Source organism: Sceloporus occidentalis, unplaced genomic scaffold, assembly GCF_023333645.1.
Source record: "Sceloporus occidentalis isolate IW3139 unplaced genomic scaffold, rSceOcc1.0.p SCAF_21, whole genome shotgun sequence".
NCBI classification, from domain to species: domain Eukaryota; kingdom Metazoa; phylum Chordata; class Lepidosauria; order Squamata; family Phrynosomatidae; genus Sceloporus; species Sceloporus occidentalis.
This window is the reverse complement of record NW_028317001.1, coordinates 5,435,711-6,012,426: the sequence shown is the minus strand read 5'-3', so window position 1 is coordinate 6,012,426 and position 576,716 is coordinate 5,435,711. Positions and strand designations below refer to the sequence as shown.

The 576,716-nt window shown below is 45.3% G+C and overlaps 11 protein-coding genes and 2 pseudogenes across 20 annotated transcripts in view; 6 read left to right on the top strand and 7 right to left on the bottom strand.

The window, feature by feature from the left end:
* Positions 1-3,809, top strand: part of LOC149301490 (uncharacterized) — a 45,269-nt pseudogene extending 41,460 nt beyond the window's left edge. The window contains exon 5 of the transcript XR_016272238.1: positions 3,113-3,809. The product of XR_016272238.1 is annotated as an uncharacterized LOC149301490 (transcript). The remainder of the gene's footprint in view (positions 1-3,112) is intronic.
* The window catches only part of LOC149301485 (uncharacterized), a 251,973-nt gene extending 73,430 nt beyond the window's left edge, over positions 1-178,543 (bottom strand). Inside the window, exon 1 of the mRNA XM_089484030.1 lies at positions 178,507-178,543. The gene's annotated coding sequence lies outside the window, so the exon portion shown is untranslated. The remainder of the gene's footprint in view (positions 1-178,506) is intronic.
* On the bottom strand, positions 11,297-17,016 carry LOC149301489 (uncharacterized). Its single transcript, XM_089484066.1, has 2 exons — positions 16,961-17,016; positions 11,297-12,892 (listed from the first exon to the last, which is right to left on the bottom strand). Exons 1-2 carry the CDS (start codon positions 16,992-16,994, stop codon positions 11,907-11,909), a joined length of 1,020 nt encoding a protein of 339 aa, XP_089340192.1. The 5' UTR covers positions 16,995-17,016; the 3' UTR covers positions 11,297-11,906.
* On the bottom strand, positions 44,770-72,912 carry LOC149301488 (uncharacterized). The gene is made up of 2 exons (XM_089484011.1): positions 72,350-72,912; positions 44,770-47,378 (listed from the first exon to the last, which is right to left on the bottom strand). Exons 1-2 carry the CDS (start codon positions 72,878-72,880, stop codon positions 45,153-45,155), a joined length of 2,757 nt encoding a protein of 918 aa, XP_089340137.1. The 5' UTR covers positions 72,881-72,912; the 3' UTR covers positions 44,770-45,152.
* LOC149301487 (putative zinc finger protein 75C) lies at positions 72,952-84,511 on the bottom strand. Its single transcript, XM_089484294.1, has 5 exons — positions 84,482-84,511; positions 83,291-83,449; positions 82,363-82,483; positions 73,011-73,128; positions 72,952-72,961 (listed from the first exon to the last, which is right to left on the bottom strand). The coding sequence occupies exons 2-5, from the start codon at positions 83,423-83,425 to the stop codon at positions 72,952-72,954; spliced, it is 384 nt and encodes a 127-aa protein (XP_089340420.1). The 5' UTR covers positions 83,426-83,449; positions 84,482-84,511.
* Positions 111,959-116,276, top strand: LOC149301486 (uncharacterized). The gene is made up of 2 exons (XM_089484293.1): positions 111,959-112,007; positions 114,808-116,276. The coding sequence occupies exons 1-2, from the start codon at positions 111,959-111,961 to the stop codon at positions 116,211-116,213; spliced, it is 1,455 nt and encodes a 484-aa protein (XP_089340419.1). The 3' UTR covers positions 116,214-116,276.
* Positions 178,544-188,575: 10,032 nt separating the features above from the next.
* On the bottom strand, positions 188,576-204,798 carry LOC149301484 (uncharacterized). The gene is made up of 4 exons (XM_089484292.1): positions 204,689-204,798; positions 192,638-192,788; positions 191,266-191,386; positions 188,576-190,359 (listed from the first exon to the last, which is right to left on the bottom strand). The coding sequence occupies exons 1-4, from the start codon at positions 204,796-204,798 to the stop codon at positions 189,038-189,040; spliced, it is 1,704 nt and encodes a 567-aa protein (XP_089340418.1). The 3' UTR covers positions 188,576-189,037.
* Positions 204,799-223,533: 18,735 nt separating this feature from the next.
* On the bottom strand, positions 223,534-452,441 carry LOC149301480 (uncharacterized). The gene is made up of 4 exons (XM_089484291.1): positions 452,422-452,441; positions 226,544-226,710; positions 225,590-225,710; positions 223,534-224,435 (listed from the first exon to the last, which is right to left on the bottom strand). The coding sequence occupies exons 2-4, from the start codon at positions 226,616-226,618 to the stop codon at positions 223,534-223,536; spliced, it is 1,098 nt and encodes a 365-aa protein (XP_089340417.1). The 5' UTR covers positions 226,619-226,710; positions 452,422-452,441.
* LOC149301483 (uncharacterized) lies at positions 238,639-253,886 on the top strand. Its single transcript, XM_089484019.1, has 5 exons — positions 238,639-238,797; positions 240,811-240,879; positions 245,925-245,994; positions 248,206-248,307; positions 251,334-253,886. The coding sequence occupies exons 4-5, from the start codon at positions 248,241-248,243 to the stop codon at positions 253,130-253,132; spliced, it is 1,866 nt and encodes a 621-aa protein (XP_089340145.1). The 5' UTR covers positions 238,639-238,797; positions 240,811-240,879; positions 245,925-245,994; positions 248,206-248,240; the 3' UTR covers positions 253,133-253,886.
* On the bottom strand, positions 287,153-303,214 carry LOC149301482 (uncharacterized; annotated as a pseudogene). Its single transcript, XR_016272210.1, has 2 exons — positions 303,114-303,214; positions 287,153-290,467 (listed from the first exon to the last, which is right to left on the bottom strand). The product of XR_016272210.1 is annotated as an uncharacterized LOC149301482 (transcript).
* Positions 408,859-413,185, top strand: LOC149301481 (uncharacterized). Its single transcript, XM_089484125.1, has 3 exons — positions 408,859-409,029; positions 409,863-409,983; positions 411,143-413,185. The coding sequence occupies exons 1-3, from the start codon at positions 408,955-408,957 to the stop codon at positions 412,378-412,380; spliced, it is 1,434 nt and encodes a 477-aa protein (XP_089340251.1). The 5' UTR covers positions 408,859-408,954; the 3' UTR covers positions 412,381-413,185.
* Positions 452,442-479,226: 26,785 nt separating the features above from the next.
* LOC149301479 (uncharacterized) lies at positions 479,227-484,015 on the top strand. The gene is made up of 4 exons (XM_089484290.1): positions 479,227-479,269; positions 480,841-481,007; positions 481,841-481,961; positions 483,114-484,015. Exons 2-4 carry the CDS (start codon positions 480,933-480,935, stop codon positions 484,013-484,015), a joined length of 1,098 nt encoding a protein of 365 aa, XP_089340416.1. The 5' UTR covers positions 479,227-479,269; positions 480,841-480,932.
* A 34,331-nt stretch (positions 484,016-518,346) lies between these two features.
* Positions 518,347-559,039, top strand: LOC149301478 (protein yippee-like 2). Of its 8 annotated transcripts, none has more exons than XR_016272248.1 (8): positions 518,422-518,476; positions 523,791-523,878; positions 526,761-526,867; positions 532,130-532,486; positions 537,668-537,978; positions 546,498-546,701; positions 546,938-546,981; positions 548,144-548,185. XR_016272248.1 is itself a non-coding variant. In XM_089484424.1 (8 exons), the coding sequence occupies exons 4-8, from the start codon at positions 532,447-532,449 to the stop codon at positions 551,517-551,519; spliced, it is 594 nt and encodes a 197-aa protein (XP_089340550.1). In that variant the 5' UTR covers positions 518,422-518,476; positions 523,791-523,878; positions 526,763-526,867; positions 532,130-532,446; the 3' UTR covers positions 551,520-559,039. The 8 variants fall into 8 exon arrangements, 7 of the variants coding, with proteins under 7 accessions (XP_089340553.1, XP_089340551.1, XP_089340550.1 ...); XM_089484424.1 differs by lacking the exon at positions 546,498-546,701 and adding an exon at positions 551,430-559,039 and having other exon boundaries at positions 526,763-526,867; positions 548,144-548,252; XM_089484422.1 differs by lacking the exons at positions 518,422-518,476; positions 546,498-546,701 and adding exons at positions 520,230-521,782; positions 551,430-559,039 and having other exon boundaries at positions 548,144-548,252.
* Positions 559,040-576,716: the final 17,677 nt, after the last annotated feature.

Here is a 576,716-nt window from a genome sequence, read left to right as displayed (position 1 = left end):
ACATCTCTGGATCTAAATTGGGGGTTGGCCCAGTGGCCCTCAAGTCCAGAGTGCTCCCAGAACAGTTTTTGAATAATGAAATTTGGTTCTAAAATTTGGCAAGAAATGTCTAAATGCACCATAATTCATTGCTGGCTAAATGTACTATATGTGTTGGGATAGTCAGTATCCTAATCTATCATCAATATCCCAGCCATGGCCTAAATTATATTGTATATTATATTGAAAGGATTCAAGACAAACTGATCTCAAAGGCAGTAGCTTTTTTTCTTGCTGACAGAATGCATAGTTTATTTCCTGGACTGAATTCTGAAGTGATGAAATAATATTTGGATGCACCATGTGCTTTCCTCCCCTTTTGTTTAGTCACTCTCTGGATGAAGGCTATTTTCTGTTGCAGGTGACCTTTGCGGATGTGGCTGTATATTTAACTGAGGACGAATGGAAACTGTTGACGAAGAAACAGAGACTTATGTACAATTATATAATGATGGAGAATTATGAGAATGTGGCCTCTGTGGGTAAGGAACTGGAATCCACTAGCATTATAGAATCATAGAGTTCGAATAGCCCACAAGGGTCATCCAGTTCAACCCACTTCTGCCATGCAGGAATACACATTCCAAGCACCATCCAGCCTCTTTTTAAAGACCTCAACAGAAGAGGACTCCACCAAACTCTAAGGCAGTATATTCCACTGTCGAAGAGCTCTTACTGTCCCAAAGTTCCTCCTAATGTTTAGGTGGAACCTCTTTCCCTGTGGCTTGCATCCACAGTGGTGTCTCCTTTTTTCTGTAGTAGCAGAAAGCAAGCTTGCTCCATCCTCAATACGACGACCCTTTCCAATATTTAAACATGGATATCATATCCACTCTTAAATTTATTTTCTCCAGGGTAAACATACCCAGCTCTCTAAGCTGCTTCTCATAGAGCTTGATGGTTTCCAGATCCTTCACCATTTTGGTTGCCCTTCTCTGGGCATGTTCCAACTGAATTGTGGAGCCCAGAACCAGACACAGGATTATTCCAAGTGAGGCCTGACCAAAGCAGAACAGAGTGGCACTATTACTTCCCTTGATCTAGAAACTATACTCGTATTGATGCAGCCTAGAATGACATTGGCCTTTAGGAGTCCTAGATCCCTTTCAAGCGTAGTTTCATTGTGATAGCAACATCCTGTAGAATATTTGAATTTGTAGTTTAGTGAGGCGCTATTGGAGAGACACCAAAGGAGAGGGGCCTTGGGGATTGGGAGGCAGCCATGAACCTGACAGATTTTAAGAACTGGTTTGAGAGAACTTCTGAGAATCAGCTCAAATCCTTGTTTGTAGATATATTTAGGGGTTCCATTAAGCAATTATGAGTAATACACTGGTGCCTCGGGATACGAAATGACCGCGTTACGAAATTTCCGGGATACGAAAAAGTTGGATTGGAAAAAACTGTTCCGGGTTACGAAATATTTTTCGGGTTACGAAATTAATTTCGGCGCGAAATTCAAATGCTATAGGCTTCCAGTGCTAACGGAAAGCCTTTTCGGGTTACGAAATTTTCGCGTTATGAACGCCGCCGCTGAACGAATTAATTTCGTAACCCGAGGTAGCACTGTATCTATGAAGGGAGAAAAGGGGGACACAAATCTGCTTTTCCTCTAATGTTTCTTTTCCAATGTGAGCTTGCTTAGTTCCATGGTTGATTCCAGAGGCCCTTTGTTACCAAACATGCTGGAGTCTGGGAAGGATACTCCCAAGTGCTATGCTTTTAGGGGAATGTGGTACTTAGCTGAAAGCAGACATATAGTTTGGTTGGGGCAAAAGCAACCTTGGGATTCAGCTCAACTATACCAGGCCTGGAAGCACAGAGAACTCCAAATGCATTTGAAATAGGTTTTTATGTTTTATTAGGGGAAAAGCAATATATACGTATATACACGTATATACAGATATAGGTGTTCACACACACACACACACACACACACACACACACACACACACAAGAACTAGTAACAAAGGTGGGAGTGGTGAATAGTGTGAGGCTTTGCTAATGGTAAAACTTTACCTACGTGGATCTTGATTGCAATTGTTGAGGGTCCAGAATGGTGAGAGAAGTCAGTAATTTTCATGGCAAGTAGAGCTGGTGAGTGTAGTGAGGTGTTTAGCAATGTAAACCGACAGACTGTCTGTCTGTAATTGGACTGACGTTGAAGAACAGTCAATCAGGGAAGATATTTATACTGTAATTATTTCTTGGGGTCAGAAACCGAGTGTTCAAAAAGCTTTATATCATTTTAGAAAGAATCCTGGGGGAGAATGGTTTGAAACTAAAATGAATGCAATGGGTGCTTGGAGCAAATAAATCAGACAAAAAGGATTAGCACACTGGCTCTCAGTCCTTCTTGGCTCTGAATTCCTATCGTGTTCACAAGCCAATATACAGCACAATCTGAGGGTGACACTCCCAGATGCAGTTCAAGAATAACACAGCAGAGTATGGAAACAAATATCCAGATATTGGCAATACACTGGCCACTTTTCACTTAAAAATAAATCAGAAACAAATTCGTTTCATTTAAATCCTTGGAGATTCTCTCTCTTGATTCACAAAATAATAGAAATATTTGCAAGCTCTCCTCTCTGACTTCTATCCACCATCCCTTGTACACACAACTACAATCCAATGCACACCAATCCACATGTGAGCTGTATACTGTATTGATTGTGAGTCATCTCCTGGAGCCAAACAGCATGAAGCATCCTCTGTAGTTAGCTTGCATCATGCCTTGGGCTCTGACTCAAGACTCTATGGCAGTCTCACGAAATAGATGCCACCTGTCAATCAAGGTATTTTTGCAAATGGTTAATGGAATATTTTTTCAACAGTCCTTTGACTATCTGCTTCCACTGATTCTCTCATCAAAGTTCCCTCAATCTCTTCTTTGGTAGCTCCTAGGAGTAAGGATACAATCATTATATGGATTTGGGGGCATCCAGAACAGGGTCATGCTCAGGTCACTCACATCAACTTTATTAATTTAATCTCAAATAGGGAGGGGTGAATGTGGGGCTAAATCTTGGGGTAACATCTTCCTCTCTTAACGCTGAGATTGTCTCGTCTGTCATTTTCCTTGTTTACAGAATCACTTGTCAGTCATGAGAGAATCCACACAAGAAAGAAGTCACATAAATGTCAGCATTGTGGGGAAAAATTTGCTTACAAGTCAATCCTGGTGGTACATCAGAGAGTCCACACAGGAGAGAAGCCATACAAATGCCAGCGTTGTGGGAAATGTTTTCCTCAGAAGTCAAGCCTAATGATACATCAGAGAATCCACACAAGAGAGAAGCCATACAAATGCCAGCATTGTGGGAAAGGGTTTTCTTCGAAGTCAGTCCTAGTGACACATCAGAGAGTCCACACAGGAGAGAAGCCATACAAATGCCAGCATTGTGGGAAATGTTTTTCTTTGAAGTCATACCTAGTGACACATCAGAGAGTCCACACAGGAGAGAAGCCATACAAATGCCAGCATTGTGGGAAATGTTTTTCTTTGAAGTCATACCTAGTAACGCACAAGAGAATCCACACAGGAGAGAAGCCATACAAATGCCAGCATTGTGGGAAAGGGTTTTCTTCGAAGTCAGTCCTAGTGACACATCAGAGTGTCCACACAGGAGAGAAGCCACACAAATCCCAGTAGTGAATTAACATTATTTTTCTCAATAATGAATACAAAAAATATATTTTCAATCCAGTGGTGCTAAGAAAAGGCCCTTGTGATTTTGTTTGTAAGCTTTGTGTGTTGATATGTCTGTTTGTGTTTTAAAGTTGTATTTTGTTATTTTAAGGTTTTAATAGCTAATAGTATAGATAATTACTTTGGTTTGTAAATTTGGGTGGGGATTGTGGGTTGGGGTATAGGTTAAGTAGATGGGGGTCTGGGATTTGTTAGCGCTGTCTAGAATAGTTATGGGAATTATAGCTTTTGCAATGTGTTGGATCTTGGCTGAAGAACGTTGGGGGCAGGTATTGACAGAAAGGGCTAGTTTGTGGGAAGGGCAAAGGTGGCCTTGTTTCCTGTGGGGCATAGACTGTGGGAATTGGAGGTGGGGGCTAGGTTTGGAAGAGGGGGGAGTTTTAGATTTTGGGGTTTTGGTATATTGTTTGGATTGGAGTGGGCAGTTTTGGCTTAAACAATGGATTTCCATGTGTTCTCAATAAAGTTCTTTGCTATTTCCACACAGTGGACTCTTTGATGCACAAAACTAACCTTTTATTCTTTTCTCAGTCCTCAGCTCCTTTCCCAGCCGTAATAACAGCAGAGGCAAACACAAACACACACATACACACACAAACATACAGGATACATAGAGAGAGGTATATTTCCAAAGCAGAGCCTTCCTTTCCTGCCTTTCCCTCCTGAGTCCAGCTCTGCACCTTGGGCTCCAGGAATAAAGGAGGGAAGGAACGGGAGGCTGTTGAACCCCCGGAGCATACCTTCCTTTCCCGCAAAGCCCCCAGTGGAATAAGCAGCAGCCTCTAGGCCCTGGCAATCCCTGCGCATGCTGAGGAGGGGCATCAAGGGGGATGTTGCGGTCGCCCAGGACTAAATGCTGCTTACCTGAAGGTTTGAGACGTGACAATTGCAACCTGAGGCTGATGCTTCTTGCCTGAAACACTGAGATTGGCCCATTGTGACTTCAGTCTGATGTTCCATGGATGAAGGATAGAGACGGAACTATTGTGACTTCAGGGTGGTGCTCTTTACCTGAAGGATCGAGACTGGCCCATTGCAACCTCAGGCTGATGCTCCGTTCCTGAAAGGTTGAGACGGGAGAATTGTCACTTCAGACTGGTGCTGTATACCTGAAGGATTGGGAGTGGCCCATTGCGTGTCAGAAACAGTGTATAAGGGTTCTGTCATAAAGAGTAAAATATTAGGGTTTGGTTATTAAAGTAGGAGTTATAGTTGTAGTTCATAGTAGGTAGTGTAGAGTGATGGGTTATAGAAAGCCCGTAATGGAAAATGATAGAAGGGCAGATGGAGTGGCTTTTAGATTAAGCAGGGCGTTTGGAGAGGGGCTGGGGTTGCAGCTGTAGATGGTTATCAAGGAGGAGTGAAGCTGGCTTGGGAACACCGCTCTTCAAGGTGAGGCTGTCTGGGAGAAGGGAAGGGAAGTATAGACAACCTTGGTATCTATGCAACCTCCGCTTGTGTTGCTTTAGCTTGGGAATTGGGGGCTGGCTTAGGGAGGGGTTGAGCTAGTTCCTTTGGACTTCAGACTTTGCAAAAAGGTGTTAATGGATGTTTCTGCCTGGATTCATCAATAAAGCTTCTTTTGTTTCAAATGAGTTTTATTTTTTGAGCACAGGACTGACTCCAGATCTCACTGTTTGCAAAGTCTCACAGTTTTACCTCCAATGGAGACCCAGGAACAAGAAGAGTCCTTGGAGAACCCGGTGGTTCTGAAGATCCCGGTGGTGGAGGAGCAGGTGCCTTCTTCAGAGGAACTAGGGCCAAGCCCAAGACTGGGAAACCTTATGAAGCTCACACCATCCAGGCTACCACTGGAGGATTTGGGTTTCCGGCCCCAGAATGGGGAAAGGAAGGCCGTCGGGGGGGGGGGGGGGAGGGAATGACAGCCTGGGACCTGGCAGTGGGATAGCCGCCCCAGCACAGAAGAAACCCAGGTAGAAGTTTATCGAATGGAAGAAGAAATCAAGTAATTAAAGGACCTTATGAAGTGGATGGTGTCCAAGTTAAAAATGTAAGACAAATGTGTGAGTTGTGACTTAAACCCAGAGCTGAAGAACCAAAGAACCAAGGAATGGTGTTTTAAAACAAGCTAAAGAACTAAACAAGCTGGTTCTGCGCAGAGCATTGATGTGAAGGAGGGATTTGGCAACTGAGATGAGGAAAGGCTGAGGAGTTTGGAAGTTGAAATGGGGTGCTGTTCAGGTGTGTCGAACTATGACCGGAAAGGTGCCTTTTCTCCTGAGTCACAATAAAGAGGAACTGACAGGACAATGGGCTGATTTGAACAGAACGACCTGCCTTTGAACAGCATGGACTGTTTGAATAGCTGTCTCCTCCCGAAAAGAAGAGGTTGAGTAATGGGCTGCAATATTGCAAGACTTCGGCAGCCAAAAGCCAGAGAGAAGAAAAGTATAAGGAGCCTTGGCTTTCACCCTAATTTTGTTGGCTCCAACCGCACGGCAACAATGTCATCCCCCGCCTTCGAGGACAAATGATCAATGTCCGGCGGAAGGAAAGTGTGTGTGAGTATTGTATGAATGTGTGAGTGAATGGAAGAGCTCTTGATAATCAATGTTTGTATTATGTTTGTGATTTAATAAATGTTACGTGTATAGTGTTTAAACCCAAATTTGGTGTCTCACTATCTGTGTTATCCCTGCTCTGAATAAGTCCACAGAAAGAGAAATTTTCATTACACACTCTCAGGTTAAACAGGTTGCCCTTAAAACTTGGGCATAACAAAGATGTGGAGGAGGAAGATGTCAGAGGCAAACTGAGGGCAGCTGATGCTCCTTGAATGAAGCATTGAGACTGTCCCATTGTGACTTCAATCTGATGCTCTTTGCCTGAAGCACTGAGACTGTCCCTTTGTGGTTTCCAAATCCTTCACCATTTTAGTCGCCCTCCTTTGGACACGCTCCAGTTTCTCAATGTCCTTTTTGAATTGTGGTGCCCAGAACTGGACACAATATTCCAGGTGGGACCTGACCACAGCAGAATAGAGTGGCACTATTACTTCCCTTGATCTAGACACTATACTTCTATTGATGCAGCCTAAAATTGCATTGGCCTTTTTAGCTGCTGCATTGCACTGTGGACTCATTTTCAACTTGTGTCTACTTGATTCTTAGATCCCTTTCACACGTAGTTTCATTCATCCAGGTGTTCCCCATCCTATATCTGTGCATTTCATTTTTCTGCCCTTAATGCAATACCTTACATTTCTCCGTGTTGAATTTCATTTTGTTAGTTTTGCAACAGCTTCCTAGTCTATTCAGGTCATTTTGAATTTTGATCCTGTCCTCTGGGGTATTAGCTACTCCTCTTAATTTGGTGTCATCTGCAAATTTGATAAGTATGGCCCCAATTCTGTCCTCCAAGTCATTGATAAAGATGTTGAATAGCACTGGGACCCGGACAGAGCACCATTGAACACCCCACTGGTCACTTCTCTCCAGGATGAAAAGGAGTCATTGTTGAGCACCCTTTCAGTTTTCGCAGGTCAACTAATTACAAATCCATGTAACAGTTTCCTTGTCTAGATTGTTTCATGTTTTTGTTTTATATACTGTTTAATTTGGTTAACTGCTATTAGTGAATTGCCAAAAGTTGCCACCAGATGGCGCTCCAGGATAGAAGTTGGTGAGAAGCCCAAGGAGGCTGCTGTGCTCTGAGTATCCACAAGAGGGAGGCGTTGTACAGTGGAACCTCGGGATACGAATTACCCGGGTTACGAATTTTTCGGGACCCGAAAAAAACCCATAGGAAATTATTGATCCGGGTTACGAAAGTTTTTTCGGGTCCCGAAAAAACTTTTGGTGCTTTTCGGCGCGATTTTACACCAAATCGCGGCTTTTCCCCATTAGCGGCTATGGGGATTCGGCTTGCGAAAGCCGTTCGGGTTACGAAAGCGGCCGCGGAACGAATTAATTTCGTAACCCGAGGCTCCACTGTATTGGGAATGTTCTTGATTGATAAAACCGAAGTCTATGGGGACTAATGTGATTTTCCCATTGGCTCCCCATTCCTGAAGGGCGTGGCCTCCTTCCCTTTACCTGGACCTTCCTCCGCTCCCATTGGCTGCCTATTCCCCCCCCCCTCGGTTGCCCTGAAAGCGAAAGGACCACCGGAAGGAAATGGGGGGAATTGCAGCGCTGCATCATGGGAAATTTGCAACCGGGGGGTTTGTGATGGTAAAAAAGAGCAGAAGTGAAGCTGCATTTCACACCAGACCAATTCGGAATGGAATTGGAGTGAGCTTGGAAGCGGTTTCTGTGAATTTGCTTGTTATGGATTTCACCAAAATGAGGGGTCACTTTGGAATCACTGCAGAAGCCCCATCGAAGGAGCCCCCATAGAAAGGAATCGCCTGTGATAACACTCACATTATTGCATGAATTCGCATAGTTGGCCTGCAGTGGCTTCAGATCTGAGCTGCAAAGAGCTGCAAAAACCTCCATGTGATACTTTTTCTTGTAACCCGCCTTGATTCCTTCAGGAAAAGGCGGGATCCAAATAAATTATTATTATAATTATAATTATTATTATATTCACCCAGAGTTAGAAGGCATAAGGGTGGAGTGGAGTCATCACTGTTGTATCTAATGATGCAGAAATGCATCAGTCAGCCTTCAAAGGAGATAGAAGGAGATGACATTGTAGATTCTTCTCTGTGTATTAACTGAACTTTGGATAGAGTAGAAGAATGTAAATTGAGTAACAGGATAGAAATGTAGTAGTAAAGTAAATATTAAATAGAGAAAGAAAGGAAAGTTATGATACACGGTAAAGTATAGAATAAATTAGAAGTGAGGAAGCTGAATTGAGATCTTCTTTCCTATTCTTCTAGAAGTGAGAAAGAAAGGGAGAAAGAAGATAGATGTAAAAAGAGAGTTAGTTATGTAGTTGAAGGTAGTTGTAAGTGTAGAAAGTAGAGGTTAAAGTTGTGTAGAGTGGAATGATGAGAAAGAGAGTGGTGCAGTTATGAAGGAGAGAGAAAGAAAGGAGGAGAAAGGTGGAAAGAATGAGAAAGAAGGTAATAGGAAGGTAGGATGACATGTGATTTAAAGAATAGAGGAGGTAGGAAGGAGAAAGATGTGTATGGAAGAAGTAGATGGTAATAATAAGAACAAAAATAAGAACAAGAGTGATGTATGTTTGAATTGTAATTTTATTGATTGTATGGTTGTTTATTCTGAAAGTAAAAAGAATTTGAACATTATTTACAGTTTGACCTCAGTATCTGCTGAGGTTTGGTTTCAGGACCCCACTTAGTAACCAAAATCTGTGGATGTTCAAGTCCTATTACAAACAATGGGGTTGTAGTATGATGCACCTTACATAAAATGGCAAAATCAAGGTTGGCTTTTTGGGGATATATTGAGATGCAGAATCTGTGGATACTGAGAGCTGACTGTGAAATGTTAAAAAGCAGTTGAAATCATCCTGTTAAGAGAAATGCAACCCATGTAATTGGACTCATGGAGAAGTGGTCAGATGGAACCAAGGAGAATGTGTTTCTTTGGTTGGTTTCCCTGGAAAGAACTGGGAATCTTGGCCAAGGTGGGAGTTGAGTCCGTTGAGGCTGAGAGAAGGAGGAGAGACCTCAGGACAAGAGCATTTCTCTGGGTTAGTTTGCCTGTTTCCTATTTTATGTCAGTGTTTTGAGTACTGTCTTTCTTACAGTGGAACCTACTCCTGCTTTGTGAAGGCATCACAAGTTGGACTGGTTGATCTCACCTGAAAGCATCCTTCTTATTCATTCATTCCTATTGTACGTTCTTTGGACTATATGGTTCTGTTATTTATTACATTTCATCCCACCTTTCTCCCATGGATGGGTCTCAAGGTGGCTTAGGATACAAAATATAGAATGAACAAAAGCGTTGTTTAAAAAAGAACACATGCTACTAAAATAAGGATGCTGCTGTTCCTTCGGTTGGAAGTTCGTTCTCCAAGATCTGCAAGGGATAATCTACAAATGTTAACTGGGAGGGAAAGAGGACATTGGAGGACAATGGCTTGGAGTTATATCACATAGAGAGTAGTGAATGGAGACTTCCATGTTAGTGGGTTGGTGAATCTGCTCTGTCTTTTAGTCTGAGCTCTCTCTGGGGCTGACTCTATTTTGGAAATGGGCTCCAGCCCCATGGATGAAAACCTGGAGGAAATCCAATGCCCCAATAATATGGAAGTCACAGTCTGTCAAAGTTTACATGAACTGTGTGAAATGTGGTTTTTGTTTTGCTGTTGTCTGCCGTGAATTTCCCATCTCCACCAAATGACCCCAAGATCAAGCAAGAAGAGAGAAGGAGAAAACTGTGTCTCCTTCCACTTTCTCAACCCAGTGCAGAAATGTATGGACCTCTTTCATGGCCATGTTTTGCTCCTTAAGAAACACAAGGCTTGTAATCTTTCACAGAAGACATATTATTTGGGAGGCAGTTGAAGAAAAATCCTACCAGGAAGGTGCCCTCAATTTCTTTTCTAGGCATAGAGGCTGGTGGGCTTTTTCATCCACAGTTTTATGATGGAGGTGGCCTATGACAAACCTCCTTTGAACACAGACAAATGAAGAACTGCCTTCAACTTGACCACTAGCGAACCTGTTAAAAGTTTACATGATGAAGAGAGTTCTGCCTGATAGATCCTATGATGCTATTTCTGAGTTTCACTTAATTTGCTGAAGTAAAATTGTATTTATTTGTTAGACTGTTCTTATACTTTTTAAAAAAATTCTTCTCCAGACAAAGGAATTGGAAAGAAGAAAGGTCCCTCCACAAAATTGTTTGGCCTTAAGATGAATGGCAAAGGCATCATGCGAAATGAAGAAGAGACGGCGATCGTGAACCAGACAGTGCTTTCTGACCCAGAGGAAGGGAGCCAAGTGAGTCTGGGACACTTTTATGCAGTAGGTTTTTGGCCTTAGGAGAGAAGACGCAATATGGAAAAGGGGCACCAGCTCATCTTTCTACTCTTTGTTCAAATGGACAGGTTTTCTCTGACCTACGGAGTCAAAGCAGCCCATTTGGATGTTGAAAGTGTATATATTGTACAGTGTGGGTTTTGTAATTGGTGGTTGGTGTGGGTTTAGCTCTTGTGTATGTTTTGCAACCAAGAATAAACAGTGCCTCTTTGGAGAAAAGGCAGCCTGCGGTGCTTTAATCTATCAGCTATGTTTCCTGGCAAAGCTCCAGTCTGCCAGTTTGTCTATCTACTCACAAGCTTCCAAGATTACTCTGAGTTCATCTCTGCATTTTCTCCCAACATTTATACTGTCATTGTTTAATCCAGTTTTAGTACTGGGATCGGGAGGGGAGTAGGCATAGGGATTGATTTCTTTGGGATTTTATTGTAACCTCGATGTATTTTATTGTTGTAAACAGCCCAGTTTCTCCTTCATAGAGCGGGCTAGAAATAAATCTTTTATTATTATATTATGCTGGCATCTAACTCGGCTCGTATCTCGTGTGTGTGTTTGCCTTTGGTGTTCTTATGGCTGGGAATGGAGCTGAGGACTGAAGAGAGAAGAAAAGTGTCAGTGTTGTGCAAATTCACAACTTCCGTGCATCAAAGAGTCCAGTGTGTTGAAATAGCAAAGAACTTTATTGAAAACACATAGTCAGAAAATCAGTATTTAAGCCAGAACTGCCCTCCCAAGCCAAAGAATATATTGAAACCCCAAAACCTAGAACTCCACCTTCTACCAAACCTAGCCCCCATCAACAATTCCCACCATCTATCCCCATTATTAACCAGCCCCACTTTGCCATCCTTCTCACACGCACAATCTCTCCATGCCCCAGACATTCGAAGAAACTAGATCCCTTTCTGTTACTACCGGTCCCCAACTTTCTTCAGCCAGCATCCCACAAATTCCGAATGCGATCATTGCTATTCTAGCTAGCTGCAACAAATCCCAGCCCCCCATCTGACTAACCTAAACCACGGCCCATAATCCCCAGCCAAATTTATAACCCAAAGCAATTATCTATACTAGTAGCAATTAAAACCTAAACTTAACAAAACATAACTTTAAACATAAAAAGACATATGGACAGAAAAACCATACAAATAAATTCATAAGGGCTTTTTAGCACCGCTGGATTGAAAAAATATTTTTGTATTCCATCTTTTCAAAAATAATGTTTGTTCACTTCTTGGATTTGTATGGCTTCTCTCCTGTGTAGCCTCTCTGGTGACTGAATAGGCCTGACCTCCTAGAAAAGGATTTTCCACACTGCTGGCATTTGTATGGCTTCTTTCCTGTGTGGACTCTCTGATGTCTCACTAAGTCTCTCTTCAAAGAAAAACAGTTCCCACAATGTTGGCATTTGTATGGCTTCTCTCCTGTGTGGATTCTCTGGTGTGTCACTAAGTCTCCCGTCAAATAAAAACATTTCCCACAATGCTGGCATTTGTATGGCTTCTCTCCTGTGTCGACTCTCTGATGTCTGGCTAAGTCTCTCTTCAAAGAAAAACAGTTCCCACAATGTTGGCATTTGTATGGCTTCTCTCCGGTGTGGATTCTCTGGTGTGTCACTAGGTTTGACTTCAAAGAAAAACAGTTCCCACAATGCTGGCATTTGTATGGCTTCTCTCCTGTGTGGATTCTCTGATGTCTCACTAAGACTGCCTTCAAAGAAAAACCTTTCCCACAATGCTGGCATTTGTATGGCTTCTCTCCTGTGTGGTTTCTCTGATGTCTCACTAAGTCTCCCGTCAAATAAAAACATTTCCCACAATGCTGGCATTTGTATGGCTTCTCTCCTGTGTGGATTCTCTGATGTCTCACTAAGACTGCCTTCAAATAAAAACATTTCCCACAATGCTGGCATTTGTATGGCTTCTCTCCTGTGTGGATTCTCTGATGTCTCACTAAGACTGCCTTCAAATAAAAACATTTCCCACAATGCTGGCATTTGTATGGCTTCTCTCCTGTGTGGACTCTCTGGTGTGTCACTAAGTTTCCCTTCAAAGAAAAACATTTCCCACAATGCTGGCATTTGTATGGCTTCTCTCCGGTGTGGACTCTTTGATGCATGACAAGGATCGACTTGTACGCAAAATGTTTCCCACAATGCTGGCAATTGTATGGCTTCTCTGATGTGTGGACTCTCTCGTGACTGACAAGTTCTTCTGTAAAGAAGGGTAATGACAGATAATACTGAATATCAGAGTTAAGAGAGAAAGGTGTTAGCCCAAGATTTAGCCCTACGTTCAAGCCTCCCTATTTGAGATTAAATTAATAAAGTTGGGGTGGGTGACCTGAGCATGACCCTGTTTCAGATGCCCCTAATCCATGAAACGATTATATCCTTACTCACAGGAGCTGGCAAAGAGGAGATTGTGGGGGAACTACCTTGAGGTAATCAGTAGAAGCAGATAGTGATACATACTGTTGAAAAAATATTCTTTCAACATCTGTACAAATATTTTGATTGAAAAGTGGCCGCATATCCTGTGAGACTGCCATAGATTCTTAAGTCAGAGCACATGGCATGATGCAAGCTAACTGCAGAGGACGCTTCATGCTGTGTGGCACCAGGAGATGGATCACAAACAATACAGTATACAGCTCACATGTGGATTGCTGTGGATAGGATTGGATTGGAGTTGTGTATACAAGAGATGGCGAACATGATGGAATTCAGAGAGGGGAGCTTGCAAATATTTCTATTATTTTGCAACTCAAGATAGAGAACCTCCAAAGATTCAGATGAAATCAGCTGTGTCTGTGACTTATTTTTAAGTGTGAATTGTGGTCTGTGCATTGCCAGTACCTGTATCTGGAAAGTTGTTTGCATACTGTGCTATGTTATTGTTGAGCTGCATCTGGGAGCATCGTGCTCACATTGCGCTGTACATTCACTTGTGAACAGGACTGGAATTCGGAGCCAACAAGGACCTGAGAAACAGTGTGCTAATCCCTTATGTCTGAGGTATTTGCACCAAGCCCCCATTGCCTTCAATTTGATTTTGGACCATATTTTCCCCAGCCAGGAAACTTTCTAAAACGATTTAAACCTTATAGAAAACTCGGGTTCTGCCCACTACCAACAATTTCAGTATAAATATTGCAGTCCAGTTGCAGACAGACACTCGGTTTACACTGCTAAACACCTCACTACATTCGTCAGCTCCACTTGTCATGGGAGTTACTGATGTCTCTCCCTATTCTGGACCCTCAGCAATTGGAATCAAGTTCCGTCTAGGTTATGTATTACCATTAGCAAAGCCTAACATCTATTCACCACTCCTACCTTTGTTACCTAGTTCTTGTGTGTTTGTGTGAACACCTATATGTGTGTGCATGCGTGTACAGTGTACATGCGTCATACGCAGACACGCCTTACGTGGATTTCAGCATACACTAAAAGCCACACTGGGAAAATGGGCGACATGCCCCATAAGGGTTAATCGCGCCTGTGTCTGTGGCGGGAGCGGCCGCTCCACTGTGCGGAGTCCTATTCATTTAAATAGGGCCCAAGAATACACAAATTCCTCTAACGTCGGTGGGGGGGGGGGAGTCCGGAACGGGATGACTTGGGCCCAGAGTACTCCTTCCCTATTGTCTGTCCTGCACACTAAGGTCCTCTGGAAGAAATCTACGACAGCCAAAAAAATCTAGGCTAACATCAGTGTGCCAGAGAGCCTTTTCTATTACTGCTCCAAAACTATGGAACGACTGCCGGAGGAGATCCGTCACATTCCCACTCTGACAGCCTTTAAGAAAGCACTCAAGACGGATCTCTTCTGGCAGGCCTTTCCAACCTAGTTACCCTCCCCAGATATAGAGATATTTGTCCCCTTATCTGTCTACTCTTTCCCCACCTATGTTTCTACCTATATTTTAATGTCTTTAATGTTTTGTAATGTTTTTACTGTTTTTATAGTAATACTGTTTAATCTTATTTTAATACTGGGAATGGGAGGGGGGGAGGTCAAGGGGTTTTTTTTAACTCTATTATAATTTGATCTATTTTATTGTTGTAACCCACCCGGATTCTTCATGATTGGGCGGGCAAAAAATAAATCATTATTATTATTATTATTATTATTATTATTATTATTGTTACTATTATTATTATATTGCTGTTGCCCCAATATCTCCTTTGAGCTAAGTATGAAATTCCCCTGAAAGCATAGCACTTGGGAGTGTCCTCCCCAGACTCCAGCATTTTGGATAACAAAGGGCCTCTGGAATCAACCATGAAGCTAAGCAAGCTCAGGTTGGAAAAGAAACATTAGACAAAAAGGAATTTTTGTGTTGCCCTTTCTTCTCTTCATAGACATTGTTCATAATTTCTAAATGGAACCCATTAATATGTCTGAAAACAAGGGTCTGAGCTGGTTCTCACCAGTTCAGTTCTTAAAATCTGTCAGGTTGTTGGCTGCCTCCCAATCCCCAAGGCCCTTCTCCTGGCCTTTCCCAGAGGTCCCTTCCTCTCCGGACAGAGCTAGGAGATCCTGGCTTTGCTCCTGCCTTCCCCTCCTGGCTCCCATTTGCGAGATCCCCTTCCCTTTCTCCCTCCGCTCTCCAACCTTCCTTCTTGCCCATCTGCACAGCTTCAGCATCTCATTTTCAGCCTCTTTTCCCTGCCTTTCTATTTTTCACTTTCCCTCCGTCTCTCTATTACAGACACAAACCCACAGAGTGTGATGCATAAAAGGGATCATAGAGTCATAGAGCTGGAAGAAACCGCAAGGGCCATCCAGTCCAACTGCCTGCCTGCAGCAACTCTCAATCAAAGCATCCCAACAGATGGCCATCCAGCCGCTGCTTGAAGACCTCCAAGGAAGGAGACTCCACTACACTCCGAGGAAGGATTTTGTAGGAGACTCCACTACACTCCGAGGAAGGATTTTGTTCCACTGTCGAACAGCCTTTACTGTCAGGAAGTTCTTTCAAATGTTGAGGTGGAATCTCTTTTCCTGTGGCTTGCATTCACTGCTCCGGGTCCCAGTTTCTGGAGCAGCTGAAAACAAGTCAGCTCCCTCCTCAGTATGACATCCCTTTTAGGCCCATTTGTTGAGAAAGGCAGGATAATCAATATACAAATAAGTAATTGGCAAAGGCAGAGCAAGGGGGCTGGGACCTGGACTCCAATTTTGATGAGGGTGAAGTGTCAGGGAGCAGCCTTAAAACAGAGTTAAAACATCTATAAGACAGGCATGGGCTACTGATGGGGTTTGGAGAAGATCTCAGGGGCAACTTCCAGGATGGAAGAGGGGCCAAAAGAGGTAGGAAACTTGCTCAGGGATGTGCTGAGTACTATTTAGGTGAGAAAAGCATTAATCTCCATGGCTTCTTCCCATAAAATCCTAGAATTGGCAGTTTAGGATGGGGTTTTTAGAATCCTTAGAACCTGGAGAGCAATAGTGCCTCACTGAACTACAGATTCAAATATTCTACAGGATGTTGCTATCACAATTAAACTACGCTTGAAAAGGATCTAGGACTCCTAGTAGACCTCAAGTTGAACATGGGCCAACAGTGTGATGAGGCAGCTACAAAGGCCAATGTGATTCTAGGCTGCCTCAATACAAGAATAGTTTCTAGACAAGGGAAATAATAGTGCCACTCTATTCTGCTTTGGTCAGGGCTCATTTGGAATAATCCTGTGTCCAGTTCTGGACCCACAATTCTAGGAGGATGTTGACAATTGGAACATGTCCAAAGGAGGGCAACCAAAGTGGTAAAGGGTCTGGAAACCATCAGGCTCTATGAGGAGCAGCTTATAGAGCTGGTTATGTTTAGGTTGGAGAAAAGAAGATAAAGAGTGGATATGATATCCATGTTTAAATATTTGAAAAGATGTCATGTTGCACAAGGAGCAGGCTTGCTTTCTGCTGCTACAGAGAAAAGGAGACACCACAATGGATGCAAGCCACAGGGAAAGAGGTTCCACCTAAATATTAGGAGGAACTTGGTGACAGTAAGAGCTCTTTGACAGTGGAATATACTCCCTTAGAGTTTGGTGGTCCTCTTCTTTGGAGGTCTTTAAAGAGAGGATGGATGGCCATCTCTTGGGGGTGATTTGAATGTGTATTCCTGCATGGCAGAAGGGGGTTGAACTGGATGGCCCTTGTGGTCTATTCCAACTCTATGACTCTATAATTCTAGTGGAACCATAGTGACATGATAATATAGTATGAAAGGGCCCTCAGTCTTTATAGAAAGAGCCATGGATTCAGGTTCCTTACCTACAGAAGCCACATTCTCATAATTGTTCATCATTACATAATTGTACAAAAGTTTCTGTTTCTTCGTCAACAGATTTCATTCATCCTCTGAGAAATATACTGCCACATCTGCAAAGGTCACCTGAAATAGAAAATAGCCCTCATCCAGAGAGTGACTAAGCAAAAGGGGAGGAAAGCACATGGTGCATCCAAATATTATTTCATCACTTCAGAATTCAGTCCAGGAAATAAACTTTAAATTCTGTTAGCAAGCAAAAAGCTACTGCCCTTTGAGATCAGATTGTCTTGAATCCTTTCAATATAATATACAATATAATAAAAAACATAATTAAGGCCATTAAGGATGGATTAGGATACTGACTATCCAAACACATATGGTGCATTTAGCTATTTCTTGCCAAATTTCAGAGGCAAATATCATTTTTCAAAAAAACAGTTCTGGGGAGCACTCTGGACTTGAGGGCCACTGGGCCCACCCCCAATTTAGATCCAGAGATAGTCTCCCATATCCCCTAACATTTCACAGACAGGAAAAGCAAGGCACATGTGGACAAGCAACACCAGAAGGTGGTGAGGATGGCCAAAGTTGTTTATGAGGAAGATCACATAAGCTAGGAAGGGCACAGCAGTTTGCTTTTGTCTCAGCCTCCTGGCAAGGGAAGATCCTGGCAATGTATCTCCTCTCCTCTCCCCGCTTTTGATATGATGGGGTGCAAACTCCTTGGAAGTCATTTTGCAGCAACTCAAGAAAGCTGAGGAGAAGTGGGAGGAGGAGAGAGAAACTGCGACATTTTTGAAAGCCCCTGAAAAAGTGGGGTGACAGAAGATTACCCAGTACTTTCTCTGCCAAATTGGAACAATATGTTCTCCACTCACTTTCATCAGCTGGCCTAGCAGTGACAGAAATGAAACTAATAGCCAGGATGTCAACTCACCAAAGAGTTGTTGTACTTTGACAGCCTCTTTCTCTTGGAGCCCAACTCCCTCTGCTTGGCCTCTGTGTTGGCCATTAGGTGGGAAGGGGGGGAGGGTTCCTGGTGGCCCTGCGCTTGGATCTCTTCCAGCAATATATGGCCCAAAGCTGTGTACAAGGAGACCGAGATGAAGTTCCTGAGAAAAGAGACTAGGGTTAGGCTTGGTTTGTCAAGAAACCTTGCATCACTCAAAGACACAGAGAACAGCATGCTGCTGGTGAGATAAGGTGACATATGCCTTCTTTGGGCTGATGCAGAGATGGACATCCCCTTCCTCCCTCTGCACCAAACAAAGCCCCATGGACCTAGCATAGATTCACTGCAGCTCGCCTACACAACAGATAGTCCATGTTAAAACGCTTTGGACATTGCTATATTGTGTAGCACATGAGGCAACATGTTAACGGATAGCACCAGATTATCCACCTTGACTGTAATCAGTAGATTGTGAGCTGAAGAAACACCTGTCGCTTTCTCAGTGAGCAAAGAGACACTGTAATCTTCTCTCAGATGAGGCTTTTATTCCTATAAGAAGTTCCACTGTGTGCAACACTATATACATCGACACCATCCACTATCCACACCAGTAACAACCCAATCTGAGGCACACACTGTCTGACTCTTCCTCAGTGACAGTTGAGAATGACAGTTGACAGTTGCATCAACATTCCAGTGATGCACTGTTTAAATGCTGACACATCTAACTGCCACTAGAGCTGTCAATGACTTCCACAACAGCTCCACCTAGTGGCCACATGCATGTCATTTCCTCAGACCTGTTGACCGTGGTCCTGACACTCCATGCCTTGTGAGAGTGGAGGGGGGTCAGGGGATGGGGAATTGGAGAGGACCCTGGCTATGTCCCTGTAGCTAGATGTGAAATGAGCGCATCATCTGCTGAAACCTCCTGACCTCCCCAGTGGCCCTCAGAGGAGAAGGCCTTCCTTTTGCTTCTGGCTAGAGAAACACAGCTGGATGCTTCTCCAATGCCTCACACCCAACACTCTCATCAGGCATGGAATGAACATGGAGCATGGCTTCCACAATTCCCATTTTGCATTTTGTATTCCTTCTAATTTCACATCTATTTTAAACCTCTCATTCATCTGACGATAAAGATACCAGGGACAATCTAGGCCAGATTCTTTAGGTTCGTCTTGTGTTTTGATCTCTAGTTTTCCTTGTGATTCTTTCAGTACATCCTTGTATCTTAACCATTTAGTTTAATGGATACTTTTCCTCCCGAAAAGAGCCTCATGTGTCGTATGCCATAAAGGTATTTTTGGACATATTCTACACTTGTTTTTCCCCAGATCTTCAATAGAGCTTTTCTTACGAAATGATTTGTGCTTTCTTTATGAACTTTCTCTTTACCGTAAATTAGGTATCCATTCAACCCAAATCTTAAATGTTCACCCTCCAGACATAACAATTGTTCATTCTCTAACAAAACCCATTCTCTAGTCCAAACTAAACAACAAGCAGCATAATAAAGTTTTAAGTTTGGTAAACCCAGCGCTCCTCTACTTTTGTCATCATCTCGGCCTCAGAGGGAGCCATCAGGCAGACCCAGCAACATCTTGGATTGCCTGAAGGAAGAGGCCCTCCCTCCTCAACTGTCATCTCGGCCTCAGAGGGAGCCATCAGGCAGACCCAGCAACATCTTGGACTGCCTGAAGGAAGAGGCCCTCCCTCCTCAACTGTCATCTCGGCCTCAGAGGGAGCCATCAGGCAGACCCAGCAACATCTTGGATTGCCTGAAGGAAGAGGCCCCTCCCTCCTCAACTGTCATCTCGGCCTCAGAGGGAGCCATCAGGCAGACCCAGCAACATCTTGGATTGCCTGAAGGAAGAGGCCCTCCCTCCTCAACTGTCATCTCGGCCTCAGAGGGAGCCATCAGGCAGACCCAGCAACATCTTGGACTGCCTGAAGGAAGAGGCCCCTCCCTCCTCAACTGTCATCTCAGCCTCAGAGGGAGCCATCAGGCAGACCCAGTAACATCAGGGACTGCCTGAAGGAAGAGGCCCCTCCCTCCTCAACTGTCATCTCGGCCTCAGAGGGAGCCATCAGGGAGACCAGCAACATCAGGGACTGCCTGAAGGAAGAGGCCCCTCCCTCCTCAACTGTCATCTCGGCCTCAGAGGGAGCCATCAGGCAGACCAGCAACATCTTGGACTGCCTGAAGGAAGAGGCCCCTCCCTCCTCAACTGTCATCTCGGCCTCAGAGGGAGCCATCAGGCAGACCAGCAACATCAGGGACTGCCTGAAGGAAGAGGCCCCTCCCTCCTCAACTGTCATCTCGGCCTCAGAGGGAGCCATCAGGGAGACCAGCAACATCAGGGACTGCCTGAAGGAAGAGGCCCCTCCCTCCTCAACTGTCATCTCGGCCTCAGAGGGAGCCATCAGGCAGACCCAGCAACATCTTGGACTGCCTGAAGGATGAGACTTCTCTCCTTTAACTGTGTTTTTTATTGTATTATGATTTTACTGTACACCGCTATGATCATCGCGGAATAGCGGTATATAAATAAAACATATTATTAGTATTATTATTATTATCACAAGGTATTTTTGTTTTTATCCTGGCTCTTTTTTAATTCCAAATAAATTTTGATGTTTCCTTTTGCCATAGATTCAATGGATTTTCATTCTGGATGATGGGTATCACTTGAAACAGAAACAGCATTTCAGGAAGGAAACTCATTTGGATCAGTGATATTTTTCCTAATAGCGATAAGTGTAATTTTCGCCATTTTTCTAGTTCTTTTCTGATTTCCTTCCATGTGTCTCATAGTTATTCTGAAATAGATCTGAATTTTATTTGTTAAATTTATTCCTAGATATTTAACATCCTTTCCCACTTTAAATCCACTAATTTCTTCCAGGATTTGTTCTTCCTTTTTCCCATATTTTTTGTTATTAATGTTGTTTTTTCTCTTTTAGTCCTGAAACATATTTGAATTCCACTATTACATCCATTAATTGTCTTGTTCTCTTTTCTGGGTTCTCCAGGGAATACAAATGTCGTCTGAGAAGACTCTCATTTTAAGAAATCTTAAATTATTCTGTTTTTTATAGTTAACAATTAGTTTGGCTCTTTGATCTTTATACATTGCCTTTTTCCATCTTAAATAAGAAGCTCCTATTTCGATTTTTTCAAGTGTCACAAATAACATATCCCATCCTATGTTATCAAAGGCCTTTTCTAAATCAACAAAGATAAGAGCAAGCTTTTTTTTGCTGTGCCTTTCAAAATATTCAAGTATAATTAAGATGTTTCCTATTTTATCACTGAGTTGTCTGTGAGGAAGAAATCCTGATTCGTCCTTATGAATCCAGTCTTTAAGAACTTTTTTGAGTCTATCGGCTAAAAGCTTGTTTCCATGTTTCAGGATAATGGTTTTCTTTGATGGCATTTATCGTTAATTTGAGTGATTGACCCTCAAATACTTTATAATAACTGGTGGTGAAGCCATCAGTCCTGGTGTTTTCCCTTTTTAAACATTTTCTTATTACTTAGATGATTTCTGTTGTTGTTATTGGTCCATTTAATATATTTCTTTGTTGGTCTGAAAGTGGCTTTAAGTTAGCTTTTTTCCAAAAACTCCTCTATTTTGGCTCTAGACGTTTGAGATCCTTTATAGAATTTAGCATAGAATACTTGGAAGTTCTTCTTAATTTTATTTTGGCTAGATGTTAATGTCGAATCTTTATTTATGTCCGAAATTATGTTTCTTTCTTTTAACTTCCTTAAAAGGAGGAGGAGGTCCACAGGGCTGAGAGAGGGAAGGCAATGGGGAAAAGGTCAGTGCCAATGGCCATGGAGGGAAGAAGGTGGCAATACCTAGGAAACTCCTCTGAGTCCCAGCCATTCTAGGAATGAGTGGCAGGAGTGAGTCCAGGGGGCTGAGGGGGTCTCCTTTCCCAAAGGGGGAGGCAAGGACCGGTGGACCCTCCCCAGCTAGGGCCCAAAGGGAGGGTCTCTTTCCCACCTCTCCCTCCCAGCCCCCAAAGCCCAGCCTCCCCACTGGCCCTGAGTCCCCTGCCTCCCCTTCCTCAGACCCCCACAGCCCCCTTCCTTCCTTCCTTCCACCTTCCTTCCTTCCTTCCTTTGCCCCAAAATGGAAGGTCAGAGTTCTGTTCAACTGATGAGGCCTCAGAGAAGGTTCCGGAACATTATTCCCCACAGTCACAAGCAGCACAAAATGACTGCCTCTGACTCAGCGCTTGGCAGTTTTCAGTTTGAGGCATTCAGGGAAACCAAAATAGAGGATGAAAGGGCCCCAAAGTCAGAAGGGACCCCAAACAGGATTTCCAAACCTTAACCACATCTAAACATTTCCCTGATGCTATTGAAAGGAGGAACCTGATCCCCTCCTTAATTACAATCAATAGTGAAAGATATCGATATTAATATTAAGAGAGCCCATCGTCCACAACCCAACTCAGGTCTTGACCGCTCAGGGAGGCCAGTCCAGCTGCAGGTGGCCCTCTGTCCGTCCGTCCGTCCGTCCGTCCGTCCTCCTTTCCTTCTGCATTCCTCCTCTTTTCCCCAGCATCAGCCCCTTTCCCAAGAAGGCTGCATCTGTACTATAGAAATAAGGCACTTTGACACCACTTTAACCACTCAGAGCTATGGAATCCTGGGATTTTACCTTTGGGACACTTAGCCTTCTCTGCCAGAGAGCTCTCATGCCACAACAAACTACAAATCCCAGGATTCCATAGCATGGAGCCAGGAGAGTTAAAGCGGTTTCGAACTGGATTATTTCTGTAGTGCAGATACAGCCTGTCGGTTGTAAAAGGATAGAGGCACCCAAATTGACTTATTATCCTGTTAAAAATAGTTCTGCTTTTTAAAAATATAAGCAGTTTGTTTTTCAGTCTAGTCTTTTTTCTTCTTGTTGTTATTTGTTTGCATCTTTGTATATTACATTCTTGGTCATATGGGATGGTCTGGTCTGGTCTGGCTCCTTCCTTCTTCCCTGAAAATCTCTCAATATTGAAACTGGAGAGACTTTTAAAACCTACCAAAGGAGCTACTTTTTGCCTTGTTTGGGGAACAAGTCTCTTCTTAGAAGCCAAAGCCCAATGTCTGTGAAGAACAAGGCTTGTATTAAAACTATCATCCTATTTCTGATCGTTTTTAAAACCCATGTTCCCCAGAAGGAGCAGAGCTAAGAAAACCCTCTCAAAAAAGACACAGAAAGGGACACACTTCCTCCCTTTTGGCCCAAGGAGCCTGGCCTCCTTCTCTTTCTGGAGCCTCAGGAGAGAAAGAGAAGCCTCTGTTCAACTGAGGCTCAGAGAAGGTTCCGGAACATTATTCCCCACAGTCACAAGCAGCACAAAATGGCCACCAGAACCCAAGATGGCTACCTCTTCTACACAGCTTGGCAGTTGTCAGTTTGAGGCCTTCAGGGAGAGAGAGAGTGTGACTTCTTGCCTAAGGTCACTCAGTGGGTTTCTGTGGCCAAGAGGGCATTTGAACCCTGGTTTCCAGGGTCATAGTCCAATGCTCCAGCAACTAAATCAGGGGCAGGCAACCTGCAGCCTGTGGGCCAAATGGAGCCCAGCAAGGCCTTGGGACCGGCCCCAGCCCGGTCCTGCCACCGATTGCCACCGGGGCCTTTAGCCTCGCGCGCAGGGGCAAGGGGGGCAATTGTCTATAGACGCCTCAGAAACATGCATTTATATTAACATTTTTTTAAAAAATGAGCAAATTTCCTTGCGTGCCCTCCACTTTCTTTAAAAAAAGGGTCCACCATTTGAAAATGTTGTCCAATATTTGTCCCGGTTTATTTATTTATTTAATTTTTTTTTAAAAAAAATTAATTATTTATTTTTTGGCTTCGGCCCCCCAGTTGTCTGAGGGACAGCAACCCGGCCCCCGGCTCAAAAAGGTTGCCTACCCCTGAACTAAATAAACCACACTGTCTCTATCTTGAGGCTTTGTAGTTTTTGTGGTGTGCCTCCAAGTCATTGGCAACTTCTGGGGAACCTCTCCTGGGGTTTTCTTGCCAAGAGTTGTCCAGAGGAGGTTTGCCATTGCCTTCCCTGAGGCAGAGAGAGTGTGACTTCTTGCCCAAGGGACCCAGCTGGTTTCATGGAGGAGTGGGGCACTGGACCCTGGCCTCCAGAGTTGTAACCCAACACTCAAACCACTGCACCACACTGTCACCCGTTCCCATGTACAACCTGTGAAATAATTGCAGACTTTTTTCTGTTCCAACTTATGGCAACCCTAAGGCAATCTTATCATGGGGTTTCCTTGGCAAGTTTCTTCAGAGAGGGGTTGCCATTGCCATCCTCTGAGGCTGAGAGAGTGTGACTTGCAAAGGGTCACCTAAGTCCAAAACACACTGCAGCAAAAATCCAATCTGCTTTAACTGCCTTGGCTCAGTGCTAGGGAATTCTGGGAAATGTAGTTTTGTGAGACATTGAGCCTTCTCTGTCAGAGAGCTCTGGTGCCCCAATAAACTCAATTTCCCAGGATTCCTTAGCACTGGGCCAGGGCAGTTAAAGCACTCTTAAACTCGACTATTGCTGCCATGTGTTTTTGACCTTTCTTGACCGCAAACTGTCCATAGCCTGCAATGCATCTCCTAATTCTGTTTGCAGTCCCTCCCTCCCAACACTTTCTCATTTCCCCAAAAACCAGCACAAAGCTGGCAGATGGAAAGAGGTTTCAAAGCAGCATTTAAATCTGCCATATTTGTTTTTAAAAGACTAAATGTCCCAAATGCTATTATCAGTTTTGTAGCTATTATTACAGAAAGACGTAGAGTACAAACTCCTCAAGTATCTCTATTTTCTGGAGCGAGATGGGCTTTTCCAACTGACTCACTGTGATGATCTCCGGTGGTCCAAGCAGCCAAACTGCGGCACTGTAATAATAATAATAATAATAATAATAATAATAATAATAATAATAATTTTATACCGCTCTCTTCAGCCAAAAGGCTATCAGAGTGGATTACAAATTGTTATTAGACATTCAGACATTTTGGCTCTTAGCCCAGCAGACCCTTAAACTCCTTAAATCATGCTGCCATCATCCAGTGAATTATAAAAGGGCTTCCCTTAACCTACACTGGGACCAGTTAAGGAACCTTATTTCTCCTTCTTTACTGATCTTCCCAAGCATCAACTGAGCCAAGACATGTGTAAAAGGAGCGTCAAGTAGTAGATACTCCAAGGAGGTATTTATTATAGATAACGATATATATGTAAAATGTAAGTAATACAAGATATTAAGAATCTTGCAGGTACAATATTTGTAAGTATATAATATTCAATTCATATAAACTATTAAAATAATAAATAAACCTAAGCGTCCAATTCTGAGACTAACTTCCAAGATCCGCTCTTTAACTCTTTCTCTCTCGATCTCCAACCGACACAATTCCCCCAACTGTCTCTTGGTCTCTCAGGCCTTATATCTCCTTCTCACGGAAGCTTCCAGAAGAACCTTTATCTTGCTCTCTGACTTGTCAAGAGAGCCTTCCGTAGCAGTGATGTCATTCTGCATTTGCATAAACCTCCCTTTACTGCCTGAAGGAGACCTCCATTGACTGGAGCCCAGTCATTGCACTTGCCCAAGGCAAGGCTTGCAACTATTTCCCAATGTTGTTCTTGGGGTCTGCCTTCCAGTTGTTTCCAGGTCTTATGGTGACTTTATGGGAGTCTCTGAAGGGGTTTTCTTGGCAGGTTTCTTCAGAGTGGGTTTCCCATGGCCATCCTCTGAGGCTGAGAGAGTGTGACTTGCCCAAGGCTTTAGTTCTTTTGGAAGCCTTTTTGCTTTATCTTCTAGAAGGCAGCTGAAGTGTTGCTTTTTGCTCTGAAGAATGAGAGGAACTTTCTGGCATCCAAAAGGCTAACATTATCTGGAGTTATGTCTGATAATATGTATATATAGGATTGCAATACATGCTCATTTATTAAAAGTTTTATAGGGCACCCCATATCATAGAATCTAATAGATATGTCCCTTAATAGCAGTTAACCATATTAAACAGTATACAAAGCAAAAACATGAAATAACTAGACAAGTTAACTGTTACATGGATTTTTAATTGGTTGACTGGCCAAACCCAAAGGATATTGAACAATGGCTCCTTTTCATCCTGGAGAGAAGTGACCAGTGGGGTTCTGTCCAGGGCCCAGTGCTATTCAACATCTTTATCAATGACTTGGATGACAGAATTGGGGGCATACTTATCAAATTTGCAGATGAAACCAAATTAGGAGGAATAGCTAATACCCCAGAGGACAGGATAAAAATTCAGAATAATAATAATAAAAACTTTATTTTTAGCCTGCCTTTCCTGGGATCAAGGCGGGTTACAGCAGCGAGAAGCACAATACAATCAATAAACAATAAAATTAAAAATACAACAATTACAAAATACTGTATAAGAACTATTAAATACAGGTAAGAATTATCCAACTAGCACAGATTTACAAAAACAATGAGGAGAGAGAAGGGGGTTACATTGGAATGTTAGGGGTAGGCCTGCTGGAACAGAAAAGCTTTAAGCCCCTTTTTAAACTGGTCCAGGGAGGTGGCCGAGTGGAGCTCGTCCAGAAGCGAGTTCCAGAGATTGGGGGCCGAGATAGAGAAGGCCCTCTGAGTGTTGGTAGAATATCTTACCTCTGGGACTCGTAACAATTGCTTCCCAGCAGATCTGAGTGTGCGCGGCGGAATGTATGGGGAGAGACGGTCCTCCAAGTACGCTGGGCCCAAGCCATATAGGGCTTTATAGGTAATAACCAACACCTTGTATTGTGCCCGGAAGCGAATAGGCAGCCAATGGAGATCTTTTAGAATAGGTGTTATGTGACTGGTCCTAGAAGAGCCAGTGACCAGTCTCGCTGCCATGTTTTGAACCAATTGAAGCTTCCGAGTATGGTACAAGGGTTGCCCCATGTAGAGTGCATTACAGAAATCCAACCGAGAGGTTACCAGAGCATGTACCACTGTTTCAAGGTCCCCCCGGCCCAGGTAGGGTCGCAACTGGCGTATCAGCCTAAGCTGATAACAAGTGCTCCTGACTGTCGCATCTACCTGAGATGTAAGATGGAGCGACGAGTCCAGAAGCACCCCCAGATTGCGAACTGAGTCCTTCACGGGGAGCGTGATCCTGTTCAGGAGAGGTGGACAAATAACCATTCCCGGGCCAGGCGAGCCTATCATGAGCACTTCCGTTTTCTTTGGATTCAAACTGAGTCTGTTTTCCCTCATCCAGCCCATTTCCGACTCCAGACAGGCATCCAGAGGAGAGATGCCATCCCTGGTCACTGCAACAGTCGGAGGCACAGATTAGACTATCTGGGTGTCATCAGCGTACTGATAACACCGCGCCCCGTGTCTCCGGATGATCTCTCCCAGCAATTCCATGTAAATGTTAAATAGCATGGGGGACAGAATGGCTCCCTGAGGGACACCAGATGTAATTGCCCTCCTATCGGAGCACACGTCCCCCAGCTGCACCACCTGGGACCGACCCGAGAGGTAGGAACGGAACCACTGGAGCACAGTCCCCCCGATTCCCAGCTCTCTCAGGCGTCCCAGAAGGATACCATGGTCAATGGTATCGAAAGCCATTGAGATGTCTAAGAGCACTAACAGGGACACGCTACCTCTGTCCATGCCCAGACGGAGATCATCGACCAAGGCGACCATGGCAGTCTCCACCCTGTAGCCCTCCCGGAAGCCGGTTTGAAATGGGTCCAGAAAATCAGTATCATCCAAGATCGATTGAAGCTGGATGGCAACCGCCCTCTCGATCACCTTCCCTAAAAATGGCAGTAGCGTTACCGGCCAATAATTACTATGCATCAGAGGGTCAAGGGAGGGCTTCTTTAATAATGGTTTTACAATAGCCGTTTTCCAATTGGATTGAAATTGCCCATCCCTGAATGATGTATTTATTATTTGGCGCAACAAAGTGGTTACCACCGATCCCCCCTGAGCCGCTAGCCATGAGGGACAGGGATTGAGAGAGCAGGTCGTCCTCCTAACACTTCTAAGGATCTTGTCCACATCCTCGGTACTTACAGACTCAAAGTGATCCAGTCTAATTGAGTCCATGGAAGCTCTGGAGACCTCTACACTGGTTTCTGACCCAACAATGCCGTCGAGATCAGCCCTTATCCGAGAGGTTTTATCCGCGAAGAAGTTATTAAATTGGTCACAGCAGGCCTTGGATAGTTCCAAAATAGGGTTCAGGGAGGAGGGAAGCTGCGTAAGTTACCTCACTACCCTGAACAGATCTGCTGGACGCGACTCCGCGGACACGATACATGCAGCATAGAACGAGTTCTATGCTGTGTCTATCGCCACTCCGTAGTCCTTCAAGAGGGAAGCTAGGAGTGCCTTGTCTGCTAAGCGCTGGTGTCTCCGCTATTTAGGCTCTAGTCGTCGCAGAGCCCGCTTCCTTGCCCGAAGATCTTCCGTATACCAGGGCTTCTTTTTGGAAGCAGGCCTGAGAGGGCGCTTGGGAGTGATACTGTGTATAGCCCTGGAGAGATCAGTGTCCCAGATGTTTGTCAGGGCATCAACAGAATTGCTGTCACATCCAACCATATACCCCTCTAGAGCTTCCTGGAACCTTATGGGTTCCATCAGCCTTCGAGGGTGGACCATTCTAATAGGTCCACCACCCCATTCTTGCTTGTGACTGTGGGGAATATTGTTCCGGAACCTTCTCTGAGGCCCCAGTTGAACAGAGGCTTCTCTTTCTCTCCTGAGGCTCCAGAGTCAGAAGGAGGCCAGGCTCCTTGGGCCAAACGGAAGGAAGTGTGTCTCTTTGTGTGCCTTTTGTGTCTCTTTTCTGAGAGGGTTTTCTTATTACAAAGCTCTGCTCCTTTTGGGGAACATGGGTTTTAAAAGGGATCAGAAATGGGGAGGAGAGTTTTAATACAAGCCTTATTCTTATTTTTCTTCACAAACATCAGGCTTTGACTACTATCTCTGTTTTTATTAACTGTTTAAATAACTGTCCAGTAATTTAATAGTATTTTATTTTGGATGGGAGTGTTAGGTTTAGGGTTTGGGAGATCATGAAACATGTTTTTATTGTATTGTATGGATATTTTTTATTTTAAACTGCTGAAAGGTGGCCATTCTTGTGTAGTAATTGTCTTAACTCCCACAACAGCTTTGTAAGGTAGGCTTCATAGGCTCCTAGGGCTGGAAGGGAGCCCCAAGGGCCAAACAGTCAGCCCCATTCTGCCCTCCGAGTCCTCTGAAGAGATGGCCATCCAGTCAGAGGCTCCTCCAATGCTCTTTGAGGCAGCATCTCCCATAGATTTGCTCAAAGGTCATGGGGCCTACAGTCCCATGGGAACCAGTTATTTCCACCCCACTTTGGGAAAGGAGAACCCCCTCAGTCCCCTGGACTATTTACTACCAGGAGTTACTATTGAGAGGGACATAATAATGCTTTCTGCTGCTGTACATGGCTTTGCAAAAGAATCAGTGGTTACAGTAGACTGATAGAATGAGCTACAGAGTAAAGTGCAGATGGGCGAATGGCCCCCTACCCTTTTTTACTGCGGCATGTACTCACTTATCACCCCCTCCTTTCTGTAGAGAACTCTGAATACAATGGCCTGTGTCTTAGCAGTGGCCTTGGAAGAGAACAGGATCAGTCTAGCTAAGTATCTCTGTACATTCCAGGCTCCAAGCAGATGTAATGCCAAGAAGAAAATACAGGACCGTTGAGTGAACAGTGAACGCAACCAATCGCTTGTTGTTTAGAAAACAGCCCTCTGCGAAGGGCATAAAAGGGGGGTGACAAGAAGCCATCAGTGCTGCAGCCTTGGTGACGCCTACTTTGGTGTGCTGCTGCCCTGTGCAGAAAATAAAGCATTTTTATTCTAGCCAGTTCGGTCTCGTTCACTCTGCTTGTCCTCTGGCAGGCCACGGGCCTTCGGGTTTGTGGGTTTGGGGTCACCCGCTACATTTTCTGGGGGCTGGTCCGGGATCCCCCCCCTGCCGTTTTGGAGGACGGAGTCAGGGAAGAGGGCATTAGCCCTGCCACTCTGACACGACCCCGGCGGACGACGGGACTTCTGTGCGACGAGAGGGGCCCCTACTGATGACCGTTGGCAGTCGTCACGCCGTCCGACGTGGTTGTCCCAGTGTTAGGTGCCGAACCAGGTGGCTAGGATAACCGCTGTGGGACGACCGGTGCACCGGAGGAGGAGGAGGCAAGTATGAAAACAAGAGAAATGTGTTAATCAAATGTGGGAGGCTTTTGTGTGCAGTGTGCATGACCTATGAGGCTGGTACGGTTTCTGCCACTTGCCGTGATCGTCCGGGGGCACAGGCTACCAGTCTGAGTGTTCAAGTGGTTACTTCCCCCATTTTCCTTAAGTAACCACGAATTCCCTGTCAACCCTTGTGTGAATGGTGATTTATGTACCGCGGTTGGGAATAAAGAAAAGGAAAGGAAAGTCTAGGCTATAAAAGTCGGTCTAGGTGAGGGTGATCCGAGACCCTAGTTACCGCAATGGATATAAAGATAGGTTGTAACCTAAGGGAAACTGCAGTTAAAGTCGGTCTAGGTGAGGGTGATCCAAGACCCTAGTTACCACAATGGGATCGGGGAAGTCAAAGGGACTGTCCCCCTTGGATTGTATGTTAAAAAAAGGGGGGAAAAGGGGAAAAAAGAAAAAGAAAACTAATAAGACAGGCTGGTGAGGGTGCTTACCCAAGACCTAGCCTGCAATGGGACAGGCTGGTGAGGGTACTCACCCAAGACCTAGCCTGCAACAGGAGCTCAGAAAAACAGCTGTTAAGACGGGCTAGTGAGGGTGGGTATCCCCACCCAAGACCTAGTCTGCAATAAGACAGACTAAATCTAGTCTGCAATGGGAGGAAAAAGTTCAAAAGGCAAAGTGCCATTGAGCTAATAAAAACAGCTGTTCAGAAGACTAGGGAGGGTGCCTCAACACCTGGTCTGCAAGGGTTAATGGAAAATCAAAAACTGGAGGCAAGACGTCTTTGGATTGTATGCTAGCAAACTTTGGAGAAAAAACACATTTCGGCAGGCACCGAAAAGCAGGGAAGTTGAAACAAACAAGCAAACCTTTTGTATGTTAGAGTGGCCACTTTTCCCTTTAGATTCCCCCTGGCCAGCTATTGTGTCCTTGGACCTAAAACTTATAAAGAAAGTGTTAACCTTTACAGCAAAGTACCAATCCAGATCAATGCTACTACATTATTGCATGGTACAATGTTGTAAAAGAAAATCTGCCATGGTTAAGAACAATGTTGCATGGTAGTTAAAATACAAACTACACAAGAAAAATCTACAATTCTGTGATTCTTCATGTGCTAAAGACATGGAGACCAATTGTGAAGGAGACTGGCAACAGTGATGCTAGTTTGCCTAAGGCAAGAGGAAGATTCAAAAACAAAACAACAACAGAGAGGGTTCTCGAGTTTTGTGATCTATGGCCCAGTGAATGAGAACCTGAAGGAAAAAACAGAGACTGAGTAATAAAATGCTAAGAGTTTTAATTGTAAAATAAGACCCCTTTTGTCAACCTATTGGAAGAGATTAAAGTTTATGCAATACACTGAATAGCCCATAAGTTCTAAAATGCTCCTAGATGCCCAGTGCCTTTGAAACAGACTTTGCCTGAAACTAGAAATTTGTGATGAAATTTGAAAAAGCCTATGTCCGTTTGCTCTGAGGACTGTGTCTAAAATTTAAAAAGGAGCAAACAGAAGATAAACACAGGAGCATGGGCAGAAAAAAAAAAAGATTAAAAGCCTGGAGTGTTTAAAAAGAAAAATGGAAAAATGGGTGTTAGAGTAATTTAAAAACACCCAAATGGACTGTGTATCATATAAGAAGAAAAATCACATTAATGAAATACCAGTTTGTGTGGAAAACACTCCTGTTAAAGAAAAATATAATCCCAATCTGTGTGAGTTTAAAGGAACTATTATTATTATTATTATTATTATTATTAAACTTTATTTATAAAGCACTGTAAATTTACACAGTGTCCAACAAACTTCCACAGATTGAGTTAGAAAACAGATGAGTTTTGCTGTCCTAAAGTAACAAAAGAACCGAAAGTAACAAAGCAGGACAAGCTTGAAATTTGGTTGTGAGAGCAGTAGAACAACCACATTTAAAGAATAAAAGACGGGTTTGCAAAGTTATGCAGAACACATGAAAGAACCAAGCATGTTTGTAAAAGGAAAGAGACTCACAAGAAGCCTTTGGATTGTGGAAATCCAGGCTGAGGAAGGGTGTATGCATGGAGGCCCTGAGAGAGGAATCCTGAGAGAGAGAAATCCTGAAATACAATACAGAGCACACAGCCAACCACTAAGAGAAAAGCAGGAGACAATGAGGAAATAAATGGGACAGGATTGCTAACAGCTTTTTGGGAAAACTTTCATTGAGCAATTTAAATACCATACCATAAAACCTTTATTAGGCATCACAGAAAAAAAAAAAAAAAAACATCATACAAAATTTAAAATTTTAACTAAAATTATTAACATAGTTACTTTAAAATTCTATCCTTCTAACATGTAATTCTGTGCACTACAGTTATTCAGTTTATGCCAGATTTTTGTTGCCTCCATTAGAAAATTTGCCATCAATCGTGTAATCTGCTCATTACAATCCTCCAATAAGTGCACTAAAGTTATATCCCTTACATAATAGTTCATTTCCATTAGTTTCCATATCAGTTTCTTTCTGGGTTGTTGATATAATGGACAAAGAAAAACAATATGTTGGAGGGTATCTGGGGCTGCCTCACATAAACAAAGACGATTAGCAAATGGAATTTTCATATATCTCCCCTTAGTAACACCTGACGGATGGATGTTCAGCCTTGCAAAAAGGAAGGCTTTCCTCGCAGCCTGAAGAGACAATGATTGAAAATACTTTGGTATCACACCACAACTGGGGGGAATGCCAAACACAAAAGGGGAGCAAACTCTGGGAGAGGTAGAGTAAATTTCTTTATGTTCCCATCTCAGAAAACAATCTTTAATTGTCTTAAAGCACTCATGCTCCGTCAGTAAGAGTAAGGAGTCCAAATTTAAACCCTTTAATTTTAGGTTATCTTCAAAGGTTTTTGACCAATTAGTATAATAGTTATCGGATAAAAGAAACCAGGTTAAACTAGATCTATTTGGTCTATAATGGATTTTAAGCCAGTACTTATACGCCATCAACCAGGCAGAGGTCTCGAGTGTATCCAAACCAAGCTCGTCATATAGCGTTAAATAATGCACACATGGTGGAATAGATAACAATTTCCTGCAAAACCGAGATTGTAAGTTTTCAACCTCCTTATTAAAAGCTGTTACCCATACAGATGTACTATATAATATTTGGGGCCTAATTTTGGTTTTATATATTTTCAAGGCTGCAAGGACATCTTGGTTTCCCTTCTTATAGTAAAAGGACTGTAGTGTTGCCAAAGCTCTTTTCCCAGAATGAACAACCTTTTCCCTCTGTTTTACCCAAAGACCATTGTAATGGAATAGAACACCCAGATATGTATACATTTTTGCCTGTTCTATAGATTGATTTTTCACCATCCATTTCCTTGGAGTGAAACCTTTTGAAAATACCAAGACTTTTGATTTGTTGACATTAATCTGTAGGTGGAACCTAACACAATAGTCACTAAATCTATTCAGGGCTCTCTTTAAGCCCACCTGAGTCCGCGACAATAATACAGTGTCATCAGCATATTGTAACACTCGGAGTGGGCGATTTCCTAACATAGGAGGATGGATATCAACCGATGACATAAAATTTGGAAGATCCGCTACAAATAAATTAAATAAATGAGGAGCTAGGACGCAACCTTGTCTTACGCCTATTCCTGAATAGATTGGGTCAGTTAAATGGCCACTTTCAGTAAATTTTACCCTACAGCGATTTTTAGTATGAATTTGGCTCAACAAGAACAAAAGTCTTGAATCTATGCTTAAACTATCCAATTTACTCCAAAGTGTAGGTCGATGAATAAGATCAAATGCCGCTTTTAGGTCAATGAACGCAGCATATAATTTCCCTTTAGGACGGGAAATATATTTATTAATGAGAAATGAAATTACAGTAATATGATCTGTGGTAGACATGTGACCTCTAAAACCCGCTTGTTCAGGTCCCAGGATGGCTTGAGTAGTCATCCAGCTTTGCAGTTTCATTGCCAGATAGAGCAATTTAAAAAGGAAAAGTTTCCTTCTAGAGAAAGAAGGCTTTCTTTTTTCTCCTGCCCCCCTTTATTCTTGCCATGGAGGATGAAAAAAAATACTTTCAGTTCCTCAAGGCAAGGCCAGAGATAAGACACTGTGTGCACTACAGAGAGGACAAAGAAAGTTTGTTTAAGAAAGCATGAGAGAGAAAAAGAGAGAGTTCTCGTAATACCCTGAGAGTGAACACTGGAGGCACAAGAGTTCCAGAGCATAACAAGAGTGCCATCTTAATGAAAAAGGAGATGAAGTTACCATTGCAGAATAAGTTTTAGCTGCACTTGATAACAGCAGCAGCAGCAACAACAATAAAACTACAGAGAGATATCTTGCTAAGTTGAAAGAGTCTGAGAAGGATTTCTAACAAAGAAAGGCATTTCCAGACTTTAAAGAGTTTTTCAGTTCTTGATGAAACTTCTTGCTTTTTAAACTTTTGATGTTTATGAAATTCAACCACTTTTGAGAATGTTTGGGACTGTTTGGATTTTGATTTTTGATTTTTGGGAAAAGGACACTGTTTCATCAATTTAGTGTTTTTGAGTTTTTGGAGGTTGTAATCCTGAGTGAGTTTTAAATGTTTTGTAACCATACCTGGAAGAAGTTGTAGAAGGACTGAGGAATGTCCCAGCCTTGGCAGACAGAAGTTTAAGGAAAAGTGAGAAGCAGATGCAGGAAAAAGCAAGTTTGCTGGCCCAGCAGCACTGAAGGAGGATGATGTGTCCCATTGGACTGGAGAGGCCAGATGAGAGTATGTGGAATGATGATGCATGAGGATGAGGAAGAAGGTGTGGATGCGGAAAGGGTGCCATGAATTCAATGCTAGAGCTCCCCTTCTATTCCGCTTCCTAGGATGTTCCTGCCATGGTAATGAGAGATGTGGAGGAAAAAGAAGACTAAAGTAGAAAACAGAATACAAGAGTCTTAGCAGACAGCTGATGACAAGATACTGTCGAATATGGATTTTAAACCTTGCTTCTCTGGTGAAGCCACTGTATGATATGTTAAAAGAAAAACTACTAGAGTCTGCACTTTTTTTGTGGACAGGCAAACACCAAGAAGACAACTGTAGCCCACCTGTTTTAGGATTACTAGACATCAGCAGACCTAGCATCTTGGTTCCTGGAATAAGCCTGTAGCCTGTTTCAATAAGAATAGGGACCCTGTGAGCCAAAGATAGCCAGGCTGTCTCAGAAACACTGTGGCTATCTCTCTTTTGTTGGAAGAAGCTGTCAAGCTTATTTATGGGCAAACTATTAAAGTTATCAGCTCACATTAAATTCAAACCCTGTTGGAAATTTAAAGGCCTAAGTAGAAGACAAGTTTGAGATTGGAGAAATAATAATAACTTTATTACAGCCATTTGGTCAGCACAGTTAAAGTCTGAGCTATGCTTAACTCAGCCACACTGTTTCCCATCCCAGAAGGCTAGGCCATCCCAACTTGGTTCAGAAGTTGTCATTTACATGTACAGCCTGTGTCACTTAGGAGAAGAGACACTGAGATATTTGACTGAACAATATATATATATATATATATATATATATATATATATATATATTGACTGGCTCTCAAGTATGTGCAGAGATGCCTCCAAAGGTTGTGTGACCAGAGCCAAGTCAAAACCCCTACAAGAGACCTGTGTTATAGCCCAAAGTTGTACTTGAAGAAAACTAAACTAAATTGGGTTAAGGTTTTACCAATGGCATTGTTAAAAGTCAGGTGTACACCCACCAGGTTTTTGGGACTGTCACCTTATGAATTGGTGTTTGGCAGACCACCATTAGCAATTCCCCAATTGCATGCAGATCCAGGAATCTTGGGTCCCAACAGGTTAGCTAAAGAGGTCCAAGCATTAGGGATTATTTTGCAACAGTTGTACAAATATGTGGGTGAAATCAGATATCCGTTCCCCTTTACTGCTTTACATTCTTTCTCTCCAGGGGACACTGTGTGGCTAAAAGATTGGAAAACGTCTACCCTGGGACCCAAGTGGAAGGGACCATTTGTGATTTTGCTGACAACTCCAACTGCAGTTAAACTGGAAGGAGTTAAACCTTGGGTCCATTACACTCGCATCAAGAAGGACCACACCCAGCAGAGACCTGTGTGAACCATACAGACCAATAAAGACAATCCTTTGCAGGTAAAGATCACCAAACATCCTACAGATGGAGATGGAGGAAGGGGCAGCATCGCAACGTGAGCCCCCCTTCCGAGGTCATGATGCTAAGATCAGCCTCGAAGAAACAGGAGGAGTGGCTTCCGAGAGCCATTCTGAAAGGCAGAAGGGACTTATGGGAAACGGGATGTGTTGCACAATTGATGTAGAAACACAAACACAAACATTTTCATCACCCCCTCCTATATGCCCACCTTCATCCAGATTAAGCTGCCTCACACTTAACCATATGGTAATCATTTGGTTAGCTGGTTTCATAGCAATGATGTTCATATTCCCACCGAGATGTCATGGATTTTCAGAAAGTAATTCCCTTTTGGTATACTCACAGAAAATTGGGAACGCTTTAAATGTATCTGACTGCTGGGTGTGTCACCAAATGCCCCTTGACTCACACACTGGGATGCCCTTTGAGGTAGTACCATTGAACTCTGCTGAATTGGCCAAACCATATAGACCAGACAACAGCACGGGCTGGAGTTGGATAAAGTCTGAACCCTCCACCCAAGGCTACTATAGAATTGGTCAAAAGGCAGGACAATAGTGCTGGCAATGCAATGAGACCACAGGACCAAGAGAGGGCATCAGTAAGTGTGAAGTCAACCTAAAAATAAAAGGAGCATATATCAATGGTAGCTGGGTGGCAGGATACACCTTGCAAAATGAGAATGTAAGTCGTTATTATGTATCATGGACAGTGTCTGCATCATGTAGAAGGTCGTTCCCTGCTTTGAAAGGACATTATTTTATCTGTGGGATACGTGCATATGCCATTTTGCCTGAGAATTGGAGTGGGAATTGTTATGTAGCCACCATACTTCCAGCTATGACAATTAGAAATGAACTACCTGAGGGAATAATTAGAAATTACTGAGATTTGGAAGAAAGCAGGCAGCTTGTAAAAGATTATGCCCCAATGAGACACTGGAGAGGCCATAGAGGCCTATTGAATGCAGTATATAGACTGCAGGCGGTGGTAGAAATCATGGCAAATAAGACAGGTGAAGCCCTCATTGGTCTAGCCAAAGAACAGAAAGAAATCAGAAAAATGGTGTTGCAGAACAGGCTAGCACTGGACACCATGTTAGCCAGTCAGGGAGGAGTGTGTACACTAATAAAACAGGAGTGTTGTGTATACATCCCAGACAATGAAGAAGATGTAAGACAACATGCTGACAGAATAGCAAAAATAGCAGAGGTTCCTCACATGGGAAAAGGATGGAATCTATGGGACTGGCTGACATCCTGGTTGCCAAACTTTGGATGGTTAAAAGGTCTGTTTGGAACAGGAATAATTGTCCTCACAATAGGGCTATTGTTATGTATGTTAGTGCCATTCTTATTGCAATGTATAAAGAGAAGTATTACTAAGACCACTGCAAGCTTTGTAGCAAAAGAAATGATGATAATGAGGGCATATGATGAACATTCATAGTGAAACTTGTTTTCACAACTTTCAAAGAGAAAAAGGGGGGAATGAGAGGAACACAATAATAATAATGCTTTCTTGCTTCTGTACTTTGCTTTGCAAAAGAATCAATAGTTACAGAAGGCCCATAGATTGAGCCTACAGAGTAAAGTGCAAATGGGCTATGCTGGCCCCCACCCTTTCTTTCTGTATGTGTGGCAGTAGTATACACACTCACATAATCACCCCCTCCTTCCTCTGGAGGACTCTGAACACAATGGCCTGTGTTTAACCACCGGCCTTGAAGAGCCTAGCTTAGCCGAGTATGTATCTTACAGTTATCTGTGCACATTCCAGGCTCCATGCAAGCAAGCAAGCAAGCAAATGTAATGCCAAGCAAATGTAATGCCAAAAAGAAAATGTAGGACACAATGCTGCTTCGCTTTTGTGATTGGCTTACGCTAGGAAAAGTAGAGTTAGAAGGGCATAAAAGAAGATGGCAAGAGGCCCTCGGGGCTGCAGTTTTGATAACGCCCACCTTGCTGTGTGTGCGTGCTGCTGCCCTTGGCCAAGAAAATAAAGCGTTTTTTTATCCTAGCCAGTTCGGTCTCTTTGACTCTGCTTGTCCTCTGGCAGGCCAGGGGCCTTCGGGTTTGTGGATTTGGGGTTCACCCGCTACAGCCCCACCTTCCCTTCCCTGCCAAGGAGACCCAGAAGGAGCCCTTCTTCTTCCTAAGCAGCCAATGGTCAAAGCCACAGCATCCTACGACCCCATTCAGGCCTCTCTAGTCTCAGCAGCCACCTTCTAGAAGCTTCTTCCCCAACAGCTGCCCTCTGATTGGACGGTTGCCCACCAGTGATGTCATCCCCCAGAGGAGTGTCTTTGTGCCTCTGAGAATGGCCTCCTTCACTGTTGCCAGGCAGAGTCCATTGTCACCATGGAAACACCAAGGGAGGGAGGGAGAGTACTGAGCATGGTCCTCAAGAGATCTGGGCATGCTCAGTAGCAGCCACTGAAGCCCCTCTGCCCTGAAGGAAGATGGCTGCCCTGGCTGCCACTGAGCATGCTCAGTCCCTCCAGAGGAGAAACTGGAGAAGGAGGAGGAAGGGGGCTGAGCCTTTAAGGGCTTGAGCCATTCCCAGAAAGAAGGACTCATTAATAGTTAATACTAATTATAAGTGAGTCAGTTGGAAAAGCCCATCTCACTCCAGAAAATAAAATAAAGATACTTGAAGAGTTTGCTCTCTACCTCTTTTCTAATGTAAGGGGAAAATACAGGAAAGGGCAAAATATCAGTACAGAATATATAGGTTGTGCCAAGGTTGAGCCCTGGTGGCGCAGTGGTTAAATGCCTGTACTGCAGCCATTCACTCAAAACCACAAGGTTGCGAGTTCAAGACCTGCAAAAGGGCCCAAGCTCGACTCAGGCTTGCATCCTTCCGAGGTCGCTAAAATGAGGACCCAGACTGTTGGGGGGCAAATTAGCTTACTTGCTAATTAGCTTACTTGCTGTTCACCGCTATGATCTTTGGAATAGCGGTATATAAATAAAACAAATTATTATTATAATAAATAGAACATGTATTGGAAGGTATTAGAAGTTGTAAATATGATCCATCTGTAAATATCGTGTATGTTCAAGAGATCCTGGCAGAAGTTATCAATAACTGGAAAGTACAATCGCAAATGTATAACTGTATGTGAATTTATAAATAAAGCTCACCTGAACCTAAATCAATCAATCAATAAATAGTCACAGTGAGCTGCCATATTTTGAATTAGTTGAAGTTTCCAGACTTACTGCAAGGGTAGCCCTATGTAGAGCGCATTGCAGAAGTCAAGATGTGAGCTTACCAGTGCATGAACCATAGTTTTTGGGTCTTCAGGTTCCAGGAAAGGGCGCAGCTGGCGTATCAACCGAAGCTGATAACAGGCACTCTTGGCCGTCGCATCTATTTGAGCTGACATCTGGAGCAAAGGAACCAGGAGCACCCCCAAACTGCAAACATAGTCCTTTAGGGGAACTGTGACCCCGTCCAGGAGCGGTAGACAAACCTCCATACCTGGGTTAGAGGCTCCAACAACAAGTACTACTGTCTTAAATGGATTCACTTTCAATCTGATTTCCTCATCTTGCCCATTACTCCCTCAAGACATTCATTCAGAGGGGAGATGCCTTCCTTAGTTGACGCTGAAGTCTGGGGCATGGAGAGATATTGGATGTCATAAGCGTACTGATAAAACCCCATCCCATACCTCCGGATGATCTCTCCAGGCGGTTTCATGCAGATGTTAAATAGCATTCGGGACAGGATGATGCGACGAAGGATGCCAAATTTAAGATCCCTTTTGGAGGAGCAACTGTCCCCAAGCATCACCATCTGGAATCTGCTTCTGAGATAGGACCAAAACCACCGCAACGCAGTGCCCCCGATCCCCAATTCCCTCAGGCGTTCCAGAAGGATACCATGGTTGACGGTATCGAAAGCCACTGAGAGGTCCAAAAGCACCGACAGGGTCATACTTCCCCTGTCGATGCTCAAGCAGAGATCATCTAAGGAGACTTGACTCTGTATCCCATCCTGAAGCCAATTTGAAAGGGGTCTAGATAATCTCTTTCATCCAAGACCACTTGAACTTGAAGAGCAACTGCCCTCTCAATCACCTTGCTTAGAAATGGAAGATGGGGGACCGGTCTGTAATTGTTCATGTCCAAGGGATCTAGGGAGGGCTTTTTCAGAAGCGGCCGTACCACCGCTTCTTTTAAGCAAGATGGAAAATAGCCCTCCCTAAGAGATGCATCTATGATATAGCTCAGGTGAGTCCTAAGTGCATCTCCTCCTTGGAGGACCAGCCATGAAGGGCAAGGGTCGAGGGGGCAAGTTGTCTTCTTTACACTTCTAAGGAGCTTGTCTACGTCCTCAGTACTCACAGATTCAATTTGATCCAGTACGATCTTATTCACAGAGTCACTGGACACCTCACCTATAGCCTCTGCAATAATGCTGGCATCCAAGTCAGCTCTTATCTATTATCTGTGAAATAGTCATTTAAAGCATCACAGTGATCTGTGGTATGCTCTAATGATCAGGTTCCAGATTCCCCCCCCCCCCATTAAGCCGTCCCTTTATGCTTCTCTTCCCTTGGCATTTTCACTCCTTTATGCCTTCCTTCTACTCCTTTTACCTATATCCTTTCAAGGGGGTCCAAGGCCTGTTCAGCATGTTCCCAAAACCGGGAGGAGGCAGATTCAGGGGCTGAGACTGTGCGTGCACATTTGGCACCAAAGGCCCCTCTTGAGCATGCGCAGGGATCGCAAAGCCCTAGCTGCTGCTGCTTATTCCATTGTCGGCATTTGGAAGAAGGGAAGGATTACACCCTTCCTTCTTTTTTCCTTCCTTCCTTCCTTCCGGAATGGAGCCCAAGCTGCGGAGCTGGACTCAGGAGGGAAAGGCTGTGAAGACTCTGCTTTGTACATACAGATCTGTCTCTGTGAGTGTGTGTGTGCCTCTGCTGCTCATATGGCTGGGAATGGAGCTGAGGACTGAGAAGAGAAGAAAGGGTCAGTTCTGTGCAAATTCAGAACTTATATGCATCAATGAGTCCATTGTGTTGAAATAACAAAGAACTTTATTAAGAACACATTTATTTGTTCTGTTACAGGCGTTTTGCCATTCTTCCATTTCCATTTTGCATCCCATATCCTGCGCCCGTTTCACCATATACTCTTTTACAGTCTCCTGTTCCATATTCCTGCTCAACAGTAGTTTGTGTCATTTGGATATCTTTTTCTTATCAGGTTGCCAGAACAAATCATCCAATTCGTTTAGTCTAGCTTCGATCCCTATTGTTTTGTCATCTACCAGAAGTCTTTGTTTTAGCTGGTAGGAATTAAACCACTGTCTATTATGTCCATCCTTGTTAATATCTTCCCTAGATCTTATCGACCAATTCCCTGATTGATCCTTCTTAAGCCAATATTTGCAAGTGAGCCAATTACTGATGCTTATCCATCTACTGAAGAGTGCCTTCTGGACCGATGTCCGAAGTGCTAACTTAAAATAAAATGTCTTTTTAATCTTTTTCCAAGTGAGTAGTAAAGATTTCCTCATTGGATGATTATTGACATCTTTATTCATCCCCAGCTTCTCATAACATAAGAAGGCGTGCCAACCAAATCTTAACTGCACATCCTCTAGATCAAGCATTTCTTTGTCCTCTAATTTAATCCAGTTTTGGATCCAAATTAGATTACATGCCCAATAATATAATTTGAAGTCTGGGAGCGAATAGCCCCTCTCTCTGAAGCATCTTTGAGCTCCTCCCATTTAATCCGAGGTTTGTGTCCTTTCCATATGGATTTTTTTAGCTCGGCTTCCCAACCTTTAAATATCTTATCCTTAATCTCTATTGGCACATTTTGTAGCAGAAACGTAATTTTCTGTAGAACTGCCATTTTGATTACAGCAATTCTGCCTAGTAGTGAAAGATTTAACCAGCTCCATCTCCTTAAATTTTCTCTTATGTCTTTCCATACCCCTAAATAATTATTGTCTTTAGAAATCCAAATTCCTAAGCGCCTCAGTTTCTTTCCTACTTTGACGCCCGGTTTCCTCTTTCATTCCTCTACCTCTTGTTCAGTCATATTTTTAGTTATCAACACTGTCTTGTCTTCATTGATTTTCAGTCCTGTGAACTTGCCGAATTTGTTTAGCTCCTGTAGCAGCGGTTCTCTGCCCCGATTTGGGTCCTCCAAAACTGTTACCACATCATCCGCAAAAGCTCTTATCTTGGTTTCCTTTCCTTCCCTGTTAATCCCTTTTATATTTGGATTACCTTTAATAGAGGAAATCAAGATTTCCATCACTTCTAAGAATAAGAGCGGTGATATCGGGCATCCTTGCCTTGTGCCCTTATTGATCATACATTCTTGGGATCTTTCTCCGTTGATAATTAAGCTCTTTGCCGATTATATATTTGCCTTATTGTCTCCCATTTCCATACTTTTTACCACTTCCATCAAAAAATCCCATCTCATGCCGTCGAAGGCTTTCTCCGTGTCAATAGCAATTAGGGCACATTTTTTCTCATTATTTACCTGGTAAAATTCAAGACAATTGATAATCGTTCTGATATTGATCCTAATCTGTCTGCCCGGTAAAAAACCGTTTTGCTCCTTCCCAATTGTCAAATTCAAAATTCCCTTCAGTCTGCTGGCAAGTATTTGTGTGAATATCTTCTAATCAGTGTTCAGCAAACTTATTGGTCTATAATTAGTCATTAACAAGCTGTCCTTTCCTTCTTTAGGAATTAAAGTGATACTCGCTAGCTCCCATGAGTCTGGAATCCCCTCTGCATTAATAGGATTAAACCATTTATATAGTGGATCCACTAGTTCCCCTTGAAATGTTTTATAATATCTAGCTGTAAATCCATCCACTCCAGGGGATTTCCCCTCTTTATAATCTTCTTATCTTCCCTCCGTCTATGGGGCCTGCAAAGGGAGGGGGCTTCCTTTCCTGGGGAGGGCATGGTCTAGATCCTCCCTGTCTATGGGGCTTCAAAAGAAGGCTCCAGGGCAGAGGAGAATGTGGCCCAATAGAGGGACCCTAACATTTCCCCAAATGAACACATTCTCCGTCTCTCTGTCCAGAGGCAGAGCCCTCTTTTCCAAAATGTCAGCTGAGGGGGTCCTATCCAAATGCCCCCTGTCTTTCAGCAGCCCCCTTTATGCCATCTCTTCCCTTGGCACTTTCCTTCTTTCCTTCCTTTAACCTCCATCCCTTCAATGAAGGGGACTTTCAGGCAAAGAACTAACAATGGCTTCCATGTCCTTTCTGCATGTTCCCAGAGGAGGATCACTGATCTTTGCAGGGTTGTTGTGAAGGGTAACTAAAGGATGTGTGTGTGGGGGGGACTAATTCAGATCCTGTGGGCCTCTAAGCCTAGTTGCCAGGGGGGTATCCCTCTCCCCAGAAGGGGCTTTGAGCTCCCTCCGTCTGCCTGTTCTTGGCTTTGGTCTAAATCTGGGCTCTTCTCTCCTCCACAGACAGAGCCCCTTCACCAGGGAAAACCCCTTCCCCCCAGAAAGCTGTTGTTTCAAATGCTATTGAAGCCTATGCTATCTGATGCTTTTTATTTGTCACAAAAGTCTTTTGACTGGGAGCCTCCCCTCTTCCCAGAGATGAAGAGGGTGCCCCCATTGGAAGACCATAGAGGGGGGCTTGCCAGTCCTTATCTCCCCCCAAATGAGGAGGAAGGAAGGGAGAGTCTCTCCTCTGCCCCACTTTCCAGGAGGGAGGGGCTTTTTACATCTTTAGGACCCTGCCCCTCCCCCCCCCATGACCATGCCTCTCCTCAAGTGCCCCCTGCCCCCTTTTTCTCATACATTTCTCTCCCCCACTTCCATCTCTTCCTCCCTCTGAACAGACTGTGAGGGCAGCAATGGCTTCAGGGCCTGAGACTGAGCATGTGCACATGCCCCAAAGGCCCCTCCTGAGCATGCGCAGGGATCACCAGGGCCTTGCTGCTGCTGCTGAGGCTTATTCTGTTGACAGCCTTTGCGGAAAGGGAAGGAGTGCACCCTTCTTTCCTTTCTTCCTTCCTTTGAGGAGACTTGGAGGATGCCAGAATGGAGCCCAAGGAGGAGCTGGACTCAGGAGGAAAAGGGAAGGAAGGAAGGCTCTGCTTTGTACATAGAGCTCTATCTGTCTGTTTGGTATGTGTTTGTGTGTGTTTGCCTCTTTTCTGCTTATGGCTGGGAATGGAGCTGAGGACTGATGAGAGAAAAAAGTGTATTTTGTGTAAATTCAGAACTTCTGTACAACAAAGAGTCCAACACATTGAAACAACAAATAACTTTATTGAGAAAACATCAGAAATTCAGTGTTTAAACCAGAACTGCCCTCCCCAAGACAAAGAATACATTGAAACCCCAACACCTAAAACCCACCCTCTTCCAATCCTAGCCTCCACCTCCACAGTCGCACAGTCTATGCCCCAAAGGGAACAAGGCCCCCTTTGCCTTTCCCAGAAACTAGCCCCTTTCTATTAATACCTGCCCCCACCTTTCTTCAGACAACATCCCAAACTTTCCAAAAGCTATCATTCCCATAACTATTCTAGCCAGTTGTAAAAAAAAATCCCAGCACACCCTATCTAGCTGACCTATACCATGACCCATAATCCCCAGCCAAGTTTATAACCTGAAGCAATTATCTATCTACACTAATAGCAATTAAACTTAACAAACTATAACTTTAAAACAGAAACAAACATATAGACAGACAAACGTAACACACAAAATCACAAGGGCATTTCTTTGCATTATTGGATTGAAAATATCCTTTTTGTATTTCTTATTGACAAAAACAATGTTAGTTTACTGCTGAGATTGGAGCGGCTTCTCTCCTGTGTGGACTCTCTGATGTTTCACTAGGTCTGACTTTGAAGAAGAACATTTCCCACAATGCTGACATTTGTATGGCTTCTCTCCTATGTGGATTCTCTGATGTGCCAATAGGTATGACTTGGAAGAAAAACATTTCCCACAATGCTGGCATTTGTATGGCTTCTCTCCTGTGTGGACTCTCTGATGTATCACTAGGTGTGACTTCTCAGAAAAACATTTCCCACAATGCTGGCATTTGTATGGCTTCTCTCCTGTGTGGACTCTCTGATGTCTCACTAGGTGTGACTTCAAAGAAAAACATTTCCCACAACGCTGGCATTTGTATGGCTTCTCTCCTGTGTGGACTCTCTGATGTATCACTAGGTGTGGCTGCCGAGAAAAACATTTCCCACAATGCTGGCATTTGTATGGCTTCTCTCCTGTGTGGACTCTCTGATGTATCACTAGGTGTGGCTGCCGAGAAAAACATTTCCCACAATGCTGGCATTTGTATGGCTTCTTTCCTATGTGGATTCTCTGATGTGCCAATAGGTATGACTTGGAAGAAAAACATTTCCCACAATGCTGGCATTTGTATGGCTTCTCTCCTATGTGGATTCTCTGATGCATGACAAGGACTGATTTGTAGGCATACCTTTTCCCACAATGCTGACATTTGTATGGCTTCTCTCCTGTGTGGACTCTCTGATGTCTCACTAGGCTTGAGTTCTGAGAGAAACATTTCCCACAATGCTGGCATTTGTATGGCTTCTCTCCTGTGTGGATTCTCTGATGTGCCAATAGGTATGACTTGGAAGAAAAACATTTCCCACAATGCTGGCATTTGTATGGCTTCTCTCCTATGCGGATTCTCTGATGCATGACAAGGACTGATTTGTAGGCATACCTTTTCCCACAATGCTGACATTTGTATGGCTTCTCTCCTGTGTGGACTCTCTGATGTCTCACTAGGTGTGACTTCTCAGAAAAACATTTCCCACAATGCTGGCATTTGTATGGCTTCTCTCCTGTGTGGACTCTCTGATGTCTCACTAGGTGTGACTTCAAAGAAAAACATTTCCCACAACGCTGGCATTTGTATGGCTTCTCTCCTGTGTGGACTCTCTGATGTATCACTAGGTGTGGCTGCCGAGAAAAACATTTCCCACAATGCTGGCATTTGTATGGCTTCTCTCCTGTGTGGACTCTCTGATGTATCACTAGGTGTGGCTGCCGAGAAAAACATTTCCCACAATGCTGGCATTTGTATGGCTTCTCTCCTATGTGGATTCTCTGATGTGCCAATAGGTATGACTTGGAAGAAAAACATTTCCCACAATGCTGGCATTTGTATGGCTTCTCTCCTATGTGGATTCTCTGATGCATGACAAGGACTGATTTGTAGGCATACCTTTTCCCACAATGCTGACATTTGTATGGCTTCTCTCCTGTGTGGACTCTCTGATGTCTCACTAGGCTTGAGTTCTGAGAGAAACATTTCCCACAATGCTGGCATTTGTATGGCTTCTCTCCTGTGTGGATTCTCTGATGTGCCAATAGGTATGACTTGGAAGAAAAACATTTCCCACAATGCTGGCATTTGTATGGCTTCTCTCCTATGCGGATTCTCTGATGCATGACAAGGACTGATTTGTAGGCATACCTTTTCCCACAATGCTGACATTTGTATGGCTTCTCTCCTGTGTGGACTCTCTGATGTCTCACTAGGTCTGACTTTGAAGAAGAACATTTCCCACAATGCTGGCATTTGTATGGCTTCTCTCCTGTGTGGACTCTCTGATGTCTCACTAGGTGTGACTTCTCAGAAAAACATTTCCCACAATGCTGGCATTTGTATGGCTTCTCTCCTGTGTGGACTCTTTGATGTCTCACTAGGTGTGACTTCAAAGAAAAACATTTCCCACAACGCTGGCATTTGTATGGCTTCTCTCCTGTGTGGACTCTCTGATGTATCACTAGGTGTGGCTGCCGAGAAAAACATTTCCCACAATGCTGGCATTTGTATGGCTTCTCTCCTGTGTGGACTCTCTGATGTGTCACTAGGTTTGACTTCAAAGAAAAACATTTCCCACAATGCTGGCATTTGTATGGCTTCTCTCCTGTGTGGACTCTCTGATGTTTCACTAGGTCTGACTTCTGAGAGAAACATTTCCCACAATGCTGGCATTTGTATGGTTTCTCTCCTGTGTGGACTCTCTCATGACTCACAAGTTCTTCTGTAAAGAAGGACAATCGCAGTCAAGAATGAATATCAGAATTAAGAGAGGAGGGTGTTACCCCAATTTTTAGCCCTTGTTGAACCCTCCCTATTTGATATTAAATTAATAAAGTTGCTGAGAGTGACCTGAGCATGACACTATTGCAGATGTCCCCAAATCCATGAAACAATTGTATCCCTACAGACAGGAGCAAAGAAGAGATTGTAGTAGAACTGCCTTAAGGGAATTGGTCGAAGCAGATAGTCAAAGGGCTGTTGAAAAAATATTCCATTAAACATGATTTAAAATATTTTGATTGACAAGTGGCATAATTTCCTATGAGGCTGCCATAGAGTACTGAGTCAGAGCCCAAAGCATGATGCAATCTAACTGCAGAGGTCACTTCATGCTCTTTTGCACCAGATGACTCACAACCAATACACTATACAGCTCATCTGCAGATTGGTGTAGACTGGATTGGAGTTGTGTGTACAAGAGATGGTGAAGTTGATGGAAGTCAGAGAGCTTGCAAAGATTTGTATTATTTTGCAACTCAGGATAGAGAACCTCCAAGGACTTGGGTGAAATCAACTGTGTCTGTGAGTTACTTTTAAGTGTGGACAGTAGTCAGCGCATTGCCAAAACCTATATCTGGATATTTGTTTCCATACTCTGCTATGTTATTGTTGAGCTGCATGTGGAAGTGTACATTGGCTTATGAACAGGACTGGAATTCAGAGCCAAGAAGGACCTGAGAGCCGGTGTGCTAATCCCTTTTGTCTGAGGTATTTGCATCAGGCATCCGTTGCATTTAATTTGGATTCAGACAATTTTTTCCCCACCCAGGAAACATACTAAAGCGATTTAAACCATTTTGAACCCTCAGTCTCTGTCCGTAAGCAACAATTTCAGTATAAATGTCCGCCCCGATATTTACTGTTCTTCGGCGTCAGTCCCTTTGCAGAGAGACACTCTGTTGGTTTACATGGCTAAGCTCCTCAATATACTCAACAAACCCACTTTCTGTTCCCTTGCAGGACCCTCAGCAATTGGAATCAAGAACATTCTAGGAAATGTATTACCATTAGTATAGCCTTACATTATTCACCAATCCCACCTTTGTTACTTACCTCTTGTGTGTATGTATGAATGCTTGTGTGTGTGTGCGCGCGCGCGCCGTGTGGGTGCATGTATTTTGCTTTTTCCCTAAATAAAACATAAAAACCCATTTGAAATGCCTCTGGAGTTATGTGAGATTGTGTGCCTGGTATAGTTGGACTGACCTCAGAGGTCACTGTTGCCTGAACAAAATTATGTCTCTTCTTTGAGCTAAGTACCAACCCCCCCCCCCCCCCCCCAAGCATAGCACTTGCAAATGTCCTCCCCAGACTCCAGCATTTTGGGTAACAAAGGGCCTCTGGAACCAAAAATGCAGCTAAGCAAGCTCAGGTTGGAAAATAAAAGTGCTTTTTCTCTGTGTCCTCCTTTCCGTCCTTCCTAAATATTACTCATAATTGCTAAATAAAACCACTTAATATGCCTGAAAACAAGGACCTGAGCCGGTTCTCATTAGTTCACTGAAACCAGTTCTTAAAATCTGTCAGAACTGCCTCCCAATTCCCAAGGCCCCTCTCCTGGCCCTTCCCAGGGGTCCCTTCCTCTCCGCACAGAGCTAGGCGATCCTGGCTTTGCTCCTGCCTTCCCCTCCTGGCTCCCAGAGGCCTGATCCCCTTCACTTTCTCCCTCTGCTCTCTAACCTTCCTTCTTGCCCACCGGCATCTCATTTTCAGCATCTCTTCCCTGCCTTTCACTTTTTCACTTTCCGTCTGTCTCTTTATCACAAACATATACCCACAGAGTGTGATGCATAAAAGGGACACTTTGCTGCCCATTTGTTGAGAAAGGCGGGATAATCAATATACAAATAATTCATTGGCAAAGGCAGAGCAAAGGAGCTGGGACCTGGACTCCAATTTTGGTGAGGGTCAAGTGCCAGGGAGCAGCCTTAAAACATCTATAAGACAGGCATGGACTACGGATGGGGTTTGGAGGAGTTCTCAGGGGCAACCCAACATTGTATTGCCTGGGAGGGGGGCGGAATGAAATAATATTTTGCCCCTCAGCATCCCACAGCTTCACTTTTGGAAAGTGGAGGCCATTTTGCCACTGTTGGTCCCTCTCTGAGCCATTGCAGGCCCAAGGGAGGTCTTTCCCCCAAGAAGATTCTCCAGAGCCTTAAAAGGATGGAAGAGGCACCAAAAAAGGTAGGAAACTTGCTCAGGGATGTATTGATTACCATTTGAGTGAGAAAAGCATTAATCTCCATGGCTTCATTCCACAAAATCCTAGAATAGGCAGTTTGGGATGGCGTACAGTGGTACCCCGGGATACGAATGCGCCGCCTTACGAAATTTCCGGGTTACGAAAAAAAAATATTTAAAAAAACTGTTCCGCGTTACGAAAGTTTTTTCGGGTTACGAAAAAACTTTTGGTGCTTTTCGGCGCTATTTCGCACCAAAAAGCGGCTTTCGCTATTAGCGCCTATGGGCATTTCGGCTAGCGAAAGTTTCCGGGTTACGAAAGCGGCGGCGAAACAAATTAATTTCGTAACCCGGGGTACCACTGTATTTAGAATCCTTAGAAACTGGAGAGTAATAATGCCTCACTGAACTAGAGATTCAAATGGTTATGTTTAGCCTGGAGAAAAGAAGATAAGGAGTGGCTATGATATCCATGATTAAATATTTGAAAGGGTGTCATTTTGCGCAAGGAGAAGGCTTGCTTTTTCTGCTACAGAGAAAATGAGACACCACAATGGATGCAAGCCACAGGGAAAGAGGTTCCACCTAAACATTAAAATGAACTTCATGACAGTAAGAGCTGTTTGACAGTGGAATATACTCTTAGAGTTTGGTGGAGACCTCTTCTTTGGAGGTCTTTAAACAGAGGCTGGATGGCCATCTCTTGGGGGTGATTTGAATGTGTATTCCTGTATGGCAGAAGGGGGTTGAACTGGATGGCCCTTGTGCTCTATTCCAACTCTATGTTTCTATAATTCTAGTGGAACCATAGTGACATGATAATATAGTATGAAAGGGCCCTTAGTCTTTATAGAAAGAGCAATGAATTCAGGTTCCTTACCTACAGAAGCCACATTCTCATAATTGTCCATCATTACATAATTGTACAAAAGTTTCTGTCTCTTCGTCAACAGATTCCATTCATCCTCAGAGAAATATACTGCCACATCTGCAAAGGTCACCTGAAATGGAAAATAGCCCTCATCCAGAGAGTGACTAAGCAAAAGGGGAGGAAAGCACATGGTGCATCCAAATATTATTTCAACACTTCAGAATTCAGTCCAGGAAATAAACTTTTAAATCTGTTAGCAAGCAAAAAGCTACTGCCCTTTGAGATCAGATTGTCTTGAATCTTTTCAATATAATATACAATTTAATAAAAAATATAATTTAGGCCATGGCTGGGATACAGTTCTGAGGGAGCATTCTGGACTTGAGGGCCACTGGGCCTACCCCCAATTTAGATCCAGAGATGGTCTCCCATATCCTCAACATTTCACAGATGGAAAAGCAAGGCATATGTGGACAAGCAACACCAGAAGGTGGTAAGGATGGCCAAGGTTGTTTATGAGGAAGATCACAAAAGCTAGGAAGGACACAACAGTTTGCTTTTGCCTCAGCCTCCTGGCAAGGGAAGACCCTGGGAACTTCTCTCCTCTCCTGTCCCCATTTTTTATTTGATGCGGTGCAAACTCCTTGGAAGTCACTTTGCAGCAACCCAAGAGAGCTGAGGAGAAGGGGGAAAGTGGGAGGAGGAGAGAAACCGGGACATTTTTGAAAGCCCCTGAAAAAGTGGGGTGACAGAGGATTAACCAGGACTCTCTCTGCCAAACTGGGACAATATGTTCTCCATTTGCTTTCATGAGCTGGTCCAGCAATGACACAAATGAAACTCACCACAGAGTTGTAGTACTTCGACAGCCTCTTTCTCTTGGAGTCCAACTCTCTCTGCTTGGCTTCTGTGTTGGCCATTAGGTAGGAAGGGGGGGGGGGGTTCCTGGTGGCCCTGCACTTGGGTCTCTTTCAGCAAAATATGCCACAAAGCTGTGTACAAGGAGACTGAGATGAAGTTCCTGAGAAAAGAGACTAGGGTTAGGCTTGGTTTGTCAAGAAACCCTGCATCACTCAAAGACACAGAGAACAGCATCCTGCTGGTGACATACGCAGGTGACATATGCCTCCTTTGGGCCAATGCAGAGGTGGATATCCCCTTCCTAACTCTTCACCAAACAAAGCCCCCTGGACCTAGCATGGATTCACTGCAGCTCCCTTACAGAACAGATACTCCATGTTAAAATGCTTTTGGCGTTGCTATGTTGCACAGCACGTGAGGCAACACATTAACGTATGGCGCAAGATTCTTTACCTTCACTGTAGTCAGTAGATTGTGAGCTGAAGAAACACCTGTCGCTTTCTCAGTGAGCAAAGAGACACTGTAATCTTCTCTCAGATGAGGCTTTTATTCATATAAGAAGTTCCACTGTGTACAACACAATATACATCGACACCCTCCACCATCCACACCAGTAACAACCCACTCTGAGGCACACACTGTCTGACTCTTCCTCAGTGACAGTTGAGAATGACAGTTGACAGTTGCATCAACATTCCAATGATGCACTGTTTAAATGCTGACACATCTAACTGCCACTAGAGCTGTCAATGGCTTCCACAACAGCTCCATCTAGTGGCCACATGCATGTCATTTCACCATGGTCCTGACACTCCATGCCTTGTGAGAGTGGAGGGGGGTCAGGGGATGGGGAATTGGAGAGGACCCTGGCTATGTCTCTGTAGCTAGATGTGAAATGAGCGCATCATCTGCTGAAACCTCCTGACCTCCCCAGTGGCCCTCAGAGGAGGATGCCTTCCTTTGGCTTCTGGCTAGAGAAACACAGCTGGAGGCTTCTCCAATGCCTCACACCCAACACTCTCATCAGGCATGGAATGATCTTGGAGCATGGCTTCCACAATTCCCATATTTCATTTTGTATTCCTTCTAATTCCACATCTATGTTAAACCTCTCCCTCATTTGATGATAAAGATACCAGGGACAATCTAGGCCAGATTCTTTAGGTTCTTCTTGTGTTTTGATCTCTAGTTTTCCATGTGATTCTTTCAGTACATCCTTTTATCTTAACCAGTTAGTTTTCTGGATACTTTTCCTCCCGAAAAGAGCCTCATGCGGCAAACACCATAAAGGTATTTTTGGACATATTCTACACTTGTTTTTCCCCAGATCTTCAATAGAGCTTTTCTCATGAAATGATTTGTGCTTTCTTTATGAACTTTCTCTTTGCCGTAAATTAGGTATCCATTCCACCCAAATCTTAAATGTTCACCCTCCAGACATAACAATTGTTCATTCTCTAACAAAACCCATTCTCTAATCCAAACTAAACAACAAGCAGCATAATAAAGTTTTAAGTTTGGTAAACCCAGCCTTCCTCTACTTTTGTCATCACAAAGTATTTTTGTTTTTATTCTGGCTCTTTTTTAAATTCCAAATAAATGTTGAGATTCCCTTTTGCCATAGATTCAAGGGTTTTTCATTCTGGATGATGGGTATCGCTTGAAACAGAAACAGTATTTCAGGAAGGAAACTCATTTGGATCAGTGATATTGTTCCTAATAGCGATAAGTGTAATTTCCCCCATTTTTCTAGGTCTTTTCTTATTTCCTTCCATGTGTCTCATAGTTATTGTGAAATGGATCTGAGTTTTTATTTGTTACATTTATTCCTAGATATTTAACTTTCTTTCCCAATTTTAATCCACTAATTTCTTCCTGCATTTGTTCTCCCTTTTCCCCATATTTTCTGTTATTAATGTTGTTTTGTCTCTGTTTACTTTTAGTCCTGAAACATATTCCAATTCCACTATTACATCCATCAATCGTTTTATGCTCTTTTCTGGGTTCTCCAGGGAATACAAATGTCTTCTGAGAAGACTCTCATTTTAAACTCAGTTGTTTTTAATTTTTATTCCATTAATCTTATTTTCTAATCTTATCCTATTATTCAGTGCTTCAAGGATCAGAATGAACAAAAGGGGTGATAGTGGGAAAGCTTGCCATGTACCTTTAGAAATCTCAAATTCTGTTTCTTTATAGTTAACAATTAGTTTGGCTCTTTGATCTTTATGCATTGCCTTTATCCATCTTAAATAAGAAGCTCCTATTTCCATTTTTTCAAGTGTCACAAATATCATATCCCATCCTATGTTATTGAAGGCCTTTTCTAAATTGACAAAGATAAGTGCAACTATTTTTTGTTGTTGTTGTTGTTGTTGTGCCTTTCAAAATATTCAGTTATATTTAAGATGTTTTGTATGTTATCACTGAGTTATCTGTGAGGGAGAAATCACGATTGGTCCTTATGAATCCAGTCTTTAAGAGCATTTTTGAGTCTAATGGCCAAAATCATAGAAAACAATTTATAATCCATATTTAATAAGGAAATTAGCCTATACTCTTTACCTCAGTTGCATCTCTATCTTCTTTTAACAGCAAAGTTAAATTAGCTTGTTCCCATGTTTCAGGATAATGGTTTTCTTTGATGGCATTTACAGGAAGAAATACCTTTAAACCCTTTGATCTTTTTGCTCAATATGACATGTAAACTGAAAAAGGAAGTAGCTAAAAGATTTTCCAGACTAATTTTGTACATGGTCCCTCACAGTATTGGAAAAACATCCAAATTCCTAAAATAGAGGAGTGGATAATTAAACTAAGAGAAGCAAAGGGATTGGACATTTTAACCGCAATCATGAGGGATAAATCAGTTGAGAAAACTAAAGAGGACTGTTCATGCTTTGATTTATTTTGTAATACTAATTATTGATTTACAATCCCAGATATCATATGGAAAGTCTACTTGAACATTAGAGGTTTAACACGTATTGATACCTTGTAGGAATTTAAGTAAATTAAATAAAAGGGTCATCTTAGCTTAACTAGGAAGTAACTTAATAGTACATTTCTGACAGTTTTGTATATCAGGATGTTATTTATTGCATGTTGTATGTGTATGTTATAGGTATTTCTACTTTTTTGTTGTTGTAGTTGTATTTGTTATGCAAATGTCTTGGTATGTTTTTTTCATTTTTGTTTGTAAAGGATTGTTTATAAATAAATTACAAAAGATAAAAAAGTGGTTTCCAACCAGATTATTTCTGAAGTGCAGATACAGCCTCAGTTGGTTATAAAGGATAGAAGAACCCAATTCATACTTTTGTCCTGTTAAGAATGGTTTTGCTTTTTTAAATAAAAGCAGTTTGGTTTTCTGTCTAATCCTTATTTTTCTTGTTCTTGTTTGTTTCTATGTTTGTTTGGTAATAATATGAGATGGTCTGGTCTGCCTCCTTCCTTCTTCCCTGAAAATCTATTAATAAGGAAACTGGGGAGACGTTTAAAACCTCCCAAAAGAGCTACTTTTGGCCTTTTTTGGGGGACAAGCCTCCTCTTAGAAGCCAAAGCTCAATGTTTGTGAAGAAGAAGAATAAGGCTTGTGTTAAAGCTATCCTCCCCCTTTCTGATCCCTTTTAAAACCCAGAAGGAGCAGAGCTGTGTAATAAGAAAACCCTCTCAGAAAAGAGACACACTTCCTTCCTTTTGGCCCAAGGAGCCTGTCCTCCTTCTGACTCTGGAGCCTCAGGAGAGAAAGAGAAGCCTCTGTTCAACTGAGGCCTCAGAGAAGGTTCTGCAACATTATTCCCCACAGTCACAAGCAGAACAAAATGGCCGCCAGAACACAAAATGGCTGCCTCTGTCTCAGCGCTTGGCAGTTGGCAGTTTGAGGCCTTCAGGGAACCCAAAATGGAGGATGAAAGGGCCCCAAAGTCAGAAGGGACCCCAAACAGCATTTCCAAACCTTAACAACACCTAAAATCTTTCCTGATGCTATAATATAGAGACTCACTGAGGTACTCTTTATAAATACGTCTTTACATAAATTTAATAATACTAATGCTACTACTAATAATAGTAATAATAAGTTACAACCAGGAGATTTCTCCCTGTGGCTTCTCCCCCAGAGGCCTCTGCGTATGCTCAGGAGCCCCTTCTTCTTCTTCTTCTCCTTCTTCTTCCTCTGCAGAATCCTCCAGAGGTCTCTCTGCTCCTCCTCCTCCTCAGGCTCTTCCTCTAAGCCTTCCTCCTCCTCCTTCCTTCTCCTCCTCCTCCACCTCAGGACCTTCCTCTAAGCCTTCCTCCTCCTCCTCTTCCTCTAAGCCTTCCTCCTCCTCCTCCTCCTCAGGACCTTCCTCTAAGCCTTCCTCCTCCTTTTCCTCCCAGACTTTGGGGAGAGAATTGTGTGCCTTCATTTCATTCCTGGGGATCCTAAGGCAACACTGTCACAGGAGTCTCTTTGTAGGTTTTGTCAAAGGGGCTTTGCCATTGCCATCCTTTGAGGCTGAGAGAGTGTGCCTTGGGGGCTGGGGGTGTGCTGCGTGCCTTGAACTCGTGTCTAGTGACCCTATTCCCAGGGTTTCCTTGCCTTCAGGTTTGCCTTTCACGTTGCCCTTTGTCTTCCTCTGAGGCAGAGAGATTGTCTGCTGCCCAAGGTTCCCCTGCAGTGGGTTTCATGGCCCAGAATGAATGCCATTTCCATCATGTAGATGTGTGTATGTGTGTGTGTGTGTTGTATGCCTTCCAGCTGGCCATTGGTCTTCCTCTGAGCTGAGAGAGTGTGACTTAGCCAAGGTCACCCATTTTATATAATGGGACTTGAGGACCCATGGATTTTCTATCCAAACCAAATCCCAAAGGATACCAAGGGCCCATTGTTTTTCCATCTTTTTTTTGCAAACACCAAAGCAGATCTTGCTTGCCTGATCTTTGCATGTTCAAGAGCAGTGTTGGGCAAATGCTAAGAGATGCCTTGTGAGTAGGGTTGCCATAAGTGAGGACCTCCAAACCGGGACAAATGTAGGACAAATGTAGGGCAACATTTTCAAATGTAGGACACATTTTTATAAAAATGGAGGACGCGCAAAAATTGAGTTTTTTTTTAAAAATGTTAATATAAATGCATATTTGTAGGCATGATCAAAATGGAGGACATTTTGACATTATTCTTAGACAGATGGCAGAAATGTACTTGCCCTGGGGTTCAACTGTACTTCTCAGAAGTGTATACTTGGGCAAGGGACTGTGGTTTTTCTTCACTGCGCATGAGTTTGTAAAAATCACAGCAAGTTACATAAGCAAGTTACATTGGCCGTGCCTCAGAGGCTTGTTGATATCAATATCACCATCATCATCATCATCATCATCATCATTATCACCATCACCACTATAATTGGCCAAGAAAGGCAGACTTGTTAGCATTCAAAGCACCATAAATACACAAAAAATGCACTTGCATATATTTAATAATAAAAAATAATGAAAAAATAAATAAAAAACAAGGCAGGGGTGTATATATTTGATAATAAAAATTAATGTAATAAAATAAAAAACAAGCAATAATAAAAATTAATAAAATAAAACAAAAACAAGCAATAATAAAATTAATGAAATAAAACAAAAACAAGCAATAATAAAATTAATAAAATACAACAAAAACAAGCAATAATAAAATTAATGAAATAAAACAAAAACAAGCAATAATAAAAATTAATAAAATAAAACAAAAACAAGCAATAATAAAAATTAATAAAACAAAAAATAAAAAGCAATAATAAAAATTAATAAAATAAAAAATAAAAAGCAATGATAAAAATTAAAAAAATAAATAAAATAAGTATTTTATATTTTTAAAAATAATTTAAAAACCCCAAAATACCAAGGCAGACCTAATAGCCACTGACTCAGCTTTCCTCCTCCTCCTCCTCCTCCTCCTCCTCCTCTGGCCCAATTCTGCCCTGGCCTTCAGGCACCCTTCCTCCGGCTCCTTCCTCCTCCTCCTCTCCCCCTCCTCCTCCTTATGATGGCTGGCGTGGGAGGAAGGGAAGCAGGGCAGGCGTGCACGCGCGCGGGGAGGAAAGTGAGGCAGGTGCGCGCGCATGCAGACAGAATCGGGGCAGGCGCGCGCGCTGCCACTAGCCCCTGCTGAGGCCTGGGCAGCGCGCAAGCCCTCACAGTGGGGGCGTGGTGGCGGCGGCGCTTTTGCCACCCAGGAACAGGGGGAAGGCGCAGCCGGAGGAGGAGGTGGCTTGGCGCCGCAGCAGCCGCGTTAGCGGCAGCGGCAATGGCCGGAGCGGGCCCCCAAACCAGGAACAAGGCACGGGTGGGGGCCCAAACCGGACCGGGAAGGGCCCCCCAAAACCGTGATTGGCACAGGGGCCGCCGGGTTATGGCAACCCTACTTGTGAGGTTAGGAAGAGGGTCCTGGAAAACAGTCCTCTTCTTCTGGACCCACAGACTCAGAAAGACATGGGCCCCCATTCAATGGGACCCCTTTCTTTGAGGCTGCTCTAGGTTCAGGAGGGTCTCTCAGGAGAGATTGGGAAAGTCAGCCTTTGAGGAGCTCTGGTCCTTAAAGGTTAATATCTCCAGGCTTTGCTGAGAGGCCAATATTTGGGATTTGGGCAGATCCAGGCTGCAGGGCTCTCTCAGATCTGGTTCAAAAACACTGCAGAAATGATGATGATGATGATGATGATGATGATGATTCTTCCCTTCAAACCAACAGAGCCTTGTGGACGCTCAAATAGTAACAGAGGTCAAAAACACATTGCAGAAATAATCCAGTTTGCAGAAATAAACTGCTTCAACTGCCCTAGTTCAGTACTCGGGAATCCTGGGAATTTTAGTTTATCATGGCATCTGAGTTGTCTGACAGAGAAGACTAAATATCTCACAAAACTACAGTTCCCAGAATTCCCTAGCATTCAGCCAGACAGTTAAAGCAGCCCTGTACTTGGACCATTGTTAGTGGTTGGCTTGGAGCCTGAATAGGGTTCTAGAAGGCTGGTGGGTTTGGTCATTGGCTGTTTAGGAAGAAGGGCTCTTTCTGGGTTTCCTTGGCAGGAAAGGAAAGGAAAGGTGGGTGCCTCAAGATGCCGATGGGAGACCCCTAAATTTGGTTCCTTTGTGAGAATGCTGACTGAGGGGGAAGAGAAGGGTAATGGATTTGGTCCCCAGGGAGGCCCCAGGGCAGGCAGGGCAGGCCACACAACATTCGCTAACTCCCAAGTCAAATCCTGGTTTCCCTTCTTTTGTCCAGGACCTAAACCTGGACCAGAAAGGATCAGGTTTTATTTGCTTTCTTCTCCTGTAACAGGTGTTTTTCCTTGCCCTTTTAATACGTGGCAGTAAAGATACGATACATCAGGGCCTGGCATTGAGCTTCCAGTTTTCATGCATGATCTTCAGACAGGAGATGAGGCTGCCTCTTCTCCATTTTGGAGGGAGCCCAATTCCAGGAAAGAGGAAAGGGCTCTGTGCAAACATCCCGATCAGATGTGAGAGCAGTAGCTTATTATAATTTACGAGGCTTAGTTAATTGGTTTCTTCAACTAGAAAAATGTCAGGGGTCTATAGATTGGTTTAGTTTCTTGCTTTCTCTCAGTTGTGGTGGTACAAGGGCTGACTACTATACTCTGCATTCGCCATCTGGCTAGAAAGAAGGAGGCTAAATTAAATGCTTTTTATCCTTAGTTTTTTGTGGATTTTTTGGGCTATGTGGCCATGTTCTAGAAGAGTTTCTTCCTGACATTTCATCAGCATCTGTGGCTCACATCTCTGAAGATGCCAGACACAGATGCTGGTGAAACATCAGAAGAAACTCTTCTAGAACATGGCCACATAGCCCAAAAAACCCACAAAAAGCTATGGAAGCCGGCCATGAAAGTCTTCGACTTCACGCTTTTTATCCTGTCTCTCCAAGCAAGTGAGAAAGAATAATTCTCTCATTTCCCCTTGATCTGGGAACAGACCTTTAAAAATTTCTCTCTTCATTTCTACACAGGAAAGTATATTGAGTAGATTTGAATGACAAACTGTGAGTGACTGTGGTTTGTAATTTATGCATTAGGCTGAATGAAATTGCTAGAGGCCCTGCCCCAGGTCCTAGGTTTTAGCTCACAAACCTCAGGACCTGAATTCACAACCCTATAAGAGAGATGGAGGGACACCAGAAAGTAGGCAACCAAAGTCCTATACATATTATCCAATTGTACCAGTTTGGTGCCATGTTAACTGCTGTGGATCCACCCTAGAGAAACCTGGGAATGGGGTGCTTAGAACTGGATGCTTTGTTACCCATGCTGCTCCATATATATTTTGGTATAAATGATAACCCTTAATGACCCCTAGATGAACTCTGTCCACCATTGCCAGCAAGGCACAAGGACATGTACCACACCCCTGAGGGGTACCCACATCATCATATCTAGAGAGTCGCATAAGAGGATTATCATATGACCAGGAAGAGCAAATATTTGCCTTGCCTGAGGCTCTTGCCTCCCCAGGGTCTGTTGTCAGAGCAGCTTAAGACCACTAAGACAATCAGACAGAGACATCCAGGTGAAAAGCAAGTAATTAAACACCTTTGTTCTCACCATCAAGCACCTTTGCCAGAAGCAAGATTTTGCCTATAAATACTCTCAGATTTGCTTGTTCACTGGGCCAGTCTGGACTTCAGGGGGAAGCTCTGTCCCCTTGAACCCTGACCTGGCTCCTGGCCCCTGATTCCTGGCCAGTCATTCCATGGCTGAGCCTCATGCCATCCTCATCATATTCCATTTGGATTCCTGGAGGGAGTCTACATCCTGGTACGTATCACCCCAGTGATGCCTAAAATCCTATTCCATGCTAACCTATGCTTTTCCTGAGCCTTGTATATGTGTGTGTATGCTAGTGAATCGTATGTGTTTTTCCCCTTATAAATAAATTGGTTATTAATTCTAGAAGTCTGTCTCAGCTCCATTTAGTGGGATCCCCTGGTCTACTCCGTATACATATCGGGAGACGATTCTGCAAGGGCCGTCGTAGCAGGCCCTCCTCTTGCAATATTTGAGCTAATAACAATAATAATAAAATTCCCCTAAACAGACCGTTGGCTACAGCTTGGTAGAGAGCCCCAGTGCAGTCCTTCATGAGAGTTGCTATATAATTCTAAGTACCTGAAAGATGAAATCCCAGGATTCTGTGGGACAGAGTCCTGGAAGCTTCATGGTGTCAAAGTGCTAGGTTTGGGCAATGGAGATACAACCCAGGTGCCAAAAATGACCCGTAGCAATTCTTGACAGACTCATTCCGACTCTGTCTCTATTGGTGGAGGGCTATTTACACTAAGAAACCCATGGATCTTCAAGGGATCTCCAGTTTATGTATTTTATTTATATACATCCATCCTTTCTCCCAATATAGGGACTCAGGGTGGCTAACAGCAAATTTAATACAGTACAAATTCAAAACAATGCAAAGGCATTAAAATTATAACAATTTTTTTTTAAAAAAATTAAATCATTTATACAGTTGGACCTTGAAATTAGTAAATTGCATCAAAAACCACATACAAACCTTGACCTCTGAATTGCAGTTCAAACCGTATCTCTCTTTTGCTTAGGATCCAGCCCTTGAGGCATCAGCATTTCCAGAAAGGAGAGAAAGTGGAAGAGCAAAATACTTTTTGTTTGGAGGAAGTTTCTATCCAGATTCTGTCCTGTAAAACCATTAGAGCCCCTTTGATGCTGTTTTTGATTCAGAACATATGATTTTAAGGCATCTTGCACTTCTATCTCCATCCAATAAACCTTTGAATTCTTTGAAGCATTCTGTTTTCCTGGCTGCTCATCCCAAGAGTATGAAACATAGCACCAGTCATGGAGATTCAGTCTTTTTCTTAATGGGGATACGGAGCGAGGGCCACAGGATTCCCACTCCTGGCATAAGACCTGGCCCAGTTCATTGCAGAGATTTGAAGTCCTTAAGGTTAGAGCCAGAGTGGGAGGTTTTGGGAGTCCCTGTCCCTCCAAAAGTAACTTTCCCAAGAGCAGTCTAGGTCTCCCTTCCAAAGACCAGCAGTGGATGGAGAAGGAGGCCTTGGGGAAGCAGAGGAGAGCTTGGCTTGACCCCCAAGGACTCTCCCTTGAAGGTTTCCATCTCTCTAGGAAACGGTGGAGCCTGGGAGGGAGACTGAGGACTAGGGAATGCTGGGAAAAGCTTCAGGGGCAGCTTATGGGAGCAAATGTAGGACTTTGCTTTCTCCTCCAGGTTACTTTCCTGCTCTCTTTTGACAGGCTTGAAGACCACACAAGGTAAGCTGAATGGTGGAAAAGACTGCAAACGCTATCTTCTCTGTACGTTTCATGCTCACCTCCATGGCACCTTAGGAGCAAGCAAGTCCCTGCTGAGGGCAACACAAACAACAAAATCCAAAATGGGGAGTGGCCTTTGAGATCCTGATGGTCCTCTGAGAGGAAAATGCCAGCCCCTGAAACCAATCCTGGTCAGCTTTTGGGAAAGTGCCCTCAAGGTTTAGTCCAAGCAGCTCTCAGCCCCTGGCAGACTGTCCCTTCCCTGAGTCTTGCTCTCCTGGAGGCTCAGAGGAGATTCTTCTTAGGGAACCTCAGCCCCAGGTTCAGCTGACAAACGGCCATTCACCCGTGAAGAGCCCCCTGTTCCCCACTCTGTCCTGGCATATGCCTTAGGAAACCTCTTCCATGGGAATTTGGGAGCTCCTAATCTTAGTGGAAATGGGAACCTCTGGAATCCTCCTATTCTTCCCAGCTGGCAAGCAAGGTCTAGTTGTGAATCTCTTCCAAGGAAAAGAGGGGCTGTTGTTGTTGTTGTAATACCAGGGCTCCAGTCAATGGAGGTCTTCTTCAGGCAGTAAAGGGAAGTTTATGCAAATGCAGAATGACATCACTGCTACGGAAGGCTCTCTTGACCAATCAAGAGAGCAAGATAAAGGTTCTTCTGGAAGCTTCCGTGAGAAGGAGATATAAGGCCTGAGAGACCAAGAGACAGTTGGGGGAATTGTGTCGGTTGGAGATCGAGAGAGAGAGTTAAGAGCGGATCTTGGAAGTTAGTCTCAGAATTGGACGTTTGGGTTTATTTGGGTTTTTAATAGCTTATATGAACTGACTATTATATACTAAAAATATTGTACCTGCAAGATCCTTAATATCTTGCATGACTTATATTTTAGTTATATTTTGCTATTTATAATACATACCTCCTTGGAGTATCTACTACTCGACACTCCTTTTAAACGTGTCTTGGCTCAGGTGATGCTTGGAAGATCGGTAAAGGAGGAGAAATAAGGTTCCTTAACTGGTCCCAGTGTAGGTTAAGGGAAATCCTTTTATAATTCACTGGGTTCTGGCAGCATGATTTCAGGAATTTAAGAGTCTGCTGGGCTAAGAGCCATAAGAGGGCCACACTTTGGCTTCTTGGACCACAGGAGATCATCACAAGGGCAGAGGCAGTTAGAGCATTTGTTGAAAAATCAATTAAATTAATAGGAGATTGCTGGAATGTTAATCTGGAAAGAGATACATCTTGGTTGCCTTTTTAAAGCCTTAAAGACTGGTGATATATCAGATCTCTTCCAGAGGCTATTTCTGAACTTGGAGGTGACAGAAGAGGAGGTCCTCTGAGTAAATGCAGCCAGCCTACTTTTTAATAGTAAGACTTTACCAGATGCCCTCAATGTGTGGGGCGGATTGTATGGGAGAAGGGGATCCCATAAGTAAGCTGGACCCAAGCCATGAAGGGCTTTAAAGGTTATAACCAAGATTTTGTATTGTTCCCGGAAATTAACAAGCAACTAGTGAAGAGACTTTATTATAGGTTTAACATGGTCACCTCTAGGTCTTCCAGTGACCACTTTGGCTGCCATATTTTGAATTAGATGAAGTTTCTGGACTTGGTTGAAGGGTAGCCCTTTGTAGACCGCATTGCAGAAGTCAAGACGTGAGGTTACCAGTGCATGCATCATAGTTTCTAGGTCTTCAGGTTCCAGGAAGGGACGCAGTTGGTGTATCAACTGAAACTGATATCAGGCACTCTTGGCCATAGCATCTATCTGAGTTGACATCTGGAGCGACGGTTCCAGGAGCACCCCCAAACTGCAAATACCGTCCTTTAGGGGAAGTGTGACCCTGTCCAGGACCGGTTGACAAACCTCCATACCTGGATTAGGATATCCAACAACAAGTAATTCTGTTTTATCTGGATTCAGTTTTAATCTGTTTTTCCTCATACAGGCCATTACTTTCTCAAGACATTCATTCAGAGGGGAGATGCCTTCCTTTGTTGACGCTGAGGTCTGCAGCATGGAGATATGTATCTGGGTGTCACTAGCATTTGCTGACTATCTCATTTGCTTCCTAGATAACCCACTAAATAGCATTTTGGCTCTCAATTATACTCTGGAGGCATTTGCTGAAATATCGAGGTTAACGGTGAATCAAAACAAAACTGTGTTTATTACGAAGAATTTAAACCAAGGAGAACAACTGGAGTTAAGTAATGTATCGGGGTACAGAGTCGTTGATGAAGCTAAATATCTGGGAATATACTTAACGACCAAGAACATTGACTTGTTCCACAACAACTATGGAAGACTATGGAATGAAGTAACAAAGGATATGTCTGCATGGTCCAAATTGCATCTCTGATTTTATGGGAGAATAGCAACGTTAATAATGAATATCCTTCCCCGTTTTCTGTACTTATTTCAGAACATACCAATTATAGCCAAAGACAAACACTTTGCAATCTGGCAAAAAGAGTTCTCTGAATTTCTTTGGGAAGGTAATGAGCCAAATTTAGATTGTAAGCCTGAGGGCAGGGAACCGTCTATTATCCCCTCTGTTGTAAACCGCTTGGATTCCCAGTGATTGGGTGGTATATAAATAAATCCTATTATTATTATTATTATTATTAGGGTGAGATGGAAAATTTTGACAGACGAATATGACGAGGGGTTGTGCTTTACCAAACTTTAAGCTATATTAATATGCATCTTGTCTGTGTTGTCTAGAGAACTGGATTAATCTAAGCAATGATAGACTGTTATCTTTAGGATGCTGTGACTTGAGGTTTGGGATTCATGCCTATTTGTGGTATGAAAAGGTCAAAGAACATAAAGACTTTAAACATCGTTTTCTTAGAAATGCTCTACTTTATGTCTGGAAGATGGTTAAAGACCTTTTCTATAGTAATCTTCCACAATGGGTATCACCCCAAGAAGCCTTTTATAAAAGAACTAAAGACTTCAAGAATAGATGGATAATATGTAAAGATTTGATTCAGTGGAAACCCAATAATATTGTGTCATTGAAATCGAGAGAAATACTTGTTTCTGAAGGTAAGGATATTGATTGGTATTTGTATTTTCAGCTAGCTGAAAGGTTTAGGTCTGACCAAAAATTGATGGGTATTTCTTACGAAGAGAACATCTTGGACAAAAATTTTGTGGATAAAGAGAGTAAACATCTTTCAAAATATGATAAGATCTTGAAAGAGAGAGATTTGGAGGATGAAATTGTTAAACTTTCCATGGCAAAATGGTCACAGGATTTGCAGAAAGCCATCGACAAGATCACTGGGAAACACCTTGGAAAGAGACAAGGAAATTTACCTTGTGTCAAAATTACAAGGAGAACTATGCCAAAATGTTACATAGATGGTCTATGACCCCTCTCAAAATTAACAAAATGTATAATACTGCTAACATTAAACGTTGGAAATGTGGGAAACAGGATGGCACTTTCTTCCACCTTTGTGGAAATGTGACAAAGCCAAGGGATTTTGGACTAACATTCATAATTTAATGACAAATATACTCCAGACACATATTCCTTTAGATCCTTGTATTTTTCTGTTAAACATGACATGTATATTGGAGGATGTCTAGGCTAAGAAACTGTCACGTCTAATTCTCTACATGGAAACGCTGGCTAGGATTCTCTATGCTCAATATTGGAAAAACAATGTGGTACCAACTGAAGAGGAATGGTTTATTAAGTTGTGGAAAGCTAAGAAATTGGATATTTTGACAGAAAGCCTGAGGAATAAAGACATAAATGTTGTAATTAAGGATTGGAAATACTTAGATAGATACTGTGGACTTAAGGTATTATAGCCTCTGCTGCTTAACTTTGTCTAATTTGCCTAACTCTCCTTGTTTTAACTTTTTTGCATAACATAAATATATTTGTGATATTCATATATTTTCATAGAAGCTGATGATTTAATACCAATTTGGAGGAATATAAATGGTGTTATAAAAGCGGGGTACCATGTGTTATGTTGGAAGTGTATGAAACTAATGTGGATTATCATATAATCATTTATGTATTGAGTTTTGTTGTTGCTGTTGTTGTTTTGTCTTGTATGTTTTGTATTATGTCTTCTTTATATGTTTTCTTAATAAAATAAATTAAAAAAACAGGACAGAGTGGGAGAGAGTTTTGAATTATGAAATGTAATGTAAAAACAAACATGCAAATCTCTCCCCATCTCCTTCCTGAGATCCCAAAATGAGATTTTAATAGCTTTACTATCCAGACTAGTTTAGAACACTTCAGTCAAGTCTAAAGAGTGGAGAAGCTGATGATGGCCCAAAGGTCTATGGTCCAAAGCTTTTCTCCATCACTTGTTTTTAGCCAAAGGAAATGGTGACCACTGGACATGACTTTGGGGCAGATTTTGTATAGTTAGTTCATAGTTGCTCTTCCAGTTCCTAGGAATTTATCACAAGGGAGGGAACCGGCCAAATCCTGTGCAGAAATGGGATTTAAAACCACAAAAGTGGCATCGTTTTCAGACACGTTGAGCATTAATCCAAAATCAACATACACAGAAAGTGGACAAACCCTGCAATTGCATGCAGCTGAGTATGTTAGTGTGTGTGTGTGTGCCAAAAAAGCAACTAAGCCTAGGATAATTGATCTTGTTTTTCCCCTTGAGTTTTCCTAAAAGATTTGCTTTGTCTGAATAACTAGATCTGGGACAAACCAGTGAATGAAACTACGTGTGAAAGGGATCTAGGAGTCCAAGTAGACCACAAGTTGAACATGAGCCAACAGTGTGATGCGGCAGCTAAAAAGGTGAATGCGATGTTAGGCTGCATCAATAGAAGTATAGTGTCTAGATCAAGGGAAGTAATAGTGCTACTCTATTCTGCTTTGGTCAGGCCTCACCTGGAATATTGTGTCCAGTTCTGGGCACCACAATTCAAAAAGGACATTGAGAAACTGGAGCGTGTCCAAAGGAAGGCGACTAAAATGGTGCAGGATTTGGAAACCATGCCCTATGAGGAACTACTTAGGAAACTAGGGATGTTTAGCCTGGAGAAGAGAAGGTTAAGAGGTGATATGAAAGCCCTGTTTAAATATTTTAAGGAATGTCATATTGAGAAGGCAGCTAGCTTGTTTTCTGCTGCTCCAGAGAAGAGAACCCAGAACAATGGATGCAAGCTCCAGGAAAAGAGATTCCAGCTCAACATTAGGAGGGACTTCCTGACAGAAAGGGCTGTTTGACAGTGGAACACACTCCCTCAATGGAGAATGATGGAGTCTCCTTCTTTGGAGGCCTTTAAACAGAGTCTGGATGGTCATATGTCAGGTATGCTTTGATTGAGAGTTCCTGCATGGCAGAAGGGGTTTGGAGTGGATGACTTTGAGATCACAATGTGACAATCTCAATGCTTCAGGTAAGGATCACAATGGGCCAGTCTCAATCCTTCAGGCAAGGAACATGTGTCTGAACTCATAATAGTCCCGTCAAAATCTTTCAGGAAAGGTGCCTCAGGCTGAGATCACAATGGGACAGTCTCAATGCTTCAGGTAAGGAACATCTGCCTTGAGGGAGACTCAATCCTTCAGGCAAGGATCATAACCCTGAGGTCGCTATGGGCCAGGCTCAGTCCTTCAGGTAAGGAACACCTGCCTGTAGTCTATAAGCCCATCTTAATCCTTCAGGGAAGGAAGATCAGCCAGAAGTCACAATGAGTTAGTGTCAGTCCTGCAGATAAGGAGCATCAGTCTGAGATCGCAATGGGCCAGTCTCATTCGTTCAGGTAAGGAGGACCAGTCTTAAGACACAATGAGCCCATCTCAATCTCTCAGGCAATAAGAATCAGCCTGAGGTCACAATGAGCCATTCCCAGTCTTTCAGGAAAGGAACATCAGCCTGAAGTCACACTGCGCTAGTCTCAAACTCTCAGGCAATGAGTGTCAGCCTGAGGTCGTAATGGACCAGTATCAATCCTCCAGGTAAGGAGCACCAGCCTTAAGTCATAATAGTCCCATCTCAGTCTTTCAGGCAAGGTACCTCAGGGTTAGATCACAATAGTCCTGTCTCAATGCTTCAGGTAAAGAGCAGCAGACTGAGGTCACAATGGGACAGTCTCAATCTCTCAGGCAAGGGGCATCAGCCTGAAGTTGCAATGTGAGATCCAGAGTCAGTCCTGTGCTCCAAAAATCAAACTAATTTGAAACAAGAAGCTTTATTGATGAATCCAGGCAGAAACATCCATTAACACCTTTTTGCAAAGTCTGAAATCCAAAGAAATTTGCTCAACCCCTCCCTAAGCCAGCCCCCAATTCCCAAGCTAAAGCAACACAAGCGGAGGTTGCATAGATACCAAGGTTGTCTATACTTCCCTTCCCTTCTCCCAGAGAGCCTCACCTTGAAGAGCGGTGTTCCCAAGCCAGCTTCACTCCTCCTTGATAACCAGTCTCCAGTTGCAACCCCAGCCCCTCTCCAAACGCCCTCCTTCATCTAAAAGCCACTCCATTTGTCTTTTTAACTTTTCCCTCTACATGCTATTCTATAACCCATCTCTCTACACTACCTACTATGAACTACAACTATAACTCCTACTTTAACTCTAATAATAAAGCCTAATGTTTTTACTCTTTATGACAGAACCCTTATACACTGTTTCTGACATGCAATGGGCCAGTCTCAATCCTTCAGGTATACAGCACCAGTCTGAAGTCACAATAGTACCGTCTCAATCCTTCATCCAAAGAGCATCAGACTGAAGTCACAATGGGCCAATCTCAATGTTTCAGGCAAGAAGCATCAGCCTCAGGTTGCAATGGTCACGTCTCAAACCTGCAGGTAAGCAGCATTAGCCTAAATTCACAATGGTCCCATCTCATGGCTGCAGGCAAGGAGCATCAGCCTGAGGTCACAATATGTCATGAATCCCTTGATTCATGCATTTATTCATTTATTCATCTGGGATTCATGCCATAAGGGTTATAGGTTTAGGTTTAAATCAGAGTTAAAATAGATTGGGCTTATTGTGGGTTAAAATAATATGTTTTAATATGTGCTTTAATAGAAAATGCTAGGAAGAGGTAGGGAGATCATGGCTAAAGAATGTGATTGTTTGCTAGGATTGGAATGTGTGGGAATCACCCTTCTAACAGAGGCTTGGGTTTAAAAGACTGGTCTCTGTAAAAGGAGAGGGAACCTAAAGAGTTATTGGTATTTTTATATTGTATTATGTTGTTATTGGTTTATGCTTATTATATTTTTATACGGTATCATACTAGATTGGGATTGATGGGGTTTCATATTATATATATATATATATATATATATATAGAGAGAGAGAGAGAGAGAGAGAGTTAATCATGAATCCTGGATGGAAGAACTGCGCGGGAACAGGCTATCCAATTAATTAGCTTTATTGGTTAATGGGGTAGGGTTAATTGATATGGTTATAAAAGTGATATGTGTATACTTTCATTACTGACAAAAAAGTCACTTCTATTGCATGTATCTTCTTCAATAAAAGCTGTTCCTTTTTCAAAGTACTGCCTTTTGTGTTGCAAGAGGGGCTGCAATTAGGAGCCTGACAAATATCTCTCTCCCCTTCCATTCACCCTGCTGTCCCAACGTAGTCAAATTGAATCCAGGTAAAACGAAGTTACTTGTAATAGGGAACTCTAATCCGGGAATGGAGTTATGTCAGCCAGTTCTGGATGGGGTCACACTTCCCCTGAAAGACTCTGTCCTCAGTTTGGGAGTGCTCCTGGAATCATCACTTCATCTGACGGCTCAGTGGATGCAAAGGTCAGGAGCACTTGTTATCAGTTTCGGCTGATACGCCAACTGCGCCGCTTCCTGGAGCAGGGAGACCTTGAAACTGTAGTACATGTGCTGGTCACCTCTCGGCTCAAATTCTGTAACACACTCTACATGGGGCTACCCTTGTGCCAAATTCAGAGACTTCAATTGGTACAGAATATGGCAGCCAGGTTAGTTATGGGCATTTCTAGAACTGCCTACATTACACCGGTTCTTAAATCCCTCCACTAGCTGCCCATTAGTTTCTGGGCAAGATACAAGGTATTGGTTTTAACCTGTAAAGCTCTCCATGGCTTGGGTCCTGACTACTTGAGGGAGAGCTTCCTCCCATACAATCCATCCGGAGACTCAGGTCCTCTGGGAAGAAGCTGCTGCAGCTCAAGAAGACCAGACTTTCAGCGGTGACCCAGAGGTCCTTCTCATCAGCCGCCTCCTGGCTCTGGAACGACCTCCGGATGAGATCCGTCATATTTCCACCTTGGAAGCCTTTAGGAAGGATCTCTTCTGGCAGTCCTTTCCAGACTAGATTAGATCTATTGAATGCCTCTCCCTCCCCCTGACCCTTACCCTTGCCATTGTTACTGTTATGGAAATTGTTACTGATGTATCGTTCCTGCCCTCCCCTCTCACCTTCAGAAAATGACCCATTTCTTGCCCGAAAAAACTTTTTTACTGTATTGTGTTTTAGATCGTTTACATTTTCTTGCTGTTTATTAGCTTTTTAATTGTTGATTAATGTTCTTATAATTGGGAGGAGGGTTGGGGGGGGTTGGAATTTTAATTGTATTTCTGAAATTGTATGTTATTATATTACTGTAATCCGCTTTGATTCCTTTGAGAAAAGGTGGAATAATAATAATAATAATAATAATGATAATAATTACATCTCTTCAAGGGGCTCTAATGCCCTTTCACTATGCTTCAAGAACCGTGTGTGTGTGTGTGTGTGTGTGTGGGGGGGGGATGTTTCTGGGGATGCGGGTCTCTCTGTTGGTCCTCCTCTGCAGGGTTGTTGTGAAGGAAAAGGTAAGTATTTGAGGGAAGTGCCCAATCCGGATCCTGTGGGCCTCTAAGTCTAGTTCCCAGGTTGCCAGGCAATTGCCAGAGTTTTGAGGTCCCTCCGTCTTCCTCCTCTTGGCTTTGGCCTAGATTTTGGCTCTTCTCTCCCTCCCCAGAGCCCCCTCCTCCAGGACTCCAGAGAACACTCACCCCCGAAAAATGTTGCTTCCAATGCTATTGAACCCTATCCTGTGTGATCCTTTCTATTTGGCACAAAACCCTTCTCCAAATGAGGTATCAGAAGGGAGGGTCTCTCCTCTGCCCCACTTTCTAGGAGGGAGGGGGCTCCTCAAAGACCTTTTTACCCTTGGATCCCCCTCCCCTCCATGGCCATGCCTCTCTCCAAGGGTCTCTCTGCCCTCTTTTCTCATAATAACCCCCCAAGTACCTGGGACACAAGGAATCCCCCGAGGTGGGGGCAGGGAAGGAAATAGGAAGAGGAGGCCTGGCAGGAACCCTGCCTTTCTTTGGGGGGAGAAGAGGGGCTTCCTTCCTTCTTATAACCCCCCAAGGGTCCCCCAGAAGACCCCCCCCCCAGCCATTCCTCTGAATGAATGAGGGCTCTCCCCACTTCCCTCCCACCCTCAGAACAGACAGTGAGGGCAGCAATGGCTTCAGGGGCTGAGACTATGCATGCATAGATGCCCACAAAGGCTCCTCCTCAGCATGCGCAGGGATTGCCAGGGCCTAGACGCTCCTGCTTATTCCACTGGGGGCTTTTGCAGAAAAGGAAGGTATGTGCCGGGGGTTCAGCAGCCTCCCCTTCCTTCCCTCATTTCTTCCTTTGAGGAAATCGCAATGGACTCCAAGGTGCAGAGCTGGACTCAGGAGGGAAAGGCAGGAAAGGAAGGCTCTGGTTTGGAAATATAGCTGTCCCTCTGTATCCTATGTGTTTGTGTGTTTGCCTCTGCTGTCCTTATGGCTGGCAATGGAGCTGAGGACTGAGGAGAGAAGAAAGGGTCAGTTTTGGGCAAATTCCGAACTTCTGGGCATCAAAGAGTCCATTGTGTTGAAAAAGCAAAGATCTTTATTGAGAACAAAAAGAAATTCAGTATTTAAGCCAAAACTGCCCACTCCAATCCAAACAATACATTAAAACCCCAAACCTAAAATCCCACCCTCTTCCAAACCTAGCCCCACCTCCAATTCCCACAGTCTATGCCCCACAGGTAGCAAGGACCCTTTCCCATTCCCAAAAAATAGCCCTTTCTGTCAATACCTGCCCCCAATTTTCTTCAGCCAACATCCCAAATATCCCAAAAGCTATCATTCCCAGAACTATTCTGCAACAAATCCCAGCCCCCATCTACCTAACCTATACCACGACCCACAATCCCCAGCCAAATTTACAACCCAAAACAATTATCTATACTATTAGCAATGAAAACCTAAACTTAAGAAAACACAATCTTAAAACATAAACAGACATATGGACAGACAAATCTCACAAACAAAATCAAAAGGGCCTTTTATTTGCACTGCTGGATTGAAAATATGCTTTTTGAATTCGTTAGTGACAAATATAATGTTAGTTCATTTCTGGGATTTGTGTGGCTTCTCTCCAGTGTGGACTCTCTGATGTCTTTCTAGGTTTGACTTCTGAGAAAAACCTTTCCCACAATGCTGGCATTTGTATGGCTTTGCTCCTGTGTGGACTCTCTGATGTGTCACTAGGACTGACTTCCAAGAAAAACCTTTCCCACAATGCTGGCATTTGTGTGGCTTCTCTCCTGTGTGGACTCTCTGATGTGTCACTAGGATTGACTTCCAAGAAAAACCTTTCCCACAATGCTGGCATTTGTATGGCTTTGCTCCTGTGTGGACTCTCTGATGTGTCACTAGGATTGACTTCCGAGAAAAACCTTTCCCACAATGCTGGCATTTGTATGGCTTTGCTCCTGTGTGGACTCTCTGATGTGTCACTAGGACTGACTTCCAAGAAAAACCTTTCCCACAATGCTGGCATTTGTGTGGCTTCTCTCCTGTGTGGACTCTCTGATGTGTCACTAGGACTGACTTCCAAGAAAAACCTTTCCCACAATGCTGGCATTTGTATGGCTTTGCTCCTGTGTGGACTCTCTGATGTGTCACTAGGTGTGCCTTTGAAGAAAAACCTTTCCCACAATGCTGGCATTTGTATGGCTTCTCTCCTGTGTGGACTCTCTGATGTGTCACTAGGTGTGACTTCGAATAAAAACATTTCCCACAATGCTGGCATTTGTATGGCTTCTCTCCTGTGTGGACTCTCTGATGCATCACTAGGACTGACTTCCGAGAAAAACATTTCCCACAATGCTGGCATTTGTATGGCTTCTCTCCTGTGTGGATTCTGCGATGTTCCAAAAGGTGTGACATCTGAGAAAAACCTTTCCCACAATGCTGGCATTTGTATGGCTTTGCTCCTGTGTGGACTCTCTTATGTGTCACTAGATGTGACTTCCGAGAAAAACATTTCCCACAATGCTGGCATTTGTATGGCTTCTGCCCAGTGTGGACCCTCCAATGCATGGCAAGGATTGACTTGTAAGCAAAACGTTTCCCACAATGCTGGCATTTATGTGACTTCCTGCCTGTGTGCATTCTCTCATGATTAAAATGTTCTTCTGTAAAGAAGGACAGTGACAGATAACATTGAAAATCAGACTTAAGACAGGAGGGTGTTACCGCATGATTTAGCCCTCATTAAACCCTCTTTATTTGAGATTATATTATTAAAGTTGCTGTGAGTAACCCAAGCATGACCCTGCTGCTTATGCCCCTAAATCCATGGAACGATCGTATCCTTACTCATAGGAACTAGGAAAGAATGGGGACTGCCTTGAGGGAATCAGTGGAAGGAGATAGTCAAAGGACTGTTGACAAAATACAGGCGTCCCCCGGGTTACGAAATTAATTCGTTCCGGCGCCATTTTCGTAACCCGGAAGTCTTTCGTTAGCCGAATCCCCATAGGCGCTAATGGGGAAAAGCCGCGTTTTGGTGCGAAATAGCGCCGAAAAGCACCAAAACTTTTTTCGCAAGCCGGGGAAACCTTCATAACCCGGAAATAATTAATTAATGTTTTTTTTTTCGTAACCCGAAAAATTCGTAACGCGGCGCGTTCGTATCCCGGGGGACGAGTGTATTCTGTTAACCAGGTGCAAAAATACTTTGATTGACAGGTGGCATAATATTCTGTGAGACTGCCATAGAGTCCTGAGTCAGAGCCCAAGGCATGATGGAAGCTAACTGCAGAGGATGCTTCATGCTGTGTAGCACCATGAGATGACTCACAACCAATACAGTATACAGCTCATATGGGGACTGGTGTGGATTGGATTGGAGTTGTGAGTACAAGAAAACGTGAAGGTGATAGAAGTTGGAGAGGAGAGCTTGCAAATATTTGTATTATTTTGCAGCTCAAGATAGAGAACCTCCAAGGATTTCGATGAAATCAACTGTGTGACTTATTTTTAGTGTGAAAATAGGTCAGTGCATTGCCAATATCTATATATCTGGGTATTTAGTTCCATACTCTGCTATGTTAATTTTGAGCTGCATCTGGGAGCATCACCCTCAGATTGTAATGTACATTGGCTTGTGAACGCAATCAAAATTCAGAGCCAACAAGGACATGAGAGGGGTGTGCTAATAATCCCTTTTGTCTGAGGTATTTACAAAAAACACCCATTGCATTCAATTCGGTTTCACACCATTCTTTCCCCACACAGGAAATATTCTAAAGTGATATAAACCTCTCCGAACCCTCAGTTTTTGCCCCCAAGCACCAATTTCCGTATAAATATCAGCCCCGACTTGCTATTCTTCAGTGTCAGTCCAGTTACAGACAGACACTGTTTGTTTTCATGGCTAAGCACCTCAATGCACTCATCAACCCCAATTGTTGCAGGAACTACTGACCTCTCCCCATTCCAAATCCTCAACAATTGGAATAAAGATCTGGATAGGTAACGTATCACCATTATCAAAGACTTACATCTATTCAGCACTCCCGCCTTTCTTACCTATTTCTTTTGTGTGTGCATGAACACTTATATGTATGTGTCTGTGTGTTTTGCTTTCCCCCTAAATAAAACACAAAAACCTATTTGAAATCCCTCTGAAGTTGGGTTTGATTCAGGACCTGCTATAGCTGGTGTCAGAACTCCAAAGCCAATTACTGATCAATATTCACATTCACCTTGGTTACTGTTCATATTGGGTAATTGCTTTAATTGTAGCTCTGTCTGCTTTGCATTGCTTTGCTAAGGGGGATGGGGTGCTTGGGACGGATTGCAGCTTAGGATTGGAATGCACTGTTTAATTAGCTGGAGACATCTGCGCAGACTGTCCAAGGTCAGGTTGGTTTCTCAGGCATCGTTAGCTTGGGAAGCAAAGGGGGGAATGAAGGTGGAGAAGAGAAAAGGCGGGAGAGGAAAAAAAGGTGGGGGCTTGGGTACTTTTAACTTGGTGTTTGAGGCTTGGCTTTCAGATTTCACTGAAAAGTCTGTCTGTTCACTTTCATCTATATCTCAATAAACTTCACTGCTTTTAAGCAAGTTGCTGTTGTGGATCACTGGTGAAAGTTGGCGGATCTTACAGTCAGTGAAATCTACTGTAATCTACTTGTCATCATGACTGAAGTGAAGGTGCAGGTTGAACCATCCGATCTGGAGATCGAGGTGGTGGAAGACACCGGGGCCCTCGGGACCGAGGGAAAGAGCGGCGTCGAGGAACGCCAGGGAGCAAGGCCCAAGACAGGGACCAGCTCAGAGGACCAACCAGAGGACTGGTGGTACCTGCCAGCGGGGACCGGGAGACACCGGCGCCGGGCTGGCAGACTGACGGCGTGGAACCAAGGACTGGGGGAAGCTATGTTGCAGAGCCCCGGACCTGAGAACCTATCGGAGGAGGTGGCAGGTGTCAAGGACGACATCCGTCAACTGAAGGAGATGATGGCCACCCTGATGCCCAAGGAAGGGAAGAAACCGGGGCAGGAAGCCCGAAAGGCACCCGCACTCACCGCCGCCCGGGCCGCCCGTCCAGTGGACCTGGAGGAGGACGTCGACTCGGAGATGGAGGATGAGGATGACCAGAGCTCAAGGCCGCCCTCTCGTCGGAGAGGAGTGGGGGGAACCTCACGAATTCGTCGGGGAGAAGCAGAGGCGCTGCGCGAGCTGTTGGCGGGCAAGCTGGAGGCCAAGTTCAACGGGGACCCAGAACAGCTCCCCTTCTTCCTCGCGCAGGTGGCGGGGCACATGCGGGCTCGAGGGGACTACTTCCCGGACGAAGCCGAGAAGGTGAGATGTGTGGCCGGCCGACTGGAGGGCCAAGCGGCTCAGTGGCTAGTGCAGCTGTATGATTGTGGGGCACCCGAGCTGCGGTCCCTGGACGCCTTCATGACAGCACTTCGAGCCCGGTTCGAGGACCCGTTCCGCGTGGATCGGGCAAAGGCCAAGTTCGCCACCCTGCAGCAGGGAAATCGATCAGTGGCAGAATACGTGTTGGAGTTCCGGAGCGTGGCTGCTAACATTCCGGATTATCCGGACGCGATGATGACCCGCCAGTTCCAGGATGGCCTCCGCGCAGAACTGCTAGAGTGGATCCTGATGAGAGAAACGCCTGCGGGCCTACAAGAGTGGATTCGTTGTGCCGGCGAGGCGGAGGCCACCAGGGAGCGGATTCGGCTTGCCAAGCAGCGAGCAGCTTTCCAACAAGGGAAGGTGGCCGCGACCCCGGGCCGAGAAGGCAGACCCAAGACTTCGGCGGAAGTGGAGAAGCAGCGCCGGATGAGACTGGGCCTGTGTTTGGCATGTGGGAAAAAGGGCCACATGATTGCGACCTGCCCGGATAGGGCCACCGGCAAAAAGACCCCCAAGGCGGCGCCAGGCGGTTCCGGAGGCCCAGGGAAAGGGGCCGCCGGCCAGGCTGCCGAGCCGGCCGGGGCCGAGGACGAGCGCCCAGCTGGATCGGCCCAAGACCAGGACATTCCGGATTTGGTGAGTGGAGGGATCTCCATTTATTACTTGGAAGTTAAATTGGGACATAAAATAAAAGGGACTACAGAGCCAATGCTGGCAGCTCTGGACTCGGGGTGCACCCGATGTCTAATCAGTGAAAAGCTGGTGCAATCGCTCCAGATTGAACAGGAGCCGTTGCCGGAGTCAATCCCTTTCCTGCAGATGGATGGGACGGTCATGGGGGGAAAACCCAGCAGTCATCAGACTGAGAAACTTATGCTTCAGGTTTCGGGACATTGGGAAACCCTCCGGTTTGTGGTTGGGCCCACCAGGGGTTGCGATTTAGTGTTGGGAATAGACTGGCTGGCGTTTCACAACCCATTCATCAATTGGAAAACCAAGCAGTTGGTGTTCAACGACCCTGGGTGCAGTAAGCATGTGGCGCCTGCAGGGAACATGGGGAGAGAGCCGCACCGTGCCACTGCGGTGACGGTCTATGGCCCTTACCCAAAAGCGACAGTCAACCGGCTACAGGAGATGGGGAGTTTCCCAGAGGTCTATAAGGATTTGAGTGCAGTGTTTGAAGAAACTGAGTGTGACCTCTTGCCGCCTCACCGAGACACAGACTGTGCCATTGAATTGACCCCTGGGGCCCCACTCCCTAAACCCAAACTGTACTCCATGACTCCAAGGGAGATGGTGACATTGAAGGAGTTCATTAACAAGAATTTGGCTAGAGGGTTCATCCGCCCCTCCAGCTCACCGTTCGGTGCGCCAGTGTTTTTCAGGGAAAAGAAGGATGGGTCCCTGCGGTTGGTGACAGATTACAAGAACTTGAATGCTATCAGCACTTGTAGCAAATATCCCCTTCCATTGATGAAGGACATGTTGAGCAGATTGGCCACGGGGAAGGTTTTCACCAAATTGGACTTAAGGGATGCTTACTTTCGAGTAAGGATTAAGGAGGGGGATGAATATAAGACCGCATTCCATTGCCCGTTGGGGGCGTTTGAATACCTAGTCCTCCCGTTTGGCCTTGCGGGGGGGCCTTCGTGTTTCATGCAGCTGATCCATGAGGTGCTGCAGGACTTGTTGTACGAAGGGGTGCTGGTATATTTGGACGACATTCTCATTTACTCCCCGGACCTTCCCAGCCATGTGAAACTGGTGCGAAAGGTGTTGCAAAGGCTGTTAGAGAACAAACTGTATGTTAAACTGTCTAAATGTGAATTTCACACAGATAGTTTGGAGTTCTTGGGATATAGAGTGTCCACCCGGGGATTACAAATGGACCCACATAAAGTACAAGATGTCATGAACTGGCCGCAACCAAAAACCCGCAAACAGGTGCAACGATTTCTAGGGTTTGCTAACTTTTACAGACAGTTCATCCCCAATTTTGCTCAAATTGCATTACCCATCACCAATCTGTTAAAAACCAAGGTGGGGGAATCTGGTGAACCTGCAAGTGCTGGAGAACAGGCAGCCCGAATGAAACCTTCCTTTAAAGTGGACTGGACTCGGGAGTGCACAGAGGCTTTTGTGCAGTTAAAGAAATTGTTCAGTACAGAGCCTGTGTTAAAGCACCCAGACCCTGAGCAGCCTTTTGTGGTGCAAGTAGATGCTTCAGATGAAGCAGTGGGGGCAGTGCTGATGCAAAGGGATAGCGAGGGCAAACTGAGGCCTTGCGCCTATTTGTCTAAACGCTTTGATTCTACCCAAAAAGGTTGGCCATGCTGGGAGAAAGAGGCCTATGCCATTAAGAGGGCTTTGGAGGTGTGGAGGCAATTCTTGGAGGGGGCTCCGCACCCGTTCGAAGTGTGGACGGATCATCGAAACTTAGAGGCCCTACAAACCCCCAAGCACTTGACCCCCAAACAGAGGCGGTGGGCAAAGGAGTTCTATAAGTTCAACTTCACAATAAAGTTCTTCCCTGGTAAAGACAATGTACTGGCAGATGGGTTGTCCAGAATGCATGGCCCTGGACAACAAGAACGTAGTGAACTTCAGACTCTGTTCTCCTCCAAACAATTGGGGCTGGGAGTGACCACGCGCTCTCAGGCCAAAAGGGAGCAGGAATCTAGCTGGGAAGCTCTAGACCCCATGGTGAGAGAAATTTTGGAGGCATATGAAACAGATGAGGAGTTGGCAGGCCTAAAGACTGAACTCCAATGCTCAGAGCAGGGAGTATGGACCAAAGATGGGAAAATATATGTGCCTGGGGCCTGCAGGCCTAAAGTGATGGAACTATGTCATGATGTCAAAGCCGCAGGTCATTGGGGTTTCATTAAAACCTGGCTGACACTAAGCTCCAAGTACTGGTGGCCCAAAGCTCGTAAAGGGGTGGAGGCTTATGTACAGGGGTGTTCAATTTGTGCCAGAGCCAAACCCCACACGGGCAAGCCGAGTGGCCTATTGCAGCCGGTGGAGACCCCATCTAGGCCTTGGCAACACATTGCAATGGACTTCATTACTGACTTGCCAGAAAGCAAAGGCAAAGACACCATTTGGGTTGTTACGGACTTGTTTTCCAAACAGGTGCACTATGTGGGTTGCAAAGGGGTCCCCACTGCATCCAAACTGGCTGACCTTTTCATTGAAAACATATACAAGTTCCATTGTTTGCCGGACAAGATTCTGTCCGACCGGGGATCGTCCTTCACTTCCAAATTTTGGAGGTGTTTGCAAGACAAGTTGGGGGTGCAATTGGCGTTCAGCTCTGCTTTTCACCCCCAGACGGACGGTCAGACGGAAAGGGTTAATCGGAGCCTGGAGGTCTATTTAAGGTGCTATGTCAATTACCTACAAGATAACTGGATGGACTTGCTGCCCCATGCTGAGGTGGCCTTTAATGTATCCAGTCATGCCAGCATTGGGATGTCTCCTTTTCAAGTGGTGTTTGGATATGAGCCTAGGGTCATCCCACAACTATCCCCTGAACCAAAGGATCCGGTGCCAGTAGGAAAGTGGAGTCAGCTATTGCGGGACAGTTGGCCTAAAATTGAGGAGGCATTGAAACAGGCCAAATTGGACTACAAGCGCTTTGCTGATCAGCACAGGAAGCCTGGTTGGGACATTCAGGAGGGAGACTGGGTGTTCCTGTCTACCAAGAACTTAAAGTGTAGAGTGCCTTGTAAAAAGTTAGGCCCCAAATTTGTGGGTCCTTTTGCTGTAAAAAGACTTGTTAGTGAAGTGACTGCTGAGTTGGACCTGCCTAAGATGTACAAACACATTAACCCTACATTTCATTTCAGCCTGCTGAAACCTGCTGGGAAGAGAACTGAAGATGAACTGAAGGAACCTGCTCCACTGCCATTGCTCATTGAGGGGGAAGAACATTTTGAAATTGTGAAGATTTTGGACTCTAGGGTTGTAAAAGGGGGCTTAGAATACTTGGTGCAGTGGAAACATTTCCCAGTTGATATGGCTGAGTGGGTGGGGGTTAAACATGTCAATGCTGAGCGGCTGATACATGAGTTTCATTTGGCTTACCCTGATAAGCCTAAAATGAGTAAATAGAGCTTTGGGGGGGCAGAGTGTCAGAACTCCAAAGCCAATTACTGATCAATATTCACATTCACCTTGGTTACTGTTCATATTGGGTAATTGCTTTAATTGTAGCTCTGTCTGCTTTGCATTGCTTTGCTAAGGGGGATGGGGTGCTTGGGACGGATTGCAGCTTAGGATTGGAATGCACTGTTTAATTAGCTGGAGACATCTGCGCAGACTGTCCAAGGTCAGGTTGGTTTCTCAGGCATCGTTAGCTTGGGAAGCAAAGGGGGGAATGAAGGTGGAGAAGAGAAAAGGCGGGAGAGGAAAAAAAGGTGGGGGCTTGGGTACTTTTAACTTGGTGTTTGAGGCTTGGCTTTCAGATTTCACTGAAAAGTCTGTCTGTTCACTTTCATCTATATCTCAATAAACTTCACTGCTTTTAAGCAAGTTGCTGTTGTGGATCACTGGTGAAAGTTGGCGGATCTTACAGCTGGGCAGGATCCAGAGGTCACTATTGCCCCAGTAAAACTATTTCGTTCTATTGAGCTAAGTACCAAACTCTCCTAAAAGCATAGCACTTGCGGGTATCCTCCTCATACTCCAGCATTTTGGGTAACAAAGGACCTCTTGAATCAACCATGGAGCTAAGGAAGCTCAGGTAAGAAAAGAAATATTAGACAAAAGCAGGTTTTGTGTCTCCCTTTCCTCCCTTCATAGTTATTACTCATAATTGCTAAATGTACCCCTAAATATATCTGAAAACAAGGATTTCAGCTGGTTCTAAGAAGTTCACTCAAAACAGTTCTTAAAATCTGTGAGGTTGGTGGCTGCCTCCCAATTCCCAAGGCCCCTCTCCTGGCCCTTCCCAGAGGTCCCTTCCTCTCCGCACAGAGCTAGGCGATCCTGGCTTTGCTCCTGCCTTCCCCTCCTGGCTCCCAGAGGCTTGATCCCCTTTCTATTCTCCCTCTCCTCTCCAACCATCTGCACTGCTTTAGCATCTCACCTTCAGGATCTCTCCCCTCCCTTTTGATTTTTCACATTCCCTCCATCTATCACAGACACATACCCACAGAGTGTGATGCATAAAAGGGACACTTTGAGATTCATTTCTTCAGAAAGGCAGGGCAATCAATATACAACTAATGCATTAGGAAAGCCAGAACAAGGGGTCTGGGACCTGGTTTCTGATATTAGTGAGGGTCAAGTATGAGGGATGAGCCTTAAAACAAGCTTAAGGCATCTCTAAGACAGGGGTGGACTACTGTTGAGAAGTGGGGTGGTCATATTGGACCCCAGGGGATCTCAGAGGCAGCCCCACATTGTGTCACCTAAAAATATGGCATAATGTTTTGTCCCTCAATATCCCACAGCATCCCTTTGGGGAATGGAGGCTGTTTTGCCACTGCTGGGCCCTCTCTGAGCCATTGCAGGGCCAAGGGAGGCCTGTTTCCCAGAAAGCCTCTCCAGAGCCTCAAAAGGCTGGAAACTTGCTCAGGAATGGGCTGAGGACCATTTAGGGCAAAAAGCATTAATCTCCATGGCTCCTTCCCACAGAATTCCAAAATTGGCAGTTTAGGATTTGATATTTAGAATCCTTACAAAGTGGAGAATAATAGTGCCTCACTAAAACTAGAAATTCCAAGATTCCACAGGAAGTTGTTAGGACAGTTAAATTATGTGAGAAAGGGAACTAGGAATGGTAGTCGAGCACAAATTGAACATGTGTCAACAGTGTGATGCAGCAGCTAAAAAGGCCAATGTGATCCTAGGCTGTATCAATAGGAGTATAGTGTCAAGATCAAGGGAAGTAACTTGCAATAATCCTGTGTCCAGTTCTGGGCACAACAATTCAAACAGATGTTGAGAAACTGGAGCATGTCCAGAGGAGAGAAACCAAAATGGTGAATGGTCTGGAAACCATGCTCTCTGAGGAATGACTTAGGGAGCTGGGTATGTTTAGCTTGGAGAAGAGAAGGTTAAGAGTGGATATGAGAGCCCTGTTCAAATATTTGAAGAGATGTCATATTCAGGATGGAGCAGGCTTGCTTTCTGCTACTCCAGGGAAAAGGACATGGGACAATGGATGCAAGCCACAGGGACAAGAGATTCCACTTAAACTTTAGGAGGAACTTCCTGAGAGTAAGAGTTCTTCAATAGTGGAATATACTCCCTCAGAGTTTGGTGGAGTCTCTTTCTTTGGAGTTCTTTAAACAGAGGCTGGATAGCCATCTCTCAGGGGTGATTTGAATGTCTGTTCCTGCATGGCAGAAGATTGAACTGGATGGTCCTTGTGGTCTATTTTAACTCTTTAATTCTATAATTCTAAAGTGGAATCATAGCACTCTGACAGTGAATTATGAAAGGGCCCTCAGTCTTCACAGGAAGGGCAATGGATTTAGGTTCCTTACCCACAGAGGCCACATTCTCATAATTCTCCATCATCACAGAACTGTACATAAGTTTCTGCTTTTTCGTCAACAGTTTCCATTCCTCTTCAGTGAAATATATCGCCACATCCGCAAAGGTCACCTGCAACAGAAAACAGCCCTCATCCAGAGAGTGACCAAGCCAAAGATGAGAAAAGCACATGGTGCATTGCAAATATTATTTGATCACTTTACAATTCAGTCCAGGAAATAAACTTTTAATTCTGTTAGCCAAAAAAAGCTACAGCCTTTGAGATCCAGCTTGTCTCGAAACTTTTTCATATAATATATAATATGATAAACAATATAATTTACTCCATTTCTGGAATATTATTGATTGATTAAGATTCTGACTATCCCAACATGTATAGTACATTTAGTCACTAATGAATTGTAGTGCATTTAGCCATATCTCACCTAATTTCAAAGGCAAATTTCACTTTTACTCTGGGCTTGAGGGCCACTGAGCCCAACCTCAATTTAGCTCCAGAGATATTCTTCCATATCCCCCAGCATTTTACAGATTGGGAAAGCAAGACAAATAACACCAGAAGGGGGTCAAGATGGCCGAAGTTGTTAATGATGATCACACAAGGGAGGAAGGGTACAGACGTTTGCTTTTGCCTCCGACTCCTGGCAAGGGCAAGACCATGCCCCCTTCCCTCCTCCCATCTTCCCTCTTTTGAGTGGATGAACTTGGAACACATTTTGAAGCAACTGAACTGACCTGAGGAGAAAGAAGAAAGTGGGAGGAGGAGAGTGAAATAGGAAATTTTCAAAGCCCCTGAAAAATGAGGTGACAGATGATTAACCAGAACTCTCTCTGCCAGACTGGGAAAGTATGTTCTCCACTTGCTTTCATGAGCCGGCCCAGACACAGATGAAACTAACAGTCAGGATGGCAACTTACCAAAGAGCTCTTGTGCCTCGGTAGCCTCTTTCTGTTGGATCCCAACTTCCTCTGCTTGGCCTCTGTGTCAGCCATCAAGTGGGCAAGGGGATCCTGCTCTTTGGTCACGTCCAGCAAGAGAGGCCCAAAAGGCATGTACAAGGGTCCAAGATGAAGTTCCTGAGAAAAGAGACCAGGGTAAGGCTTGGTTTGGCTAGAAAGCCTGCAGCACTCAAAGTCACTAAGATCAGCATCCTGCTGGGGACATAAGCAGGTGACGAATGTCTCATTTGGACCAATGCAGAAGTGGACATCCCCTTCCTCCCTCTGCACCAACCAAAGCCCCCTGGACCTAGCATAGAGTAACAGCAGCTCCCCTACAGAACAGATACTCCATGTCTTCTTAGAGTGGTGGGGGATCAGGGGATGGGGAATAGGAGAGGGCCCTGGTTATGTCCCTGCATCTAGATGTGAAATGAATGCATCATAAATAAATAAATAACCTGCTTTCCTTCTGCATTCCTCCTCTTTTCCCCATCATCAGCTCCTTTCCCAAGAAGGCAGCATCTGCACTATAGAAATAAGGCACACTGACACCGCTTTAACCGCTCAGTGCTATGGAATCCTGTGATTTTACCTTTGGACACTTAGCCTTCTCTGCCAGAGAGCTCTAATGCCACAACAAACTAAAAAATCCTAGGATTCCATAGGATGGAACTAGAAGAGTTAACACATTTTAGAACTGGATTATTTTTGCAGTGCAGATACAGCCTGAGTTGGTTGTAAAAGAATAGAAGCACCCAAGTTGAGTTTTTATCCTTTTAAAATGCTTTTGCTTTTTTAAATATAAGCATTTTGTTTTTCTGTCTAATCCTTATTCTTCTTGTTGTTGTTTGTTTGTTTGTATGTTTGTTTGTTTAATTCTTGGTAATATGAGTTATTCTGGTCCATCTACTTCCTTCTTGCTTGAAAAATTCTTAATAAGAAGCTGGAGAGACTTTTAAAACCTCCCAAAGGAGCCACTTTTGGCCTTGTTTGGGGGACTAGCCCCATGTTTATGAAGAATAATAATAATAAGAAGAAGGCTTGTATTAAAACTCTCCTCCCCATTTCTGATCCCTGTTAAAACCCATGTTCCCCAGAAGGAGCAGAGCTGTGTAATAAGAAAACCCTCTCAGAAAAGAGACACAAAAGACACACAAAGAGACACACTTCCTTCCTTTTGGCCCAAGGAGCCTGGCCTCCTTCTGACTCTGGAGCCTCAGGAGAGAAAGAGAAGCCTCTGTTCAACTGAGGCCTCAGAGAAGATTGTTCCCCACAGTCACAAGCAGCACAAAATGGCCACCAGAACACAAAAAGGCTTCCAGAACACAAAATGGAATTCTGGGAAATGTAGTTTTGTGAGACATTGAGCCTTCTCTGTCAGAGAGCTCTGGTGCCACAATAAACTCCAGTTCCCAGGATTCCCTAGCACTGGGCCAGGGCAGTTAAAGCGCTCTCAAACTGGACTATTGCTGCCGTGTGTTTTGGACCTTTCTTGGCCACAAACTGTCCATAGCCTGCAATGCATCTCCTAATTCTGTTGGCAGTCCCTCCCTCCCAACACTTTCTCATTTCCCCCTAAAACCAGAGCAAAGCTGGCAGATGGAAAGAGGTTTTAAAGCAGCATTTAAATCTGCACTATTTGTTTTTAAAAGACTAAATGTCCCAAATGCTATTATCAGTTTTGTAGCTATTATTACAGAAAGACGTAGAGCGCAAACTCCTCAAGTATCTCTATTTTCTGGAGTGAGATGGGCTTTTCCAACTGACTCTCTGTGATGATCTCCGGTGGTCCAAGCAGCCAAACTGCGGCCCTGTAATAATAATAATAATAATAATAATAATAATAATAGTTTTATAACCCTCTCTTCAGCCAAAAGACTATCAGAGTGGCTTACAAATTTTTAATTAGATATTTAGACATTATGGCCCTTAGCCCAGTAGACCCTTAAATTCCTTAAATCACGCTGCCATCATCCAGTGAATTATAAAAGGGTTTCCCTTAACCTACACTGGGACCAGTTAAGGAACCTTATTTCTACTTCTTTACTGATCTTCCAAGCATCAACCGAGCCAAAACACGTGTAAAAGGAGCGTCAAGTAGTAGATACTCCAAGGAGGTATTTATCACAGCTAACAAAATATAAGTAAAATATAAGTCATACAAGATATTAAGAATCTTGCAGGTACAATATTTGTAAGTATATAATATTCAATTCATACAAGCTATTAAAGAAATAAATAGACCCAAGCGTCCAATTCTGAGACTAACTTCCAAGATCCGCTCTTAACTCTCTCTCTCTCAATCTCCAACTGACACAATTCCCCCAACTGTCTCTTGGTCTCTCAGGCCTTATATCTCCTTCTCACGGAAGCTTCCAGAAGAACCTTTATCTTGCTCTCTGATTGGTCAAGAGAGCCTTCCATAGCAGTGATGTCATTCTGCATTTGCATAAACCTCCCTTTACTGCCTGAAGATCTCCATTGATTGGAGCCCTGTTATTACAACAACAACAACAACAACAACAACAACAACTCTTTTCCATGGAAGAGATTCACAACTATACCTTATTTCCTGGCTGGGAAGAATAGGAGAGTTCCAGAGGTTCCCATTTCTACTAAGATTAGGAGCTCCCAAATTCTCATGGAAGAGGTTTCCTAAGGCATGTGCCAGGACAGAGCGGGGAACGGGGGGCTCCTCATGGGCAAATGGCCGTTTGTCAGCTGAACTTGAGGCTCAGGGTCCCTAAGAAGGGGAGGTGCCCAGGCCCCCCAGAATCTCCTCTGAGCCCCCAGGAGAGCAAGACTCAGGGAAGGGACAGTCTGCCAGGGGCTGAGAGCCGTTTGGACCAAACCTTGAGGGCACTTTCCCAAAAGCTGACCAGGATTGCTTTCAGGGGCTGGCATTTTCCTCTCAGAGGACCATCAGGATCTCAAAGACGACTCCCCATTTTGGATTTTGTTTTTTCACTCTGCTGCCCTCAGTGGAGACTTGCTTACTCCTAAGGTGCCATAGAGATGAGCATGGGACGTATAGGGAAGATGGCTTTTGCAATCTTTTCCACCATTGAACTTACCTTGTGTTGTCTTCAAGCCTGTCAAAAGAGAGCAGGAAAGTAATCGGGGGGAGAAAGCAAAGTCCCACATTTGCTCCCATAAGCTGCCCCTTAAGCTTTTCCCAGCATGCCCTAGTCCTCAGTCTCCTTCCCAGGCTCCACCGTTTCCTAGAGAGATGGAAACCTTCAAGGGAGAGTCCTTGGGGGTCAGGCCAAGCTCTCCTCTGCTTCCCCAAGGCCTCCTTCTCCATCCACTGCTGCTCTTTGGAAGGGAGACATAGACTGCTCTTGGGAAAGTTACTTTTGGAGGAACAGAGACTCCCAAAACCTCCCAGTCTGACTCTAACATTAAGTATGTCAAATATCTGCAATGAACTGGGCCAGGTCTTACACCAGGAGTGGGGATCCTGAGGCCCTCGCTCTGTATCTCTATTAAGAAAAAGACTGAATCTTCATGACTGGCGCTATGTTTCATACTCTTGGGATGGGCAGCCAGGAAAACAGAATGCTTGAAAGAGTTCAAAGGTTTATTGGATGGAGATAGAAGTGCAAGATGCCTTAAAACCATATGTTCTGAATCAAAAACAACATCAAAGTGAGCTCTAATAGTTTTACAGGACAGAATCTGGATAGACACTTCCTCCAAACAAAAAGTATTTCACACTTCCACTTTCTCTCCTTTCTGGAAATGCTGATGCCTCAAGGGCTGGATCCTAAGCAAAACAGAGATAAGGTTTGAACTGTTGTGCAATTCAGAGGTCAAGGTGAAATTGTATATGGTTTTTTTCAAGGTGTAATTATATAAATGGTTTAATTTTATAAAATAGTTATAATTTTAATCCCTTTGCATTGTTTTGAATTTGTACCATATTAAATTTATTGTTAGCCACCCTGAGTCCCTATATTGGGAGAAAGGATGGATGTATATAAATAAAATAAATAAACTGGAGATCCCTTGAGGATCCATGGGTTTCTTGGTGTAAATTGCCCTCCACCAATAGAGACAGAGACTGAATGAGTCTGTCCAGAATTGCTATGGGTCATTTTTGGCACCTGGGTTGTATCTCCATTGTCCAAACCTAGCACTTAGATACCATGAAACTTAAAGGACTCTGTCCAACAGAATCCTGGGATTTCTTATTTCATGAAGTACTTAAAATTATATAGCAACTCTCATGAAGGACTGCACTGGGGCTCTCTACCAAGCATCCAGTTCTAAGCACCCCATTCCCAGGTTTCTGTAGGATGGATCCACAGCCATTAACATGGCACCAAACTGGTACATATGCACAGGACTTTGGTTGCCTACTTTCTGGTGTCCCTCCATCTCTCTTATAGGGTTGTGAATTCAGGATTGTCCCAGGTCCTGAGGTTTGTGAGCTAAAGCCTAGGACCTGGGGCAGGGCCTCTAGCGATCTCATTCAGCCTAATGCATAAATTACTAACCATAGTCGCTCACAGTTTGTCATTCAAATCTACTCAAGATACTTTCCTGTGAAGAAATGAACAGAAAATTTTTTAAAGGTCTGTTCCCAGATCAAGGGGAGATGAGAGAATTATTCTTTCTCACTTGCTTGGAGAGACAGGATAAAAAGCGTGAAGTCGAAGGCTTTCATGGCCGGCTTCCATAGCTTTTTGTGGATTTTTCGGGCTATGTGGTCACGTTCTAGAAGAGTTTCTTCTGATGTTTCGCCAGCATCTGTGTCTGGCATCTTCAGAGATGCCAGCCACAGATGCTGACGAAACGTCAGGAAGAAACTCTTCTAGAACATGGCCACATAACCCAAAAAATCCACAAAAACTAAGGATAAAAAGCATTTAATTTAGCCTCCTTCTTTCTAGCCAGATGGCGAATGCAGGGTATAGTAGTCAGCCCTTGTACCACCACAACTGAGAGAAAGCAAGAAATTAAACCAATCCATAGACCCCTGCAATTTATCTAGTTGTAGAAACCAATGAACTAAGCCTCGCAAATTATAATAAGCTACTGCTCTCACATCTGATCTGGATGTTTGCACAGAGCCCTTTCCTCTTTCCTGGAATTGGGCTCCCTCCAAAATGGAGAAGAGGCAGCCTCATCTCCTGTCTGAAGATCATGCATGAAAACTGGAAGCTCAATGCCAGGCCCTGCTGTATCGTATCTTTACTGCCACGTGTAAAAAGGGCAAGGAAAAACACCTGTTACAGGAGAAGACAGCAAATAAAACCTGATCCTTTCTGGTCCAGGTTTTGGTCCTGGGCAAAAGAAGGGAAACCAGGATTTGACTTGGGAGTTAGCGAATGTTGTGTGGCCTGCCCTGCCTGCCCTGGGGCCTCCCTGGGGACCAAATCCATTACCCTTCTCTTTTCCCTCAGTCAGCATTCTCACAAAGGAACCAAATTTAGGGGTCTCCCATCGGCATCTTGAGGCACCCACCTTTCCTTTCCTGCGAAGGAAACCCAGAAGGAGCGCTTCTTCCCAAGCAGCCAACTACCAAACCCACCAGCCTTCTAGAACCCTATTCAGGCTCCAAGCCAGCCACTAACAATGGTCCAAGTTCAGGGCTGCTTTATTTGTCTGGCTGAATGCTAGGGAATTCTGGGAAGTGTAGTTTTGTGAGATATTTAGTCTTCTCTGTCAGACAGCTCAGATGCCATGATAAACTAAAATTCCCATGATTCCCAAGCACTGAACTAGGGCAGTTAATGTGGTTTATTTCTGCAAACTGGATTATTTCTGCAATGTGTTTATGACCTCTGTTACTATTTGAGCATCCACAAGGCTCTGTGGGTTTGAAGGGAAGATTCATCATCATCATCATCATCATCATCATTATCATCATCATAATTTCTGCAGTGTTTTTGAACCAGATCTGAGAGAGCCCTGCAGCCTGGATCTGCCCAAATCCCAAATATTGCCCTCTCAGCAAAGCCTGGAGATATTAACCTTTAAGGACCAGAACTCCTCAAAGGCTGACTTTCCCAATCTCTCCTGAGAGACCCTCCTGGACCTAGAGCAGCCTCAAAGAAAGGGGTCCCATTGAATGGGGGGCCCATGTCTTTCTGAGTCTGTGGGTCCAGAGGAAGAGGACTGTTTTCCAGGACCCTCTTCCTAACCTCACAAGGCAGCTTTTAGCATTTGCCCAAAACTGCTCTTGAACATGCAAAGATCAGGCAAGCAAGATCTGCTTTGCTATTTGGAAAAAAAGATGGAAAAACAATAGGCCCTTGGTATCCTTTGGGATTTGGTTTGGATAGCAAAATCCATGGGTGCTCAAGTCCCATTATATAAAATGGGTGACCTTGGGTAAGTCACACTCTCTCAGCCTCTGAGGAAGACCAATGGCCAACTGGAAGGCGGACAACACACACATCTACATGATGGGAAATGGCATTCATTCTGGGCCATGAAACCCACTTCAGGGAAACCTTGGGCAGCAGACACTCTCTCAGCCTCAGAGGAAGACAAAGGGCAAAGTGGAAGGCAAACTTGAAGGCAAAGAAAGCCTGGGAATAGGGTCACTAGACATGAGTTCAAGGTACGCAGCACACCCCCAGCCCCCAAACCACACTCTCTCAGCCTCAAATGATGACAATGGTAAACACCCTTCGGCAAAACCTACAAAGAGACTCCTGTGACAGTGTTGCCTTAGGATCCCCAGGAAAGAATTGAAGGCACACAATTCTCCCCCAAAGTCTGGGAGGAAAAGAGGAGGAAGGCTTAGAGGAAGAGGAGGAGGAGGAGGTAGGCTTAGAGGAAGGGCCTGAGGAGGAGGAGGAGGAAGAGGAAGAGGAAGGGCTTACAGGAAGGGCCTGAGGAAGAGGAGGAGGAAGAGGAGGAAGGCTTGGAAGAAGGGCCTGAGGAGGAGGAGGAGGAGGAGGAGGAGGAGGAGGAGGAGGAGGAGGAGGAAGGCTTAGAGGAAGAGCCTGAGGAAGAAGAAGAGGAGGAGGAGGAGGAGGAGGGGCTTACAGGAAGGGCCTGAGGAAGAGGAGGAGGAAGAGGAGGAAGGCTTAGAAGAAGGGCCGGAGGAGGAGGAGGAAGGCTTAGAGGAAGGGCCTGAGGAGGAGGAGGAGGAGGAGGAGGAGGAGGAAGAGGAAGGGCTTACAGGAAGGGCCTGAGGAAGAGGAGGAGGAAGGAGGAAGGCTTAGAAGAAGGGCCGGAGGAGGAGGAGGAGGAGGAAGGCTTAGAGGAAGGGCCAGAGGAGGAGGAGGAAGAGGAAGGGCTTACAGGAAGGGCCTGAGGAAGAGGAGGAAGGCTTAGAAGAAGGACCCGAGGAGGAAGAGGAGGAGGAGGAGGAGAAAAGCTTAGAGGAAGGGCCTGAGGAGGAGGAGGAGAGGAGGAAGAAGAGGAAGGCCTTACAGGAAGGGCCTGAGGAAGAGGAGGCGGAAGAGGAGGAAGGCTTAGAAGAAGGACCTGAGGAGGAGGAGGAGGAGGAGGAAGAGGAAGGGCTTACAGGAAGGGCCTGAGGAAGAGGAGGAGGAAGGCTTAGAAGAAGGGCCTGAGGAGGAGGAGGAGGAGGAGGAGGAGGAAGGCTTAGAGGAAGAGCCTGAGGAGGAGGAAGGCTTAGAGGAAGATCCTAAGGAGGAGGAGGAGGAGCAGAGAGACCTCTGGAGGATTCTGCAGAGGAAGAAGGAGGAGAAGGAGAAGGGGCTCCTGAGCATACGCAGAGGCCTCTGGGGCAGAAGCCACAGGGAGAAATCTCCTGGTTGTAACTTAATATTACTATTATTAGTAGTAGCATTAGTATTATTAGATTTTATTTATTTATAAAGACATGTAAAGACGTATTTATAAAGAGTATCTCAGTGAGTCTCTGTATTATAGCATCAGGAAAGATTTCAGGTGTTGTTAAGGTTTGGAAATGCTGTTTGGGGTCCCTTCTGACTTTGGAGCCCTTTCATCCTCCATTTTGGGGTCCCTGAAGGCCTCGGACTGCCAACTGCCAAGCACTGAGGAAGAGGCAGACTTTTGTGTTCTGGTGGCCATTTTGTTCTGCTTGTGACTGTGGGGAATAATGTTCCAGAACCTTCTCTGAGCCTCAGTTGAACAGAGGCCTCTCTTTCTCTCCTGAGGCTCCAGAGTCAGCAGGAGGCCAGGTTCCTTGGGCCAAAAGGAAGGAAGTGTGTCTCTTTGTGGGTCTTTTGTGTCTCTTTTCTGAGAGGGTTTTCTTATTACACAGCTCTGCTCTTTCTGGGGAACATGGGTTTTAAAAGGGATCAGAAATGGGGAGGAGAGTTTTAATACAAGCCTTATTCTTCTTCTTCACAAACATTGGGCTTTGGTTTCTAAGAGGAGGCTTGTCCCCCAAAAAAGGCAAAAAGTGGCTCCTTTGGGAGGTTTTAAAAGTCTCCCCAGTTTCCTTATTAATAGATTTTCAGGCAAGAAGGAAGGAGACAGACCAGAATAACTCAGATTACCAAGAATGAAACAAACAAACATACAAACAACAACAACAAAAATAAGGACTAAAACAAACTACTTATTTTTTAAAGGAAACCCATTATTAGGAGGGTAAAAACAAGACCTGGGTGCTTCTACCCGTTTACAACCGACTCAGGCTGTATCTGCACTGGAGAAATAATCCAGTTCTAAAGTGTGTTAACTCTTCTGTTTCCATCCTATGGAATCCTGGGATTTGGAGTTTTTTGTGGAATGAGAGCTCTCTGGCAGAGAAGGCTAAGTGTCCAGAGGCAAAATCCCAGGATTCCATAGCACTGAGTGGTTGAAGCAGTTTCAAAGTGCCTTATTTCAGCAGTGCGGATGCAGCCTTCTTGGGAAAGGGGCTGATGATGGGGGAAAGCACTGGGGACATATGGAGGTTTCAGCAGATGATTTATTTATTTATGATGCACTCATTTCACATCTAGCTACAGGGACATAACCAGGCCCCTCTCCAATTCCCCATCCCCTAATCCCCCACCACTCTAAGAAGGCATGGAGTATCTGTTGTGTAGGGAAGCTGCAGTGAATCTATGCTAGGTCTAGGGAGCTTTGTTTGGTGCAGAGGGAGGAAGGGGATACACACCTCTGCATCGGCCCAAAGGAGACATTTGTCACCTGCGTATGTCACCAGCAGGATGCTGTTCTCTGTGTCTTTGAGTGCTGCAGGATTTCTTGCCAAGCCAATCCTAATCCTGGTCCCTTCTCTCAGGAACTTCATCTCAGCCTCCTTGTACACAGCTTTGGGCCTCTTTTTCTGGAAGTGACCAAGTGCAAGACCACCAGGACCACCTGCCCACCTGATGGCTGACACAGAGGCCAAGCGGAGGGAGTTGGGCTCCAACAGAAAGAGGCTACCGAGGTACAACAACTCTTTGGTGAGTCACTATCCTTATAGCTTCATCTGTGTCACTTCTGGGCCAATTTATGAAAGGAAGCAAATAAAATAATGTTCAATTTTGGCAGAGACTGTCCTGGTTAATCCTCTGTCACCCCATTATTTCGGGGACTTTTAAAAAGTCCTTGTTTCTTTCTCTTCCACCCACTTTCCCCCTTCAGCTCACTTCAGTTTCTGCATAATGGATGCCAAGGAGTTTGCACCCCATCAACTCAAAAGTGGGGAGAGGAGAAGAAAGAAGGGGGCAGGGACTTTGCTTTGCTAGGAGTCTGACGCAAAAGCAAACTGCTGTGCCCTTTCCCGCTTGTGAATGCTATTGAACCCTATCCTGTGTGATCCTTTCTATTTGGCACAAAACCCTTCCCCAAATGAGGTATCAGAAGGGAGGGTCTCTCCTCTGCCCCACTTTCCAGGAGGGAGGGGGCTCCTCAAAGACCTTTTTACCCTTGGATCCCCCTCCCCTCCATGGCCATGCCTCTCTCCAAGGGTCTCTCTGCCCTCTTTTCTCATAATAACCCCCCAAGTACCTGGGACACAAGGAATCCCCCGAGGTGGGGGCAGGGAAGGAAATAGGAAGAGGAGGCCTGGCAGGAACCCTGCCTTTCTTTGGGGGGAGAAGAGGGGCTTCCTTCCTTCTTATAACCCCCCAAGGGTCCCCCAGAAGACCCCCCCCAGCCATTCCTCTGAATGAATGAGGGCTCTCCCCACTTCCCTCCCACCCTCAGAACAGACTGTGAGGGCAGCAATGGCTTCAGGGGCTGAGACTATGCATGCATAGATGCCCACAAAGGCTCCACCTCAGCATGCGCAGGGATTGCCAGGGCCTAGACGCTCCTGCTTATTCCACTGGGGGCCTTTGCAGAAAAGGAAGGTATGTGCCGGGGGTTCAGCAGCCTCCCCTTCCTTCCCTCATTTCTTCCTTTGAGGAAATCGCAATGGACTCCAAGGTGCAGAGCTGGACTCAGGAGAGAAAGGCAGGAAAGGAAGGCTCTAGTTTGGAAATATAGCTGTCCCTCTGTATCCTATGTGTTTGTGTGTTTGCCTCTGCTGTCCTTATGGCTGGGAATGGAGCTGAGGACTGAGGAGAGAAGAAAGGGTCAGTTTTGGGCAAATTCCAAACTTCTGTGCATCAAAGAGTCCATTGTGTTGAAAAAGCAAAGATCTTTATTGAGAACAAAAATAAATTCAGTATTTAAGCCAAAACTGCCCACTCCAATCCAAACAATGCATCAAAATCCCCAAACCTAAAATCCCACCCTCTTCCAAACCTAGCCCCACCTCCAATTCCCACAGTCTATGCCCCACAGGTAGCAAGGACCCTTTGCCATTCCCAAAAAATAGCCCTTTCTGTCAATACCTGCCCCCAATTGTCTTCAGCCAACATCCCAAATATCCCAAAAGCTATCATTCCCATAACTATTCTGCAACAAATCCCAGCCCCCATCTACCTAACCTATACCACGACCCACAATCCCCAGCCAAATTTACAACCCAAAACAATTATCAATACTATTAGCAATGAAAACCTAAACTTAAGAAAACACAATCTTAAAACATAGACAGACATATGGACAGACAAATCTCACAAACAAAATCAAAAGGGCCTTTTATTTGCACTGCTGGATTGAAAATATGCTTTTTGAATTCGTTAGTGACAAATATAATGTTAGTTCATTGCTGGGATTTGTGTGACTTCTCTCCAGTGTGGACTCTCTGATGTGTCACTAGGTGTGACTTCCAAGGGAAACACTTCCCACAATGCTGGCATTTGAATGGCTTCTCTCCTGTGTGGACTCTCTGATGTCTTTCTAGGTTTGACTTCTGAGAAAAACCTTTCCCACAATGCTGGCATTTGTATGGCTTTGCTCCTGTGTGGACTCTCTGATGTGTCACTAGGATTGACTTCCGAGAAAAACCTTTCCCACAATGCTGGCATTTGTATGGCTTCTCTCCAGTGTGGCCTCTCTGATGTGTCACTAGGTGTGACTTCGAATAAAAACATTTCCCACAATGCTGGCATTTGTATGGCTTCTCTCCTGTGTGGATTCTGCGATGTTCCAAAAGGTGTGACATCTGAGAAAAACATTTCCCACAAAGCTGGCATTTATATGGCTTTGCTCCTGTGTGGACTCTCTTATGTGTCACTAGATGTGACTTCCGAGAAAAAATTTTCCACAATGCTGGCATTTGTATGGCTTCTGCCCGGTGTGGACCCTCCAATGCATGGCAAGGATTGACTTGTAAGCAAAACGTTTCCCACAATGCTGGCATTTATGTGACTTCCTGCCTGTGTGCATTCTCTCATGATTAAAATGTTCTTCTGTAAAGAAGGACAGTGACAGATAACATTGAAAATCAGACTTAAGAGAGGAGGGTGTTACCGCATGATTTAGCCCTCATTAAACCCTCTTTATTTGAGATTATATTATTAAAGTTGCTGTGAGTAACCCAAGCATGACCCTGCTGCTTATGCCCCTAAATCCATGGAACGATCGTATCCTTACTCATAGGAACTAGGAAAGAATGGGGACTGCCTTGAGGGAATCAGTGGAAGGAGATAGTCAAAGGATTGTTGACAAAATATTCTGTTAACCATGTGCAAAAATACTTTGATTGACAGGTGGCATAATATTCTGTGAGACTGCCATAGAGTCCTGAGTCAGAGCCCAAGGCATGATGGAAGCTAACTGCAGAGGATGCTTCATGCTGTGTAGGACCATGAGATGACTCACAACCAATACAGTATACAGCTCATATGGGGACTGGTGTGGATTGGATTGGAGTTGTGAGTACAAGAAAACGTGAAGGTGATAGAAGTTGGAGAGGAGAGCTTGCAAATATTTGTATTATTTTGCAGCTCAAGATAGAGAACCTCCAAGGATTTCGATGAAATCAACTGTGTTTGTGACTTATTTTTAGTGTGAAAATAGGTCAGTGCATTGCCAATATCTATATATCTGGGTATTTAGTTCCATACTCTGCTATGTTAATTTTGAGCTGCATCTGGGAGCATCACCCTCAGATTGTAATGTACATTGGCTTGTGAACGCAATCAAAATTCAGAGTCAACAAGGACATGAGAGGGGTGTGCTAATCCCTTTTGTCTGAGGTATTTACAACAAACACCCATTGCATTCAATTCGGTTTCACACCATTCTTTCCCCACACAGGAAATATTCTAAAGTGATATAAACCTCTCTGAACCCTCAGTTTTTGCCCCCAAGCACCAATTTCCGTATAAATATCAGCCCCGACTTGCTATTCTTCAGTGTCAGTCCAGTTACAGACAGACACTGTTTGGTTTCATGGCTAAGCACCTCAATGCACTCATCAACCCCAATTGTTGCAGGAACTACTGACCTCTCCCCATTCCAAATCCTCAACAATTGGAATAAAGATCTGGATAGGTAACGTATCACCATTATCAAAGACTTACATCTATTCAGCACTCCCGCCTTTCTTACCTATTTCTTTTGTGTGTGCATGAACACTTATATGTATGTGTCTGTGTGTTTTGCTTTCCCCCTAAATAAAACACAAAAACCTATTTGAAATCCCTCTGAAGTTGGGTTTGATTCAGGACCTGCTATAGCTGGGCAGGATCCAGAGGTCACTATTGCCCCAGTAAAACTATTTCGTTCTATTGAGCTAAGTACCAAACTCTCCTAAAAGCATAGCACTTGCGGGTATCCTCCTCATACTCCAGCATTTTGGGTAACAAAGGACCTCTTGAATCAACCATGGAGCTAAGGAAGCTCAGGTAAGAAAAGAAATATTAGACAAAAGCAGGTTTTGTGTCTCCCTTTCCTCCCTTCATAGTTATTACTCATAATTGCTAAATGAACCCCTAAATATGTCTGAAAACAAGGATTTCAGCTGGTTCTAAGAAGTTCACTCAAAACAGTTCTTAAAATCTGTGAGGTTGGTGGCTGCCTCCCAATTCCCAAGGCCCCTCTCCTGGCCCTTCCCAGAGGTCCCTTCCTCTCCGCACAGAGCTAGGCGATCCTGGCTTTGCTCCTGCCTTCCCCTCCTGGCTCCCAGAGGCTTGATCCCCTTTCTATTCTCCCTCTCCTCTCCAACCATCTGCACTGCTTTAGCATCTCACCTTCAGGATCTCTCCCCTCCCTTTTGATTTTTCACATTCCCTCCATCTATCACAGACACATACCCACAGAGTGTGATGCATAAAAGGGACACTTTGAGATTCATTTCTTCAGAAAGGCAGGGCAATCAATATACAACTAATGCATTAGGAAAGGCAGAACAAGGGGTCTGGGACCTGGTTTCTGATATTAGTGAGGGTCAAGTACGAGGGATGAGCCTTAAAACAAGCTTAAGGCATCTCTAAGACAGGGGTGGACTACTGTTGAGAAGTGGGGTGGTCATATTGGACCCCAGGGGATCTCAGAGGCAGCCCCACATTGTGTCACCTAAAAATATGGCATAATGTTTTGTCCCTCAATATCCCACAGCATCCCTTTGGGGAATGGAGGCTGTTTTGCCACTGTTGGGCCCTCTCTGAGCCATTGCAGGGCCAAGGGAGGCCCTTTTCCCATGAAGCCTCTCCAGAGCCTCAAAAGGCTGGAAGGGGGCCACAAAAGCCAGGAAACTTGCTCAGGAATGGGCTCAGGACCATTTAAGGGCAAAAAGCATTAATCTCCATGGCTCCTTCCCACAAAATTGCAGAATTGGCAGTTTACGATTGGATATTTAGAATCCTTACAAAGTGGAGAACAATAGTGCCTCACAAAAACTAGAAATTCCAAGATTCCACAGGAAGTTGTTATGGCAATTAAATTACATGTGAAAGGGAACTAGGAATGGTAGTAGAGCACAAGTTGAACATGTGTATACAGTGTGATGCAGCAGCTAAAAAGGCCAATGTGATCCTAGGCTATAACAATAGGAGTATAGTGTCAAGATCAAGGGAAGTAATAGTGCCACTCTATTCTGTTTTGGTCATGGCTCACTTGTAATAATCCTGTGTCCAGTTCTGGGCACCACAATTCAAACAGATGTTGAGAAGCTGGAGCATGTCCAGAGGAGGGAAACCAAAATGGTGAACAGTCTGTAAACCATGCTCTCTGAGGAATGACTTAGGGAACTGGGTATGTTTAGCTTGGAGAAGAGAAGGTTAAGAGGTAATATTATGGCCCTGTTCAAATATTTGAAGAGATGTCATATTCAGGATGGAGCAGGCTTGCTTTCTGCTACTCCAGAGAAAAGGACATGGAACAATGGATGCAAGCCGCAAGGACAACAGATTCCACTTAAGCTTTAGGAGGAACTTCCTGAGAGTAAGAGCTCTTCAACAGTGGAATATACTCCCTCAGAGTTTGGTGGAGTCTCTTTCTTTGGAGGTCTTTAAACAGAGGCTGGATAGCAATCTCTCGGGGGTGCTTTGAATGTCTATTCCTGCATGGCAGAGGATTGAACCGGATGGTCCTTGTGGTCTATTTGAACTCTTTGATTCTATAATTCTAAAGTGGAATCACGCCTCCCTATTTGATATTAAATTAATAAAGCTGGAGTGGGTGACCTGAGCATGACCCTGTTGCAGATGCCCCAAATCCATGAGACGATTATATCCTTACTCACAGGAGATGGCAAAGAAGAGATTGTGGGGAACTACCTTGAGGTAATCAGTAAAAGCATATAGTCATACAGACTGTTGAAAAAAGATTCCTTTAAACCTGTGTAAAAATATTTTGATTGAAAAGTGGCCTCATATCCTGTGAGACGGCCAGAGAGTGCAGAGTCAGAGCACATGGCATGATGCAAGCTAACTCCAGAGGACGCTTCATGCTGTGTGGCACCAGGAGATGAATCACAATTAATACAGTATAGAGGTCACATGTGGATTACTGTGGATAGGATTGGATTGGAGTTGTGTATACAAGAGATGGTGAACATGATGGAAGTCAGAGAGGAAAGCTTATTATTTTGCAACTCAAGATAGAGGACCTCCAAAGATTTCAGTGAAACCAACTGTGTTTCTGACTTATTTTTAAGTGAAAAGTGGTCGGTGCATTGCCAATATCTATATCTGGATATTTCCTTTCGCACTCTGCTATGTTATTCTTGAGCTGCATCTGGGAGTGTCACTCTCAGATTGCGCTGTATACAGTGGAACCTCCCTATACGCGGATTTGCCATACGCAGATTTGAGCATACGCGCATGGCAAACCCGGAGGTTTTTCCTAATGGCGGCACGCGTGCATGCGCGCTGCCATTAGGAACAAAGCCCCTCTCCTCCCCTCCTCTTTCCCCCTCCTTCCTAACCTCCCTCCCTACCTACCTACCTAAAACTAACCTACCTTCCCTCCCTCCCTCTCTCCTTACCTGGGTCACCGCGCCACTGCCGCGTCCTCGCTGCTGCCGCCGCCGCCGCTGTAAGTGGCCCGGATGCAGCCTGGAGGTCTCGTGGCCTCCAGGAGCAGCACCCAGCCGTTTTGTGGCGGCGGAGGCCGAGGCCGCGAGGGAGAAGAGGCTTGGCCTCGTCCTCCTCGCGGCCTCGGTCTCCGCCACCGCAAAATGGCCGGCTGCTGCTCCTGGAGGCCAAGGCCCCTTCCTCCTGGTCGCCGCCGCCGAAGGAGAGCCGGCTGCGGCCTGGAGGCCCCTTGTCCTCCAGGCTGCAGCCGGCTCTTCCTCAGCGCTGGCGACCGGGGAGAACGGGGCCTGGCCTCGTCCTCCCTGGTCGCCGCCTCTCTTAAAGAGCCGGCTGCAGCTTGGAGGACAAGGAGCCCCTTGTACTCCAGGCTGCAGCCAGCTCTTCCTCAGCGCCGGCGACCGGGAAGAACGGGGCCTGGCCTCGTCCTCCCTGGTCGCCGCCTCTCTTAAAGAGCCGGCTGCAGCTTGGAGGACAAGGAGCCCCTTGTCCTCCAGGCTGCAGCCGGCTCTTCCTCAGTGGCGGCGACCAGGGAGAACGGGGCCAGGCCTCGTCCTCCCTGGTCGCCGCCTCTCTTAAAGAGCCGGCGGCGCGGTGACCCAGGTAAGGTGAGAGGGAGGGAGGGAGGGAGGGAAGTTAGGAAGGAGGGGGAAAGAGGAAGGGGACTATTCTGTCCAATGGCGGCGCACGTGCATGCGCGCCGCCATTGGACAGAATAGTGCTTTGAGCATACGCGGATTTTGGTATACGCGGGGGGGTCCGGAATGGATCCCCCGCGTATACCGAGGATCCACTGTATTGGCATGTGAACGCAATCGGAATTCAGAGCCAAGAAGGTCCAAGAGCCAGTGTGCTAATCCTTTTTGTCTGAGATATTTCCATCAAGCACCCATTGCATTCAATTTGGTTTCAAACCATTCTCTCCCCCAGGAATCTTTCTAAAGCAATTTAAACCTTTCTGAACACTCGGTTTCTGACCCAAGAAACAATTACAGTATAAATATCTGCCCTGACTGGCTGTTCTTTGATGTCAGTCCAATTACAGACAGACAGTCTGTCGCTTTACATGGCTAAGCAACTCAATGCACTTACCAGCCCCACTTGCCATGGAAGTTACTGACTTCTCTCCCCATTCTTGACTCTCAGCAATTGGAATCAAGATCCATCTAGGTAAAGTTTTACCATTAGCAAAGCCTCACACTATTCACCACTCCCACCTTTGTTACTAGTTCTTGTGTGTGTGTGTGTGTGTGTGTGTGTGTGTGAACACCTATATTTGTATATGAGTGTGTATGCGTGTATTGTGCTTTTCCCCTAAATAACACATAAAAACCTATTTCAAATGCCTTTGGAGTTCTCTGTGCTTCCATGCCTGGTATAGTTGGGCTGAATCCCGAGGTCGCTCTTGCCCCAACCAAACTATATCTCTCCTTTCAGCTAAGTAACACATTCCCCTAAAAGCACAGCACTTACGGGTGTCCTCCCCAGACACCAGATTTTAGATAACAAAGGGCCTCTGGAATCAACCATGGAACTAAGCAAATTCAGGTTGGACAAAACATTAGAGAAAAATGAATTTTTCTGTCTGCTTTCAGCTAAGTAACAAATTCCCTTAAAATCATAGCACTTGTGGGTGTCTTCCCCAGACTACAGCATTTTGGGTAACAAAGGGCCTCTTTGTTCCATCAACCATGAAACTAAGCAAGCTCAGGTAGGAAAAGAAACATTGGAGAAAAAGCAGGTTTTGTGTCCCCCTTTCCTCCCTTCATAGATATTACTCATAATTGCTAAATGGAACCCCTAAATATGTCTGAAAACACGGATTTGAGCTGGTTCTCAGAGGTTTCTCAAACCAGTTCTTAAAATTTGTCAGGTTCGTGGCTGCTCCCAATCCCCAAGGCCCCTCTCCTTTGGTGTCTCTCCAATAGTGCCTCACTAAATTACAAATTCAAGTATTCTACAGGATGTTGCTATCACAATTAAACTATGCTTGAAAGGGATCTAGGACTCCTAGTAGACCACCAGTTGAACATGGGCCAACAGTGTGATGCGGCAGCTAAAAAAGCTAATGTCATTCTAGGATGCATCAATACAAGAATAGTTTCTAGATCAAGGGAAGTAATAGTGCCACTCTATTCTACTTTGGTCAGCTTTCACTTGGAATACTCCTGTGTCCAGTTCTGGGCCCCACAATTCAAAAAGTATGTTGATAATTGGTACATCCCCAGAGGAGAGCAACCAAAGTGGTAAAGGATCTGGAAACCATCAAGCCCTATGAGGAATGACTTAGACAGCTGGGAATGTTTACCCTGGAGAAAAGAAAGTTAAGAGTGGATATGATATCCATGTTTAAATATCGGAAAGGGTTGTATTAAGGATGGCGCAAGCATCCTTTCTGCTGCTACGGAAAAAAGGAGACACCACAATGGATGCAAGCCACAGGGAAAGAGGTCCCACCTAAATATTGGGAGGAATTTTGGGAAAGTAAGAGCTCTTTGACAGTGGAATATACTCCCTTAGAATTTGATGGAGTCCTCATCTTCAGAGGTCTTTAAACAGAGGCTTGGAATGTGTATTTCTGCATGGCAGAAGAAGGTTGAACTGGATGGCCCTTGTGGTCTATTCCAATGCTATGATTCTATAATTCTAGTGGAATCACAGCACCATGATAATTTAGCACAAAAGGGACCTCAGTCTTCATAGAAAGGAGAATGGATTATGGTTCCTTACCCACAGAGGCCACATTCTCATAATTCTCCATCATCACATAACTGTACATCAGTCTCTGTTTCTTCGTCAACAGTTTCCATTCGTCCTCAGTGAAATAGACCGCCACATCCGCAAAGGTCACCTGCAACAGAAAATAGTCCTCATCCAGAGAGTGACTAAGCAAAAGGCGAGGAAAGCACATGGTTCTTCCCAAATATTATTTCATCACTTCACAATTCAGTCCAGAAAATAAATTTTAAATTCTATCAGCAAGAAAAAAGCTACTGCCTTTGAGATCAGTTTGTCTTGAATCCTTTCAATATAATAAACAACGTAATTTAGGACATGGCTAGATATTGAGGATGGATTAGGATACCGACTATCCCAAAATATATAGTACATTTAGCCACAAAAGAATTATGGTGCATTTAGCCATTTCTTGCCATACCTCAGAGGCTAACATTATTTTTAATAAGGGACACTGGGCCCAGCCCCAGTTTAGATCCAGAGACATTCTCCCACATCCCCCAACATTTCACAAAGAGTGACAGAGGATTAACAGGACTGTCTCTGCTAAATTGGGAGAGTATGTTCTCCGCTTGCTTTTATGAACTGGCCCAGCAGTGACACAGATGAAACTGATAGTCAAGAACTCACCAAAGAGTTCCTGTACCTCTGCATCCTCTTTCTGTTGGAGCCCAACTCCCTCTGGTTGGCCTCTGTGTCGGCCATCAGGTGGGCAGGGGTCCTGGTGGTCTTGCACTTGGGTCACTTCCAGCAAGAGAGGCCCCAAAGCTGTGTCCAAGGGGGCCGAGATGAAGTTCCTGCGAGAAGAGAGCAGAGATTCAAAAAAGGATGCAAACTGGATCTCCTATAAAGAATTAATTCAAATAGATAGAACTGGTTATAAAGACACGAGAAGATCCTAATGATCAGGGTAATGATCTTTCATGGTTCTTTTACAGACAATTAAGAGAGCTTTTCCTAATGGATAAAAACAATACGGTATTTGCAAATCAGACTCTGATCTGGAACAGGAAATAATGTTGAATAAAGATGCCTTATTAGCAAGACTTTATAATTGTATTCTTAAAATCTATACAGAAGAGAAAGTTATTAAAGGAAATATGATCAGATGGTCTCAAAACTTTGGTTTTGCAATTGAATTAGACCATTGGGAATACACTTGGGAAAAAAGATTGAACTATACTTTTTGAGGGGACAAGAATCCTCTTAGAAGCCAAAGCCCCATAAAACTATCCTCCCCATTTCTCATCCCTTTAAAAACCCATGTTCCTCAGAAGGAGCAGAGCTGTGTAATAAGAAAACCCTCTCAGAAAAGAGACCCAAAAGGCACACAAAGAGACACACTTCCTTCCTTTTGGCCCAAGGAGCCTGGCCTCCTTCTGACTCTGGAGCCTCAGGAGAAAAGAGAAGCCTCTGTTCAACTGAGGCCTCAGGGAAGGTTCTGGAACATTATTCCCCACAGTCACAAGCAGCACAAAATGGCTGCGAGAACACAAGATTTCTGCCTCTGCCTCAGCGCTTGGCAGTTGGAGGCCTTCTGGGAACCCAAAATGGAGGATGAAAGGGCCCCAAAGTCAGAAGGGGCCCCAAACAGGATTTCCAAATGTTAACAACACCTAAAATGCCAAACAAAAAGAACATTCCCAGAGTTCCATAGCACTGAGCCATGGCCATTATGATGATTAAGGCCTGGCAGCAGTTCTATCCTCCCCCACAGCCTGATATCATCATCATCCTCATCATCCTCATCATCTTTGCTACAGCATGAGAGCCACCATTAAAAGCATTGAAATCCCCTTTGGGGAGTCCCACTCTCCCGCCTTCAGAGAGAGAGGGCCTTGCCTAGAAGGACTACTGGGCTTCCTTCCTCCCCTCCTTAATGGCAGTGGCCAAAGGAAAGCAGCAGCAGACTCAAGCCAGGCCCAGCCAGCCCTCAGTGCAGCAATGAAGCCTAGTGGTTCCAGGCCTTGTCTCTCTACTGTCGCTTCACTCCTCCCTCTCTCTCCTTCCTTCCTTCCTCCCTCTCTTAATGTCTGTCTGTCTCTTTCTCCCTCTAAAACTCTCCTCATTCTCTCTTCCGCACACAGAGCAAAATATAGAAGCTGAAGCTCCGCCTCTTCTTGAAGCTGGCCAATGGGGGCAGAGCAGCTGGAAGACCCCACCCACTGCCCCAGACTTACATTTTGCCTTCTGGCAGCCATTTTGTTTTCTGGCAGCCATTTTGTGTGCTGCTTGTGACTGTGGGGAATAATGTTCCAGAACCTTCTCTGAGGCCTCAGTTGAACAGAGGCTTCTCTTTCTCTCCTGAGGCTCCAGAGTCAGAAGGAGGACAGGCTCCTTGGGCCAAAAGGAAGGAAGTGTGTCTCTTTGTGTGTCTTTTGTGTGTATGTTTTCTGAGAGGGTTTTCGTAATACACAGCTCTGATCCTTCTGGGGAACATGGGTTTTAAAAGGGATCACAAATGGGGAGGATAGTTTTAATACAAGCCTTATTCACCTGACAAACAACTCTATGATATTGTGTAATAGAGCACCACATTCAAGACATATTAGTTCAAAACCACAATCATATCCCCTGTCCAAGCAAGAGGTAAACTACAAAGTGCCCTTCCATTACTCTTCCGAATAGATGGGAATTGAATCCAAGGCAAGTCACATGATGCGGATTCAGGCAAAGCGGAGCGAGTGCAAATTGTATCACCACACGGTGCATACCATTCAGATTCAACGATTTTAACTGGGACCCTTGCGCATGCTCAGTGGGGGTCTGAACGCATCCTGAACCTTTGCACTTCCGGGGTGAAGAAAGGAGCCTGGTTCCACTTCCACCTGAATGCTAGCCTCACCTGAATGACAGCTGCACCTTTCTTCCTCCCTTCCATTTCCCCATCCCTGGCAGCCAAATTCAGAGCCCCCATCCATTTCAGCCACATCTACATCTATCCTCCTGTCATTCTCCTCATCTATTTCATCTACATCTCTCCTTCCCTTCGTAACAGTTGCCTTCTCTTAATTTGCATCCACACTGAGGAGATAATCTGGTTTAAGTCCACTTTAAGTGTCCTGGCTCAGTGCTATGGAATTGTGGGAAATGTAGTGTCCTGAGACATTGGGCCTTCTCTGCCAGAGAGCTCTGGTGCCTCAGCAAACTAATTTAATTTATTAATACAAATTAATCAGATGCAACTGATTGGGGTAACTTCATTAGAATTTAGTCCCCAATTGGATTAGTTTGATGGTATGGTAAAATACGGCCATAACTCCTCATTTACAAATTTTACCATTAAATCAAGCCATCTATACAGATTTTGAGATTATATTATAACACATTACATCCGTTTAACAAAATTTTTACAGTTAACTGCTATTAAGAGACATAGGCGGGATACATACCGCCATTTAGTACGTATAGAATACGTACTAGGGTTAGGAAGGGGCGGTGCTTCCGCACCCCCCTAACCCTAGTACGTATCCTATACGTACAAGATGGCGGCGCCCCTTCCACATGGGCGCCGCCATCTTGACGTATTGGACGCTGAGCGTCCGTACGCGTCGCGCCGCTTGTGACGTAGCGAGCGCGCCCCTGGCGCCTCGCTACGTCGCAAACGCGACGGTAAAAGAAGCTCCATTTTGGAGCTTCTTTTTCGGTCCGCACGGGAGTCGGGCCGTCTGAAGGCTCCGGCTCCCCCGTGGACCTACTGGCGGCGGCGGCAGACTGCCGCAAAGCGGCGGTCTGTACCCCGCCATAGATTCTATGATATGGGGTGCCCTATAAACCTTTTAATAAATGAACAGGCATTGCAATCCTATATATTCATATGATCAGACATAACTCCAGAGAATGTTAGCCTTTTGGATGCCAGAAGGTTCCTCTCATTCTTCAGAGCAAGAAGCAACACCTCAGCTGCCTTCTAGAAGATAAAGCAAAAAGGCTTCCAAAACAACTGAAGCCTTGGGCAAGTCACACTCTCTCAGCCTCAGAGGATGGCCATGGGAAACCCACTCTGAAGAAACCTGCCAAGAAAACCCCTTCAGACACTCCCATAAGGTCACCATAAGACCTGGAAACAACTGGGAGGCAGACACCAAGAACAGCATTGGGAAATAGGTGCAAGCCTTGCCTTGGGCAAGTGTAATGACTGGGCTCCAGTCAATGGAGGTCTTCTTCAGGCAGAAAAGGGAGGTTTATGCAAATGCAGAATGACATCACTGCTACGGAAGGCTCTCTTGACCAATCAGAGAGCAAGATGAAGGTTCTTCTGGAAGCTTCCGTGAGAAGGAGATATAAGGCCTGAGAGACCAAGAGACAGTTGGGGGAATTGTGTCGGTTGGAGATAGAGAGAGAGAGAGTTAAAGAGCGGATCTTGGAAGTTAGTCTCAGAATTGGATGCTTAGGTCTATTTATTATTTTTTAGCTTGTATGAATTGAACATTATCTACTTACAAATATTGTACCTGCAGGACTCTTAATATCTAGTATGACTTATATTTTAGTTATATGTTGTTATCTATGATAAATACGTCCTTGGAGTATCTACTACTCGACGCTCCTTTTACACGTCTCTTGGCTCAGTAGATGCTTGGGAAGATCAGTAAAGAAGTAGAAATAAGGTTCCTTAACTGGTCCCAGTGGAGGTTAAGGGAAATCCTTTTATAATTCACTGTGAGGTGGAGAGAGAGAGAGAGTGTGTGTTTTGGAAAGGATTAAAGTGGAGAGATAAAGGTTAGAGTAAGAGCTGAGGCAAGAGAAAAGTGACCCCTGTTTAGAATATTTTTGTTAGAATATATTAATAAAGGATGAAACATGAATATGTAAGATAGAAATGCATAAGTAGGTATGTGTGTATATGTGTGTGTGTGTGTGTGTGTGTGTGTATGTTTGATATATGTTTGTTTGTATATATGTTTTAATAATAAAATATTTTTAAAAAGTAAAAAAAAATCCACTGAGTGGTGGCAGCATGATTTAAGGAAGTTAAGGGTCTGCTGGGCTAAGAGCCATTATGTCTAAATGTGTAATTAACGATTTGTAAGACACTCTGACAGCCTTTTGGCTGAACAGAGGGGTATATTATTATTATTATTATTATTATTATTATTACAGGGCCGCGGTTTGGCTGCTTGGACCACCGGAGATCATCAAAGTGAGTCAGTTGGAAAAGCCCATCTCACTCCAGAAAATAAAGGTACTTGAGGAGTTTGCGCTCTACATCTTTCTGTAATAATAGCTACAAAACTGATAATAGCATTTGGGACATTTAGTCTTTTAAAAGCAAATATGGCAGATTTAAATGCTGCTTTAAAACCTCTTTCCATCTGCCAGCTTTGCGCTGGTTTTGAGGGTAAATGAGAAAGTGTTGGGAGGGAGGGACTGCCAACAGAATTAGGAGATGCATTGCAGGCTATGGACAGTTTGTGGCCAAGAAAGGTCCAAAACACACGGCAGCAATAGTCCAGTTTGAGAGCACTTTAACTGCCCTGGCCCAGTGCTAGGGAATCCTGGGAAATGGAGTTTCTTGTGGCCCCAGAGCTCTCTGACAGAGAAGGCTCAATGTTTCACAAAACTACATTTCCCAGAATTCCCTAGCACTGAGCCAGGGCTGTTAACATGGTCCCAGTCCTGCAGCTGGACTGGCCTCCCTGAGCGGTCAGGACCTGAGCTGGGTTGTGGACGATGGGCACTGTTAATATTAATAGTAATATCTTTCACTATTGATTGTAATTAAGGAGGGGATCAGGTTCAATAGCATCAGGAAAACCTATCTGTGTTGTTTAGGTTCAGAAACTCTGTTTGGTGTCCCTTCCAACTTTGGGGCCCTTTCATCCTCCATTTTGGGTTCCCTGATGGCCTCAAACTGCCATCTGCCAAACACTGGCACAGAAGCAACCGTTTTGTGTTCTGGCAGCCATTTTCTGCTGCTTGTGACTGAGGGGAATAATGTTCTGGAACCTTCTCTGAGGCCTCCTCAGTTGAACTGAGAGGCTCCTCTTTCTGTCCCTGAGACTTTCCCTTTCTGCCTTTGGCCCTCCACTTTGGGGAGAAGGAAGGAAGAATGGAAGGAAGGAAGGGGTCTGTGGGGGTCTGAGGAAGGGGAGGCAGGGGACTCAGAACCAGTGGGGAGGCTGGGCTTTGGGGGCTGGGAGAGAGAGGTGGGGAAAGAGACCCTCCCTTTGGGCCTTAGCTGGGGAGGGTCCACCGGTCCTTGCCTCCCCCTTTGGGAAAGGAGACCCCCTCAGCCCCCTGGACTCACTCCTGCCACTCATTCCTAGAATGGCTGGGACTCAGAGGAGTTTCCTAGGCATTGTCACCTTCTGCCCTCCATGGCCATTGGCACTGGCCTTTTCCCCATTGCCTTCCCTCCCTCAGCCCTTGGACCTCCTCCTCCTTCGCACTCAGAGCAACCCTTCTCTACAGCTGAGGAGACGGCCTCTGACCCAGGGAAGCTCCGGCCATAAAGGACTGAAGGAGAGCCCTTTCTGGGGCTGCAGGATTAAGGGTCTTTATACTGAAAGTAGGTCTTTATTCCTGGAGCTGAAAGAGGACCTTTGTTTAAATGTTTCAGTCCAGGATTGTTTGGAAGGGCTGCAGCTGAGAGAGTGAGCCCATTCTTTGCAGGCATAAAGCCCCAATTTCAGTCTCTAGCAGCATTGTTTTCCCAGAAGGTGGAAGTGAGATTTCAAGACCTCAGACACAATGCTCCAGTGAGTCCTTTTTATGGGGACTGTATGTGTATGTGGTGTTTACTAGAGCTTTGTGACATATTAGTTTCACTCATAATCCTATACATTTATAGATTTTTGTTGTATAAGTGCAACATATTCAGCAGTGTGCATCTTTTGAAAAAATATACAAGGAAATGTGAAGAAATTGTCATTTTGACAATAGATCCATTCAGAAACAATGCACACAAATGTACATGCCTCAATTTCTGTGTGGCTTTAGCAAGCAGAGGGAGGAGGGGCATATTTCATGCTCCTGGTATGACTGACACCCACAAACAAGACATTTTGTAATTGTCAGTTTGTAAACTGCTTTGATCTTTTCGGAAAGGTGGTATATACATAAATTTATTATTATTATTATTATTATTATTATTATTAATAATAATAATAATAATAATAATATAAACACAGTACTTAAGCTCAGAGATTTTTCTCATTTGTAAAAATGAAATGATTATTTTCACCAGTGTCTAAATGGAGAAGGGGGCATAATGGGGGCGGCCATCGATCAGATCATTGAAGAAATACAGGTCTTATCCAGCCCAGGGGCCAGAGTTTCTCCACCTGGAATATAAATAATAGAATCAAAGAATCGTAGAGTTGGGAGAGACCTCAAGGGCCATCCAGTCCAACCCCATTCTGCCATGCAGGAACTCTCAATCAAAGCATCCCTGACAGATGGCCACCCAGCCTCTGCTTAAAGACCTCAAAGGACGCAGACTCCACTGCACTCCAAGGAAGAAGTGTGTTCCACTGTCGAACAGCCCTTACTGTCAGGAAGTTCCTCCTAATGTTGAGGTGGAATCTCTTTTTCTGTAGCTTGCATCCATTGTTCTGGGTCCTGTTCTCTGGAGCAGCAGAAAACAAGCTTGCTCCCTCCTCAATATGACATCCCTTCAAAAATTTAAATAGAACTATCATATCACCTGTTAACTTTCTCTTCTCCAGGCTAAACATCCCCAGCTCCCTAAGTCATTCCTCATTGGGCATGGTTTCCAAATCCTGCACCACTTTAGTTGCCCTCCTTTGGACACACTCCAGTTTCTCAACATCCTTTTTGAATTGTGGTGCCCAGAACTGGACAAAATGTTCCAGGTGGGACCTGACCAGAGCAGAATAGAGTGGCACTGTTACTTCCTTTGATCTAGACATTATACTTCTATTGATGCAGCCCAAAATTGCTTCTTTGCAAGAATGACATAGGGAACCTTACTGAAATCAAGGTATACTATATCCATAGCATTCCCTTCATCTACCAAGGCCTTACTGAAATCAAGATATACTACATCCATAGCATTCCCTTCATCTACCAGGATCATCTATCGAGATTAGATTTGTCAGGCATGACTAATTTCTGTGAAACTAATATTGACCTTATGTGATTATGGCATTGCTTTCTAGATGTTCACAGACTCTCTGTTTAATGATCTGCTCTTTCCATAAAGAAGGTGGTCCTCCTCCTCCTCCTCCTCTTCCTCTGCATGAAACAGAAATCAAATTCTCATCAGTGATGATGATGCAGCATGGAAAAATTAACATTCCTGCCTTTAAAATCTTTTTTTAAAATAATTTTTATTGAAACTAAAGTACATACAATGAATTTTATACAAAGCATAATTCTTTATATATAGTTTCTACATTCTATTGCAACTTATTGGTATTTAAAGTCTGAGGAGGCCTGAATCCTGTTGGTTAAACCTAGCGTAGACCGACTCAACCCATAATTGACATGAGTCAATCTATAGGTAAATCCAAGAGACTGAGTGATTCTACTCTGATCAGGACTAAGTATAGGATTGGATACAGGCTAAGATTTAGTCCTACTTGTGGCTAGAACAGGACATTCCCAAGCCAAGATGGCCAGGCAACAGTGTTGAAAATAGGCACTCTCCACATGGGCAGATACACTCTCAGAATTGTGACTTCTCTACATGCAGAAGGCTGTCATGGGAATTGGTTGTTCCCTTCACATCAGCTCAATCCTCTGGTGCCCCCCCCCCCCCCCCGTCCCTGATCCTGGAAGGAGGGCTGGATCCCATGGAAGGGGGTCAACCAGAGAAGAGAGAGCTCCTTTCTTGCCCTGCTTGACCTGGGAACTCCCTGGAAGATGGAGGGCAACTGCTTTGGCCAATGGGAGGCCACTAGGCCAGAAAGCCTGACCCAGCAGAACCCTCTATGCTCCAGTGTTGCTCCGTGTGGAATCGGGCTAGGAAGCAAATGCCCACCTCTCATTGGCCCAACGGAGGCATATCTCATCGGCGTGTGTCACCAGCAGGATGCTGTTCTCTGTCTCCTTGAATGCTGCAGGGTTTCTTGCCAAGCCAATCCTAACCCTGGGCCCTTTTCTCAGGACCTTCATCTCGGCCTTCTTGTACACGGCTTTGGGGCCTCCCTTTCTGGAAGTGACCCAAGTGCAGGATCACCAGGACCCCTGCCCACCTGATGGCCAACACAGAGGCCAACCGGAGGGAGATGGGCTCCAAGAGAAGGAGGCTACCGAGGTCCAACAACTCTTTGGTGAGTCACTATTCTATTAGCTTCATCTGGATCACTGCTGGGCCAATTTATGAAAGGAAGCAAATAAAGTACTGTCTGAGTTTGGCAGAGACAGTCCTGGTTAATCCTCTGTCATCCCAATATTTTGAGGGCTTTTAAAATGTCCTGGTTTCTCTCTTCTCCTCCCACTTTCCCAATACTTCAGCTCATTTCAATTTCTGCATAATGATTGCCAAGGAGTTTGCAGCCCATCAACTCAAAAGTGGGGGTTGGAGAAGAAAGAAGGGGGCAGGGACTTGCCCTTGCTAGGAGTCTAAGGCAAAAACAAACTGTTGTGCCCTTTCCCACTTGTGTGATATTCTTCATAAACATCTTTGTCCATCTTCACCACTTTCTGCTGTTGCTTGTCCACATATGTCTTGTTTTTTCCATCTGTGAAATGTTGGGGGATATGGGAGAATGTCTCTGGATCTAAATTGGAGGTGGCCCAGTGGCCCTCAAGCCGACAGTGCTCCCAAGAACTGCTTTTTAAAAATGACATTCCCCTCTGAAATTTGCCAACAAATGTCTAAATGCACTATAATCTTTGGAGGCTAAATGTACTATACCTGTTGGGATAGTCAGTATTCTAATCCATCATTAATATCCCAGCCATGGCCTAAATTATATTGTATATTACATTGAAAGAATTCGAGACAAACTGGACCTGAAAGGCAGTAGCTTTTTTCTTGCTGACAGAATTTAAAGTTTATTTCCTGGACTAAATTCTGAGGTGATCAAATAATTTTTGGGATGCATCATGTGCTTCTCCCTCCCCTTTTATTAGTCATTCTCTGGATGAGGGCTATTTTCTATTGCAGGTGACCTTTGCAGAAGTGGCAGTATATTTCACTGAGGATGAATGGAAACTGCTGACGAAGAAGCAGAGACTTATGTACAAGGATGTGATGATGGAGAATTACGAGAATGTGGCCTCTGTGGGTAAGGAAGCTGAATTCATTGCCCTTACTATGAAGACTGAGGGCCCTTTCATTCTGCATTATCATGGCACTATGATTCCACTTTAGAATTATAGAATCAAAGACTTTAAACAGATAACAAGGACCATCTAGTTCAACCCCTTGCCATGCAGGAATACACATTGAAAGCCTCACCAACAGATGGCCACCTAATAATAATAATAATAATAATAATAATAAGTTTTATTTATAGACCGCTATTCCGCAATGATCATAGCGGTGTACAGTAAAAATTGTAATACAATACAAAATACAAGGTGACAGTTAAAGGAGGGAGAAGTCTCGTCCTTCAGGCAGCCCCTGATGTTGCTGGGTCTGCCTGATCGCTCCCTTTTTTTAAAGACCTTCAAAGACCTTTAAAGACCTTCAAGAAGGAGCGCTTTAGAAATTAATAATAATAATAATAATAATAATAATAAACAATAATGAGATGCCACCATGCTCTGAGGGAGTATATTCCACTGTTGAATAGCTCTTACTGTCAGGAAGTTACTCCTAATGTTTTGGTGGAACCTCTTTTCCTGTGGCTTGCTTCCATTGTTCTATGTCCTTTGCTCTAGAGCAGCAGAAAGCAAGCTTGCTCCATCCTCAGTATCTCTTCAAATATTTGAACAGGGCTATCCACTCTTAACCTTCTCTTCTCCAGGCTAAACATTCCCAGATCCCTAAACCACTCCTCATAGGGCTTGATGGTTTCCAAACCCTTCACCATTTTTATTGCTCTCCTTTGGATAAACTCCAGCTTCTCAACATCCTTTTTGAATTGTGGTGACCAGAAATGGACACAGTATTCCAAGTGAGGGTCTGACCAAAGTAGAACAGCATTGCACTATTACTTCCCTTAATCTATAACGCAGAATCAAAGAGTTGAAAGAAACTAGAAAAGCCATCCAGTCCAACCCCCTGCCATAACACTATACTCACATTGATGTGTCGTAGGACCACATTGGCCTTTTTAGCTGCTGCATCACAGTGTTGGCCCAGGTTCAAGTTGTGGTCTACCAGGACTCCTAGATCCCTTTCACACATAATTTGTCGTAGCAGCTTTCTGTGAAATCTTGGAATTTGTAGTTTAGTGAGGAACTATTGCTCTCCACTTTCTAAGGATTCTAAAAATCTTATCCTAAACTGTCAATTCTAGGATTTTGTGGGAAGGAGCCATGGAGATAAATGCTTTTTGACTCCAAATGCTCCTCAGCCCATCCCTGACCAGGTTTCCTGGCTTTTTTGGCCCCTCTTCAAGCCTTTTGAGACTCTGGAGAGACTTCTTGGGTAGAATCCCTCTGTTGGCCCTGCAATGGCTTAGAAAACAATGGCAATGTTGTTTCTTTTCCTACCTGAGCTTCCTTAGTTCCATGGTTGATTCAAGAGGCCCTTTGTTACCCAGAATGTTGGAGTCTGGGGAGGACACCCGCAAGTGCTATGCTTTTAGGGGAATTTGGTACTTAGCTGAAAGGAGATATAAAGTTTGGTTGGGGCAAGAGCAACCTTGGGATTCAGCTTAACTATACCAGACCTGGAAGCACACAGAACTCCAAAGGCATATGAAATAGTTTTTAAAATTTTTATTGAGGGGAAAAGCATAATACACACACACACACACACACATACACACACACGTAAGTGTTCAAAAACACGCACAAGAACTAGAGAACAGGTGGGAGTGATCAAGAGATGTAAGACTTTCATAATGGTAATACTTTACCTAGGTGGATCTTGATTCCAATTGCTGAGGGTTCGAAATGGGAAGAGAAGTCAGGAGTTCCTGCGACAAATGGGTTTGGCGGCTGCATTGAGGTGCTTAGCCATGTAAACCGATAGACTGTCTGTCTGTAATTGGAATGAAGTCAAACAACAGCCAGTCAGGGCAGATATTTATGCTGTAATTGTTGCTTGGAGGCAGAAACCGAGTGTCCGAAAGGGTTTAAATCACCTTAGAATGTGTCCTGGGGGAAGAATGGTCTGAAACCAAATTGAATGCAATGGGTGCTTGGAGCAAATAAATCAGACAAAAAGGATTAGCACACTGGCTCTCAGATCCATCTTGGCTCTGAATTCCTATCGTGTTCACAAGCCAATATACAGCACAATCTGAGGGTGACACTCCCAGATGCAGCTCAACAATAACATAGCAGAGTACAGAAGCAAATATCCAGATATAGATATTGGCAAAGCACTGACCACTTTTTACACAAAAAAAAATCTATCTATCTCGAGTTACAAAATAATACAAATATTTGCAAGCTCTCCTCTCCGACTTCCATGAACTTCACCATCTCTTGTACACAGAACTCCAGTCCAATCCACACCAATCTGCATGTGAGCTGTATACTGTATTGGTTGGGAGTCATCTCCTGGTGCCAAACAGCATGAAGTGACCTCTACAATTAGCTTGCATCATGCCTTGGGCTCTCACTCAGGACTCTATGGCAACCTTACAGGATATGATGCCACCTGTCAATCAAAGTATTTTTGCACATGTTTCATGGAATATTTTTTCAACAGTCCTTTGACTATCTGCTTCCACTGATTCCCTCAAGGCAGTCCCCATCCAGTCTCTTCTTTGCTAGCTCCTATGAGTAAGGATACAATCATTCCATGGATTTAGAGCATAAGCAGCAGGGTCATACTTGGGTTACTCACAGCAAATTTATTAATTTAATCTCAAATAAGGAGAGGTTAATGAGGTCTAAATTGTGGGGTAACACCCTCCTGTCTTTAGTCTGATTTTCAGTCTCATCTGTCATTGTCCTTCTTTACAGAAAAACATCTGAGTCATGAGAGAGTCCACACAGGAAAGAAGTCACATAAATGCCAGCATTGTGGGAAACATTTTACTTACAAGTCAATCCTTGTCATGCATCGAAGAGTCCAGACCGGACAGAAGGCATACAAATGCCAGCATTGTGGGAAATGTTTTTCTTGGAAGTCAAACCTAGTGAAACATCAGAGAGTCCACACAGGAGAGAAGCCATTCAAATGCCAGCATTGTGGGAAATGTTTTTCTCGGAGGTCAGTCCTAGTGACACATCAGAGAGTCCACACAGGAGAGAAGCCATACAAATGCCAGCATTGTGGGAACTGTTTTTCTCAGCAGTCACACATAGTGACACACCAGAGTGTCCACACAGGAGGGAAGCCATATAAATGCCAGCATTGTGGGAAAGGTTTTTCTTCTAGGTCAGACCTAGTGAGACATCAGAGAGTCCACACAGGAGAGAAACCATACAAATGCCAGCATTGTGGGAAAGGTTTTTCTTCGAAGTCAGACCTAGTGACACATCAGAGAGTCCATACTGGAGAGAAGCCATACAAATGCCAGCATTGTGGGAAAGGTTTTTCTTCTAGGTCAGACCTAGTGAGACATCAGAGAGTCCACACAGGAGAGAAACCATACAAATGCCAGCATTGTGGGAAAGGTTTTTCTTCGAAGTCAGACCTAGTGACACATCAGAGAATCCATCCTGGAGAGAAGCCATACATATGCCAGCATTGTGGGAAAGGTTTTTCTTCGAAGTCAGACCTAGTGACACATCAGAGAGTCCATACTGGAGAGAAGCCATACAAATGCCAGCATTGTGGGAAAGGTTTTTCTTCAAAGTCAGTCCTAGTGACACATCAGAGAGTCCACACGGGAGAGAAGCCATACAAATGCCAGCATTGTGGGAAAGGTTTTTCTCAGAAGTCAAACCTAGTGAGACATCAGAGAGTCCACACAGGAGAGAAGCCATACAAATGCCAGCATTGTGGGAAAGGTTTTTCTTCTAGGTCAGACCTAGTGAGACATCAGAGAGTCCACACAGGAGAGAAGCCATACAAATGCCAGCATTGTGGGAAAGGTTTTTCTTCTAGGTCAGACCTAGTGAGACATCAGAGAGTCCACACAGGAGAGAAGCCATACAAATGCCAGCATTGTGGGAAATGTTTTTCTTCTAAATCAGACCTAGTGAAACATCAGAGAATCCACACAGGAGAGAAGCCATACAAATGCCAGCATTGTGGGACATGTTTTTCTTCAAAGTCAAACATAGTGACACATCAGAGAGTCCACACAGGAGAGAAACCATACAAATGCCAGCATTGTGGGAAATGCTTTTCTGAGAAGTCAGCCCAAGTGAAACATGAGAGAGGCCACACAGGGGAGAAGCTACAGAAATCCCAGTATTGAACTAACCTTATATTTGTCAAGAAGGAATACAAAGAATATATTTTTAATCCTGTGGTAATAAGAAAAAGCCCTTATGATTTTGTTTATTAGGTTTGTCTGTCCATATGTCTGTTTATGTTTTAAAGTCATATTTTGTTAAGTTTAAGTTTTAATTGGTAATAGTATAGGTAATTGCTTTGGGTTGTATATTTGTCGTAGATTGTGGATTGTGGTATAGGTTAGGTAGATGAGGGGTGGGATTTGTTGCAGCTGGATAGAATGGGAATGGTATCTTTTGAAAAGTGTGAGATGTTGTCTGAAGAAAATTTTGGGGTATTAACAGAAAGGGCTAGTTTGTGGGAATGGCAAAGGGGCCTTGTTACCTGTGGGGCATAGACTGTGGGAATTGGGGGTGTGGCTAGGTTTGGAAGAGGGTGATGTTGAACGTTTGGGGTTCTAATATATTGTTTGTATTGGAGTGGGCAGTTCTGGCTTAAACACTGGGTTTCTGTGTGTTCTCAATAAAGTTCTTTGCTATTTCAACACACTGGACTCTTTGATGCGCAGAAGTTCTGAATTTGCCCAAAATTGAACCTTTCTTCTCTCCTCAGTCCTCAGCTCCATTCCCAGACATAAGAACAGAAGGGGCACACACACACATATGTGCACAGAAACACACAAACATACAGGATACACAGAGAGAGCTATATTTCAAAACTAGAGCCTTTCTTTCCTGGCTTTCCCTCCTGAGTCCAGCTCTGCACCTTGGCCTCCATTGTGGTCTCCTCAAAGAAAGAAAGGAGGGAAGGAAGGGGAGGCCGCTGAACTCCCGGCGCATACCTTACTTTCCCGCAAAGGCCACCAGCGGAATAGGCAGCAGCATCTAGGCCCTGGCAATCCCTGCACATGCTGAGGAGGGGCCTTTGGGGCCATATGGGCATGCACAGTCTCAGTCCCTGAAGCAATGGCTGCCCTCACAGTCTGTTCTGAGGAGGGAGGGATGTGAGGAGAGCCCTCGTTCTTTCAGAGGAATGGCTGCAGGGTCTTCTGGGGGGCCCTTGGGCTGTTATAAGAAGGAAGGAAGCCCCTCTTCTCCCCCAAGAGAAAGGCAGGCCTCCTCTCCCTCTTTCCTTCCCTGCCCCCTCCTTGGGGGATTCCTTGGGTACCAGGTACTTGGGGAGTTATTATGAGAAGAGAGAGCAGGGGGGACCCTTGGAGAGAGACATGACCATGGATGAGAGGAGATCCAAAGGTAAAAAGGGCTTTGAGGAGCCCCTTCCCTCCTGGAAAGTGGGGCAGAGGAGAGACCCTCCCTTCTGATGCCACATTTGGGGAAGGGTTTTGTGCCAAATAGAAAGCATCACACAGGATAGGGTTCAATAGCATTGGAAACAAAAAAAATGGGGGGGGAGAAGTTTTCTCTGGAGTCCTGGGGGGAGGGGGCTCTGGGGGAGGGAGAGAAGAGCCAAAATCTAGGCCAAAGCCAAGAGGAAGGAGACAGAGGGATCTCAAAGCTCTAGCAATTCCCTGGCAACCTGGGAACTAGGCTTAGAGGCCCACAGGATCCAGATTGGGCTCCCCCCTCAAATAATTACCTTTTCCTTCACAACAACCCTGCAGAGGAGGACCAACAGAGAGACCCACAGCCCCAGAAACACCCCCCCCCCCAAGTTCTGGGAGCATACTGAAAGGGCCTTGGACCCCCTTGAAGGGATGTAATAATAATAATAATAATAATAATAATAATAATAATTTATATTCTGCCTTTTCTCAAAGGAATCAAAGCAGAGTACAGTAATAAAATAACATACAGTTTAAGAATTACTATTAAGACCCCGAAACCCTCAACCCTCCTCCCAATTATAAGAATATTAATCAACCGCTAAAAAGCTATTTTTTAAACGTTTCTTTAGAATAAAGTATAACAAATTAAGAATAAAGAAAGAAATAAGAGAACATATAACTAAACTAAAGATTGACTAGAAATGCCCATAACCAATCTGACTGCCATATTCTGTGCCAATTGAAGTTTATGAACTTGGCACAAGGGTAGCCCCAGGTAGAGTGCATTACAGAAGTCGAGCCAAGAGGTGACCAGCGCATGTACTACTGTTTCAAGGTCTCCCTGCTCCAGGAAGCGGCGCAGTTGGCATATCAGCCGAAGCTGATAACAAGTGCTCCTGACCTTTGCATCCACCTGAGCCGTCAGATGAAGTGATGAATCCAGGAGCACTCCCAAACTGCGGACAGAGTCTTTCAGGGGAAGTGTGAACCCATCCAGAACTGGCTGACATAACTCCATTCCTGGATTAGGGGTCTCCATTACAAGTACCACTTGGATTCCATTTGAGTTTGTTTTCCCTCATCCAGTTCATTACTGCATTAAGACAGGCATTCAGAGGAGAAATGCCATCCTTAGTCACTGCATCAGTAGGAGATGGACAGGTTGCATACCTGTAACAGTATTTCATTTCAAATGAATAAATGCATGAATAAAGGGATTTGTGACATATTTTGACTTCAGGCTGGTGCTCCTTCCCTGAATGAGACTGGCCCATTGCGACCTCAGGCTGGTGCTCCTTGCCTGCAGCAATGAGATGGGACCATTGTGAATTTAGGCTAATGCTGCTTACCTGAAGGTTTGAGACATGACCATTTCAACCTGAGGCTGATGCTTCTTGCCTGAAACACTGGGACTGGCCCATTGTGATCTCAGGCTGATTCTTGTTGCCTGAGAGATTGAGACGGGCCCATTTCGACTTCAGTCTGATGCTCCTTGGATGGAGGATTGAGACGGTACTATTGTGACTTCAGGGTGGTGCTCTTTACCTGAAGGATTGAGACTGGCCCATTGCAACCTCAGGCTGATGTTCCTTGCCTGAAAGGTTGAGACGGGAGAATTGTCACTTCAGACTGGTGCTGTATACCTGAAGGATTGGGACTGGCCCATTGTGTGTCAGAAACAGGGTATAAGGGTTCTTTCATAAAGGGTAAAAATATTAGGATTTCATTATTATAGTTAACGTAGGAGTTATAGTTGTCGTTCATAGTAGGTAGTGTAGAGTGATGGGTTATAGAAAGCATGTGTGGGAAATTTTCGAAAGACAGAACAGCGCTCTTCACGGTGCGACTGTCTGGGAGAAGGGAAGGGAAGGATAGACAACCTTGGTATCTATGAAACCTCCGCTTGTGTTGCTGTAGCTTGGGAATTGGGGGCTGGCTAGTTGAGCAAGTTCCTTTGGACTTCAGACTTTGCAAAAAGGTGTTAATGGATGTTTCTGCCTAGATTCATTAATAAAGCTTCTTTTGTTTCAAATGAGTTTGATTTTTTGAGCACAGGACTGACTCTAGATCTCACATTGCAACTTCAGGCTGATGGCCCTTGCCTGAGAGATTGAGACTGTCCCATTGTGACCTCAGTCTGCTGCTCCTTACCTGAAGGATTGAGACAGGACTGTTGTGATCTCACCCTGAAGTTCCTTGCCTGAAAGACTGAGATGGGACTATTATGATTTAAGGCTGGTTCTCTTTACCTGCAGGAATAAGATGGGACACTTATCACTCCAGACCTGGTGGATTGATACTGGTCCATTATGACCTCGGGTTGACGCTCAATGCCCGAAAGATCGAGACTGGTGCAGTGTGACTTCAGGCTGTTGCTCCTTTCCTGATGGATTGAGAAAGTACTATTGTGACTTCAGGCTGATGCTTCTTTCCTGAAAGACTGGGAATGGCTCATTGTGACCTCAGGCTGATTCTTGTTGCCTGAGAGATTGAGATGGGCCCATTGTGACTTCAGGTTGGTCCTCCTTACCTGAACAAATGAGACTGGCCCATTGTGATCTCAGAGTGATGCTCCTTATCTGAAGGAGTGACACTAACTCATTGTGACTTCAGGCTGATGTTCCTTCCCTGAAGGATTAAGATGGGCTTATTCACTTCAGGCAGGTGTTCCTTACCTGAAGGATTGAACCAGGCCCATAGCGACCTCAGGGTTATGATCCTTGCCTGAAGCATTGAGACTGTCCCATTGTGATCTCAGCCTGAGGTGCCTTTCCTGAAAGATTGTGACAGGACTATTATGAGTTCAGGCTCTTTACCTGAAGGATTGAGACAGGACTGTTGTGATCCTTACCAGAAGCATTGAGACTGTCCCATTGTGATCTCAGAATCATAGACTCATAGTTTAAGGAGAGAACTGAAACAGGACGTGAAATCTGAATTGAAGACAGAATTAAGAGAAATCAAACTATCTCTGGAGGTAGTCGCTAAAGAAATGAGTCAAGTTACCACAAGAATTGACAAATTGGAAGAAAAGTCTCAAATATCAGAAGAAAAATCTGCTTTTTTAATTCAACAACAGGAAATGCAACTGATGCTAAAGCATTGGATGATTTAAAGCAAAGGGAAAGCTCATTGAAAATAAGAGGACTAAAGGAAATCCAACATGAAAACCTCTATGAATATCTTGTTCCAGCGTTAGCTGATTATATGGAGATCCCCTATCAGGATTTCATTAACGATGTCAACAAAACTTTCAGGATTAACTCTCAGATTGCAAAAGACAAAAGCCTGCCCAGGGACATTGTTATTTCTCTTGTGAGGAAAACAATACGGAATGAACTTTTATTATTGAGCTACGAAAGCCCTTTGGAAATAGAAGGTTGTGCGATAAAAATCTTTAAAGACATCCCAAAAAGAGTTCTTCAAAAAAGGGGGAATTACAAATTCATAACAATGAACCTGAATAAATATAAAATTCTTTATAAATGGGAAAAGCTGGAGGGAATCTCAGTAAAGTGGAACCAAAAATGGTTCAAACTGAACACGGTTCAAAAAGCAAAAGATTTCTGGATTAAATATGGCAAGAGGATTGAAAATGGACCTGGAAGAAGAAATGACAAAAGGAGTGATGATATAGACCAAAACAATGGACAAAATGGGAATCTGGACGATTACACGGAACCAGGACAGATTGACAGTGAAGAAGATGAACAGGACGTTAATCCAAATCTAGAAGAAGAAATAAAAGATGATGATGAGAGGAATGCGACAGAGGAGGGAGAACGAATAGAAGAAGAGTTAAAGGTAAATATGAAAATATTAGAACCTAATAAAGGGGAAAAGAAGGGAAACTAGAAACCCCAAGAGATAGCCAAATCTGAATACAGACATTTTATCATGAGATATAAAAGGAATAAACTCACCTATAAAGAGAAAATATATCACTATTTAGGGAAACTTAAGAAAGATGTTGTCTATTTACAAGAAACCCAATTAAGGCAAAAGGATATTAGATTATTAAAGAACAAGAAATTAGGGAGTCAACAAAAGTAAAAAGGGGTTGTGATGTATGTAAAAGAGACTATTACAGCAAAGGAAGTGTTCAATGATGTAAATGGCCATTATCTTGGGGTTGAAGTGAACCTCCAAGGGAACAAACTATTATTGGTTGCAATATACGTCCCCCAGGGGAAAAAGATAATTCTTTTCAATCAATATATAATTTAATGACAGACTTAGATTACACAGAAATAATAATTATGGGGGACTGGAACACTGTAATTAACCTTTTACTGGACAGATCTTGTAGTAAAGCCAGGAAAAAGAACCAAGGAAAGCTCCTTATGTCCTTTTTCAAACTGATGGAAAATCAAGAACTAGTAGATGTTTGGAGACATCTCTATTGGGGGGGCAAAGATTACACCTTTTTTCTGACAGACATAAGACTTTTTCTAGGACTGACTTTCTTTTAGCTACTAAAACATTAGCTGTGCAAATTTTGGAAATGGAAATTTTACCAAAATCCTATAACCATGAAAGTTAAGAAAGCTAAAACGTCATTTAATTGGTCACTGAATGAAAAACTACTACAATTTCATAAAAACATAGACAAAGCAAAACAGACTCTTAAATGGTATTTTGAAGAAAACGTGGGGAGAGACACTGATCATATAACAAATTGGGAAGCGTCGAAAGCCATGTTAAGAGGTTTTTAAATAAAACTTAATGTGGAATACAATAGAAAAAGCCAAGAAAAGACTCACAAAATTCAAGAAGAGCTGAAGGAGAAGGAAGAGGCTCTCCAAAAAAACCCAACTGATGTAAAGACAAATAAAGAGATTAAACTCCTACAAAAACAACTCTCTATTATGCTAATTGAAGAGATGGAGAACAAGCTTAAACATCTCAAATTAAATAATTTCCAACAGTCTAATAAACCGGGGAAGTGGTTATCTTATAAACTTAGGGAAAAGAAAGGAAGGAAGATGATAACGGAGATTCAAGTCGGTAAGAGGATGGTCACAGAACAAAGCAAAACAAAAAAGGCCTTTCATAAGTTTTATGGGAAATTGTATAACCAAGAGAAGAAGATTTGGACAAGATGAATTCCTATTTACAAAACAATGAACTACCATTTGGGGGAGACGTTTGTATCACAATTGGCAGTTTGAGGCCTTCAGGGGAGAGAGAGAGACTGAGCGGAAGAGAGGAAGGGGGTCCTGGAGGGAGGGGGCCTTGGGAGATATAGGGCCTTCCTGAGATATTTGGGGTTCGCTTCCTAACAAAGGGGTTTCTGGCCCCATAAAGAATTTGGGGCAAACTGGATCTGAAAGGCAGTAGTAGCCTTTTCTCTTGCCAATGGGATTTACAGTGCATTCCCTGGACTGGATCTCCCAGCATCCACATGGCCAGAGAGAGGAGGGTCCTGCCCTGCATAGGGCTGCCATCTCAAGGGTCTTAGGCTTTGGGAATGTGTGCCTTTGGCCAGTGTCCGTGTGGCTGGGGCTCAAGGGTCCCTCAGTCCCTCCTGCCTTCTTCCATATTAACTGCAGGAGGAGCCTGTGAGGGTGGGGCAGGGGGCGGGGTCTTCCAGCTCCTCTGACCCCATTGGCCAGAATGAAGAAGGGGAGGACCTTCTGCCTCTCTATTTAGCTCTGCGCAAGGAAGAGTGAATGAGGAGGGGAGAGAGAGAGAGAGAGAGAGAGAGAGAGAGAGAGAGAGAGAGAGCACACGAACGAACGAACGAACGAACGAACGAACAGAGGGACAAGGCCTGGAAGCGGTAGGCTTCACTGCTGTGCTGAGGCCTCCAACTGCCAAGCGCTAAGGTGGAGGTGGCCATTTTGTGCTGCTTGTGACTGTTGGGAATAATGTTCCGGAACTTTCTCTGAGGCCTCAGTTGAACAGAGGCTTCTCTTTCTCTCCTGAGGCTCCAGAGTCAGAAGGAGGCCAGGTTCCTTGGGCCAAAAGGAAGGAAGTGTGTCTCTTTGTGGGTCTTTTGTGTCTCTTTTCTGAGAGGGTTTTCGTATTACACAGCTCTGATCCTTCTGAGGAACATGGGTTTTAAAAGGGATCAGAAATGGGGAGGATAGTTTTAATACAAGCCTTATTCTGATTCTTCACAAACATCGGTCTTTGGCTTCTAAGAGGAGGATTGTCCCCCCAAAAAAAGCCAAAAGGAGCTCCTTTGGGAGGTTTTAAAAGTCTCCCCAGTTTCCTTATTAATAGATTTTCAGGGAAGAAGGAAGGAGACAGACCAGAATAACTCAGATTACCAAGAATGAAACAAGACTTGGGTGCTTCTACCCTTTTACATCTGACTCAGGCTGTATCTGTACTGAAGAAATAATCCAGTTTGAAACTGCTTTAACACTTCTGGCTCCATTTTGTGGAATCTTGGGGTTTGTTGCTTGTTGTGGCACTAGAGCTCTCTGGCAGAGAATGTAAAATCCCAGGATTCCATAGCACTGAGTGTTTAAAGTGGTGCCAAAGTGCCTTATTTCTATAGTGCAGATGCAGCCTTCTTGGGAAAAGGGCTGATGATGGGAAAAGCACTGGGGAACTCTGGAGGTTTCAGCAGATTATTTATTTATTTATTTATTTATTTATTTATTTATTTATTTATGATGTACTCATTTCACATCTAGCTAAGGGTACATAACCAGGGCCCTCTCCAATTCCCCATCCCCTAATCCCCCACCACTCTAATAAGGCATGGAGTATCTGTTGTGTAGGGGAGCTGCAGTGAATCTATGCTAGGTCCAGGGGGCTTTCTTTGGTGCAGAGGGAGGGAGGAAGGGGATGCCCTCCTCTGTATTGGCCCAAAGGAGGTATATGTCACCTGCATATGTCATCAGCAGGATTCTGTTCTCTGTGTCTTTGAGTGCTGCAGGGTTTCTTGCCAAGCCAATCCTAACCCTGGTCCCTTTTCTCAGGAACTTCATCTCGACCTCCTTGTACACAGCTTTGGGCCTCTCTTTCTGGAAGTGACCAAGTGCAGGGCCACCAGGACCACCTGATGGCTGACAGAGAGGCCAAGCAGAGGGGGTTGGGCTCCAAGAGAAGGAGGCTGCGGAGGTACAACAACTCTTTGGTGAGTCCCCATCCTGGGTATTAGTGTCATGTGTTTCACTGCTGGGCCAGCTCATGAAAGCAAGTGGAGAACATACTCTCCCAATTTGGCAGAGACAGTCCTGGTAAATCCTCTGTCACCCCACTTTTTCAGGGGCTTTCAAAAATGTCCTGGTTTTGTTCTCCTCCTCCCACTTTCCCCTTTGTCTTCAGCTCACTTCAGTTCCTACAAAATGAGTACCAAGGATTTTGAACCCCATCAACTCAAAAGTGGGGAAAGAAGAGGAAAGAAGGGAGCAGGGACTTGTCCTTGCTAGGAGTCTGAGGCAAAAGCAAACTGCTGTGCCCTTCCCCGCTTTTGTGACCTTCCTCATAAACATCTTTGGCCATCTTGACCACCTTCTGGTGTTGTTTGTCCACATGTGTCTTTCTTTTCCCATCTGTGAAATGTTGGGGGATATGGGGGAACGTCTCTGGATCTGAACTGTGGCCATCAAGCCCACAGTGTTCTCCAGAACTGTTTTTTAAATATGACATTTGCCACTGAAATTTGGCAACAAATGGATAAATGCACTATTATTTTTTGGTGGCTAAATGTAGTATATGTTTTGGGATAGTCAATATCTTAATCTATCCTCAATATCCCAGCCATAGCCTAAGTTATTTTGTTTATATCTTATCTTTGGTTTATATATGATATATTGTGTATATCGAGCTAGAATAGACCCTTTCAATCAACTACTAAACGATTCTTCAACAGATAGGTAAATTCAGCTGATTCAGTGGGTCTACTCTGGTGAGGACCAGAGGCAGTTTTGCTTATGTGAAATCGCAATACTTGTGAAACTCAGCTTATTCCACACATGGTTGTAAATCCTATAGGATCAATAGGTCTTCTTGGGCTGAGGCTAACAGTATGATTCAGGCCCTTATCATGGTAATGAAAATCATTTGATGGTTCAGACTGAATAATAGTGAATCAAATAGGATTGGGTGGGTTATACTTATAAGATGTAGTGATTGTGTGCAGAGGGATTTTGCAGCACCCTTGAGACCAAGTGTGTGAAAGATATTGCAGCATTGAACCTGGCCTGTGCCCCTTCCTCTGGCAACAGCCCCCTGACCCTCTCCTCTCACCCCCTCAGAGCTCAGCCCCAGTGGTCAGTGGAACGAAAACGGGTCTTCCCAGCCACAGCACATTGCTATGGGCTACATTCCTCTGGCCATGCAAGCAACTGCACAAGACCATTCCTGGGAGGAACAAGAAGGGATAGGAAATGTCCGAGACCCGGGTAGCCCCCTGTCCTTTTGGACTCTCACTCTGTGGGCTCTTGCTACTGAAATGGCCTCAAGGAAGGCAGAGTACCTGACTCCTAACCTCCATGTGTCTGGTGATGGTGGGGCTGGGTTGTCTTTTCCAGGCATTCCTCGCCCTCCACCTTTCCAGGCATTCCTCGCCCTCCACAAGGGCTGCCCCACCTTTGACCAGAGCCAGTAATGCAGCCACTATGGTTCTCCAACTCTGGCAGAGTTTGTTTCCAGCCCTCTCTGTTAGCTCACCATTTCCTCCAAAGGAGGCCATACTTGAAGGCCACAGACCCAGTCAGTCCCTTGGAGGGGAGAGAGAGCTGGGGGGCCTGGAAAAAAATGGAGTGGGGTGAATCCAGGAGGAAATGGATGTGAAAAGACCTTCTTATGGACACCCAGAGAATGTCAGAAATTCAGAGCTTTGCTTCCCAGATTTTATCCTACACACACACACACACACACACATGCAATTGACATATCCAGGGGGAGCCATGTTGGTCATATAGCAGTATCATCCCAAATCCACAAAACTATGATATCTGATATGTTATATGGATGTGAATATACCACATTTTAGGCTTCACACGAGAATGATAAAGAGAAGGCCAATGGATGGGACCTGTACTATTTGAGGTTGCTACCTCCAACAAAAGTTTTAAAATTGGGACAGCATTGGCATGTCAACGCCTTATCGATGCCTACAAGTTTTCCTTGCAAAAGCATGGAGGCTGCCTGAGAAATTCAGTTTCTTCTTCCAAACAGAGGAGCTTGTAGCCTCACAAAGGATTCGAGACAAACTGGATTTCAAAGGCAGTAGCTTTTTGCTTGCTAACATTATTTAAAGTTTGTTTCCTGGGCTGAATTCTGAAGTAATGAAATAATATTTGGGATGCACCATGTGCTTTCCTCCCCTTTTATTAGTCACTCTCTGGATGAGGGCTATTTTCTATTGCAGGTGACTTTTGCAGATGTGGCAGTATATTTCACCGAGGATGAATGGAAACTCTTGACAAAGAAGCAGAGACTTCTGTACAGCGATGTTATGATGGCGAATTATGAGAATGTGGCCTCTGTGGGTAAGGAACTTGACTCCACTGCCCTTCCTGTGAAGACTGAGGGTCCTTTCATACTACATTGTCATGGTGCTATGTTTCCACTTTAGAATTATGGAATCATAGAGTTGGAATAGACAACAAGGCCATCCAGTTAAAACCCTGGCCATGCAGGAATACACATTCAAAGCACCCCCAACAGATAGTCATCCAGCCTTTGTTTAAAGATCTCCAAAGAAGGAACGCTTTAGAAATAAATCTTAATAACAATAACAATGGCTCAGTACAGATTAGAAGAAAGGGGTGGCCAGAGGCTGTCCCTTTCTCCTCCGGATCATTGCCGCAGCAACCCCATGGCCGCAAGAACGATCTGCAGCCAAAAGGAGCTCAGAAATGGAGCTCCTTTCTGTGATGCCACGAAGGCGCCATTTGCACCCTGGGACGTCACGGTGATATGTCTTATGCGCCGTGCTGTTTGGACGCGTCACACAAGACATGTCATGGATGCGTGCGCCGTATGGATGGCGCTGCATCAAGACTGTGCTGCCCGTAAGTATTAGGCTTTGAGACCGTGCGGTTACTGCGCGCTCCCAAACCCTAAAATCACCGCCACCATGCCACAAAGCGCCCATTTGTACCAGGCCAATAATAACAATAATGATACTCCACCATGCTCTGAGGGAGTATATTGTACTCTCGAACAGCCCTTACTGTCATGAAGTTCCTCCTAATCTTTAGGTGGCATCTCTTTCCCTGTGGCTGCATCCACTGTTCCTCTCCTTTTCTCTGGAACAGGAGAAAGCAAGCTTGATCCATCAATGTGACATCTCTTCAAAATTTGAACAGGGCTGTTATATCCACTCTTAACCTTCTCTTCCCCTGGATAAACATAGCCAGCTCCTAAGCCACTTCTCATAGTGCTTGATGGTTTTCAGTTCCTTCACCTTTTTGGTTGCCCTTCTTTGGATACTCTCCAGATTCTCAACATCCTTTTTGAATTGTGGTGCCAAGAACTAGACACAGGGTTATTTCAACTGAGGCCTGACCAAAGCAGAATAGAGTGGCGCTATTACTTCTCTTGATCTAGACACTATACTTTTATTGATAAAGCCTAGGATCATATTGACCTTTTTAGCTGCCTCATGTTCAACTTGTGGTCTACTATGAGTCCTAAACCGCTTTCACACATAGTTTAATTGTCATAACAATATCCTATGTAATCTTGGAATTTGTAGTTTGGTGAGGCACTATTGCTCTCCGCTTTCTAAGGATTCTAAATATCCCATTCTAAACTGCCAATTCTAGGATTCTGTGGGAAGGAACTATGGAGATAAATGCTTTTCACCCCCAAATGCTCCTCAGCACATCCCTGAGTAGGGCTGTTTACAGACCGCCCCTTTGGTGTGGCCTGTACCCGGCCCTTTCATCAACAGATCAGGGCCTCAGCTGCCACAGCGGCAGCCCTGAGGCCCCAATCCACCGCTTTTCCAGGCCGCGGCCTAGAAAGGGTTTCCTTGGGGCTTCAAGCCCCAAGGACACCCCAACAGCGGCAGGGAAAGAAGAAAGGGGCCGCTCGGCCCCTTTCTGTTTTGTATCACTGCCGCAGCTGTCTAAAGGCTGCGCCAGCGACACACATGAAGGAAGGAGCTCCGAAACGGAGTTCCTTCCTACACTGCGGAAAGGGCTCCACAAGCGCCCATCGCGACGCCAGGATGTCACTTCCATGCCGCTCCATTTGGAGGCAGCGCGATCGTGACGTCCTAATGGGCGCCACCATCTACATGTAGAATGGGTGCCACCATTTTGTACGTACTGTGTACGTACTAGGGTTGCGGGCATCTGAAAGAGGTGCCTAGGGTGCCCTTCTGGAAAGGACCTAAGTCTCCTGGCTTTTTTGGCCCTTCTTCCAGGCTTTTCAGGCTCAGGAGAGTCTTCTTGGGGAAAAGGCCTCCCTTGGCCCTACAATGGCTCAGAGAGAACCTAATAGTGGCAAAATGGCCTCTGTTTCCCCAAAAGGATGCTGTGGGATATTGAGGAGCAAAATAGTATTTCATTTCACCCCCAGACAACACAATGTTAGGTTGCTCCTGAGATCCCCTGTGGGCCAGTGTGACCCCCCCCCATCCCCAACATTAGGCCATCCCTGTCTTATAGATGCCTTAAGGCTGGCACTTGACCCTCACCAAAATTGGAGTCCAGGTCCCAGCCCCCTTGCTCTTCCTTTCCCAATGACTTACTTGTATATTGATTATCCTGCCTTTCTGAACAAATGGGACTCAGAGTGTCACTTTTGTGCATCAGAGTGTCCCTTTTGTGTTTCTGTCTGTGATAGAGAGATGGAGGGAATGGGAAAAACAGAAAGGCAGGAAAAAGATGCTGAAGGAGAAATGGTAAAGCAGTGCAGACGGGCAAGAGGGAAGGTTGGAGAGCGAGGGAGAAAGGGAAGGGGACCAGGCCTCTGGGAGCCAGGAGAGGAAGGCAGGAGCAAAGCCAGCATCGCCTAGCTCTGTGTGGACAGGAAGGGACCTCTGAGAAGGGTCAAGAGAGGGGCCTTGGGGATTGGGAGGCAGCCACCAACCTGACAGATTTTAAGAACTGAACTGGTGAGAACTGGCTCAGGCCCTGGTTTTCAGACATATTAAGGGCTTCCATTTAGCAATTATGAACAATGTCTATGAAGAGAGGAAAGGGCAACACAAAAATTCCCTTTTCTCTAATGTTTCTTTTCCTACCTAAGCTTGCTTAGGCCCTTTTTTACCTGAAATGCTGGAGTCCGGGGAGGACACCTGCAAGTGCTATGCTTTTAGGGGAATTAGATACTTAGCTCAAAGGGGAGATATAGTTTGATTGGGGCAACAGTGACCTCAGGATCCAGCAAAGCTATAGCAGGTCTGAAATCACAAAGAACTCCAGAGGCATTTGAAATACATTTTGATGTTTTATTTTGGGGGAAGGCAAAATGCACACACATGCACATAGAGAATTAGGTAACAAAGGTGGGAGTGGTGAGTAAATGTAAGGCTTTGCTAATGGTAATATGTTGCCTGGATGGATCTCAATCCCAGTTGCTGAGAATCCGGAATGGGGAGAGAAGTCAGTAGCTCCCATGGCAAGTGGGGTTGGAGAGTGTATTGAGGTGCTTAGCCATGTAAACCGACAGAGAACCCTAACGCATGGGATAAAAAAAGCCAGTTTAACTTTTCTGAACTGAATTCTGATTCGGGCTGCATCCGGGTCCTATCATATGTAAATCTCCACTGAATCTACCAGCAAAATCCATCCTGGATTCAGCCCGAATCCTCGCAGTACTTCAGCAGCCATTTTTTAATGTTGGAAGCTTCCGCTTAAAGAGGGGGGATGGCTGAGCATGCCTTGGACCCAGGCTACATCTGGGATGGATTTGGCCAATAGATTCAGCAGTGATTTACATATGATTGGACCCGCACATAGCCCAAATTAAAATTCTGTTTGGGAAAGGTACCCTGGCTTTCTTATCCCATGCAATGGGGTGCAGAGTGTCTGCCTGCAACTGGACTGAGGCTGAAGAACAGCCACTAGGAGCAGATATTTATGCTGTAATTGTTGCTTAGTGGCAGAAACTGAGAGTACGAAAAGGTTTAAATTGCTTTAGAATGTTTCCTGGGTGAGGAAAGAACGGTCTGAAACCAAATTTAGTGCAACGAGGGCTTGATTTAACCTCTCCCCATTTACTGTGACTTACTTCACTCTGTCCACCAATTCTTCTCTTAAATTAATGTGAAGAATTAAAATAAATTTAATTGAAATTATATTCTGGCCTCAAAAAGAAGAGCCCTTCCTCCTCCCCAACTGTCATCATCAGACCTGGAAGGGAGTGAAAAAGACAGGCCCGGTTTCCATCAGGCCTAACTGTGAATTTTACTGTAACTCACGTCGCTCTGTTTTATTTTACTGTGCTTTATTTATTTTTGTATTTTATTTTATTCTCTTTATTTTTATTGTTGTAACCTACCTGGATTCCTTGTGATTGGGCAGGCTATAAATAAATCATCATCATCATCATCATCATCATTATTGGTGCAAGTACCTCAGACAAAAGGGATTAGCACACCGATCCTCAGAGCCTTTTTCTGACTATTTCCTTCCAGTCCCATTCCTTAGCCATAATCCCTTCAACCTCTACAGACATAAATGGATCATGCAGCTAAATCCACTCATTTTCTCAAGGCAGGTTCTCCTACAATCTCTTCTTTGCTACCTCCTATGAGTAGGGATCCATACCTGCAAAAATGCTAAATTCAGGGCATCTGCAGCAGAGTCATGCTCAGGTCACCCACTCCAACTTTATTAATTTTATATCAAATAGGGAAGGGTTAACAGGTGGCTAAATCTTGGAGTAACACATTCCTCTCTTAATTCGGAGAGTCAGTCTTGTCGGTCATTGTTCTTTTTTTTTTTTCAGAAGAACATGTCAGTCTTGAGAGAGTCCATACATGTGAGAGGCCACATAAATGCCAGCATTGTGGGAAAGGTTTTGCTTCGAAGTCAAACCTAGTGACACATCAGAGAGTCCACACAGGAGAGAAGCCATTCAAATGCCAGCATTGTGGGAAAGGTTTTGCTTCGAAATCAGTCCAAGTGAGGCATCAGAGAGTCCACACAGGAGAGAAGCCATACAAATGTCAGCATTGTGGGAAAGGTTTTTCTCAGAAGCCCAACCTAGTGAAACATCAGAGAGTCCTTACAGGAGAGAAGCCATACAAATGCCAGCATTGTGGGAAATGTTTTTCTTCAAAGTCACACCTAGTGAGACATCAGAGAGTCCACACAGGAGAGAAGCCATACAAATGCCAGCATTGTGGGAAATGTTTTTCTTCAAAGTCACACCTATTTACACATCAGAGAGTCCACACAGGAGAGAAGCCATACAAATGCCAGCATTGTGGGAAATGTTTTTCTTTGAAGTCAAGCCTCCTGATACATCTGAGAATCCACACAGGAGAGAAGCCATACAAATGCCAGCATTGTGGGAAATGTTTCTCTCAGAAGTCAGACCTAGCGAAACATCAGAGAGTCCACACAGGAGAGAAGCCATACAAATGCCAGCATTGTGGGAAATGTTTCTCTTCGAAGTCATACATAATGATACATCAGAGAGTTCATTGAGGAGAGAAACAACATAAATGCCAGCAGTGAACTAACACTGTTTTTGTTAAGAAGTATTACAAGAAAAATATTTTCAATACATTAGTGATAAGAGAAAGTCCTTGTGATTTTGTTTGTAAGGGTTGTCTGTTCATAAAGTTATTGATTTTTGTATGTTGTTGTTGTTTTTATTTTTTATAGAATTCTAGAATAAGAATGGACCACAGGACCCATGTAGTCCAACCCCCGACACACAGGATGACAAAGCATGGATTTATAGGATTCTGGCTTTGTAAGGCACCACAAGTCCCATCTAGTCCAAGCCCCTGCCATACAGGAAGACATAGCATGTTGGGTAGGTGTGTTATGTGTGAATGTGACAGAATTCGAAGATGAAGTATGAGATGAAGGACCTGGCACAGAGAAGCAAGAAAAGCTCAAACTGCTGAGTCGAAAAGGAATGTGCAAAGCATAAAGACACCGTAACGCAAGGACATGAAACCGAATATACTAGAAGAAGAATATACTGTGTATAACACAACTTGATGTAAAGAGCACCAGAGCAAGAACTGAATGGGAACAAGAAGTCACTCATCAGGAAAAATGATGCACATATTAAAAAGCATAAATGAATCTTCAAAACCATGGTGATAGTGTACCAAAATCAGCTGGAACTGGCACCCATCGCTCTTTCAGAAAACTGATCAACCTCTGGGAAGATTTGTGTGCATGAGCATTGTATGAATGTGTGCATGATTTGAGGCCTCTTGATATGTAATATATTAGAATGAATGTCCCTAATGCTAGAATAAATGTTGCATATAAAGTGTTTGAACCTAGATCTGATCTCTTATGTGTCTGATTAAAAGTTTTATAGTCCAATCTGTATTTACTCACCACTCTAGATGTAAAGAAGAAGACCTAGATTGGTGACAGGTGTGTGATCTCTCATTTCACCTTCTGGAGCTTCTGCACTGATCCCTTCGTGCTTCGTGCTTGGCTTGCTTTCCTTGGTGTAAATTGCAGAGGAGGAGAGGGAGCAGGATCTTACCTTTCCCAGTCGCATGAGGCACCAATGTTTCTCTGGACCTGCAAAACCAGGAGGGTCTTACATGTAGTGATACTTCTTTGCTCTCTAGTTAGAATAATGCTTTCCTTAAAAAGTACCTTGCCACTCCTTAATACTCCCATTACACATGCCTTAGCTCAGTTTTGGCTTGCTGAAGCTGGCGAGGAGAGGAAACTACAAATGCCTCTAACCAAGTCCTGATGTGTTGTTAGGAGGGGGGTCACTGTAACCCATCTGGTGGGGCCAGCTAGGTTTAGATGGTCTTTGGAGGTACCCTTTAGCTTAGCAGGAGTGGGAAGGCGGACCTAGAAGACCAGGGCAGTCAGGGATCTGCTGGGGCAGAGGCCCAAACCAGGGGGGCTGCTTTTGGTGGCTGGCCCAGACAGATCATCCCACGGGAGGCAGTGCTGTTTGGGACCTGGGAGTTCTAGTTTTGGCTTGGCACCAATAAAGAAAAGGGACAGGGAAAGGCTGTCTTGCTCTCAGGGGACCCTGAGGAGCAGTGTGTTTGTGGCTGATTCTGTCCTCCTGCCTTGAAGTGGCTTTGGAGGACTGTTCCCTTTGGCTGCTTAGCAAGGAAAAGGGAGAGTTTATTGGAACTGCCGATGGCAGGGTTTTCTGCTTGGAGGACCCTTTCCTTTCCCTGGAAGCAGTGGCTCCAGGAGACTGCAAGCTTCACAGCTCAAGAACGGGTGTCTTTCTCTCTCTTCCTCTCTTCTCCGGTGGCCTAGTTGGGGCTGGAGGAGAAGAGAGGGTCCACAGTGGGGCAATGGTGGGTCTTATCCCCTGACTAAAGGCTGAAACCTCCTTTTCTGCTGCCTTTGTGGGTTTTACAAAAGGGGGGCAGGCTTGTCCCGGAGCAAAGCCCTTGAGGCTCATGGCAGCAGGGTTGGGTTCTTTCCGTCTGACTCCAGAGAGAGAGAGAGAGAGAGAGGAGGGCTGGGGGCTTTTCCCTGCCCTGCTTTTGGCTGTGTAAAGAGGAAGGGGGCACAGGCTAGCCCTGTCCGCTCTTCCCAAGCCAGAGATCTGGAAGAGCCCTTCTGCTCTCCATTGCCTGGCTCTTGGGTCTGGTCCCTGCCTGGCAGAGCTGAGCAAAGGGACTTCTTCCCTCTCTGGGCTGTTCTGTTTTCTTTCTTTCTTTCTTTCTTTCTTTCTGGAATATGAACTAGTCCAGGGCCTTTGAAAGCTGTCCTTTCAGTCTCTTTTCCTCTTCCCAATAAAGCAGCCTGTGTTGCTCAGACATTTCAGCTAAACTGTGTTTCTTTATTTTTATGACCTCCCACGTGTCTTCATTCAGTTAGGCCAGTTAGTTTATGCATCTTCGGTGTGGCAAAGTCCTTGTCGTGGAACCAAGAGAGATTCCCTGAATGACGCACCTACATGGCTAAAGCAACCATTTCCCAAGGGTCACACAGCACTTCTGACCATGCTGAACGCCACCAGCCAGACATTTGGGGTGTTTGGGGGAAATGCCCAGTTCCTCCAACCTTGGGGAGTGAGTTTTACTAAAGTTCATGTTCTCTGGCACTTGACTTCCATCTTAGAAATGGTGTGAGTCTAGTTTAGCGGTAACATGGAAGGCAGACATGGAAGGCAAGTGTTTGACTTGAGCGTAAAAGAGGTCCATTGGGCCTGGCCTAGATTAAGAAGCAGAGCCCTCCCTCCAGTCCATCTGCCATGTCCCAGGGCTCCGAGGGAGAGAAGAACTGCTGGACCTGGTCCCCTTTCCCACTGCCATTCCCTTCTCCTTTGGGGTCATGGCCTTTTAGATTGTGAGCCTATTTGTGAGCCATTCTGAGAGCCTCTGTGGCTGAAGAACAGGGTATAAATGCTCCAAATAAAGAAACAAATCATGGCTCAGCCTAATGCAGAAGAAGAAGAGACCTCCCCACCTCTCTCTCTTGTATCCCCTTCTCCCATAGGGAGGGGGCACCCCAGGAAATGTGGACGCAGATGATGGCTCCCCTCCCCTCCATGCAACATCAGCTGTGGGGAAACCAGAAGCACCTGTGCCAGCGAGACAGACAAGTGGCAGAGCAGGAAGCGCGCCTCTGAGAGCAGGACAGAGAAGTCCCGGGGCTCCAGCCTCAAGCCCCACCTTCAGGGGATGTGAGATCTGGGATTCTCAGCCCAATGACCCACAAGAAAACTCATTCAAAAGAAAGAAAGTTTAATAATGCAGAAATAAGGCAGAAGCATTCCACTGAAACATTTTTGCTAAAGCCCACGGGAAAATTCTTACACTTTAAAACCATACTCCTCCTTTCCAGCCCAGCACCAACCGTCCCAATGCACACACTTTGCCATGACTACCGACTCCTCTCCCAAGCCCTGCTAACCTTGAAGACAAGGCAGTTCCCAGGTCCTTATCTTTAACATTCCAAACTTTCTTGATGGGCCCCACAGACTAAGCTAAAGCTAACCAAACTTTTCTACTCTGCAACCCAACCCCCCCTCCCACTTATAACACCTGTTGACTGAACAGTTATTACTGTTCTTATCCATTTATTTCCAACAATTATAACTAACCTAATCACTGGTTCTGACAAGTTCAAATCGGGCCAGTCTGAATCCTTCAGGTAAAGAACACCACCCTGAAGTCACAATAGTACCGCCTCAATTCTTCAGGCAAGAAACATTAGCCGGAAGTCAAAATGGGCAGTCTCAATGTTTCAGGTAAGAAGCATCAGCCTCAGGTTGCAATGGTCACGTCTCAAACCTTCAGGTAAGCAGCATTAGCCTAAATTCACAATGGTCCCATATCATTGGTGCAGGCAAGGAGCATCAGTCTGTGGTCACAATATGTCATGAATCCCTTTATTCATGCATTTATTCATTTAGAGATTCATGCCATAAGGGTTATTGGTTTGGGTTTAGATTAGAGTTAAGATAGATGGGATTTATAGTGGGTTAAAATAATATGTTTTAATATGTGCTTTAATAGAGGATACTAGAAAGAGGTAGGTAGATCATGGCTAAAGAATGTGACTGTTTCCTAGGATTGGAAAGTGTGGGAATCATCCTTCTAACAGAGGCTTGAGTTTAAAGACTGCTCTCTGTAAAAGGAGGGGGAACATAGAGAGTTGTTGGTATCTTTATATTGTATTATGTTGTTATGGGTTTATGCTTATTACATTTTCATATGGTATCATATTAGATTGGGATTGATGGGGTTTCATATTATATATTGTTAAGCCATAATGTTAATTAAAACTGTTGTGTGGCTGAGTTTTGTGGCCCAAGGCCACAGGTGCAGTGGTTGAGATAAAGCACATGAGAGCTTAATTGAATCATAGAATCGTAGAGTTGGAAGAGACCACAAGGGCCATGCAGTCCAATTGTTTTTAGAAACGCTTCCAGAAACCTGGATGGGAGGACACTGTGTGGGAAAGGGCTATCCAACTAATTAGCTTTATTGGTTAATGGGTGGAGTTAATTGATATTGTTATAAAAGTGATACGTTTATACTTTCTTTCATTACTGACAAAAAAAGTCACTTCTATTGCATGTATCTTCTTTCTTGAAAGCTGTTCCTTTTTCAAAGTACTGCCTTTTGTGTTGCAATAGGGGCTGCAATTAGGAGCCTGATGACAAATATCTATCTCACTTTCCATTCACCCTGCTATCCCAAAAGAGCTGGAGAGCACACCAAACCAAGCACAGAACCTTCCCCTGCTCTTGTATAATGCCAGGTCAGTCAAAAATAAAATGCAGATAGTCCACGATCTCCTACTGGACGAAGAAGCTGACCTGGCTTGTTTCACGGAGACCTGGCTGGGTGATGATAGCTCTGCCACCTGGGATAGGGCCTTACCAGCTGGGTTCTCCGTCAATGAGCAGCTAAGGGGGAGTGCCTTTGGTCCATAAAGACAATCTTGCTTTGGCCAGGATACTTTAAAGACTAGGGAAAGTCTGGGGATTCTGTTGGTTGAATGTCCACCCTGTTGCTTAACAGACTCCCTAGCGGAGCCGACACAACTGGTCGCGGAGCTGCTGCTGGAGTCTCCTAGGCTTTTAGTCCTGGGCGACCTCAAAATCCCCCTCGAGGCCAATTTAACTAACGTATCTGGTGCAGATCGGGAGTCCATGGTCAGCATGACAAACATGGGCCTTTCCCAGATAGTCTCTGAGCCCACGCACTGTGCATGTCATACTCTCGATGTAGTCTTCTGTATGGAACAGGCACATCCATGGGCAGAGGTAGTCAATATCTCCGCATTGTCATGGACCATGGATCATTTTCTGGTCAAGGTTGGGCTGAAGGCCACTATTCCCCCCGTCGGGGCTGGAGGACCTATTAAAATGGTCCGCCCTCAAAGATTGATGAAACCCACTAGGTTACAAGAGGCCTTAGAGGGTTTGATAGCTGGTAATGCCGGTAATTCTGTTGAAGCTCTGTTCAATACTTGGATCAACGGTCTTACCAGAGCTATAGACACCATCGTTCCCAAGCGCCCTTTCCAACCCGCTTCAAATCGTAATTCGTGGTATACTCAAGATCTCAAAATAATGAAGGGGCTGGACAACAGCTAGAGTGCCACTGGCAGAAATATCAACTCATACCTGATAAGGGTTTTTCTTAAATCCTATGGAGTGGCAATAGATGCAGCTAAGAAGTCCTTCTGCTCTGCATCTATTGTGTCTGCAAAGTCTCGTCCTGCAGAGGTATTCAGGGTGGTAAGGGACTTGACTCAAATGCCCCCCTTTATTAGAACTCTTTATTAGAACCTAAAAAGCCTGCTCTGATGCTTTTAATAACTACTTTGCAGACAAAATCTCTCAGATAAGAGCCGATTTGGATGCCGGCCTTACGACAGAGGTGACAGGAGAGGTATCCGGAGCCTCCACCCATACTGTTATTCTGGATCAGTTTGAGTCAGTTAGTACAGAGGATGTGGACAAGCTCCTTGGGAGTATGAAAAAGAGGACTTGCTCTCTCAATCCTTTCCTATCTTGGCTGGCCGTCCAGGGGGAGATACCATTAAGAAGCTGCTAAAAACATAACTAATGCATCTTTCAGGGAAAGCTGTCTTCCATCTTGCGTCAAACAGGCAGTGGTTAAACCACTTCTATTAAAAGCCTTCCCTTGACCCCCTGGACAGAAACAATTACAGACCAGTTTCGTTTTTACTATTCTTGGGCAAGGTAATCGAGTGGGCAGTTGCCATTTGACTCCAAGCAGTCTTGGAAGAAACTGATTTTCTAGATCCATTTCAAACCGGATTTAGGAGGGGTTATGGAGCTGAGACTGCCATGGTCACCTTAGTCGACGATCTCCGTCTGGGCATCGACAGGGGAAGTGTGACCCTGCTGGTGCTCTTGGACCTCTAAGCAGCCTTCGATACCATTGACCATGTATCCTTCTGGAATGCTTGGGAGAATTGGGAATGGGGGTACCGCTTTTTAGTTGGTCTGGCCCTACATCTCTGGCAGGTTCCAGATGGTGTCGCTTGGGACAGTTGTTCAGCCAAGAGGGAGCTCAAGTCGGGCGTACCTCAAGGCATGATTCTGTCCCCAATGCTATTCAACATTTACATGAAGCTGCAGGGTGAGATCATACGGAGACATGGGGCAGGGTCTTACGTATGCTGATGACATCCGAATATATTTCTCTATGTCTCAGAATGATGCAGTGACTAAGGATGGCGTCTCTCCTCTGAATGTCTGTCTTAATGCGGTAATGGACTAGATGAGTTAAAATAAACTCAAATTAAATCCAAGTAAGACGGAGGTACTTGTAATAGGGACCCCTAATCTGGGAATGGAGTTATGTCAGAATAAGGCCATATGTAATGGATGGGGTCACATTTCCCCTGAAAGACTCTGTCCGCAGTTTGGGAGTGCTCCTGGATTCATCACTTCATCTGACGGCTCAGGTGGATGCAAAGTTCAGGAGCACTTGTTATCAGCTTCAGCTGATGCGCCAACTGCGCCCCTTCCAGGAGCTGGGAGACCTTGAAAGAGTAGTACATGCACTGGTCACCTCTTGGCTCGACTTCTGTAATGCACTCTACATGGGGCTACCCTTATGCCAAGTTCGGAGACTTCAGTTGGTACAGAATACAGCAGCCAGGTTGGTTACAGGCACTTCTAGAACTGCCCACATTACACTGGTTCTTAAATCCCCACATGGGCTGCCCATTAGTTTCCAGGCAAGATACAAGGTGTTGGTTGTAACCTTTAAAGCCCTACATGGCCTGGGCCCTGTCTTCTTGCGGGAGCATCTCCTTCCCTATCGTCCTCCCGCACTCTCAACTCTGTTGGGAAAGATCTGCTCTAACTGAAGAGGACCAGACTCTCCACAGTGACCCAGCGGTCCTTTTCTGCAGCCGCTCCCAGACTCTGGAACGATCCGCCGGAGAAGATCCACCAGATCACCACCTGGGAAACTTTTAAGAAGGCCATTAAGATGGGTCTCTTCCGGAAAGCCTTTCCAGGCTAGGTCCACTTCTCTTTACCTGCCTGCCCCCCTCTTTTTTCTTCCATTTTCCCCTATCTTTATCTTTATTCTACCCAGACCCCACTTGAAACTCTTATTTCATTTTAATTGTTGCTGTATATTAATGTTTTTAACTTCTTTTCATGGTTTAATTCCCTTTTATCATTTAATTATGTTTTTATGACTGGGGGGAGGGATGGGGATCTTGGAATTTTTAATGTATTCTCTTTTAACTGTACTTTGCTTTACTGTTGTAATCCACCTGGATTCCTAGAAATTAAGCGGAATATACATCATTATTATTGTTATTATTATTATTATTAAAGGCCAGCCTTTCCCTCTTCCTCTCCTTCCCTCCCTGGAACATCACCGGAAATGCCTCTCCCCACTTCTGCCTGCGGAGCCCCCCCTCACGTTCACTCACCAAAAGGGGGAGGAGCCTCTGAGGGGGCGGGGCTGAGGAACAGAAGGGGTGGGGCCAGGGTCAAAGACGCCTCACAGAAGTTGTGAAAAAAGGAGGAGGAGGAGGAGGCTCTCTAAAAACCCACAGAGATATAAAACATAGAAGTGTATACACACACTCAGAAACACACCCACAGCCACAATATATATGTTTCTTCTTCGTGGTCTCTGCCAATCACACAAATGGGTTGTTATTCTGTGCCTGCACAGTTAGCCTCGAACCTTCTTGGAGATATTAAAGGTGTTTTGGCAGTAGCCCCTTCCACTCTCCAACTGCCCTCATCAGTCGGTTTCCCACCTAAACCCTCAGTTCCTTTTGTCCGCCGCACTTAGCAGCAGCCTCTAGGAACTCTTCTGGGATTCATTTTCCTGTCAGACTTTAAAAACATGATTTGACAGGATCAATCTGCATTTTGGTGGTCATTTTTTAACATTGTTGTTCGTATTTTAAAACAAATGCTATGATTTTCTAGATAAATTTAAATTCTGAGGTAAAGTTGTTTAACAACAACTTGCCCTGCGATTTCTTAGAGAATCGCTTACTTAAATGTGAATTTAAACTCTGAACTAAAGCTGTTTTAACAACAGCCTGTACTGCAGTTTCTTAGAGAATCACATACTTAAATGTGAATTTAAATTCTGAGCGGTTGCCTTCCAGCTCCAAGCAGTCTTGGATGAAACCGATTATCTGGACCCATTTCAAACTGGCTTCAGAGCGGGATACGGAGTTGAGACTGCCATGGTCGCCTTAGTCGATGATCTCTGTCTGGGCATTGACAGGAGAAGTGCGTCCTCGTTCGTGCTCTTGGACATCTCAGTGGCTTTCGATACCATTGACCATGATATCCTTCTGGAACGCCTGAGGGAGTTAGGTATCAGGGGCACTGCACTCCAGTGGTTCCCTTCCTACCTCTCAGGTAGATTCCAGATGGTGCAGTTGGGGACACTTGCTCCTCTAAGAGGGAACTGACATCCGGTGTCCCTAAGGGAACTATTTTGTCACCCATGCTATTTAACATTTACATGAAACCACTGGGAGAGATCATCCGGAGACATGTAGTGCGGTGTTATCAATACGCTGGTGACACCCAAATATGCTTCTCTGTGCCTCCGACTGATGCAGTGTGTAAGGATGGCGTCTCTCCTCTGAATGCCTACTTGGAGTCATTAATGGGCTGGATGAGGGAAAACAAACTCAGTCTGAATCCAGAGAAAACGGAAGTACTGGTGATAGGTTCCCCAGGCCCAGGGAAGGAAATTTATCCACCTGTCCTAAATGGAGTCACGCTTTTTAAAAGGATGTTGAGAAACTGGAGCGTGTCCAGAGGAGGGCGACTAAAATGGTGAAAGGTCTGGAAACCATGTCCTATGAGGAAAGAGTGAGCTGGGGATGTTTAGCCTGGAGAAGAGAAGGTTAAGAGGTGATATGATAGCTCTGTTTAAACATTTGAATGGATGTCATGTTGAGGAGTGAGCAAGCTTGTTTTCTGCTGCTCCAGAGAACAGGACCCAGAACAATTGAGGCAAGCTACAGGAAAAGAGATTCCAGCTCAACATTAGGAGGAATTAACAGACAGTAAGGGCTGTTCGACAGTGGAACAAACTCCTTCCTCGGAGTGTAGTGGAGTCTCCTTCCTTTGAGGTCTTTAAGCAGAGGCGGGATGGCCATCTGTCAGGGGTGCTTTGATTTGGATTTCCTGGATGGTAGGGGGTTGGACTGGATGGCCCATGCAGTCTCTTCCAAGTCTTATGATTCTATGATTCCCCTGAAGGATGAAGTTCGCAGTTTAGGAGTACTTCTGGACTCGTCCCTACAGTTGACATCTCAAGTAGATGCGATGTTCAGAAGTGCTTGCTATCACTTCGGTTGATACGCCAACTGCAACCCTACCTGGGCCAAAGGGACCTTGAAACGGTGGTGCATGCTCTGGTAACCTCTCACTTAGATTTCTGTAATGCGCTCTACGTGGGGCAACCCTTGTACCAAGCCCGGAAGTTTCAATTGGTACAAAATATGGCAGCCAGATTCGTCACTGGTGCGTCTAGGTTTGGTGTTGGTTATTACCTATAAAGCCCTACATGGCTTGGGCCCGAGTTACTTGAGGGACCACATCTCCCCATATAATCCGCCCCGCACACTCAGAACATTTGGGAAGAACCTGTTGGAAATACCAGCTTCCAAGTATGTTGTTACATCCCAGATGGCCTTTTCATTTGTTGCCCCGAGGATCTGGAATAGTCTTCCCGATGAGCTCCATCTTATGACCCCCCTCGAATCATTTAAAAAGATTCTAAAAACCTTCCTCTTTTGTCAAGCCTTCCCCCCTGAAGAATGAAGTTTGTAATTTTTGATACCGTCGATTCTCTGCCTACCCTGGATATGTATGCTGCATGATTGTTTTGATAGCTTTTTGTATTATTGGATTTTATAATGATATTGTTTGTTTGTAATGTTTTTTAGTCTGTAACCCTGCTTCGATCCTATGGGAGAGGTGGGGAAACACAAATAAAATTTATTATTATTATTATTATTATTATTATTACTTGCGGGAGCGCCTCCGCCCATACAATCCACCGCAGACTCAGGTCCTCTGGGAAGAACCTGCTACAACTCAAGAAGATCAGACTTTCAGAGGTGACCCAGAAGTCCTTCTCATCAGCCGCTTCCAGGCTCTGGAACGACCTCCGGATGAGATCCATCATATTTCCACCTTGGAAGCCTTTAGGAAGGCTAGAAAGACACATCTCTTTCCAGACTAGATGACATCTATTGACTTGCCTCCCCCTCCCCCTGACCCTTACTCTTGCCATTGTTACTGTTATGGACATTGTTACTGATGATGTACGTTCCTGCCCTCCCACCTCCCCTTCAGAAAACCACCCATTTCTTGCCCGAAAAAACGTTTTTACTGTATTGTGTTTGGAATGTTTTAAATTTTCTTGTTGTTTAATAGCTTTTTAGGGATTAATGTTTTTATAATTGGGAGGAGGGTTTGGAGTTTGGAGTTTTTAATGGTATTTCTTAAATTGTATGTTATTTTATTACTGTAGTCTGCTTGGATTCCTTTGAGAAAAGGGAGAATAATAATAATAATAATAATAATAATAATAATATGTTTTATTTATAGACCGCTATTCCGCAATGATCATGGCGGTGTACAATAAAAATTGCAGTACAAAATTAGCCCCTACCCACCCCCTCACTCCCTCCAGGCTGGACGATGACAGTTGACCGTGGAGGGAGGGCTCTGTCCCTTCAGGGCAGTCCCGATGGTGATCGGACCCGCCCTCTCACTCCCTCCAGGCTGGACGATGACAGTTGACCGTGGAGGGAGGGCTCTGTCCCTTCAGGGCAGTCCCGATGGTGATCGGACCCGCCCTCTCACTCCCTCCAGGCTGGACGATGACAGTTGACCGTGGAGGGAGGGCTCTGTCCCTTCAGGGCAGTCCCGATGGTGATCGGACCCGCCCTCTCACTCCCTGCAGGCTGGACGATGACAGTTGACCGTGGAGGGAGGGCTCTGTCCCTTCAGGGCAGTCCCGATGGTGATCGGACCCGCCCTCTCACTCCCTCCAGGCTGGACGATGACAGTTGACCGTGGAGGGAGGGCTCTGTCCCTTCAGGGCAGTCCCGATGGTGATCGGACCCGCCCTCTCACTCCCTCCAGGCTGGACGATGACAGTTGACCGTGGAGGGAGGGCTCTGTCCCTTCAGGGCAGTCCCGATGGTGATCGGACCCGCCCTCTCACTCCCTCCAGGCTGGACGATGACAGTTGACCGTGGAGGGAGGGCTCTGTCCCTTCAGGGCAGTCCCGATGGTGATCGGACCCGCCCTCTCACTCCCTCCAGGCTGGACGATGACAGTTGACCGTGGAGGGAGGGCTCTGTCCCTTCAGGGCAGTCCCGATGGTGATCGGACCCACCCTCTCACTCCCTCCAGGCTGGACGATGACAGTTGACCGTGGAGGGAGGGCTCTGTCCCTTCAGGGCAGTCCCGATGGTGATCGGACCCGCCCTCTCACTCCCTCCAGGCTGGACGATGACAGTTGGCCATGGAGGGAGGGCTCTAAATAGGGAAGACAAAAAGAAATAATAATAATAATAATAATAATATCTCTTCAAGGGGGCCCAAGGTCCTTTCAGTATGCTCCCAGAACCGGGGGGGGGGATATTTCTGGGGCTGTGGGTCTCTCTGTTGGTCCTCCTCTGCAGGGTTGTTGTGAAGGAAAAGGTAAGTATTTGAGGGGGTGCCTAATCCAGATCCTGTGGGCCTCTAAGACTAGTTCCCAGGTTGCCAGGGGACTTGCCAGAGCTTTGAGGTCCCTCCATCTCCCTCCTCTTGGGTTTGGCCTAGATTTGGCTCTTCTACCCCCCCCCGAGCCCCCTCCCCCCAGGACTCCAGAGAAAACTTCTCTCCCCCCCCCCAAAAAAAATGTTGTTTTCAATGCTATTGAACCCTATCCTGAGCAATACTTTCTGTTTGGCACAAAACTCTTCCCCAAATGAGGCATCAGAAGGGATGGTCTTTCAGGGAAGGCTGTCTTCCATCTTGCCTCAAAGAGGTGGTGGTTAAACCACTTCTAAAAAGCCTTCCTTTGACCCCCCCCCCCCCCCTGGACAGAAACAATTACAGGCCAGTTTGGCTCTTACCATTCTAAGGCAAGGTAATTGAGAGGGCAGTCGCCATTCAACTCCAAACAGTCTTGGAAGAAATGGATTTTCTAGATCCATTTCAAACCGGCTTTAAGGCAGGTTACAGAGTTAAGTCGGCCATGGTCGCCTTAGTCGATGATTTCTGTTTGAGCATTGATAGCTCTTTGAAAAGGGTAAATGGGACTCTGCTGGTGCTCTTGGACCTCTCAGCGGCCTTCGATACCATTGACCACAATATCCTTCTGGAACGCCTGGGAGAGTTAGGTTTTGGGGGCACTACTTTGCAGTGGTTCAGGTCCTACACCTCGGGCAGATTCCAGATGCTGCCACTTTGGGACAGTTGTTTGGCCAAGAGGGAACTCAAGTTGGGCGTCCCTCAAGGTGCAAATCTGTCCCCAATGCTATTCAACATTTACATGAAGCTGTTAGGTGAGATCATTCGGAGACATGGGGCAGGGAGCAGGGAGACCTTGAAACAGTAGCACATGCGCTGGTCACCTCTCGGCTTGACTTCTGTAAGGCACTCTACATGGGGCTACCCTTGTTCCAAGTTCAGAAACTTCAATTGGTACAGAATATGGCAGCCAGGTGGGTTACAGGCACTTCTAGAACTGCCCACATTACACCGGTTCTTAAATCCCTCCACTGGCTGCCCATTAGTTTCCAGGCAAGATACAAGGTGTTGGTTCGCTCTGGAACGACCTCCGGATGAGATCTGTCCTATTAACACCTTGGAAGCCTTTAAGAAGAGTATTAAGATGGATCTCTTTCCAGACTAGACTCAATCTATTGACTTGCCTCCCCCTCCCCCTGACCCTTGCCATCGTTACTGTTATAGAAATTGTTATTGATCGGTCCTGCCCTCTCCTCTCATCTTCAGAAAACAACCCACTTCTTGTCCCAAAAAACTTTTTTACTGTATTGTGTTATGAAAGTTTTAAATTTTCTTGCTCTTTAATAGCTTTTTAAGGGTTGATTAATGTTTTTATAATTGGGAGGACGGTTTGGGTTTTTTGGAATTTTAATTGTATTTCTTAAATTGTATGTTATTTTATTGATGTAATCTGCTTTGATTCCTTTGAGAAAAGGTGCAATATAAATTATTATTATTATTATTACTACATCCGTTCAAGGGGGGGCCAAGGCCCTTTCAGCATAATCCAGAACTGGGGGTGGGATCTTTCTTGGGCTGTGAGTCTCTCTGTCGGTCCTCCTCTGCAGGGTTGTTGTGAAGGAAAAGGTAAGTATGCGAGGGGGCTGCCCAATCCAGATCCTGTGGGCCTCTAATCCTAGTTCCCAGGTTGCCAGGGGATTGACAGAGTTTTGAGGTCTTTCTATCTTCCTCCGCTTGGCTTTGGCCAAGATTTTGGCTCTTCTCTCCCACCCAGAGCCCCCTCCCCAGGACTCCAGAGAAAACTTCTTCCCCCCCCCCCCCCCGGTGAAAAATGTTGCTTCCAATGCTATTGAGCCCTATCCTGTGTGATGTTTTCTATTTGGCACAAAACTCTTCCCCAAATGAGGCCTCAGAAAGGAGGGTCTCTCCTCTGCCCCTTTCCCGGAGGGAGGGGGCTCCTCAAAGCCCTTTTTACCTTTGGACCCCCCCCCTCCCCTCCATGGCCATGCATCTCTCCATCTCTCCCTCCTGCTCCCTTTTCTCATAATAACCCCCCAAGTACATGGGGCCTAAGAAATCCCCTAAGAAGGGGACAGGGAAGGAAAGAGGGAGAGGAAGCTTGGCAGGACCACACCTTTCTTTGGGGGGGGGGGAAGAGGGGCTTCATTTCTTCTTATAACCCCCCAAGGGCCCTCCAGAAGACCCTCCAGCCATTCCTCTGAATGAACGAGGGCTCTCCCCACTTCCCTCCCTCCCTCCCTCCCTCCTTCCCTCCCTCCCTACTCAGAACAGACTGTGAGGGGAGCAGTGGCTTCAGGGGTGAGACTGTGCATGCATAGATGCTTCCAAAGGCCACTCCTCAGCATGCACAGGGGTTGCCAGGGCCTAAGGGATGCTGCTTATTCTGCTGGTGGCCTTTGCGGGAAAGGAAAGTATGTGCTGGGGGCTCAGCAGCCTCCCCTTCCTTCCCTCCTTTCTTCCTTTGAGGAGACCAAAATGCAGCCAAGGTGCAGAGCTTGACTCAGGAGGGAAAGGAAGGAGAGGGAGGCTCTGCTTTGGAAATATAGCTGTTCCTGAGTATCCTGTATGTTTGTGTGTATGTTTGTGTTTGCCTCTGCTGTTCTTATGGCTGGGAAGACTGAAGAGAGGAAGATAGGGTCCGTTTTGTGCAAATTCAGAACTTCTGTGCATGAAAGAGTCCAGTGTGTTGAAATAGCAAAGAACTTTATTGAGAACACATAGAAATTCAATGTTTAAGGCAGAACTGCACACTCCAATCCAAATAATACATTAAAATCCCAAAACCTAAAAACCAGTGTTGGAAATGTGAGGAAGAAGTCGGGATATATTACCACTGTTGGCGAAAATGTAAAAAAAGCGAAGAAATTCTGGACAGACATTTATCTTATGATAATAGAGATTTCCAAATCAATCTAAATAAAGATCCCAAACTATTTTTGTTAAATAAAGGTGTAACAAGAAGAGATAGAAAGGAAATTTGGGAAGTTAATATTTTATATGGTTATTGCTGCTAGAATTCTAGATGCAAGTAAGGGGGAAAGTGTTGAAATTCCAGCCCAAGAACAACGGTTGTTGAAATTATATGATTATATGGAAATGGATAATCTAAAACAAAGGCTAAAGGGGGGGGGGGGTACAATGGAAGATTTTTATAAAACATGGGAACCATTGAAAAAATTTATGAAAGATAAGAAAATGAACTACCCAGTGATATTGTTTGATATGTAAAGTGTCTTTGTCTTTGGAATGATGTTGGCTAATAAAACTTAGAGAGGAAGAGTAGTACAAGCACCACCACAAGAGAATTTAAGATTTGGAAGGGTGATAAGAAGAAAGTTAAAAGACAGTTTAAGTTCTCATATTTCAGCATGAGAGCTCTACTGCAATCCATAGCCATGGACTTAGAGGGTCCCACACCATTTCCACAGAAGCTCCAGTGAAGAACATCCGGGTTTGCAAAGAGCTAACTGGAGAAGATGGGCCACTTTGTAAACTGATTTCTCAAAGTCAGCCGTTTTTGAAAGTAACTTTATACAGGTTACATCCAAAGGGCAATTAGTGGCTATCACAAACATCTCTACAGTCGTGACTATAGGAGTGACTTCATCAGAGCCCTCCCTCCCAGTTCCCAATATCTTATTGATGGCCAAAAGTAATTGGGTGTCTTCAAGGGCCTACAATGGGACAATTAGGAAGCCTCGCCTTGAATTAACAAAGATGATATCTTTGCAACATGTGAATATATACATATTTGAGGTCAGACAGCACTCTATGTGTTTTCGCATGAAGACAGACAGAGTTTACTATCTACAGCTTCATTCGGACCACCCAAGGTTCACCTTGTCTTTTTGGTGCCGTCTTGTAGACATTTTGAAACGAGGCCCTCATATTACAATGCAGTATACCATGACTCCCAGTGACAAAAATACTGGAAACAACTCATCTGAGGTAGATGGGCAATTGAAAAAGCTGAAGAATCCAAGAACAGACATGCCAAGGAAAAAGAACCTGTTTATATTCCAAATCGAATTTGCAATGGGAAATCTGAATATAAACTTATAAACCATCTCTTTTCGAAAAAACAAAAAAACCCAAAACCTAAAACATCACCCCCTTCCAAACCTAGACCCCACTTCCAATTCCCTCAGTCTATGCCCCACAGGTAACAAGGCCCCCTTTGCCCTTCCCACAGACTAGCCCTTTCTGTTAATACCGGCCTCATACTTTTGTCAGCCAACATCCCACACACTGCAAAAGCTATCATTCCCATAACTATTCTAGACAGCTATAACAAATCCCAGCCCCTCGTTTACCTAACCAATACCACGACCCACATTCCCCAGTCAAATATACAACCCAAAGTAATTATACTATTAACAATGAAAACCTAAACTTAACAAAATACAAACTTAAAAGAGACATATGGACAGACAAACCTTACAAGCAAAATCACAAGGCCCTTTTCTTAGCACCACTAGATTGCAAATATATTTTTTGTATTACTTATTGACAAAAATAATATTAGTTCACTACTGGGATTTGTGTGGCTTCTCTCCTGTGTCTCACTAGGCTTGTCTTCTGAGGAAAACTTTTCCCACAATGCTGGCATTGATGTAGCTTCTCTCCTGTGTGGCCTCTCTGATGTTTCACTAGGACTGACTTAGAAGAAAAACATTTCCCACAATGCTGGCATTTGTATGGCTTCTCTCCTGTGTGGACTTTCTCATGACTCAAACCATCTTCTGTAAAAAGACAATGACAAATAAGACTAAAAATCAGAGTTAAGAGAGGAAGGTGTTACTCCATGATTTAGCCCTCATTAACCCCTCCTTATTAGAGATTAAATTAAGAAAGATTCTGTGAGCAACCCAAGCATGACCCTGCTGCTTATGCCCCTAAATATTTTGTCCAGTTCTGGGCACCACAATGCAAAAAGGATTATGAGAAACTGGAGCATGTTCAAAGGAAAGCGGCTGAAATGGTGCAGGATTTGGAAACCATGCCCTATGAGGAATGACTTAGGGAGGTGGGGATGTTTAGCCTGGAGAAGAGAAAGTTAAGAGATGATATGACAGCCCTCTTTAAATATTTGAAGGGATGTCATGTTCAGGAGGGAGCAAGCTTGTTTTCTGCTCCTCCAGAGACTAGGACCCGAAACAATGGATGGAAACAGCAGGAAAAGAGATTCTACCTCAACATTAAGAGGAACCTCCTGACAGAAAGGGCTGTTCGACAGTGGAACATACTCTTCTTCGTAGTGTAGTGGAATCTCTTTCTTTGGAGCTGTTTAAGCAGAGGTTGGATGGCCATCTGTTAGGGATGCTTTGATTGAGAGTTCCTGCATGGCAGAAGGGGGTTGGACTGGATGGCCCTTGGGGTCTCTTCCAAAACTACAATTCTATGATTCTATGATTCTATGATTAATATCCCAGGAGGAGAAACTCCAACCCCTGGCCTGGATAAGACCTGTATTAATTTATGGATCTGATCCATGGCCTCCCCTCATCATGCCCCTTCCCCATTTAAACACTGGTGAAAATCATTTCATTTTTCCAAATGAGACAAATCTCTGAGCTTAAATGCTGTGTTTGTGTGAATCGGTCATAGCAGGAGCATAAGGTATGCACCTCCTCCCTCTGCTTGCTAAAGCCACATAGAAACTGAGGCATGTACATTTATGTGCATTGTTTCTGAATGGATCTATTGTCAAAATCACAATTTCTTCACTTTTCCTTGTATATTTTTTAAAAAGATGCACACTGGTGAATGTGTTGCATTTGATATAACAAAATATATAAATGTATAGGCTTATGACTGAACATTGGACCCTGGATTATGCTAATTTTTGGGAAGTGAAGTCATATTTACATTTACTTTATAAACCCAGTGAAACTAATATCTCACAACACATACACACACAGTCCCCATAAAAAGGACTCACTGGCATATTGTGTGTCTATGGTCTGGAAATCTCACTTCCAACTTCTTGCAAGACAATGCTGCTACAGACAAAATTGGGGACTTTATGCCTCCAAAGCATGGGCTCACTCTCTCAGCTGCAGCCGTTCCATAAAATCATGGATTGAAACATTCAGAGAAAAGTCCTCTTTCAGCTCCAGGAATAAAGGCCTACCTTCAGTACAAAGACCCCGATTCCTGCAGCTCCAGAAAGGCCTCTTCTGAAGTGCTTTATGGCCGGAGCTTCCCAAGGTCAGAGGCCGTCTCCTCAGCCGTAGAGAAGGGTTGTTCTGAGTGCGAAGGAGGAGGAGGTCCAAGGGCTGAGGGAGGGAAGGCAATGGGGAAAGGTCAGTGCCAATGGCCATGGAGGGCAGAAGGTGACAATGCCTAGGAAACTCCTCTGAGTCCCAGCCATTCTAGGAATGAGTGGCAGGAGTGAGTCCAGGGGGCTGAGGGGGCCTCCTTTCCCAAAGGGGAAGGCAAAGACCAGTGGAATCCTCCCCAGCTAGGACCAAAGGGAGGGTCTCTTTCCCCACCTCTCCCTCCCAGGCCCAAAGCCCAGCCTCCTCACTGGCCCTGAGTCCCTGCCTCCCCTTCCTCAGACTCCACAGGCCCCTTCCTTCCTTCACCCCAAAATGGAGGGCCAGAGGCACAAAGGGACACGCAAAGTCTTCCTTTTGGCCCAAGGAGCCTGGCCTCCTTCTTCTCTGCAGCCTCAGGGAGATGAAGAGATACCTCTGTTCAACTGAAGCCTCAAAGAACGTTCTGGAATATTATTCCCCACAGTCACAAGCAGCTCAAAATGGCTGCCGGAAAACAAAATGGCCGCCTCTGACTCAGCATTTGGCAGTTTGAGGCTTTCAGGGAACCCAAAATGGAGGATGAAAGGGCCCCAAAGTCGGAAGGGACCCCAAACAGGATTTCTGATCCTAGAGAAAGGTTTTCCTGATGGCACCCGATGGCTGTGAGAACCCAAAAAGTCCCCAAACAGGACTTCCAAACCTAAACTACACCTACACATTTTCCTGATGCTATTGAAAGGCAGAACCTTATCCCCTCCTTAATTACAATCAATAGTGAAGGATATTAATATTAATATCAAACTCCTTTGTTAACAAAGGAGTTTCACATAAAAAGGGGAACAAGACAAGGGTGTCTACTCTCCCCTCTTTTGCTTATAATGATATTAGAGGCTTTGTTAAATAATATAAGAAAAAATCAAAGGATAAGAGGAATTAAAATAAAAGGGGAAGAACTTAAAGTGCAGGCATATGCAGATGATCTACTGGTAATAATTGAAAACCCTTTAGTAAATATTGAAAGCCTTTTGGCAGAATTAAATCAGTTTGGGGAAGTATCAAGATTTAAGATTAATAAGTCAAAATCGGTAGTTATAACAAAGAATTTGAACAAAGATGAAAAAGAAATATTAAGGAAAAAAACAGGATGCGAAGTAACAAATAAGGTTAAATATCTAGGAATTTGCATGTCAAATAACAATATGAACTTATTTGATAACAATTACAAGGTAATGTGGAATGGTATAAAGAAGAAGCTGGATATGTGGGCTAATTTAAATCTATCTATACTTGGCAGGATCAATGCAATTAAAATGTCTATCCTCCCAAAGATATTATTTCTTTTTTCTAAACTACCAATTAGCATAAATAATAAAATAATTGATCAGTGGAACAAAGAACTTAAGATATTTATATGGAAAGGGGGCAAGACTAGAATAAGATGGAACAATTTAAAGGAAAAGAAAGAAAATGGAGGGTGTGCAATGCCTGATATTAAAACTTATAGATGGGCATGCAACATGTCTTGGCTGGAGGAATGTATTAGATTAAAGGATAGTAGCGTTTTGAACTTGGAAGGAGCAGTTAATCGCTTTGGTTGGCACGGGTACCTTTAGGTACAACAAAACTTTAATACATAAGGACTTCTATAACAACCCAATTAGGAGGGCATTAATTGAAACGTGGAAGGTGATTAAATCTAAATTTTATTTTAAGATACCGGTATGGGTCTCAACCCAGGAAGCCTTCGCTAACAGATGGGATCTGCATTACAATTGGTTAAAATATGTTGATTTAATAAAGAGTGATGGACAGCAGGAGATGAAGTTTAAAACTAGGGAAGAACTACTTATGGAAGGTGGAAATGTGAAAAAGTAAGAGATTTTTGGAATGACGTACACAGTATAATACAGCAGATATTTGGCATAAGCTTTAAAAAAAGCCAGAAATATACTTATTAAATATGACCTATTTTTTACAGGTAGAGGATGAAAAGAGGCTTTGGAAAATTTTGTTATATATGATAACTATAGCTGGGATGACTGTCGCTAAACACCGGAAAGAGACTGATAAGATACAGATAGATGAATGGTTAATAAAATTAAATAACATAAGACAGCTTGACATACTTTCATGTAAACTCGAAGAAAAGAGAAAGGATAAGTTGGATAAAGAATGGGGACAATTAATGTTTCTGAAGAAAAGATGGTGTCTGGACGAAAACCTGATCCAGATGGTTTTATGATTTTTGAAATGAATGTACATGTTTTTGGACCAGGATCTGGAAAAAAAATTCAATTTAAAATGAGGTTACAGATATTATATTTTATGAACAATACTTGGGACATATACAATCTTTCCTTTGTTAAGAAAGGATAAAGTAGAGGATTTGTGATTATAGAGGTTGTAAATTGATTTTGGAAAGAATGCAATTAGAAATCAGATAAGTAGCACGTAAGAAGATAAAAAAGATAGGAAGTGAAGATGCAAATAACGCCTGGCGGCATTGTAAATGTAAATGTAAATGGATTTGTTGTGTTTGGAGTATGTAATGTAGATATGATAAAAATCAATAAAGTGTATATTTACTAAAATATTAATATCAAGAGTGCCCATCATCCACAACCCAGCTCAGATCTTGACCGCTCAGGGAGGTCAGTCCAGCTGCAGATGGCCCTCCGCCCGTCCTCCTTTCCTTCTGTATTCCTCCTCTTTTCCCCAGCATCAGCCCCTTCCCCAAGAAGGCTGCATTAGCACTATAGAAATAAGGCACTCTGACACTGCTTTAAACGCACAGTGCTATGGAATCCTGGGGTTTTACTTTTGGGACACTTAGCCTTCTCTGCCAAAGAGCTCTCATGCCACAACAAACTACAATTCCCAGGATTCTATAGGATGGAACCAGGAAAGTTAAAGCGGTTTTGAACTGGATTTTTTTCTGCAGTGCAGATACAGCCTAGGTCTGTTGTAAAAGGACAGAAGCACCCAAGTCTTGTTTTTATCCTCCTAATAATGGTTTTCCTTTAAAAGAAATAAACAGTCTGCTTATCTGTCTAATCCTTATTTTTGTTGTTCTTGTTTGTTTCTATATTTATTTGGTAATAATATGAGATGTTCTGGTCTGCCTCCTTCCTTCTTCCCTGAAAATCTATTAATAAGGAAACTGGGGAGACTTTTAAAACCTGCCAAAGGAGCTACTTTTGGCCTTTTTGGGGGACAAGCCTCCTCTTAGAAGCCAAAGCCCAATGTTTGTGAAGAAGAAGAAGAAGGCTTGTATTAAAACTCTCCTCCCCATTTCTGATCCCTTTTGAAACCCATGTTCCCCAGAAGGAGCAGAGCTGTGTAATATGAAAACCCTCTCAGAAAAGAGACACAAAAGACACAGAAAGAGACACACTTCCTCCCTTTTGGCCAAAGGAGCCTGGCCTCCTTCTGACTCTGGAGCCTCAGGAGAGAAAGAGAGGCCTCTGTTCAACTGAAGCTTCAGAGAAGATTCCGGAACATTATTCCCCACAGTCACAAGCAGCACAAAATGGCCGCCAGAACACAAAATGGCCACCAGAACACAAAATGGCCACAAGAACACAAAATGGCCACAAGAACACAAAATGGCCACCAGAACACAAAATGGCTGCCTCTGCTTGAGTGCTTGGCAGTTGGCAGTTTGAGGCCTTCAGGGGAGAGAGAGAGAGACTAAGGGAAGAGTGGAAGGAGGTCCTGGAGGGAAGGGGCCTTGGGAGATATAGGGCCTTCCTGAGATATTCGGGGTTCATTTCCTAACAATGGGGTTTCTGGCCTCATAAAATAATTGAGGCAAACTAGATCTGAAAGGCAGTAGTAGCCTTTTCTCTTTCCAATGGGATTTAAAGTGTATTTCCTGGACTGGATCTCCCAGCATCCACATGGCCAGAGAGAGGAGGGGTCCTGCCCTGCAGGAAGGCCCCTCCAATCCCTTTAAATCAAGTACTACAACTCCCATGTCTTCTTTCTTTCTTTCTTTCTTTCTTTCTTTCTTTCTTTCTCCCTAGCTACCTTGTGTTAGTGTTGTTGTTCCTCTTGTTGTCGTTGTGTGCCTCCAAGTTGTTTCTGACTTATGGTGACCCTAAGGGAAGCCCTTCGCAGGCTTTCTTGGCAAGATTTGTCCAGAAGCAGTTTTGCAAGTGCCTCCCTCTGAGGCTGAGAGAGTGTGACTTCTTGCCTAAGGTCACTCAGTGGGTTTCCATGGCCAAGAGGGCATTCGAACCCAGGTCTCCAGGGTCATAGTCCAATGCTCAAGCCACTAAACCATGCTGTCTCTTTCTTGAGGCTTTGTCAGTTATTGTGGAGTGGCTCCAAGTCATTGTCGATTTCTGGGGAGCCTCTCCTGGGGTTATCTTGGCAAAAGTTGTTCAGAGGAGGCTTGCCAATGCCTTCCCTGAGGCTAAGAGAGTGTGACTTCTTTCCCAAGGGACCCAGTTGATTTCATGGTGGAGTGGGGTACTGGACCCTGGCCTCCAGAGTTGTAACCCAACACTCAGACCACTGCACCACACTGCCTCCCATTCCCATCTATAACCTGTGAAATAATTGCCGACTTCTTTCTGTTGCTCATGTGTGTCTTCAAGTTGACCCCAACTTATGAGGAACCTAAGGCAACCTGATCATGGGGTTTCCTTGGCAGGTTTCTTCAGAGAGGGGTTGCCATTGCCATCCTCTGAGGCTGAGAGAGTGTGACTTGCCAAGGGTCACCTAAGTCCAAAACACACTGCAGCAATAATCCAATCTGAGACGGCTTTAACTGCCCTGACTCAGTGCTAGGGAATTCTGGGAAATGTAGTTTTGTGAGACATTGAGCCTTCTCTGTCAGAGAGCTCTGGTGCCACAATAAACTCCATTTCCCAGGATTCCCTAGCACTGGGCCAAGGCAGTGAAAGCACTCTCAAAGTGGACTATTGCTGCCGTGTGTTTTGGACCTTTCTTGGCCGCAAACTGTCCATAGCCTGCAATGCATCTCCTAATGCTGTTGGCAGTCCCTCCCTTCCAACACTTTCTCATTTCCCCCCAAAATCAGCGCAAAGCTGGCAGATGGAAAGAGGTTTTGAAGCAGCATTTAAGTCTGCCATATTTGTTTTTAAGAGACTAAATGTCCCAAATGCTATTATCAGTTTTGTAGCTATTATTACAGAAAGACGTAGAGTGCAAACTCCTCAAGTACCTTTATTTTCTGGAGTGAGATGGGCTTTTACAACTGACTCTCTGTGATGATCTCCGGTGGTCCAAGAAGCCAAACTGCAGCCCTGTAATAATAATAATAATAATAATAATAATAATAGTTTTATAACCCTCTCTTCAGTAAAGGCTTTCAGAGTGTCTTACAAATTGTTAATTAGACATTTAGACATTATGGCTCTTAGCCCAGCAGACCCTTAAATTCCTTAAATCACGCTGCCATCATCCAGTGAATTATAAAAGGGTTTCCCTTAACCTACACTGGGACCAGTTAAGGAACCTTATTTCTACTTCTTTACTGATCTTCCCAAGCATCAACCGATTCAAGACACATGTAAAAGGAGCGTTGAGTAGTAGATACTCCAAGGAGGTATTCATTATAAATAACAAAATATAACTTAAATATAAGTCATGCAAGATATTAAGAATCTTTCAGGTACAATATTTGTAAGTATATAATATTCAGTTCATACAAGCTATTAAAATAATAAATAGACATAAACGTCCAATTCTGAGACTAACTTCCAAGATCCGCTCTTTAACTCTCTCTCTCTCGATCTCCAACCGACACAATTCCCCCAACTGTCTCTTGGTCTCTCAGGCCTTATATCTCCTTCTCACGGAAGCTTCCAGAAGAACCTTCATCTTGCTCTCTGATTGGTCAAGAGAGCCTTCCGTAGCAGTGATGTCATTCTGTGTGGGATGTGGGAGGGACTGGGGTTCCAGCCAATGACAGCCCGCAGAGTGTCCTCAGGAGGACTTCTTCTGTTGCTAAAAGAGCATTGAAACCATGGCTTTGAGGCAGAGTTGGTCCCCCATTTTGATGCAGTGAGGCTCCTGGTGAAGGCAGTTGGTTTTGGAGCCATCATGAAAGAAGTCATTCCTAATGATTCAATATGTGGTTTTCCTATTTTTATTGTCAATTATGGGAAGAGGGCCCTCTAGTGTTCTCTGCCTTTTGTAGTAAAAGAACTTGATCACCATACAGACTGGAAATCAAGTACATAAATAATAAAAATTGGATGATTGGGAGAGGCTGCCATAGACTTATAGAAGTTTAGTAAAGCAGATTGTCAGGACCTTCATGGAAAAATGTGCTTAAAAAGTCTCCCATCACACAAGAAATCTAGATGACAGGAACAAAGATTGCAGCCTTGTCTTTCCCTCTCACCCCTTTCTTGAAGATCCAGGGAGCTAAGGAAAAGAGAAGGGAGGATATTCCAATATGTCCCACTCTACTGATATCCTGAAGTGATCAAATCATATTTGGGATTCACCATGTGCTTCCCTCCTGAATCACTCTCTGGATGAGGGATATTTTCTATTGCAGATCAGATGTCGCAGTGTTCTTCACAGAAGAGGAGGAAAGGCCATTCTTGAGTCTGAAGCAGAAATTTCTATACAGGATTTGGAAACCATGAAGCCCTATGAGGAAGGACTTAGGGAACTAGGGATGTTTAGCCTGGAGAAGAGAAGGTTAAGAGGTGGTATGATAGCCCTGTTTAAATATTAGAAGGAATGCCTTCTAATATTGAGAAGGGAGCAAGCTTATTTTCTGCTGCTCCAGAGACTAGGATGCAGAACAATGGATGCAAAGTGCAGGAAAAGAGATTCCACCTCAACATTAGGAGGGACTTCCTGACAGAAAGGGCTGTTTAACAGTGGAACAAACTCCCTCGGAGATTTTGGTGGAGTCTCCTTCCTTAGAGGTCTTTAAGCAGAGGTTGGATGGCCATCTGTCAGGGATGCTTTGATTGAGAGTTCCTGCATGGCAGAATGGGGTTGGACTGGATGGCCCTTGTGGTCTCTTCCAACTCTATGAATTCATTTTGGTTGCATCTACACTGCAGAAATACTCCACCTTTAACTGCCAGGGCTCTCGGTGATATGGAATTCTGGGATTTGTAGTTGTGTGACTGTACAGAGGCATTCCAGGGGGGGAAATCACTGTGTGCTTAATAGACTATAGCAGTGTTTCCTAAACTTGATCCCAGGATTACAGCTCCCCTGTTTACTGACCAGTAAAGTCCAAACCACTTGGAAGACCAGAGTTTGTGAAACACTGTTCACTATAGCAAAGCCTTTGACTGCATAGATCATGAAAGGCTATGGAAAGCCCTTAAAGCCATGGGAGTGCCAAGACCTCTGATAGTCCTGATGAGGAATCTGTACTCAGGACAAGAGGCTTCTGTCAGAACAGAACATGGAGAAACAGAATAGTTCTCAATTGGCAAAAGGCTACCTCTTATCACCCCAACTGTTCAGTTTACATGCAGAAAATAAATGAAGAGCTGGTTTGAAAAGGAGGAGGGAAGATAAGAGGAAGGAACATCAGTAGTCTTAAGATACATGGACTATACAATACTACTATCGGAAAACACCATGGACTTGGAACAATTACTAAGGAAGGTCAAGGAAGAAATTGCAAAGGCAGGCTTGTTACTGAACATAAAGAAAACAAAAATAATGACTAGGGAAGATGTACATAAATCCAACCTAGATAATGAGGAAGTTAAAAGGTTTATTGTATCTTGGAGCAAACATTGATTAGAATGGGAAACTGCAGTCAAGAAATCGAAACAAGACTATGAATGGGAGAAGTAGCCATGAAGGTCCTAAAGTCTAAAGATATACAACTGAGCACTAATGTCCAGTCCATTGTATCCCCTGTTGCCATGTACGGCTGTGAGAGCTGGGCAGTAATGGAAGTGGATAAGAAGAACATCAATTCATTTGAAATCTGGTGCTGGAGAAGAGGCTGAGGATGCCGCAGACAGTCAAAAAGACAAACAAATGGGTCTAAGAACAGACCAAGCCTGAAATCTCACAGGAAGCCAAAATGACTAAACTGAGTCTGTTGTATTTTGGCCACATCATGAGGAGACATGAATAATTAAAAAGGAGAATAATGCTAGGAAAGGTAGAAGGGAGTAGAAAGAGAGGAAGGCCGCATGCCAAATGGCTAGACATAATTCGGGAGGTTACGGGGCTGAATCAAGGGAACCTGAGCAGAGCAATGGAGGATAGAGGGCTTTGGAGGTGTCTCATCCACACCGTTGCTGTGAGTCGAAGGCAGCTAATAACAACAAAGCAAGTAAAGACTTAAGGGTTTTATTTCAGCTTCTGTGGGTTGTGATTCCTTTCGGCTGCATCTGCACTTCAGAAATGATCTAACCTGATACCACTTTAACTGCCCTGGCTCAATGCTATGGGGTTATGGGAATTCTAGTTTGGTGAGTTTTGTGTTAGCCTTCTCTGTCAGAGAGCTCTGGTGCCACAAGAAACTACGGCGGGTTATAGACCGCCCATTTGGGGCGGTCTGGACCCACCCCTTTCCCCGGAGTATCGGGGCTTCAGCGGCTACACCGGCAACCGCTGAGGCCCCGATCCCCCGCTTTTCAGGCTGCGGGGAAGCAGCAAAAAGCCGCTTCCCCGCAGCCTGAAAAGGGGTGTCCTTGGGGCTTCAAGCCTCAAGGACACCCCGCGGCGGCGGGGAGGGGGAGAAAGGGGCCGCTTGGCCCCTTTCTCTCTTGCTTCGCTGGGCGCAGCCATCTGAAGGCTGCGCCCAGCGAAGCAAAGCGGCACCGCAGACCGGAAAGGGCGCCCTAGGCGCCCTGCTGCGGATTGAGGACGTCACGTCCACGCCGCCCCATCTAGAGGCGGCGCAGCCGTGATGTCCTCACGGCGGCGGCCATATGGAAGGGCCGCCCGCCGTTTAGTGCGTGACGAGCACGCACTAGGGTTAGGGCGGTGCAGAAGCACCGCCCTTTTGTAACCCTAGTGCGTGCTCGTTACACACTAAAGTGCCGGTGTGTAACCGGCCTACAGTTCCCAGGATTCCATAGCATTGAGCCATGGTAGTCGAAGTGGTGCCAAACTGGATTATTTCTGCAGTGCAGATACAGCTTTTCTCAAATGCTTGGGGTACAGTATTGTAAGATCATATGCACATACGCACACACACACATTCATATAGACATATACATACACACATACACACATACACACACACACACAATTAAATGATTGTGGATTGAGATCAGAATGGAAAAAATATGGAGGCAATAGCTATTATAATACTATTATAGGTGATATATAAGAGCTCCCTTAATTGTCCTAATCCTAAATGGTCTTTCGAAGTCGAGTTTGCCCCTATTCTTCCTCTCTGATGCTGTTTTTAAATTAAACATGTTGAACTTGTAAGATGCCTGAGTGGCTGCTAGGAAATCAAAATGGTGACATTGTAAGATAAATTTATTTTGTAGGATCCAATTAAGGATCCTATTGATTCCTTCAGGGACACATCTGTGGTCCAATCCTATGGTTTATTTTCCTTCTCCAAGATTAGTACACATAGAATTATAGGCCCCAAATGCATCATTAATGATTCCTTTTGAAGTGAATGAAATGGAAACATAGTAAACTATGGCTATATTATGGCCATTTCCCATTCTATTTTTCTATCATCAGTACATGAGGAAGAGGCTTAGGGGTCCATGTTGGGAGTGATGAAAGTGATGCTCTCCTTAATGCCATCCATTGCCCTTTCCAAGATGTGTCTGTATCTGGGAAGACACAGCAGCTGCACAAGAGTTATGGGAATTCGCTTGCAGTGTAGGTGTATTTGGCCTAAAAACTCTAAAGGCACCAATGCCCATTTGATCTTAGAAGCTAAGCAGAGTCAGCCCTGGATAGTAATGGAGTGGGAGACTGCCAACCAAGGACAGGTGCTGTAGGCTATATTTTAGAGGAAGGGATTAGCAAAACCATGGCTGAGTCTTTCCTTGCCTATGAAGACGCATGAAATTCATGGGGTCACCATAAGTTGACAGGCGACTTGGTGCACACACACACTCACAGACACACCTATTTGGATGTAATTCAGTGAAATTCGCCTTCTCCCCCAAATTCTATGCCAATTTAATACCTGTAAGATACATAGTCCTTCTACACTTTCCCCTTTTCTAGCACAAAAAGATATGAAGGTGCTTTTTAGCTTTATGGAGTAGAGTTGTCCCTCCATGTTTGCAGCTTTGACTTTTGTCCTTCTTTTGACTTTTGCGGATTTGATTATTTGAGGTTTTGATTGATATGTTCTCTCTAGGAATCTCTGGCACAACTCTGCCAGAAGTTGGCCATAGGTTTATTCCCTGCTTCTGGTTTTCTCTTTGCTGTTTTTCATCACTGTTTTGTTGAATCACTCTTGTACTGTGTTTTGTATTTCCAGCCAATTCTATTCCATGCAGAGAATTGTGGTCAGTGGGTGACAGCGAATGAATGACTGTATTCTCAGAATAGTCATAAATGGTAGACAGAGAGTGATTTTCCACCCCCATCCCCTGGTGCTTGCTTTTAAAGTATTTGGTGGGATGTAGCTGTTCGTGTGTCAGTCGTCTGCTGGACATTGCCCATGTCATCAGTGGTCACCAATGATTTCCCTCTAAAGTTTGTGATATCTTCAGTACCCTATTTAAATAAACCTGTAACCTCTTTGTTTAAGCATTTTCTTACTGTCCATGTGGGCTAATCTCACGCTGAAAAAGGGGTGTCCCTTCTTCACCTCCAAATCATGGATCTCCTATTCTACAGGTTATAGGTCCTAGTGTTTTTACCATATTGCAAGAAAGGTGCTATATATAGATTTGATCCCCTTCCCTTTCTCCCTCCGCTCTCCAAACCTCCCTCTTTCCCATCTGCACTCCTTTACCATTTCACCTTCATTATCTCTTCCCTGCCTTTCTGTTTTTCACTTTGCCTCCATCTCTCTATCACAGACACACACCCACAGAGTGTGATGCATAAAAGGGACACTTTGAGGCTCATTTCTTGAGAAAGGCAAGACAATCAATATACAAATAATGTGTTAGGAGAGGCAGAACAAGGGTCTGGGACCTGGTTTCTGATATTAGTGAGGGTCAAGTGCCAGGGAGAAGACTTAAAACAACCTTAAGACATCTCTAAGACAGGGATGGACTACTGTTGGGAAGTGGGGTAGTCACATTGGGCCCCAGGGGATCTCAGGGGCAACCCCAAATTGTGTCACCTAAAAATATGGCATAATGTTTTGCCCCTCAATATCCCACAGCATCCCTTTGTGGAAGTGGAGGCCATTTTGCCTCTGTTGGGCCCTCTCTGATCCATTGCAGGGCCAAGGGAGGCCTTTCTCCCACAAAGCCTCTCCAGAGCCTCAAAAAGCTGGAAGAGGGGCCACAAAAGCCAGGAAACTTGCTCAGGAATGGTCTGAGGACCATTTAGGGGCAAAAAGCATTAATCTCCATGGCTCCTTCCCACAAAATTCCAGAATTGGCAGTTTAGGATTGGAGATTTAGGCCCCATACATACAGGCCAAAATAAAGCTGCTTCAGGTCACTTTGGAGGTATGCTGTTTAAATGACACACGTGTCCTAAGGGGCTGGAAATCACGCCAAAGCCACGTTCTAATCCTAAGAACTGGAGCATGGCTTTGGCACAGCTTCTGGACTCTTAGGACGCTTGCATCATTTAAACAGCATACCTCCAAAGTGACCTGAAGCAGCTTTATTTTGGCAGTCTGTATGGGGCCGTAGAATCCTTACAAAGTGGAGAACAATAGTGCCTCACTAAAACTAGAAATTCCAATATTCCACAGGAAGTTGTTATGACAATTAAATTATGTGTGAAAGGGAACTAGGAATGGTAGTACAGCACATGTTGAACATGTGTCAACAGTGTGATGCAACAGCTAAAAAGGCCAAAGTGATCCTAGGCTGTATCAATAGGAGTATAGTGTCAAGATCAAGGGAAGTAATAGTGCCACTCTATTCTGTTTTGGTCAGGGCTCACTTGTAATAACTCTGTGTCCAGTTCTGGGCACAACAATTCAAACAGATATTGAGAAGCTGGAGCATGTCCAGAGAAGGGAAACCAAAATGGTGAACAGTCTGGAAATCATGCTCTCAGAGGATTGACTTAGGGAACTGGGTATGTTTAGCTTGGAGAAGATAAGGTTAAGAGTGGATATGACAGCCCTGTTCAAATATTTGAAGAGATGTCAGATTCAGTATGGAGCAGGCTTTCTTTCTGCTACTCCAGAGAAAAGGACATGAAACAATGGATGCAAGCCACAGGGACAAGAGATTCCACTTAAACTTTAGGAGGAACTTCCTGAGAGCAAGAGCTCTTCAACAGTGGAATATACTCCCTCAGAGTTTGGTGGAGTCTCTTTCTTTGGAGGTCTTTAAACAGAGGCTGGATGGCCATATCTCGGGGGTGCTTTGAATGTCTATTCCTGCATTGCAAATGATTGAACTGGATGGTCCTTGTGGTGTATTTCAACTCTTTGATTCTATAATTCTAAAGTGGAATCATAGCGCTTTGACAGTGAATTATGAAAGGGCCCTCAGTCTTCACAGGAAAGGCAATGGATTCAGGTTCCTTACCCACAGAGGCCACATTGTCATAATTCTCCATCATCACAGAACTGTACATATGTTTCTGCTTCTTCGTCAACAGTTTCCATTCCTCTTTGGTGAAATAAACTGCTACATCCACAAAGGTCACCTGCAACAGAAAATAGCCTTCATCCAGAGAGTGACTAAACAAAAGGGGAGGAAAGCACATGGTGCATTGCAAATATTATTTCAACACTTCAGAATTCAGTCCAGGAAATACACCTTAAATTTGCAAGCAAGCAAAAAGCTCCATCCTTTGAGATCCTTTTTGTCTCGAATCCTTTCAATATAATATACAATATGATAAACAATATAATTTAGGCCATTTCTGGGATATTATTGATTGATTAGGATACTGACTATCCCCACATGTATAGTAGTACATTTAGTCACCAATGAATTATAGTGCATTTAGCCATATCTCAACTAATTTCAGAGGCAAATTTCCTTTTTAAAAAACAGTTCTGGGGAGTACTCTGGGCTTGAGGGCCACTGGGCCCACCCTCAATTTAAGTCCAGAGATATTCTTCCATATCCCCCAGCATTTCACAGATTGGGAAATGAAGACACATGTGGACAAGCAACACCAGAAGGGGATGAAGATGGCCAAAGTTGTTAATGATAAAGATCACACAAGTGAGGAAGGGTACAGCAGTTTGCTTTTGCTTCCATCTTCTGGCAAGGACAAGACCCTGTCCCCTTCTCTCCTCCCTCTCCCGTCTTTTACGTTGATGGGACGCACACTCTTTTGAACTTGGAAGACATTTTGCAGAAACTGAACTGACCTGAGGAGAAGGGGGAAAGTGGGAGGAGGAGAGTGAAATAGGACATTTTCAAAGCCCCAGAAAAAAAAATGAGGTGATAGAGGATTAACCAGGACTCTCTCTGCCAAACTGGGACAGTATGTTCTCCGCTTGCTTTCATGAGCCGGCCCAAACACAGATGAAACGAATAGTCAGGATGGCAACTTACCAAAGAGCTGTTGTACCTTGGAAACCTCTTTCTCTTGAAGCCCAACTCCCTCCGCTTGGCCTCTGTGTCAGCCATCAGGTGGGCTGGGGTCCTGGTGGTCCTGCACTTGGTCACTTCCAGGAAGAGTGGCCCCAAAGCCGTGTAGAAGGAAGCAGAGATGAAGGTCCTGAGAAAAGGGAGCAGGGTTAGGATTGACTTGGCAAGAAACCCTGCAGCACTCAAAGACACAGAGAACAGCATCCTGCTGGTGACATATGCAGGGGGCATATGCCTCCTTTGGGCCAATGCAGAGGTGGGCATCCCCTTCCTCCCTCTGCACCAAACAAAGCCCCCTGGAGCTAGCATAGATTCACTGCAGCTCCCTTACACAACAGATACTCCATGGCTTCTTAGAGTAAAGGGAGAATAGGGGATGGGGAATTGGAGAGGGCCCTTGTTATGTCCCTGTAGATAGATGTGAAATGAGTGCATCATAAATAAACAAATAAACAAATAAATCATCTGCTGAAACCTCCAGAGGTCCCCAGTGATTTTCTCCAGCATCAGCCCCTTTCCCAAGAAGGCTGCATCCGCGCTATAGAAACAAGGCACTCTCTAACCGCTTTAAATACTCAGTGCTATGGAATCTTGGGATTTTACCTTTGGGACACTTAGCCTTCTCTGCCAAAGAGCTCTCATGCCACAATGAACTACAAATCCCAGGAATCCACAGGATGGAGCCAGGAGAGTTAATGCAGTTTCGAATTGGATTATTTCTGCAGTGCAGATACAGCGTGAGCTGGTTTTATAATGGTAGAAGCATCCAATTCTTGTTTTTACCCTCCTAATAATGGATTTCCTTAAAAAAATAAGTAGTTTGTTTTAGTTTCTAATCCTTATCTTTGTTGTTGTTGTTTGTTTGTTTGTTTCATTCTTGGTAATATGAGTTACTCTGTTCTGCCTCCTTCCTTCTTGCCTGAAAATCTCTTAATAAGGAAACTGGGGAGACTTTTAAAACCTCCCAAAGGAGCTACTTTTGGCCTTTTTGGGGGGAGTAGCCTCCTCTTAGAAGCCAAAGCCCCATATTTGTGAAGAAGAAGAGTAAAGCTTGTCTTAAAACTATCTTCCAATTTTTGATCCCTTTTAAAACCCATGTTCCCCAGAAGGAGCAGAGCTGTGTAATAAGAAAACCCTCTCAGAAAAGACACAGAAAGAGACACACTTCCTCCCTTTTGGCCCAAGGAGCCTGGCCTCCTTCTGACTCTGGAGCCTCAGGAGAGAAAGAGAAGCCTCTGTTCAACTGAGGCCTCAGAGAAGGTTCTGGAACAAAATGGCCACTGGAACACAAAATGGATGCCAGAACACAAAGTAGCCAGGGATGGTGGGAGGGACAGGGATTCCAGCCAATGGCAGCCCCTCAGAGTGTCCTCATGTTTAAAATTCATATCTCCCCCATATTTTCCCATGAAAGATAGAGACATACTCCAATTGATTGCTCTGTCTTTCTAATTCAACCCACTTTATATCATGGTTATATTCTGCCTCTTATCATTCTTAGCCATTGAACCGCCTCAAAATATCATTCGAGGGATGGAGCTCCGCATCTTCCATTACTTTGATGCTCATATAATAATGTCTTAGATAACCTGGCTTTTTTATTCCCTAATATCCATTTTAATATTGACCTTTCCCATTTCTTTAAAACTTTACTAGGAATTATTTCTGAGATCGTTTGAAATAAATATAAAATCTTTGGTAATACCATCGTTTTAAACATTCTAATTTTTGTTAACATTTTCCCATTTTTACTTGTCCATTTAGAAATTTGATTATTAATCACCCCATAATTGATTTTAATTACCTTGTACAATAATTATCTAATTTAATTGGTAAATTTACACCTAAATATCTCAGATTTTTAATCCCCAATTTCAATCCTGACACAATTTGGGTTTCTTTTTGTTCCGGCCAATTCGTATTCCTAAACATTATCTCTGATTTATCCATATTAAAGTTAAGCCCAGAAATGTTTTCAAATGTCTGAAATATTTCCAATAACTTGATTACAGCTTCATTCGGTTTCTGTGTCATTATCAGACCATCATCATCTGCAAATAAATCCAACTTCATCTCTTCTTTATTTATTTCATTTCCCTTTATCTCTTCTGATCCCGAATCATATTTGCAAACGCTTCCATTGCTAATATAAATAATAAAGGGGAAAGTGGGCAACCTTGACTTACTCCACTTTTCATTTTAGATTTTCTTGATTTCTCTCCATTTATCATGATTTCTGCTTCTGTATCATTATAGATTTCTTTGAGGGTTTCACTAAACCTTCCCCTAATCCAAAATCCCTACAAATTTTATATAGATATTCATGATTTATTGAATCGAATGCTTTGTAAACGTCTAGTTTTATCAAAGCTAATTTATTTTTGTATTGTTTGGCATGATGTAGTATATTAAATATATTCCTTATCGGTTCATAAATAGATCTGCCTTCCACAAATCCATATTGTTCTTCTTTAATTAAAGTAGGTAAATATTCTTGTTAATCTCTTGGCTAGGATTTTCATTAATATTTTATAATCTTGATTGCTTAATGTGATCGGATGATAAGATTCAGAATTGGCTGGATCTTTATTGGGTTTAAGTATTGATATAATTTCAGATAAGTTTCCATGTTTCTGGGATTGTTTTATTATCGAATATTTCATTGTAATGTTAGTCATATGCTCACTCAGTTCATTTTTAATCTATATCTATATAAAATATGGATGTGAATCCATCTGGGCCAGCAGATTTAATTCCTTTTAAATCTTGTATTACTCTTTCTACCTCTTGTTTAGTTATTGGGGAATTAATATGATCACTCTCTATTTCCGTTCTGTCAAGTCGTTCGCTTTTGATCTTTTGTTGGGCCACAACTTGTGCAGCCCTGCTTTAATAGAGGGCATGTTTATCAAATTTGCAGATGACACCAAACTAGGAGGAGTAGCTAATACCCCAGAGGACAGGATCAACATTCACATACTTGGAGTATGTCCAGAGGAGAGCCACCACAATGGAGAGACTTAGGGAGCTGGGGATGTTTAGCCTGGAGAAGAGAAGGTTAAGAGGTGATATGAAAGCCCTGTTTAAATATTTGAAGGGATGTCATACTGAGAAGGCAGCTAGCTTGTTTTCTGCTGCTCCAGAGACTAGGACCCGGAGCAATGGATGCAAGCTCCAGGAAAAGAGATTCCAGCTCAGCATTAGGAGGAGCTTCCTGATAGAAAGGGCTGTTTGACAGTGGAACACACTCCCTCAATAGAGAATGATGGAGTCTCCTTCTTTGGAGGCCTTTAAACAGAGTCTGGATGGCCATCTGTCAGATATGCTTTGATTGAGATTTCCTTCATGGCAGAAGGAGGTTGGACTGGATGGCTTTGAGATCACAATGTGACCATCTCAATGCTTCAGGTAAGGATCTCAATGGCCCAGTATCAATCATTCAGGCAAGGAGCATCAGTCTGAACTCATAATAGTCCCGTCACAATCTTTCAGGAAAGGTGCCTCAGGCTGAGATCACAATGGCACAGTCTCAATGCTTCAGACACAGATCATAACCCTTTGGTCGCTATGGGCCAGGCTCAATCCTTCAGGTAAGGAACACTTGCAAATAAGCCCATCTTAATCCTTCAGGGAAGGAACATCAGCCCAAAGTCACAATGAGTTAGTGTCAGTCCTTCAGAAAAGGAGCATCAGTCTGAGATTGCAATGGGCCAGTCTCATGTGTTCAGGTAAGGAAGGAGCAGCCTGGAGTCACAATCAATCAGGCCACAATCAATCAGCTTGAGGTCACAATGAGCCATCCCCAGTCTTTTGGGAAAGAAGCATCAGCCTGAAGTCACAATGGGATAGTCTAAATCCTTCAACCCAGGAGCATCAGCTTGAATGCAGTCTCAATGCTTCAGGCAAGGAGCATTAGCCTGAGATCACAATGGGACAGTCTCGATCCTTCAGGAAAGAACATCTTCCTGAACTAACAATAGTTTGGTCTCAATCAATCAGTAAAGGAGCATCAGCCTGAGGTCACAATATGACAGTCCCTATCGTTCAGGCAAGGAGCATCAGACTTAAGTCACACTGCACCAGTCTCAATCTCTCAGGCAAGCAGCATCAGACTGAATTCACAGTGGGCCAATCTCAATGCTTTCAGGAAAGAAGCATCTTTGCGAAGTCACAATAGTCCTGTCTCAATCCTTCATGCAAGGAGCATCAGCCTGAGATCACAATTTGGACAGTCTCAATGCTTCTGGTAAACAGCACGAGCCTGAAGTCATAATAGTCCCATCTCAGTCTTTCAGGCAAGGAACCTCAGGGTGAGATCACAATAGTCCTGTCTCAGTCCTTCAGGTAAGGAGCAGCAGACTGAGGTCACAATGGGACAGTCTCAATCTCTCAGGCAAGGGGCATCAGCCTGAATTTGCAATGTGAGATCTAGAGTCAGTCCTCTGCTCAAAAAATAAAACTCATTTGAAACAAAAGAAGCTTTATTGATGAATCCAGGCAGAAACATCCATTAACACGGTTTTGCAAAGTCGAAGTCCAAAGGAACCTGCTCAACCCCTCCCTAAGCCAGCTCCCAATTCCCAAACTAAAGCAACACAAGTGGAGGTTGCATAGATACCAAGGTTGTCTCTACTTCCCTTCCCTTCTCCCAGACAGCCTCACCTTGAAGAGCGGTGTTCCCAAGCCAGCTTCACTCCTCCTTGATAACCAGTCTACAGCTGCAACCCCAGCCCCTCTCCAAATGCCCTCCTTAATCTAAAAGCCACTCCATCTGGCCTTCTATCACTTTCCATTACATGCTTTCTATAACCCATCACTCTACACTACCTACTATGAACTACAACAATAACTCCTACTTTAACTGTAATAACCAAACCCTAATATTTTTACTCTTTATGACAGAACCCTTATACACTGTTTCTGACACACAATGGGCCAGTCCCAATCCTTCAGGTATACAGCACCAGTCTGAAGTGACAATTCTCCCATCTCAATCTTTCAGGCAAGGAGCATCAGCCTGAGGTTGCAATGTGCCAGTCCCAATCCTTCAGGTAAAGAGCACCACTCTGAAGTCACAATAGTACCGTCTCAATCCTTCATCCAACGAGCATCAGACTGAAGTCACAATGGGCCAGTCTCAATGTTTCAGGCAAGAAGCATCAGCCTCAGGTTGCAATGGTCACGTCTCAAACCGTCATGTAAGCAGCATTAGCCTAAATTCACAATGGTCCCATCTCACTGCTGCAGGCAAGGAGCACCAGCCTGAGGTCACAGTGGGCCAGTCTCATTCAGGGAAGGAGCACCAGCCTGAAGTCACAATATGTCATGAATCCTTTTATTGATTTGAAATGAAATGTGTTACAGGCATGCAACCTGTCCCTTTATTCATGCATTTATGCACAGGGATTGCCAGGGCCTAGCTGCTGCTGCTTATTCCGCTGGCAGGCTTTGCAGGAAAGGAAGGTATGTGCCGGGGGTTCAGCGACCTCCCCTTCCTTCCCTCCTTTCTTCCTTTGAGGAGACCACAATGGAGCCCAAGCTGCAGAGCTGGACTCAGGAGGGAAAGGCAGGAAAGTAAGGCTCTAGTTTGGAAATATAGTTGTCTTTGTGTATCCTTTATGTTTGTGTGTGTGTGTTTGTGTGTGTGCTTCTGCTGTTCTTATGGCTGGGAATGGAGCTGAGGACTAAGGACAGAAGAAAGGGTCAGTATTGTGCAAATTCAGAACTTCTGTGCATCAAAGAGTCCATTGGGTTGAAATAGCAAAGAACTTTATTGAGAACACATAGAAATTCAGTGTTTAAGCCAGAACTGTCCACTCCAATCCAAACAATACATTTAAACCCCAAAACCTAAAACATCACCCTCTTCCAAACCTAGCCCCCACCTCCAATTCCCACAGTCTATGAATATTGAAATTCTTTATTACAGTCAAAGACCAGCATCAATATAAAATATAACATAAAAAATAAAATACCCATAAAAAGATTGCTTATGATAAAAATCTCCCAACTATAAATGTAAATAATTCATTTCCATTACATTTAAAATAAAATAAATAAAATAAAATAGAAATAAACCTTTATGGGTTTCTGCCCTTAAGATAGAAATAGTAGATTAGCAATATCAGATTTTAACCAGACATGCAGTATCAGACATGACACAATATTATGTGTATAACTTTGATCAGTTGTTCTTTTCCGGCAAGTGATTGCTAGTGCAGAAAATTGTCTATGCCCCACAGGTAACAAGGCCCCCTTTGCCATTCCAAAAACTAGCCCTTTCTGTTAACACCGGCCTCCAACTTTCTTCAGCCAACATCCCACAAATTCCAAAAGCTATCATTCCCATAACTAATAAAGCCAGATATAACATATCCCAGCCTCCCGACTACCTCACCTATACCACGACCCACAATCCCCAGCCAATTTACAATGCAAAGTAATTATCTACATATACTATTAGCAATGAAAACGTAAACTTAACAAAATACAACCTTAAAACATAAACAGACATATGGACAGACAAACCTTAAAAGCCAAATCACAAGGGCCTATTCTTAGCACCACTGGATTGAAAATATATCTTTTGTATTCCTTATTGACAAAAATAATATTAGTTCACTATTAGGATTTGTGTGGCTTCTCTCCTGTGTGGCCTCTCTGATGTCTCACTAGGTTTGATTTCAATGAAAAACCTTTCCCACAATGCTGGCATTTGTGTGGCTTCTCTCCGGTGTGGACTCTTTGATGCATGACAAGGATTGACTTGTAAGCAAAATGTTTCCCACAATGCTGGCATTTATGTGACTTCTTTCCTGTGTGTAATCTCTCATGGCTCAAATGTTTTTCTGTAATGAAGGACAATGACAGATCAGATTGAAATTCTGAGTTAAGCGCTCTACATGGGGCAACCCTTGTACCATACCCGGAAGCTGCAATTAGTGCAGAATATGGCAGCAAGACTGGTCACTAATACACCTAGGACCAGTCATATAACACCGGTCTTAAAGGACCTACATTGGCTGCCTATTCGCTTCCGGGCGCAATACAAGGTGTTGGTTATAACCTATAAAGCCCTAAATGGCTTGGGCCCAGAGTACTTAAAGGACCGCCTCTCTTCGTACAATCCGCCCTGCACGCTCAGATCCAGCAGGCAGCAGCTACTAAAAGTTCCAGAGGCTAGATTGAACAACACCACCAGAAGGGCCTTTTCGACCTCGGCCCCCATCCTCTGGAATGCGCTGCCTACCGAGCTCCGTTCAGCAACCTCTCTGGCCCAATTCAAGAAGGAGCTAAAGACGCTTCTCTTTAGGCAGGCTTATCCCTAAGCCTCTGCCTTGTGAGCCCTTCCCCGCTCTGTTAAGTCCCTGTTAAGTCCCTTTGTTAGTTCCCCTGTTAGCCATTGGTGAGTCATCTGTGATTTGGCACAGACTATTTTTACTGTATTGATGGTTTTAATATGTTGTTTTAATAATTGTATGGATGTCTGCTGTAAACCGCCCTGATGTTTCGAAGGGCGGTATACAAATAAAGTTTATTTATTTATTTATTTTATTTAAGAGATGAGGGTGTTACCCCATTATTAAGCCCTCATTAAACCCTCCTTATTAGAGATAAAATTAAGAAAGATCCTGTGAGTAACTCAAGCATGGCCCTGCTGCTTATGCCCCTAAATCCATGGAACGATTGTATCCTTACTCATAGGAGCTAGCAAAGAATGGGGACTGCCTTGAGGGAATCAGTGGAAGCAGATAGTCAAAGGACTGTTGAATAAATATTCCATTAACCATGTGCAAAAAATCTTTGATTGACAGGTGGCATAGAGTCCTGAATCAGAGACCAAGGAATGATGGAAACTAACTGCAGAGGTACCCTCATGCTGTTTGGCACCAGGACTCACAACCAATACAGTATGCAGCTCACATGTGGATTGGTGTGGATTGGATTGGAGTTGTGTGTACAAGGGATGGTGAAGTTGATGGAAGTCAAAGAGGAGTGCTTGCAAATATTTGTATTATTTTGCAACACAAGAGAGAGAATCTCCAAGAATTTCGATGAAATCAACTGTGTCTGTGACTTATTTTTAACTGTGGAAAGTGGTCAGTGCATTGCCAATATCTATATCTGGATATTTGCTTCCGTACTCTGCTATGATATGTTTGAACTGCATCTGGGAGCGTCACCCTCAGATTGTAGTGTACATTGGCTTGTGAAGGCGATCAAAATTCAGAGCCAACAAGGACCTGAGAGGCGGTGTGCTAATCCCTTTTCTGAGGTACTTGCATCAAACACCCATTGCATTCAATTTGGTTTCAGACCATTCTTCCCCCCAGGAAACTTTCTAAAGCGATTTAAACCTTTTTGAACACTTGGTTTCTGCCCGCAAGCATCAATTACAGTATAAATATCTGCCCTGACTGGCTGTTCTTTGATGTCAGTCCAATTACAGACAGACAGTCTGTCAGTTTACATGGCTAAGCACTTCAATGCAGTCGCCAACCCCACTTGTTGCAGGGCCTCCTGACTTCTCTTCCCATTTCGAACCCTCAGCAATTGGAATCAAGATCCGCCTAGGTAAAGTATTATCATTATGAAAGTCTTACATCTCTTGATCACTTCCACCTGTTATCTAGTTTTTGTGCATGTGTGAACCCTTATGTGTGTGTGTGTGTTGCTTTTCCCCTAAATAAAACATAAAACCTATTTCAAATGCCTTTGGAGTTCTGTGTGCTTCCGGACCTGGTAGTTGGGCTGAATCCCGAGGTCGCTCTTGCCCCAACCAAATTATATCTCTCTTTTCAGCTAAGTACCAAATTCCCCTAAAAGCATAGCACTTGCAGGTGTCCTTCCCAAACTACAGCATTTTGGATAACAAAGGGCCTCTGGAATCAACCATAGAGCTAAGCAAACTCAGTTTGGACAAAAACATTAGAGAAAAAGGAATTTTTGTGTCGCCTTTCCTCTCTTCATAGGCATTGCTGATAATTGCTAAATAGAACCCCTTAATATGTCTGAAAACAAGGGCCTGAGCCGTGTTCTCACCAGTTCACTCAATCCAGTTCTTAAAATCTGTGAGGTTGGTGGCTGCCTCCCAATCCCCAAGGTCCCTCTCCTGGCCCTTCCCAGAGGTCCCTTCCTCTCCGCACAGAGCTAGGCGATCCTGGCTTTGCTCCTGCCTTCCCCTCCTGGCTCCCAGAGGCCTGATCGCCTTCCCTTTCTCCCTCTGCTCTCCAACTTTCCCTCTTGCCCATCTGCAGTGCTTTACCATTTCACCTTCAGCATCTCTTCCCTCACTTTCTATTTTTCGCAATCCCTCCATCTCTCTATCACAGACAGAAACACAGATTGTGTGATGCATAAAAGGGACACTTTGAGGCCCATTTGTTGAGAAAGGCAGGATATTCAATATACAAATAATGTATTAGGAAAGGCAGAACAAGGGGGCTGGGACCTGGATTCCAATTTTGGTGAGGGTCAAATGCCAGAGAGGAGCCTTAAAACAGCTTTAAGACATCTCCAAGACTGGGATGGATTACTCTTGGGGATGGGGGGGGGGGTCACATTGCCTCCCAGGGGATCTCAGAAGCAATCCCACATTGTGTCACCTTAAAATATGGAATAATTGTATCATTATGCGGTCTGTTTACAGTGGATTGAAGAATGGATATGATTAACATATGATAAGTTATTATAAATGGAAAACACAAAAAAGTTTGGATATCATGCCTTCTTGTGGTATGACCAAATTAAAGCTAATACAGATTTTTGCCATCACTTTATAAGAAATTCATTGTTTAGAGTACGGGTTAAAGTTAAAAAAAACTATTTTATAGTCAGATAATATCATGGGTCTCTATTCAAGAAGCTTTCTATAGAAGAACAAAAATGGAGGGTCAGAAATTTTTAACATACAGGGGCCTGTTAACAACAGAAAAAATTCTTTAATAATGAAACCTAGCAATGAGATAGAGAACAAGATTAATAAGAACTGGTTTCTGTTTAGACAAATTTTTGAAAGATATAAAATTGATAAAAAAAGAGCGTGGTCTTACAGATAAGAAAAATGAAATGGATGCTATAATCTTTGATGATAAATGGGGACATATTTCAAAATATTACAAATTGCTGAAGCAAAGGAATTTGGAACAGGAAAGTGTGAAGCACTGTATGATAAAATGGGCTCAGGACACAAAAAATACGATAGAAATTGACCTATTGGAAAAATCTTGGTGAGATACTAATTCTTTCACACTTTGTCAAAATTATCAAGAAAATTATATTAAAATGATGTATCGCTGGTATATATCCCCAGATAAACTAAGCAAAATGTACAAGAATGGAATTAGTAGTTGTTGGAAATGCTGGAAACAAAGAGGAAATTTTTACCACTTTTGGTGGAAGCGTACAGAAGCGGGGAAATACTGGGGGGAAATACACACTTTGATGTCCAACATGTTAGGAATAACATTACCATTTAGTCCTTATTATTTTTATTAAATATGACAGGATTATTACAAAAAGAAGTGGAAAAATATAGACATATAATTTTATATATGGTCGCAATAGCTAGAATTGTTTATGCTAGTTCCTGGAAACAGAAAAGAATTCCAACAGAAGAAGAGTGGATAAATAAAGTAGAAAAAGTAATGGAGATGGATATATTGACTGCATCGCTCAAGGATCTAGATAAGTAAAAGACAGAAAGGGAATTGGAATGCCTAAAAAAATTTGAAGTAAAAAACTAATTAAGAAGTAAAAAGCTTTTCATTTGAAGATGTATACCTAGGAGATATGATATGGTTAGTAATGTAAAATATGCATTTACTTTGAGGAAGCCACAATATATATTAGAATTAAATAATATAATATAATGTTTTAGATTTACATAGTTGTTAGTTTTTAATGTTTGTTTTGTTTTGTGTTTCGGTATTGAAACCAATGTTTTATGTATGTTTGTTTATATGCTTGCAACGTTTGTAATGTGATGTCTGTTATTAATAAAATTAAAAAAAATAAAAATAAAAATATGGCATAATGTTCTGCCCCTCAATATCCCACAGCATCCCTTTGGGAAAGTGGGGGCCATTTTGTCACTGTCGGGCCCTTTCTGAGCCATTGCAGGGCCAAGGGAGGCCTTTTTCCCACAAAGCCACTCCAGAAGCCTCAAAAGGCTGGAAGAGGGGCCACAAAAGCCAGGAAACTTGTTCAGGAAAGGGCTGAGGACCATTTAGGGGCAAAAAGCATTAATCTCCATGGCTCCTTATCACAACATTCCAGAATTGGCAGTTTAGGATTGGATATTTAGAATCCTTACAAATTGGAGAACAATAGTGCCTCACTAAAACTAGATATTCCAAGATTCAATAGGAAGTTGTTATGACAATTAAATTATGTGTGAAAGGGAACTAGGAATCGTAGTAGAGCACAAGATGAACATGTGTCAATAGTGTGATGCAGCAGCTAAAAAGGCCAATGTGATCCTAGGCTGTATAGTGTCAAGATCAAGGGAAGTAATAGTGCCACTCTATTCTGTTTTGGTCAGGGCTCACTTGCAATCATCCTGTGTCCAATTCTGGGCAACACAATTCAAACAGATGTTCAGAAGCTGAAGCATGTCCAGAATAAGGAAACCAAAATGGTGAATGGTCTGGAAACCATGCTCTCTTAGGAATGACTTAGGGAGCTGGGTATGTTTAGCTTTGAATAGAGAAGGTTAAGAGTGGATATGACAGCCCTGTTCAAATATTTGAAGAGATGTCATATTCAGGATGGAGTAGGCTTGCTTTCTGCTACTCCAGAGAAAAGAACATGGAACAATGGATGCAAGCCACAGGGACAAGAGATTCCACTTAAACTTTAGGAGGAACTTCCTCAGAGGAAGAGCTCTTCAAAAGTGGAATATACTCCCTCAAAGTTTGGTGGAGTCTCTTTCTTTGGAGGTCTTTAATCAGAGGCTGGATGACTATCTCTTGGGAGTGCATTGAATGTCTATTCCTGCATGGCAGAAGATTGAACCGGATGGTCCTTGTGATCTGTTTCAACTCTTTGATTCTATAATTCTAAAGTGGAATCATAGCACTCTGACAGTAAATTGTGAAAGGGACCTCAATCTTCACAGGAAGGGCAATGGATTTAGGTTCCTTACCCACAGAGGCCACGTTCTCGTAATTCTCCATCATTACAGAACTGTACATAAATTTCTGCTTTTGTGTCAACAGTTTCCATTCCTCCTCAGTGAAATATACAGCCACATCTGCAAAGGTCACCTGCAAACAGAAAATAGCCCTCATCCAGAGAGTGACTAAACAAAAGGGGAGGGAAGCACATGGTGCATTGCAAATATTATTTCAACACTTTAAAATTCAGTCCGGGAAATAAACTTTAAATTCTGCAAGCAAGCAAAAAGCTACTGCCTTTGAGATCCAGTTTGTCTCAAATCCTTTCAATATAATATACAATATGATAAACAATATAATTTAGGCCATTTCTGGGATATTATTGATTGATTAGGATACTGACTATCCCCACATGTATAGTAGTACATTTAGTCACCAATGAATTATAGTGCACTTAGCCATGTCTCACCTAATTTCAGAGGCAAATTTCATTTTTTAAAAGAAGTTCTGGGGAGTACCCTGGGCTTGAGGGCCACTGGGCCCACCCTCAGTTTAAGTCCAGAGATATCTTTCCGTATCACCCAGCATTTCACAGACTGGGAAAGGAAGAGACATGTGGACAAGCAACACCAGAAGGGTATCAAGATGGCCAAAGCTCTTAATGATACAGATCACATAAGCGAGGAAGGGTCCAGCAGTTTACTTTTGGCTCCAACTCCTGGCAAGGGCAAGACCCTCTCCCTTCTCTCCTCCCCTCTCCCCTCTTTTGAGTTGATGGGGTGCACACATCTTTTGAACTTGACCAGAGGAGAAGGGGGAAAGTGGGAGGAGGAGAGAGAAATAGGACATTTTCAAAGCCCCTGAAAAAATAAGGTGGCAGAGGATTGACCAGGACTCTCTCTGCTAAACTGGGACAGTATGTTCTCCTCTTGCTTTCATGAGCCAGCCCAGCAGTGACACACATGAAACGAATAGTCAGGATGGCAACTTACCAAAGAGCTGTTGTATCTCAGCAGCCTCTTTCTGTTGGAGCCCAACTCCCTCCGCTTGACCTCTGTGTCAGCCATCACGTATGCAGGGGGTCCTGCTGACCCTGCACTTGGTCACTTCCAGCAAGAGAGGCCTCAAAGCCGTGTACAAGGAGGCTGAGTTGACGTTCCTGAGAAAAGAGACCAGGGTTAGGATTGGCTTGGCAAGAAACCCTGCCGCATTCAAAGACACACGGAATAGCATCCTGCTGGTGACATACACAGGTGACATATGCCTCCTTTGGGTCAATGCAGAGGTGGGCATCCCCTCCCTCCCTCTGCACCAAACAAAGCCTCCCGGACCTAGCATAGATTCACTGAAGCTCCCCTACACAACAGATACTCCATGCCTTCTTAGAGTGGTGGATGATTAGGGGATGGGGAATTGGAGAGGGCCCTGGTTCTGTCCCTGTAGCTAGATGTGAAACGAGTGCCCCATAAATACATACATAAATAAATAAAGTTCTGAAACCTCCAGAGTTCACCAGTGCTTTCCCCCAGCATCAGCCCCTTTCCCAAGAAGGCTGCATCCACACTATAGAAATAAAGCACTTTGACAACTCTTAAACCTTTCAGTGCTATGGAATCCTGGGATTTTACCTTTGGGACACTTAGCCTTCTGTGACAGATAGCTGATGTCACAATGAACTACAAATCCCAGGATTCCATAGGATGGAGCTAGGAGAGTTAATGCGGTTTCGAAGTGGAATATTTCTGCAATGCGGATACAGCCTGAGTTAGTTGTGAAAGGGAACAAGCACCCAAATCTGGTTTTACACTCTTAATAATGGTTTTACTTTTCAAAGACTAAGCACTTTGTTTTTCTGTCTAGTCCTTATTTTTGTTGTTGTTTGTTTGTTTCTATATTTGTTTGCTTCATTCTTGGTAATATGAGATGGTCTGGTTTGTCAACTTCCTTCATGCGTAAAAATCTCTTAATAAGGAAACTGGGGAGACTTTTAAAACCTCCCAAAGGAGCCACTTTTGGCCTTGTTTGGGGGACAAGCCTCCTCTTAGGAGCCAAAGCCCAATGTTTGTGAAGAATGATAATAAGGCTTGTATTAAAACTATCCTCCCATTTCTGATCCCTTTTGAAACCCATGTTCCCCAGAAGGAGCAGAGCTTTGTAATAAGAAAACCCTCTCAGAAAAGAGACACAAAAGACACACTTCCTTCCTTTTGGCCCCAGGAGCCTGGCCTCCTTCTCTCTCTGGAGCCTCAGGAGAGAAAGAGAAGCCTCTGTTCAACTGAGGCCTCAGCGAAGGTTCTGGAACATTATTCCCACAGTCACAAGCAGCACAAAATGGCCGCGGGAACACAAAATGGCCTCCTCTGCCTCAGCGCTTGGCAGTTGGAGGCCTTCAGGGAACCCAAAATGGAGGATGAAAGGGCCCCAAACTCAGAATGGACCCCAAACAGGATTTCCAAACCTTAACAACACCTAAAATGCCAAACCAAAAGTACATTCTCAGAGTTCCATAACACTGAGCCATGGCAATTGCAGTGGTGCAAAACAGGAATACCCCGGGAGGGTGGCATTAATGGTGATTAAGGTGCAATGGCAGCTCCATCCCTCCCTCCACCGCAGGCCTGATAATATCATCACCACTATCATCATCATCACCACCACCATTCCTACAGTGTGAGAGCCACCATTAATAGCATTAAAAACCCACTTTGGGGAGTCACACTCTCCCACCTTCAGAGAGAGTGGCCGATGCCTGGAAGGCCTGCTGGACTCCTTCCTCCCCTCCGTGGGGGCAGTGGCCAAAGCAAAGCAGCAGCAGTAAACCCAAGCCAGGCCCAGCCAGCCCTCAGCACAGCAGTGAAGCCTACCACTTCCAGGCCTTGTCCCAATGCTGCCCTCCACTCCATTCCCCTCTCTCCTTCCTCCCTTCCTCCTTGTCTCTGTCTCTCTATCTCTGTCCCCTTCTCCTTCCTTTCTTCCTTCCTCCTTCTCTCCGTCCCCTTCTCCTTCCTTCCTCCTTGTCTCTCTCTCTGTCCCCTTCCAACTCTCTGCTCCTCTCTCTCTCTCTTCCGCATGCAGAGCTAAATAGAGAGGCAGAAGCTCCTCCCCTTCTTCAGTCTGGCCAATGGGGGCAGAGGAGCTGGAAGGTCCCGCCCCCCTGCCCCACCCTCACAGGTTCCTCCTGCAGTTAATATGGAACAAGGCAGGAGGGACTGAGGACCCTGGAGCCCCAGCCACACGGACACTGGCCAAAGGCACACATTCCCAAAGCCTAAGACCCTTGAGATGGCAGCCCTATGCAGGGCAGGACCCTCCTCTCTCTGGCCATGTGGATGCTGGGAGATCCAGCCCAGGGAATACACTGTAAATCCCATTGGCAAGAGAAAAGGCTACTACTGCCTTTCAGATCCAGTTTGCCCCAAATCCTTTATGAGGCCAGAAACCTCTTTGTTAGGAAGCGAACACTGAATATCTCAGGAAGGCCCTATATCTCCCAAGGCCCCCTCCCTCCAGGACCTCCATCCTCTCTTCCCCTCAGTCTCTCTCTCTCCCCTGAAGGTCTCAAATGTCAACTGCCAAGCGCTCAGGTGGAGACAGCCATTTTGTGTTCCAGCGGCCATTTTGTGCTGCTTGTGACTGTGGGGAATAATGTTCCAGAACCTTCTCTGAGGCCACAGTTGAACAGAGGCTTCTCTTTCTCTCTGAGGCTCCAGAGTCAGAAGGAAGGAAGTGTGTCTCTTTGTGTTTCTTTTGTGTCTCTTTTCTCAGAGGGTTTTCCTATTACAAAGCTCTGCTCCTTCTGGGGAACAAGGGTTTTAAAAGGGGTCAGAAATGAGGAGTATAGTTTTAATACAAGCCTTCTTCTTCTTCTTCTTCACAAACATTGGGCTTTGGCTCCTAAGAGGAGGATTGCCCCCCCCAAAAAAAAGGCCAAAAGGAGCTCCTTTGGGAGGTTTTAAAAGTCTCCCCAGTTTTCTAATTAAGAGATTTTTACGCATGAAGGAAGTTGACAAACCAGACCATCTCATATTACCAAGAATGAAACAAACAAATATAGAAACAAACAAACAACAACAAAAATAAGGATTAGACAAAAAAACAAACTGCTTAGTTTTTGAAAGTAAAACCATTATTAAGAGTGTAAAAACCAGACTTGAGTGCTTCAACCCTTTTACAACCAGCTCAGGCTGTCTCTGCACTGCAGAAATATTCCAGTTCTAAACTGTGTTAACTCTCCTGGCTCCATCCTCTGGAATCCTGGGATTTGTAGTTTGTTGGGCACCAGAGATCCAGAGCCACCCCAAGGCAAGGCTCTTCAGGGCTCTCTTGGCCCTCCTTTGCTTGCGAATACGACTATCTCAGGGAGTCTCTATATTAGAGCATCAGAAAAACTTTTAGGTATTGTTAAGGTTGGGAAATCCTGTTTGGGGTCACTTCTGACTTTAGGGACCTTACATCCTCCATTATGGGTTTCCTAAAGGCCTCAAATTGCCAACTGCCAAGCGCTGAGGCTGAGGCAGCCATTTTGTGTTCTGGCAGTCATTTTGTGTTCCAGCGCCCATTTTGAGACTGACCCATTGTGACTTCAGTCTGATGCTCCTTACCTGAAGCATGGATACTGTCCCATTGTGATCTCAGGGTGATGCTTCTTGCCTGAAGGACTGAGACTGGCCTATTGTGATCTCAGGTTGATCCTCTTTTCCTGAAGGGTTTAGATATCAGGGATGATGGGAGTTGTTGCACTTCACCTCAGGCTGTAACTCACCACCAAGTTAATGAAGCTGAGCTGACCAGTTTTGGCCAGTGGTTATTGCTTTCTTCCAAAGCAGCAGAGTTTCTGAGAATAAGCTGAAGACCCTGACAAACCTCTTCAGGCTTTCTCACTCTTCTTCCTCAGATGTCTCCAACACCATCAGGATTTGCTGGCTCTTGTTGTTTTCACTCAAGACACCAAACGACTTTGTAGTCTTAAACAAAAGTACTATTTTATTCTACTATACACTATATACAGTTACAATTCTTGCTCTCAGAATATGCCCAACTATCCTACCACAATTCTACCAATCAACCACAACCATCCACAGCAACCAGCATCACATTAACAAAACTGGCAATTATTATAGCTGTTGTTAGGTGCCACCCACTGGGTGTGTACATTCACATGATCGGTTGACTTTGTTCACCCCAGACTCAAGTCCAACCCATGAATATGATCTGATTATCTTGTCCATGAAAGAAGTCTCAGGTGTTGCCAATATTCATTCCAAAATTTGTCCTTGGCTCCCAATACTTCCAAATTAGATCACCTTTTACACCTGTGTGATTTCTCTGTCTATATATGCTTAGTCATTTTGCTTCTCACATACATATTTTATTTCTATAACTGCATATCCCATGTTGCATTTCTTGACACCCCTAAAGGACTATCTTTGCAGTTTGGGGTTGCTCCTGGTTCCTTTGCTCCAGATGTCAGCTCAGATAGATGCGGCGGCCAAGAGTGGCTGTGATCAGCTTCGGTTGATACGCCAGCTGCGCCCTTTCCTGGAACCTGAAGACCCAGAAACTAGGACTCATGCGCTGGTAAGCTCACATCTTGGCTTCTGCAATGCGCTCTACATAGGGCCACCCTTGCAGTAAGTCTGGAAACTTCAACTGATTCAAAATATGGCAGCTCACTGTGACAATTTATTTATTGATTGATTTAGGTTCAGGAGAGCTTTATTTCTAAATTCACATACAGTTATACATTTGCTATTGTACTTTCCAGTTATTGATAACTTCTGCCAGCATCTCTTGAACATAGATGATATTTACAGATTGATCGTATTTACAACTTCCAATACATGTTTTATTTATTATCTTGGCATAACCTATATATTCTGTACTGATATTTTGCCCTTTCCTGTATTTTCCCCTTAAATTAGAAAAGAGGTAGAGAGCAAATTCTTCAAGTATCTTTATCTTATTTTCTGGAGTGAGATGGGCTTTTCCAACTGACTCCCTTATAATTAGTATTAACTGTTAATGAGTCCTTCTTTCTGGGAATGGCTCATCAGGCCCCTTACTCCTCCTCCTCCAGTTTCTCCTCTGGAGGGACTGAGCATGCTCAGTGGCAGCCAAGGCAGCCATCTTCCTTCAGGGCAGAGGGGCTTCAGGGGCTGCTACTGAGCATGCCCAGATCTCTTGAGGACCATGCTCAGTACTCTCCCTCCCTCCCTTGGTGTTTCCATGGTGACAAGAGACTCTGCCTGGCAACCGTGAAGAAGGCCTTTCTCAGAGGCACAAAGACACTCCTCTAGGGGGATGACATCACTGGTGGGCAACCGTCCAATCAGAGGGCAGCTGTTGGGGAAGAAGCTTCTAGAAGGTGGCTGCTGAGACTAGAGAGGCCTGAATGGGGTCCTAGGAGGCTGTGGCTTTGACCATTGGCTGCTTAGGAAGAAGAAGGGCTCCTGCTGGGTCTCCTTGGCAGGGAAGGGAAGGTGGGGCCTCCATGGGGGACTCCCCAGTTTAGTTCCTCTGTGAGAATGAGGACTGGAGGGGAAGAGCCCCATTTTGGAGCCAGTGATGGGGGGATGGAGGGCCTTCTGTAGGGAAGCAGCTTTCGGGCTGGAAGCAAGGAAGGCCCCTTCTCCTCCTCCTCCTCCTCCTCCAAAGGCTCCTCTGGCTGCCAGGCCTCCTCTTCCTTCTTGGAGGTCTCTGTGGGTCTATGAGATTTCAGAGGGGAATCAAAGGGTGTCTCTGTGTGAATATATACATATGCTTCTGTTCAGGCAAAAGAGGACCATCTCTGGTGTTGAAGCTCTTTCCAGACTCCTCTCCAAAGGCTGGATCCTGGAGGGAGGGAGCTCTGACTCTGTTTCCTCCATTGCAAACAGTTGGTCTTCTTTCAACTGGGATGGACATCCTATCGCCCACCAGATGTTGACAGACTACAGCTCCCATCATCCCCTTGGACAGCATAACAAATAAAAGAAGGATGCTGGGAGTTGTAGTACACTGACACCTGGAGGCCAAAAGAAATCCCATCCCTAGTTTAGGACCAAGCCTTGTGCGTAATCCCAGCTAGAGGGGTTTGGGGTTGGTTTTCTTAATGAAGAAAGAAGGAACCCAAGACAAGAGCCTTTTCCTGTTCCTTCGTCTGTTCAGTTGGCTTCACTCTGGAGCAACCCTAAGAAGGAGGGAACTCCAAAGACCTTGTTATTAACTGACTGAACAAGGTATTGCAAGCTGAAAGTCTTCCTTTTGTTGACGCATTCCACCTCCAGCCACTCTTTCTCTTTCCTGATGCCTTCCACTTTACTGACCATCCTCCTTTTTCCCAGTGAGTCATGTCATCTAACTATCTGCCCAAAGTACAATAGCTTCATTGATTTGTTTGATCTTCTAGGGAAGGTTGAGGCTTGCTTTGCTCTGAGAGCCATTGAATTCTATCTTTGGTGGTCCATGGAAGACTGCATAAGTGTTGCACATGTAAAACACTTCCATTTGTACTTTCTGCAGGTGTGCAAAGAACCAAGATGGCCTCCAAAGGAAGGAAGAGAGGAGAAACTACCCTCAGTTCCTCCTTCGAGGAAGAAATTGGAGGAAAGAAGGCCTGGGACATTTAATGTCAAGACCTTCTTTGTTATAGTGAAGCCATTGGGAATTTGACAGACTGGGATGCAATGGGGGCCAGTTATGTACAATCCTCTGTCTTTCAGTGATTAGTTGATCTGTGGTTCCTGCCATCTTGCCCTTGCTTCCCTTCACAGCCAATCAGGGCCAGGGATGCATTGAGGGATTGGGATTCCAGCCAATGATGGCCCCTCAGAGTGTCTTCAGGAAGACTTCTTCTGTTCCTGCCTTGTCCTTCTGTGGAAAATTGATTAAGGGAGAAAAAGATGACAAGTGCAATGAACTATAAGGAAGGTTATTGTTGGGATATCTTTCCCCTTTTTGTTGATTTGTTTTTAGTGGTTTTAATTCTGTGGAGAGTTTGTTTAATTGGGTTTTAGGAATAACCTTTTGAGGTCTTTACTTATGTTTTTGCATATTCTTTGGTCAGCCTTGGTTTTAATTCTTGTTAGCCACTCCTGCTGGGGAAAAGACAGAAGGTGGGTGGGTGGAAGAATGATGGTGAAAGCAGAGGAGGAGAAGGATCCACTCTTCCCAGAGCCACCTCTGTCTCTGTCCTGTTTTGCCCTTGCAAGGCTAGCCAACCCTCAGTCCAGAATCTCAGTGTTTCAAGCACTGAGTGAAAGGGAGGAGGGATGGTTGTCTCACCAAGTCCTGTGGTGGTATAATCCAGTCCATGTTCATCACGAGGCTTCAGTCATTCCAGTCCATCAGGTTCAAAGGGGAAATTTGAGAGCCCTCCAGGTCCGAGCAGAATTCCAGGTAACAGGCATTCATTCAGCCAACATTCAAGAGCAAGGTGTCTCCCAAGCACCACGGATGGTTCTCAACCATGCTGGACCGAGGGATATTTATAACCCATCTGGGTCTCGCATGTTCTAGCTGTTGGCTTCCTACTTAACCATAGAGAATGCCCTTGTCTCTCTTTTTCTTGGGGTCTCTCTGGGGAGACTGGGGAGTAGGCCTCAGTCAATCTGGCTCAGGAGGAGGGAAAGCTTGCTGCTGGGAACCTGACCCTGGGACTGGCTGCAGGCTTACCTCCGGAGGATCTGGACAGTGGCTGCAGCCCTGGCTTGTCCCTGGGATCTCAGACTCAGAGGACAGGCCTGGCTCCTGGCGGCAGGGCATGGCAAGCCGTCACTTGGAGCACCACCTTCATTTCAAACCCCAAAGGGGGAAAGTTCCCAGAGACCTTCCCTGCAGAGTCTTGTAGGGCCAATTGGCTGTGAGGTTTGAGGTGCTTCTGGTGAGATGCAGTTGTAGGGCAACACATTTGGAAGGCACCCATTTGGGGAAGAGGAAGAGAGAGGGATGTGCGGCGGAGAACAGGAGCCGGAATCACCTGTTCCTCTGGATAGAACTGGACTGCAGCTCCCAGCAGCTTCTAGCAAGCATGGCCAATGGTGAGGGAGAGTGGGAGTTGCAGTCCATCAACATCTGAAAATCTACCTGATTCCCATCCCTGTTGGAAAGGCTGGGTTGCTTTTAAGGAGTTTGTGGGGGGTGGCAATCAGCTGAGTACTGGCATCTCTGCCAGGATGATGTTCCTTCCACCCTCACGCTTGACCTCGCCTGAGCCAGGGAAGAGCTGCCACACTCAGAGGCATTCCTAGCATATTTGTGCAAATCATTAATCAAACATCCCTCTCTTCCACAGCCTTTTCAGGTCCAGCGGAGCTGCTGGACAAGCAGAAGAGGGTGAGGCTCGCTTTCTCTTGCCAGACCCATAACTTCAGCACCCCTTCCCAGCAGCGCACTAGGTGACGCCCCCTGCACCCTCCTGGCAATGCCCTTGGCCATCTTTCTGGCTTGGGCCAGTCAGGCACTGAGCTGTCTCCTTTCCTGATCTCTCACACCAAGTTATAGTTGGTGCCCTGACTGAGGTGCTCTGGACAGTGCTGGAGGAAATGCTTGCCTTTGCATGGAACGGGAATCTCTGGCTTCAATAATCTTATTCAAGAAGAATATGCGAAGATTACGAGGAAGTCAGTGAGCATGTGAAATAAAAGTACTGTCAGTCCTCGGTATACGCTGGGGTTTGGTTCCAGGACCCACGGTGGATGCCAAAACCCATGCATGCTCAAGTTACAGTGGACCCTTGTTATACGCTGGGATTTGGTTCCAAGATCCCCTGTGTATTACAAAATCTGTGTATGCTCAAGTGCCATTCAATACAATGACATAGCAAAATGGTGTCTCTTATAAAAAATGGAAAATCAAGGTCTGATATTTGAAATTTATACTTTTTTTAACATTTTCAAACCGTGTATCCTTGAATCTGTGTATAAAATAATCCCTGTATAAGAAGGGCCGACTGTACCTTAATTACAATGGCATACTAAAATAGTGTCCCTTAAATAAAATAACATAAAAAGAATTACTTTTTGGAACTGATAAATTTTGAAAATATTTTCAAGGTCTGGATGCTTGAATCCATGGACAAACATCCGTGGAAATTAGCTGGGAAACAAAGCAGTCCCAGATTGCAAGCAGGCCTCTAGAAATTCCCTCTGGCATCCCAGGGAGCCTCCACAGCTGATCCAGAAACAGTCTAATTTTATGTTATCTAAGCAGAAAGGCAGACTAGTCCATCTTCTGGGATTAAGCTGGAGCCACGTCTAGCCAGCAAGAAAGGTCTGAAAGAGAAACAGCATGGTGCCATGGACTGAGGGCTGGACTAGGACCGGGAGGCCAGGATTCGAATTCTCACTCAGCCTTGGAAATCCATGGGTGAGCTTGCATATATCACACTCTCTCAGCCTCAAAGGAAGGCTCTGCTGAATAAATATGGACATAAAAGAGACCCCCTACAACTAAGTATTATACAGTGCTTTGAGTATTGGCCTAGTACTCTGAGAAAACAAAGTTTAAATCCCCACTCGGCCATAGAAACTCACTGGCTGCCCTTGGGCAAGTTACACTTTCTCAGTCTCAGAAGAAGGCAATGGTAGCAAAGTTTTTACCACAGGACCTCAATGTGTGGGGCGGATTGTATGGGAGAAGGCGATCCCGTAAGTAAGGTTATAACCAAGACCTTGTACTGTACCCTGAAATTAATAGGCAGCCAATTAAGAGATTTTAATATAGGTGTGATATGGTCACCTCTAGATCTTCCAGTGACCACTCTGTCTGCCATATTTTGGATTAGATGAATTTTCCAGACTTGGTACAAGGGTAGCTTAGGTAGAGCGCATTACAGAAGTCAAGATGTGAAGTTAACAGAGCATGCATGATAGTTTTCGGGTCTACAGGTTCCAGGAAGGGGCGCAGTTGGCATATCAACCAAGGCTGATAACAGGCACTCCTGGCCATCGCATCTATCTGAACTCACATCTGGAGCAACGGATTCAGGAGCACCCCCAAACTGCAAACATAGTCCTTCAGGGGAAGTGTGACCCCATTCAGGACTGGTTGACAAACCTCCATACCTGGATTAGGATCTCCATCAAGTACCTCGGTCTTATCTGGATTCAGTTTTAATCTGTTTCTCCTCATCCAGCACATTACTGCCCCAAGACATTCATTCAGAGGGGAGATGCCTTCCTTAGTTGATGCAGAGGTCTGGGGCATGAAGAGATATAGTTGGGTGTCATCAGCGTACTGATAGCACTCCACTCCATGTCTCCAGATGATCTCTCCCAGCGGTTTCATGTAGATGTTAAACAGCATTAATGACAGGATGATGCCCTGAGGAATCCCAAATTTAAACTCCCTTTTAAAGGAACAACTGTCCCCAACCATCTCTGTCTGGAATCTGCTTGAGAGATAGGACCAGACCCACTGCAATGCATTGCCCCCGATCCCCAATTCCCTCAGGCTTTCCAGAACGATACCATGGTCGATGGTATTGAAAGCCACTGAGAGATCCAAAAGCTTCAACAGGGTCACACGTCATCTGTTGGTGTTCAAGCAAAGATCATCTACTAAGGCGACTATAGCATTCTTGACTCCGTATCCCGTCTTGAAGCCAGTTTGAAATGGGTCTAGATAATCTGATTCTTCCAATGCTTAGAGTTGAAAAGCAACTTCCTTCTCAATCACCTTGCTTAGAAATGGAAGATGGATCTGCAATTGTTCATGTCCAATGGATCTAGGGAAGGCTTTTCCAGAAGATGCTGAACCACCGCTTCTTTTAAGCAAGATGGAAAATAGCCCTCCCTAAGAGATTCATCTATGATACGTCTCAGATGAGTCCTAAGTGCATCTCCTCCTTGGAGGACTAGCCATGAAGGGCAAGGGTTGAGAGGGCAAATTGTCTTCTTCACACTTCCAAGGAGCTTGTCCACATCCTCAGTACTCACAGATTCAAATTGATCCAGTATGATCTTATTCACTGAGTTACTGGACACCTCACCTATAGCCTCTACAATAATGTCTGCCTCTGGAAGAAGGGAAAGAGTACGTCCTTCCTTCCTTCCTTCCGGAATGGAGCCCAAGCTGCAGAACTGGACTCAGGAGAGAAAGGCTGGGAAGACTCTGCTTTGTATATATAGCTCTCTCTCTCTCTCTCTCTCTCTGTGTGTGTGTGTGTGTATGTGTATGTGTTTGCCTCTGCTTTTCTTATAGCTGTGGATGGAGTGAGGACTGGGGAGAGAAGAAAGTGTCAATTTTGTGCAAATGCAGAACTTCTGTGCATCAAAGAGTCCAGTGTGTTGAAATAGCAAAGAACTTTATTGAGAACACATAGAAGGAATTCAGTGTTTAAGCCAGAACTGCCCACTCCCAGCCAAACTATATATTAAAACCTAAAACACCACCCTCTTCCCAACCTAGCCCCCATCTCCAATTCCTACAGTCTATGCTCCACAGGTAACAAGACCCCCTTTGCCACCCCCAGAAACTAACCCCCTTCCTGTTAATATCATTCCCATAACTATTCGAGCCAGCTGCAACAAATCCCACCCCTCCATTTCTCTAACCTATACTACAATCTCCAGTCAAATTTATAAACTATGATGTATACTAACAGCAATGAAAACCTAAACTTAACAAAATATAACTTTAAAACATAAACAGACTTATCCACAGACAAACCACAGACATATGGATAGACAACCCTTACAAACAAATACATAAGGGCCTTTTCACTGCTGGATTGAAAAAATAATGTTAGTTCACTTCTGGCATTTGTATGGCTTCTCTCCTGTGTGGACTCTCTGATGTGTCACTAAGTGTGACTTCTGAGCAAAACACTGTCCACAATGCTGGCATTTGTATGGCTTCTCTCCTGTGTGGACTCTCTGATGTATCACAAGGATTGATTTACGAGAAAAACATTTGCCACAATGCTGGCATCTGTATGGCTTCTCTCCTGTGTGGATTCTCTGGTGTCTCACTAGGTGTGATTTCAGAGAAAAACATTTCCCACAATGCTGGCATCTGTATGGCTTCTCTCCTGTGTGGATTCTCTGGTGTCTCACTAGGTGTGATTTCAGAGAAAAGCATTTCTCACAATGCTGGCATTTGTATGGCTTCTCTCCTGTGTGGATTCTCTGGTGTGTCACTAAAATTGCCTTCAAAGAAAAACATTTCTCACAATGCTGGCATTTGTATGGCTTCTCTCCTGTGTGGATTCTCTGGTGTATCACTAGGTATGACTTTGAAGAGAAACATTTCCCACAATGCTGGCATTTGTATGGCTTTGCTGCTGTGCGGACTCTCTGATGTATCACTAGGTATGACTTTGAAGAAAAACATTTCCCACAATGCTGGCATTTGTATGGCTTTGCTCCTGTGTGAGATCTCTGATGTATCACTAGGTATGACTTTGAAGAAAAACATTTCCCACAATGCTGGCATTTGTATGGCTTCTCTCCTGTGTGGACTCTCTGATGTTTCACTAGGCTTGGCTTCTGAGAATAACATTTCCCACAATGTTGGCATTTGTATGGCTTCTCTCCTGTGTGGACTCTCTGATGTGTCACTAGGTTTGACTTCTGAGCAAAACACTGTCCACAATGCTGGCATTTGTAGGGCTTTGCTCCTGTGTGTACTCTCTGATGTATCACTAGGTATGACTTTGAAGAACAACATTTCCCACAATGCTGGCATTTGTATGGCTTTGCTCCTGTGTGAGATCTCTGATGTATCACTAGGTATGCCTTCCGAGAAAAACATTTCCCACAATGTTGGCATTTGTATGGCTTCTCTCCTGTGTGGACTCTCTGATGTGTCACTAGGCTTGGCTTCTGAGAAAAACATTTCCCACAATGCTGGCATTTGTATGGCTTCTCCCCTGTGTGGACTCTCTGATGTGTCACTAGGTGTGACTTTGACAAAAAACATTTCTCACAATGCTGGCATTTGTATGGCTTCTCTCCTGTGTGGACTCTCAGATGCTTGACAAGGACTGACTTGGAAGCAAAATGTTTCCCACAGTGCTGGCATTGATGTGGCTTCTTTCCTGTGTGGACTCTCTCACGACTGACAAGTTCTTCTGTAAACAAGGACAATGACAGACAAGACTAAATCTCAGCGTTAAGAGAGGAAGGTGTTACCCCATGACTTAGCCCTACGTTCACCCCTCCCTATTTCAGGTTAAATTAATAAAGTTGGTGTGAGTGACCTGAGCATGACACTGTTCTGGATGCCCCCAAATCCATATAATGATTGTATCCTTACTCCTAGGAGCTAGCAATGAAGAGATTGTAGGGGAACTACCATGAGGAAATCAGTGGCATCAGAGAGTCAGGCAGTTGAAAAATATTCCATTAAATATATGTTAAAAATACTTTGATTGAAAAGTGGCATCATTTCCTTTGAGACTGCCATTGAGTGTTGAGTCAGAGCACACGGCATGATGCAAGCTAACTGCAGAGGATGCTTCATGCTGTCTGGCACCAGGAGATGACTCAACAACCAATACAGTATACAGCTAAAAAGGCCAATATCATTCCAGGCTGCATCAATACAAGAATAGCCCTAGATCAAGGGATGTAATAGTACTACTCTATTCTGCTTTAGTCAGAATAATCCTGTGTCCAGTTCAGGGCCCCACAATTTAAAAAGGATGTTGTCAAGTTGGAACATGCCCAGAGAAAGGCAGCCAAAGTGGTGAAGGATCTTGAAACCATCAAGCCCTTTGAGGAGCGACAGTAAGCGCTCTTTGGCAGTGCAACTCCCTAGTTTCGTGGAGTCCTTTTCCTTGGGGGTCTTTATACAGAGGCTGGATGGTGTTTGGAAATGTATTCCTGCATGGCAGAAGGGGGTTGAACTGGATGGCCCTTGTGGTCTATTCCAACTCTATGATTCTGTAATTCTAGTGGAATCATAGCACCATGATAATTTAGCATAAAAAGGACCTCAGTCTTCATAGAAAGGACAATGGATTCCGGTTCCTTACCCACAGAGGCCACATTCTCATAATTCTCCATCATGACATAATTGTACATAAGTCTCTGTTTTTTCGTCAACAGATTCCATTCGTCCTCGGTGAAATATACTGCCATGTCCGCAAAGGTCACCTGCAACAGAAAACAACCCTCATCCAGAGAGTGACTAAGGAAAAGGGGAGGAAATCACATGATGCATCCAAATATTAATTCATCACTTCAGAATTCAGTGCAGGAAATAAAGTTTAAATTATGTTAGCAAGCAAAAACCTGCTGCCTTTCAAATCCAGTTTGTCTCAAATCCTTTCAATATAATATACTTAGGGAGCTGGACATGTTTAGCCTGGAGAAGGTAAGGTTAAGAGGTGATATGATAGCCCTGTTTAAATATATGAAGGGATGTCATATTGAGGAGGGAGCAAGCTTGTTTTCTGCTGCTGCAGAAAACAGGATCGGGAACAATGGATGCAAGCTCCAGGAAAAGAGATTCCACCTGAACATTAGGAGGAACATCCTGACAGTAAGGGCTGTTCGACAGTGGAACACACTCCTTCCTCAGAATGAAGTGGCGTCTCCTTCCTTGGAGGCCTTTAAGATGAGGCTGGATGGCCATCTGTCAGGGATACTTTGATTGAGAGTTGCTGCATGGCAGGGGGTTAGACTGGATGGCCCTTGTGGTCTCTTCCAACTCTATGATTCTATGATTCTAATATCATAAACAATATAATTTAGGCCATGGCTGAGATATTGAAGATTTAGTAGGATACTGACTATCCCAACACATACAGAACATTTAGCCACCAAAGAATTATAGTGCATTTAGAAATTTCTTGCCACATTTCAGAGGCAAATGTCATTTTTAATAACAGTTTTGGGGAGCACATTGGGATTGAGGGCCACTGGGGCTACCCCATATTTAGATCCAGAGATGTTTCCCCATATCCTCCAACATTGCACATATGGGAAAAGGAAGACACATGTGGACAAACAATCCAGAAGGTGGTGAGGATGGCCAAAGTTGTTTATGAGGAAGGTCACACAAACAGGGAAGGGCACAGCAGTTTGCTTTTGCTTCAGCCTCCTGGGAAGGGCAATATCCTGCCTCCTTCTTTCCTCTCCGCTCCCCTCTTTTGAGTTCATGGGGTGCAAACTGAATGGCACTCAGGAATTGAAGTGAGGTGAGAAGGGAGAAAGTGGGAGGATGAGAGAGCAACCAGGACATTTTTAAAAGCCCCCCAAAAAGTGGGGTGACAGAGGATTAACCAGGACTGTCTCTGCCATATTGGGAGAATATGTTCTCCGCTTGCTTTCATGAACTGGCCCAGCAGTGACACAGATGAAATTAATAGTCAAGAACTTCAGCTCACCAAAGAATTCTTGTACCTCCGCAGCCTCTTTCTGTTGGAGCCCAACTCCCTCCGCTTGGCCCCTGTGTCGGTCATCAGGTGAACAGAGGTCCTGGTGGCCCTGCACTAGGTCACTTCCAGAAAGAGAGGCCCCAAAAGCCGTGTAGAAGGAGGCAGAGATGAAGTTCCTGAAAAAAGGGACCAGGGTTAGGATTGACTTGGCAAGAAACACTGCAGCACTCAAAGTCACTGAGATCAGCATCCTGATAGTGACATACGCAGGTGACATGTGCCTCCTTTGGGCCGATGCAGAGGTGGGCATCCCCTTCCTCCCTCTGCACCAAACAAAGCCCTGTGGACCTAGCATAGATGCACTGCAGCTCCCCTACACAACAGATAATCCATGCCTTCTTAGAGTGGTGGGGGATTAGGGGATGGGGAGTTGGAGAGAGCCCTGGTTACATCCCTGTAGCTAGATGTGAAATGAGCGCATCATAAATAAATACATAAATAAATAATCTGCTGAAACCTCCAGATGTCCTTAGTGCTTTTCCACAGCATCATCTCCTTTCCCAAGAAGGCTGCATCCACACTGCAGAAATAAGACACTTTGAGAAAGCTTTAACTGCTCAGTGCTATGGAATCCTGGGATTTTACCTTTGGACAATTAGCCTTCTCAGTCAGAGAGCTCTTATGCCACAACGAACTACAAATCCCAGGATTCCATAGGATGAAACCAGAAGAGTTAACACACTTTAAAACTGGATTTTAGAGCCTGAGTCAGTTGTAAAAGGGTAGAAGAACCAAAGTCTTGTTTTTACCCTCCAAATAATGGTTTTCCTTTGAAAAAAATAAGTAGTTTGTTTAAGTCTGTAATCCCTATTTTTGTTGTTCTTGTTTGTTTCTATTTTTATTTGGTCATCTGAGATGGCTTCCTTCTTGAGTGAAAATCTCTTAATAAGGAAACTGGGGAGACTTTTAAAACCTCCCAAAGGAGCTACTTTTGGCTTTTTTGGGGGGAGTAGCCTCCTCTTAGAAGCCCAAGCCCCATGTTTGTGAAGAAGAAGAGTAAAGCTTGTCTTAAAACTATCTTCCAATTTTTGATCCCTTTTAAAACCCATGTTCCCCAGAAGGAGCAGAGCTGTGTAATAAGAAAACCCTCTCAGAAAAGACACAGAAAGAGACACACTTCCTCCCTTTTGGCCCAAGGAGCCTGGCCTCCTTCTGACTCTGGAGCCTCAGGAGAGAAAGAGGAGCCTCTGTTCAACTGAGGCTCAGAGAAGGTTCTGGAACAAAATGGCCACTGGAACACAAAATGGATGCCAGAACACAAAGTAGCCAGGGATGGTGGGAAGGATGGGGATTCCAGCCAATGGCAGCCCCTCAGAGTGTCCTCATGTTTAAAATTCATATCTCCCCCATATTTTCCCATGAAAGATAGAGACATACTCCAATTGATTGCTCTGTCTTTCTAATTCAACCCACTTTATATCATGGTTATATTCTGCCTCTATCATTCTTAGCCATTGAACCGCCTCAAAATATCATTCGAGGGATGGAACTCCGCATCTTCCATTACTTTGATGCTCATATAATAATGCCTTAGATAACCTGGCTTTTGTATTCCCTGATATCCATTTTAATATTGACCTTTCCCATTTCTTTAAAACTTTACTAGGAATTATTTCTGAGATCGTTTGAAATAAATATAAAATCTTCGGTAATACCATCGTTTTAAACATTCTAATTTTTGTTAACATTTTCCCATTTTTACTTGTCCATTTAGAAATTTGATTATTAATCACCCCATAATTGATTTTAATTACCTTGTACAATAATTATCTAATTTAATTGGTAAATTTACACCTAAATATCTCAGATTTTTAATCCCCAATTTCAATCCTGACACAATTTGGGTTTCTTTTTGTTCTTTTTGTTCCGGCCAATTCGTATTCCTAAACATTATCTCTGATTTATCCATATTAAATGTAAGCCCAGAAATGTTTTTAAATGTCTGAAATATTTCCAATAACTTGATTACAGCTTCATTCGGTTTCTGTGTCTTTATCAGAGGATCATCTGCAAATGAATTCAACTTCATCTCTTCTTTGTCTATTTCATTTCCCTTTATCTCTTCTGATCCCGAATCATATTTGCAAACGCTTCCATTTCTAATATAAATAATAAAGGGGAAAGTGGGCAACCTTGACTTACTCCACTTTTCATTTTAGATTTTCTTGATTTCTCTCCATTTATCATGATTTCTGCTTCTGTATCATTATAGATTTCTTTGAGGGTTTCACTAAACCTTTCCCCTAATCCAAAATCCCTACAAATTTTATATAGATATTCATGATTTATTGAATCGAATGCTTTGTAAACGTCTAGTTTTATCAAAGCTAATTTATTTTTGTATTGTTTGGCATGATGTAGTATATTAAATATATTCCTTATTGGTTCATAAACATATCTGCCTTCCACAAATCCATATTGTTCTTCTTTAATTAAAGTAGGTAAATATTCTTGTTAATCTCTTGGCTAGGATTTTCATTAATATTTTATAATCTTGATTGCTTAATGTGATCGGATGATAAGATTCAGAATTGGCTGGATCTTTATTGGGTTTAAGTATTGATATAATTTCAGATAAGTTTCCATGTTTCTGGGATTGTTTTATTATCGAATATTTCATTGTAATGTTAGTCATATGCTCACTCAGTTCATTTTTAATCTATATCTATATAAAATATGGATGTGAATCCATCTGGGCCAGCAGATTTAATTCCTTTTAAATCTTGTATTACTCTTTCTACCTCTTGTTTAGTTATTGGGGAATTAATATGATCACTCTCTATTTCCGTTCTGTCAAGTCGTTCGCTTTTGATCTTTTGTTGGGCCACAACTTGTGCAGCCCTGCTTTAATAGAGGGCATGTTTATCAAATTTGCAGATGACACCAAACTAGGAGGAGTAGCTAATACCCCAGAGGACAGGATCAACATTCACATACTTGGAGTATGTCCAGAGGAGAGCCACCACAATGGAGAGACTTAGGGAGCTGGGGATGTTTAGCCTGGAGAAGAGAAGGTTAAGAGGTGATATGAAAGCCCTGTTTAAATATTTGAAGGGATGTCATAATGAGAAGGCAGCTAGCTTGTTTTCTGCTGCTCCAGAGACTAGGACCCGGAGCAATGGATGCAAGCTCCAGGAAAAGAGATTCCAGCTCAGCATTAGGAGGAGCTTCCTGATAGAAAGGGCTGTTTGACAGTGGAACACACTCCCTCAATAGAGAATGATGGAGTCTCCTTCTTTGGAGGCCTTTAAACAGAGTCTGGATGGCCATCTGTCAGATATGCTTTGATTGAGATTTCCTTCATGGCAGAAGGAGGTTGGACTGGATGGCTTTGAGATCACAATGTGACAATCTCAATGCTTCAGGTAAGGATCTCAATGGGCCAGTCTCAATACTTCAGGCAAGGAGCATCAGTCTGAACTCATAATAGTCCCGTCACAATCTTTCAGGAAAGGTGCCTCAGGCTGAGATCACAATGGGACAGCCTCAATGCTTCAGACAAGGATCATAACCCTTTGGTCGCTATGGGCCAGGCTCAATCCTTCAGGTAAGGAACACTTGCAAATAAGCCCATCTTAATCCTTCAGGGAAGGAACATCAGCCCAAAGTCACAATGTGTTAGTGTCAGTCCTTCAGAAAAGGAGCATCAGTCTGAGATTGCAATGGGCCAGTCTCATTCGTTCAGGCAAGGAGGACCAACCTGAAGTCACAATGGGCCCATCTCAATCTCTCAGGCAACAAGAATCAGCCTGAGGTCACAATGAGCCATTCTCAGTCTTTCAGGAAAGAAGCATCAGCCTTAAGTCACAATAGTCCTGTCTCAATCTTTCAGGCAAGTAGCATCAGACTGAAGTCACAGTGGGCCAGTCTCAATGCTTCAGGCAAGGAGCATCAGTCTAAACTCATAATAGTCCCGTCACAATCTTTCAGGAAAGGTTCCTCAGGCTGAGATCTCAATGGGACAGCCTCAATGCTTCAGACAAGGATCATAACCCTTTGGTCGCTAAGGGCCAGGCTCAATCCTTCAGGTAAGGAACACCTGCAAATAAGCCCATCTTAATCCTTCAGGGAAGGAACATCAGCCGAAAGTTACAATGAGTTAGTGTCAGTCCTTCAGAAAAGGAGCATCAGTCTGAGATAGCAATGGGCCAGTCTCGTGTGTTCAGGTAAGGAAGGAGCAGCCTGAAGTCACAATCTCTCAGGCAACAAGAATCAGCCTGAGGTCACAATGAGCCATCCCCAGTCTTTCGGGAAAGAAGCATCAGCCTGAAGTCACAATGGGATAGTCTAAATCCTTCAACCCAGGAGCATCAGCTTGAATGCACAGTCTCAATGCTTCAGGCAAGGAGCATTAGCCTGAGATCACAATGGGACAGTCTCAATCCTTCAGGAAAGAACATCTTCCTGAACTAACAATAGTTTGGTCTCAATCCATCAGGAAAGGAGCATCAGCCTGAGGTCACAATATGACAGTCTCTATTGTTCAGGCAAGGAGCATCAGACTTAAGTAACACTGCGCCAGTTTCAATCTCTCAGGCAATGAGTGTCAGCCTGAGGTCGTAATGGGTCAGTATCAATCCTCCAGGTAAGAGGCACCAACCTTAAATCACAATAGTCCCCTCTCCATCTTTCAGGCAACAGCATCAGACTGAAGTCACAGTGGGCAGTCTCAATGCTTTCAGGAAAGAAGCATCTTTCCAAAGTCACAATAGTCCTGTCTCAATCCTTCATGCAAGGAGCATCAGCCTGAGATCACAATTTGGACAGTCTCAATGCTTCGGGTAAAGAGCACCAGCCTGAAGTCATAATAGTCTCATCTAAGTCTTTCAGGCAAGGAACCTCAGGGTGAGATCACAATAATCCCGTCTCAATGCTTCAGGCAAGGAGCATCAGACTGAGGTCACAATGGACAGTCTCTATCTCTCAGGCAAAGGGCATCAGCCTGAAATTGCAATGTGAGATCTAGAGTCAGTCCTGTGCTCAAAAAATAAAACCCATTTGAAACTAAAGAAGCTTTATTGATGAATCCAGGCAGAAACACCCATTAACACCTTTTTGCAAAATCTGAAGTCCAAAGGAACTAGCTCAACCCCTCCCTGAGCCAGCCCCCAATTCCCAAGCTAAAGCAACACAAGCGGAGGTTGCATAGATACCAAGGTTGTCTCTACTTCCCTTCCCTTCTCCCAGACAGCCTCACCTTGAAGAGCGGTCTTCCCAAGCCAGCTTCACTCCTCCTTGATAACCAGTCTCCAGCTGTAACCCCAGCCCCTCTCCAAACGCCCTCCTTAATCATCTGTCTTTCTAACATTCCCCACTACATGCTTTCTATAACCCATCACTCTACACTACTTACTATGAACTACAACTATAACTCCTACTTAAACTCTAATAATCAAACCCTAATATTTTTACTGTTTATGACAGGACAGTTATACACTGTTTCTGACACGCAATGGGCCAGTCCCAATCCTTCAGGTATATTGCACCGGTCTGAAGTGACAGTTCTCCGGTCTCAACCTTTCAGACAAGGAGCATCAGCCTGAGGTTGCAATGGGCCAGTCTCAGTCCTTCAGGTAAAGAGCACCACCCTGAAGTCACAATAGTACCCTCTCAATGCTTCATCCAAGGAGCATCAGACTGAAGTCACAATGGGCCAGTCTGGGTCTCTCAGGCAACGAGAATCAGCCTGAGATCACATGGGTCAGTCTCAATGGCGGGTAACAAACCGCAATATAGTACGTCTTCTATACGTACTAGGGTTAGGAAGGGGCGGTGCTTCCGCACCTCCCTAACCCTAGTACGTATAGAATACGTACAACATGGCGGCGCCCCTTCCACATGGGGGCCACTATGTTTACGTACTGGACGCATAGCGTCCAGACGTGTCGCGGCACCTATGATGTCGCGAATGCGCCAGCGGCGCCTCGCGACATCATAAAGGCGCCGCAAAAAGAAGCTCCGAAATGGAGTTTCTTTTTTGCTCCGCGCGGAGCAAATGGCGCCGGCGGGAGACTGCCGCAAAGCGGCGGTTTGTATCCCGCCAATGTTTCAGGCTAGAAGCATCAGCCTCAGGTTCCAATGATCACATCTCAAACCTTCAGGTAAGCAGCATTAGCCTAAATTCACAATGGTCCCATCTCATTGCTGGAGGCAAGGAGCACCAGCCTGAAGTCACAATATGTCATTAATCCCTTTATTTGTGCATTTATTCATTTATTCATTTAGGGATTCATGCCATAAGGGTTATAGGTTTAGGTTTAAATTAGAGTTAAGATAGATGGTATTTATGGTAGGTTAAAATAAAGTTTTATTATGTGCCTTAATAGAAGATACTATAAAGAGGTAGAGAGATCATGGCTAAAGAATTGTATTTTTAATTCCCGAAGGCTTCATCAGCCTCTCCATTTATTTCTGCCTCTCTCAGCAGGAAAGCAAAGCTAAAGAGGTGGGTGGAAGCTGGGATCCGGTCCCAAAAAATGACGTCATACGGGACAAAGAGAATCCGACTTCCGGAGCGTCGCTCCTTCGGTTTTGGCTGCCGAAGCAAGTTTCTAGTCCTTATGACTGCAAAGAGATGCTTTAAAAGCATCTAGTCAATGCTGTTTTGGAGGGGAAGAGCCCAAGAGCCAACAAGGAAGGAAGAAAGAGTCCCAACGTCTCACATTACCTTCCTATCCAAGAGGAAAAGGGATCCCAGAGCTTGGAGGAAAATGCATGGCAATTCCCAGAATCCTCCAGTAAATGTGGCCAATATCCTGCAAAAAATGACTTTTTAATGCTCTGCAAAAATAATACCAGAGTAACATACTCTCCAATTGTTCCAATTTTGGAAAGGAAAGTCCAGATTAATCATCTGCATTCCCACTTTTGGAACCGCTTTTGAAACGTCCTGGTTTCCTTCTCTTTCCCCTCCACCTTCGTCCTCAGCTTGCTTCCATTTGCTGCAAATGGGATTTCAAAGTACAAATGTAGTTTCCATTCACTCAGCTCCATCAGGATGGTAAGGAAGGGAGAGCATTGTGGCATCCCTTGTAAGCAAAAGCAAGCTGATGTATCCTGGGCTGTGTCTACACAGCAGAATTAATGCAGTTTGACACCGCTTTAGCTGCCGTGGTTCCATACTATGGAATAATAGGATTTGTAATGGCACCAAAGTTCACTGGCATTGGATCTCAGGGTTGCATCTGCAATGCAGAATGGATGCGGTTTGACACCGCTTTAGCTGTCAAGGCTCCATACTACGGAATAATAGGATTTGTAGGCTGTAATGGCGCCAAAAGTCTCTGACGCTGGATCTCAGGGTTGCATCTACAACGCAGGATTAAAGCAGTTTGATACTGCTTTAACTGCTGAGAGTCACAAAACTGCAAATCCCAAAATTGCATACCATTGAGCCATGGGCAGTTAAAGCAGTATCAAACTGCTTTAATTCTGCAGTGTAGACACAACCCTGAGCGCCAGTGGTTTGAGTATTGGACTATGGCTCTGGAGACTAGGGCTCGAATCCCGGCTCGTCCATGGAAACCCACTGAGTAAGCCTTGGGCAAGTCACACTCTCTCAGCCGCAGAGGATGGCCATGGCAAACCCTTCCTCTGACGAAACTTGCCAAGCTCTGCTCTGGTGCCACAACGAACTACAGCTCCCAGAACTCCGTACTAACGAGCCATGGCAACTAAAGCGGTGTCAAACCGGATTATTTCTGCAGCGTGGATGCAGCCCAAGAAGCAGGGAGAATCTGTGCAAGGCAAGACTGGTAAGGCACCAATTTAAACCTAGACTGCACAGATTAACAATATATAAATATATGTGTGTGTGTGTGTATATATATATATATATAATTTACACACAAATACATATATAGACAGTGAACAAACTATAATTCCAAGAAGAAGTTAAAAAGAAGTCTCACTGCACCTTGAAATAAATCAATGTATTTTTGCCGGAGCTTTTAGGGTTTGCTAGCCGCTTCCTCAAAGGCACCAAAAAGGCACTTGCCGAATCGGACTCGGCAATCCCAAAAATAGATCCCCCCTGTCTTTCCGCCTCTCCTTAAGCCCTTTGCCCGGCCAGACGAGAAAGTCAAGCCTGGCAAACCCAGTTGGAAAGCGGCCTCCATCTCTGGGGACTCGACCAGGCTCCGATAAATAAATAGAAACACAGTCAAGTGGGTTGTCGGGTTGTGTGCGTTTGTGTGTGTGTGCGTTGTGTGGATGTGGGAAGGATAGAGTTAGCAGCTCATAAGCTCTCTAGGATGTGTCAGCTGCTGCAACAGAAGGGGGGGGGGAACAAGCACAAATGGGGAGGCTCAGAAAGCGAGCAATTAATTAATTGATTATTATTATTAATGATGTACCCAACAAGGTATATGGCTATTTTCAGACATGTTCCATCCCCACTTATGGGACTTAATCTTCGCCGAGGCTTATTGTGGCCTAGCTTTGGAAGTTGGGAAAGAAGAACATGAAACAGAACTCTCCCTTGAAATATAGGAGCACATCCAGTGCCTCTGAGCACATAAAGAGTACCTGGTCACCATCGGCATCCTTTCATCCACATCAATGAAAAAACTTGCCTCTTTTTTCACAAACCACATATAATCAGGCCAGTTTATTCCCCAATAAAAGTTGCTCAGAGGAACACCTGGGAAGTACTGGGTTCAAATCCCAACCCAACGATGGATTGCAACCAAGACTTGAGTGTCTGCTTCTGTAAAATGGGTGCAAAGGACAACTTGCTTGAGCGACAAAAAACGAAGACAAAGACAATAGTTGCCAACTTACCAAAACTGTTGCGCGCCTTCCAAGTCGTTTCCCGACTTATGGCAACCCTAAGACAAAGCTATTGTGGGGTTTTCTGGGCAAGTTTTCTTCAGAGGGGGTTTGCCATTGCTCTCCTCTGAGGCTGAGAGAGTGCGACTCACCTCATGTCACCCAGTGGGTTTCCACAGCTGAGCGGGGATTCGAACCCTGGACTCCAGAGTCGTAGTCCTGCCACTGCTCCAATATGTTTTGCCATTGCAAGAGCTGAGAAAGTGCGGCTCAGACCACTGCTTCACACTGGCTCTGGGTTCAAAGTCCTGGAATCAGGGTGACTTTGGGCAAGTCACACTCTCTCAGCCCAAGAGGAAAGCCAAAGCAAACCCCGCTCTGAGCAATTCTGACCAAGAAGGCACACAACAACAACAACAACAACAACAACATTATTTGGACTCTAACCTTTAAAAAAACGACAGAGGGAGACTAAGCCTGATCTAACTCTGCAGGGTTTGCTTGTGGGTTGCCTCCAAGTTGTTTCCGACTTACGATGACACTATTTTGGGGGTTTTTGGGCATGGTTTATTCAGAGGAGGTTTGCCATGAGGCTGAGAGAGTGTGACTTGCCCAGAGTCACCTATTAGGGTTTCCGAGGCCGATTCGAGGGATTCGAACCCTGGGCTAAAGGCAAACAAACCTCTGAACAAAGCAGGGGCGAGAAAGGAAGCATGGAGATTGCAAAGCCTCCAAAGCATCATCCTAAAAGTGTTGCGTGTGTCCTTTTTGGGCTGCGAGGATGAGACTGTTGTTGTGGTTGTTGCTGTGTGTCTTCCAAGTCGTACGGTGGAGCGATCCTGAGGTTTCCTGGGCTTCGATCAAAACAATAAAACGGCAAGGTATTAGTGGTGTGTGTCCACAGCCAAAGCTGGGAACACAGGGCTGTCACGTCCCCTGCATCTCTTTCCCTTCCTCCCCCTTTTCCCTCCGCTCCGTCCAAACTGACTGCTGGGCTCCCATCCAGAACCGATCCAGACCCGATCCTGACCAGATCTCCTCCAGATCCAACCAGAAAGCCTCCCTCTTCTCACTTTTCCTTGCACCCGTCCCATACACAGATCCCTAAAAGAAAGGGATCAAGGGATCCTGATTTGCACAACATGCTTCAAACTGCATCCCTTTAACCAATAGCAAGCCTTGATCACCTAATCAATATCAAGCCTTGATCGTTTAAGCCTCGACAACTGAATCAGTATCAAACCCTTGGTAACCAAATCAGTATCAAACCCTGATCGTTTAAACAATATCAAACCCTTGATCGTTTAACCCATACCAAACCTTGATATCTTAACCAATATTAAACCCCTGATCATTTGATTGCTATCAAGCCTTGATCATTTAACCGATATCAAATCCGTCATAGTTTAATCATTATCAAAGCTTGATCATTTAACCAATACCAGACTTTGATCACTTAACCAGTATTAAATCTTAATCACTGAATCGGTATTAAACCTTCATAATAGAATCAGTATCAAACCCCGATAATTAAATCGCTATCAAAACCTTCACAACTGAATCACAATGATATTGATTGTTTGTCCAATATCAAACCCTTCATAATTTAATCAGTAATAATGTAATACTGCAAATAAATAAATATCAAAGCCTTCCTAATTTAATCCCTATCAAACCTTGATCATGTATCCAATATCAAACCCTTCATAATTTAATCAGGATCAAACCCTTCGTAATTTAACCACCATCAAACCCTTGATCAGTTACCCAGTATCAAACCCTTTATCATCTAACCAATATCAAACCCTGATCATTTAACCAATATCAAACCCTTCATAATTTAATCAGGATCAAACCCTTCGTAATTTAACCACCATCAAACCCTTGATCAGATACCCAGTATCAAACCCTTGATCATCTAACCAATATCAAACCCTGATCATTTAACCAATATCAAACCCTTCATAATTTAATCGCTATCAACCCATTCATAATGTAATCAATAGCAAACCTCCTGATCCCAACTCCCAGGCTCCTCTCCTGACCAGATCCTGACCAGATCTCCTCCAGATCCACCCAGAAAGCCTCCCTTCCCTTCCAGCAGATCTCCCCACAAAGGAAAGGGACGTTGGTCCTGATCTGGGAGGGAAGTCACCCCCCCAAAGCCTTCAGTTGAAACAAAAAGAGCTGTCATTAAAGTGGCCTTTATCCTGTAAGCCGCCTTGGGTCCCTTCTGTGGGAGAAAGGCGGCCTACAGATGAAAGGAGATACAACTTGAGCCTCTTCTCCTTCTTCTCTTGGCATCCTTGGATCCATATCAAAACCTCTCTGCCTCCTCCAAACTAGTCCCAGAGGCTCCCCTCCTGAACAGAAAAGCCTCCATCTCTCACCTTCCTTTTGCCCCCAGACCCAAATCCAATGGCTCCGAAAAGAGAGACAAGTCGTGCCTCATCCTTTCCATGCTTGGATATATATATATGTGTTTATGTGTGTGTGTGTCTATATATATACCACACACACACACTGATATGCATACATATGCTGTACATACACACATTTATACATATACATATATACACAAACACATATATACATGTGTGTACACGTATACTGTATGTTCATATATGTGTACATGTATGTATACATATATATATATATACATATATATGTGGGCATGTATATATACACAAATTCATACATATGCACACAAGCACACACACATATATATATATACACACACACACATATATGTTCATGTATATATATGTATAAATACACACAAATTCATATATATATATATACACACATGCAGATACATACATTTATACCCACAAATACATATATATACACACATATCTATATATACCCATAAATACACACACACACATATATACATGTACATACACAGACACATATATACATGTATGTATACATATATGTGTGTATATATGTCCACTTACATATATATATATATATATATACACACACACATACATATACACATATAGATACACATATAGATACACACAAATGCATGTAAATACATATATACATGTGTGAATATATATATATATATAAATCTGTATTTATACATATGTATACACATATATACAAACATATGTATATACATGTATATGTGTGTGCTTGTGTGTATATGTATGAATTTGTGCATATAGACACACACACATACAGACATATAAACATTGCTCTTGGAGTAAATATCTCTCTGCCTGGAGGGCTGACCGACCTGGAGCTGCCCAGGGCCTCCTCTTCGTCCTCCTTCTGCCTGGAGCCCAGGGTCGGGGCGCAGGAGCAGGCGCAGCGCCCCCCGGAAGCAATGCAGGACGGACACCGCATTCGACCAATGGGAGCCTCCCTGCGCCTAGCAACACTCTCCGGATTGGCCCCGCGCGGCCGCAGCTCCTTTCCCCGGCTGGCCAATAGGAGACGGCTTGGAGGCGACAGCTGGGAGTCGAGGCGGCCAATGGGGAGCGCGGAGGCCCCGCCAGCATGGGAGGTGGGAGGGGGGATAACAAAGAGGGCTCAGGGAGACTTAAAGGCGCAGGAGGCAAAGGTAGGCAAACCTACCTCTTTCCCCAGTGGCCAAGCTCTGCCCCTTTAAGAGATGCTTTTGGACTACATCTCCCAGAAGCCTCAGCCGTGTTGGGCAACAGTCTGGAATTCTGGGAGCTGAAGTCCCAAATCCCTTAAAGGGCCATAGTTTGGGGGAACCGCTGCTCTAGTGCTACAATTGCACACGTCTTGAAAGTAACTTATTCCAAGTAATTTTGTTACTTGTAACTTTTTATTTGTAACGAAAGAAGGAGACAAAAAGTCACACTTTTAGAACCAGGAGGGAATAAGACAATGGCAACATGACTAGGGGTAAGGAATACATGGCTTCCAGGCCTTTGCAGCTGCAGAAATAATAAGCCAGTTTGGCATCGCTTTACACCGCCGTAGCTCAAGTGCTATGGAATTCTGGGATGTGTAGTTCTGCAAGCTATATTGGTGCCACAGCAAACTACAAATCCCACGATGCTTCCTGTGAGGCACGGAATTAGTCTGGCCCAGCTCCATCAGGGCTAGCCTGAAGATAGAGGCTCCTCCCTCCATAACTGCCATCCTTCGGCCTGGGAGGGAGGGAATAGGCTGGCCCAGCTCCACCAGGGCTAGCCTGCAGATAGAGGCTCCTCCCTCCATAACTGTCATCCTTCGGCCTGGGAGGGAGAGAATAGGTTGGTCCAGCTCCACTAGGGCTAGCCTGAAGATAGAGGCTCCTCCGTCCATAACTGTCATCCTTCGGCCTGGGAGGGAGAGAATAGGTTGGTCCAGCTCCACTAGGGCTAGCCTGAAGATAGAGGCTCCTCCGTCCATAACTGTCATCCTTTGGCCTGGAAGGGAGGGAATAGGCTGGCCCAGCTCCACCAGGGCTAGCCTGAAGATAGAGGCTCCTCCCTCCATAACTGTCATCCTTTGGCCTGGAAGGGAGGGAATAGGCTGGCCCAGCTCCACCAGGGCTAGCCTGCAGATAGAGGCTCCTCCCTCCATAACTGTCATCCTTCGGCCTGGGAGGGAGGGAATAGGCTGGCCCAGCTCCATCAGGGCTAGCCTGAAGATAGAGGCTCCTCCCTCCATAACTGTCATCCTTCGGCCTGGAAGGGAGGGAATAGGCTGGCCCAGCTCCACCAGGGCTAGCCTGAAGATAGAGGCTCCTCCCTCCATAACTGTCATCCTTCGGCCTGGGAGGGAGGGAATAGGCTGGCCCAGCTCCATCAGGGCTAGCCTGAAGAAAGAGGCTCCTCCCTCCATAACTGTCATCTTTTCCAGCGGTGAAGGCAGAGCCATCCTTCATATGGGTTGGTTCCCTCTGTTCGCTCCAATCAGGTAGGACCTAGAATTCTGGGTGTGAACTCTGGGGAACCCATTCCCCTTGTTGCCCAGTCTAGTTCCTGCCTTCGCTCCGTCGGGTCGCTTTTCCCAGACTCCCTTCTTCTTTCTCTTCACTTTAAAAACAAAAACACCATTTTCCCTCTCCTTTCCCCATCTTCCTCTTCCGCCTGGGATGTCCGGCGATTCCGGACATCTGCCAAGGGCCCCTGAAGCACAGAGAGAGCTGGCGCAGACTTCTGGCACGCGGCTTGGAGGCCGCGGGGCACAGCCGGAGGAGGTATATCCCTCATCTCCGCGCTCTAATGTGTCCAGCCACTGCGACCTGTCCTGATATTGGGAGGGAGCGGCTCGCATGGAGGAGTCCAGGAACATGAGTAACGCTGCAATGCGCAGCTGCGTCTCACCCCAGCCACTCCCGCCAGAGTTGGGTAGCCTGGTATCTGCCCTGACAGCAGCCATTTATTCTTTCCTGTCCTCCCCAAATAGGGAGACGTGCCTTTTAAAAGAGCCACTGTTAGTTACTCCCAGGGACTCCGACGGCGACAGGCTTCCTGGGCAGTCTAGCAGTGCCAGAGAGTCCTCATTATTATTATTATTATTATTAACCTTTATTTATGAAGCGCTGTAAATTTACACAGCACTGTACATGCAATCTTTTTAGTTAGACGGTTCCCTGCCCTCAGGCTTACAATCTAAAAAGACATGATACAGAAGGAGAAGGGAGTGGTGGAGGGAAAGGTTAAGAGGTCCAGCAGTTCCTCTCTACCTCCGAGGCCTGGACCAAGGCAGATGGACTGGAGGGAGGGCTTGGCTTCATAATGGATGGTTAATCATCCTCCCCTCCCACCTCATCTCCATCCAGGGACGCCATTCCCTTATCTAAAAGGGGTAAATTTGCACCCAAACCCTCTGTGGTGGGCAAATTCAAATTCAGATCAAAAAAGGGAGGGAAACAGACTTCATCCATTGATGGCCCTGCTCACTCTAAGCTTAAACACAAGCGTAGACTGCCATCTAGAGTCAAGTCCTCTAAGAAAATGAGACACTCTTCTAGGATGAGGCCTTTCCAGATCCCAATCCACTCCTGCCTCTGAATCAGAGGAAGGAGAGTGGTCTGATGATGATGAAGCTGTTGAGCCTTCTTCGTCTTCATCTTCTAGACCAGTGATGGCGAACCTATGACACACGTGCCAAAGGTGGCACTCAGAGCCCTCTCTGTGGGCACATGTGCCATCGCCCCAGCACAGAGTTTGCCAGAGTTTGTTACCAGAAAGCCAGAGGGACATGGCACTTTGCAATAAATAAGTGGGTTTTGGGTTGCAGTTTGGGCTCTCGGTCTGCAAAAGTTTCACCATCACTGGTCTAGATCCTTCCTTTATGCCTAAGGTTAATACGATCTTTCATAGATCTCAAGAGGCTATCTTACCATCCTTTGTTCCAGATCCGAAAAAACAAGCTGAGAAGACATGGCATACCCTAGATGTACGCAGGGCCTTACGCATTTATATCAAACGCACCAGGACTTGGCAAAAATCAGATCATTTATTTGTGTCATTCAACAACACTTACCTGGACAGAAAGGTCTCTTCATCTACATTGTCAAGATGGATCCGTTCTTGTGTTTCCAAGTGTTATGCAATTTCAAAAACAACTCTTCATGGAAAGGTCACTGCTCATCCCACTCGTAATGCCACCATGTCCGCTGCCCTGGCCGCAAACGCCCCGTTGTCCGATATTTGTAGGGCAGCCGCTTGGTCTTCTCCGCCAAGATTTATCCGTCACTACCGTATTGACACCTTCCAATCGGCTGTGGCTTCTTTCGGTCCTGCCCTCCCGAGACTTAGGATTGTTTCCCGGTACAGGGGGGACCAGTTATACACTTAAAGGTTAGTTGTGGAACAAACTCCCCCGGAGTGTAGTGGAGTCTCCTTCCTTGGAGGTCTTCAAGCAGAGGCTGGATGGCCATCTGTCGGGGATGCTTTGATTGTGATTTCCTGCATGGTAGAATGGGGTTGGACTGGATGGCCCTTGTGATCCCTTCCAACTCTACGATTCTATGTTATAGGATCTAGGTTTGTTTTTAATTAATATTAGATCCTTTGTTGTTTGATAGCCATTGATAATGTGTTATTAGACATCCCTCTTATGGCTATTCCACTGACTGGGCAAAAAAGGGCATAGGTTCCCCAAGATTCACACCCCAAATTCTAGGTCCTACCTGATTGGAACGAACAGAGGGAACTAACCCTTATGAAGGATGTCTCCGCCTTCAATGCTGAAAACAAACATCTCACAAGGTAAGCCAATGTTCGTTTTTGGCTTGGGAGGGAGGGAATTAGTCTGGCCCAGCTCCATCAGGGCTAGGCTGAAGAAAGAGGCTCCTCCCTCCATAACTGTCATCTTTCGGCCTGGGAGGGAGGGAATTAGTCTGGCCCAGCTCCATCAGGGCTAGGCTGAAGATAGAGGCTCCTCCCTCCATAACTGTCATCTTTCGGCCTGGGAGGGAGGGAATGAGTCTGGCCCAGCTCCATCAGGGCTAGGCTGAAGAAAGAGGCTCCTCCCTCCATAACTGTCATCTTTTGCCCTGGGAGGGAGGGAATTAGTCTGGCCCAGCTCCATCAGGGCTAGGCTGAAGAAGAAGAGCCCTCCCTCCGGTCCATCTGCCTTGGTCCAGGCCTCAGAGGGAGAGAAGAATGCTGGACCTGATCCCCTCCTCACCATTCCCTTCTCCTTTTGTGTCGTGTCTTTTAGATTGTAAGCCTGAGGGCAGGGAACCATCTATTATCCCCTCTGTTGTAAACCGCCTGGATTCCCAGTGATTGGGCGGCAAAAACAGGAAAGGAGGAGGAATAGCACTATATGTCAGAGATATTTACACCAGTGAAGAGATCCTGGACATCAATCATGGAAGCCAGGTGGAGAGCATCTGGATAAGAATCAAAGGGGAGGGAAACAACAAGGGTGTTACGGTGGGAGTCTACTACAGACCCCCAAGTCAGACTGAAGAGTTGGATGATATCTTTCTAGAACAGATGACCACACACTCAGAAAGGAGAGATGTAGTAGTGATGGGCGACTTCAACTATCCTGATATTTGCTGGATCAAACTCAGCCAAATCCTCAAGGCCTAGTAAATTCCTCACTTGCCTCAAAGACAATTTCATGGTCCAAAAGGTGGAAGAGGCAACAAGGGGGTCAGCTATTTTGGATCTGATCCTAACCAACAAGGATGACTTGGTTAATGGGGTGGAATTGGTGGGATCATTAGGTAAAAGGGACCATGCTCTCCTGGAGTTTGTTATACAATGGAAAGGAGAAGCCAGGCAGAGTCAGACACACATTCTGGACTTTAAGAGAGTGGATTTCAGTAAACTTAGGGAAGTATTGAGGGTGATCCTATGGTCAGAAATACTAAAAGAGAAGGGAGTTCAGGACGGATGGAAGTTTCTCAAAAGGGAGATACTGAAGGCACAATTTCAAACAGTTCCAATGAGGAAGAAAAATGGGAGATGTCTCAATAAACCAGGATGGATGACTAAGGAACTTTCAACGGAGCTGAGTTTGAAACGGAACATGTATAAGAAATGGAAAAAGGGGGAAATCACGAAAAAGGAATTCAAAGAAATAGCAGGCATGTGTAGGGGTAAAGTCAGAAAAGCCAAAGCGCAGAATGAACTCAGGCTTGCTAGAGAGGTTAAAAAGAATAAAAGGAGATTTTTTTTTGGATATGTCCGCAGCAAAAGGAAGAAGAAGGAAACGGTAGGGTCACTGCGTGGAGAAGATGGCAAAATGCTAACAGGAGATAGAGAAAAGGCAGAATTACTCAACACCTTCTTTGCCTCAGTCTTCTCAGAAAAAGGAAAAGGGAGCTCAACCTGAGGATAATGGAGCAGAGGACAGAATAGGGGAATTTCAGCACAGAATAAGTAAAGAGATAATAGAGGAACACCTTGTTAATCTAAATGAATTTAAGTCTCCAGGACCAGAAGAACTCCATCCAAGGGTATTAAAAGAACTGGCAAATGTAATATCGGAGCCATTGGCAATAATCTTTGAGAACTCCTTGAGAACAGGAGAAATCCCAGCAGACTGAAGGAGGGCAAACGTTGTCCCCATCTTCAAAAAGGGGGGAAAAGAGGATCCCAACAATTATCATCCAGTCAGTCTGACATCAATCCCAGGAAAGATTCTGGAGCGGATCATTAAGCAGACAGTCTGTGAACATCTAGAAAACAATTCCATAATCACAAAAAGTCAACACGGGTTTCAGAGGAAGAAGTCATGCCAGACAAATCTGATCTCTTTTTTGATTTAGTCCGTGAGCTGCTTTTTCTACCAGCTTCGTAGGTGAAGGGAATGCTGTGGATATAGTGTATCTTGATTTCAGTAAGGCTTTTGACAGGGTTCCCCATGACATTCTTGCAAACAAGCTAGTGAAATGTGGGCTAGACAACATAACTGTTACATGGATTTGTAATTGGTTGACCGGCCGAACCGAAAGGGTTTTCAACAATTGCTCTTTTCATCCTGGAGAGAAGTGACCAGGAGTCCGTCCTGGGCCCAATGCTAATCTACATCTTTATCAACGGCTTGGATGACAAAATCGGGGGCATACTCATCAAATTTGCAGACTTTTCTGTGGGCATATGTGCCGTCGCCCCAGCACAGAGTTTGCCAGAGTTTGTTACTAGAAAGCCAGAGGGACACAGCACTTTGAAATTAATAAGTGGGTTTTGGGTTGCAGTTTGGGCACTTGACCTCTAAAAGGTTCACCATCACTGTTCTAGACTTTTCTGTGCTGACGATTTTCCTGTTCTGTTAAGGAAGGCCATTAAAGTCCGTGAATTGGATACAAAACCACCGACTCCTGACCAACAGGAGACTGACCTTCCCAAGGGCAAAAAAGATTCCTTTCCTGAATCTTCCCCGGCTAGGGATGAGGTGCCCTTCCCATCTGAATTCATGAGAGTGCTTAAGGAGCAATGGTCAAAACCGGCAACTGTTAGACCTAATCCCTCCATGATTCGTTCGGACTGAAGGGATCAGAGAGGGTTACCAAAAGGATTTGCCAAGTGCATCATCCCTGCCTAGTTGGATGTTTCCGTCACTCCTTTGGGGATAGTTATCTAAACTATTTATTTATTGTGCTCCCCTTTTTCCAAAGAAGAGGCAAAGCTGCAACTTAAGGTGCGGCAGCCATTTGGATTAAAGACAGCAAGTCCAAAGAAGAAAGGCCTGCTGCTTCTGCTCCAGTCTGTCTCTGTTAAGACAAAACAAAATATTAACTGGAGTTCATTCCTCAGAAGAGGAATGTGATCTCAATAATATATATATATATATATATATATATATATATATATATATATATCTGGCTTTGCTTCGCGAACGAAGATCACGAAGGACTCATCCCGCGCTTTGCACAAGCGCAGTGGTGACTAAAAAGGCCAATCCGGGATAAACAGGTCCGATTGCAGAAGGCACAGCGGAAAGTCTCCTCGGGTGATGTTTCCAGGTTGCGGTTCTTTCTGCGTCGTCGTTTCTCTTAGACTTTTTGGGTCTGATGATCTTATATTATTACTGTGTTTGTATTTATGTTATTATTGTATAAGACAGTTCATATATTGGTGTTTAATGACACCTCGGTGCAATTAACGCTGGAGGATCCTGCTCTTCCTCAAGGGAAGGGTTTTCCTCCCCATTCCAAACCTGGGCCTCCAACACCAAATACTCCATTTTCATGCAGAGTTTATGAAGGTCATAAGGCCTCCATAGCTTGTTATTGTGACACCAAATCCAATAGCTGTGTGTGTGTGTATATATATATAGTTACAGCTCACCTCAATTTGTTATGGGAATGTACAGATCCCACTTGTGGTTGCCATAGTTTATGTTCAATAAAAGTTGTCTCTCCTATTTTCATTTTTTCTAGAGCTATAACAGCGCTTTTTAAAAACAAACAAACAAAAACACTTAAGGTCAAAAAATAAAACATTAACAAATGGTTTAAGACAGTGGCTATTCAGGAGACACTAGCCAAAATGTGACTCGATACAATCTGAGACCACAACTGGTTTGGTTCCATTACAAAGACAGATTTGACCAAAGAACTGACACATAGATGTCCATTACAAACAAAATTTGACATTTCCAGCTCTTTCTGGGACAAATTGTTTAAATAAAGTCTCTTGGCTGAGACTAAGGATAACAAAAAGACCTTACCATCTTTTATTAAAAAGAAAAAGGTTATTTCCTATAATACGTTTCTCTAATGAAGAATGAAAACAGGGTCCCGACTTTCCTGTATTGTCTAAATATGACAATGGGGAGCCTTTAGAGATGAAGATGGCTCTGATGCAGGGACTCCATCTTCTGACTGAGCATTATGCAGCGTTACTATACAATGCGGTTAAGATTTTTAATTAACATTTTCGAGGCCACCCCTCCACTCCAATTAGTCTACAAGAAACGGTCTTGGTTTGCCTCAAGGCAAAGGAGACTTTTCTTAGACCAGGGCCTTCAATCCTAGAGACACTCTTCAGAGCTGTCTTCACAAAGGTATCAGGTAAGAGTGGACTAAACCTGCCACATTACACCTAAATCCGCCAGACATGATCAAAACAATTCAAGATACCATCACAAAAGTCCATGAACAAAAGTCCTTCAGCAGATCTTCTCCTAGCGAGACTTCAGGGTCTAATGATTACAGCATCTCAATGCGTCCCTTGGGCTCGTTTTTCACTCCTGCGATTTACAATGGTTGACTCTGCCTTACCAAAAATACATAACTCACCGAATCTACAAACAGGTTCCAGTCCCCTACAGAGTCAAACGCTCTCTGACATGGTGGACATCTCATCGCATCCGACGGGGATGCTTGTTTCTACCTCCTCCACCAGTCTTGATCACAACCGATGCCAGTCTGAGGGGCTCAGGGACGATGGAACCAGTCCGAAAGAACTCACAGCATAAACTGGCTCAAACTGAGGGCCGTAAGGCTGGCACTTCTGGCCTTTGCTCAACGCTTAAAAAATATAACAGTCCTGGTCCACACAGACAACATGACAACAAAGTCACATCTAAATCGACAAGGCGGGACCAGGTCGTTGTCGTTAATGAAGGAACCAACCATTCTTCATTGGGGAGAAGTCAATCTGTGGTCCATCAAGGCAGAACACTTAAAGGAAAACTAAACTCAAGGGCCGAATGGATGAACAGGCCAGACATAAACCAAGTGGAGTGACACCTCCACCCAAAAGCGTTCAACCTCATAACTCAAAGGTTCGAGACGCCGTTTGTAGATCTATTTGCATCTCCAATAAACAACCAAGTCCCCTGGTTCTTCTCAAGGTTCAGGACTCAGGGAGCAGAACAGATCGATGCCCTCCACTCCCCTTGGTCAAGAGGTCTGCTGTATGCATTTCCACCAACGGCAATGATATCACGATGCCTCCAAAAGCTAAGAAGCTAAAAGTAATCGATCATTCTTGTGGCTTCTCATTGGCCAAGAAGGGTGTGTTTTCCAGAGATGTCTCAACTGGCCCAGGACCACTTCCGTCTTCCACTACGCAAAGACCTCCTATCACAAGGTCAAGTAAGATCCAAGGTGGCTAAACCTTCACACGTGAAAATTGAAAGGCAGCTCTTAATAAAAGATGGCCTTTCTCCTTGGGTGGTTGATACTATCATTCAGTCTCGTAGATATTCTACTCCTAGGATTTACTAATATTCCTATCGATCCTCTTCCGATTGGTGTGCCTCCAACAATACTTCACCCTCGACAGTCTCAGTCGATGCTCTACTCCTATACCTTCAATATGGCCTTGATAAAGGGCTCAGACCCAATACCTTGAAGAGACAGGTTTCCGCTATTGGGTCGTCACTCCCACCAAAATCATCATCCAGATTATCTAACCACATTTATGTTAAAAGGTTTTTGAGAGCAGCTGCTCTCCTTAAACCACCCACATTACATAGATATCCTAACTGGGATCTTCACATTGTTCTTCAGCCCTTTGAATCACTAAAGTTTCTGACTTGGAAGACTCTTTTCCTCACAGCTATCACTTCGATCCGAAGGATCTCTGAACTAGGAGCCCTTTCAACCAGAGAAGAGTTATATATATTCAGGAATGACTCTGTTTTGCTTTGTCTAGATCCTTCCTTTATGCCTAAGGTTAATACGACCTTTCATAGATCTCAAGAGGTTATCTTACCATCCTTTGTTCCAGATCCGAAAAAACAAGCTGAGAAGACATGGCATACCCTAGATGTACACAGGGCCTTACGCATTTATATCAAACGCACCAGGACTTGGCAAAAATCAGATCATTTATTTGTGTCATTCAACAACACTTACCTGGACAGAAAGGTCTCTTCATCTACATTGTCCAGATGGATCCGTTCTTGTATTTCCAAGTGTTATGCAGTTTCAAAAACAACTCTTCATGGAAAGGTCACTGCTCATTCCACTCGTAGTGCCGCCACGTCCGCTGCCCTGGCTGCAAACGCCCCGTTGTCCGATATTTGTAGGGCAGCCACTTGGTCTTCTCCGCCAAGATTTATCCGTCACTACTGTATTGACACCTTCCAATCGGCTGAGGCTTCTTTCGGTCCTGCCCTCCCGAGACTGAGGATTGTTTCCCGGTACTGGGGGGACCAGTTATACACTTAAAGGTTAGTTGTGGAACAAACTCCCCCGGAGTGTAGTGGAGTCTCCTTCCTTGGAGGTCTTCAAGCAGAGGCTGGATGGCCATCTGTCGGGGATGCTTTGATTGTGATTTCCTGCATGGCAGAATGGGGTTGGACTGGATGGCCCTTGTGATCCCTTCCAACATTTCAGTAAGGCTTTTGAGAGGGTTCCCCATGACATTCTTGCAAACAAGCTAGTGAAATGTGGGCTAGACAACATAACTGTTACATGGATTTGTAATTGGTTGACCGGCCGAACCGAAAGTGTTTTCAACAATTGCTCTTTTCATCCTGGAGAGAAGTGACCAGGAGTCCGTCCTGGGCCCAATGCTAATCAACATCTTTATCAACGGCTTGGATGACAGAATCGGGGGCATACTCGTCAAATTTGCAGATGACACCAAATTAGGAGGAATAGCTAATACTCCAGAGGACAAGATCAAAATTAATAATAATAATAATAATAATAATAATATGTTTTATTTATAGACCGCTATTCCGCGATGATCATAGCGGTGTACAGTAAAATCGTAATACAATACAAAATACAGTTAAAGGAGGGAGAAGTCTCGTCCTTCAGGCAGTCCAAGATGTTGCTGGGTCTGCCTGATGGCTCCCTCTGAGGCCGAGATGACAGTTGAGGAGGGAGGGGCCTCTTCCTTCAGGCAGTCCCTGATGTTGCTGGTCTGCCTGATGGCTCCCTCTGAGGCCGAGATGACAGTTGAGGAGGGAGGGGCCTCTTCCTTCAGGCAGTCCCTGATGTTGCTGGTCTGCCTGATGGCTCCCTCTGAGGCCGAGATGACAGTTGAGGAGGGAGGGGCCTCTTCCTTCAGGCAGTCCCTGATGTTGCTGGTCTGCCTGATGGCTCCCTCTGAGGCCGAGATGACAGTTGAGGAGGGAGGGGCCTCTTCCTTCAGGCAGTCCCTGATGTTGCTGGTCTGCCTGATGGCTCCCTCTGAGGCCGAGATGACAGTTGAGGAGGGAGGGGCCTCTTCCTTCAGGCAGTCCAAGATGTTGCTGGTCTGCCTGATGGCTCCCTCTGAGGCCGAGATGACAGTTGAGGAGGGAGGGGCCTCTTCCTTCAGGCAGTCCCTGATGTTGCTGGTCTCCCTGATGGCTCCCTCTGAGGCCGAGATGACAGTTGAGGAGGGAGGGGCCTCTTCCTTCAGGCAGTCCCTGATGTTGCTGGTCTGCCTGATGGCTCCCTCTGAGGCCGAGATGACAGTTGAGGAGGGAGGGGCCTCTTCCTTCAGGCAGTCCCTGATGTTGCTGGTCTGCCTGATGGCTCCCTCTGAGGCCGAGATGACAGTTGAGGAGGGAGGGGCCTCTTCCTTCAGGCAGTCCAAGATGTTGCTGGTCTGCCTGATGGCTCCCTCTGAGGCCGAGATGACAGTTGAGGAGGGAGGGGCCTCTTCCTTCAGGCAGTCCAAGATGTTGCTGGTCTGCCTGATGGCTCCCTCTGAGGCCGAGATGACAGTTGAGGAGGGAGGGGCCTCTTCCTTCAGGCAGTCCCTGATGTTGCTGGTCTGCCTGATGGCTCCCTCTGAGGCCGAGATGACAGTTGAGGAGGGAGGGGCCTCTTCCTTCAGGCAGTCCCTGATGTTGCTGGTCTGCCTGATGGCTCCCTCTGAGGCCGAGATGACAGTTGAGGAGGGAGGGGCCTCTTCCTTCAGGCAGTCCAAGATGTTGCTGGGTCTGCCTGATGGCTCCCTCTGAGGCTGAGATGACAGTTGAGGAGGGAGGGGCCTCTTCCTTCAGGCAGTCCCTGATGTTGCTGGGTCTGCCTGATGGCTCCCTCTGAGGCCGAGATGACAGTTGAGGAGGGAGGGGCCTCTTCCTTCAGGCAGTCCAAGATGTTGCTGGGTCTGCCTGATGGCTCCCTCTGAGGCCGAGATGACAGTTGAGGAGGGAGGGGCCTCTTCCTTCAGGCAGTCCCTGATGTTGCTGGTCTGCCTGATGGCTCCCTCTGAGGCCGAGATGACAGTTGAGGAGGGAGGGGCCTCTTCCTTCAGGCAGTCCCTGATGTTGCTGGTCTGCCTGATGGCTCCCTCTGAGGCCGAGATGACAGTTGAGGAGGGAGGGGCCTCTTCCTTCAGGCAGTCCCTGATGTTGCTGGTCTGCCTGATGGCTCCCTCTGAGGCCGAGATGACAGTTGAGGAGGGAGGGGCCTCTTCCTTCAGGCAGTCCCTGATGTTGCTGGTCTGCCTGATGGCTCCCTCTGAGGCCGAGATGACAGTTGAGGAGGGAGGGGCCTCTTCCTTCAGGCAGTCCCTGATGTTGCTGGTCTGCCTGATGGCTCCCTCTGAGGCCGAGATGACAGTTGAGGAGGGAGGGGCCTCTTCCTTCAGGCAGTCCAAGATGTTGCTGGTCTGCCTGATGGCTCCCTCTGAGGCCGAGATGACAGTTGAGGAGGGAGGGGCCTCTTCCTTCAGGCAGTCCCTGATGTTGCTGGTCTGCCTGATGGCTCCCTCTGAGGCCAAGATGACCTGGATAGACTAGAAAGCTGGGCCAAAGCTAACAAAATGAAATTCAATATGGAGAAATGTAAGGTACTGCACTTAGGGCGGAAAAATAAAATGCATAGATATAGGATGGGCGACACCTGGCTGAATGAAACTACATGTGAAAGGGATCTAGGAGTCCAAGTAGACCACAAGTTGAGCATGAGTCAACAGTGTGATGTGGCAGCTAAAAAGGCCAATGCGATTTTAGGCTGCATCAATAGAGCTATAGTGTCTAGATCAAGGGAAGTAATAGTGCCACTCTATTCTCCTCTGGTCAGGCCCCACCTGGAATATTGTGTCCAGTTCTGGCCGCCACAATTCAAAAAGGATGTTGAGAAACTGGAGCACATCCAAAGGAGGGTGACTAAAATGGTGAAGGATTTGGAAATCACAATGGGAGTCTCAATGCTTCAGGCAAGGAGCATCAGACTGAAGTCACAATGGGACAGTCTCAATGCTTCAGGCAAGGAGCATCAGACTGAAGTCACAATGGGACAGTCTCAATGCTTCAGGCAAGGAGCATCAGACTGAAGTCACAATGGGACAGTCTCAATGCTTCAGGCAAGGAGCATCAGACTGAAGTCACAATGGGACAGTCCCAATGCTTGAGGCAAGGAGTATCAGACTGAAGTCACAATGGGACAGTCTCAATGCTTCAGGCAAGGAGCATCAGACTGAAGTCACAATGGGACAGTCTCAATGCTTCAGGCAAGGAGCATCAGACTGAAGTCACAATGGGACAGTCTCAATGCTTCAGGCAAGGAGCATCAGACTGAAGTCACAATGGGACAGTCCCAATGCTTCAGGCAAGGAGCATCAGACTGAAGTCACAATGGGACAGTCTCAATGCTTCAGGCAAGGAGCATCAGACTGAAGTCACAATGGGACAGCCTCAATGCTTCAGGCAAGGAGCATCAGACTGAAGTCACAATGGGACAGTCTCAATGCTTCAGGCAAGGAGCATCAGACTGAAGTCACAATGGGACAGTCTCAATGCTTTAGGCAAGGAGCATCAGACTGAAGTCACAATGGGACAGTCTCAATGCTTCAGGCAAGGAGCATCAGACTGAAGTCACAATGGGACAGTCTCAATGCTTTAGGCAAGGAGCATCAGACTGAAGTAACAATGGGACAGTCCCAATGCTTCAGGCAAGGAGCATCAGACTGAAGTCACAATGGGACAGCCTCAATGCTTCAGGCAAGGAGCATCAGACTGAAGTCACAATGGGACAGCCTCAATGCTTCAGGCAAGGAGCATCAGACTGAAGTCACAATGGGACAGTCTCAATGCTTCAGGCAAGGAGCATCAGACTGAAGTCACAATGGGACAGTCTCAATGCTTCAGGCAAGGAGCATCAGACTGAAGTCACAATGGGACAGTCTCAATGCTTCAGGCAAGGAGCATCAGACTGAAGTCACAATGGGACAGTCTCAATGCTTTAGGCAAGGAGCATCAGACTGAAGTCACAATGGGACAGTCCCAGTGCTTCAGGGAAAGAGCATCAGCTGCCCTTGGTTCGCCTCTGACATCTTCCTCCTCCACATCTTTAAGTTGGGCACCATCCACTTCATAAGGTCCTTTAATTCCTTTACGTCTTCCTCCATTCGATAAACATCTACCTGAGGTTCTTCTATCCTGGGGCAACTATCAACTGACTCCCCCGCTGCCAGGTCCGAGGCTGTCTCTCTGCCCCCCGACGGCCTTCCTTTCCCCAGTCTGGGGCCGGAAACCCAAATCCTCCAGTGGTGGCCTGGATGGTGTGAGCTTCAGGAGGTTTCCCAGTCTTGGGCTTGGCCCCTGGTTCCTCTGAAGAAGGCACCTGCTCCTCCACCACTGGGATCTCCAGAACCACCAGGTTCCCTAAGAACTCTTCTTGTTCCTGGATCTCCATTGGAGTTAAAACTGTGAGACTTTGCAAACTGCAATATCTGGAGTCAGTCCTGTGCTCAAAAAATCAAGCTCATTTGAAACAAAAGAAGCTTTATTGATGAATCCAGGCAGAAACATCCATTAACACCTTTTTGCAAAGTCTGAAGTCCAAATGCACTTGCTCCCTTCTTAACCCACTCAACCCCTCCCTAAGCAAGCCCCCAATTCCCAAGCTAAAGCAACACAAGCGGAGGGTGCATAAATACCAAGGTTGTGTATACCTAGAATCATAGAATCATAGAATCGTAGAGTTGGAAGAGACCGCAAGGGCCATCCAGTCCAACCCCCTGCCATGCAGGAAATCCAAATCAAAGCATCCCTGACAGATGGCCATCCAGCCTCTGTTTAAAGACCTCCAAGGAAGGAGACTCCACTACACTCTGAGGGAGTGCATTCCACTGTCGAACAGCCCTTACTGTCGGGAAGTTCCTCCTAATGTTCAGGTGGAATCTCTTTTCCTGTAGCTTGCATCCACTGTTCCGGGTCCTGTTCTCTGGAGCAGCAGAAAACAAGCTTGCTTACTTCCCTTCTCCCAGACAGCATCACCTTGAAGAGCGGTGTTTCCAAGCCAGCTTCACTCCTCCTTGATAGCCAGTCTACAGCTACAACCCCATCCCTCCCTCCAAACGCCCTCCTTCATCTAAAAGCCACTCCATCTGTCCTTCTATCACTTTCCATTAGTGCTTTCTATACCCATCACTCTACACTACCTACTATGAACTACCACTGTAACTCCTACTTTAATAACCAAACCCTAATATTTTTACCCTTAATGACAGAACTCTTATACACTAGTTCTGACACACAATGGACCAGTCTCTTGCAAGTAACATCAGCCTGCAGTTGCAATGGGCCAGTCTCAATCCTTCAGGTAAAGAGCACCACCCTGAAGTCACAATAGTGCTATCTCAATGTGTAGTTTTGTAATTACAAAACTCCTTATTCAGGCAAGGAGCATCAGCCTGAAGTCAAAATGGGCCAGTCTCAGTCTCTCAGGCAATGAGAATCAGCCTCAGGTTGCAATGCGCCAATCTCAATCCTTTAGGTAAGCAGCATCAGCCTCAGGTTGCAATGGTCACGTCTCAAACTTTCAGGTAAGCAGCATTAGCCTAAATTCACAATGGTCCCATCTCATTGCTGCAGGCAAGGAGCAGCAGTCTTAGGTCACAATGGGCCAGTCTCATTCAGGTAAACAGCACCAGCTTGAAGTCACAATATGTCATGAATCCATTTATTCATTCATTTATTCATTTAGGGATACATGCCATAAGGGTTATAGGTTTAGGTTTAGATTAGAGTTGAAATAGATGAGATTTATGGTAGGTTACAATAATAAGTTTTAATATGTGCTTTAATAGAAGATACTAGAAAGAGGTAGAGAGATCATGGCTAAAGAATCTGTCATCTTAAGATAATCTGTCATGTTAAGATAACTGTAATCCTTCGGCCTGGGAGGGAGAGAATAGGCTGGCCCAGCTCCACCAGGGCTAGCCTGAAGATAGAGGCTCCTCCCTCCATAACTGTTATCCTTCGGCTTGAGAGGGAGAGAATAGGCTGGCCCAATTCCATCAGGGCTAGCCTGAAGATAGAGGCTCCTCCCTCCATAACTGTCATCCTTCGGCCTGGGACGGAGGGAATAGGCTGGCCCAGCTCCACCAGGGCTAGCCTGAAGATAGAGTCTCCTCCCTCCATAACTGTTATTCTTCGGCTTGAGAGGGAGAGAATAGGCTGGCCCAACTCCATCAGGGCTACCCTGAAGATAGAGGCTCCTCCCTCCATAACTGTCATCCTTTGGCCGGGGAGGGAGTGAATAGGTTGGTCCAGCTCCACCAGGGCTAGCCTGAAGATAGAGGCTCCTCCCTCCATAACTGTCATCCTTTGGCCGGGGAGGGAGTGAATAGGTTGGTCCAGCTCCACCAGGGCTAGCCTGAAGATAGAGGCTCCTCCCTCCATAACTGTCATCCTTTGGCCTGGGAGGGAGGGAATAGGCTGGCCTGACTCCACCAGGGCTAGCCTGAAGAAGAAGAGCCCTCCCTCTAGTCCGTCTGCCTTGGTCCAGGCCTCAGAGGGAGAGAAGAACTGCTGGACCTGACCCCCTCCCCTCCTCACCATTCCCTTCTCCTTTTGTGTCCTGTCTTTTAGATTGTAAGCCTGAGGGCAGGGAACCGTCTTATTAAAAATAATGATTGTAAGCAGCTCTGAGAGCCATTAGGGCTGAAGGGCGGGGTATAAATAACGTAAATAATAATAATAGAGAATCTGCTTGTTTGCTAGGATTGGAATGTGTGGGAATCATACTTCTAACAGAGGCTTGAGTTTAAAAGACTGGTCTCTGTAAAAGGAGGGGGAACCTAGAGAGTTATTGGTATTTTTCTACTGTATTATGGGTTTATGCTTATTATATTTTCACATGGTATCATATTAGATTGGGATTGATGGGGATATATATACATTGTTAAGCCATAATGTTAATGAAAACTGTTGTGTGGCTGAGTTCTGAGGTCCAAGGCCACAGGTGCAGTGGTTGAGAAAAGGCACATGAGAGCTTAATTGCTTTTAGGAGAGCTGCCAGAATCCCGGATGGGAGGACACTGCGCAGAAAAGGGCGGGAGAACGCTGTGCGGGAAAGGGCTATCCAATTAATTAGCTTCATTGGTAAATAGAGTGGGGTGGATTCATATGGTTATAAAAGGGATATGCTTATACTTTCTTTCATTCTTGACAAAAAAGTCACGTCTATGACATGTATCTTCTTCTTCAATAAAAGCTATTCTTTTTCAAAGTACTGCCTTTTGTGTTTCAAGAGGGGCTGCAATTAGGACCCTGACAGATATCTCCCTCCCCTTCCATTCACCCTGCTATCGCAAAAGACCTGGAGAGCATACCAAACCAACCACAGAACCTTTCCCTGCTCTTGTGTAATGCCAGGTCAGTCAAAAATAAAACACACATAGTCCATGATCTCCTACTGGACCAAGAGGCTGACCTGGCTTGTTTCACGGAGACCTGAGCAGTGAGCAGGTAAGGGGAGCACCTTTGGTCCATGAAGACAATCTTTCCTTGAGCAGGATACCTATCCATATGATGGACCACATCGAATGTATTTACCTCAGCTTAAAGACTAGGGAAAGACTGGTGATTCTCTTGGCCTACTTCCGCCCCGTTCCTTAACAGACTCCCTAGCCAAGCTGACACAATTGGTCTATGAGCTGCTGCTGGAGTCGCCTAGGCTTTTGGTCCTGGCCGACCACAACATCCCTCTCAAAGCCCCTTCTCAGCATGCGCAGGGATTGCCAGGGCCCAGATGCTGCTGCTTATTCCACTAAGGCCTTTGTGGGAAAGGAAGGTATGCGCCGGGGGTTCAGTGGTCTCCCCTTCCTTCCCTCCATTCTTCCTTTGAGGAGACTGCAATGGAGCCCAAGATGCAGAGCTGGACTCAGGAGGGAAAGGCAAGAAAGGAAGGCTCTGCTTTGGAAATCAAGCTCTCTTTGTGTATCCTGTGTATTTGTGTGTATGTGTGTTTGCCTCTGCTGTTCTTATGGCTGGGAATGGAGGTGAGGACTGAGGAGAAAAGAAAGGTTCAGTTTTGTGCAAATGCAGAACTTCTGTGCATTAAAGAATCCAGTGTGTTGAAATAGCAAAGAACTTTACTGAGAACACAGAGTCAGAACTGCCCACTGCAAGCCCCAAAACCTCTTCCAATCCTAGCCCCCACCTCCAGTTCCCACAGTCTATGCCCCACAGGAAACAAGGTCCCCTTTGCCACCCCCAGAAACTAGCCCTTTCTGTTAATACAAGCCTCCAACTTTCTTCAGCCAACATCCCACACATTGCAAAAGCTATCATTCCCATAACTATTCTAGACAGCTGCAACAAATCCCAGCTCCCCATCTAGATAACCTATACCACAACCCACAACCCCCAGCCAAATTCACAACCCAAAGCAACTATCTATACTATTAACAATTAAAATCTAAACTTAACAAATTACAACAGACATATGGACAGACAAACCTTACAAACACAATCACAAGGGCCTTTTCTTGGCAACACTGAATTAAATTTTATATATATACGTTATTGACAAAAATAAAGTGGCTTCTCTTCTTTGTGTACTCTCTGATGTGTCACTTGGTTTGACTTCTGAGAGAAACATTTCCCACACTGCTGGCATTTGTATGGCTTCTCTCCTGTGTGGACTCTCTGATGTGTCACTAAGTGTGACTTCTGAGCAAAACACTGTCCACAATGCTGGCATTTGTATGGCTTCTCTCCTGTGTGGACTCTCTGATGTATCACTAGGCTTGACTTCCGAGAAAAACATCTCCCACAATGCTGGCATTTGTATGGCTTCTCTCCTGTGTGGACTCTCTGATGTATCACTAGGTATGACTTTGAAGAAAAACATCTCCCACAATGCTGGCATTTGTATGGCTTCTCTCCTGTGTGGACTCTCTGATGTATCACTAGGCATGACTTTGAAGAAAAACATCTCCTACAACGCTGACATTTGTATGGCTTCTCTCCTGTGTGGACTCTCTGATGTATCACTAGGTATGACTTTGAAGAAAAACATCTCCCACAACGCTGGCATTTGTATGGCTTCTCTCCTGTGTGGACTCTCTGATGTATCACTAGGCATGACTTTGAAGAAAAACATCTCCCACAACGCTGGCATTTGTATGGCTTCTCTCCTGTGTGGACTCTCTGATGTCTCACTAGGCATGACTTTGAAGAAAAACATCTCCTACAACGCTGACATTTGTATGGCTTCTCTCCTGTGTGGACTCTCTGATGTCTCACTAGGTCTGACTTTGAAGAAAAACATCTCCCACAATGCTGGCATTTGTGTGGCTTCTCTCCTGTGTGGACTCTCTGATGTATCACTAGGTGTGCATTTGAAGAAAAACATTTTCCACAATGCTGGCATCTATGTGACTTCTTTCTTGTGTGGACTCTCTCATGCCTGACAAATTCTTCTGTAAAGGAGGACAATGACAGACAAGACTGAATCTCAGTGTTAAGAGAGGAAAGTGTTACCCCAAGATTTAGCCCCACGTTCACCCTTCCCTATTTGAGATCAAATTAATAAAATTGGTATGAGTGACCTGAGCATGACCGTGTTCTGGATGCCCCCAAATCCATATCATGATTGTATCCTTACTCATAGGAGCTACCAAAGAAGAGATTGAAGGGGAACTGCCATGAGGAAATCAGTAGAAGCAGATAGTCAGGCCGTTGAAAAATATTCCATTAAATATATGTAAAACTATTTTAATGGAAAAGTGGCATCATTTCCTGTGAGACTGCCATAGAGTTCAGAGTCAGAGCACATGGCATGATGCAAGCTAACTGCAGAGGATGCTTCATGCTCTGTGGCACCAGGAGATGACTCACAACCAATACAGGATACAGCTCACATGTGGATTGATGTGGGTTGGAGTTGTGTGTACAGGAGATTGTGAAGTGGATGGAAGCTAGAGAGGAGAGATAGTAAATATTTGTTTTATATTGCAACTCAGGATAAAGAACCACCAAGGACTGTGAATTATTTTTAAGTGTCGAAAGTGTTTAGTGCATCGCCAATACCTATATCTGGAGATTTGCTTCTGTATTCTGCTATGTTATTGTTGAGTTCTGGGAGTGTCGCCTTCAGACTGTGCTATACATTGGCTTGTGAATGGGATCAGAATTCAGAGCTAAGAAGGAACTAAGAGCCGGTGAGACAATCCTGTTCTTTCCCCACCCAGGAACCATTCCAAAGCAATTAAATCATCCTAAAGCAATTTTGAATGCTCTGCTTCTGCCCCCAAGCAACAATTTCAGTATAAATATCAGCCCCAACTGGCTGTTCTTCAGCGTCAGTCACATGCTTACTATGTTGTGAATCGCTTTGATCTACAGGAAAGGTGGTATATAAATAAAGTTTTATTTATATATCTTTTTTAATTCGACAGTGGAATATACTCCCTTAGAGTTTGGTGTAGTCCACTTCTTTGGAGGTCTTTAAACAGAGGCTGGAGGGTGCTTGGAATGTGTATTCCTGCATGGAAGAAGTGGGTTGAACTGGATGGCCCTTGTGGTCTATTGCAACTCTGTGATTCTATAATGCTAGTGGATTCCAGTTCCTTACCCACAGAGGTCACATTCCCATAATTCTCCATCATTATATGATTGTACATAAGTCGCTGCTTCTTCGACAACAGTTTCCATTCTTCCTCGGTGAAGTATATCGCCACATCTGCAAAGGTCACCTGAAACAGAAAATAGCCCTCATCCAGAGAGAGACTAAGCAAAAGGGGAGGAAAGCACATGGTGCATCCAAATATTATTTCATCACTTCAGAATTCAGTCCAGGATATAAACTTTAAATTCTGTTTGCAAGAAAAAAGTTACTGCCTTTGAGATCCAGTTTGTCTTGAATCTTTTCAATATAATATACCATATAATAAACAATATAATTTAGGCCGTGGCTGGGATATTGATGATGGATTAGGATACTCACTATCCCAACACATACAGTACATTTAGCTACCAAAGAATTATGGTGCATTTAGACATTTCTTGCCACATTTGAGAGGCAAATGTCATTTTTAATCACAGTTCTGGGGAGCACTCTGGGCTTGAGGGCCACTGGGCCCACCCCATATTTAGATCCAGAGATGTTCTCCCATAGCCCCCAACATTTCATAGATGGGGAAAACAAGACACATGTGGACAAGCAACCCAGAAGGCATGGAAGATGGCCAAAGTTGTTTATGAGGAAGATCACACAAGCTAGGAAGGGCACAGCAGTTTCCTTCTGGTTCAGCCTCCTGGGAAGGGCCATATCCTGTCTCCTTCTTTCCTCTCCTCTCCCCACTTTTGAGTTGATGGGCTGCAAACTCAGTTGCACTCAGGAACTGAGGAGAGCTGAGAAGGGGGAAATTGGGAGGAGAAGAGAGCAACTGGGACATTTTTAAAAGCCCCTGAAAATGCGAGGATTAATCAGGACTGTCTCTGCCAAATCTGGACAGTATTTTATTTGCTTCCTTTCATAAATTGGCCCAGCAGTGACACAGATGAAGCTAATAGCATAGTGACTCACCAAAGAGCTGTTGTACCTCTCCATCCTCTTTCTGTTGGAGCCCAACTCCCTCCTCTTGGCCTCTGTGTCAGCCATCAGGTGGGCAGGGGTCCTAGTGGCCCTGCACTTGGGTCACTTTTAGCAAGAGAGGCCCCAAAGCCGTGTCCAAGGAGGCCGTGATGAGGTTCCTGAGAAAAGGGAGCAGGGTTAGGATTGGCTTGGCAAGAAACCCTGCAACACTCAAAGACACAGAGAACAGCATCCTGCTGGTGACATAAGCAGGTGACACATGCCTACTTTGGGCCGATGCAGAGGAGGGCATCCCCTTCCTCCCTCTGCACCAAACAAAGCCCCCTGGACCTAGCCTAGATTCACTGCAGCTCCCCTACACAACAGATACTCCATGCCTTATTAGAGTGGCAGGGATTAGGGGATGTGAAAGGAGTACATCATAAATAAATAAATAAATCATCTGCTGAAACCTCCAGAGTTCACCAGTGCTTTTCCCCAGCAACAGCCCCTTTCCCAAGAAGGCTGCATCCACACTATAGAAATAAAGCACTTTGACACTTCTTTAACCGCTCAGTGCTGTGGAATCCTGGGATTTTACCTTTGGACACTTAGCCTTCTCTGCCAGAGAGCTCTCATGCCACAACAAACTACAAATCCCTGGATTCCATAGGATGGAAACAGAAGAGTTAACACGCTTTAGAACTGGATTATTTCTCCAGTGCAGATACAGTCTGAGTCGGTTTTAAAAGGGTAGAAGCGCCCATGTCTTGTTTTTAGCCTCCTAATAGTGGCTTTCCTTTACAAAATAGGTAGTTTGTTTTAGTCTCTAATCCTTCTTCTTCTTGTTCTTGTTTAATTCTATGTTGGTTTGTTTCATTCTTGGTAATATGAGTTATTCTGGTCCGTCTCCTTCCTTCTTGCCTGAAAATCTATTATTATTATTATTATTATTATTATTATTAACCTTTATTTATGAAGCATACATACAACTCTTTAGTGAGACGGTTCCCTGCCCGCAGGCTTACAATCTAAAAAGACACGACACAAAAGGAGAAGGGAGAGGTGGTGGAGAAGGGGATCAGGTCCAGTAGTTCTTGTCTACCTCCAAGGCCTGGACCAAGGCAGATGGGATGGAGGAAGGGCTTGGGTTCTTAATGGATGGTCAAAAGAAGAAGGGAATGACAGTAGGGAAGGGGGAAAGTCCAGCTCATCTGCTCTCTCACATAGGCCTCTCTCCCCCTCAAGATGGTGGTCGGAAGGAGGGCTCTTTGTTGTTGCTGGCCTGCCTCTAGCCCCCTCGAGAGAACAAGGAAACTGGGGGGACTTTTAAAACCTCCCAAAGGAGCCACGTTTGGCCTTGTTTGGGGGAGAAGCCTCCTCTTAGGAGCCAAAGCCCAATGTTTATGAAGAAGAATAAGAATAAGGCTTGTATTAAAACTATCCTCTCATTTCTGATCCCTTTTGAAACCCCAGAAAGAGCAGAGCTGTGTAATAAGGAAACCCTCTCAGAAAAGAGACACACTTCCTTCCTTTTGGCCCAAGGAGCCTGGCCTCCTTCTCTCTCTGGAGCCTCAGGAGAGAAAGAGAAGCCTCTGTTCAACTGAGGCTCAGAGAAGGTTCTGGATCAATATTCCCCACAGCCACAAGCAGTCAATAAAATGGCCACCAGAACACAAAATGGCCTCCAGAACACAAAATGGCCACCAGAACACAAAATGGCTGCCTCTGCCTCAGCACTTGGCAGTTTGAGGCCTTCAGGGAACCCAAAATGGAGGATGAAAGGGCTCAAAAGTTAGAAAGGACCCCAAACAGGATTTAGATACTCCAAGGAAATATCTATTATAAATGACAAAATATAACTGAAATATAAGTCCTACAAGATATTAAGAATCTTGCAGGTACAATATTTGTAAGTATATAATATTCAATTCATACAAGCTATTAAAATAATAAATAGACCTAAACATCCAATTCTGAGACTAACTTCCAAGATCCGCTCTTTGACTCTCTCTCTCTCGATCTCCAACCGACACAATTCCCCCAACTGTCTCTTGGTCTCTCAGGCCTTATATCTCCTTCTCACGGAAGCTTCCAGAAGGACCTTCATCTTGCTCTCTGATTGGTCAAGAGAGCCTTCCGTAGCAGTGATGTCACTCTGTATTTGCATAAACCTCCCTTTTCTGCCTGAAGAAGACCTCCATTGACTGGAGCCCAGTCATTACAGTTTCCCAAGGCAAGGCTTGCACCTATTTCCCAATGTTGTTCTTGGGGTCTGCCTCCCAGTTGTTTCCAGGTCTTATGGTGACCTTATGGGAGTCTCTGAAGGGGTTTTATTGGCAGGTTTCTTCAGAGTGGGTTTCCCATGGCCATCCTCTGAGGCTGAGAGAGTGAGACTTGCCCAAGGCTTCAGTCCTTTTGGGAGCCTTTTTGCTTTATCTTCTAGAAGGCAGCTGAAGTGTTGCTTCTTGTTCTGAAGAATGAGAGGAACCTTCTGGCATCCAAAAGGCTAACATTCTCTGGAGTTATGTCTGATAATATGAATATATAGGATTGCAATCTCTGTTCATTTATTAAATGGTTTATAGTGCAACCCATATCATAGAATCTCATATCTTTTAATAGCAGTTAACCAAATTAAACAGTACAGTGGTGCCTCGGGTTACGAAATTAATTCGTTCCGCTGTCAATTTCGTAACCCGAAAGGCTTTCGCAAGCCGAATTCCCATAGGCGCTAATGGGGAAAAGCCGCTTTTTGGTGCGAAATCGCGCCGAAAAGCACCAAAAGTTTTTTCGTAACCCGAAAAAACTTTCGCAACCCGGAACAATAATTTCCTATGGCTTTTTTTCATATCCTGAAAATTTCGTAACCTGGGTAATTCGTATCCCGAGGTACCACTGTATATAAAACAAAAGCATGAAACAAGCTGGACAAGGAAACTATTACATGGATTTGTAACTGGTTGACCAGCCGAACCCAAAGGATATTGAACAATGGCTGCTTTTCATCCTGGAGAGAAGTGACCATTGGGGTGTTCAATAGGGTTCTGCCTGGGGTCCACTGCTATTCAGCATCTTTATCAGTGACTTGGATGACAGATATAGGGGCATACTTATCAAATTTGCAGATGGCACCAAATTAGGAGGAGTAGCTAAAACCCCAGAGGACAGGATCAAGATTCAAAATGACCTGAACAGACTAGAAAACTAGGCCAAAGCTAACAAAATGAAATTCGACACGGAGAAATGTAAGGTACTGCATTAAAGGCAGGAAAATGAAATGCACAGATACAGGATGGGGGGCAACTGGCTGAATGAGAATGGATCTAGGACTTCAAGTAGACCACAAGCTGAACATGAGACAACAGTGCGATGCGGCAGCTAACAAGGCCAATGCGATTTTTGGCTGCATCAATAGAATTATAGTGTCTAGAACAAGGGAAGTAATAGTGCCACTATATTCTGCTCTGGTCAGGCCCCACCTGGAATATTGTGCCCAGTTCTGGGCGCCACAATTCAAAAAGGACATTGAGAAACTGGAGCGTGTCCAAAGGAGGGCGACTAAAATGGTGAAGGGTCTGGAAACCAAGCCCTATGAGGAACGCCTTAGGGAGCTGGGTATGTTTAGCCTGGAGAAAAGAAGGTTAAGAGGTGATATGATAGCCCTGTTTAAATATTTGAAGGGATGTCATATTGAGGAGGGAGCAAGCTTGTTTTCTCCTGCTCCAGAGACTAGGACCCGAAGCAATGGATGCAAACTTCAGGAAAGGAGATTCCACCTCAACATTAGGAGGAATTTCCTGACAGTAAGGGCTGTTTGACAGTGGAACACACTTCCTAGGAGTGTAGTGGAGTCACCCTCCTTGGAGGTCTTCAAACGGAGGCTGGATGGCCATCTGTCAGGGATGCTTTGATCTGGATTTCCTGCATGGCAGGGGGTTGGACTGGAGGGCCCTTGCGGTCTCTTCCAACTCTATGATTCTATGGAAGTCAAAATCTCTCCCAGAAAAGGAGGTTGCCTGAAGGACTGAGACTTATCCATTGCGACCTCCGACTGATACTCCTTGCCTAAAGGATCCAGACTGCCCCATTGGGATCTCAGGCTGATGCTCCTTACCTGAAGCATTGAGACTGGCCTATTGGGACTTTAGGCTGTGGCTTCTTTCCTGAAGTCTATAGACTGGCCCATTGTAACTTCTGGCTCATGCTCCTTACCTGAAGGATTGGGACGGGACTATTGTGAGTTAAGGCCTATGCTTCTTGCCTGAAGGATTGACACTGGCCCATTGCAACCTCAGGTTGATTCTCCTTGCCTGAAGGATTGAGACAGGACTATTGTGACTCAAGGCCTGTGCTCCTTACCTTACCTGAAGGATTGACATTGGCCTCTTGCAACCTCATGCTGATTCTCCTTGCCTGAAGGATTGAGACGGGACTATTATGAGTTCAGGCTGGTGCTCCTTACCTGAAGGATTGAGATGATTCTGTTGTGACTTCAAGGTAGAGGTCTTTACCTGAACTATTAAAAGTGTCCCATTGCAACCTCAGGCTGATGCTCCTCACTTGAAGCATTGAGACTGTCCCATTGTGATCTCAGAATCATAGACTCACAGAATCCTAAATAATAATAAATAAATTATTTATTTATAGCCCGCCTTTCCTCAGATCAAGGCGGGTTACAAGAAGTGCCATTACAAGATAAAAGTACAATAAAAACACAGTAAGTATACATTAAAATAGCAATCACCAATACAATCAATGCAAACAACAACATAACAATATCCAGCCAGCTTAGGATGTACAACAACAGTAACAGTGAGGGGAAAGAGGGAGACTAACAGGGAACAGTTAGGGGAAGGCTTGTTGGAACAGGAAGGTTTTTAATTCCTTCCTGAACCGATCAAGGGAGGTGGGCGAGCGGAGCTCACCAGGAAGTGAGTTCCAGAGCTGGGGGGCCGAGATGGTAAAGGCCCTACACGATGTTGTGGCATATTTCGAGTCTGGAACTCTTAGCAGATGCTTCCCGGCTGATCTGAGTGTGCGGGGCAGATTATATGGGGAGAGGCGGTTCTCCAAGTACCCTGGGCCCAAGCCATTTAGGGCTTTATAGGTAATAACCAACACTTGCATTGCACTCGGAAGCGAATAGGCAGCCAATGTAGATCTTTTAATACTGGTGTTATGTGGGTGGCCCTGGAAGATCCAGTGACCAACCTAGCTGCCATGTTTTGAACCAACTGTAGCTTCTGAGTATGGTACAAGGGTTGCCCCATGTAGAGCGTGTTACAGAAATCCAAACGAGAGGTTACCAGAGCATGTACCACCGTTTCAAGGTCCCTCCGGCCCAGGAAGGGTCGCAGCTGGCGTATCAACCGAAGCTGATAACAGGTGCTCCGGACCGTCACATCCACCTGAGATGTAAGGTGGAGCGACAAGTCCAGGAGCACCCCCAAGCTGCGAACAGAGTCCTTCAAGGGAAGCGTGACCCCGTTCAGGACAGGTGGACAAACCTCCAATCCCGGACCGGGGGAACCTATCACAAGCACTTCCGTTTTCTCTGGATTCAAACTGAGTCTGTTTTCCCTCATCCAGCCCATTACTGAGTCTAGGCAGGCATCAAGAGGAGAGATGCCATCCCTGGTCACTGCTTCAGTCGGAGACACAGAGAAATATATTTGGGTGTCATCAGCGTACTGATAACACCGTGCCCCGTGTCTCCGGATAATCTCTCCCAGCGGTTTCATGTAAATGTTAAATAGCATGGGGGACAGAATGGCTCCTTGAGGGACACCAGATGTAAGTGCCCTCTTGTCGGAGCACACGTCCCCCAGCTGCACCATCTGGAATCTGCCCGAGAGGTAGGAACGGAGCCACTGGAGCGCAGTGCCCCCGATTCCCAACTCCCTCAGGCGTTCCAGAAGGATACCGTGGTCAATGGTATCGAAAGCTGCTGAGATGTCCAAGAGCACTAACAGGGACACGCTACCCCTGTCCATGCCCAGACAGAGATCATCGACCAGGGCGACCATGGCAGTCTCAACTCCGTAGCCAGTCCGGAAGCCGGTTTGAAATGGGTTCAGATAATCCGTATCATCCAAGATCGATTGAAGCTGGATTGCAACTGCCCTCTCGATCACCTTCCCCAAGAAAGGCAATAGCGAAACAGGCAGATAATTATTATGCATCAGGGGGTCTAGGGAGGGCTTTTTTAACAGCGGTTTTACGACGGTCAATTTTAAGCTGGTTGGAAATTGCCCTTCCCTAAGAGATGTATTGATTATGCGGTGCAACAGAGTTGTTACAGCCGCACCCCCCTGAGCCGCTAGCCACGAGGGACAGGGATCAAGAGAGCAAGTTGTCTTCCTAACACTTCTAAAGATCTTGTCCACATCCTCGGTACTTACAGACTCAAAATGATCCAGTATAGTTGAGTCCATGGAAGCTCTGGAGACCTCTACACTGGTTTCTGAACAAATAATGGCATCTAGATCAGCCCTTATCCGAGAGGTTTTATCCACGAAGAAGTTGTTAAATTCGTCGCAGCAGGCCTTGGATGGTTCCAAAATAGGGTTCAGAGAGGAGGGTAGCTGAGTAAGCTCCCTCACTAACCTGAACAGCTCTGCCGGATGCGACTCCGCGGACGCGATACGCGCAGCATAGAACAAGTTCTTTGCTGCGTCTGTCGCCACTCCATAGTCCTTCAAAAGGGAATCCAGGAGTGCCTTGTCAGCTAAGTCCTGATGTGTCCGCCATTTGTGCTCTAGTCGTCGCAGGACCCGCTTCCTTGCCCGAAGATCTTCTGTATACCAGGGCTGCTTTTTGGAAGCAGGCCTGAGAGGATGCTTGGGAGCGATGCTGTGTATAGCCCTGGAGAGATCAGTGTCCCAGATGGTGGTCAGGGCATCAACAGAATCGCAGTCAGATCCAACCATATACCCCTCTAGGGCTTCTTGGAACCTTTTGGGTTCCATCAGCCTTCGAGGGTGGACCATTCTAATAGGTCCACCACCCCCAGGGGGGATCTGGGAAGATGCCTTAATATTAGCCTCAACCAGGAAATGATCCATCCATGACAAGGCGGAAATGTTAGTTACTTCCGCCCACGGAGTTTCCATGTCCATACAAAAGACCATATTGAGAGTATTACCAGCGGAATGCGTTGGCCCCGTAGCCAATTGAGACAGGCCCATGGCGGTTTATGGTATCCATGAACTCTCGAGCCGCACCAGGTGGACTATAGCTGGCCGTGAAGGGGATGTTGAGGTCCCCCAGGACTAAAAGCCTGGGGGACTCCAACAGCAGCTCCGAGACCAGCTGTGTCAGCTCGATCAGGGAGTCTGTTAGCGCACGGGGTGGCCGGTAGACCAACAGAATCCCCCAACTGTCTTTGGCTTTTAGGGTCAGGTAGATACACTCGATATGAGAGGTTTGACGAACATGGTTCCTAGTTAAGGAGAGAGTGTTCTTATGAATCAAGGCAACTCCTCCCCCACCCACCTAACCTGGTCTGGTCCTTAACTGAGAACCCGGCAGGGAGGGCCTGTGCCCACACAGCTTCACCTTCAGGCCCAAGCCAGGTCTCAGTAATGCAAGCCAGGTCACAGTTCCTATCTTCAAGAAGGTCGTATATTATGTGGGTCTTATTTTTAACGGACCTGGCATTGCATAGGAGCAGAGACAGGGTTTGTGGTATGGTTGGTCTGACCCTCAGACCTCTTTGGTTAGGAAAGTGGATGGAAGGTGAGATAGATATTACACATCGATCTCGCCTTCCCCTGTAACGCATTCCACTTTCCTACCGCCATACCTCCCCCTGCCCCACACTACTCCAATAGGAGCCCCGCTCGTACCAAGAGTGACACCCGCCTCCTCCTTGACTGAGACATCGCCCATACCCATAACCTCCCTCCTCCCTCACAATACACAAACAGCAGCAAAGAAATGACACAATCAGTCATTTCCGCTGCTATAACCCTAGCATGGATTCGCCGCAGTGCCTTCCCACCCGGACTGTACAGATGCGCAGTTGCGCAGTTGTGGAGATGTCAAAGTCCGTAGGCGGCTTCCCTGGGTCGATGCGCAGTTGTGCAGGTGTCCTGTTGAACCCAGGGGGCCTCCCGGCAGCAACAACAACAACAACAGCAAACATAGTTCCTTGGAGGCAGACATGGGGGCGGGACGGGGGAGGAAGCCAGGCAGCCGGCTATATGCGTGCTGCTGCCACCAGCACGCCCCTTTCCCCGCCTTCCCCCAGGTGTTTCTAGTCCCTCCGCAGTCCTGGCTTGCTTGCTGAGATGCCGGTGATGTCAAAGTCCGTAGGCGGCTTCCCTGGGTCGATGCGCAGTTGCGCAGGTGTCCTCTCGAACCCAGGGGGCCGCCCGGCAGCCACAACAACAGCAACAGCAACAGCAAACACAGTTCCTTGGAGGCAGACACGGGGGCGGAAGAGTGGAAGAGACCACTAGGACCATCCAGCCCGCCCCTGCCATGCAGGAACTTGCAATCAAAGCATCGCTGACCGATGGCCATCCAGCTTCTGTTTAAAGTTGTCCAGGGAAGGAGAATCCTCCACACTCCTAGGAAGGAGTATGTTTCATTGTCCAACAGCTCTTATTGTCAGTTAATTCCTCCTAATATTGAGGTGGAATCGCTTTTCCTGGAACTTGCATCCATTGTTCCAGGTCCTATTCTCTGGAGCAGCAGGAAACAATCTTGCTCCCCCGAGAGCCAGCCTGGCAGCCAGGGGATGGCGGGAGGAGGAGGAGGAGGAGGGTCGCTGGCCAGGCAGCAGCAGTCCTCCAGCAGCTGAAGCAGGGAGAGAGATTCCTCTCTCTCTCTCTCTCTCTCTCTCTCTCTCTGTGTGTGTGTGTGTGTGTGTGTGTCAGAGGGAAAAGGGGGGGTGGTCTACTTCCCGCTCCCGCAGCCTCCCCATTGCTCTTCTCCCTCACGATCCCAAGGCTGGAAGGGATCCCCAAGGAACATCCAGTCCAACCCCCAATCAAAGCAACAACCCCCCCCCCCTTTTCAAGCAGCCTCTTTTGACAATCTATACGCATTTTTGGGGGGGTGACATGCCTGGGATGTAGGGAAATGGATGCAGGAGAAGCACCCTCTTTTGACAATTTATGCGCATTTGGGGGGGGGGGTGACATGCCTGGGATGTAGGGAAATTCCCAATTGATCCCATGAGGTCACTCTCTCTCAGCCTCAGTGGAAGGCAATGGCAAAGTGTAAGCAGGAGAAAAGAGTTCAGCAGAGGAGGAAGCTACAATAATGTTGCAAAAGACCTCACAATCAATGTTACATTTTTAAACAATTTGTTTGGTGAGGAAAAGGAAGGCTAAAATGTTGCTTTTAAAAGCAAAAAAAAATGCATGGCAATCCCATCCTTTGCCTGGGACAGGGGCAGATCTGACCCCAAAGCCCACAGGTTTATAAAAAAAAAAATAGAGAGAGAGAGGCATCTCTCTCCCTGCTTCAGCCGCTGAAACCCCTGTGCCTGGCTCTTTAAAAAGGGAGGACACTTTCCCCGATGCCCTGCAAACGTCACCATGACGATAGCTTGATTGGCAGCAGCCACCTTGCCAGCAGACTTGAATGCATTCGATTTCTGAATTTGCAGGTCAAAATGCATTCGATTTGCAGGTCAAAATGCATTCGATTTCAAATTTGTAGTGGGCACTTGCTAACGGAGCGATTCGGGGGAGGGGCATCCGGATCAGCCCAGTTCCTTCCAGGTCTTTTGACCAGTATGAATGGGGCCCTAGATCCCTTTCACATGTTGTCTCCTTAAGCCAGGTGTCCCCGATCCTATATTTGTGCATTTCATTTTTTCGCCCTGAGTGCAGTACCTTACATTTCTCCCTGTTTAAGTTCATTTTGTTAGCTGTGGCCCAGCTTTCTAGTCTATTCAGGTCATTTTGAATCTTGATCCTGTCCTCTGGAGTATTAGGCTGAGAGAGTGTGTCTTGGCCAAGGTGGGCATCCAAACCCTGAGCTCCCATTCTCCATGACCTATTGGAAACATGGCTGTTGTCGTGTGTTGTAACTTTGGAGGACTCTCCTGGCTTGCAAGGCTTGTTGTGGGGTGGGCAGTGCCTCCCTTCGAGGCTGAGAGAGTGTGTCTTGGCCCAGGTGGGCATCCAAAGCTTGGGCTCCCTTTCCCCATGACCTCTTGGAAACATGGCTGTTGTCGTGTGTTGTGATTTTGGAGTACTCTCCTGGCTTGCAAGGCTTGTTGTGGGGTGGGCAGTGCCTCCCTTCGAGGCTGAGAGAGTGTGTCTTGGCCAAGGTGGGCATCCAAACCCCGGGCTCCCTTTCCCCGTGACCTCTTGGAAACATGGCTGTTGTCGTGTGTTGTGATTTTGGAGGACTCTCCTGGCATGCAAGGCTTGTTGGGGGGTGGCCAGTGCCTCCCTTCAAGGCTGAGAGAGTGTGTCTTGGCCGAGGTGGGCATCCAAACCCTGAGCTCCCTTTCCCCGTGACCTCTTGGAAACATGGCTGTTGTCGTGTGTTGTAACTTTGGAGGACTCTCCTGGCTTGCAAGGCTTGTTGTGGGGTGGGCAGTGCCTCCCTTCGAGGCTGAGAGAGTGTGTCTTGGCCCAGGTGGGCATCCAAAGCTTGGGCTCCCTTTCCCCATGACCTCTTGGAAACATGGCTGTTGTCATGTGTTGTGACTTTGGAGGACTCTCATGGCATGCAAGGCTCTTTGGTGGGTGGCCAGTGCCTCCCTTCGAGGCTGAGAGAGTGTGTCTTGGCCAAGGTGGGCATCCAAACCCTGGGCTCCCTTTCCCCATGACCTCTTGGAAACATGGTTGTTGTCGTGTGTTGTGACTTTGGAGGACTCTCCTGGCATGCAAGGCTTGTTGGGCAGTGGCCAGTGCCTCCCTTCGAGGCTGAGAGAGTGTGTCTTGGCCCAGGTGGGCATCCAAAGCTTGGGCTCCCTTTCCCCATGACCTCTTGGAAACATGGCTGTTGTCGTGTGTTGTGACTTTGGAGGACTCTCCTGGCATGCAAGGCTTGTTGGGGGGTGGCCAGTGCCTCCCTTCGAGGCTGAGAGAGTGTGTCTTGGCCAAGGTGGGCATCCAAACCCTGGGCTCCCTTTCCCCATGACCTCTTGGAAACATGGCTGTTGTCATGTGTTGTGACTTTGGAGGACTCTCCTGGCATGCAAGGCTTGTTGGGGGGTGGCCAGTGCCTCCCTTCGAGGCTGAGAGAGTGTGTCTTGGCCAAGGTGGGCTCTTGTTGTTGCCATGCGGGGATTCAGACCCTGGGAGCCCCCTCTTTCCTTTCTTCCCATTGTTTTGCTCAAGCCAGGGAATGCCATGTACCCATTAAGTCCAATGGTGGAGTCAAAGGGTTGCTCTGGTTCGCTTTCCTGCAAGAGGGGGGACCCTCTGGCGTTCGGGGACTCCAGTCCCCATCATCCCTTCCCAGGTTGCTGCTGGGAGTTGCAGTCCAACCATGGAGAAGGGGCCCTTGGCGTCTGCTGGGTTTTGGGTCCAGGGCTCTCCCTCCATTGGCCCCAAAATCCATGGGGCTCAAGACCCATTCAATACAATGGCAGAGTCAAAGGGTGGTGTCCCTTTATAGGAAATGGCCAAAAATATCCAAGTTTGTATTTTGGAATGTATAGTTTTTGGGAGATGAATCAGGATAGATAGATACTTAGGATTCGTGTGTGTATATATATATATACACACACACACACACACACACACTTCTGAGATATATATATATATATATATATATATAATCATTTTGGTATCTACATTGGGTAGGTTTCCAGCTCTTTTTATAGATATATAGATACACACACACACACATACTTCTGGTTTGTGTATGTGTAGATAGATAGATAGATACTACTGATTCATGTGTGTGTGTGTGTACATATATATATATATATATATATATACACACACACACACTTCAGATATGTATCTATATAGACACACTTCTGTTGGGATATAGCAACTTAGCATGCTGAGACTCTCTAGTAATGCATGTCTATGGTGGTTTATTGCTTATTAACAACCCCTCCTCATTGCCCCTCCTCATTTCCTGTTTACCCATGAGCACACCTAACCTTTTGTCCCTGAAGGAGAAGAAGAAGGATGAATCGCCATTACTACTTACTTACTCACTTACTTACTAATCTCCTTGCCTTTGTCCAGAGCTGATGGATGCATGCTGATGCATGCAGACTACCTTTTCTACCTCGTCTTTCTTGCTAGACCTGTGTCTCTCTTCATACACATGATTTTGTAAGTAAACTTGTTTATTGTTCACTTTAACCAAGTGACTGTGTTTTATTGGGGACACGTGGGCTGCCTGGGAGAGAAAAGTGGAGCTAGTGAGTGTTCCTGCTTGCCTTATATTCCGTTGTGTGTTTACTCTGCTAGTCAGATTAAACAATCTTGCTTGCTTTCCTGAGCTTCTAAGGAACCTCAAGAAAGAACCACATTTCCCAACAACTTCGGAGTTACAGATATAGGCCTGTTCCAGACTGCCAAAATAAAGCTGCTTCAGGTCTCTTTGGAGGTATGCTATTTAAACGATGCATGGGTCCTAAGAGTCCGGAGGTTGCGCCAAAGCCACACTCCATTCCTAAGCACCGGAGTGCAGCTTTGGTGCAGCTTCCAGATTCTTAGGATGCATGCATCATTTAAACAGCATACCTCCAAAGAGACCCAAAGCAGCTTTATTTTGGCAGTCTGTAACAGGCCAAAGATACATACACAAACATACATACATACTTCTGCTTCTGAGATATTAGTAGTTTCTTGTGGCCCCAGAGCTCTTCCTGACAGAACTACACTTCCCAGGATTCCCTAGCACTGAGCCAGGGCAGCTAAAGCAATCCCAAACTGGGTCATTATTATGATTACTTCTGCAGTATGGACTGGGCCTTGAGCCTTTTTAACGACTAAGGTCCAAAACCCACCACAGAAATAACCCAGTGCTAGGGAATCCTGGGAGTTGTCATCGGTTGTGGCCCCACAGCTCTTTCTCAGCAGACTACACTTCCCAGGGTTCCCTAGCACTGAGCCAGGGCAGCTAAAGCTGTCTCGAAGTGGGTTATTGTCTTGGGCCCAACCCTGGCTGCATCTTCGCTCCAGAGACAGTCCAGCTTCATAGCGTTTTAGCAGCCATGGCTCCAGGCTCCATGGGATCCTGGGAGATGTAGCTTGCGCCCAAAGGAACAGCTTTCAGTGTTCGCAGTGTGGCCATGCCTCAGTCCATGAATCCGGGGAGAAATCCAGCCAGCCAGGTTGTTGTTGTTGTGGTGGTGGTAGTGGTGGTTGTGTGTGTGATCTATGTGCAAGAGAGGGAGGAGGAGATGCTGGCAGGGCTGCTGGGGAGCCATTCCTCAGCCTTGCAGCACTCTCTCTCTCTTGCTCCCAGTCATTAGCAAAGACTTAGGGAGGAGGAAGCTGTTGGGGCCCTAAGAAGCCCTGCCAGGCAAGTCACACTCTCTCAGCTCTGCCCTATAGGGCCAGCCACCAAAGGCACGCAGCAGCGGCAACCCTTGTTTACTGACCTTGCCCTTTGGAAACCATGGCTCTGGATCCCATTTGGGGAGACAGGAGCCTGTCCTGCCAGGAAAAGGGGGAGGAAACATACAGACATGAGGGCCAATAACCTTATTTCCACATTTTGCCTCCATCATGGCTGGTGAGGGTTCGAATTTGAGGGCCTCAAACTTAAGCTGCAGTGCCTTTGGGGCCTATGTTTCCAGGCAGTCTTGAAACATCCCCACCATCTCCCTGAGTCCTTCCTCATAGGGCTGCATGGTTTCCAGACCCTCCGCCATTTTGGTCCCTCTCCTTTGGACCCATGGCTCCAGTTTCTCAGCATCCTTTTTGAATTGTTTTGCCCAGAACTGGACACAGCATTATTCCAGGTGGAGCGTAAGAGAGAGGCACTATGACTTCCCTTGATCTAGACTTCCCTTGATGCAGCCTAGAATCGTATTGGCCTTGTTAGCTGCTGCATCGCACTCTTGACTCACGTTCAACTTGTGGTCTACATGGACTCCCAGATCCCTTTCACAGCTGGTAAAGAATAAAATAGCTAATGATAGTAATAAAAGAAAAAGATATTAGTTATAAATACTATATAAAGGTATTTAGATAGTCAATACAGTGCCATGACAATTAAATTTGAAATGCCTGATTTCCATATCTGAAACACTTATTTCCAAACTTAATTTCTCATTGGTTAGAAACCATATCTACCAAATATTAATTGTTTAGTATTCTCCCCCTTTTCCCCAGGTATATCATCATCAACGGAGGAGACCAGTCTTTTGGGGCTTCTTCCGGACATTGCCTCTGCTTCAAGAGGTAAGTTTGTCTAACTCCATGCAATCCGTGAATTGAGGGAACCGTTCCTCTCTCCCTGGGACTTCCTTTCTCTTCCTCCATTTTGCCAGGGTCACTCTAGCACCAACAGACATATAAAAAAGCAGTTTCCCCTATGCTTTGTTCCAGTTTAACATCTGTTATCAAACTCAACAGAAAGGACTTGGGGCCGAAGTTTAATTTGCACTTTGAAATTTCCTTTACCATTTCATATACTTCCTCGCTCCAGAGACAATCCAGTTTCATGCCGTTTTAGCTGTCATGGTTCCATGCTATGGGAAAGGACTTTGGATCCCATGGTGCTCGGATCTGTGGGGTGGGATTGTGGGAGTTGTAGTTCCAGAAGAGCAGGGAGAGCAAGGGTCCCTTTGGGTTCCCAAGGGGAAAGTAGGCACATTCCTCAGTGGGCTTCACAAAAGGTCCCCAGAAGGTCCTCCATTGCTTCAGACCCTTCAGGCTCTTTCCCAGGGCCCCTCTCTCCATCCTTCATTGATGCCAATGCTGCTGGAAAGCCTTACAGCTGGATGGAGGAGGAGGAAAGAAAGGGCCCTGGGTTTTGCCAAGCGAGGGGTGCCTCTGTGGTTGGCACTTCCATGGGCATAAATGGGTCTCTGGACCCATCTGCACCCCTAGGAAAGCTGCAAAGGGGCTCAGGAGGCCATGATCCTCTCTCTTTCCTGATGCAGGAAGCCCTGGCATCTGATGGATGCAATGGATTGGCATTGGAGAAGAGAGCTTGGGAGAGTCCCTTCAGGACACACTGGAGAGGAGGCCAATTGAATGCAGTGGCACTAAATCTATGCCCTTTAAGAGATGGTTTTGGACTTCAGCTCCCAGGAGCCTCAGCTATATGGGCCAAGAGCCTGGGATTCTGGGAGCTGGAGTCCAGGATCCCTTCGTAAAGAGCACACTTTGGGAACCTCAGTGCCCTCAACGCTCCCTGCATTTCTCCAAACCCCAAAGCAGTTGCCAAGAGTGGCCATCAGAGGGTGCCCAGAGAGAGAAGTTGGGACAAAGCCCAAAGGGTCCCAAGGAAGTGGGTGCCAAGGAGCCCAAAGGGGCTGCAGGGCTCTTGGGCAGTGTCTGCAATGCCAAAATGAACCACTTTGACACTGCTTTAACTGCCATGGCCCAGGGCTAGGTAATGCTGGGAACTGTTTGTCCTTGCACCAGAGTTTTTATAGAACCTTTGAAGACTTTTTGTGGCGCTAAAATGGCACAGAAAGGCTTCATACGAAACGCATCCGTCGCACAGTGTTACGGCATCCATTCAAACCAGTTGTTAGGATGCTATCCGATGTATGGTTTTCCTATGTATGGGGACGATGGGGCTTGGGATGCTTTCAGCTAGGGCTGCTTGTAGATGTAGATGGGACTTGTAGTAGCTGAGTGGGATACTAGCTATTAGTGGGAGCAAAGGGGAGAAAGAGGTGGCTGGAGTAGAAAGAATTGGGTTTTTTAAGTATTGGGGTTTTTTTGGGGGGGGGGGTTGGTCTCAGTTTACTGTTGGAAAAGGAAATCTGTCCCTTGAAAAACCAAGCAGCCAGAATTCTGAGGAATCAACAGAACTTTACTGATAGATCCAGGATTAGTGACTGTATTAGGAATCTTCTCTATTAGCCAGATCTTGTTACCCTGAAGTCTGTTGGCATTAAAGCCTTTGAGCCTCACTGAAGAAAGGAGCTGGCAGCAGGAGCTTTCCTAGGCTCCGGTCTACTTCCTCAGATGCATAGAAGATGTCTCTATAAAATGGATGAATGGAGGAAGCTCAGGCTGCTGCCATCCTTTTTCTTTCAGGTAGGGTTGCCATAAGTCAGGAGCTCTAAACTGGGACAAATGTAGGGCAACATTTTCAAATGTAGGACACATTTTTATAAAAATGGAGGACGCGCAAAAAATTGAGGGTTTTTTAAAAATGTTAATATAAATGCATGTTTTTAGGCATGATCAAAATGGAGGACATTTTGGCATTATTCCTAGACAGATGGCAGAAATGTATTTGCCCTCGGGTTCAATTGTACTTCTCAGAAGTGTGTACTTGGTCAAGGGACAGTGGTTTTTCTTCACTGCGCATGAGTTTGTAAAAATCACAGCAAGTTACATAAGCAAGTTACATTGGCCGTGCCTCAGAGGCTTGTTGATATCAATATCACCACCACCACCATCATCATCATCATCACTATAATTGTCCAAGAAAGGCAGACTTGTTAGCATTCAAATTGCCATAAATACACAGAAAATGCACTTGCATATATTTAATAATAAAACATAATGGGGAAAAAATAAAAAACAAGGCAGGGGTGTATATATTTCATAAAAAAATTAATGTAATAAAATAAAACAAGCAATAATAAAAATTAATGAAATAAAATAAAACAAGCAATAATAAAATTAATGAAATAAAATAAAACGAGCAATAATAAAAATTAATGAAATAAAAACAAGCAATAATAAAAATTAATAAAATAAAATAAAACAAGCACTAATAAAAATTAATGAAATAAAACAAGCAATAATAAAAATTAATAAAATAAAACAAGCAATAATAAAAATTAATGAAATAAAATAAAACAAGCAATAATAAAAATTAATGAAATAAAATAAAACAAGCAATAATAAAAATTAAAGAAATAAAAAAGCAATAATAAAAATTAATAAAATAAAACAAGTATTTTATATTTTTAAAAATAATTTAAAAACCCCAAAAAACCAAGGCAGACCTAATGGCCACTGACTCAGCTTTCCTCCTCCTCCTTCGCCCCAATTCTGCCCTGACCCCTTCAAGGCACCCTTCCTTCCCCTGGCTCTTTCCTCCTCCTCCTCCTCCTCCTCCTCCGCCCCAATTCTGCCCTGGCCCCTTCAAGGCACCCTTCCTCCGGCTCCTTCCTCCTCCTCCTCTCCTCCCCTCCTCCTCTTTAGGATGGCTGGCGCGCGCGCGCGGGGAGGGAAGCTGGGCAGCACAGGACTCTCCCTCCATTGGTCGCAAAATCCATTCAATGCAATGGCACAGTAAAAAGGTGCTGTCCCTTTATAGGAAATGGCAAATAAATAAATATATCCAAGTTTGCTTTTTGGGATTTGTAGTTTTGGGGATACTTTTGGGCCCATGGTGCTCGACTGTGTGGGCTGGGATTCTTGGAGTTGTAGTTCCAGAGGAGCAGGGAGAGGAGCAAGGGCCCCTTTGGGTTCCCAAGGGGAAGGTAGGAGTAGTGGTCAGTGGGCTTTACAAAAGGAGGCCCCCGGAAGGTCCAAGGCTCTTTCCCACGGTCCCTCTCTCCGTCCTCCATTGGAGCATAGTGGAGTCTCCTTCTTTGGAGGCTGGATGGCCAGCTGTCCATCCTCCCATCTGTATTTCTATATTACTCCCTTTGGTTTTATGTTCTTGTGAATGACTTGAAGTTTATTGCACCTCTTTAAATGTCAAAACTATTCCTTCTTCATCCTTTGGTTCTTCTAGGGTCCATCATGCTTCCCATGCTCATGCTCAGGGCTGAATGAAGGGGCTTTTGTGAAGAAGGAGGGATGGAGGGAACAGGGCTGTTCACTGCAGCTGCTGCCCTGATCTGCAGAGAGAGAGAGAGCTATGGCTCCCAGGGCACTGCCTGGGATTAGGATTTTGGAGCCTTCCCTTCAGGACTGTGAGAGTACAAAAGGGGCCAAGGGGAAAGAAGGCTGAATGCAAAAAGCTATTTAGAATGTCAGCTCAATGAATAATAGCAACCATGATCAGCATTTGAAGGTTCAAAATGTATGGTCTGGATCTTAAACCGTGTAACAAGATATTTCTACAGAGGAAGCTGCTTGCAAGCTAAAAGTGAGAGGTTTGAAGTTTATAAATATAAAATGGCTACACTCATGCTAAGAAATAGGAACAAAGGCTAGAAATGCCACGTAGACAAGCTCTGCTTAAACAGCAATGTTTCACTTGAACAGCAAGACTATTGGCAGTTCTACTCTTTGCTCTCCCCCTCCCCTATCAGTTTCATGTAGCTTAACCACAAAGCTATTTTTGACAATTAGCAGTTTCTGCAGAGACACCTGGTTATCTCGCTAGCAAATTTTGAAATTAGCTCATGAACTTTTGAATCTTTTTTTGACAATTCTTGATCACCCCATGACTAGGTAGGAAGTATAACCCAAATTAGGAATTGGCTATTCTGCTTCTGTAATTGGCTTATGCTAAGGCACAGATAGACAGAGAAAATGTATAAGTATGTAACTCAAACAAGGGAGGTTGCGGCAGTCTTGGTATCGCCATTCAGGCGTGCTGTCGCCCTGCGCAGAAATAAAGCGTTTTAACCTGGACCATCTCGGACTCCTGACTTCTTCTTTGTGCCGGATAGCTCAAAGACCCCTCCCGGTCTCATGGGGTCAGAATCCCCGCTACAAAAGGTTTCTATCTATCTATAAAAAGGATGTGCAGTCTCTGTTCAGGGCAGTCATCTCTGGAACTAGCCATAAAAGTTCACCTGAGAGCTGGGTTTTGGGCTGAGACTCTGTTCTTGACTTGATGCCTCTTTCTGACCTTATCAGGACTAGGCCTCAGCCTGCCCTCGATTTGCTGGGCTTTACCTTATAAACTGTGAGTCTAAAGTCTCTCCACACGTGACGCATAGCAAGGCCAAAAAGGCCTCACAAAAGAACAGCAATGGAACTGACATTAAAAACATCATGTAAACATAATTAACACAACATAGTGTAATACACTGGGAACATGTAAAAACTGCCTAACAACTGTTTAATCACCTGGTAAATTACTATAGGCCTACCTAACATCAAATTCACCTTTCAGTTAAAGGGCCTCAGCTGACCTTTCCTTCTCCCTATTACGGATATATCTTGATTACAATCGGATATATGTATATATGTGGTTGCTTACTATCTATCTATCTATCTATCTATCTATCTATCTATCTAAGTATAGCACATATAATTAGATAGCCTTATGTGAGTTCAACTCTATTCATATGTTTCTCTTTTATTAAATCTTCTGTCTTGGATTGAAATCTATTTCTCTCATTCCCCAGGAATATCATCATCAACGGAGGAGACTAGTCTTTTGGGGCTTCTTCCTGGACGTTTTCTCTGCTTCAAGAGGTAAGTTTGTCTAACTCCATGCAATCAGTGGATTTAGGGAACCATTTCTCTCTCTCTGGGACTTCCTTGCTCTTCATTTTACAAGGGTCACTCTAGCGCCAGCAGACATATAACTGAAGAGGAGGCATTGCTCTTCCACTCAGGACCCCTTCCTCCTGGACTCCATCCCCCAGAATCCCCTGGTCAGAATGGCTCTAAAGAGGGGATTCTGGATGTTGCATTCATCCCTGAAGATGAGACATTGCTCATCCACTCAGGACCCCTTCCTCCTGGACTGCATCCCCCAGAATCCCCTGGTCAGAATGGCTCTAAAGAAGGGATTCTGGATGTTGCATTCATCCTGAAGATGAGACATTGCTTATCCACTCAGGACTCCTTCCTCTTGGAATGCATCCCCCAGAATCCCCTGGTCAGAATGGCTCTAGAGAGGGGATTCTGGGTGTTGCATTCATCCCTGAAGAGGAGGCATTGCTCCTCCACTCAGGACCCCTTCCTCCTGGACTGCATCCCCCAGAATCCCCTGGTCAGAATGGCTCCAAACAGGGGATTCTGAGTATTGCATTCATCCTTGAAGAGGAGGCATTGCTCATCCACTCAGGACTCCTTCCTCTTGCAATGCATCCCCCAGAATCCCCTGGTCAGAGTGGCTCTAAAGAGGAGATTCTGGGTGTTGCCTTCATCCCTGAAGAGGATGTAGTGCTCTTCCACTCAGGACTCCTTCCTCTCGGACTGCATCCGCCAGAATCCCCTGGTCAGAATGGCTCTAAAGAGGGGATTCTGGGTGTTGCCTTCATCCCTGAAGAGGAGGCATTGCTCATCCACTCAGGACCCCTTCCTCTCGGACTGCATCCGCCAGAATCCCCTGGTCAGAATGGCTCTAAAGAGGGGATTCTGGGTGTTGCCTTCATCCTGAAGAGGAGGCATTGCTCTTCCACTCAGTACTCCTTCCTCTCAGACTGCATCCCCCAGAATCCCCTGGTCAGAATGGCTCTAAAGAGAGGATTCTGGGTGTTGCCTTCATCCCTGAAGAGGAGGCATTGCTCGTCCACTCAGGACTCCTTCCTCTCAGACTGCATCCCCCAGAATCCCCTGGTCAGAATTGCTCTAAAGAGGGGATTCTGGGTGTTGCCTTCATCCCTGAAGAGGAGGCATTGCTCTTCCACTCAGGACTCCTTCCTCTCAGACTGCATCCCCCAGAATCCCCTGGTCACAATGGCTCTAAAGAGGGGATTCTGGGTGTTTCCTTCATGCCTGAAGAGAAGGCATTACTCATTCACTCAGGACTCCATCCTCTTGGACTGCATCCCCCAGAATCCTCTGGTCAGAATGGCTCTAAAGAGAGGATTCTGGGTGTTGCCTTCATCCCTGAAGAGGAGGCATTGCTCATCCACTCAGGACTCCTTCCTCTCGTACTGCATCCCCCAGAATCCCCTGGTCAGAATAGTTCTAAAGAGGGGATTCTGGGTGTTTCCTTCATGCCTGAAGAGAAGGCATTAATCATCCACTCAGGACTCCTTCCTCTCGTACTGCATCCCCCAGAATCCCCTGGTCAGAATGGTTCTAAAGAGGGGATTCTGGGTGTTTCCTTCATGCCTGAAGAGAAGGCATTACTCATTCACTCAGGACTCCATCCTCTCGGACTGCATCCCCCAGAATCCTCTGGTCAGAATGGCTCTAAAGAGAGGATTCTGGGTGTTGCCTTCATCCCTGAAGGGGAGGCATTGCTCATCCACTCAGGAGGGCTTCCTCTCGGACTGCATCACCCAGAATCCCCAGAGCTTGGTGCAGAGACAGGGGGAAGTCTTGGGTGCTCCTTCCTCTGGATCTCTGGCATCTGGAGCTTCATGGAGGGACTTAGGTTTCCCCAAAACAGAGGTCTAGCATCAGAGTTCAGGGAACAGGACCCCAAAACTGCAGCCTCCCAGAGTCTCTGGGAGAGCCCTCTCCTCCATGGGCAGATGCCCCTGGACCCCCTTGGCCTTCCCCTGGTTCGTGGGAGACAGGGAAAGGGCTGCTTTGCACCCAGGGGATGCTTTGGAGAGGGGAAACTCCTGTACCCCCAAATAGAATCAGATGGGGCTCAGACAGCAGGAAGGAGGTGGTCCCTTTCCCAGCCCCCTTTGCGGGTCCCATCTGCATTCATCCCCTTCTCTTTGGAATGGCTTTTGGAGAAGCAGAGCCTGACCTCCCCCTTCCCTTCCTCTTCCAAAGAAAGAAAGAGGAGCTGCACATTCGAACATCTGAGAATGACAAAGGAGACCCTTCGGAAGGAGCTTCGGAGGAAGATGGAGGAAGAACAGCAGCAGCAGAAAGGTAAGTGACCCCCCCCCCAAGAGAGAAGGAAACAAAGAGGGGGACCCCCCAAGACCCCTTCCTATCTGCCCCAAGGCCTTCTCTCTCTGGCCCCTCTCAGTCCCAGGTTGGCCTTAGAGAATGGGAACTGACACCCAAGAGAGAGAGAAAGAGTGTGACCCCCAACACACCTTCCTCTCTGCCCCATGGCCTTCTCCCTCTGACCCCTCTCAGTCCCAGTTTCGCCACAAACATTCTGGGCACATGAAGCCCCAGCCATTGTCCTGACTGACAAGATAGCACCCGCTCCGATTACTTGTGTAGGACCTGGACTGGCAATGGGCACCACGCTTCCAAAGGAGTGGAAGGCAGGCCACAATACACACAACAGACACATCTGTCTCCACTCAACATCTGGGATGGTGACCCCACCCAGCCTCATGGCAGGACCAGTCCTCTAATGCCTTCCCTGTTATAATGTTAATCTATATATCAGGGGTCGGCAACCTCAGGCCCGCGGGCCGGATGCAGCCCGCGGAGGACTTTAAGCCAGCCCCTGGCTCCTCCTGCCACCGCCACAGCCGGTTGCGGCTTTTGCCCAATATGGGCGCCGCCAATTTTGGGGGAAAATGGCAGCGAAATCTTGCGTGACCTTCCTTAAGGTCGTGCAAGATTTCGCTACCATTTTTTGCCCAAAATGGCGGCGAAAACTCGCGCAACCTTCCCGGAGGTCACGTGAGATTTTGCCGCCATTTTGGGCAAAAAATGGCGGCGAAATGTCACGCGTCCTCAGAGAAGGTCGCGTCCGATTTCGCCACCATTTCCCCTCCAAAATGGCGGTGCCCAGGGCTCTGACAGCGGCAGCGCGCCTCTGGGAGGCCAGTTGCCGTCGCTGGGGCCCTCCAGGAGGGCTCCTGTGATGGCAGCGGGCCTCCCAGAGGCCCGTTGCCTTCACTGGGGTCCTCCAGGAGGGCTCCAACGGCGGCAGCAGGCCCCTGGGAGGCTAGTTGCCGTCACTGGGGCCCTCCAGGAGGGCTGCTGCGATGGCAGCGGGCCTCCCAGAGGCCCGTTGCCTTCGCTGGGATCCTCCAGGAGGGCTCCAGCAGTGGCAGCGGGCCCCTGGGAGGCCCGTTGCCTTCGCTGGGATCCTCCAGGATGGCTCCAGTGGTGGCAAGGGGCCCCTGGGAGGCCCGTTGCCGTCGCTGGGGCCCTCCAGGAGGGCTCCTGCGACTGCAGCGGGCCTCCCAAAGGTCAGTTGCCGTCGCTGGGGCCCTCCAGGAGGGCTCCTGCGACTGCAGCGGGCCTCCCAGAGGCCTGTTGCCTTTGCTGGGGTCCTCCAGGAGGGCTCCAACGGCGGCTGCGGGCCCCCCGGAGGCCCGTTGCCTTCGCTGGGGCCTCCAGGAGGGCTCCGACGGCGGCAGCGGGCCCCTGGGAGGCCAATTGCCGTCGCTGGGGCCCTCCAGGAGGGCTCCTGCGACTGCAGCGGGCCTCCCAAAGGTCAGTTGCCGTCGCTGGGGTCCTCCAGGAGGGCTCCAACGGCAGCAGCGGGCCCCTGGGAGACCCGTTGCCTTCGCTGGGGCCTCCAGGAGTGCTCCGACGGTGGCAGCGGGCCCCTGGGAGGCCAATTGCCGTCACTGGGGCTCTCCTGGAGGGCTCCTGCGGCGGCAGCGGGCCTCTGCCGTCAGGGGCCGGCAAAGACAGGGAGGCCTCCAGCGCCTGGGGGTGAAGCTCCGCCCCGGGGTGGGAACTCTGCCCCGGGGTGGAAGCTCCGCCCCCAGAGGGTGGAGGCTCCACCCCCGGCATGCGGCCCCTCCCCTGGGGGTGGAAGCTCCACCCCCCGGCTTCGGCCCCCTAGTTGTCTGAGGGACAGCAACCCGGCCCCCAGCTCAAAAAGGTTGCCTACCCCTGCTATATATGGTGGAGTTATGGTGGGAGCGAGGTTGGTAGAAAGTAGAGAAGTTAATGGCGTATAGATCTGCTGAAGGGTCCTAGCTGGGAGATTGGAATGCTAGTGATGACGGTGCCTCTGGCCTCCTGAGAAAGGTTCCGTTGCCCTTTTGTGGTGTTATGTGTGGTGTCGGATTAGTCCTTGTCAGAAAGGGTGGGTCTGAGGGAAGCTGTCAAAGGCCAGCTTTTTTACTATAGCCCTCATATTTCGCAAACACGTGTTAATGGGTCTTTTCTGCCTTAGCTCTACAATAAACGTTAATTCTTTGGAATGAGGTTCCTTGTGGATTACTGGTCTGAGGATCCCAGATCTCACAAATAACCACAATGGCTAAGGATCCTCTCTCTTTTTTCTTGTGAAGACTGTCCCAAACCGGACCTCATCTCCCGCCTGGAAGGAGGAGAAGACCCCTTTGACCAGGGCTTCAATGAAAGAGAAGGACCTGCAGGTACCTGCCTAGATGTTGGTCAAGAGATGTCCTCCTCTCTGGGGATGAAGGGGCAAAGGGCCTGGGGAAAGTCTCTGATCCATGGTTGATTATGAATGATTCTGTTGGGCTGGCCATACCCAGTGACAACATGGTTCTTCATGCCAACTCAAATATTTCCCACATTCCATGCATTTGTTCGGCTTGTCCCCAGGATAGAGTCCACAGGGTTTAGTGTTACTCATACTTGTAGAACTGCCCTCAGCAGAATAAAGTCCCTAGTCCTGGCTCTTGGTCCTCCTTCCCTTTTCTATCTGACCAGAGGCTTCCTTTGACTGAGGACAGATAGAAAAGACTGGCACTAGGAAATTCATTTTCCCCTTTCAGGGAGTCTTCTTCCTCTAGTCTTGCTAGACCTGTTGAGTTTCCTTTGCTTCTCAGAAGCTTCTGGAACTGGAAACTCCTGTTGTATAAGATGAGGATGAACATCTGAGTCTATTGCAGCTAAGGGGGAAATTGACCAGAATGGAATGGGTGATTTCTTGGTTGAGAGAGCCTCATATTCCAAAGGGAAGTAAATCATGTTTAAAGGAATGGGCAGATTATAAAATAAAGTACTTCAGATTGATACTGTGCTTGGCTCCTAAGTGCTTCTCCTTTTTCCTGATGCAGGTATTGAGCGGCAGAGAGGGAACTATGAGGAGCCACCTGCAACGTCAATGGAAATTATGGAGCCTTTCATGGAAACAGAAGAGTTTGGAAATCAAAAGGAACTGAAAAGAAAAAGGGCAAACCAAAGGAAGAACGAGGAGAACTCCTCTGTCCCTCAGAGTGCTGAACTTTCTGAACACCTGACTTCAGGTTCAGCTCAAGAAGAGTGTCATGTCTGTGGGAGAATATGCAAATGTAAATCACAATTGAACACATACTTCAGCGTTCCCATGGGAAAGACACCATACGAATGCATGGAATGTGGGAAGAGCTTCAGTCAGAGTGGACATCTACGTTCACATCAAAGAATCCACACAGGAGAAAAGCCATATAAATGCATGGAATGTGGGAAGAGCTTCAGTGACAGTGGAAGTCTACATAAACATAAAAGAATCCACACAGGAGAAAGGCCATATAAGTGCATGGAATGTGGGAAGAGCTTCAATCAGAGTGGAAATCTACACACACATCAAAGAAGCCACACTGGGGAGAAGCCATGCAAATGCATGGAATGTGGGAAGAGCTTCAGTAGGAGTGGAACTCTCAGTTCCCATCAGAGGACCCACACAGGAGAGAAACCCTATAAATGCATGGAATGTGGGAAGAGCTTCAGTCACAGAGGACATCTACGTTCTCATCAAAGAACCCACACAGAAGAAAAACCATATAAATGCATGGAATGTGGGAAGAGCTTCAGTGACAGTGGAACTCTACATAAACATAAAAGAATCCACACAGGAGAAAGGCCATATAAATGCATGGAATGTGGGAAGAGCTTCAGACACAGTGGAAGTTTACGTTCACATCAAAGAACCCACACAGGAGAGAAACCATATAAATGCATGGAATGTGGGAAGAGCTTCAGTCACGGTGGAACTCTACATTTACATCAAAGAACCCACACAGGGGAGAAACCCTATAAATGCATGGACTGTGGGAAGAGCTTCAGTGACAGTGGAACTCTACGTAATCATCAAAGAACACATACAGGGGAGAAACCATATAAATGCATGGAATGTGGGAAGAGCTTCAGTCTGAGTAATAATCTACGTCTACATCAAAGAACACATACAGGGAAGAAACCCTATAAATGCATGGAATGTGGGAAGAGCTTCAGTCAGAGTGGAAATCTACATAAACATCAAAGAGCCCACACAGGGGAGAAACCCTATAAATGCATGAAATGCGGGAAGAGCTTCAGTGACAGTGGAACTCTACGTAATCATCAAAGAACACATACAGGGGAGAAACCATACAAATGCATGGAGTGTGGGAAGAGCTTCAGTGATAGTGGAAGTCTACATAAACATCAAAGAACCCACACAGGGGAAAAACCGTATAAATGCATGAAATGCGGGAAGAGTTTCAGTGAGAGTGGAACTCTACGTAATCATCAAAGAACACATACAAGGGAGAAACCCTATAAATGCATGCAATGCGGAAAGAGCTTCAGTGACCGTGGAGGTTTACATTCACATCAAAGAACCCACACAGGGGAGAAACCCTATAAATGCATGGACTGTGGGAAGAGCTTCAGTGTCAGTGGAATTCTACGTAATCATCAAAGAACACATACAGGGGAGAAACCATATAAATGCATGGAATGTGGGAAGAGCTTCAGTCAGAGTGGACATCTACATAAACATCAAAAAACCCACACAGGGGAGAAACCATACAAATGCATGGAATGTGGGAAGAGCTTCAGTGATAGTGGAAGTTTACATTCGCATCAAAGAACCCACATGGGAGAAACCTTATAAATGCATGGAATATAGAATGGGATAATAAAGTGGCCTACCTTATCTAAAAATGCACAATGAAGGCTTATTTTGGGGGAAGTTATGTCTTTTTTTTGGGATCTTTTTGAGCCTTGGATAGCTGATTAAATGGATGTTTCTGCTGATCTGCGTCTTTCAGGGTCCAAATGGAGTCCTGTAGAATCCCCAGCTCTGGCGAAAACTGCCTGAATTTGGCCAGAAGACCCTGCCAGACCCCCGGGTTCCTCCCAGGAAGGAAAGAAGGACGAGATCGTATATGCTAAATTCTTCCAACTCTATGATTTGTGACTAATGTTAGTGAAAAAAGGATTCTGTATGGTGTGAAACTGGATGAGGTGGCAGTCAATGACGCTGTGAGTGATCTTGACCATATTGAAGCCGCTATGGACCTCACTGGTGCGGCATCCCTTTCCTCCCGAGGGGAACAGTGTTGGGTTGCAAGGAATAGCTGTGTACTTAGAGTTTGGCCACTGAGGTCGATCCTTTGTCCCTTCCTTCACTCTGATTGTCTGCCTATTTCTGAGGGGTTTGGCCTCTTTCCCAAGGTCTCTTTTTCTCTATTGTTTGAGATTGTTATTTCATAAAACGTAATTTTTTTAAAGCTTTATTGTCAATAAAAGCAAATACAGAAAAACAGAGACTTATAAATACAAATATATTTACAAAAATTACAAATGTTATAATCTCACATACCCATTATTCCAACCCATATTTGAGTTGGTCCTCGGCCAACCCCTAGTATATGACGGGGGAACTGCAAAGGCCCGTGCGGAATGGGCCTAAGTCTTATTCTCACAAATAACACAATATTATTTACTACAAAGTAGATAGCCAGCCCTGTGAGGGCACAGCTGAGAACCAAAGTGAATCTGCACTGTAGAAAAAAGAAGGCGGTTTCACACTGCTTTAGCTGCCCTGGCTCCATGCCATGGAATTATGGGATTTGTAGTTTGGTGATGCACCAGCATCCTTTGGCAGAGAAGGCTCAGGGCCTTGTAAAACTACGTATCCCAGGATTCCATAGGAGGGGAGCTAAAGCACTTAAAGCGGTGCCGAACTGCGTTATCTCTACAGTGCAGATGCATCTGGACCAAGAACCAAAGAAAGCCTGGAAGCTGAAACCAGTTTCTCCTTCCCTCCAAGACCCCCATGTTCTCTCACCCTCAGAACCCCAAAATAAAACGTTAAAAGTAATATATACACACACATACACATATATCCATACATATATCCATTTTGGCCAAAGCACATCTCTTCCCATCACTATAGTAAACATTTTCCTGCTGGAGAGGAGTGACCAGTGGGGTGTCCAGTGGGGCTCTGTCCTGGACGCAGTCTGCCATTCAACAACTTTATCAATGACTTAGATGAAGGAATAGAAGGCATACTCATCAAATTTGCAGATGACACCAAACTAGGAGGAGTAGCTAATAGGACAGGATCAAGATTTAAAATGACCTGAATAGACTAGAAAACTGGGCCAAAGCTAACAGAATGAAATTCAACATAGAGTCATAGAGTTGGAAGGGACCCCAAGAAGGGCCATTCAGTCTAACCTCCTTCTGCCATGCAGGAACTCTCAATCAAAGCATATCCAGCAGATGGACATCCAGACTCTGTTTAAAGACCTCCAAGGAAGGCGACCCCACCACAATCTCCAAGGGATTCAATGTGTTCCTCTGTCGAACAGCTCTTACTCTGAGGAGGTTCCTCCTAATGTTGAGGTGGAATCTCTTTCCCTGGAGCTTGCATCCATTGCTCCACGGGGCCCTAGTCTCTGGATCAGCATAAAACAAGTTTGCTCCCTCCTCAACATGACATCCCTTCAATATTTAAACAGGGCTATCATATCACCTCTTAGCCTTCTTTTCTCCAGGCTAAACATACCCAGCTCCCTAAGTCCTTCCTCATAGGGCTTCATGGTTTCCAGACCCTTCACCATTTTAGTCAACCTCCTTTGGACACATAGCTCCAGTTTCTCCACATCCTTTTTGAATTGTGGTGCCCAGAACTGGACACAATATTCCAGGTGGGGCCTGACCAAAGCAGAATACAGTGGCACTATTACTTCCCTTGATCTAGAAACTATATTTCTATTGATGCAACCTAAAATTGCATTGGCCTTTTTAACTGGCGCATCACATTGTTGACTCATGTTCAACCTGTGGTCTACCAGGATTCCTAGATCCCTTTCACACGTAATTTCATTCAGGCAGGTGTCCCCCATAATCCCAATTTGTTAGGACAAATATATATCTGTATCTAACAGGCAAAACTAACATACATACATACACACATATGTAAAAACTAATGTGGCTATGTGTGTATATATGTGTACTGATGACATTAAATAATAAAACATTTAAATGAAACGTTTAGAGTTGTATAGTGACAAAGAAACCATTCAAAACACCAACACTATTTAACACATGCAGGGAGGGGCATGGCTTAAAATCAGGTGCAAGGGTATGTTCATACTTGGCCTTGATGACATTAAATAATAAAACATTCAGATACAAACAAACAAACGGCTTTACAAGTGTCTTCAACAGGATATAAAACTGTTGTAAATGTATTTTTTCTTTCAATCTTGCAGGCCAGCTCTTCCACGAAGTAGCCTATTTACTCTCCAACTTTCTGCATATTCAATCACTTTCTTCTTCATACATGCCATCAAACTCATTTCTCATGAGCTTGTTAAGATACTTAATGGTTTGAAGATGCTGGCTTCTTTCTCTCTTTAGTTCGGCATTCTCCTTTTCAACCTCAAAGCGTTTCCGCCTTTCTTCTGCTAGCTCTTCATGAAGCTTGCATGTCTTTGCAATCATTTCAGTAAGCGTGTTCTTATAGTCCATCCTGGGGCCTCCTGTGTCGGCTGGTCCACTCCTTTCTGACATCCCAGGGTCCCGTCTGTTTCGCCGTTTGGTGAACCTGCTCATCTCCTCTCTCCCAGTGTCCACACCTCCGCTGGCCCCTCTTTCCTCATTTAAGACAGTAATTGTGGTATGAGAGACTGTAGTCTCTTCCGGCACTGGTAAAAAGTCGAGTGGTGATTTTGGAGGGGTCCTTAGTAGTAAAGGACCCGGGACCTCCAGTAATATGTGGAAGAGCCATGTTTTTTATAGGATTTACTGGCATGAAAAGGCAGTTAAAGCTTTGTAGAAGCCATTCCGTTGCGATGGCATCATCTTCCAGCCCACACTTCCTGGTTCTGTGGCAGTTATGGAATGCCAGGACTCAAATGCCCCGCGCGCCAGAGGTCAAGGGCCCCTGCACGCATGCGCAGAGGTGACCTCTGTCTGTGGAGCAGCAGCAGCAGCAGCAGAGGCACGAAGGTTTCAGCGTGGTCTCACCTCCCCCATAATCCTATATCTGTGCATTTCATTTTTCCACCCTTAGTGCAGTACTTTACATTTTGTTAGCTTTGGCCCAGCTTTCTAGTCTATTCAGGTCATTTTGAATTTTTGTCAGGACATAAAGCTTATCATCATCATCATCATCATGCTTTTTATCAAAAAGTGGAGACCATATTATTTTGGCATGACTTCAGTCACTCCCAAGGGCTGGAAACGAGTGCCTGATTTTGGGCAAGTTGCCCTCAGGGGAAGCCAATGGCAAACCTCTGAATAAATCTCACCAAACCTATTCCATAAACCAGAGTTTATTCCATACACCTGACATACATTCAAGTTCTGTGATACTGAAGGTTTACCAAAGCAATGAATGCTACTCAAAATGGTGGACTGGGGCCAGTCGTGATCCAGGGCTTGGCTGTTGGGTCTTGGAGAGTGTCCAGGAGAGAAAAACACACAATCGCAACCCAAAGGCACAAATATGTATTGGCTTTTGGCACACTAAGGAGGAGGAAATGTGTTTCCTCACATCACATACTTCTAGAGAAACAGCCCTTTGTTAAAGGGGTTTCTTAAGAGTTTCCTAATGCCAGCGGAACATAGAGATGAGTTCACATCTCCAGTTTTTGCTGGACATAAACCTGTCTTTTGCCATGAATTTTTGTGCCATGGTTTTAAAGCTCCCATTTCCAGATTTAGTGGGAGCAAAGGAATAGAAGTGGTCCACTTTCTACAAGTCCTTTCTGCCACTTCGTTCTTATGCCCCTCTATGGAAAACGCAATAGGCTCAAATGAGTATATCTGAGAAATGCATATTTTTATGAGGTGCTGATTAAGGACTTTGGAGGACTGTGGGCTGAGTTTAGTTCACTTGTTGGTTCAACAGTTTGCCTCCTTTTCTTGGCTATTCTTATTAGGACAGCGATATTCCCAATGGCCCTGGCCACTGCATTCGTGGCAAATCCTATGGTCTTTGTTTTCTCTGCCTGGGTGACACTCTCTGGCCCAATGATTTTCCCTCTCAGACTCTTTATTTCTCTCATGGTGCCAGTGTTAAAAGGTTTTCCCCTCACCAGGATTAAGTCACAATCCCAAGCTTCTACTCTCACCACAAATGTTCTGGAAATGACACATTTATGAGCTGTAGCTTAAGCCCAATGGAGGTCTAATAAGAGACCGAGTTCCCAAAGTGAATGTAAAACTGCCTCTCTCTCCTCTGAGGTATTTAGCTACTCCTGCGGATTTGGGGTCACCTGCAAATGGGATTGGCATGCCCTCTGTTCTTTCCTCCTTAAGTCCCTGATAAAGATGTGGAATAGCTCCACCGAATGCCATTAGGACTCAGGAAATGTTGGAATGGAGCTAGCAAGAAACATGGAGGTAATGGGTGCAAAGTTGTATGTACAAAATTAGCTTTGCTTTCTCTCTCTCTATCCTCAGCCGCTCTTGTAGATAGTAATGCATATTGTTCTATGAATTTGTGTGTATTGCAAAATAAGTGGGAATTAATGCTTAACTGGTGTAACTGTATTTGCAATGGTGAAGATCTGATGAAGGAACAATGTATATGCTTTGAGTGTATGTTTTTAATACTCAATAAAATGTATTTAAAGAAAAAAAGCAAAGGACTCAGCCTGGCATCTTTCCCAGATCGCTAAAACGACTTCCCCTGAATATCCATGGCTTTGCTCCCAAACTCTTTCCTTCTCTCCTTTGCATCCTTCCTCCTTTCACTAATCGCACACCAAACTGAAGGATAAATAAAGCAGTTTTATACCACTTTAACCTCCATGGCTCCATCCTGTGGATTATTCCTGGGTTTAAGTGCAGTTTTTTGAAGTATTTGAAGCCAATCTGGTGTACTGGTTTGAGGCCAGGATTTCAATTCCTCCTGTAAACCCATTGGGAAGTGGCCTTGGGCAATGTCACACTCTCTCAGCCTCAGAGGATGTCAGTGACCAAGAAGCCCCTCTGAAGAAACCGGCCAAGAAAGCCCCACAAGAAACCTAGGTCTCCCCAGGCCAAGCAGGCAACGCCTTTTTCAGGTTTGGGGTTTTTAAATCAAAAAGGTCTTGTCAATTTCGTCTCATGTAAACATTCACATCAATCATTTTCGTACACGTTTCCATTCTGCACCTTCTTCTCCCCAAAACAATGGCTTCATGTGATTCATACTGGATTAAAGTCTTAACAGAGTGTTCTTAATAGTTATTTATTGTCTCTCATTTCCACCTCTGTCTCAGAAGAATTTACATGTATTTTACAAAGAACAAACACAAAAAGTGTAAGGGCTGATCGACCGTGGAACACACTCCTTCCTCAGAGATCTTTTTTTGAGGGGGGGGGGGGGGTCTCCTTCTTCTTCCATAGTATTGAGGCAAGAAATGATACAAGCCATAAAAAGTTTAAAGAAGCAGGGAAATCTCTGGGCCTTTATGGCTTTACAGCTATCTTTTATAAAACTTTTTAAAATCAATTACTGGAACCATTATGTATAAACTGATAAGCTTAATCAAGATAGAAGGAATACCTCAGACCTGGAACGGAGCAAGTATAACATTAAGCCTGAAAGAAGGGAAAGACAGCCCTCAGATGACTTATTACATACCGTTATCCCTTCTTAATATGGATTATAAAATATATATACTCAAATTATGGCCAATAGATTAAAAAGGGTTTTAGCAGCAGAAGCAATAGTTGAAGAGCAAAATGGCTCTTTGTGAGGAAGGCAAATAAGAAATAACATTGGAACCACCATCTTAAACAGCTTCACGTATTATAATGTCAACCATAACAAGAAGTTTGCCTTGATCTGCATTAACACGGAAAAGGCATCTGATAATGTTAGGTGGGATTTTTAGTGGAAGTTCCAGAAAGAATGGAGTTGGGGGAGCAATTTATAGCCAGCATTAAGCTGATTTATAAACAATTAATAGAGAAAAAAGAGCTGAGTTCAGGATTAAGAGAAGGACAAGACAGGGCTGCCCTATTTCTCCACTTCTGTTTATCCTACTCTTGGAAATCTTATTTAGGCCAATTAATACTAACAGATAAGGGATAAAAATAAAAAGGACGACAAAAAGTAATTAAGAACTACTGGAAAATAATTATCACAATACCTGGAAAGAAATAAGGGAAATTTTACAGAGATGGAATAAACTGAATTTGTCAATATTAGGAAAGATTTTGGTAATTGAAATGGTAATTTTACCTCAAATAATGTTTTTAATGCTTAACCTCCCAATTATAACTAAGCAGAAAATATTTAAAGAATTGTTTGGAAGGGAAACAAACCTAGAATCAACTGGGTTAATTTAAAAGATCCTAAAGACAGAGGAGGCTGCGCTTTGCTGGACTTAAGGCTTTACTTTTGGAGCGGATGAAATTAAACCATAAGAATTTGGGCCCTTGGTATCCTTGGCTGGGGTTTGGTCCCAGGATCCCAAAATCCGTGGATTTTCAAGTACCATTAAATAGAATGTTGTCCCTTATGTAAAATGGCAAAATCATGGTTTACGTTTCAGAATATATTTATATATATATATATACACACACACACATTCTTAGTGTTTTCAAGCTGTGGGTGTTTGAATCCGTAGATAAGGAATCTGTGGATATGGAGGGCTGACTATACTGACCTGGCACGCTTATTATTTGTGGTATGATAAAATATTAATTAATAAGGGCTTTTATAACCATCCAGTCAGAAAAAGCTTATTCAATATTTGTAAAACGATTAAAGAAAGGTTTTACTTTAAACTACTCATTTGACAAGCAAGGTAATATGGAATTAAAATCGAGCGAAGAAAGGAGACAAATAACATGCATTTGTTTAATTATCTCTAAATAAAACAAAGATCCGCAGAGGCAGAATGAGTTGGAAAAGTTATTATGGTTCCCAGAGGAAAAGAAAGGTTTTGTAAACAAATTTGCAGTAGCCCAAGGCTTATAGGAAAACCATCTGAAAATAACTAATAGATGACATTATACACCTCTGGAACTAACAAAAATCAGAAGAAGGAAGTATTTTAAGAGGCTTTGAAAAGATATCAGATACTATATTGGTTTTATTTTGAATGGAATGCAGATTATTTTGGGGAAAACCCCCAAGATATTGAACTTAAAAACCCCAAACAAAATGCCCCCAAGGCCTGGTGCCTTTTGACTAAATGCCAAATGCCCAGAAGGAACAGGCTTAAATACTGTTGGTCTTCCTACACTTTCATTCTGCTTCTTGGGAGTGACTGAAACCCTGCAGACTTCCAAAAATGATGGCCCACAGAAGGAACTCTATAACCTGTTATTAGACCTCTATTAGGCTTAAACAACACGTGAAGAACGCTCAGTTTCCAGGTGCATGTTGGCCAGTATAGAATAGTATTTGAGCCCCTGAATCACGACTGGCCCCCAGTCCACCATTTTGAGTAGCATTCATTGCTTTGGTAAACCTTCAGTATCGCAGAACTTGAGTGTGTCTCAGGTGTATGGAACAAAGACAACCTTTGTAGAAATAACTTGTAGGAAACCATCCGCTTTTATTCCTTTGCTACCTCCAGATGTGGAAACGTGAGTTATCTTAAAACAACAATACACTGCATCACTCTCGAACATCACCTGCAAGAAAAACTGTAAACAAGCTTGTTGTAAACAAAGTGTTCCTTTTTGTTTCAAGGAGCGGTTGCCTGAAACGTATTTCAGAACATGTTGAAAACGTCTTTTACCTTGGGACACTTTATAGATAGCGGTCTATGAGTAGCTGTCAATGAATAATTGGTGCCAAGCTGGGAGGGAAATTTGAAACCCAGAGGGCTGGCATCAAGAGAGAGTTAGGCTCCAGTCCTGAGTTCAAGTCTCATTGTGACAAATTGGTGGCAGCGGTGGGATCTGACAGATCCAGTTGCTGAGAGGATCCTGAGATCTGGCAAAGGGATCCAGACATCCAGAGAATTTACTGAACTGGCCAAACTAAAGTTCAGAGGTTTGGATGTGAAAAGTGAGGAAGATGCCTGAGTGATCCCTGAGGTAATAACTGAAGTGGGTAATTGTAAGGGATTACTTGGAGACTCAGTACACCTAAGAGTCCGAGATTCCCTGACGTAATCGTTCGGGTAGAGTAGGAGAAGAGTAGAGTGAGAGCAGGTGAATATCCCCGCCCCCCCCCCCCCCCGAACAGTACATAAAGAAAGATAACGATACCAAGAAATCTGGTACGAACCAGTGGCTTCTGAGGTTTAAAACAAAAAGACTTTGGCATACAGTGCGCCTGCGCCATACGCGGCCTTGAGCATATGCGCTCAAGCCGCGGGGCACGCGCGGGGCGGAAGGGGCGGCGCGTCCCATTCAATTGAAGGGGCGCGTGCGCCTGTTGCGCCCTGCGCGCGCCCATGCCGCCTCGCACGAGCCCCATTGTTTCCAATGGGGCTCGAGCATAGGCGGAATTCGCCTTACGCGGAGGGATCCGGAACGGATCCCCCGCGTAAGGCGAGGACGGACTGTAGTAGGAAATCACTGGAGGCAGAAAGGAAATGAAGTGATTCTGAGGTACCAGTTTGGGCTAAGATAAGAAATCACTAATGGTCCACAAGAAAACAGTAACCACTTCATTAAACACCTCAGGAAATACTTAATTATTGTTGTTTGTGAGGTAAAAGTTTGTGACAAAAGTACTTAAGTACTAAAAAGATGGCTCCCAGGGAGATAAAACCCATTTGGAAGGAGCAAGTATGGACACCTCCATAGCTGAGTTTCCTGATACTGTGGAGGTTTGGGAAATGAGGAAAGAGATTGAGTTGTCTAGGACTGAAAATGAGAAAAGCAGAAAGAACAAGATGGAGAAATGGAGTCCGCCAGAACTGAAAGGGAAAGAGAAGAGATGCTTTTTAAAACATACATTCTTTATTACTTTAAAAGTATAGATAACATAGACTGTTCACGCAGAAGGCAACCCATTTTCCCCATTGGGAACTCATGGAAGAGACCCAAGCCCAGCTTCACCCTTCATCTTGGGCTTTACCTTTAGCATCTATAAGAATTCGTTTTGGCTGTTCTCTGCGTAAGTTTGTTGTTTCCAGCTAAAATAGAAGTCGGAGCCTTTCATGGCCAGCATCCATAGTTTTTTGTGGGTTTATACTGTGTGACTCTGGGAACGCAGGAGTGGGTTCCATTTCCATCTGTGTATTGTTCTGTTGCTGAATGGCAAGGCCTCAGGGAGCCTATTTAATTAATGGTCCATTGGCCACAGAGGAGCCAGTCACTCCAGGACCAGGGGCTCCATTTGGACCAGGGGTTGCAGATGTGGCCATCATCCTTCTCCGTGGGGCAGGGTCTCCCTCCGTTTTTGGGTGGGGGGCCGATGGAGGCCCTGCTGCAAGAAGAGGGCCTTTGACCACAGAGGAGCCGGTCACTCCAGGACCAGGGGTCCCATGAGGATAAGCCTCTCTTCCCCTGGAGCAGAGGGAGGCCAAATGGTCTTCTCCTCACCTGCTGTGCAGCTCCCCTTTGAAGGACAGGAGTTTCCCCTTCGAGATGTCAAAAGCAGCTACCCCCGTGCCATAGCAGGCAAAACAGTGCGAGGCCTTCTTGCTGGTGACATCCAAGGCCAGGCGAGTGACCACCTCGCTGGACCCCAGGGTCAAGTTGAGGCGGCATTGGAGGCTCCGGTATGTGTAGCAGAAATTCCAGAGGGTCAGGTTCCCTCACCGGTCATCACGATTCTATTCAATTCCTTGCAGTAGAGGCCACAGTGGATGGGCCTGGTGAATTGCACCCGTGAGAGCGGCTGGAACTGGGAGTCCAGAACCTGGAGGCTGCCGTCATCCCAGCCCACAAAACGGTCTACCTCTGAAGCATACAGAAGCCCCATCAAAGGGACAGGGGCCCTGGAGCAGCTCTTGTAAGAGCCATCTTCCCACAAAAAGTGCAGCATGTTCTCTGAGTCAAGAGCCACAAAGATCCTCTTGAGGGAATCATGGGTCACATGGCGCACGGGGCTGCGCAGGGCAATGCGGCTAATGTGCTGCAGGCCATGGCTGAGGAAGGCCACCTTCATCTCCTCATTCTTCATCTAGAAAGTGGTTGGGGGAGAGAGGAAACACATTGTCAATATGTCACCACCATTTCCCTCCTGCTTTCCCTGGAGGTCTGTGTGTGGCTGGAAAGGATGCGTGGTTTTGTGGGGGAAAGGACTCCCATGGGGGTCCTCGTCTCCACGGGCACCTTTCCTCTGCCATGCTGCAGTGCCAAACCGTGGGTGAGTAGGAGTCATGTGGCAAAAGGGCCATTGCATTCTTAAGTCTGCGCAAAGCAGATGCAGACAGAGGTCGCTCTCCCCACACAAGCCCCAATAAGAACTGACCTGTCCAGTTGTTGTATCGTGGTCAATTTAGGAATACCCCATGAGGACAAAGGAGTGAAATGGGCTGAGGAAAGAGAAACAGGGACATTTCAAACATGGCTGGAAAAGTGGGACGATAATCAGAACCGTCCTCGCCAAATCAGGAGAGTTGGGGGGGCATGGAATCACAGAATTGGAAGGGATCCTGAGGGAAGGGATCTGGGTCATTCCCAAGCAGCTAATGCAGAAAATACACCACTGGAATAGAAGAAAGAAGATTAGCAAGAAGTTCTAGAAGGAAGATGCAGAAAGGAAGGAAGGAAGGAAGGAATTGGATGACGGTTATAAAGGTGAAAAGCTATAAGGGGGAAGGATAGCAAGAAATGGTTGGAGCATCAGTTTAGCTATGTAGATATCTATATGTCTAGATCATAGAATCATAGAGCTGGTTAGAATTCAGTTATTGTAGGCAAATTAGTATTTTGCTAGTAAGTAAACTGTTTGTGTATGCATAAATGCTGAATAATAATAATAATAATAATAATAATAATAATAATATGCTTTATTTATATACCGCTCTTCCGAGACGATCAAAGCAGTTTACAGCATCATTTAAAACATTCACATCATAAAAACATCATCTCAGTGCATATATCAATAAAATCCAACATCAGTAAAACAAGCAAACAATAAACAGGCAAGGAATCTATCAATTGTGATTAGCTACTCGTATCAGGGGAGACAGACTCTATGAGGAGTCTGAAGAAAATGCTAACCAGAAGAGGTGAGTCTTTAAAGCCTTTTTAAAGGCATCCAGTGTGGGGATCGTGCGAAACTCTTCTGGAAGATTATTCCAGTGCATTGGTGCGACTGATGAAAATGCTGTCTGGTGAGTTGCTGCTAGTCTCACCTTAGGGTGTACTAATAAATTATTTCCTGATGTTCGGAGAGTGCAGGGTGGACTATATGGGAAGAGGCGCTCCCTCAAGTAACTCGGGCCCAAGCCATGTAGGGCTCTATAGGTAATAACCAACACTTTGTATTATGCCCGGAAGCTAATAGGCAGCCAGTGTAAAGATTTTAATACCGATGTTATATGGTCTGACCTGGAAGTTCCAGCGACCAGTCTGGCTGCAGCATTTTGAACTAGCTGAAGCTTCCGAACCTGGTACAAAGGTAGCCCCATGTAGAGCGCATTACAGAAGTCCAAACGAGAGGTTACTAGTGCGTGTACTACAGTTTCTAGGTCCTTTCGGTCCAGGCAGGGATACAGTTAGAGTATCAACCGAGGCTGGTACCAAGCACTCCTGGCCATAGCATCCACTTGCGATGATAACTGTTAGGATGAGTCCAGGAGTACTCCCAGACTGCAAACTCTGTCCTTTAGGGAAGTGTGACCCCGTCCAGGACTGGGTGACAAATTCCACTGTCTGGGCCTGGGGCACCTATCGCGAGTACTTCTGTTTTCTCCGGATTCAACTTGAGTTTGTTTTCCCTCATCCATCCCATTACTGACTCCAGGCAGGCATCCAAAGGAGAGACACCATCCTTAGTCACTGTACCATTCGGAGACATGGAGAGATAGATCTGGGTGTCATCAGAATACTGATAACACCGCACTCCATGACTCCGGATGATCTGTCCCAGTGGCTTCATGTAAATATTAAATAGCATGGGGGACAGAATGGCGCCTTGGGGAACGCCAGATGTTAACTCCCTTTTACGAGAGCAGCTGTCCCCCAGCCTCACCATCTGGAATCTTCCTGAGAGGTAGGACCGGAACCACTGAAGCAGTGCCCCCAATACCTAACTCTCTCAGGCGTTCCAGAAGGATACCATGGACGATGGTATCGAAGACCGCTGAGATGTCCAAGAGCACCAGCAGATTCACACTTCCCCTGTCGATGCCCAAACAAAGATCATCGACTAAGGCGACCATGGCAGTCTCAACTCCGTATCCCGCCCTGAAGCCAGTTTGAAATCGGTCTAGATAATCAGTTTCATCCAAGACAGCTTGGAGTTGAAAGATGACTGTGCTCTCGATCACTTTGCCCAAGAATGGTAACAGAGAGACCAATCTATAATTACACATCTGCAGGGGATCAAGGGAGGGTTTCTTTAAAAGTGGCTTCACTATTGCCTGTTTCAAGGCTGATGGAAATATCCCCTCCCGAAGAGATGCATTAACTATACGATGTAAGGAAGTTTTTATAGCATCTTCTCCCTGAACGGTCAACCAGGAAGGTCAAGGATTGAGAGAGCATGTCATCCTCTTCATGCTACCAAGGAGCTTGTCCACATCCTCAGTATTTACAAACTCAAAACCATCCAGAATAACATTGTTTCCAGAGTCACTGGATACCTCTGTTATAGGTTCTGTCAAAAAAACAGCATCAAGATCTTCCCTTATCTGAGAGATTTTATCAGCAAAAAAAGTCATTAAAAGCATCACAGCAGGCTATAATTGGTTCCAATAAAGGGTTCAGGGCAGTTGGTAGTTGTGTTAATTACTTTTCGGCGTCGATAAAAATCATAGCTGCTTTTTAATCTATTTTCTTCTCATAGAAGTCTATAATATCTAGTAAATTCCTCGTGTTGTTTCTAAGGTGCCTTTTTGGGAGGAAGCCTGTTTGGTCTTCATTTATGATATTTGGTAGGGATTTTAAAAATCTTTCTACTAAGACCATTGCAAAGATTTTATAATCGTTGTTAAGGAGAGAAATCGGTCTGAAATGTTTCACCTCCAGCAGCTCCTCACTTTCGTTAGGAATCAGTACAATATCCGCTATCTTCCAAGAGTCAGGTGTTCTTCTTTGTGAGAGTCTATTCATGATTTCTACTAGGGGTAGGGTTGCCATAAGGCAGGACCTCCAAACCAGGACAAATGTAGGACAAATGTAGGGCCACATTTTCAAATGTAGGGCACGTTTTTATAAAAAATGGAGGACACATGAAAAAATTGATAATTTTTTTAAAATGTTAACTTTGGCGGGCTACAGACGGGCAAAAAGGGGTGTATTCATGACGTCATGAAGGTAGAGCCTTCAGACGGGCTTTACCTGAATGCCGTCATGAACGCGCCGCCCGCACGCCCCAAGCGGGAACAGGCGGCATTAAAAAGGTGCTGCTTTTCCCCGCTTCTTTTTGATTTGCGGCGTACGTGCGCAGCTCCGTATGTAAGCTGCTGCACCGGTACGCCCGAATTGCTACGCCGCAAATATAAGTTGCCGGTTTAAAAGCTCCGTGTCAGCTGCGTCGCATAATGGGTCGGGGTCCAGGACATGCGTGGTTTGCAGTCAAGCTTTAATTGCAGCGTCCGCTGTCATGCAGCTGTGGAAGCTGCGGCACAGCTGCGGCGCATTTTAAGACTCGTAACCCTAACCCTAGAGCCACTTGTGCGCATGCGTTGCTAGAATCGTGGGAAGTTGTAAGTTTTGCCGGCGGATGTTTTGGTTGGAGAAAGTGATAAGGGAAAGTTTGGAATTGAAAGTGTCCCCCTACACACATTCCTGCGCCATTTTCACCTGGGAACGGGCACAGTTCGGCTGCTCCTGGCACAGCTGTGCGGCGGCTCCCCTTTGCCACCAGGCAGGATGGCACAGCCATCCACCAGCACCCCGAAAAAAGGCAGGGGGACGTCTTGGTCTCATGCGGAGACGGCTGACCTTATAGCTATATGGTCCTAGCCAAACATTCTGCAAAAATTGGAGCAGTCCTACCTGAATGCTGACACATATCGAGAAGTGGCAGAAGCCATGAGAGGTGCTGCACCGGTACCCCAGAATTGCTACGCCGCTAATTTAAGTTGCCCATTTAAAAGCTCCGTGTCTGCTGCGTCGCATAATGAGTTGGGGTCTTGGAACATGCGCAGTTTGCAGTCAGGCTTTAATTGCAGCGTCCGCTGCCATGCAGCTGTGGAAGCTGCGGCACAGCTGCGGCGCATTTTAAGACTCGTAACCCTAACCCTAGAGCTCCATGTGCGCATGCGTTGCTGGAATCGCGGGAAGTTGTAAGTTTTGCCGGCGGATGTTTTGGTTGGAGAAAGTGATAAGGGAAAGTTTGGAATTGAAAGTGTCCCCCTACACACATTCCTGCGCCATTTTCACCTGGGAACGGGCACAGTTCGGCTGCTCCTGGCACAGCTGTGCGGCGGCTCCCCTTTGCCACCAGGCAGGATGGCACAGCCATCCACCAGCACCCCGAAAAAAGGCAGGGGGACGTCTTGGTCTCATACTGAGACGGCTGACCTCATAGCTATATGGTCCCAGCCAAACATTCTGCAAAAATTGGAGCAGTCCTACCTGAATGCTGACACATATCGAGAAGTGGAAGAAGCCATGAGAGCCAAGGGCCACAACAGAACTTTGGAGGAGTGTCGCCGAAAATGCAAGTCGCTGAAATCTCAATATAAACAATACAGAGATGCCCTGGCCAGAGGTACTAAGAGTGCCACCCCCCTGCCCTTTTACAAGGAGCTGCATGCTTTCATTAAAAGTGATGGAAGCATCAGGCCCAACAGACTAGTCACCAGTGGGGAGCGTGTGAGGGTCCCGGCGGGCCAGCCAGCCAGAGCCGAGCCTGTGGCGGTGGAGGAGGAGGACGAGGACGCGACCCCGGACCTTGAATGTGCCCAAGACCTTTTGATGCCCCCTCAGGGTAAGATGCGCCAGGGCCCCTGGGGGGAAAGGAGGGGGAAATGGGGGATGGGGAAGATGTGGCCCCGGGGTGGGCACAGGGCAGAGATGACCCTTGTCCCTTGTCATACAGATGAGGAGCAGGAGGAGGAGGAACACCCCGACTCGGGCGACTCCTCCAGCAGCCAGAGACCTCTGGACCCCCGCGCCCTGCTCAGACAAATGTCTGCTGGGGCCGGGAGCTCCAGAAGGAGACCACCATCTCGTGCTGGGTCCTCTTCCACGACCAGCAGCTACCGTGACCGCTCACCTGTGTCCCGGGCCAGTGCACCCGCCAGCGATGGCAGTGAGGCCGAAGAGAGTATGCAAGGTAAACCCTATATTTATGTTTATAACTGCATGGCTTAACTGCGCAATTGTGGCATGTTTCTTTCACTGCTTACTGTGCTGGTATGTTTGCAAGGTTGCTGTGGAAGTAGGATTGTGAGTGTCCCTGGCATGGTCATGTGCTGCATGTGTCCCACATTCCTAAGGCACCCCTCCCTTGCATGTAAATCTCTCCTTTCCCCACGCCCTTAGTTTGAAGCTCTAACCTTTGCCACAGCTTCGAGTGAGAGTTCCTGCATGGCAGAATGGGGTTGGACTAGATGGCCCTCAGGGTCTCTGCTAACTGTAGGCTTCTGTGATGCTCTGCTTGTATGTCCCATAGTAGGAGGACGAACTGAAGGAGAAGGAGAAGGAGAAGGAGAAGGAGAACCACCTCCAGCTAATCCCATAGCTGCCATGTCAGCAGAGGAGAGACTTGCCACCAAGAAGAAAAGGGTGCGTCCGTCAGCAGCTACTAAAACTGTGTCGGCTGTGGATCAGCTCAAGGCTTGCTCAGCAGAGCACATGGCAGCACTGATGCAGCAGGGGCAGCGAGCCTTTGAGGACAGGGAGAGGGGCAGACAGTCCCGCAGGGAGCTCATGGAAAGGGCACTGGGATTTCAAGAGATGGCACTAGGATTTCAAGAGAGGACACTGGGAGTTCATGAGAGGAACCTAGAAGTGCAAGTGAGGGCAGTGGAAGTTCAAGAGAGGGCCGTTCAGAACCAGGAGAGATCATCAGACAGGTCAGACCAGGAGCAGAGGCGACTGAACACCACCTTGGAAGCCCAGACTGTTCTGATGGGGCAAATGCTGGAGGTCATGAGGGGAGGGCAGGGTGGCCCGAGACGCAGAAGGGTACGTAGGGAGCAGGGTGGAAGAGGCAGGGCTGCTGTCCCCAGGGTCGTGGAGGAAGTGGTTGAGCAGCAGGAGCCCCCCGCAAGAGCTGGAAGAGCCAGGGCTGTCCCCAGGGTCGTGGAGGAAGAAGTAGGGCAGCAGGAGCCCCCAGCAAGAGCAATCCCTCCAGCTGAGGAGCAGGGAGTTGCCATGGAGGTGGAGTTGTCTCAGCAGCCTCTTGCTGGGCCATCCTCCAGCCTCTTCAGTGACTCTGTGGCAGTCCCACCGCCCACACCCCGCCCCCAAAGGCAAAGGGCAACTAGAGGGGGCCTGGGATCAAGGGGCAGGGAGCACTGACAAGGCACTAGGTCCCATGATGTCCCATAAAGACATCATTTCGCCTCCCAGGGCATGTGTTCCCTCCCAGCCCTATCTACTCTAGTCTACCCTTCCTGTTCTCTCCTCCCACCATGCCTGGCTCACTGGTCCCCAAACCAGCAATGTCCAAACTCTGTCCTTCCAGGCGTTTGGACTTCATCTCCCAGAATCCCCAGACACCTTGCCCTGTGGTCTGGGATTCTGGGAAATGAAGTCCAAATGCCTGGAAGGACAGAGTTTGGACATTGTTACCTACCTCCCAGCACTCCTGCCTAGCTTTAGACTGCACAGTTGCGCCTCATTCACACTCACAGCCACACTGCCGCAGTTGCGCATAATGAACCACACAATTTTTTTTAAAAAATAAACTTTTTTATTCACAATAACAATAAAAATTTTTTCTATATACAATATTTACAAAGGGAAGGGGGAGGGTAAAGGGTGGTGGTGAAGGGGGGATGGCAGAGGGAGCAGGGGAGGGAAGCTGCTTCAGGGAGGGGGAGGAGGCGGTGGGGCGGGAAGCCGGCGGAGGAGTTCCTGAAGGGTCTCTTCGATGGAGGAGACTCTCTCCGCCAGCTTGTCCACCTTCTCCTCCAGGGCAGCGAACCTCCTCTCCGTCCGGTTCTCTGTGGGGGGAAAAGAAAGAGAATGGTTAGGGTCAGCCTGTGGAGCCCATCACCCACTCCCACAGGCAGGGTTTCTGGGTGCCCCCGCTCCCTTCCCTGGGTTCACCTCTGCACTTACCTTGCTGCCGGGCTTGGAGGACCCGATCCAGGGTCCTGGCATCGAGGGCCAAGTCCCCTGGCTCCCCTGGCAGGCGGCGGCTCGGGCCAGGCTCCTCGGCGGCGGCAACAGCAGCAAGGACTTCAAGCCCTGCAAAAGAGGAAAGAAAGGCCCAAGTTACCATGCTGGCATGGCAGACGAGGGCACAAGTGTCATGGGGGCTGCAGTCAGGCAACCCCCACCCCTCACCCTGAGGACCTACCTGCCGCCAGAGGAGCCTGCTCTGGCTGCGGAGGGGCCACAGCAGCTGGTCCCGGCTGTGGCCCACCCTCGGGGACATCCTCGTCCCCCGAGGATGGTGGAGAGGGCGACCTGGCACGGTGCCCTCCCTCCCTCCGCCTCCGCCTCGGCCGCACGCCTGCAGACGGGAAGAGGAGGGATGGCATTGGCACCATGCAGGAAGGAGAGGAGGGCAAGGGAAGGGAAAGGTCAAGGAGAGGAGGACAGGGCATGGCAAGAGCTCTGACTTACCTGGAGGACGGCGATCTTCCGGTCTGGGCCGATCTCCCCTGATCCACAGGTCCTTCAGCCGCGAGAAGAATGGTGGCCGCCTGTCAACCGGGGGCTCCTCTCCGAAATCCTCAAGGGTTTCAAAGAACGCTGCCTTGAGAGTCTTAAACTTAACTCTGCATTGGTGCAGCGTTCTTTGAAACCCTTGGTTTCGGAGGGATCGAGAGGCCTCGAGAAAATGCCCCCGGTTGGGCTTGTTTGTGCTGGCCATCACCCTCCTCGCAGCTGCCTGTGGCATCAGGGAGTCCAGGAGGATCCCGACCTCCTCATCGGTCCAGTAGGCGATTCGGACCGGGACCCTCCTGCGTGGCTCTGCCATGTTGATCGCCGTCCTGGGGTCTTGCACAGTTGCGCACGGGTATATATGGGCACCTGTGGCTCAGGGCCGTTAGGCCAAGGTGGTCCTAGGCCAATGAAAGCTTTCAGAGGAGCAGTTTGAATCTCTCCCCCAATAGATGCCCTCTGGGTGCCCTATTGATACATTCAAATGGGCCATTAGGAAAGCTTGAATTTGAGGGGGATTGATACATTGTCAAAGGGGCAATTGGCAGTTGGAGCTGATGTATCTTTTTCACCCAGGAAAACAGGCGCCAGGAGACCTTTTGTGTGTGTGTGGTTGTGTGTGTCCCCCTCAGGCACGTGGCAAAACATGCCCACAGCACAGCTCAGGAATGATAGGCAGACTCAAACTGTGGATAATGGGATACATTTATTCATGTGCTTATGCTATTACAGAACAATGCACTCTGACATCACAGATGATGGCACAGGAGCCATCCTTCAGATTCTCCTTGTCAGAAAAAAATCTGCCAGGGCATTCCTCACTTCCTCCCCTGCTTTCTTCTTGGCATCCTCTTCATCCGCCGTGATTGCTCCCAGGGTGGGCAGCACAAAACGGCGCCTATATCGCATGCCCTCATCCAGGACCCTGCCCTTGGTCTCACAGATGTTGTGCAGAATGACGCATGATACCAGGATGGGCACCACGTTCTCCTCTGCCACCAGGAGTGGGGCAGTGAGACAGCGCCATCTCGCCTTCAATCTGCCAAACGATCTCTCCACGGCCCCCCTCACGCGATTCAACTTCTTGTTGAAGAGCTTCTGTTTGGGAGTGTGGGGGGTCTTGAAGGGTGTCATGAGCCACTTCCGAATGGGGTAGGCACAGTCAGCCAGTATCAGGGGCCCGATCTGCTGGCCTCTGATGTTGATGCTGGGGTTCCCTTGCACATAGATGCCAGCCTCCATGGCCTCGTAGATGAGAGAATTCCGTGCCACCCTGGCATCGTGGGCTGACCCATGCCATCCGAGCTCCACGTCCACGAACCTTCCTGTGTGGTCACATGTCCCTTGCAGGATGACAGAATAGGAGCCCCTTCTGTTGACATAGGCATTCCTCAGCCCCAAGGGTAGTATGATCAGGCAGTGGCACCCGTCCATGAGGCCAACCACTTGTGGGAAGCCGCGGCGACCAAAGGCATCCATAATCTGTGGGGGAAAGAAAGGGAGAGAAAGAGAGGAATTGAGATGACAACTCTTTTACACATGCGCAACTGCACCATAGCAAGAACAGCAAATGTACAGTGAGGGGGTGACACTTGACACAGAATATCACAGAGCTGCCAAAGATGAAAGGGAAGGTGGTCTGGCTGTCCCTACCTCACGTGCGTTCCCCAGGTACACGGTCCGTGACAGCAGCAGCTTCTCCATGGCCAGGGCAAACTCCACCACGATCTCCCCCACGGTGGAAACGCCAGTCCCAAACAGCGCCCCCGTCACAATGTAGCTGGACTTGTGTGCCAGTGAAAAGACACCAATGGCCACTCTCTTCTCCACCGGGATGGCTTTCCTCATCACTGTGTCTGCCTTCTCCAGTTCTGGGCGCAGGATGCCCACTAACCTGTGGAAGAGGGCACGGGGCATTCGGAAGAAATGCCTCCATTGCTCATCAGACCATATGGTTGTCACAAAGTTGTCCCACAAGTCTTGGGATGCAGGGACCGTCCAGCATCGGCGGAGGCGTGCCACTCTGGCCAGGGCCATGGCACCGCCAACAGTAGCCTGATGAAGTGCTATGGCAGCCACTGCCGTGCGCTGTTCTGTGTCATCATCATCATCACTACTGCTGTCATCCATGTCTACAGCTGTTATGGTGGTGGATGATGGGACCTCCATTGCAGCGGCAATGGAGGCGGAGGGGGCGGAGGGGGCAGAGGAGGCGGAGAAGACGGCGGTGGCAGCGGCGACAGCTGTGGCTGTGGATTGCAGCTTCAGGAAGACCACAGGGAACAAAGGAGAGGAGGCATCCATGATGCCAGTGGTGGCACTCGCAATGCGCAAGCGGGCAAGGATGCCAACACCAGCTGATCACCAGCTGGCAGGAGGCCACCTTTGTTCTTGGGCAGGGCGGGGAAAAAAGTTTAAAGGGGCCTGGGCGCTTTAAATGTGCACATGCGCACTTCGCAGCCGGCAAAAGGGAAATTTGCCGGCTGCTGGCAGACTGCCGCAGCTGCGCACTTCTCATGCGGCAAAAGAAAAAAAAAAGCCGCGGTTTGGGCCGCCCGTGCGGAAGCTGCTTCTCTTTTTGCGGCGTCCTCCGAGGCGGCGGTATGGAAGCTCCGGGTCCGAAACGGACCCAGGTGAGGCGTCTTCACTGCCCCCCGTGTGGAAGCCCCAACACCTGAAGCACGCCCCCGGGGCGGGCCGTCTGGAAGCTCCGCATTGAGCTAAATACACCTCCAAGACGTCTTCTCCTGCCCGTCTGTAGCCCGCCACAAATGCATGTTTCTTAGGCATGCTCAAAATGGAGGACATTTTGGCATTATTCCTAGACAGAAGGCTGAAATGTACTTCTCTTTCTGGCCAAACAGCCCCCCCCCCCCCCCGTCCAATTCTACATTTCCCACTCCCAAGTAGGCATAGCATTTGCAAGATCACAGGCAGCCCCTTGTGCCATTGCAAACTACATATCCATTTGCAAGATCACAGGCAGCCCCTTGTGCCATTGCAAACTACATATCCATTTGCAAGATCACAGGCAGCCCCTTCTGCCATTGCAAACTACATTTCCATTTGCAAGATCACAGGCAGCCCCTTCTGCGATTGCAAACTACATTTCCATTTGCAAGATCACAGGCAGCCCCTTGTGCCATTGCAAACTACATATCCATTTGCAAGGTCACAGGCAGCCCCTTGTGCCATTGCAAACTACATTTCCATTTGCAAGATCACAGGCAGCTCCTTGTGCCATTGCAAACTACATTTCCATTTGCAAGATCACAGACAGCCCCTTGTGCCATTGCAAACTACATATCCATTTGCAAGATCACAGGCAGCCCCTTGTGCCTTTGCAAACTACATTTCCATTTGCAAGATCACAGGCAGCCCCTTGTGCCTTTGCAAACTACATATCCATTTGCAAGATCACAGGCAGCTCCTTGTGCCATTGCAAACTACATATCCATTTGCAAGATCACAGGCAGCCCCTTGTGCCTTTGCAAACTACATTTCCATTTGCAAGATCACAGGCAGCCCCTTGTGCCATTGCAAACGACATTTCCATTTGCAAGATCACAGGCAGCCCCTTGTGCCATTGCAAACTACATAGAATCATAGAGTTGGAAGAGACCACAAGGGCCATCCAGTCCAACCCCCTGCCATGCAGGAATCCAGATCAAAGCATCCCACTCCCAAGCCTTCTTAGCAATTCCCCCTTCCTCCTTTTCCTTGCCCCCTCCAACCCCCCCAAATCCCTCACCCCCTCTTTTTCCCAGGTATGTCTCAACTTAGGAGGGATTTGTGGGACAGATCCAAAGCCTTTTTTCTTTTGTAATGGGGGCAAAGCCTTGACAAGCCCTGGACCCCTGAGAAGAAGAGGAGGGGGCTTAGAGAGAGGAAGAAAGAGAAAAAGAAGATGAGGAGGGGGAAGAAAGGAAGAAAAAGGAGAGGAGGAAGAGGAGGAGAAGAAAAAAAACAGAATAACAAGAAGAGAAGGAGGAGAAAGAGAAAGAGGGGAAGAACTAAAAGAAGCTTGCCTGAGTGCAAAGCCCTCCCTGCTTTGACATTGGAGCATGACAAATAAGGAAGCAGAGGGCTGGCCAATAGGGGCAAGGCAGAGCAGCAGACCCCGCCCCTGCTAGTTTGTCGTCCTGCTGCTGCTCCAAACATGCTGCACAGCACTCTATGGAAGGGAGGCAGCAGCCCTGGGAGCTCAGAGTCGGGCAGCCACCCGGAATGGGGGCGGGGGAGGGACCGGGCATGCCCCCCAGGGGGTGGGAAAGTTCCGCCCACCGCCATGAAATGGCAACCCTATTCCCCCATGATCCCTGGCTTTGGAGGCACCAGGAACCCACCCAGCGAGGAAGGAGAAAGGCAGAGGGAATGACAACGTTACCTGCCCTCCCTCCTGACCCTCCCTCCCTCCCTCAAAAAAGGCACCAATTCTGGGGAGAGAGGGTCCCCTTTATCTCCCCCAGAGGGAGGGAAAGTGTGGACTGTACCGGAAGGGCGGGTGGGTATGGGGTGGAAAGAAAGAGTCCCTTCCTTCCTTCCTTCCTTCCTTCCTTCCTTCCTTCCTTCCTTCCTTCCCTTCTTCTTCTTCTTCCTCCTCTTCCTCCTCCTCCTCCTCCTCTCCTTCTGCAGGAACAGAGATTTTTTTTCTGCCAACAATGCAGAGGAGGAGGAGGAGCAGAAAGAGAGGGAAAGAGGAAGAAAGAAAGGGAAAGAAGTTGCAGGGAGGGAGGCTCTGCTCCAGGAGGAGGAGAAGGAGGAGGAGGAGGGAGGCGTGTGAAGGGGGGAGGGTCCAGACCCCCTGCCCTCCCCCCCTTGGCTATGTCCCTGTCACAAAGTATAAAAATTGCAATTACAGTAATCACAGGGCAGCGGGCAGTTATGCTGTTATGACCGGAAGTAAACATATATACAATTATAATTATATATACATGCTGAGGTTGACCAGAACTTGGGGGGTCTATACATGCGCAGGTGCAAGGATGCACATGCATATGTACCCGCATATTTCTCCATGAATTTGCTTATGTTTAAATTGTACGCAAGTAGAAGAGTATATATATGTGTGTGCGTATGATCCACCATATATGTGTACATGTGCTTGCATCTCTCTCTCTCTCTCTCTCTCTCTATATATATATATAACCTCAAAAGGTTTACCATCACTGATATATATATATATGTGTGTGTGTGTGCGTACACATGCACACATTCAGACAGGTATCTATGGGTATGTATAGATGTATCTGTGGGTGTTGTATGCAAGATCTATAGACTTGAAACATTACATATTTCCATATATATATATATATATATATAGGCTCATAAAGGTATAGTCTGAGTGCTCTTAGATAGAGATGCCTCCACATATATACACAGATGTAAAGATGTATATGCAGAAACACACATGCACACATACATCTGTTGTTGTCCATTGTTCTGGTCCGTTGTTCCAGGTGATGCTGGAGAAGAGGCCCTGCCTCCAGCGGATCCAGAGGCTGTAGGCGATGAGGAGAGGGACTCCTTGCCCAATGCATTGCTCACCTGGAGGGCCAGCACCAGGAAGGTAAGTCCCCCCACCTTCACAAAGGCCCCATTCCCACTCGCTCATTTGCCCTGGATAGAACTGGGCAGATCCGGGTGCCCCCATATCGAATCTCCCCGGAAACAAGTTTGTACTACCCTTTACCTCAATCGGGGCAATCTACCCCCTGAACTTGATCCGATCATGACCGGGGCTGAGTTCATATTTGCCGGCAGCAGGGAAGAGCCAGTTGTTTCCGAAAAGAAAGGGTCAACAGTCCGCTTTCAGAAAAACCGCGCTAACAGGGATTTGCCCTAGATCTCTTGCGCAAGCCCCTGATCGAGTTGTGTTAAAATTGGGGCAAGTGTGAACTTCCAATTTTTAAACCGGTTTGGGAAGCGGGGTAAAACGTAGTCTGAATGGCCCCTACATGTAAGGGTGAAGGGAGCAAGAAACAACAAGTAAAGTCTAAACACTTCCTTTGACCATTGCAGCGTTGGAGCGTGTCGCCACCCTCGAACTGTCAATGGCTCCACTGCAGCAAGGCCAGGAGCAGCACAGAATGTGGCTATACAACTCGGTATGTGGCACACCCCACAACAATGATGTGGGTCTTCCTTTTTTATGTCAAAAATGTTTATTGCACTGAGATATTCCCATGATAGTATTTAAATAACCAAATATCGACCAAATATTAACTGTTAATTTAACGGAATGTTATCGCCCTTTTCTTCAAATGTTTTAAGACAACTCCATTCCATTTCTAAATATCCTTTTGATTTCCCTCTTAGTAAGGCAGATACTATGTCCATATTTCTAGCTTCATGTATCTTAATCAACCAATCTTTGCTAGAAGGATTAATTGTACATTTCCAAACTTGAGCAAATAAGATCCTTGCACATGAGACCATATATAAAATAATTCTATTGTATTTTACTGACTTTATTATTTTTTTTAATTTGAATCTTTATTAAAGGTTTTCTTAAAACAGATACATATAACATACAAACAAACAACAGTAAAGTACAAAACATACAATAGGATACAAAAAGTACAACACTAAAACAAACCATATGTGGCCCGACCCATCGTCCACACACGGCGCGAAAAAAGAACGGATGATTTCCTGAAGGAGGAGGGACATGCTTTTATGTCAAGTTAAATTCCCTAATACATTTATCAATCAAGAAGATAAGTGATTCATACAAGCTTATGTTATAAAGTACAAGTAAACTTGAATTATTATAGCTGCTTCTGAGCTTAGCAAAAGAAAAAAGAAAAAAGCGTCTTTCAGAAAAGGGATCATTTCCTTCACCAAATAAAATTAGAAAGAACGTTCTCCTTTTCCATAAAAATCATAAGGGGACTCCAAACATTTTTAGTTTTATTCCAGTCCAGGTTCTTCAGAAGACAAGTGAGTTTATCCATTTCCATATATTCCAATAGTTTCATGCACCAATCTTCCCGTGTTATAGGTTGTGTGTCCTTCCAATGTGAAGCAAAAAGTATCCTGGCAGCTGAAACCATATAAAATAGCAATTTCCCATATTTTTTTTCCCCCAAATTCACATTCAAAATCATATTTAACAAATACATTTTGGGATCCAACCAAAATTTCTCATTCAAAATCACTTGAATTGTTTGGTGAATCATGGCCCAATATTTTTTGGCGAAGCTACAAAACCACCATATGTGGATATAGGAGCCTGGGGAGTTGTTGCATTTCCAGCATAACGGGTTCTTATCTTTATATATTTTGGCCAATAACAGGGGTGTTAGGTGCCATCTACATTGCATTTTATAGTAATTCTCCCTGATAGCAATAGATGATGTATACTTTAATCTGATATTCCAGTTCTTCTCCCACTGCTCGAGCGGAAGGTTCTCTCCCAAGTCCTGCGCCCATTTTATCATTGTTGGCTTGATTATTTCTGCATGCATATCCAACTTTAAAAGAAACTTATATATTCTCGAAATCCTCCCCCTTGTTTTTCCAAAAATAATCTTGTCAAAATCTGACATATCAAATGTAATTTCCACCTCTTTTTTATCTAATACAAATCTCTCTTTTAGCTGCCTAAATAAAAACCAGTTAATACAAAAGCCCGCTTGCAACAAACTCTCTAAAGATTTTATGTCCAATTGATTGTTACTAATATTCTTAACTAAAATGTCCTTATATGTAACCCATTTGTCAGCAACTATTACATCGTTTCTATGGAAGGCTTCATTGGTCGAGACCCATGAGGGAATATTTGGGTAAATTATATATTTAAATTTATTCTAGACTCTATACAAAGTTTTTCTTACATAATGGTCAGTAAAAGCAAAATTTTATCATAAAATAAATATGCATGTATCCCATATATATTACCCGCCATTTCCAAATTTAACAAGCTTATGTCCTCTAATTTAAACCACGCTATCATCCAATCAAAACAGGACGCGTAGAAGTAGAGTTTTAAATTTGGGAGACCTAGCCCTCCATGACCTATTTCATCTTGCATGATACGAAATCGGACTCTTGGCTTTTTGCCTCCCCAAAGGAATTTGCTTATGCTACGGTTCCATTCCTTAAAAGCAGTTTCATTAGTTAATATTGGGATTGTCTGAAATAAAAAAAACAACCTCGGCAGAACCATCATTTTTATGGCTGCAATCTTACCTAACCAAGATAACCCAATACAGTATTATTCCAACGCGTCAAATCTGTCTTGATTTTTTGCCAGGTGGGGCCATAGTTATTTCTAAAGAGTTTTGTGTTTTTTGTGGTAAGCCATATTTCCAGATATTTCACCTTTCCCACAATTTTAAATCTAGTTTGTTCCTGTAATTTATCATTGTCTAACTTGGAAATATTCATCGTCATCAGTGCAGTTTTATCCTTGTTGATACTTAAGCCTGAAACATTACCAAAAGAGACCAAGCATTTGATTAGCTCTTCAATATCTTCAATCGGATTGGAAAGGGAAACGGCTATATCATCCGCATAAGCTTTAAGCTTCATATCGGCACCTTTGATTTTAACACCCCTAATACATTCATTGTATCTTACATCATCATTCAATATTTCCAAACATAAAATAAATAGGAGCGGAGAAAGCGGACAACCTTGTCTGGTACCTTTATAGATGCTAATAGCTCTAGTGCAGTGACCATTTATGATTAACGAAGCTGTCTGTTTACAATAAATTTGATCCAACCAAGAAATAAATCTGTTTCCTAGACCAACACTTCGGCATACTTCCTTCAGGAATTTCCAATTTAAACGATCAAACGCTTTTTCAAAGTCAACAAATAATAAAGCTAACTGCTTATCACATCTTTTTCCGTGATATTCCACCAAGTTTAACATAAATCTCACATTATTTTTCAAATGTCTCCCTGGCAAAAAACCTGATTGGTCAGGGTTAATATAGCTCTTAAACACGGATTTAAGTCTTGAAGCAATGATTGCCGTAAATAGTTTATAATCTGTATTGAGCAGAGCTATGGGGCGAAAATTTTTGGGTTCTGGGATCTCAGATTCTATTTTCGGAATAAGTACTGTACTGGAACACCTCCAAGAATCTGGCATCTGACCTTTTTCAATATGATTCATGAGCATAACTAAAGGACCAGTCAATTCATCTATAAAAACCTTATAATATTCCGCTGGGAATCCATCTGGACCCGCTGCTTTCCCAGATTTAGAAGCCTGTATTGCATTAACCACCTCCTGCGTAGAGATGTCCTGATTTATTAGGTCCGTATGCAGTTTATCAATCAAGCGGATATTTCTTTGATCTAAATAGTTGTTAATTGCAACAGGTGAGATTGCATCCGCTTTAAATAAATTAACATAAAATTTAATAAAGGCGTTCTCAATTTCCTTTTGTTTGTAACAAATTATATCATTGTATTTCAATTTCACAATAGATCTTTTCTTTAAATCTTGTCTTAATTTATGGGCCAAAAACTTTCCCGGTTTATTTGCCGAATAAAAAAACTTTTGTTTAGCAAATTTGAGCTTCTTATTTACCTGATCAGTTAATATCAGAGAGATTTGCATTTGAATCGTTTTCAATTCATGTAAAATTCTAGAATTACCACTATCTCTCATTAATTCTCTATCTTTTACTTTCAATTGATTTTGTAATTCTGCTAAACTCCTGTTCTTATTCCTCTTTAGTTGTGCACCCTTTTTAATATAAAAGCCTCGAATAACTGCCTTTGAGGCGTCCCAGATATTTCTTAAAGAGGCTTCACAGTTTAGATTTTCCTTAAAGTAATTAATTAGAGTTTCTTTTGCTTCCAATTTTATTTTCTCATCATTCAGTAATATGGTATTAAGCCTCCAATTATTATTACCAGCCCCAATCTTCATTGTCACCACCACGGGTTTGTGATCCGATGTAAAATTAGGCATCATGTCAATATCAATTATATTTGTACAAAGATTAAATGAAGTTAAAATCATATCGAGTCTAGCCCATGACTTTTGTTCACAAGAGTAAAAAGAAAAATCTTTAGCAGTAGGGTTCTTTAACCTCCAAACATCACATAGAGCACAATGTTCAATTAAATCAAAAAAACTCTTTGGTAATCTACCCTGTTTGGGTTTGATTGTTTTCTCAGATGATCTATCTATCAAAGGTGACCAAACCCCGTTCCAGTCTCCCATGAACATTGCAGTATCAAAAGAAATGTCTTTAAGTTTAATCCAAAGTTTTTGGAAGAAACTATCCTTATTATCTGTGGGGGCATATACTCCCAAAACTAGTATCTTTTGGTCCATAATATTAACAATAATACCGATATAATGACCATTGTTATCGTTCAGAACCTCCACAGCATCATACTTGTTAGTAAGATACAAAACCACCCCTTTTTTTCTCTTTCCATTTGCTGAAACATAATGCTGACCAAATTTAAAGTTTTTTAAATAGTGCACATCCTTCTTCCGAACATGGGTTTCTTGTAGGCATACTATATCACATTTTAGTTTGTCTAAATAGTGAAAAATTCTATTTCTCTTAACAATTCGATTAATACCTTTTACGTTCCATGTTACCGCTTTAAGTTTCCGATCCATGCAATGTAACAGGAGCAGAGGAAGAGTCCATTGTCAAAAGGTCCATACTTAAGGCTTCTTGTGGCAGATCATCAAGGGTTGGAATTATGGTCTTATCAAAATTAGTGCCATCTTCGTCTGTTGCTTGTTTCCTGAGCTCATCATCACAATCATCTATGTCAGAGCTTAATTCGCCTTTATCTTCCGTGGCGTTCTTAGGTGGGGATATCGGGTCAGATCTTAATGCCTTAGCCTTCTTACTGTCATGATCAGAGTTCGGTTTGCGTCTCGGGAATCTAAGGTTATATTCTGTTAGAGATTTAGAGTCTTTAGGTGCAATCACAATAGTCTCCGTGTTCTGACTGCTGCTTTTTTTTTGATTTCTAAAGAGAGATTGCATAATAATTCACGCATCCTCAATTGATCTTATTTCATGTCTTTTTTTCTTAAACCAAAATACAAGACCTTCTGGAAACAACCATCTATATGAGATACCCATTTTTCTAAGATGTGTGGTCAGAAAAAAATAGTCCTTCCTCAGTCTCAGAACTTTTGAGGGAATGTCTTTAAAGACATGCAAAGTTTGATCATCAATAATTAGAGGTGACATGTTGGTTTTCTTCAAAAGTAGATCCCTGGAGTATTTCCTCAGAAAAATTACGTCCCTAGGAACCCTCTTCTGCTTGGCAATGGCTGAGTTCAGCCTAAATATAGGGTCTATCCCAAAAGAAAAAAATTGTACATCACACTGTAGAAAGTCAGCCAGCTTTGGGACTAGTGATTCCATAAGATCTTCATTTTCCACTTCCTTAAGTCCTCTAATTTTAATAGATTTTTCCCTAGCTTTACATTCCCATTTTAAGTTTTCTTCAATTTGAAATTTTTGGGTAGAGCTTATTTCTAATATTTTTTCCTCTTGCATTTTGAAGTTTTGTTCAAGTGTATCCAGTTTGGTTTTAATCTTGGATAGTTCTGCAGTAGATTTATCCAGAGATTTCCTCATTTCTTTGAAATCCGATCTAAGTTCAGCCCGAATTTCAGCTTTAAACGAAATCATGTCAGAAGATAAAGATGTTACCTTCTCGCCCAAATCAAAAATCATTTTCTTAAGTTCTTCCATCGGGTTGTTAGAGAAACCTTCCCCGGTCTGCTGTGAAAGCTCAATAGATGGCCTTCTAACCTGTAAGACCGCAGGTGGTTTTGCTGCTTGGGTTTTCTTTCTAACATCCATTTAAATTCCTTGTATATAATGTCTTTATGCCAAGTAAAAATTTCAGGGTTTATAAAGACTAAAGAAGATGTGGTTTATGCAAAAAATTTACAGCCGAGCAGCGAGAAAGATAAGAGGCAAAAAGAAAAAGTCACTCCAGCCAGCTGTTACACTCTTGGTAATCCTACCAGGTATGCATAGATCTAAATCAAATGACGACAAAAACCGCCCTAGTGTGCGGCAAATGACGGCAAAGCCCACTTAACTGTAAGTCAAGGGACGGTCAAGCCCACTCAGCTGTAACTCCCAAGATAGCAAAATCCGCCCAGCTGTAAGTCAAATAACATCAAAGCCCACACAGCTGTTCAGTATCACTTTGAAATTGAGTTGGTTTTCAGATTCAGCTGGGCGTGGGAGTCATAGAAAGATTGAAAAAACCAAATATGCGAAATATAACTTATAAAATATAAGTTATATTAAAGCTAGTGTAAATTTTCCTTCAATGAAAAAAAAAGAAGAAAAAAAGAAAAAAGAAAAGAAGAAAATTTAGCACATCTCCTGACTGTGCTAAAAGAAGAGTGAATGGATAATCCCTTTGAAAAGGCGAACCTTCACAAGGTATCTTCTTCAATTCCAGAGCAACTCTTAAAAGCTCATATCAAATTTTCCGTTTAGTCTTCCTTGGTTGTAGAAGCGCTAGTCTGGTAATTACAAAAAATTGTCCCAGGTCTCCTCCGTCTTCTTTGACAGCCTTTAACACCAAGCTTGGCACAAAAGTTGTAGGCTTTGCTCTGCGTATAAAACGCAGCTGAGACACGGCCGTGGTAGCTCCTCTTCACCGACCCCCGGCAGTAGGAAAGGAGCCCTCGATGGGCAGAGCCCTCAGTCCTTCTATGCCTTGGGGGTATCTTGGTAGAGCCCCGTCTGGCTTCCCCTTCGGCAGGGAAGATTCAGCCGGCCTTGGGTCGGCCCTGACACCGTGTCTCGCGGAACGTTGTCTCGAGCCGCGGCTCAAGGCACGTCCGTTCGCTCCGCCTTACAACCGGAAATCCGTATTGTACTGACTTTATGTTGTGTGTCATGTTTAGTAAAAATACATTTGGTTCAAAGGGGATATTCATATCAAGTATGTTTTGGATGGTTCCATGAATCCTTTGCCAGAATCCTTTAGCTTTAATGCATGTCCACCAATATGAAAGAAGCTTCCCTCTGGTTCCCCGCATTTCCAGCACTTAGTATTGCCAGTTTTGTATATCTGGGGGATTTTTTGGGGGGTCAGATACCACCTGTATAACATTTTGATATAATTTCCTTTATAAGTTTTGGCACAGAGTGAATTTATTTGTTCCTTTCCATGATTTTCCCCATTCCACTATAGTTATAGTTTTATTTATATCATGTGCCCATCTTACCATGCTGTGTTTAATTTCATCTTCTAGATCTCTTTCTTTTAATAGTTTATAATACTTGGAAATGTGTTTACCTTTTTTTTCCATCATGATTTTATCTATTTCACTGTAATCCCGACAACTATGTACCCCCTAAATTGGGACCCAGGAAAATATCAGTTCTCATGTATGCAGATGATACTATTTTATTGTCACAAACACAGCAAGGTTTAAGGAGATTGTTGAAGGCTTTCAGTCAATTAGCTACACAAGACAAGCTGAAAATCAATCACGAAACAACAACAATACTAATTTTTGCTAATAGGCATATAAAACATACATGGCAAATTGATAGGCAACTTATAGAACAAGTGAAGTCCTCCAAATATTTAGGACTAAATTTTTCCTCAACTGGATCTTGGAGTTGTCATTTTGAAAATACAAAAACAGTTGCTATTAATACAGCCAACTCTCTATTAAGATTCTACTGGAGCAGAAGTGGTCAACAGTTCCCTCCGGCCATTAAAATCTTTGAGGCTAAAGTTATAGCTCAGTTGCGTTATGGGGCTGAAATTTGGGGGACTAACATAAAATCTAACTCGGAAACAGTCCAAAATAATTACTTGCGAGCAATTTTAGGTCTTCCCAAAGGAACCGAGACCGCTATCCTTCGGTTGGAAGGTGGTCTCCGTACTGTTAAGGCTATAACTCAGGTTCAAGCCATTAAATACTGGCTCAAACTTACTAATGGGATAGGACTAGCCCTTGTATTGATTGCTTTCAAAGAAATGTTGAAGTTTGAAAACAAAACTTAGATCTTGGAATCAAGAAATCCTGCAACTTATTGATTTGTATGGGTTCTCAAAGTACTCTTTGTGCTCTTTAAATTATGATAAAGCTGTAAAATATATGAAGTCCCATATTTTGAAACACGACTTTCAGTTAGATTGCACTTCTGTTGGCCTATCAAAATGTCCTCCTTGGTATACCAAACTCCCTTTCCAAATACGTTATCCACAACATCTAAATAATATAACTAATTTCAAACAGAGATATGCCTTCATAGCCTTACATTGTCAATCAATGACCACAGCTGTGGTGCAAGGGCATTATCAAAGGACCATCTGGGAAGAGTTTGTCCATGTGGCTCCAACTCAGTTGAAGATCTAAGTCATTACTTATTAGAGTGCCCAATTTATAAAGATATAGGAAATGCTTTATACAAAGACTTAGGGTTGGTATCAAACAACTCTGACTCATATCTGATCACTCTATTATTATTAGGGGATACTGAAACAAGCATTTCTGAAAAAGTAGCCTGTTATGCCTTTAAAGCTTCAGTGTTAAGGAGGAAGTTCTATAAAGACGATGGTTGCGTCACAGGATAGTTTTGAAGCCCAACTATTCTTGCATATCCTCAGCTCTGTAAACCAATGTTATAGAGCTTTATTGTATCTGGCCCCTTATTATGCCTCTTTAGACCCATCTTACATGTTGCTGTTGTTGTTTTCAAGACAGTTTTAACCCTGCAATGCAATGTACATTATACAATGTAGTTGTTGCTTATATTTTATATTTATATGTTTTTATATGAACTACTTTTTTTGTAATGGTATATGCTATACAAAAATAAACTTATTACCTAACTATCTATCATCTATCTATCTATCTATCATCTATCTATCTAATTTATGCACAAGAAATTTGCCCGTATAAACATAATTCTGTACAGGTTTTCCTTGTACCTTTCTCCTTTGATCAATTCAAATATTAAGTCCCGATTAATTTAGTCCAATTAATGATACCTGCTCTTCTTCCTTGTCAAACATAAGTAGCAATTTATACATTTTACCTATCAAATGACTACCATCTGTGCATAAAAACTTTAAAATTATGACACACACACACACACACACACCCTGGTACTGTCAGCTCTTCATATCCTCTCTCTTCCCCTTATCTGATAATATGTCAGCCATTATAGTTTAAACCCTTCACATTCTAATCTTTTCCCAGAAAAGCTCTTTTGGCATTTCATACATTTATAAGGTTTTCCCCATGTGGCTTCTTTGATGTGAACGCAGCCTATCATTCAGACTGTAGCTCTTCCCACATTACATGCATTTATACGGGTTCTCCCCTGTGTGGGTTCTTTCATGTGAACATAGATCTCCACTGTTACTGAAGCTCTTCCCACATTCCATGCATTTATAAGGTTTCTCCCGTGTGGGTTCTTTGATGTTTACGAAGATTTCCACGGTCACTGAAGCTCTTCCCACATTCCATGCATTTATAGGGTCTCTCTCCTGTGTGGGTCCTCTGATGGGAACGGAGAGTTCCACTCTGACTGAAGCTCTTCTCACATTCCATGCATTTATATGGTTTCTCCCCTGTGTGGGTTCTTTGATGTAAACGTAGATGTCCACTCCAACTGAAGCTCTTCCCACATTCCATGCATTTATATGGTTTCTCCCCTGTGTGGGTTCTTTGATGTAAACGTAATTTTCCACTTTCAATGAAACTCCTTCCACATTCTGCACATTTATATGGTTTCTCCCCTGTGTGAATTCTTTGATGGGAACTGAGAGTTCCACTCCTACTGAAGCTCTTCCCACATTCCATGCATTTATATGGTTTCTCCCCTGTGTGAGTTTTTTGATGTTTATATAGAGTTCCACAGTTGCTGAAGCTCTTCCCACATTCCATGCATTTATAGGGTTTCTCTCCTGTGTGGGTTCTTTGATGTAAATGTAGAGTTCCACTTCGATTAAAGCTCTTCCCACATTCCATGCATTTATATGGTTTCTCCCCGGTGTGAATTCTTTGATGAAAACGTAGAGTTCCACTGTCACTGAAGCTCTTCTCACATTCCATACATTTATATGGTTTCTCCCCTGTGTGGGTTCTTTGATGTTTATGTAGATTTCCACTCTCACTGAAGCTCTTCCCGCATTCCATACATTTATATGGTTTCTCCCCTGTGTGGGTTCTTTGATGTTTACATAGAGTTCCTCTGTCGCTGAAGCGCTTCCCACATTCCATGCATTTATATGGTTTCTCCCCTGTGTGGGCTCTTTGATGTAAATGTAGACTTCCACTGTTACTGAAGCTCTTCTCACATTCCATGCATTTATATGGTTTCTCCCCTGTGTGGGTTCTTTGATGTAGATGTAGATGTACTCTCTGACTGAAGCTCTTCCCACATTCCATGCATTTATATGGTTTCTCCCCTGTGTGGGTTCTTTGATGTAAACGTAATTTTCCACTTTCAATGAAACTCTTCCCACATTCTGCACATTTATATGGTTTCTCCCCTGTGTGAATTCTTTGATGGGAACTGAGAGTTCCACTCCTACTGAAGCTCTTCCCACATTCCATGCATTTATATGGTTTCTCCCCTGTGTGGGTTCTTTGATGTAAACGTAATTTTCCACTTTCAATGAAACTCCTCCCACATTCTGCACATTTATATGGTTTCTCCCCTGTGTGAATTCTTTGATGGGAACTGAGAGTTCCACTCCTACTGAAGCTCTTCCCACATTCCATGCATTTATATGGTTTCTCCCCTGTGTGAGTTTTTTGATGTTTATATAGAGTTCCACAGTTGCTGAAGCTCTTCCCACATTCCATGCATTTATAGGGTTTCTCGCCTGTGTGGGTCTTCTGATGGGAACTGAGAGTTCCACTCCTACTGAAGCTCTTCCCACATTCCATGCATTTATATGGTTTCTCCCCTGTGTGAGTTTTTTGATGTTTATATAGAGTTCCACAGTTGCTGAAGCTCTTCCCACATTCCATGCATTTATAGGGTTTCTCTCCTGTGTGGGTCTTCTGAAGGGAACTGAGAGTTCCACTCCTACTGAAGCTCTTCCCACATTCCATGCATTTATATGGTTTCTCCCCTGTGTGGGATCTTTGATGTGAATGTAGACTCCCACTCTTACTGAAGCTCTTCTCACATTCCATGCATTTATATGGTTTCTCCCCTGTGTGGGTTCTTTGATGTAGATGTAGAGTTCCACTTCGATTAAAGCTCTTCCCACATTCCATGCATTTATATGGTTTCTCCCCGGTGTGAATTCTTTGATGTAAACGTAGAGTTCCACTGTCACTGAAGCTCTTCTCACATTCCATACATTTATATGGTTTCTCCCCTGTGTGGGTTCTTTGATGTTTATGTAGATTACCACTGTCACTGAAGCTCTTCCCGCATTCCATACATTTATATGGTTTCTCCCCTGTGTGGGCTCTTTGATGTAAACGTAGACTTCCACTGTTACTGAAGCTCTTCTCACATTCCATGCATTTATATGGTTTCTCCCCTGTGTGGGTTCTTTGATGTTTACATAGAGTTCCTCTGTCGCTGAAGCTCTTCCCACATTCCATGCATTTATATGGTTTCTCCCCTGTGTGGGTCCTCTGATGGGAACGGAGAGTTCCACTCTGACTGAAGCTCTTCCCGCATTCCATGCATTTATAAGGTTTCTCCCGTGTGGGTTCTTTGATGTTTACGAAGATTTCCACGGTCACTGTAGCTCTTCCCATAATCCATGCATTTATACGGTTTCTCCAACGTGTGGGTTTTTTGATGTTTACATAGATGACCACTGCAACTGAAGTTCTTCCCACGTTCATACAAATTTTTATGGTTTCTCCCCTGTGTGGGCTCTTTGATGTGAATGCAAACTTCCTCTGTGACTGAAGCTCTTCCCACATTCCATACATTTATATGGTTTCTCCCCTGTGTGGGTTCTTTGATGTCGACGTAGATTTCCACTCTGACTGAAGCTCTTCCCACATTCCATGCATTGATATGGCTTTTCTCCTGTGTGGGTTCTTTGATGTGAATGCAGACTTCCACTGTCACTGAAGCTCTTCCCACATTCCATGCAATTATAGGGTTTTTCTCCTGTGTGGCTTCTTTGATGTGAACGTAGATGTCCACTCTGACTGAAGCTCTTTCCACATTCCATGCATTTATATGGTTTCTCCCCTGTGTGGGTCCTTTGATGTAAACGTAATTCTCCACTTTTAATAAAACTCTTCCCACATTCTACACATTTATATGGTTTCTCCCCGGTGTGAATTCTTTGATGTAGATGTAGATTTCCACTGTGACTGAAACTCTTTCCACATTCCATGCATTTATAGGGTTTCTCCCCTGTGTGGGCTCTTTGATGTTGATGTAGATTTCCACTCTGACTGAAGCTCTTCCCACATTCCATGCATTTATAAGGTTTCTCCCCTGTGTGGGTCCTTTGATGTTGATGTAGATGTCCACTTCGGTTAAAGCTCTTCCCACATTCCATGCATTTATATGGTTTCTCTCCTGTGTGGGATCTTTGATGTACACGTAGAATTCCACTCCAACTGAAGCTCTTCCCGCATTCCATGCATTTATAAGGTTTCTCCCCTGTGTGAGTTCTTTGATGTTTATGTAGACTTCCACTGTCACTGAAGCTCTTCCCACATTCCATGCATTTATATGGTTTCTCCCCTGTGTGGGTTTTTTGATGTGTATGTAGATTTCCATTCTGACTGAAGCTCTTCCCACATTCCATGCATTTATAGGGTTTCTCCCCTGTGTGGCTTCTTTGATGTATATGTAGACTTCCACTCTGACTGAAGCTCTTCCCACATTCCATGCATTTGTATGGTCTCTCTCCCATGGGAACGCTGAAGAGTATGTTTAATTGTGATTTGCATTTGCACATTCTCCCACAGGCAAGACATTCATCTTGGTCTGAGTATAAAGTCAGTTGTTCTGGAAATTCGGCACCTTGAGAGGCAGATGAGTTGTTTTCCTCGTTCTTCCTTTGGTTTCCCCTTTTCCTTTTCAGTTCCTTTTGATTTCCAAACTCCTCTTTTTCCATGAAAGGCTCCATAATTTCCATTGATGTCTCAGGTGGCTCCTCATAGTTCTCTCTCTGCTGCTCATTACCTGCACCAGGAAAAAAGAGAAGCATTTAGGAGCCAAGCACGGAATCAATCTGAATTATTCTCTTACTCTTACCCATATTTGATTTTCCTCTTCCGATATTTCTTCTTTTAGTTTCATAGTCATTGTATCCATCTCTGTTACTTCTCAACATTTTTCCTATCAATTTTCAATTTTAGGTACTTCCCTGTTTCTCCAATATTTAGCTATTGTAATTCTGGTGACGGTTATTAAATATAAAAGTGGTTTTAACTTTTGTCTTAGAGTCTTATTTTCTACTATGTTTAATAAACACATTTCGGGTATAAGGGGGAAGTTCATTTGTATTATTGTCCTGATTCTCTTATGTACTTCAATCCAGAATTTCTTTATCGTAGGACATGTCCACCATATATGAAAGAGACTTCTCACACTTTGATCGCACCCCCAGCGATTTTCTTTATCATTTTTGTATATCTTTGCCAATCTATTTGGAGTTCTATACCACATATACATCATTTTAAAAAAGTTTTCTTTTATATCTGAGCATAATGTGAATTTTAAATCTTGTCTCCAGGCTCTTTTCCATGGATCAAATTGTATACTTTTCCCTATATTTTGCGCCCACTGTACCATACAATGTTTTATTTGTTCTTGTTCTAGTTCCAGTTTTAGTATTAATTTATAAAATTTTGCTATTTTCTTCCTCCCTTTATCTAATAATATCAAATCCATTTCCGTCTTCTTTTGTGTTAATCCGAATTGCTTTACATCTGCTTTATATCGTTCTGTTAATTGATAGTATAAATACCAATTTATATTATATCCTTCTCTAATCATTTCCTCTCTTGATTTCATTAGTAATTTCCCTTCGGATATCTTTAAAAGATCTTTATACCTCAACCAATCTTTCCCTTCTATTCTGCCTTTCTTTAATATTGCTTCGTGTGGGGAGGTCCAATCTGGCAATGCTCTCTATATTTTTTCCTTATATTTCATCCATACTTTCCATAACGTTTTCCTTAGTATATGTTCTTTAAACTCTTTATTTAATTCTACCTTACCCCACCACATATATGCATGCCACCCATATCTTAAATTGAATCCCTCTAAATTTAATAATTGTTCATCTTTTAAATCAATCCAATTGATAATCCATTCCAGACAGCATGCATGAAAATATAATTTCAAATTCGGCATTCCTAATCCCCCTCTTTCTTTGTCATCCATTAATGTTGTCCACTTAATCCTTGCCTTCCTTCTGGCCCACACGAATCTCTTTAAATCCCTTTCCCATGTTGTAAAGATTCCATCATTGTAAATTACTGGCAAATTTTGAAATAAGAATAAGATTTTGGGTAGGATGGACATCTTAATTAATGCTATTTTCCCTAATAATGATAGTTGCAATTTGTCCCATTGTTCCAAATTTTTCTTTATTTCCTGCCAACCCTTTTTATAATTGTTATCAAATAAATCACTATTTTTCTTAGTAATGTAGATTTCCAAATATTTCACTTTTTTTGTATCCTAATTCCTATTTTCCCCTGAAGTGTTTCTTGTTTCTTTTTTGTCATATTGCACGTAATTCTAGCCGATTTTTCTTTATTTATTTTTAATCCCACCTGATCTCCAAATTCATTTAATATTTTTAAAACTTTAGGTATATTTTCTATAGGGTCCTCTACCACCAGTACCACATCATCTGCGTACACCCTTACTTTTATCTCCCTACCTTTAATTTTCGTTCCTTGTATTGATTTTTCTTCTCTAATTTTATTAGAGTATCTCCAAACATGTTATGAATAGTAAAGGTGATAATGGACATCCCTGTCTTGTTCCTTTATTTATTATACATTCTTTTGATCTAATTCCATTAACTATAATTCGGGCCGATTGTTCCTTATATAATTCTTCTATCCATTTTGTGATGTTGTCTCCTAAATCTAGTTTTTTTAAATACTTTTAACATAAAATCCCAATCCAAATTATCAAAAGCTTTCTCTGCGTCTAGGAATAACAGTGCTACTTCTTTGCTTGTTTTTTTGTCATAATGTTAAATTAGATCAATTATGATTCTTGTATTTTGTTTAATTTGTCTACCTGGTAAAAAACCACATTGGTCTTCTTTTATCCAATCTTTTAAGATTATTTTAATTCTTTCTGCTAGAATGGTCGTAAATATTTTATAATCCGTGTTCAGTAGCGAAATAGGCCTATAATTTTGTGGGCAATCCAATTCTTTTCCTTCCTTAGGTATTAAAGTTATATTCGCCTCTTTCCATGAGTTGGGAATACCTTCTGTTAATATTTTATTAAACACTTTTTCAAGGGGTTCTAATAATTCACTTTGAAAGATTTTGTAGAAATATAATGTATATCCATCCGGACCAGGAGCTTTACCTTTCCTCCCTTTCCTGATTGCTTCTCTTATTTCATCCTTCGTGATTGTTTGATTCAACTCTTTTTCCATGTCGATTCTTTCTATTTTCCCTATATATTCTTCTAAATTTTCCTGTTTTCTTTTACTTCTATCTTCTTTCCTATATAAATTTTGGTAGTATCTATGAAATATTTCCCTGATTTTGAATTGTTCCGTTATTACCTTTTAATGCCATGATTTGTCTTTCTTCTCTCATTTTTTAAACTTTATATGTTAAAAATTTCCCTGCCTTATTTCCATATTCAAACTGTCTTTGTCTTGTAAATTTCATTTTTTTAACAATTTCATCTGTCATTTTTATATTGAGTTGATTGTTCAAAACTCTTATCTCTCTATTTTATTATTCTTTGGGTCTTCTATTTTTTTCTTTTTGCTTTCTTTGTATTTTTTCCAAAATTGTTTTTATCCCATTTTGTTCCTTTTTCTTTTTTCCCCACCTTTTTCTTTATCAAATGGCCCTTTATTACTGCCTTAGCTGCATCCCAAACAATTTTCATATTAGTGTCTTTTTCCAGATTTTCCTTAAAGTAAAATTTTATTTGTTCCCTAATTTCTTTTTCTGTCCTTTTTTCTTTTAATAACAATTCATCTAATCTCCATCTATAATCACTTTCTTTTCTCAATAACTCCAAATGGACTTGGTTATGATCCGAATTTTTATTTACTTTTATCTTTGTTTCTTTAATATTCCCTGCCAATCTCCCCATTCTGATTTACTTCTTTAGAATATGAGACTCTTCATTCACGCAAATATTTTTTTAAATTATATTTTTATTGACATTCAGTCCAACATAAATAACCACATACCAACAGCCAACATCAGACATGTCCAACGAGACAGAAAACTTACATGTCCTTTTTTTTTTGTAAAATACACATAACAAAAAGGTTTGAGTTCCTTTGACCTGGGATCACTTTTCCATCTCTCTTATGAATTTATTGCTTTACCTTAATATCTTTTACTGTTGGCCCTTCTTATACATGGATTTTTATACATGGATTCAAGCATCCACGGCTTGAAAATATTCAAAATATAAGTATAATTTTCAAATGTCAAACCTTGATTTTCCATTTTTATAAGGGACACCATTTTGCTATGTCATTGTATTTAATGGGACTTTTGGCTCCCACCACCACCGCCACCGGGCCTTTCCCGCAAGGAGGGCAAGGCCCCCAGCACTGCCACCCGGCCTCCTCACCGCCACCTCTTGGCCTCCAACACCGGTGTCCGGTCCTTCTGTGGTGGCGGAGGCGGCGAGAAGGCCGGGTGACGGTGCTGGATGCCTTGTAGACCTCTGGCACTTCTGTTCGCCCTCCTCACGCCACCACCATGGGAAACGCCCAGTGGCGGTGGTGTTGGGGGGCAAGAGGCATCTAACACCACCATCCAGCCCTTCTGCGAGGGCAGCAAGGAGGCTGAGGCTTGGCCTTCAGCACTACCACTGCTTTTCCCTCTGCGGCGGTGGTGAGGAGGGAGCGCAGAAGGCGCTTCAAGGCTTCCAGCACCAGCACTTGGCCTTTCCCACGGTGAAAGGTAAGGGAGGAGAGGGACTTTTGTTTCCAATGGCGATGTGTGTGCATGGGCGCCATCACTGGGAACAACGCCCAGGTTTGCCATGCTCAAATCCGCAAAAGGGCCAGGAGGAGGAGGCAGCGGTGAGGCCAAGGCTGGGCAGCGGCTCTACTTCTTCGCCGCTGCCTCCGTAGAAGGGACGGGTGACTACCTGGCCCTTTTGCGGAGGCAGCGGCAGCAGCCGCGAGCAAGCCAAAGCCTGGCCTGCAGCACAGCAACCTCAGCCTCATCACTGCCACCTCGGGAAAGCCGGTTGGCGCTGCAGGCCAAAGGGCCTCCAGGCAGCCACCCGGCCCTTTTGCAGAGGCGGCGGCCATGAGGCCAACCTGGGCCTGAGAGGTGCCAGAGAGCGAAGGCCATGGGGCAGAGAGGAAGGGGTCCCCCTCTTTCTTTCTCTCACCCTTGGTGTCAGTTCCCTTTCTCTAAGGCCAACCTGGGACTGAGAGGGGCCAGAGGGATAAGGCCATGGGCAAGAGAGGAAGGGGTCTTGGGGGTCCCCCTCTTTCTTTCTCTCTCTCCTGGGGTCAGTTCCCTTTCTCTAAGGCCAACCTAGGCCTGAGAGTGGCTAGAGGGAGAAGGACATGGGGCAGAGAGGAAGGGGTCTTGGGGCTCCCCTCTTTCTCCCTCTCTCTCTTGGGGGTCAGTTTCCTTTTTCTAAGGACAACCTGGGACTGAGAGGGACAGAGGGATAAGGCCATGGGGCAGAGAAGAAGGGGTCTTGGGGTCCCCTTCTTTCTCTCTCTCTCTCTTAGGGGTCAGTTCCGTTTCTCTAAGGCCAACCTGGGACTGAGACGGGCCAGAGGTAGAAGGCCATGGGGGAGAGAGGAAGGGGTCTTGAGGTCCACTTTTTTTCTCTCTCTCTCTCTTGGGGGGCAGTTTCCTCTCTCTAAGGCCAACCGGGGACTGAGAGGGACAGAGGGATAAGGCCATGGGCCAGAGAAGAAGGGGTCCAGGGCGTCCCCATCTTTCTTTCTCCCTCTCTTAGGGGTCAGTTCCCTTTCTCTAAGGCCAACCTGGGACTGAGAGGGGCCAGAGGGAGAAGGTCATGGGGCAGAGAGGAAGGGGTCTTGGGGTTCCCCCCCCCCTCTCTCTCTCTCTTGGGTTCAGTTCCCTTTCTCTAAGGCCAACCTGGGCCTGAAATGGGCCAGAGGGAGAAGGCCATGGGGCAGAGAGGAAGGGGTCTTGGGGGTCCCCCTCTTTCTCTCTCTCTCTCTCTCTCTCTCTTGGGTTCAGTTCCCTTTCCCTAAGGCCAACCTGGGCCTGAAATGGGCCAGAGGGAGAAGGCCATGGGGCAGAGAGGAAGGAGTCTTGGGGGTCCCTCTCTTTCTTTCTCTAACTCTTGGGGTCAGATCCCTTTCTCTAAGGCCAATCTGGGACTGAGAGGGGCCAGAGGGAGAAGGCCATGGGGCAGAGAGGAAGGGGACTTGGGGGTCCCCGCTTTCTCTCTCTCTTGGGGGTCAGTTCCCTTTCTCTAAAGTCAACCTGGAACTGAGAGGGACCAGAGGGAGAAGGCCATGAGGCAGAGGAAGGGGTCTTGGGGGTCCCCCTATTTCTTTCTTTCTCTCTCTTGGGGTCAGTTCCCTTTCTCTAAGGCCAATTTGGGCCTCAGAACGGCCAGAGGGAGAAGGACATGGGGAAGAGAAAAAGGGGTCTTGGGGGTCCCCCTCTTTCTTTCTCTCTCTCTTTGGGTCAGTTCCCTTTCTCTAAGGCCAACCTGGGCTTGAGATGGGCCAGAAGGAGAAGGACATGGGGCAGAGAGGAAGGGATCTTGGGGGTCCCATCTTTCTCTCTCTTTCTCGTGGGGGTCAGCGCCCTTTCTCTAAGGCCAACCTGGGACTGAGAGGGGCCAGAGGGAGAAGGCCATGGGGCAGAGAGGAAGGGGTCTTGGGGGTCCCCATCTTTCTTTCTCTCACTCTTGGCGTCAGTTCCCTTTCTCTAAAGCCAACCTGGAACTGAGAGGGACAGAGGGATAAGGCCATGGGCCAGAGAGGAAGGGGTCCAGGGGGTCCCCATCTTTCTTTCTCTCACTCTTGGGGTCAGTTCCCTTTATCTAAGGCCAACCTGGGACTGAGAGGGGCCAGAGGGAGAAGGCCATGGGGAAGAGAAAAGGGGTCTTGGGGATCCCCTTTTTCTCTCTCTTGGGAGTCAGTTCCCTTTCTATAAGGCAAACACGGGACTGAGAGGGGCCAGAGGGAGAAGGGCATGGGGCAGAGAGGAAGGGGTCTTGGGGGTCCCCTCTTTCTCTCTCTCTTGGGGGTCAGTTCCATTTCTATAAGGCCAACCTGGGACTGAGAGGGGCCAGAGGGAGAAGGCCATGAGGCAGAGAGGAAGGGACTTGGGGGTCCCCTCTTTCTTTCTTTCTCTCTCTCTTGGGGTCAGGTCCCTTTCTCTAAGGCCAACCTGGGACTGAGAGGGCCAGAGGGAGAAGGCCATGGGGAAGAGAAAAGGGGTCTTGGGGATCCGCTTTCTCTCTCTCTTGTGAGTCAGTTCCCTTTCTATAAGGCAAACACGGGACTGAGAGGGGCCAGAGGGAGAAGGGCATGGGGCAGAGCGGAAGGGGGCTTGGGGGTCCCCTCTTTCTCTCTCTCTTGGGGGTCATTTCCCTTTCTCTAAGGCCAACCTGGGACTGAGAAGGGCCAGAGGGAGAAGGCCATGAGGCAGAGAGTAAGGGGTCTTGGGGGTCCCTCTCTTTCTCTCTCTCTCTCTCTTGGGGTCAGTTCCCTTTCTCTATGGCCAACCTGGGATTGAGAGGGTCAGAGGGAGAAGGCCATGGGGCACAGAGGAAGGGGTTTGAGGAGTCCCCCTTTTTTCTCTCTCTTGGTGCTCAGTTACCTTTCTCTAAGGTCAACCTGGGCCTGAGACGGGCCAGAGGTAGAAGGCCATGGGCCAGAGAGGAAGGGGTCCAGGGGGTTCCCATTTTTCTTTCTCTCACTCTTGGGGTTAGTTCCCTTTCTCTAAGGCCAACCTGAGACTGAGAGGGGCCAGAGGGAAAAGGCCATGGGGCTGAGAAAAGGGGTCTTGGGGGTCCCCTTTTTCTCTTTCTTGGGGGTCAATTCCTTTTCTATAAGGCCAACCCGGGACTGAGAGGGGTCAGAGGGAGAAGGCCATGGGGCACAGAGGAAGGGGTTGAGGGGTCCCCTTTTTTTTCTGTCTCTTGGGGCTCAGTTACCTTTCTCTAAGGCCAACCTGGGCCTGAGACGGGCCAGAGGTAGAAGGCCATGGGGCAGAGAGGAAGGGGTCTTGAGAGTCCCCTCTTTTTCTCTCTTTCTCTTGGGGGTCAGTTCCTTCTCTCTAAAGCCAACCTGGGACTGAGAGGTGCCAGAGGGAGAAAGCCATGGTCCAGAGAGGAAGGGGTCCAGGGGGTCCCCATCTTTCTTTCTCTCACTCTTGGGGTCAGTTCCCTTTCTCTAAGGCCAACCTGGGACTGAGAGGGGCCAGAGGGAGAAGGCCATGGGGCAGAGAAAAGGGGTCTTCGGGGTCCCCTTTTTATCTCTCTTGGGAGTCAGTTTCCTTTCTATAAGGCCAACCCGGGACTGAGAGGGGCCAGAGGGAGAAGGGCATGGGGCAGAGCGGAAGGGGGCTTGGGGGTCCCCTCTTTCTCTCTCTCTTGGGGGTCATTTCCCTTTCTCTAAGGCCAACCTGGGACTGAGAAGTGCCAGAGGGAGAAGGCCATGAGGCAGAGAGTAAGGGGTCTTGGGGGTCCCTCTCTTTCTCTCTCTCTCTCTCTCTTGGGGGGGCAGTTTCCTCTCTCTAAGGCCAACCGGGGACTGAGAGGGACAGAGGGATAAGGCCATGGGCCAGAGAAGAAGGGGTCCAGGGCGTCCCCATCTTTCTTTCTCCCTCTCTTAGGGGTCAGTTCCCTTTCTCTAAGGCCAACCTGGGACTGAGAGGGGCCAGAGGGAGAAGGTCATGGGGCAGAGAGGAAGGGGTCTTGGGGTTCCCCCCCCCCTCTCTCTCTCTTGGGTTCAGTTCCCTTTCTCTAAGGCCAACCTGGGCCTGAAATGGGCCAGAGGGAGAAGGCCATGGGGCAGAGAGGAAGGGGTCTTGGGGGTCCCCCCCCCTCTCTCTCTCTCTTGGGTTCAGTTCCCTTTCCCTAAGGCCAACCTGGGCCTGAAATGGGCCAGAGGGAGAAGGCCATGGGGCAGAGAGGAAGGAGTCTTGGGGGTCCCTCTCTTTCTTTCTCTAACTCTTGGGGTCAGATCCCTTTCTCTAAGGCCAATCTGGGACTGAGAGGGGCCAGAGGGAGAAGGCCATGGGGCAGAGAGGAAGGGGACTTGGGGGTCCCCGCTTTCTCTCTCTCTTGGGGGTCAGTTCCCTTTCTCTAAAGTCAACCTGGAACTGAGAGGGACCAGAGGGAGAAGGCCATGAGGCAGAGGAAGGGGTCTTGGGGGTCCCCCTATTTCTTTCTTTCTCTCTCTTGGGGTCAGTTCCCTTTCTCTAAGGCCAATTTGGGCCTCAGAACGGCCAGAGGGAGAAGGACATGGGGAAGAGAGAAAGGGGTCTTGGGGGTCCCCCTCTTTCTTTCTCTCTCTCTTTGGGTCAGTTCCCTTTCTCTAAGGCCAACCTGGGCTTGAGATGGGCCAGAAGGAGAAGGACATGGGGCAGAGAGGAAGGGATCTTGGGGGTCCCATCTTTCTCTCTCTTTCTCGGGGGGTCAGCGCCCTTTCTCTAAGGCCAACCTGGGACTGAGAGGGGCCAGAGGGAGAAGGCCATGGGGCAGAGAGGAAGGGGTCTTGGGGGTCCCCATCTTTCTTTCTCTCACTCTTGGGGTCAGTTCCCTTTCTCTAAAGCCAACCTGGAACTGAGAGGGAGAGAGGGATAAGGCCATGGGCCAGAGAGGAAGGGGTCCAGGGGGTCCCCATCTTTCTTTCTCTCACTCTTGGGGTCAGTTCCCTTTATCTAAGGCCAACCTGGGACTGAGAGGGGCCAGAGGGAGAAGGCCATGGGGAAGAGAAAAGGGGTCTTGGGGATCCCCTTTTTCTCTCTCTTGGGAGTCAGTTCCCTTTCTATAAGGCAAACACGGGACTGAGAGGGGCCAGAGGGAGAAGGGCATGGGGCAGAGAGGAAGGGGTCTTGGGGGTCCCCTCTTTCTCTCTCTCTTGGGGGTCAGTTCCATTTCTATAAGGCCAACCTGGGACTGAGAGGGGCCAGAGGGAGAAGGCCATGAGGCAGAGAGGAAGGGACTTGGGGGTCCCCTCTTTCTTTCTTTCTCTCTCTCTTGGGGTCAGGTCCCTTTCTCTAAGGCCAACCTGGGACTGAGAGGGCCAGAGGGAGAAGGCCATGGGGAAGAGAAAAGGGGTCTTGGGGATCCCCTTTCTCTCTCTCTTGCGAGTCAGTTCCCTTTCTATAAGGCAAACACGGGACTGAGAGGGGCCAGAGGGAGAAGGGCATGGGGCAGAGCGGAAGGCGGCTTGGGGGTCCCCTCTTTCTCTCTCTCTTGGGGGTCATTTCCCTTTCTCTAAGGCCAACCTGGGACTGAGAAGGGCCAGAGGGAGAAGGCCATGAGGCAGAGAGTAAGGGGTCTTGGGGGTCCCTCTCTTTCTCTCTCTCTCTCTCTTGGGGTCAGTTCCCTTTCTCTATGGCCAACCTGGGATTGAGAGGGTCAGAGGGAGAAGGCCATGGGGCACAGAGGAAGGGGTTTGAGGAGTCCCCCTTTTTTCTCTCTCTTGGTGCTCAGTTACCTTTCTCTAAGGTCAACCTGGGCCTGAGACGGGCCAGAGGTAGAAGGCCATGGGCCAGAGAGGAAGGGGTCCAGGGGGTTCCCATTTTTCTTTCTCTCACTCTTGGGGTCAGTTCCCTTTCTCTAAGGCCAACCTGAGACTGAGAGGGGCCAGAGGGAAAAGGCCATGGGGCTGAGAAAAGGGGTCTTGGGGGTCCCCTTTTTCTCTTTCTTGGGGGTCAATTCCTTTTCTATAAGGCCAACCCGGGACTGAGAGGGGTCAGAGGGAGAAGGCCATGGGGCACAGAGGAAGGGGTTGAGGGATCCCCTTTTTTTTCTGTCTCTTGGGGCTCAGTTACCTTTCTCTAAGGCCAACCTGGGCCTGAGACGGGCCAGAGGTAGAAGGCCATGGGGCAGAGAGGAAGGGGTCTTGAGAGTCCCCTCTTTTTCTCTCTTTCTCTTGGGGGTCAGTTCCTTCTCTCTAAAGCCAACCTGGGACTGAGAGGTGCCAGAGGGAGAAAGCCATGGTCCAGAGAGGAAGGGGTCCAGGGGGTCCCCATCTTTCTTTCTCTCACTCTTGGGGTCAGTTCCCTTTCTCTAAGGCCAACCTGGGACTGAGAGGGGCCAGAGGGAGAAGGCCATGGGGCAGAGAAAAGGGGTCTTGGGGGTCCCCTTTTTATCTCTCTTGGGAGTCAGTTTCCTTTCTATAAGGCCAACCCGGGACTGAGAGGGGTCTGAGGGAGAAGGCCATGGGGCAGAGAAGGGATCTTGGGGGTCCCCTCTTTCTCTCTCTCTTGGGGGTCATTTCCCTTTCTCTAAGGTCAACCTGGGACTGAGAGGGGCCAGAGGGAGAAGGCCATGAGGCAGAGAGTAAGGGATCTTGGGGGTCCCCCTCTTTCTTTATCTCTCTCTTGGGCTCAGTTACCTTTCTCTAACGCCAACCTGGGCCTGAAGGGGCCAGAGGGAGAAGGACATGGGACAGAGAGGAAGGGGTCTTGGGGGTCACCCTCTTTCTTTCTCTCTCTCTTGGGTTCAGGTCCCTTTCTCTAAGGCCAACCTGGGCCTGAAAGGGGCCAGAGGGAGAACGCCATGGGGCAGAGAGGAAGGGGTCTTGGGGGTCCCTCTCTTTCTTTCTCTCTCTCTTGCGGATCAGTTCACTTTCTCTATGGCCAAGCTTGGACTGAGAGGGTCTAGAGGGAGAAGGCCATAGGGCAGAGAGGAAGGGGTCTTGGGGATCCCCCTCTTTCTCTCTCTCTCTCTCTCTCTCTCTTGGGGGTCAGTTCCCTTTGTCTAGGGCCAACCTGGGACTGAGAGGGCCAGAGGGAGAAGGCCATGAGGCAGAGAGGAAGGGGTCTTGGGGTTCCCCCTCTTTTTCTCTCTCTCTTCAGGGTCAGTTCCCTTTCTCTAAGTCCAACCTGGGACTGAGAGTGTCAGAGAGAGAAGGCCATGGGGCAGAGAGGAAGGGGTCTTGGGGGTCTCCCTCTTTCTTTCTCTCTTGGGGGTCAGTTCCCTTTCTCTAAGGCCAACCTGGGACTGAGAGGGGCCAGAGGGAGAAGGCCATGGGGCAGAGAGGAAGGGGTCTTGGCGTCCCCCTCTTTCTTTTTTTCTCTCTTGGGAGTCAGTTCCGTTTCTCTAAGGCCAACCTGCGATTGAGAGGTACAGCGGGAGAAGGCCATGGGGCAGAGAGGAAGGGGTCTTGGGAGTCCCCATCTTTCTTTCTCTCTTGGTGGTTAGTTCCGTTTCTCTAAGGCCAACCTGGGACTGAGATAGGACAGAGGGAGAAGGCCATGGGGCAGAGAATAAGGGGTCTTGGGGGTCCCTCTTTTTCTTTCTCTCTCTCTTGGTGGTCAGTTCCCTTTCTCTAAGGCCAACCTGGGACTGAGAGAGGCCAGCGGGAGAAGGCCATGGGGCAGAGAATCACAGAATCATAGAGGTGGAAGAGACCACAAGGGCCATCCAGTCCAAGCCCCTGCCATGCAGGAAATCTCTATCAAAGCATATCCAACAGATGGCCATCCAGCCTTGTTTATAGACCTCTAAAGAAGGAGACTCCACCATAATTTCCGAGGAAGGAATGTATTCCACTGTCGGACAGCCCTTACTGTCAGGAAGTTCCTCCTAATGTTGAGGTGGAATCTCTTTCCCTGGAGCTTGCATCCATTGCTCCATTGGGTCCTAGTCTCTGGAGCAGCAGAAAACAAGTTTGCTCCCTCCTCAACATGACATCCCTTCAAATATTTAAACAGGGCTTTCATATCACCTCTTAACCTTCTTTTCTCCATGCTAAACATCCCCAGCTCCCTAAGTCGTTCCTCATGGGGCTTCATGGTTTCCAGACCCTTCACATTTTAGTCACCCTCCTTTGGACTCATGGCTCCTATTTCTCCACATCCTTTTTGAATTGTGGTGCCCAGAACTGGAAACAATATTCCAGGTGGGACATGACCAAAGCAGAATATAGTGGCAGTATTACTTCCCTTGATCTAAACACTGTACTTCTACTGATGCAGCCTAAAATTGTATTGGCCTTGTTAGCTGCCGCATCACACTGTTGACTCGTGTTCAACCTGTGGTCTACTTGGACTCCTTGATCCCTTTCACACGTATACGTTTATCGTTCAGCCAGCTGTCCCCCATAATCCTATATCTGTGCATTTCATTTTTCTGCCCTAAGTGGAGTACCTTACATTTCCCCCTGTTGAATTTCATTTTGTTAGCTGTGGCCCAGCTTTCTAGTCTATTCAAGTCATTTTGAATCTTGATCCTGTCCTCTGGAGTATTAGCTACTCTTCCTAATTTGGTGTCATCTGCAAATTTGATGCGTATGCCCCCAATTCTGTCCTCCAAGTCATTGATAAAGATGTGGAATAGCCCTGGGCCCAGGACAGAGCCCCACTGGACACCCCACTGGTCACTTCTCTCCAGGATGAAAAGGAACCATTGCTGAGCACCCTTTGGGTCCCCCTCTTTCCTTCTCTCTTGGGTTCTCAGTTACCTTTCTCTGGGGACTGTTCTTCCTCCATCTTCCCTCGGAGCTCCTTCTCCTTTGCCATTCTCTGATGTCCGAATGCGCAGCTCCTCTTCCTTTCTTTGGGATTTCCTGTGGGGAGGAAGAAGGGAAGGGGGCAAGTCAGGCTCTGCTTCCCCAAAAGTCCCTGCAGAGAGGAGAAGGGGCCCCAGGGCCCAGATGGAACCCTCAAAGGGGTCTGGGAAAGGGCCCCCCTCCTTCCTGCTGGACCATGGGACCCAGTGGGACCCCCCTGTCTGAGCCCTCTTCTGATCATGGATCTATTTGGGGGTGCAGGGGTTTCCCCTTCCCAAAGAACACCCTTGACCCACTGGGTGCCAAGCAGCCCCTTCCCTGCCCCCCATGAACCAGGGGGAGCCAAAGCAGGTCCAGGGGCATCTGCCCATGGAGGAGGGGATCTTCCTAGAGACTCTGGGAGGCTGCAGTTTTGGGGGCCCTTAGGACTTTCCAGCCCAGTTCCCTGAACTCTGATGGTAGAGGTATCTTTTGGGCAATCCTCAGACCCTCCAAGAAGCTCCAGATCCCAGGATCCAGGAGGAAGGAGCACTAAGACATCCCCTTGTCTCTGCACCAAGCTCCAGGGATTCTGGGGGATGCAGTCCAAGAGGAAGGGGTCCTGAGTGGAGGAGCAATGCCTTCTCTTCAGGGATGATGGCCACACCCAGAATCCCCTCTTTAGAGCTATTCTGACCAGGGGATTCTGGAGGATGCAGTCCGAGAGGAAGGAGTCCTGAGTGGATGAGCAATATTTCCTCTTCAGGAATGAATGCAACAACCATAATCCCCTCTTTAGAGCCATTCTGACCAGGGGATTCTGGGGGATGCAGTCCAAGAGGACCTCTTCCTTCCTTTGGGACCTTCATAGTCTGCTGTCCATATTCAGCCCCCTCCAAACGTCCATGGTCTTTTTATGGGAAGGGTCGCCTATCCCATCATCCCCCAAAGGCCCAGAAGAGGGAGGCGGGAGGCAGGGCCCACTCATTCTCCCTTAATGGCCCCCTCAGATCCTGGCCCCCTCCCTCCCTCCCTCCCTCCCTCTCCCCAGATCCCACTTTCCAAGGCAAGGTCCCTCTGGTTCTGGTTCTGGAGGCCCAGCTGCTCTTCCTTCCAAAGGCTGCCTTTGTCTGCAAACCAGGAAAGGAGAAGGGAAGCCCAGGGCGAAAGGGAGGCGGCAGCTTTATCGTGATCATTGCTATTACGCTCCATACTCAGGCCCCATCCTTCCCCCAAATGTTGGAGGTCTTTTTATGGGAGAGATCTCCTATCCCATCATCCCCAAAGGCCCAGAAGAAGAGGGAAAGGCCCACTTACCTCCTCCTCCTCCTCCTCCTCCTTGGACAACCGGAAGCAGAGCCCTCTCCCTCCCACTTCCGCCAGGCAACGATTTCCACGCAGAGAAGGAGGAAGGGGGCGGAGCCAGAGCCCAAAGGAGGCCCCACTTCCGCCCGGCCCTAAAATGGCGTCAACCATAGAGAGGACCCTCTGAAGACTCTGAGGGAAAGGCGCCCTCAAAAGCCCCACCCAGAAAATGGACTCCAAAATTAGATTAGAGAGAGAGAGAGAGAGATTATTTAGAAAGATCTCTATCTACATTTAGGTTTATAAAAGTACTTATACACACACACACACACACACACACAGAGACACAAAGCCTGCCCCTATACAGTACTTTATACAATATATTCTATGCTTAGTCTATATGGATATATGAATGTAAACACATACACAAACTCTGCCTCTGTGCTGTATACACTTTATTCTAGAACCATAGACTCATAGAAATGGAAGAGACCCCAAGAAGGGCCCTGATCCAGTCCAACCCTTTTATTCTGCCATGCAGGAACTCTCCATCAAAGCAGCCCCATTGACAGATGAACATCCAGCCTCCGCTTAAAGGCAGCCTCCAAAGAAGGAGACTCCATTACGCTCCAAGGCAATGTCTTCCAGTGCTAAACAGCCCTTACTCTCAGGAAGTTCCTCCTAGAGTTTCAGAGGGACTCTCTTTTCCTGGAGCTTGCCATCCACCAACACATGAGCCAGACCTTGACATTTGCACCTGGATCTCTGGAAGGACTCTCTGCTCATCATTATGTTGGTGACCACCTTCACTGTCCCCAGACTTCTCTGGGGACATGGCGGTCCACATGGGGGGCTCTGTTGCCACTGACAGTAACCCAGGGTTCAAGAGCCACTAGGAACCGGCCTGGAGCCTCGGCCCATGAGGCTGGCCAGAGGAAAGACCAGCTGTAAAGGCCACGGGGAGCCAGTCCTCTGGAGATGGAGGCGGGCAGGCTGCCAAATAGAAGACCATCTCTTCAGCTCCAAGGAGCCACGTTTTGGCCACAATCCAAAGGCAGGAGGGTGGAATGGTCAATTTGCCCAGAAGACCCAGGGACCACATTGGGCAGATTGAGGGGAAGCAAGAGGAGTGGCCTTGGCCCTTGGCCTAACAGATGAGTCTATGTATTCCTGGACGGCAGACGAAGTGGATGGACTGGATGGCCCTTGGGTTACCTTCCAACTCTAGGACCCTATGAATTCCTGCATGGCAGAAGAAGGGGCTGGGCTGGATGGCCCTTGGGCTTCCCTTCTATCTCTAGGACTCTATGTATTCCTGCATGGCAGAAGAAGGGGATGGACTGGATGGTCCTTGGGGTTCCCTTCCATCTCTAGGACTCTATGTATTCCTGCATGGCAGAAGAAGGGGATGGACTGGATGGTCCTTGGGGTTCCCTTCCACCTCTAGGACTCTATGTATTCCTGCATGGCAGAAGAAGGGGATGGACTGGATGGTCCTTGGGCTTCCCTTCTGTCTCTAGGGCTTTATGTATTCCTACATGGCAGAAAAAGGGGATGGACTGGATGGTCATTGGGGTTCCCTTCTGTCTCTAGGACTTTATGTATTCCTGCATGGCAGAAAAAGGGGCTGGACTGGATGGCCCTTGGGGGTCTCTTCCATCTCAAGGACACTATGTATTCCTGCATGGCAGAAGAAGGGGCTGGACTGGATGGCCCTTGGGGGTCTCTTCCATCTCAAGGACACTGTGTATTCCTGCATGGCAGAAGAAGGGGATTTACTGGATGGTCCTTGGGGTTCCCTTCTGTCTCTAGGACTTCATGTATTCCTGCATGGCAGAAGAAGGGGGTGGACTGGATGCTCTTTGGGGGATGTTTCCATCTCTAGGACTCTATGTATTCCTGCATGGCAGAAGAAGGGGGTGGACTGGATGGCCCTTGGGGGTCTCTTCCATCTCAAGGACACTATGTATTCCTGCATGGCAGAAGAATGGGATGGAGTGGATGGCCCTTGGGATTCCCTTCCATCTCTAGGACTCTATGTATTCCTGCATGGAAGAAGAACGGGATGGACTGGATGGTCCTTGGGTTCCCTTCCGTCTCTAGGACTATATGTATTCCTGCATGGCAGAAGAAGGGGCTGGACTGGATGGTCCTTGGGTTCCCTTCTGTCTCTAGGACTCTATGCTTTCCTGCATGGCAGAACAAGAGGCTGGACTGGATGGCCCTCGGTGGTGCCTTCCATCTCTAGGACTCTATGTATTCCTGCATGGCAGAAAAAGGGGATGGACTGGATGGTCATTGGGGTTCCCTTCTGTCTCTAGGACTCTATGTATTCCTGCATGGCAGAAGAAGGGGATGGACTGGATGGTCCTTGGGTTCCCTTCTGTCTCTAGGACTCTATGCATTCCTGCATGGCAGAAGAAGGGGCTGGACTGGATGGCCCTTGGGGGATCTCTTCCATCTCAAGGACACTATGTTTCTTCTTCGTGGTCTCTGCGAATCATACAAATGGGTTCCTTTTTTCCGCCGCGCTAGCTGCTTCAGAGGAACCTTCGCTTGCTTTGCTTGCTTGGAATCACTTTCATTTTTGACCTCGGACTGTATCTTGACCATTCTTTGTCTCCCGCCCCTGGTAACTTCGGATCTTCGTTTGTATGTATTCGCAGATGACCACTCGAAGAAATACTGTTACAGGTAAGCAACCTGTCCATTCCTGCATGGCAGAAGAAGGGGCTGGACTGGATGGCCCTTGGGGGTCTCTTCCATCTCAAGGACACTGTGTATTCCTGCAGGGCAGAAGAAGGGGATTGACTAGATGGTCCTTGGGTTCCCTTCTGTCTCTAGGAATTTATGTATTCCTGCATGGCAGAAAAAGGGGATGGACTGGATGGTCATTGGGGTACCCTTCTGTCTCTAGGACTTTATGTATTCCTGCATGGCAGAAAAAGGGGATGGATTGGATGGTACTTGGGGTACCCTTCTGTCTCTAGGACTTTATGTATTCCTGCATGGCAGAAAAAGGGGATGGATTGGATGGTACTTGGGATTCCCTTCTATCTCTATGACTCTATGTATTCCTGCATGGCAGAAAAAGGGGATGGACTGGATGGCCCTTGGGTTTCCCTTCCATCTCTTGGACTCTATGTATTCCTGCATGGCAGAAGAAGGGACTGGACTGTATGGCCCTTGGGCTTCCCTTCTATCTCTAGCACTCTATGTATACCTGCATGGCAGAAGAAGGGGCTGGACTGGATGGCCCTTGGGGATCCCTTCCATCTCTAGGACTCTATGAATTCCTGCATGGCAAAAGAAGGGGATTGACTGGATGGTCCTTGGGTTCCCTTCTGTCTCTAGGACTTTATGTATTCCTGCATGGCAGAAGAAGGGGGTGGACTGGATGCTCTTTGGGGGATGCTTCCATCTCTAGGACTCTATGTATTCCTGCATGGCAGAAGAAGGGGTGGACTGGATGGCCCTTGGGGGTCTCTTCCATCTCAAGGACACTATGTATTCCTGCATGGCAGAAGAAGGTGATGGAGTGGATGGCCCTTGGGATTCCCTTCCATCTCTAGGACTCTATGTTTCTTCTTCGTGGTCTCTGCGAATCATACAAATGGGTTTCTTCTTCGTGGTCTCTGCGAATCATACAAATGGGTTTCACTGCGCCTGCGCAGTGCTGCTCGGAACCTACTGGAATCACTGGGCAGAGTTTACTCTGCAACATATTGAAACTTTTTGGCGGTAACTCTGCCCACCCGTTATAAGGCCCCTGCCTTCCCGCTCTTTTCCCCAGTTGCGCAGTTTTTCCGCCAAGCAGGCGAAGGAAGAGAGCCAATGAGAGCAGGACACTGAGGGGATGGACGGGTGGGATTTGTATGTATTCGCAGATGACCACTCGAAGAAATACTGTTACAGGTAAGCAACCTGTCCTTCTTCTTCGTGGTCTCTGCGAATCATACAAATGGGTTTAGACTGACAAGCTTAGGTATGCGGCGGAGGGAGTGTCCTGAAACCAAAGCTATGGTAAACCAAATGATCACAATGGGACACCATCAATGCTTCAGGTAAGGAGCATCAGACTGAGGTCACAATGGGACATTATCAATGCTTCAGGTAAGGCGCATCAGACTGAGGTCACAATGGGACACTATAAGTGCTTCAGGTAAGGAGCATCAGACTGAGGTCAAAATGGACACTATCAATGCTTCAGGTAAGGAGCATCAGACTGAGGTCACAATGGGACATTATCAATGCTTCAGGTAAGGCGCATCAGACTGAGATCACAATGGGACATTATCAATGCTTCAGGTAAGGAGCATCAGACTGAGGTCACAATGGGACACTATAAGTGCTTCAGGTAAGGCGCATCAGACTGAGGTCACAATGGGACACTATCAATGTTTCAGGTAAGGAGCATCAGACTGAGGTCACAATGTGCCAGTCTCAAAATGGCCTTTGGACCACAAAATGGCTGCCAGAACACAAAATGGCCACCTCAACCTTAGCGCTTCAGTTGACAGTTGGCAGTTTGAGGCCTTCAGGAAACCCATAATGGAGGATGTAAGGTCCCTAAAGTCAGAAGTGACCCCAAACAGGATTTCCCAACCTTAACAATACCTAAAGGTTTTCCTGATGCTCTACTATAGAGACTCCCTGAGATAGTCAGTATTCGCAAGCAAAGGAGGGCCAAGACAGCCCTGGAGAGCCTTGCTTTGGGGTGGCTCTGGATCTCTGGTGCCCAAGAAACTACAAATCCCAGGATTCCAGAGGATGGAGCCAGGAGAGTTAATACAGTTTTGAACTGGAATATTTCTGCAGTGCAGATACAGCCTGAACTGGTTGTAAAAGGGTACAAGCACCCAAGCCTGGCTTCCTTCTGACTCTGGAGCCTCAGGAGAGAAAGAGAGACCTCTGTTCAACTGAGGCTCAGAGAAGGTTCTAGAACATTATTCCCCAAAGTCACAAGCAACACACAAAATGGCTGCCAGAAGAACACAAAATGTGAGTCTGGGGCAGTGGGCGGGGTCTTGCAGCTGCTCTGCCCCCATTGGCCAGCTTCAAGAAGAGGAGGAGCTTCTGCTTCTCTATTTAGCTCTGTGCGCGGAAGAGAGAGTGAGGAGTAGACAGTGAGAAGGGGATAGAGAGACAGGGAGATAGGAAGGAGAAAGAGGGGGAGTGGTGTGGAGCGACAGCAGAGAGACAAGGCCTGGAAGCACTAGGCTTCCCTGCTGCCCTGAGGTCTGGCTGGGCCTGGCTTGGTCTACTGCTGCTGGTGCTTTCCTTTGGCCACTGCCTTTAAGGTGGGAGGAAGGAGGCCCAGCAGTCCTTCTAGGCAAGTCCCACTCTCTCTGAAGGTGGGAGAGTGGCACTCCCCAAAGGGGACTTTAATGCTTTTAATGGTGGCTCTCATGCTGTAGCAAAGATGACGACAATGATGATGATGATGATGATGATGATGATGATATCAGGCCTGGGGGGTTGAGGATAGAGCTGCTGCCAGACCGTAATCATCATTAGTGCCACCATTGCTGGGCATAATTGTTCTGCACCACTGTAATGGCCATGGCTCAGTGCTATGGAACTCTGGGAATGTTCTTTTGGTTTGGCATTTTAGGTGTTGTTAAGGTTTGGAAATCCTGGTTAAGGACCCTTCTGACTTTGGGGCCCTTTCAGCCTCCATTTTGGGTTCCCTGAAGGCCTCAAACTGCCATCTGCCAAGCGCTGAGCCAGAGGCAGCCATTTTGTGTTCTGGCGGCCATTTTGTGCTGCTTGTGACTGTTGGGAATAATGTTCCGGAACCTTCTCTGAGCCTCAGTTGAACAGAGGTATCTCTTTCTCTCCTGAGGCTCCAGAGAGAGAAGGAGGCCAGGCTCCTTGGGCCAAAAGGAAGGAAGTGTGTCTCTTTGTGTCTCTTTTCTGAGAGGGTTTCCTTATTACACAGCTCTGCTCTTTCTGGGGAACATGGGTTTTAAAAGGGATGAGAAATGGGGAGGATAGTCTTAATACAAGCCTTATTATCATTCTTCACAAACATTGGGTTTTGGCTTCCAAGAGGAGGCTAGTCCCCCAAACAAGGCCAAAAGTGGCTGCTTTGGGAGGTTTTAAACGTCTCCCCAGTTGCCTTATTAAGAGATTTTGAGGGAAGAAGGAAGGAGGCAGACCAGAACATCTCATATTATTCCCAAATAAACATAGAAACAAACAAGAACAACAAAAATAAGGATTAGACAGATAAGCAAACTGCTTATTTCTTTTAAAGGAAAGCCATTATTAGGAGGGTAAAAACTAGACTTTGGTGCTTCTGCCCTTTTACAGCCGAACTCAGGCTGTATCCTCACTGCAGAAATAATCCAGTTTGAAACCGCTTTAACTCTCCTGGCTCCATCCTGTGGAATCCTGGGATTTGTAGTTTGTTGAGGCACCAGAGCTCTCTGGCAGAGAAGGCTAAGTGTCCAAAGGTAAAATCCCAGGATTCCATAGCACTGAGCGTTAAAGACAAACCTATTACTCGCATTTACCATCCGCTGCTTCCAAACTACCAGACTAACTTTTATTTCTATCTCATTCATTTTTGAATTAGCTATTAATAAGATAATTCAAATATATATTGTTCTACTTAGACTTATCCTTAAAATCATTTATTTTCCCTCACAGTCCTCATTTAAATTGTAAACAGTTGATACAAAATCGCTCTAATTAGATTAAACTAAACATCATTGGGCTTTTAACCTCCCAACATACTTCTGTTTTACAGCTGTTATATTTCATTGAATAAATTAAAACACTTCAACTTAAATTAGTTCTGTCTCTAAAGTAGCATTTTCCTTCCATGCTTCTGGAGATAGTCAATTATAATATTCCAGTCTCCTTTATATAAATTTCACGGTTCGTTTCTAATTCCTCTTGAGAGTTTGTCCATTTCCATCATGTCCAGAAGCTTAAATATCCAATCTTCTTTTGAAGGTATTTCTTTAGTTTTCCATCTCTGAGCAAACACTATTCTTGCAGATGACAACATATAAAATAATATTTTACCATGTGTTTTTCCTATGGATTGTTCTATTATATTAAGCAAAAAGTTTCAGGTGAGAATTTTAAAGATATAGTTACAACTTTCTTAATTTCAAAGTAAATCAACTTCCAAAGTTGTATCGCTTTCCCACAAGTCCAAAACATTTGATAGATTGAGCCCTGCTCCTTTTCACATTTCCAACACAAATTACTGCAATTCTTATACATCTTTCTTATTCTCTCTGGTGTTAAATACCATCAAAAATGTTTTATAATAACTCTCTTTGATGTTTTGGCTGCAAGTATAGTTCAGTCTTTTTTTCCAAGTGTACTTCCACTTTGAGACCATCTGATCATATTGTCTTTAATAACTTCCTCTTCTGTATAGATTTGAATAATACAGTTATAAAGTTTTGCTAATAAGGCATCTTTATTCAACATTATTTCTTGTTCTAGATCAGAGTCTGATTTGCAAATACCATATTGTTTTTTATCCATTAGGAAGAGCTCTCTAATTGTCTGTGAAAGAACCATGAAAGATCATAACCCTGATCATTAGGATCTTCTCGTGTCTTTATTCTATAACCAGTTCTATCTATTTGCATTCATTTTTAATAGGAGATCCAATCTGCGTCCTTTTTTGAATCTCTGGTCTCTTTTCTCAGGGACTTCATCTCGGCCCCCTTGGACACAGCTTTGGGGCACCTTTTGCTGGAAGCGACCCAAGTGCAAGACCACCAGGACCCCTGTCCACCTGATGGCCGACACAGAGGCCAAGCGGAGGGAGTTGGGCTCCCAGAGAAAGAGGATGCAGAGATACAAGAACTCTTTGGTGAGTCGAGGTTCTTGACTATTGGTTTCAACTGTGTGACTGCTGCGCTTGGTTTCCAGACCCTTCACCATTTTAGTCGCCCTCCTTTGGACACGCTCCAGTTTTTCAACATCCTTTTTGAATTGTGGCGCCCAGAACTGGACACAATATTCCAGGTGGGGCCTGACCAGAGCAGAATATAGTGGCACTATTACTTCCCTTGATCTAGACACTGTACTTCTATCGATGCAGCCTAAAATCGCATTGGCCTTGTTAGCTGCCGCATCGCACTGTTGACTCATGTTCAACTCCTAGATCCTTTTCACATGTTGTCTCCTTAAGCCAGGTGTCCCCAATCCTATATCTGTGCATTTCATTTTTTCGCCCTAAGTGCAGTACCTTACATTTCTCCCTGTTGAAGTTCATTCTGTTAGCTGTGGCCCAGCTTTCTAGTCTATTCAGGTCATTTTGAATCTTGATCCTGTCCTCTGGAGTATTAGCTACTCCCCCTAATTTGGTGTCATCTGCAAATTTGACAAGTATTCCCCCGATTTTTTCCTCCACGTCATTGATAAAGATGTTGAATAGCACTGGGCCCAGGACAGAGCCCTGTGGGACCCCACTGGTCACTTCTCTCCAGGATGAAAAGGTGCCATTGTTGAGCACCCTTTGGGTTCATCCAGTCAACCAGTTACAAAACATTTGCTTTCCTCCCCTTTTGCTTAGTCACTCTCAGGATGAGGGCTATTTTCTGTTGCAGGTGACCTTTGCAGATGTGGCGGTATATTTCACTGAGGAGGAATGGAAACTGTTGACAAACAAGCAGAGACTGATGTACAGTTATGTGATGATGGAGAATTATCAGAATGTGGCCTCTGTGGGTAAGGAACCGTAATCAATTCTCCTTTCTATGAAGACTGAGATCCCTTTTATGCCAAATTATCATGGTGCTATGATTCCACTAGAATTATAGAATCATAGCGTTGGAATAGACCACAAGGGCCATACAGTTCAACCCTCTTCTGCCATGCAGGAATACACATTCCAAGCACCATCCAGCCTCTGTTTAAAGACCTCCAAAGAGGAGGACTCCACCAAGCTCTAAGGTAGTATATTCCACTGTCAAAGAGCTCTTACTGTCCCAAAGTTCCTCCTAATGTTCAAGTGGAACCTCTTTCTATGTGGCTTGCATCCATTGTGGTGTCTCCTTTTCTCTGTAGCAGCAGAAAGCAAGCTTGCTCCATCCTCAATACGACTCTTTCCATTATTTAAACATGGATATCATATCCACCCTTAACTTTTTTTAATCCAGGCTAAACGTACCTGGCTCTCTAAGCCATTCCTCATAGGGCTTGATGATTTCCAGATCCTTCACCACTTTGGTTGCCCTCCTCTGGGCATGTTCAAACTTTTCAACATCCTTTTGAATTGTGGGGCTCAGAACTGGACACAGGATTATTCCAAGGGAGGCCTAACCAAAGCAGAAGAGAGTGGCACTATTACTTCCCGTGATCAAGAAACTATATTCATATTGATGCAGCTTAGAATGACATTGGCTTTTTTAGCTGCCGCATCACACTGTTGGCCCATGTTCAACTTGTAGTCTACTAAGAGTCCTAGATCCCTTTCAAGTGTAGTTTAATTGAGATAGCAACATCCTGTAGAATATTTGAATTTGTGGTTTAGTGAGGCACTATTGCTCTCCACTTTATAAGGATACTAAATACCCCATCGTAAACTGCCAATTGTCAGAACCAGCTTCTGTGGTTCATCCAGAATGGTATTGTGGTTTAGGGGGAATTGTTAGTAGTTTAAATGTTAGTAGTTTTAAGTCGTTGGTAAGTATAATGGGACCTAGAACAGCTTGGGGGAAGGGAATCAGTTGTGGAGGCTATTAACTGACTGGTTTGTGAGATTTGGGTGGCAGGCATGCCCCAGGGGGAGAGGCGTATGAGAACGGTGGAAGAAGAAGGCAAGAGGTACCTTGGCAGCTGGGTTGGTTAGGAGCTAAAAGAGGAGGAAAGCGGAGGAGTGTGGAGATAGTAAAAGACAGAGGGAAAAGATTTTGGCTCTTCAGAAACTGCTTATACGTGTTAATGGATGCTTCTGCCAGAGTTTCTCAATAAACCTTTTGGTTCAAGCAAAGGACTTTTTAATTCTGAAATTTAGGATTTTGTGAGAAGGAAGCATAGAGATTAATGCTTTTCTCACCCAAATAGTACTTAGCACATAACTGAGCAAGTTTCCTACCCTTTTTGGTCCCTCTTTCATCCTTTTGAGGCTCTGGAGAGGGTTCTTGGGGAAAATATCTCCCTTGGTCATGCAATGGATCAGAGAGGGCTCAACAGTGGTAAAACGGCCTCCACTTCCCCAAAGGGATGCAATGGGATACTGAGGGGCAACACATTAATCCATATTTTTAGGCAATACAATGTGGGGGTGCTCCTGAGATCCCCTGGGAGCCAATATAACTCCCCCATGTGACAGTAGCCCATCCCTGTCTTAGAGAGGTCTTTAGGCTGTTTTAAGGCTGCTCTCTGGTGCTTGATCCTCACCAAAATTCGAGTCCAGTTCCCAGCCCCCTTGCTCTGCCTTTCCCAATGAATCATTTGTATATTGATTATCCATCCATTCTCAACAAATGGGCCTCAAAGTGTCCCTTCTATGCATCACACTCTGTGGATGTGTGTCTGTGATAGAGAGAAGGAGGGAATGTGAAAAACAGAAAGGCAGGGAAGAGATGGTGAAGGTGAAATGCTGAAGCAGTGCAGATGGGCAAGAGGGAAGGTTGGAGAGTGGAGGGAGAAAGGGAAGGGGATCAGGCCTCTGGGAGCCAGGAGGGGAAGGCAGGAGCAAAGCCAGGATCGCCTAGTTCTGTGCGGAGAGGAAGGGACCGCTGGGAAGGGCCAGGAGAGAGGCCTTGGGGATTGGGAGGCAGCCACCAACCTGACAGATTTTAAGAACTGAACTGGTGAGAACCGGCTCAGACCCTTCTTTTCAGACATATTTAGGGGTTCCATTTAGCAATTATGAGCAATGCATATGAAGAGAGGAAATGGCAACACATAAATTCCTTTTTCTCTAATGTTTCTTTTCCAACCTGAGCTTGCTTAGCTCCATGGTTGATTCCAGAGGCTCTTTGTCACTCAAAATTCAGGAGTCTGGGGAGGACACACACAAGTGCTATGACAGTGATGGTGAACCTATGCCACACATGCCAGAAGTGGCACTTTGCCCAGCCCCCTTCCTCCCCACTTATCCTTCCTGCCCTCCAAGTATCCCAAATTGGGCACTTGGAGAGCAGGGAAAGGTCCATGGGGAGGGAGGCACGGGGGCTGTCCTGCTCCCTTCCTCTCCACTTACTCTTCTTGTCCTCCAAGTGTCCCAAACGCCCGTGTGGAAGGGTGCTGCAATTTTGTACTTGCTCAGCGCATACTAGGGTTCAGCGGCGTCTAGAATAGACGCTCCTTTCTAACTCTAGTACGCCCCTTCCTAACCCTAGTATGTGCGGAGCACGTACTTTCGGCACGTCTGTAATGTGCCCACATTAATTTAATCTCACATAGGGAGGGGTGAACGTGGGGCTAAATCACCTTCCTCTCTTAATGCTGAGATTCAGTCTTGTCTGTCATTGTCCTTGTTTACAGAAGAACTTGTCAGTCATGAGAGAGTCCACACAAGAAAGAAGTCACATAAATGTCAGCACTGTGGGAAACATTTTGCTTACAAGTCAGACCTTGTCAAGCATCTGAGAGTCCACGCAGGAGAGAAGCCATACAAGTGCCAGCATTGTGGGAAATGTTTTTATTTGAAGTCAATCCTAGTGAGACATCAGAGAGTCCACACAGGAGAGAAGCCATACAAATGCCAGCATTGTGGGAAATGTTTTTCTCGGAAGTCACATATAGTGACACATCAGAGAGTCCACACAGGAGAGAAGCCATACAAATGCCAGCATTGTGGGAAATGTTTTTCTCAGAAGTCAGACCTATTGACACATCAGAGACTCCACACAGGAGAGAAGCCATACAAATGCCAGCATTGTGGGAAATGTTTTTATTTGAAGTCAATCCTAGTGACACATCAGAGATTCCACACAGGAGAGAAGCCATACAAATGCCAGCATTGTGGGAAATGTTTTTCCTTGAAGTCAAACCTGGTGATACACCAGAGAGTCCACACAGGAGCTAAGCCATACAAATGCCAGCATTGTGGGAAATGTTTCTCTCAGAAGTCAACCCTAGAGACACATCAGAGAGTCCACACAGGAGAGAAGCCATACAAATGCCAGCATTGTGGGAAATGTTTTTCTTTCAAGGGAGACTTAATGAAACATCAGAGAGTCCACACAGGAGAGAAGCCATACAAATGCCAGCATTGTGGGAAATGTTTTTCTCGGAAGTCACATATAGTGACACATCAGAGAGTCCACACAGGAGAGAAGCCATACAAATGCCAGCATTGTGGGAAATGTTTTTCTTTCAAGGGAGACTTAATGAAACATCAGAGAGTCCACACAGGAGAGAAGCCATACAAATGCCAGCATTGTGGGAAATGTTTTTCTCGGAAGTCACATATAGTGACACATCAGAGAGTCCACACAGGAGAGAAGCCATACAAATGCCAGCATTGTGGGAAATGTTTTTCTTGGAAGTCAAACCTGGTGATACATCAGAGAGTCCACACAGGAGCTAAGCCATACAAATGCCAGCATTGTGGGAAATGTTTTTCCTTGAAGTCAAACCTGGTGATACATCAGAGAGTCCACACAGGAGCTAAGCCATACAAATGCCAGCATTGTGGGAAATGTTTCTCTCAGAAGTCACACCTATTGGCACATCAGAGAGTCCACACAGGAGAGAAGCCATACAAATGCCAGCATTGTGGGAAATGTTTTTCTTTCAAGGGAGACTTAGTGAAACATCAGAGAGTCCACACAGGAGAGAAGCCATACAAATGCCAGCATTGTTGGAAATGTTTTTCTTTGAAGGGAGTCTTAGTGACACATCAGAGAGTCCACACAGGAGAGAAGCCACACAAATGCAAGCATTGTGGGAAATGTTTTTCTTTTATGTCAAACCTAGTAAGACATCAGAAAGGCCACACAGGAAAGAAGCCACAAAAATCCCAGAAATGAACTAACATTATTTTTGTGAAGAAGGAATACAATGAATATATTTTTATTCCTGTGGTGATAAGAAAATGCCCTTGTGATTTGTGTGTTAGGTTTGTCTGTCCATCTATCTTTATGTTTTAAAGTTATATTTTCTTAATTTTAGCTTTTAATTGCTATTAGTGTAGATCATTGCTTTAGTTTATAAATTTGACTGGGGATTATGGGTTGTGGAATGGGTTAGCTAGATAGAGGGTGGGATTTGTTGCAGCTGGCTAAAATAGTTATTTGATTGAAGGCCTTTGGAATGTGAGGGATGTTAGCTGAAGAAAGTTGGGGGGAAGGTATTAACAGAAAGGGGACTAGTTTCTGGGAATGACAAAGGTAGCCTTGCAACCTGTGGGCCATTGACTGTGAGAATTGGAGGTGGTGGCTAAGTTTGGAAGAGGGTGGAGTTTTAGGGTTTGGGGTTTTAATGTATTATTTGTCTTGGGGTGGGCAGTTCTGACTGAAATGCTGAATTTCTGACTCTGGCCTGATTTAAATGGGCCTTTGCGCAGCCCCCATCATGTGCTAGGGGTTGACCGAGAACGTGGCGTCCATACTGGCCTCAGTCCTAGCACGTGATAGGGGCATCAAAATGGCTGCGCCCTGTACACACGGGCGCTGCCATTTTGACGTGATGGACGCATAACGTATGCACGTCCCGGCGCCTTTGTGACAACGCAAGTGCGCCATTGGCGCGTTGCGGTGCCACAAAGGTGCCACAAGAAGAACCGATTTTTTTGCGGGTTCTTTTCCGCGACGGAGCCGCGTGGTTTGTTCACTTTGGCTGCCTTGCAAAGCAAACCGGCGTGGCGGGAGACCTCCCTTTTTGGGCGGTCTGTATCCTGCCATTGTGTTCTTAATAAAGTTCTTTGTTATTTCAACACAATGGACTCATTGATGCATATAAGTTCTGAATTTGCACAAAACTGACCCTTTCTTCTCTTCTCAGTCCTGAGCTCCATTCCCAGCCGTATGAGCAGCAGAGGCAAACACACACACACACACTCAGAGAGACAGATCTGTATGCACAAAGCAGAGTCTTCACAGCCTTTCCCTCCTGAGTCCAGCTCTGCAGCTTGGGCTCCATTCCGGAAGGAAGAAAAAAGAAAGGAAGGGTGTAGTCCTTCCCTTCTTTCAAATGCTGACAATGGAATAAGCAGCAGCAGCTAGGGTTTTGCGATCCCTGCGCATGCTCAAAAGGGGCCTTTGGTGGCAAATGTGCATGCACAGTCTCAACCCCTGAATCTGCCACCCTCACAGCCTGCTCTGAGGGAGGGAAGTGGGGAGAGCCCTCATTCATTCAGAATGGCTGGAGGATCTTCTGGGGAGGGGTGATGTAAGAAGGATGGAAACCCCGATCTCCTCCCCCCAAAGAAAGGCAGGGAGCCTGCCAGGCCTCCTCTCCTTTCTCCCTTCCCTGCCCCCTCCTCTGGGGATTCCTTGGGGCCCAGGTACTTGGGGGGTTATTTTGAGAAAAGAGGAAAGGGGGGACCCTTGGAGAGAGGTGTTGCCATGGAGGGGAGGGGGATTCAAAGGTAAAAAGGAAAGTGGGGCAGAGGAGAGACCCTCCCTTCATTTAGGGAAGAGTTTTGTGTCAAATACAAAGCATCACAAGGATAGGGTTCAATAGCATTGGAAACAACATTTTTTTGGGGGGGAGACATTTTCTCTGGGGTCCTGGGGAGAGGGGGCTCTGTCTGGGTGGGGGGAAAGAGCCAAAATCTAGGCCAAATCCAACAGGAGGGAGCTGGAGGGACCCCAAAGCCCCATCTGGGGAGACTGACACTTCCCTGGCAACCTGGGAACTAGGCTTAAAGGCCCACAGGATCCAAATTAGGCACCCCCCACACATATATACCTTTCCCTTCACAACAACCCTGCGGATGAGGACCAACAGAGAGACCCTCAGCCCCAAAAAGAACACCCTCCTCCCAGTTTTGGGAACATGCTGAACAGGCCTTGGACCCCCTTGAAAGGATATAGGTAAAAGGAGTAGAAGGAAGGACTAAAGGAGTGAAAATGCCAAGGAAAGAGAAGCATAAAGGGACAGCTTGGGGGGGGGGGGGGGAATCTGGAACCTGATCCAGGCACCTGTCCCCCAGAACCCATCATTAGAGCCTACCACAGATCACTGTGATGCGTTAAATGACTATTTCACTTTGCTAACTATTTCGTCTCTAAGATTACCACCATTCGCTCTGAGATAGTCCCTCCTGATTCCTCTTCTGCTCATAATCTTCTTTCGCCCTCCCCTAAAAAAATGTCTGTGTTTCCTCCTGCTTCTTTGGATGAACTATCTACACTTCTGAACTCTTGCAAACCTGCTACCTGTCCTCTTGATCCAATTCCTACTCGTCTTCTTATTTCTATAGCTCCCTCTTTTCTGCTCTCGCTTCTCCATATCTTCAATCTCTCTCTCTACAGGCTCCTTCCCTTCGGACTTCAAACATGCTCTCATTTCCCCAATTCTGAAAAAACCTTCTCTTGACCCCTCCTCTTTGTCTAGCTATCGTCCAATTTCTCTTCTCCCCTTTCTTTCTAAGGTTTTGGAACGGGTTGTTTATTCGCGCTGTCTTGAGTTTCTTGAAGCCAACTCCATCCTCGATCCCTTTCAATCTGGTTTCCGCCCAAGGCATTCTACAGAGACAGCTCTCACTAAGATCTCGAATGACTTTTTACAGGCCAAGGCTAATGGCCTTTACTCTGTTCTCATCCTTCTCGATTTGTCTGCAGCCTTTGACACTGTTGATCACTGTCTCCTAGTTGACATACTCTCTGACCTTGGGTTCTCAGACTCTGTTCTCAACTGGTTTAGATCTTACTTGTCTGGCAGATCTTTTGCAGTGGTCACTAGTGGTCAGACTTCTTCTCCTGTTCCCTTATCTGTTGGAGTTCCCCAGGGCTCTGTTCTGGGTCCCCTTCTGTTTTCTCTCTACACACTGTCCTTAGGTAAACTCATCAGCTCTTTTGGTTTTTCCTACCATCTGTATGCCGATGACACCGAGCTGTATCTTTCCACCCCTGACCTTTCTCCAAGGCTTGAACAGCAAGTCTCGTCTTGCCTCACAGCTGTTTCGCAGTGGATGCGCCAACGGCGTTTGAAGCTCAACATGTCCAAGACGGAGCTTCTTGTCTTTCCTCCTAAGCCCACCCTTCAATACTCCTTTTCTGTCTCTGTGGACAACATTTCCATTCAACCAGTCCAGCAAGCCCACAGTCTTGGTTTTATCTTTGACTCTTCTCTGTCGTGTATCCCTCAGATCCAGACCACAGCCAAGGCTTGTAGATTCTTTTTGTACAATATTGCCAAAATCCGACCATATCTCTCCGCCTCTACTGCCAAGATCCTGGTCCATGCCCTAGTGATCTCACGACTGGATTACTGTAACGTCCTCCTGGCTGGGCTTCCTCTTTCTCACCTCCGTCCTTTAATCTCTGTCCAGCATTCAGCTGCACGCATTCTCACTTCCACCCACCGCTCTGACCACATCTCTCCTGTGTTGGCATCCCTTCACTGGCTCCCCCTCCCTTTCCGCATTCAGTATAAGCTCCTGCTGTCGACATTTAAAGCCCTCCATGGGCTGGCCCCTCCTTACTTATCAGACCTTCTTTCTCCTCACCTTCCCACTAGGGCCCTCTGTTCTGGTAGTCAAAGTCTGCTGTCCCAGCCCAGGATTTCCTCTGCCCCATCCCGGATTCACCCCTTTTCACTCGCTGCCCCTCACTCCTGGAACCTTCTTCCCCCATGAGCAAGAGCCATCACTTCTTTAACCAGCTTCAAAATGGAGTTGAAGACCATCCTGTTCAGGGCAGCGTTCCCAGGCATTGCATAATTGTCACTTGCTATTTGATGTTCTTTTCTTGGCTGTTTTATTGAATCATTTCCTGTATTGCTATGTATTTTATATGTATTACCCTACTAGAGATCCCCCTTTCCCACCACCACTCCCTTGTTTCGTGTCTTTTTAGATTGTAAGCCTGAGGGCAGGGAACCGTCCAATTAAAAAGATTGTATGTACAGCGCTGTGTAAATTTACAGTGCTTTATAAATAAAGGTTAATAATAATAATAATAATAATAATAATAATAATAATAATAATAATATCTCTCAGACAAGAGCTGACTTGGATGCCAGCATTATTGCAGAGGCTATAGGTGAGGTGTCCAGTGACTCTGTGAATAAGATCATACTGGATCAAATTGAATCTGTGAGTACTTAGGATGTGGACAAGCTCCTTGGAAGTGTGAAGAAGACAACTTGCCCCCTGGACCCTTGCCCTTCATGGCTGGTCCTCCAAGGAGGAGATGCACTTAGGACTCACCTGAGCTATATCATAGATGCATCTCTTAGGGAGGGCTATTTTCCATCTTGCTTAAAAGAAGCGGTGGTACGGCCGCTTCTGAAAAAGCTCTCCCTAGATCCCTTGGACATGAACAATTACAGACCGGTCCCCATCTTCCATTTCTAAGCAAGGTGATTGAGAGGGCAGTTGCTCTTCAAGTCCAAGTGGTCTTGGATGAAACAGATTATCTAGACCCTTTTCAAATTGGCTTCAGGACGGGATACAGAGTCAAGATTGCTATGGTCTCCTTAGATGATCTCCGCTTGAGCATCGACAGGGGAAGTATGACCCTGTTGGTGCTTTTGGACCTCTCAGTGGCTTTCGATACCGTCAACCATGGTATCCTTCTGGAAAGCCTGAGGGAATTGGGGATCAGGGGCATTGCATTGCGGTGGTTTTGGTCCTATTTCAGAAGCAGATTCCAGATGGTGATGCTTGGGGACACTTGCTCCTCCAAAAGGGATTTTAAATTTGGCATCCTTCGTTGCATCATCCTGTCCCTAATGCTATTTAACATCTGCATGAAACCGCCTGGAGAGACCATCTGGAGGTATGGGATGGGGTTTTATCAGTACGCTTATGGCATCCAATATCTCTCCATGCCCCAGACTTCAGTATCAACTAAGGAAGGCATCTCCCCTCTGAATGAATGTCTTGAGAGAGTCATGGGCAAGATGAGGAAATCAGATTGAAAGTGAATCCATTTAAGACAGAAGTACTTGTTTTTGGAGCCTCTAACCCAGGTATGGAGGTTTGTCTACCGCTCCTGGACAGGGTCACAGTTCCCCTAAAGGACTATGTTTGCAGTTTGGGGGTGCTCCTGGTTCCTTTGCTCCAGATGTCAGCTCAGATAGATGCGACGGCCAAGAGTGCCTGTTATTAGCTTCGGTTGATACGCCAGCTGCGCCCTTTCCTGGAACCTGAAGACCCAAAAACTATGGTTCATGCACTGGTAAGCTCACATCTTGACTTCTGCAATGCACTCTACATAGGGCTACCCTTGCAGTAAGTCTGGAAACTTCAACTAATTCAAAATATGGCAGCTCACTGAGACAATTTCTTTCTTTCTTTCTTTCTTTATTAGGTTCAGGTGAGCTTTATTTATGAATTCACATTCAGTTATACATTTGCGATTGTACTTTCCAGTTATTTATAACTTCTGCCAGCATCTCTTGAACATACACGATATTAACAGATTGATCATATTTACAACTTCTAATACCTTCCAATACATGCCCCCTCCGCCTCCTCGCCGGACACCGCCGCCGCCAGAGCCGCGCTTCTGCCGGGCGGCCTCCTCCCGGTGGTGTCGGAGGTGCGCAGCTGCGAAGCTGCGCATCGCCCCGGGAGTGCCGCCCACGGACTGCAAAAGGGGACCGCTGCGGGACTCTTTTCTTCTTTTGGCTTGCCTTGGCGTTTTGCGGCAGCCGGGGAGGGGCCCTTTAAGGAACATCTGGGGGGAAGGCAAGGAGGAGGCTCACCAGGTGAGAGCAGTGAGCATAAAGCCGGGCGTCCGGACCTTCCTGCCACGCCCCCTCCGCCTACTCGCCGGACACCGCTGCCGCCAGAGCCGCGCTTCTGGCGGGCGGCCTCCTCCCGGTGGTGTCGGAGGTGCGCAGCTGCGAAGCTGCGCATCGCCCCGGGAGTGCCACCTACGGACTGCAAAAGGGGACCGCTGCGGGACTCCGCAGCGCTACCACCACGCAGCTGCGCAAATGCGCAGCTCTATTGGGCTAGGGAGGGTGTGGGTTAGCGTTAGAGCAGAGGATGCCTGAGGTGGCTAACCTCTGCTCTCTGAGTTGCTGGAGGAGGGTGGGGGGAGGTCATGGATGCGGGGGATGCATGGGCTGGGGAGGAAGGGGATAACATCGCCTTGAGCGGAGCTCCTATTGAGGTTGTGTGGGGCAGGGGGAGGTATGGCGGTGGGAGAAGGGACTTGCGTTCCAGGGGAAGGCGAGATCGATGCGTTATATCTATCTCTCCTTCCGGTCCCCCTCCCATCCTAAAGGACCTGAGGGTCACTCCAACCGTGCCACAAACCCTGTCGCTGCTCCTGTGCAATGCCAGATCGATTAACAACAAGTCCCACATCCTCCACGATCTGCTGGAGGACCAAGGTTGCGATCTGGCTTGCATTACCGAGACCTGGCTTGGGCCTGAAGGGGATGCTGTGTGGGCTCAGGCCCTGCCTGCCGGGTTCTCGGTGAAGGACCAGCCCAGGTTAGGTGGGCGGGGGTGTGTGTGTGTGGCCTTGATACATAGGAACACCGTGTCCCTCACCAGGAACCACATTCGTCAGATGTCCTACATCGAGTGTATCTACCTGACCCTAAAAGCGAAGGACAGTCTAGGGATTCTGTTGGTGTATCGGCCACCCCGTGCGCTAACGGACTCCCTTAACGAGCTGACACAGCTGGTCGCTGAACTGATGCTGGAGACGCCCAGGCTACTTGTCCTGGGCGACTTCAACATCTCCCTCACGGCCAGCTATGTTCCACCCGGTGCGGCTCGCGAATTCATGGATACCATGGCGGCCATGGGCCTGTCCCAGCTGATTTTGGGTCCCACGCATTGTGCGGGTAATACTCTTGATCTGGTCTTCTGTTCAGATGCGGAAAATCCGTGGGCGGAAATAACTAATATTTCCCCCTTGCCATGGACGGATCATTTCCTGGTTGAGGCAAAAATCAAGGTCTCTACCCAGATCCCTCCCGGGGGTGGTGGACCTATTAGGATGGTCCACTCTCGAAGGCTGATGGAACCCAAAAGGTTCCAGGAAGCCCTAGAGGGATACATGGTTGGAAGTGACGGCGACTCTGTTGATGCCCTGACTGGTATCTGGAATACCGGTCTCTCAAGGGCTATACACAGTATTGCTCCCAAGCGCCCTCTCAGACCCGCTTCTAAACGTAAGCCCTGGTATACGGAAGATCTCCGGGCAAGGAAGCGGGAACTGCGACGGCTAGAGTACCATTGGCGGAAACACCTTCGCTTAGACGACAAGACTCTCCTAGACCAACTGTTAGTGGACTACGGAGAGGCGATACGAGCAGCAAAGAACTCGTTCTATGGTGCTCGTGTCGCGTCCGCGGAGTCGCGTCCAGCAGAGTTGTTCAGGGTAGTCAGGGAGCTAACTCAGCTCCCTCCTGCCCCGAACCAGATCCTTGAACCTTCTAAGGCCTGCTGTGACCAATTTAACAACTTCTTCGCGGATAAAACATCTCGGATAAGCGAAGGTCTTGACGCCGACATTCAAGCAGAACCTAGGGTAGAGGCATCCAGAGCCTCCGTGGACTTTGTTAAACTGGATCGGTTTGAGTTGGTAAGTACCGATGATGTGGACAAGATCCTCGGAAGTGTTCGGAAAACGACCTGCTCTCTCGATCCCTGTCCCTCATGGCTAGCAGCCCAGGGGGGACCGGCAGTGACTTCACTGTTACGCCGGATCATTAATACATCCTTGAGGGAAGGGCAATTTCCATCTGATCTCAAATTGGCCACTGTAAAACCTTTATTAAAAAACCCCTCCCTCGACCCCCTGGTACATAATAATTATCGGCCAGTCTCGCTGCTGCCATTCTTGGGGAAGGTGATCGAGAGGGCGGTTGCAATCCAGCTTCAGGCGGTCTTGGATGAAACGGATTATCTGGACCCATTTCAAACTGGCTTTCGGGCGGGTTACGGGGTTGAGACGGCCATGGTCGCCTTGGTCGATGATCTCCGTCTGGGCATCGACAGGGGAAGCGTGTCCCTGTTGGTGCTCTTGGACATCTCAGCGGCTTTCGATACCATAGACCATGGTATCCTTCTGGGGCGCCTGGCAGAGGTGGGAATCGGGGGCACTGCGCTCCAGTGGTTCCGGTCCTACCTCTCTGGGAGGTCCCAGATGGTGCAGCTGGGAGACGTGTGCTCCGATGAGAGGGCCCTTAAAACTGGGGTCCCTCAAGGAGCCATTCTGTCTCTCATGCTATTTAACATTTACATGAAACCGCTGGGAGAGATCATCCGGAGACATGGGGCGCGGGGTTATCAGTACGCTGATGACACCCAAATAATTTTCTCTATGTCTCCGACTGATGCAGTGACTGAGGATGGCGTCTCTCCTCTCGTGGCCTGTCTGGAGTTAGTAATGGGCTGGATGAGGGAAAACCGACTCAAGCTGAATCCAGAGAAAACGGAGGTACTTGTGATAGGTTCCCCTGGTCCAGGAATGGCGGTGGTTCCACCTGTCCTGAACGGGGTCACGCTCCCTGTGAAGGACTCCATGCGCAGTCTGCGGGTGCTTCTTGACTCGTCCCTTCACCTGACTGCTCAGGTGAATGCGACGGTCAAGAGCACCTGTCATCAGCTTCGGCTTATTCGCCAGCTGCGCCCATACCTGGCCCAGAGGGACCTTGAAACTGTGGTACATGCTCTGGTAACCTCGAGACTGGATTTCTGCAATGCACTCTACATGGGGCAACCCTTATACCAAACCCGGAAGCTACAAATGGTACAAAATATGGCAGCCAGGCTGGTCACTGGTACTTCCAGGGCCAGCCACATTACACCGGTGCTAAAAGATCTGCATTGGCTGCCGATTCGCTTCCGGGCGCAATATAAGGTGTTGGTGATGACCTATAAAGCCCTAAATGGCTTGGGCCCAGGATACCTGAAGGACCGCCTCTCCCCATACATTCCGTCCCGCACCCTCAGAACATCTGGGCAGCAATTACTTAGGGTTCCCGGGGCCAGGCTTGTCTCCACTACCAGGAAGACATTTTCCATCGCCGCCCCGGCCCTTTGGAACACGCTGCCCATAGAGCTCCGCTCGGCCACCTCCCTGGCCCAATTTAAAAGGGATCTGAAGACCTTCCTTTTTGGCAATGCATTCCCCGATTAAGATGTCCTATGGACCTCCTTCCTCTTCACTGGCAAGAGGACTGGCTAACTCGGGGCTTTTCTGTTTTTATTGTAATGTTTTTGATGTTTTAATGTAATGTTTTTAAAATGTTGTAAACCGCCCTGATCTGAGGAAGGGCGGTATATAAATAAAAATTTTATTATTATTTATTTATGTTCTATTTATTATCTTGGCATAACCTATATATTCTGTACTGATATTTTGCTCTTCCCTGTATTTTCCCCTGACATAATACCTCCCTCCCTTCTCCTTTTTTAGTTTTAGTTTATTGTCTTTGTTCAACCCATGTCCGGTTTTTATCTGAGCAGATACTATCAAATGTCCTTATCTTTATATTCTATATTCCATTCCTTAATCCCTATTTTTCTGAAAATATTCTTATTTTACTAAGTCTGTGCTTATATAGGCAAGAGGTTTTAAAGCAGCATTTAAATCTGCACTATTTGTTCGTAAAAGTGTAAATGTCCCAAATGCTATTATCAGTTTTGTAGCTATTATTACAGAAATACATAGAGTGCAAACTCCTCAAGTCCCTTTATTTTCTGGAGTGAGATGGGCTTTTCCAACTGACTCACATATAATTACTATTAATTATTAATAATTACTCTTTTCTGGGAATGGCTCAAGCCCTTAAAGGCTCAGGGCCCTTCCTCCTCCTCCTCCTCCTCCTCCAGCTCTGTCTGGAGGGACTGAGCATGCTCAGTGGGAGCCAGGACAGCCATCTTCCTTCAGGGCAGAGGGGCTTCAGGGGCTGCTACTGAGCATGCCCATATCTCCCAAGAAGCATCTCCCTCCCTCAGTGTTTCCATGGTGAGAACAGACTCTGCCTGGCAACAGTGAAGGAGGCCTTTCTTTTTTGTTTTGGCGCTTTACAGAGCCCCCAAAAAGGGCGCTCTGCCGGTGCCTGTGTTTGCTGTGCGAGGGAGCCCCAGTGGACAAACCACGTGACAAACCACGGGTTCTTCTTGCAGCACAGTTGTGATGCCTCAAGGCGCCAATGGCGCCTTGCAGTGTCACATCTGCGCCGTGACGTGCAGACACTAAGCATCCAGCACGTCAAAATGGCGGTGCCTATGTGTATAGGGCGCCACCATTTTGACATCCCCAGTATGTACTAGGGGTGAGGCCTGATTGGACGCTGCGTCCTCGGCCAACCCCTAGTATGTACTGGGAGCGAAGCCAAGGTCCGTCTGGAACAGGCCTTTGTTTCTTTCTGTTTTGGGAGAGGAGAGTGGGAAGAGCTTCAACACGAGAGATGGTCCTCTCTTACCTGAAAAGAGGCCAATGTATATTCACACACAGAGACCCTTTGATTCCCCTCTGAAATATCATAGACCCACAGAGACTCCCAAGAGAGAGAAGGAGGCCTGGCAGCCAGAGGAGCCTTTCTGCCTTGGCAGGGAAGGGAAGGGAAGGTGGGGGCCTCCATGGGGGACTCCCCAATTGGGTTCTTCTGTGAGAATGAGGACTGAAAGGGAAGAGGCCGGAGGAGGAGGAGGAGGAGGAGGAGAAGGGCCTTACTTGCTCCAGCCCCCAAAGCAGGAGACCCTGCAGCCCCCATCATTGGCTCCAAAATACATTCACTGACTGCAAACTACAGTGCACCCACGCCATATGCGGGTGCGCCATACGCGACTTGAGCATAAGCGCTCAAGCCGCGGGGAGGAAGGGGCGGCGCGTGCCATTCAATTGAATAGGCGCGTGTGCCCGTTGCACCCTGTGCCCGCCGTCACGCCGCCGTGCATGAGCCCCATTGGAAACAATGGGGCTTGAACATAAGTGGAATTCGCTTTACGCGGCGGGATCCGGAATGGATCCCCGCGTAAGGCGAGGGCCCACTGTACATTGAACCTTAATAATAATAATACCAACATAATAATACAAACATAATAATAATAATAATAATAATAACCAGGATATTATTTATTAAGGATATTTGAAGAAAATTTGGACAATAAATATGGGAAGGCGCTGTTTTATATGACAGCCTTAGCTAGAATAATGTTTGCGCAAAACTGGAAGTCAAAATCTCTCCCAGAAAAGGAGGTTGCCTGAAGGACTGAGACTGGTCCATTGCGACCTCCGACTGATACTCCTTGCCTAAAGGATCCAGACTGCCCCATTGGGATCTCAGGCTGATGCTCCTTACCTGAAGCATTGAGACTGGCCTTTTGGGACTTTAGGCTGTGGCTTCTTTCCTGAAGTCTATAGACTGGCCCATTGTAACTTCAGGCTCATGCTCCTCACCTGAAGGATTGGGACAGGACTATTGTGAGTTAAGGCCTATGCTTCTTGCCTGAAGGATTGAGATGATACTGTTGTGACTTCAAGGTGGAGCTCTTTACCTGAACTATTTAAAGTGGCCCTTTGCAACCTCAGGCTGAAGCATTGAGACTGTCCCATTGTGATCTCAGAATCATAGACTCATAGAGTCCTAGAGCTGGAAGAGACCACTAGGACCATCCAGTCCACCCCCTGCCATGCAGGAACTCTCAATCAAAGCATCGCCGACAGATGGCCATCCAGCTTCTGTTTAAAGTCGTCCAGGGAAGGAGAATCCTCCACACTCCTAGGAAGGAGTATGTTTCACTGTCCAACAGCTCTTCTTGTCAGTTAATTCCTCCTAATATTGAGGTGGAATCGCTTGTCCTGGAGCTCACATCCATTGTTCCAGGTCCTATTCTCTTGAGCAGCAGGAAACAAGCTTCCTCCCTCCTCAATATGACATCCCTTCAAATATTTAAACAGGGCTGTCATATTACCTCTTAAATATCTCTTCTCCGGGCTAAACATCCCCAGCTCCCTGAGTCTTTCCTCATAGCGCATGGTTTCCAGACCCTTCACCATTTCAGTCGGACTCCTTTGGACATGCTCCAGTTTCTCAACATCCTTTTTGAATTGTGGGGCCCAGAACTGGACACAATATTCCAGGTGGGGCCTGACCAGAGCAGAATAGAGTGGCACTATTACTTCCCTTGATCTAGATGCTATACCTCTATTGATGCAGCCAAAATTCGCATTGGCCTTTTTAGCTGCCTCATTGCACTGTTGTCTCATGTTCAGCTTGTGGTCTACTTGAAGTCCTAGATCCATTTTCATTCAGCCAGTTGCCCCCCATCCTGTATCTGTGCGTTTCATTTTCCTGCCCTTAATGCAGTACCTTACATTTCTCCGTGTCGAATTTCATTTTGTTAGCTTTGGCCCAGTTTTCTAGTCTGTTCAGGTCATTTTGAATTTTGATCCTGTCCTCTGGAGTATTAGCTACTCTTCCTAATTTGGTTTCATCTGCAAATTTGATAAGTATGCCCCCAATTCTGTCATCCAAATCATTGATAAAGATGTTGAATGGCACTGGGCCCTGGACAGAACCCCACTGGACACCCCACTGGTCACTTCTCTCCAGGATGAAAAGGAGCCACTGTGGAATATCCTTTGGGTTCTGCCAGTCAACCAATTACAAATCCATGTAACAGTTTCCTTGTCTAGCTTGTTTCATGTTTTTGTTTTACGTACTGTTTAATTTGGTTAACTACTATTAAGGGACATAGCTATGATATGAAACCTTTTAATAAATGAACAGGGATTGCAATCCTATATATTCATATTATCAGACATAACTCCAGAGAATGTTAGCCTTTTGGATGCCAGAAGGTTCCTCTCATTCTTCACAGCAAGAAGCAACACTTCAGCTGCCTTCTAGAAGATAAAGCAGAAAGGCTTCCAAAAGGACTGAAGCCTTGGGCAAGTCACACTCTCTCAGCCTCAGAGGATGGCCATGGGAAACCCACTCTGAAGAAACCTGCCAAGAAAACCCCTTCAGAGACTCCCATAAGGTCACCATAAGACCTGGAAACAACTGAAAGGCAGACCCCAAGAACAACATTGGGAAATAGGGGCAAGCCTTGCCTTGGGAAAGTGTAATGACTGGGCTCCAGTCAATGGAGGTCTTCTTCAGGCAGAAAAGGGAGGTTTATGCAAATGCAGAATGACATCACTGCTACGGAAGGCTCTCTTGACCAATCAGAGAGCAAGATAAAGGTTCTTCTGGAAGCTTCCGTGAGAAGGAGATATAAGGCCTGAGAGACCAAGAGACAGTTGGGAGAATTGTGTCAGTTGGAGATCGAGAGAGAGAGTTAAAGAGCGGATCTTGGAAGTTAGTCTCAGAATTGGATGTTTAGGTCTATTTATTTCTTTAATAGCTTGTATGAATTGAATATTATATACTCACAAATATTGTACCTGCAAGATTCTTAATATCTTGTATGACTTATATTTCAGTTATATTTTGTCATTTATAGTAAATATCTCCTTGGAGTATCTACTACTCGACGCTCCTTTTACACATGTCTTGGCTCAGTTGATGCTTGGAAGATCAGTAAAGAAGCAGAAATAAGGTTCCTTAACTGGTCCCAGTGAAGTTTAAGAGAAGTCCTTTCATAATTCACTGGATGATGGCAGCGTGATTTAAGGAGTTTAAGGGTCTGCTGGGCTAAGAGCCATAATGTCTAAATGTCTAATTAACAATTTGTAAGACACTCTGATAGCCTTTTGGCTGAAGAGAGGGTTATAAAACTATTATTATTATTATTATTATTATTATTATTATTATTATTACTATTACTATTATTATTATTATTACAGGGTCGCAGTTTGGCTGCTTGGACCAACGGAGATCATCACAGTGAGTCAGTTGGAAAAGCCCATCTCACTCCAGAAAATAAAGGTACTTCAGGAGTTTGCACTCTACGTCTTTCTGTAATAATAGCTACAAAACTGATAATAGCATTTGGGACATTTAGTCTCTTAAAAACTAATATGGCAGACTTAAATGCTGCTTTAAAACCTCTTTCCATCTGCCAGCTTTGCGCTGGTTTTGGGGGGAAATGAGAAAGTGTTGGGAGGGAGCAACTGCCAACAGAATTAGGAGATGCATTGCAGACTATGGACAGTTTGCAGCCAAGAAAGGTCCAAAACAAACGGCAGCAATAGTCCAGTTTGAGAGCGCTTTAACTGCCCAGGCCCAGTGCTAGGGAATCCTGGGAAATGGAGTTTATTGTGGCACCAGAGCTCTCTGTCAGAGAAGGCTCAATGTCTCACAAAACTACATTTCCCAGAATTCCCTAGCACTGAGCCAGGGCAGTTAAAGCAAGAGAAAAGGCTACTTCTGCCTTTCAGATCCAGTTTGCCCAAAATCCTTTATGATGCCAGAAACCCCTTTGTTAGGAAGCGAACCCCAAATATCTCAGGAAGGCCCTATATCTCCCAAGGCCCCCTCCCTCCAGGACCCCCTTCCACTCTTCCCCTCAGTCTCTCTCTCTCCCTGAAGGCCTCAAACTGCCAACTGCCAAGTGCTGAGGAAGAGGTGGCCATTTTGTATTTTGGAGGCCATTTTGTGTTCTGGCAGCCATTTTATTGTCTGCTTGTGACTGTGGGGAATATTGATCCAGAACGTTCTCTGAGGCCTCAGTTGAACAGAGGCCTCTCTTTCTCTCCTGAGGCTCCAGAGTCAGAAGGAGGCCAGGCTCCTTGGGCCAAAAGGAAGGAAGCGTGTCTCTTTGTGTCTCTTTTCAGAGAGGATTTTCTTATTACACAGCTCTGCTCCTTCTGGGGTTTTAACAGGGATCAGAAATGGGAGGATAGTTTTAATACAAGCCTTATTCTTATTCTTCTTCATAAACATTGGGCTTTGGCTCCTAAGAGGAGGCTTGTCCCCCAAACAAGGCCAAACGTGGCTCCTTTGGGAGGTTTAAAAAGTCTCCCCAGTTTCCTTGTTATCTCGAGGGGGAGAGAGGCAGGCCAGCAACAACAAAGAGCCCTCCTTCCGACCACCATCTTGAGGGGGAGAGAGGCCTATGTGAGAGAGCAGATGAGCTGGACTTTCCCCCTTCCCTACTGTCATTCCCTTCTTCTTTTGACCATCCATTAAGAACCCAAGCCCTTCCTCCATCCCATCTGCCTTGGTCCAGGCCTTGGAGGTAGACAAGAACTACTGGACCTGATCCCCTTCTCCACCACCTCTCCCTTCTCCTTTTGTGTCGTGTCTTTTTAGATTGTAAGCCTGCGGGCAGGGAACCGTCTCACTAAAGAGTTGTATGTACAGCGCTGTGTAAATTTACAGCGCTTCATAAATAAAGGTTAATAATAATAATAGTAATAATAGATTTTCAGGCAAGAAGGAAGGAGACGGACCAGAATAACTCATATTACCAAGAATGAAACAAACCAACATAGAATTAAACAAGAACAAGAAGAAGAAGGATTAGAGACTAAAACAAACTACTTATTTTGTAAAGGAAAACCACTATTAGGAGGCTAAAAACAAGACATGGGCGCTTCTACCCTTTTAAAACCGACTCAGACTGTATCTGCACTGGAGAAATAATCCAGTTCTGAAGTGTGTTAACTCTTCTGTTTCCATCCTATGAAATCCAGGGATTTGTAGTTTGTTGTGGCATGAGAGCTCTCTGGCAGAGAAGGCTAAGTGTCCAAAGGTAAAATCCCAGGATTCCACAGCACTGAGCGGTTAAAGAAGTGTCAAAGTGCTTTATTTCTATAGTGCGGATGCAGCCTTCTTGGGAAAGGGGCTGATGCTGGGGAAAAGCACTGGTGAACTCTGGAGGTTTCAGCAGATGATTTATTTATTTATTTATTTATGATGTACTCCTTTCACATCCCCTAATCCCTGCCACTCTAATAAGGCATGGAGTATCTGTTGTGTAGGGGAGCTGCATTGAATCTAGGTTAGGTCCAGGGGGCTTTGTTTGGTGAAGAGGAAGGAAGGGGATGCCCTCCTCTGCATCGGCCCAAAGTAGGCATGTGTCACCTGCTTATGTCACCAGCAGGATGCTGTTCTCTGCGTCTTTGAGTGTTGCAGGGTTTCTTGCCAAGCCAATCCTAACCCTGGTCCCTTTTCTCAGGAACCTCATCACGGCCTCCTTGGACACGGCTTTGGGGCCTCTCTTGCTAAAAGTGACCCAAGTGCAGGGCCACTAGGACCCCTGCCCACCTGATGGCTGACACAGAGGCCAACAGGAGGGAGTTGGGCTCCAACAGAAAGAGGATGGAGAGGTACAACAGCTGTTTGGTGAGTCACTATGCTATTAGCTTCATCTGTGTCACTGCTGGGCCAATTTATGAAAGGAAGCAAATAAAATACTGTCCAGATTTGGCAGAGACAGTCCTGATTAATCCTCTGACACCCCACTTTTTCAGGGGCTTTTAAAAATGCCCCAGTTGCTCTCTTCTCCTCCCAATTTCCCCCTTCTCAGCTCTCCTCAGTTCCTGAGTGCAACTGAGTTTGCAGCCCATCAACTCAAAAGTGGGGAGAGGAGAGGAAAGAAGGACACAGGATATGGCCCTTCCCAGGAGGCTAAAGCAAAAGCAAACTGCTGTGCCCTTCCTAGCTTTTGTGATCTTCCTCATAAACAACTTTGGCCATCTTCCATGCCTTCTGGGTTGCTTGTCCACATGTGTCTTGTTTTCCCCATCTATGAAATGTTGGGGGCTATGGGAGAACATCTCTGGATCTAAATATTGGGTGGGCCCAGTGGCCCTCAAGCCCAGAGTGCTCCCCAGAACTGTGATTAAAAATGACATTAGCCTCTGAAATGTAGCAAGAAATGTCTAAATGCACCATAATTCTTTGGTAGCTAAATGTACTGTATGTGTTGGGATAGTGAGTATCCTAATCCATCATCAATATCCCAGCCACGGCCTAAATTATATTGTTTATTATATTGCATATTATATTGAAAAGATTCAAGACAAACTGGATCTCAAAGGCAGTAACTTTTTTCTTGCAAACAGAATTTAAAGTTTATATCCTGGACTGAATTCTGAAGTGATGAAATAATATTTGGATGCACCATGTGCTTTCCTCCCCTTTTGCTTAGTCTCTCTCTGGATGAGGGCTATTTTCTGTTTCAGGTGACCTTTGCGGATGTGGCGATATACTTCACCGATGAAGAATGGAAACTATTGTCGAAGAAGCAGCGACTTATGTACAATCATATAATGATGGAGAATTATGGGAATGTGACCTCTGTGGGTAAGGAACCGGAATCCACTAGCATTATAGAATCATAGAGTTGGAATAGACCACAAGGGCCATCCAGTTCAACCCTCTTCTGCCATGCAGGAATACACATTCCAATCACCATCCAGCCTCTGTTTAAAGACCTCCAAAGAAGTGGACTACACCAAACTCTAAGGGAGTATATTCCACTGTCGAAATAAAAAAGATATATAAATAAAACTTTATTTATATACCACCTTTCCTGTAGATCAAAGCGATTCACAACATAGTAAGCATGTGACTGACGCTGAAGAACAGCCAGTTGGGGCTGATATTTATACTGAAATTGTTGCTTGGGGGCAGAAGCAGAGCATTCAAAATTGCTTTAGGATGTTTTAATTGCTTTGGAATGGTTCCTGGGTGGGGAAAGAACAGGATTGTCACACCGGCTCTTAGTTCCTTCGTAGCTCTGAATTCTGATCCCATTCACAAGCCAATGTATAGCACAGTCTGAAGGCGACACTCCCAGAACTCAACAATAACATAGCAGAATACAGAAGCAAATCTCCAGATATAGGCATTGGCCATGCACTAAACACTTTCGACACTTAAAAATAATTCACAGTCCTTGGTGGTTCTTTATCCTGAGTTGCAATATAAAACAAATATTTACTATCTCTCCTCTCTAGCTTCCATCCACTTCACAATCTCCTGTACACACAACTCCAACCCACATCAATCCACATGTGAGCTGTATCCTGTATTGGTTATGAGTCATCTCCTGGTGCCACACAGCATGAAGCATCCTCTGCAGTTAGCTTGCATCATGCCATGTGCTCTGACTCTGAACTCTATGGCAGTCTCACAGGAAATGATGCCACTTTTCCATTAAAATAGTTTTACATATATTTAATGGAATATTTTTCAACGGCCTGACTATCTGCTTCTACTGATTTCCTCATGGCAGTTCCCCTTCAATCTCTTCTTTGGTAGCTCCTATGAGTAAGGATACAATCATGATATGGATTTGGGGGCATCCAGAACACGGTCATGCTCAGGTCACTCATACCAATTTTTTTAATTTGATCTCAAATAGGGAAGGGTGAACGTGGGGCTAAATCTTGGGGTAACACTTTCCTCTCTTAACACTGAGATTCAGTCTTGTCTGTCATTGTCCTCCTTTACAGAAGAATTTGTCAGGCATGAGAGAGTCCACACAAGAAAGAAGTCACATAGATGCCAGCATTGTGGAAAATGTTTTTCTTCAAATGCACACCTAGTGAGACATCAGAGAGTCCACACAGGAGAGAAGCCACACAAATGTCAGCGTTGTAGGAGATGTTTTTCTTCAAAGTCATACCTAGTGATACATCAGAGAGTCCACACAGGAGAGAAGCCACACAAATGCCAGCATTGTGGGAGATGTTTTTCTCAGAAGCCAAACCTAGTAAAACATCAGAGAGTCCACACAGGAAAGAAGCCATACAAATGCCAGCGTTGTGGGAGATGTTTTTCTCAGAAGTCAATCCTAGAGACGCATCAGAGAGTCCACACAGGAGAGAAGCCATACAAATGCCAGCATTGTTGGAGATGTTTTTCTCAGAAGCCAAACCTAGTAAAACATCAGAGAGTCCACACAGGAGAGAAGCCATACAAATGCCAGCGTTGTGGGAGATGTTTTTCTCGGAAGTCAATCCTAGAGATGCATCGGAGAGTCCACACAGGAGAAAAGCCATACAAATGCCAGCGTTGTGGGAAATGTTTTTCTTCGAAGTCATACCAAGTGATACATCAGAGTGTCCACACAGGAGAGAAGCCATACAAATGCCAGCAGTGTGGGAAATGTTTCTCTCAGAAGTCAAACCAAGTGACACATCAGAGAGTACACAAAGAAGAGAAGCCACTTTATTTTTGTCAATAACGAATATATATAAAATTTAATTCGTGTTGCCAAGAAAAGGCCCTTGTGATTGTGTTTGTAAGGTTTGTCTGTCCAGATGTCTGTTGTAATTTGTTAAGTTTAGATTTTAATTGTTAATAGTATAGATAGTTGCTTTGGGTTGTGAATTTGGCTGGGGTGTAACAGTGAACAGTGACCAAATTATCAATGGGGAATTTAATTAGCTCAAGGTCACGAGAGGAGGCCTGTTACTACACCTCAGATGGGATCGCCCCTTCGATCTGTATACCAGGAACTAGAAATCCAGAAATGAGGCAGAGGCTCTAAGTACAATCAATGTCTCTTTTATTGAAAGCAAGGATTCAAACATACAGGCACATACGCTCACACATTCATGCAAGACTCAGGAAATAACGTGGTAAATGTGGAATAGATATTAGGTTCTCTAACGGAATACTCACCTTATGTAGAAGTTCTATCTTCCAATTTGTGTGTGTGGGTTTGCAGGTCTGGTTAAGCTGACAAGTCAGAGAGACTGACTTTAAAACTGACTTAACTCTTGGCTGCTAGCACTGAATGACTGGCTGCAGTGGATGGCTGACCGCAGCTGAGAGTGACTGGTAGCAGCCCCTCTCCCAATTTGGGAGACCCTTTTAGGGTTTAACTGGATCTCCAGACAAAGGGTAATCAAAGGAGACTGTTTGATGTGTATTTCACATCTTTCCCCAAATGTTTCATCTCCCCAAGTTTCCGACAGACCAGGGACCCAAATGGCTTTGCAAATGTTATTCTTTTGATTCACCTGGTTCCCCTCAATCACAAAGAGAGACACTTCCTTGAGACACATGATGGCATCTTTCCTGAGAGCACTTAGCAGCTCCTTGCATAATCTCATCCATTTCCAGGGCTGGGAAAGGAAATTTGTTTACATATCAAAACCTATGGCTTCCCTTTGTTTCAGTGGGAGATCACGTGCTAGGGCCATATAGCTGCTCAGGTCAAGATGCACTTTTGATATCAAGATGCGAGCCAGGGATTATAATTTAGATATATTAAAAAGGTGTAGATCAATGCCTATCAATCCGTAGATCAATGCCTATCAGGGGGTTGTGGGTTGTGGTATAGGTTATCTAGATGGGGAGCTGGGATTTGTTGCAGCTGTCTAGAATAGTTATGGGAATGATAGCTTTTGCAATGTGTGGGATGTTGGCTGAAGAAAGTTGGAGGCTTGTATTAACAGAAAGGGCTAGTTTCTGGGGGTGGCAAAGGGGACCTTGTTTCCTGTGGGGCATAGACTGTGGGAACTGGAGGTGGGGGCTAGGATTGGAAGAGGTTTTGGGGCTTGCAGTGGGCAGTTCTGACTCTGTGTTCTCAGTAAAGTTCTTTGCTATTTCAACACACTGGATTCTTTAATGCACAGAAGTTCTGCATTTGCACAAAACTGAACCTTTCTTTTCTCCTCAGTCCTCACCTCCATTCCCAGCCATAAGAACAGCAGAGGCAAACACACATACACACAAATACACAGGATACACAAAGAGAGCTTGATTTCCAAAGCAGAGCCTTCCTTTCTTGCCTTTCCCTCCTGAGTCCAGCTCTGCATCTTGGGCTCCATTGCAGTCTCCTCAAAGGAAGAATGGAGGGAAGGAAGGGGAGACCACTGAACCCCCGGCGCATACCTTCCTTTCCCACAAAGGCCTTAGTGGAATAAGCAGCAGCATCTGGGCCCTGGCAATCCCTGCGCATGCTGAGAAGGGGCTTTGAGAGGGATGTTGTGGTCGGCCAGGACCAAAAGCCTAGGCGACTCCAGCAGCAGCTCATAGACCAATTGTGTCAGCTTGGCTAGGGAGTCTGTTAAGGAACGGGGTGGAAGTAGGCCAAGAGAATCACCAGTCTTTCCCTAGTCTTTAAGCTGAGGTAAATACATTCGATGTGGTCCATCATATGGATAGGTATCCTGCTCAAGGAAAGATTGTCTTCATGGACCAAAGGTGCTCCCCTTACCTGCTCACTGCTCAGGTCTCCGTGAAACAAGCCAGGTCAGCCTCTTGGTCCAGTAGGAGATCATGGACTATGTGTGTTTTATTTTTGACTGACCTGGCATTACACAAGAGCAGGGAAAGGTTCTGTGGTTGGTTTGGTATGCTCTCCAGGTCTTTTGCGATAGCAGGGGGAATGGAAGGGGAGAGAGAGATCTGTCAGGGTCCTAAGTGCAGCCCCTCTTGAAACACAAAAGGCAGTACTTTGAAAAAGAATAGCTTTTATTGAAGAAGAAGATACATGTCATAGAAGTGACTTTTTTGTCAAGAATGAAAGGAAGTATAAGCATATCCCTTTTATAACCATATGAATCCACCCCACTCTATTTACCAATGAAGCTAATTAATTGGATAGCCCTTTCCCACACAGCGTTCTCCCGCCCTTTTCTGCGCAGTGTCCTCCCATCCGGGATTCTGGCAGCTCTCCTAAAAGCAATTAAGCTCTCATGTGCCTTTTCTCAACCACTGCACCTGTGGCCTTGGACCTCAGAACTCAGCCACACAACAGTTTTCATTAACATTATGGCTTAACAATGTATATATATCCCCATCAATCCCAATCTAATATGATACCATGTGAAAATATAATAAGCATAAACCCATAATACAGTATAAAAATACCAATAACTCTCTAGGTTCCCCCTCCTTTTACAGAGACCAGTCTTTTAAACTCAAGCCTCTGTTAGAAGTATGATTCCTGCACATTCCAATCCTAGCAAACAAGCAGATTCTCTATTATTATTATTCATGTTATTTATACCCCGCCCTTCAGCCCTAATGGCTCTCAGAGCTGCTTACAATCATTATTTTTAATAAGACGGTTCCCTGCCCTCAGGCTTACAATCTAAAAGACAGGACACAAAAGGAGAAGGGAATGTTGAGGAGGGGAGGGGATCAGGTCCAGCAATTCTTCTCTCCCTCTGAGGCCTGGACCAAGGCAGATGGACTAGAGGGAGGGCTCTTCTTCTTCAGGCTAGCCCTGGTGGAGCTGGACCAACCTATTCACTCCCTCCCAGGCCGAAGGATGACAGTTATGGACGGAGGAGCCTCTATCTTCAGGCTAGCCCTAGTGGAGCTGGACCAACCTATTCACTCCCTCCCAGGCCGAAGGATGACAGTTATGGACGGAGGAGCCTCTATCTTCAGGCTAGCCCTGGTGGAGCTGGACCAACCTATTCACTCCCTCCCAGGCCGAAGGATGACAGTTATGGACGGAGGAGCCTCTATCTTCAGGCTAGCCCTAGTGGTGCTGGACCAACCTATTCACTCCCTCCCAGGCCGAAGGATGACAGTTATGGACGGAGGAGCCTCTATCTTCAGGCTAGCCCTGGTGGAGCTGGGCCAGCCTATTCCCTCCCTCCCAGGCCGAAGGATGACAGTTATGGACGGAGGAGCCTCTATCTTCAGGCTAGCCCTAGTGGAGCTGGACCAACCTATTCACTCCCTCCCAGGCCAAAGGATGACAGTTATGGACGGAGGAGCCTCTATCTTCAGGCTAGCCCTAGTGGAGCTGGGCCAGCCTATTCTCTCCCTCTCAAGTCGAAGGATAACAGTTATGGACTCCATTGCCGCCTTCTTCACTATCGGCTCTCCAACAACAGAGGCGGCACAGAAGCAGTCAGGCCTGGGCGAGGCTCTTTTCTGCTCTTCCTTCCACTTGCCTAGTCTCAAGACCATTGAATTCTGTCCCCAGTTTTTGTCATTACTTAAAAAGTCACAATAGATCGACTGCAGACTATTTAGGGGACTACGAGACACTGGTTAGATGGAGGGTCTTGATGTCAACCAAGATATATATCCATCAATGTATGTTTCAGGGGAGGGATTAGATGTCTTCAACGGAGCATCAATTCAAGTTGTGCAGGGCAATGGAAGATATGGCATTAGCAGGGCAAAAGGTCATTACAGAAGAAGACGTGATAGATGTCTGATATCTATTCCGCCTTCCATTCGCCCTACTACCCCAAAAGATCTAGAGAGCATGCCTAACCATTCGCCAAACCTTTCCCTGCTCTTATGCAATGCCAGGTCAGTGAAGAATAAGTCCCGTATCATCTATGACTTACTGATAGATCACAACGCTGACCTGGCATGTATCACAGAGACCTGGCTAGGAGCAGATAGCTCTGTAACCTGGGCTCAGGCCCTTCCGGCCGGGTACTCTGTCAATGAGCAGATAAGGGGAAGCGGGCAGGGGGGAGGCGTAGCCATAATCCATAAAAACAATCTCACTTTAACCAGGATACCTATCCGTGCATTAAACCACATTGAATGCATTTACCTTCGCTTGAAGACCAGGGAGAGTTTGGGGATTCTGTTGGTCTATCGCCCACCCCTTAACGTAACAGACTCCCTAGCTGAGCTGACACAACTAGTCTCAGAGCTGATGTTGGAATCGCCTAGGCTGTTAGTCCTGGGTGACCTCAACATCCCTCTCAAGGGTGATTTGACTAATCTTACTGGTGCGGCTCGGGAGTTCATAGGTTTCATGACAAACATGGGCCTCTCCCAGATAGTCTCTGAGCCCACGCATTCTGCAGGTCATACTCTTGATGTAGTCTTCTGTACCGAACAGGCATATCCGTGGGCAGAAATAACTAGTATCTGCGCATTATCATGGACGGATCATTTCCTGGTTAAGGTTGGTCTGGAGACTACTATTCCCCCCTCTAGGGGTGGAGGACCAATTAGAATGGTCCGCCCTCGAAGGCTGATGGAACCCATTAGGTTCCAAGAAGCCCTAGGAGGTTCTATGGTTGGCAGTGCCAGTGACTCTGTTGAAGTTCTGGTTAATTTATGGAATAACAACATCACCAGAGCTATAGACATGATCGCTCCCAAGCGTCCTTTCCAACCCACTAAAAACCGTAACCCTTGGTACACTGAAGAGCTTAAACAAATGAAGCGGGTTGGACAACGACTAGAGAAGCGTTGGCTGAAATATCAACTCATATCTGATAAGATACTTCATAGGACTTTTCTTAGGTCCTATCAAGTGGCGATAGTTGCAGCCAAAAAAACTTTCTACTCTGCATCTATTGCGTCTGTGAAATCTCGCCCAGCTGAGCTGTTCAGGGTGGTAAGGAGTTTAACACAACTGCCTCCCACCCAGAACCCTCTATTAGAGTCAACCATAGCTTACTGTAATGCTTTTAATGATTATTTCACAGATAAAATCTCTCGGATAAGAGCTGATTTGGATGCCAACTTTAAGTCAGAAGCAATGAGAGAGGCATCCAACGCCTCCGCCATTACTGTTAGACTGGATCAATTTGAATCGGTAAGTACTAAGGACGTGGACAAGCTCCTTAGTAGTCTGAAAAAAACGACTTGCCCTCTTGACCCTTGCCCATCCTGGCTGGCTGTCCAGGGGGGTGGTATAGTCAAGCTGATGCTGAAAAATCAATAATCAATGCATCCTTCAGGGAGGGTACCCTGCCTTCTTGTCTTAAGGAGGCAGTGGTCAGACCACTCTTAAAAAAGCCCTCCCTGGACCCTCTGGATAGAAATAACTATAGGCCAGTCTCGTTGTTGCCATTCTTGAGCAAGGTGATCGAGAGGGCGGTCGCCAATCAACTACAGGCAGTCTTGGATGAAGCTGATTATCTGGACCCATTTCAAACCAGATTCAGGGCGGGATACGGAGTTGAGACAGCCTTGGTCGCCTTAGTCGATGATCTCCGTCTAGGCATCGACAGGGGAAGTGTGACCCTGCTGGTGCTCTTAGACCTCTCAGCGGCCTTCGATACCATCGACCATGGTATCCTTCTGGAACGCCTGACAGAGTTAGGTATCGGAGGCACTGTTCTACAGTGGTTCCGGTCCTACCTCTCAGGCAGATTCCAGATGGTGGCGCTAGGAGACAGTTGCTCTTCTAAAAGAGAGATAAAATTTGGTGCCCCCAGGGCGCAATATTGTCTCCTATGCTGTTTAACATTTACATGAAGCCGCTGGGAAAAATCATCCGGAGACATGGGGCAGGATGTTATCAGTACGCTGATGACACCCAAATATATTTCTCTATGTCTCAGACTGATGCAGTGACTAAGGATGGCATCTCTCCTCTGAATGCCTGTCTTGGGGCGGTAATGGACTGGATGAGGGAAAACCAACTCAAGCTGAATCCAGGTAAGACGGAGGTACTTGTTATAGGAAACCCAAGCCCAGGTATGGAATTATGTCAGCCAGTTCTGGATGGGGTCACACTTCCCCTGAAAGACTCTGTCCGCAGCTTGGGGGTGCTCCTTGACTCGTCGCTTCACCTGACAGCTCAGGTAGATGCGACAGTCAGGAGCACTTGTTATCAGCTTCGGCTGATACGCCAGCTGCGCCCCTTCCTGGAGCAGGGAGACCTTGAAACAGTTGTACATGCGCTGGTCACCTCTCGATTGGACTTCTGTAATGCGCTCTTCATGGGGCTACCCTTGTGCCAAGTTCAGAAACTTCAACTTGTACAAAATATGGCAGCCAGGTTAATTACAGGTACTCGTCGTACCGATCACATAACATCGGTTTTGAAATCCCTTCACTGGCTGCCAATTAGTTTCCGGGCAAGGTAGAAGGTGTTGGTGATTACCTTCAAAGCCCTACATGGCTTGGGTCCAGAATACTTAAGAGATCGCCTACTTCCATACTGTCCGTCCCGCACTCTAAGGTCCTCGGGGAAGAGTCTACTTCAGCCAATAAAATCTAGGCTAACTTCAGTCACCCAGAGGGCTTTTTCCATTGCAGCTCCGAAGCTATGGAATGACCTGCCGAAGGAGATCCGTGACATTTCTACTCTTACAGCCTTTAAGAAGGCTCTTAAGACGGATTCTCTTCCAGCAGGCCTTCCCTACCTAGTTCTACTCCCCATTTACTGTGACTTATGTCACTCTGTCCACCAATTCTTCTCTTAAATTTAATGAGAAGAATTACATTAAAATTAATTAAAACAAAATCCTTGCCTCAAGAAGAAGAGCCCTCCCTCCATGACATCACCATCAGACCTGGGAGGGAGTGAAAAAGAGAGGCCCAACTTCCATCAGGCCTAACTGTGAATGTACTCACTTCGCTCTCTTTAATTTTATTGTATTTTATTTATTTATTGTATTTTATTTTATTACCTTTATTTTTACTGTTGTAACCCGCCTGGATTCCTTGTGATTGGGCGGGCTATAAATAAATCATTATTCTTATTATATTATTATTATGGAGGGAGGAGCCTCTATCTTCAGGCTAGCCCTGATGGAGCTGGGCCAGCCTATTCTCTCCCTCCCAGGCCAAAGGATGACAGTTATCTTAACATGACAGATTATTTTAAGATGACAGATTCTTTAGCCATGATCTCTCTACCTCTTTCTAGTATCTTCTATTAAAGCACATATTAAAACTTATTATTTTAACCCACCATAAATCTCATCTATTTCAACTCTAATCTAAACCTAAACCTATAACCCTTATGGCATGTATCCCTAAATGAATAAATGAATGAATAAATGGATTCATGACATATTGTGACTTCAAGCTGGTGCTGTTTACCTGAATGAGACTGGCCCATTGCGACCTAAGACTGATGCTCCTTGCCTGCAGCAATGAGATGGGACCATTGTGAATTTAGGCTAATGCTGCTTACCTGAAAGTTTGAGACGTGACCATTGCAACCTGAGGCTGATGCTGCTTACCTAAAGGATTGAGATTGGCGCATTGCAACCTGAGGCTGATTCTCATTGCCTGAGAGATTGAGACTGGCCCATTTTGACTTCAGGCTGATGCTCCTTGCCTGAATAAGCAGTTTTGTAATTACAAAACTACACATTGAGATAGCACTATTGTGACTTCAGGGTGGTGCTCTTTACCTGAAGGATTGAGACTGGCCCATTGCAACCGCAGGCTGATGTTACTTGCAAGAGACTGGTCCATTGTGTGTCAGAACTAGTGTATAAGAGTTCTGTCATTAAGGGTAAAAATATTAGGGTTTGGTTATTAAAGTAGGAGTTACAGTGGTAGTTCATAGTAGGTAGTGTAGAGTGATGGGTATAGAAAGCACTAATGGAAAGTGATAGAAGGACAGATGGAGTGGCTTTTAGATGAAGGAGGGCGTATGGAGAGAGGGATGGGGTTGTAGCTGTAGACTGGCTATCAAGGAGGAGTGAAGCTGGCTTGGGAACACCGCTCTTCAAGGTGAGGCTGTCTGGGAGAAGGGAAGTAAGCAAGCTTGTTTTCTGCTGCTCCAGAGAACAGGACCCGGAACAATGGATGCAAGCTACAGGAAAAGAGATTCCACCTGAACATTAGGAGGAACTTCCTGACAGTAAGGGCTGTTCGACAGTGGAATGCACTCCCTCGGAGTGTAGTGGAGTCTCCTTCCTTGGAGGTCTTTAAACAGAGGCTGGATGGCCATCTGTCAGGGATGCTTTGATTTGGATTTCCTGCATGGCAGGGGGTTGGACTGGATGGCCCTTGCGGTCTCTTCCAACTCTACGATTCTATGATTCTATGATTCTAGGTATACACAACCTTGGTATTTATGCACCCTCCGCTTGTGTTGCTTTAGCTTGGGAATTGGGGGCTTGCTTAGGGAGGGGTTGAGTGGGTTAAGAAGGGAGCAAGTGCCTTTGGACTTCAGACTTTGCAAAAAGGTGTTAATGGATGTTTCTGCCTGGATTCATCAACAAAGCTTCTTTTGTTTCAAATGAGCTTGATTTTTTGAGCACAGGACTGACTCCAGATATTGCCGTTTGCAAAGTCTCACAGTTTTAACTCCAATGGAGAGCCAGGAACAAGAAGAGTTCTTAGGGAACCTGGTGGTTCTGGAGATCCCGGTGGTGGAGGAGCAGGTGCCTTCTTCAGAGGAACTAGGGTCAAGCCCAAGACTGGGAAACCTCCTGAAGCTCACACCATCCAGGCCACCACTGGAGGATTTGGGTTTCCGGCCCCAGACTGGGGAAAGGAAGGCAGTCGGGGGGCAGAGAGACAGCCTGGGTCCTGGCAATGGGGGAGTCAGTTGATAGTTGCCCCAGGATAGAAGAACCTCAGGTAGATGTTTATCGAATGGAGGAAGACATAAAGGAATTAAAGGACCTTATGAAGTGGATGGTGCCCAACTTAAAGATGTGGAGGAGGAAGATGTCAGAGGTGAACCAAGGGCAGCTGATGCTCTTTCCCTGAAGCACTGGGACTGTCCCATTGTGACTTCAGTCTGATGCTCCTTGCCTGAAGCATTGAGACTGTCCCATTGTGACTTCAGTCTGATGCTCCTTGCCTGAAGCATTGGGACTGTCCCATTGTGACTTCAGTCTGATGCTCCTTGCCTGAAGCATTGAGACTGTCCCATTGTGACTTCAGTCTGATGCTCCTTGCCTGAAGCATTGGGACTGTCCCATTGTGACTTCAGTCTGATGCTCCTTGCCTGAAGCATTGAGACTGTCCCATTGTGACTTCAGTCTGATGCTCCTTGCCTGAAGCATTGAGACTCCCATTGTGATTTCCAAATCCTTCACCATTTTAGTCGCCCTCCTTTGGATGTGCTCCAGTTTCTCAACATCTTTTTTGAATTGTGGCGGCCAGAACTGGACACAATATTCCAGGTGGGGCCTGACCAGAGCAGAATACAGTGGCACTATTACTTCCCTTGATCTAGACACTATAGCTCTATTGATGCAGCCTAAAATCGCATTGGCCTTTTTAGCTGCCACATCACACTGTTGACTCATGCTCAACTTGTGGTCTACTTGGACTCCTAGATCCCTTTCACATGTAGTTTCATTCAGCCAGGTGTCCCGCATCCTATATCTGTGCATTTTATTTTTCCGTCCTAAGTGCAGTACCATACATTTCTCCATATTGAATTTCATTTTGTTAGCTTTGGCCCAGCATTCTAGTCTATTCAGGTCATTTTTAATTTTGATCTTGTCCTCTGAAGTATTAGCTATTCCTCCTAATTTGGTGTCATCTGCAAATTTGATGAGTATGCCCCCGATTCTGTCATCCAAGCCGTTGATAAAGATGTAGATTAGCATTGGGCCCAGGACGGACTCCTGGTCACTTCTCTCCAGGATGAAAAGAGCAATTGTTGAAAACCCTTTCGGTTCGGCCGGTCAACCAATTACAAATCCATGTAACAGTTATGTTGTCTAGCCCACATTTCACTAGCTTGTTTGCAAGAATGTCATGGGGAACCCTGTCAAAAGCCTTACTGAAATCAAGATACACTATATCCACAGCATTCCCTTCACCTACGAAGCTGGTAGAAAAAGCAGCTCACGGACTAAATCAAAAAAGAGATCAGATTTGTCTGGCATGACTTCTTCCTCTGAAACCCGTGTTGACTTTTTGTGATTATGGAATTGTTTTCTAGATGTTCACAGACTGTCTGCTTAATGATCTGCTCCAGAATCTTTCCTGGGATTGATGTCAGACTGACTGGATGATAATTGTTTGGATCCTCTTTTTCCCCCTTTTTGAAGATGGGGACAACGTTTGCCCTCCTTCAGTCTGCTGGGATTTCTCCTGTTCTCAAGGAGTTCTCAAAGATTATTGCCAATGGCTCCGATATTACATTTGCCAGTTCTTTTAATACCCTTGGATGGAGTTCTTCTGGTCCTGGAGACGTACATTCGTTTAGATTAACAAGGTGTTCCTCTACTATCTCTTTACTTATTCTGTACTGAAATTCCCCAATTCTGTCCTCTGCTCCTTTATCCTCAGGTTGAGCTCCCTTTTCCTTTTTCTGAGAAGACTGAGGCAAAGAAGGTGTTGAGTAACTCTGCCTTTTCTCTGTCTTCTGTTAGCATTTTGCCATCTTCTCCACGCAGTGGCCCTACCGTTTCCTTCTTCTTCCTCTTGCTGCGGACGTATCCAAAAAAGCCCTTTTTATTGTTCTTAACCTCTCTAGCAAGCCTGAGTTCATTCTGCGCTTTGGCTTTTCTGACTTTACCCCTACACATGCCTGCTATTTCTTTGAATTCCTTTTTCGTGATTTCCCCCTTTTTCCATTTCTTATACATGTTCCGTTTCAAACTCAGCTCCGTTGAAAGTTCCTTAGTCATCCATCCTGGTTTATTGAGACATCTCCCATTTTTCTTCCTCATTGGAACTGTTTGAAATTGTGCCTTCAGTATCTCCCTTTTGAGAAAGTCCCATCCGTCCTGAACTCCTTTATCTTTTAGTATTTCTGACCATGGAATCGCCCTCAATACTTCTCTAAGTTTACTGAAATCCGCTCTCCTAAAGTCTAGAATGTGTGTCTGACTCTGCCTGGCTTCTCCTTTCCATTGTATAACAAACTCCAGGAGAACATGGTCACTTCCACCTAAGGATCCCACCACTTGCACCCCATTAACCAAGTCATCCTTGTTGGTTAGGATCAGATCCAAAATAGCTGACCCCCTTGTTGCCTCTTCCACCTTTTGGACCATGAAATTATTTTTGAGGCAAGTGAGTAATTTACTAGGCCTTGAGGATTTGGCTGAGTTTGATCCAGAAAATATCAGGATAGTTGAAGTCGCCCATCACTACTACATCTCTCCTTTCTGAGTGTGTGGTCATCTGTTCTAGAAAGACATCATCCAATTCTTCAGTCTGACTTGGGGGTCTGTAGTAGACTCCCACCGTAACATCCTTGTTGTTTCCCTCCCCTTTAATTTTTATCCAGATGCTCTCCACCTGGCTTCCAGGATTGACGTCCTAGATCTCTTCACTGATGTAAATATCTCTGACATATAGTGCTATTCCTCCTCCTTTCCTGTTTGGCCTATTTCTCTTAATAAGGTTATACCCCTCTATTTCCACATTCCAATCATGAAACTCATCCCACCAGGTTTCAGTGATGACTATTATATCATATCTGCTTTGTTATGCTAGGAGTTCAAATTCATCTTGCTTATTTCCCATGCTCTGTGCATCACTGTAGAGACTTCACAGACCATGTCCATCCACTTTACTTGCTGCCTGTGTAAGATTTTTTGCCTCCCACTGTTGGGTCCTTGCACTCTTTGCCTTGTTCCCTCTATGATAATTAATGATCCTTACCTGATGCGTTAAGACTGTTGCATTGTGATCTCAGGCTGAGGTTATTTCCCTGAAGGATTGAGAGTGGCCCATTGTGACTTCAGGCTGAAACTCTATTCCAGAAGAACTGAGACTGGCCCATTGTGACCAAAGGCTGATGCTCCTTGCCTGAATAATTTAATAATAATAATAATATGATTTATTTATATGCCGCCCAATCACTGGGAATCCAGGCGGTTTACAACAGAGGGGATAATAGATGGTTCCCTGCCCTCAGGCTTACAATCTAAAAGACACGACACAAAAGGAAAAGGGAATGGTGAGGGGAGGAGGGGATCAGGTCCAGCATTCTTCTCTCCCTCTGAGGCCTGGACCAAGGCAGATGGACCGGAGGGAGGGCTCTTCTTCAGGCTAGCCCTGATGGAGCTGGGCCAGACTAATTCCCTCTCTCCCAGGCTGAAAGATGACAGTTATGGAGGGAGGAGCCTCTTTCTTCAGGCTAGCCCTGATGGAGCTGGGCCAGACTAATTCCCTCCCTCCCAGGCTGAAAGATGACAGTTATGGAGGGAGGAGCCTCTTTCTTCAGCCTAGCCCTGATGGAGCTGGGCCAGACTAATTCCCTCCCTCCCAAGCCAAAAACGAACATTGGCTTACCTTGTGAGATGTTTGTTTTCAGCATTGAAGGCGGAGACATCCTTCATAAGGGTTAGTTCCCTCTGTTCGTTCCAATCAGGTAGGACCTAGAATTTTGGGTGTGAATCTTGGGGAACCTATGCCCTTTTTTGCCCAGTCAGTGGAATAGCCATAAGAGGGATGTCTAATAACACATTATCAATGGCTATCAAACAACAAAGGATCTAATATTAATTAAAAACAAACCTAGATCCTATAACATAGAATCGTAGAGTTGGAAGGGATCACAAGGGCCATCCAGTCCAACCCCATTCTGCCATGCAGGAAATCACAATCAAAGCATCCCCGACAGATGGCCATCCAGCCTCTGCTTGAAGACCTCCAAGGAAGGAGACTCCACTACACTCCGGGGGAGTTTGTTCCACAACTAACCTTTAAGTGTATAACTGGTCCCCCCAGTACCGGGAAACAATCCTAAGTCTCGGGAGGGCAGGACCGAAAGAAGCCTCAGCCGATTGGAAGGTGTCAATACAGTAGTGACGGATAAATCTTGGCGGAGAAGACCAAGTGGCTGCCCTACAAATATCGGACAACGGGGCGTTTGTGGCCAGGGCAGCGGACATGGTGGCATTACGAGTGGGATGAGCAGTGACCTTTCCATGAAGAGTTGTTTTTGAAATTGCATAACACTTGGAAACACAAGAACGGATCCATCTGGACAATGTAGATGAAGAGACCTTTCTGTCCAGGTAAGTGTTGTTGAATGACACAAATAAATGATCTGATTTTTGCCAAGTCCTGGTTCGTTTGATATAAATGCGTAAGGCCCTGCGTACATCTAGGGTATGCCATGTCTTCTCAGCTTGTTTTTTCGGATCTGGAACAAAGGATGGTAAGATAACCTCTTGAGATCTATGAAAGGTCGTATTAACCTTAGGCATAAAGGAAGGATCTAGACCAGTGATGGTGAAACTTTTGCAGACCGAGATCCCAAACTGCAACCCAAAACCCACTTATTTATTGCAAAGTGCCATGTCCCTCTGGCTTTCTGGTAACAAACTCTGGCAAACTCTGTGCTGGGGCGATGGCACATATGCCCACAGAAAAGGCTCTGAGTGCCACCTCTGGCACGTGTGTCATAGGTTCGCCATCACTGGTCTAGAAGATGAAGACGAAGAAGGCTCAACAGCTTCATCATCATCAGACCACTCTCCTTCCTCTGATTCAGAGGCAGGAGTGGATTGGGATCTGGAAAGGCCTCATCCTAGAGGAGTGTCTGATTTTCTTAGACGAGGACTTGACTCTAGATGGCAGTCTACGCTTGTGTTTAAGCTTAGAGTGAGCAGGGCCATCAATGGATGAAGTCTGTTTCCCTCCCTTTTTTGATCTGAATTTGAATTTGCCCACCACAGAGGGTTTGGGTGCAAATTTACCCCTTTCAGATAAGGGAATGGCGTCCCTGGATGGAGATGAGGTGGGAGGGGAGGATGATTAACCATCCATTATGAAGCCAAGCCCTCCCTCCAGTCCATCTGCCTTGGTCCAGGCCTCGGAGGTAGAGAGGAACTGCTGGACCTCTTACCCTTTCCCTCCACCACTCCCTTCTCCTTCTGTATCATGTCTTTTTAGATTGTAAGCCCGAGGGCAGGGAACCATCTAACTAAAAAGATTGCATGTACAGCGCTGTGTAAATTTACAGCGCTTCATAAATAAAGGTTAATAATAATAATAATAATAATAATAATGAGGACTCTCTGGCACTGCTAGACTGCCCAGGAAGCCTGTCGCCGTCAGAGTCCCTGGGAGTAACTAACAGTGGCTCTTTTAAAAGGCAAGTCTCCCTATTTGGGGAGGACAGGGAAGAATAAATGGCTGCTGTCAGGGCAGATACCAGGCTACCCAACTCTGGCTGGAGTAGCTGGGGTGAGACGCAGCTGCGCATTGTGGCGTTACTCATGTTCCTGGACTCCTCCATGCGAGCCGCTCCCTCCCAATATCAGGACAGGTCGCAGTGGCTGGACACATTAGAGCGCGGAAATGAGGGATATACCTCCTCCGGCTGTGCCCCGCGGCCTCCAAGCCGCGTGCCAGAAGTCTGCGCCAGCTCTCTCTGTGCTTCAGGGGTCCTTGGCAGATGTCCGGAATCTCCGGACATCCCAGGGCTGTCCATCTCCGCCATTCCATGTCTAGCCTGCTCCATAGGAGAGAGGAAGATGGGGAAAGGAGAGGGAAAATGGTGTTTTTGTTTTTAAAGTGAAGAGAAAGAAGAAGGGAGTCTGGGAAAAGCGACCCGATGGAGCGAAGGCAGGAACTAGACTGGGCAACAAGGGGAATGGGTTCCCCAGGATTCACACCCAGAATTCTAGGTCCTACCTGATTGGAGCGAACAGAGGGAACCAACCCATATGAAGGATGGCTCTGCCTTCACCGCTGGAAAAGATGACAGTTATGGAGGGAGGAGCCTCTTTCTTCAGGCTAGCCCTGATGGAGCTGGGCCAGACTAATTCCCTCCCTCCCAGGGCAAAAGATGAGTTATGGAGGGAGGGGCCTCTATCTTCAGGCTAGCCCTGGTGGAGCTGGGCCAGCCTATTCCCTCCCTTCCAGGCCGAAGGATGACAGTTATGGAGGGAGGAGCCTCTATCTTCAGGCTAGCCCTGGTGGAGCTGGGCCAGCCTATTCCCTCCCTTCCAGGCCGAAGGATGACAGTTATGCCGGTGCTGGATGCCTTGAAGACCTCTGGCACTTCTGCCAGGTGAGATCCATGACCACTTTTCCAGTTTGCAAGTACCGAAATGGTAGAGTGGCAAACTTTGGCTCGGTTGGAACGGAAACAGATTTCGGCTCTTCTGGGCATCATAGAAACATCCCACCTTCGCTCAATATGAAGCGAACGAAGTGAAAGGCAGCGGGAGGGGGGCTCAAAGTTAAATTTGCTGACCGATGAGACCCATGATGGGCCTGTAATGCCATCAGGGCCTCCTCCCGGCTGATGCCAAGTGACACCGCTATTGTATATGTAACAATATGTATTGTATATGTTTCATTTGCCCTTAGCGCTGTTGAATTGTATTTTCAGTGGTCCGTGAAAGATTGCATAAATATGTGCACATAAGAACACTTTGTATTTTCTGCAGGTGTGGAAAGAACCAAGATGGCTTCCAAAGGAAGGGAGAGAAGAGAAAGGACCCTCAATTCCTCCTTGGTGGAAGAAACTGGAGGAAAGAAGACCTCCGGACAGGTTAGTGTCCAGACCTCCGTTTTTGTGGTGGAGCCATTGGGAATTTGACTGACTAGGATGCAATGGGGCTGTTATTTACAATCCTCTGTCTTTCAGCGAAGGCTATTTTCTATTGCAGATGACCTTTTGAGATGTAGCAGTGTTCTTCACAGAGGAAGGATGGCCATCCTTGAGTCCAAAGCAGAAATTTCTGTACAAAGAGGTGATGATGGAAACCTATGAAAATGTGTCCTCTGTGGGTAAGGACCCATTGCCCTTCCTATAGAATGGGGGCAAGGGCTCTAGAAAACTACATTGCATGCAACACTGGTTCCAGTTTAATTTTTATAGCAACATCCTGTGAAATCATGGAATTTGTAGTTTCTAGAACTGCTCACATTACACTGGTTCTTAAATCCCTCCACTGGCTGCCCATTAGTTTCCAGGCAAGATACAAGGTGTTGGTTGTAACCTTTAAAGCCCTACATGGCTTGGGTCCTGACTACTTGCAGGAGAGCCTTCTTCCAAACAATCCTTCCTGCACTGGAAAAAATCTCCTAAAGCCTAAGAAGACTAGATTGGCTACAACAACCCAGAGGACCTTTTCTTCGATAGTTTACACATATTGTATTTTATTACTCTTTCTTGTAACCCACCTTGATTCCTATGGGAAAAGGCGGAATTTAAATAAATAATAATAATTATTGTTGTTGTTGTTGTTGTTGTTATATTCAGCCAGAGTTAGAGGGCATAAGAGTGGAGTGGAGTCATCACTGTTGTATAAAGTCAGCCTTCAAAGGAGATAGAAGGAGATGACATTGGAGATTCTTTTCTGTGTATTAACTGAACTTTCGATAGAGTAGAAGAATGTAAACTGAGTAACAAGATAGAAGTGTGGTAGTAAAGTAAATATGACATAGAGAAAGAAAGGAAAGTTATGATACATGGTGAAGTATAGACTAAATTATAAGTGAGAAAGCTGAAATAATTTCTTCTTTCCTAGTCTTCTAGAAGTGAAACAGAAAGGGAGAAAGAAGATTGATTTGGTAAAAAGAGAGTTATGTGTGTAGTTGAAGGTAGTTGTAAGTGTAGAAGGTAGAGGTTAGAGTTGGGTAGAGTGGAATGATGAGAAAGAGAGTGGTACAGTTATGAAGGAGAGAGAGAGAAAGGAGGAGAGAGGCGGAAAGAATGAGAAAGAAGGCAGTAGGAAGGTAGGATGACATGTGATTTAAAGAATAGAGGAGGTAGGAAGGAGAAAGTGTAGATGGAAGAAGTAGATGGTAATAATAAGAACAAAAATAAGAACAAGTGTGATGCATGTTTGAATTGTAATTTTATTGATTGTATGGTTCTTTATTCTGAAAATAAAAGGAATTTGAACATTATTTACAGTTTGACCTCAGTATCTGCTGAGGTTTGGTTTCAGGACCCCACTTAGTAACCAAAATCCCTGGATGTTCAAGTCCTATTACAAACAATGGGGTTGTAGTATGATGAACCTTACATAAAATGGCAAAATCAAGGTTGGCTTTTGGGGGATAGATTGAGATGCAGAATCTGTGGATCCTGAGAGCTTACTGTGAAAGGTTAAAAAGCAGTTGAAATCATCCCATTAAGAGAAATGCAACCCATGTCATTGGACTCATGGAGAAGTGGTCAGATGGAACCAAGGAGATTGTGTTTCTTTGGTTGGTTTCCCTGGAAAGAATTGGGAATCTTGGCCAAGGAGGGAGTTGAGTCAGTTGAGGCTGAGAGAAGGAGGAGAGACCTCAGGACAAGAGCATTTCTCTGGGTTAGTTTGCCTGTTTCCTATTTTATGTTAGTGTTTAGAGTACTGTCTTTCTTACAGTGGAACCTACTCCTGCTTTGTGAAGGCATCACAAGTTGGACTGGCTGATCTCACCTGAAAGCATCCTTCTTATTCATCCATTCCTTTTGTACATTCATTGAACTGTATGATTGTGTTATTTATTACATTTCATCCCACCTTTCTCCCATGGATGGGTCTCAAGGTGGCTTAGGATACAAAATGCAGAATGAACAAAAGCATTTCTTTAAAAAAGAACACATGCTAGTAAAATAAGGATGCTGCTATTCCTTTGGTTGGAAGTTAGTTCTCCAAGATCTGCAAGGGATAATCTACAAATGTTAACTGGGAGGGAAAGAGGACATTGGAGGACAATAGTTTGGAGTTGTATCACATAGACAGTAGTGAATGGAGACTTCCATGTTAGTGGGTTGGTGAATCTGCTCTGTCTTTTAGTCTGAGCTCTCTCTGGTGCTGACTCTATTTTGGAACTGGGCTCCAGCCACATGGATGAAAACCTGGAGGAAATTCAATGCTCCAATAATATGGAAGTCACAGTCGGTCAAAGTTTACATGAACTGTGTGAAATGTGGTTTTTGTTTTGCTGTTGTCTGTCCTGAATTTCCCATCTCCACCAAATGACCCCAAGATCAAGCAAGAAGAGAGAAGGAGAAAACTGTGTCTCCTTCCACTTTCTCAACCCCATTTAGAAATGTATGAACCTCTTTCATGGCCATGCTTAGACACAGATTTGCTCCTTAAAAAACACAAGGCTTGTAATATTTCACAGAAGACATATTATTTGGGAGGCAGTTGAAGAAAAATCCTACCAGGAAGGTGCCCTCAATTTCTTTTCTAGGCATTTAGGCTGGTGGGCTTTTTCATCCACAGTTTTATGGTGGAGGTGGCCTATGACAAACCTCCTTTGAACACAGACAAATGGAGAACTGCCTTCAACTTGACCACTAGCGAACCTGTTAAACGTTCACATGATGAAGAGAGTTCTGCCTGATGGATCCTATGATGCTTCTTCTGAGTTTCACTTAATTTGCTCAGGTAAAATTGTATTTATTTATTAGACTGTTATTATCTTTTAAAAAAAAAATCTTCTCCAAAGGACTTGGAAAGAAGAAAGGTCCCTCCACAAAATTGTCTTGCCTTAAGATGAATGACAAAGGCATCATGTGAAATGAAGAAGAGATGGCGATCATGAACCAGACAATTCTTTCTGACCCAGAGGAAGGAGCCAAGTGAGTCTGGGACACTTTTATGCAATAGGTTCTTGGCCTTAGGAGAAAAGCCGCAATATGGAAAAGGGGCACCAGCTCATCTTTCTACTCTTTGTTCAAATGGACAGGTTTTCTCTGACCTACAGAGTCAAAGCAGCCATTTGGATGTTGAATACGGATTGGAGGATGACTCACATTTGCCGCTGGGATCTTACTGGCATGGCTACAGAAACATGGATCTCATTGAATCAGATGACGACCTGGAACTAACTGACAAGGTACAGAAGAAGCCTATGCACTTTCCATGTGTTTTAGAGTTGGGCAGCGTGTTCACATCTGGCTGTCTTGCAAAGAGAGTTAGTTATTCCTCCCCACTGAGAATTTATCCTTATAGTAATGGAGGTCAGGGCAGGGGAACATTAAATCCACCCCAAACTTTTTACTGAACTCTCTTCCCCCCAAAAAATTCAATGCCTTGGACAGTCAAGATTAAAACCAACATGGATTAACTGTCCCACTAAGATGGAAACCACTAAGGAGGTTGGATATAATGGGACACAGACCTTTGTCTTTAGTGAGAGCATGCAATGAATTTTACAAGGCAAGTCAGGTCAGATCTAGGAGTCCAAGTAGACAACAAATTGAACATGAGTCGACAGTGCAATGCGGCAGCTAAAATTGCGATTTTAGGCTGCATCAATAGAAGTATAGTTAGAAATTAAGAGGTGATATGAAAGCCCTGTTTAATTACTTGAAGGGATGTCATATTGAGGAGGGAGCAAGCTTGTTTTCTGCTTCTCCAGAGAACAGGACCTGGAGCAATGTATGTAAGCTCCAGGAAAAGAGATTCCACCTCAACGTTAGGAGGAACTTTGTGCTAATAAGAGCTGTTCAACAGTGGAACAGACTTTTTCCTCGGAGTGTATTGGAGTCTCCTTCCTTTGAGGCCTTTAAGCAGAGGCTGGATGACTATCTGTCAGGGATGCTTTGATTGAGAGTTCCTGCATGGCAGAATGGGGTTGGACTGGAGGGCCCTTGGGGTCTCTTCCAACTCTACGATTCTTTGAATCCCCTTAAATCTTCCATCATTTTGTTATAGTCCATCACTTTATCCCATTTTACCAGTCTTATTATACAATGTACTATATTCCAGTATTCTTTCACTTTGACACAGGACCAGCAGAGATGGAAAACTGTGCCTTTTTCATTTCCGCAGATCCAGCACCCGTCAGAACAAGTCTTAGATGTTTAAGGTATATTTTCAGGTTTCAGATACCATGGAAAAATACTTTGTAGTAGTTTTCCCTTAGAGCATGGGAAGCTGTGTATTTTATCCTCCTTTTCCAGGTTAACTCCCATTCTTCCATCTCAATATTGTGTCCTAGATTTCTGGGCCATTGAACCATGTTTTCTTTAACCACTTCAGATTCCATAAAATGTTTTAACAGGATTGTATACAATCTCCCCACAAGTGAACCTTTCCCGATAGAAAGCACATTTCCTTGTATTTCTGTACTAATTATTTCTTTTCTTTTCTTTTCTTTTATAATTTTATTAAGTTCCATTCCAAAATACATCATTCAACCATGAAGACAGTTACGAACAACACACAACACACAACATCTATCATCCCAAACCCCCACATTTACCCCCCCATGTTAACAACAACAACAATATCCTCCACAACCTCTAATACTATATAATCCTATATAACATATCTCACTCTCTTCTTACATTCTTCTCCACCTACATTCACCTCTGTGACTTCCTTCCTCTATATTGATCATATTCTTTATGCATCTCTATTTCCCTTCTTATACCATATATAATTACTCGTAACATTATGTGTTTATATTAGCTTCTTCATTGCGAAAGCAACGCTTATCCAGCGTCTCTCCTTATATTCTTCTATGTCAATAACAAATCAGGTCAAAACGATATTACTTGACATCTCTTACATACTTATTTCTCAATTAATTCCTCTCCCCATTGCGTCCTCATATAGTCCATCACCAGTTTCCAATCTTCATTAACTTTCTTTGTTACATTCCCCATTTTGTCATCCCTTAATAGTTGCGTCATCTTATCCAATCCTATCATTTCTATTAATTTCACTAACCAATGTTCAATCTTTGGGGCCTCCTTTGTCTTCCAAACTTGCGCTATTAATATTCTAGCCATTGATGTCATATAAAATAAAATTTTACCATATCTTGTTTCTACATCTTTCTCAAACATACTCAATAAAACACTCTCTGGTCTTAATTCCACATTAATATGTAAGATCTCTCCTATTAGGTTCCTGATTTGTTTCCAGAATTTCTTTATGATCTTGCAATTCCACCAACAGTGTATAAACGTTCCTACAGTCTCCCCACATTTCCAACATTTATTGTTTTTATTTTTATAAATTGTGGCCAGTCTTTCCGGAGTCAAATACCATCGGTAAAACATTTTATACCAGTTTTCTCTTATATTTTGTGAGGCTGTGTGTTTCAATCCCTTTGTCCAGATGTATTCCCACTGTTCAAATTGTATATGATGTCCAATACATTTAGCCCACTTAACCATAGTATCCTTCACCTTCTCATTCTCCAATTCTAATTCTAACAGTTTTTTATACAATTTCCCAATTATTTTCTCCTGGTCCTTAGTTAACAATTTTTCTAAATCTGTTCTATTTTCTTCGCTACCAAATTCTTTTAAATCTTTCTTCGTCCTCTCATATATGCGCATGTATGCAAACCAACCTGGATCAAAGCCTATTTGTTCTAATTCAACCTGCGATTTCATTTTTATTCTACCCTGTTCCACCTTTGTCAGTTCCTTATACTTAAACCATTCCTCTCTTCTTATCATTTCTTTCCTATATATAGCTTCATGCGGAGACAGCCACATAGGGAATTTCTCTATTATATTTCTTTTGTATTTGTTCCAAATTCTTATAAGATTTCTTCTTATACAATGATTATGTATTACTTGATTTACTTTTTCTTTGTTATAAGCCAAATATGCCTGGAACCCATAACTTAACCCTTCACCCTCTAATTCCAATAATCTTCTGTCCCTTAAGTTTATCCAATCCCTAATCCATACAAGGCTACAAGCATCTGCATACAATTGTAAATTTGGAAGTGTCCAACCACCTCTCTCTCTCTCGCGCGTCTTGTAATAATTTTAGTCTTATTCTCGGTCTTTTATTTTGCCAAATAAAAGTCGAAATATCTTTTTCCCAGTTTTTAAACGGTTTGCTTGAATTTATAATGGGAATCATTTGGAATAGGAAGAGGAGTCTTGGTAATATTAACATTTTAACCGTAGCGATCCTTCCCAGGAAGGATAGCTGCAGCTTTTTCCAATTCGTCAAGTCTTTCTTCACTTCAGCCCATAATTTCACATAATTATTCTCAAATAATTCATTTGTTTTTTTTGAAATCCAAATACCCAAATATTTTACCTTTTTATTTATTTTAATCTCTGGTCTTTCTTGTATCTTCTTCTCCTCTTCCTTATTCATATTTTTTCTTATAATTGCCGATTTGTTTTTGTTAATTTTACATCCTGTATATTCGCCAAATTCTTCTATTACTTTCATTACCCTTGTTCTGTTTTCCAGAGGGTCTTCTAAATTTATCACCACATCGTCTGCAAATGCTCGCACCTTGTAATGGAATTGCTTTATTCTCACTCCTTGTATCATATCCAAATTGTTAATTTTATTGATCAAGATTTCCATTATCAGTATAAATAGAAGAGGGGATGGGGGCAGCCTTGTCTTGTTCCCCTTTCTATATAGACCTGTTTCGTTAATTCTCCATTTATATTGATTCTTGCTTTCTGGCTCGTATAAATTTGTGAAATCCATTTTTTATAATTTGGTCCAATATTAATATTCTCCAGAATTTCCATCAATGCCATCCAATCCACTGTATCAAAGGCCTTTTCCATATCTACAAATAACAATCCCAATTTTTTATCATTATGTCTTTCATAGTATTCTAATATATTCAATAAATATCTCATATTGTTTTTCATATATCTTTTAGGGAGAAAGCCACATTGATCCTGATCGATTAATTGCTCTAAACAGTTCCTAAGCCTTTGGGCCATAATTGATGCAAATATTTTGTAATCCAAATGTAATAATGATATCGGTCTATAATTAGATGCCTCCAATAGATCTTTGCCCTCCTTAGGTATTAATATTATCTCCGATTCTCTCCACGTCTCAGGCATTTTCCCATTAATAATTCCATTCATTACTAATCTCAGTGGTTCTTTCAGTTCATCCTTGAACACTTTATAAAATTCAATCGGAAAACCATCTGGGCCTGGAGCTTTGCCATTTTTATTTCTCCCTATTGCCCTCTCCACCTCTTCCTGTGTTATCTCCACATCTAATTCAACTCTTTGACTTTCGCTAATTTGAAACATCCTCCTTCCCTCCAGAAAATCTATTAAAGAGTATTCATGTTCCTGTTTTCTTGTATACAATTTGTTATAAAACTCTCTAAAATATTCCATAATTTCATCCTGTTTGTTCAGCAACTCCCCTTCCCTTTTAACTTTCGTGATTAATCTCTTTTCCTTTCTCCTTTTCATTCTTATAGCTAACCATTTACCTGGTTTATTTGCATGTTCAAAGTATTGTTGTTTAGCTTTTTTCATTTCCTGTCCTAATTCCTCCATTGTTTCCATCGAGATTTGTTCTTGTAGTATTTTAATTTCCAATGGTAATCTTGAGTCATCAAGTTTCTCACTCAATAACTTTTCTTTCTCCTTCAATTTCTTATTCAGTTGGTCTATCTTTTTAGCTTTCCCCTTCTTTATAGTTGAATTTTGTTGGGTCAGAGACCCCCTAATTACTGCTTTAGCCGCCTCCCAAACCATCTCTATCCCCGTACCTTTGTCCAAATTCTCCTTAAAACAATTCTTTATAACAATCTTTGTCTTTTTTACTACCTCATCATTTCTCAATATGTCCACATTGAGTCTCCGTTTGAAGCTGTTTTTCCTCCTTGTGGCCTCTTCCAACTTCAATACCTGTGGATTGTGATCTGATATGTGTCTTGGTTGTATCTCCAATTCTTTTAAATATTTTGTTAGAGACCGAGTAACTAATATTAGATCTATTCTGGCCATTGAGTTATGTCTTGGGGAGAAGTGTGCATATTCTCTAGAGTTACCGTACAAATGTCTCCATGAATCCAGTAAGTCTAAATTTTCCATCAACCTAAAAAAAGATTTTGGCAGTTTTCCTTGTTTCTCTTTTATCCCTTTAATTGAGTTCCTATCCAGCTCTGGTTTAATTACTCCGTTACAATCTCCTAGTATGATTACCTCTTCATAATTTAAATCAAGTAAGATATTTTGTAGGTCCTCAAAAAACTTTGCCTTTTTTTCTTGTGGGGTATACAAACCTATTATTAATATCTTCTTCCCTGTCATATTAATTTCTATTGCTAGAATGTGACCTTTTTTATCGTTGTATACCTCTTTTGGATCCCACATCTCTTTAACATATATTACAATTCCCTTTTTCCTTTTCTTATTTGCTTTTACCTAGTTTGTTATTCACCACATATTTCTCTTCACCTTGTTTAATGTGCGTCTCCTGCAGGCAAATTATATCACACCTTTGCTTTATCAAATAGTGGTGTGTTGATTTTCTCTTATGAGGGGAGTTCAATCCATTTATGTTCCAACTCATGACCTTCATTTCTTATTCCTACTAGTTCAAATTTTATTAATTTATCAGCTATATGAGGAAGCAATCACAGAGGTAATTTCCCACCCGTACAATACAAATGTAAATAATAAAGACAAAGAGAACAACCAAAAAAACACCAACCCCAACACTCACAATCCTCTCTATACACTCTATTCTAATTTCTTAGCTGTTTAGATCTCCTGCCCCTGCCCCCTCTGCTGTATCATATTCTCCAGGCTTGCCCAAATCATCTTTCTTCCTTTGCTCTTTCTCCTGGTCCTTTGCGTTCATCCCTCTGGGTCTCACTCCATATCTTTCACCTGTTTGTCCTTGTTCTTTAACTCTCTCAATTTCTTTGCGGTTTCTCTTCCAAAAGTCTGCTGCTCTTTCTACTGTGTCAGTTTTGAACCTTTTCTGTTTCCAGGTCAGGGTTAGGCCTTCGGCTTCATCCCATCTAAAAGGAATGCCATACATTTTTAGTTGATCTGTTAGGAAGGAGTATTCTTTCCTCGATTTAAGCACATTTGTTGGGATATCTTTAAAAATTTGAATTATCCGTCCGTCAATAATTAGTTCCTTTTTAAAACTTTGTTGGATTATTAAATCTTTTGTCTGTTTACGCACACAGTACACCACTACGTCCCTCGGCAAGTTCTTTTGCCTGGCTAGTTTAGAGTTAATACGATATAGAGTGTCAATCTCCCACGGAAATTGTTCCACTGGTTCTTCTACAAATTCTGCGATGGCTGGGATCAAGGATTTATATAAGTTCTCTTCCTCCTTCTCTGGTACACCTCTAAGTTTGATACAGTTCTGTCTTAATTTAGGCGGGATACAGACGGGCAAAAAGGGGTGTATTCATGACGTCATGAAGGTAGAGCCTTCAGATGGGCCTTACCTGAATGCCGCCATGAACACGCCCCCCGCACGCCCCAAGCGGGAAGAGGCGGCATTAAAAAGGTGCTGCTTTTCTCCGCTTCTTTTTGATTTGCGGCGTACGTGCGCAGCTCCGTATGTAAGCTGCTGCACCGGTACGCCAGAATTGCTACGCCGCTAATTTAAGTTGCCCGTTTAAAAGCTCCGAGTCAGCTGCGTCGCATAATGGGTCGGGGTCCGGGACATGCGTGGTTTGCAGTCAAGCTTTAATTGCAACGTCCGCTGCCATGCAGCTGTGGAAGCTGCGGCACAGCTGTGGCGCATTTTAAGGCTTGTAACCCTAACCCTAGAGCCACTTGTGCGCATGCGTTGCTAGAATCGCGGGAAGTTGTAAGTTTTGCCGGCGGATGTTTTGGTTGTAGAAAGTGATAAGGGAAAGTTTGGAATTTAAAGTGACCCCCTACACACATTCCTGCGCCATTTTCACCTGGGAACGGGCACAGTTCGGCTGCTCCTGGCACAGCTGTGTGGCGGCTCCCCTTTGCCACCAGGCAGGATGGCACAGCCATCCACCAGCACCCCGAAAAAAGGCAGGGGGACGTCTTGGTCTCATGCGGAGACGGCTGACCTCATAGCTATATGGTCCAAGCCAAACATTTTGCAGAAACTGGAGCAGTCCTACCTGAATGCTGACACATATCGAGAAGTGGAAGAAGCCATGAGAGCTGCTGCACCGGTACACCAGAATTGCTACGCTGCTAATTTAAGTTGCCCATTTAAAAGCTCCGTGTCTGCTGCGTCGCATAACGAGTTGGGGTCTTGGAAAATGCGCAGTTTGCAGTCAGGCTTTAATTGCAGCGTCAGCTGCCATGCAGGTGTGGAAGCTGCAGCACAGCTGCAGCGCATTTTAAGACTCGTAACCCTAACCCTAACCCTAACCCTAACCCTAGAGCAACATGTACGCATGCGCTGCTTGGAAAGTTTGGACTTTAAAGTGCACCCCTACACACATTCCTGTGCCATTTTCACCTAACAATAAAAAACCCCTAAAACTGTAAATATTTACATATATACAAGAGAGGTGATGGGGGATGGCAGGGGGACAGCGGTGGCAGCGGCGACAGCTGTGGCTGTGCATTGCAGATTCAGCAAGAGTGCGGGGACCAAAGGAGAGGAGGCATCTATGATGCTGGTGACACTGGCAAAGTGCAAGCGGACAAGGATGCCAACACCAGCTGATCACCAGCTGGCAGGAGACCACCATTGTTCTTGGGCAGAGCGAGGGAAAAAGTTTTAAAGGGGCTTGGGCACTTTAAATGTGCCCATAGGCTTTCTGCCGCCGCTGCTTAGCGCTGCAGCTGCGCAGCTGCGCACCCGCCAGCCGGCAAAGGGGGAAAAAAAGCCCCGTTTTTGGCCGCCCGTGAGGAGGGGCAGACAGTCCCGCAGGGAGCTCATGGAAAGGGCACTGGGATTTCAAGAGACGGCACTAGGATTTCAAGAGAGGACACTGGGAGTTCAAGAGAGGAACCTAGAAGTTAATGTGAGGGCACTGGGATTTCAAGAGAGGAACCTAGAAGTGCAAGTGAGGGCAGTGGAAGTTCAAGAGAGGGCCGTTCAGAACCAGGAGAGATCAATAGACAGGTCAGACCAGGAGCAGAGGCGACTCAACACCACCTTGGAAGCCCAGACTGTTCTGATGGGGCAAATGCTGGAGATCATGAGGGCAGGGCAGGGCAGGGTGGCCCGAGACGCAGAAGGGTACGTAGGGAGCAGGGTGGAAGAGGCAGGGCTGCTGTCCCCAGGGTCGTGGAGGAAGTGGTTGAGCAGCAGGAGCCCCCAGCAAGAGGTGGAAGAGCCAGGGCTGTCCCCAGGGTCGTGGAGGAAGGAGTAGGGCAGCAGGAGCCCCCAGCAAGAGCAATCCTTCCAGCTGAGGAGCAGGGAGTTGCCATGGAGGTGGAACCGGCTCAGCAGCCTCTTGCTGGGCCATCCTCCAGCCTCTTCAGTGACTCTCTGGCAGTCCCACCGCCCACACCCCGCCCCCAAAGGCAAAGGGCAACTAGAGGGGGCCTGGGATCAAGGGGCAGGGAGCACTGACAAGGCACTAGGTCCCATGATGTCCCATAAAGACATCATTTCGCCTCCCAGGGCATGTGTTCCCTCCCAGCCCTATCTACTCTAGTCTACCCTTCCTGTTCTCTCCTCCCACCACGCCTGGCTCACTGGTCCCCAAACCAGCAATGTCCAAACTCTGTCCTTCCAGGCGTTTGGACTTCATCTCCCAGAATCCCCAGCCACCTTGCCCTGTGGTCTGGGATTCTGGGAGATGAAGTCCAAACGCCTGGAAGGACAGAGTTTGGACATTGCTACCTCCCAGCACTCCTGCCTAGGATTAGAGTGCACAGTTGCGCCTAAGCTGTCACATTCACACACACAGCCACACTGCCGCAGTTGCGCATAATGAACCACACAATTTTTTTAAAAAAATAAACTTTTTTATTAATACAACAATAAAAAAATTTGACTATATACAATATTTACAAAGGGAAGGGGGAGGGTGAAGGGTGGTGGTGAAGGGGGGATGGCAGAGGGGGCAGGGGAGGGAAGCTGCTTCAGGGAGGGGGAGGCGGCGGTGGGGCGGGAAGCCGGCGGAGGATCTCTTGGAGTGTCTGCTCCATGGAGGACACTCTCTCCGCCAGCTTCTCCACCTTGTCCTCCAAGGCAGCGAACCTCCTCTCCATCCGGTTCTCTGTGGGGGGAAAAGAAAGAGGATGGTTAGGGTCAGCCTGTGGAGCCCATCACCCACTCCCACAGGCAGGGTTTCTGGGTGCCCCCGCTCCCTTCCCTGGGTTCACCTCTGCACTTACCTTGCTGCCGGGCTTGGAGGACTCGATCCAGGGTCCTGGCATCGAGGGCCAAGTCCCCTGGCTCCCCTGGCAGGCGGCGGCTCGGGCCAGGCTCCTCAGCGGCGGCGACAGCAGCAAGGACTTCAAGCCCTGCAAAAGAGGAAGAAAAGGCCCAAGTTACCATGCTGGCATGGCAGACGAGGGCACAAGTGTCGTGGGGGCTGCAGTCAGGCAACCCCCACCCCTCACCCTAGGGACCTACCTGCCGCCAGAGGAGCCTGCTCTGGCTGCGGAGGGGCCACAGCAGCTGGTCCTGGCTGTGGCCCACCCTCGGGGACATCCTCGTCCCCCGAGGATGGTGGAGAGGGTGACCTGGCACGGTGCCCTCCCTCCCTCCGCCTCCGCCTCGGCCGCACGCCTGCAGAAGGGAAGAGGAGGGATGGCATTGGCACCATGCAGGAAGGAGAGGAGGGCAAGGGAAGGGTCAAGGAGGGGAGGACAGGGCATGGCAAGAGCTCTGACTTACCTGGAGGACGGCGATCTTCCGGTCTGGGCCTATCTCCCCTGACCCACAGGTCCTTCAGCCGCGAGAAGAATGGTGGCCGCCTGTCAACCGGGGGCTCCTCTCCGAAATCTTCAAGGGTTTCAAAGAACGCTGCCTTGAGAGTTTTAAACTTCACTCTACATTGGTGCAGCGTTCTTTGAAACACTTGGTTTCGGAGGGCACGAGAGGACTCTAGAAAATGCCCCCGGTTGGGCTTGTTGGTGCTGGCCATCACCCTTCTCGCAGCTGCCTATGGCATCAGGGAGTCCAGGAGGATCCCGACCTCCTCATCGGTCCAGTAGGCAAATCGGACCGGGACCCTCCTGCGTGGCTCTGCCATGTTGATCACCGTCCTGGGGTCTTGCACAGTTGCGCACGGGTATATATGGGCACCTGTGGCTCAGGGCCGTTAGGCCAAGGTGGTCCTAGGCCAATGAAAGCTTTCAGAGGAGCAGTTTGAATCTCTCCCCCAATAGATGCCCTCTGGGTGCCCTATTGATACATTCAAATGAGCCATTAAGAAAGCTTGAATTTGAGGGGGATTGATACATTGTCAAAGGGGCAATTGGCAGTTGGAGCTGATGTATCTTTTTGACCCAGGAAAACAGGCGCCAGGAGACCTTTTGTGTGTGTGTGTTTGTGTGTGTCCCCCTCAGGCACGTGGCAAAACATGCCCACAGCACAGATCAGGAATGATAGGCAGACTCAAACTGTGGATAATGGGATACATTTATTCATGTGCTTATGCTATTACAGAACATTGCACTCTGACATCACAGATGATGGCACAGGAGCCATCCTTCAGATTCTCCTTGTCAGAAAAAAATCTGCCAGGGCATTCCTCATAGTCTCCCCTGCTTTCTTCTTCTCTTTCTCTTGAGCCTCTGTGATTGGTGCCAGGGTGGGCAGCACAAAACGGCGCCTATATCGCATCCCCTCATCCAGGACCCTGCCCTTGGTCTCACAGATGTTGTGCAGAATGACACATGATGCCAGGATGGGCACCACGTTCTCCTCTGCCACCAGCAGTGGGGCAGTGAGACAGCGCCATCTCGCCTTCAATCTGCCAAACGATCTCTCCACGGCCCCCCTCACGCGATTCAACTTCTTGTTGAAGAGCTTCTGTTTGGGAGTGCGGGGGGTCTTGAAGGGTGTCATGAGCCACTTCCGAATGGGGTAGGCACAGTCAGCCAGTATCAGGGGCCCGATCTGCTGGCCTCTGATGTTGATGCTGGGGTTCCCTTGCACATAGATGCCAGCCTCCATGGCCTCGTAGATGAGAGAATTCCGTGCCACCCTGGCATCGTGGGCTGACCCATGCCATCCGAGCTCCACGTCCACGAACCTTTCTGTGTGGTCACATGTCCCTTACAGGATGACAGAATAGGAGCCCCTTCTGTTGACATAGGCATTCCTCAGCCCCAAGGGTGGTATGATCAGGCAGTGGCACCCGTCCATGAGGCCAACCACTTGTGGGAAGCCGCGCCGACCAAAGGCATCCATAATCTGTGGGGGAAAGGAAGGGAGAGAAACAGAGGAATTGAGATGACAACTCTTTTACACATGCGCAACTGCACCATAGCAAGAACAGCAAATGTACAGTGAGGGGGTGACACTTGACACAGAATATCACAGAGCTGCCAAAGATGAAAGGGAAGGTGGTCTGGCTGTCCCTACCTCACGTGCGTTCCCCAGGTACACGGTCCGTGACAGCAGCAGCTTCTCCATGGCCAGGGCAAACTCCACCACGATCTCCCCCACGGTGGCAACGCCAGTCCCAAACAGCGCCCCCGTCACAATGTAGCTTGACTTGTGTGCCAGTGAAAAGACACCAATGGCCACTCTCTTCTCCACCGGGATGGCTTTCCTCATCACTGTGTCTGCCTTCTCCAGTTCTGGGCGCAGGATGCCCACTAGCCTGTGGAAGAGGGCACGGGGCATTCGGAAGAAATGCCTCCATTGCTCATCAGACCATATGGTTGACACAAAGTTGTCCCACAAGTCTTGGGATGCAGGGACCTTCCAGCATCGGCGGAGGCGTGCCACTCTGGCCAGGGCCATGGCACTGCCAACAGTAGCCTGATGAAGTGCTATGGCAGCCACTGCCATGCGCTGTTCTGTGTCATCATCATCATCACTACTGCTGTCATCCAAGTCTACAGCTGTTGTGGTGGTGGATGATGGGACCTCCATTGCAGCGGCAATGGAGGCGGAGGGGCCGGAGGGGGCGGAGGGGGCGGAGGGGGCAGAGGAGGCGGAGGAGGCGGAGAAGACGGTGGTGGCACCGGCGACAGCTGTGGCTGTGGATTGCAGCTTCAGGAAGACCACAGGGAACAAAGGAGAGGAGGCATCCATGATGCCAGTGGTGGCACTCGCAATGCGCAAGCGGGCAAGGATGCCAACACCAGCTGATCACCAGCTGGCAGGAGGCCACCTTTGTTCTTGGGCAGGGCGGGGAAAAAAGTTTTAAAGGGGCTTGGGCGCTTTAAATGTGCACATAGGCTTTCTGCCGCCGCTGCTTAGCGCTACAGCTGCGCAGCTGCGCATCCACCAGCCGGCAAAGGAAAAAAAAAGGGAAATTGCCGGCTGCTGCTAGACTGCCGCAGCTGCGCACTTCTCATGCGGCAAAAGAAAAAAAAAGCCGCGGTTTGGGCCGCCCGTGCGGAAGCTGACCCTTTCTTTGCAGCGTCCTCCGAGGCGGCGGTATAGAAGCTACGGGTCCGAAACAGACCCAGGTGAGGCGTCTTCACTGCCCCCCGTGTGGAAGCCCCAACACTTGAAGCACGTCCCCGGGGCGGGCGGTCTGGAGGCTCCGTATTCAGCAGAATACACCTCCAAGACGTCTTCTCCTGCCCGTCTGTATCCCGCCTTAGTCTCCAATCGAGTTATTGTTTGTTTGTCAATTCTTCTTTCTTCCTCCAACTTATTAATTTTTAAGTCCATCTGCATGGCATTATTTTCCAAGTGGTTCACCGTTCCTTCCAGGTTGTCTACTTTGTTAGTTATTTTCTCCAAATCTTTATTTATTTTCTCCAGAGATCCTTTTATCTCCCCCATCTCTCTTTGGATTTCCGATCTTATCTCCAGCTTCAGGTCCTCTCTTAGACGTACATTGTCCTCTTTAAGTTCTTCCTTCATTCGTCTTATCTCATCTAGCATCGTCAGATCACTCTGTTCATTGGGTTTCAGTGATGTATCTACTGATATCTTTTTTTGCAAAGGTGGTGTAGGGATAGCTGATACTTTTTTACTTGCCGACATTTCTTCCAATGTGCTTGGCCAAATAAATACAAATTCTGTAGGGATGCACCCAAACATACAATTCTAATAATCAGGTATCTTTTATCTTCTTCTTCCCTAGTGCCAATCCAAAGTCACTTTCCCCCTTCACTATATAATTCTATATGTTTGGGCTATACTCTGTGCTTTGCTCTAGATTTGCTAGCTAGATTTTTATATTTGTCAGCAGATGGCACTCTTATCCTTTCTTTTCCTTAAGCTGTAACAACTCTGTAGATGCAAGTATATATAACTCTCCCTTATCTAACAAGATAACACTGTCTGGTTTCAGATCTGTTTCTTCATGCACCCAGGTGTTCTCAAGGACACTTAGAGCTCACAGCTAGCTATCTTCTTATCCCACCCTTTCTCTATTGCAGCCAATTTTACTAAGAAATAGAGAGGGTTACAAACTTATTCAAGCAAGAGCAATCAAGTCCAACTTTCGTGGGATCTGCTTTTGTGGGAAATGACGTCTGCTCTCTCTCTCTCTTCCTCTTTCCCTTTTCCCCTTCTTACAATAGTCCTTATTATACTCCGGGTGATTTTCTAATTAGAGTCCAACTGGTCACCAAGAAAGAAAAGCAAAAGGATTTATTTTAAGGGAAGGGAGTCTCTTCTTTTGTCAGTCCCTTTATGAATAGTTGCAAGCCTTCCCCAGTCGCAACAGGGAGCTGGGTTTTCCGTTTTATAATTGCACACGCATCGGTGGTAGCAAAATACAACAGTCACAATAAAGAATAGTGCAGAGATTTTACTTAGAGGAATGCGTTCTTCTTAGATTCCTGTAGTCGCTGCTTCAAAAGTAAAGCGGTAGGCTCGCTCTTACCGCTAAGGCTTCCGCCAGCTTCAAGCACACCCGCGCACCCCCGGGCTGCTTGCCGCTCCGATTCGTTACCTTCCTCGTCCTTTTGTCTCTCTAAAAAGCTTGTGAATCGGGCTCTGGGGAGTCCCCCGGAATGCTATGTGGGCGCCTCTGGATTCCCCTTATCGAGGGGGATACTTCCGTCCCGTCAGCTGTCTCCCGCGGGACCTAGTTGCTGGCGGTTGTCGCCCCAAGGAAGAGCCTCTCTCAGATGCGACCGCCGCGATCCACCATACCACCGGAAGTCCCTATTTCTGTACTAATTATTTCTATTCCATATGTTTTCATATCCAACAAAAACCTCTCTCTTATTTGCCTGAAAATAAGCCAATTCCATTGTTTACCTTCTTCTCTTATTTCTTCTTTTTTTAATAAAGTTTATTAAATGAAAAAGCACATAAACAAACATTGTTGCATCCAGAACTCTCCCAATTCCTCCCTTCCCCATTAAAATACAATTAAATTCTTAAACAATTATTAAAATAATTATTAAAAATAGAGCAGAGGCAGTTAGAGCAGTTGTTGAACCATTTATTAAAATAATAGGAGATTGCTGTAAGGTTAATCTGCCGGAAGATATACGTCTTGATCGCCTTTTCAAAGCCTTCAAGACGGGTGATATATCAGATCTCTTCCAGAGGCTATTCCATAAACTGGGAGTGGCAGAAGAGAAGGTCCTCTGGGTAACTGCAGAGAGCCTTGTTATTGCTGGCTGCAGTAAGCTTTTCCAAGAGGACCTCAATGTCTGGGGCAAATTGTATGGGAGGAGATCCCGTGCCATGAAGTAGCCCTATGTAGAGCACATTACAGAAGTCAAGACCTGAGATCACCAGCGCATGAACCATAGTTTTTAGGACTTCCGGTTCCAGGAAGGGACGCAGTTGGCGTATCAACTGAAGCTGATAACAGGCCCTCTTGGCCATCACATCTATCTGAGCTGACATCTGGAGCAACCGATCCAGGAGCACCCCCAAACTGCAAACACAGTCCTTTAGGGGAAGTGTAACTTCATCCAGGACCGGTTGACAGACCCCATACCCAGAATAGGACCTCCAACAATACACACCTCCGATTAATCTGAATTCAGTTTCAATCTGTTTTTCCTCATCCAGCCCATTACTGCCTCAAGACATTCATTCAGAGGGAGATGCCTTCTTTAGTTGTCACTGAGATATCTCTGGATGTCATGAGCATACAGATAGCACCCGCCCCATGCCTCTGGATGAACTCTCTTGGCGGTTTGATGTAGATGTTGAATAGCACTGGGGATAGGAAGGTGCCCTGGGCAATGCTGGATTTAAGATCCTTTTAGAGGAGCAACTGTCCTCAAGCATCTCCATCTGGAATCTGCTTGAGAAATAGGACCGGAACCATTGCAATGCACTGCTCGTGATCCCCAATTCCCTCAGACGTTCCAGAAGGATGCCATGGTCAATAGTATCAAAAGCCACTGAGAGGTCCAAAAGCATCAACAGGGTCACACTTCCCCTGTCAATACTCAAACGGAGATCATCTAAGGAGAGCATAGCAATCTTGACTCCGTATACCATCCTGAAGCCAGGTTGAAATGGATCTAGGTAATCTGTTTCATCCAAGACCATTTGGAGTTGAAGAGAAATGAAAGACGGGAGACCGCTCTGTAATTCTTCATGTCCAAGGGATCTGGGGAGGGCTTTTTCAGAAGCAGACGTATCACTGCTTCTTTTAAGCAAGATGGAAAAGAGCCCTCCCTAAGAGATGCATCTATGATATATCTCAGGTGAGTCCTCAAAGCATCTCCTCCTTGGATGACCAGCCATGAAGGGCAAGGGTTGAGAGGGCAAGTTGTCTTCTTCACACTTCCAAGGAGCTTGTCCACATCCTCGGTACTCACAGATTCAAATTGATCCAGTATGATCTTATTCACGGAGTCACTGGACACCTCACCTATAGCCTATATAATTTTAATCAAATGCTTTTACTGTTTTACTGTTTTTATTGTTGAGGTATGGAGCAGCAATGAAAATGTTCAGATGTGGCAGAGAAGCTAATGGACACTCACTGCTCTTAACCAGGAATTGGTGCAGCTGTGGCTCCAGACAGCAGGTGATTGTCCAAGATTGTGGCGGAGTGTGCCAGAGAGCGCATAGCACTTATGGAAATATGCTGTGCATCTGAAATGGTTGACAGTAGTCCAGGTAACACAGGAAATTGTACAGGAAGGGGTTGAGCTAGATTGCCACATGGCAAAAGTGTATATAAGCTCAAATCATCATTGTACAGTGTGGGTTTTGTAATTGGTGGTTGGTGTTGGTCTATCTCTCGTGTATGTTTTGCAACCAAAAATAAACAGTGCCTCTTTGGAGAAAAGCCAGCCTACGGTGCTTTAATCTAGCAGCTGTGTTTCCTGGCAAAGCTCCAGTCTGCCAGTTTGTCTATCTACTCACAAGCTTCCAAGATTACTCTGAGTTCATCTCTGCATTTTCTCTCAACATTTATACTGTCACTGTTTAATCCAGTTTTAGTACTGGGATCGGGAGGGGGGTAGGCATAGGGATTGATTTCTTTGGGATTTTATTGTAACCTCAATGTATTTTATTGTTGTAAACAGCCCAGTTTCTCCTTCATAGAGCGGGCTAGAAATAAATCTTTTATTATTATATTATGCTGGCATCCAAGTCGGCTCGTACCTCGTGTGTGTGTTTGCCTCTGCTGTTCTTTTGGCTGTGAATGGAGCTGAGGACTGAAGAGAGAAGAAAGTGTCAGTTTTGTGCAAATTCACAACTTCTGTGCATCAAAGAGTCCAGTGTGTTGAAATAGCAAAGAACTTTATTGAAAACACATAGTCAGAAAATCAGTGTTTAAGCCAGAACTGTCCTCCCCAAGCCAAAGAATATATTGAAACCCCAAAACCTAAAACTCCACCTTCTACCAAACCTAGCCCCCACCTACAATCCCCACTATCTATCCCCATTATTAACCAGCCCCACTTTGCCATCCTTCTCACAGGCACAATATCTCCCTGCCCCAGACATTCAAAGAAGCTAGATCCCTTTCTGTTACTACAGGTCCCCAACTTTCTTCAGCCAACATCCCACAAATTCTGAATGCTATCATTGCTATTCTAGCCAGCCACAACAAATCCCAGCCCCCCATCTAACTAAACTAAACTAAACCATGACCCATAATCCCCAGCCAAATTTATAACCCAAAGCAATTATCTATACTAGTAGCAATTAAAACCTAAACTCAACAAAACATAACTTTAAAACATAAACAGACATATGGACAGAAAAACTGTACAAATAAATTCATAAGGGCTTTTTAGCACCGCTGGATTGAAAAAAATATTTTTGTATTCCATCTTTACAAAAATAATGTTCGTTCACTGCTTGGATTTGTGTGGCTTCTCTCCTGTGTGGCCTCTCTGGTGACTGAATAGGCCTGAACTCCAAGAAAAGCATTTTCCACACTGCTGGCATTTGTATGGCTTCTCTCCTGTGTGGATTCTCTGGTGTGTCAATAGGTGTGACTTCAAATAAAAACATTTCTCACAATGCTGGCATTTGTATGGCTTCTCTCCTGTGTGGATTCTCTGATGTGTCACTAGGTGTGACTTCAATGAAAAACATTTCCCACAATGCTGGCATTTGTATGGCTTCTCTCCTGTGTGGACTCTCTGATGTGTCACTAGGATTGACTTCAAATAAAAACATTTCTCACAATGCTGGCATTTGTATGGCTTCTCTCCTGTGTGGATTCTCTGATGTGTCACTAGGATTGACTTCAAATAAAAACATTTCTCACAATGCTGGCATTTGTATGGCTTCTCTCCTGTGTGGATTCTCTGATGTGTCACTAGGTGTGACTTCAATGAAAAACATTTCCCACAATGCTGGCATTTGTGTGGCTTCTCTCCTGTGTGGACTCTCTGATGTGTCACTAGGATTGACTTCAAATAAAAACATTTCTCACAATGCTGGCATTTGTACAGCTTCTCTCCTGTGTGGACTCTCTGATGTAACACTAGGTATGACTTTGAAGAAAAACATTTCCCACAATGTTGACATTTGTATGGCTTCTCTCCTGTGTGGACTCTCTGGTGTTTCACTAAGTCTCCCTTCAAAGAAAAACATTTCACACAATGCTGGCATTTGTATGGCTTCTCTCCTGTGTGGATTCTCTGGTGTGTCACTAGGTATGACTTCCGAGAAAAACATTTCCCACAATGCTGGCATTTGTATGGCTTCTCTCCTGTGTGGATTCTCTGATGTGTCACTAGGATTGACTTCAAATAAAAACATTTCTCACAATGCTGGCATTTGTACAGCTTCTCTCCTGTGTGGACTCTCTGATGTAACACTAGGTATGACTTTGAAGAAAAACATTTCCCACAATGTTGACATTTGTATGGCTTCTCTCCTGTGTGGACTCTCTGGTGTTTCACTAAGTCTCCCTTCAAATAAAAACATTTCTCACAATGCTGGCATTTGTACGGCTTCTCTCCTGTGTGGACTCTCCGATGCATGACAAGGATCGACTTGTATGCATAATGTTTCCCACAATTCTGGCAGTTGTATGGCTTCGCTGTCACCTTTTGGCCGTTGAGGGAGAGAACAGGCTGGCCCAGCGTCATCAGGGGCTGGCCTGAAGACTGAGTGCCCTCCCTCCGTAACTGTCATCTTTCGGCCGTTGAGGGAGAGAACAGGCTGGCCCAGCGTCATCAGGGGCTGGCCTGAAGACAGAGTGCCCTCCCTCCGTAACTGTCACCTTTTGGCCGTTGAGGGAAAGAACAGGCTGGCCCAGCGTCATCAGGGGCTGGCCTGAAGACAGAGTGCCCTCCCTCCGTAACTGTCACCTTTTGGCCGTTGAGGGAGAGAACAGGCTGGCCCAGCGTCATCAGAGGCTGGCCTGAAGACAGAGTGCCCTCCCTCCATAACTGTCACCTTTTGGCCGTTGAGGGAGAGAACAGGCTGGCCCAACATCATCAGGGGCTAGCCTGAAGACTGAGTGCCCTCCCTCCATAACTGTCACCTTTTGGCCGTTGAGGGAGAGAACAGGCTGGCCCAGCGTCATCAGAGGCTGGCCTGAAGACAGAGTGCCCTCCCTCCATAACTGTCTTCTTTTGGCCGTTGAGGGAGAGAACAGGCTGGCCCAGCGTCATCAGAGGCTGGCCTGAAGACAGAGTGCCCTCCCTCCATAACTGTCATCTTTCGGCCGTTGAGGGAGAGAACAGGCTGGCCCAGCGTCATCAGAGGCTGGCCTGAAGACAGAGTGCCCTCCCTCCATAACTGTCATCTTTCGGCCGTTGAGGGAGAGAACAGGCTGGCCCAACATCATCAGGGGCTAGCCTGAAGATACAGTGTATCTTAATTGTAGATTTTTCTTGTACTGTTTTATAATTTTCTTGTACACCGCTATGATCTATTTGGAATAGCGGTTTATAAATAAAACATATTATTATTATTATTATTATTATTATTATTATTAATTTCAGTATAAATATACCAACTGGTTGTTCTTCTGGATCAGTCCAGTTGCAGGCAGATATTTTGTTGGTTTACATTGCTAAACACCTCTCTACACTCGCCAGCTCCATTTGCCTTGGGAGTTATTGACTTCTCTCCCGATTTTGGACCCTCAGCAATTGGAATCAAGTTCCGTCTAGGTTATGTATTACCATTAGCAAAGTCTAACATCTACTCACCAATCCTACCTTTGTTACCTAGTTCTTGTGTGTTTTTGTGAACACCTATATGTGTGTGCATGCGTGTAGTGCACCTGTGTCATACGCGGGCACACCTTACGTGGATTTCAGCATACACTAAAAGCCACACTGGGAAAAGGGGCGACGTGCCCCATAAGGGTTAATGGCGCCTGTGTCTGTGGCAGGAGTGGCCGCTCCACTGTGCAGAGTCCCATTCATTTAAATAGGGCCCAAGAATACACAAATTCCCCTAACGCCGGGGGTGGGGAGTCCGGAACAGGATGACTCCTAAAGTTGCTTGGACCCAGAGTACTTGAAGGAACGCCTTCTTCCCTATTGTCCATCCTGCACACTAAGGTCCTCTGGAAGAAATCTACTACAGCCAAAAAAATCTAGGCTAACATCAGTCTCCTAGAGGGCCTTTTCTATTACTGCTCCAAAACTATGGAATGACTGCCGGAGGAGATCCGTCACATTCCCACTCTGACAGCCTTTAAGAAAGCACTTGAGACGGACCTCTTCCGGCAGGACTTTCCAACCCAGTTACCCTCTCCAGATATAGAGATATTTGTCCCCTCATCTGTCTACTCTTCCCCGCCTATGTTTCTACCTATTTTTAATGTCTTTAATATTTTTAATGTTTTTACTGTTTTTATAGTATTACTGTTTAATCCTGTTTTAATACTGGGAATGGGGGGGGGGGGGTAGGTCAAGGTGTTTTTTAAAAACTCTATTGTACTTTGATCTATTTTATTGCTGTAACCCGCCTGGATTCTTCGTGATTGCTAAAAGCATAGCACTTGGGAGTGTCCTCCTCAGTCTCCAGCATTTTGTGTAACAAAGGGCCTCTGGAATCAACCATGGAGCTAAGCAAGCTCAGGTTGGAAAAGACACATTAGAGAAAAACGAAATTTTGTGTTGCCCTTTCCTCTCTTCATAGATATTGCTCAAAATTTCTAAATGGAACCCTGTAATATGTTTGAAAACCAGGACCTGAGCTGGTTCTCACCAGTTCATTTCTTAAAATCTGTGAGGTTGGTGGCTGCCTCCCAATCCCCAAGGCCCCTCTCCTAGCCCTTCCCAGAGGTCCCTTCCTCTCCGCACAGAGCTAGGCGATCCTGGCTTTGTTCCTGCCTTCCCCTCCTGGTTCCCAGATGTGTGACCTCCTTCCCTTTCTCCCTCCGCTTATCCAACCTTCCTTGTTGCCCATCTGCACCGCTTCAGCATCTCATTTTCAGCCTCTCTTCCCTGCCTTTCTATTTTTCACTTTCCTTTCATCTCTCTATTACAGACACAAACCCACAGAGTGTGATGCGTAAAAGGGATCATAGAGTCGTAGAGTTGGAAGAAACCGCAAGAGCCATCCAGTTAAATCGCCTGCCATGCAGCAACTCGCAATCAAAGCATCCCCAACAGCTAGCCATCCAGCCGCTGCTTGAAGACCTCCAAGGAAGGAGACTCCACTACACTCCGAGGAAGGAGTGTGTTCCACTGTCGAACAGCCCTTGCTGTCAGGAAGTTCTTCCAAATGTTGAGGTGGAATCTCTTTTCCTGTGGCTTGCATCCACTGCTCCGGGTCCTAGTCTCTGGAGCAGCTAAAAACAAGTCAGCTCCCTGCTCAGGATGACATCCCTTTTAGGCCCATTTGTTGAGAAAGGCAGGATAATCAATATACAAATAAATCATTGGCAAAGGCAGAGCAAGGGAGCTGGGACCTGGACTCCAATTTTGGTGAGGGTGAATTGCCAGGGAGCAGCCTTAAAACATCTATAAGACAGGCATGGACTACTGATGGGGTTTGGAGGAGATCTCAGGGGCAACCCCAGATTGTATTGATGGAGGCGGGGGGGATGAAATAATATTTTGCCCCTCAACATCCCTCAGCATCCCTTTGGGGAAGTGGAGGCCATTTTGCCCCTTTTGGGCCCTCTCTGAGCCATTGCAGGCCCAAGGGAGGGCTTTCTCCTAAGAAGACTCTCCAGAGCCTTAAAAGGATGGAAGAGGGGCCAAAAGAGGTAGGAAACCTGCTCAGGGATGTGCTGAGTACCATTTGGGTGAGAAAAGCATTAATCTCCATGCTTCCTTCCCACAAAATCCTAGAATTGGCAGTTTAGGATGGGGTTTTTAGAATACTTAGAAACTGGAAAGCATTAGTGCCTCACTGAACTACAGATTCAAATATTCTACAGGATGTTGCTATCACAATTAAACTAGGCTTGAAAGGGATCTAGGACTCCTAGTAGACTGCAAGTTGAACATGGGCCAACAGTGTGATGCAGCAGCTACAAAGGCCAATGTGATTCTAGGCTGCATCAATACAAGAATAGTTTCTAGATCAAGGGAAGTAATAGTGCCACTCTATTCTGCTTTGGTCAGGCCTCACTTGGAATAATCCTGTGTCCAGTTCTGGGCCCCACAATTCAAAAAGGATGTTGACAAATTGGAGCATGTCCAAAGGAGGCTAACCAAAGTGGTGAAGGGTCTGGAAACATCAAGTTCTATGAGGAGCAGCTTAGAGAGCTGGTTATGTTTAGCGTGGAGAAAAGAAGATAAATAGTGGATATGATATCCATGTTTAAATATTTGAAAGGGTGTCATGAAGCGCAAGGAGCAGGCTTTTTTCCTGACACAGAGAAAAGGAGACACCACAATGGATGCAAGACACAGGGAAAGAGGTTCCACCTAAACATTAGGAGGAACTTTGCGACAGTAAGAGCTCTTTGACAGTGGAATATACTCCCTTAGAGTTTGGAGGAGTCCTCTTCTTTGGAGGTCTTTCAAGAGGCTGGATGGCCATCTCTTGGGGGTGATTTGAATGTGTATTCCTGCATGGCAGAAGGGGGTTGAACTGGATGGCCCTTGTGGTCTATTCCAACTCTGTGACTCTATAATTCTAGTGCAACCATAGCGACATGATAATATAGTATGAAAGGGCCCTCAGTCTTCATAGAAAGAGCCATGGATTCAGGTTCCTTACCTACAGAAGCCACATTCTCATAATTGTTCATCATTACATAATGGTACAAAAGTTTCTGTTTCTTCGTCAACAGATTCCATTCATCCTCTGAGAAATATACAGCCACATCTGCAAAGGTCACCTGAAATGGAAAATAGCCCTCATCCAGAGAGTGACTAAGCAAAAGGGGAGGAAAGCACATGGTTCATCCCAAATATTATTTCATCACTTCAGAATTCAGTCCAGGAAATAAACTTTAAATTCTGTCAGCAAAAAAAAGCTACTGCCTTTAAGATCAGTTTGTCTTGAATCCTTTCAATATAATATACAATATAATAAAGAATATAATTTAGGCCATGGCTGGGGCATTGACGATGGATTAGGATACTGACAATCCCAAAATATATAGTACATTTAGCCACAAAAGAATTATGGTGCATTTAGCCATTTCTTGCCAAATTTCAGAGGCAAATGTCATTCTTAAAAGCAGTTCTGGGGAGGACTCTGGACTTGAGGGCCACTGGGCCCAGCCCCAATTTAGATCCAGAGATGGTCTCCCATATCTTCAACATTTCACAGACAGGAAAAGCAAGGAACATGTGGACAAGCAACACCAGAAGCTGATGAGGCTGGCCAAAGTTGTTTATGAGGCAGATCACACAAGCGGGGAAGGGCACAGCAGTTTGCTTTTGCCTCAGCCTCCTGGCAAGGGAAGACACTGGCAACTTATTTCCTCTCCTTTTGAGTTGATGGGGTGCAAACTGCTTGGAAGTCATTTTGCAGCAACCCAAGAGCATTGAGGGGAAGGGGGGAATGTGGAGGAGGAGAGAGAAACCGGGACATTTTTAAAGCCCCTGAAAAAGTGAGGTGACAGAGGATTAACCAGGACTTTCTCTGCCAAACTGGAACAATATGTTCTCCACTTGCTTTCATGAACAGCACCAGCAGTGACACAAATGAAACTAATAGTCAGGATGTCAACTCACCAAAGAGTTGTTGTACTTCGACAGCCTCTTTCTCTTGGAGCCCAACTCCCTCCTCTTGGCCTCTGTGTTGGCCATTAGGTGGGAAGGGGGGGTCCTGGTGGCCGTGCACCTGGGTCTCTTTCAGCAAAATATGCCCCAAAGCTGTGTAGAAGGAGACCGAGATGAAGTTCCTGAGAAAAGAGATTAGGGTTAGGCTTGATTTGTCAAGAAACACTGCATTACTCAAAGACACAGAGAACAGTGTGCTGCTAGTGAGATACACAGGTGACATAAGCCTCCTTTGAGCCAATGCAGAGGTGGGTATCCCCTTCCTCCCTCTTCACCAAACAAAGCCCCATGGACCTAGCATAGATTCACTGCAGCTCCCCTACACAACAGATACTCCATGTTAAAACGCTTTTGATGTTGCTATGTTGTGCAGCATGTGAGGGAACACGTTAACGTATGGTGCCAGATTCTCCACCTTGACTGTAGTCAGTAGCTTATGAGCTGAAGAAACACCTGTCGCTTTCTCACTGAGCAAAGAGACACTGTAATCTTCTCTCAGATGAGGCTTTTATTCATATAAGAAGTTCCACTGTGTACAACACTATATACATCGACACCCTCCACCATCCACACCAGTAACAACACACTCTGAGGCACACACTGTCTGACTCTTCCTTAGTGACAGTTGAGAATGACAGTTGGCAGTTGCATCAACATTCCAATGATGCACTGTTTAAATGCTGACACATCTAACTGCCACTAGAGCTGTATATGACTTCCACAACAGCTCCACCTAGTGGCCACATGCATGTCATTTCCTCAGCCCTGTTCACCATGGTCCTGACACTCCATGCCATGTGAGAGTGGAGGGGGGTCAGGGGATGGGGAATTGGAGAGGACCCTGGCTATGTCCCTGTAGCTAGATGTGAAATGAGCGCATCATCTGCTGAAACCTCCTGACCTCCCCAGTGGCCCTCAGAGGAGAATGCCTTCCTTTGGCTTCTGGCTAGAGAAACACAGCTGGAGGCTTCTCCAATGCCTCGCACCCAACACTCTCATCAGGCATGGAATGAACATGGAGCATGGCTTCCACAATTCCCACTTTTCATTTTGTATTCCTTCTAATTTCACATCTATTTTAAACCTCTCCCTCATTTGAGGATAAAGATACCAGTGACAATCTAGGAAATCATAGAAAAATAATTTATAATCCATATTTAATAAGGAAATTAGCCTATAGATCTTTACCTCAGTTGCATCTCTATCTTCTTTTAACAGCAAAGTTAAATTTGCTTGTTTCCATGTTTCACGATAATGGTTTTCTTTGATGGCATTTATCATTAAGTTGTCTTTTTGAGGCCTTCAAGGGAGAGAAAGAGACTGAGGGAAGAGTGGAAGGGGGTCCTTGAGGGAGGAGGCCTTGGGAGATATAGGGCCTTCCTGAGATATTTGGGGTTCGCTTCTTAACAAAGGGGTTTCTGGCCTCATAAATGATTTGGGGCAAACTGGATCTGAAAGGCAGTAGTAGCCTTTTCTCTTGCCAATGGGATTTATAGTGTATTTCCTGGACTTGGTCTCCCAGCATCCACATGACCAGAAAGAGGAGGGGTCCTGCCCTGCAGTAAGGCCCCTCCAATCCCTCTGAACAGAGGATTACAACTCCCACATCTTCTTGACCAGACACATTGTCACTTCCTTCCTTCCTTCCTTCCTTCCTTTATTCCTAGCTGGGTTGTGAGATGTGATTAGTGGTGTTACTGCTCTTCTTCTCATTGTGTGCCTCCAAGTTGTTTCTGACTTATAGCAACCCTAACAGAAGCCCTTCTCAGGCTTTTCTTGGCAAGATTTGTTCAGAAGTGTTTTTGCAAGTGCCTCCTTCTGAGGCTGAGAGAGTGTGACTTCTTTCCTAAGGTCACTCAGTGGGTTTCCGTGGCCAAGAGGGCATTCGAACCCTGGTCTCCAGGGTCATAGTCCAATGCTCCAGCCACTAAACCACACTGGCACTTTCTTGAGGCTTTGTAGTTTTTTGTGGTGTGGCTCCCAGTCTTGCTGACTTCTGGGGAGCCTCTCCTGGGGTTTTCTTGGCAAGAGTTGTTCAGAGGAGGTTTGCCATTGCTTTCCCTGAAGCTGAGAGAGTGTGACTTCTTGTCCAAGGGACCCAGCTGGTTTCATGTAGGAGTGGGGCACTGGACCCGGGATTCCAGAGTTGCAACCCAACACTTAAACCACTGCACCACACTGCCTCCCGTTCCCATGTACAACCTGTGAAATAATTGCAGACTTTTTTCTGTTCTTCATGTGTGTCATAGAGTCGTTTCAAATTTATGGCGAACCTAAGGCAACCTTATCATGGGGTTTCCTTGGCAGGTTTCTTCAGAGAGGGGTTGCCATTGCCTTCCTCTGAGGCTGAGAGAGTATGACTTGCCAAGGGTCACCTAAGTCCAAAACACACTGCAGCAATAATCCAATCTGAGATTACTTTAACTGCCCTGGATCAGTGCTAGGGAATTCTGGGAAATGTAGTTTTGTGAGACATTGCACCTTCTCTGTCAAAGAGCTCTGGTGCTACAATAAACTCCAGTTCCCAGGATTCCCTAGCACTGGGCCAGGGCAGTTAAAGCGCTCTCAAACTGGACTATTGCTGCCGTGTGTTTTGGACCTTTCTTGGCTGCAAACTGTCCATAGCCTGCAATGCATCTCCTAATTCTGTTGGCAGTCCCTCCCTCCCAACACTTTCTCATTTCCCCCCAAAACCAGCGCAAAGCTGGCAGATGGAAAGAGGTTTTAAAGCAGCATTTAAATCTGCCATATTTTATTAAAAGACTAAGGCCCCATACAGACTGCCAAAATAAAGCTACTTCGGGTCATTTTGGAGGTATGCTGTTTAAATGCTGCATGGGTCCTAAGAGTCCGGAAGCCGCGTCAAAGCCATGATCCAGTCCTAAGGACTGGAGCGCAGCTTTGGCACAGCTTCCGGACTCTTAGGATGCATACATTATTTAAACAGCATACCTCCAAAGTGACCCGAAGCAGCTTTATTTTGGCTGTCTGTATGGGGCCTATATGTCCCAAATGCTATTATCAGTTTTGTAGCTATTATTACAGAAAGACATAGAGCGCAAACGCCTCAAGTATCTCTATTTTCTGGAGTGAGATGGGCTTTTCCAACTGACTCACTGTGATGATCTCTGGTGGTCCAAGCAGCCAAACTGCGGCCCTGTAATGATGATGATGATGATGATGTTTTTATACCCCTCCCTTCAGCCAAAAGGTTATCAGAGTGGATTACAAATTGTTAATTAGACATTATGGCTCTTAGCCCAGCAGACCCTTAACTTCCTTAAATCTGTCTGCCTCCGTCCAGTGAATTATAAAAGGGTTTCCCTAAACCTACACTGGGACCAGTTAAGGAACCTTATTTCTCCTTCTTTACTGATCTTTCCAAGCATCAACCGATCCAAGACACGTGTAAAAGGAGCATCGAGTAGTAGATACTCCAAGGAGATATTTACTATAAATGACAAAATATAACTGAAATATAAGTCCTACAAGATATTAAGAATCTTGCAGGTACAATATTTGTAAGTATATAATATTCAATTCATACAAGCTATTAAAATAATAAATAGACCTAAACATCCAATTCTGAGACTAACTTCCAAGATCCGCTCTTTAACTCTCTCTCTCTCGATCTCCAACCGACACAATTCCCCCAACTGTCTTTTGGTCTCTCAGGCCTTATATCTCCTTCTCACGGAAGCTTCCAGAAGAACCTTTATCTTGCTCTCTGATTGGTCAAGAGAGCCTTCCGTAGCAGTGATGTCATTCTGCATTTGCATAAACCTCTCTTTTCTGCCTGAAGAAGACCTCCATTGACTGGAGCCCAGTTATTACACTTTCCCAAGGCAAGGCTTGCACCTATTTCTCAATGTTGTTCTTGGGGTCTGCCTTTCAGTTGTTTCCAGGTCTTATGGTGACCTTATGGGAGTCTCTGAAGGGGTTTTCTTGGCTGGTTTCTTCAGAGTGGGTTTCCCATGGCCATCCTCTGAGGCTGAGAGAGTGTGACTTGCCCAAGGCTTCAGTCCTTTTGGAAGCCTTTTTGCTTTATCTTCTAGAAGGCAGCAGAAGTGTTGCTTCTTGCTCTGAAGAATGAGAGGAACCTTGAGGCATCCAAAAGGCTAACATTCTCTGGAGTTATGTCTGATAATATGAATATATAGGATTGCAATACCTGTTCATTTATTAAAAGGTTTATAGGGCACCCCATATCATAGAATCTCATAGCTATGTCTCTTAATAGCAGTTAACCAAATTAAACAGCGTATAAAACAAAAACATGAAACAAGCTGGCTGAATGAAACTACGTGTGAAAGGGATCTAGGAGTCTAAGCAGACCACAAGTTGAACATGAGAGAACAGTGTGATGCAGCAGCTAACAAGGCAAATGCAATTTTAGCCTGAGTCAATAGAAGTACAGTGTCTAGATGAAGTGAAGTAATAGTCCCATTCTGTTCTACTCTGGTCAGGCCCCACCTGGAATATTGTGTCCAGTTCTGGGCCCCACAATTCAAAAAAGGATGTTGAGAAACTGGAGTGTGTGCAAAGGAGGGCGACTAAAATAGTGAAGGGTCTGGAAACCATATCCTATGAGGAATGACTTAGGGAACTGTGGATGTTTAGCCTGGAGAAGTGAAGGTTAAGAGGTGATATGACAGCCCTGTTTAAATATTTGAAGGGATGCCATATTGTGCAGGGAGCAAGCTTGTTTTCTGCTGCTCCAGAGAACAAGAACCGGAGGAATGGATGCAAGTTCCAGGAAAAGAGATTCCAGCTCAACATTAGGAGAGACATTGGAACACACTCCTTCCTCAGAGTGTATTGGAGTCTCCTTCCTTGGAGGTTTTTAAATAGGGGCTGGATGGCCATCTCTCACTATGCTTTGATTGAGAGTTCCTCCATCGCAGGGGGGACTGGATGGCCCCAGTGGTCTCTTCCAACTCTATGATTCTCTAATTCTCCGATTCTGAGATTACAATGGGACAGTCTCAATGCTTAAGTTAAGGAGCAGCAACCTGAAGTCACAATAGCGCCATCTGAATACTTCAGGCAAGGTGCATCAGCCTGAAATCAAAATGGGCAGACTCAATGCATGAGGGTAGGAGCGTCAGCCTTAGGTCACAACGGGCCATTCTCAATCCTTCAGAGAAGGTGCTTCAGGCTGAAGTCACAATGGGCCAGTCTCAATCCTTCAGGTAAAGAGCACCAGCCTCAACTCATAATAGTCCTATCTAAATCTTTAAGGCAAGGAGCTTGAGTCTGAGATCACAATTGGCCAGTCTCAATCTTCAGGAAAGGAGCATCAGCCTGAGATCACAATGGGACACCATCAATGCTTCAGGTAAGGAGCATCAGACTGAGGTCACAATGGGACATTATCAATGCTTCAGGTAAGGCGCATCAGACTGAGGTCACAATGGGACACTATAAGTGCTTCAGGTAAGGAGCATCAGACTGAGGTCAAAATGGACACTATCAATGTTTCAGGTAAGGAGCATCAGACTGAGGTCACAATGGGCCAGTCTCAAAATGGCCTTTGGACCACAAAATGGCTGCCAGAACACAAAATGGCCACCTCAACCATAGCGCTTCAGTTGACAGTTGGCAGTTTGAGGCCTTCAGGAAACCCATAATGGAGGATGTAAGGTCCCTAAAGTCAGAAGTGACCCCAAACAGGATTTCCCAACCGTAACAATACCTAAAGGTTTTCCTGATGCTCTACTATAGAGACTCCCTGAGATAGTCAGTATTCGCAAGCAAAGGAGGGCCAAGACAGCCCTGGAGAGCCTTGCTTTGGGGTGGCTCTGGATCTCTGGTGCCCAAGAAACTACAAATCCCAGGATTCCAGAGGATGGAGCCAGGAGAGTTAATACAGTTTTGAACTGGAATATTTCTGCAGTGCAGATACAGCCTGAACTGGTTGTAAAAGGGTACAAGCACCCAAGCCTGGCTTCCTTCTGACTCTGGAGCCTCAGGAGAGAAAGAGAGACCTCTGTTCAACTGAGGCCTCAGAGAAGGTTCTAGAACATTATTCCCCAAAGTCACAAGCAACACACAAAATGGCTGCCAGAAGAACACAAAATGTGAGTCTGGGGCAGTGGGCGGGGTCTTCCAGCTGCTCTGCCCCCATTGGCCAGCTTCAAGAAGAGGAGGAGCTTCTGCTTCTCTATTTAGCTCTGTGCGCAGAAGAGAGAGTGAGGAGTAGACAGTGAGAAGGGGATAGAGATAGACAGGAAGGAAGGAAGGAAGGAAGGAGAGAGAAGGGGAGTGGTGTGGAGCGACAGCAGAGAGACAAGGCCTGGAAGCACTAGGCTTCCCTGCTGCCCTGAGGTCTGGCTGGGCCTGGCTTGGTCTACTGCTGCTGGTGCTTTCCTTTGGCCACTGCCATTAAGGTGGGAGGAAGGAGGCCCAGCAGTCCTTCTAGGCAAGGCCCACTCTCTCTGAAGGTGGGAGAGTGGCACTCCCCAAAGGGGACTTTAATGCTTTTAATGGTGGCTCTCATGCTGTAGCAAAGATGACGATGATGATGATGATGATGATGATGATGATGATGATGATGATGATGATGATGATATCAGGCCTGGGGGGTTGAGGATAGAGCTGCTGCCAGACCGTAATCATCATTAGTGCCACCATTGCTGGGCATAATTGTTCTGCACCACTGTAATGGCCATGGCTCAGTGCTATGGAACTCTGGGAATGTTCTTTTGGTTTGGCATTTTAGGTGTTGTTAAGGTTTGGAAATCCTGGTTAAGGACCCTTCTGACTTTGGGGCCCTTTCAGCCTCCATTTTGGGTTCCCTGAAGGCCTCAAACTGCCAAATGCCAAGCGCTGAGACAGAGGCAGCCATTTTGTGTCCTGGCGGCCATTTTGTTCTGCTTGTGACTGTGGGGAATAATGTTCCAGAACCTTCTCTGAGCCTCAGTTGAACAGAGGCCTCTCTTTCTCTCCTGAGGCTCCAGAGTCAGAAGGAGGCCAGGCTCCTTGGGCCAAAAGGAAGGAAGTGTGTCTCTTTTCTGAGAGGGTTTCCTTATTACACAGCTCTGCTCCTTCTGGGGAACATGGGTTTTAAAAGGGATGAGAAATGGGGAGGATAGTCTTAATACAAGCCTTATTCTTCTTCTTCACAAACATTGGGTTTTGGCTCCTAAGAGGAGGCTAGTCCCCCAAACAAGGCCAAAAGTGGCTGCTTTGGGAGGTTTTAAACGTCTCCCCAGTTGCCTTATTAAGAGATTTTGAGGGAAGAAGGAAGGAGGCAGACCAGAACATCTCATATTATTCCCAAATAAACATAGAAACAAACAAGAACAACAAAAATAAGGATTAGACAGATAAGCAAACTGCTTATTTCTTTTAAAGGAAAGCCATTATTAGGAGGGTAAAAACTAGACTTTGGTGCTTCTGCCCTTTTACAGCCGAACTCAGGCGGTATCCTCACTGCAGAAATAATCCAGTTCGAAACCGCTTTAACTCTCCTGGCTCCATCCTGTGGAATCCTGGGATTTGTAGTTTGTTGAGGCACCAGAGCTCTCTGGCAGAGAAGGCTAAGTGTCCAAAGGTAAAATCCCAGGATTCCATAGCACTGAGCGTTAAAGACAAACCTATTACTCGCATTTACCATCCGCTGCTTCCAAACTACCAGACTAACTTTTATTTCTATCTCATTCATTTTTGAATTAGCTATTAATAAGATAATTCAAATATATATTGTTCTACTTAGACTTATCCTTAAAATCATTTATTTTCCCTTTCAATCCTCATTTAAATTGTAAACAGTTGATACAAAATCGCTCTAATTAGATTAAACTAAACATCATTGGGCTTTTAACCTCCCAACATACTTCTGTTTTACAGCTGTTATATTTCTTTGAATAAAGTAAAACACTTCAATTTAAATTAGTTCTTTCTCTAAAGTAGCATTTTCCCTCCATGCTTCTGGAGATAGTCAATTATAATATTCCAGTCTCCTTTATATAAATTTCACGGTTCGTTTCTAATTCCTCTTGAGAGTTTGTCCACTTCCATCATGTCCAGAAGCTTAAATATCCAATCTTCTTTTGAAGGTATTTCTTCAGTTTTCCATCTCTGAGCAAACACTATTCTTGCAGATGACAACATATAAAATAATATTTTACCATGTGTTTTTCCTATGGATTGTTCTATTATATTAAGCAAAAAGTTTCAGGTGAGAATTTAAAAGATATAGTTACAACTTTCTTAATTTCAAAGTAAATCAACTTCCAAAGTTGTATCGCTTTCCCACAAGTCCAAAACATTTGATAGATTGAGCCCTGCTCCTTTTCACATTTCCAACACAAATTACTGCAATTCTTATACATCTTTCTTATTCTCTCTGGTGTTAAATACCATCAAAAATGTTTTATAATAACTCTCTTTGATGTTTTGGCTGCAAGTATAGTTCAGTCTTTTTTTCCAAGTGTACTTCCACTTTGAGACCATCTGATCATATTGTCTTTAATAACTTCCTCTTCTGTATAGATTTGAATAATACAATTATAAAGTTTTGCTAATAAGGCATCTTTATTCAACATTATTTCTTGTTCTAGATCAGAGTCTGATTTGCAAATACCATATTGTTTTTTATCCATTAGGAAGAGCTCTCTAATTGTCTGTGAAAGAACCATGAAAGATCATAACCCTGATCATTAGGATCTTCTCGTGTCTTTATTCTATAACCAGTTCTATCTATTTGCATTCATTTTTTATAGGAGATCCAATCTGCGTCCTTTTTTGAATCTCTGGTCTCTTTTCTCAGGGACTTCATCTCGGCCCCCTTGGACACAGCTTTGGGGCACCTTTTGCTGGAAGCGACCCAAGTGCCAGACCACCAGGACCCCTGTCCACCTGATGGCCGACACAGAGGCCAAGCGGAGGGAGTTGGGCTCCCAGAGAAAGAGGATGCAGAGATACAAGAACTCTTTGGTGAGTCGAGGTTCTTGACTATTGGTTTCAACTGTGTGACTGCTGGGCTTGGTTTCCAGACCCTTCACCATTTTAGTTGCCCTCCTTTGGACACGCTCCAGTTTTTCAACATCCTTTTTGAATTGTGGCGCCCAGAACTGGACACAATATTCCAGGTGGGGCCTGACCAGAGCAGAATATAGTGGCACTATTACTTCCCTTGATCTAGACACTGTATTTCTATTGATGCAGCCTAAAATCGCATTGGCCTTGTTAGCTGCCGCATCGCACTGTTGACTCATGTTCAACTCCTAGATCCTTTTCACATGTTGTCTCCTTAAGCCAGGTGTCCCCAATCCTATATCTGTGCATTTCATTTTTTCGCCCTAAGTGCCGTACCTTACATTTCTCCCTGTTGAAGTTCATTCTGTTAGCTGTGGCCCAGCTTTCTAGTCTATTCAGGTCATTTTGAATCTTGATCCTGTCCTCTGGAGTATTAGCTACTCCCCCTAATTTGGTGTCATCTGCAAATTTGATAAGTATTCCCCCGATTTTTTCCTCCACGTCATTAGCACTGGGCCCAGGACAGAGCCCTGTGGGACCCCACTGGTCACTTCTCTCCAGGATGAAAAGGTGCCATTGTTGAGCACCCTTTGGGTTCGTCCAGTCAACCAGTTACAAACCATTTGCTTTCCTCCCCTTTTGCTTAGTCACTCTCAGGATGAGGGCTATTTTCTGTTGCAGGTGACCTTTGCAGATGTGGCGGTATATTTCACTGAGGAGGAATGGAAACTGTTGACAAACAAGCAGAGACTGATGTACAGTTATGTGATGATGGAGAATTATGAGAATGTGGCCTCTGTGGGTAAGGAACCGTAATCAATTCTCCTTTCTATGAAGACTGAGATCCCTTTTATGCCAAATTATCATGGTGCTATGATTCCACTAGAATTATAGAATCATAGCGTTGGAATAGACCACAAGGGCCATACAGTTCAGCCCTCTTCTGCCATGCAGGAATACACATTCCAAGCACCATCCAGCCTCTGTTTAAAGACCTCCAAAGAGGAGGACTCCACCAAGCTCTAAGGTAGTATATTCCACTGTCAAAGAGCTCTTACTGTCCCAAAGTTCCTCCTAATGTTCAAGTGGAACCTCTTTCTATGTGGCTTGCATCCATTGTGGTGTCTCCTTTTCTCTGTAGCAGCAGAAAGCAAGCTTGCTCCATCCTCAATACGACTCTTTCCATTATTTAAACATGGATATCATATCCACCCTTAACTTTTTTTAATCCAGGCTAAACGTACCTGGCTCTCTCAGCCATTCCTCATAGGGCTTGATGATTTCCAGATCCTTCACCACTTTGGTTGCCCTCCTCTGGGCATGTTCAAACTTTTCAACATCCTTTTGAATTGTGGGGTTCAGAACTGGACACAGGATTATTCCAAGGGAGGCCTGACCAAAGCAGAAGAGAGTGGCACTATTACTTCCCTTGATCAAGAAACTATACTCATATTGATGCAGCCTAGAATGACATTGGCCTTTTTAACTGCCGCATCACACTGTTGGTCCATGTTCAACTTGTGGTCTACTGGGAGTCCTAGATCCCTTTCAAGTGTAGTTTAATTGAGATAGCAACATTCTGTAGAATATTTGAATTTGTGGTTTAGTGAGGCACTATTGCTCTCCACTTTATAAGGATACTAAATACCCCATCGTAAACTGCCAATTGTCAGAACCAGCTTCTGTGGTTCATCCAGAATGGCATTGTGGTTTAGGGGGAATTGTTAGTAGTTTTAAGTCGTTGGTAAGTATAATGGGACCTAGAACAGCTTGGGGGAAGGGAATCAGTTGTGGAGGCTATTAACTGACTGGTTTGTGAGATTTGGGTGGCAGGCATGCCCCAGGGGGAGAGGCGTATGAGAACGGTGGAAGAAGAAGGCAAGAGGTACCTTGGCAGCTGGGTTGGTTAGGAGCTAAAAGAGGAGGAAAGCGGAGGAGTGTGGAGATAGTAAAAGACAGAGGGAAAAGATTTTGGCTCTTCAGAAACTGCTTATATGTGTTAATGGATGCTTCTGCCAGAGTTTCTCAATAAACCTTTTGGTTCAAGCAAAGGACTTTTTAATTCTGAAATTTAGGATTTTGTGGGAAGGAAGCATAGAGATTAATGCTTTTCTCACCCAAATGGTACTTAGCACATAACTGAGCAAGTTTCCTACCCTTTTTGGTCCCTCTTTCATCCTTCTGAGGCTCTGGAGAGGGTTCTTGGGGAAAATATCTCCCTTGGCCATGCAATGGATCAGAGAGGGCTCAACAGTGGTAAAATGGCCTCCACTTCCCCAAAGGGATGCAATGGGATACTGAGGGGCAACACATTAATCCATATTTTTAGGCAATACAATGTGGGGGTGCCCCTGAGATCCCCTGGGAGCCAATATAACTCCCCCATGTGACAGTAGCCCATCCCTGTCTTAGAGAGGTCTTTAGGCTGTTTTAAGGCTGCTCTCTGGTGCTTGATCCTCACCAAAATTCGAGTCCAGTTCCCAGCCCCCTTGCTCTGCCTTTCCCAATGAATCATTTGTATATTGACTATCCATCCATTCTCAACAAATGGGCCTCAAAGTGTCCCTTTTATGCATCACACTCTGTGGATGTGTGTCCACAAGGAAGAGATGGTGAAGGTGAAATGCTGAAGCAGTGCAGATGGGCAAGAGGGAAGGTTGGAGAGTGGAGGGAGAAAGGGAAGGGGATCAGGCCTCTGGGAGCCAGGAGGGGAAGGCAGGAGCAAAGCCAGGATCGCCTAGTTCTGTGTGGAGAGGAAGGGACCGCTGGGAAGGGCCAAGAGAGGGGCCTTGGGGATTGGGAGGCAACCACCAACCTGACAGATTTTAAGAACTGAACTGGTGAGAACCGGCTCAGACCCTTCTTTTCAGACATATTTAGGGGTTCCATTTAGCAATTATGAGCAATGCATATGAAGAGAGGAAATGGCAACACATAAATTCCTTTTTCTCTAATGTTTCTTTTCCAACCTGAGCTTGCTTAGCTCCATGGTTGATTCCAGAGGCTCTTTGTCACTCAAAATTCTGGAGTCTGGGGAGGACACACACAAGTGCTATGACAGTGATGGTGAACCTATGCCACACATGCCAGAAGTGGCACTTTGCCCAGCCCCCTTCCTCCCCACTTATCCTTCCTGCCCTCCAAGTATCCCAAATTGGGCACTTGGAGAGCAGGGAAAGGTCCATGGGGAGGGAGGCACGGGGGCTGTCCTGCTCCCTTCTTCTCCACTTACTCTTCTTGCCCTCCAAGTGTCCCAAACGCCCGTGTGGAAGGGTGCTGCAATTTTGTACTTGCTCAGCGCATACTAGGGTTCAGCGGCGTCTAGAATAGACGCTCCTTTCTAACTCTAGTACGCCCCTTCCTAACCCTAGTATGTGCGGAGCACGTACTTTCGGCACGTCTGTAATGTGCCCACATTAATTTAATCTCACATAGGGAGGGGTGAACGTGGGGCTAAATCACCTTCCTCTCTTAATGCTGAGATTCAGTCTTGTCTGTCATTGTCCTTGTTTACAGAAGAACTTGTCAGTCATGAGAGAGTCCACACAAGAAAGAAGTCACATAAATGTCAGCACTGTGGGAAACATTTTGCTTACAAGTCAGTCCTTGTCAAGCATCTGAGAGTCCACACAGGAGAGAAGCCATACAAATGCCAGCATTGTGGGAAATGTTTTTCTCGGAAGTCACATATAGTGACACATCAGAGAGTCCACACAGGAGAGAAGCCATACAAATGCCAGCATTGTGGGAAATGTTTTTCTCGGAAGTCACATATAGTGACACATCAGAGAGTCCACACGGGAGAGAAGCCATACAAATGCCAGCATTGTGGGAAATGTTTTTCCTTGAAGTCAAACCTGGTGATACACCAGAGAGTCCACACAGGAGCTAAGCCATACAAATGCCAGCGTTGTGGGAAATGTTTTTCTTTGAAGGGAGTCTTAGTGACACATCAGAGAGTCCACACAGGAGAGAAGCCACACAAATGCAAGCATTGTGGGAAATGTTTTTCTTTGAAGGGAGTCTTAGTGACACATCAGAGAGTCCACACAGGAGAGAAGCCACACAAATGCAAGCATTGTGGGAAATGTTTTTCTTTTATGTCAAACCTAGTAAGACATCAGAAAGGCCACACAGGAAAGAAGCCACAAAAATCCCAGAAATGAACTAACATTATTTTTGTGAAGAAGGAATACAATGAATATATTTTTATTCCTGTGGTGATAAGAAAATGCCCTTGTGATTTGTGTGTTAGGTTTGTCTGTCCATCTATCTTTATGTTTTAAAGTTATATTTTCTTAATTTTAGCTTTTAATTGCTATTAGTGTAGATCATTGCTTTAGTTTATAAATTTGACTGGGGATTATGGGTTGTGGAATGGGTTAGCTAGATAGAGGGTGGGATTTGTTGCAGCTGGCTAAAATAGTTATTTGATTGAAGGCCTTTGGAATGTGAGGGATGTTAGCTGAAGAAAGTTGGGGGGAAGGTATTAACAGAAAGGGGACTAGTTTCTGGGAATGACAAAGGTAGCCTTGTAACCTGTGGGCCATTGACTGTGGGAATTGGAGGTGGTGGCTAAGTTTGGAAGAGGGTGGAGTTTTAGGGTTTGGGGTTTTAATGTATTATTTGTCTTGGGGTGGGCAGTTCTGACTGAAATGCTGAATTTCTGACTCTGGCCTGATTTAAATGGGCCTTTGCGCAGCCCCCATCATGTGCTAGGGGTTGACCGAGAACGTGGCGTCCATACTGGCCTCAGTCCTAGCACGTGATAGGGGCATCAAAATGGCTGCGCCCTGTACACACGGGCGCTGCCATTTTGACGTGATGGACGCGTAACGTATGCACGTCCCGGCGCCTTTGTGACAACGCAAGTGCGCCATTGGCGCGTTGCGGTGCCACAAAGGTGCCACAAGAAGAACCGATTTTTTGCGGGTTCTTTTTGTTCCGTGACGGAGCCTCGTGGTTTGTTCACTTTGGCTGCCTTGCAGAGCAAACCGGCGTGGCGGGAGACCTCCCTTTTTGGGCGGTCTGTATCCCGCCATTGTGTTCTTAATAAAGTTCTTTGTTATTTCAACACAATGGACTCATTGATGCATATAAGTTCTGAATTTGCACAAAACTGACCCTTTCTTCTCTTCTCAGTCCTGAGCTCCATTCCCAGCCATATGAACAGCAGAGGCAAACACACACACACACTCAGAGAGACAGATCTGTATGCACAAAGCAGAGTCTTCACAGCCTTTCCCTCCTGAGTCCAGCTCTGCAGCTTGGGCTCCATTCCGGAAGGAAGAAAAAAGAAAGGAAGGGTGTAGTCCTTCCCTTCTTTCAAATGCTGACAATGGAATAAGCAGCAGCAGCTAGGATTTTGCGATCCCTGCGCATGCTCAAAAGGGGCCTTTGGTGGCAAATGTGCATGCACAGTCTCAAACCCTGAATCTGCCACCCTCACAGCCTGCTCTGAGGGAGGGAAGTGGGGAGAGCCCTCCTTCATTCAGAATTCCTGGAGGATCTTCTGGGGGAGGGGTGATGTAAGAAAGACAGAAACCCAATCTCCCCCCCGCAAAGAAAGGCAGGGAGCCTGCCAGGCCTCCTCTCCTTTCTCCCTTCCCTGCCCCCTCCTCTGGGGATTCCTTGGGGCCCAGGTACTTGGGGGGTTCTTTTGAGAAAAGAGGAAAGGGGGGACCCTTGGAGAGAGGTGTGGCCATGGAGGGGAGGGGGATTCAAAGGTAAAAAGGAAAGTGGGGCAGAGGAGAGACCCTCCCTTCATTTAGGGAAGAGTTTTGTGTCAAATACAAAGCATCACAAGGATAGGGTTCAATAGCATTGGAAACAACATTTTTTTGGGGGGGAGACATTTTCTCTGGGGTCCTGGGGAGAGGGGGCTCTGTCTGGGTGGGGGGAAAGAGCCAAAATCTAGGCCAAATCCAAGAGGAGGGAGCTGGAGGGACCCCAAAGCCCCATCTGGGGAGACTGACACTTCCCTGGCAACCTGGGAACTAGGCTTAAAGGCCCACAGGATCCAAATTAGGCACCCCCCACACATATATACCTTTCCCTTCACAACAACCCTGCGGATGAGGACCAACAGAGAGACCCTCAGCCCCAAAAAGAACACCCTCCTCCCAGTTTTGGGAACATGCTAAACAAGCCTTTGACCCCCTTGAAAGGATGTAGGTAAAAGGAGTAGAAGGAAGGACTAAAGGAGTGAAAATGCCAAGGAAAGAGAAGCATAAAGGGACAGCTTGGGGGGGGGGGATCTGGAACCTGATCCAGGCACCTGTCCCCCAGAACCCATCATTAGAGCCTACCACAGATCACTGTGATGCTTTAAATGACTATTTCACTTTGCTAACTATTTCGTCTCTAAGATTACCACCATTCGCTCTGAGATAGTCCCTCCTGATTCCTCTTCTGCTCATAATCTTCTTTCGCCCTCCCCTAAAAAAATGTCTGTGTTTCCTCCTGCTTCTTTGGATGAACTATCTACACTTCTGAACTCTTGCAAACCTGCTGCCTGTCCTCTTGATCCAATTCCTACTCGTCTTCTTATTTCTATAGCTCCCTCTTTTCTGCTCTCGCTTCTCCATATCTTCAATCTCTCTCTCTACAGGCTCCTTCCCTTCGGACTTCAAACATGCTCTCATTTCCCCAATTCTGAAAAAACCTTCTCTTGACCCCTCCTCTTTGTCTAGCTATCGTCCAATTTCTCTTCTCCCCTTTCTTTCTAAGGTTTTGAAACGGGTTGTTTATTCGCGCTGTCTTGAGTTTCTTGAAGCCAACTCCATCCTCAATCCCTTTCAATCTGGTTTCCGCCCAAGGCATTCTACAGAGACAGCTCTCACTAAGATCTCGAATGACCTTTTACAGGCCAAGGCTAATGGCCTTTACTCTGTTCTCATCCTTCTCGATTTGTCTGCAGCCTTTGACACTGTTGATCACTGTCTCCTAGTTGACATATTCTCTGACCTTGGGTTCTCAGACTCTGTTCTCAACTGGTTTAGATCTTACTTGTCTGGCAGATCTTTTGCAGTGGTCACTAGTGGTCAGACTTCTTCTCCTGTTCCCTTATCTGTTGGAGTTCCCCAGGGCTCTGTTCTGGGTCCCCTTCTGTTTTCTCTCTACACACTGTCCTTAGGTAAACTCATCAGCTCTTTTGGTTTTTCCTACCATCTGTATGCCGATGACACCCAGTTGTATCTTTCCACCCCTGACCTTTCTCCAAGGCTTGAACAGCAAGTCTCGTCTTGCCTCACAGCTGTTTCGCAGTGGATGCGCCATCGGCGTTTGAAGCTCAACATGTCCAAGACGGAGCTTCTTGCCTTTCCTCCTAAGCCCACCCTTCAATACTCCTTTTCTGTCTCTGTGGACAACATTTCCATCCAACCAGTCCAGCAAGCCCACAGTCTTGGTTTTATCTTTGACTCGTCTCTGTCGTATATCCCTCAGATCCAGACCACAGCCAAGGCTTGTAGATTCTTTTTGTACAATATTGCCAAAATCCGACCATATCTCTCCACCTCTACTGCCAAGATCCTGGTCCATGCCCTAGTGATCTCACGACTGGATTACTGTAACGTCCTCCTGGCTGGGCTTCCTCTTTCTCACCTCCGTCCTTTAATCTCTGTCCAGCATTCAGCTGCACGCATTATCACTTCCACCCACCGCTCTGACCACATCTCTCCTGTGTTGGCATCCCTTCACTGGCTCCCCCTCCCTTTCCGCATTCAGTATAAGCTCCTGCTGTCGACATTTAAAGCCCTCCATGGGCTGGCCCCTCCTTACTTATCAGACCTTCTTTCTCCTCACCTTCCCACTAGGGCCCTCTGTTCTGGTAGTCAAAGTCTGCTGTCCCAGCCCAGGATTTCCTCTGCCCCATCCCGGATTCGCCCCTTTTCACTCGCTGCCCCTCACTCCTGGAACCTTCTTCCCCCGTGAGCAAGAGCCATCACTTCTTTAACCAGCTTCAAAATGGAGTTGAAGACCATCCTGTTCAGGGCAGCGTTCCCAGGCATTGCATCATTGTCACTTGCTATTTGATGTTCTTTTCTTGGCTGTTTTATTGAATCATTTCCTGTATTGCTATGTATTTTATATGTATTACCCTACTAGAGATCCCCCTTTCCCACCACCACTCCCTTGTGTCGTGTCTTTTTAGATTGTAAGCCTGAGGGCAGGGAACCGTCCAATTAAAAAGATTGTATGTACAGCGCTGTGTAAATTTACAGTGCTTTATAAATAAAGGTTAATAATAATAATAATAATAATAATAATAATAATAATATCTCTCAGATAAGAGCTGACTTGGATGCCAGCATTATTGCAGAGGCTATAGGTGAGGTGTCCAGTGACTCTGTGAATAAGATCATACTGGATCAAATTGAATCTGTGAGTACTTAGGATGTGGACAAGCTCCTTGGAAGTGTGAAGAAGACAACTGGCCCCCTGGACCCTTGCCCTTCATGGCTGGTCCTCCAAGGAGGAGATGCACTTAGGACTCACCTGAGCTATATCATAGATGCATCTCTTAGGGAGGGCTATTTTCCATCTTGCTTAAAAGAAGCGGTGGTACGGCCGCTTCTGAAAAAGCTCTCCCTAGATCCCTTGGACATGAACAATTACAGACCGGTCCCCATCTTCCATTTCTAAGCAAGGTGATTGAGAGGGCAGTTGCTCTTCAAGTCCAAGTGGTCTTGGATGAAACAGATTATCTAGACCCTTTTCAAATTGGCTTCAGGACGGGATACAGAGTAAAGATTGCTATGGTCTCCTTAGATGATCTCCGCTTGAGCATCGACAGGGGAAGTATGACCCTGTTGGTGCTTTTGGACCTCTCAGTGGCTTTAGATACCGTCAACCATGGTATCCTTCTGGAAAGCCTGAGGGAATTGGGGATCAGGGGCATTGCATTGCGGTGGTTTTGGTCCTATTTCAGAAGCAGATTCCAGATGGTGATGCTTGGGGACACTTGCTCCTCCAAAAGGGATTTTAAATTTGGCATCCTTCGTTGCATCATCCTGTCCCTAATGCTATTTAACATCTGCGTGAAACCGCCTGGAGAGATCATCTGGAGGTATGGGATGGGGTTTTATCAGTACGCTTATGGCATCCAATATCTCTCCATGCCCCAGACTTCAGTATCAACTAAGGAAGGCATCTCCCCTCTGAATGAATGTCTTGAGGGAGTCATGGGCAAGATGAGGAAATCAGATTGAAAGTGAATCCATTTAAGACAGAAGTACTTGTTTTTGGAGCCTCTAACCCAGGTATGGAGGTTTGTCTACCGCTCCTGGACGGGGTCACAGTTCCCCTAAAGGACTATGTTTGCAGTTTGGGGGTGCTCCTGGTTCCTTTGCTCCAGATGTCAGCTCAGATAGATGCGACGGCCAAGAGTGCCTGTTATTAGCTTCGGTTGATACGCCAGCTGCGCCCTTTCCTGGAACCTGAAGACCCAAAAACTATGGTTCATGCACTGGTAAGCTCACATCTTGACTTCTGCAATGCGCTCTACATAGGGCTACCCTTGCAGTAAGTCTGGAAACTTCAACTAATTCAAAATATGGCAGCTCACTGAGACAATTTCTTTCTTTCTTTCTTTCTTTCTTTATTAAGTTCAGGTGAGCTTTATTTATGAATTCACATTCAGTTATACATTTGCGATTGTACTTTCCAGTTATTTATAACTTCTGCCAGCATCTCTTGAACATACACGATATTAACAGATTCTAATACCTTCCAATACATGCCCCCTCCGCCTCCTCGCCGGACACCGCCGCCGCCAGAGCCGCGCTTCTGCCGGGCGGCCTCCTCCCGGTGGTGTTGGTGGTGCGCAGCTGCGAAGCTGCGCATCGCCCCGGGAGTGCCGCCCACGGACTGCAAAAGGGGACCGCTGCGGGACTCTTTTCTTCTTTTGGCTTGCCTTGGCGTTTTGCGGAAGCCGGGGAGGGGCCCTTTAAGGAACATCTGGGGGGAAGGCAAGGAGGAGGCTCACCAGGTGAGAGCGGTGAGCATAAAGCCGGGCGTCCGGACCTTCCTGCCACGCCCCCTCTGCCTCCTCGCCGGACACCGCCGCCGCCAGAGCCGCACTTCTGCCGGGCGGCCTCCTCCCGGTGGTGTCGGAGGTGCGCAGCTGCGAAGCTGCGCATCGCCCCGGGAGTGCCGCCCACGGACTGCAAAAGGGGACCGCTGCGGGACTCTTTTCTTCTTTTGGCTTGCCTTGGCGTTTTGCGGCAGCTGGGGAGGGGCCCTTTAAGGAACATCTGGGGGGAAGGCAAGGAGGAGGCTCACCAGGTGAGAGCGGTGAGCATAAAGCCGGGCGTCCGGACCTTCCTGCCACGCCCCCTCCGCCTCCTCGCCGGACACCGCCGCCGCCAGAGCCGCGCTTCTGCCGGGCAGCCTCCTCCCGGTGGTGTCGGAGGTGCGCAGCTGCGAAGCTGCGCATCGCCCCGGGAGTGCCGCCTACGGACTGCAAAAGGGAACCGCTGCAGGACTCCGCAGCGCTACCACCGCGCAGCTGCGCAACTGCGCAGCTCTATTGGGCTAGGGAGGGTGTGGGTTAGCGTTAGAGCAGAGGATGCCTGAGGTGGCTAACCTCTGCTCTCTGAGTTGCTGGAGGAGGGTGGGGGGAGGTCATGGATGCGGGGGATGCATGGGCTGGGGAGGAAGGGGATAACATCGCCTTGAGCGGAGCTCCTATTGAGGTTGTGTGGGGCAGGGGGAGGTATGGCGGTGGGAGAAGGGACTTGCGTTCCAGGGGATGGCGAGATCGATGCGTTATATCTATCTCTCCTTCCGGTCCCCCTCCCATCCTAAAGGACCTGAGGGTCACTCCAACCGTGCCACAAACCCTGTCGCTGCTCCTGTGCAATGCCAGATCGATTAACAACAAGTCCCACATCCTCCACGATCTGCTGGAGGACCAAGGTTGCGATCTGGCTTGCATTACCGAGACCTGGCTTGGGCCTGAAGGGGATGCTGTGTGGGCTCAGGCCCTGCCTGCCGGGTTCTCAGTGAAGGACCAGCCCAGGTTAGGTGGGCGGGGGGGTGTGTGGCCTTGATACATAGGAACACCGTGTCCCTCACCAGGAACCACATTCGTCAGACGTCCTACATTGAGTGTATCTACCTGACCCTAAAAGCGAAGGACAGTCTAGGGATTCTGTTGGTGTATCGGCCACCCCGTGCGCTAACGGACTCCCTTAACGAGCTGACACAGCTGGTCGCTGAACTGATGCTGGAGACGCCCAGGCTACTTGTCCTGGGCGACTTCAACATCTCCCTCACGTCCAGCTATGTTCCACCCGGTGCGGCTCGCGAATTCATGGATACCATGGCGGCCATGGGCCTGTCCCAGCTGATTTTGGGTCCCACGCATTGTGCGGGTAATACTCTTGATCTGGTCTTCTGTTCAGATGCGGAAAATCCGTGGGCGGAAATAACTAATATTTCCCCCTTGCCATGGACGGATCATTTCCTGGTTGAGGCAAAAATCAAGGTCTCTACCCAGATCCCTCCCGGGGGTGGTGGACCTATTAGGATGGTCCACCCTCGAAGGCTGATGGAACCCAAAAGGTTCCAGGAAGCCCTAGAGGGATACATGGTTGGAAGTGACGGCGACTCTGTTGATGCCCTGACTGGTATCTGGAATACCGGTCTCTCAAGGGCTATACACAGTATCGCTCCCAAGCGCCCTCTCAGACCCGCTTCCAAACGTAAGCCCTGGTATACGGAAGATCTCCGGGCAAGGAAGCGGGAACTGCGACGGCTAGAGTACCGTTGGCGGAAACACCTTCGCTTAGACGACAAGACTCTCCTAGACCAACTGTTAGTGGACTACGGAGAGGCGATACGAGCAGCTAAGAATTCGTTCTATGCTGCTCGTGTCGCGTCCGCGGAGTCGCGTCCAGCAGAGTTGTTCAGGGTAGTCAGGGAGCTAACTCAGCTCCCTCCTGCCCCGAACCAGATCCTTGAACCTTCTAAGGCCTGCTGTGACCAATTTAACAACTTCTTCGTGGATAAAACTTCTCGGATAAGCGAAGGTCTTGACGCCGACATTCAAGCAGAACCTAGGGTAGAGGCATCCAGAGCCTCCGTGGACTTTGTTAAACTGGATCGGTTTGAGTTGGTATGTACCGATGATGTGGACAAGATCCTCGGAAGTGTTTGGAAAACGACCTGCTCTCTCGATCCCTGTCCCTCATGGCTAGCAGCCCAGGGGGGACCGGCAGTGACTTCACTGTTACACCGGATCATTAATACATCCTTGAGGGATGGGCAATTTCCATCTGCTCTCAAATTGGCCATGGTAAAACCTTTGTTAAAAAAGCCCTCCCTCGACCCCCTGGAATATAATAATTATCGGCCTGTTTCACTGCTGCCATTTCTAGGGAAGGTGATCGAGAGGGCGGTTGCAATCCAGCTTCAGAGGGTCTTGGACGAAACGGATTATCTGGACCCATTTCAAACTGGCTTTCGGGCGTGTTACGGGGTTGAGACGGCCATGGTCGCCTTGGTCGATGATCTCCGTCTGGGCATCGACAGGGGAAGCGTGTCCCTGTTGGTGCTCTTGGACATCTCAGCGGCTTTTGATACCATAGACCATGGTATCCTTCTGGGACGCCTGGCAGAGGTGGGAATCGGGGGCACTGCGCTCCAGTGGTTCCGGTCCTACCTCTCCGGGAGGTCCCAGATGGTGCAGCTGGGAGACGTGTGCTCCGATGAGAGGGCCCTTAAAACTGGGGTCCCTCAAGGAGCCATTCTGTCTCCCATGCTATTTAACATTTACATGAAACCGCTGGGAGAGATCATCCGGAGACATGGGGCGTGGGGTTATCAGTACGCTGATGACACCCAAATAATTTTCTCTATGTCTCCGACTGATGCAGTGACCGAGGACGGCGTCTCTCCTCTCGTGGCCTGTCTGGAGTCAGTAATGGGCTGGATGAGGGAAAACCGACTCAAGCTGAATCCAGAGAAAACGGAGGTACTTGTGATAGGTTCCCCTGGTCCAGGAATGGCGGTGGTTCCACCTGTCCTGAACGGGGTCACGCTCCCTGTGAAGGACTCCGTGCGCAGTCTGCGGGTGCTTCTTGACTCGTCCCTTCACCTGACTGCTCAGGTGAATGCGACGGTCAAGAGCACCTGTCATCAGCTTCGGCTTATTCGCCAGCTGCGCCCATACCTGGCCCAGAGGGACCTTGAAACTGTGGTACATGCTCTGGTAGCCTCGAGACTGGATTTCTGCAATGCACTCTACATGGGGCAACCCTTATACCAAACCCGGAAGCTACAAATGGTACAAAATATGGCAGCCAGGCTGGTCACTGGTACTTCCAGGGCCAGCCACATTACACCGGTGCTAAAAGATCTGCATTGGCTGCCGATTCGCTTCCGGGCGCAATATAAGGTGTTGGTGATGACCTATAAAGCCCTAAATGGCTTGGGCCCAGGATACCTGAAGGACCGCCTCTCCCCATACATTCCGTCCCGCACCCTCAGAACATCTGGGCAGCAATTACTTAGGGTTCCCGGGGCCAGGCTTGTCTCCACTACCAGGAAGACATTTTCCATCGCCGCCCCGGCCCTTTGGAACACGCTGCCCATAGAGCTCCGCTCGGCCACCTCCCTGGCCCAATTTAAAAGGGATCTGAAGACCTTCCTTTTTGGCAATGCATTCCCCGATTAAGATGTCCTATGGACCTCCTTCCTCTTCACTGGCAAGAGGACTGGCTAACTCGGGGCTTTTCTGTTTTTATTGTAATGTTTTTGATGTTTTAATGTAATGTTTTTAAAATGTTGTAAACCGCCCTGATCTGAGGAAGGGCGGTATATAAATAAAAATTTTATTATTATTTATTTATGTTCTATTTATTATCTTGGCATAACCTATATATTCTGTACTGATATTTTGCTCTTCCCTGTATTTTCCCCTTACATAATACCTCCCTCCCTTCTCCTTTTTTAGTTTTAGTTTATTGTCTTTGTTCAACCCATGTCCGGTTTTTATCTGAGCAGATACTATCAAATGTCCTTATCTTTATATTCTATATTCCATTCCTTAATCCCTATTTTTCTGAAAATATTCTTATTTTACTAAGTCTGTGCTTATATAGGCAAGAGGTTTTAAAGCAGCATTTAAATCTGCACTATTTGTTTGTAAAAGTGTAAATGTCCCAAATGCTATTATCAGTTTTGTAGCTATTATTACAGAAATACATAGAGTGCAAACTCCTCAAGTCCCTTTATTTTCTGGAGTGAGATGGGCTTTTCCAACTGACTCACATATAATTACTATTAATTATTAATAATTACTCTTTTCTGGGAATGGCTCAAGCCCTTAAAGGCTCCGGGCCCTTCCTCCTCCTCCTCCTCCTCCTCCTCCTACAGCTCTTTCTGGAGGGACCGAGCATGCTCAGTGGGAGCCAGGACAGCCATCTTCCTTCAGGGCAGAGGGGCTTCAGGGGCTGCTACTGAGCATGCCCATATCTTCCAAGAAGCATCTCCCTCCCTCAGTGTTTCCATGGTGAGAACAGACTCTGCCTGGCAACAGTGAAGGAGGCCTTTCTTTTTTGTTTTGGCGCTTTACAGAGCCCCAAAAAAGGGAGCTCTGCCGGTGCCTGTGTTTGCTGTGCGAGGGAGCCCCAGTGGACAAACCACGTGACAAACCACGGGTTCTTCTTGCAGCACAGTTGTGATGCCTCAAGGCGCCAATGGCGCCTTGCAGTGTCACATCTGCGCCGCGACGTGCAGACACTAAGCATCCAGCACGTCAAAATTGCGGTGCCTATGTGTATAGGGCGCCACCATTTTGACATCCCCAGTATGTACTAGGGGTGAGGCCTGATTGGACGCTGCGTCCTCGGCCAACCCCTAGTATGTACTGGGAGCGGAGCCAAGGTCCGTCTGGAACGGGCCTTTGTTTCTTTCTGTTTTGGGAGAGGAGAGTGGAAAGAGCTTCAACACGAGAGATGGTCCTCTCTTACCTGAAAAGAGGCCAATGTATATTCACACACAGAGACCCTTTGATTCCCCTCTGAAATATCATAGACCCACAGAGACTCCCAAGAGAGAGAAGGAGGCCTGGCAGCCAGAGGAGCCTTTCTGCCTTGGCAGGGAAGGGAAGGGAAGGTGGGGGCCTCCATGGGGGACTCCCCAATTGGGTTCTTCTGTGAGAATGAGGACTGAAAGGGAAGAGGCCGGAGGAGGAGGAGGAGGAGGAGGAGGAGGAGGAGGAGGAGGAGGAGGAGGAGGAGAAGGGCCTTACTTGCTCCAGCCCCCAAAGCAGGAGACCCTGCAGCCCCCATCATTGGCTCCAAAATACATTCACTGACTGCAAACTACAGTGCACCCACGCCATATGCGGGCGCGCCATACGCGACTTGAGCATAAGCGCTCAAGCCGCGGGGAGGAAGGGGCGGCGCGTGCCATTCAATTGAATAGGCGCGTGTGCCCGTTGCACCCTGTGCGCCGCCGCCACGCCGCCGTGCATGAGCCCCATTGGAAACAATGGGGCTTGAACATAAGTGGAATTCGCTTTACACGGCGGGATCCGGAACGGATCCCCGCGTAAGGCGAGGGCCCACTGTACATTGAACCTTAATAATAATAATACCAACATAATAATACAAACATAATAATAATAATAATAATAAAAACCAGGATATTATTTATTAAGGATATTTGAAGAAAATTTGGACAATAAATATGGGAAGGCGCTGTTTTATATGACAACCTTAGCTAGAATAATGTTTGTGCAAAACTGGAAGTCAAAATCTCTCCCAGAAAAGGAGGTTGCCTGAAGGACTGAGACTGGTCCATTGCGACCTCCGACTGAGACTCCTTGCCTAAAGGATCCAGACTGCCCCATTGGGATCTCAGGCTGATGCTCCTTACATGAAGCATTGAGACTGGCCTTTTGGGACTTTAGGCTGTGGCTTCTTTCCTGAAGTCTATAGACTGGCCCATTGTAACTTCAGGCTCATGCTCCTCACCTGAAGGATTGGGACAGGACTATTGTGAGTTAAGGCCTATGCTTCTTGCCTGAAGGATTGAGATAGGACTATTGTGACTCAAGGCCTGTGCTCCTTTCCTTACCTGAAGGATTGACATTGGCCCATTGCAACCTCATGCTGATTCTCCTTGCCTGAAGGATTGAGACAGGACTATTATGAGTTCAGGCTGGTGCTCCTTACCTGAAGGATTGAGATGATACTGTTGTGACTTCAAGGTGGAGCTCTTTACCTGAACTATTTAAAGGGGCCCTTTGCAACCTCAGGCTGAAGCATTGAGACTGTCCCATTGTGATCTCAGAATCATAGACTCATAGAGTCCTAGAGCTGGAAGAGACCACTAGGACCATCCAGTCCACCCCCTGCCATGCAGGAACTCTCAATCAAAGCATCGCCGACAGATGGCCATCCAGCTTCTGTTTAAAGTCGTCCAGGGAAGGAGAATCCTCCACACTCCTAGGAAGGAGTATGTTTCACTGTCCAACAGCTCTTCTTGTCAGTTAATTCCTCCTAATATTGAGGTGGAATCGCTTTTCCTGGAGCTCGCATCCATTGTTCCAGGTCCTATTCTCTGGAGCAGCAGGAAACAAGCTTGCTCCCTCCTCAATATGACATCCCTTCAAATATTTAAACAGGGCTGTCATATTACCTCTTAAATATCTCTTCTCCGGGCTAATCATCCCCAGCTCCCTGAGTCTTTCCTCATAGCGCATGGTTTCCAGACCCTTCACCATTTCAGTCGGACTCCTTTGGACATGCTCCAGTTTCTCAACATCCTTTTTGAATTGTGGGGCCCAGAACTGGACACAATATTCCAGGTGGGGCCTGACCAGAGCAGAATAGAGTGGCACTATTACTTCCCTTGATCTAGATGCTATACTTCTATTGATACAGCCAAAATTCGCATTGGCCTTTTTAGCTGCCGCATTGCACTGTTGTCTCATGTTCAGCTTGTGGTCTACTTGAAGTCCTAGATCCATTTTCATTCAGCCAGTTGCCCCCCATCCTGTATCTGTGCGTTTCATTTTCCTGCCCTTAATGCAGTACCTTACATTTCTCCGTGTCGAATTTCATTTTGTTAGCTTTGGCCCAGTTTTCTAGTCTGTTCAGGTCATTTTGAATTTTGATCCTGTCCTCTGGAGTATTAGCTACTCTTCCTAATTTGGTTTCATCTGCAAATTTGATAAGTATGCCCCCAATTCTGTCATCCAAATCATTGATAAAGATGTTGAATGGCACTGGGCCCTGGACAGAACCCCACTGGACACCCCACTGGTCACTTCTCTCCAGGATGAAAAGGAGCCACTGTGGAATATCCTTTGGGTTCTGCCAGTCAACCAATTACAAATCCATGTAACAGTTTCCTTGTCTAGCTTGTTTCATGTTTTTGTTTTACGTACTGTTTAATTTGGTTAACTACTATTAAGGGACATAGCTATGATATGAAACCTTTTAATAAATGAACAGGGATTGCAATCCTATATATTCATATTATCAGACATAACTCCAGAGAATGTTAGCCTTTTGGATGCCAGAAGGTTCCTCTCATTCTTCAGAGCAAGAAGCAACACTTCAGCTGCCTTCTAGAAGATAAAGCAAAAAGGCTTCCAAAAGGACTGAAGCCTTGGGCAAGTCACACTCTCTCAGCCTCAGAGGATGGCCATGGGAAACCCACTCTGAAGAAACCAGCCAAGAAAACCCCTTCAGAGACTCCCATAAGGTCACCATAAGACCTGGAAACAACTGGGAGGCAGACCCCAAGAACAACATTGGGAAATAGGTGCAAGCCTTGCCTTGGGAAAATGCAATGACTGAGCTCCAGTCAATGGAGGTCTTCTTCAGGCAGTAAAGGGAGGTTTATGCAAATGCAGAGTGACATCACTGCTACGGAAGGCTCCCTTGACCAATCAGAGAGCAAGATAAAGGTCCTTCTGGAAGCTTCTGTGAGAAGGAGATATAAGGCCTGAGAGACCAAGAGACAGTTGGGGGAATTGTGTCGGTTGGAGATCGAGAGAGAGAGAGTTAAAGAGCGGATCTTGGAAGTTAGTCTCAGAATTGGATGCTTAGGTTCATTTATTTGTTTTAATAGCTTGTATGAATTGGATATTATATACTCACAAATATTGTTCCTGCAAGATTCTTAACATCTTGTATGACTTACATTTTAGTTATATGTTGTTATTTATAATACATACCTCCTTGGAGTATCTATTACTTGACGCTCCTTTTACACATGTCTTGGATCAGTTGATGCTTGGAAGATCAGTAAAGAAGCAGAAATAAGGTTCCTTAACTGGTCCCAGTGAAGTTTAAGAGAAGTCCTTTCATAATTCACTGGATGATGGCAGCGTGATTTAAGGAGTTTAAGGGTCTGCTGGGCTAAGAGCCATAATGTCTAAATGTCTAATTAACAATTTGTAAGCCACTCTGATAAACTTTTGGCTGAAGAGAGGGGTATAAAATATTATTATTATTATTATTATTATTATTACAGGGCTGCTTGGACCACCGGAAATGAGAAAGTGTTGGGAGGAAGGGACTGCCAACAGAATTAGGAGATGCATTGCAGGCTATGGACAGTTTGCGGCCAAGAAAGGTCCAAAACACACGGCAGCAATAGTCCAGTTTGAGAGCGCTTTAACTGCCCTGGCCCAGTGCTAGGGAATCCTGGGAACTGGAGTTTATTGTAGCACCAGAGCTCTTTGACAGAGAAGGCTCAATGTCTCACAAAACTACATTTCCCAGAATTCCCTAGCACTGAGCCAGGGCAGTTAAAGCAAGAGAAAAGGCTACTTCTGCCTTTCAGATCCAGTTTGCCCCAAATCCTTTATGATGCCAGAAACCCCTTTGTTAGGAAGCGAACCCCAAATATCTCAGGAAGGCCCTATATCTCCCAAGGCCCCCTCCCTCCAGGACCCCCTTCCACTCTTCCCCTCAGTCTCTCTCTCTCCCTGAAGGCCTCAAACTGCCAACTGCCAAGTGCTGAAGAAGAGGTGGCCATTTTGTGTTCTGGAGGCCATTTTGTGTTCTGGAGGCCATTTTGTGTTCTGGAGGCCATTTTGTGTTCTGGCAGCCATTTTATTGTATGCTTGTGACTGTGGGGAATATTGATCCAGAACCTTCTCTGAGCCTCAGTTGAACAGAGGCCTCTCTTTCTCTCCTGAGGCTCCAGAGTCAGAAGGAGGCCAGGCTCCTTGGGCCAAAAGGAAGGAAGTGTGTCTTTTGTGTCTCTTTTCAGAGAGGGTTTTCTTATTACACAGCTCTGCTCCTTCTGGGGTTTTAACAGGGATCAGAAATGGGAGGATAGTTTTAATACAAGCCTTGTTCTTATTCTTCTTCACAAACATTGGGCTTTGGCTCCTAAGAGGAGGCTTGTCCCCCAAACAAGGCCAAACGTGGCTCCTTTGGGAGGTTTTAAAAGTCCCCCCAGTTTCCTTGTTATCTCGAGGGGGAGAGAGGCAGGCCAGCAACAACAAAGAGCCCTCCTTCTGACCACCATCTTGAGGGGGAGAGAGGCCTATGTGAGAGAGCAGATGAGCTGGACTTTCCCCCTTCCCTACTGTCATTCCCTTCTTCTTTTGACCATCCATTAAGAACCCAAGCCCTTCCTCCATCCCATCTGCCTTGGTCCAGGCCTTGGAGGTAGAGAAGAACTACTGGACCTGATCCCCTTCTCCACCACCTCTCCCTTCTCCTTTTGTGTCGTGTCTTTTTAGATTGTAAGCCTGCGGGCAGGGAACCGTCTCACTAAAGAGTTGTATGTACAGCGCTGTGTAAATTTACAGCGCTTCATAAATAAAGGTTAATAATAATAATAATAGTAATAGATTTTCAGGCAAGAAGGAAGGAGACGGACCAGAATAACTCATATTACCAAGAATGAAACAAACCAACATAGAATTAAACAAGAACAAGAAGAAGAAGGATTAGAGACTAAAACAAACTACTTATTTTGTAAAGGAAAACCACTATTAGGAGGCTAAAAACAAGACATGGGCGCTTCTACCCTTTTAAAACCGACTCAGACTGTATCTGCACTGGAGAAATAATCCAGTTCTGAAGTGTGTTAACTCTTCTGTTTCCATCCTATGGAATCCTGGGATTTGTAGTTTGTTGTGGCATGAGAGCTCTCTGGCAGAGAAGGCTAAGTGTCCAAAGGTAAAATCCCAGGATTCCACAGCACTGAGCGGTTAAAGAAGTGTCAAAGTGCTTTATTTCTATAGTGCGGATGCAGCCTTTTTGGGAAAGGGGCTGATGCTGGGGAAAAGCACTGGTGAACTCTGGAGGTTTCAGCAGATGATTGATTTATTTATTTATGATGTACTCCTTTCACATCCCCTAATCCCTGCCACTCTAAGAAGGCATGGAGTATCTGTTGTGTAGGGGAGCTGCAGTGAATCTATGCTAGGTCCAGGGGGCTTTGTTTGGTGCAGAGGGAGGAAGGGGATGCCCTCCTCTGCATCGGCCCAAAGGAGGCATGTGTCACCTGCTTATGTCACCAGCAGGATGCTGTTCTCTGTGTCTTTGAGTGTTGCAGGGTTTCTTGCCAAGCCAATCCTAACCCTGGTCCCTTTTCTCAGGAACCTCATCACGGCCTCCTTGGACACGGCTTTGGGGCCTCTCTTGCTAAAAGTGACCCAAGTGCAGGGCCACTAGGACCCCTGCCCACCTGATGGCTGACACAGAGGCCAAGAGGAGGGAGTTGGGCTCCAACAGAAAGAGGATGGAGAGGTACAACAGCTCTTTGGTGAGTCACTATGCTATTAGCTTCATCTGTGTCACTGCTGGGCCAATTTATGAAAGGAAGCAAATAAAATACTGTCCAGATTTGGCAGAGACAGTCCTGATTAATCCTCGCATTTTCAGGGGCTTTTAAAAATGTCCCAGTTGCTCTCTTCTCCTCCCAATTTCCCCCTTCTCAGCTCTCCTCAGTTCCTGAGTGCAACTGAGTTTGCAGTCCATCAACTCAAAAGTGGGGAGAGGAGAGGAAAGAAGGAGACAGGATATGGCCCTTCCCAGGAGGCTGAACCAGAAGGAAACTGCTGTGCCCTTCCTAGCTTGTGTGATCTTCCTCATAAACAACTTTGGCCATCTTCCATGCCTTCTGGGTTGCTTGTCCACATGTGTCTTGTTTTCCCCATCTATGAAATGTTGGGGTCTATGGGAGAACATCTCTGGATCTAAATATGGGGTGGGCCCAGTGGCCCTCAAGCCCAGAGTGCTCCCCAGAACTGTGATTAAAAATGACATTTGCCTCTCAAATGTGGCAAGAAATGTCTAAATGCACCATAATTCTTTGGTAGCTAAATGTACTGTATGTGTTGGGATAGTGAGTATCCTAATCAATCATCAACATCCCAGCCACGGCCTAAATTATATTGTTTATTATATTGTATATTATATTGAAAAGATTCAAGACAAACTGGATCTCAAAGGCAGTAACTTTTTTCTTGCAAACAGAATTTAAAGTTTATATCCTGGACTGAATTCTGAAGTGATGAAATAATATTTGGATGCACCATGTGCTTTCCTCCCCTTTTGCTTAGTCACTCTCTGGATGAGGGCTATTTTCTGTTTCAGGTGACCTTTGCAGATGTGGCGATATACTTCACCGAGGAAGAATGGAAACTGTTGTCGAAGAAGCAGCGACTTATGTACAATCATATAATGATGGAGAATTATGGGAATGTGACCTCTGTGGGTAAGGAACCGGAATCCACTAGCATTATAGAATCACAGAGTTGGAATAGACCACAAGGGCCATCCAGTTCCACCCACTTCTGCCATGCAGGAATACACATTCCAAGCACCCTCCAGCCTCTGTTTAAAGACCTCCAAAGAAGTGGACTACACCAAACTCTAAGGGAGTATATTCCACTGTCGAAATAAAAAAGATATATAAATAACACTTTATTTATATACCACCTTTCCTGTAGATCAAAGCGATTCACAACATAGTAAGCATGTGACTGACGCTGAAGAACAGCCAGTTGGGGCTGATATTTATACTGAAATTGTTGCTTGGGGGCAGAAGCAGAGCATTCAAAATTGCTTTAGGATGTTTTAATTGCTTTGGAATGGTTCCTGGGTGGGGAAAGAACAGGATTGTCACACCGGCTCTTAGTTCCTTCTTAGCTCTGAATTCTGATCCCATTCACAAGCCAATGTATAGCACAGTCTGAAGGCGACACTCCCAGAACTCAACAATAACATAGCAGAATACAGAAGCAAATCTCCAGATATAGGCATTGGCGATGCACTAAACACTTTCGACACTTAAAAATAATTCACAGTCCTTGGTGGTTCTTTATCCTGAGTTGCAATATAAAACAAATATTTACTATCTCTCCTCTCTAGCTTCCATCCACTTCACAATCCACAACTCCACACACACAACTCCAACCCACATCAATCCACATGTGAGCTGTATCCTGTATTGGTTGTGAGTCATCTCCTGGTGCCACACAGCATGAAGCATCCTCTGCAGTTAGCTTGCATCATGCCATGTGCTCTGACTCTGAACTCTATGGCAGTCTCACAGGAAATGATGCCACTTTTCCATTAAAATAGTTTTACATATATTTAATGGAATATTTTTCAACGGCCTGACTATCTGCTTCTACTGATTTCCTTATGGCAGTTCCCCTTCAATCTCTTCTTTGGTAGCTCCTATGAGTAAGGATACAATCATGATATGGATTTGGGGGTATCCAGAACATGGTCATGCTCAAGTCACTCATACCAATCTTATTAATTTGATCTCAAATAGGGAAGGGTGAACGTGGGGCTAAATCTTGGGGTAACACTTTCCTCTCTTAACATTGAGATTCAGTCTTGTCTGTCATTGTCCTCCTTTACAGAAGAATTTGTCAGGCATGAGAGAGTGCACACAAGAAAGAAGTCACATAGATGCCAGCATTGTGGAAAATGTTTTTCTTCAAATGCACACCTAGTGAGACATCAGAGAGTCCACACAGGAGAGAAGCCACACAAATGCCAGCATTGTGGGAGATGTTTTTCTTCAAAGTCAGACCTAGTGAGACATCAGAGAGTCCACACAGGAGAGAAGCCACACAAATGCCAGCGTTGTAGGAGATGTTTTTCTTCAAAGTCATACCTAGTGATACATCAGAGAGTCCACACAGGAGAGAAGCCATACAAATGCCAGCATTGTGGGAGATGTTTTTCTTCAAAGTCAGACCTAGTGATACATCAGAGAGTCCACACAGGAGAGAAGCCATACAAATGCCAGCATTGTGGGAGATGTTTTTCTTCAAAGTCATACCTAGTGATACATCAGAGAGTCCACACAGGAGAGAAGCCATACAAATGTCAGCGTTGTGGGAGATGTTTTTCTTCAAAGTCATGCCTAGTGAAACATCAGAGAGTCCACACAGGAGAGAAGCCATACAAATGCCAGCGTTGTGGGAGATGTTTTTCTTCAAAGTCATGCCTAGTGATACATCAGAGAGTCCACACAGGAGAGAAGCCATACAAATGCCAGCGTTGTAGGAGATGTTTTTCTTCAAAGTCATGCCTAGTGATACATCAGAGAGTCCACACAGGAGAGAAGCCATACAAATGCCAGCATTGTGGGAGATGTTTTTCTCAGAAGCCAAACCTAGTAAAACATCAGAGAGTCCACACAGGAAAGAAGCCATACAAAGGCCAGCGTTGTGGGAGATGTTATTCTCAGAAGTCAATCCTAGAGACGCATCAGAGAGTCCACACAGGAAAGAAGCCATACAAATGCCAGCGTTGTGGGAGATGTTTTTCTCAGAAGTCAATCCTAGAGATGCATCGGAGAGTCCACACAGGAGAAAAGCCATACAAATGCCAGCGTTGTGGGAAATGTTTTTCTCGGAAGTCATACCAAGTGATACATCAGAGAGTCCACACAGGAGAGAAGCCATACAAATGCCAGCATTGTGGGAAAGGTTTTTCTTCGAAGTCATACCAAGTGATACATCAGAGAGTCCACACAGGAGAGAAGCCATACAAATGCCAGCAGTGTGGGAAATGTTTCTCTCAGAAGTCAAACCAAGTGACACATCAGAGAGTACACAAAGAAGAGAAGCCACTTTATTTTTGTCAATAACGAATATATATAAAATTTAATTCAGTGTTGCCAAGAAAAGGCCCTTGTGATTGTGTTTGTAAGGTTTGTCTGTCCATATGTCTGTTGTAATTTGTTAAGTTTAGATTTTAATTGTTAATAGTATAGATAGTTGCTTTGGGTTGTGAATTTGGCTGGGGGTTGTGGGTTGTGGTATAGGTTATCTAGATGGGGAGCTGGGATTTGTTGCAGCTGTCTAGAATAGTTATGGGAATGATAGCTTTTGCAATGTGTGGGATGTTGGCTGAAGAAAGTTGGAGGCTTGTATTAACAGAAAGGGCTAGTTTCTGGGGGTGGCAAAGGGGACCTTGTTTCCTGTGGGGCATAGACTGTGGGAACTGGAGGTGGGGGCTAGGATTGGAAGAGGTTTTGGGGCTTGCAGTGGGCAGTTCTGACTCTGTGTTCTCAGTAAAGTTCTTTGCTATTTCAACACACTGGATTCTTTAATGCACAGAAGTTCTGCATTTGCACAAAACTGAACCTTTCTTTTCTCCTCAGTCCTCACCTCCATTCCCAGCCATAAGAACAGCAGAGGCAAACACACATACACACAAATACACAGGATACACAAAGAGAGCTTGATTTCCAAAGCAGAGCCTTCCTTTCTTGCCTTTCCCTCCTGAGTCCAGCTCTGCATCTTGGGCTCCATTGCAGTCTCCTCAAAGGAAGAATGGAGGGAAGGAAGGGGAGACCACTGAACCCCCGGCGCATACCTTCCTTTCCCACAAAGGCCTTAGTGGAATAAGCAGCAGCATCTGGGCCCTGGCAATCCATGCGCATGCTGAGAAGGGGCTTTGAGAGGGATGTTGTGGTCGGCCAGGACCAAAAGCCTAGGCGACTCCAGCAGCAGCTCATAGACCAATTGTGTCAGCTTGGCTAGGGAGTCTGTTAAGGAACGGGGCGGAAGTAGGCCAAGAGAATCACCAGTCTTTCCCTAGTCTTTAAGCTGAGGTAAATACATTCAATGTGGTCCATCATATGGATAGGTATCCTGCTCAAGGAAAGATTGTCTTCATGGACCAAAGGCACTCCCCTTACCTGCTCACTGCTCAGGTCTCCGTGAAACAAGCCAGGTCAGCCTCTTGGTCCAGTAGGAGATCATGGACTATGTGCGTTTTATTTTTGACTGACCTGGCATTACACAAGAGCAGGGAAAGCTTCTGTGGCTGGTTTGGTATGCTCTCCAGCTCTTTTGGGATAGCAGGGTGAATGGAAGGGGAGAGAGATATCTGTCAGGGTCCTAATTGCAGCCCCTCTTGCAACACAAAAGGCAGTACTTTGAAAAAGAATAACTTTTATTGAAGAAGAAGATACATGTCATAGACGTGACTTTTTTGTCAAGAATGAAAGGAAGTATAAGCATATCCCTTTTATAACCATATGAATCCACCCCACTCTATTTACCAATGAAGCTAATTAATTGGATAGCCCTTTCCCACACAGCGTTCTCCCGCCCTTTTCTGCGCAGTGTCCTCCCATCCGGGATTCTGGCAGCTCTCCTAAAAGCAATTAAGCTCTCATGTGCCTTTTCTCAACCACTGCACCTGTGGCCTTGGACCACAGAACTCAGCCACACAACAGTTTTCATTAACATTATGGCTTAACAATGTATATATATCCCCATCAATCCCAATCTAATATGATACCATGTGAAAATATAATAAGCATAAACCCATAATACAGTATAAAAATACCAATAACTCTCTAGGTTCCCCCTCCTTTTACAGAGACCAGTCTTTTAAACTCAAGCCTCTGTTAGAAGTATGATTCCCGCACATTCCAATCCTAGCAAACAAGCAGATTCTCTATTATTATTATTTACGTTATTTATACCCCGCCCTTCAGCCCTAATGGCTCTCAGAGCTGCTTACAATCATTATTTTTAATAAGACGGTTCCCTGCCCTCAGGCTTACAATCTAAAAGACAGGACACAAAAGGAGAAGGGAATGGTGAGGAGGGGAGGGGGTCAGGTCCAGCAGTTCTTCTCTCCCTCTGAGGCCTGGACCAAGGCAGATGGACTAGAGGGAGGGCTCTTCTTCTTCAGGCTAGCCCTGGTGGAGTCGGGCCAGCCTATTCCCTCCCTCCCCGGCCAAAGGATGACAGTTATGGAGGGAGGAGCCTCTATCTTCAGGCTAGCCCTGGTGGAGCTGGACCAACCTATTCACTCCCTCCCCGGCCAAAGGATGACAGTTATGGAGGGAGGAGCCTCTATCTTCAGGATAGCCCTGGTGGAGCTGGACCAACCTATTTACTCCCTCCCCGGCCGAAGGATGACAGTTATGGACGGAGGAGCCTCTATCTTCAGGCTAGCCCTAGTGCAGCTGGACCAACCTATTCACTCCCTCCCAGGCCGAAGGATGACAGTTATGGACGGAGGAGCCTCTATCTTCAGGCTAGCCCTAGTGGAGCTGGGCCAGCCTATTCTCTCCCTCTCAAGCCGAAGGATAACAGTTATGGACTCCATTGCCGCCTTCTTCACTATCGGCTCTCCAACAACAGAGGAGGCACAGAAGCAGTCAGGCCTGGGCGAGGCTCTTTTCTGCTCTTCCTTCCACTTGCCTAGTCTCAAGACCATTGAACTCTGTCCCCAGTTTTTGTCATTACTTAAAAAGTCACAATAGATCGACTGCAGACTATTTAGGGGAGTACGAGACACTGGTTAGATGGAGGGTCTTGATGTCAACCAAGATATATATCCATCAATGTATGTTTCAGGGGAGGGATTAGATGTCTTCAAAGGAGCATCAATTCAAGTTGTGCAGGGCAATGGAAGATATGGCATTAGCAGGGCAAAAGGTCATTACAGAAGAAGACGTGATAGATGTCTGATATCTATTCCGCCTTCCATTCGTCCTACTACCCCAAAAGATCTAGAGAGCATGCCTAACCATTCGCCAAACCTTTCCCTGCTCTTATGCAAAGCCAGGTCAGTGAAGAATAAGTCCCGTATCATCTATGACTTACTGATAGATCACAACGCTGACCTGGCATGTATCACAGAGACCTGGCTAGGAGCAGATAGCTCTGTAACCTGGGCTCAGGCCCTTCCGGCCGGGTACTCTGTCAATGAGCAGATAAGGGGAAGCGGGCAGGGGGGAGGCGTAGCCATAATCCATAAAAACAATCTCACTTTAACCAGAATACCTATCCGTGCATTAAACCACATTGAATGCATTTACCTTCGCTTGAAGACCAGGGAGAGTTTGGGGATTCTGTTGGTCTATCGCCCACCCCGTAACGTAACAGACTCCCTAGCTGAGCTGACACAACTAGTCTCAGAGCTGATGTTGGAATCGCCTAGGCTGTTAGTCCTGGGTGACCTCAACATCCCTCTCAAGGGTGATTTGACTAATCTTACTGGTGCGGCTCGGGAGTTCATAGGTTTCATGACAAACATGGGCCTCTCCCAGATAGTCTCTGAGCCCACGCATTCTGCAGGTCATACTCTTGATGTGGTCTTCTGTACCGAACAGGCATATCCGTGGGCAGAAATAACTAGTATCTGCGCATTATCATGGACGGATCATTTCCTGGTTAAGGTTGGTCTGGAGACTACTATTCCCCCCTCTAGGGGTGGAGGGCCAATTAGAATGGTCCGCCCTCGAAGGCTGATGGAACCCATTAGGTTCCAAGAAGCCCTAGGAGGTTCTATGGTTGGCAGTGCCAGTGACTCTGTTGAAGTTCTGGTTAATTTATGGAATAACAACATCACCAGAGCTATAGACATGATCGCTCCCAAGCGTCCTTTCCAACCCACTAAAAACCGTAACTCTTGGTACACTGAAGAGCTTAAACAAATGAAGCGGGTTGGACAACGACTAGAGAAGCGTTGGCTGAAATATCAACTCATATCTGATAAGATACTTCATAGGACTTTTCTTAGGTCCTATCAAGTGGCGATAGTTGCAGCCAAAAAATCTTTCTACTCTGCATCTATTGCGTCTGTGAAATCTCGCCCAGCTGAGCTGTTCAGGGTGGTAAGGAGTTTAACACAACTGCCTCCCACCCAGAACCCTCTATTAGAGTCAACCATAGCTTACTGTAATGCTTTTAATGATTATTTCACAGATAAAATCTCTCGGATAAGAGCTGATTTGGATGCCAACTTTAAGTAAGAAGCAATGAGAGAGGCATCCAGCGCCTCCGCCATTACTGTTAGACTGGATCAATTTGAATCGGTAAGTACTAAGGACATGGACAAGCTCCTTAGTAGTCTGAAAAAAACGACTTGCCCTCTTGACCCTTGCCCATCCTGGCTGGCTGTCCAGGGGGGTGATATAGTCAAGCTGATGCTGAAAAATATAATCAATGCATCCTTCAGGGAGGGTACCCTGCCTTCTTGTCTTAAGGAGGCAGTGGTCAGACCACTCTTAAAAAAGCCCTCCCTGGACCCTCTGGATAGAAATAACTATAGGCCAGTCTCGTTGTTGCCATTCTTGAGCAAGGTGATCGAGAGGGCGGTCGCCAATCAACTACAGGCAGTCTTGGATGAAGCTGATTATCTGGACCCATTTCAAACCGGATTCAGGGCGGGATACGGAGTTGAGACAGCCTTGGTCGCCTTAGTCGATGATCTCCGTCTAGGCATCGACAGGGGATCGTGTGACCCTGCTGGTGCTCTTAGACCTCTCAGCGGCCTTCGATACCATCGACCATGGTATCCTTCTGGAACGCCTGACAGAGTTAGGTATCGGAGGCACTGTTCTACAGTGGTTCTGGTCCTACTTCTCAGGCAGATTCCAGATGGTGGCGCTAGGAGACAGTTGCTCTTCTAAAAGAGAGATAAAATGTGGTGTACCCCAGGGCACAATATTGTCTCCTATGCTGTTTAACATTTACATGAAGCCGCTGGGAAAAATCATCCGGAGACATGGGGCAGGATGTTATTAGTACGCTGATGACACCCAAATATATTTCTCTACGTCTCAGACTGATGCAGTGACTAAGGATGGCATCTGTCCTCTGAATGCCTGTCTTGGGGCGGTAATGGACTGGATGAGGGAAAACCAACTCAAGCTGAATCCAGGTAAGACGGAGGTACTTGTTATAGGAAACCCAAGCCCAGGTATGGAATTATGTCAGCCAGTTCTGGATGGGGTCACACTTCCCCTGAAAGACTCTGTCCGCAGCTTAGGGGTGCTCCTTGACTCGTCGCTTCACCTGACAGCTCAGGTAGATGCGACGGTCAGGAGCACTTGTTATCAGCTTCGGCTGATACGCCAGCTGCGCCCCTTCCTGGAGCAGGGAGACCTTGAAACAGTTGTACATGCGCTGGTCACCTCTCGATTGGACTTCTGTAATGCGCTCTTCATGGGGCTACCCTTGTGCCAAGTTCAGAAACTTCAACTTGTACAAAATATGGCAGCCAGGTTAATTACAGGTACTCGTCGTACCGATCACATAACTCTGGTTTTGAAATCCCTTCACTGGCTGCCAATTAGTTTCCGGGCAAGGTATAAGGTGTTGGTGATTACCTTCAAAGCCCTACATGGCTTGGGTCCAGAATACTTAAGAGATCGCCTACTTCCATACTGTCCATCCCGCACTCTAAGGTCCTCGGGGAAGAATCTACTTCAGCCAATAAAATCTAGGCTAACTTCAGTCACCCAGAGGGCTTTTTCCATTGCAGCTCCGAAGCTATGGAATGACCTGCCGAAGGAGATCCGTGACATTTCTACTCTTACAGCCTTTAAGAAGGCTCTTAAGACGGATCTCTTCCGGCAGGCCTTCCCTACCTAGTTCTACTCCCCATTTACTGTGACTTATGTCACTCTGTCCACCAATTCTTCTCTTAAATTTAATGAGAAGAATTACATTAAAATTAATTAAAACAAAATCCTTGCCTCAAGAAGAAGAGCCCTCCCTCCATGACATCACCATCAGACCTGGGAGGAAATTAAAAAGAGAGGCCCAACTTCCATCAGGCCTAACTGTGAATGTACTCACTTCGCTCTCTTTAATTTTATTGTATTTTATTTATTTATTGTATTGTATTTTATTATCTTTATTTTTACTGTTGTAACCCGCCTGGATTCCTTGTGATTGGGCGGGCTATAAATAAATCATTATTATTATTATTATATTATTATTATGGAGGGAGGAGCCTCTATCTTCAGGCTAGCCCTGATGGAGCTGGGCCAGCCTATTCTCTCCCTCCCAGGCCAAAGGATGACAGTTATCTTAATATGACAGATTATTTTAAGATGACAGATTCTTTAGCCATGATCTCTCTACCTCTTTCTAGTATCTTCTATTAAAGCACATATTAAAACTTATTATTTTAACCCACCATAAATCTCATCTATTTCAACTCTAATCTAAACCTAAACCTATAACCCTTATGGCATGTATCCCTAAATGAATAAATGAATGAATAAATGGATTCATGACATATTGTGACTTCAAGCTGGTGCTGTTTACCTGAATGAGATTGGCCCATTGCGACCTAAGGCTGATGCTCCTTGCCTGCAGCAATGAGATGGGACCATTGTGAATTTAGGCTAATGCTGCTTACCTGAAGGTTTGAGACGTGACCATTGCAACCGGAGGCTGATGCTGCTTACCTAAAGGATTGAGATTGGCGCATTGCAACCTGAGGCTGATTCTCATTGCCTGAGAGATTGAGACTGGCCCATTTTGACTTCAGGCTGATGCTCCTTGCCTGAATAAGGAGTTTTGTAATTACAAAACTACACATTGAGATAGCACTATTGTGACTTCAGGGTGGTGCTCTTTATCTGAAGGATTGAGACTGGCCCATTGCAACCGCAGGCTGATGTTACTTGCAAGAGACTGGTCCATTGTATGTCAGAACTAGTGTGTAAGAGTTCTGTCATTAAGGGTAAAAATATTAGGGTTTGGTTATTAAAGTAGGAGTTACAGTGGTAGTTCATAGTAGGTAGTGTAGAGTGATGGGTATAGAAAGCACTAATGGAAAGTGATAGAAGGACAGATGGAGTGGCTTTTAGATGAAGGAGGGCGTATGGAGAGAGGGATGGGGTTGTAGCTGTAGACTGGCTATCAAGGAGGAGTGAAGCTGGCTTGGGAACACCGCTCTTCAAGGTGAGGCTGTCTGGGAAGGGAAGGGGAAGTATACACAACCTTAGTATCTATGCACCCTCCGCTTGTGTTGCTTTAGCTTGGGAATTGGGGACTTGCTTAGGGAGGGGTTGAGTGGGTTAAGAAGGGAGCAAGTTCCTTTGGACTTCAGACTTTGCAAAAAGGTGTTAATGGATGTTTCTGCCTGGATTCATCAATAAAGCTTCTTTTGTTTCAAATGAGCTTGATTTTTTGAGCACAGGACTGACTCCAGATATCGCAGTTTGCAAAGTCTCACAGTTTTAACTCCAATGGAGACCCAGGAACAAGAAGAGTTGTTGGAGAACCCGGTGGTTCTGGAGATCCCGGTGGTGGAGGAGCATGCCTTCTTCAGAGGAACCAGGGGCCAAGCCCAAGACTGTGAAACCTCCTGAAGCTCACACCATCCAGGCCACCACTGGAGGATTTGGGTTTCCGGCCCCAGACTGGGGAAAGGAAGGCCGTCGGGGGGCAGAGGGACAGCCTGGGACCTGGCAGCGGGGGAGTCAGTTGATAGTTGCCCCAGGATAGAAGAACCTCAGGTAGACGTTTATCGAATGGAGGAAGACATAAAGGAATTAAAGGACCTTATGAAGTGGATGGTGTCCAAGTTAAAGATGTGGAGGAGGAAGATGTCAGAGGCGACCCAAGGGCAGCTGATGCTCTTTCCCTGAAGCATTGGGACTGTCCCATTGTGACTTCAGTCTGATGCTCCTTGCCTGAAGCATTGAGACTGTCCCATTGTGACTTCAGTCTGATGCTCCCTGCCTGAAGCATTGAGACTCCCATTGTGATTTCCAAATCCTCCACCATTTTAGTCACCCTCCTTTGGACGTGCTCCAGTTTCTCAACATCCTTTTTGAATTGTGGTGCCCAGAACTGGACACAGTATTCCAGGTGGGGCCTGACCAGAGCAGAATAGAGTGGCACTATTACTTCCCTTGATCTAGACACTATACTTCTATTGATGCAGGCTAAAATTGCATTTGACTTGTTAGCTGCCGCATCGCATTGTTGACTCACATTCAACTTGTGGTCTACTTGGACTCCTAGATCCCTTTCACACGTAGTTTCATTCAGCCGGGTGTTCCCCATCCTATATCTGTGCATTTTATTTTTCCGTCCTAAGTGCAGTACCTTACATTTCTCCATATTGAATTTCATTTTGTTAGCTTTGACCCAGCTTTCTAGTCTATTCAGGTCATTTTGAATTTTGATCTTGTCCTCTGGAGTATTAGCTATTCCTCCTAATTTGGTGTCATCTGCAAATTTGATGAGTATGCCCCCGATTCTGTCATCCAAGCCGTTGATAAAGATGTTGATTAGCATTGGGCCCAGGACGGACTCCTGGTCACTTCTCTCCAGGATGAAAAGAGCAATTGTTGAAAACCCTTTCGGTTCGGCCGGTCAACCAATTACAAATCCATGTAACAGTTATGTTGTCTAGCCCACATTTCACTAGCTTGTTTGCAAGAATGTCATGGGGAACCCTGTCAAAAGCCTTACTGAAATCAAGATACACTATATCCACAGCATTCCCTTCACCTACGAAGCTGGTAGAAAAAGCAGCTCACGGACTAAATCAAAAAAGAGATCAGATTTGTCTGGCATGACTTCTTCCTATGAAACCCGTGTTGACTTTTTGTGATTATGGAATTGTTTTCTAGATGTTCACAGACTCTCCGTTTAATGATCTGCTCCAGAATCTTTCCTGGTATTGATGTCAGACTGACTGGATGATAATTGTTGGGATCCTCTTTTTTCCCCTTTTTGAAGATGGGGACAACGTTTGCCCTCCTCCAGTCTGCTGGGGTTTCTCCTGTTCTCAAGGAGTTCTCAAAGATTATTGCCAATGGCTCCGATATTACATTTGCCAGTTCTTTTAATACCCTTGGATGGAGTTCTTCTCGTCCTGGAGACGTACATTCGTTTAGATTAACAAGGTATTCCTCTACTATCTCTTTACTTATTCTGTGCTGAAATTCCCCTATTCTGTCCTCTGCTCCATTATCCTCAGGTTGAGCTCCCTTTGCCTTTTCTGAGAAGACTGAGGCAAAGAAGGTGTTGAGAAATTCTGCCTTTTCTCTGTCTTCTGTTAACATTTTGCCATCTTCTCTGCGCAGTGGCCCTACCGTTTCCTTCTTCTTCCTTTTGCTGCGGACATATCCAAAAAAGCCCTTTTTATTGTTCTTAACCTCTCTAGCAAGCCTGAGTTCATTCTGCGCTTTAGCTCTTCTGACTTTACCCCTACACATGCCTGCTATTTCTTTGAATTCCTTTTTCGTGATTTCCCCCTTTTTCCATTTCTTATACATGTTCCGTTTCAAACTCAGCTCCGTTGAAAGTTCCTTAGTCATCCATCCTGGTTTATTGAGACATCTCCCATTTTTCTTCCTCATTGGAACTGTTTGAAATTGTGCCTTCAGTATCTCCCTTTTGAGAAACTTCCATCCGTCCTGAACTCCCTTCTCTTTTAGTATATCTGACCATAGGATCACCCTCAATACTTCCCTAAGTTTACTGAAATCCGCTCTCTTAAAGTCCAGAATGTGTGTCTGACTCTGCCTGGCTTCTCCTTTCCATTGTATAACAAACTCCAGGAGACCATGGTCCCTTTTACCTAATGATCCCACCAATTCCACCCCATTAACCAAGTCATCCTTGTTGGTTAGGATCAGATCCAAAATAGCTGACCCCCTTGTTGCCTCTTCCACCTTTTGGACCATGAAATTGTCTTTGAGGCAAGTGAGGAATTTACTAGGCCTTGAGGATTTGGCTGAGTTTGATCCAGCAAATATCAGGATAGTTGAAGTCGCCCATCACTACTACATCTCTCCTTTCTGAGTGTGTGGTCATCTGTTCTAGAAAGATATCATCCAACTCCTCAGTCTGACTTGGGGGTCTGTAGTAGACTCCCACCGTAACATCCTTGTTGTTTCCCTCCCCTTTGATTCTTATCCAGATGCTCTCCACCTGGCTTCCATGATTGATGTCCAGGATCTCTTCACTGGTGTAAATATCTCTGACATATAATGCTATTCCTCCTCCTTTCCTGTTTGGCCTATTTCTCTTAATAAGGTTATACCCCTCTATTTCTACATTCCAATCATGAAACTCATCCCACCAGGTTTCAGTGATGACTATTATATCATATTTGCTTTGTTATGCTAGGAGTTCAAATTCATCTTGCTTATTTCCCATGCTCTGTGCATCACTGTAGAGACTTCACAGACCATGTCCATCCACTTTACTTGCTGCCTGTGTAAGATTTTTTGCCTCCCACTGTTGGGTCCTTGCACTCTTTGCCTTGTTCCCTCTATGATAATTAATGATCCTTACCTGATGCGTTGAGACTGTTGCATTGTGATCTCAGGCTGAGGTTATTTCCCTGAAGGATTGAGAGTGGCCCATTGTGACTTCAGGCTGAAACTCTATTCCAGAAGAACTGAGACTGGCCCATTGTGACCAAAGGCTGATGCTCTTTGCCTGAATAATTGAATAATAATAATATGATTTATTTATATGCCGCCCAATCACTAGGAATCCAGGCGGTTTACAACAGAGGGGATAATAGATGGTTCCCTGCCCTCAGGCTTACAATCTAAAAGACACGACACAAAAGGAGAAGGGAATGGTGAGGAGGGGATCAGGTCCAGCATTCTTCTCTCCCTCTGAGGCCTGGACCAAGGCAGATGGACCGGAGGGAGGGCTCTTCTTCAGGCTAGCCCTGATGGAGCTGGGCCAGACTAATTCCCTTCCTCCCAGGGCAAAAGATGACAGTTATGGAGGGAGGAGCCTCTTTCTTCAGCCTAGCCCTGATGGAGCTGGGCCAGACTAATTCTCTCCCTCCCAGGCTGAAAGAGGACAGTTATGGAGGGAGGAGCCTCTTTCTCCAGGCTAGTCCTGATGGAGCTGGGCCAGACTCATTCCCTCCCTCCCAGGCTGAAAGATGACAGTTATGGAGGGAGGAGCCTCTTTCTCCAGGCTAGTCCTGATGGAGCTGGGCCAGACTCATTCCCTCCCTCCCAGGCTGAAAGATGACAGTTATGGAGGGAGGAGCCTCTTTCTTCAGCCTAGCCCTGATGGAGCTGGGCCAGACTAATTCTCTCCCTCCCAGGCTGAAAGAGGACAGTTATGGAGGGAGGAGCCTCTTTCTCCAGGCTAGTCCTGATGGAGCTGGGCCAGACTCATTCCCTCCCTCCCAGGCTGAAAGATGACAGTTATGGAGGGAGGAGCCTCTTTCTTCAGCCTAGCCCTGATGGATCTGGGCCAGACTAATTCTCTCCCTCCCAGGGCAAAATATGACAGTTATGGAGGGAGGAGCCTCTTTCTTCAGCCTAGCCCTGATGGAGCTGGGCCAGACTAATTCTCTCCCTCCCAGGCTGAAAGAGGACAGTTATGGAGGGAGGAGCCTCTTTCTCCAGGCTAGTCCTGATGGAGCTGGGCCAGACTAATTCCCTCCCTCCCAGGCCAAAAACGAACATTGGCTTACCTTGTGAGATGTTTGTTTTCAGCGTTGAAGGCGGAGACATCCTTCATAAGGGTTGGTTCCCTCTGTTCGTTCCAATCAGGTAAGACCTATAATTTTGGGTGTGAATCTTGGGGAACCCATGCCCCTTGTTGCCCAGTCAGTGGAATAGCCAAGCAGAGGGATGTCTAATAACACATTATCAACGGCTATCAAACAACAAAGGATCTCTTCCGGGTTGGGAGCGGCAGCCTGAAGGAAGCGTTTTCAGGGGCTCCTGAAAACCACCTCCACTGAGGCGTTTCTCTGTCCGTTTTTGCCACCACGGAGCAGAGAAAACTCCAGGTACGGCAATACCTGGACGAAGAGACTCTTCAGTCGTCACTCTACCCTCAGCTACCCGTTTTTCCCAGACCTGGAGAGGACCGGGAGACGAGCGGCAGAAGGGAGCAAGTTTGAGGCTGGAGTACTTGGCGCCTCAGTGGGAAGCCAAAAGAGGCACAAGAGCTGCCACCAACTTTGTTTTAAACAAAAGCGGAGAAAGGAAACAACAACAAAGATAAGCTACTTGAGCTTTGGAACACTAAAATATCTTCAGCAACACCTTCATGATAAACAAAGAGATAGAACCGCTACTAGAGAGATGCTGGTAGTGAGTAGCCATTAACTTTGCTTCTATTGATCCGTATCCCCTTTATTCCGGAAACACAGATTAAAAGAAGAAGGGGGATTAGGAATAAATAAAGCCTGGAAAACTACATACTGCTAAAGATAAGAAGAAAAAGGGGGAAAAAAGAAGAGACAGAGGCAAAGAGGAGGGGACAGCTAATCTACATTTAATTTAATTCAATCAAAGAACTGAAGCCATCTCAGTAACTACTTGGTAAACCTCCCCCTCTCAAACATCATAACTACTATTTTAGTATAATTTGTACTATTTTGAATGGACAGTATTGTTGCAGGAAATAGCTCAGAACTAAGTTAGAAATTGGAATTCTCCTTCCAGTACTTGTTATTTTTGTGAGTTTGAGAAGAAAAACTTAAGCATAAAGTGCATAAAGAGCATAAATTTTTAGTCAAAAACATTTGAATGCAGCTGTGTCACAAACTGCTGTAATACAAGATGAACTGACTCACATGTAGATAATTAAGTTGATAATTACTTGGAGACTTCTCTGTGCAAAGCAGCTGTAACTGGGGAGAAGTAATAGAAAGAAGTAAAGGGGGACACTGAGATTAGAGTCTAGATAAAGAAATAATATTGAGAAAGCATAAAAGACAAGTCGAAAAGGACACAGGAAAAAAGAGAGAAAGGAGGACATTGAGATAAGTCAATGCAGAAGGAGGACGCTGAAAGAAGAGACATCTATAGAGAAAGAGAAGTCAAGGCAGAAAAAGGAGGACGTGGAGAGAAGAGGCATCTATAAAGAAAAGCCAAGGCAGAAAAAGGAAGACACTGAGATAAGAGACAGCTATAGAGAAAGAGAAGCCAAGGCAGAAAAAGGAGGACGTCGAGATAAGAGACATCTATAAAGAGAAGCCAAGGCAGAAAAAGGAGGACGCTGAGATAAGAGACAGATATAGAGAAAGAGAAGCCAAGGCAGAAGAAGGAGGACGTTGAGAGAAGAGGCATCTATAAAGAGAAGCCAAGGCAGAAAAAGGAGGACGCTGAGATAAGAGACAGATATAGAGAAAGAGAAGCCAGGGCAGAAGAAGGAGGACGTGGAGAGAAGAGACATCTATAGAGAAAGAGAAGCCAAGGCAGAAAAAGGAGGACTTTGAGAGGAGGCACCTACAGAGAAAGAGAAGCCAAGGCAGAAAAAGGAGGACGTGGAGAGAAGACGCATCTATAGAGAAAGAGAAGCCAAGGCAGAAAAAGGAGGACACTGAGATAGGAGAAGACTTATAGGAAAGACTGTGGAGGAACAATAAATAACAAGTGGAAAAGACCAAAAAAAAAAAAGTTAGAAAACAACCTATTGATAGGAAGACATTGATCCAAGAGGCGGCCTACAGAGGGGAGAGAAAGGAGGAGATAGATTTAAGAGGCACCTTTTAGAAAATAACATTGAGAAAGATAAGAGACAAACTGAAAAAGAGAAATAAAAAGAAAGGAGTCAAGGTATAGCAAGGAAGATATTGAGAAAAGAGGAGATTTTTAGAAAATAAACTTAGAAGGCTATTATAAGAGGTGGTGGCAATAGATTGAGAAATAAAATTCTCAAAAATGAATACGAGAAAAACCAAATTAGATTTGACCCAACAAAGGAGACCATCATTGGAAGCGAACCCCAAAACAGACCAAGCATCTGTATTAGAAGAATTAAAGGCAATGTACCGTGACATGAAAGAGGATATAAAAGCACTTAAAAGAGATATGACTGCTATGAGGAAGGAGATAAAACAGGAAATCCGTCAAGAAATAAGGTCAGAATTAAAGGAGATAAAGGAAGTATTAGGTAAGGCAACAGAAGACATAAGACAAATGGAGGAGAATATCGAAAAAATCGATGACAAAACAAATAAAATTAATAAAAAAGTATTAGATATAGAGAAAAATCATGAAAAAGATTTAGACGAAAGAGCGTTACAAGATCTGAAACAACGTGAAAACTGCATAAAAATTAGAGGATTAAGAGAGAAAGAGAATGAGGACCTATACGAATATTTAACACCATTGTTGGCTGACTATATGAATGCAGACTTAGATCAATTTAAATGGGAAATCAGTAAAATGTTCAGGATTAACTCCAAAATTGCACAACAAAGGAAACTGCCAAGGGACGTGGTAATCTACTTTACTAGGAAAAAAACTAGGGACGAGATCATACAACTAAATTACGAACATAAACTAGAAGCAGACGGAGAGGAATTAATTATATATAAAGATATCCCAATTAGAATTTTGAAAAAAAGAATGGATTACAGACCCTTGATCAATCTACTAAAGAGAAATAATGTCAATTATAAATGGGAACGATTAGAGGGGGTGACATTTAGATACAATTCAGAGCTATTCAGGATTACTTCAGTAATGAAAATGAAAGACTTCATCAAAAAATACAAGAAGAACAGAGACAGAAACAGATACACTGCAAAAAGAGGAAGAAGAATCAGAAGACCCTGAGAATACATCCGAACCGGAAGTAAACGATCCCAGAAAAGAAGAAGACGAAAAAGACCAGGAGGAAGAAGAAGAATAAAGTATAGAAAGCAAACTTAGAAGAAAAACAGATTAAAAGAAATAGACGAATAAATCGAAACAATGCAGAAAATAAAAATATTATCTTGGAACGTGAGGGGAATGAATTCTCCCCAAAAACGAAGAAAGATTTTCCAGTATCTGGGCAAACACAGACCAGATATAGTATGTATTCAAGAAACCCATATAAATGAAAAAGACATTCGATTCTTGAAAAATAAAAAAGTGGGTAATGGATTTATATCGGCTAGTTCGCAAAGAAAGAGAGGCGTAGCCATCTATGTGAATGATAAATATAAAGTAAAGACTTTATTTGCTGATAAAGATGGAAGATATATCGAAGTAGAAGTAAATTTCTTAGAAGATAAATACATGATTGTAGGATTATATGCACCGATAGAGAAAAAAGATCCTTTCTTTGTGAAACTGAATAAAGAATTAAGTGCATACAACTATGAGAAAACACTAATAATGGGAGACTGGAATGGGGTGATTTGCCCAGAATTAGACAGAAAATCTGAAAAAAAGATAAAGAAGTGACAAGGAAGGTTGCCAAAATCTTTTGAGAACTTAGTGGAAGAACAAGTGCTTATGGATGTATGGAGATTTAAATATAAAAATGCAAAAGAATTTACTTATTTTTCCGAAAGACATCAAAGTTTGTCAAGAATCGACATGTTTATGGCCACAAAACCCCTCTGTAAAGACATTTTGAAAATGGATTGCCATCCTAGGACAATATCTGACCACAATCCTATAGAGATAACATTAAAGAAAAAACAGAAAGAATTTGCTTGGAGACTTAATACATCTATACTTCAGAAAGAAGAAATACTGAAAAAAGGAAAAGAAATATTGAAATTTTACTTTAAAGAAAATCTGAAAGAAGAAACTGAAATAACTACTGTATGGGAAGCATCCAAAGCTGTTATTAGAGGTTTCTTCATACAACAAAGTATTATTTTGAGGAAGAAAAAAAGAGCAAGGATAGAGAAACTGTATAAAGAACTACGACAAAAAGAAAAAGAATTAAGTGAATTAAATAAGAGTAAAACAATCGAAAAAGAAATTAAAACACTGAAAAAACAAATTGAATTTGAAGAAAATGAAGAATTACAAAGCAAATTGAAGTTTATGAAACAAAGGTTTTTCGAGCAAGCAAACAAGCCTGGACGGTGGTTAGCCCATAAGATTAGAAAACATAAAGAACGTAACATCATCACGGAAATAAGAACTAAAGATGCAAAGTTAACAATGGACCAAACTAAAATTAAAGAAGAGTTCCAAAAATTTTACACTAAATTATATAAAGGCCAACAAATATCAAAACAAAAGATTGCAAATGTTATTAAAAAAACAGATTTAAAACCATTCACCGAACAACAAAGGAATCTACTCAATGCACCGATAACAACATCAGAAATAACAGAAATAATAAAAAGAAGCAAAAAAGGAAAATCACCCGGACCAGACGGTCTCCCTATGGAATAGTACCAAAAATCTGAGGACCAATTGACTCCCCATCTTAAATCAGCCTTCAATGCTATTGGAATTAGTAAGTTCCCAGATACATGGAAGCAGGCCAATAAAGCGCTTTTGTTAAAAGAAGAAAAAGATCCAACAGATACTAGAAATTATCGTCCTATATCACTGCTGAATGCGGATTATAAAATATTCTCTAACATATTGGCTGACAGACTTAAAAAGATCCTCAAGGACTGGATACAGGAAGATCAAGCAGGTTTTCTCCCACATAGACACTTGAAAGACAACATCCGCCACATGATTAATGTGCTGGAATATTTTGAGGATCACAATGGAAAAAAACTGGCTCTTGTATTCATGGACCTAGAGAAGGCATTCGACAAAGTAAGCTGGGATATACTACATAACATGCTAGAAATGATGGAGGCAGGTCAAAAGTATTGTGGTTGGGTCAGAGAAATCTATACAGATCAAAAGGCAAGGCTGATAGTGAACTACGAGAGAACGGAAGAATTTAAAATCTCAAAAGGCACCCGACAAGGTTGCCCGCTGTCACCCTTATTATTCATTTTTATTTTAGAAGCTTTAAACAACAGAATTAGAACCGATGAAAATATAAGGGGAGTAAGAATTAAGAAATATGAGTATAAGTTAAGATCCTTTGCAGATGACTTGGTATTTGTTTTGGAGGATCCAAGATATAGCATGAAAGCATTGACAGACATACTTTTGGATTTTGAACTGATTTCAGGGTTAAAGGTAAACAAAGATAAAACGACGATGATAACGAAAAACATGTCGAGAAAGGAAGAACGAGTTTTGGAACAAATAAGTGGCTATAAAGCAGATAAGAAAGTAAAGTATTTGGGGATAACTTTGACAAACAAAAGCACAGATCTGTATCATAATAACTATAAAAAAGCGTGGAATACTGTAAAGAAAGATCTAGCTAGATGGGAGAAGTTACAATTGTCTTTGTTGGGCAAAATTTCAGTGATCCAGATGAACGTTCTCCCTAAGTTATTATTTTTATTTCAAACTATTCCGATCTTACATTCTTTCAATCCCCTAAAAATTTGGCAAACAGAAATCTCAAGATTTGTGTGGAATAATAAAAAGGCTAGAATTAATATGAAAATAATGTGTGATAGCAAAACGAGGGGAGGTTTGGGTTTACCGAACTTAAAAGTATATTATTTTGCTTCTGCTTTGAATTGGATCTCTGATTGGATTTTGTTAAAAGATGAAAGGCTGTTGAATTTGGAGATATGGCTGGCATGGCTATGTATTCTATGACAAAGATAAAATACATAGAGAGTTTAAGAGCCATGTTATTAAAAAAGCTTTGATGAATGTATGGAATAGACTCAAACCCAGACTATGTACGAAAATACCCTTATGGTCTTCCCCACACGAAGCTTTTTTTGGAAAAGAAAAAATCCCCAAACAAAACTGGTTACGATACTCGGATTTAACAAAAGAAATACAGGATGATATAGAAATGAAATCTCAGGAAGAACTTAAGGACTCAGGAATCCATTGTCATTGGTATTTATTTAGACAGTTGAGGGAAAGGTGGAGAATGGATAAAAAACTGGTCGGAATTCAAAAGCAACGACTAGATTGGGAAGAAAATACTTTAAAAGGGAAAAAGAAACTAATCTCAAGGTACTACAAGATGATAATGGATTGGGAAACGGAAGATGAAATAATCAGACGCTCAATGGTGAGATGGGCTCAAAATATAGGGCATAATTTGGAATATAAAAAATGGGAAAATATTTGGACAAGAAGCATAAAACATAGAGTTTGCCAGGAGCTCAAAGAGAATGTTTCTAAGATGATTTACAGGTGGCACTTGTCGCCACAAAAATTGTCATTCATGTATAAGAATAGCAATCCCCAGTGTTGGAAATGCTTGGATAATGTTGGTTCTTATTTTCACATATGGTGGACATCTGATATTGCAAAAAAAATTTGGCTAGAGATTCACAAAATCTTAAATGTAAACATGAATATAAAAGTGCCTTTTTCACCAGAAATCTTCCTTTTGGGCATGTTAGATGACATTTTAGAAAAGCAACATGGCAAATTTCTCTTTTATTGTTTCTCTTGTGCTAGAATAGTTTATGCAAAGTTTTGGAAAAAAACACAAGCTCCATCTATAGACAAATGGCTTTGTAAACTGTATGAAATGGCTGAGATGGATAAGTTAACATGTTGGATGAGAGATAAAACTGAGGAATGTGTATATCAAGCATGGAAGGAATTTTATAAGCTTTTAGAGATAAGATGGAATAAGGTATTGATAACTAAAAAGACATAAATGGATTTGAATTATATAATAGCGCCTAATCTTGGTTACATAAAACTCTCTTTTATTTAAATTCTTGATGGCAGAATGTTATGTATAAGAAGGATGGTATACGGTATAGAGCTATTCTATAGATGTATATTTCTAGGTAAAGCGAAGTATATTAACAACGGGATTTTTTTTGGACTCAATACAACATAAGGACAGATCCAGGTGAAGGAACTAAGAAGGAGAACACTTCAAGATAAAACAAGATGGAAGAAAAACATCAGAACAAGCCTCAAGTAGTATTAGGAAGCTCAATTTATGTTATATGTAGTTTTAATAATGACGTTTGTGTATGGGGGTGGTTTATTGTCCAATGTGTAATGTGTGAAATGTTTTGTTCTACGTGGAAAATTAAAAATAACAATTAAAAAAAAAGGAAGTCACAGTCTGTCAAAGTTTACATGAACTCTGTGAAATGTGGTTTTTGTTTTGCTGTCGTCTGTCCTGAATTTCCCATCTCCACTAAATGACCCCAAGATCAAGCAAGAAGAGAGAAGGAGAAAACTGTGTCTCCTTCCACTTTCTCAACCCCATTTAGAAATGTATGGACCTCTTTCATGGCCATGTTTTGCTCCTTAAAAAACGCAAGGCTTGTAATCTTTCACAGAAGACATATTATTTGGGAGGCAGTTGAAGAAAAATCCTACCAGGAAGGTGCCCTCAATTTCTTTTCTAGGCATTTAGGCTGGTGGGCTTTTCATCCACAGTTTTATGGTGGAGGTGGCCTATGGGAAACCTCCTTTGAACACAGACAAATGGAGAACTGCCTTCAACTTGACCACTAGCAAACCTGTTAAACGTTCACATGATGAAGAGAGTTCTGCCTGATGGATCCTATGATGCTTCTTCTGAGTTTCACTTAATTTGCTCAGGTAAAATTGTATTTATTTGTTAGACTGTTCTTATCCTTTAAAAAAAATCTTCTCCAAAGGACTTGGAAAGAAGAAAGGTCCCTCCACAAAATTGTCAGGCATTGAGATGGATGACAAAGGCATCATGTGAAATGAAGAAGAGACAGCGATCGTGAACCAGACAATTCTTTCTGACCCAGAGGAAGGAGCCAAGTGAGTCTGGGACACTTTTATGCAATAGGTTCTTGGCCTTAGGAGAAAAGCTGCAATATGGAAAAGGGGCACCAGCTCATCTTTCTACTCTTTGTTCAAATGGACAGGTTTTCTCTGACCGATGGAGTCAAAGTAGCCCATTTGGATATTGAATGCGGATTGGAGGATGACTCACATTTGCCGCTGGGCTCTTACTGGCATGGCTTCAGAAACATGGATCTCATAGAATCAGAGGACGACCTGGAACTAACTGACAAGGTACAGAAGAAGCCTATGCACTTTCCATGGGGTTTTAGAGTTGGGCAGCATGTTCACATCTGGCCGTCTTGCAAAGAGAGTTAGTTTTTCCTCCCCACTGAGAATTTATCCTTAAAGTAATGGAGGGCAGGGCAGGGGAACATTAAATCCACCCCAAACTTTTTACTGAACTCTCTTCCCCCAAAAAAATTCAATGCCTTGGACATTCAAGATTAAAACCAACATGGATTCACTGTCCCACTAAGATGGAAGCCACTAAGGGGATTGGATACAATGGGACACAGAGCTTTGTCTCTAGTGAGAGCCATGCAATGAATTTTACAAGGCAAGTCAGGTCAGATCTAGGAGTCCAAGTAGACAACAAATTGAACATGAGTCGACAGTGCAATGCGGCAGCTAAAATTGCGATTTTAGGCTGCATCAATAGAAGTATAGTTAGAAATTAAGAGGTGATATGAAAGCCCTGTTTAATTACTTGAAGGGATGTCATATTGAGGAGGGAGCAAGCTTGTTTTCTGCTTCTCCAGAGAAGAGGACCTGGAGCAATGTATGTAAGCTCCAGGAAAAGAGATTCCACCTCAACGTTAGGAGGAACTTTGTGCTAATAAGAGCTGTTCAACAGTGGAACAGACTTTTTCCTCGGAGTGCATTGGAGTCTCCTTCCTTTGAGGCCTTTAAGCAGAGGCTGGATGACCATCTGTCAGGGATGCTTTGATTGAGAGTTCCTGCATGGCAGAATGGGGTTGGACTGGAGGGCCCTTGGGGTCTCTTCCAACTCTATGATTCTTTGAATCCCCTTAAATCTTCCATCATTTTGTTATAGTCCATCACTTTATCCCATTTTACCAGTCTTATTATACAATGTACTATATTCCAGTATTCTTTCACTTTGACACAGGACCAGCAGAGATGGAAAACTGTGCCTTTTTCATTTCCGCAGATCCAGCACCCGTCAGAACAAGTCTTAGATGTTTAAGGTATATTTTCAGCTTTCAGATACCATGGAAAAATACTTTGTAGTAGTTTTCCCTTAGAGCATGGGAAGCTGTGTATTTTATCCTCCTTTTCCAGGTTAACTCCCATTCTTCCATCTCAATATTGTGTCCAAGATTTCTTGGCCATTGAACCATGTTTTCTTTAACCACTTCAGATTCCATAAAATGTTTTAACAGGATTGTATACAATCTCCCCACAAGTGAACCTTTCCCGATAGAAAGCACATTTCCTTGTATTTCTGTACTAATTATTTCTTTTCTTTTTTTTTCTTTTCTTTTCTTTTATAATTTTATTAAGTTCCATAATTTCACATAATTATTCTCAAATAATTCAATTTTTTATTGAAATCCAAATACCCAAATATTTTACCTTTTTATTTATTTTAATCTCTGATCTTTCTTGTATCTTCTTCTCCTCTTCCTTATTCATATTTTTTGTTATAATTGCCGATTTGTTTTTGTTAATTTTACATCCTGTATATTCGCCAAATTCTTCTATTACTTTCATTACCCTTGTTCTATTTTCCAGAGGGTCTTCTAAATTTATCACCACATCGTCTGCAAATGCTCGCACCTTGTAATGGAATTGCTTTATTCTCACTCCTTGTATCATATCCAAATTGTTAATTTTATTGATCAAGATTTCCATTATCAGTATAAATAGAAGAGGGGATGGGGGCAGCCTTGTCTTGTTCCCCTTTCTATATAGACTTGTTTCGTTAATTCTCCATTTATATTGATTCTTGCTTTCTGGCTCGTATAAATTTGTGAAATCCATTTTTTATCATTTGGTCCAATATTAATATTCTCCAGAATTTCCATCAATGCCATCCAATCCACTGTATCAAAGGCCTTTTCCATATCTACAAATAACAATCCCAATTTTTTATCATTATGTCTTTCATAGTATTCTAATATATTCAATAAATATCTCATATTGTTTTTCATATATCTTTTAGGGAGAAAGCCACATTGATCCTGATCGATTAATTGCTCTAAACAGTTCCTAAGTCTTTGGGCCATAATTGATGCAAATATTTTGTAATCCAAATGTAATAATGATATCGGTCTATAATTAGATGCCTCCAATAGATCTTTGCCCTCCTTAGGTATTAATATTATCTCCGATTCTCTCCACGTCTCAGGCATTTTCCCATTAATAATTCCATTCATTACTAATCTCAGTGGTTCTTTCAGTTCATCCTTGAACACTTTATAAAATTCAATCGGAAAACCATCTGGGCCTGGAGCTTTGCCATTTTTATTTCTCCCTATTGCCCTCTCCACCTCTTCCTGTGTTATCTCCGCATCTAATTCAACTCTTTGACTTTCGCTAATTTGAAACATCCTCCTTCCCTCCAGAAAATCTATTAAAGTGTATTCATGTTCCTGTTTTTTTGTATACAATTTGTTATAAAACTCTCTAAAATATTCCATAATTTCATCCTGTTTGTTCAGCAACTCCCCTTCCCTTTTAACTTTCGTAATTAATCTCTTTTCCTTTCTCCTTTTCATTCTTATAGCTAACCATTTACCTGGTTTATTTGCATGTTCAAAGTATTGTTGTTTAGCTTTTTTCATTTCCTGTCCTAATTCCTCCATTGTTTCCATCGAGATTTGTTCTTGTAGTATTTTAATTTCCAATGGTAATCTTGAGTCATCAAGTTTCTCACTCAATAACTTTTCTTTCTCCTTCAATTTCTTATTCAGTTGGTCTATCTTTTTAGCTTTCCCCTTCTTTATAGTTGAATTTTGTTGGATCAGAGATCCCCTAATTACTGCTTTAGCCGCCTCCCAAACCACCTCTATCCCCGTACCTTTGTCCAAATTCTCCTTAAAACAATTCTTTATAACAATCTTTGTCTTTTTTACTACCTCATCATTTCTCAATATGTCCACATTGAGTCTCCGTTTGAAGCTGTTTTTCCTCCTTGTGGCCTCTTCCAACTTCAATACCTGTGGATTGTGATCTGATATGTGTCTTGGTTGTATCTCCAATTCTTTTAAATATTTTGTTAGAGACCGAGTAACTAATATTAGATCTATTCTGGCCATTGAGTTATGTCTTGGGGAGAAGTGTGTATATTCTCTAGAGTTACCGTACAAATGTCTCCATGAATCCAGTAAGTCTAAATTTTCCATCAACCTAAAAGAAGATTTTGGCAGTTTTCCTTGTTTCTCTTTTATCCCTTTAATTGAGTTCCTATCCAGCTCTGGTTTAATTACTCCGTTACAATCTCCTGGTATGATTACCTCTTCATAATTTAAATCAAGTAAGATATTTTGTAGGTCCTCAAAAAACTTTGCCTTTTTTTCTTGTGGGGTATACAAACCTATTATTAATATCTTCTTCCCTGTCATATTAATTTCTATTGCTAGAATGTGACCTTTTTTATCGTTGTATACCTCTTTTGGATCCCACATCTCTTTAACATATATTACAATTCCCTTTTTCCTTTTCTTATTTGCTTTTACCTAGTTTGTTATTCACCACATATTTCTCTTCACCTTGTTTAATGTGCGTCTCCTGCAGGCAAATTATATCACACCTTTGCTTTATCAAATAGTGGTGTGTTGATTTTCTCTTATGAGGGGAGTTCAATCCATTTATGTTCCAACTCATGACCTTCATTTCTTATTCCTACTAGTTCAAATTTTATTAATTTATCAACTATATGAGGAAGCAATCACAGAGGTAATTTCCCACCCGTACAATACAAATGTAAATAATAAAGACAAAGACAACAACCAAAACAACAACCACAACCCCAACACTCACAATCCTCTCTATACACTCTATTCTAATTTCTTAGCTGTTTAGATCTCCTGCCCCTGCCCCCTCTGCTGTATCATATTCTCCAGGCTTGCCCAAATCATCTTTCTTCCTTTGCTCTTTCTCCTGGTCCTTTGCGTTCATCCCTCTGGGTCTCACTCCATATCTTTCACCTGTTTGTCCTTGTTCTTTAACTCTCTCAATTTCTTTGCGGTTTCTCTTCCAAAAGTCTGCTGCTCTTTCTACTGTGTCAATTTTGAACCTTTTCTGTTTCCAGGTCAGGGTTAGGCCTTCGGCTTCATCCCATCTAAAAGGAATGCCATAAATTTTTAGTTGATCTGTTAGGAAGGAGTATTCTTTCCTCGATTTAAGCACATTTGTTGGGATATCTTTAAAAATTTGAATTATCCGTCCGTCAATAATTAGTTCCTTTTTAAAACTTTGTTGGATTATTAAATCTTTTGTCTGTTTACGCACACAGTACACCACTACGTCCCTCGGCAAGTTCTTTTGCCTGGCTAGTTTAGAGTTAATACGATATAGAGTGTCAATCTCCCACGGAAATTGTTCCACTGGTTCTTCTACAAATTCTGCGATGGCTGGGATCAAGGATTTGTATAAGTTCTCTTCCTCCTTCTCTGGTACACCTCTAAGTTTGATACAGTTCTGTCTTAATTTAGTCTCCAATCGAGTTATTGTTTCTTTGTCAATTCTTCTTTCTTCCTCCAACTTATTAATTTTTAAGTCCATCTGCATGGCATTATTTTCCAAGTGGTTCACCGTTCCTTCCAGGTTGTCTACTTTGTTAGTTATTTTCTCCAAATCTTTATTTATTTTCTCCAGAGATCCTTTTATCTCCCCCATCTCTCTTTGGATTTCCGATCTTATCTCCAGCTTCAGGTCCTCTCTTAGACGTACATTGTCCTCTTTAAGTTCTTCCTTCATTCGTCTTATCTCATCTAGCATGGTCAGATCACTCTGTTCATTGGGTTTCAGTGATGTATCTACTGATATCTTTTTTTGCAAAGGTGGTGTAGGGATAGCTGATACTTTTTTACTTGCCGACATTTCTTCCAATGTGCTTGGCCAAATGAATAAAAATTCTGTAGGGATGCACCCAAACATACAATTCTAATAATCAGGTATCTTTTATCTTCTTCTTCCCTAGTGCCAATCCAAAGTCACTTTCCCCCTTCAGTATATAATTCTATATGTTTGGGCTATACTCTGTGCTTTGCTCTAGATTTGCTAGCTAGATTTTTATATTTGTCAGCAGATGGCGCTCTTATCCTTTCTTTTCCTTAAGCTGTAACAACTCTGTAGATGCAAGTATATATAACTCTCCCTTATCTAACAAGATAACACTGTAGAGAGTAGTCAGTTTCCAATTCTCTTAAATCCTCCGCATCCACTTAAAACCAATTACACAAATTAATATACAAGCTAACCAGTTCAGAGAGTTCTTCCTATAATTTGGATCTGTAGTACTTTCCTTCTTGGCTTCTTCTGCGTGGAACTATAATATCCTTGCTTATTTAGTTGAAATCTTGGCACCAGTGTCGTTGTTCCTTTTATTTATTCCTTTAAAATAATTCCACCATGAGTCCCATTCAAGCCTCCTTCGCTGACCAGATCAAAAATCCAAGTCCAACTTTCGTGGGATCTGCTTTTGTGGGAAATGACGTCTGCTCCCTCTCTCTCTCTTCCTCTTTCCCTTTTCCCCTTCTTACAATAGTCCTTATTATACTCCGGGTGATTTTCTAATTAGAGTCCAACTGGTCACCAAGAAAGAAAAGCAAAAGGATTTATTTTAAGGGAAGGGAGTCTCTTCTTTTGTCAGTCCCTTTATGAATAGTTGCAAGCCTTCCCCAGTCGCAACAGGGAGCTGGGTTTTCCGTTTTATAATTGCACACGCATCGGTGGTAGCAAAATACAACAGTCACAATAAAGAATAGTGCGGAGATTTTACTTAGAGGAATGCGTTCTTCTTAGATTCCTGTAGTCGCTGCTTCAAAAGTAAAGCGGTAGGCTCGCTCGTACCGCTAAGGCTTCCGCCAGCTTCAAGCACACCCGCGCACCCCCGGGCTCCTTGCCGCTCCGATTCGTTACCTTCCTCGTCCCTTCGTCTCTCTAAAAAGCTTGTGAATCGGGCTCTGGGGAGTCCCCCGGAATGCTATCTGGGCGCCTCTGGATTCCCCTTATCGAGGGGGATACTTTGGTCCCGTCAGCTGTCTCCCGCGGGACCTAGTTGCTGCCGGTTGTCGCCCCAAGGAAGAGCCTCTCTCAGATGCGACCGCCGCGATCCACCATACCACCGGAAGTCCCTATTTCTGTACTAATTATTTCTATTCCATATGTTTTCATATCCAACAAAAACCTCTCTCTTGTTTGCCTGAAAATAAGCCAATTCCATTGTTTACCTTCTTCTCTTATTTCTTCTTTTTTAATAAAGTTTATTAAATGAAAAAGCACATAAACAAACATTGTTGCATCCAGAACTCTCCCAATTCCTCCCTTCCCCATTAAAATACAATTAAATTCTTAAACAATTATTAAAATAATTGAGCAGAGGCAGTTAGAGCAGTTGTTGAACCATTTATTAAAATAATAGGAGATTGCTGTAAGGTTAATCTGCCGGAAGATATACGTCTTGATCGCCTTTTCAAAGCCTTCAAGACGGGTGATATATCAGATCTCTTCCAGAGGCTATTCCATAAACTGGGAGCGGCAGAAGAGAAGGTCCTCTGGGTAACTGCAGAGAGCCTTGTTATTGCTGGCTGCAGTAAGCTTTTCCAAGAGGACCTCAATGTCTGGGGCAAATTGTATGGGAGGAGATCCCGTAAGTAAGCTGGACCCAAGCCATGAAGGGCTTTAAAGGTTATAACCAACACCTTGTACTGTCCCTGGAAATTAATGAGAAGCCAGTGAAGAGGCGTTAGTATAGGTATGATATGGCCACCTCTAGATCTTCCAGTGACCACTCTGTCTGCCATATTTTGGATTAGTTGAAGTTTCTGGACTTGATACAAGGGTAGCCCTATGTAGAGCACATTACAGAAGTCAAGACCTGAGATCACCAGCGCAGGAACCATAATTTTTAGGTCTTCTGGTTCCAGGAAGGGACGCAGTTGGCGTATCAACTGAAGCTGATAACAGGCCCTCTTGGCCATCGCATCTATCTGAGCTGACATCTGGAGCAACCGATCCAGGAGCACCCCCAAACTGCAAACACAGTCCTTTAGGGGAAGTGTGACTTCATCCAGGACCGGTTGACAGACCCCATACCCAGAATAGGACCTCCAACAATACACACCTCCGATTAATCTGAATTCAGTTTCAATCTGTTTTTCCTCATCCAGCCCATTACTGCCTCAAGACATTCATTCAGAGGGAGATGCCTTCTTTAGTTGTCACTGAGATATCTCTGGCTGTCATGAGCATACAGATAGCACCCGCCCCATGCCTCTGGATGAACTCTCTTGGCGGTTTGATGTAGATGTTGAATAGCACTGGGGATAGGAAGGTGCCCTGGGCAATGCTGGATTTAAGATCCTTTTAGAGGAGCAACTGTCCTCAAGCATCTCCATCTGGAATCTGCTTGAGAAATAGGACCGGAACCATTGCAATGCACTGCTCGCGATCCCCAATTCCCTCAGGCCTTCCAGAAGGATGCCATGGTCAATAGTATCAAAAGCCACTGAGAGGTCCAAAAGCATCAACAGGGTCACACTTCCCCTGTCAATACTCAAGCGGAGATCATCTAAGGAGAGCATAGCAATCTTGACTCCGTATCCCATCCTGAAGCCAGGTTGAAATGGAACTAGGTAATCTGTTTCATCCAAGACCATTTGGAGTTGAAGAGAAATGAAAGACGGGAGACCGCTCTGTAATTCTTCATGTTCAAGGGATCTGGGGAGGGCTTTTTCAGAAGCAGCCGTATCACTGCTTCTTTTAAGCAAGATGGAAAAGAGCCCTCCCTAAGAGATGCATCTATGATATATCTCAGGTGAGTCCTCAAAGCATCTCCTCCTTGGAAGATCAGCCATGAAGGGCAAGGGTTGAGATGGCAAGTTGTCTTCTTCACACTTCCAAGGAGCTTGTCCACATCCTCGGTACTCACAGATTCAAATTGATCCAGTATGATCTTATTCACGGAGTCACTGGACACCTCACCTATAGCCTATATAATTTTAATCAAATGCTTTTACTGTTTTACTGTTTTTATTGTTGAGGTATGGAGCAGCAATGAAAATGTTCAGATGTGGCAGAGAAGCTAATGGACACTCACTGCTCTTAACCAGGAATTGGTGCAGCTGTGGCTCCAGACAGCAGGTGATTGTCCAAGATTGTGGCGGAGTGTGCCAGAGAGCGCATAGCACTTATGGAAATATGCTGTGCATCTGAAATGGTTGACAGTAGTCCAGGTAACACAGGAAATTGTACAGGAAGGGGTTGAGCTAGATTGCCACATGGCAAAAGTGTATATAAGCTCAAATCATCATTGTACAGTGTGGGTTTTGTAATTGGTGGATGGTGTTGGTCTAGCTCTCCTGTATGTTTTGCAACCAAAAATAAACAGTGCCTCTTTGGAGAAAAGCCAGCCTACGGTGCTTTAATCTAGCAGCTGTGTTTCCTGGCAAAGCTCCAGTCTGCCAGTTTGTCTATCTACTCACAAGCTTCCAAGATTACTCTGAGTTCATCTCTGCATTTTCTCTCAACATTTATACTGTCACTGTTTAATCCAGTTTTAGTACTGGGATCGGGAGGGGGGTAGGCATAGGGATTGATTTCTTTGGGATTTTATTGTAACGTCAATGTATTTTATTGTTGTAAACAGCCCAGTTTCTCCTTCATAGAGCAGGCTAGAAATAAATCTTTTATTATTATATTATGCTGGCATCCAAGTCGGCTCGTACCTCGTGTGTGTGTTTGCCTCTGCTGTTCTTTTGGCTGTGAATGGAGCTGAGGACTGAAGAGAGAAGAAAGTGTCAGTTTTGTGCAAATTCACAACTTTTGTGCATCAAAGAGTCCAGTGTGTTGAAATAGCAAATAACTTTATTGAAAACACATAGTCAGAAAATCAGTGTTTAAGCCAGAACTGTCCTCCCCAAGCCAAAGAATATATTGAAACCCCAAAACCTAAAACTCCACCTTCTACCAAACCTAGCTCCCACCTACAATCCCCACTATCTATCCCCATTATTAACCAGCCCCACTTTGCCATCCTTCTCACAGGCACAATCTCTCCCTGCCCCAGACATTCAAAGAAGCTAGATCCCTTTCTGTTACTACAGGTCCCCAACTTTCTTCAGCCAACATCCCACAAATTCTGAATGCTATCATTGCTATTCTAGCCAGCCACAACAAATCCCAGCCCCCCATCTAACTAAACTAAACTAAACCATGACCCATAATCCCCAGCCAAATTTATAACCCAAAGCAATTATCTATACTAGTAGCAATTAAAACCTAAACTCAACAAAACATAACTTTAAAACATAAACAGACATATGGACAGAAAAACTGTACAAATAAATTCATAAGGGCTTTTTAGCACCGCTGGATTGAAAAAATATTTTTGTATTCCATCTTTACAAAAATAATGTTCGTTCACTGCTTGGATTTATGTGGCTTCTCTCCTGTGTGGACTCTCTGGTGACTGAATAGGCCTGAACTCCAAGAAAAGCATTTTCCACACTGCTGGCATTTGTACGGCTTCTCTCCTGTGTGGATTCTCTGGTGTGTCAATAGGTGTGACTGCCGAGAAAAACATTTCACACAATGCTGGCATTTGTATGGCTTCTCTCCTGTGTGGATTCTCTGGTGTGTCACTAGGATTGACTTCAAATAAAAACATTTCTCACAATGCTGGCATTTGTACAGCTTCTCTCCTGTGTGGACTCTCTGATGTAACACTAGGTATGACTTTGAAGAAAAACATTTCCCACAATGTTAACATTTGTATGGCTTCTCTCCTGTGTGGACTCTCTGGTGACTGAATAGGCCTGACCTCCAAGAAAAGCATTTTCCACAATGCTGGCATTTGTATGGCTTCTCTCCTGTGTGGATTCTCTGGTGTTTCACTAAGTCTCCCTTCAAAGAAAAACATTTCCCACAATGCTGGCATTTGTATGGCTTCTCTCCTGTGTGGACTCTCCGATGCATGACAAGGATCGACTTGTATGCATAATGTTTCCCACAATTCTGGCAGTTGTATGGCTTCGCTAATGTGTGGACTCTCTCATGACTGACAAGTTCTTCTGTAAACAAGGAAAATAATACTGAATATCAGAGTTAAGAGAGGAAAGTGTTAGCCCAAAATTTAGCCCTACGTTCACACCTCCCTATTTGATGTTAAATTAATAAAGTTGGAGTGGGTGACCTGAGCATGACTCTGTTGCAGATGCCCCAAATCCATGAAACCATTACATCCTTACTCACAGGAGCTGGCAAAGAAGATATTGTGAGGAACTACCTTGAGGTAATCAGTACAAGCAGATAGTCATACAGACTGTTGAAAAAAGATTCCTTTAAACATGTGTACAAATATTTTGATTGAAAAGTGGCATCATATCCTGTGAGACGGCCAGAGAGTGCTGAGTCTGAGCACAGGGCATGATGCAAGCCAACTGCAGAGGACGCTTCATGCTGTGTGGCACCAGGAGATGAATCACAACCAATAGAGTATACAGGTCACATGTGGATTGCTGTGGATAGGATTGGAGTTGTTTATAAGAAGAGATGGTGAACATGATGGAAGTCAGACAGGAGAGCTTGCAAATATTTTTATTATATTGCAACTCAAGATAGAGAACCTCCAAAGATTCGGATGAAATCAACTGTGTCTGTGACTTATTTTTAAGTGTGAAAAGTGGTCAGTGCATTGCCAATACCTGTATCTGGAAAGTTGTTTCCATACTGTGCTATGTTATTCTTGAGCTGCATCTGGGAGCATCGTGTTCACATTGCGCTGTACATTGGCTTGTGAACGGAACTGAAATTCATAGCCAACAAGGACCTGAGGACCGGTGTGCTAATCCCTCATGTCTGAGGTATTTGCACCAAGCACCCATTGCATTCAATTTGATTTTGGACCATATTTTTCCCACCCAGGAAACTTTCTAAAACGATTTAAACCTTATAGAATACTTGGTTTCTGCCCACTAGCAACAGAGAACAGGCTGGCCCAGCGTCATCAGGGGCTGGCGTGAAGACAGAGTGCCCTCCCGTAACTGTCATCTTTTGGCCGTTGAGGGAGAGAACAGGCTGGCCCAGCGTCATCAGGGGCTGGCCTGAAGGCAGAGTGCCCTCCCGTAACTGTCATCTTTTGGCCGTTGAAGGAGAGAACAGGCTGGCCCAGCGTCATCAGGGGCTGGCCTGAAGACAGAGTGCCCTCCCTCCGTAACTGTCATCTTTCGGCCGTTGAGGGAGAGAACAGGCTGGCCCAGCGTCATCAGGGGCTGGCCTGAAGACAGAGTGCCCTCCCTCCGTAACTGTCACCTTTTGGCCGTTGAGGGAGAGAACAGGCTGGCCCAGCGTCATCAGGGGCTAGCCTGAAGACTGAGTGCCCTCCCTCCATAACTGTCATCTTTCGGCCGTTGAGGGAGAGAACAGGCTGGCCCAGCGTCATCAGAGGCTGGCCTGAAGACAGAGTGCCCTCCCTCCATAACTGTCATCTTTCGGCCGTTGAGGGAGAGAACAGGCTGGCCCAACATCATCAGGGGCTAGCCTGAAGATACAGTGTATCTTAATTGTAGATTTTTCTTGTACTGTTTTATAATTTTCTTGTACACCACTATGATCTATTTGGAATAGCGGTTTATAAATAAAACATATTATTATTATTATTATTATTATTATTATTATTATTAATTTCAGTATAAATATACCAACTGGTTGTTCTTCTGGATCAGTCCAGTTGCAGGCAGATATTTCGTTGGTTTACATTGCTAAACACCTCTCTACACTCGCCAGCTCCACTTGCCTTGGGAGTTATTGACTTCTCTCCCGATTTTGGACCCTCAGCAATTGGAATCAAGTTCCGTCTAGGTTATGTATTACCATTAGCAAAGTCTAACATCTACTCACCAATCCTACCTTTGTTACCTAGTTCTTGTGTGTTTTTGTGAACACCTATATGTGTGTGCATGCGTGTACAGTGCACCTGTGTCATACGCGGGCACACCTTACGTGGATTTCAGCATACACTATAAGCCACACTGGGAAAAGGGGCGACGTGCCCCATAAGGGTTAATGGCGCCTGTGTCTGTGGCAGGAGTGGCCGCTCCACTGCGCGGAATCCCATTCATTTAAATAGGGCCCAAGAATACACAAATTCCCCTAACGCCGGGGGTGGGGAGTCCGGAACAGGATGACTCCTAAAGTTGCTTGGACCCAGAGTACTTGAAGGAACGCCTTCTTCCCTATTGTCTGTCCTGCACACTAAGGTCTTCTGGAAGAAATCTACTACAGCCAAAAAAATCTAGGCTAACATCAGTCTCCTAGAGGGCCTTTTCTATTACTGCTCCAAAACTATGGAACGACTGCTGGAGGAGATCCGTCACATTCCCACTCTGACAGCCTTTAAGAAAGCACTTGAGACGGACCTCTTCCGGCAGGACTTTCCAACCTAGTTACCCTCTCCAGATATAGAGATATTTGTCCCCTCATCTGTCTACTCTTCCCCGCCTATGTTTCTACCTATTTTTAATGTCTTTAATATTTTTAATGTTTTTACTGTTTTTATAGTATTACTGTTTAATCCTGTTTTAATACTGGGAATGGGGGGGGGGGGTAGGTCAAGGTGTTTTTTAAAAACTCTATTGTACTTTGATCTATTTTATTGTTGTAACCCGCCTGGATTCTTCGTGATTGGGTAGGCTAGAAATAAACCATTATTATTATTATTATTATTATTATTATTATTATTATTATTATTATATTGCTGTTACCCCAATCTCTCCTTTGAGCTAAGTATGAAATTCCCCTAAAAGCATAGCACTTGGGAGTGTCCTCCTCAGTCTCCAGCATTTTGTGTAACAAAGGGCCTCTGGAATCAACCATGGAGCTAAGCAAGCTCAGGTTGGAAAAGACACATTAGAGAAAAAGGAAATTTTGTGTTGCCCTTTCCTCTCTTGATAGATATTGCTCAAAATTTCTAAATGGAACCCTGTAATATGTTTGAAAACCAGGACCTGAGCTGGTTCTTAAAATCTGTGAGGTTGGTGGCTGCCTCCCAATCCCCAAGGCCCCTCTCCTAGCCCTTCCCAGAGGTCCCTTCCTCTCCGCACAGAGCTAGGAGATCCTGGCTTTGTTCCTGCCTTCCCCTCCTGGTTCCCAGATGTGTGACCTCCTTCCCTTTCTCCCTCCACTTATCCAACCTTCCTTGTTGCCCATCTGCACCGCTTCAGCATCTCATTTTCAGCCTCTCTTCCCTGCCTTTCTATTTTTCACTTTCCTTTCATCTCTCTATTACAGACACAAACCCACAGAGTGTGATACGTAAAAGGGATCATAGAGTCGTAGAGTTGGAAGAAACCGCAAGAGCCATCCAGTTAAATCGCCTGCCATGCAGCAACTCTCAATCAAAGCATCCCCAACAGCTAGCCATCCAGCCGCTGCTTGAAGACCTCCAAGGAAGGAGACTCCACTACACTCCGAGGAAGGAGTGTGTTCCACTGTCGAACAGCCCTTGCTGTCAGGAAGTTCTTCCAAATGTTGAGGTGGAATCTCTTTTCCTGTGGCTTGCATCCACTGCTCCGGGTCCTAGTCTCTGGAGCAGCTAAAAACAAGTCAGCTCCCTGCTCAGGATGACATCCCTTTTAGGCCCATTTGTTGAGAAAGGCAGGATAATCAATATACAAATAAATCATTGGCAAAGGCAGAGCAAGGGGGCTGGGACCTGGACTCCAATTTTGGTGAGGGTGAAGTGCCAGGGAGCAGCCTTAAAACATCTATAAGACAGGCATGGACTACTGATGGGGTTTGGAGGAGATCTCAGGGGCAACCCCAGATTGTATTGATGGAGGCGGGGGGGATGAAATAATATTTTGCCCCTCAACATCCCTCAGCATCCCTTTGGGGAAGTGGAGGCCATTTTGCCACTGTTGGGCCCTCTCTGAGCCATTGCAGGCCCAAGGGAGGGCTTTCTCCTAAGAAGACTCTCAGAGCCTTAAAAGGATAGAAGAGGGGCCAAAAGAGGTAGGAAACCTGCTCAGGGATGTGCTGAGTACCATTTGGGTGAGAAAAGCATTAATCTCCATGCTTCCTTCCCACAAAATCCTAGAATTGGCAGTTTAGGATGGGGTTTTTAGAATACTTAGAAACTGGAAAGCATTAGTGCCTCACTGAACTACAGATTCAAATATTCTACAGGATGTTGCTATCACAATTAAACTAGGCTTGAAAGGGATCTAGGACTCCTAGTAGACTGCAAGTTGAACATGGGCCAACAGTGTGATGCAGCAGCTACAAAGGCCAATGTGATTCTAGGCTGCATCAATACAAGAATAGTTTGTAGATCAAGGGAAGTAATAGTGCCACTCTATTCTGCTTTGGTCAGGCCTCACTTGGAATAATCCTGTGTCCAGTTCTGGGCCCCACAATTCAAAAAGGATGTTGACAAATTGGAGCATGTCCAAAGGAGGGTAACCAAAGTGGTGAAGGGTCTGGAAACATCAAGTTCTATGAGGAGCAGCTTAGAGAGCTGGTTATGTTTAGCGTGGAGAAAAGAAGATAAATAGTGGATATGATATCCATGTTTAAATATTTGAAAGGGTGTCATGAAGCGCAAGGAGCAGGCTTGCTTTTTGCTGCTACAGAGAAAAGGAGACACTACAATGGATGCAAGACACAGGGAAAGAGGTTCCACCTAAACATTAGGAGGAACTTTGCGACAGTAAGAGCTCTTTGACAGTGGAATATACTCCCTTAGAGTTTGGTGGAGTCCTCTTCTTTGGAGGTCTTTAAAGAGAGGCTGGATGGCCGTCTCTTGGCAGTGATTTGAATGTGTATTCCTGCATGGCAGAAGGGGGTTGAACTGGATGGCCCTTGTCATCTATTCCAACTCTATGATTCTATAATTCTAGTGGAACCATAGCGACATGATAATATAGTATGAAAGGGCCCTCAGTCATCATAGAAGGAGCCATGGATTCAGGTTCCTTACCTACAGAAGCCACATTCTCATAATTGTCCATCATTACATAATTGTACAAAAGTTTCTGTTTCGTCGTCAACAGATTCCATTCATCCTCTGAGAAATATACTGCCAAATCTGCAAAGGTCACCTGAAATGGAAAATAGCCCTCATCCAGAGAGTGACTAAGCAAAAGGGGAGGAAAGCACATGGTTCATCCCAAATATTATTTCATCACTTCAGAATTCAGTCCAGGAAATAAACTTTAAATTCTGTCAGCAAAAAAAAGCTACTGCCTTTAAGATCAGTTTGTCTTGAATCCTTTCAATATAATATACAATATAATAAAGAATATAATTTAGGCCATGGCTGGGGCATTGACGATGGATTAGGATACTGACAATCCCAAAATATATAGTACATTTAGCCACAAAAGAATTATGGTGCATTTAGCCATTTCTTGCCAAATTTCAGAGGCAAATGTCATTCTTAAAAGCAGTTCTGGGGAGCACTCTGGACTTGAGGGCCACTGGGCCCAGCCCCAATTTAGATCCAGAGATGGTCTCCCATATCTTCAACATTTCACAGACAGGAAAAGCAAGGAACATGTGGACAAGCAACACCAGAAGCTGATGAGGCTGGCCAAAGTTGTTTATGAGGCAGATCACACAAGCGGGGAAGGGCACAGCAGTTTGCTTTTGCCTCAGCCTCCTGGCAAGGGAAGACACTGGCAACTTATCTCCTCTCCTTTTGAGTTGATGGGGTGCAAACTGCTTGGAAGTCATTTTGCAGCAACCCAAGAGCATTGAGGGGAAGGGGGGAATGTGGAGGAGGAGAGAGAAACCGGGACATTTTTAAAGCCCCTGAAAAAGTGAGGTGACAGAGGATTAACCAGGACTTTCTCTGCCAAACTGGAACAATATGTTCTCCACTTGCTTTCATGAACAGCCCCAGCAGTGACACAAAGGAAACTAATAGGATGTCAACTCACCAAAGAGTTGTTGTACTTCGACAGCCTCTTTCTCTTGGAGCCCAATTCCCTCTGCTTGGCCTCTATGTTGGCCATTAGGTGGGAAGGGGGGGTCCTGGTGGCCGTGCACTTGGGTCTCTTTCAGCAAAATATGCCCCAAAGCTGTGTACCAGGAGACCGAGATGAAGTTCCTGAGAAAAGAGATTAGGGTTAGGCTTGATTTGTCAAGAAACAGTGCATTACTCAAAGACACAGAGAACAGTGTGCTGCTAGTGAGATACGCAGGTGACATATGCCTCCTTTGAGCCAATGCAGAGGTGGGTATCCCCTTCCTCCCTCTTCACCAAACAAAGCCCCATGGACCTAGCATAGATTCACTGCAGCTCCCCTACACAACAGATACTCCATGTTAAAACGCTTTTGATGTTGCTATGTTGTGCAGCACGTGAGGCAACACGTTAACGTATGGAGCCAGACTCTGCACCTTGACTGTAGTCAGTTGATTGTGAGCTGAAGAAACACCTGTCGCTTTCTCAATGAGCAAAGAGACACTGTAATCTTCTCTCAGATGAGGCTTTTATTCCTATAAGAAGTTCCACTGTGTACAACACAATATACATCGACACCATCCACCATCCACACCAGTAACAACCCACTCTGAGGCACACACTGTCTGACTCTTGCTCAGTGACAGCTGAGAATGACAGTTGACAGTTGCATCAACATTCCAATGATGCACTGTTTAAATGCTGACACATCTAACTGCCACTAGAGCTGTCAATGACTTCCACAACAGCTCCACCTAGTGGCCACATGCATGTCATTTCCTCAGACCTGTTCACCATGGTCCTGACACTCCATGCCTTGTGAGAGTGGAGGGGGGTCAGGGGATGGGGAATGGGAGAGGACCCTGGCTATGTCCCTGTAGCTAGATGTGAAATGAGCGCATCATCTGCTGAAACCTCTTGACCTCCCCAGTGGCCCTCAGAGGAGAATGCCTTCCTTTGGCTTCTGGCTAGAGAAACACAGCTGGATGCTTCTCCAATGCCTCGCACCCAAGACTCTCATCAGGCATGGAATGAACATGGAGCATGGCTTCCACAATTCCCATGTTTCATTTTGTATTCCTTCTAATTTCACATCTATTTTAAACCTCTCCCTCATTTGATGATAAAGATACCAGTGACAATCAAGGCCAGATTCTTTAGGTTCTTCTTGTGTTTTGATCTCTAGTTTTCCTTGCGATTCTTTCAGGACATCCTTGTATCTTAACCAGTTAGTTTTCTGGATACCTTTCCTCCCGAAAAGAGCCTCATGTGGCAAACACCATAAAGGTATTTTTGGACATATTCTACACTTCTTTTTTCCTCAGATCTTCAATAGAGCTTTTCTTATGAAAGGATTTGAGCTTTATTTATGAACTTTCTCTTTACAGTAAATTAGGGATCCATTCCACCCAAACCTTAAATGTTCTCCCTCCAGACATAACAATTGTTCATTCTCTAACAAAACCCATTCTCTAATCCAAACTAAACAACAAGCAGCATAATAAAGTTTTAAGTTTGGTAAACCCAGCCCTCCTCTACTTTTGTCATCACAAATTATTTTCGTTTTGATCCTGGCTCTTTTTTTATTTTGAGATTTTGAGATTTCCTTTTGCCAAAGATTCAGTGGTTTTTCATTCTGGATGATGGGAATCGCTTGAAACAGAAACAGTATTTCAGGAAGGAAACTCATTTGGATCAGTGACATTTTTCCTAATAGTGATAAGTGTAATTTCCCCCATTTTTCTAGGTCTTTTCTGATTTCCTTCCATGTGTCTCATAGTTATTGTGAAACGGATCTGAGTGTTTATGTGTTAAATTTATTCCTAGATATTTTACTTTCTTTCCCACTTGAAATCCACTAATTTCTTCCAGGATTTCTTCTTCTTTTTCCCCATATTTTTTGTTATTAATGTTGTTTTGTCTCTCTTTACTTTTAGTCCTGAATCATATTCCAATTCCACTATTACATCCATCAATTCTCTTGTGCTCTTTTCTGGGTTCTCCAGGGAATACAAATGTCGTCTGAGAAGACTCTCATTTTAAACTCAGTTGTTTTTAATTTTTATTCCATTGATCTTATTTTCTTATCTTATCCTATTATTCAGTGCTTCAAGGATCAGAATGAACAAAAGGGGTGATAGTGGGAAAGCTTGCCATTTACCTTTAGAAATCTTAAATTCCTCTGTTTCTTTATAGTTAACAATTAGTTTGGCTCTTTGATCTTTATACATTGCCTTTATCCATCTTACATAAGAAGCTCCTATTTCCATTTTCCAAATGTCACAAATAACATATCCCATCCTATGTCATCAAAGGCTTTTTCTAAATCACCAAAGTACAAGTTTTTTTCCGTTGTGTCTTTCAAAATATTCAATTATATTTAAGATGTTTCGTATCTAATCACTGAGTTGTCTGTGAGGGAGAAATCCCGACTGGTCCTTTTGAATCCAGTCTTTAAGAACTTTTTTGAGGCCAAAATCATAGAAAAATAATTTATAATCCATATTTAATAAGGAAATTAGCCTATAGATCTTTACCTCAGTTGCATCTCTATCTTCTTTTAACAGCAAAGTTAAATTTGCTTGTTTCCATGTTTCACGATAATGGTTTTCTTTGATGGCATTTATCATTAAGTTGTCTTTTTGAGGCCTTCAAGGGAGAGAAAGAGACTGAGGGAAGAGTGGAAGGGGGTCCTGGAGGGAGGAGGCCTTGGGAGATATAGGGCCTTCCTGAGATATTTGGGGTTCGCTTCTTAACAAAGGGGTTTCTGGCCTCATAAATGATTTGGGGCAAACTGGATCTGAAAGGCAGTAGTAGCCTGTTCTCTTGTCAATGGGATTTGCAGAGTATTTCCTGGACTTGGTCTCCCATCATCCACATGGCCAGAAAGAGGAGGGGTCCTGCCCTGCAGTAAGGCCCCTCCAGTCCCTCTGAACAGAGGACTACAACTCCCACATCTTCTTGACCAGACACATTGTCACTTCCTTCCTTCCTTCCTTCCTTTATTCCTAGCTGGGTTGTGAGATGTGATTAGTGGTGTTACTGCTCTTCTTCTCATTGTGTGCCTCCAAGTTGTTTCTGACTTATAGCAACCCTAACAGAAGCCCTTCTCAGGCTTTTCTTGGTAAGATTTGTTCAGAAGTGTTTTTGCAAGTGCCTCCTTCTGAGGCTGAGAGAGTGTGACTTCTTTCCTAAGGTCACTCAGTGGGTTTCTGTGGCCAAGAGGGCATTCGAATCCTGGTCTCCAGGGTCATAGTCCAATGCTCCAGCCACTAAACCACACTGGCACTTTCATGAGGCTTTGTAGTTTTTTGTGGTGTGGCTCCCAGTCTTGCTGACTTCTGGGGAGCCTCTCCTGGGGTTTTCTTGGCAAGAGTTGTTCAGAGGAGGTTTGCCATTGCTTTCCCTGAAGCTGAGAGAGTGTGACTTCTTGTCCAAGGGACCCAGCTGGTTTCATGGAGGAGTGGGGCACTGGACCCGGGATTCCAGAGTTGCAACCCAACACTTAAACCACTGCACCACACTGCCTCCCGTTCCCATGTACAACCTGTGAAATAATTGCAGACTTTTTTCTGTTCTTCATGTGTGTCAGAGTCGTTTCAAATTTATGGGGAACCTAAGGCAACCTTATCACGGGGTTTCCTTGGCAGGTTTCTTCAGAGAGGGGTTGCCATTGCCTTCCTCTGAGGCTGAGAGAGTATGACTTGCCATGGGTCACCTAAGTCCAAAACACACTGCAGCAATAATCCAATCTGAGATTACTTTAACTGCCCTGGATCAGTGCTAGGGAATTCTGGGAAATGTAGTTTTGTGAGACATTGAGCCTTCTCTGTCAGAGAGCTCTGGTGCCACAATAAACTCAATTTCCCAGGATTCCCTAGCACTGGGCCAGGGCAGTTAAAGTGCTCTCAAACTGGACTATTGCTGCCGTGTGTTTTGGACCTTTCTTGGCCGCAAACTGTCCATAGCCTGCAATGCATCTCCTAATTCTGTTGGCAGTCCCTCCCTCCCAACACTTTCTCATTTCCCCCCAAAACCAGCGCAAAGCTGGCAGATGGAAAGAGGTTTTAAAGCAGCATTTAAATCTGCCATATTTGTTTTTAAGAGACTAAATGTCCCAAATGCTATTATCAGTTTTGTAGCTATTATTACAGAAAGACGTAGAGTGCAAACTCCTCAAGTACCTTTATTTTCTGGAGTGAGATGGGCTTTTCCAACTGACTCACTGTGATGATCTCCGGTGGTCCAAGCAGCCAAACTGCGGCCCTGTAACAACAACAACAACAACAACAACAATAATATACCCCTCTCTTCAGCCAAAAGGCTATCAGAGTGGATTACAAATTGTTAATTAGACATTATGGCTCTTAGCCCAGCAGACCCTTAACTTCCTTAAATCTGTCTGCCTCCGTCCAGTGAATTATAAAAGGGTTTCCCTAAACCTACACTGGGACCAGTTAAAGAACCTTATTTCTCTTTCTTTACTGATCTTCCCAAGCATCAACCGATCCAAGACACGTGTAAAAGGAGCATCGAGTAGTAGATACTCCAAGGAGGTATTTATTATAGATAACGAAATATAAGTAAACATAAGTCATACAAGATATTAAGAATCTTGCAGGTACAATATTTGTAAGTATATAATGTTCAATTCATACAAGCTATTAAAATAATAAATAGACCTAAGTGTCCAATTCTGAGTCTAACTTCCAAGATCCGCTCTTTAACTCTCTCTCTCGATCTCCAACCGACACAATTCCCCCAACTGTCTCTTGGTCTCTCAGGCCTTATATCTCCTTCTCACGGAAGCTTCCAGAAGAACCTTCATCTTGCTCTCTGATTGGTCAAGAGAGCCTTCCGTAGCAGTGATGTCACTCTGCATTTGCATAAACCTCCCTTTACTGCCTGAAGAAGACCTCCATTGACTGGAGCCCAGTCATTACACTTTCCCAAGGCAAGGCTTGCACCTATTTCCCAATGCTGTTCTTGGGGTCTGCCTTCCAGTTGTTTCCAGGTCTTATGGTGACCTTATGGGAGTCTCTGAAGGGGTTTTCTTGGCTGGTTTCTTCAGAGTGGGTTTCCCATGGCCATCCTCTGAGGCTGAGAGAGTGTGACTTGACCAAGGCTTCACTCCTTTTGGAAGCCTTTTTGCTTTATCTTCTAGAAGGCAGCAGAAGTGTTGCTTCTTGCTCTGAAGAATGAGAGGAACCTTCTGGCATCCAAAAGGCTAACATTCTCTGGAGTTATGTCTGATAATATAAATATATAGGATTGCAACACCTGTTCATTTATTAAAAGGTTTATAGGGCACCCCATATCATAGAATCTCATAGATATGTCCCTTAATAGCAGTTAACCAAATTAAACAGTATATAAAACAAAAACATGAAACAAGATGGACAAGGCAACTGTTACATGGATTTGTCATTGGTGGACTGGCCGAACCCAAAGGATATTCAACAGTGGCTCCTTTTCATCCTGGAGACAAGTGACCAGTGGGGTGTCCAGTAGGGTTTTGTCCAGGGCCCAGTGCTATTCAACATCTTTATCAGTGACTTAGATGACAGAATTGGGGGAATACTTATCAAATTTGCAGTTGAAACCAAATTAGGAGGAGTAGCTAATACCCCAGAGGACAGGATCAAAGTTCAGAATGACCTGAATAGACTAGAAAGCTGGGCAAAAGCTAACAAAATGAAATTTGACACGGAAAAATGTAACGTACTACATTACAGGTGGAAAAATGAAATGCACAGATATAGGATGGGGGAGACCTGGCTGAATGAAACTATGTGTGAAAGGGATCTAGGAGTCCAGGTAGACCAGAAGTTGAACATGAGTCAACAGTGTGATGCAGCAGCTAACAAGGCAAATGCAATTTTAGCCTGCATCAATAGAAGTATAGTGTCTAGATCAAGGGAAGTAATAGTCCCACTCTATTCTACTCTGGTCAGGGCCCAGATAGAACATTGTGTCCAGTTCTGGGCCCCACAATTCAAAAAGGATGTTGAGAAACTGGAGTGTGTCCAAAGGAGGGCGACTAAAATAGTGAAGGGTCTGGAAACCATATCCTATGAGGAATGACTTAGGGAACTGTGGATGTTTAGCCTGGAGAAGTGAAGGTTAAGAGGTGATATGACAGCCCTGTTTAAATATTTGAAGGGATGCCATATTGTGCAGGGAGCAAGCTTGTTTTCTGCTGCTCCAGAGAACAAGAACCGGAGGAATGGATGCAAGCTCCAGGAAAAGAGATTCCAGCTCAACATTAGGAGGGACATTGGAACACACTCCTTCCTCAGAGTGTATTGGAGTCTCCTTCCTTGGAGGTTTTTAAATAGGGGCTGGATGGCCATCTCTCACTATGCTTTGATTGAGAGTCCCTGCATGGCAGGGGGGACTGGATGGCCCCAGTGGTCTCTTCCAACTCTATGATTCTCTAATTCTCCGATTCTGAGATTACAGTGGGACAGTCTCAATGCTTAAGGTAAGGAGCAGCAACCTGAAGTAGTCACAATAGCGCCATCTGAATACTTCAGGCAAGGTGCATCAGCCTGAAATCAAAATGGGCAGACTCAATGCATGAGGGTAGGAGCATCAGCCTTAGGTCACAACGGGCCATTCTCAATCCTTCAGAGAAGGTGCTTCAGGCTGAAGTCACAATGGGCCAGTCTCAATCCTTCAGAGAAGGTGCTTCAGGCTGAAGTCACAATGGGCCAGTCTCAATCCTTCAGGTAAAGAGCACCAGCCTCAACTCATAATAGTCCTATCTCAATCTTTAAGGCAAGGAGCTTGAGTCTGAGATCACAATTGGCCAGTCTCAATCTTCAGGAAAGGAGCATCAGCCTGACGTCACAATAGTCTCATCTTAATCCTTCAGGTAAGGAGCATCAGTCTGAGATCACAATGGGACACCATCAATGCTTCAGGTAAGGAGCATCAGACTGAGGTCACAATGGGACATTATCAATGCTTCAGGTAAGGCGCATCAGACTGAGATCACAATGGGACACTATCAATGTTTCAGGTAAGGAGCATCAGACTGAGGTCACAATGGGCCAGTCTCAAAATGGCCTTTGGACCACAAAATGGCTGCCAGAACACAAAATGGCCACCTCAACCTTAGCGCTTCAGTTGACAGTTGGCAGTTTGAGGCCTTCAGGAAACCCATAATGGAGGATGTAAGGTCCCTAAAGTCAGAAGTGACCCCAAACAGGATTTCCCAACCTTAACAATACCTAAAGGTTTTCCTGATGCTCTAATATAGAGACTCCCTGAGATAGTCAGTATTCGCAAGCAAAGGAGGGCCAAGAGAGCCCTGGAGAGCCTTGCTTTGGGGTGGCTCTGGATCTCTGGTGCCCAAGAAACTACAAATCCCAGGATTCCAGAGGATGGAGCCAGGAGAGTTAATACAGTTTTGAACTGGAATATTTCTGCAGTACAGATACAGCCTGAACTGGTTGTAAAAGGGTACAAGCACCCAAGCCTGGCTTCCTTCTGACTCTGGAGCCTCAGGAGAGAAAGAGAGACCTCTGTTCAACTGAGGCCTCAGAGAAGGTTCTAGAACATTATTCCCCAAAGTCACAAGCAACACACAAAATGGCTGCCAGAAGAACACAAAATGTGAGTCTGGGGCAGTGGGCGGGGTCTTGCAGCTGCTCTGCCCCCATTGGCCAGCTTCAAGAAGAGGAGGAGCTTCTGCTTCTCTATTTAGCTCTGTGCGCAGAAGAGAGAGTGAGGAGTAGACAGTGAGAAGGGGATAGAGAGACAGGGAGATAGGAAGGAGAAAGAGGGGGAGTGGTGTGGAGCGACAGCAGAGAGACAAGGCCTGGAAGCACTAGGCTTCCCTGCTGCCCTGAGGTCTGGCTGGGCCTGGCTTGGTCTACTGCTGCTGGTGCTTTCCTTTGGCCACTGCCATTAAGGTGGGAGGAAGGAGGCCCAGCAGTCCTAGGCATGGCCCACTCTCTCTGAAGGTGGGAGAGTGGGACTCCCCAAAGGGGACTTTAATGCTTTTAATGGTGGCTCCCATGCTGTAGCAAAGATGACGACGATGATGATGATGATGATGAAGAAGATGATGATGATGATGATGATATCAGGCCTGGGGGGTTGAGGATACAGCTGCTGCCAGACCGTAATCATCATTAGTGCCACCATTGCTGGGCATAATTGTTCTGCACCACTGTAATGGCCATGGCTCAGTGCTATGGAACTCTGGGAATGTTCTTTTGGTTTGGCATTTTAGGTGTTGTTAAGGTTTGGAAATCCTGTTTGAAGCCCCTTCTGACTTTGGGGCCCTTTCAGCCTCCATTTTGGGTTCCCTGAAGGCCTCAAACTGCCAAATGCCAAGCGCTGAGACAGAGGCGGCCATTTTGTGTCCTGGCGGCCATTTTGTGCTGCTTGTGACTGTTGGGAATAATGTTCCAGAGCCTTCTCTGAGGCCTCAGTTGAACAGAGGCTTCTCTTTCTCTCCTGAGGCTCCAGAGAGAGAAGGAGGCCAGGCTCCTTGGGCCAAAAGGAAGGAAGTGGGTCTCTTTTCTGAGAGGGTTTTCTTATTACACAGCTCTGCTCCTTCTGGGGAACATGGGTTTTAAAAGGGATCAGAAATGGGGAGGATAGTCTTAATACAAGCCTTATTCTTCTTCTTCACAAACATTGGGTTTTGGCTTCTAAGAGGAGGCTAGTCCCCCAAACAAGGCCAAAAGTGGCTGCTTTGGGAGGTTTTAAACGTCTCCCCAGTTGCCTTATTAAGAGATTTTGAGGGAAGAAGGAAGGAGGCAGACCAGAACATCTCATATTATTCCCAAATAAACATAGAAACAAACAAGAACAACAAAAATAAGGATTAGGCAGATAAGCAAACTGCTTATTTCTTTTAAAGGAAAGCCATTATTAGGAGGGTAAAAACTAGACTTTGGTGCTTCTGCCCTTTTACAGCCGAACTCAGGCTGTATCCTCACTGCAGAAATAATCCAGTTCGAAACCGCTTTAACTCTCCTGGCTCCATCCTGTGGAATCCTGGGATTTGTAGTTTGTTGAGGCACCAGAGCTCTCTGGCAGAGAAGGCTAAGTGTCCAAAGGTAAAATCCCAGGATTCCATAGCACTGAGCGTTAAAGACAAACCTATTACTCGCATTTACCATCCGCTGCTTCCAAACTACCAGACTAACTTTTATTTCTATCTCATTCATTTTTGAATTAGCTATTAATAAGATAATTCAAATATATATTGTTCTACTTAGACTTATCCTCAAAATCATTTATTTTCTCTTGCAGTACTCATTTAAATTGTAAACAGTTGATACAAAATCGCTCTAATTAGATTAAACTAAACATCTTTGGGCTTTTAACCTCCCAACATACTTCTGTTTTACAGCTGTTATATTTCTTTGAATAAATTAAAACACTTCAATTTAAATTAGTTCTGTCTCTAAAGTAGCATTTTCCCTCCATGCTTCTGGAGATATTCAATTATATTATTCCAGTCTCCTTTATATAAATTTGACGCTCCTTTCTAATTCCTCTTGAGAGTTTGTCCATTTCCATCATGTCCAGAAGCTTAAATATCCAGTCTTCTTTTGAAGGTATTTCTTTAGTTTTCCATCTCTGAGCAAACACTATTCTTGCAGATGACAACGTATAAAATAATATTTTACCATGTGTTTTTCCTATGGATTGTTCTATTATATTAAGCAAAAAGTTTCAGGTGAGAATTTAAAAGATATAGTTACAACTTTCTTAATTTCAAAGTAAATCAACTTCCAAAGTTGTATCGCTTTCCCACAAGTCCAAAACATTTGATAGATTGAGCCCTGCTCCTTTTCACATTTCCAACACAAATTACTGCAATTCTTATACATCTTGCTTATTCTCTCTGGTGTTAAATACCATCAAAAATGTTTTATAATAACTCTCTTTGATGTTTTGGCTGCAAGTATAGTTCAGTCTTTTTTTCCAAGTGTACTTCCACTTTGAGACCATCTGATCATATTGTCTTTAATAACTTCCTCTTCTGTATAGATTTGAATAATACAGTTATAAAGTTTTGCTAATAAGGCATCTTTATTCAACATTATTTCTTGTTCTAGATCAGAGTCTGATTTGCAAATACCATATTGTTTTTTATCCATTAGGAAGAGCTCTCTAATTGTCTGTGAAAGAACCATGAAAGATCATAACCCTGATCATTAGGATCTTCTCGTGTCTTTATTCTATAACCAGTTCTATCTATTTGCATTCATTTTTTATAGGAGATCCAATCTGCGTCCTTTTTTGAATCTCTGGTCTCTTTTCCCAGGGACTTCATCTCGGCCCCCTTGGACACAGCTTTGGGGCACCTTTTGCTGGAAGTGACCCAAGTGCCAGACCACCAGGACCCCTGTCCACCTGATGGCCGACACAGAGGCCAAGCGGAGGGAGTTGGGCTCCCAGAGAAAGAGGATGCAGAGATACAAGAACTCTTTGGTGAGTCGAGGTTCTTGACTATTGGTTTCAACTGTGTGACTGCTGGGCTTGGTTTCCAGACCCTTCACCATTTTAGTCGCCCTCCTTTGGACACGCTCCAGTTTTTCAACATCCTTTTTGAATTGTGGCGCCCAGAACTGGACACAATATTCCAGGTGGGGCCTGACCAGAGCAGAATATAGTGGCACTATTACTTCCCTTGATCTAGACACTGTATTTCTATTGATGCAGCCTAAAATCGCATTGGCCTTGTTAGCTGCCACATCGCACTGTTGACTCATGTTCAACTCCTAGATCCTTTTCACATGTTGTCTCCTTAAGCCAGGTGTCCCCAATCCTATATCTGTGCATTTCATTTTTTCGCCCTAAGTGCAGTACCTTACATTTCTCCCTGTTGAAGTTCATTCTGTTAGCTGTGGCCCAGCTTTCTAGTCTATTCAGGTCTTTTGGATCTTGATCCTGTCCTCTGGAGTATTAGCTACTCCCCCTAATTTGGTGTCATCTGCAAATTTGATAAGTATTCCCCCGATTTTTTCCTCCACGTCATTGATAAAGATGTTGAATAGCACTGGGCCCAGGACAGAGCCCTGTGGGACCCCACTGGTCACTTCTCTCCAGGATGAAAAGGTGCCATTGTTGAGCACCCTTTGGGTTCGTCCAGTCAACCAGTTACAAACCATTTGCTTTCCTCCCCTTTTGCTTAGTCACTCTCAGGATGAGGGCTATTTTCTGTTGCAGGTGACCTTTGCAGATGTGGCGGTATATTTCACTGAGGAGGAATGGAAACTGTTGACAAACAAGCAGAGACTGATGTACAGTTATGTGATGATGGAGAATTATGAGAATGTGGCCTCTGTGGGTAAGGAACCGTAATCAATTCTCCTTTCTATGAAGACTGAGATCCCTTTTATGCCAAATTATCATGGTGCTATGATTCCACTAGAATTATAGAATCATAGAGTTGGAATAGACCACAAGGGCCATCCAGTTCAACCCTCTTCTGCCATGCAGGAATACACATTCCAAGCACCATCCAGCCTCTGTTTAAAGACCTCCAAAGAGGAGGACTCCACCAAGCTCTATGGTAGTATATTCCACTGTCAAAGAGCTCTTACTGTCCCAAAGTTCCTCCTAATGTTCAAGTGGAACCTCTTTCTATGTGGCTTGCATCCATTGTGGTGTCTCCTTTTCTCTGTAGCAGCAGAAAGCAAGCTTGCTCCATCCTCAATACGACTCTTTCCATTATTTAAACATGGATATCATATCCACCCTTAACTTTTTTTAATCCAGGCTAAACGTACCTGGCTCTCTAAGCCATTCCTCATAGGGCTTGATGATTTCCAGATCCTTCACCACTTTGGTTGCCCTCCTCTGGGCATGTTCAAACTTTTCAACATCCTTTTGAATTGTGGGGCTCAGAACTGGACATAGGATTATTCCAAGGGAGGCCTGACCAAAGCAGAATAGAGTGGCACTATTACTTCCCTTGATCAAGAAACTATACTCATATTGATGCAGCCTACAATCACATTGGCCTTTTTAGCTACCACATCACACTGTTGGCCCATGTTCAACTTGTAGTCTACTAAGAGTCCTGGATCCCTTTCAAGTGTAGTTTAATTGAGATAGCAACATCCTGTAGAATATTTGAATTTGTGGTTTAGTGAGGCACTATTGCTCTCCACTTTATAAGGATACTAAATACCCCATCGTAAACTGCCAATTGTCAGAACCAGCTTCTGTGGTTCATCCAGAATGGCATTGTGGTTTAGGGGGAATTGTTAGTAGTTTTAAGTCGTTGGTAAGTATAATGGGACCTAGAACAGCTTGGGGGAAGGGAATCAGTTGTGGAGGCTATTAACTGACTGGTTTGTGAGATTTGGGTGGCAGGCATGCCCCAGGGGGAGAGGCATATGAGAACGGTGGAAGAAGAAGGCAAGAGGTACCTTGGCAGCTGGGTTGGTTAGGAGCTAAAAGAGGAGGAAAGCGGAGGAGTGTGGAGATAGTAAAAGACAGAGGGAAAAGATTTTGGCTCTTCAGAAACTGCTTATACGTGTTAATGGATGCTTCTGCCAGAGTTTCTCAATAAACCTTTTGGTTCAAGCAAAGGACTTTTTAATTCTGAAATTTAGGATTTTGTGGGAAGGAAGCATAGAGATTAATGCTTTTCTCACCCAAATGGTACTTAGCACATAACTGAGCAAGTTTCCTACCCTTTTTGGTCCCTCTTTCATCCTTTTGAGGCTCTGGAGAGGGTTCTTGGGGAAAATATCTCCCTTGGCCATGCAATGGATCAGAGAGGGCTCAACAGTGGTAAAACGGCCTCCACTTCCCCAAAGGGATGCAATGGGATACTGAGGGGCAACACATTAATCCATATTTTTAGGCAATACAATGTGGGGGTGCCCCTGAGATCCCCTGGGAGCCAATATAACTCCCCCATGTGACAGAAGCCCATCCCTGTCTTAGAGAGGTCTTTAGGCTGTTTTAAGGCTGCTCTCTGGTGCTTGATCCTCACCAAAATTCGAGTCCAGTTCCCAGCCCCCTTGCTCTGCCTTTCCCAATGAATCATTTGTATATTGATTATCCATCCATTCTCAACAAATGGGCCTCAAAGTGTCCCTTTTATGCATCACACTCTGTGGATGTGTGTCTGTGATAGAGAGAAGGAGGGAATGTGAAAAACAAAAAGGCAGGGAAGAGATGGTGAAGGTGAAATGCTGAAGCAGTGCAGATGGGCAAGAGGGAAGGTTGGAGAGTGGAGGGAGAAAGGGAAGGGGATCAGGCCTCTGGGAGCCAGGAGGGGAAGGCAGGAGCAAAGCCAGGATCGCCTAGCTCTGTGCGGAGAGGAAGGGACCGCTGGGAAGGGCCAGGAGAGGGGCCTTGGGGATTGGGAGGCAACCACCAACCTGACAGATTTTAAGAACTGAACTGGTGAGAACCGGCTCAGACCCTTCTTTTCAGACATATTTAGGGGTTCCATTTAGCAATTATGAGCAATGCATATGAAGAGAGGAAATGGCAACACATAAATTCCTTTTTCTCTAATGTTTCTTTTCCAACCTGAGCTTGCTTAGCTCCATGGTTGATTCCAGAGGCTCTTTGTCACTCAAAATTCTGGAGTCTGGGGAGGACACACACAAGTGCTATGACAGTGATGGTGAACCTATGCCACACATGCCAGAAGTGGCACTTTGCCCAGCCCCCTTCCTCCCCACTTATCCTTCCTGCCCTCCAAGTATCACAAATTGGGCACTTGGAGAGCAGGGAAAGGTCTATGGGGAGGGAGGCACGGGGGCTGTCCTGCTCCCTTCCTCTCCACTTACTCTTCTTGTCCTCCAAGTGTCCCAAACGCCCGTGTGGAAGGGTGCTGCAATTTTGTACTTGCTCAACGCATACTAGGGTTCAGCGGCGTCTAGAATAGACGCTCCTTTCTAACTCTAGTACGCCCCTTCCTAACCCTAGTATGTGCGGAGCACGTACTTTCGGCACATCTGTAATGTGCCCACATTAATTTAATCTCACATAGGGAGGGGTGAACGTGGGGCTAAATCACCTTCCTCTCTTAATGCTGAGATTCAGTCTTGTCTGTCATTGTCCTTGTTTACAGAAGAACTTGTCAGTCATGAGAGAGTCCACACAAGAAAGAAGTCACATAAATGTCAGCACTGTGGGAAACATTTTGCTTACAAGTCAGACCTTGTCAAGCATCTGAGAGTCCACACAGGAGAGAAGCCATACAAATGCCAGCATTGTGGGAAATGTTTTTCTCAGAAGTCAGACCTATTGACACATCAGAGACTCCACACAGGAGAGAAGCCATACAAATGCCAGCATTGTGGGAAATGTTTTTCCTTGAAGTCAAACCTGGTGATACATCAGAGAGTCCACACAGGAGCTAAGCCATACAAATGCCAGCATTGTGGGAAATGTTTTTCCTTGAAGTCAAACCTGGTGATACACCAGAGAGTCCACACAGGAGCTAAGCCATACAAATGCCAGCATTGTGGGAAATGTTTCTCTCAGAAGTCAACCCTAGAGACACATCAGAGAGTCCACACAGGAGAGAAGCCATACAAATGCCAGCATTGTGGGAAATGTTTCTCTCAGAAGTCAACCCTAGAGACACATCAGAGAGTCCACACAGGAGAGAAGCCATACAAATGCCAGCATTGTGGGAAATGTTTTTCTCAGAAGTCAGACCTATTGACACATCAGAGAGTCCACACAGGAGCTAAGCCATACAAATGCCAGCATTGTGGGAAATGTTTCTCTCAGAAGTCAACCCTAGTGAAACATCAGAGAGTCCACACAGGAGAGAAGCCATACAAATGCCAGCATTGTGGGAAATGTTTTTCTTTCAAGGGAGACTTAGTGAGACATCAGAGAGTCCACACAGGAGAGAAGCCATACAAATGCCAGCATTGTGGGAAATGTTTTTCTCAGAAGCCAAACCTAGTAAAACATCAGAGAGTCCACACAGGAGAGAAGCCATACAAATGCCAGAATTGTTGGAAATGTTTTTCTTTGAAGGGAGTCTTAGTGACACATCAGAGAGTCCACACAGGAGCTAAGCCATACAAATGCCAGCATTGTGGGAAATGTTTTTCTCAGAAGTCAGACCTATTGACACATCAGAGACTCCACACAGGAGCTAAGCCATACAAATGCCAGCATTGTGGGAAATGTTTCTCTCAGAAGTCAACCCTAGAGACACATCAGAGAGTCCACACAGGAGAGAAGCCATACAAATGCCAGCATTGTGGGAAATGTTTTTCTTTGAAGGGAGTCTTAGTGACACATCAGAGAGTCCACACAGGAGAGAAGCCACACAAATGCAAGCACTGTGGGAAATGTTTTTCTTTTATGTCAAACCTAGTAAGACATCAGAAAGGCCACACAGGAAAGAAGCCACAAAAATCCCAGAAATGAACTAACATTATTTTTGTGAAGAAGGAATGCAATGAATATATTTTTATTCCTGTGGTGATAAGAAAATGCCCTTGTGATTTGTGTGTTAGGTTTCTCTGTCCATCTATCTTTATGTTTTAAAGTTATATTTTCTTAATTTTAGCTTTTAATTGCTATTAGTGTAGATCATTGCTTTAGTTTATAAATGTGACTGGGGATTATGGGTTGTGGAATGGGTTAGCTAGATAGAGGGTGGGATTTGTTGCAGCTGGCTAGAATAGTTATTTGATTGAAGGCCTTTGGAATATGTGGGATGTTAGCTGAAGAAAGTTGGGGGGAAGGTATTAACAGAAAGGGGACTAGTTTCTGGGAATGACAAAGGTAGCCTTGTAACCTGTGGGCCATTGACTGTGGGAATTGGAGGTGGTGGCTAAGTTTGGAAGAGGGTGGAGTTTTAGGGTTTGGGGTTTTAATGTATTATTTGTCTTGGGGTGGGCAGTTCTGACTGAAATGCTGAATTTCTGACTCTGGCCTGATTTAAATGGGCCTTTGCGCAGCCCCCATCATGTGCTAGGGGTTGACCGAGAACGTGGCGTCCATACTGGCCTCAGTCCTAGCACGTGATAGGGGCATCAAAATGGCTGCGCCCTGTACACACGGGCGCTGCCATTTTGACGTGATGGACGCGTAACGTATGCACGTCCCGGCGCCTTTGTGACAACGCAAGTGCGCCATTGGCGCGTTGCGGTGCCACAAAGGTGCCACAAGAAGAACCGATTTTTTGCAGGTTCTTTTTGTTCCACGACGGAGCTGCGTGGTTTGTTCACTTTGGCTGCCTTGCAGAGCAAACCGGCGTGGCGGGAGACCTCCCTTTTTGGGTGGTCTGTATCCCGCCATTGTGTTCTTAATAAAGTTCTTTGTTATTTCAACACAATGGACTCATTGATGCATATAAGTTCTGAATTTGCATAAAACTGACCCTTTCTTCTCTTCTCAGTCCTGAGCTCCATTCCCAGCCGTATGAGCAGCAGAGGCAAACACACACACACACTCAGAGAGACAGATCTGTATGCACAAAGCAGAGTCTTCACAGCCTTTCCCTCCTGAGTCCAGCTCTGCAGCTTGGGCTCCATTCCGGAAGGAAGAAAAAAGAAAGGAAGGGTGTAGTCCTTCCCTTCTTTCAAATGCTGACAATGGAATAAGCAGCAGCAGCTAGGGTTTTGCGATCCCTGCGCATGCTCAAAAGGGGCCTTTGGTGGCAAATGTGCATGCACAGTCTCAACCCCTGAATCTGCCACCCTCACAGCCTGCTCTGAGGGAGGGAAGTGGGGAGAGCCCTCCTTCATTCAGAATTCCTGGAGGATCTTCTGGGGGAGGGGTGAGGTAAGAAAGACAGAAACCCAATCTCCTCCCCGCAAAGAAAGGCAGGGAGCCTGCCAGGCCTCCTCTCCTTTCTCCCTTCCCTGCCCCCTCCTCTGGGGATTCCTTGGGGCCCAGGTACTTGGGGGGTTATTTTGAGAAAAGAGGAAAGGGGGGACCCTTTGAGAGAGGTGTGGCCATGGAGGGGAGGGGGATTCAAAGGTAAAAAGGAAAGTGGGGCAGAGGAGAGACCCTCCCTTCATTTAGGGAAGAGTTTTGTGTCAAATACAAAGCATCACAAGGATAGGGTTCAATAGCATTGGAAACAACATTTTTTTTGGGGGGAGACATTTTCTCTGGGGTCCTGGGGAGAGGGGGCTCTGTCTGGGTGGGGGGAAAGAGCCAAAATCTAGGCCAAATCCAAGAGGAGGGAGCTGGAGGGACCCCAAAGCCCCATCTGCGGAGACTGACACTTCCCTGGCAACCTGGGAACTAGGCTTAAAGGCCCACAGGATCCAAATTAGGCACCCCCCACACATATATACCTTTCCCTTCACAACAACCCTGCGGATGAGGACCAACAGAGAGACCCTCAGCCCCAAAAAGAACACCCTCCTCCCAGTTTTGGGAACATGCTGAACAGGCCTTGGACCCCCTTGAAAGGATATAGGTAAAAGGAGTAGAAGAAGGACTAAAGGAGTGAAAATGCCAAGGAAAGAGAAGCATAAACATCTTGGACTGCCTGAAGGAAGAGGCCCCTCCCTCCTCAACTGTCATCTCGGCCTCAGAGGGAGCCATCAGGCAGACCCAGCAACATCTTGGAGTGCCTGAAGGAAGAGGCCCCTCCCTCCTCAACTGTCATCTCGGCCTCAGAGGGAGCCATCAGGCAGACCAGCAACATCTTGGACAGCCTGAAGGATGAGGCCCCTCCCTCCTCAACTGTCATCTCGGCCTCAGAGGGAGCCATCAGGCAGACCAGCAACATCAGGGACTGCCTGAAGGAAGAGGCCCCTCCCTCCTCAACTGTCATCTCGGCCTCAGAGGGAGCCATCAGGCAGACCAGCAACATCAGGGACTGCCTGAAGGAAGAGGCCCCTCCCTCCTCAACTGTCATCTCGGCCTCAGAGGGAGCCATCAGGGAGACCAGCAACATCAGGGACTGCCTGAAGGAAGAGGCCCCTCCCTCCTCAACTGTCATCTCGGCCTCAGAGGGAGCCATCAGGCAGACCAGCAACATCTTGGACTGCCTGAAGGAAGAGGCCCCTCCCTCCTCAACTGTCATCTCGGCCTCAGAGGGAGCCATCAGGCAGACCAGCAACATCAGGGACTGCCTGAAGGAAGAGGCCCCTCCCTCCTCAACTGTCATCTCGGCCTCAGAGGGAGCCATCAGGCAGACCAGCAACATCAGGGACTGCCTGAAGGAAGAGGCCCCTTCCTCCTCAACTGTCATCTCGGCCTCAGAGGGAGCCATCAGGCAGACCCAGCAACATCTTGGACTGCCTGAAGGATGAGACTTCTCCCTCCTTTAACTGTATTTTTATTGTATTAACGATTTTACTGTACACCGCTATGATCATCGCGGAATAGCGGTCTATAAATAAAACATATTATTATTATTATTATAAAGGGACAGCTTGTGGGGGGGGGGATCTGGAACCTGATCCAGGCACCTGTCCCCCAGAACCCATCATTAGAGCCTACCACAGATCACTGTGATGCTTTAAATGACTATTTCACTTTGCTAACTATTTCGTCTCTAAGATTACCACCATTCGCTCTGAGATAGTCCCTCCTGATTCCTCTTCTGCTCATAATCTTCTTTCGCCCTCCCCTAAAAAAATGTCTGTGTTTCCTCCTGCTTCTTTGGATGAACTATCTACACTTCTGAACTCTTGCAAACCTGCTACCTGTCCTCTTGATCCAATTCCTACTCGTCTTCTTATTTCTATAGCTCCCACTTTTCTGCTCTCGCTTCTCCTTATCTTCAATCTCTCTCTCTACAGGCTCCTTCCCTTCGGACTTCAAACATGCTCTCATTTCCCCAATTCTGAAAAAACCTTCTCTTGACCCCTCCTCTTTGTCTAGCTATCGTCCAATTTCTCTTCTCCCCTTTCTTTCTAAGGTTTTGAAACGGGTTGTTTATTCGCGCTGTCTTGAGTTTCTTGAAGCCAACTCCATCCTCGATCCCTTTCAATCTGGTTTCCGCCCAAGGCATTCTACAGAGACAGCTCTCACTAAGATCTCGAATGACTTTTTACAGGCCAAGGCTAATGGCCTTTACTCTGTTCTCATCCTTCTCGATTTGTCTGCAGCCTTTGACACTGTTGATCACTGTCTCCTAGTTGACATACTCTCTGACCTTGGGTTCTCAGACTCTGTTCTCAACTGGTTTAGATCTTACTTGTCTGGCAGATCTTTTGCAGTGGTCACTAGTGGTCAGACTTCTTCTCCTGTTCCCTTATCTGTTGGAGTTCCCCAGGGCTCTGTTCTGGGTCCCCTTCTGTTTTCTCTCTACACACTGTCCTTAGGAAAACTCATCAGCTCTTTTGGTTTTTCCTACCATCTGTATGCCGATGACACCCAGTTGTATCTTTCCACCCCTGACCTTTCTCCAAGGCTTGAACAGCAAGTCTCGTCTTGCCTCACAGCTGTTTCGCAGTGGATGCGCCAACGGCGTTTGAAGCTCAACATGTCCAAGACGGAGCTTCTTGTCTTTCCTCCTAAGCCCACCCTTCAATACTCCTTTTCTGTCTCTGTGGACAACATTTCCATTCAACCAGTCCAGCAAGCCCACAGTCTTGGTTTTATCTTTGACTCTTCTCTGTCGTGTATCCCTCAGATCCAGACCACAGCCAAGGCTTGTAGATTCTTTTTGTACAATATTGCCAAAATCCGACCATATCTCTCCGCCTCTACTGCCAAGATCCTGGTCCATGCCCTAGTGATCTCACGACTGGATTACTGTAACGTCCTCCTGGCTGGGCTTCCTCTTTCTCACTTCCGTCCTTTAATCTCTGTCCAGCATTCAGCTGCACGCATTATCACTTCCACCCACTGCTCTGACCACATCTCTCCTGTGTTGGCATCCCTTCACTGGCTCCCCCTCCCTTTCCGCATTCAGTATAAGCTCCTGCTGTCGACATTTAAAGCCCTCCATGGGCTGGCCCCTCCTTACTTATCAGACCTTCTTTCTCCTCACCTTCCCACTAGGGCCCTCTGTTCTGGTAGTCAAGGTCTGCTGTCCCAGCCCAGGATTTCCTCTGCCCCATCCCGGATTCGCCCCTTTTCACTCGCTGCCCCTCACTCCTGGAACCTTCTTCCCCCGTGAGCAAGAGCCATCACTTCTTTAACCAGCTTCAAAATGGAGTTGAAGACCATCCTGTTCAGGGCAGCGTTCTCAGGCATTGCATAATTGTCACTTGCTATTTGATGTTCTTTTCTTGGCTGTTTTATTGAATCATTTCCTGTATTGCTATGTATTTTATATGTATTACCCTACTAGAGATCCCCCTTTCCCACCACCACTCCCTTGTGTCGTGTCTTTTTAGATTGTAAGCCTGAGGGCAGGGAACCATCCAATTAAAAAAATTGTATGTACAGCGCTGTGTAAATTTACAGTGCTTTATAAATAAAGGTTAATAATAATAATAATAATAATAATAATAATAATAATAATAATAATATCTCTCAGATAAGAGCTGACTTGGATGCCAGCATTATTGCAGAGGCTATAGGTGAGGTGTCCAGTGACTCTGTGAATAAGATCATACTGGATCAAATTGAATCTGTGAGTACTTAGGATGTGGACAAGCTCCTTGGAAGTGTGAAGAAGACAACTTGCCCCCTGGACCCTTGCCCTTCATGGCTGGTCCTCCAAGGAGGAGATGCACTTAGGACTCACCTGAGCTATATCATAGATGCATCTCTGAGGGAGGGCTATTTTCCATCTTGCTTAAAAGAAGCGGTGGTACGGCCGCTTCTGAAAAAGCTCTCCCTAGATCCCTTGGACATGAACAATTACAGACCGGTCCCCATCTTCCATTTCTAAGCAAGGTGATTGAGAGGGCAGTTGCTCTTCAAGTCCAAGTGGTCTTGGATGAAACAGATTATCTAGACCCTTTTCAAATTGGCTTCAGGACGGGATACAGAGTCAAGATTGCTATGGTCTCCTTAGATGATCTCCGCTTGAGCATCGACAGGGGAAGTATGACCCTGTTGGTGCTTTTGGACCTCTCAGTGGCTTTCGATACCGTCAACCATGGTATCTTTCTGGAAAGCCTGAGGGAATTGGGGATCAGGGGCATTGCATTGCGGTGGTTTTGGTCCTATTTCAGAAGCAGATTCCAGATGGTGATGCTTGGGGACACTTGCTCCTCCAAAAGGGATTTTAAATTTGGCATCCTTCGTTGCATCATCCTGTCCCTATTGCTATTTAACATCTGCATGAAACCGCCTGGAGAGATCATCTGGAGGTATGGGATGGGGTTTTATCAGTACGCTTATGGCATCCAATATCTCTCCATGCCCCAGACTTCAGTATCAACTAAGGAAGGCATCTCCCCTCTGAATGAATGTCTTGAGGGAGTCATGGGCAAGATGAGGAAATCAGATTGAAAGTGAATCCATTTAAGACAGAAGTACTTGTTTTTGGAGCCTCTAACCCAGGTATGGAGGTTTGTCTACCGCTCCTGGACGGGGTCACAGTTCCCCTAAAGGACTATGTTTGCAGTTTGGGGGTGCTCCTGGTTCCTTTGCTCCAGATGTCAGCTCAGATAGATGCGACGGCCAAGAGTGCCTGTTATTAGCTTCGGTTGATACGCCAGCTGCACCCTTTCCTGGAACCTGAAGACCCAAAAACTATTGTTCATGCACTGGTAAGCTCACATCTTGACTTCTGCAATGCGCTCTACATAGGGCTACCCTTGCAGTAAGTCTGGAAACTTCAACTAATTCAAAATATGGCAGCTCACTGAGACAATTTCTTTCTTTCTTTCTTTCTTTCTTTCTTTCTTTATTAAGTTCAGGTGAGCTTTATTTATGAATTCACATTCAGTTATACATTTGCGATTGTACTTTCCAGTTATTTATAACTTCTGCCAGCATCTCTTGAACATACACGATATTAACACATTGATCATATTTACAACTTCTAATACCTTCCAATACATGCCCCCTCCGCCTCCTCGCCGGACACCGCCGCCGCCAGAGCCGCGCTTCTGCCGGGCGGCCTCCTCCCGGTGGTGTCGGAGGTGCGCAGCTGCGAAGCTGCGCATCGCCCCGGGAGTGCCGCCCACGGACTGCAAAAGGGGACCGCTGCGGGACTCTTTTCTTCTTTTGGCTTGCCTTGGCGTTTTGCGGAAGCCGGGGAGGGGCCCTTTAAGGAACATCTGGGGGGAAGGCAAGGAGGAGGCTCACCAGGTGAGAGCGGTGAGCATAAAGCCAGGCGTCCGGACCTTCCTGCCACGCCCCCTCCGCCTCCTCGCCGGACACCGCCACCGCCAGAGCCACGCTTCTGCCGGGCGGCCTCCTCCCGGTGGTGTCGGAGGTGCGCAGCTGCGAAGCTGCGCATCGCCCCGGGAGTGCCGCCCACGGACTGCAAAAGGGGACCGCTGCGGGACTCTTTTCTTCTTTTGGCTTGCCTTGGCATTTTGCGGCAGCCGGGGAGGGGCCCTTTAAGGAACATCTGGGGGGGAAGGCAAGGAGGAGGCTCACCAGGTGAGAGCGGTGAGCATAAAGCCAGGCGTCCGGACCTTCCTGCCACGCCCCCTCCGCCTCCTCGCCGGACACCGCCGCCGCCAGAGCCGCGCTTCTGCCGGGCGGCCTCCTCCCGGTGGTGTCGGAGGTGCGCAGCTGCGAAGCTGCGCATCGCCCCGGGAGTGCCGCCCACGGACTGCAAAAGGGGACCGCTGCGGGACTCTTTTCTTCTTTTGGCTTGCCTTGGCGTTTTGCGGCAGCCGGGGAGGGGCCCTTTAAGGAACATCTGGGGGGGAAGGCAAGGAGGAGGCTCACCAGGTGAGAGCGGTGAGCATAAAGCCAGGCGTCCGGACCTTCCTGCCACGCCCCCTCCGCCTCCTCGCCGGACACCGCCGCCGCCAGAGCCGCGCTTCTGCCGGGCGGCCTCCTCCCGGTGGTGTCGGAGGTGCGCAGCTGCGAAGCTGCGCATCGCCCCGGGAGTGCCGCCCACGGACTGCAAAAGGGGACCGCTGCGGGACTCTTTTCTTCTTTTGGCTTGCCTTGGCGTTTTGCGGCAGCCGGGGAGGGGCCCTTTAAGGAACATCTGGGGGGAAGGCAAGGAGGAGGCTCACCAGGTGAGAGCAGTGAGCATAAAGCCGGGCGTCCGGACCTTCCTGCCACGCCCCCTCTGCCTCCTCGCCGGACACCGCCGCCGCCAGAGCCGCGCTTCTGCCGGGCGGCCTCCTCCCGGTGGTGTCGGAGGTGCGCAGCTGCGAAGCTGCGCATCGCCCCGGGAGTGGCGATGCCCAGGCTACTTGTCCTGGGTGACTTCAACATCTCCCTCACGGCCAGCTATGTTCCACCCGGTGCGGCTCGCGAATTCATGGATACCATGGCGGCCATGGGCCTGTCCCAGCTGATTTTGGGTCCCACGCATTGTGCGGGTAATACTCTTGATCTGGTCTTCTGTTCGGATGCGGAAAATCCGTGGGCGGAAATAACTAATATTTCCCCCTTGCCATGGACGGATCATTTCCTGGTTGAGGCAAAAATCAAGGTCTCTACCCAGATCCCTCCCGGGGGTGGTGGACCTATTAGGATGGTCCACCCTCGAAGGCTGATGGAACCCCAAAAGGTTCCAGGAAGCCCTAGAGGGATACATGGTTGGAAGTGACGGCGACTCTGTTGATGCCCTGACTGGTATCTGGAATACCGGTCTCTCAAGGGCTATACACAGTATCGCTCCCAAGCGCCCTCTCAGACCCGCTTCCAAACGTAAGCCCTGGTATACGGAAGATCTCCGGGCAAGGAAGCGGGAACGGCTAGAGTACCGTTGGCGGAAACACCTTGGCTTAGACGACAAGACTCTCCTAGACCAACTGTTAGTGGACTACGGAGAGGCGATACGAGCAGCTAAGAATTCGTTCTATGCTGCTCGTGTCATGTCCGCGGAGTCGCGTCCAGCAGAGTTGTTCAGGGTAGTCAGGGAGCTAACTCAGCTCCCTCCTGCCCCGAACCAGATCCTTGAACCTTCTAAGGCCTGCTGTGACCAATTTAAAAACTTCTTCGCGGATAAAACTTCTCGGATAAGCGAAGGTCTTGACGCCGACATTCAAGCAGAACCTAGGGTAGAGGCATCCAGAGCCTCCATGGACTTTGTTAAACTGGATCGGTTTGAGTTGATAAGTACCGATGATGTGGACAAGATCCTCGGAAGTGTTCGGAAAACGACCTGCTCTCTCGATCCCTGTCCCTCATGGCTAGCAGCCCAGGGGGGACCGGCAGTGACTTCACTGTTACGCCGGATCATTAATACATCCTTGAGGGAAGGGCAATTTCCATCTGATCTCAAATTGGCCACTGTAAAACCTTTATTAAAAAAGCCCTCCCTCGACCCCCTGGTACATAATAATTATCGGCCAGTCTCGCTGCTGCCATTCTTGGGGAAGGTGATTGAGAGGGCGGTTGCAATCCAGCTTCAGGCGGTCTTGGATGAAACGGATTATCTGGACCCATTTCAAACTGGCTTTCGGGCGTGTTACGGGGTTGAGACGGCCATGGTCGCCTTGGTCGATGATCTCCGTCTGGGCATCGACAGGGGAAGCGTGTCCCTGTTGGTGCTCTTGGACATCTCAGCGGCTTTCGATACCATAGACCATGGTATCCTTCTGGGACGCCTGGCAGAGGTGGGAATCGGAGGCACTGCGCTCCAGTGGTTCCGGTCCTACCTCTCCGGGAGGTCCCAGATGGTGCAGCTGGGAGACGTGTGCTCCGACGAGAGGGCCCTTAATACTGGGGTCCCTCAAGGAGCCATTCTGTCTCCCATGCTATTTAACATTTACATGAAACCGCTGGGAGAGATCATCCGGAGACATGGGGCGCGGGGTTATCAGTACGCTGATGACACCCAAATAATTTTCTCTATGTCTCCGACTGATGCAGTGACCGAGGACGGCGTCTCTCCTCTCGTGGCCTGTCTGGAGTCAGTAATGGCCTGGATGAGGGAAAACCGACTCAAGCTGAATCCAGAGAAAACGGAGGTACTTGTGATAGGTTCCCCTGGTCCAGGAATGGCGGTGGTTCCACCTGTCCTGAACGGGGTCACGCTCCCTGTGAAGGACTCCGTGCGCAGTCTGCGGGTGCTTCTTGACTCGTCCCTTCACCTGACTGCTCAGGTGAACGCGACGGTCAAGAGCACCTGTCATCAGCTTCGGCTTATTCGCCAGCTGCGCCCATACCTGGCCCAGAGGGACCTTGAAACTGTGGTACATGCTCTGGTAACCTCGAGACTGGATTTCTGCAATGCACTCTACATGGGGCAACCCTTATACCAAACCCGGAAGCTACAAATGGTACAAAATATGGCAGCCAGGCTGGTCACTGGTACTTCCAGGGCCAGCCACATTACACCGGTGCTAAAAGATCTGCATTGGCTGCCGATTCGCTTCCGGGCGCAATATAAGGTGTTGGTGATGACCTATAAAGCCCTAAATGGCTTGGGCCCAGGATACCTGAAGGACCGCCTCTCCCCATACATTCCGTCCCGCACCCTCAGAACATCTGGGCAGCAATTACTTAGGGTTCCCGGGGCCAGGCTTGTCTCCACTACCAGGAAGACATTTTCCATCGCCGCCCCGGCCCTTTGGAACACGCTGCCCATAGAGCTCCGCTCGGCCACCTCCCTGGCCCAATTTAAAAGGGATCTGAAGACCTTCCTTTTTGGCAATGCATTCCCCAATTAAGATGTCCTATGGACCTCCTTCCTCTTCACTGGCAAGAGGACTGGCTAACTCGGGGCTTTTCTGTTTTTATTGTAATGTTTTTGATGTTTTAATGTAATGTTTTTAAAATGTTGTAAACCGCCCTGATCTGAGGAAGGGCGGTATATAAATAAAATTTTTATTATTATTTATTTATGTTCTATTTATTATCTTGGCATCACCTATATATTCTGTACTGATATTTTGCTCTTCCCTGTATTTTCCCCTGACATAATACCTCCCTCCCTTCTCCTTTTTTAGTTTTAGTTTATTGTCTTTGTTCAACCCATGTCCGGTTTTTATCTGAGCAGATACTATCAAATGTCCTTATCTTTATATTCTATATTCCATTCCTTAATCCCTATTTTTCTGAAAATATTCTTATTTTACTAAGTCTGTGCTTATATAGGCAAGAGGTTTTAAAGCAGCATTTAAATCTGCACTATTTGTTTGTAAAAGTGTAAATGTCCCAAATGCTATTATCAGTTTTGTAGCTATTATTACAGAAATACATAGAGTGCAAACTCCTCAAGTCCCTTTATTTTCTGGAGTGAGATGGGCTTTTCCAACTGACTCACATATAATTACTATTAATTATTAATAATTACTCTTTTCTGGGAATGGCTCAAGCCCTTAAAGGCTCAGGGCCCTTCCTCCTCCTCCTCCTCCTCCAGCTCTTTCTGGAGGGACTGAGCATGCTCAGTGGGAGCCAGGACAGCCATCTTCCTTCAGGGCAGAGGGGCTTCAGGGGCTGCTACTGAGCATGCCCATATCTCCCAAGAAGCATCTCCCTCCCTCAGTGTTTCCATGGCGAGAACAGACTCTGCCTGGCAACAGTGAAGGAGGCCTTTCTTTTTTGTTTTGGCGCTTTACAGAGCCCCCAAAAAGGGCGCTCTGCCGGTGCCTGTGTTTGCTGTGCGAGGGAGCCCCAGTGGACAAACCACGTGACAAACCACGGGTTCTTCTTGCAGCACAGTTGTGATGCCTCAAGGCGCCAATGGCGCCTTGCAGTGTCACATCTGCGCCGCGACGTGCAGACACTAAGCATCCAGCACGTCAAAATGGCGGTGCCTATGTGTATAGGGCGCCACCATTTTGACATCCCCAGTATGTACTAGGGGTGAGGCCTGATTGGACGCTGCGTCCTCGGCCAACCCCTAGTATGTACTGGGGGCGGAGCCAAGGTGCGTCTGGAACGGGCCTTTGTTTCTTTCTGTTTTGGGAGAGGAGAGTGGAAAGAGCTTCAACACGAGAGATGGTCCTCTCTTACCTGAAAAGAGGCCAATGTATATTTACACACAGAGACCCTTTGATTCCCCTCTGAAATATCATAGACCCACAGAGACTCCCAAGAGAGAGAAGGAGGCCTGGCAGCCAGAGGAGCCTTTCTGCCTTGGCAGGGAAGGGAAGGGAAGGTGGGGGCCTCCATGGGGGACTCCCCAATTGGGTTCTTCTGTGAGAATAAGGACTGAAGGGGAAGAGGCCGGAGGAGGAGGAGGAGGAGGAGGAGGAGGAGGAGGAGGAGGAGGAGGAGGAGGAGAAGGGCCTTACTTGCTCCAGCCCCCAAAGCAGGAGACCCTGCAGCCCCCATCATTGGCTCCAAAATACATTCACTGACTGCAAACTACAGTGCACCCGCGCCATATGCGGGCGCGCCATACGCGACTTGAGCATAAGCGCTCAAGCCACGGGGAGGAAGGGGCGGCGCGTGCCATTCAATTGAATAGGCGCGTGTGCCCGTTGCACCCTGTGCGCCGCCACCACGCCGCCGTGCATGAGCCCCATTGAAAACAATGGGGCTTGAACATAAGTGGAATTCGCTTTACGCGGCGGGATCCGGAACGGATCCCCGCGTAAGGCGAGGGCCCACTGTACATTGAACCTTAATAATAATAATACCAACATAATAATACAAACATAATAATAATAATAATAATAATAACCAGGATATTATTTATTAAGGATATTTGAAGAAAATTTGGACAATAAATATGGGAAGGCGCTGTTTTATATGACAACCTTAGCTAGAATAATGTTTGCGCAAAACTGGAAGTCACAATCTCTCCCAGAAAAGGAGGTTGCCTGAAGGACTGAGACTGGTCCATTGCGACCTCCGACTGAGACTCCTTGCCTAAAGGATCCAGACTGCCCCATTGGGATCTCAGGCTGATGCTCCTTACCTGAAGCATTGAGACTGGCCTTTTGGGACTTTAGGCTGTGGCTTCTTTCCTGAAGTCTATAGACTGGCCCATTGTAACTTCAGGCTCATGCTCCTTACCTGAAGGATTGGGACGAGACTATTATGAGTTCAGGCTGGTGCTCCTTACCTGAAGGATTGAGATGATACTGTTGTGACTTCAAGGTGGAGCTCTTTACCTGAACTATTTAAAGTGGCCCTTTGCAACCTCAGGCTGAAGCATTGAGACTGTCCCATTGTGATCTCAGAATCATAGACTCATAGAGTCCTAGAGCTGGAAGAGACCACTAGGACCATCCAGTCCACCCCCTGCCATGCAGGAACTCTCAATCAAAGCATCGCCGACAGATGGCCATCCAGCTTCTGTTTAAAGTCGTCCAGGGAAGGAGAATCCTCCACACTCCTAGGAAGGCGTATGCTTCACTGTCCAACAGCTCTTCTTGTCAGTTAATTCCTCCTAATATTGAGGTGGAATCGCTTTTCCTGGAGCTCACATCCATTGTTCCAGGTCCTATTCTCTGGAGCAGCAGGAAACAAGCTTGCTCCCTCCTCAATATGACATCCCTTCAAATATTTAAACAGGGCTATCATATCACCTCTTAACCTTCTCTTCTCCAGGCTAAACATACCCAGCTCCCTAAGGCATTCCTCATAGGGCATGGTTTCCAGACCCTTCACCATTTTAGTCGCCCTCCTTTGGACATGCTCCAGTTTTTCCACATCCTTTTTAAACTGTAGTGCCCAGAACTGGACACAATATTCCAGGTGGGGCCTGACCAGAGCAGAATAGAGTGGCACTATTACTTCCCTTGATCTAGATGCTATACTTCTATTGATGCAGCCAAAATTCGCATTGGCCTTTTTATCTGCCGCATTGCACTGTTGTCTCATGTTCAGCTTGTGGTCTACTTGAAGTCCTAGATCCATTTTCATTCAGCCAGTTGCCCCCCATCCTGTATCTGTGCGTTTCATTTTCCTGCCCTTAATGCAGTACCTTACATTTCTCCGTGTCGAATTTCATTTTGTTAGCTTTGGCCTAGTTTTCTAGTCTGTTCAGGTCATTTTGAATTTTGATCCTGTCCTCTGGAGTATTAGCTACTCTTCCTAATTTGGTTTCATCTGCAAATTTGATAAGTATGCCCCCAATTCTGTCATCCAAATCATTGATAAAGATGTTGAATGGCACTGGGCCCTGGACAGAACCCCACTGGACACCCCACTGGTCACTTCTCTCCAGGATGAAAAGGAGCCACTGTGGAATATCCTTTGGGTTCTGCCAGTCAACCAATTACAAATCCATGTAACAGTTTCCTTGTCTAGCTTGTTTCATGTTTTTGTTTTACGTACTGTTTAATTTGGTTAACTACTATTAAGGGACATAGCTATGATATGAAACCTTTTAATAAATGAACAGGGATTGCAATCCTATATATTCATATTATCAGACATAACTCCAGAGAATGTTAGCCTTTTGGATGCCAGAAGGTTCCTCTCATTCTTCAGAGCAAGAAGCAACACTTCATCTGCCTTCTAGAAGATAAAGCAGAAAGGCTTCCAAAAGGACTGAAGCCTTGGTCAAGTCACACTCTCTCAGCCTCAGAGGATGGCCATGGGAAACCCACTCTGAAGAAACCAGCCAAGAAAACCCCTTCAGAGACTCCCATAAGGTCACCATAAGACCTGGAAACAACTGGAAGGCAGACCCCAAGAACAACATTGGGAAATAGGTGCAAGCCTTGCCTTGGGAAAGTGCAATGACTGGGCTCCAGTCAATGGAGGTCTTCTTCAGGCAGTAAAGGGAGGTTTATGCAAATGCAGAGTGACATCACTGCTACGGAGGGCTCTCTTGACCAATCAGAGAGCAAGATAAAGGTTCTTCTGGAAGCTTCCGTGAGAAGGAGATATAAGGCCTGAGAGACCAAGAGACAGTTGGGGGAATTGTGTCGGTTGGAGATCGAGAGAGAGAGAGAGTTAAAGAGCGGATCTTGGAAGTTAGTCTCAGAATTGGATGTTTAGGTCTATTTATTGTTTTAATAGCTTGTATGAATTGAATATTATATACTCACAAATATTGTACAGTACCTGAAAGATTCTTAATATCTTGTATGACTTACATTTTAGTTATATGTTGTTATTTATAATCAATACCTCCTTAGAGTATCTACTACTTGACGCTCCTTTTACACATGTCTTGGATCAGTTGATGCTTGGAAGATCAGTAAAGAAGCAGAAATAAGGTTCCTTAACTGGTCCCAGTGAAGTTTAAGGGAAGTCCTTTCATAATTCACTGGATAATGGCAGCGTGATTTAAGGAGTTTAAGGGTCTGCTGGGCTAAGAGCCATAATGTCTAAATGTCTAATTAACAATTTGTAAGACACTCTGATAGCCTTTTGGCTGAAGAGAGAACGGTATAAAATTATTATTATTATCATTATTATTATTATTACAGGGCCGCGGTTTGGCTGCTTGGACCACCGGAGATCATCACAGAGAGTCAGTTGGAAAAGCCCATCTCACTCCAGAAAATAGAGATACTTGAGGAGTTTGCACTCTACGTCTTTCTGTAATAATAGCTACAAAACTGATAATAGCATTTGGGACATTTAGTCTTTTAAAAACAAATAATGCAGATTTAAATGCTGCTTTAAAACCTCTTTCCATCTGCCAGCTTTGCGCTGGTTTTGAGGGTAAATGAGAAAGTGTTGGGAGGGAGGGACTGCCAACAGAATTAGGAGATGCATTGCAGGCTATGGACAGTTTGCGGCCAAGAAAGGTCCAAAACACACAGCAGCAATAATCCATTTTGAGAGCGCTTTAACTGTCCTGGCCCAGTGCTAGGGAATCCTGGGAACTGGAGTTTATTGTAGCACCAGAGCTCTTTGACAGAGAAGGCTCAATGTCTCACAAAACTACATTTCCCAGAATTCCCTAGCACTGAGCCAGGGCAGTTAAAGCAAGAGAAAAGGCTACTTCTGCCTTTTAGATCCAGTTTGCCCCAAATCCTTTATGATGCCAGAAACCCCTTTGTTAGGAAGCGAACCCCGAATATCTCAGGAAGGCCCTATATCTCCCAAGGCCCCCTCCCTCCAGGACCCCCTTCCACTCTTCCCCTCAGTCTCTCTCTCTCCCTGAAGGCCTCAAACTGCCAACTGCCAAGTGCTGAGGAAGAGGTGTCCATTTTGTGTTCTGGAGGCCATTTTGTGTTCTGGAGGCCATTTTGTGTTCTGGCAGCCATTTTATTGTCTGCTTGTGACTGTGGGGAATATTGATCCAGAACCTTCTCTGAGCCTCAGTTGAACAGAGGCCTCTCTTTCTCTCCTGAGGCTCCAGAGTCAGAAGGAGGCCAGGCTCCTTGGGCCAAAAGGAAGGAAGTGTGTCTTTTGTGTCTCTTTTCAGAGAGGGTTTTCTTATTACACAGCTCTGCTCCTTCTGGGGTTTTAACAGGGATCAGAAATGGGAGGATAGTTTTAATACAAGCCTTATTCTTCTTCTTCTTCATAAACATTGGGCTTTGGCTCCTAAGAGGAGGCTTGTCCCCCAAACAAGGCCAAACGTGGCTCCTTTGGGAGGTTTTAAAAGTCTCCCCAGTTTCCTTGTTATCTCGAGGGGGAGAGAGGCAGGCCAGCAACAACAAAGAGCCCTCCTTCCGACCACCATCTTGAGGGGGAGAGAGGCCTATGTGAGAGAGCAGATGAGCTGGACTTTCCCCCTTCCCTACTGTCATTCCCTTCTTCTTTTGGCCATCCATTAAGAACCCAAGCCCTTCCTCCATCCCATCTGCCTTGGTCCAGGCCTTGGAGGTAGACAAGAACTACTGGACCTGATCCCCTTCTCCACCACCTCTCCCTTCTCCTTTTGTGTCGTGTCTTTTTAGATTGTAAGCCTGCGGGCAGGGAACCGTCTCACTAAAGAGTTGTATGTACAGCGCTGTGTAAATTTACAGCGCTTCATAAATAAAGGTTAATAATAATAATAGTAACAATAGATTTTCAGGCAAGAAGGAAGGAGACGGACCAGAATAACTCATATTACCAAGAATGAAACAAACCAACATAGAATTAAACAAGAACAAGAAGAAGAAGGATTAGAGACTAAAACAAACTACTTATTTTGTAAAGGAAAACCACTATTAGGAGGCTAAAAACAAGATATGGGCGCTTCTACCCTTTTAAAACCGACTCAGACTGTATCTGCACTGGAGAAATAATCCAGTTCTGAAGTGTGTTAACTCTTCTGTTTCCATCCTATGGAATCCAGGGATTTGTAGTTTGTTGTGGCATGAGAGCTCTCTGGCAGAGAAGGCTAAGTGTCCAAAGGTAAAATCCCAGGATTCCACAGCACTGAGCGGTTAAAGAAGTGTCAAAGTGCTTTATTTCTATAGTGCGGATGCAGCCTCCTTCTTGGGAAAGGGGCTGATGCTGGGGAAAAGCACTGGTGAACTCTGGAGGTTTCAGCAGATGATTTATTTATTTATTTATGATGTACTCCTTTCACATCCCCTAATCCCTGCCACTCTAATAAGGCATGGAGTATCTGTTGTGTAGGGGAGCTGCATTGAATCTAGGTTAGGTCCAGGGGGCTTTGTTTGGTGCAGAGGGAGGAAGGGGATGCCCTCCTCTGCATCGGCCCAAAGTAGGCATGTGTCACCTGCTTATGTCACCAGCAGGATGCTGTTCTCTGTGTCTTTGAGTGCTGCAGGGTTTCTTGCCAAGCCAATCCTAACCCTGCTCCCTTTTCTCAGGAACCTCATCACGGCCTCCTTGGACACGGCTTTGGGGCCTCTCTTGCTAAAAGTGACCCAAGTGCAGGGCCACTAGGACCCCTGCCCACCTGATGGCTGACACAGAGGCCAAGAGGAGGGAGTTGGGCTCCAACAGAAAGAGGATGGAGAGGTACAACAGCTCTTTGGTGAGTCACTATGCTATTAGCTTCATCTGTGTCACTGCTGGGCCAATTTATGAAAGGAAGCAAATAAAATACTGTCCAGATTTGGCAGAGACAGTCCTGATTAATCCTCGCATTTTCAGGGACTTTTAAAAATGTCCCAGTTGCTCTCTTCTCCTCCCAATTTCCCCCTTCTCAGCTCTCCTCAGTTCCTGAGTGCAACTGAGTTTGCAGCCCATCAACTCAAAAGTGGGGAGAGGAGAGGAAAGAAGGACACAGGATATGGCCCTTCCCAGGAGGCTAAAGCAAAAGCAAACTGCTGTGCCCTTCCTAGCTTTTGTGATCTTCCTCATAAACAACTTTGGCCATCTTCCATGACTTCTGGGTTGCTTGTCCACATGTGTCTTGTTTTCCCCATCTATGAAATGTTGGGGGATATGGGAGAACATCTCTGGATCTAAATATGGGGTGGGCCCAGTGGCCCTCAAGCCCAGAGTGCTCCCCAGAACTGTGATTAAAAATGACATTTGCCTCTCAAATGTGGCAAGAAATGTCTAAATGCACCATAATTCTTTGGTAGCTAAATGTACTGTATGTGTTGGGATAGTGAGTATCCTAATCCATCATCAATATCCCAGCCACGGCCTAAATTATATTGTTTATTATATTGCATATTATATTGAAAAGATTCAAGACAAACTGGATCTCAAAGGCAGTAACTTTTTTCTTGCAAACAGAATTTAAAGTTTATATCCTGGACTGAATTCTGAAGTGATGAAATAATATTTGGATGCACCATGTGCTTTCCTCCCCTTTTGCTTAGTCTCTCTCTGGATGAGGGCTATTTTCTGTTTCAGGTGACCTTTGCGGATGTGGCGATATACTTCACCGAGGAAGAATGGAAACTGTTGTCGAAGAAGCAGCGACTTATGTACAATCATATAATGATGGAGAATTATGGGAATGTGACCTCTGTGGGTAAGGAACCGGAATCCACTAGCATTATAGAATCACAGAGTTGGAATAGACCACAAGGGCCATCCAGTTCCACCCTCTTCTGCCATGCAGGAATACACATTCCAAGCACCCTCCAGCCTCTGTTTAAAGACCTCCAAAGAAGTGGACTACACCAAACTCTAAGGGAGTATATTCCACTGTCGAAATAAAAAAGATATATAAATAAAACTTTATTTATATACCACCTTTCCTGTAGATCAAAGCGATTCACAACATAGTAAGCATGTGACTGACGCTGAAGAACAGCCAGTTGGGGCTGATATTTATACTGAAATTGTTGCTTGGGGGCAGAAGCAGAGCATTCAAAATTGCTTTAGGATGTTTTAATTGCTTTGGAATGGTTCCTGGGTGGGGAAAGAACAGGATTGTCACACCGGCTCTTAGTTCCTTCGTAGCTCTGAATTCTGATCCCATTCACAAGCCAATGTATAGCACAGTCTGAAGGCGACACTCCCAGAACTCAACAATAACATAGCAGAATACAGAAGCAAATCTCCAGATATAGGCATTGGCCATGCACTAAACACTTTCGACTTAAAAATAATTCACAGTCCTTGGTGGTTCTTTATCCTGAGTTGCAATATAAAACAAATATTTACTATCTCTCCTCTCTAGCTTCCATCCACTTCACAATCTCCTGTACACACAACTCCAACCCACATCAATCCACATGTGAGCTGTATCCTGTATTGGTTGTGAGTCATCTCCTGGTGCCACAGAGCATGAAGCATCCTCTGCAGTTAGCTTGCATCATGCCATGTGCTCTGACTCTGAACTCTATGGCAGTCTCACAGGAAATGATGCCACTTTTCCATTAAAATAGTTTTACATATATTTAATGGAATATTTTTCAACGGCCTGACTATCTGCTTCTACTGATTTCCTCATGGCAGTTCCCCTTCAATCTCTTCTTTGGTAGCTCCTATGAGTAAGGATACAATCATGATATGGATTTGGGGGCATCCAGAACACGGTCATGCTCAGGTCACTCATACCAATTTTATTAATTTGATCTCAAATAGGGAAGGGTGAACGTGGGGCTAAATCTTGGGGTAACACTTTCCTCTCTTAACACTGAGATTCAGTCTTGTCTGTCATTGTCCTCCTTTACAGAAGAATTTGTCAGGCATGAGAGAGTCCACACAAGAAAGAAGTCACATAGATGCCAGCATTGTGGAAAATGTTTTTCTTCAAATGCACACCTAGTGAGACATCAGAGAGTCCACACAGGAGAGAAGCCACACAAATGTCAGCATTGTGGGAGATGTTTTTCTTTGAAGGGAGACTTAGTGAGACATCAGAGAGTCCACACAGGAAAGAAGCCATACAAATGCCAGCGTTGTGGGAGATGTTTTTCTCAGAAGTCAATCCTAGAGACGCATCAGAGAGTCCACACAGGAAAGAAGCCATACAAATGCCAGCGTTGTGGGAGATGTTTTTCTCAGAAGTCAATCCTAGAGACGCATCAGAGAGTCCACACAGGAGAAAAGCCATACAAATGCCAGCGTTGTGGGAAATGTTTTTCTTTGAAGTCATACCAAGTGATACATCAGAGAGTCCACACAGGAGAGAAGCCACACAAATGCCAGCATTGTGGGAGATGTTTTTCTCAGAAGCCAAACCTAGTAAAACATCAGAGAGTCCACACAGGAAAGAAGCCATACAAATGCCAGCATTGTGGGAGATGTTTTTCTCAGAAGTCAATCCTAGAGACGCATCGGAGAGTCCACACAGGAGAGAAGCCATACAAATGCCAGCATTGTGGGAGATGTTTTTCTCAGAAGTCAATCCTAGAGACGCATCGGAGAGTCCACACAGGAGAGAAGCCATACAAATGCCAGCGTTGTGGGAAATGTTTTTCTTCGAAGTCATACCAAGTGATACATCAGAGAGTCCACACAGGAGAGAAGCCATACAAATGCCAGCAGTGTGGGAAATGTTTCTCTCAGAAGTCAAACCAAGTGACACATCAGAGAGTACACAAAGAAGAGAAGCCACTTTATTTTTGTCAATAACAAATATATATAAAATTTAATTCGTGTTGCCAAGAAAAGGCCCTTGTGATTGTGTTTGTAAGGTTTGTCTGTCCAGATGTCTGTTGTAATTTGTTAAGTTTAGATTTTAATTGTTAATAGTATAGATAGTTGCTTTGGGTTGTGAATTTGGCTGGGGTGTAACAGTGAACAGTGACCAAATTATCAATGGGGAATTTAATTAGCTCAAGGTCACGAGAGGAGGCCTGTTACTACACCTCAGATGGGATCGCCCCTTCGATCTGTATACCAGGAACTAGAAATCCAGAAATGAGGCAGAGGCTCTAAGTACAATCAATGTCTCTTTTATTGAAAGCAAGGATTCAAACATACAGGCACATACGCTCACACATTCATGCAAGACTCAGGAAATAACGTGGTAAATGTGGAATAGATATTAGGTTCTCTAACGGAATACTCACCTTATGTAGAAGTTCTATCTTCCAATTTGTGTGTGTGGGTTTGCAGGTCTGGTTAAGCTGACAAGTCAGAGAGACTGACTTTAAAACTGACTTAACTCTTGGCTGCTAGCACTGAATGACTGGCTGCAGTGGATGGCTGACCGCAGCTGAGAGTGACTGGTAGCAGCCCCTCTCCCAATTTGGGAGACCCTTTTAGGGTTTAACTGGATCTCCAGACAAAGGGTAATCAAAGGAGACTGTTTGATGTGTATTTCACATCTTTCCCCAAATGTTTCATCTCCCCAAGTTTCCGACAGACCAGGGACCCAAATGGCTTTGCAAATGTTATTCTTTTGATTCACCTGGTTCCCCTCAATCACAAAGAGAGACACTTCCTTGAGACACATGATGGCATCTTTCCTGAGAGCACTTAGCAGCTCCTTGCATAATCTCATCCATTTCCAGGGCTGGGAAAGGAAATTTGTTTACATATCAAAACCTATGGCTTCCCTTTGTTTCAGTGGGAGATCACGTGCTAGGGCCATATAGCTGCTCAGGTCAAGATGCACTTTTGATATCAAGATGCGAGCCAGGGATTATAATTTAGATATATTAAAAAGGTGTAGATCAATGCCTATCAATCCGTAGATCAATGCCTATCAATCCCCCCCTTTGAAATACGCAGTTCGAACAGTCTTCTGTGAGAACAAAGCTATTTCAATTAAACCTTTGTCTGTTAAAATTTTGGGGTGACAATATTAGAGGAAGGGTTATGACATCAGGTGAATATTTTCCTTAGAAGGCCAGTACTAAACTTCTCTTGAACTCATTCACACATACGATCACACTCAATACATGTACATTAAGCAATGGTTGTCATGAAAATGTATGCAATATACATCCCAGGAAATGAAAGCGAACAGAACATGAAAAATATACAATGGCAGAAACAGCAGTATTGGTGATGTCAATATTCAAACCATCTTATGACTATTGTATTCAAGTTTGGAGGATAAGGACTAATGCACCAATGTACATTAGACTGGCAAGAAATGAGAATGATAGTCCAAGCTGTCGATGAATGAGGTAGTGCAATGAAGTTAACAATGTCCAACAAAAATGGTAGTATGTGGCAGTGATGTCCATGAAGGATGTGTATAGAAAAGGAATTTGACATGTTGCTGAGGAGAGGAGGAAAAGAGAAAGTCTCTATTTGAAACCACCCCCCCTTTGCTACATGCATAGTGTTAAACATAGAGGGTCATACAAGACACAGTACAAGTGCATAGAGGCAGTTTGACATAGCATGTAGTATGTGTCTGAAGCAAAACAAAACACCATACATTAGAGTAAACATGAATCAAATATCAAAACAAACAAATGAAGCAATTATAACCATAGCTAAGATAGAGCTAATCTAAGCAATAATCAGTCAATAGCAGGCAATATGGACACAACACTCAATAGGTGTGTCTAAAGTAAGGCAGACAATATCAATTAAAAGAACCATAAGATGGTAGACAAAATAAGGCACCAACAAGAATTAAAAGCAAAAACAATTGGACTGGAAATGTAAAACAATCAATAATCAAAGGCAATCACTATCTATAGATATCATGACTAAACTAAAGAGACATCAAAACATAAACTTGCATGAACATATATTTCAACAGCAATCATAAGAACAACATTAAAACACAAGCATGTATGAGCTTTAGAAAGTGAAAGGCACATCCAGGAGATTTTGAGTCCATAGACCACTGTCCAAAAAGGGTTTGAGGTAGTGTATAGCAGAGTACAGTATAGGATCAAGATGGCATCAATAGCCAATGTCCAGGAATCTTTGTGCAGGTTGTGTAGTGGTGTAGAATGTGTATAGCAACATGTCCATTAAATTTGAACTGGATTACAGAAAATTTTAGAAAAGTTCGGACTCCCATCTGGAGCGGACAAGCAAAATGGTGGACTAGCACCTTGGTGTGCCGGTGGCTGACGTGAGGTACTGTGGGGAGGCCTCTGGAACATGGAGGAGGCCAAGTGAATCAGTTTGTGTTTACACACCCAGGATGTGTGAGCAGTGTCCATGGAACTAAAGCAGCTTGGCCATAATAAATAATAATAATAATAAATTTTATTTCTACCCCGCCCTTCCAAGAAATGATCAGGGCGGCTTACAGAATTTTAAAAACATTACAATACAGATAAAATTCAGTTAGCAATTAAAACCATTATTACAAACAGGAACAGGAAAATGATAAGTAAAAATACATCTAACAGGGGCAGTAGAAAAAGGCAGAAACAATCATCAATCCAGGGTCAAGGAAACAAAAAGGGGCAGGAAAAACAGACAAACAATTTAAGGTGGGAAGGCCAGCCGGAATAGATATGTTTTCAGCTGTTTTTTAAAAACATCTAACGAGGCGGCTGAGCGAAGCTCTGCAGGGAGCGTATTCCAAAGTACAGGGGCAGCAGTGGTAAAAGCCCTCTGTGAGGTCCGAGTCAAATTAGACCTAGGGACCTCCAGCAATTTGGTCCCAGATGTTCTGAGTGTGCGGGGTGGATTGTGTGGGGAGAGGCGGTCCTCCAAGTACCCTGGGCCCAAGCCATTTAGGGCTTTATAGGTCAAAACCAACACCTTGTATTGAGCCCGGAAGCGAATAGGCAGCCAGTGAAGATCTTTTAAAATAGGTGTTATGTGGTCTGACCTGGAACTACCAGCGACCAATCTGGCTGCCATATTCTGCACTAATTGCAGCTTCCGAGTTTGGTACAAGGGTTGCCCCATGTAGAGCGCATTGCAGAAATCCAATCGAGAGGTTACCAAAGCATGTACAACAGATTCTAGGTCCTTTCGGTCCAGGTAGGGACGCAGCTGGCGTATCAGCCGAAGCTGATAACAGGCACTCCTGACCGTCGCATCCACCTGGGAAGTCAGCTGGAGCGACGAGTCAAGGAGTACTCCCAAGCTGCGCACCGAGTCCTTCAGGGGGAGCGTGACCCCGTTCAAGGCCGGGTGACAAATCTCACCACCAGGAACCGGGGAGCCTATCACCAGTACTTCCGTTTTCCCTGGATTCACACTGAGTTTGTTCTCCCTCATCCAGCCCATTACTGACGCCAAGCAGGCATCTAGAGGAGAGATGCCAACCTTAGTTACTGCATCAGTCGGAGACATAGAGAAAATTATCTGGGTGTCATCAGCGTACTGATAACACCGCGCCCCATGTCTCCGGATGATCTCTCCCAGCGGCTTCATGTAAATGTTGAATAGCATGGGGGACAAGATCGCTCCCTGAGGGACACCAGATGTCAGGGCCCTCCTATCGGAGCGACAGTCCCCCAGCTCCACCATCTGGGATCTGCCCGAGAGGTAGGAACGGAACCACTGCAGAGCAGTGCCCCCAATTCCCAACTCCCTCAGGCGTCCCAGAAGGATACCATGGTCAATGGTATCGAAGGCCGCTGAGATGTCCAAGAGCACTAACAGGGACACGCTCCCCCTGTCCATGCCCAGACGGAGATCATCAACTAAGGCGACCATGGCAGTCTCAACTCCATAGCCCGCCCGGAAGCCAGTTTGAAATGGGTCCAGAAAATCGGTGTCGTCCAAGATCGACTGAAGCTGGAGGGCGACTGCTCTCTCGATCACCTTCCCTAAAAAAGGTAGCAGCGAGATTGGTCTATAATTATTATGAAGCAGGGGGTCTAAGGAGGGCTTCTTTAGCAGGGGTTTAACCACTGCTGATTTTAATTTAGATGGAAACTGGCCCTCACTTAGAGATGTATTAATTATGTGGTGCAACATTAGTCGCACCACGTCTCCCCCCTGAGCTGCCAACCATGAGGGACAGGGATCAAGAGAGCAAGTCGTCCTCCTAACACTTCGGAGGATCTTGTCCACTTCATCGGTACTAACAAACTCAAAGTGATCCAGTATAACAGGGACCACGGACGCTTCGGACACCTCTCCTACAGGATCTGCACAAATACTGGCGTCGAGATCAGCCCTTATCCGAGAGATTTTATCCGCAAAGAAGTTGTTAAAATCATCGCAGCAGGCTTTAGATGACTCCAAGATAGGGCTCAGGGAGGGAGGGAGCTGAGTTAGCTCCCTCACGACCCTGAACAGCTCTGCTGGACGCGACTCTGCGGACGCAATACGTGCAGCATAGAAAGAGTTCTTTGCTGCACGTATTGCCACTCCATAAGCTCTTAAATGAGAGCGAAGGAGTGTCCTGTCAGACAAGCGCTGATGTCTTCGCCATTTGTGCTCTAGTCGTTGCGCGACCCGCTTCCTTGCCCTGAGATCTTCCGTATACCAGGGTTGTTTATTGGAAGCAGGCCGGAAAGGACGCTTGGGAGCAATGCTGTGTATAGCCCTAGAGAGATTAGAATCCCAGATGTCAACTAGGGCATCAACAGAATCGCCGTCAGAGCCAGTCGTATATCCCTCTAGGGCTTCTTGGAACCTTATGGGTTCCATCAGCCTTCGAGGGTGGACCATCCTAATAGGTCCGCCACCCCCGGGAGGGTTAATGGTAGGAGCCTTGATTCTAGCCTCAACCAGGAAGTGATCCGTCCATGGCAAGGGAGAGACATTAGAGATCTCAACCCACGGAACCTCCATGTCCGTACTGAAGATCACATCAAGAGTATTACCGGCACAATGAGTTGGCCCTGAGACTAATTGAGACAGGCCCATGGCTGCCATGGTAGTCATGAACTCCCGAGCCGCACCTGTTGGAATGTCACTGGCCTCGAAAGGGATGTTGAGGTCCCCCAGAACAAGGAGCCTAGGGGACTCCAACACCAGTTCCGAGACCAGCTGTGTCAGCTCGGCCAGGGAATCTGTTAGCGCACGGGGTGGCCGGTAGACCAACAGAATCCCCAGACTGTCTCTGGCCTTCAGGGACAGGTAAATACATTCGATGTGATCTGTTTTCCGGACTGGGATCCTGGTTAAGGAAAGAGTGTTTTTATGGACCAAGGCAACACCGCCCCCCCGCCCACCTAACCTGATCTGGTCCTTAACTGAGTACCCGGCTGGAAGGGCCTGGGCCCACACTGCCTCATTCTCAGGCCCCAGCCAGGTCTCAGTAATGCACGCCAGGTCACAGTTTTTATCTTGCAATAGATCATAAACAATGTGGGTCTTATTTTTTATAGACCTGGCGTTGCATAGGAGCAGAAGCAGGGTTTGTGGTACGACTGGGCTGACCCTCAGGCCTCTTTGGTTAGGAAAGTGGAAGGAAGGAGAGATAGGTATCACACATCGATCTCCCCTTCCAACTAAACACCTATCCACAGTCCTACCGCCATACCTCCCCTTACCCCGCACAACCTCAATAGGGGCTCCCATTACAAATGCATCCGCCGCCACAGTTGGCCTCCCATATCCCATTCCCACCCCCCAACCGACGAAATCTAATAATAACAATAAAACCCCGCAGCAACAAAGGAAGACAGCAGAAGTTGTCATTCCTAATACATTAACTAATCCAAAAATTACCCCAAGTTATGAAAACCCAGCTCAAACCATAACAAACAGGCAAGCAAACAGATTCCTGTCCCTTCTAAGGAAGGAGTGCCAGCCCTTCGCCAAAGGGAGAGAGAAAAAAAAAAAAAAAAAAAAAACTCCCTCCAGGTGCCGCAAGGCAAGGAGTCCTCCTGGCACGGGGGCGCGCCCAGCTGGTCTGTGGCGGCGGCGGCGTCCTCGGGTTGGGGGTCCGGCGGGCCGGCTTTATGGAGAGAGCCGCTCCCACCGGCTCTACTCCTCCCTCCCTCCAGGTGCCGCAAGGCAAGGAGTCCTCCTGGCACGGGGGCGCGCCCAGCTGGTCTGTGGCGGCGGCGGCGTCCTCGGGTTGGGGGTCCGGCGGGCCGGCTTTATGGAGAGAGCCGCTCCCACCGGCTCTACTCCTCCCTCCCTCCAGGTGCCGCAAGGCAAGGAGTCCTCCTGGCACGGGGGCGCGCCCAGGTGGTCTGTGGCGGCGGCGGCGTCCTCGGGTTGGGGGTCCGGCGGGCCGGCTTTATGGAGAGAGCCGCTCCCACCGGCTCTACTCCTCCCTCCTTCCAGGTGCCGCAAGGCAAGGAGTCCTCCTGGCACGGGGGCGCGCCCAGCTGGTCTGTGGCGGCGGCGGCGTCCTCGGGTTGGGGGTCCGGCGGGCCGGCTTTATGGAGAGAGCCGCTCCCACCGGCTCTACTCCTCCCTCCTTCCAGGTGCCGCAAGGCAAGGAGTCCTCCTGGCACGGGGGCGCGCCCAGCTGGTCTGTGGCGGCGGCGGCGTCCTCGGGTTGGGGGTCCGGCGGGCCGGCTTTATGGAGAGAGCCGCTCCCACCGGCTCTACTCCTCCCTCCTTCCAGGTGCCGCAAGGCAAGGAGTCCTCCTGGCACGGGGGCGCGCCCAGCTGGTCTGTGGCGGCGGCGGCGTCCTCGGGTTGGGGGTCCGGCGGGCCGGCTTTATGGAGAGAGCCGCTCCCACCGGCTCTACTCCTCCCTCCCTCCAGGTGCCGCAAGGCAAGGAGTCCTCCTGGCACGGGGGCGCGCCCAGCTGGTCTGTGGCGGCGGCGGCGTCCTCGGGTTGGGGGTCCGGCGGGCCGGCTTTATGGAGAGAGCCGCTCCCACCGGCTCTACTCCTCCCTCCCTCCAGGTGCCGCAAGGCAAGGAGTCCTCCTGGCACGGGGGCGCGCCCAGGTGGTCTGTGGCGGCGGCGGCGTCCTCGGGTTGGGGGTCCGGCGGGCCGGCTTTATGGAGAGAGCCGCTCCCACCGGCTCTACTCCTCCCTCCCTCCAGGTGCCGCAAGGCAAGGAGTCCTCCTGGCACGGGGGCGCGCCCAGCTGGTCTGTGGCGGCGGTGGCGTCCTCGGGTTGGGGGTCCGGCGGGCCGGCTTTATGGAGAGAGCCGCTCCCACCGGCTCTACTCCTCCCTCCCTCCAGGTGCCGCAAGGCAAGGAGTCCTCCTGGCACGGGGGCGCGCCCAGCTGGTCTGTGGCGGCGGCGGCCATAGCCTCTGAAAGTAGTCTGGGCTTTTAGGAACAAAAACGTTGCTGCAGGAACAGGTGATTTGAACTGTGCTCATGCTTATCTAGTAGCATAAGCAGTGTCCATGAGGTGGCAGCACTGAGCCAAATGATGCTGCTTCAGGGGGTCCAGTGGCGAGTAGTTTTGTAGGAACATTGAGAATAACAGGAACAACATTTTTGGTGTGCAGAATCAGACCTAGAGCATCACTGGAGCAAAGGACCTTGTTGGAAGACCCTGGCATGTCATCCCAGGTGTTCAATGTAGTATAGAAGGCCGGATCTCAGCACGTTGGCTCACCCCTCTTTAGCGACTGGAAGCATCTTTGGGGGGAATCACTGGCAGCTCAGGTCTGGAACAGTTGTGTAAGCAAAACATGGAGGACCTTCTTGAAGGACATCTAGATTGCAGTTAGCATTTTTGGGAAGAGGGGGTGTCTCACCCCTCTTTTGATAAAAAATAAAAATAAAAATCTTATCTTCACCATTTAAATTTGGAAAAAGGGGACAGTCAGACCATAATCTTATACTGACCAAAAAAAACTTTGTTTTGAAATGAGAACCAAACGAAGAATAAAAAAAAAATGAAGCATAAAAATAAAATAAAATAAACTGGAGCAGCTCAAAGGAGCAACACTTCATTTAAAAATGTGGCTAGGTTGTCTCTAACCATTGAGTCAGCAAAACAACAACAACAACAAAATGACTTTCAAAATCTTAAAACAAAAACAAAAATAGTGTCATTGGAACATAAGACGAACAACAAAACAAAAAGAAAGAAATCAAAAATCAGATCACCTTAGGTAATTTTCAATTACCACTAGGCCTGCTGATCAAAAGACAAAACTTTACAACAACACTGCATCCTTTCTTCTCTTTTCCATTGAAACATGGATGCAGGAAACAATAACATTAAAATAGCTTCAAAAAAAAACAAAATACCAAAACTGGTGAACCGATGGTCAAATGTGTGAAATAACAACAAAAGAAAACAGACTGGAGCACTAAAATTAATTGTCCAATGAGAAATAACAACAACACAAATCAAGGATAATGGAAAATATCCAAATCATAAAAACCTGTTTAGTAAAAATAATCCAAAATAGCCAATTTTGTCAATTTAAGAGTGTGTTGCAGTGACACACACACACAAACAGACCTTTTTAAACAGAAAGGGTCGCTGTGACTTCCTCCCCCAATTTGAGGGTTCTAGTTCAAAGGCTAATCATTTGGACCCTGGCAGTGCAGGTGTATTTTGGATACAGGGCTGTACAGAAAACACAACAACAATACCTTAAAAGAAAAACGTTCTATTGCATCTATCTATCTATCTATCTATCTATCTATCTATCGGCTACAATAACATGAAATTACGCTATCATGTCTTTTCTCTTCCTTCTGACAAGGTTAAGACAGAAGGAACACATCATAACATGTCTTTTTCAACTAAAGGGACAGACTGATGCCTTATGGGCTTTGGGAGATCTATAGTATATCTAAGGGCTTGTAGTTCTGTGATTTGTCTTTTAATCCAGCAAATCACTGCTAGGGATCCTGCAATGGTGAGAATTTGGACGCCAAGGATTATTGCCAATGGATTGGTCAGCAAGTTCATTATTGCCTTTCCGGTCTCTGACCAATTCCAGTCTCCCAACCAAGTGTTTTTGGAAACTTCCTCAATTTGTTCTGTGATTTTTATTATTCTTTGCGCCTGTAGATTTACCTTCAACTTGATCTGCTCTTCTGTCCTTTCGATGCGCCTGGCAGTTTGACTTAAGTTATTGAGAAGGCGTAGCCATCTCGAGGTCTGTATTTCATCTTCCAGGTGAAAACCCTCTATTAACTTAGGATCTACAACATATGGGTCTCCACTAGTGTATTCTCTGACTGTCTCATGTAAATAGAATTCCATGCCGAAGCAATCTCGGATGTGTACTTGGCAAAAACAGGGGTTACCTAAGGATCTATCAATATCTAAAAGGCACTCGAACGGCAGTAAATATACATGATTACATGGTGTGCGTAAACAAAAACAATCATGGTTCAACTGTATTAGACTTGTGGTACGAACTGGGATAATTACGTGGTCTTGTACCTCATCCATGGGAGTCCCAGACAGTCCACTGTAACAATGTGTCCAATGTTGGTTCCGCACACAGCCAGACAAATCGTACAGGTGTGTGCCATTAGTCCAATGTAATAACCTTTCTGGGAGCACAGTGGCATTGCTTTCTGCTAAGGGCAGACCAATATGGGAGGCAGGATATATTAGTTGAGGATCCCATATCTTCTCATGATAAATGCCAATCTTAAGTATCATATCACTCCACTGTGCTCCAGTGATCTTGACCAACTCTGTAGGATGTTGAGTAGCATCTGGGTATCGTTTCTTAAACATACCCATAACTTCGGGATGAATGAGCTTCATGAGTGAGGCCTGTATCAACTGTGATGCAAATGCTATTAAGCTGCTTTGCACCTGAGTACATTGAATGGCTATAGACAGATTGTGAATGCTTGACTTCAGGGAATTACTGATGTCTATGATGATTTCTCTTTCTATGTCCACCCATTGGGGCAAGACGTGTCCTATAATGTCTATTCCTTGGGCAACATTTGTTAAACCTGAGGCTATGGAGATTCCTGCCTCCTTAGTGCGGGATCCGACTAGACCTAGTTTTCCTGCTACAACCTCCGTATCGATGGCGTTCAAAATCCCTGATCCTAGTCCTATACCACTTAGGACCGTGTCCAGGGTGTCCCTTTTGCCTCTAAACAGTGGATGGGACAGAGGTTGCCACTTTTTCTCCAATTGCTCCCACTGTGCCCATGAAGCCTTCAAGTAGGGGCGACAAGCAGGGAGTGTCCTGGCCAGATTTACAGCAGTCAAATTCAACATGAGGGTGGTGATTATGGGTTGCGCTTCTGAGTATACAAAGAGAGGTATGTCTCTCCGAACTGCTAGATTTCCAATGAACATGGATGGCTCCTGTATCATTGCTGGGGTGTTCTCCGGAATCTTAGGGCAAAACATTCTTTGGCAACTTATACTACAATTGGTGGTGGTCTGAATGAAATGCTGACAAGTAAAAAGTCTTGTTTTCCAAGCCCATGTAGGACGGCATTTGTAGTCTAAGGTGAGAGTTGTTTGGAAAGATGCTGGGGTTGATGAAAGGGGTGGATCAAAGCGGTGTCTTTCCCAGATCCCTGCCTGGAGAGGTAGACTGCCAGCATCAGCTTCCACCCAGGTGGATTCTCTGGGGCCAAACATGAAAACTCTGGAAGCTATGGTATATGCTTTTGTCACATAGACTCTGGTTTTGATCAGGATAGGCAATCCTTTATCGAACCAGCTTCGAGCGGGGCCCATGGCATCCAAAATTTCCATCATTTCAGGGTATGGAGCAGCCCAATGGCAAGTGGCTTCTATATTGTATTGCCAATTTGTGGTAAACTGGGCTTGGTATATGCTAGGGAGTGCCCCAGGTATTGCACAGGCTATCATCCACAAGATCCATTTGGTGTTTTGAGCCATCTCTCGTCCCTGTAGGGAAACAGAGAGAAAAGTGCCTTACTAGGGTTAGCATCCGAATGAGGTTTGGCAAAGCTGGGCAAACTTGTGTTTGCTCATTATTTGGTAGATTGTGAAGCCATGGAAAAGGAAAAGTACATTTAAGCCTATTCATTCATCTATATGAATTCTAATCTAGTGGATGTGTATATATATCCATCAGTACCATCAAGAACCTCTTCAAGAGGGAGGGAAACATGGACAAATTACACCACTCCCCCCCTTTTTCCGTCCTTGAGGCACCTCCAGAGATCTTTGGGCCAGAGAGTGTCATGGAGTCACATATTCACAGCCTCAGAAGAACAAAGAACAAAGCAATTATGGAAGGCAATCAATTCAGATAGACTGTGCTTGATGAGGGAGGCTTTCTACAACTACTTGATATAGAACAAAGACTCTGTGACATGAATTCAAAGAAACAAAATCTTACACTGATGGAAGATGGATTTTAAAATGCATGTGGTTGGAACAAGAGAAAACATATTATTGTTATTTTTATTTTCTCCCCCAACAACCTGAACTAGGAAAAGCTTAGAAGAGGAAAGAAACCCTTTTGAAACTGCCTGGAAGAGAGTGATTAGCATTTGAAAGGTGCTTTCATTCTAAAGCACAGCCATTTAGAAGGAGACATTGTCGGACTTTGCCAGAAAGAATGACTGGTTATATTCTCTGGGAGGCAAGAGACAAAACCAATTCAAGAGGCCAGAAAGTGTAGCCGAGTCACATACTCACGACCACACAAAACAAAATAACTACAAGACATGAGGGTATCAACTACTTCCTTACATTTTACATCTAGGAAGGGAAAGCAAGAAAACTCTGGAGCATATGCAGAGCCCCAAAAACCAACTAGAACAGTAAGAGACAAAGAGATAGGAGATGGAATCTTCCCACCTCTCTTTTAAACAGAGCAATGGAACCTACTCAGCTAGAATGCACTTAGTCAGTGAGGCTCATCTAAAAGAACCATGAAAGTCAGAGTACAAAGGAGGGAGGATAGTCATCCTTCAAGGAATTCTTATCTCACCCAGAAACATGCAAAGAAAAACATGGTTACACTGTCATTTCCCAAGAAGATGGGCTATGCGATATAAGAGACCAAACATGAAACAAAGATGTACAGCTTGGCTGGTGAAAGCCTGCAGTCAGCAAACTATCACAAAGGGATAATGGGACCTGCAATCCCCTTACTATGTTGGCTCCACTCAGCTGGCATTCCAAGGGTTAAGATCTGCCTTGCCCAGCCTCAGGACTTGCTGTGCTATGCAAATTGAGCTTCTTGAGAGAGAGGGGGGAGCAAAGGAATTCAGGCACAAAGGAATTCAGGGGCTGACCAGCCAGTGAAAGAGAAACAAGAGGTAGTTTCATTCTAAGTACCACTAAGTACAAATGCTAACTTAAAGAAATGCTAAAGTTTCTTTGTCTATAGGGTTTGTGCACCCTAAAGAAACCCAACTATGTGTCGTCCCTTCTAAAATAGCACCACTGTTCTCGGATTCAGGACAAAGGAAGAAAAAACTACAAGCAAAACCCAATCCTCAACTCTGTCACAAAACGTGTCAACAGAACAGACTTGGAACAGAGCAAGACTTCTGAGCTATTTCCTTCCCAAGGAGGAGGGCTCTTTTAAACTACCCGCCACAAAACAGAACAGAATCAGACAAATTTATAACTGGCAGTTCAGGCCAATCCTGAACTGATTTTACAGGGAGAGCTTCGTTTGCCAGGTGGTGAGGACTGAGAAGAGCTGAGACAGTGAGACCTGTCTCTTGGTCCTCTCCAGTGGCTGCATCGTCCAGTACCATCCCAGTTTGGACCTCTTCTGTCATTTCGGGGCTGGGAAGGATACATGGCTGACTGGAAAGGTTTCCAAGGCTTGGGTTCTTTTCCCCAGGGGAAAGGTGCCTCTTCGAGAACTTTGGTTACCAATTCTCTAATTGTTCTCTCCATTTTAGTGGGGGTGGCCTTAGTATCTTGGGAACTTGAAAAGGGTTTTCCTTTCTTGTGTCTGTCTATGGCTTTATCTAAAAAACCCATCAATTCCGAATTGGACTTTCCATGTAACTGCTGTCTGCTAAATCCTAGTGCAAGAAGCTGCTTCCAGATGGAGTTTCGCATCTCTCGAAGCAATTCTCTGAGAGGCTTTGGCTTTTTCTGGGGGTTTGGGGGTTTGTTTTCCTGCACAGGTTGGGAGCGGATTGGGTCTCTCTCCTTATCTGCGTTCTTCATGACAGGCTGGACTGGAGCATGTAATCCTGCAGCACCACTGGCTGCCGGCTCACATCCTCCTCTATGCCCTTCTTGACTCTTCTGCCATGGGGGTTGACTCCTGGCTTCCTCTGGTAGGGAGCCCTGCGCTTGTTCTTTCCAGTCCACTGCCCTCAGGTAGTGGGGACTTACTGTGGCTACCACTGACTGTTTCAGATCCAGGGATGCCTCTAACTCCTGAATCCTACGGGTACAGTCTGTGTGATCTGCTGCTTGCTTTGCTTGCCTCAATTTCTCCTCCAGCTCAGGTATGCATTCTCGAAAGAGACTGCTTTCTTTCTCTGCTGTCTTGGCTCTAAGAGTGACTTGGTCCAGTTCTCTTGACAGCCAGGAGTTTTCAGTTACTTTGTCCCTCACCTGGACTACTAGCTTCTCTATGCTTTTCTGCAATGCTTCCTTTTCTGATCTAAGTTTCCTATTCTCCTCCACTGCCTCTGTTGCTAGATTCCAGAGTCCCCACACTGCCCATCTATCTTTTTCTCCTGCTGACACCTTTTTCAATCCCTTGCGCTTCGTCTTCTCATTGTACACCATCAACAATGTTGCAAAGGGATCTTCCTCATCTAAAAATCCTGCTTTCCACGGGTTCCTCCCTTTTCCTAGAACCCATTTTGTGAGGCGATCTGGTGGTGCCTCTTCCTTCACCAATCTAGCTGTCACTGTTGGGATTCCTCCCCCTCCTACTTCTGTTTGTGCCACTGTGCACTCCATTCTCCCTGTAAAGTCCTATATCCTTCAGACTCTACTGGCCAATTCCTATGCTTGTGCCACTGTGCACTCCATTCTCCCTGTAAAGTCCTATATCCTTCAGACTCTACGGGGCAATTCCTATGCTGTGTCTCCAAACACACACAAAGAGCTGAGTGGGTCGGGGACAGTTCCCTCGTCACGGTGGGGCCAGCGCCTCTGCAGCAGGCGGCTTACGGGTGACCCTCCGCTAGACCCGGCCAAGAATCGGGTAAGCCAATCTTCCCTTCAATAGAGGAATCCCTCGCTGGGGCCTACTGCAGTAGTACCTTGGTCCAGCGCCTCCCTCTACCTAGATTCCCGCCTAAGCTCCACAGTTTCTCTTCCTCCAGTGAGGTTCACTATGCAATCCGGAGCAACCTCCGTTCTGCCTTTGGGCACTTGGATTTATGGCGCTTAGATCGAGGACGTCTCCTCGTCTCCCCTACCTCGTCTCCCCAAAGGGTTTCTGCTGCTATCAAATGGGTTTGTGGTTCAGACTTTAACTTCTACCTTTTTTTCTTTTGGCTTGAGTTGGGGGAAAGGAAGACCTGTTCCTGCTTTCCCACCCACAAGTTGGGCAAAATAACAAAAAGGGCGTCAGGCAGACCTACTCTGACTCCAGGCCCAAGGACAGCTAGCAGCCTACAGTGGGTTGACCCAATCTCCGCGGCCAGAGCCCAACTGCAGAACAACTAACCAAAGAGATGAAATGGGGTTCAGCCAGCCCGCAATAGTCCCAAGCCCTTTTGGCCACGCACACAGAAACAACACACACACTCCACTTCCTATTTAGTTTTGCATCTGCTTCTTCCTGGATCTGGATCTCCGTTTTCCCTACGTTCCGATATCCAAGCAAGCCAGGTGATCAAGCTGTCCTGCTTAGATCTCGGGAAGGGTCCAATGCCAAGCGTTCTCCACCAAAATGTAACAGTGAACAGTGACCAAATTATCAATGGGGAATTTAATTAGCTCAAGGTCACGAGAGGAGGCCTGTTACTACACCTCAGATGGGATCGCCCCTTCGATCTGTATACCAGGAACTAGAAATCCAGAAATGAGGCAGAGGCTCTAAGTACAATCAATGTCTCTTTTATTGAAAGCAAGGATTCAAACATACAGGCACATACGCTCACACATTCATGCAAGACTCAGGAAATAACGTGGTAAATGTGGAATAGATATTAGGTTCTCTAACGGAATACTCACCTTATGTAGAAGTTCTATCTTCCAATTTGTGTGTGTGGGTTTGCAGGTCTGGTTAAGCTGACAAGTCAGAGAGACTGACTTTAAAACTGACTTAACTCTTGGCTGCTAGCACTGAATGACTGGCTGCAGTGGATGGCTGACCGCAGCTGAGAGTGACTGGTAGCAGCCCCTCTCCCAATTTGGGAGACCCTTTTAGGGTTTAACTGGATCTCCAGACAAAGGGTAATCAAAGGAGACTGTTTGATGTGTATTTCACATCTTTCCCCAAATGTTTCATCTCCCCAAGTTTCCGACAGACCAGGGACCCAAATGGCTTTGCAAATGTTATTCTTTTGATTCACCTGGTTCCCCTCAATCACAAAGAGAGACACTTCCTTGAGACACATGATGGCATCTTTCCTGAGAGCACTTAGCAGCTCCTTGCATAATCTCATCCATTTCCAGGGCTGGGAAAGGAAATTTGTTTACATATCAAAACCTATGGCTTCCCTTTGTTTCAGTGGGAGATCACGTGCTAGGGCCATATAGCTGCTCAGGTCAAGATGCACTTTTGATATCAAGATGCGAGCCAGGGATTATAATTTAGATATATTAAAAAGGTGTAGATCAATGCCTATCAATCCGTAGATCAATGCCTATCAGGGGGTTGTGGGTTGTGGTATAGGTTATCTAGATGGGGAGCTGGGATTTGTTGCAGCTGTCTAGAATAGTTATGGGAATGATAGCTTTTGCAATGTGTGGGATGTTGGCTGAAGAAAGTTGGAGGCTTGTATTAACAGAAAGGGCTAGTTTCCGGGGGTGGCAAAGGGGACCTTGTTTCCTGTGGGGCATAGACTGTGGGAACTGGAGGTGGGGGCTAGGATTGGAAGAGGTTTTGGGGCTTGCAGTGGGCAGTTCTGACTCTGTGTTCTCAGTAAAGTTCTTTGCTATTTCAACACACTGGATTCTTTAATGCACAGAAGTTCTGCATTTGCACAAAACTGAACCTTTCTTTTCTCCTCAGTCCTCACCTCCATTCCCAGCCATAAGAACAGCAGAGGCAAACACACATACACACAAATACACAGGCTACACAAAGAGAGCTTGATTTCCAAAGCAGAGCCTTCCTTTCTTGCCTTTCCCTCCTGAGTCCAGCTCTGCATCTTGGGCTCCATTGCAGTCTCCTCAAAGGAAGAATGGAGGGAAGGAAGGGGAGACCACTGAACCCCCGGCGCATACCTTCCTTTCCCACAAAGGCCTTAGTGGAATAAGCAGCAGCATCTGGGCCCTGGCAATCCCTGCGCATGCTGAGAAGGGGCTTTGAGAGGGATGTTGTGGTCGGCCAGGACCAAAAGCCTAGGCGACTCCAGCAGCAGCTCATAGACCAGTTGTGTCAGCTTGGCTAGGGAGTCTGTTAAGGAACGGGGCGGAAGTAGGCCAAGAGAATCACCAGTCTTTCCCTAGTCTTTAAGCTGAGGTAAATACATTCGATGTGGTCCATCATATGGATAGGTATCCTGCTCAAGGAAAGATCGTCTTCATGGACCAAAGGTGCTCCCCTTACCTGCTCACTGCTCAGGTCTCCGTGAAACAAGCCAGGTCAGCCTCTTGGTCCAGTAGGAGATCATGGACTATGTGTGTTTTATTTTTGACTGACCTGGCATTACACAAGAGCAGGGAAAGGTTCTGTGGTTGGTTTGGTATGCTCTCCAGGTCTTTTGCGATAGCAGGGGGAATGGAAGGGGAGAGAGATATCTGTCAGGGTCCTAATTGCAGCCCCTCTTGCAACACAAAAGGCAGTACTTTGAAAAAGAATAGCTTTTATTGAAGAAGAAGATACATGTCATAGAAGTGACTTTTTTGTCAAGAATGAAAGGAAGTATAAGCATATCCCTTTTATAACCATATGAATCCACCCCACTCTATTTACCAATGAAGCTAATTAATTGGATAGCCCTTTCCCACACAGCGTTCTCCCGCCCTTTTCCGCGCAGTGTCCTCCCATCCGGGATTCTGGCAGCTCTCCTAAAAGCAATTAAGCTCTCATGTGCCTTTTCTCAACCACTGCACCTGTGGCCTTGGACCTCAGAACTCAACCACACAACAGTTTTCATTAACATTATGGCTTAACAATGTATATACATCCCCATCAATCCCAATCTAATATGATATCATGTGAAAATATAATAAGCATAAACCCATAATACAGTATAAAAATACCAATAATTCTCTAGGTTCCCCCTCCTTTTACAGAGACCAGTCTTTTAAACTCAAGCCTCTGTTAGAAGTATGATTCCTGCACATTCCAATCCTAGCAAACAAGCAGATTCTCTATTATTATTATTTACGTTATTTATACCCCGCCCTTCAGCCCTAATGGCTCTCAGAGCTGCTTACAATCATTATTTTTAATAAGACGGTTCCCTGCCCTCAGGCTTACAACCTAAAAGACAAGACACAAAAAGAGAAGGGAATGGTGAGGAGGGGAGGGGGTCAGGTCCAGCAATTCTTCTCTCCCTCTGAGGCCTGGACCAAGGCAGATGGACTAGAGGGAGGGCTCTTCTTCTTCAGGCTAGCCCTGGTGGAGTCGGGCCAGCCTATTCCCTCCCTCCCCGGCCAAAGGATGACAGTTATGGAGGGAGGAGCCTCTATCTTCAGGCTAGCCCTGGTGGAGCTGGACCAACCTATTCACTCCCTCCCAGGCCGAAGGATGACAGTTATGGACGGAGGAGCCTCTATCTTCAGGCTAGCCCTAGTGGAGCTGGACCAACCTATTCACTCCCTCCCAGGCCGAAGGATGACAGTTATGGACAGAGGAGCCTCTATCTTCAGGCTAGCCCTAGTGGAGCTGGGCCAGCCTATTCTCTCCCTCTCAAGCCGAAGGATAACAGTTATGGACTCCATTGCCGCCTTCTTCACTATCGGCTCTCCAACAACAGAGGCGGCACAGAAGCAGTCAGGCCTGGGCGAGGCTCTTTTCTGCTCTTCCTTCCACTTGCCTAGTCTCAAGACCATTGAACTCTGTCCCCAGTTTTTGTCATTACTTAAAAAGTCACAATAGATCGACTGCAGACTATTTAGGGGACTACGAGACACTGGTTAGATGGAGGGTCTTGATGTCAACCAAGATATATATCCATCAATGTATGTTTCAGGGGAGGGATTAGACGTCTTCAACGGAGCATCAATTCAAGTTGTGCAGGGCAATGGAAGATATGGCATTAGCAGGGCAAAAGGTCATTACAGAAGAAGACGTGATAGATGTCTGATATCTATTCCGCCTTCCGTTCACCCTACTACCCCAAAAGATCTAGAGAGCATGCCTAACCATTCGCCAAACCTTTCCCTGCTCTTATGCAATGCCAGGTCAGTGAAGAATAAGTCCCGTATCATCTATGACTTACTGATAGATCACAACGCTGACCTGGCATGTATCACAGAGACCTGGCTAGGAGCAGATAGCTCTGTAACCTGGGCTCAGGCCCTTCCGGCCGGGTACTCTGTCAATGAGCAGATAAGGGGAAGCGGGCAGGGGGGAGGCGTAGCCATAATCCATAAAAACAATCTCACTTTAATCAGAATACCTATCCGTGCATTAAACCACATTGAATGCATTTACCTTCGCTTGAAGACCAGGGAGAGTTTGGGGATTCTGTTGGTCTATCGCCCACCCCGTAACGTAACAGACTCCCTAGCTGAGCTGACACAACTAGTCTCAGAGCTGATGTTGGAATCGCCTAGGCTGTTAGTCCTGGGTGACCTCAACATCCCTCTCAAGGGTGATTTGACTAATCTTACTGGTGCGGCTCGGGAGTTCATAGGTTTCATGACAAACATGGGCCTCTCCCAGATAGTCTCTGAGCCCACGCATTCTGCAGGTCATACTCTTGATGTGGTCTTCTGTACCGAACAGGCATATCCGTGGGCAGAAATAACTAGTATCTGCGCATTATCATGGACGGATCATTTCCTGGTTAAGGTTGGTCTGGAGACTACTATTCCCCCCTCTAGGGGTGGAGGACCAATTAGAATGGTCCGCCCTTGAAGGCTGATGGAACCCATTAGGTTCCAAGAAGCCCTAGGAGGTTCTATGGTTGGCAGTGCCAGTGACTCTGTTGAAGTTCTGGTTAATTTATGGAATAACAACATCACCAGAGCTATAGACATGATCACTCCCAAGCGTCCTTTCCAACCCACTAAAAACCGTAACCCTTGGTACACTGAAGAGCTTAAACAAATGAAGCGGGTTGGACAACGACTAGAGAAGCGTTGGCTGAAATATCAACTCATATCTGATAAGATACTTCATAGGACTTTTCTTAGGTCCTATCAAGTGGCGATAGTTGCAGCCAAAAAATCTTTCTACTCTGCATCTATTGCGTCTGTGAAATCTCGCCCAGCTGAGCTGTTCAGGGTGGTTAAGGAGTTTAACACAACTGCCTCCCACCCAGAACCCTCTATTAGAGTCAACCATAGCTTACTGTAATGCTTTTAATGATTATTTCACAGATAAAATCTCTCGGATAAGAGCTGATTTGGATGCCAACTTTAAGTCAGAAGCAATGAGAGAGGCATCCAACGCCTCCGCCATTACTGTTAGACTGGATCAATTTGAATCGGTAAGTACTAAGGACGTGGACAAGCTCCTTAGTAGTCTGAAAAAAACGACTTGCCCTCTTGACCCTTGCCCATCCTGGCTGGCTGTCCAGGGGGGTGATATAGTCAAGCTGATGCTGAAAAATATAATCAATGCATCCTTCAGGGAGGGTACCCTGCCTTCTTGTCTTAAGGAGGCAGTGGTCAGACCACTCTTAAAAAAGCCCTCCCTGGACCCTCTGGATAGAAATAACTATAGGCCAGTCTCGTTGTTGCCATTCTTGAGCAAGGTGATCGAGAGGGCGGTCGCCAATCAACTACAGGCAGTCTTGGATGAAGCTGATTATCTGGACCCATTTCAAACCAGATTCAGGGCGGGATACGGAGTTGAGACAGCCTTGGTCGCCTTAGTCGATGATCTCCGTCTAGGCATCGACAGGGGAAGTGTGACCCTGCTGGTGCTCTTAGACCTCTCAGCGGCCTTCGATACCATCGACCATGGTATCCTTCTGGAACGCCTGACAGAGTTAGGTATCGGAGGCACTGTTCTACAGTGGTTCCGGTCCTACCTCTCAGGCAGATTCCAGATGGTGGCGCTAGGAGACAGTTGCTCTTCTAAAAGAGAGATAAAATTTGGTGCCCCCAGGGCGCAATATTGTCTCCTATGCTGTTTAACATTTACATGAAGCCGCTGGGAAAAATCATCCGGAGACATGGGGCAGGATGTTATCAGTATGCTGATGACACCCAAATATATTTCTCTATGTCTCAGACTGATGCAGTGACTAAGGATGGCATCTCTCCTCTGAATGCCTGTCTTGGGGCGGGAATGGACTGGATGAGGGAAAACCAACTCAAGCTGAATCCAGGTAAGACGGAGGTACTTGTTATAGGAAACCCAAGCCCAGGTATGGAATTATGTCAGCCGGTTCTGGATGGGGTCACACTTCCCCTGAAAGACTCTGTCCGCAGCTTGGGGGTGCTCCTTGACTCGTCGCTTCACCTGACAGCTCAGGTAGATGCGACAGTCAGGAGCACTTGTTATCAGCTTCGGCTGATACGCCAGCTGCGCCCCTTCCTGGAGCAGGGAGACCTTGAAACAGTTGTACATGCGCTGGTCACCTCTCGATTGGACTTCTGTAATGCGCTCTTCATGGGGCTACCCTTGTGCCAAGTTCAGAAACTTCAACTTGTACAAAATATGGCAGCCAGGTTAATTACAGGTACTCGTCGTACCGATCACATAACACCGGTTTTGAAATCCCTTCACTGGCTGCCAATTAGTTTCCGGGCAAGGTACAAGGTGTTGGTGATTACCTTCAAAGCCCTACATGGCTTGGGTCCAGAATACTTAAGAGATCGCCTACTTCCATACTGTCCATCCCGCACTCTAAGGTCCTCGGGGAAGAATCTACTTCAGCCAATAAAATCTAGGCTAACTTCAGTCACCCAGAGGGCTTTTTCCATTGCAGCTCCGAAGCTATGGAATGACCTGCCGAAGGAGATCCATGACATTTCTACTCTTACAGCCTTTAAGAAGGCTCTTAAGACGGATTCTCTTCCAGCAGGCCTTCCCTACCTAGTTCTACTCCCCATTTACTGTGACTTATGTCACTCTGTCCACCAATTCTTCTCTTAAATTTAATGAGAAGAATTACATTAAAATTAATTAAAATAAAATCCTTGCCTCAAGAAGAAGAGCCCTCCCTCCATGACATCACCATCAGACCTGGGAGGGAGTGAAAAAGAGAGGCCCAACTTCCATCAGGCCTAACTGTGAATGTACTCACTTCGCTCTCTTTAATTTTATTGTATTTTATTTATTTATTGTATTTTATTTTATTATCTTTATTTTTACTGTTGTAACCCGCCTGGATTCCTTGTGATTGGGCGGGCTATAAATAAATCATTATTATTATTATATTATTATTATGGAGGGAGGAGCCTCTATCTTCAGGCTAGCCCTGATGGAGCTGGGCCAGCCTATTCTCTCCCTCCCAGGCCAAAGGATGACAGTTATCTTAACATGACAGATTATTTTAAGATGACAGATTCTTTAGCCATGATCTCTCTACCTCTTTCTAGTATCTTCTATTAAAGCACATATTAAAACTTATTATTTTAACCCACCATAAATCTCATCTATTTCAACTCTAATCTAAACCTAAACCTATAACCCTTATGGCATGTATCCCTAAATGAATAAATGAATGAATAAATGGATTCATGACATATTGTGACTTCAAGCTGGTGCTGTTTACCTGAATGAGACTGGCCCATTGCGACCTAAGACTGATGCTCCTTGCCTGCAGCATTGAGATGGGACCATTGTGAATTTAGGCTAATGCTGCTTACCTGAAAGTTTGAGACGTGACCATTGCAACCTGAGGCTGATGCTGCTTACCTAAAGGATTGAGATTGGCGCATTGCAACCTGAGGCTGATTCTCATTGCCTGAGAGATTGAGACTGGCCCATTTTGACTTCAGGCTGATGCTCCTTGCCTGAATAAGCAGTTTTGTAATTACAAAACTACACATTGAGATAGCACTATTGTGACTTCAGGGTGGTGCTCTTTACCTGAAGGATTGAGACTGGCCCATTGCAACCGCAGGCTGATGTTACTTGCAAGAGACTGGTCCATTGTGTGTCAGAACTAGTGTGTAAGAGTTCTGTCATTAAGGGTAAAAATATTAGGGTTTGGTTATTAAAGTAGGAGTTACAGTGGTAGTTCATAGTAGGTAGTGTAGAGTGATGGGTATAGAAAGCACTAATGGAAAGTGGTAGAAGGACAGATGGAGTGGCTTTTAGATGAAGGAGGGCGTATGGAGAGAGGGATGGGGTTGTAGCTGTAGACTGGCTATCAAGGAGGAGTGAAGCTGGCTTGGGAACACCGCTCTTCAAGGTGAGGCTGTCTGGGAAGGGAAGGGGAAGTATACACAACCTTAGTATCTATGCACCCTCCGCTTGTGTTGCTTTAGCTTGGGAATTGGGGGCTTGCTTAGGGAGGGGTTGAGTGGGTTAAGAAGGGAGCAAGTTCCTTTGGACTTCAGACTTTGCAAAAAGGTGTTAATGGATGTTTCTGCCTGGATTCATCAATAAAGCTTCTTTTGTTTCAAATGAGCTTGATTTTTTGAGCACAGGACTGACTCCAGATATCGCAGTTTGCAAAGTCTCACAGTTTTACCTCCAATGGAGACCCAGGAACAAGAAGAGTTGTTGGAGAACCCGGTGGTTCTGGAGATCCCGGTGGTGGAGGAGCAGGTGCCTTCTTCAGAGGAACCAGGGGCCAAGCCCAAGACTGGGAAACCTCCTGAAGCTCACACCTCCCAGGCCACCACTGGAGGATTTGGGTTTCCGGCCCCAGACTGGGGAAAGGAAGGCTGTCGGGGGGCAGAGAGACAGCCTGGGACCTGGCAGCGGGGGAGTCAGTTGATAGTTGCCCCAGGATAGAAGAACCTCAGGTAGACGTTTATCGAATGGAGGAAGACATAAAGGAATTAAAGGACCTTATGAAGTGGATGGTGTCCAAGTTAAAGATGTGGAGGAGGAAGATGTCAGAGGCGACCCAAGGGCAGCTGATGCTCTTTCCCTGAAGCATTGGGACTGTCCCATTGTGACTTCAGTCTGATGCTCCTTGCCTGAAGCATTGAGACTGTCCCATTGTGACTTCAGTCTGATGCTCCTTGCCTGAAGCATTGAGACTCCCATTGTGATTTCCAAATCCTCCACCATTTTAGTCACCCTCCTTTGGACGTGCTCCAGTTTCTCAACATCCTTTTTGAATTGTGGTGCCCAGAACTGGACACAGTATTCCAGGTGGGGCCTGACCAGAGCAGAATAGAGTGGCACTATTACTTCCCTTGATCTAGACACTATACTTCTATTGATGCAGGCTAAAATTGCATTTGACTTGTTAGCTGCCGCATCGCATTGTTGACTCGCATTCAACTTGTGGGCTACTTGGACTCCTAGATCCCTTTCACATGTTGTCTCCTTAAGCCAGGTGTCGCCCATCCTATATCTGTGCATTTTATTTTTCCGTCCTAAGTGCAGTACCTTACATTTCTCCATATTGAATTTCATTTTGTTAGGTTTGACCCAGCTTTCTAGTCTATTCAGGTCATTTTGAATTTTGATCTTGTCCTCTGGAGTATTAGCTATTCCTCCTAATTTGGTGTCATCTGCAAATTTGATGAGTATGCCCCCGATTCTGTCATCCAAGCCGTTGATAAAGATGTAGATTAGCATTGGGCCCAGGACGGACTCCTGGTCACTTCTCTCCAGGATGAAAAGAGCAATTGTTGAAAACGCTTTCGGTTCGGCAGGTCAACCAATTACAAATCCATGTAACAGTTATGTTGTCTAGCCCACATTTCACTAGCTTGTTTGCAAGAATGTCATGGGGAACCCTGTCAAAAGCCTTACTGAAATCAAGATACACTATATCCACAGTATTCCCTTCACCTACGAAGCTGGTAGAAAAAGCAGCTCACGGACTAAATCAAAAAAGAGATCAGATTTGTCTGGCATGACTTCTTCCTCTGAAACCCGTGTTGACTTTTTGTGATTATGGAATTGTTTTCTAGATGTTCACAGACTCTATATTTAATCATCTGCTGTAGAATCTTTCCTGGTATTGATGTCAGACTGACTGGATGATAATTGTTTGGATCCTCTTTTTCCCCCTTTTAGAAGATGGGGACAACGTTTGCCCTCCTTCAGTCTGCTGGGATTTCTCCTGTTCTCAAGGAGTTCTCAAAGATTATTGCCAATGGCTCCGATATTACATTTGCCAGTTCTTTTAATACCCTTGGATGGAGTTCTTCTGGTCCTGGAGACTTAAATTCATTTAGATTAACAAGGTGTTCCTCTACTATCTCTTTACTTATTCTGTACTGAAATTCCCCTATTCTGTCCTCTGCTCCTTTATCCTCAGGTTGAGCACCCTTTGCCTTTTTCTGAGAAGACTGAGGCAAAGAAGGTGTTGAGTAATTCTGCCTTTTCTCTGTCCCCTGTTAGCATTTTGCCATCTTCTCCTACCGTTTGGCCCTACCATTTCCTTCTTCTTCCTTTTGCTGCGGACATATCCAAAAAATCCCTTTTTATTCTTTTTAACCTCTCTAGCAAGCCTGAGTTCATTCTGTGCTTTAGCTTTTCTGACTTTACCCCTGCACATGCCTGCTATTTCTTTGAATTCCTTTTTAGTGATTTCCCCCTTTTTCCATTTCTTATACATGTTCCGTTTCAAACTTAGCTCCGTTGAAAGTTCCTTAGTCATCCATCCTGGTTTATTGAGACATCCCATTTTTCTTCCTCATTGGAACTGTTTGAAATTGTGCCTTCAGTATCTCCCTTTTGAGAAACTTCCATCCGTCCTGAACTCCCTTCTCTTTTAGTATTTCTGACCATAGGATCACCCTCAATACTTCCCTAAGTTTACTGAAATCCGCTCTCTTAAAGTCTAGAATGCGTGTCTGACTCTGCCTGGCTTCTCCTTTCCATTGTATAACAAACTCCAGGAGAACATGGTCACTTCCACCTAAGGATCCCACCAATTCCACCCCATTAACCAAGTCATCCTTGTTGGTTAGGATCAGATCCAAAATAGCTGACCCCCTTGTTGCCTCTTCCACCTTTTGGACCATGAAATTGTCTTTGAGGCAAGTGAGTAATTTACTAGGCCTTGAGGATTTGGTTGAGTTTGACTTCCAGCAAATATCAGGATAGATGAAGTCGCCCATCACTACTGCATCTCTCCTTTCTGAGTGTGTGGTCATCTGTTCTAGAAAGACATCATCCAACTCCTCAGTCTGACTTGGGGGTCTGTAGTAGACTCCCACCGTAACATTCTTGTTGTTTCCCTCCCCTTTAATTTTTATCCAGATGCTCTCCACCTGGCTTCCAGGATTGACGTCCTGGATCTCTTCACTGATGTAAATATCTCTGACATATAATGCTATTCCTCCTCCTTTCCTGTTTGGCCTGTTTCTCAAAAAGGTTATACCCCTCTATTTCTACATTCCAATCATGAAACTCATCCCACCAGGTTTCAGTGATGACTATTATATCATATCTGCTTTGTTATGCTAGGAGTTCAAATTCATCTTGCTTATTTCCCATGCTCTGTGCATCACTGTAGAGACTTCACAGACCATGTCCATCCACTTTACTTGCTGCCTGTGTAAGATTTTTTGCCTCCCACTGTTGGGTCCTTGCACTCTTTGCCTTGTTCCCTCTATGATAATTAATGATCCTTACCTGATGCGTTGAGACTGTTGCATTGTGATCTCAGGCTGAGGTTATTTCCCTGAAGGATTGAGAGTGGCCCATTGTGACTTCAGGCTGAAACTCTATTCCAGAAGAACTGAGACTGGCCCATTGTGACCAAAGGCTGATGCTCTTTGCCTGAATAATTGAATAATAATAATATGATTTATTTATATGCCGCCCAATCAGTGGGAATCCGGGCGGCTTACAACAGAGGGGATAATAGGTGGTTCCCTGCCCTCAGGCTTACAATCTAAAAGACACGACACAAAAGGAGAAGGGAATGGTGAGGAGGGGATCAGGTCCAGCATTCTTCTCTCCCTCTGAGGCCTGGACCAAGGCAGATGGACCGGAGGGAGGGCTCTTCTTCAGGCTAGCCCTGATGGAGCTGGGCCAGACTAATTCCCTTCCTCCCAGGGCAAAAGATGACAGTTATGGAGGGAGGAGCCTCTTTCTTCAGCCTAGCCCTGATGGAGCTGGGCCAGACTAATTCTCTCCCTCCCAGGCTGAAAGAGGACAGTTATGGAGGGAGGAGCCTCTTTCTCCAGGCTAGTCCTGATGGAGCTGGGCCAGACTAATTCCCTCCCTCCCAGGCCAAAAAAGAACATTGGCTTACCTTGTGAGATGTTTGTTTTCAGCGTTGAAGGCGGAGACATCCTTCATAAGGGTTAGTTCCCTCTGTTCATTCCAATCAGGTATGACCTAGAATTTTGGGTGTGAATCTTGGGGAACCCATGCCCCTTGTTGCCCAGTCAGTGGAATAGCCAAGCAGAGGGATGTTTAATAACACATTATCAACGGCTATCAAACAACAAAGGATCTAATATTAATTAAAAACAAACCTAGATCCTATAACATAGAATCGTAGAATTGGAAGGGACCACAAGGGCCATCCAGTCCAACCCCATTCTGCCATGCAGGAAATCACAATCAAAGCATCCCCGACAGATGGCCATCCAGCCTCTGCTTGAAGACCTCCAAGGAAGGAGACTCCACTACACTCCGGGGGAGTTTGTTCCACAACTAACCTTTAAGTGTATAACTGGTCCCCCCAGTACCGGGAAACAATCCTCAGTCTCAGGAGGGCAGGACCGAAAGAAGCCTCAGCCGATTGGAAGGTGTCAATACGGTAGTGACGGATAAATCTTGGCGGAGAAGACCAAGCGGCTGCCCTACAAATATCGGACAACGGGGCGTTTGTGGCCAGGGCAGCGGACGTGGCGGCATTACGAGTGGGATGAGCAGTGACCTTTCCATGAAGAGTTGTTTTTGAAACTGCATAACACTTGGAAATACAAGAACGGATCCATCTGGACAATGTAGATGAAGAGACCTTTCTGTCCAGGTAAGCGTTGTTGAATGACACAAATAAATGATCTGATTTTTGCCAAGTCCTGGTGCGTTTGATATAAATGCGTAAGGCCCTGCGTACATCTAGGGTATGCCATGTCTTCTCAGCTTGTTTTTTCGGATCTGGAACAAAGGATGGTAAGATAGCTCTTGAGATCTATGAAAGATCGTATTAACCTTAGGCATAAAGGAAGGATCTAGACGAAGCAAAACAGAGTCTTTCCTGAATATACATAACTCTTCTCTGGTTGAAAGGGCTCCTAGTTCAGAGATCCTTCGGATCGAAGTGATAGCTGTGAGGAAAAGAGTCTTCCAAGTCAGAAACTTTAGTGATTCAAAGGGCTGAAGAACAATGTGAAGATCTCAATCTGGATATCTATGTAATGTAGCTGGTTTAATGAGAGCAGCTGCTCTCAAAAACCTTTTAACATAAATGTGGTTAGATAATCTGGATGATGATTTTGGTGGGAGTGACGACCCAATAGCAGAAACCTGTCTCTTCAAGGTATTGGGTCTGAGCCCTTTATCAAGGCCATATTGAAGGTATAGGAGTAGAGCGTCGACTGAGACTGTCGAGGGTGAAGTATTGTTGGAGGCACACCAATCGGAAGAGGATCGATAGGAATATTAGTAAATCCTAGGAGTAGAATATCTACGAGACTGAATGATAGTATCAACCACCCGGGGAGAAAGGCCATCTTTTATTAAGAGCTGCCTTTCAATTTTCACGCGTGAAGGTTTAGCCACCCCGGATCTTACTTGACCTTGTGATAGGAGGTCTTTGCGTAGTGGAAGACGGAAGTGGTCCTGGGCCAGTTGAGACATCTCTGGAGAACACGCCCTTCTTGGCCAATGAAGAGCCACTAGAATGATCTATGACTTTTAGCTTCTTAGCTTTTGGAGGCATCGTGATATCATTGCCATCGGTGGAAATGCATACAGAAGACCTCTTGGCCAAGGGGAGTGGAGGGCATCGATCTGTTCTGCTCCCTGAGTCCTGAACCTTGAGAAGAACCTGGGGACTTGGTTGTTTATTAAAGATGCAAATAGGTCTACCAATGGCGTCTCGAACCTTTGAGTTATGAGGTTGAACGCTTTTGGGTGGAGGTGTCACTCCGCTTGGTTTATGTCTGGCCTGTTCATCCATTCGGCCCTTGAGTTTAGTTTTCCTTTAAGTGTTCTGCCTTGATGGACCACAGATTGACTTCTCCCCAATGAAGAATGGTTGTTTCCTTCATTAACGACAACAACCTGGTCCCGCCTTGTCGATTTAAATGTGACTTTGTTGTCATGTTGTCTGTGTGGACCAGGACTGTTATATTTTTTAAGCGTTGAGCAAAGGCCAGAAGTGCCAGCCTTACGGCCCTCAGTTTGAGCCAGTTTATGCTGTGAGTTCTTTCGGACTGGTTCCATCGTCCCTGAGCCCCTCAGACTGGCATCGGTTGTGATCAAGACTGGTGGAGGGGGTAGAAACAAGCATCCCCGTCGGATGTGATGAGATGTCCACCATGTCAGAGAGCGTTTGACTCTGTAGGGGACTGGAACCTGTTTGTAGATTCGGTGAGTTATGTATTTTTGGTAAGGCAGAGTCAACCATTGTAAATCGCGGGAGTGAAAAACGAGCCCAAGGGACGCATTGAGATGCTGTAATCATTAGACCCTGAAGCCTCGCTAGAAGGAGAAGGTCTGCCGAAGGACTTTTGTTTATGCACGTGATGGTATCTTGAATTGTTTTGATCATGTCTGGCGGATTTAGGTGTAATGTGGCAAGTTTAATCCACTCTTACCTGATACCTTTGTGAAGACAGCTCTGAAGAGTGTCTCTAGGATTGAAGGCCCTGGTCTAAGAAAAGTCTCCTTTGCCTTGAGGCAAACCAAGACCGTTTCTTGTAGACTAATTGGAGTGGAGGGGTGGCCTCGAAAATGTTAATTAAAAATCTTAACCGCATTGTGTAGTAACGCTGCATAATGCTCAGCCAGAAGATGGAGTCCCTGCATCAGAGCCATCTTCATCTCTAAAGGCTCCCCATTGTCATATTTAGACAATACAGGAAAGTCGGGACCCTGTTTTCATTCTTCATTAGAGAAACGTATTATAGGAAATAACCTTTTTCTTTTTAATAAAAGATGGTAAGGTCTTTTTGTTATCCTTAGTCTCAGCCAAGAGACTTTATTTAAACAATTGTCCCAGTAAGAGCTGGAAATGTCAAATTTTGTTTGTAATGGACATCTATGTGTCAGTTCTTTGGTCAAATCTGTCTTTGTAATGGAACCAAACCAGTTGTGGTCTCAGACTGTATCGAGTCACATTTTGGCTAGTGTCTCCTGAATAGCCACTGTCTTAAACCATTTGTTAATGTTTTATTTTTTGACCTTAAGTGTTTTTGTTTGTTTGTTTTTAAAAAGCGCTGTTATAGCTCTAGAAAAAATGAAAATAGGAGAGACAACTTTTATTGAGCATAAACTATGGCAACCACAAGTGGGATCTGTACATTCCCATAACAAATTGTGGTGAGCTGTAACTATATATATATATATACACACACAGAGCTATTGGATTTGGTGTCACAATAACAAGCTATGGAGGCCTTATGACCTTCATAAACTCTGCATGAAAATTGAGTATTTGGTGTTGGAGGCCCAGGTTTGGAATGGGGAGGAAAACCCTTCCCTTGAGGAAGAGCAGGATCCTCCAGCTTTAATTGCACCGAGGTGTCATTAAACGCCAATATAGTAACTGTCTTATACAATAATAACATAAATACAAACAGAGTAATAATATAAGATCATCAGACCCAAAAAGTCTAAGAGAAACGACGACGCAGAAAGAACCGCAACCTGGAAACATCACCCGAGGAGACTTTCCGCTGTGCCTTCTGCAACCGGACCTGTTTATCCCGGATTGGCCTTTTTAGTCACCAATGCGCTTGCACAAAGCGCGGGATGAGTCCTTCGTGATCTTCGTTCGCGAAGCAAAGCCATATATATATATATATATATATATATATATATTATTGAGATCACATTCCTCTTCTGAGGAATGAACTCCAGTTAATATTTTGTTTTGTCTTAACAGAGGCAGACTGGAGCAGAAGCAGCAGGCCTTTCTTCTTTGGACTTGCTGTCTTTAATCCAAATGGCTGCCGCACCTTAAGTTGCAGCTTTGCCTCTTCTTTGGAAAAAGGGGAGCACAATAAATAAATAGTTTAGATAACTATCCCAAAAGGAGTGACTGAAACATCCAACTAGGCAGGGATGATGCACTTGGCAAATCCTTTTGGTAACCCTCTCTGATCCCTTCAGTCCGAACGAATCATGGAGGGATTAGGTCTAACAGTTGCCGGTTTTGACCATTGCTCCTTAAGCACTCTCATGAATTCAGATGGGAAGGGCACCTCATCCCTAGCCGGGGAAGATTCAGGAAAGGAATCTTTTTTGCCCTTGGGAAGGTCAGTCTCCTCTTGGTGAGGAGTCGGTGGTTTTGGATCCAACTCACGGACTTTAATGGCCTTCCTTAACAGAACAGGAAAATCGTCAGCACAGAAAAGTCTAGAACAGTGATGGTGAACCTTTTAGAGGTCAAGTGCCCAAACTGCAACCCAAAACCCACTTATTAATTTCAAAGTGCCGTGTCCCTCTGGCTTTCTAGTAACAAACTCTGGCAAACTTTGTGCTGGGGCGACGGCACATATGCCCACAGAAAAGGCTCACACATGCCATAGGTTCGCCATCACTGGTCTAGAAGATGAAGACGAAGAAGGCTCAATAGCTTCATCATCATCAGACCACTCTCCTTCCTCTGATTCAGAGGCAGGAGTGGATTGGGATCTGGAAAGGCCTCATCCTAGAGGAGTGTCTCATTTTCTTAGACTTAGAGGACTTGACTCTAGATGGCAGTCTACGCTTGTGTTTAAGCTTAAGGTGAGCAGGGCCATCAATGGATGAAGTCTGTTTCCCTACCTTTTTTGATCTGAATTTGAATTTGCCCGCCACAGAGGGTTTGGGTGCAAATTTACCCCTTTCAGATAAGGGGATGGCGTCCCTGGATGGAGATGAGGCAGGGGAGAAGGATGAGAACTCTTTGGCCCTGTTAGACTGCCCAGGAAGCCTGTCGCAGTCGGAGTCCCTGGGAGGAACTAACAAGGGCTCTTTTAAAAGGCAAGTCTCCCTATTCGGGGAGGACAGGGAAGAATAAATGGCTGCTGTCAGGGCAGATACCAGGCTACCCAACTCTGGTGCGAGTGGCTGGGGTGAAACGCAGCCGTACATTGCAGCGTTACTCATGTTCCTGGACTCCTCCGTGCGAGCCGCTCTCTCCCGATATCGGGACAGGTTGCAGCAGCTGGGAGCATTAGACGCGGAGACAAGGGATATCCCTCCTCCGGCTGCACTCCGCGGCCTCCAAGCCGTGGGGCAGAAGTCCGCACCAGCTCTCTCTGTGCTTCAGGGGCCCTTGGCAGATGTCCGGAATCGCCGGACATCCCAGAGCTGTTCATCTCCTCCATTCCATGTCTAGCCTGCTCCATAGGAGAGAGGAAGATGGGGAAAGGAGAGGGAAAAGGGTTTTGTTTTGGTTTTTTTTAAGTGAAGAGGAGGAAGAAGAAGGGAGTCTGGGAAAAGCGACCTGATGGAGCGAAGGCAGGAACTAGACTGGGCAACAAGGGGGATGGGTTCCCCAAGCTTCACACCCAGAATTATAGGTCCTACCTGATTGGAGCGAACAGAGGGAACCAACCCTTATAAAGGATGGCTCTGCCGTCACCACTGGAAAAGATGACAGTTATGGAGGGAGGAGCCTCTATCTTCAGGCTAGCCCTGATGGAGCTGGGCCAGACTAATTCCCTCCCTCCCAGGCTGAAAGATCACAGTTATAGAGGGAGGAGCCTCCTTCTTCAGGCTAGCCATGATGGAGCTGAGCCAGACTAATTCTCTCCCTCCCAGGCCGAAAGATGACAGTTATGGATGGAGGAGCCTCGTTCTTCAGGCTAGCCCTGATGGAGCTGGGCAAGACTAACTCCCTCCCTCCCAGGCCAAAAGATGACAGTTATGGAGGGAGGAGCCTCCTTCTTCAGGCTAGCCCTGATGCAGCTGGGCCAGACTAACTCCCTCCCTCACAGGCTGAAAGATGACAGTTATGGAGGAGCCTCTATCTTCAGGCTAGCCCTGGCGGAGCTGGGCCAGCCTATTCTCTCCCTCCCAGGCCGAAGGATAACAGTTATGGAGGGAGGAGCCTCTATCTTCAGGCTAGCCCTGATGGACCTGAGCCAGCCTATTTACTCCCTCCCAGGCTGAAGGATGACAGTTATGGAGGGAGGAGCCTCTATCTTCAGGCTAGCCCTGGTGGAGCTGGGCCAGCCTATTCACTCCCTCCCAGGCCAAACTATGACAGTTATGGAGGGAGGAGCCTCTATCTTCAGAATAACCCTGGTGGAGCTGGGCCAGCCTATTCCCTCCCTCCCAGGCCAAAGGATGACAGTTATAGATGGAGGAGCCTCTTTCTTCAGGCTAGCCCTGGTGGAGTTGGGCCAGCCTATTCACTCCCTCCCAGGCCAAAGGATGACAGTTATGGAGAGGAGCCTCTATCTTCAGAATAACCCTGGTGGAGTCAGGCCAGCCTATTCCCTCCCTCCCAAGTCAAAGGATGACAGTTATGGAGGGAGGAGCCTCTATCTTCAGGCTAGCCCTGATGGAGTTGGGCCAGACTAATTCCCTCCCTCCCAGGCCAAAAGATGACATGGATTGAGGAGCCTCTTTCTTCAGCCTAGCCCTGGTGGAGCTGGGCCAGCCTATTCTCTCCCTCCCAGGCCGAAGGATGACAGTTATGGAGGGAGGAGCCTCTATCTTCAGACTAGCCCTGGTGGAGCTGGGCCAGCCTATTCCCTCCCTTCCAGGCCGAAGGATGACAGTTATGGAGGGAGGAGCCTCTATCTTCAGGCTAGCCCTGGTGGAGCTGGGCCAGCCTAGTCCCTCCCTTCCAGGCCAAAGGATGACAGTTATGGAGGGAGGAGCCTCTATCTTCAGGCTAGCCCTGGTGGAGCTGGGCCAGCCTATTCCCTCCCTTCCAGGCCGAAGGATGACAGTTATGGAGGGAGGAGCCTCTATCTTCAGGCTAGCCCTGATGGAGCTGGGCCAGACTAATTCCGTGCCTCACAGGAAGCATTGTGGGATTTGTAGTTTGCTGTGGCACCAAAATAGCTTGCAGAACTACACATCCCAGAATTCCATAGCACTTGAGCTACGGCGGTGTAAAGCGATGCCAAACTGGCTTATTATTTCTGCAGCTGCAAAGGCCTGGAAGCCATGTATTCCTTACCCCTAGTCATGTTGCCATTGTCTTATTCCCTCCTGGTTCTAAAAGTGTGACTTTTTGTCTCCTTCTTTCGTTACAAATAAAAAGTTACAAGTAACAGAATTACTTGGAATAAGTTACTTTGAAGACGTGTGCAATTGTAGCACTAGAGCAGCGGTTCCCCCAAACTATGGCCCTTTAAGGGATTTGGGACTTCAGCTCCCAGAATTCCAGACTGTTGCCCAACACGGCTGAGGCTTCTGGGAGATGTAGTCCAAAACATCTCTTAAAGGGGCAGAGCTTGGCCACTGGGGAAAGAGGTAGGTTTGCCTACCTTTGCCTCCTGCGCCTTTAAGTCTCCCTGAGCCCTCTTTGTTATCCCCCCTCCCACCTCCCATGCTGGCGGGGCCTCCGCGCTCCCCATTGGCCGCCTCGACTCCCAGCTGTCGCCTCCAAGCCGTCTCCTATTGGCCAGCCGGGGAAAGGGGCTGCGGCCGCGCGGGGCCAATCCGGAGAGTGTTGCTAGGCGCAGGGAGGCTCCCATTGGTCGAAGGCGGTGTCCGTCCTGGGCCGAAAAGGCGGGCTTTGGTTGGGGGTATATAAAGGAAGGGGGGGTGCGCTGTTGAGGGGCAGAAAGGGGGAGCTGCGGTGGCGGCAGCAGTGGCGCTGGAGGAGCCTGGATCGCTCCCGGGGGGAGCTGCGCCTCCTCCTGCGCCCCGACCCTGGGCTCCAGGCAGAAGGAGGACGAGGAGGAAGCCCTGGGCAGCTCCAGGTCGGTCAGCCCTCCAGGCAGAGAGATATTTACTCCAAGAGCAATGTTTATATGTCTTTGTCTATATATATATATATACACACATACATATACATATGCGTGTGTGTCTATATGCACAAATTCATACATATACACACAAGCACACACATATACATATATAACATGTTCGTATATATGTGTATATATATATATATATGTATAAACACACATAGATTCATATATATATATATATGTATATATTCACACATGTATATATGTATTTATATGCATTTGTGTGTATCTATATGTGTATATGTATGTGTTTGTGTGTATATATATATAAGTGGATATGTATACACACACACATATATATGTATACATACATGTATATATGTACATGCATTTATGTGTGTGCGTGTGTATTTGTGGGTGTATATATAGATACATGTGTGTATATATGTATTTGTGGGTATAAATGTATGTATTTGCATGTGTGTATATATATATATATGAATTTGTGTGTATTTATACATATATTAACATATATGTATGTGTATATGTATATATGTGTATATACATGTGTGTGTATGTATTTGTGGGTATATATAGATATGTGTGTATATATATGTATTTGTGGGTATAAATGTATGTATCTGCATGTGTGTATATATATATGAATTTGTGTGTATTTATAGATATATATACATGAACATATATGTATATATATGTGTGTGTGTATATATATGTGTGTGCTTGTGTGCATATGTATGAATTTGTGTATATGTACGTGCCCATGTATATATATGTATACATACATGTACACATATATGAACATACAGCATACGTGTACACACATGTATATATGCATATGTATGTGTTTGTGTATATATGTATATATGTGTGCATGTACAGCATATATATGCATATCAATGTGTGTGTGTGTGTGTGTGTGTGTGTGTGTGGTATATATATATAGAGACATACACATACACATATATATATATCCAAGCATGGAAAGGATGAGGCACGACTTGTCTCTCTTTTCGGAGCCATTGGATTTGGGTCTGGGGGCAAAAGGAAGGTGAGAGATGGAGGCTTTTCTGTTCAGGAGGGGAGCCTCTGGGACTAGTTTGGAGGAGGCAGAGAGGTTTTGATATGGATCCAAGGATGCCAAGAGAAGAAGGAGAAGAGGCTCAAGTTGTATCTCCTTTCATCTGTAGGCCGCCTTTCTCCCACAGAAGGGACCCAAGGCGGCTTACAGGATAAAGGCCACTTTAATGACAGCTCTTTTTGTTTCAACTGAAGGCTTTGGGGGGGTGACTTCCCTCCCAGATCAGGACCAACGTCCCTTTCCTTTGTGGGGAGATCTGCTGGAAGGGAAGGGAGGCTTTCTGGGTGGATCTGGAGGAGATCTGGTCAGGATCTGGTCAGGAGAGGAGCCTGGGAGTTGGGATCAGGAGGTTTGCTATTGATTACATTATGAATGGGTTGATAGCGATTAAATTATGAAGGGTTTGATATTGGTTAAATGATCAGGGTTTGATATTGGTTAGATGATAAAGGGTTTGATACTGGGTAACGGATCAAGGGTTTGATGGTGGTTAAATTACGAAGGGTTTGATCCTGATTAAATTATGAAGGGTTTGATATTGGTTACATGATCAAGGTTTAATAGTGATTAAATTAGGAAGGCTTTGATATTTATTTATTTGCAGTATTACATTATTACTGATTAAATTATGAAGGGTTTGATATTGGACAAACAATCAATATCATTGTGATTCAGTTGTGAAGGTTTTGATAGCGATTTAATTATCGGGGTTTGATACTGATTCTATTATGAAGGTTTAATACCGATTCAGCCATTAAGACTTAATACTGGTTAAGTGATCAAAGTCTGGTATTGGTTAAATGATCAAGCTTTGATAATGATTAAATTATGAAGGATTTGGTATCAGTTAAATGATCAAGGCTTGATAGCGATCGAATGATCAGGGGTTTAATATTGGTTAAGTTATCAAGGTTTGGTATGGGTTAAACGATCAAGGGTTTGATATTGTTTAAACGATCAGGGTTTGATACTGATTCAGTTACCGAGGGTTTGATACCAATTCAGTTACCGAGGCTTAAACAATCAAGGCTTGATATTGATTAGGTGATCAAGGCTTGCTATTGGTTAAAGGGATGCAGTTTGAAGCATGTTGTGCAAATCAGGATCCCTTGATCCCTTTCTTTTGGGGATCTGTGTATGGGACGGGTGCAAGGAAAAGTGAGAAGAGGGAGGCTTTCTGGTTGGATCTGGAGGAGATCTGGTCAGGATCGGGTCTGGATCGGTTCTGGATGGGAGCCCAGCAGTCAGTTTGGACGGAGCGGAGGGAAAAGGGGGAGGAAGGGAAAGAGATGCAGGGGACGTGACAGCCCTGTGTTCCCAGCTTTGGCTGTGGACACACACCACTAATACCTTGCCGTTTTATTGTTTTGATCGAAGCCCAGGAAACCTCAGGATCGCTCCACCGTACGACTTGGAAGACACACAGCAACAACCACAACAACAGTCTCATCCTCACAGCCCAAAAAGGACACATGCAACACTTTTAGGATGATGCTTTGGAGGCTTTGCAATCTCCATGCTTCCTTTCTCGCCCCTGCTTTGTTCAGAGGTTTGTTTGCCTTTAGCCCAGGGTTCGAATCCCTCGAATCGGCCTCGGAAACCCTAATAGGTGACCCTGGGCAAGTCACACTCTCTCAGCCTCATGGCAAACCTCTGAATAAACCATGCCCAAAAACCCCCAAAATAGTGTCATCGTAAGTCGGAAACAACTTGGAGGCAACCCACAAGCAAACCCTGCAGAGTTAGATCAGGCTTAGTCTCCCTCTGTCGTTTTTTTAAAGGTTAGAGTCCAAATAATGTTGTTGTTGTTGTTGTTGTTCTTGTGTGCCTTCTTGGTCAGAATTGCTCAGAGCGGGGTTTGCTTTGGCTTTCCTCTTGGGCTGAGAGAGTGTGACTTGCCCAAAGTCACCCTGATTCCAGGACTTTGAACCCAGAGCCAGTGTGAAGCAGTGGTCTGAGCCGCACTTTCTCAGCTCTTGCAATGGCAAAACATATTGGAGCAGTGGCAGGACTACGACTCTGGAGTCCAGGGTTCGAATCCCCGCTCAGCCGTGGAAACCCACTGGGTGACATGAGGTGAGTCGCACTCTCTCAGCCTCAGAGGAGAGCAATGGCAAACCCCCTCTGAAGAAAACTTGCCCAGAAAACCCCACAATAGCTTTGTCTTAGGGTCGCCATAAGTCGGGAAACGACTTGGAAGGCGCGCAACAGTTTTGGTAAGTTGGCAACTATTGTCTTTGTCTTCGTTTTTTGTCGCTCAAGCAAGTTGTCCTTTGCACCCATTTTACAGAAGCAGACACTCAAGTCTTGGCTGCAGTCCATCGCTGGGTTGGGATTTGAACCCAGTACTTCCCAGGTGTTCCTCTGAGCAACTTTTATTGGGGAATAAACTGGCCTGGATGTATGTGGTTTGTGAAAAAAGAGGCATGTTTTCTCATTGATGTGGATGAAAGGGTGCCGATGGTGACCAGGTACTCTTTATGCGCTCGGAGGCTTTGGATGTGCTCCTATATTTCAAGGGAGAGTTCTATTTCATGTTCTTCTTTCCCAACTTCCAAAGCTAGGCCACAATAAGCCTCGGCGAAGATTAAGTCCCATAAGCGGGGATGGAACATGTCTGAAAATAGCCATATACCTTGTTGGGTACATCATTAATAATAATAATCAATTAATTAATTGCTCGCTTTCTGAGCCTCCCCATTTGTGCTTGTTCCCCCCCCCCCTTCTGTTGCAGCAGCTGACACATCCTAGAGAGCTTATGAGCTGCTAACTCTACCCTTCCCACATCCACACAATGCACACACACACAAAAGCACACAACCCGACAACCCACGTGACTGTGTTTCTATTTATTTATCGGAGCCTGGTCAAGTCCCCAGAGATGGAGGCTGCTTTCCAACTGGGTTTGCCAGGCTTGACTTTCTCGTCTGGCCAGGCAAAGGGCTTAAGGAGAGGCGGAAAGACAGGGGGGATCTATTTTTGGGATTGCCGAGTCCGATTCGGCAAGTGCCTTTTTGGTGCCTTTGAGGAAGTGGCTAGCAACCCCTAAAAGCTCCTGCAAAAATACATTGATTTATTTCAAGGTGCAGTGAGACTTCTTTTTAACTTCTTCTTGGAATTATAGTTTGTTCACTGTCTATATATGTATTTGTGTGTAAATTACACACACACACACACATATATATATATATTTATATATTGTTAACCTGTGCAGTCTAGGTTTAAATTGGTGCCTTACCAGTCTTGCCTTGCACAGATTCTCCCTGCTTCTTGGGCTGCATCCACGCTGCAGAAATAATCCGGTTTGACACCGCTTTAGTTGCCATGGCTCGTTAGTACGGAGTTCTGGGAGCTGTAGTTCGTTGTGGCACCAGAGCAGAGCTTGGCAAGTTTCGTCAGAGGAAGGGTTTGCCATGGCCATCCTCTGCGGCTGAGAGAGTGTGACTTGCCCAAGGCTTACTCAGTGGGTTTCCATGGACGAGCCGGGATTCGAGCCCTAGTCTCCAGAGCCATAGTCCAATACTCAAACCACTGGCGCTCAGGGTTGTGTCTACACTGCAGAATTAAAGCAGTTTGATACTGCTTTAACTGCCCATGGCTCAATGGTATGCAATTTTGGGATTTGCAGTTTTGTGACTCTCAGCAGTTAAAGCAGTATCAAACTGCTTTAATCCTGCGTTGTAGATGCAACCCTGAGATCCAGCGTCAGAGACCTTTGGCGCCATTACAGCCTACAAATCCTATTATTCCGTAGTATGGAGCCTTGACAGCTAAAGCGGTGTCAAACCGCATCCATTCTGCATTGCAGATGCAACCCTGAGATCCAATGCCAGTGAACTTTGGTGCCATTACAAATCCTATTATTCCATAGTATGGAACCACAGCAGCTAAAGCGGTGTCAAACTGCATTAATTCTGCTGTGTAGACACAGCCCAGGATACATCAGCTTGCTTTTGCTTACAAGGGATGCCACAATGCTCTCCCTTCCTTACCATCCTGATGGAGCTGAGTGAATGGAAACTACATTTGTACTTTGAAATCCCATTTGCAGCAAATGGAAGCAAGCTGAGGACGAAGGTGGAGGGGAAAGAGAAGGAAACCAGGACGTTCCAAAAGTGGGAATGCAGAGGATTAATCTGGACTTTCCTTTCCAAAATTGGAACAATTGGAGAGTATGTTATTCTGGTATTATTTTTGCAGAGCTTTAAAAGTCATTTTTTGCAGGATATTGGCCACATTTACTGGAGGATTCTGGGAGTTGCAGTGCATTTTCCTCCAAGCTCTGGGATCCCTTTTCCTCTTGGATAGGAAGGTAATGTGAGACGTTGGGACTCTTTCTTCCTTCCTTGTTGGCTCTTGGGCTCTTCCCCTCCAAAACAGCATTGACTAGATGCTTTTAAAGCATCTCTTTGCAGTCATAAGGACTTGAAACTTGCTTCAGCAGCCAAAACTGAAGGAGTGACGCTCCGGAAGTCGGATTTTCTTTGTCCCGTATGACGTCATTTTTTGGGACCGGATCCCAGCTTCCACCCACCTCTTTAGCTTTGCTTTCCTGCTGAGAGAGGCAGAAATAAATGGAGAGGCTGATGAAGCCTTCGGGAATTAAAAATACAATTAAAACAAATGGACAGATCCAAGGAGGGTCTGAAAAAGACAGTCAAATTTACTATGTCCTTCTCCTTTACTCCCAGTTTTTATCCTCAAAGCAATCTCGAGAGGTAGGTGAGGTCAAGAGATAGTAGCTTGTACCTTATAAAGCAGTGGTCCCCAACGTTTTGGACTTCATCTCCCAGAAGCCTCAACCATGTTGGCCAAATAGTCAGGGATTCTGGGAGCTGAAGTCCAAAATCCCTTAAAGAGCACAGTTTGGGGACCACGGCTATAAAGTAACTCACAAAGTAACTTGCAAAGTAACACCATAGCCTCCAATCTTAACCTCAAGAAAGTTCAAAATCCCGAACATAACATGACATAGAAGTACATTCCATTAAGTTGAGTAAATCTTGCTGCCAGGTAAAATATATATAGCATTGGAGACTCAAAAATATGTTTTTCTTCCTCTTAATGCTTCAGGCAGACACACACACACACACACACACACACACACACACTTGAAAAGAGAAAAACCAGAAACCTTCGAAGGCAGAAAAGAAATGTGAAGGGAAAGGAGGACATTAAAATTCTGCATCCTGTCTTTTGTCCATTGAGTTGAGTGTTGTCCTCTCTCCTACTTTATCCTCACAACAACCCTGCGATCGGGTCGAGAGCGTGCGACTGGCCCAGGATCATGGCTTCATGGGGCAGTCCCTCCACCAGCCTCGCTCTATGGGTTACATTGGCTGCATCTGCACTGCAGAAATAATCCAGTTTGACCCCACTTTAACTGCCCTGGCTCAATGCAGCTTAATTTGAGAATTGTAGTTCACTGTGGCACTAGAGCTCTCTGAAAGAGGAGGCCAAAACTACAGTTCCCAGAGTTCCATCGCAGTTAGAGCGGTGTCAAAACTGGATTATTCCTGCAGTGCGGATGGCCCCTTTGAAGACCCCGGTTTAGGATTTTCCTGGCAAGATAGACTTAGAGGAGGTTTGCAGCTTGTAAGGATTCAACTTGCCCAAGGTCTGTCAGTGGGTTTTACAAGGCTGAGCTAGGATCTGAACCCGCATCTCCTAGACTCCTAGTCAAACAAACCATTAAACCGTCCTGAATCCTTTGGATTACAGCTAAAAGCCAAAGAACAGGCCAGGTTTCTCTTGGATGTTCTTGTGCAGAAGCTGGGTAGGGTTTCTCTCTTTCTCTTCTTTCCTCAGTTTGGCAGCTCTAGTGTTATGAAAATGGCTTTCGCAGCAAAACCGGCTTTCGGCCCTTGCTTGGTCAGAGGTTTTTCCCTGGCTTTGCGTCATCGTAGGCGTCCTCCCCAGTGTCTCCAGGGGAAGGGAGTTCCACCGTCGTCCCGGGTTCACTTGGCACAGTTGCAATGCCAGCATTGCGATTCATCACTGCCAGCCCTGAGATAGGATCCTGGTTGGCACCAAGCGAGGAAAAGGGAGGAGGAAAGAGTCCAGGCTCTGATCGCTGGAGCTTAATCGGACTCTGTGCCGCAGAGGCTTAGCAAGCCATGTAGGCTAATGAGGTTACAGCCGCGTGGTTGACGTGGTTAATGCAGTCTGTCCCACCAGCAATGGGCCGAAATGTCATTGCATCCGCCTTTCCTGGTTCTTCCCTTTTGTACAGTCAGTTTTTGCTATCCATGGAGTCTTTATCCACGGATTCAACCATCCACAGCTTGCAAAGATGTCTAATATACATACATACATACTTACATACTATATATACTCATGTATAAGTCTAGTTGTTGTATGCCTTCAAGTCTTGCAGTGACCCTGTCCTGCAGTTGAATTCTTTGAATATTATTAATTAATGATTATTACTATTATTATTATTGGCAGGTTTATTTATAAAGTGTCGTAAGTTTGCACAGTGCTGTATGTAGCAAATAAAAGCCTGCCGAGGGCGCGCAGTCCAAGAACGAGAGGAAGAGTTTAAGATGGACAACATATCATTAAAATAACAATAAAACAATAGACAATATTGCCGGCAGAATTTTGCCACGGCCTTCAGGACTGATTTATTTGGTGCTAGTCATCAGAGAGTGTTGGGGTCTCCTTCTTCTGAGGTCTTTAAACAGAGGCTGGGTGGCCATCTGTCAATGGGGGTGCTTTGACTGAGAGTTCCTGCATGGCAGAATGGGGTTGGACTGGATGGCCCTTGGAAGTTCTGTGATTCTAAGATCTGCTTCCTTCAGGGTTGTTCTTGGCAAGATTTGTTCCAAGGAGGTTTTTTCCATAGACTTCAGGTTTTATTTGCTTGATGCTAGTCCTCATGGAGATCTGCTTCCAGCGGATAAGATATCCAGAAATGTTGTTGTTGTTCCCTGCCCTTGAGTCGATTCTCATTCGTGGCAATCCTATAGATAAGTCATCTCCAAGACTTCCTATTTCCCTGCTTAGGTCTTGTAAATGTATACCCATAATTTAATTTATATGAACTGCATACTGCCTTTCTCCTAGGCTTGGGATACTAGGAATCAGGAAAGTATTATGAGGAACAACTTAGGGAGCTGGGTATGTTTAGCTTGGGGAAAGAGGAGACCTGAGAGCCGAGACTATAGCCCAGCTTGTTTTCTTCTGCTCTAGAGACTCGAACACAAAACCCTATGGATTTGAATGACAAGAAAAGCGGTTCACCCTAAACTTTGACCGTAAGAAATGTTCAACCGTGGAATGGACTGCCTCGGCAAGCGGTGAGCTCCCCTTCTTTGAAGGTTTTTGGACGGAGGTTGGATGGGCATCTTTCAAGGCTGCTGTAGTGAATACATTTTAACGCATGGCAGGAGGTTGGAATAGATGACCCTTGGGGATCCCTTCTGGGTCTAGGATTCAGTGGTTGGATCAAATGACATGCCACTTTTTGTAATTGTGCAGCTGTGATTCTGCCTTTCTTGCAGCTCTTTCGTTGGTCGGTTTGGAATAGTCCCAGACCACCTATCGCCACTGAAACCGCAGTTGTTTTCCTCCTCCTCCTCTTCAACCACCCTTTCCCCAAAACTGGGACAGCTTACAACACCTGATTAATAATAAATAAATAGTAAAATATTAAAAAGCTCAACGCATTCCTTTTAAAAGATCAGGCCGCAACAAGCCAATAGAAGCAGAAAGCTGGCCTGAACAGAAAGCCCTTTTCCTTCGACCAGATGGGCAACCAAAAAGCCTAACTTAACCTTGGAAAGGGTTCATGGGCCTCATCTGCACTGCACAAGTAATCCAGTTTGGCACCAGTTTAACTGTCATGGCCATGCTATGGCTCAGTGCTATGGGAGTTCTGGGATTTGTGGTTTTGTGAGACATTTAGCCTTCTAGGTCTGAGAGCGTGTGACATGCGCAAGGTCACTTTGTGGGGTTTGTGGCTGAGCAGGGAATCAAACCCTGGTCTCCAACACTCAAATCTCTGCCATGCCAGCTTTCCCCTTCCATTATACTTCATTATGGTTTCTGACAGCTTTGGAAGCCACGCTTTTTGGGGAATACCACCCATTTAGTCACCTATAGCGAGCCACCATCCTTCACAGGTGAGCATTAGGAGGAACCTTCTGACAGCAAGAGGTGTTCAGCAGTGAAATATGCTATTTTGGAGAGTGGTGGAGTCTTCTTCTTTGGAGGTCTTTAAACAGAGGCTGGATGGCCATCTGCCGGGGATGCTTTGATTGAGAGATCCTGCATGGCACAGGGTTGGACTGGATGGTCCTTGAGATCTCTTCCAGCTCTGAGTCTATGAAAATCCTCTCTCACATGCACACACCGAATTCAAACCCTGAGCACGTTTTGTTTTTGGTGGAATATGTATTTTCACCTTAGGAAATTTCCATTTGTTTTGGTTTCTGATGCTCCAGCACTGAAACTGGGTGTTCCTCTCACCTTGGGTCACTTCTCCGGTTTCCGTCCCAGCCTTTCCCCGGTGATACCTGGCCCGCATGCCAGCTGCCAGGCATAATTCCCGATGCCAGGGGCCTATCCCACGGAGAGGAAGGGCAGGTGAGACCTGGCTGGCAGGGTCATAGGAAACCAGAGGGTAATGATAGCCTTTGAAACTCACCCACACCTTCCGCATGACACTTTCCAAAGTCATGTCGGCAAGCATTCATTAGTGGCTTTTCCATCTGGATAAATACATGACTCCCTTTTTATGCTCCGTTGAAGGGATTGGCATGGGTCAACCGGGACGTACGGTCTGCATTTGCAGATTTTGGTAATTCGTGGATTTAATTTGTATGTTATGTTTTAAAAGTTTGGAGAGTGGTGGAGTCTCCGTCTTTGGAGGTCTTTAAACAGAGGCTGGATAACCATTTGTCGCGGATGCTTCGGTTGTGAGTTCCTGAATGGCAGAATGGCATTGGACTGGATTGCCCTTAGGGTCTCTTCCAACTCTAGGATTCTGTGACTGTCCTCCAGCTTGATTCTATGGCCAACATTCATGGTTGGAGTGTTGGATTATGACTCTAGAGACCAGGGTTCGAGTCGTAGCTCGGCCATGAAACCCATCCAAGTCGCACTCTCTCAACCTCCGAGGGTTGGCAGCCCAACGAATGTGGACTTCCTGCTAAAAAATGGTTTTCGAAAAGGTTATCTGAAGGCTATTGTTAGGAAGAATTGGTAAAGGTTTTATTAAGATGTCCATAAAGTTTATTATTATAGGCAATGGGACCAAAGTGCTCCACTGCCCTGGAAGGCGGCAGACTAACTTGCAAGCGGAAGACCCTACGGAAGAGAGCTCATACATCTATCCCCTTGTCGCTGTCCCCCATTATCTGCCGCCTGGTGCCACTGTCTCCATTGCCCGTGTCGGGGACCCAAGCCATGCTCCTCGACAGGTCATCTTTGCAAGGCAAAGATGCCTTCTCTAATAACTCCTTTAACACCTAGTTCAGCGTGTCTAGGTTTCCTGGCACGGGGCGGAAAAGGCCGGAAAAAGGAATTAATGTACTGTACCCTCTGTGTGCATTTTACCCCCGGTTGACTCTGCGGCTGCCTTCTGCGTTTTTTATTTCGTCCCGCGGGCTCGGTATATTTAGCCCATTCAGTCGGAGAGGTGGGATCACATTACCCCCAGACTGCTGAGCTGGGCTTTTTAATTTAAGTGTAAAGAGAAAACAGATCCCCTTTTGTGTTTGAATTAGTTCAGCTTGCAGTTTATCCTTTTCTTTCTGCTGACTGGCTTTTTCAGTTTTTAAGGCTCCCCCCCACATGTATACCCTTACACATACACCCCTCTCATATATATATATATATATATATATATATATATATATACACACATACATACATACATACACACACACACACACATATGCACACACACAGCCAGACATCCTTATCCGTGGATTTTTTTATCCGCAGATTCAGACATCCGTGGCGTGAAAATACATTTTAAAAAATGCCAATTCCCATAAGCAAATCTTGAGTTTGGCCTTGTATATAAGGGACACCATTTTGCTATGGCATTATATTTAATGGGACTTGAGCATCCATGCATTTTGTTACCCATGGGGGATCCTGGAACCAAACCCCAGAGGATAACAAGGGCCCGCTTTGCCACTTTGTGTGCGTGTGTGTGTATGGCATGTGTGTGTGTTCACACACACATCTACATCTTTTTGGCTCCTCGTTCCTCTCTCTCTCATATATATATATATATATATATATGCAGTCACCCCTCTGTTTTTGCAGACTTGCACGCATATATATATATATATATATATATATATCTTTTTGAAACTGTTCCACATAGGATTTGGTTTGCAGATCCTCAGGGGGAAAGGAAAGAAACGGCTCCCAGTGCTCAGTGGGTGGCTCCATTTATTTTGGGAAAAGCCCAACGCATTTCAGCCTCTCTCAATCTCTCTCTCTCTCTCTCTCTCTCTATCTATCTATCTATCTATCTATCTATCTATATATATATATATATATATCAGTGCCCTTCTTCTTCCCCCACTTTTTTCCCCCTGACCATCTGCTAACATGAAACCTTGAGCCTAGTTCGGTCCAGCAAATGGGATGAGATTCTCGACTCCAGGAATGCCTGCCGTTAGATTTCTTGTCGATATGTAAGGCTTTAAGCAATCTACAAAGATGCGTTCTATAATTATGCGTAGTCCTTTTACTTTTATATGTATGGTTATGGTTATGTAGCCCCCTGAAGAAGGCCATTGTAACATATATAGGCTGAAACCGATTGGGTTTTTTCCAGTGGGTACTTTGGAAATGTGCCTCTCTTTTCTTTCTTGTGGGTCCCATTGTGTGCGCTCCAGTTTTTGGTCTCAGATCCTAACTAACTAGGTTAAATACCCTGGAGGCACCCTGGGATTTGTAGTTTTCAAGGCTCCCTCCCCATTGTCAAGAGCTATCCAAAGTGCTGAAAGAGGTTTGGGACCTTGGACAGCTCCTTTAAACCTCTCCAAAACCTGGCATGGATTCGCTGCCCTACTGACCTGGGAGCGACCGTCGTAGCTAAGAAGATGAGCCGAGGGCGAATTCCCCGTCCTGAATTTTGTTTTGGTCATGAACTCCGCGCAGACGGGATACGTTTTCAGTGGGTCGTGAAATTGCGGGAGGGTAGAATTACAGAAAACCGAGCGCGGTCGTGAAGCAATGAGCTGGGAAGCAATGCAACTCATGCTGCAAATTTTCATTGCAGCTTGTAGCAAATACACCAAATGTCTCGCAGGGCAAACGTTCCTTTTGTGTGGTCGATGGGTTTATTTATGCATCTAAAGTTAACACTTGTCAAGTAACCTGACCGCAAGAGTTTGAAGGCTGTTGGGGAGACTCTGTTTTCAGTTGATGGGATGGGTGTCTATGTATTAGTAGTAGTAGTAAAAACAAACAGTTTCATTTATATACCGCTTCATACCAAACTAGCAGTGTCTAAGCGGTTTACAACTGCAAGCTACATCAGCTTGGAAAGTAGCATCATTTATAGTTTTTTGAGGGGTTTTGGGGCTATGTGGCCATGTTCTAGAAGAGTTTATTCCTGATGTTTCTCCAGCATCTTTGGCTGGCATCTTCAAAGAATGCATCCTCCGAAGATGCCAGCCCGAAAACCCAACAAAAACTATGGATGCAGGCCATGAAAGCCTTCGACTTAACATCACTGACTCAGGAAATTGTGAAAAGTGCTACACTTTCCTCCCCAAAATATCTAGCTGCCTCTTCTTTTCTATAAAAAAGACTCTTAAGGCTGCATCCACACTGCAAAAATAATCCAGGTTGCCACCTCTGTAACTGCCCTGGCTCAATGGGAATTCAGGAATTGTAGTTTCGGGAAACGTTTCGCCTTTGTGGTCAGAGAGCTCTGGTGCCACAATAGGCAACCATTCCCAGGATTTCATAGTATGGAGCCATGGCAATTAAAGCGGCGTCCCCTTGGGTTATTTCTGCTGCCTTTCAAATTGGAAAGGGGACGGAAGGGAAGGGACGTAATCTTCCTGTTCCAGCTGGCGAGACGTCAGGAATAAACCCTTCTAGAACATGGTCACCTAGCCTGAAAACCCCCACCAAAAAAACCCTTCCTGTTCTAGATTTGTACCGTTTGCTGCGTGTTTCGCACTCCTGACCAGCTCCAATTTCAAATGAACCGGATCATTTGAAAGAGGGGTGCAAGGAGAAAGAGTATTTGTTGGCATTGCTTTTGACTGGCTGTCCAGTGAAACATCTGTCGCCTCACATGGAAGAGTGCCAGGAGGCAGTGATTATGTGGCATGAGCCTGAAAAAGCAAGGACATATGGACTATATATATATACACCCGTGTCTCCTCTTTTCCCCCCAAAGCCTCCATTTTTTAATCCAGTGGCACCTTTGTTTCAGGTCTTTCCGGATGTTGCCCTTAAAATATGGGCCATGTGCCAAACCTAATAGTGGGACAACAAACTACAGATCCCATGACCCCATAAAACAATGCGGTAATAATACTGTAATTGAAAGTGGTGTCAAACTGCGTTGTTTTCTGCAGGGCAGACGCAGCCGTCGTTGAAAATGAATTGAAACCAGGGGCGTGCTGGCTAACTACGGTCTCATATTCCTGCTCCCATCTGTATTCTGGATTATAGACTACCGTACCTTGCAGACATTGGCCGTGTGCCCAGGACACAGCGATGCAACATTTGCCTATTTCCAGTTTGGATATTTGAGAGCCAAGGGTGTGCACAAGGGAAGGCGAGGATCTGGGAGATCCTGTTCCACAAATACAAACGCAGCACTGTGTTCGAATCTCCCTCTGGCCGCTGAGTAACTCCGCAGCCCTGTGGCGACTGATGGTTCTGCTTTCTCATGTTGGATAATCCCATTGGCCTCCTATACAGGGTTGTTGGTAAGGCTGTGTGGTCAAATCAAACCTATGAAGCTTCTGGGGGCATGTAAATGGCCAAATGGTGACATTTTTAGGGGCCTGAGGCCACATCCGCACTGCAAAAATAACGCAGTTTGACACCACTTTAACTAATATTCTTTGAGTAGAATGTATGCCTTAGGCATGTTTATCTTATTCTATTCTATTTTTAACCAATTGCATGTACAGCACTGTGTAAACTTAACAGCGCTCTATAAATAAAGCTTAATAATAATATGGTTCAATGCGATAGAATTTGTAGCTTTGTGTGCTAGTTAACCTTCTCTGTCCGATTGCTCTGACAAAGACGGGCTCCATTTTACGGCGTCCTGGGATTTGTAGTTTGTTGTGGCGCCAGAGCTGTCTGATAGAGAAGGCTCACAAAACTACAGACCCTAGAAGTCTATAGCAGTGTTTAAAGTAGTGTCAAACTGCATTCATTCTGCAATGGAGATGCGGACTGGGTCTCATTTTCCCCATTTGTCCTCAGTTCAAAATCCAAAAAGTAGTTTGCACTCAATACATTTAGGGGAAAAAACAAATGTCGGCAGCATCTAGCAAAATAGCATTTCCTCTTCCCAGTAGATCAGGGCAAAAGCAAACCGCTGTTTCGTCTAGCAAAATAGTTGTTGATATGTTCGTCATGCTCTGATGTTGCTCTGCCACACTTTTGCCAACATCGGAAGGTGTGTTTTTCTCCTTTGCGAATAAGCCAGTGTGCCCAGCTGCCATTTTCGCCGGGTTGGGTGCTTGTTGTTGCATTTTTTAGGGCCAAAAGCGGTGACGACAGAGGTGACCTTATTCAGCACTTTATGAGACAAGCGAATTGCTCACGTCTGCTTTTCGTTCCCAGGGTGGCAGCGCTGCTGAACAGGGAGAACTGGATGCTTTGCATGATGAGAGAGCACCGGCGTTTTTGCTTCCATTCATTTCTACTCCTCAAAGGTGGCGGTTGCTGTTGTGTGGCTTCGAGCCAGTTTCTGAAACTATCATAGGGTTTTCTCAATAGGTTTCTTCAGCAAGGGTTGTCCCCTGAGGCTGAGAGAGTGTGACTTGCGCATGGTCACCCATTGAGTTTCCATGGGCACATATTCTCAGCCTCCTCTGCTCAAATTTTGCCAAGGAAGCCCCATCATAGGTTTGCCGTAAGTTCGCCATAAGTCAAAAACGACTTGAAGGCACACAACGACAAACTCCTGAGGCTGTAGTCCAATACTCAAACCACTATACCACTCTGTACCTCTGAGTAATACCTGGGATTGTATTGTAAGATAATATAGGCTTGTCTAACACATCATCATCATTATTATTATCATCATCATTAGTATTATTATTGTGTTCGAGAAGACTATATGATAATACAATTCTAGGCACAGTGCTGTCCACATACATGGCACTTTGCAAACAATTACAGAAGGAGATTGTGGAATGTCAGAAGCATAGAAAGTTCCATTTTGGAACTATAGGTTCCAGAATCCCCTAACCGGAATCATTAACTTCTGGCTGAAGGATTCTGGAAGTTACATAGGTCGAAAATGGAACTTTTCCAGACACAATTGACTTATATTTGTGGTCGGAGAAGGATGTTCCTGAAGAGGCTCCTTTGATGGAGAGTCAACCCGCCGCCCTGCAAGGAGAGAGCTAGCTCTGCAGGGAGGGAGGAATACCTTCTAGCTTCTTTCTGCGCTAGAGTCCTCCTCTTTTAAATAGTTTTATCCTTGCCTTTCCTCCTCTTTATTAAAAATGGGATCTCCCGCAGTCGTTCTGAAGAGGTAAGAGCCCATCACCTTGAAAGACAGGGAAGGTGAGCCCAGAGCTTAGAAAAGAGACAGGTAGTTTTCCTCTGTGGCTGAAAGTCTCCTAGCCTTAGGGGCACTTGGGAATGGTTTGACTTCTTACGTTGGGCTGTATGCGCAGAGTTTTAAAAGGGCACCGTATCAAATCCCAGCTTGACTGTGCGAACCCACCCGGCGGGTCATACTCTCTCGACTTCCAAGGTTGGCATTGGCAAACCACCTTGGAAGAAAAGTGCCAAGAAAACCCCATGATAGGTTTGCCATACAATAGAAGTGTCTTGAAGGCACACAACAACAAATGCCAAGCTTTGGGCATCGCTAGGAGGGTGCAAAGAATGTGGACATCCAAAAAGTAGTGACACCGCTGTTCCCCAGATGCCTGCTTTTTGATTTGGCAGAAATGGGTTGCGGCATTCACCCTTTAAAACCCTGGAGCCCAGCAGAAGAGGAGGCATGAGTGAGGCAATGTTCAAACCACTGCACCATGCTGGCTTATGGTATTGTAGTTTAAAGGTATTGTAACGTTGCTAGTTGTTTTGTGTCACTATTGCACTTACATTCAGTGGTGTATGAGAGTAATGATGTATGAGTAAAATTAGTACCAAAAACCTTACTAAGGATCCTGTACGGTGTGTTATGGAAGGAGTAGGTAGTCAATGGGGGAGCGATACCACGATTTACTGCACCGGGTGATGCTAGTCCTAGCGATGCCACTGGTTTTGTGGATTCTGGAAGTTACAGTCTCTCCGAAAGTATCAGTTCCAAGTGTGTCGAGTGTGCTCGTGCCTCAGGAATGTTATGGGTCTCTTGGTTGTCTGTTGTGAGATCTCTGTTGCCCTTATCTCTCCTGCGAATAGTATAGATCCAGACTGATCGGGATCTCCCTCCCCACCTGGATTTCCCATCCCCTGCGGGTATTATGGTCATGCCATATCCCCCGGTGCATCAGAGGCCAAACTGGCTTAGCAGGCAGGTTTTGTCCTGGTGTGTGTGTGTGTGTGTGTGTGTGTGTATAAATATAGGAGAAGTTTCCGCAGAACAGGCATTCCTTTAGGTTCACCTTTGGGACAAGATTGAGCTGCTTCAGTCAGGTTACTTCTCCTTATCAGGGTTCAGGTTTTTACCCTTCCTCTTTCCTTGATCTTATCCATTAGGGAATATTCCTATCTTGTCAACCAGTTCAGTTTGGTATGTTCTACAGCAACAATTTCCAAACTTTGGACTTCCAGAGGTTTTGACTACAGCTCCCAGAAGCCTCTGCCCATCTTGGTGAATAGTCTTGGGTTCTGGGAGCTGACGTCCAAAACACCTGGATGGCCAGAGTTAGGGAATCACAGAGCTTTAAAAGAGTTACTGTCGTTGATGACAGATCCCAGAATCCCCTAACCAGCACAAATGTTTTGCCAGAGGGATTTGGGCAGTTGTAATCTATGTTGTTTAGGCTGACAGCTCCCCAAATGTCCCAGCCAGAAAGGGAAGTTGTGGTCCCAAAAAGTAACTTTCCCAAGCTCTAGTCCATGGATTTCCTTCCTTCCTTCCTTCCTTCCTTCCTTCCTTCCTTCTGTTTTATGCAGCTAGTCTTCTGGGGATGTGGAGTATCTATAGGTTTATCGATCGCATTTGTAAGTCACCTTTCTTCCAATCTCACAGTCACAAAAACCTTGTGAAATAGTTTGGAGAGAGGCAGAATGTAAGAGAAATTACACGTTATTTTCTGTGCAAAAGGAAGCAAGCAAGTTGATAAGACAGAGAGATGGATGGATGGATGGATGGATGGATGGATGGATGGATGGATGGATAGATGAACAGATAGATGATAGGTAGGCAGAAAGACTGGATGGATGGATGCAGGGACGTAGCCAAGGGTGGGGTTCTTGGGGTCCGGACCCCCCCTTCCGTTAGATAAAATGAATGGTGCGTGCTGCTGCGCCGTCGCACCCAAGCCCCATTATAATGGTGGCACTTAGCCTGGACCCCCCCCCCCTTCCCAAAATCCTGGCTACGTCCCTGACGAATGGATGATAGGCAGGTAGAGAGATTAGATAGATGGATAGATTCTATGATTCTAGATGGATAGATAGACAGACAGATGATAGGTAGGTAGATAGATTAGATGGATGGATAGATAGATAGAATTCATCCCCTCCAACTATCCCAATTTGGCAAAGACACTCCTGATCAATCCTCCACCTTCCCACCTTTGCAGCGCCTTTAAAAAGGTCCCAGTTCCTCCTCTCCTCCCACTTCCCCTCCTTTGTCCTCAGTTTACTTGAATTGCTGCAATAAATTAAAAGTTCAAAAGTAATCTGCATTCAATTTAGCAGATAGAAGAAGAGAGGAGGGCAGAACCCTATCCTTCCCAGTAGACTGAAGCAAAAGCAAACTGCTGCACTAACTTTTAACTTGTCTGTTCTTCCTCATTGGTAGTTTTGACCATCTGCTTGGTTGCACACATCCCAGCTTTAATCTGTGAAATGTTGGTGGATATGATACTGTAATATATTTATGCGTTTCCTTCAGTTAGATCAAGGGAATACTCATAGATTTCCACTTCCCTGCCTTTATCATCATGTAGCCATACTGGTTGAGAGGGACTGGTCCCAGTGCACCCAGGGAATATTTGTGGCTGCAGACTTGAACCTGGGTCTCCCAAGTCCCTATCCAATATTCTAGACACATAGTATATTAAATAATACAATTTGCAGACTAGTGGAGTTAAATCAATGTTTAATGTTGAGCTTCACCTGTTGAATTCCCCCTTTGCAAGCCAGACTATTAAAGATACAGGGGAGCTGTATTCATTTGCATCACAATATAGCCCTGAAGGCTTTTATTTTCTTTTTGGTCAGCAAAAACAGAGAGGTCTAGAAACTTGATTATTGGTCAGACCGGCTTAACCTGTTTTGTTTTCCGCCTTGGATTACAAAAGCATAGGGGCGCTTTCTGGAAAGCCCTCCTCCTTTTCTTTCCCATCCCTTCCCCCCCTTTTTTTACAAGCATAGCTCTTGCCTTTAAAAGTCTGGAGCTAGTTTGAAAAAAGGGAAGATTTCAATTTTGAACGCAGGGGACCGACTTCGGACTAAAACTGTAAGAAAGGAGACCGTTCTTAACACTCTTTTTTAGAGCCTGTTTCGGCTATCTTTCTTATAGCAAAATAACTGGTGCTTAGTCTCGCTCGGGACTAGAAACCTGTGAAGTTTTTAGAGGGTCTGGTCTTGCTTAGGACTAGAAGCTTGAGAGGTTTTTAGAAGGTGTTGGTTTAAGAGCTCAGTGGGGGATACTAGGAGCTGCAGTCACCTTCCCACACTCTGATTTACCTGTCTGGTGTTTCAGTATTTTGATGTTTCTCTTGATTTTCTCTGTTCAGGTCCATGCAGATCGGCCGGCCCGCGCGCCCGGTTCTCTTCCCTTGAAGCCCTTGCCAGCGTGTGGAGCCTGCCCCACACCCGCCCTTGCCAAACCACGGCCTTTACCTGCGTGTTCCAGTGTTTCCCCTGCGACCCGTCCTGTGGGAACGCCTCGTGGGCCACCCCCGAGTTCACCCAACGTTCGGTGGCCCCAATGGTGAAGATGACCCGCTCCAAGACGTTCCAGGCCTACCTGCCCTCATGCCACAGAACCTACAGCTGCATCCACTGCAGGGCCCATCTGGCCAACCACGACGAACTCATTTCAAAGGTAGGCAGCCTCAGGCATGGCTTCCTTTAAAACGGTGGGAGGCAGCTGCCGGAAATCAGGGGATCCACACTCCATATCCCCGATGATCCTGATTCGGAAGGGACAATCCTGGTTGATCCTCTGCCTTCCCACTTTTTCAGCTGCTTTTAAAATGTCCTGGTTTCTCTTTCCTCCTCCTATTCTCCCGCTTTGCCCTGAGCTTACTTCGCTTACTGCAAGCGAAGCTCAAAATGCAAAATTTCGGCCTCCGCTTTTGCAGCTTTGACTTTTGTGGGTTTGATTATTCCGCACATTGGGTTAATACGTTCTCTATAGGAATCTCTGGGTCCTCCGGCACAACTCTGCCAGAAGTTGATCACGGAGTCTCACTGGAGGACCTAGAGCAGCGGTTCTCAACCTGTGGTTTTTCTGATGGTCTTAGGAACCAAGACACCACAGTTTTATGGTTCGGGGCTACCGCAACATGAGGGGCTGTGTTAAAGGGTCGCGGCATTAGGAAGGTTGAGAACCACTGACTTAGAGAGTCTTAGAAGAAACACTTCTTTAGGCATTTGTAGTTCCTCCAATGCAATTCTCTTCCAGATTTCAACTGTGAAATGTTTGGCAGTGTAGCGTGGGACTTTTGTGGGCTACATTCTCTTGCCACACACTCTTTATGTTTCTTCTTCCATGCAAAAAAGAGCTCTCTTTGCCCCCTGTTGAGAATCCATTTCACCATGTTTTTTTTTAGTTCTCCTTAGGCTGTTTTAGGCCCAAGAAGTGTGCTGGATGTTAACTTTGGTTCAATGTTGGAGCTCCCTATAGGCTTCTATGGAAGGCCACACATATTTCATGGGCCTCACTTTTGCTACCTTGCTTTTATGGGGGGTTTTGTGATGCGTGTCCCAAATCTGCCAACAGACACCAGAGCGACTGAAGCATCCATTTTGCAGCCATTTTGTCATCTTCTCCTTTCTCCCAAGGGGTACGCAAAGGGATTTTGCAGCACCTTTGAGACCAACTAAAACAAAGCTTATGGTGGCATGAGTTTTCGTAGACTCAGGTGCATGTTTGGGGTGGAGAATCCAGAGATAGACCTATATAAATTGTTTGTGTGTGTTTGAATTCAAATCCAAAACTTTGTGGATATGGAGATGACAAGTTCAGTTTTAATGATGAGCATTGGGTGGACACCTCATTTCCATACCCACAAGGTTTTGAATTTGAAATTTGCACACAACCGACTTATATATCTGTCTCTGGACTCTCCACTCCAAACATACATCTGTGGAAATAGTGTAGATGCACCCCTTGGTGGTCCAGTTTGCCTGATCATTTCTATACAACCCCTTTATTTTTTCCTGGATGTGTTCCCGATCCTGCCCATCCCAAACCTTGATGTTACAAACTTTATTTTGGCTGGTCATTCCTCCCTGCCACAAAAGAAATGGGGATCCATAATCAGCAGTTGCTGTTTCAAGGTGGTAGCATTGATCTCCAAAATGCTTTTAGCCAGGTGCCTAAGTGCCTTTAAGTGAGTGTCTGGAAACTTGAATGTGACTGTCCTTATTTTATTTTATTTTATTTTTTGCTTGTTCATCGGATGGTTTTTGTCTCTGGCAAGCAGGGAAATGTTTCGGTTTTAGCAGCGTTGCGTTTGATCTGAAGGGAGAGCTGAGTTGTGGCTTTGTTGTCTGGCCAAAAAGCTCTTAGGAGTCTAAGCAAGAACAGAGCGGCAGGCAAAGGCAGAGAGCTTCCTTTTGAGGGTTCTTGAATTATCTATTTGCAAGGATATTTTGTGCTATGAGTACCTCGGGGAGCAAGGCATTAGCAGAGTGTGCCATTTTAGTCGTGCACATTTGGGGACATTTCTAAGTCAGGTCCAATCCACACTGCAGAAGCAATCCGGTTTTCGTTTTGTGAGATGTTTAGTCTTCTCTGTCATAGAGTTCTAGTGCCACAATAAACTACAGTTTCCAGGATTCCCTAGCACTGAGCCAGGGCAGTTAAAGCAATCTCAAACTGGATTATTTCTACAGTATCGATTGGACCTCAGATTCAAACTAGATCCTATGGATTGATACTGCCAGAGGCTGAACAACTGGAAGCATGAGATTGGACTCTTTATTCAAAGAGTCGTATTCTCCATTCACTGACACACACACACACGTCACAATCCTGTATGGCTTAGCATAATGTAGCATGTATAGAGATGCTGTAGCACCTTTGAGACTCACTGAAAGAAAGAAGTTGGCAGCATGAGCTTTCCTAGACTTCAGTCTACTTCCTCAGATGCATTGAGTGGACTTACACATGCCATTAATATGTGAGAATGTCACTTCAAATTCAAAACCCATAAAGGATTTGTGTGGCTCATTGGTAAAGGAAAAGGAATTTGGTGTATCATGTATAAATCAGCTATATAAATCCAGGGGCCAATGGTGGCTGGTGAATCCGTTTTGGGTTTTCGACTTAAAGGTTCACACTGAAACCCAGAGCAGATTCTGGTGACTAGGAGCCAAACATTTGGAGCATTTTGCTTGCTCACACAGAATACCATCCAAACAATAACCGTCTTTCTTGTATCCTGGATGCCTTCCTCTGTCTTTCTCTTCTATTTTCTTTTAAGGAAGAACTAGTCCAACAGCAGTGTCTTTGATTATGGAAATATGTTGAGAATTCATCGCTGGCCTCCTACACCTTCCTCTTGTCTTTTCTTCACTCCGACTGTCCAAGAATCCAGACCGTGCAATTTTTCGCTCTGGGTCCAAAGTCGGTGTAGGAGTTTCAATTGGCTCCTAGATGAATAAAGCTCTCTCTCTCATATCTCAACTTTGGGATCGGAGCAAATATTGAAAGGACAAGCGTTCGTCATGTCAGCCACCATAGGCCTGGGTCCCCTAAGAGAAATCCAAAAACCCAAGCCACAAAGTGGGACCATAGTAGCCATATTCACCAGACCCAGGAGCATGTCTTTTGTGAAACCAATGGCTTTGAATTTCCCAATTAGGACCAAGCGACTGCAAAATACTCTGCACTGCAAGCAGGAATCACACCCAGTCTATTTCCCCCCTCTCTTGGCTAAAAGGATTTTAGCAAGGTTCAGCAGAGATAATGCAGCATTGGTTGGAGTGGAGAACATGTTATTGTTCTTGCTAATATTCACTAATTTCATTCTTAGAGGAAGCAATAAGTAATTTTTAACACTTTTCTTCCCTACGAAAAGAATATTTAAAAACTATTTGCACCTTTGAGAGGCTATTTGTGGTTCAGGACTTACTCTGTGCCGAATTCACGCATGGTGTTTCTGTGCAGAAAACAGCTTTTTCTGCACAAGAAACAACGTTTCTCTCCCCCCTTTTATGCTGAAAGAGGCTAACAGAAGTTAGTCTCCAAAAACTCCTAAGGGCAAATGATTCTGATGAGTTTATTCCACCGCTTCTCACGCTTGAGACCCCAGCTGAATAACCAAACCTTGGAAAGAGGCCGCAGAGTCATTACAGCTGCCGATTCAAATGTGCCCAGGTTGCAGAAAGGATCTTCTTGTCTACGGACAGCTGAGATTTTAGCTGCGTCAGCGTTGGTGGCATTTGCCTTCTGTCACAAATGGTTTTCACCAGACACATCATTCCATGGAGTGGCCAGGTTGGGCTTTCCCAGGTCAGGTTGCAAAAAGAGAGTCGAGCTTGGGAAAGTTGCTTTTGTTTGGACCTACCAGAATTCCCCAGCCAGTACTTTGGCAAGGGGATTGTGGCGGTTGTAATCCAAAAGTTATATTCCCTCCCCGAGATCTGACCCGAAAAGGTGCATGGTTTCATTTCTTTAACTAGTTCGGGGCACAATCTGTTCTTGGATTTTGACTTATTTTCAGATTGGTTGCAAAGAGATTCTGGCAGATCATGTGCAGAGAGATTTTGTAGCACCTTTGAGACTCACTGAAAGAAAGACATTGGCAGCATGAGCTTTCCTAGACTCTAGTTCCTCAGATCCATTTGGAACTAGACTTTAAAATGCATGACGAAGTAGACTGAAGTCTACGAAAAGCTCATGCTGCCAACTTCTTTCTTTCAGTGAGTCTCAAAGGTGCTACAAGATCTCTCCACATGATTCTGTAAACTATGTCTTTGAATTCTGACAGATCATATTTTAGCAGCCTCTTCCTCTTTGCTTGCGTTGCTCCTATAGCTTTTCAGAGACAGGCTGTGGGCAGCAGCTTGATAGTTATAACTACGAGTTTGTCGTGATCTGCTCTGGCTCATAAGATACCAGTGCCAGATCATGGATGTGTATTTACATTTATACTGTTGTTGTGTGCCTTCAAATTGTTTCTGACTTACGGCGACCCTAAGGTAAACCTATCATGGGTTTTCTTGGCAAGGAGGTTCGGAGGAGGCTTGCCACTGTCTTCCCCTGAGACTGAGAGCAAGGTCGCCCAATGGGTTTCCATGGCCGAGTGGGGAATCGAACCCTGGTCTCCAGATTCGAAGTCCAGTGCTCAAACCACTATGCTTCACTGGCTCTTGGAAACTAGAATCATAGAGTCATAGAGTTGGAAGAGACCGCAAGGGCCATCCAGTCCAATCCCCTGCCATGCAGGAAATCCAAATCAAAGCATTCCCGATAGATGGCCATCCAGCCTCTGCTTAAAGACCTCCAAGGATGGAGACTCCACTACAGTTCCATTAATGCAGGTGGAAATGTTATTTGTCTGCATGATCACGTTCGACTTATGATCAACACTAATCCCAAGGCCTTTTTTGTGTGTGTTAAATGCTAAGTTCATTTGGGGAACTAGCACTACCTTTCCTCTGTATCTCCCCATCACCAACACACACAAACTTTTGCATCGGCTCCTCCTTTCTCCTTTTCCTCCTTGAACTGAAATGTCTTTATTTTCTCTCCCTCCCTGCGCCAGCCCTTTTTGAGAAAGCTGCTAAATCTGGAAGCCTTTCCTTTTTCTTTGCCCTGTTTCCGAAGGAGAGATCATTTTTGGACAGGGCGAGGGGGAGGCAGAAAGCCGCGACCCGTCTTGCCGGGTGGAAACTCCAAACCGGTGGGCCGGTGGCGAGAGCGAGGGAGAGTCGGAAGTGCACAAAACAGCTGATTAAAAATAGATCTGAATCATTCCATCTGACCTGAGGGGGGATCAGTAACTTTGGCTTTGACCTTTCGGAGCTGAAATCGGCTAAGTGTTTCTATGGTAATTGGGTTGCTCTCCGGGGCTAATCAAAGATTTTGTTTCATTTTATTCTTTTTTTAAGCCAGCTGAAAACCCTGCTGCGTTGTGAGAAAGCGGTGCGCAGACAGATCAGCCAGCATGAATTATTCCTGGGCTCTTGGCTTGGAGTCGTCTCCCTAACTTGTGGCTTCTATGATTTATAGACCTGGATGCAGAGGGTCCTGGCTTAAAGAGCCATGGAATCAGTCCTTTGGCTTGGGTTTAAGGACTGGGGTCAGCCACTTCCAAATGTCTTTGTAGCTCTTTTTGCCCTCGAGGATTTCGAACGGCGTCTCGTTTTGCAACAGCAAGCTCATGAAGCATTGCAGAGAATGTGAAGTCGAAGGCTTTCACGGCCGGCATCCAAAGATCTTTGTGGTTTTTTCGGGCTATGTGGCCGTGGTCTAGAAGAGTTTATTCCTGACGTTTCACCAGCATCTGTGACTGATGCCAGCCACCGATGCTGGCGCAACGTCAGGAATAAATTCTTCTAGAACATGGCCACATAGCCCCAAAAAACCCACAAAAATCCATTGCAGAGAATGTTATGTAGAATTCCCAATTCAAACTTCCATCTCGATTACAGATGGTTTGGGGCAAAACACTGTTTTCCAGCTTCGGACCACCGTCTGAAGTATGCCAGTTGTATGTGGCGAGTCAGGTATACCCTCCAGAAGATCAGACACTGAACAATTTTTATTATTGCCTGCCTTCCAACTCTTCCCAGTTTTGGAGAGCCAACCCCAGTTAATCCTCTGCTGTCCTGCTTTCTCAGGTGCCTTTAAAACATCCTGCTTTCTTCCCCGCTTTCCTCTTTGGCCCACAGCTTACCTCAGTTGCTGCAAACCGAGTTCAAAGTGCAAAAGTAGTTTGCACTCAGTTAACTCGCCAGGAGGAAAAGAAGAGGAAGGGAGAGGATTTTTCTCTTCCCTGTAGTAGCCAAAAGCAAATTGCTGCAGCATCTCTTAGCTTATCTATTCTTCCTCACTAATAATTTTTCACTACTGAAAATAATAGTTTGCAAAATCTTTCTCATTTGGACCTTTTACCCTCTTGTGGCCTGACTGCCTTCTTTTGGCCCTATTCTTATGTTTGCTCAGACATACATGTCCTGGTTTTCATCTGTGAATTGCAAAATATTCCTAATTGGATAGTAATTGATTCTTTAGAGCCAGCATTTGTGTAGTGGTTTGAGGACACTGGGAGGCCAGGGTTCGAATTGCTGTTTGGCCATGGAGAAAGTCACAATCCAGCCGCAGAGGAAGACAAGGGCAAACCCATGCTGACCATATTCACCTTAGTGTCTCCATAAGTCAGAAATGGCTTGAAGGCAAACACAACAATATGTATTCTTGGGGACCCTTGAGGCTAAACGACAACTGTAGATTTGTATAGTATACATTTTGGATAGGCAGACTCAGGCTCATTTTGGAATGTTTATGGGCCAACGCAGACTAAGATTTTGCAAGACTAGGCTAATAAAACTGGCGTACCGTGGTTTAGACATCGAATAAAATGATCCTTCTGCTGGAAATGGGGCACCGGTGGCTTCCTTACAGTTAACTGTAACAGGAATACTCTTGGCTCTCTGAATGGAAAACTTAAAAACCAATTTTTCCTATTTCTTTGAGCAGATTCAGGCTGGGGGTATTCAGGAACAGCCGTTCTTGTTTTTCCATTGTTTGGCTCGCAGTGTCCTGTTTTGAACGGACAGCCCCAGTGAGTGTGTGGGCTTTCAAAACCTTTGCATGACATGGAGGGTTGTTTTCTTGCCACGGCGTTAATGCAAACCAAATGCCTCTTTGAGAACGTCCGAGGTGGGAGGGAGGGAGACAATGTTCTTGAGTTCCACCCTTGAAAACCAGGGTGGATTTGCAGGGGGGAAGGCTGGAAATCCAGCGTTGAAGGATTTCCCAAACGGAGGGCACTGGTCTTTTCAATGGAGGCAGCATCTATTTGTCATTGTAGGCAATGACATTGTGGGAGATTGGCTGAGGAGAGTTTAAAAAATGCCTGGGGGTAGAGTGAAGGTTGCAGATGAACCAATAGAATTGAAAAGTTGGTCATGCCATGGGGAGGATGAATGGTGTATGTATGGGTGGTAGAGTAAAGGCTGAAGATAAACCAACAGGATTGAGGAGAAGTTGGTCATGCCATGGGGAGGATGGATGGATGGATGGATGGATGGATGGATGGATGGGTAAAGGTTGCAGATGAGCCAGTGGAACTGAGAAGAAGTTGGTCATGCCATGGTGATGATGCATGGATGGTAGAGTAGAGGTTGCAAATGAACCAGCAGAATTGAGAAGTTGGTCATGCCATGGGGAAGAAGAAAGGATGGATGGATGGATGGATGGATGGATGGATGGATGGATGGATGATGAATGATGGATGGGTGGTAGAATGAAGGTTGCAGATGAGTGGTGGATGATAGAGTGAAGGTTGCAGATGAGCCAACAGACCTGAGAAGATATTGGTCATGGTGGCATGGTGATGATTGATGGATGGTGGGTGGGTGGCAGAGTGAAAGATGCAGATGAATCAACAGAATTGAAAGTAAGTTGGTCATGCTATGGGAAGGATATATGGGTGATGGATTGATGGGTGATGAATGATGGATGGGTGGTAGAATGAAGGTTGCAGATGAACCAACAGAACTGAAAAGAAGTTGGTCATACCATGACAAGGAAGGAAGGAAGGAAGGAAGGAAGGAAGGATGGATGGATGGATGGATGGATGGGGTGTGTGGATGATGGATGGATGGGTGGTGGAGTGAACGTTGCAGATGAACCGAGAGAATTGAGAAAAAGTTGGTCATGCCATGGTGATGATGGATGGAGGGGTGGATGATGGATGAGTGGATAGACGGATGGGTGGGTGATAGTGGTTGCAGTGGCAGCTCCTGTGTTTCTTTTATTTTATATATACATTGGGCAGGTGGTTGTAAGAATGACCAGAAGATATGAGTTCTCCTTTTCTGAATTTACTTCATAGTCCCAAGTCTGGAAATAATGCCACTCTTCTGGAACATGGCCTCATAGCCTGAAAAACCCACAGAAAACTAATAATGCCACTATTTATTATTTTACTTTTAAGAGCACTGCCCAGTGTTAGCAAAGTAGACTTTCTACTTAGCTTACTTGCTAATTTGCTTACTTGCTAATTAGCTTACTTGCTGTTCACCGCTATGATCTTTGGAATAGCGGTATATAAATAAAACAAATTATTATTATTAAATTTTCTTTTATTAAAACAAGAATTTAAGTTTTTCTCCCTCACACACACCTTTCTTTTTCCTTTTCCTTTCCTTCACTCTGCCCAGATTTCTATCTCATCTGTTCTCATCTCCTCCCGATGTTCTGCTCAGTGCTCTTTTCTGACCTATGGACTGTGAAGATGTACATTTCCTTGAACACAGCGGTTGCCTTTCCATAATTGCTCCAGAGGGCAATGATAGATTTCTGCCGCTCTCCCAAAGGGGTCATTCTCCCCCGCTGCCCTGCTTTGCAGAAAGTAACCGGAGAAGGTCAGAAGCGAATGGAGAAGAATTTCCACTTCCTTGAGGCTTAATATGGGGGGAGGATTTCTCTCTAGGTCCCCACATAGCACACAAAGCGAAAATCCCAAAGCTGCAATATAGAGATCTACTGCCAAGGAGCCAAGTCATTGCTGTTGCTGATGCCAGGCTGGCATTGTAGTGTACCAGCCTTAATGGATTTTTCTGGTTTTGTTTTTATTTAATTTATTTTGCTTGCCTTGCAGTCTTTCCAAGGAAGCCAAGGCCGGGCCTATCTCTTCAATTCCGTGTGAGTGTCTTGTCTTGTTTTGGTTTTGGGGCCTCGGTTGTAATATATCATAGGCCTGATACAGACAGCCCAAAATAAAGCTGCTTTGAGTCACTTTGGTTTGGAGGCATGCTGTTTAAATGATACATGCATCCTAAGAGTCCAGAAGCTGCAGCAAAGCCACGTTCCAGTCCTAAGGACTGGGGTGCAGCTTCCAGACTCTTAGGACTCATGCATCATTGAAATACCATACCTCCAAAGTGACTCGAAGCAGCTTTATTTTGGCCTATCTGTATAGGGCCATAGTCACTTTTCAGTTCCAGGGCAGCAAGCTTGGAGCATTTTCTGACACTACTGACTTCCCTCCACCCGAAAAAGAGAATAAATATTGTGTTGGTGAGATATGCAGATGGCTATGAGGGAGCAGGTTCATCGAGGAAGGTTGCTAAACAAAACCTCCATCTTCAGGAGCAGTATCCCTCAGAAGACCAGTTTCTGAGGAATAAGCAAAAGGACGCAGCTCCTCCCTTCATTGGTTTGGCCACTGTGCCCCAAAATGTTAGACTATCTGAGTATTTCTTTCCCGATGCAGTCATAGTGACTGTGTTTGCACATCATGTCAAACCATGGTCAGGATCAGCTGAAGTTAGGCCTGTCATGACGTGTAAACCAGGCTCAGCTAAGAAGCCATAGTTTATAAGCCAGCAGTTGAACCCATGGTTTGTTGTTGGCAGACAAACTCTGGCTTGGTTAAAAGGTGGCTGTTGGAGTGGCCAAACCTGCAACTCTGGTTAATCCTTGGCTTGGTTTCCCAGCTGCTCACCTTGGTGGGAGAGAAATGAGGAAAATAAATTATGGTTTGTTTTAAATCAGTCTGGTGTGCAATTTGTAGCTCAAGCAATAAACCATGATTAACACAAAGCATCTGTGAAAGAACACTTCAAAAGTGTGGCTTCTGCAGGAAATGTGAAAGTCGGTGAACCCGTAATCCAAGATATCTTGGTTATTAGAAACTAGTGATTATCAGACAACAAACAATGAAAGATGTGCGTTTGAGAGAGATGTCCATGCATGGTATATTCAGTATGGGGTGGTTGAATACAATGACAACATACTGCTCTGATGTGACTGACAAAGGAGTTTTAGAATTAAATCCTCTGCTTCTCTTCTTGCTCCTCTGCAGAGTTAATGTGGGCTGTGGCCCCGCGGAAGAACGGGTTTTGTTAACGGGACTGCATGCGGTCGCTGACATTTACTGTGAAAACTGCAAAACCACGCTGGGGTGGAAATATGTGAGTATCTACATTATTTGTATTTACATAGCTCTCCCGGTGGGAATGGTAGTTATGCAATCATAGGCTGCATCTACACTGCAGAATTAATTGAGTTTGGCACCACTTTAACTGCCTTGGCTAAATGCTGTGGGATTTTGTGAGTTGTAGTTTTGTGAAATATTTAGCCCTCTCTTTCAAGAGAGCTTTGGTGCCACAACAATTACAAATCCCAGGTTTCCATAGGATGGAGCCATGGCAGTTAAAGCAGTGTCAAACTGTATTAACTTTGCAGTGTGGCAATGGGGTTGAAAGGAGCATCTAGTGTATGCTCCCCATCACGCAGGAATACACAACTAGGGCTTTTCTGAAACATGCCCATCCAACCTCTGTTTAAAGACCTCCAGTGTTAGAGAGACACCCCCGGCCAAGGCAGTCTATTCTGCTGTTGAACTGTTCTTATAGTGCAAAAAGTCATCCTATTGCTTAGATGGAAATAGTGGAGGTGGTGAGGATGATGGTGATGGTGATGATCATGGTCATGATCATGATAATCATCAGCATCATCTCACCTTTTTCCCAGTTCAGGACTCATGGCAGCTTACAGTAGCTTTCTAAAAATCACTTAGGTCCAAAACATACTGCAGAAATAATCCACTTTGAGACTGCTTTAGCTGCCCTGGCTCAATGCTAAGGAATTCTAGAAGCTGTAGTTTTGTGAGACATTGAGCCTTCTCTGTCTGAGAGCTTTGGTGCCACAATAAACTACAGTTCCCAGGATTCCCTAGCACTGAGTCAGGGGAGTTTAAGCGGTCTCAAACTGGATTAACTTCTGCAATGTCTTTTGGACTCACAGTTAAAAATTCACAAACATAAAAGCCAGTTAAAACCTAAAGCATTCTTTAAGTAAAAGTAGCACAAGAAAAAGAACAAATCGAAAATCCGGTACATCATTTAGGCAGCATGGACCTTGTATATTCATTTTTCAAAGGTCTATTAAAACAGAAAGGTCTTTGATAAAATAATGTAGAGGGTGTCAGTCTAGCCTCTTTGGGAAGGGAGTTCCAGAGCCTAGGAAGCAGCCACATTTTGTCTTCATTTGTAGTTTGGATGGTGGCTAAACTCTCTAGAGAGGGAGAGAAAGAGAGATGAAAAAGCCAGCCAACAGCACTTCACCCAGGTTTCTTCTGAATCCCAGAAGGATGCAGTTACTGTAATTGTATGTGTGTGTTTTGAAGCGATTACCAAACAGGACCGAGAAATGTAAGCACCGTGTTTTACTGCCGGTCCTGCAGTCTTATCTATGTGATTGAATGCAGACATACAGGATGCCGTCTTCAGTATGTGGGCAAAACTAGCACATACATGCTGCAGGAAACACAAGTCTGCAATCCTGACCAGGAATTTGGCCAAGTATTTGAACTCTGAACACTACAGCCTCTCTCCTTTGTCCTTGTTTGGTACTAAGCTACCTTCTCCTTCAGGCATTTTGGACAAAAGGGAGGATCTAGGGACCTAAGGCCATAATGCCACATGGTCTCCGCTTAGAGGACACCACTGTGTGTGTTGTTACCTGCCTTCAAGTTGTTTCCAACTTATGGCAGCTCTTAAGGCAATGCTATCACTGCTGCAGCCTCTTCTAGCTTGTGTGTTATTCCTCATTCATAAATTTTGTCATCTTGACCCCGCTCTGATGTTGCTTGGCCACATGTGTTCTCATAAGTGAAACATTGGGAGTTGTGGGAACTGTCCTGTTAGAGACTGGAATTTAACAGTTAAAGCAAAGAGCGCTTGAATCTCTGGTGACCCAGCTCTGTACCTGCGTTTATGCAATGTGGATTTTGCCATTGCTGAAGCGGGCTGAGTTTGAGAAGTGTCTTTTAGCAGGCAAGAGACTATGTGTAGATGCCTGGCAGCCAGCTGGGTGCCTTGAAAGCAAAATTTAGCCTCTGGAATAAACCCACAAACATGATCCCGTTGCAAAAGGGAATTTGGGAATTCATACCAGCCAGGCACTTTAAGAAGGTCCTTTGAACAATCAGATTGCATTTCTAACATATGGTCATGGCAGTTGTGAACAAAGATGATTCTGTATACATTTTCTTCCTAGCATCAGCCACACAAAAAAAGACAATGTGGTATACAAAAACTTCAAACTTGTCCCGGGAAGAGGGATGTTATTCTCATTGTTAATTTCTATGGCAGTGTTCAGAGTATTTTATTTGGAGAATCAGATTTCTTCTGATCTTGGAAGCTAAGCTGGATCAGCTCTGGCTAGGACCTGAATGGAGACCAGCAACAATACCAGATGTAGTAGGTTATATTTGAGAGGAAGGAACTGGCAAGGCGACCTCTGAATATTCCTTGCCCTAAGGAAACCCTATATAATTTTTGGGGTTGGCATAAGTCGACCGGGGATTTGAAGGTGCATACATACATACATACAGGGAGCTACAATTTTTATTCTTCCGACACCCATCATGTTCAGAGAAAGGCATGTCCAGAGAAGCATAACCAAGACGGTCCAATGTCTTGAAACCAAGCCTTATGAGGAATGACTGAGCGATCTGGGTATGTTTAGCTTGGAGAAGACCAGGCAGAGAGGTGACACAATAGCCACCTTTAAATATTGGGAGGGATGTCATGTTACAGATGGAGGGAACTTATTTTCTGCTGCTCTAGAGACTAGACAAACTGATGGATTCAAATGATAAGGAAAGAGATCCCACCTAAACATTAGGGAGAACTTTTGGACCGTAACAGCTGTTTGACCGTGGAATAAATTGCCTCAGGTGGTCTCTTTACCTTTGGATGTTTTTAAATAGATATTGGCTGGGCATCTCTCAGGAGAGATGGTCCATGAGACCCTTTCCAAGTCTATGATCATCCCTTCCATCACAGTCAATGATCACAATTGCTGAGGAATTAGAGCAGAATTGTTGTAATGTAACACAACTGGACAGCATCATTTGGGGAATGCCATTTTCCATAAAGATTGGTCCACTCATTTCACTTGATGCAGCCAGTTATTTGCATTTGCGTCCTTAAATTGGCTTTAATCTCCAAGGCATCCGGGAATTCACTGAATTGAAAGGCTCAGTGTAAATCTAGGTTTAAAACAAAGACGTCTCCCTGTTTTACCTTCCTTCCTTTTTATTTATAGATTTGTTTTCTAACACCTTCTCTTTTGTTTCAAAGGAACACGCGTTCGAAAGCAGTCAAAAGTATAAAGAAGGCAAATACATCATTGAATTAGCGCACATGATCAAGGATAATGGCTGGGATTGAATGGCGAGGGGGGAAGCATGCCACCAAACCGTGCAAGAAAGAATGCCATCCCACCAAACATTTATCTCTGAGAATGAGCGAGTGACTGAAAACCGCTTGGTTCCATGCATTTGGGGGCTTCGTCCTCGTCGTCTTGAGACGCTTCCTCGCTCGCCCTTTTTTTGCCATCCTTACCGGTGACCAGCCTCGATTAACTTCCGTCTCTTTGCTTTTGTATCTGTTTGTGAGTCAACTTCTGGTACCCTTCCTTTTTCTCCCTCCCTCCTTTCTTTCCTCTCTCTTTCCTTCTCTTTTTCTGTGTTCCAGCATTGGATTGAAAACAACAACCGCAGCAAATGAAGGAGCAAAACCCAGTGGCTTAAAACCATTTCACAACCGAGGTCTCATTAGAAAACTGAAGGTTGTTTTTTGGGGAGTGGGGAAAGTAGGATGTTTTTTAACCGGAGGGTTGGAGTGCATAGGTGGACAAGAAATGTGAACAGGGATCCCTGCCTGTCCCATTGTCCTTTTAAAAATCGTGACTAACCATGGCTTGAAACTCGTGGACCGTAAAAATACATATATCTATCTATATATATATATATATACCTCATGGCTATGTTTTTTCCCTCTGCATCTTGAGGCTGTCACCCTCAAACTCCTTGCTAGTTGGTGTCTTACTCCGTGATTGTTTTTAAGCGATCGCTCTGGATTTTTGTCTGCGCTAAGCTTACCGAAAAGACAAGTTTAAAAGCTTTAGAAGGAGGTACTTGGAGGATCTATGCTTTCCTGTCCTCGCCTCAGCCTCCTGTTTGGGTTCACCCAAAATATTGCAGTGGTGATGGTGGTGTTTTAATACCCCGTTTTTTCTGCGGGGACATACCCCACACTAAAGAGGTTGGGCAGCAGAAACCAGCGAAGAAAAACAAACCACGGTGGCAGAAATTGTGGAGCAAGGGAATACTTTTTGGGGGGAATGTCTATGAACGCGAAAGTACGGAGGCAATCCCTATCTTTGCAGAGCACCCTGTTCCTGTCGAGTTTACAACCCTGCGACTGCTGCGAGGGCTATGATGCATTGCGGACAGAATGCACAAAGAAAGCCTAGATTGGTGAGGTTTAAATGATTAAGATTTTAAACCTGGGATGATTTGTTTTATATTTTTGTTTTATTTTTGGGAGCATCTCACAGCTGCAAAAGTGGGGTCTCTGGTGTTGGCGATGTTTTTTTGGAAAGAAAAAGAGTCAAAAGTCTTGGGGCTATTCGCAAAGAAAAGTGTTGAAAGAGCCCCCTTAGCTGGTAACTCATTTGCACAAGAAAATGAGTGGCTGAGCTGTAAGTAAGGAGGTCCTAGGGATTGAGTATTGAGTATTGGTCAATATTCAGTCTTCATCCCATCCGCTCATTTTCTGCTTTTCAGATAAAAGGCTGCTGCAACTCTTAAGAGCCGATACCTTGGAAAAGGGCAAGAAAGGAAGGCTCTTGCTGTATTCAAGTTGAACATTGCCTTGCAGGAATGTAGCTCAAGCTCATGCATGCTAGGGGCTACCTAAGCAAATCCTTCCCTGTTGTGTCTTCCCTTAGTTGTAGTTTCCGTCGATTCTTAGAAAAGCCAATAATACAGTAGTCTCTACAAAATTTTGGCTGGTCTTGGTAGTGAGGAGGGAAAGAATCCTTACAGATATCCCAATGACGAAATGAAAAGCATTGGGAAACCTTGAGGAGGAGGATACCTAAGAGATGAGAATGATCATTGAGCAGGACGTAAATACCGCAAAAAATGCATGTGGGTTTTTTGCACAAACAACATGATTTCTTGCACAGGAAATACTGTTTTCTGTGCAACCAAATCTCCCCATAGAGTGGCAAACTAAGTTCAGACCAAGTTCAGCTGACTTCCTCCCAGCAAGGAGGGAAATGGTAACATAATTTGTTTTTGCCTGCAAAAATAGTATTAACAAAGATTTACAGCCCCTACTTTGTAGGTGACTTGAGTTTGGAGTTGGCACCGAAGTTGTTCCCTTTTCCCAATGCCAGTTTGGAGGGACTCTCCGCCTGCCTTTCATTGCATTAAATTTGCTGATCTTGACCTGGCTGAGCTTTTCCAGGAGCAAGTATCCACTTTGCTGATAATGTTGGTGGATAGCAGAGAAGGTATGCGAAGGGATCTTGTAACACCTTTGAAACTAAAGGTGCGAAAGACGGTGTAGCATAAGCTTTTATAGGCTTAGTTTACTTCCTCAGATGCATGGAGAAGAGGGGGCTTTGTGCTTCCGCTGACTCTTTGAACTCTCTTATGTTTCTTCCTAGTCCTCCGTCGTATCCTTTGAAGGGATGGAGGAATCCGGAGAGCTCCTAGCAGTGTGGCTTCCCAATTGTGGGTGTCTCATGAGCCTTACCTGTTTGTATTTCCCTGTGTATTTCTATGGTACTGCGATTCTGCATCCCACACCTGACCTAAAAGGCTGTTTTAAACAGAATGTATATGTATCCATCCAAATGATTTCCTCCATCTTTCTTGCTTTTTCCTCCTGCCTTCTTTCATTCCTTTTCATTTGCCTGCCTGCTTGTTTGTGGAAATCTTTCATGTAGGTTAATCTGCTCTGCAAATCCGTCGCAATCTGGTGGTAAGAAAGATAGATATCCCATGTTTGTCAGGGCAGGAGGAGGAGGAGAGAACCCTTTTGAGGTTTATCTGTTTGTTTTTTAAGGCCCGGTGTTTGTCTTTCTCTGCAGAGAAAATAGTACTCAGGTTAGGAACCAAACAGCAAAGGGATTGGAAAAATCCCAGTTAGGTGGAAGGGTAGGAACCAAACGAGAACATAGCAAGCAAACAAAGGCTAGAGAGCTTGTTCGATTGGCTTTCGGGGTGCAAGAAAAATGCCTTAGGATGGAAAGGAACATGCATAATTTTTAGTTCCCAGGCTGAAAAGCTGCTAAGAAACTCCATTGGGAAGAATAATAATAAGAATTTTGTGTGATTTGTTGCTTATAAACCACTGTTGTTTCCATTTTCCAGATGGGAAACTGAGGGTGACGGATGTGGTCAAGAGCATCTCCTTGACTGAAGTGCTGTTGTTCACAGGATCAGCAAGGAGAATGCAGAAACTACTTACTATGATCCATTCTATATGCTCCAGGCGTTTGTTTTGGCATCCAGATTAGTCTGCAGGTTGACTTGCATTAACTTGCATGCTTATGTTATCAAGTAACCACAAAATCATGGAAACTCTTTAAAAGAGTGCAATGTCAAGCCTCAACCTTGGGAGGGATGTGAAATCAAGTCTCCTAGATTTCATTCCTATTCCATCCACTGATGCGTCAACTTTCCGGGTATCCGATACAGCAAGCTGCATGCAGCTGCAATCCACTTGTTAGCTACTTGTGCAATTTCTTTATCATGCAATTCTAAAGCAGGAGAATGGAGATGCTTTGCCAGCTGCTGTTGGTCTACAAGTCCCATTATCCCTTCCTTTGGTTGTGCTGGGGCTGATGGGAACTGTAGTCTGGACACTGCGCATTCCCCGGCCACGTTCTTAAAATTCTTCCATCAGGCAATTGCTTTGGATGTCGCTTTCTGTCTCCTTTCTCCGTTCTGTCTTCCCCCGTGCGCATCAAAACCTCAAGTGCTTCTTAAACCCATGCTAGATCTTGCTGCTAACTCCACCTGTGACTTCCTCTTGTTCGGATACCAAGTACGTATCCTACGTATCCCAAAAAGGAAGCAACCGCTAAAGAGGGTTAAAGGTGCGATCCTCAAAGGATCGTGTCGGAAAGGCGGTAACTCGACTGGCTTTGGGGTCACGATGTATAAAATGTATAAACGAAGAAAAACAGTATTTTTAAACCGATGGCTTTGGAAATATTCTCTCTCTTTAAAAGCATGACCAAAGAATCTGGCTACCTTTTGTTTGGGTCCCTGGTCGACCGAAAGGTACTATCTTGTCCTGACAAGGTGAGCCTTTTCTCTCCAATAGGGAATTGCAAGACCAGGTGCGTTTCCTATCTCCAAGCCTGGAAAAAAGAGATTAAAACAGCATTGTGCAATCCATTTTGGTGAAAATGCCATCCCTATATGGCCCAATGATAACAAAAAGATGCTCCTTAACCATGCCTACCTTAGGGATATTTTCCCTCTCTCCTCCCTATGTTTTGCTCAGTGCGTTCCCGGTCCATATACAAAACACGTTTCCCGCAATAGCCTATACCTAGGTCCCATACAAAGCATACAAATGTTACGTTCTCCTGTATCCGATCTGTTGCAAGCTTTTATTTAAAGGGAAAAGGGTACAATTGGCGTGGGAAAGGTCTGGGCTAAATCCAAATCAGTTGGGCAGTAAATTAAACCCTGACGTTTGGATTGCTGTAGTTTTGCAACCCTGCGCTTTTAATCTAGATTTCTTTGCCAGCGAGGAGTTGAGCGCAAACCAAGGAAGGAGCCGAAGATAAGCAGCCGCATATTTACAGATGGGAGGCAATGCAGATTTCAGGGTTAGCGAGAATACCTTTTTGGAACCCGCGGCGCCAAGGTTTCGGTTCTCTTAACGTATTAATAATTTCAGGGACGTGGAGGTCATTTCACATTCTTGAATGTAGAAGTGCTTTTCGGACTTCCATAGGAGTGTACATAGTCTACTCTCGGTCTCCATTCGAAGGCTTCTTAGGCTGTGCTGCTAAACTTGCATGATGTTACTGCAAACCTTGTGCCTTTGTCTCTTTCTAAAGTTTTCTTGGACAACTTATCACGTTTCTAACCCCGACGCAGGTATTGAGAGAGGTTTAGGAGCGGATAGTTGGGGTTAAATTGGGGAGCTGGGTTCAAATCCCCGCTGCGGAAAGTGTCGGGCGGTTGGCTAAATTTTCGCCAAGCCTCCCTTTCAGGGTTATTGTGAGGAAACGGTACCCATGTGTGCTAACCTGAGTTACAAATGTTGTAAAATAACATGCTCAAGGCACAACCCCCAAAAAAACCATCCATATGTAAAATCAATGAAGACGGTAGAGGTAAATCTAGCTCCATTAAGATCAGTGGTCAATGGAAGTCTTGCCTTTGACTTCACAAGCATTTTACCCCGCATTTAAAGACAACAAATGCTACTTGTCATAGGCTGCATCCGCACTGCAAGGTGGGTTATTATACAACTAGGTCCTCTGTTCATCTATGCCAATTTTCATAGATGGATGACCATTTGCCCTGTATTAGGAAGGCAGGTAGTATTTAGGTTTTTCTATGTACTCCGCCGGCCTCAGTGCCATGGTTAGCCCCAAATAGAGTAGATCCATTGAGTCAGTTGGAACTTAGTACTGTAAATCGACACTTATGGATTTGGGTTGTCCAGGTTTACTTGGAATCAAAGATAAATTCTACTCATTTATTACTCTTTATTCATGTTTTTTTGTTAAGAGTCTGTAGGGATCTAATGGATTCTGCCATCTCTCTCGTTCTGTTTTCAATGGCAGCAGATTTGGGGGCTGAAATGCAATAAAGGTCTTCTCAGGTGGGATTTTGACTTTGCAGCCAGCCTAGTAAACTGGGGCACTTACTAACATAGGTGAGCCCTATATCTCCATTGGCACAAGCACTCTCTGTGCTGTTTTAGTTGTGCATATGTATTGTGGCCGCCTTTGAATTTTGCACATCTAAACCTAAATTTTATGTTCGGAGAGGTCTTGGGTTTCCTTTTTTTCCTCCTTTCCTCACCCTTTCCTGTGCCTTTGACACCATTCTTCCACACAGACCCACATTTGCCAGTGATGCAGAGGCCGGCAGTGCTATGGTTTTGGGACTACAACTCCCAGAATCCCCTGGCAAGCATGCTACGGTCCAAAAACATAACAGCTCCAAGCTCTGAGGTTATGCCGTCTCTCCCAACATGGAGATAAATTGAGATATTTTTATTTCCTTGGCTGCATCCATCCTGCAAAAATAATCCAATTTGACACCACTTTTAACCGCCGTGGCTCAATGCTATGGAATTCTGGGGGTTGTAGTGAGACACGTCTCCTTCTCTGTTAAAGACCTCTGGTCCCACAACTCCCAGAATCCCATGGTGCTGAACCACAGCAGTTAAAGCGGCATCAAACTGGATGGTTTCTGCAGCCGTAGACGCAGGAGCATGGCACCGGGGGGGGGGGGGGGGACGTTGGCAACCTCTCTTCCCGTCCCGATAAGCTTTTCAAATTGCAGAGCCTTATTTCTTGGAAACTGCGTCTCTTATCAGCGGAGAGGCCTCTCTCTATCTCTCTTCCTGTCTCTTCCTCGCTCCCCTTTTTTCCCTCTCTTGATTTTTCTTATCAATTTCCAAGGGGACCAACAGCACAAAGTTACTCAGCTTGGCTTTGCTGAACATACTGATCGATATGGCATGCTCTTCATGTTTTATATACATGCATACATACATACAATTATATATATATAAGTAGTTCTCCCTCGCACTTTCGGCTATGCGCCCGTTTTTAAAAGCCAAATCCGCAAAATCCGTTTCTTACGATCTCATCTAAAGTTTTTCCCTCTGTATCTGTGTGGGGTTTCCTTTTTATTTCCTCTCCTTTATAACTTGAGGTTATGTATTATTAAATAATACATTTCCGAGCATCATTTCATCAACGAGGAAAGAATTACCGTTTTCCTTCCCGTTTTCAGTTTGAGTGCAAAGCAAGAAACATAACTGGAGAAGAGAAGAGGCCTGGAGAGTGGGACATATTATGTGTTGACTTTCAGGAACCCTCCTCTTAAATTATCATTATTATTAATATTAATATTATTCTTTTTAAGTCAAGAGAGATGAAAAACATAACTGTTGGAGAAGCAGGCAGCAAAATGCAAAATGATTTTTTAACTTTAAATTGTTGAAAGCCCCGCATGCGTCGTCATGCGCAAGCGGGGAACGCCATTATGGGTAAAATCCAATGGGCACCTTAAAAAATGCTTTCCCTAAATGAAGAGAACTATATTTCTAATACCAGCCTGTCGTGTTGATGACACCCTTGTGTTTACAATATATATATATATATATATATATATATATAATACTTGTGTATAATTAGTTCTTGGGTTTTTGATTTGATTTGTATTTTTATTCGCTCGGCATATATATATATATATATATATATATATATATATATATATATATTCTTCAAGTCGCGTCGCTTCGGTCAGAACAAAAAAAACGTCGATTTGTTTTCGGAAGTTTTGCTTTCTGGAATTGTTGTTTCATATATTTTTTTCTTTTTTGTCTTCAACTTTTGTCGTGCGTTTGTTTGTATTATTATTATTATTATTGTACATAGTACTTCGGTATTAGCGTTATTATTATTATTATTATTTTATTGTTTGGGGGGTTTGTCCTCTTTGCGATACGTGTCGGTGCTCATTTGAAAGAAGAAAGAATTAAAAAGTTTTCAAATATTAAAAAAACGAGGAAAAAAAGACGCAAAAATGGCGTTTTCTTCTTTCCGCCGCTTCTAGTCATAAGGCAAGGCTCTGTCCTGTTAAATGGAATGAATAAAAGACGCAAAATAAATGGGTAACACTTTTGGATTTGTATATTGCAACGGTCATCTGTGACTTTGAGTGCGAATAACGCAGCTTTATACCTCTTTAATGTCTGGGATTTGTAGTTTGGCAAAGCCCCAGCACTTTTGAGTAGGGAAGGATACAGACTGTGTAAAACTACAAATCCCATAAGAATTCCACAAAACGGAGCGACCGCACTTAAAAGTGGTGTCGGACTGCATTGTGTGTACATGCGCACAACGATTCGATGGTAGTAACGTTTAGTCATCACACACTCTCAGCCTCAGAGGATGGCCATGGCGAACCCCCTTCGGAAGAAACATTGCCAAGAAAACCTCACAATAGGGTTACCATTTTTATCGCAAAAGACTCGAAGGCACACAACCGCACACTTTTATCGACCGTTTATATCTAAGATGCAAACCTTTTAACTTTATTTAGGAAAAGGGAAGGACAACGACAACAACAACAACTGCCGTAAGTCAGAAATGGTTTGAAGGTGCACAACCGCACACTTTTTTTATTGATCCTTTTATATCCTTTTAACTCTTGTGAGATGCGAACTTTGTAGCTTTATTTAGGAATAAGAGAGGATAACCACAACAACAATTGCCATAAGTTGGAAATTGGCTTGAAGGCACACAACCGCGCACTTTTATTGATCTTTTAACTCTTGTAAGATGCAAACTTTTTAGCTTTATTTAGGAAGAAAGGGAGGATAATAATAGCAACAACAACCGCCATAAGTCGGAAATGACTTGAAGGCACACAACCGCACACTTTTATTGGTTGTTTATTGATTGGTTTATTTTATTGATTGCGTTGAACTCTTGTACGATGCAAAATTTTTAGCTTTATTTAGGAAAAAAGGGAGGATAACAACAACAACTGCCATAAGTCGTGACTTGAAGGCACACAACAACGGCACAAGAGCACACCAAAACGACGAGTTCAGGGATGAGTTGGCAACCCCACAAGCTCCTTTTTCAAAGGTTTGAAAAGGCCGACAACTACACAACACCCCAAAGGCTAAAGAGCTTGGCGCCCGAGACTGTTTTCTCTCTTGTTTTATTCCTTTCCGCATCTCGACAACCGTTGCATTTCACAACTCCTGTTGTGTCTCCATGCCGACAGGCAAGAGACGGCTTCTTCAGGTGCGCTAGGCCTCAGTGTGGTTGCCATGGCGATGGAGAATACTGTGGTACCTGCTTCGGCCTAGTCCATGGAGCTAATGCATAAAGATGGAGAAGGAACCTGAGCGGATTGGAAGAAAAGCTTTTTCACGGCTTAGCGGTGGATTTGAACCCGAGCCCTCTTAGTCTCAAACCTCTATAAGAGTACTTGAATACACATTTCACGGCTAGAGATGAACAGACCCAGCACTTTGGATGTTTCCGGGTCTCCTTTTCCTCCCAAATTCAAACATATTCATTTTTGGAAAAGTACATATTTATTTATGAGAGCCAGTGTGGTTTTGAGCATTGGACTATGAACCTAGAGGGTTGCCATAATTGTCCACTATTACCAGGGACAAAATGTGGAACAAATTCGAGACCAAACTGTAGGACAATTGCAGGACAAAACTCAGCCTGAAATGTAGGACATTTAAGAAAAATGGAGGACCTTACATGTCCTACATTTTGGGCTGAGTTTTGTCCTGCAGTTGCCCTACAGTTTGGTCTCAAATTTGTCCTACATTTTGTCCCTGGTAGTAATGGACAATTATGGCAACTGACAGCCGGAGACCAGGGTTCGAATCATAATCATAATAATCATAATAATAATTATTGCCAAGCAAACCCCATGATATGTTCGCCTTAGGTTTGCCATAAGTTAAAAGATAACTTGCAAGCGCACAACACTAACAACATATTATTATTATTATTATTATTATTATTATTATTATTGCCAAGAAAACCCCATGATATGTTCGCTTTGCCATAAGTTAAGAGATAATTTGCAAGCATACAACAGTCACAATGTTTTATCTATCTATCTATCTATCTATCTATCTATCTATCTATCTATCTATCTATCTACCTACCTACCTACGTACCTACCTATCTATTACAGTCCTAGACCAGCACAGATAGAAAGGAGAGACAGAATAAAAACAAGGTAAAAACACAGATTAAAAACAGTTTTTAAATAATAATATTGACCCTCCACTTTTTTAACTTGTCCTATTCCTTTGTAAGATTTTTAGACCGCTTTCTTTTTCTTCTTTAGACCTTAAGTTGTCATAAACCATATTATTTTACTGCATGCCCCCCAGAGATCTGTTGATATCGGGAACGATATGAATATTTTGACATCGATAAATCTGGCATCCATAAATGGGGAAATTAGCAAAATTCGGTAAATTCTGGACATTGAAATCAAGTTCTCGCTTATCTCTTTCCTGACGGTTTTGTGATGCTGGGACGTTTTAAGTCCGAAGCGCAGTGTGTTTGCGTATTTGTGTGTATGTGTGTGGTTTCTGGGTGAGATGTTGGCTTGGAGGTATAAATAGCCTGCCTGGCTATTCTTTTTCCAGGGCAGGCGTAGTGAGATTAAATGGCTCTCAGAAAGCAGCTGCAAAGCAGAGGTCAGCCGGAGGGTGATGCGTCCCGCTATTCGCGGCGAACGGCAGAGAAAGATCCCAATGGAAAATGAGGACGAGCCCTGCAAATATCATAGGTAACATGCTGTCCTGACAGTTTCAAATCCTGCCCCAAAGTGGCTTTGCGTCTGCGGTTGAAAAGATATTGCATCCTATGGAACCTTGGCATTGCATTTTTTTGTTGTGTGCCTTCAAGTCATTTCGGACTAACGGCAACCTTAAGGACAAGCTATTTTTCTTGGCAAGTTGGTTCAGGGAGGGTTCGTCGTTGCCATCTTCGGAGGCTGAGAGAGTGAGATTTGCCCAGGGATGCCCAGCGGCTTGACCTGAAGGAGCCAGGATTCAAACTCGGTTCTCCGGAGCCGCAGTCAAACCACATCGTAACATACCATCAATGTTCATCCAACTCTTCCTTTGCAGTGCGGTCAACCATCTTTATCTGCAGACTTTGAAGCGACAGATTCAAGCATGCGCAGCTTGAAAATATTTTCTGAGAACGTACATTCTAAGAAACCAACTTTGATTTTGCCGTTTTAAATCAGGGACACCATTTTACTAATGGGATTTGAGCATCCACGGATTTTGGTATCCATGGGGCAAATGCCAGCGGATACCAAGGACCCACTGTACAGTATATGCCTTCCATTTGTCTTTTGTGCTCTCTCTTTGTCGTAATTCACAAAGACATAGCCATGTTAGTCTGTTGCAGTGTAAAACAAAAAAGCGGAGGAAAGGGGGAGTCAAAGGAGGCTATTGGCAAATAATCAGATGCGCAAAAGTCAAAGCCGCAAATGCAGAGGGCCGACTAGTTTCAGATGTACTATTGGATGCTAGCGAAAAAATTGCTGAACTAGTATTTATCGAGGGACTTTGATTCTGTTGGATTAGGATTCAGCTGTGACTAAAGCATTCGCTCCCATTGCAGGCATCAAATTGCCATTGCAAAAGGTGGACTGGTGTCATTGCCAACAACTTATCTGGCAAACGACAACCCGGCTTTATCCGATACACATCTAAACTTGAAAGAGGAATTTCACACACTGTCCTTCTCACATTTCGTGTCCTTTTGGCTCCGAAGGAAGTCATCTAGAAACATTTAAATAAGCCTGATAATATTTGGGATGCTATAAATCTCTTGTTTTAGCAAGGTACAAAAACATCCCAAAACCTGCAAAGCAATGATACCTTTTTGGGGCCAACCAAAAGGCGCAATATACGTGTTGCAAAACCAGATCTCAAAGGGAGTATCTTTTTGACTTGCTAATTGAATTTAAACTTTATTTCCTCGACTATAAGTATCTCCAGTATCCGCAGAAGAAGAAAGGGCCTGTCTGTATATACCATCTGAACTGAAAACAACCACAACATCTTGAGAAAATGCAGGTCTGTGACTTACATCCTTTCCCCCTCCATCTTATGATTTTAAACATATTTGCCTTATGAAGAAGCTAGTGGAGCTTTGAAAGCTTGCAACATGTATATTGTGCATTTTGGTTATCCCTTAAACAAGGTATTGTTTGTGGATTTTGGATCTTATTGTACTTTGCTATGTGGTTAACATGGCTACCCTGGATATGTTTATTTTAGCAAGAGGTGGATGAGTCAGTTGATTAGTTTAGTTAAATATTTGGATTATTCTCTCAAGCACAGAAAGCTTGAGTGAAATGCAGGCCTCTTCTGTCCAAGATCTGTCGATGACCGACTAACCAGTCAGTTTCCTGCACCTGTTCTTGTCGTATGGTACTATATTTCAGATACGGAGTGGATCGTTTCCCGTTCTGTTTCCCAAAAGGCTTTGCGCCAGCTGTTGCCACATTTCGAAACCTCCAGAGATGAGCGCATAGTTGAAGAACGAAGCCCTTGGATCCTGTTACGGAGACCCAGCCATTAAGGAAGTTCATCTCTGGATCTGATGGTCCAATGTCACACTGAAACGTTAAGTTGGATTTCATTGCATTAAAACTTAGATGATTCTGGTCAAGGTTTTGGGTGTGCATGTATATATGTCCGTGTATGTGTGTGTCCATGTGTGTAATAAATGCCCACAACTCCATCATGTATGTGTGTCTATGTGTGTGTCTCTCTCTATGTGTGTAATAATTGCCCAGAAGTCCATCATGGTGCATCAGTTTAAGTGTTGGGCTCAGAAACCAGGGTTAGCAAGACAAAACTTGACCCGAATCATCTCAATTTTAATGTAATAGTACATTAATGTAACATAACTCGACTTAATGTGATGTTGGATTGCCAGATCCAGAGATGAACTTCCAGATGGCAGGATCTAAGGACTTCGTTCTTCAACTACGTTTGAGGAAGACCAATGTCAGCACCATCAGATCCAGATATGAACCTCCCTGCTCAGTTTTGGAAACCCATGGGCAAATCCATCTTTCTCAGGGAAGCTTGAAGGTGCTGGCAGATGATACTCCTTCTGATAAACAACAACAACATTGCTTCTACCGCAGCAGAGATGCTTCATCCCTGGTAGATGCTTCCTAATCTCAGGAGGAAACGCTCCTTAGAGAAGATTATGATAGGATCCGTACCAACAAGTGTCACATTGAGGATGGAGCAAGCTTGTTTTCTGTTGCTCCAGAGACTAGGACACGGAGCAATGGGTCCAAACTACAGGAAAGAGGTTCCACCTAAACATTAGGAGGAACTTCCTGACAGCGAGAGCTGTTTGATGGTGGAAGACGCTGCCATGGAGAGCGGTGGGGTCTCCTTATTTGGAGGTTTTTAAACAGAGTTTGGGCGGCCATCTCCCAGAGTGCTTTTGAATGTATCTTCCTACATGACAGGGTTAGACTGGATGGCCTTTGGGGTCTCTTCTATGACTATTTTATGATTCTATGGCACAGGACACATGGCACTAAAGTGCCATGCTGGCATCGTACTGGGGTTAAGGGACCACGCAGCAACCACATGGTCCCTAACCCTAGTACGGTGCGATGTGGTAACAATATATACATGGGCACCGCCATTGTTACGTAAGTGCCGCGTGGCGTCTGCACGTTGACGCGCGGCGCTTACGTAACCAGTGTGCCAGTGGCGCACTGGTTACGCCACCCCTGCGGCTTTAAAAGAACCCACTTTTTGCAGGTTTGGAAGACTTGATAGCTAAAAGATTAGCTCCAGTGTGTACATAAATAATATAAAGACAAGGGAATCCCCTTGCTTTGGCTAGGAGGAAATTCACATCCCGTCAACAGAGACCAGACACGCTTTCTCTTCCCAGCGCTGTGCCAAGTTGTCACGGAATAAACAACCTGCCAGCATTGTGTTGAACATTGCGACAGACCCAAACGCAGCAGGTATGGTGTTCACCCAGGAGAAGGATCGCAGGTAAGAGAGGCTTGAGGGAATGCAAAGCACCTCTTTCGGGAGCTGAGTAGAAAGAGGCGAACAGATGGCATCCTCCTTTTTAAAATGGGTGGCATTCTCTTTCAGTCTGAGCAGATGTCGCTCTGTCTGGGAAGAGAGGGACCGGACCGGCTGATACTCATCTTTTCTGAACCGCTGGTGCATAAAATGAGAATTTGGGAAGGAAGGAAGGAGAGGCTGAATGCAGGAGACAGAAAGAGAGAAAGCACAATGAATGAAAGACTCACTTCTCCATCTCCATATAGCATCAGTAGTTCCAGTATTAGATTTTTGTGGGCTATTTGGCCATGTTCCAGAAGAGTTTATTCCAGACATTTCGCCAGCATCTTCAGATTTCTCTGAAGATACCAGCGAAACGTCAGGAATACACCCTTCTAGAACATGGCCCCATAACCCAAAAAACCCACAAGAAACTATGGAAGCTGGCCATGAAAGCCTTCGACTTCACATTGGTTCCAGTATTGTGTAGCCTCAGCTTGTGCCCAACTCTATAGGTGGGCTACTATCCCACTATAATTCCACTTTATAAGTGTAATAAAAGTCCTGCGTCTAAACTTTTAGACTAGAGGTTTGACTATAATGCACATGGGAACCACCAGCCACCACAAAGTACATCATCCACAGTAACCCACCATGGGCCATGTTGTCTTAGGGCTGTTGAAAGTTGCAGCTCAGTGACATCTGGAGAGGTCCATTGTTGCCTAGTTTGGTTTAAACATTCAGATGGAAAATGCCTACACCCACCTTACTAAGCGTTTCCATCCCAAGTCTTGGACGCTGGACAAAAACAGCGCAACAATATATACATCTATTTAAGCAACATTGCATGGTGCACTTCATAAGAACTGGTGTTTTCTTTTCCATTGCTGGGTGGGCAAGGCAGCGAAATCTCCGCTCTTTTCCAACGGTGCTATTTTTATTCAGGTTTTGTAACTTTAAAACGCACACATACACAGCATGCCATGTGGTCAAGGGGACAATGAGGAAGAACACACAATGCTAGGAGAGGATGCAGCAGTTTGCTTTTGCCTCGGTTTACAGGGAAGAGCAAGATTCTGCCTCTCCTCTTCACTTTGCTAAGTTGAGTGCAAACTGTTTTTGCACATCCAACTCATTTTGCAATGACTAAAAGTAAGCTAAGGATGAAGGAGGAAAGTGGGAGAAGGAGAAAGAAACCGGGGCCTCATTCCCACTTACAGATAAATCGGTCTCTGATCCGAATCGATGGATCGATTCGACATCGGGTTGTGGTTCGCACTTGCGCTGAATCGATTTGGTGAAAAATACACAGGCAAAACCAGCGTCACAAAGACGCGGGTTAAATGGGTCTGGAGCATGGTCCCCCCTTTCAGAGTCGTTCCAGCGCTTCAGATTAAGTGGGAACCAGGGTTGTTTAAACCGGTTCGAAAAGGTCCGTTTTAAAAGGTAATGGGAATGAGGCCCTGGACGTTTTGAAAGCAGCTGGAAAAAGTGGGAATAAAGAGGATTGTACCTGCCAAACCGGGAACGTTGGACAGTATGGCCTAGTAGTCCACTATCCTGGCTACGAACCCACAAAGAGCCAGGCAAAAGCTGCAATGCCGTGAGAAGCCTTTCCATTCCCTTTGCCAGCATAAACACAAAACGCATTTCCCAGATAGCTTCTCTGTGCAAACGGGTCTAGCTTCATTTTCTTTCCTTTCCAGAAGGTCTTAAATAAGCTCCGTTCGATTCTCAAGGGAGACACGCCGGCTGCAAAGAAGTCAGCGTTGTTTTAATGGGTTTCTTTTTTATTATTATTATTTTATTTCTGGGAGCTTCAGCCCAGCATCTAAAATTAGAAGGCCAGCCGCAGTGGGCAGGCGGCGGCAGCGAGAGCAACATGCTGGTTTTTCCAACTCGGTCCAACAGCATTCTGGAGGAATAGCAAAGCGGCTGCATCTTTCGGAGAGCGAGAAATCTGAAAACGGGGGGAAAGAAGGTGGAAAAAAAGGACAAGCATCCTATTGAGCAGCTAAGGATGCATGAACTAGGGTTATGCGTCTCTATAGCAAAAGTACACATTGAAGAAGGAGCGAGCTTGTTTTCTGCTGCTCCAGAGAATAGGACCCAATGGAGCAACGGATGCAAGCTGGAGGAAAAGAGATTCCAGCTCAACGTTAGGAAGAACCTCCTAACAGTAAAAGCTGTTCAACAGTCAAACATATTCCCTCGGAGAGTGATGGAGTCTCCTTCTTTGGAGGTCTTCAAACAGAGAATGGATGTCCGTCGGGGATGCTTTGATAGAGAGTTCCTGCATGGCAGAATCGGGTTGGACTGGATCAGGGCCCTTGGCTTCTCTTCTAACTCTGATTTTATGATTCTACAGCATCACCCAAACCCCACAAAACAGTGATATCTTTAGATCTTTTTGTGGGTTTTTCAAGCTATGTCCCATCATCCCCAAGCAGTTCATTTATTCCTCAAGTAAGAACACAAATGTTAGGCTATACAGCAGTTTGCTTTTGCCTAAGCCTACAGGGAAAGGTAAGCGTCTGCTCCTGCCTCTCACTAAATAAGTCCCTATATTGGAAGAAAAGTGGGATATAAAGTAAATAAAGGAATAATATGACGTTGAAGGCTTTCATGGCCGGCATCCATAGTTTTTTGTGGGGTTTTTGGGCTCTGTGGCCATGTCCTAGAAGAGTTTATTCCTGACGTTTCGCTGGCATCTGTGGCTGGCATCTTCAGAGAGGATCCTCTCCGAAGATGCCGGCCACAGATGCCGGCGAAGCATCAGGAATAAACTCTTCCAGGACATGTACACACAGTCTGAAAAACCCACAAAGATCTATGCATGCCGGCCTGAAAGCCTTCGACTTCACAGTGATACCTTTATGAGCCCAACCCAAATGCGCATCGTACGCATCACAAGGTTTCAAAGCTCCTCCGGGCTGCTTAAATTTTGCAAACGTAGGTCTTGGTTGAATCAATGCGGAATGCGGAAGTCTCTAGGAAAGTTAGTTTCCATAGTCTGTAGTGGGTTAGTTTGAATCAAGATCTGCCTTTGCAAAACCTGAGCTGTTGGTGATCGTTCATAGAGTCGCCATACATTGAAGTTGTCTTGATCACAACTAACCACAGTAATAACAATGATAACATGCCTTCTCATGTTACATCCAATGCACGGTCGCTTCAGTTCAGTCATTTCGGCAAAGTCGACTTGATGGCAAATAAGAACTTGCTAATCTACACGTTTTAATGTGTTTTTGTTGCTATATCCGTTTTCTACTCGATGGAAGCGAGTTGGCACACATTTTAAAAAATGCGCACGTTTTTGGTGACGTACGCATAAAGGTAAAGGTAAACTTGTCCGTAATTGTGAAAAAGAAAAAGGTGACACCTGTATTTTCCTCCCTGTTATGGAAGACTAAAAGGTATATATGCAGTTTTGTTCATAGTCTTGCAAACCACAAAGAGGTTATAAGGCTCAACGAATTTATTTTCTCTCCGCAACCTAGATGTACTTTAGATCTCAGGCAAGGTCCATTCCTTTGCCTGAATGTCTTGTTCAAATTATTATTATTATTATTATTATTATTATTATTATTATTTTATTGATATCCTGTTCTTCTCCCAGGACAGCTTAACAACATGAAAACCAATATAATTAAAATGGAAAACATTGAGATAACAGTAATAGTATGCATTTTAGGGTATATATTAAAACTGAGAATATCTGTGAAATGACTCAATAGGGAATCATAAGACTGAATGGAGTATTATAACAAAATAAATATTATTTACTATTAGAAGACTAGGGGAAGTAATAAGTTCTAATAATTTGGATGATACAACATGACTATTACTTGACTCAAGGCGTATATTTTATTTTATAAAATTTTACTTTTTAAATAAAAGTTAATAATAATAATAATAATATATTATCGTTATATATATCATATATTATTTATTTATTTATTTGTTTATTTATTAGCCGCTTTGATAGCCTTGGCTGAAGAGCAGGGTATAAATAAATATTATTATTAGTGTTATTATTGTTATTATTATTATCATTATTATTATTATATTTTGTATACAATAAAAGATGCGCAATTTATTTATTTATTTATTGTCTAATTTGCTTACATTTATACTGGTAAGAATTTGGGTAAGCTCTGCATAGATTTGCCGAATCTGTTTTGGAAACGAATCAGAATAAAATGCAAGCGACCAAAAAAAAAACCATGGTTAAAGACGTACAAAAACAGGCGCGTTAAAACCGAATAAAATTAGTACAGCGATTAAAACGGACAGATTCCAAGCTAAAATATTGAAAACTTTAAAAGGATAAAAAATATTCATTTAAAAAAACAAACCCTATTTCTTCTTAGCCTGGCTTGCTGAAGCTGTAAACCCTGGCAAATAATACGCTTCCAGGACCAAGAGGGACCCGAGAGGTAAGTAAATATTATTTTTGACCCAAAAGGAAATTTATATTGTGTTTACATCTGGGCTGTTTGCAAAAGAAATGAGCCGGGACCAAAATTTCCTCCTTCCAAACGTAATATTTACTCAGCTGGGGACCAAAGTTCAGCCGTCTTTATCGATGCATTATTTTAGCTGTTCCTTAAGAAAATAGAGGAAAGGGGGCAACGGCGGCTGAATGGAGACGGAGGGGTTTTCGAGGGACCAGCCATGGATGGCCAACATCTATATTTTCAAGGCCTGCTCTGTTCTCCAGACATGAATTGGTGGTCTGGAATGATCCCCCCAAATACATGCGGTGGATCACATTTTTTAAAGTTAGACTCACTACGAAATAAGAAACGGTCCATGCCATAACATTTCGCCTTTGCTACAGGTATCTATTTCCCTTGCCAGTCCCTGTAAAATCTGGTTTGGGCATGCTTTAGGTTCATGCATTCCCTGTCTTGAATCGGCAGGGACAGTCCCAACGTAATCCCTTAACTTCCCGCTTTTTGGAAGCTTTTAAAATGCCCCAATTTCTGTCGCTGGCATCCATCGTTTTTCGTGGGTCTTTGGGGGGCTCTGTGGCCATGTTCTAGAAGAGTTTCTTCCTGACGTTTCGCCAGCATCTGTGGCTTTGGCATCTCCGGAGAAAACCCACCTTTAAAAGCCAATACCAAGTTAAGGAGTTCTGTAGCACTAGCTAGTGGCAAGAGCATCACAAAGGGGATGGGGGCAATTTTACCACACTTTTGTGCTCCTTTATCTCCTTTCCTAATATAGGGTCTTATCCATACATGAGAGTACTAAGCAAATCGCTCTAATTTGTGCACATTCGCATTGACGCTCGCCTTCGCTTTGCAAATTCGCATGGGTTCGCCGTCCCTCTGCCCAAAATGCAGAGCCGTGCAAATCCATACGGACGGACAGCCACACATTCAGTAATGCTTATCGTTGCAGATACTCATGGATACTCCGGTTAAAATTGCAAATCCTTTTTCGGCTGAGTTTATGGGGTCCTGCCTCCTGCAAAAATCCTGAATTCCTCCGACCGGCATGTGGCCAGATCGCAGTCTGTTGAATTTGAGGGAGAGTCCAAAGCGCACTGCAGAAATAACCCAGTCTGAGACCGCTTTAACTGCCCCAGCTTAGTGCTAGGGGATCTTGGGAATTGTACTTTGTTACGACACGTAACCCTAACACCAGTTCCCCTTTTAAAAAAATACCCTCGGTGTCCAAAGCGGGGAAAGGAGAAACGTCATGCTTTGCCATGCAACGTATAGCTAAAGGGTCATTCGACCCCTAAAGCGGTCCCGACCCACAGGTTGGGAACCACTGAATTAAACTAAGGCCTGTTACAGACTGCCAAAATAAAGCTGCTTGGGGTCTCTTTGGAGGTATGCTGTTTAAATGATGCATGCATCCTAAGAATCCGGAAGCTGCACCAAAGCTTCACTTCAATGCTTAGGAATGGAGGGTGGCTTTGGCGCGACCTCCAGCCTCTTAGGACCCATGCGTCATTTAAATAGCATACCTCCAAAGAGACTCAAAGCAGCTTTATTTTGGCAGTCTGTAACAGGCCTAAGTCTGGACTATTATAGCCATGTCCAAATTGACACATCTTATTAAAACTTGGCGAACGCGGAGGAAGCTCATCGGAGAAACTAGGGGTTTTAAAAAGAATGAGAGAACGGTACAGACATATCATTCCGGTTACATAAAGCAAAACAGCAGGAGATGTGTTGTGAGTCCGATTTGTCGTCCTCTTGGCTTGGGTTCAGGCGGTGACTAAATATATTATTTAGTTGGAAGCTGAAAGGGAATCCAGGACACACTTTCTCTCTCACACACACACAACACGCACTAGAGAGTACATCTGCAGCCCTAAATATATCGCACGATCCCTCGCAAGTCAATTTTTGCTGTGTTCAGTGTGTCTTTTTGCTTTTTGGACGTCTGCTTACGGCCGCAGCCTAAAGCTTTTGGAGCAGTTCTTTGCTAAGGGACTGGAGTGATAAAGAGAGGATCTGGCAGGAGAGTAGCTATGGGGAAAGACAAACGGAAAACATTGCTTCCCCCATACGAATCCTGCCTGCCATGAAACGGTCCTTCGGTCCCCAGATGCCTAACTTAAAATATCGGATCGGCGGTTCAAAGCGGAATTTAGGTAGCCAAAGAAAAGGGGCAGGCAAAGCGATCGACGCAGAAAATAGAAGGGGTCTCGGTGCGAACGCTTTTCAGCGTCTCGCTCTCTGCGATGCTAGAAATTTGGGGATTTTAATGGTAGGGACAGAACTCTAATTTGAAGGGCAATGATCAGATTTTGGGAGCCAGCAGAGCATAATGGTTTAAGTGCTAAAGTAGGATTTGACCAGGGTTTGAATGCCGTTCAGCCATGGAAACCCACCAGGTGATCATGGGTACATCATGGCAAACCACCTCCGGAAGAAAACCTTGCCAAGATAACCCCATGATAGGGGTTTTCTTAGGGTTGCCATAAGTCGGAGACGACTTGCAGCCTCACAACAACAACAAGGTTGGAGTTTGCCGTGCCCCATAAGTTTTGCTATAGGAAACAGCCAGTGTTTTGAGCATTGGAGTGCCACTCTGGAGACCAGGGTTCAATTCCCAAGTTGGCCATGGAAACCCACTGGGCGAGTCACACTCTCTCAGCCCCAGAAAAGGTTTGCTTTAGGGTTGCCATATACTGGAAACGACGGGACATAACAACAGAAAAAGTAGTGAATTCTGGCACAAAAACCCTACCCCAAAACCCACTTACTGGTAACTAGTGGCTGGGATCAACAGTGATCTGTTCATCTGTCAATTTAGTACCAACTGCTTGATGTTCCTACTTTATCCCATGAGCAGTCTCTGGCCCGAGAGGCGGGAAAAGGACCACCAGAATTCGACCCCAGAATCATGCTGGAGGTCCTACAAATGCCTAGAGAAGTCTTTTCTCTAGGAATCTCTAGTGCAATTCTGCGGTCAACGCCCAACACAATTTCTAGGGATGCATTAAAGTCACAACAGTCAAAGCTGCAAATGTGAAGGGACGACTATTTGCAGTTGCTTAACATGATCCTGGCCCTTGTCTCCAAAGGCCTTTGGATCACTTTTGAAAAGTTTGGAATAAAGCCCAGTGCAAATGCAACGCAGACACATCCAAGAACGAAAGCCACCCGCTTCAATCAGTTCAGTGGCAAACTGCATCCGATTCCTGGGATTGGCACCCATATCCGCCCAAGGTGCCCACCTGGACGCTGCACTGTTGGACATGCAAACAAATCCTTATGGCCCATCGCACATCCAGAGGCCGCGCATGTTTCTGGCATGCCACTCTCTACCGTTTCCGAGCGGCTGCCCTGACAGCTCAGATTGTGCTGACGTTAACATAGCTTTGGGGAGACTCTGGGCTTACGTGCTTTTGGCTTTGTGTCTCTTTGTCAAGAAGGGAGACATCTCCGTCCTTCAGGCGCTCTCAAAATAGCTCCACAGCATTCAGAGAAAGCCAGTGATCTGTCAAGCAGAGAGCGGCTGTCCTCTCCGCGTTCTTTGTGTATCATTGTGGTTGTATAGTTGATTTCTCCTCTTGTTCTGGTTGACCCTTTCCATTCAGTGATCTGTCATATAGAGATGGCAAACCTTGATTTTGCCGTTTTATACGAGGGATACCAGTTTCCTATGCCATTGTCTTTAATGGGACTAGAGTATCCACGGATTTTGTGATCCATGCGGAGTCCTGGAACCAAACCCCAGCGGATACCAAGCGCCCACCGTACTGTATATATTCATGGATAAGTCTAGAAATCGAGGTTAAAATTTGACCCCAAAATCCTGAATCGACTTATCCATGGGTCAATGCAAGTACTGTATTTTAACACTCTCTCTCTCTCTCTCTCTCTCTATATATATATATATATATATATATATATATATCATATATATATCATATATATATGAGAGAGCATAAATAATTATGCCTGCTGGAATTTTTAAAGCTCTTTGGCAATGTTTCCCTTTGCTTCACCAACTTCAGATCCTTTGCTATATGCCCTTTGCTATATACCCTCAACTCTCCATGGGTCACATCAGTATCCACAATTTTGGCCCCCAAACCTGCCCTTGGCTTATATATGAGGCCGACTTATAGTCGAGTATATACAGTACTTTAACTATAAAGTATATACTTTAACTATCCTCACTGCCTTGTGTTTTCATGTTGCATTACAAGGATCCACTATATAATAAACCAGAGTCCGGAAAACAAAAATCCATCGGTGGTACCTTTATTATTCTCCAACCGAAATGCACAATATACTTGTCGCAAGCTTTCGAAGCTCCATGTCCAGAGTCTGGAAAAGTTACTTTTTTCCTCTAATCAGATTTAAGAAGGAACACATTACAAAGAGTTTTATTACTTTCTTCTAGTTACATTTTAAATATGTCAGCAAAGCCACACAATAGTATGAGAAGTAACGGAAAAGTTAATTTATTGGTGTAGTGAGTGAGGGTTGTAAGTCGCCCAGCTCTGTTCTGAGCACCTTTGCAACGTTGTTGTTTGTCGTTGTGTGCCTTCAAGTCATTTCTGGCTTATGCCAACCCTAAGGCAACCCTATGACAGGGTTTGCTTGGCACGTTTCTTCAGGAGAGGCTTGCCATTACCTTCCTATGAAGCCGAGAGAGTCGGGATTTGAACCCACTGCCCTAGTCCAACACTCAAACCACTACGCAACCCTGCCTCTCAAGAACAAATTGAGTCTCCCTCATCCAGAATTTTAATTGTTAGTTAAAGTTCTAGTTTCCTAATTGTCAGCCATATTCTTTCAACCGATGTCGCAAACCACCGGGGATATAAAATCAAATCAAGCAGTCCAACTCTATGCGGCAGCAAGCCTTTGCAATTCTCGCTGCTGACTTGCTGGCAGGTCCAAATCCTCCCTGCGACGACTGCCATCCAATTAAGCGTCTCCAAACGAGCTTTTTCCTCTTAATTGAAAGGGACTGTCTTAATTATCCCTCGCGTCGCGGTTTAATCAAAATATCAAGCCGGGGGCCTCCCTGGGGAGAGGGCTGGAAAAATCATTGGAGGCAACGGGAGAGGAAACGATCGGCCTCAGCTTGAAGTCAGTCCTTGTTCCCCATGTGGCACCGATTCCTTTTCTTTTTGTTTTGCAAGGTATATGTGTCTCTGCAATATTGATTATAACCTATATAGTGTCTGGTTTGATCTTTAAATCTCCCCCTTTTCACTAACTACTAATTGGACCGTTTCGGTTAATCCTCTGCCATCCCACTTTTCCAGCTGCTTTTAAAATGTCTCGGTTTTTCTCTCCTCCTCCCGCTTTCCACCTTTATCCTCAGCCAAAATAAATGCAATACTTTAAATTTGAATTCAAAGCCAGCTTAAGATAATAAAATGTTTAGAAAAATTACCTTGCATCCAATTAGAAACATTTAAATCCCAGCATATCATATAAACATTATATCCCAGCATATAGTATAAATGTATGATTACATGCAAACGTTAAGGATAAAACTTTGAACTGTGTTTCTGGAAGGATTTAGGAATGCAAAAAGAATTGATGATCTACTATCAAAAATAACTGTAAGGAGATTATATAACGTTAGATTTGGCGCCTTTCATGTAAGGCAATGGCAAACCTCTACTATTCCAGAACATGGCCATATAGCCTGAAAACCCCACAAAAAACACCATTGAGTTGTCTGTAGTTTTCTTGTGGGTTTGAACATCTTCTAGTACATGGCCACATAGCCCGAAAAACCCACGAAAACTATGGGTGCCGGCCATGAAAGCTACGAAAGCCTTCGATTTCATGTGGCATTGCCTATTCATTGCTGTCGTCCGTGCGCCTTCCAAGTCATTTCACACTTGCGGCGCACTTATAACGGGGTTTTCTTGGCCTCCTCTTGAGGCTGAGAGAGTGTGACTCATTGAACGCCGGTTTCATTTTGTTTTGTAATCACTTTTTAATCGCCTCCTTCGTCGAGAGGCGAGGTACGGATTCAGGCGGAAAAAGCTTTGGTGCTTGGCATCCTTTTTCACAGCTCACAGCTGGTCCTTTCTGCGCATGGCGCCTCAGGAGCAGCTGTGCGGCTGATTTGTTTAATGCCCCGATTCACGTCTTTTGCAATGGCGCATAAGGCACCCAAAACCTGTCCAGGAGCATCTGTTGCAGGATTCGCTCTTATCCCAGGGAAATAAACTTGCACAAGAAGCGGTCCCTCTGATTTCTTTTAAAACCAAACTCCATCATTCATGGTGGTGGCGTGCGTGCTTTCGTTGTGTCAGAAACCAATGTGACTCAAGCCCATGCGCACGATCATAACTGAAGAATGACGCGACAAAAGTGATGAAAGTTTGCTTGATGTGGTTCTCAAACTTCGGTGCTCCAGGTGTTTTGGACTTCGACTCGTATTTGTTGCCACGGCCGAGCGAGATTCGAACTCTGGTCTTCGGAGTCCCAGTTGCGCAGCGTTTAGCTGGAAGTACGGTTTCTTTGAAAACATGCGTTAGGCCTGTCCTCTGTTTGCTGTAAGCGAAAGATATACTGGACTAGCTGTTTTCATTATATATATAGGGTCAGTCTGCCCTCTTCAGGTATCAATGGAAAACGGTGCCACAATATTTGTATGGAGAAGTGTTGCACCAGGGATAAAATTCAAAGCATTATAATGATTACACAAATATAAAAGTATGAAAGATGAGTGGAAGTGTGCGGTGAGACTGGAAATACCAAAACATGGGGTCTGATGAGAGCTTTTGAAGCTCCGCTTGCTTCTTCATCAGGCAAAGAAGTGAAGAATCATACAGTGCGTGTATATATATATATATATATATATATATATAGTATAGTATAGTATAATATAGTATAGAATATATATAGTAGAGATGAAAGAGACACAAGGGCTATCCAAACCAACCACCTGCCATACAGTAATATAATAAATTATATACACACATTTATTATTATTATTATTATTATTATTATTATTATTATTATTATTATTATCCTTTATTTATATAGCGCTGTATATTTGCATACATACACACAGTGAGCCCTTGGTATCCGCTGAGGTTTAGTTCCAGGACCCCCCAAAATCCATGGATGCTCAAGACCCATTAAATACAATGGCGTAGTAAAATAGTATATTAAATAGCAAAATCAAGGATTGCTTTTGGAATTTATATATATATATCTTAAATATTTTCAAGCCGTGGATATTTGAATCCGTGGATAAAAAATCCAGTGGAATCCAACTGTA

Excerpts from the sequence above, each read along its gene's own strand:
- LOC149301489 (XM_089484066.1), bottom strand. The coding sequence starts at position 16,994 with ATGATGAACAATTATGAGAATGTGGCTTCTGTAG. Across the intron at positions 12,893-16,960 it reads TGAGAATGTGGCTTCTGTAG|AAGAACTTGTCAGTCACGAG; the intron begins GTAAGGAACCTG and ends CCTTCTTTACAG.
- LOC149301488 (XM_089484011.1), bottom strand. The coding sequence starts at position 72,880 with ATGTCACACCTTTTGGAACATCGCAGAATCCACACAGGAGAGAAGCCA. Across the intron at positions 47,379-72,349 it reads TCCTAGTGACACATCAGAGA|AGAGTCCACACAGGAGAGAA; the intron begins GTCCACACAGGA and ends GTGAGTCATGAG.
- LOC149301487 (XM_089484294.1), bottom strand. The coding sequence starts at position 83,425 with ATGCCTTTTGGGCCTCTCTTGCTGGACGTGACCAAAGAGCAGGATCCC. Across the intron at positions 82,484-83,290 it reads CGAGGCACAAGAGCTCTTTG|GTGACCTTTGCGGATGTGGC; the intron begins GTAAGTTGCCAT and ends TTTCTGTTGCAG. Across the intron at positions 73,129-82,362 it reads TGAGAATGTGGCCTCTGTGG|AAGAACATTTTAATCATGAG; the intron begins GTAAGGAACCTA and ends CCTTCTTTACAG.
- LOC149301486 (XM_089484293.1), top strand. The coding sequence starts at position 111,959 with ATGTACAAGGATGTGATGATGGAGAATTACGAGAATGTGGCCTCTGTG. Across the intron at positions 112,008-114,807 it reads CGAGAATGTGGCCTCTGTGG|AAAAACATCTGAGTCATGAG; the intron begins GTAAGGAAGCTG and ends CCTTCTTTACAG.
- LOC149301484 (XM_089484292.1), bottom strand. The coding sequence starts at position 204,798 with ATGCGGTGTCCGTCCTGCATTGCTTCCGGGGGGCGCTGCGCCTGCTCC. Across the intron at positions 192,789-204,688 it reads GAGGCCCTGGGCAGCTCCAG|GAACTTCATCTCTGCCTCCT; the intron begins GTCGGTCAGCCC and ends CCCTTTTTTCAG. Across the intron at positions 191,387-192,637 it reads AACAGAAAGAGGCTGCGGAG|GTGACCTTTGCGGACATGGC; the intron begins GTACAAGAATTC and ends TTTCTGTTGCAG.
- LOC149301480 (XM_089484291.1), bottom strand. The coding sequence starts at position 226,618 with ATGGCTGACACAGAGGCCAAGAGGAGGGAGTTGGGCTCCAACAGAAAG. Across the intron at positions 225,711-226,543 it reads AGAGGTACAACAGCTCTTTG|GTGACCTTTGCAGATGTGGC; the intron begins GTGAGTCACTAT and ends TTTCTGTTTCAG. Across the intron at positions 224,436-225,589 it reads TGGGAATGTGACCTCTGTGG|AAGAATTTGTCAGGCATGAG; the intron begins GTAAGGAACTGG and ends CCTCCTTTACAG.
- LOC149301483 (XM_089484019.1), top strand. The coding sequence starts at position 248,241 with ATGACAAAGGAGACCCTTCGGAAGGAGCTTCGGAGGAAGATGGAGGAA. Across the intron at positions 248,308-251,333 it reads AGAACAGCAGCAGCAGAAAG|GTATTGAGCGGCAGAGAGGG; the intron begins GTAAGTGACCCC and ends TTCCTGATGCAG.
- LOC149301481 (XM_089484125.1), top strand. The coding sequence starts at position 408,955 with ATGGCTGACACAGAGGCCAAGAGGAGGGAGTTGGGCTCCAACAGAAAG. Across the intron at positions 409,030-409,862 it reads AGAGGTACAACAGCTCTTTG|GTGACCTTTGCAGATGTGGC; the intron begins GTGAGTCACTAT and ends TTTCTGTTTCAG. Across the intron at positions 409,984-411,142 it reads TGGGAATGTGACCTCTGTGG|AAGAATTTGTCAGGCATGAG; the intron begins GTAAGGAACCGG and ends CCTCCTTTACAG.
- LOC149301479 (XM_089484290.1), top strand. The coding sequence starts at position 480,933 with ATGGCTGACACAGAGGCCAAGAGGAGGGAGTTGGGCTCCAACAGAAAG. Across the intron at positions 481,008-481,840 it reads AGAGGTACAACAGCTCTTTG|GTGACCTTTGCGGATGTGGC; the intron begins GTGAGTCACTAT and ends TTTCTGTTTCAG. Across the intron at positions 481,962-483,113 it reads TGGGAATGTGACCTCTGTGG|AAGAATTTGTCAGGCATGAG; the intron begins GTAAGGAACCGG and ends CCTCCTTTACAG.
- LOC149301478 (XM_089484425.1), top strand. The coding sequence starts at position 532,447 with ATGTTGGATAATCCCATTGGCCTCCTATACAGGGTTGTTG. Across the intron at positions 546,982-548,143 it reads GCCTATCTCTTCAATTCCGT|AGTTAATGTGGGCTGTGGCC; the intron begins GTGAGTGTCTTG and ends GCTCCTCTGCAG. Across the intron at positions 548,253-551,429 it reads CCACGCTGGGGTGGAAATAT|GAACACGCGTTCGAAAGCAG; the intron begins GTGAGTATCTAC and ends TTTGTTTCAAAG.